The following is a 576716-nucleotide window of genomic DNA, read 5'->3' as shown; positions in this document are numbered from 1 at the left end:
AGTGCTTACTACAGTGATCTGCATATATATGTATATATGTATATATGTTTGTACATATTTATTACTCTATTTATTTATTTATTTTACTTGTACATATCTATTCTATTTATTTTATTTTGTTAGTATGTTTGGTTTTGTTCTCTGTCTCCCCCTTTTAGACTGTGAGCCCACTGTTGGGTAGGGACTGTCTCTAGATGTTGCCAATTTGTACTTCCCAAGCGCTTAGTACAGTGCTCTGCACATGGTAAGCGCTCAATATGATTGATGATGATGATGATGATCTGTACATAGTAAGCGCTCAATAAATATGATTGATGATGATCTGTACACAGTAAGCACTCAGTAAATATGATTTTCTACTTTACTACGGGACTAGGAACTCATTCTCTAGAGAGTAGTGCTTATGATCAGAAATGAGATAGAAATATTCAACCATTTCTCAGGAAAATTCAACACAGACACGGTATATGAAGTCTTACGGACCAACCGACGTCATATTTTTTAAGAAACGGCTGAGATATTTGTAAGCCGATTAGGATCGCACACTAATCAACTTGGCTCGCAAATAAAGGCGCTCCTCAAGTGGATTCATTTAGTGCGGCAAGCACGGACCCTGCCTCGGCCCAAGATTTCTTCTGCTTTTTTTACTAAATTTTGGCCACGGTAAGCGAAGAATGTCATACAGGAGAGGAAATTTCAATAGTTCCTGAAATGACAACGTAGCAGCAGCTTTATTCGGAAATGTGATAATAAACAATAAGCCATATGTGCGGGACGTTTCATTCATTGTAAAGAATATTTTCGGTTGGCAAAAAAAAAAGTAACCCAGAAAGCTCTCTAGAATAAAGATGCCTCTCTTGGCTGAAATATTGTTTTCACATCTTGGATATATCAATCAATCAATATCATATTTACTGAGCGCTTACTATGTGCAGAGCACTGTACTAAGCGCTTGGGAAGTACAAATTGGCAACATGTAGAGACAGTCCCTACCCAACAGTGGGCTCACAGTCTAAAAGGGGGAGACAAATATATAGGGGAATGTCTAGATTTTGCTCAAATCAAAGTGCAATTAAGAGTTCAAATGCCTTTGGTGCAAAAGGAAGGGATTGTTTTCCCCGGATTTAGTACAATCGGACTTTGTGCTCTTAACGAATCGTGTCAAGGGTGATGCCTTGGACTCCCTTGGACTTGCTACACGTTTCTAAGCCTAAACTTCTCCATTCATTTCCCCCTTTTAGACTGTGAGCCCACTGTTGGGTAGGGACTGTCTCTAAATGTTGCCAATTTGTACTTCCCAAGCGCTTAGTACAGTGCTCTGCACATAGTAAGCGCTCAATAAATACGATTGATGATGATGATGATGATGATTCATTAATTCGATCATATTTATTGAGCACCTATCGTGTGCAGAGCACTGTTCTGAGTTTCTTGGTGACTCTCGGGAGTTGGCTCGGAAGAAAAAGGCTACTTTGGCATCGATAATATGTCTTGTGCAGATGCAAGGTGGCCTAGTTGAAAGAGCCCGAGGCTGGGAGTCAGAGGAACTGGGTTCTAATCCCGGCTCCGCCACACGTCCGCTGCGTGACCTTGGGAAAGTCACTCAACTTCTCTCTGTGCCTCTGTCACCTCATCCGTAAAATGGGTTTGAAGCCGTGAGCCCCATATGGGACACGGACTGTGTCCAACCTGACAAGCTTATATCTACCCCAGCACTCAATAAATACGATTGATGATGATGATGATGATGATGAAAATGCTGCTTGGCACATGGTAAGAGCTTAACAAATACCATAAACAACAAATCATCATCATCATCATCATCATCATCAATCGTATTTATTGAGCGCTTACTATGTGCAGAGCACTGTACTAAGCGCTTGGGAAGTACAAATCAGCACTGTGCTACGTAATTACATGTTCTCCCTCTCTTCTAGACTGGAAGCCCCGATATAGCAATAATTCTATTTCTTCTGGCGATTCTGACACCTGTGTACGTGTTTTGTTTTGTTTTCCGTCTCCCCCTTCTAGCCTGTGAGCCCATTGTTGGGTAGGGACCGTCTCTATATATTGCCGACTTGTACTTCCCAAGCGCTTAGTACAGTGCTCTGCACACAGTAAGCGCGCAATAAATACGATTGAATGAATGAATGAATTGGGTCAACCACAGCGAGTTTGCCGGTGGTCTTCCCTTTGGCTGTATTTATAATTGGGGAGATTATTCGGGAAGGAAGATTTGCGGGCAGTTTCACGGGTGAGGGTCGAGTGCTGCTGTCTGCCCACCCCTGTCGATTGCGTGAACCAGGCTGAAGCGGTGGCAGTAAGTCATCATCATCAATCGTATTTACTGAGCGCTTACTATGTGCAGAGCACTGTACTAAGCGCTTGGGAAGTACAAATTGGCAACATATAGAGACAGTCCCTACCCAACAGTGGGCTCACAGTCTAGAAGTAAGTAAAGGGAGGCGCTAAGGACCACCGAAAGCAGAGTCCCTAATCAATCAATCAATCAATCAATAGTATTTATTGAGCGCTTACAGTGTGCAGAGCACTGTACTAAGCGCTTGGGAAGTCCAAGTTGGCGACATATAGAGACAGTCCCTACCCAACAGTGGGCTCACAGTCTAGAAGGGGGAGAAGCACTTTGCTTTATTTTGTTAGTATGTTTGGTTGGCCCAAAGTCACACAGCTGATAATTGGCAGAGGCAGGACTTGAACCCATGACCTCTGACTCCCAAGCCCGTGCTCGTTCCACTGAGCCACGCTGCTTTTAATGATATTTAATATTTAATAATATTCCCCCTTCTAGACTGTGAGCCCACTGTTGGGCTCTATTACTCTATTTATTTAACTATTTTACTTGTACATATCTATTCTATTTATTTTATTTTGTTAGTATGCTTGGTTATGTTCTCCGTCTCCCCCTTCTAGACTGTGAGCCCACTGTTGGGTAGGGACCGTCTCTCTATGTTGCCGACTTGTACTTCCCAAGCGCTTAGTACAGTGCTCTGCACACAGTAAGCGCTCAATAAATACAATTGATTGATTTGCTTATATATGGCGGTACAGGGCTGGGAGCCAACAGGCTGGTGTTCTTCCTCAGGCTCTGCCACCAGCTGGCTGGGTGACCTTAGATAAGTCACTTGACCTCTCTGGGTTTCAATATCCTCACCTGAAAAATAGAGATCAGCTGGGCCGAGAGGGACCGGTTATTTTGTTGGTATGTTTGGTTCTGTTCTCTGTCTCCCCCTTTTAGACTGTAAGCCCACTGTTGGGTAGGGACTGTCTCTATGTGTTGCCAATTTGTACTTCCCAAGCGCTTAGTACAGTGCTCTGCACATAGTAAGCGCTCAATAAATACGATTGATTGATTGATTGATTGATTGATTGATTGACCGGGGCCTGGTGGGAGAGTGGGGCAGGCCGGGGGATCCGGACCCAAGGGGTCAAGAAGCAGCATGGCCTAGAGGATAGAGTATGGGCCCGGGTTCTAATCCTGGCTCCACCACTTGTCTGCTGTGTGACCCTGGGCAAGTCACTTCACTTCTCTGTGCCTCCTTTGCCTCATCTGTAAAATGGGGGTTAAGACTGCGAGCCCCACGTGGGACAGGGACTGTGTCCGATCTGTTTACCAACCTTAGCACTTAGAACAGCGATTGGCCCTAAGTAAGAGCTTAACAAGTAATAATAATAACAATGACATTTATTAAGCGCTTACTATGTGCAAAGCGCTGTTCTAAGCACTGGGGAGGTTACAAGGCGATCAGGTTGTCCCACGGGGGGCTCACAGTCTCAATCCCCATTTTACCAATGAGGGAACGGAGGCACAGAGAAGTTAAGTGACCTGCCCCAAGTCACACAGCTGACAAGTGGCGGAGCTGGGATTTGAACCCATGACCTCTGACTTCAAAGCCAAAAATAGTAAGTACCAGTACTATTATCCTTGCTCTCCCTCCCTCCCTTCCTCATAGGCTGCGAGCCCCGAGTGGGACTGGGATTGTGTCTGATCTGGTCTTCCTCTATTTATTTTATTTATAATGGCATTTATTATGCGCTTACTATGCGCAAAGCACTGTTCTAAGCGCTGGGGAATTTACAAGGTGATCAGGTTGTCCCACGGGGGGCTCACAGTCTTAATCCCCATTTTAGAGATGAGGTAACTGAAGCACAGAGAAGTGATTTGCCCAAAGTCACACAGCTGACAATTGCCAGAGCCGGGATTTGAACCCATGACCTCTGACTCCAAAGCCTGTGCTCTTTCCACTGAGCCACGCTGCTTCTCTACCTACCCCAATGTTTAGCACAGTGCTTGACACAGAGTCAGCTCTTAATAAATCTGATTATGGTGACAATGATTACTACAGGAGCACCCCATCAGCCAACTTACTCTGCTGCCTCTAAAGGAGCTATCGTTTTCCTTCTTTAGTGTGGGCATGGCTACTAAAGCGCTTAGTACAGTGTTCTGCACACCGTAAGCACTCAATAAATATTGAATGAACGAATATTAAAGCCTAGTCGACGAGGGCCGGCAGGCAGACACACACACATTCATTTTAATTTCTGTATATATGTATATATGTTTGTACATATTTATTACTCTATTTATTTATTTTACTTGTACATATCTATTCCATTTATTTTATTTTGTTAGTATGTTTGGTTTTGTTCTCTGTCTCCCCCTTTCAGACTGTGAGCCCACTGTTGGGTAGGGACTGTCTCTATATGTTGCCAATTTGGACTTCCCAAGCGCTCAGTACAGTGCTCTGCACATAGTAAGCGCTCAATAAATACGATTGATGATGATGATGATGATGATGATGATGATTTCTCCCCCCTCAACCCCGCTCCCCGCTCCTCCCAACCCCCCGGAAGAGTTCCTCCCCTCTCCGGTGGTGTTCCCTGCCCGCTCTCCTTCTGGATCGGGAATGGCTTTGCTCTCGGGGGAAACCCAGGACTCCGGGGCTCGGCGCAGACGGGAATTACGGGCGGGAAAGAGAGGCCTCTTTGTTGGAAATCATTTTATTGCCTATAAAAACTTTAAATAAAAACCCTACAAAAGTTCACATTACAGTCTGGTCTGGCTTAAGGTGGTGGTGTGTTTCAGAGGTAGGTACGTGGAGAGTGGGAGGCGGGGGATGATTCACAGACCACAACGACACGACAGTCAAAGCTAAGGAAGCCCCAACGGAGAGGGGGGCGGCGGCAAAAAGCGCAGAGACCCCCCCTCCTCCGGCCCCGCTCCGCAGTGGGGTGATTCTGCTACTCTTCATTCATCCGATCGTATTTATTGAGCGCTTCCTGGGTGCAGAGCACTGTACTAAGCGCTTGGGAAGTACAAGTTGGCAACACATAGAGACGGTCCCTACCCAACAGCGGGTGGGTTGGTTGCTTTCTCTGCCAACCGGGAGGCTTCCGCCTGTGCCCTCTTTTCGGGCCCGGGTTCTTAGGGAGCCTTGGTCTCGGGCCGCTGTCGAGGGGAGAGGGCGAGTCGGTCCTCCCTTCCGACTCAGGAGGGTTGGGAGAACCCGGATAAGTTGGGCAACGCAGGGTGGCACAGATTGATGCCTCCCGGGGACCGGCTGGCCGGACCTCTAGCCTCAAGACGATCTATCGGGAGTTTGGAAAATAGCCGTCGGGCGCTCCTTCCCCAGGGCGAGACGGCCGCTGCCCCGCAGCGACGGTCAGCGGCTGCGAGGAGCGGAAAGGCGAGGGGATCTCTGCAGGAATGACGGGGCGGAGTGGGGACCGGAGGAGAAGGGGGAGCCAGCCCCGTAGAATTGGGGGGGCTCCTCTCCTCTACGGCCACACGGTCCGGCTCTGTGCATCCTCCGTGAAGCCAGAGGCCCCTCTGCGTCCCATCCTCCTCTGCCCTCCCCATCCTCCGGCCTGCCCCCGAGTCCCTCCGGGATCCATCCCAGCTGTGGGAGGGCGGATCTCACCGCTTCGACAGGCACCAGCAACGTGGATCCATCCATCCTCCCGGGTCCCCCGGCGGATGCCACAGACTGGGAGAAGCCCCCCGGAGATGGCGGCGGAGCTATTCCGGCTGCCAAAGCGAGCGACGTCTTCGCCCGCTGACCCAAAGGCTCCTCATGAGCAGGAACGCGGATCCCGTGCTCCAGTCGGACCCTGAGATCCGCTTGGTCAGCACCGACGCGACTGCGGGGGCAACGAGGAGGGTGCCCGGCCCTCCTTTCTTGTCTCCTCTTGTCCGGAGGCGACGGCCGTCTTCTTGTCCGCTTGGACGGGGCTGAGCAGGGTGGAGCTGAAGGCAGGCCCAGGGCTGAGGGGCTTGGTCGGCGAGATCTTCACGCTTCTGGAGGGACCATGCCTTCGGAGCCTCTCGGAGGGATGGAAAGGCAAAGGCCGGCGAGGGTAGACCGAGGACAAGGACGGAAGCGCATCTGAGCCAAGGCGAACCAACAGGTCGTCCGTCGTCCAAAGAGAGGCTAGTTGGGGCTCAAGGGGAAAAAAAATCAGACGATTTGACAAAATTAAGCGATGCGTGAAGGGAAAAAGTCGAGTGTCATTCAGTTTCCCTAAGTTCCAGGATTCCGCCCTCGCGTCTTTCGCCCGTCTGGACCATCGGCTTCTGCCCTCGTGCGTCGGAGAGCGTCTAACCCCACGCCGATCCCGGGTCACCAGGCAGAAGCCGTTTCACGACGGACCCCGTCAATGGTCGATCCCAAGTCTCGAGCTCGCTCGGGTGCGGGCAGATTCCGGCCCCGGGGACGCCCTGTCGTCGGCGCAGTCCTGCTCCTCCTCGCCGGGAGACACCTGATCCCATGTGGCTCGGGGAAGAGCGGCGAACCCGGGAGCTCGACTGTCCGCCGGTCTCGGCCAAGCTGCTGTCGGGGAGGGGAAGTGTGACAGAGAAAGCGGGCAAAGCGGTCAGAGACCGAGCAGAGGGGCCGCCCCTGCCGGGCAACCGGTCCGGGGGCCAAGCCCAGGGCCCGTCCGGTCCCCGGAGCGGGCAGCCGAGCGACGGAGGCTCCGGGGGAGCAACGGATCAGAATCACGATGGGAGACGGCGGCCCCACGGCGCTCACGAGTTCCTGGGCAGGGCCTTTACAACATTGATGCTTTCGCTTCTATACACGAATAATTTATTGGGCTTAAGGGAACCCACTTCATCTTCCACAGTGTTTTCTCAAGACATTTTGGTAAGGTAATGGGAGGACATCAACAATTTACAGTGACACGTTCCGTGAAGCACTTTTCCGGTTCCGCGCTGGCCCTCGGATCCTTCCAGTCTCCCCGTGGTTGGCCAGATCCGTGCCTGGTTCTTCGTTCGCTCGTTCCACCGTTCAGTCCGCTTTCCTGAGTAAAACGTTGTGGGGGCAGGAGGAGCCACGGAGACGAAGAGGGGGTTCAGGGAGCTGAACCGATTCCCCCGGGCTTCCGACCTGGCCCCCGGGCAGCCCAACCGGACGGTCCGTGGCCCTTCCACTCTTGGGCACCCGATTCCGGCTACCGCCCGGGAGACGGATGCGTCTATCAGAGGGGTAGCCCCCCTCCCCACCGCTTCAGACATCGGGCGGTTCGAGTTTAAGATGCAAACGGATGTTATCCTCCGGGGAGGCCTCCGCTGCCGCCCCAGAGCCGGACCCAACGCTTTGAGCAGCCCTCGTTTCCCCCGTTGAGAGCCGTGGCTCCCTTCTCCTTGGGGTTCCCCCTTCAACTGGACCGGCGACCCCCGGGTTTCTGCGGCGCGGCCCCCCGGCCCTCTCCCCCCCGCACCCCGCGGTCGCGCGGTCAGCCGGTCGGAAGCGTCATTTCTCCGACGGAGAAGACAAGCTGAATGAGGTGTCGCCGGCCTCCGGGGAGGCTTGGCTGAAATCCATCTCTTCTAATTCGGGAGGTAAGTCGGACAGCAGGGCCTAGGGAGAGAAATCAATTAGCTTGCGGTTATTCCGTGGGCACCCGGCTTTCCGGTCGGAGAGGATCACCGGAAGGATCCTTCGCTAATCAATCATCCATCGGTTGTACTTATGGAGCTTATGTGCTCTGCACATCGTAAGCGCTCAATAAATACGACTGATGATGATGGAGCGCTTACAGTGTGCGCAGCGCAGTGTCCTAAGCACTTGGGAGAGTCCAATAGAACGGAGTTGGTACACGCTTTCCCTGCCCGCAGTGAGAAGCAGCGTGGCTCAGTGGAAAGGGCCCGGGCTTCGGAGTCAGAGGTCGCGGGTTCAAATCCCGGCTCCGCCAATTGTCAGCTCTGTGACTCTGGGCAAGTCACTTCTCTGGGCCTCAGTGACCTCATCTGGAAAATGGGGATCAAGACTGTGAGCCCCCCCGGGGGACAACCTGATCACCTTGTATCCCCCCAGTGCTTAGAACAGTGCTTTGCACATAGTAAGCGCTTAACAAATACCATTATTATTATTATTATTATTATTATTATTAATTACAGTCTAGAGCGGGGTAGATTTTAGAGTTAGTCTACAGTCTGGTAATAATAATGATACCTGTGCTTAACGAATCATCATCATCAATCGTATTTATTGAGCGCTTACTGTGTGCAGAGCACTGTACTAAGCGCTTGGGAAGTCCAAGTTGGCAACATATAGAGACAGTCCCCACCCAACAGTGGGCTCACAGTCTAAAACCACAGTTATCATTATTATCATCATAAGCAGATTCATTCATTCATTCATTCAATCGTATTTATTGAGCGCTTACTGCGGGCAGAGCACTGTACTAAGCGCTTGGGAGGTACAAGTTGGCAACGCATAGAGACGGTCCCTACCCAACAGTGGGCTCACAGCCTAGAAGGGGGAGACAGACAACAAAACAAAACAAGTCCCGCCGGCCTTGTCCAGCATGGCTTCCCACCTGCCGCCGTCCTCGAGTAACCGTCACTGCTGTCAGGCCTCCCCGGGAATTTCCTTTCCTCTTCTAGAGGGAATTTCCTTTCCTTTCCTCTTCTGGAGGGAATTCCTCTTCTAGAGGAATTTCCTTTCCTCTTCTAGATCCATCCACCCTTATATCCTAGGCAGGGCGGCGGGAGCCGGGAAGGGGAGAGAGGACCGCTCTCCGCTGTGCGGATGAAGGCCGGGGCAGGGGAGAGATGCGAAGAGGCCGGAGAGGGTAAGAAGCAGCGTGGCCTCGTGGAAAAAGCAAGGGCCTTGGAGTCGGGGGACCTGGGTTCGAATCCTGGCTCCGCCACAGGCTGCAGTGAGACCTTGGGCAAGTCGCTTCGAGACTGTAACGACGTGTTCGTTGTTGTGGTCAGGGAACGGGTCTGTTTATGGTTATATTGTGCTCTCCCAAGCGCTTATACAGTGCTCTGCAGAAAGCGCTCAATTAATGCAACCGAGTGAATGAACTTCTCTGTGCCTCAGTTTCCTCATCTGTAAAACGGGGATCAAATCCCACACCCTCCTGTCTACGCTGTGAGCCCCACACAGAACAGAGTCTGTGTCCAATCTGATACTCCCAGTGTTTAAAACGTTGCTTGGCACATTGTAAACGCTTAACAAAGACCATTGCAAAAAAAAAAAAGTACAAGGAATCAATCAATTGTATTTATTGAGCGCTTACTGTGTGCAGGGCGCTGTACTAAGCACATAATAATAATAATAATAATAATAATGATGGCATTTGTTAAGCGCTTATTATGTGCAGAGCACTGTTCTAGGCGCTGGGGGAGGATACAAGGTGATCAAGTTGTCCCACGTGGGGCTCACAGCCTTAATCCCCATTTTACAGATCATCATCATCATCATCAATCGTATTTATTGAGCGCTTACTATGTGCAGAGCACTGGACTAAGCGCTTGGGAAGTACAAATTGGCAACATATAGAGACAGTCCCTACCCAACAGTGGGCTCACAGTCTAAAAGATGAGGTAACTGAGGCTCAGAGAAGTGAAGTGACTTGCCCAAGGTCACACAGCAGACATGTGGCAGAGCCGGGATTCGAACCCATGACCTCTGACTCCAAAGCCCGGGCTCTTTCCACTGAGCCACGCTGCTTCTCTAAGCTAGGGGACCGGGTGGACTGGAACTATTATTTTAGCCCTCCGCCGAGAGATGCCCGCCATCAGCTCTACTCTTGCAGGGATTTTTTAAGCGATTACTACGTGTCAAGCAGCAGAAGCAGCGTGGCTCAGTGGAAAAAGCCCGGGCTTTGGAGTCAGAGGTCGTGGGTTCAAATCCCGGCTCCGCCAACTGTCAGCTGTGTGACTCTGGGCAAGTCATTTCACTTCTCCGGGCCTCAGTTCCCTCACCTGGAAAATGGGGATGAAGACTGGGAGCTCCACATGGGACAACCGCTCAATAAATACGATTCAATTAATGAATGACAACCTGATCACCTTGTATCCCCCCCCAGCGCTTAGAACAGTGCTTTGCACATAGTAAGCGCTTAACAAATACCATTATTATTATTATTATTAAGTACTGTACTAAGTGCTGGGGTAGCTGGAAGACAATCAGATCCCACATGGGGCTCACAGTCTAAGTAGGAGGGAGAAGCAGAAGCAGCGTGGCTCAGTGGAAAGAGCCCGGGCTTTGGAGTCAGAGGTCATGGGTTCGAATCCCGGCTCCGCCACGTATCTGCTGTGTGACCTTGGGCAAGTCACTTCACTTCTCTGAGCCTCAGTTCCCTCATCTGTAAAATAAGGATTAAGACTGTGAGCCCCACATGGGACAACCTGATCACTTTGTATCCTCCCCAGCGCTTAGAACAGTGCTTTGCACATAGTAAGCGCTTAACAAATGCCAACATTATTATTATTATTATTAACAGGTCCCGAATCTTCAGGACTGTGAGCCCGCCGTTGGGTAGGGACCGTCTCCATCTGTTGCCAACTTGGACTCCCCAAGCGCTCAGTACAGTGCTCCGCACACAGTAAGCGCTCGATACGGTTGAACGAATGGATGAATCCCCATTTGGCAGATGAGGAAACTGAGGCACAGAGAGGTGAAGTGACTTGTCCAAGGTCCCAAGCAGGCAACCCAGATCCTCGGGCTTCCAGGCGTGAGTTTTATCTACTAGGCCACGTTGTCCGCTCTACTTTTCTTGAATGGGGGCGGGGGATCACGGTGTGGAGGGAAGAGAGGAAGAGGCCGGGAGAAGGGAAGGAATGTTCCTCATTCCAGCCAGGATCGGCCTCAACTTGGGATGAGGCGGGACCTTCCTTCCCAGTCACCCTGCGAGAGCAGTGACTTATGACAAGCAGCGTGGCTCAATGGAAACGATAATAATGGCATTTGTTAAGCGCTTACTCTGTGCAAAGCACTGTTCTAAGCGCTGGGGAGGGGAAACAAGGTAATGAGGTTGTCCCATGGGCTCCCAGTCTTAATCCCCATTTTACAGATGAGGTAGCTGAGGCTCAGAGAAGTGACTTACCCAAGGTCACACGGCAGACATGTGGCGGAGCCGGGATTCGAACCTACGATCTCTGACTCCAAAGCCCGAGCTCTTTCCACTGAGCCACGCTGCTTCTCAAAGAGCCCGGGCTCTGGAGTCAGAGGCCGTGGGTTCAAATCGCGGCTCCTCCACTTGTCAGCTGTGTGATTTGGGGCAAGTCACTTCTCTGGGCCTCAGTTCCTTCATCTGTAAAATGGGGATTAAGACTGTGAGCCCCCATGTGGGACAACCTCATCACCTTGTAACCTTCCCAGAGCTTAGAACAGTGCTTTGCGCATAGTAAGTGCTTAATAAATGCTATTGTTATTATTATTATTATTATTATTATTATTATTATTATTAGAAGGGAAACATGAATCTCCTCCCAGTGCCTTCAGATTTCAAGGTGAAAATGGAAGGCGGGAAGGATCATTTATAAAGCTTCAGCAGGAGGGATACATTGTGTGTGTGTGCGAGAGCGAGAGAGAGAGGATGAGTCTCATTTTCTCCATCTTACCTCCTTCCCTTCCCCACAGCACCTGTATATATGTATATATGTTTGTACAGATTTATTACTCTATTTATCTATTAATTTTACTTGTACCTATCTATTCTATTTATTTTATTTTGTTAGTATGTTTGGTTTTGTTCTCTGTCTCCCCCCTTTTAGACTGTGAGCCCACTGTTGGGCAGGGACCGTCTCTAGATGTTGCCAACTTGGACTTCCCAAGCGCTTAGTCCAGTGCTCTGCACACAGTAAGCGCTCAATAAATACGATTGATTGATTGATTTTCTGACGGGAGCAAGCTAGTCCGCCCTCCCGAAAGAGGACTGATGTGACATCTGGGTCCTGCAAGCTCTCCACCAGTGCCTCTAGAAAGGGAGCTCGTTGTGGGCAGGAACGTGTCTGCTGTTCTACTGTGCTCTCCCAAGTGCTTAGTACAGCGCTTTGCCCACAATCAGCGCCCAGTATGACTGAAAGCTGCCTTGGTGAGCGGTACGCAAACATCCGCGTGCCTGCACATGGGTGGGCACAGGCACCCCCATGCAAGCATACACAAGTACGCAAGTGTGCAAGCCCGGGCTTGGGAGTCACAGGTCATGGGTTCAAATTCCGGCTCCGCCACTTGTCAGCTGTGTGACTTTGGGCAAGTCACTTCGCTTCTCTGGGCCTCAGTTCCCTCATCTGGAAAATGGGGATTAAGACTGTGAGCCCCACATGGGACAACCTGATCACCTTGTATCCTCCCCAGCGCTTACAACAGTGCTTTGCACATAGTAAGCGCTTAACAAATAATATTATTATTATTATTATTATTATTATTATGCCCGCCCCCCTACACATTCCTGCGTGCACATGCCATCCCTCCAGGTGAAACATCTACTCTCCCGCTTGGCATTTTGTGAGGGCTGTGAGGGTCGTGATGGGGAGGGAAGCCCACCCGCCCGCCCCGGCCCACCTCTCAGCCCTCCTTCCCCCCCCGGGTGACCCCGGGAGCTCGTTGCGATTGTTGTATCGTACTCTCCCCGGTGCTCAGCACAGTGCTCCGCACAAGTTAAGTGCTCAATAAATACGACTGAACGAACGAATGTATCGAAACCGCCCAGAGGCGGAGAAGTTTTGGGGAGGAACCCGCCCCGGGGGTCCCTCGGGGCCGACGGAAATCACCCGAATGGCAAAGTCCACCAAGTCCGCTGTGTTTGGCCAGCCGGTCCTCCACGGTTTTGCCCCCCGCCCGCCTTCCCCCGCGGCCTACCTGCTGTTGCTCTTTGTCGTCGGACTTGACGGCCAGGATCAAGCTTCGGGCAAAAGTCTGCAGTTCGAAGTATTTTTGCTTTTGATTCTCCAGTTCATTTTCGATGAACCTGACCTCTTCATTCTGCGAGGGGAGGGAAATGATGGCACGGTGAGGTCGCCCCCGCTCCGGGGTCGTCGGGGCTTTCGGGAGCCCCGCCACCCCCGGTCCCCCGCGCAAATCCACCACATCCCCGGCCAGGGGGAGGCTGGGAATGCCGACGTGCATCCGAAAGGAATGCGATCCGTGATGCTCCGGTACAGCGGGGCCCTCCGGTTCGCTGTCCCTCGGCTGCCGCGAAAGCATCTCCGGGGAAAGGAATGAACGCGGAAACATCTACGGTCCACTCTCCTGTCCCGGAGGAGGATGGATGAAGCCCTAGCCCAGACATGATCCTCGTCTTTGGAGAGGAGGCCCACGGCTCCTCTTAACAATGTCTCCATCCCCATCTTACCTCCTTCCCTTCCCCACAGCACCTGTATAGATGTTTGTACATATTTATTACTCTATTTATTTTACTTGTACATATCTATTCTATTTATTTTATTTTGTTAGTACGTCTGGTTTTGTTCTCCGTCTCCCCCTTTTAGACTGTGAGCCCACTGTTGGGTAGGGACTGTCTCTAGATGTTGCCAACTTGGACTTCCCAAGGGCTTAGTACGGTGCTCTGCACACAGTAAGCGCTCAATAAATACGATTGATGATGATGATGATGATGACAATGGACGAAACCGCTCCAGCATTGGAGCAGGGGACTGATCGGAGAGAGGGAGAGAGAGAGAGAGAGAGAGAGCGGGCCACGGCACGGCAACGACTATCACAAATGGCCTCTTCACGGACCATCCGAAGACAAGCACTGTGGCTTAGTGGTTAAGAAAAGGGCCTGGGTTCTAATCCTGGAGAAGCAGCGTGGCTCAGTGGAAAGAGCACGGACTTTGGAGTCAGAGGTCATGGGTTCAAATCCCAGCTCCGCCAATTGTCAGCTGTGTGACCTCGGGCAAGTCACTTCGCTTCTCTGGGCCTCAGTTCCCTCATCTGTAAAATGGGGATGAAGACTGTGAGCCCCCCGTGGGACAACCTGATAACCTTGTCACCTACCCAGCGCTTAGAACAGTGCTTTACACATAGTAAGCGCTTAATAAATGCCATCATCATTATTATTATTATTATCCTGGCTCCATCACTTGTCTACTGTGTGACCTTGGGCAAAAGAAGCCGCGTGGCTCAGTGGAAAGAGCCCGGGCTTTGGAGTCAGAGGTCACGGGTTCAAATCTCGGCTCTGCCAACTCTGTCAGCTGGGTGACTTTGGGCAAGTCACTTCACTTCTCTGGGCCTCAGTTCCCTCGTCTGTAAAATGGGGATGAAGACTGTGAGCTCCCCGTGGGACAACCTGATCATCTGATAATAATAACAATAATGATGGCATTTATTAAGCGCTTACTATGTGCAAAACACTGTTCTAAGCGCTGGGGTGGATACAAGGTGATCAGGTTGTCCCACGTGGGGCTCACAGTCTTAATCCCCATTTTACAGATGGGGCACAGAGAAGTGAAGTGACTTGTCCAAGGTCACACAGCAGACATGTGGCGGAGCGGGGATTTGAACCCACGACCTCTGACTCCAAAGCACTTATCATGTGCCAGCCGCTGTACTAAGCGCTGGGTTCGATATGCATATATGTTTGTACATATTTATTTATTTATTTTACTTGTACATATCTATTCTATTTATTTTATTTTGTTAGTATGTTTGGTTTTGTTCTCCGTCTCCCCCTTTTAGACTGTGAGCCCGTTGTTGGGTAGGGACTGTCTCTATATGTTGCCAACTTGTACTTCCCAAGCACTTAGTGGAGTGCTCTGCACACAGTAAGCGCTCAATAAATACGATTGATTGATTGATTGATTGATAGAAGCAAATCAGGTTGGACACAGTCCCTGTCGCATACGTCCGTAAGTGTTGTGGGGCTGAGGGAGGGGTGAATAAAGGGTGCGAATCCAAGCGGAAGGGTGACGGAGAAGGGGGTGGGAGTAGAAGTGTTTGTGTAGAAGCCCCATGGACACGGTGCCTGGGAGCCCACCGGCCAGTGGAAGCCCAGGAAAGGAGGAATTTTCCTGGAAAGGAGGAAAGGAGGGCCTGGAATGCTGTCCCTCTGCCCCTCCGCCAAGCTAGCTCTCTTCCTCCCTTCAAGGCCCTGCTGAGAGCTCACCTCCTCCAGGAGGCCTTCCCACACTGAGCCCCTTCCTTCCTCTCCCCCTCGTCCCCCTCTCCATCCCCCCCATCTTACCTCCTTCCCTTCCCCACAGCACCTGTATATATGGATATATGGTTGTACATATTTATTACTCCATTTATTTATTTATTTATTTATTTTACTTGTACATTTCTATCCTATTTATCTTATTTTGTTGGTATGTTTGGTTTTGTTCTCTCTCTCCCCCTTTTAGACTGTGAGCCCACTGTTGGGTAGGGACTGTCTCTATGTGTTGCCAATTTGGACTTCCCAAGCGCTTAGTACAGTGCTCTGCACATTGTAAGCGCTCAATAAATACGATTGATTGATTGATTGATTGAGGAGACGTCGGGCCGGCCGGCCCACGGTCGCTCGGGCCGCTGACCGACCAAGGGAAGTAGCCCAGGCTTATAGCTCTGACTCTAGCCAGAGTCGCTTGGACTTTTCCTGATGCGGCCTTGAAAAGCCCGGGGGGGATTTCCCCCACCCTCTTCTTCTTCTTCTCAGGAGAATTTACCTCTTTGAAACGAACTGCTCTCCAACGTGCAGTTAGGGCAGGGCTGCGGAATAATCCGCTTTCCGTCTTTAGTGGAGTGAAAACGAGGCAGAGCCTTCATTTAGGCTCTGGTCTGAAAATACTGGACCCCATCTGAAGGATGGAGAATCATCCCCTTCCGTCCCCATTTAGAGTTTCACCATGTCTACCAACTTGGTCCTACTGTACTCTCCTACGCATTACTTGTACATCTCTCTTCTATTTATTTTATTTTGTTAATACGTTTGGTTTTGTTCTGTGTCTCCCCTCTCTGGACTGTGAGCCCGCTGTTGGGTAGGGACCGGCTCTAGATGTTGCCGATGTTCCCAAGCGCCCAGTCTACGCGTTACTTGTACATCTCTCTTCTATTTATTTTATTTTGTTAATACGTTTGGTTTTGTTCTGTGTCTCCCGTCTCTGGACTGTGAGCCCGCTGTTGGGTAGGGACCGGCTCTAGATGTTGCCGATGTTCCCAAGCGCCCAGTCTACGCGTTACTTGTACATCTCTCTTCTATTTATTTTATTTTGTTAATACGTTTGGCTTTGTTCTGTGTCTCCCCTCTCTGGACTGTGAGCCCGCTGTTGGGTAGGGACCGGCTCTAGATGTTGCCGATGTTCCCAAGCGCCCAGTACGGTGCTCTGCACACGGTGAGCGCTCAATAAATACGATCGAATGAATGAATGAATGAACGAAAGGAACAGTCAGGCCCTTAGGAGGAAATGGCCTGGCCAAGGCCCACGCAGGCTAACACGAAGGCAGAAGCGATTTTGAACATATTTATTACTCTATTTATTTTCCTTGTACATAGCTATTCCATTTATTTTATTTTGTTAGTATGTTTGGTTTTGTTCTCTGTCTCCCCCTTTTAGACTGTGAGCCCACTGTTGGGTAGGGACCGTCTCTAGATGTTGCCAATTTGTACTTCCCAAGTGCTTAGTACAGTGCTCTGCACACAGTAAGCGCTCAATAAATACGATTGATGATGATGATGATGATTCATTCATTCGACCGTATTTATTGAGTGCTTACTGCGTGCAAAGCACTGTACTAAGCACTGGGACGGGTACGATGCAACAACAGACACATTCCCTGCCCACAGTGAGCTCCGGGTTTAGAGTACAGTGCTCTGCGCTCAGTAAGCGCTCAAAAATACTTACGGATCGATTGAGTGATTACATCCTAGGAGACGCAGAAACCATCAAAACTCAGATCTCTGTAGAGCCACTTCAGTTCACGAGTGAGCGCTGCCTATGGATTTGAGCCTGGGCGGACGCGCCGTCTATATAAATTCATATCCGTGCCCTCCGACATGGTATCCAGTGGGTTTTAATAACAATGGCATTTATTAAGCGCTTACTATGTGCCAAGCACCGTTCTAAGCGCTGGGGAGGTTACAGGGTGATCAGGTTGTCCCACGGGGGGCTCACAGTCTTCACCCCCATTTTACAGATGAGGGAACTGAGGCCCAGAGAAGTGAAGCGACTTGCCCAAAGTATTGGTGGAGCCAGGATTCGAACCCATGACCTGTGACTCCAAAGCGCGGGCTCTTTCCGCTGAGCCCCGCTGCTTCTCGAAGTGTTTGGGTTTTGACACAAACACTTCCCCCCACTCCCTTCCGTGTCACCCCCGTTCTTGGATTCACCCCTTTTATTCGCCTCGGTCCCTCGGCACTTGTGGACGTATCTGTGATTTATTTACGCTAATGTCTGTTTCAATACGTTGGTCAATCTTATTTATGGAGCACTCTACTAAGAGCTTGGGAGCGTGCAACAGAACAATAAACGGACATGTTGCTTGCCCACGGTCACCTTACAGTCTAGGGGGACACAGATATTGATAGAAATAAATTACAGATATGGATATAAGTGCTGTGGGGCTGGCAAGGGGGATGGCTACAAGGAGCGCTTGTACTTCCCAAGCGCTCAGTACAGTGCTCTGCACACAGTAAGTGCTCAATAAATACGATTGATGGTGAGCGAGGCAGGGAGACACAGAAGGACGTGGGAGAAGAGGAAAGGAGGGCTTAGCCAGGGAAGGCCTCTTTATTTTTTACTGAGCGCTTACCGTGTGTAAAGCACTGTACTAAACTCTTGGGAAAGTACACTATAACAACAAACATTCCTGCCCACAACGAGCTCACAGTCTAGAGCCTCTTGGAGGAGATGTGCCCTCAATAAGGTTTTGAAAGTGGGGTGAGTAATTGTAATTTTACAGGCAGTTACTCCCCCTCTAGACTTTAAGCTGTAATAATGAAGGGGGGGGGGTGAGTAATTGTCTGTTGGATTATAATAATAATAATAATGATGGCATTTATTAAGCGCTTAATATGTGCAAAGCACTGTTCTAAGCGCTGGGGAGGTTACAAGGTGATCAGGTTGTCCCACGGGGGGCTCACAGGATTACAGACAATTACTCCCCCTCTAGACTGTCACCTCTAAAAATGAAGTGGGGGGTGAGTAATTGTTGGATTACAGACAAATCACTTGCCCTCTGTCCTGTAAAGTAACAACCATATAATGATGGCATTTGTTAAGCGCTTACTACGTGCCAAGCACTCCGGATCCCTCTATCCTCTTGTCCATATCCATCCATCCATTCACGCATCCATCCATAACCATCTGCCCATCCATTTACGCACCATCACCATCACCAATCGTATTTATTGAGCGCTTACTGTGTGCAGAGCACTGTACTAAGCACTTGGGAAGTACGAATTGGCAACATATAGAGACGGTCCCTACCCAACGGTGGGCTCACAGTCACACCAACCCAGCTGTATCTATCTATTCATTCGCTATCCATCCATCCCTTCCTCCCATTCATTCATTCATTCATTCATTCATTCATTCATTCATCATCATCAATCGTATTTATTGAGCGCTTACGATGTGCAGAGCACTGTACTAAGCGCTTGGGAGGTGCAAATTGGCAACATATAGAGACAGTCCCTACCCAACAGTGGGCTCACAGTCACACCAACCCAGCTATATCTATTCATTCGCTATCCATCCATCCCTTCCTCCCATTCATTCATTCATTCATTCATTCAATCGTATTTACTGGGCACTTACTGTGTGCAGAGCACTGTACTAAGCACTTGGGAGAGTCCAATGTGACAACGGACGGACACATTCCCTGCCCACAATGAGTTTACAGTCTAATCCACGTCTGCCCACGTCCAGCGCTTAGAACAGTGCTTTGCCCGTAGTAAGCGCTTAATAAATGCTATCATTATTATGTCTGTCCATCCACCATCCATTCATTCAATTGCATTTATTGAGCGCTCACTCTGTGGAGCGTACTGAGCACTTGGGAGCGTACAATATAAGAACAGACCCATTCCTGCCCAAATGAGTTCACAGTCTAGAGGGGGAGACAGACATTAACAGAAATCAATAAATGGATAAACTACAGATACATCCATATGTGCTGTGGGGCTGGGAGGGAGGATCATCGTCATCATCAATCGTATTTATTGAGCGCTTACTATGTGCAGAGCACTGGACTGAGCGCTTGGGAAGGACAAATTGGCAACATATAGAAACAGTCCCTACCCAACAGTGGGCTCACGGTCTAAAAGGGGGAGGATGAATGAAGGAGAAAGTAAGCGCGGCACAGGAGGGAGAAGAGGAGAAGAGGGCTTAATCTGGGAAGGCTTCCTGGAGAAGATGTGCTGTCAATAACTTTTGGAAGTGGGGGAGCGCAATTATCCGTCTAAATCCACCGTATTTATTACTGCTACTAAGTGCAGAGTGCCGTGCGTTCGGCACTTTCAAAAAAATGGTATTTGTTAAGTGCTTACTATGGGCCAGGCACTCTTCTAAGCGCTGGGGTAGATACGAGCTAATAATAATAATTATAATAATAATAATGATCAATCAATCAATCATATTTATCGAGCGCTTACTGTGTGCAGAGCACTGTACTAAGCGCTTGAAGTACAAGTTGGCAACATTTAGAGACGGTCCCTACCCAACAGTGGGCTCACAGTCTAAAAGTCCTCAATAGGTCATGAGTCAGAAGGTCATGGGTTCTAATCCCAGCCCCGCCACTTGTCTGCTGTGTGACTTTGGGCAAGCCATTTAATAATAATAAATAATAATAATAATAATAATGGCATTCATTAAGCGCTTACTATGTGCAGAGCACTTTTCTAAGCGCTGGGGAGGGTACAAGGTGATCAGGTTGTCCCACAGGGAGCTCACAGTCTTAATCCCCATTTACAGATGAGGCAATTGAGGCCCAGAGAAGTGAAGTGACTTGCCCGAAGTCACCCAGCTGACAATTGGCGGAGTTGGGATTCGAACCCATGACCTCTGACTCCAAAGCCCGGGCTCTTTCCACTGAGCCGCGCTGCTTCTCTAATCAGGTTGGACACAGTCCCTGTCCCACACGGGACTCACAGTCATAATCCCCATTTTCATGACGCAGCGTGGCTCAGTGGAAAGAGCCCGGGCTTTGGAGTCAGAGGTCGTGGGTTCGAATCCCGGCTCCGCCAAATGTCAGCTGTGTGACTTTGGGCAAGTCACTTCTCTGTGCCTCAGTTCCCTCATCTGTAAAATGGGGATTAAGACTGAGCCCCCCCCCGCCCCACCCGTGGGACAACTTTATCACCTTGTAACCTCCCCAGCGCTTAGAACAGTGCTTTGCATGTAGTAAGTGCTTAATAAACGCCATTATTATTATTTTCCAGGTGGGGTAACTGAGGCCCAGAAAAGCGAAGCGGCTCGCCCGAGGTCATCCAGCGGACAAGTGGGCGAGCCGGGACTAGAACCCAGGTTCCTGTGATTCCCAGGCCCGGGGTGCCCGGGGCCACGGAGCCCACTGGCCACTTGTACGCACGTGTGTGTCTCTATATGTTGCCAACTTGTTCTTCCCAAGCGCTTAGTCCAGTGCTCTGCACACAGTGAGCGCTCAATAAATACGACGGGTGGATTGATTCTGAGGCGATGAATGGATCGCTCTCCACTTGCGTGTGCGCATTTGCAGTGAGTCTGTTGTTTGCCTTGGCATTTATTCTATTGCTATTTGCAGGGCTCCTAGCCATTTGCCATTTGCTGCTTGCAAGTATTTTTATGCTTTTGCGTTATGCTATTACAGATTCCATTTAGGCGTGTATTTGCTCTTTGGCTGTGTAGCTTTTGCATTAGCACGTATTTGAAAAGTATCGGCTTTTAAAGTCGAAAATTCTACGTCTAAGCAAGTATTTATGTGTGGCTCATTATTTCATAATGAGAAGAAGCAGCAGCGTGGCTCAGTGGAAAGAGCCCGGGCTTTGGAGTCAGTGGTTATGGGTTCAAATCCCGGCTCCGCCAATTGTCAGCTGGGTGACTGGGTAAGTCACTTCACTTCTCTGGGCCTCATCTGGAAAATGGGGATGAAGACTGTGAGCCCCCCGTGGGACAACCTGATCACCTTGTCACCTCCCCAGCGCTTAGAACAGTGCTTTGCACATAGTAAGCGCTTAATAAATGCCGTCATTATTATTATTACTATAAGCAGAGAAGCAGCGTGGCTGAGTGTTAAGAGCATGGGCTTTGCTATCAGTGGTTATGGGTTCAAATCTCGGCTCCGCCAACTGTCAGCTGTGTGACTTTGGGCAAGTCACGTCACTTCTCTGGGCCTCAGTTCCCTCATCTGGAAAATGGGGATTAAGACTGTGAGACAATCTGATCACCTTGTCACCTCCCCAGCGCTTAGAACAGTGCTTTGCACATAGGAAGCGCTTAATAAATGCCATCATCATTATTATTATTATAAGCACAGAAGCAGCGTGGCTCAGTGGAAAGAGCCCGGGCTTTGCAGTCAGTGGTTATGGGTTCAAATCCTGGCTCCGCCAATTGTCAGCTGTGTGACTTTGGGCAAGTCACGTCACTTCTCTGGGCCTCAGTTCCCTCATCTGGAAAATGGGGATTAAGACTGTGAGACAATCTGATCACCTTGTCACCTCCCCAGCGCTTAGAACAGTGCTTTGCACATAGGAAGCGCTTAATAAATGCCATCATCATTATTATTATTATAAGCACAGAAGCAGCGTGGCTCAGTGGAAAGAGCCCGGGCTTTGCAGTCAGTGGTTATGGGTTCAAATCCTGGCTCCGCCAATTGTCAGCTGTGTGACTTTGGGCAAGTCACGTCACTTCTCTGGGCCTCAGTTCCCTCATCTGGAAAATGGGGATTAAGACTGTGAGACAACCTGATCACCTTGTCACCTCCCCAGCGCTTAGAACAGTGCTTTGCACATAGGAAGCGCTTAATAAATGCCATCATCATTATTATTATTATAAGCACAGAAGCAGCGTGGCTCAGTGGAAAGAGCCCGGGCTTTGCAGTCAGTGGTTATGGGTTCAAATCCTGGCTCCGCCAATTGTCAGCTGTGTGACTTTGGGCAAGTCACTTCACTTCTCTGGGCCTCAGTTCCCTCATCTGGAAAATGGGGATTAAGACTGTGAGACAACCTGATCACCTTGTCACCTCCCCAGCGCTTAGAACAGTGCTCTGCACATAGTAAGCACTTAATAAATGCCATCATTATTATTATTATTATAAGCAGAGAAGCAGCGTGGCTCAGTGGAAAGAGCATGGGCTTTGGAGTCAGTGGTTATGGGTTCAAATCCCGGCTCCGCCAATTGTCAGCTGTGTGACTTTGGGCAAGTCCTTTTAGACTGTGAGCCCACTGTTGGGTAGGGACTGTCTCTAGATGTTGCCAACTTGTACTTCCCAAGCGCTTAGTACAGTGCTCTGCACACAGTAAGCGCTCAATAAATACGATTGATGATGATGATGACTTCACTACCCTGGGCCTCAGTTCCCTTATCTGTAAAATGGGGATTGACTGTGAGCCCCCCATGGGAAAACCTGATCACCTTGTATCCTCCCCAGCTCTTAGAACACTGCTTTGCACATAGTAAGCGCTTAATAAATGCCATTATTATTATTATTATTATAAGCAGAGAAGCAGCGTGGCTCAGTGTTAAGAGCACAGGCTTTGGAGTCAGAGGTCATGGGTTCAAATCCCGGCTCTGCCAATTGTCAGCTGTGTGACTTTGGGCAAGTCACGTCACTTCTCTGGGCCCCAGTTCCCTCATCTGTAAAATGGGGATTAAGACCGTGAGACAACCTGATCACCTTGTCACCTCCCCAGCGCTTAGAACAGTGCTTTGCACAGAGTAAGCGCTTAATAAATGTGATCATTATTATTATTATTGTAAGCAGAGAAGCAGCGTGGCTCAGTGGAAAGAGCCCGGGCTTTGGAGTCAGTAGTTATGGGTTCAAATCCCGGCTCCGCCGATTGTCAGCTGTGTGACTTTGGGCAAGTCACTTCACTTCTCTGGGCCTCAGTTACCTCATCTGGAAAATGGGGATTGACTGTGAGCCCCCCATGGGACAACCTGGTCACCTTGTAATCTCCCCAGCGCTTAGAACAGTGCTTTGCACATAGTAAGCGCAGAGAAGTGAAGTGACTTGCCCAAAGTCACACAGCTGGCAATTGGCGGGGCCGGGATTTGAACCCATGACCTCTGACTCCACAGCCCGGGCTCTTTCCATTGAGCCACGCTGCTTGTGTGACCTTGGGCAAGTCACTTCACTTCTCTGGGCCTCAGTTACCTCATCTGTAAAATAGGATCAAGATCGTGAAGCCCACTGGGGACAGCGACTGCGCCAAACCTGATTACCTTGGATTTAGCTTGGCACATAGTAAGCGTTTAACAAATACCAAAAAGAAGGTAAAAAAAACCAAAAAACTAAGCAATTGAGAGAATACAATGCAATAAAGTAGGTATACACGATCCCTGCCCTTGAGGATCTTACAGACTAGAGGAAATTAATGATAATAACAATAATGGTATTTATTATTATTATTATTATTATTATTAATAATAATTTTGATATTTGTTAAGCGCTTATTATGTGCCAAGCACAGTTCTAAGCACCGGGTAGATACAAGGTAATGAGGTTGTCCCACGTGGGGCTCACAGTCTTAATCCCCATTTTCCAAATGAGGGAACTGAGGCACAGAGAAGTTAAGTGACTTACCCAAAGTCCCACAGTCCCTTCTAGACTGGGAGCCCGCTGTTGGGTAGGGACCGTCTCTATATGTTGCCAACTTGTACTTCCTAAGCGCTTAGTACAGTGCTCTGCACACAGTAAGCGCTCAATAAATACGATTGATTGATTGATTGATTGACTGTCTCTATATGTTGCCAACTTGTACTTCCTAAGCGCTTAGTACAGTGCTCTGCACACAGTAAGCGCTCAATAAATACGACTGAATGAAATGAATGAAAGTCACCCATCTGATAAGTGGCGGAGCCAGGATTAGAACCCACGACCGCTGACTCCCAAGCCCGGGCTCTTTCCACTGAGCCACGCTGTTTCTCTAAGAAGGATGATGATGATGGCATTTGTTAAGTGCTTACTATGTGCAAAGCACTGTTCTAAGCGCTGCAGGGGGATGCAAGGTGATCACATTGTCCCACGGGGGGCTCACAGTCTTAATCCCCGTTTTACAGATTAGGGAACTGAGGCACAGAGAAGTGAAGTGACTTGCCCAAAGTCACACAGCTGACACGTGGGGGAGCGGGGATTAGAACCCATGACCTCTGACTCCCAAGCCCGGGCTCTTTCCTCTAGCACAGTGCCCTGCGCACATCATCATCATCATCATCAATTGTATTTATTGAGCGCTTACTATGTGCAGAGCACTGTACTAAGCGCTTGGGAAGTACAAATTGGCACAGTAAGCGCTCAGTAAATACGACTGAATGAATGACTCCCCACAGCACCTATGTATCTATCTGTAATTTACTGTTTTATCTATTTGTATTAATGTCTGTCTCCCCCTCTAGACCGTGAGCCCGTTGTTGGGTACGGACCGTCTCTAGATGTTTCCAACTTGTACTTCCCAAGCGCTTAGTACAGTGCTCTGCACACAGTAAGCGCTCAATAAATACGACTGAATGAATGCATGAGCCACGCTGCTTCTTAAGAAGCATCTATTAAGTGCTGCTTCCTATGTGCTAAGCCATCAGATCATCATCATCATCATCAATCGTATTTATTGAGCGCTTACTGTGTGTAGAGCACTGTACTAAGCGCTTGGGAAGTACAAATTGGCAACATGTAGAGACAGTCCCTACCCAACAGTGGGCTCACAGTCTAAAAGATCAGATATAATCCATGTCCCACCAGGGCTCACCATCGATCCTTTCCCCGTTTTCCGGAAGAGGGAACAGAGACTGGGGCTACAACCCCAATCTGGGGCCCGGCCGCGGTGCACCTGAGGGAAGGTGTGTACTTCCCAAGCGCTTAGTACAGTGCTCTGCACACAGTAAGCGCTCAATAAATACGACTGATGATGATGATGATGATCCCCCCCGCCTCACCTCCTTCCCTTCCCCACAGCACCTGCATATCAATCAATCAATCAATCGTATTTATTGAGCGCTTACTGTGTGCAGAGCACTGGACTAAGCGCTTGGGAAGTACAAGTTGGCAACATAGAGAGACGGTCCCTACCCAACAGTGGGCTCAATATGTATATATGTTTGTACAGATTTATTACTCTATTTATTCATTTATTTTACTTGTACAGGTCTATGCTATTTATTTTATTCTGTTAATATGTTTTGTTTTGTTCTCTGTCTCCCCCTTCTAGCCTGTGAGCCCACTGTTGGGTCGGGACCGTCTCTATATGTTGCCGACTCGGACTTCCCAAGCGCTTAGTCCAGTGCTCTGCACACAGTAAGCGCTCAATAAATATGATTGATGATGATGACTGTCTCTATATGTTGCCGACTTGTACTTCCCAAAGCGCTTAGTACAGTGCTCTGCACACAGTAAGCGCTCAATAAATACGATTGATTGATTGATTAATAAATAAATACCATCATCATCATCATCATCATCATTATTATTCTCTGGGCCTCGTCTGTTAAATAAGACCGTGAGCCCCACGTAGGACAAGGACTGCGTCCAACCTCTCCCCCTTCTAGACTGTGAGCCCGCTGTTGGGTAGGGACCGTCTCTAGATGTTGCCCACTTGGACTTCCCAAGCGCTTAGTCCAGTGCTCTGCACACGGTGAGCGCTCAATAAATACGACTGAATGAATGAACGAATGAATGAATGGGGCTGAATCCGCCGGGCTTCCTTAGGAGGGCAGCGAGCCGGCACCGGTCAGGCCCGTGGCGGCCTAAAGATGCCCGGAGTCCCTCATCTCCCTCTCCATCCCCCCCATCTTACCTCCTTCCCTTCCCCACAGCACCTGTATATATGTATATATGTTTGTACATATTTATTACTCTATTTATTTATTTATTTTACTTGTACCTATCTATTCTATTTATTTTATTTTGTTAGTATGTTTGGTTTTGTTCTCCATCTCCCCCTTTTAGACTGTGAGCCCACTGTTGGGTAGGGACTGTCTCTAGATGTTGCCAACTTGTACTTCCCAAGCGCTTAGTACAGTGCTCTGCACACAGTAAGCGCTCAAGAAATACGACTGATTGTCGGTTCACCTTTTACCATCAGGAGGGACCGAGATCGGGGTGCGGACTTTACCTTATAATCCAGCAGGGAATTCATCTGTTCCACTTCGGAATTGCTGATCATATCGCTCTCTTCGTCGTCGATGATTTCTATTTTCTGCAAGAGAGGGGATGTCATTCAGAGAAGCAGCGTGGCTCAGTGGAAAGAGCCCGGGGCTTTGGAGTCAGAGGGTGCGGGTTCAAATCCCGGCCCCGCCAATTGTCAGCTGGGTGACTTTGGGCGAGTCACTTCACTTCTCTGGGCCCCAGTTCCCTCATCTGGAAAATGGGGATTAAGACAGTGAGCCCCCCGTGGAACAACCTGATCATCTTGTAACCTCCCCAACGCTTAGAACAGTGTTTTGCACATAGTAAGCGCTCAATAAATGCTATCATTATTATTCAGAGAGTTGGGCTGGGCGGTGCTAAGTGCTCAGTACAGTGCTCTGCCCACAGTAAACACTTCTAGACTGTGAGCCCACTGTTGGGTAGGGACTGTCTCTATATGTCGCCAATTTGTACTTCCCAAGCGCTTAGTACAGTGCTCTGCACACAGTAAGTGCTCAATAAATACGATTGATTGATTGATTGACAAATACAACTGAATGAATAATAATAATGGCATTTATTAAGCACTTACTATGTGCAGAGCACTGTTCTAAGCGCTAGGGAGGTACAGGGTGATCAGGTTGTCCCACGTGGGGCTCACCGTCTTCATCCCCATTTTCCAGATGAGGGAACTGAGGCCCGGAGAAGTGAAGTGACTTGCCCAAAGTCACACAGCTGACAATGGGCAGAGCCGGAACTTGAACCCATGACCTCTGACTCCAAAGCCCGGGCTCTTTCCACTGAGACACGCTGGCTGTTGCCAGCGAGATACCAGGAATGCGGTTTGATAACAGCGATGAGAATAATTATAATTAGGGTATTTGTGAAGCGCTCACTATGTGCCCAGCACTGTTCTAAGCACTTGGGTAGTTACAATTGAATGGGGGAGACAGGCAAACATAAAGTGTATCTGTATGGCGAGAACAGGAGGAAAAGTAGATACAATTGATAGCAGTGAAAGTACAGAAAAATGAAGTAATGAACAAATAATAATAATAGATACAGTATTTTAAAATACTTATTAGTAGTGTATCAGGCACGGTAGATAAGATAATCAGATCAGATCTATTCTATTTATTTTATTTTGTTAGTATGTTTGGTTTTGTCCTCTGTCTCCCCCTTTTAGACTGTGAGCCCAATGTTGGGTAGGGACTGTCTCTGTACGTTGCCAATTTGTACTTCCCAAGCACTTAGTACAGTGCTCTGCGCATAGTAAGCGCTCAATAAATATGATTGATTGATTGATTGATCAGAAGCAGCGTGGCTCAGTGGAAGGAGCCCGGGCTTTGGAGTCATAGGTCATGGGTTCAAATCCCAGCTCCGCCACTTGTCAGCTGTGTGACCTTGGGCAAGTCACTTCACTTCTCTGGGCCTCAGTTCCCTCATCTGTCAAATGGGGATTAAGACTGTGAGCCCCCCGTGGGACAACCTCATCACCTTGTATCTGCTCTAGCGCTTAGAGCAGTGCTTTGCACATAGTAAGCGCTTAACAAATACCATTATTATTATTATTATTATATAAGCTAATCAGGTTGGAAACCATTGGGGAAGGGGCTCCACAAAGCGACGGCCTCCCTTCCGCCTCCCCGGCTGCAGGGCGGTGGCCCAAGAAAGAAGGGAGGTGGGACCCTGATTACCTTATCAATCAATCAATCAATCAATCAATCATATTTATTGAGCGCTTACTGTGTGCAGAGCACTGTACTAAGCGCTTGGGAAGTACAAGTTGGCAACATATAGAGACGGTCCCTACCCGACAAACGTGCGGGTTCTGAGCAGGGGAGCTCAGAATGTGTCTCTTTATTGTTGTATCGTACTTGTATTGTAATAATAATAATAATAATAATAATAATAATAATAATAATGATAATGATAATAATTGTGATAGTTGTTAAGCACTTACTACGTGCCAGGCACTATACTAAGTCTGGGGTGGATATAAGCAAATCAGGTTGTTCCACACAGGGCTCCCAAGCCCCATTTTACAGATAAGGCACAGAGAATAATAAGAATAATTATGGTATTTAATTGCTTACTACGTGCACTGTACTAAGCGCTGGAGTAGCTATGAGCAAATCAGGTTGGATATGGTCCACGGTCACGGCTCACGGTCTCAATCCCGATTTTCCAGATGAGGTCCCAGAGGAGTGAAGTGATTTGCCCAAGGTCACCCAAGGGGTGGAGCTGGAATTTCATTCATTCATTCAATCGTATTTATTGAGCGCTTACTGTGTGCAGAGCACTGGACTAGGCGCTTGGGAAGTACAATTTGGCACCATCTAGAGACGGTCCCTACCCAACAGCGGGCTCGCAGTCTAGGAGGGGGAGGGATTAGAACCCGTGACCTGATTTCCAGGCCCACGCAGAGAAGCAGCGTGGCTTAGAGGAAAGAGCGAGGACTTGGGAGTCAGAGGTCATGGGTTCAAATCCCGACTCCGCCGCTCGTCTGCTGTGTGACTTTGGGCAAGGCACGTCACTTCTCTGGGCCTCAGTTCCCTTATATGTAAAATGGGGATTAAGACTGTGAGCCCCAAGTGGGGCGACCTGATCACCTTGTATCCTCCCCAGCGTTTGGAACAGTGTTTTGCACACTAAGCGCTTAACAAATGCCATCATTATTATTATGTATTATTATTATGTATTATTATATTATTATTAATATAGACTATTATTATGTATTATTATGTATTATGCCACTGTACTCTCCCAAGAGCGTAAGTGCTGAATGAATTGAATGAACGAATGAAAGGAGTGACAGCAGTCGGGGAAGGAGAACGGCGCTCCGGGCCCCTATTGCGGGGACGGTCACACCCGGGGCCGCCGGGCCCGGCCTCCCGCAGGTAGAGCCGCCACCAGCTTCTTAGAAGCAGCGTGGCTCAGTGGAAAGAGCCCGGGCTTGGGAGTCCGAGGTCACGGGTTCGAATCCCGGCTCCACCACTTGTCAGCTGGGTGACTATGGGCAAGTCACTTCACTTCTCTGGGCCTCAGCTCCCTCATCTGGAAAATGGGGATGAAGACTGTGAGCCCCATGTGGGACAGCCTGATTACCTTATCAATCAATCAATCAATCAATCGTATTTACTGAGCGCTTACTGTGAGCACTGTACTAAGCGCTTGGGAAGTACAAGTTGGCAACATATAGAGACGGTCCCTACCCAACAGCGGGCTCACAGTCTAAAAGGGGGAGACGGAGAACTAAACCAAACATACTAACACAATAAAATAAATAGAATAGATATGTACAAGTAAAATAAATAAATAAATAAATAGAGTAATAAATATGTACAAACATATATACATATATCCAGGTGCTGTGGGGAAGGGAAGGAGGTAAGATGGGGGGATGGAGAGGGGGGCGAGGGGGAGAGGAAGGAAGGGGAGGAAGGAGAGGATACCTTATATCCCCCCAGGACTTAGAACAGTGCTTTGCACATAGCAAGCGCTTAAATACCATCATCATTATTATTATTATTATTATTATTATAATACATCCCAGCTCTGCCACTTGTCTGCCGTGTGACTTTGGGCAAGTCACTTAACTTCTCTGGGCCTCAGTTACCTCATCTGCAAAATGGGGATTAAGATTGTGAGCCCCACAGGGGACAACCCGATCACCTTGTATCCTCCCCAGCGCTTAGAACAGTGCTTTGCACATAGTAAGCGCTTAACAAATACCAAAATTATTATTATTATCATTATTAACAAATGCCATCATTATTGTCAACAGCTTGCGAGGTGCTGGCTTCACTTTCTTCACAAGAGGTCACGGTAGGAGTGGTAGGAATATTGGGCGCACTAATAGTAACGGCCCACTCTGTGCTGAGCGTCGCGTCCTGGAAGAGGTGTTTCCTCTCCCAGTTCTTCCGAATCTGGCCCGAGATGTTAGCCCGCCTCCATCATTCATTCATTCATTCAATCGTATTTATTGAGCGCTTACTGTGTGCAGAGCACTGTACTAAGCGCTTGGGACGTACAAGTTGGCAACATCTAGAGGCGGTCCCTACCCAACAGTGGGCTCACAGTCTAGAAGGGGGAGACAGAGAACAAGACATACTAACAAAATAAAATAAATAGAATAAATATGTACAAATGAAGTAGAGTAATAAATATGTACAATCATATATACATATATACAATCATATATATATATATATACACACACAGGATATACATATATATATATATAAAACATATTAACAAAATAAAATAAATAGAATAAAGATGTACAAATGAAATAGAGTAATAAATATGTACAATCATATATACATACATACAATCATATATATATATATGTGTGTATATATATACACACAGGATATACATATATATATACAAAACATATTAACAAAATAAAATAAATAGAATAAATATGTACAAATAAAATAGAGTAATAAATATGTACAATCATATATACATACATACAATCATATATATATATATACACACAGGATATATATATATATATATACACACAGGATATACATATATATATATACAAAACATATTAACAAAATAAAATAAATAGAATAAATATGTACAAATAAAATAGAGTAATAAATATGTACAATCATACATACATATATACAATCATATATATATATATACACAGGATATACATATATATACACAAAACATATTAACAAAATGAAATAAATAGAATAAATATGTACAAATGAAATAGAGTAATAAATATGTACAATCATATATACATATATACAATCATATATATATATGTATATATACACAGGATATACATATATATATACAAAACATATTAACAAAATAAAATAAATAGAATAAAGATGTACAAATGAAATAGAGTAATAAATATGTACAATCATATATACATATATACAATCATATATATATATATATATACACACACAGTATATACATATATATATATATATATACAAAACATAGTAACAAAATAAAATAAATAGAATAAATATGTACAAATAAAATAGAGTAATAAATATGTACAATCATATATACATATATACAATCATATATATATGTATACACACACACACACACACACATATACATATATACAGTATGGCTCAGTGGCAAGAGCCCGGGCTTTGGAGTCAGAGGTCATGGGTTCAAATCCCAGCTCTGCCAATTGTCAGCTGTGTGACCTTGGGCAAGTCACCTCACCTCTCTGTGCCTCGGTTACCTCATCTGGAAAATGGGGATGAAGACTGTGAGCCCCCCTGTGGGACAACCTGATCACCTTGTAACATCCCCAGCACTTAGAGCAGTGCTTTGCCCATAGTAAGCGCTTAATAAATGCCATCATCATTTATTATTATTATTATATATTCAGGGTTCTAATCCCGGCCCCGCCACAGGTCTGCTGTGTGACCTCGCGGGTGGCCAGTGGCCTGGGCGACGGTGGTCCGGACTACGCAGGCCGGAGCGTCTGAGCCGCCAAAGCGCCGCTGCCGCTCCCTTAAGCCCCACGGGCAGCGGCCCACGGGAGGGACCGACCGTCTCACGGCAGCCCCGGCGGACAGACCGGGGGGCCCGTGTTCAGCCAATCAATCAATCAATCGCATTTATTGAGCGCTTACTGTGTGCAGAGCGCTGGACTAAGCGCTTGGGAAGGACAAGTTGGCAACATAGAGAGACGGTCCCTACCCAACAGTGGGCTCGCGGTCTAAAAGGGGGCCGCTGCTCCCTCGCCCCGGTTCTCTGTCGTCAGCGGCACCGATCCCCGCTGCGGGCCCGGTGCCCTACGATGGCCCTGGGCAGACACGTGCCAGGGGCTGCCAGCACCCTCATTCATTCATTCAATCAATCAATCAATCAATCGTATTTATTGAGCGCTTACTGTGTGCAGAGCACCGTACTAAGCGCTTGGGGATTGCATTTAATAATAATAATAATAATAATGACGGCATTTATTAAGTGCTGACTATGTGCAAAGCACTGTTCTAAGCACTGGGGAGGTTACAAGGTGATCAGGTTGTCCCACGAGGGGCTCACAGTCTTAATCCCCATTTTCCAGATGAGGGAACTGAGGCACAGAGAAGTTGTGGCCTTCCCAGACTGAGCCCCCTCCTTCCTCTCCCCCTCGTCCCCCTCTCCATTCCCCCCGTCTTACCTCCTTCCCTTCCCCACAGCACTTGTATATATGTATATATGTTTGTACAGATTTATTACTCTATTTATTTACTTATTTATTTTCCTTGTACATATCTATTCTATTTATTTTATTTTGTTAATACGTTTGGTTTTGTTCTCTGTCTCCCCCTTCTAGACTGTGAGCCCACTGTTGGGTAGGGACTGTCTCTAGATGTTGCCAACTTGGACTTCCCAAGCACTTAGTACAGTGCTCTGCACACAGTAAGCGCTCAATAAATACGATTGATTGATTGATTGATCCCCCCGCCTTACCTCCTTCCCCTCCCCCCAGCACCTGTATATATGTTTGTACGGATTTATTACTCATTTTCTTTGTACACGTTGATTCTCTTTATTTTATTTTGTTAACACGTTTTGTTTTGTTCTCCGTCTCCCCCTTCTAGACTGTGAGCCCGCTGTTGGGTAGGGACCGTCTCTGTATGTCGCCAACTTGGACTTCCCAAGCGCTTAGTACAGTGCTCTGCACACACTAAGTGCTCAATAAATACGATTGAACGTTGAAGTGACTTGCCCAGAGTCACACAGCTGACAATTGGCGGAGCCGGGATTTGAACCCGCGACCTCTGACTCCAAAGCCCGGGCTCTTTCCACTGAGCCACGCTGCTTCTCTGTGTGCCCAAACCCTGGATTTCTCCGGTGTCCGGGAATTTTGGTTTGATTTTGATTCAGCGCGAAGCTTGCTTTTTGGCAGATGGGCCGAATGTAAATCAGCCCGAGGCAGGAGGTGAACTTTCTCACCAGTAATTTTAAGGGAAACGCCGGCAGTTTCCGAAAGTATCGGATGAATTGAGAAGCCGCTGTGGGCAGGGCACTGCCCTGTAGGCTTGGGAAGAACACGTGGCTTCAGTGGAAAGAGCGCTGGCTTCGGAGTCAGAGGTCATGGGTTCGAATCCCGTCTCTGCCAGTTGTCAGCTGTGTGACTCTGGGCAAGTCACTTCACTTCTCTGGGCCTCAGTGACCTCATCTGGAAAATGGGGATTAGGACTTGTGAGCCCCCCACCTTGTAACCTCCCCAGTGCTTAGAACAGTGCTTTGCACATAGTAAGCGCTTAATAAATATATATGTATACCTGTATATATGTATGTACATATTTTTTACTCTATTTATTTATTTTATTTGTACATATCTATTCTATTTATTTTATTTTGTTAGTATGTTTGGTTTTGGTCTCTGTCTCCCCCTTTTAGACTGTGCGCCCACTGTTGGGTAGGGACTGTCTCTATATGTTGCCAATTTGTACTTCCCAAGCGCTTAGTACAGTGCTCTGCACATAGTAAGCGCTCAATAAATACGATTGATGATGATGATGATAAATGCCATTATTATTATTATTATTATTATTATTATTATTGTTACGGCCCATAACCTGTGGGAAACGGATGGGAGTCTGTGGTCAATGGGGGAGCTGGGGAGAGCAGCGGGAGTGCCTGGCACACGGTAAGTGCTCGATAAATATGACTGACTTACTGACTGAGCGGAAGCTGAGAGGGAGCAGGGGTACGGAGCAGGCCGGGAATGTTGGTTAATCCCGGGACACAGACTGGGTGAGGGCGGGAGAATTGAGTGAAGACCAACTGGGGCAGAGGGTTAGGGCAAAAGGGTTCCTCTCCCCCTCGTCCCCCTCTCCATCCCCCCCCCATCTTACCTCCTTCCCTTCCCCACGGCACCTGTGTATATGTATATATGTTTGTACAGATTTATTACTCTATTTATTTATTTATTTTACTTGTACATATCTATTCTATTTATTTTATTTTGTTAGTATGTTTGGTTTTGTTCTCCGTCTCCCCCTTTTAGACTGTGAGCCCACTGTTGGGTAGGGACTGTCTCTATATGTTGCCAACTTGGACTTCCCAAGCGCTTAGTCCAGTGCTCTGCACAAAGTAAACGCTCAAAAAATACGATTGATTGATTGATTCAGATAATAATAATAATAATGATATTTACTAAGCACTTACTATGTGCAAAGCACTGTTCTAAGTGCTGGGGATGTAAGAAGGTGATCAGGTTGTCCCTCGCGGGGCTCACAGCCTTAACCCCCATTTTACAGATGAGGTAACTGAGGCCCAGAGAAGCAAAGTGACTTGCCCAAAGTCACACGGCTGACAATTGGTGGAGCCGGGATTTGAACCCGTGACCTCTGACTCCAAAGCCCGGGCTCTTTCCACTGAGCCACGCGGCTTCTCCAGGAGACAGGAACAGGGGCGAGGGGTGAATTTAGGGGTGAGGAGGGTTAGGAGAGGGGAAGGCTAAACTACCTATAGTAGTTAGTTTATAGTAGTAGTTTATAGGTGATCACCCTGTAACCTCCCCAGCGCTTAGAACAGTGCTTTGCACATAGTAAGCGCTTAATAAAATGCCATCATTATTTTTAGACTGTGAGCCCACTGTTGGGTAGGGACTGTCTCTATATGTTGCCAATTTGTACTTCCCAAGCGCTCAGTACAGTGCTCTGCACATAGTAAGCGCTCAATAAATACGATTGATGATGATGATGATGATGATAGGGAATGCCGCCAGTCTGAGGCTGAGAGATCCGGTCCACAGAATTGCTGAGGAGATTTCCAGGCCGGAGCCACCTTACGTGACGCCCGAGAGTGTGAGGCCAGCCGGGGCAGGGCGGAGTAGGGAATCAATCAATCAATCAATCATATTTATTGAGCGCTTACTGTGTGCAGAGCACTGTACTAAGCGCTTGGGAAGCACAAGATGGCAACATATAGAGACAGTCCCTACCCAACAGTGGGCTCACAGTCTAAAAGGGGGAGATGGAGAACAAAATCAAACATACTAACAAAATAAAATAAATAGAATGGATATGTACAAGTAAAATAAATAAATAAATAGAGTAATAAATATGTACAGACACACATATATTATTATATATATATACTATATATTATATATATACTTATATATATATATAAGTGCTGTGGGGAAGGGAAGGAGGTAAGACGGGGGGGATGGAGAGGGGGACGAGGGGGAGAGGAAGGAAGGGGCTCAGTCTGGGAAGGCCTCCTGGAGGAGGTGAGCTCTCAGTAGGGCCTTTATTTTAATGTCTGTCTCTCCCTCTAGTAAGTTCCTTGAGGGCAGGGATTGTCCAGACCTCCCCCTTTGTGAATCACACTCCCAAGCACTTAGTACAGTGGCCTGAACACAGTAAGCGCTCAATAAATGCCACTGAGGGATTGTTCCGCTACAGCAACAAAGTGGTAGTGAACGGTGGCGTAGGGTGGGGATCCACCTGGGTCGTTTCCAGGAGAGATACCTGGATAACGGGAATAGCAGAGTACTTCCTCTCCAACCGGCAAGCTCCAGGGCCTCCTCGTAGTAGCCATACGGGCTAATAAAGGGCTAATAAAGCCATACGGGCTAATAATTTCCCTAATAAAGGGAACAAGCCAGGGAGACGCAGAAAGGAGTTGAAGAAAAGGAAAAGAAGGCTTAGTCAGGGAAGGCCTCTTGGAGGAGATCAGTCAATCAATCAATCAATCAATCGTACTTACTGAGCACTTACTATGTGCAGAGCACTGGACTAAGCGCTTGGGAAGTACAAATTGGCAACATATAGAGACGGTCCCTACCCAACAGTGGGCTCACAGTCTAAAAGGGGGAGACGGAGAACAAAACCAAACATACTAACAAAATAAAATAAATAGAATAGATATGTACAAGTAAAATAAATAGAGTAATAAATATGTACATGTACAAACATATATACATCATCATCATCATCATCAATCATATTTATTGAGCTCTTACTATGTGCAGAGCACTGTACTAAGCGCTTGGGAAGTACAAATTGGCAACATATAGAGACGGTCCCTACCCAACAGTGGGCTCACAGTCTAAAAGGGGGAGACAGAGAACAAAACCAAACATACTAACAAAATGAAATAAATAGAATAGATATGTACAAGTAAAATAGAGTAATAAATATGTACATGTACAAACATATATACATCATCATCATCATCATCAATCATATTTATTGAGCTCTTACTATGTGCAGAGCACTGTACTAAGCGCTTGGGAAGTACAAATTGGCAACATATAGAGACGGTCCCTACCCAACAGTGGGCTCACAGTCTAAAAGGGGGAGACAGAGAACAAAACCAAACATACTAACAAAATGAAATAAATAGAATAGATATGTACAAGTAAAATAAATAAATAAATAAATAGAGTAATAAATATGTACAGACATCTATACATATATACAGGTGCTGTGGGGAAGGGAAGGAGGTAAGATTGGGGGGATGGAGAGGGGGACGAGGGGGAGAGGAAGGAAGGGGCTCAGTCTGGGAAGGCCTCTTGGAGGAGGTGAGCTCTCAGTAGGGCCTTGAGATGTGCTTTCAATAAGGCTTTGAAGGTGGGGAGGGTAATTGTCTGCAAGCAGTAAGCGCTTAATACATACGATCAACTAATTGACAGTTTGACCTCAGAGACAAAATGGACAGGTGTCCACTGAAGAGAGAACCAAGAACCCTGAGAATCTTTCAGTCAATCATTCCACTGGAAGGCAGTTCCTTTTATCGATTACTGGCGAGGCTCAGGAGCAATTTTTCCCTGGGATTATCTGTCTCGGGAAGACAATTCGGCTCCTTTCAGAAGGGGTCCCGGATAATAATAATAATAATAATAATAATGATGGCATTTGTTAAGCGCTTACTATGTGCAAAGCACTGTTCTAAGCGCTGGGGGGGATACAATGTGAACAAGATGTCCCACGCGGGGCTCACCGTCTTAATCCCCATTTTTACAGATGAGGGAACTGAGGCTCAGGGAAGTTAAGTGGCTTGCCCAAGGTCACACAGCAGACTTGCGGTGGAGCCGGGATTCGAACCCACGACCTCTGACTCCAAAGCCCGGGCTCTTTCCACCGAGCCATGCTGCTTCTCTCAGGATCAGTGCCCCGCTTGGTGGGAAACCGGAGGAGTCCAAGCATTTTCTATCGATCCTTGCTCACCAATGCCACCGCAAAATGAAACTTTTTCCTTCTTCCCCCGAAACCATGGAGGAACTTCAGTTTCTTTGCAAGCCCTTCTTTTGGCTGCGGCAGCGGCAGCGGGAGTCGGGGCATTTACTGAGCACCGACTGAGTGAAACACACTGTGCTAAGCGCCCTGGGGAAGGGCCAATGGAAGCCCGGGTAAGGGGAGCAAGAAAGCTCCCCTTGGAGCTTGGTTTTGTTCTCTGTCTTTGGTTTTGTTCTCTGTCTCCCCCCTTTTAGACTGTGAGCCCACTGTTGGGTAGGAACTGTCTCTATATGTTGCCAATTTGTACTTCCCAAACGCTTAGTACAGTGCTCTGCACACAGTAAGCGCTCAATAAATACGATTGATGATGATGATGAAGAAAGCCGCCAGGATGGCGGTGGGTCCCTGATGGAGAGCGGCTCAAGGAATCTGTTTATTGTTACAGCAAATTCTCCCAAGCGCTTAGTACGGTGCTCTGCACACAGCAGGCGCTCAGTAAATAGGACTGAATGCCAAGTGGAGCGGTGGTGGTTTGGGAAGATCTACTTACCACATTGTCGGAGGTTGCTTCGGGATGGCCTTCCCCCTTATGCCTGCCTTCTTCATGTGCAATAGCGTCATTGGCTTCTTCTGCAGAGAGAAAAAAGCCACCCGCTCTATCATTTGTTCATTCAGTCATATTTATTGCACCCTTACTGTGTGCAGAGCGCCTTACTAAGCGCCTGGAAAGTACAGCTCCACAATAAAGAGGGACAATCCCTGCCCACACCGGGCTTACAGTCTAGAAAATGATATTCGTTAAGCACTTACTACATGCCACGCACCGTTCTAAGTGCTGGGGTAGATACAAGGTAGTCGGGTTGTCCCACGTGGGGCTCACAGTCTTAACCCCCATTTTACAGATGAGATAACTGAGGCCCAGAGAAGTGAAGTGACTTGCCCAAGGTCACACAGCAGACAAGAGGCGGAGCCAGGATTAGAACCCACGGCCTCTGACTCCCAAGCCTAAAATCATTCCGCTAAGCCATTCTGTATCAACTCAAATCTTTCTGTATTTTATTCACCAGGCTATTTCAGGCCCACATCATTATCATTACTGTTGTTACTATCAGCATTAATATTATGGTTATATAACGAACACTATTTATATTAATACGAATAGAATCAGTATTTATTATAATTACATTATTACTAATGATACTAATGATGATAATAATCGTGGTATTTGCTAAATGCATACTACATGACGAGCACTGTACTAAGCTCTGGGATGGATACGAAACAATTCGGGAGGACACAGTGCCTGTTCCACACGGGGCTCACTGTCTAATTAAGAGGGAGAATGGGCACTTGATGATGATAATAATAATAATAATAATAATGTTGGCATTTGTTAAGTGCTTACTATGTGCAAAGCACTGTTCTAAGCGCTTGGGGGTATACAAAGTGATCAGGTTGTCATCATCATCATCATCAATCGTATTTATTGAGCGCTTACTATGTGCAGAGCACTGTACTAAGTGCTTGGGAAGTACAAATTGGCAACATATAGAGACAGTCCCTACCCAACAGTGGGCTCACAGTCTAGAAGGGGGAGACAGAGAACAAAACCAAACACACTAACAAAATAAAATAAATAGAATAGATATGTACAAATAAAATAAATAAATAAATAAATTGAGTAAAAAATATGTACCCACGTGGGGCTCACAGCCTTAATCCTCATTTTACAGATGAGGGAACTGAGGCTCAGAGAAGTTAAGTGACTTGATGATGATGATGATGATGGCATTTATTAAGCGCTTACTATGTTCTAAGCGCTGGGGGATACAAGGTGATCAGGTTGTCCCACGCGGGGCTCACAGCCTTAATCCTCATTTTACAGATGAGGGAACTGAGGCTCAGAGAAGTGAAGTGACTTGCCCAAGGTCACACAACAGACACGTGGCAGAGCCGGAACTCGAACCCATGACCTCTGACTCCAAAGCCCAGGCTCTTTCCACAGAGCCACGCTGCTTCTCTTAATCCCCATTTTACAGGTGAGGGAACTGAGGCTCGGAGAAGTGAAGCGACTTGTCCCGGGTCACCGAGCAGCCGGGTCGGGATGAGAACCCACGCCCTCTGCTTCCCGGGCTCGGGCTCTTTCCCACTAGGCCCCGCTGCTCCCTGCTTTTGAGAGGAAAAGGGACGGAAAGGGCGATCCCGCTTCCGGCCTCAGGAGTTCTTACCGGGCAGGGCTCTTCCCGTCTGTCCAGCTGCGACAGAGCCCCCACCCGATGGGGGATTTTCTGAGGTGAGGCCCACACGTGAGGTAATCATCATCATCATCATCAATCGTATTTACTGAGCGCTTACTATGTACAGAGCACTGTACTAAGCACTTGGGAAGTACAAATTGGCAACATAGAGAGACAGTCCCTACCCAACAGTGGGCTCACAGTCTAAAAGGGGGAGACAGAGAACAAAACCAAACATACTAACAAAATAAAATAGAATAGATATGTACAAATAAATTAAATAAATAAATAAATAGAGTAAAAAGAGTAATGGTGTCAATCTACGCATCAGGCAAAAACTCCCCACTCTCGGCTTCAAGGCTGTCCATCCCCTCGCCCCCTCCTACCTCACCTCCCTTCTTTCCTTCTCCATCCCAGCCCGCACCCTCCGCTCCTCTGCCACCGCTCACCTCCTCACTGTGCCTTGTTCTCTCCTGTCCCACCGTCGACCCCCGGCCCACGTCCTCCTCCTGGCCCGGAATGCCCTCCCTCCGCACACCCGCCAAGCTGGCTCTCTTCCTCCCTTCAAATCCCTACTGAGAGCTCACCTCCTCCAGGAGGCCTTCCCACACTGAGCCCCTCTCCATCCCCCCTGCCTTACCTCCTTCCCTTCCCCACAGCACCTGTATATATGTTTGCATGCATTTATTACTCTATTTATTTACTTATTTTATTGTGCATATTCTATTTATTTTATTTTATTAATACGTTTGGTTTTGTTGTCTGTCTCCCCCTTTTAGACTGTGAGCCCGTTGTTGGGTAGGGACTGTCTCTATATGTTGCCAACTTGTACTTCCCAAGCACTTAGTACAGTGCCCTGCACACAGAAAGCGCTCAATAAATACGACTGACTGATGGATTAATCCCCATGCTACAGAAGAGGTAACTGAGGCAGAGTGAAGTTAAATGACTTGCTCGAAGTCACACGGCCGACAAGTGGCAGAGGCGGGATTAGAACCCACGACCTCTGACTCCCAAGCCTGTGCTCTTTCCCCTGAGCCACGCTGCTTCTGCAATATTCAGCTGATCTTACCGTGAGCTAGAGGTGACTGTCCTAGACTCCTAAACCGTCACCCGCCCTCCCATCCTGAAACAGCTCCAGTTCTAACAGCGTTTATTGGACGTTTGATGCTGTTGATAGAGTGATTTCAACTGTTGGACGCGTCACTGAGTGCATCTGATGCACAGTTGGACTTTGGACATTTGGTTTGGGGGGATTTACCAAGAAAACACTGTTCTAAGCGCTGGGGAGGTTAAAAGGTGATCAGGTTGTCTCCTGGTTGCGTAGGGACTGTCTCTATATGTTGCCAATTTGTACTTCCCAAGCGCTTAGTACAGTGCTCTGCACATAGTAAGCGCTCAATAAATACGATTGATGATGATGATGATGATGGTGGGGGCTCACAGTCTTTATCCCCATTTCACAGAAGAGGGAACTGAGGCCCAGAGAAGTGAAGCAACTTGCCCAAAGTCACACAGCTGACAACTGGCGGAACTGGGATTTGAACCCAGGACCTCCGCCTCCAAAGCCCGGGCTCTTGCCACTGAGCCACGCTGCTTCTCAGCAGTTGGTAGGCACGTTCCCTGCCCCCGGGGAGCTTATTAGACCCCTTTTAGACTGTGAGCCCAATGTTGGGCAGGGACTGTATCTATATGTTGCCAATTTGTACTTCCCAAGCGCTTAGTACAGTGCTCTGCACATAGTAAGCGCTCAATAAATACGATTGATTGATTGATTGATTGATTTGAGCAGAATCTGGCTGGTGGCAGTTGAGAACCGGCGAGATCCTCAAGTAAACTCGGCCTTTCCCAAACGTCCTAATCCTCTCGGCTTCCTGTGGGATTTAGTCCAAGGCACTTGGGCTTTCCTGACCTTTGTCTTCAGGTATTTAGGGACCCTGTTGCTATTCCCAAATAAGAATGCTCCCCCTTCCATTTCCCCCGGGAAGGTGGAGTTTTGTAAGTCAACAACCCTTTGGACTTTGGCACCTGTATATATGTTTGTACATATTTATTACTCTATTTATTTATTTATTTTACTTGTACATATCTATTCTATTTATTTTATTTTGTTAGTATGTTTGGTTTTGTCCTCTGTCTCCCCCTTTTAGACTGTGAGCCCACTGTCGGGTAGGGACTGTCTCTATATGTTGCCAACTTGTACTTCCCAAGCGCTTAGTACAGTGCTGTGCACACAGTAAGCGCTCAATAAATACAATTGACTGATTGATTGATTGATTGATTGATTGATTTACCGCTCCTCCAAAGCCACGTGGACCTTTCGGGTTGTAAATAGGCTCTCCTTAGAATGAACGAGCCTCATCTCACTGACCTAGATTGGAAAATAAGTCTGGTCGCAAAACAATCTCTAAGTTGGCATATAAATATCTCCTGCTCCTTTGTTGCTAGGAGAATTCCTGTGTGGGTCCCATGGATTCAAAAGCCCTATAATTATTCCGCCGATGACTGTTCCTCTTGCGGTTCAATCCCCGGAGACTCCAAAGGCCTGCTCCTCGCGGAGACTGAGTCACCCTCCCTGCAAAGCCTTCGAACTGCACAACTGCACAACTGCACAAAAAGATTGGTCTTTTTGGAGACAAAAATACCTGGCTCTGTGCCGGCACCTTAACCAGAGCTGGGGATGTAAAAATACCTGGCTCTTAACCGGAGCTGGGGATGTTCTGGGCAGGGTTCGCCCCTGAGAAACAAGTAAGAGGCAGTGTGGCTCAGTGGGAAGAGCCCGGGCTTTGGAGTCGGAGGTCATGGGTTCAAATCCCGGCCCCGCCACTTGTCAGCTGGGTGACTTTGAGCAAGTCACTTCACTTCTCAGTTACCTCATCTGTAAAATGAGGATTATATATATATGTATATATGTTTGTACATATTTATTACTCTATTTATTTTACTTGTACCTATCTATTCTATTTATTTTATTTTGTTAGTATGTTTGGTTTTGTTCTCTGTCTCCCCCTTTTAACTGTGAGCCCACTGTTGGGTAGGGACTGTATATGTTGCCAACTTGTACTTCCCAAGCGCCTAGTACAGTGCTCTGCACCCAGTAAGCGCTCAATAAATACGATTGATTGATTGATTAAGACTGTGAGCCCCCCGTGGGACAACCTGATCACCTTGTAACCTCCCCAGCGCTGACAACAACATAGCAAGCGCTTAATAAATGCCATCATTATTATTATTGTTATATGTTGCCGACGTGTACTTCCTAAGCACTTAGTCCAGTGCTCTGCACACAGTAAGCGCTCAATAGATACGATTGAATGAATGACCTCGGTTCTAATCCCGGCTCTGCCACGCGTCAGGTGTGTGACCTTGGGCAAGTGACTTCACTTCCCCGTGCCTCAGCCACCCCATCTGTAAAAAGGGGGTTAAGACGGTGGGCCCTATGTGTCCAGCCCGATTACCTTATATCGACCCCGGTGCTTAGCACATAGTAAGTGCTTAATAAATACCACAGTTATTATTGCTATCACTATTATTAGATGGGTGGGATCTGGAAATATGGCTCACGCCTCTCAGGAGGACTGGCCCCCCTGGGAAACCGAGGCCGCAGACCGACGGCACGGGGCCCCTCACCTTGAGAGCTTCCTTCCGACAGGCAGATGGACACCTCGTCATTCCGGTCGTTATCCTCCCCGTGGTCCGGCCCCACTTCCTCCCCGGGGGTCACGGCGGGCTTCGGCCCGGGCTCGGGCTGCTCGGAAAAGTCGGCGGGGCCGCCTCTCGGGGGTGGGACTTCAATCCCCATTAAGCGGTACTTTCTTCTTCGGTTCCCAATCCAGGTCTTTGGGAGAGAAAGACAGAAGGAAGCCTTGAACGCACCGGGCAGAGGGGGTGGACGAGGCCAGGCTGCTAGGCGGAGGAGACCATTTACTTCTCGGAGAAGCGGCGTGGCTCAGTGGAAAGAGCCACCACAAGTCTGCTGTGTGACCTTGGGCAAGCCGCTTAACTTCTCTGAGCCTCAGTGACCTCATTTGTAAAAACGGGGATTAAGACTGTGAGCCCCACGTGGGACAACTTGATCACACTGTATCCCCCCCGGCGCTTAGAACAATCAATCAATCGTATTTATTGAGCGCTTACTGGGTGCAGAGCACTGTACTAAGCGCTTGGGCAGTCCAAGTTGGCAACATATAGAGACGGTCCCTACCCAACAGTGCGCTCACGGTCTAAAAGAACAGTGCTTTGCACATAGTAGGCACTTCACAAATGCCATCGTTATTGTTGTCATGGGGCTCGCAGTCTTAATCTCCATTTTCCAGATGAGGTAACTGAGGTCCAGAGAAGTGAAGTGACTTGCCCGAGGTCACCCAGCAGACAGGGGGTGGAGCTGGCAGTAGAACCCAGGTCCTTCTGACTCCGACTCCAGCTTATTTCACCCTTCCACGGGGCACGCGTCCCTCACACGCCCGCCGGGCCCTCCATCCCCGCGGCCGCCGTGAGGCTGAGCCTCTCCCGTCCCCATCATCATCATCATCAATAGTATTTATTAAGCGCTTACTGTGTGCAGAGCACTGTACTAAGCGCTTAGGAAGTCCAAGTTGGCAACATCTAGAGACAGTCCCTGCCCAACAGTGGGCTCACAGTCTAAAAGGGGGAGACGGAGAACAAAACCAAACATACTAACAAAAGAAAATAAATAGACTAGGTATGTACAAGTAAAATAAATAAATAAATAAAGTAATATGTACAAACATATATCCATATATACAGGTGCTGTGGGGAAGGAAAGGAGGTAAGATGGGGGGGATGGAGAGGGGGGCGAGGGGGAGAGGAAGGAAGGGGCTCAGTGTGGGAAGGCCTCCCGGAGTCCTCACCCGCACGATCTCGCAGTCCACGTTCAGCTCGGCCGCCACGGCTTCGATCTTCTCCCGGCACACGGAGCCCAGGCTGGTCATGCCGTTGTCCCAGTACTTTTTGAGGGTGGCCAGGTCTCGGTCGCTGAACTGGGTGCGGTCCTGGAGCTGCCGGACAGAGAAGCGTTTCGCCCCGGATTCGTCCGCTCTCTTCCTCCCTTCAAGGCCCTACTGAGAGCTCACCTCCTCCAGGAGGCCTTCCCACACTCAGCCCCCTCCTTCCTCTCCCCCTCGTCCCCCCCTCCATCCCCCCCCCCGTCTTACCTCCTTCCCTTCCCCACAGCACCTGTATAGATGTATATATGTTTGTACAGATTTATTTATTAAGCGCTTACTATGTGCAAAGCACTGTTCTGAGGGCTGGGGAGGTCACAAGGTGATCAGGTTGTCCCACAGGGGGCTCACAGTCTTAATCCCCATTTTCCAGATGAGGGAACTGAGGCACAGAGGAGTGAAGTGACTTGCCCAAAGTCACCCAGCTGACAATTGGCAGAGCCGGGATTTGAACCCATGACCTCTGACTCCAAAGCCCGGGCTCTTTCCACTGAGCCATACTGTATATATGTATATCCTGACTGTGAGCCCACTGTTGGGTAGGGACCGTCTCTATATGTTGCCAATTTGTACTTCCCAAGCGCTTAGTACAGTGCTCTGCACATAGTAAGCGCTCAATAAATACGATTGATGATGATGATGATGATTGTACATATTTATTACTCTATTTTATTTGTACATATTTATTCTATTTATTTTATTTTGTAAATATGTTTTGTTTTGTTGTCCGTCTCCCCCTTCTAGACTGGAAGCCCGCTGTTGGGTAGGGACTGTCTCTATATGTTGCCAACTTGTACTTCCCAAGCGCTTAGTACAGTGCTCTACACACAGTAAGCGCTCAATAAATACGATTGAATGAATGTTACTCTATTTATTTATTTTACTTGTACCTATCTATTCCATTTTATTTTGTTAGTATGTTTGGTTTTGTTCTCTGTCTCCCCCTTCTAGACTGTGAGCCCACTGTTGGGTAGGGACTGTCTCTAGATGTTGCCAGTTTACTTAACTTCTCTGAGCCTCAGTTACCTCATCTGTAAAAATGGGGATTAAGACTGTGAGCCCCACATGGGACAACTTGATTACACTGTATCCCCCCCAGCGCTTAGAACAGTGCTTTGCACATAGTATATATGTATATATGCTTGTACATATTTATTACCCTATTTATTTATTTATTTATTTTACTTGTACATATCTATTCTATTTATTTTATTTTGTTAGTATGTTTGGTTTTGTTCTGTCTCCCCCTTTTAGACTGTGAGCCCACTGTTGGGTAGGGACTGTCTCTAGATGTTGCCAACTTGGACTTCCCAAGCGCTTAGTACAGTGCTCTGCACACAGTAAGCGCTCAATAAATACGATTGATGATGATGATGATGATGTTGGGTAGGGACTGTCTCTAGATGCTGCCAGCTTACTTAACTTCTCTGAGCCTCGGTTACCTCATCTGTAAAAATGGGGATTTAAGACTGTGAGCCCCCCATGGGACAACTTGATCACACTGTATCCCCCCCAGCGCTTAGAACAGTGCTTTGCACATAGTAAGCGCTTAACAAATGCCATCATCATTATTACCATGGGGCTCGCGGTCTTAATCTCCATTTTCCAGATGAGGCAGCTGAGGTCCGGAGAAGTGAAGTGACTTGCCCGAGGTCACCCAGCAGACAGGGGGTGGAGCTGCTCTGCACCCGGTAAGCGCTCAATAAATACCAATAAATACGATTGATTGATTGCCACCTTGTACTTCCCAAGCGCTCAGTGCAGCGCTCTGCACACAGGAAGCGCTCAATAAATACGATTGATGATGATGATTGATTGATTGATTGATTGAAAGCGCCCGGAGACCCCCGCCCGAGCCCACCTCCCCAACCCTGCGGGACCTGAGGCGGATGGCGATACTATTATCTCGCTTGCCGTGTCGGCTTCCACCAGGAAAGCGACCGTTGGGCTCTTATATCGGGGCCTATTTCCGGGCGTTATTTTTCTAATTCATCTCTCCAATTCCTGCTGAGAAACAGCACGGCGCAGTGGAGAGACCCCGGGCCTGGTCTCTAGGTCACGAGTTCTAATCCCGGCTCCCCCACTGGCCCGCTGTGTGGCCTTAGCCAAGTCACTTCACTTTTCTGTGCCTCCGCTGCCTCACCTGTAAAATGGGGATCAATCAATCAATCGTATTTATTGAGCGCTTACTATGTGCAGAGCACTGTACTAAGCGCTTAGCACTGTACTAAGCGCTTAAGATGGAGACTGGGAGACTGGGATGGAGACTGGGAGCCCCACGTGGGGCGGGGGTTGCGTCCAACCCCATTTGCCTGTATCCACCCCAGAGCTTAATACGGTGCCCGGCACGTAGTAAGCACTTAACGAATACCGCAGCTATTATTGCTATTATCATTACCATTATTAATAATAATGGCAATAATAAGAATAATAATAATTATTTCTTTCAATAGCCTTCCCTCAAGCCCCGCAATTATGCTATGACTGTTTCTCCGAAGCCGCCGACTTGACATCCGTCCGCGTGTTTTCTTTTGTTGTCGCATCTCCTCCTGCCTTCAGGACATCTCCATCTGGATGTCCGCCCGCCACCTAAAGCTCAACATGTCGAAGACTGAGCTCCTTGTCTTCCCTCCCAAACCTTTCCCTCTCCCTGACTTTCCCATCTCTGTTGACGGCACTACCATCCTTCCCGTCTCACAAGCCCGCAACCTTGGTGTCATCCTCGACTCCGCTCTCTCATTCACCCCTCACATCCAAGCCGTCACCAAAACCTGCCGGTCTCAGCTGCGCAACATTGCCAAGATCCGCCCTTTCCTCTCCATCCAAACCGCTACCCTGCTCATTCAAGCTCTCATCCTATCCCGTCTGGACTACTGCACCAGCCTTCTCTCTGATCTCCCATCCTCCTGTCTCTCTCCACTTCAATCCATACTTCATGCTGCTGCCCGGATTATCTTTGTCCAGAAACGCTCTGGGCATATTACTCCCTTCCTCAAAAATCTCCAGTGGCTACCAATCAATCTGCGCATCAGGCAGAAACTCCTCACCCTGGGCTTCAAGGCTGTCCATCCATCCCCTCGCTCCCTCCTACCTCACCTCCCTTCTCTCCTTCTCCATCCCAGCCCGCACCCTCCGCTCCTCCACCACTAATCTCCTCACTGTACCTCGCTCTCGCCTGTCCCGCCATCGACCCCCGGCCCACGTCATCCCCCGGGCCTGGAATGCCCTCCCTCTGCCCCTCCGCCAAGCTCGCTCTCTTCCTCCCTTCAAGGCCCTGCTGAGAGCTCACCTCCTCCAGGAGGCCTTCCCAGACTGAGCCCATTCTTTCCTCTCCCCCTCGTCCCCCTCTCCATCCCCCCGTCTTACCTCCTTCCCTTCCCCACAGCACCTGTATATATGTATATATGGTTGTACATATTTATTACTCTATTTATTTATTTACTTATTTATTTTACTTGTACATTTCTATCCTACTTATTTTATTTTGTTGGTATGTTTGGTTCTGTTCTCTGTCTCCCCCTTTTAGACTGTGAGCCCACTGTTGGGTAGGGACTGTCTCTATGTGATGCCAATTTGTACTTCCCAAGCGCTTAGTACAGTGCTCTGCACATAGTAAGCGCTCAATAAATACGATTGATTGATTGATTGATTGTCCGTCTCCCCCTTCCAGACGGTAAGCCCGCGGTTGGGTAGGGACCGTCCCTCTATGCTGCCAACTTGGACTTCCCAAGCGCTTAGTACAGTGCTCTGCACACATTAAGCGCTCAATTTAAATGGATGAATGACACCCCTTTATGCTTCTTGGTAATTCCTCAAATTCTTGACCCACCCGGATGTGGAGTAATGACTCCCACAGTACGGCCAAGGAGCAAGACAGAGAAAGCTGAAGTGACCGGCCTCTACGATGAAGTTAGGAGCGAGCTGCAAACGGACAGAAGACACGGACCGGTCAGTCGGTCGATCGTATTTATTGAGCGCTTACTGTGTGCAGAGCACTGTACTAAGCGCTTGGGAAGTCCAAGTTGGCAACATATAGAGACGGTCCCTACCCAACAGTGGGCTCACAGTCTAAAAGGACCTCCAACTCCCAGGCCATCCAGAACCTATCGGGGGGACACAGACGCTCAGTACAGTGCTCTGCACACAGTAAGCGCTCAATAAATACGATTGATTGATAGACCCCCCCCACCCCCACCCCTCCTCCTCTCTAGGGAAAAACCCACTTCCTTAGAAGGACAGTTTCCATCATCCCCCTTTTAGACTGTGAGCCCACTGTTGGGTAGGGACCGTCTCTATATGTTGCCAACTTGGACTTCCCAAGCGCTTAGTACAGTGCTCTGCACCCAGTAAGCGCTCAATAAATATGATTGATTGATTGATTGATCATCATCACCGCGCAGCATGGCTCAGGGGAAAGAGCACGGGCTTTGGAGTCAGGGGTCATGGGTTCAAATCCTCGTGAGCTGTGTGACTTTGGGCAAGTCTCTGCGCCTCCGTTACCTCACCTGTAAAATGGGGATGAAGACTGTGAGCCCCCCGTGGGACAACCTGATCACCTTGTAACCTCCCCAGTGCTCAGAACAGTGCTTTGTACAGAGAAAGCGCTTAATAAATGCCATCATTATTATTATTATTATTATTATTATTATCATCATCAATAGTAAGCCAGTAATGGGCAGGGAACGTGCCTGCGCATTCTGCTGCACCGTGCTCTCCCAAGCGGGCCGTACAATGCTCTGTGTTCAATAAAGGCTACTGTTTGATTTTCTGAGAACTTACTGTGTGCTGAGCAATCAATCAATCGTATTTATTGAGCGCTTACTGGGTGCAGAGCACTGTACTAAGCGCTTGGGAAGTCCAAGTTGGCAACATATAGAGACGGTCCCTACCCAACAGCGGGCTCACAGTCTAAAAGGGGGAGACAGAGAACAAAACCAAACATACTAACAAAATAAAATAAATGAGCACTGTACCAAATGCTTGGGAGCGTACAATAAAGATGGTAGATCTGTTCCTTGTCTGTTTATTTATTTATTTTACTGGTACATATTTATTCTATTTCTTTTATTTTGTTAATATGTTTGGTTTTGTTCTCCGTCTCCCCCTTCTAGCCTGTGAGCCCGCTGTTGGGTAGAGGGACCGTCTCTAGATGTTGCCGACTTGGACTTCCCAAGCGCTTAGTATCATCATCATCATCATCATCATCATCAATCGTATTTATTGAGCGCTTACTGCGTGCAGAGCACTGTACTAAGCGCTTGGGAAGTACAAATTGGCAACAAATAGAGACGGTCCCTACCCAACAGTGGGCTCACAGTCTAAAAGGGGGGAGACGGAGAGCAAAACCAAACATACTAACAAAATAAAATCAATAGAATAGATATGTACAAGTAAAATAGATAAATAAATAGAGTAATAAATCGATCGTATTTATTGAGCGCTTACTATGTGTAGAGCACTGTACTAAGCGCTTGGGAAGTACAAATTGGCACCATATAGAGACAGTCCCTACCCAACAGTGGGCTCACAGTCTAAAAGGGGGAGACAGAGAACAAAACCAAACATACTAACAAAATAAAATAAATAGAATAGATATGCACAAATAAAATAAATAAATAAATAAATAGAGTAAAAAATATGTACAAACATATATACAGGTGCTGTGGGGAAGGGAAGGAGGTAAGATGGGGGGGATGGAGAGGGGGACGAGGGGGAGAGGAAGGAAGGGATGAATCATCATCATCATCATCAATTGTATTTATTGAGCGCTTACTGTGTGCAGAGCACTGTACTAAGCGCTTGGGAAGTACAAGTTGGCAACGTCTAGAGACAGTCCCTACCCAACAGCGGGCTCACAGTCTAAAAGGGGGGAGACAGAGAGCAAAACCAAACATACTAACAAAATAAAATCAATAGAATAGATATGTACAAGTAAAATAAAGAGTAACAAATAAGTACAAACATATATACATGGGCACACAATAAGCGCTCAATAAATACGACTGAATGAATGAATGAACGAGCATGAATTCCTGAGCGCTTGACACTTAGTAAGTGCTTAACAAATGCCCAAACTACTGTTAATTGTTGTTATTACTACGGCAATGATTTTTCCCGTCACTGCCCGTGCGTTTCCGAGCTCTCTGGCTTCAAATCCACATGAAGGTCACCTCTTTCAGCCCCTAATCCCGGCTCTGCCGCTCGTCTGCTGTGTGACCCTGGGCAAGTCGCTTCACCTCTCTGAGCCTCAGTTCCCTCATCCCTAACAAGGATTAAGAGCGTGAGGCCCATGGACCGTGTCCGACCTGATTAGCTTGTGTCTGTCCCAGAGTTGGTACGGTGCCCAGCACATAGTAAGAGGTCAGCAAATACAAAAAAGGTGGGTGGGCTGAGTTCAAGACACGCGCACTTACATTAAGGTTTCTAAGAAAGGATCAGTAAAGGTCAGTGGCCTCGGAAGACTGGACTCTGATTATGATTCTGTCACAGCCTAACCCTAACCCTTTTAGACTGTGAGCCCACTGTTGGGTAGGGACTGTCTCTATATGTTGCCAACTTTTACTTCCCAAGAGCTTAGTACAGTGCTCTGCACACAGTAAGCGCTCAATAAATACGATTGATGATGATGAAAGAGCAGGGGCATGAGAGTCACAGGACCTGGGTTCTAATCCCACCTCCCCACTTGCCTGCTGTGTGACTTAGGGCGAGTCTTCTCTGTGCCTCAGTTACCACATCCGTAAAACGGGGATTAAGACTGCGAGGCCCATGGGGAACGTGGGCTGTGTCTGACCTGATTAGCTTCTCTGACTCAGTTCCCTCATCTGCAAAATGGGGACTCTGTACCCGTTCTCCCTCCTGCTTAGACTATAAACCCTGGGAGTCAGAGAGACCTGGGTTCATTCATTCATTCATTCATTCATTCATTCATTCAATCATATTTATTGAGCGCTTACTGTTTGCAGAGCACTGTACTAAGTGCTTGGGAAGTACAAGTTGGCAACATCCAGAGATGGTCCCTACCCAACAGTGGGCTCACAGTCTAGAAGGGGGAGACAGAGAACAAAACAAAACTTATTAACAAAATAAAATAGAATAAATACGTACAAATAAAATGAATAGAGTAATAAATATGTACAAACATATATACATATATACAGGATATACATATATACAGTATATATATTCATTCATTCATTCATTCAATCATATCTATTGAGCGCTTACTGTGTGCAGAGCACTGGACTAAGTGCTTGGGACGTACAATCAATCAATCATATTTATTGAGCGCTTACTTTGTGCAGAGCACTGTACTAAGCACTTGGGAAGTACAAGTTGGCAACATATAGAGACAGTCCCTACCCAACAGTGGGCTCACAGTCTAGAAGGGGGAGACAGACAACAAAACAAAACATATTGACAAAATAAAATAAATAGAACAAATATGTACAAATAAAATAAATAGAGTAATAAATATGTACAAACATATATACATATATAAAAACATATATACAGGATATACATATATACAGTATACATATTCATTCATTCATTCAATCAATGGTATTTATTGAGTGCTTACTGTGTGCACAGCACTGTACTAAGCGCTTGGGACGTACAAGTTGGCAACATATAGAGACGGTCCCTACCCAACAGCGGGCTCACAGTCTAGAAAGGGGAGACAGACAACAAAACAAAACATGCTAACAAAATAAAATAAATAGAATAAATATGTACACATAAAATAGAGTAATAAATATGTACAAACATATATACATATATACAGGATATACATATATACAGTATGGCTCAGTGGAAAGAGCCCGGGCTTTGGAGTCAGAGGTCACGGGTTCAAATCCCAGCTCTGCCAATTGTCAGCTGTGTGACTTTGGGCAAGTCACTTCACTTCTCTGGGCCTCAGTTACCTCATCTGGAAAATGGGGATGAAGACTGTGAGCCCCCTGTGGGACAACCTGATCACCTTGTAACCTCCCCAGCGCTTAGAACAGTGCTTTGCCCATAGTAAGCGCTTAATAAATGCCGTCATTATTTATTATTATTATAAATACAGGGTTCTAATCCTGGCTCCGCCACAGGTCTGCTGTGTGACCTCGGGCAAGTCACTCATCTTCTCTGGGCCTCAGTTACCTCATCTGTAAAATAGGGATTAAGACTGTGAGCCCCCCGTGGGACAACCTGATCACCTGGTATCCACCCCAGTGCTTAGAACAGTGCTTTGCACATAGTAAGCGCTTAATAAATGCCATCATTATTATTATTATCTGTAAAATGGGGACTAAGAGTGTGAGCCCCATGGGGGACAGGGGCCGCGTCCAGCTTAACCTGTATTTATCCCAGTGCTTTGAACAGTACCTGGCACATAGGAAGTGCTTTACATGTACCATAATCATTATTATTAACAAATACCACAAAAATCACAATTTTGCATTGGCTTTAAAAAAAAAAAAGACACTAAATCGAGTGGATGACTGAACCAAAGAGGATTTTGCTGTGAATATCTGATAATTTGGGCACGCCCACCGGTGCCATGGGGGCATGCCTGGCAGGAGGGAGCAGCGTGGCTCAGTGGGAAGAGCCCGGGCTTTGGAGTCAGAGGTCATGGGTTCAAATCCCGGCTCTGCCAATTGTCAGCTGGGTGACTTTGGGCAAGTCACTTCACTTCTCTGGGCCTCAGTTCCCTCATCTGTAAAATGGGGATTAAGACTGTGAGCCCCACGTGGGACAACCTGATCACCTCGTATCCCCCCCGGCACTTAGAACAGTGCTTTGCACATAGTAAGCGCTTAACAAATACCATCATTATTATTATAGAAGGGGGAGACAAGAGAACAAAACCAAACACATTAACAAAATAAAATAAATAGAATAGATATGTACAAGTAAAATAGAGTAATAAATATGTACAAACATATATACAGGACATATTCACGTCCCCTAGACCGTAAGATCTTTGAGGGAAAGGAACGCGTCTACCAACTCCGTTGCACTGTATTCTTCCGTGTGCTTAGAACGGTGCTCTGTACCCAATAAGCGCTCAATAAATACCATTTATCATCATCAATCGTATTTATTGAGCGCTTACTATGTGCAGAGCACTGTATTAAGCGCTTGGGAAGTACAAATTGGCAACATATAGAGACAGTCCCTACCCAACAGTGGGCTCTCATTTATGATTAATGAGTACAGTGCTCTGCACATAGTAAGCGCTCAATAAATATGATTGATGATGATGAAAATCCTCAGAGACTTTTACTGACTACTCGGATAGTGGCAGGAAGGGGTGGAGAAGATAAATCCCCCCACCCCCAGAAGGAGATACTCTATGGAGCCCCAGTTTTTTGTGGGTCCCCAAAGGTTTACATTCACGTGCCATTAATCTTCCCCCTCACCCCCCCTCACTCCTCCCTTCCTCTCAGGAACGTGTTTCGGAGAAAAGGTGGGACATGAAGAGAACCTCTGAGGAAAAATCAAGGCCGACTGGGATGATAAGGTCTGCAGGAAAGAAGACTCGGGGGAGCTGATGTGGATCGCCTTGAAGGGTTATTAGGTGGGAGACAGAGACTGAACGTTCTCCGCCTTTGAGGACAGAAGGAGAAAAAATCACGGTTTAGGCTGCGGCCCGAAGGAGGGACCTCAATCATCATCAATCGTATTTATTGAGCGCTTACTATGTGCAGAGCACTGTACTAAGCACTTGGGAAGTACAAATTGGCAACATATAGAGACAGTCCCTACCCAACAGTGGGCTCACAGTCTAAAAGACCTCAATAAATACTAAAAAGCGACTGGGACGTCTAATCCCGCGACAGGCTACCGAGGGAAGTTGGGGTGTTTTCTCCTTCGGGATTTATTAAGAACAAGATTTGCCTGGGAAAATTACTTGACGTATTTTTTTTCTGCTCTTTAAAATTGGGTCTTCTCTCAAACTGCACGAAGGCAAGAGGAAAATGAAAAGCATCCACAGGGATGCCTATGAAAAGAGCAATCAATCGATCGATGTTGTGTGCGGAGCTACTTTGGGAGAAGACAATAAAACAGAGTTGGCAGGCACGTTCCCCGCTCACAAGGAGATTACGGTCTAGACAAATATCTTTGATCGACTGATTGATTGACTGGGAGAAATCAGTCAGACTGGGCAATCAATTGATCGATGTTGTGTGCGGAGCTACTTGGGAGAAGACAATAAAACAGAGTTGGCAGGCACGTTCCCCGCTCACAAGGAGATTACGGTCTAGAGAAATATCTTTGATCGACTGATTGGTTGACTGGGAGAAATCGGTCAGACTGGGCAATCAATTGATCGATGTTGTGTGCGGAGCTACTTGGGAGAAGACAATAAAACAGAGTTGGCAGGCACGTTCCCCGCTCACAAGGAGATTATGGTCTAGACAAATAGCTTTGATTGATTGATCGACTGGGAGAAATCGGTCAGACTGGGCCACGGGATCAGGAGTCCAGTGTTTTTTTTTTTGGGTTCTTGGCATTTCTGATTCTGTACAGATGATGGAGACAGATATATACACCTGTATATATGTATATATGTGTGTACGTATTTATTACTCTATTTTACTTGTACATATCTATTCTATTTATTTTATTTTGTTAGCATGTTTGGTTTTGTTCTCCGTCTCCCCCTTTTAGACTGTGAGCCCACTGTTGGGTAGGGGCCGTCTCTATATGTTGCCAACTTGTACTTTCCAAGCGCTTAGTACAGTGCTCTGCACACAGTAAGCGCTCAACAAATACGATTGATTGATTGACTGATTGATCGATATTGTGTGCGGAGCTACTTGGGAGAAGGCAATAAAACAGAGTTGGCAGACACAGTACCTGCTCACAAGGAGATTACGGTCTAGACAAATATCTTTGATCGACTGGGAGAAATCGGTCAGACTGGGCAACGGGATCAGGAGTCCAGTGGTTTTTTTTTTGGTTCTTGGCATTTCTGATTCTGTACGGATGACGGAGACAGATAGATACACCTGTATATATGTATATATGTGTGTACATATTTATTACTCTATTTATTTATTTTACTTGTGCATACCTATTCTATTTATTTTATTTTGTTAGTATGTTTGGCTTTGTTCTCTGTCTCCCCCTTTTAGACTGTGAGCCCACTGCTGGGTAGGGACTGTCTCTCTATGTTGCCAACTTGGACTTCCCAAGCACTTAGTACAGCGCTCTGCACACAGTAAGCGCTCAATAAATACGATTGATGATGATGATTTTACTTGTACATATCTATTCTATTTATTTTATTTTGTTAGTATGTTTGGTTTTGTTCTCCGTCTCCCCCTTCTAGACTGTGAGCCCACTGTTGGGTAGGGACTGTCTATGTTGCCAACTTGTACTTCCCAAGCGCTTAGTACAGCGCTCTGCACACAGTAAGCGCTCAATAAATACGATTGATTGATTGATTGATTGATCGATGTTGTGTGCGGAGCTACTTGGGAGAAGACAATAAAACAGAGTTGGCAGACACATTCCCAGCTCACAAGGAGATTATGGACTAGACAAATATCTTTGATTGACTGATCGACTGGGAGAAATTGGTCAGACTGGGCCACGGGATCAGGAGTCCAGTGGTTTTTTTTTTTGGTTCTTGGCATTTCTGATTCTGTACAGATGACGGAGACAGATATATACACCTGTATATATGTATATACGTGTGTACATATTTATTACTCTATTTATTTATTTTACTTGTACATATCTATTCTATTTATTTTATTTTGTTAGCATGTTTGGTTTTGTTCTCTGTCTCCCCCTTTTAGACTGTGAGCCCACTGTTGGGTAGGGACTGTCTCTCTATGTTGCCAACTTGTACTTCCCAAGCGCTTAGTACAGTGCTCTGCACACAGTAAGCGCTCAATAAATACGATTGATTGATTGATCGATGTTGTGTGCGGAGCTACCTGGGAGAAGACAACAAAACAGAGTTGGCAGACACACACAGTACCTGCTCACAAGGAGATTACGGTCTAGACAAATATCTTTGATCGATTGGGAGAAATCAGTCAGACTGGGCCACGGGATCAGGAATCCAGTGTTTTTTTTGGTTCTTGGCATTTCTGATTCTGTACAGATGATGGAGACAGATATATACACCTGTATATATGTGTATATATATATATATATATATATATGTATATATATATATATATGTAGAGAAGCAGTGTGGCTCAGGGGAAAGAGCACAGGCTTTGGAGTCAGGGGTCATGGGTTCAAATCCCGGCTCCGCCAATTGTCAGCTGTGTGACTTTGGGCAAGTCACTTAACTTCTTTGTGCCTCAGTTACCTGTTCTGTAAAATGGGAATTAAGACTGTGAGCCCCCTGTGGGACAACCTGATTGCCTTGTAACCTCCCCAGAGCTTAGAACAGTGCTCTGCACATAGTAAGCGCTTAATAACAGCCATTATTACTATTATTATATATGTGTGTACATATTTATTACTCTATTTATTTATTTTACTTGTACATATCTATTCTATTTATTTTATTTTGTTAGTATGTTTGGTTTTGTTCTCTGTCTCACCCTTTAAGACTGTGAGCCCACTGTCGGGTAGGGACCGTCTCTCTGTGTTGCCAACTTGGACTTCCCAAGCGCTTAGCACAGTGCTCTGCACACAGTAAGCGCTCAATAAATACGATTGATTGATTGATTGATCGATGTTGTGTGCGGAGCTACTTGGGAGAAGGCAATAAAACAGAGTTGGCACAGTACCAGCTCACAAGGAGATTACGGTCTAGACAAATATCTTTGATCGACTGGGAGAAATCGGTCAGACTGGGCCACGGGATCAGGAATCCAGTGGTTTTTTTTGGTTCTTGGCATTTCTGATTCTGTACGGATGACGGAGACAGATATATGCACCTGTATATATGTATATATGTGTGTAAATATTTATTACTCTATTTATTTATTTATTTATTTTACTTGTACATATCTATTCTATTTATTTTATTTTGTTACTATGTTTTGTTCTGTTGTCCGTCTCCCCCTTCTAGACTGTGAGCCCACTGTTGGGTAGGGACTGTCTCTCTACGTTGCCAACTTGTACTTCCCAAGCGCTTAGTACAGTGCTCTGAACACAGTAAGCGCTCAATAAATACGATTGATTGATTGATTGATTGATCGATGTTGTGTGCGGAGCTATTTGGGAGAAGACAATAAAACAGAGTTGGCAGACACATTCCCAGCTCACAAGGAGATTACGGTCTAGACAGATATCTTTGATTGATTGATCGACTGGGAGAAATCGGTCAGACTGGGCCACGGGATCAGGAGTCCAGTGTTTTTTTTTTTGGTTCTTGGCATTTCTGATTCTGTACGGATGACGGAGACAGATAGATACACCTGTATATATGTATATATGTGTGTACATATTTATTACTCTATTTATTTATTTATTTTACTTGTACATATCTATTCTATTTATTTTATTTTGTTAGCATGTTTGGTTTTGTTCTCCGTCTCCCCCTTTTAGACTGTGAGCCCACTGTTGGGTAGGGACTGTCTCTCTATGTTGCCAACTTGTACTTCCCAAGAGCTTAGTACAGTGCTCTGCACACAGTAAGCGCTCAATAAATACGATTGATTGATTGATTGATTGAGCGATGTTGTGTGCGGAGCTACTTGGGAGAAGACAATAAAACAGAGTTGACAGACACAGCACCCACTCACAAGGAGATTACAGTCTAGACAAATATCTTTGATTGATTGATCGACTGGGAGAAATCGGTCAGACTGGGCCACGGGATCAGGAATCCAGTGTTTTTTTGGGGTTCTTGGCATTTCTGATTCTGTACAGATGATGGAGACAGATATATACACCTGTATATATGTATATATATGTGTACATATTTATTACTCTATTTATTTTACTTGTACATATCTATTCTATTTATTTTGTTAGTATGTTTGGCTTTGTTCTCTGTCTCCCCCTTTTAGACTGTGAGCCCACTGCTGGGTAGGGACTGTCTCTCTATGTTGCCAACTTGGACTTCCCAAGCACTTAGTACAGCGCTCTGCACACAGTAAGCGCTCAATAAATACGATTGATGATGATGATTTTACTTGTACATATCTATTCTATTTATTTTATTTTGTTAGTATGTTTGGTTTTGTTCTCCGTCTCCCCCTTCTAGACTGTGAGCCCACTGTTGGGTAGGGACTATGTTGCCAACTTGTACTTCCCAAGCGCTTAGTACAGCGCTCCGCACACAGTAAGCGCTCAATAAATACGATTGATTGATTGATTGATTGATGAAAGAAAGTCATCTCCTCCATGGGACAGCCTCGAAGTCCTAACTGAGCACCTCTGTGATTCAAAACTGAACTGGACCCTCCATCATCATCATCATCAATCGTATTTATTGAGCGCTTACTATGTGCACAGCACTGTACTAAGCGCTTGGGAAGTACAAATTGGCAACACATATCCTCCAGGGATAACATCCTCGTTAACAGCAAAACCCAAAGATGCAAGATAGCAGGATGCCGGTTAGACTCGATATCCTTTGGCTCTTCTGTGGTCCTGAGAGTTTGTTTGCCCTTAGTCAATCCCCTACCTTCCTCTAACGTGTGACTCTCCAGTGAAATGACTATTAGATGGAAGACCAGGGATCTAATCTAAATGTCATTATTATTAATCCCGGTTCCACCATCTACTTGCTGGGTGACCCTGGGCAAGTCACTCAGCTCCCCTAATCTGCAAAACGGGGATTCAGTCCCTGTTCTTCCTCCTACTTGGAATGGGAGCCCCATGTGGGACCTGATTAGCTTGTATCCATGCAGTGCTTGGCACATATTAAGTGCTTAACAAATACTATGATTATTAATATTATTATTACTATTTGCAGAACACTGTCCTGAGTGCTTAGGAGAGGACGGCAGAGAGACTCAATCAAGACAATAATCAAGGCAGGATAATAAATGCCATTATTATTATCATAGCCGGGATTAGAACGCATGGCCTTCTGACTCCATCCACTATGCCATGCTGCTTCTCAATATTTATTTATTTTACTTGTACATATTTATTTTATTCTGTTAATAGGTTTTGGTTTGTTCTCTGTCTCCCCCTTCTAGATTGTGAGCCCACTGTTGGGTAGGGACCGTCTCTAGATGTTGCCAACTTGGACTTCCCAAGCGCTTAGTACAGTGCTCTGCACACAGTCAGCGCTCAATAAATATGATTGATTGATGGATTGATACTGTAATTATTAATATTATTATTACTATTTGCAGAACACTCTCCTGAGTGCTCAGGAGAGGACGGCAGAGAGACTCAATCAAGACAATAAATCAAGGCAGGATAATAAATGCCATTATTATTATCATAGCCGGGATTAGAACGCATGGCCTTCTGACTCCATCCACTATGCCACGTGCTTCTCAATATTTATTTATTTTACTTGTCCATATTTATTCTATTTATTTTATTCTGTTAATAGGTTTTGTTTTGTTCTCTGTCTCCCCCTTCTAGACTGTGAGCCCGCTGTTGGGTAGGGACCGTCTCTCTATGTTGCCAACTTGGACTTCCCAAGCGCTCAGTACAGTGCTCTGCACACAGTCAGCGCTCAATAAATACAATTGGTTGATGGATTGATACTGTAATTATTAATATTATTATTACTATTTGCAGAACACTCTCCCGAGTGCTCAGGAGAGGACGGCAGAGAGACTCAATCAAGACAATAATCAAGGCAGGATAATAAATGCCATTATTATTATTTATTTATTTTACTGGTACATAGCTATTCTATTGATTTTATTTTGTTAGTATGTTTGGTTTTGTTCTCTGTCTCCCCCTTTTAGACCGTGAGCCCACTGTTGGGTAAGGACCGTCTCTATATGTTGCCAATTCGTACTTCCCAAGCGCTTAGTACGGTGCTCTGCACATAGTAAGCGCTGAATAAATACGATTGATGATGATGATCATCATCATCATCACTCCTGGGCTCACTCCTCACCCTGGCCTTCCCAGACTGAGCCCCTTCCTTCCTCTCCCCCTCGTCCCCCTCTCCATCCCCCCCATCTTACCTCCTTCCCTTCCCCACAGCACCTGTATAGATGTATAGATGTCTGTACATATTTTTTACTCTATTTATTTATTTATTTATTTTACTTGTACATATCTATTCTATTTATTTTATTTTGTCAGTATGTTTGGTTTTGTTCTCTGTCTCCCCCTTTCATCAATCAGTCACACAGCTAAGTGGCGGAGCCGGGATTTGAACCCACGACCTCTGACTCCAAAGGCCGGGCTCTTTCCACTGAGCCACGCTGCTTCAGTCGTCTTTATGAGCGCTTACTGTGGGCAGGGCACTGTACTAAGCCCTGGGGAAGTACCAGAGACGGTCCCTACCCAACGGCGTGAGAAGCAGCGTGGCTCAGTGGAAACAGCCCGGGCTTTGGAGTCAGAGGTCACGGGTTCGAATCCCGTCTCTGCCAATTGTCGGCTGGGTGACTTTGGGCACTTTACTTCTCTGTGCCTCAGCTACCTCATCTGTAAAATGGGGATTACAACTGTGAGCCCCCTGCGGGACAACCTGATCACCTTGTAACCTCCCCGGCGCTTAGAACGGTGCACATAGTAAGCGCTTAATAAATGTCGTTATTAAAAAAAACAAAAAAACAGCGGGCTCACAGTCGAGAAGGGGGAGGCGGACGACAAAACAAACCAGGGAGACGGGTGTCAAAATCGTCAGAACAACAGAATTAAGGTTCTGTGTGCAAAAGATGCAATATGGGGGTGTCTGCAAATACATACCTAATGTACCGTGCTCTCCCGAGAGCTCAGTACAGTGCTCGGCACACAGTACGTTCTCAAGAAACGCCACAGAGCGCCCGACGTGACGCCCTTCTGAACCAAAGGCAACGGCAGTCACTATAATAATAATAATAATAATAATAATAATAATAATAATGGCATTTATTAAGCGCTTACTACGTGCAAAGCACTGTTCTAAGCGCTGAGGAGGTTACAAAACGATCAGGTTGTCCCACGGGGGGCTCACAGTCTTCATCCCCATTTGACAGCTAAGGGAACGGAGGCCCAGAGAAGTGAAGGGACTTACCCAAAGTCACACAGCTGACAAGTGGCGGAGCCGGGATTCGAACCCACGACCTCTGACTCCAAAGGCCGGGCTCTTTCCGCTGAGCCACGCTGCTCCCCTACGATTTTGCTCTGAAATTAAGACAACACCGAGGCTCAGGAACGCCCGCTACACTCGGATCCTCCGTGCGCTTTTCTCGGCTCTCGGCGTTCCCATCATGAGGCTATCCTGGCTCCCAGCCCGGACGCGTTCATCATCATCAATCGTATTTATTGAGCGCTTACTGTGTGCGGAGCACTGTACTAAGCGCTTGGGAAGTCCGAGTTGGCAACATCTAGAGACGGTCCCTACCCGACAGTGGGCTCACAGTCTAAAAGGAGCATTCCTCTCCTCAGTGACACGGGGGCTGGAATCAATCAATCGCATTTATTGAGCGCTTACTGTGTGCAGAGCACTGTACTAAGCGCTTGGGAAGTCCAAGTTGGCAACACATAGAGACGGTCCCTACCCAACAGCGGGCTCACAGTCTGCGTGGCTCAGTGGAAAGAGCCCGGGCTTTGGAGTCAGAGGTCATGGGTTCAAATCCCGGCTCCGCCACCTGTCAGCTGTGTGACTTTGGGCAAGTCACTTCACTTCTCTGGGCCTCAGTTCCCTCATCTGCAAAATGGGGATTAAGACTGTGAGCCCCACATGGGACAACCTAATCACCTTGTAACCTCCCCAGCGCTTAGAACAGTGCTGTGCACATAGTAAGCGCTTAATAAATGCCATTATTATTATCATCATCATCAGCATCAATCGTATTTATTGAGCGCTTACTCTGTGCAGAGCACTGTACTAAGCGCTTGGGAAGTACAAATTGGCAACACATAGAGACAGTCCCTACCCAACAGTGGGCTCACAGTCTAAAAGACTGTGTATTTTTGTACGCAGTTGTATTAATATTGTAATAATATTACAATATACACAATACAATAATATTACAATAATGTAATAATAATACACAATTGTATTATTATTATTACTATTATTATTAAAAGGCTCACAGTCTAAGTTAACAACATACGGAAATAAGGGTTTAAAATGGAATTCCCCTCAGAATCCTAACTACAGTGCGCCTCTATAAAGCTATAATTTACCCTTCTGACATTTAGACTGTTTGCAAATTGTTTTGACTTGCCACGGAGGAGACTGTACCGCAGAATGATCATTTATGGGGAAAAAAAGGCACCGAAGCGGCGGGTGGCAAAGGGTTCAAACCAAGTCCCGACGCAGGAATGCGGGCAATTGGACTTCCCAAGCGCTTAGTACAGTGCTCTGCACACAATAAGCGCTCCATAAATACGATTGATTGATTGATTCCCAAGGACGGGGCTCGCCCGCTGTTCTTCCCAACGGTTTTCCCCACAGTGCCTGATGCGGGGGACTCGGCAGCCCCGTGTGCCCCCCAACACGGAGACAGAGAAAGCCCAGCCTGTGAGGACCCCAAAGGCCCGGACGGCCCAATTAATAATCAATGATCATTATCATCAATAATAATGATATTAATCATCATCATTAATTATTAATCATCATCATTAATTAATTAATAAATAATGATATTAATTATCATTAATAATAATAATAATGCGCTTACTTGGCAGCAGGCACTGTACTCATTCAGTCATTCAATCGTATTTATTGAGCGCTTACTGTGTGCAGAGCACCGTACTAAGCACTGGGGTCGTGGCTCAGTGCAAAAAAGCCCGGGCTTTGGAGACAGAGGTCATGGGTTCGAATCCCGGCTCTGCCAACTGTCAGCTGGGTGACTTTGGGCAAGTCACTTCACTTCTCTGGGCCTCAGTTACCTCAGCTGTAAAATGGGGATTAAGGCTGTGAGCCCCCCGTGGGACAACCCGACCAGCTTGTAACCTCCCCGGCGCTTAATAAATAAATAAATGAATAGAGTAATAAATATGTACAAACATATATACATATATACAGGTTGATTGAACCTGTCAAATCTTAGTACAGTGCTCTGCACCCAGTAAGCGCTCAATAAATACGACTGAATGAAAATCTGACTTTCTTACAGCACCTCCCTCCCCCGCCCCCCAACCAAGCCCTTCAGGGTCCCGCGAGCTGGCTCTGTGCTGGACGCCCCCATCCCCATCACTCTTCCTCACGCTTCTGCCGCACGCTTCGGACGGCAATTCGCAGGAAGCGACGCTCGTCCTTTTCAACGGCCCAGAAAGTAGGGGACGAGCGTCCCGAGCCCTCGAGGTAAATGCTAAATCCATCAATCAATCAATCGTATTCATTGAGCGCTTACTGTGTGCGGAGCACTGTACTAAGCACTTGGGAAGTACAACTTGGCAACATATAGAGACGGTCCCTACCCAACAGTGGGCTCACAGTCTAAAAGGAGGAGACGGAGAACAAAACCAAACATACTAACAAAATAAAATGAATAGAATAGATATGTACAAGTGAAATAAATTGAGTAATATATATGTACACACATATATACATATAAACAGGTTGATTGAACCTGTCAAATCTTAATAAAGTGCTCTGCACCCAGTAAGTGCTCAATAAATACGATCGAATGAAAATGTGACTTTATTACAGCACCTCTCTTCCCCCGCCCCCAGAAAGTAGGGGACGAGCGTCCCGAGCCCTCGAGGTAAATGCTAAATCGATCAATCGATCGATCAATCGTATTTATTGAGCGCTTACTGGGTGAGGAGCACTGGACTAAGCGCTTGGGAAGTCCAAGTTGGCAACAGAGAAGCAGCGTGGCTCAGTGCAAAGAGCCCGGGCTTTGGAGTCAGAGGACATGGGTTCGAATCCCGGCTCCACCACATGTCTGCTGTGTGACCTTTGGCAAGTCACTTCACTACTCTGAGCCTCAGTTCCCTCATCTGTAAAACGGGGATTAAGACTATGAGCCCCACGTGGGACAACCTGATCACCTTGCATCCCCCCAGCACTTAGAACAGTGCTTTGCACATAGTAAGCACTTAACAAATGCCATTATTATTATTAGAGAAGCAGCGTGGCTCAGTGGAAAGAGCATGGGCTTTGGAGTCAGAGGTCATGGGTTCAAATCCCGGCTCCGCCACTTGTCTCCTGTGTGACTTTGGGCCTGTCACTTAACTTCTCTGGACCTCAGTTCCCTCATCTGTAAAATGGGGATTAAGACTGTGAGCCCCCCGTGGGACAACCTGATCACCTTATAACCTCCCCAGCGCTTAGAACAGTGCTTTCCACATAGTAAGCGCTTAATAAATGCCATTATTATTATTATTATTATAACATCTAGAGACGGTCCCTACCCAACAGCGGGCTCACAGTCTAAAAGGGGGAGACGGAGAACAAAACCAAACATACTAACAAAATAAAATAAATAGAATAGATATTACCTGTATATATGTATATATGTTTGTACATATGTATTACTCTATTTATTTATTTATTTATTTATTTTATTTGTACATATCTATTCTATTTATTTTATTTTGTTAGTATGTTTGGTTTTGTTCTCTGTCTCCCCCTTTTAGACTGTGAGCCCACTGTTGGGTAGGGACTGTCTCTATATGTTGCCAATTTGTACTTCCCAAGCGCTTAGTACAGTGCTCTGCACACAGTAAGCGCTCAATAAATACGATGGATGATGATAATAGATATGTACAAGTAAAATAAATAAATAAATAGAGTAATACATATGTACAAATGTATATACATATATACAGGTGCTGTGGGGAAGGGAAGGAGGTAAGATGGGGGGATGGAGAGGGGGCCACTGCCCCCACGGAGCTGGTTCGGAATCTGTTAGGGGTCGGAGTTGGGGGAGAAGGCCGGAGGTTGGGAGGGCTTCCTGGAAGAGACTGACCCTCAGCTGGGATCGAACGGGAGGAAGGGACAGGGGACCGTCTCTATATGTTGCCAACTTGGACTTCCCAAGCGCTTAGTACAGTGCTCTGCACACAGTAAGCGCTCAATAAATACGAATGAATGAATGAATGAATGAATGACCGTGAGAGGGTGAGAGACGGACAGCCAGAAAGAACCCCGGAATTCACCTCCGTTCGGACAAACGCTCGCCGAGGCCAAGCAGCCCCTAAGACCGATTTCTAATAATAATAATAATGATGATGGCATTTATTAAGCGCTTACTATGTGCAAAGCACTGTTCTAAGCGCTGGGGAGCTTACAAGGTGATCAGGTTGTCCTGATTTATCAGGCTTGTGAACTCCCTACAGGAAACAACGTCCGCTTCTCTGGCACTTGAAGCAAGACTTTACTTCATCGTCGGCAGTGTTTAATGATAATGGCATTTATTAAGCGCTTACTCTGCGCAAAGCACCGTTCTAAGCGCTGGGGAGGTGACAAGGTGATCAGGTTGTTCCGCGGGGGAAGGGCTCACAGTCTTCATCCCCATTTTACAGCTGAGGGAACTGAGGCTTTTAGACTGTGAGCCCACTGTTGGGTAGGGCCTGTCTCTATATGTTGCCAATTTGTACTTCCCAAGCGCTTAGTACAGTGCTCTGCATATAGTAAGCGCTCAATAAATACGATTGATGATGATGATGAGGCCCAGAGAAGTGAAGTGACTTGCCCAAAGTCACACGGCCGACAAGTGGCGGAGCCGGGATTTGAACCCCTGACCTCTGACTCCAAAGCCCGGGCTCTTTCCAATGAGCCACTTTGCTTCTCCGCAGCGTGTATATATTTACACATATATTATATATGTAAATAAAATTACAGATATATACATAATCAATCAATCAATCAATCGTATTTATTGAGCACTTACTGTGTGCAGAGCACTGTACTAAGCGCTTGGGAAGTCCAAGTTGGCAACATATAGAGACGGTCCCTACCCAACAGCGGGCTCACGTAAGCCAGAAGCAGCGTGGCTTAATGGCAGGAGCCCGGGCTCGGGAGGCAGAGGCTGTGGGTTCTAATCCCGGCTCTGCCACTTGTCAGCTGTGTGACTTTGGGCAGGTTGCTTTACTTCTCTGTGCCTCAGTTATCTCATCTGTAAAATGGGGATGAAGACTGTGAGTCCCACGTGGGACAACCTGATTACCTTGTATCTACCCCAGTGATTAGAACGGTGTTTGGCACATAGTAAGCGCTTAACAAATATCATTATTATTATTATTATTATCATTATTATTATTATTATCATTATTATTATTATTATAAGTGCTGTGGGGTTGAGGGTGCTCAATAAACACTGATTGATTATTGGCTGTGTCAGGCTGGTGGAAGGTAAGATCAGGCAAAGTCTGGGGAAAAAGTGGGGCCTAGTGGATAAACCCAGAGGACCAGGGTTCAAATCCCAGCTCTGCCACTTCATTCATTCATTCATTCATTCATTCATTCATTCATTCACTCATTCATTCAATCGTATTTATTGAGCGCTTACTATGTGCAGAGCACTGGACTAAGCGCTTGGGAAGGACAAGCTGTCAACTTATACAGACGGTCCCTACCCAACAGCGGGCTCACAGTCGAGAAGGGGGGAGACAGACAACAAAACAAAGCATATTAACAAAATAAAATATATAGAATAGTAAATATGTTCAAGTAAAATAGACTAATAAATCTGTACAAACATATATACAGGTGCTGTGGGGAGGGGAAGGAGGTAAGGCGGGGGGGGGATGCCCACATGTGCCTGCTGTGTGACCTTGGGCGAGTCACTTTGCTGCTCCGTGCCTCAGTTTCCTCAACTGTCAAATGGGGATTCGATGCCTGTTCTCCCTCCTCCTTGACTGTGAGCCCCATGTGGGATAGGGACTGTTGCTGCTCCGTGCCTCAGTTTCCTCAACTGTCAAATGGGGATTCGATGCCTGTTCTCCCTCCTCCTTGACTGTGAGCCCCATGTGGGATAGGGACTGTGTCCCTCCTGATTCACTTGTACCTACCCCAGTGCTTAGCACAGCGCCTAAACAATAGTAAGTTCTTAACAAATACCCTTGGGGGAAAAAAAAAGTTGTTATCCTCTCCTGGCAGGGCTGGGCTACCTTCAGCTGTTGCGGCTATAAGCTAGGTGTCCAAGGAACCTAATAATAATAACAATAACTGCAGCATTTGTTAAGTGCTTACTATGAGCCAAGCACTGTACTAAGCGCTCAGGTAGATACTTGTGTGACTTTGGACAAGTCACTTCACTTCTCTGGGCCTCAGTGACCTCATCTGTAAAATGGGGATCAATCAATTGTATTTATTGAGCGCTTACCGTGTGCAGAGCACTGTACTAAGCGCTTGGGAAGTACAAATTGGCAACATATAGAGACAGTCCCTACCCACAGTCTAAAAGGGGGAGGCAGAGGGGGATGAAGCCTGTGAGCACCCCCCGTCTCCATGTGTTGCCGACTTGGACTTCCCAAGCGCTTAGTACAGTGCTCTGCACACAGTAAGCGCTCAATAAATACGATTGAATGAATCACCACCCATCCGCCTCACTGACTGAGTGTTTTTAGACTGTGAGCCCACTGTTGGGTAGGGACTGTCTCTATATGTTGCCGACTTGTACTTCCCAAGCGCTTAGTACAGTGCTCTGCACACAGGAAGCGCTCAATAAATACGATTGATTGATTGATTGATTGAAAGCACATCCGGGATTGCTTAGGACGTTGACCTTGGTAACTCCCAAAGGGAACAACAACTGGCTACCAGTCGCTGAGGATGCGGATTCCTGCATTTTATAGGTGGTGATGATAATAATAATAATATTTGTTAAGTGCTTACAATGTCCAAGTAGAGCCTGTCGCTGGGTAGGGACCGTCTCCATATGTTGCCGACTTGTACTTCCCGAGCGCTTAGTACAGTGCTCTGCATACAGTTAGCGCTCAATAAATACGATCGAATGAATCACCACCCATCCGCCTCACTGACTGAGTGTTTTTAGACTGTGAGCCCACTGTTGGGTAGGGACTGTCTCTATATGTTGCCATCTTGTACTTCCCAAGCGCTTAGTACAGTGCTCTGCACACAGGAAGCGCTCAATAAATACGATTGATTGATTGATTGATTGATTGAAAGCACATCCGGGATTGCTTAGGACGTTGACCTTGGTAACTCTCAAAGGGAACAACTGGCTACCAGTCGCTGCGGATTCCTGCATTTTATAGGTGATAATGATAATAATAATAATATTTAAGTGCTTACAATGTTCAAGTGGAGCCTGTCGCTGGGTAGGGACCGTCTCTATACGTTGCCAACTTGTACTTCCCAAGCGCTTAGTACGGTGCTCTGCACACAGTAAGCGCTCAATAAATACGACTGAATGACTGTTGGGTAGGGACTGTCTCTATATGTTGCCAACTTGTACTTCCCAAGCGCTTAGTACAGTGCTCTGCACGTCGTAAGCGCTCAATAAATACGACTGAATGAATGAATTACTGTTGGGTAGGGACCGTCTCTATATGTTGCCAACTTGTACTTCCCAAGCGCTTAGTACGGTGCTCTGCACACAGTAAGCGCTCAATACATACGACTGAACGAATGAATTACCGTTGGGTAGGGACTGTCTCTATACGTTGCCAACTTGTACTTCCCAAGCGCTCAGTCCGGTGCTCTGCACACAGTAAGCGCTCAATAAATACGACTGAGAAGCAGCGTGGCTCAGTGGAAAGAGCCCGGGCTTTGGAGTCAGAGGTCAAGGGTTCAAATCCCGGCTCCGCCACTTGTCGGCTGGGTGACTCTGGGCAAGTCGCTTCACTTCTCTGGGCCTCAGTTCCCTCATCTGTCAAATGGGGATGAAGCCTGTGAGCCCCATGTGGGACAACCTGATCACCCTGTATCCTCCCCAGCGCTTAGAACGGTGCTTTGCACCTAGTAAGCGCTTAATAAATGCCATATATGTATATATGTTTGTACATATTTGTTACTCTATTTATTTTAAATAAATAAATAAATTCAGAAAGCAGCGTGGCTCAGTGGAAAGAGCCCGGGCTTTGGAGTCAGAGGTCATGGGTTCGAATCCCAGCTCCGCCACCTGTCTGCTGTGTGACCTTGGGCAAGTCACTCAACTTCTCTGAGCCTCAGTTACCTCATCTGTAAAATGGGGATTAAGACTGTGAGCCCCACGGGGGACAACCTGATCACTTTGTATCCCCCCCAGCGCTTAGATCAGTGCTTTGTACATAGTAAGCGCTTAACAAATGCCAACATTATTATTATTATTCTTATTTTACTTGTACATATCTATTTATTTTATTTTGTTAGTACGTTTGGTTTTGTTCTCTGTCTCCCCCTTTTAGACTGCGAGCCCACCGTTGCGTAGGGACCGTCTCTCTATGTTGCCAACCTGTACTTCCCAAGCGCTTAGTCCAGTGCTCTGCACATAGTAAGCGCTCAATAAATACGATTGATGAGGATGATTGATTGATTGATTGATTAGCGCCGGGGCAGACGCAGGTTAATCAGCTCAAATTAACCCCTGTTAATCCACCGTCTCAGCAGGGGGGAGACTAGGTACCGAATCCCCTTCCTGCCTTTGAGGGACACGAGGCCCAGAGACGGGAAGTGACCTGCCCGGAGCCACACAGCAGGCAAGCGGTGGAGCCGGGATTGGAAGCCCGGAGGGCCACGCGGCTTCCTGACGCGGCGACCGGGAAGGGGTGACCCGCTTTCTGCTTCAACGAAATGTTACTTACTGCTCTCTTTCTAGAACACCCTGTAATCCAAGGCACAGTAAGGTTTCCTGAAATCTGTGGAAACAACAAACGGATTCGCAGTCAGGCATGGGTCGGTACTGCTGGGAGACTTTTTATTTCACTTTTTTTTAAAAAAAAACCCACAAAGAACGGTATCCATTAAGCGCTTACTATACGGTTTATTATTATATTGTACTCTCCCAACCGCTTAGCACAGTGACAACAAACGGATTCTCAGTCGGGCATATGTCGGTAATGCTGGGAGACTTTTTATTTTACTTTTTTTAAAAAAACAACAAAAAACGGTATCCGTTAAGCGCTTACTAAATGGTTTATTATTATACTGTACTCTCCCAAGCGCTTAGCACAGTGACAACAAAACGGATTCTCAGTCGGGCATATGTCGGTACTGCTGGGAGACTTTTTATTTTACTTTTTTTAAAAAAAACAACAACAAAAAACTATCTGCTAAGCGCTTACTATATGGTTTATTATTATATTGTACTCTCCCAAGCGCTTAGCACAGTGACAACAAACGGATTCTCAGTCGGGCATATGTCGGTACTGCTGGGAGACTTTTTATTTTCCTTTTTAAAAAAAAACAACAAAAAACGGTATCTGTTAAGCGCTTACTATATGGTTTACTATTATATTGTACTCTCCCAAGCGCTTAGCACAGTGACAACAAACGGATTTTCAGTCGGGCATATGTCGGTACTGCTGGGAGACTTTTTATTTTACTTTTTTTAAATAAAACAACAAAAAACGGTATCTGTTAAGCGCTTACTATATGGTTTATTATTATACTGTACTCTCCCAAGCGCTTAGCACAGTGACAACAAACGGATTCTCAGTCGGGCATATGTTGGTACTGCTGGGAGACTTTTTATTTTACTTTTAAAAAAAAAACAACAAAAAACGGTATCTGTTAAGCGCTTACTATATGGTTTACTATTATATTGTACTCTCCCAAGCGCTTAGCACAGTGACAACAAACGGATTCTCAGTCGGGCATATGTCGGTACTGCTGCGAGACTTTTTATTTTACTTTTTAAAAAAACAACAACAAAAAACGGTATCTGTTAAGCGCTTACTATATGGCTTATTATTATATTGTACTCTCCCAAGCGCTTAGCACAGTGACAACAAATGGATTCTCAGTCGGGCATATGTCGGTATTGCTGGGAGACTTTTTATTTTACTTTTTTTTAAAAAAACAACAAAAAACGGTATCTGTTAAGCGCTTACTATATGGTTTATTATTATATTGTACTCTCCCAAGCACTTAGCACAGTGACAACAAACGGATTCTCAGTCGGGCATATGTCAGTACTGCTGGGAGACTTTTTATTTTACTTTTTAAAAAAACAACAAAAAACGGTATTTGTTAAGCGCTTACTAAATGGTTTATTATTATATTGTACTCTCCCAAGCGCTTAGCACAGTGACAACAAACGGATTCTCAGTCGGGCATATGTCGGCACTGCTGGGAGACTTTTTATTTTACTTTTCTTAAAAAAAACAACAAAAAACGGTATCTGTTAAGCGCTTACTATATGGTTTATTATTATATTGTACTCTCCCAAGCGCTTAGCACAGTGACACCAAACGGATTCTCAGTCGGGCATATGTCGGTACTGCTGGGAGACTTTTTATTTTACTTTTTTTAAATAAAACAACAAAAAACGGTATCTGTTAAGCACTTACTACATGGTTTATTATTATACTGTACTCTCCCAAGCGCTTAGCACAGTGACAACAAACGGATTCTCAGTCGGGCACATGTCGGTACTTCTGGGAGACTTTTTATTTTACCTTTTTTTAAAAAAACAACAAAAAACGGTATTTGTTAAGCGCTTACTATACGGTTTATTATTATATTGTACTCTCCCAAGCGCTTAGCACAGTGACAACAAACAGATTCTCAGTCGGGCATATATCGGTAATGCTGGGAGACTTTTTATTTTACTTTTTCTAAAAAAACAACAAAAAACGGTATCTGTTAAGCGCTTACTATATGGTTTATTATTATATTGTACACTCCCAAGCGCTTAGCACAGTGACAACAAACGGATTCCCAGTCGGGCATATGTCGGTACTGCTGGGAGACTTTTTATTTTACTTTTAAAAAAAACAACAACAAAAAACAGTATCTGTTTAGCGCTTACTATATGGTTCATTATTATATTGTACTCTCCCAAGCGCTTAGCACAGTGACAACAAACGGATTCTCACTCGGGCATATGTCGGCGCTGCTGGGAGACTTTTTATTTTACTTTTTTAAAAAAATCAACAAAAAACGGTATCTGTTAAGCGCTTACTATATGGTTTATTATTATATTGTACTCTCCCAAGCGCTTAGCACAGTGACACCAAACGGATTCTCAGTCGGGCATATGTCGGTGCCGCTGGGAGACTTTTTATTTTACTTTTTTTAAAAAAACAACAAAAAACGGTATCTCTTAAGCGCTTACCATATGGTTTATTATTATACTGTACTCTCCCAAGCGCTTAGCACAGTGACAACAAACGGATTCTCAGTCGGACATATGTTGGTACTGCTGGGAGACTTTTTATTTTACTTTTTTTAAAAAAAACCCACAAAGAACGGTATCTGTTAAGCGCTTACTATATAGTTTATTATTATATTGTACTCTCCCAAGCGCTTAGCACAGTGACAACAAACGGATTCTCAGTCGGGCATATGTCAGGACTGCTGGGAGACTTTTTATTTTACTTTTTTTAAAAAAACAACAAAAAACGGTATCTGTTAAGCGCTTACTATATGGTTTATTATTATATTGTACTCTCCCAAGCGCTTAGCACAGTGACACCAAACGGATTCTCAGTGGGGCATATGTCGGTGCTGCTGGGAGACTTTTTATTTTATTTTTTTTAAAAAAACAGTGTCTGTTAAGCGTTTACTATATGGTTTATTATTATATTGTACTCTCCCAAGCGCTTAGTACAGTGCTTTGCACGCAGTAAGCGCTCAATGGACAGGATGGAATGAATAAATACGGTTGAATGAACAAACTGTACTAAGCACCGGGATAAATACCGGCTAATCAAGTTGGACACTGCGCACTCACGTTCTAAACCCCCATTTTCCAGATAATGACAATAATAATAATAATAATGATGGTGTTTATTAAGCGCTTACTATGTGCAAAGCACTGTTCTAAGCGCTGGGGAGGTTACGAGGTGATCGGGTTGTCCCACGGTGGGCTCACAGTCTTAATCCCCATTTTACAGATGAGGGAACTGAGGCCCAGAGAAGTGAAGTGACATGCCCAAAATCACCCAGCTGACAATTGGCGGAGCCGGGATTTGAACCCATGACCTCTGACTCCAAGGACCGGGCTCTTTCCGCTGAGCCACGCTGCTTCAGAGGCCCAGAGAAGTGAAGTGACTTGCCCAGGGTCACGCAATAAAGGAAAAGTGGTGGATCTGGGATTAGAACCCGGCTCCTCTGACTCCCTGAGGAGCAGCGTGGCTCAGTGGAAAGAGCCCGGGCTTTGGAGTCGGAGGTCATGGGTTCGAGTCCCAGCTCCGCCACTTGTCAGCTGTGTGACTTTGGGCAAGTCACTTCACTTCTCTGGGCCTCAGTTCCCTCATCTGGAAAATGGGGATGAAGCCTGTGAGCCCCCCGTGGGACAACCTCATCACCTTGTCACCTCCCCAGCGCTTAGAATAGTGCTTTGCACATAGTAAGCACTTAATAAATGCCACTTGTACATATTTACTATACTGTTGCCAACTTGGACTTCCCAAGCACTTAGTACAGTGCTCTGCACACAGTAAGCGCTCAATAAATACGATTGATGATGATGATTTTACTATGCAATTTATTTTATTTGGTTAATATGTTTTGTGTTTGTTGTCTGTCTCCCCCTTCTAGCCTGTGAGCCCGCTGTTGGGTAGGGACCATCTCTAGATGTTGCCCACTTGGACTTCCCAAGCGCTTAGTACAGTGCTCTGCACACAGTAAGCGCTCAATAAATACGATTGAATGAATGAATGAATGTTGGGTAGGGGCCATCTCTATATCATCATCATCAATCGTATTTATTGAGCGCTTACTATGTGCAGAGCACTGGACTAAGCGCTTGGGAAGTACAAATTGGCAACACATAGAGACAGTCCCTACCCAACAGTGGGCTCACAGTCTAAAAGTTGCCAACTTGGACTTCCCAAGCGCTTAGTCCAGTGCTCTGCACACAGTAAGCGCTCAATAAATACGATTGAATGAATGAATGAATGTTGGGTAGGGGCTGTCTCTAGATGTTGCCAACTTGGACTTCCCAAGCGCTTAGTACAGTGCTCTGTACACAGTAAGTGCTCAATAAATATGAATGGATGAATGAATGTTGGGTAGGGGCCGTCTCTATATGTTGCCAACTTGGACTTCCCAAGCGCGTAGTCCAGTGCTCTGCACACAGTAAGCGCTCAATAAATACGATTGAATGAATGATTGAATGTTGGGTAGGGGCCGTCTCTATATGTTGCCAACTTGGACTTCCCAAACGCTCAGTACAGTGCTCTGCACACAGTAAGCGCTCAATAAATATGAATGGATGAATGAATGTTGGGTAGGGGCCGTCTCTATATGTTGCCAACTTGGACTTCCCAAGCGCTTAGTACAGTGCTCTGCACACAGGAAGTGCTCAATAAATATGATTGAATGAATGAATGAATGAATGAATGAATGATTCCCAGGCCTGTGCTCTTATCTACTAGGCCACGTTGCTTCTCGAGACTCAGTTTACACTGGGTTTGGGGCACAACTGGCATAGGATGCATCTGCTTTGAGAGGACCTGCAACAAATAATAATAATAATAATAATAATAATAATAATAATAATAATAATTCATTCAGTCGTATTTATTGAGCGCTTACTGTGTGCAGAGCACTGTACTAAGCGCTTAATGATAACGATGGTGATATTTAAGCACTTGCTAAGAGCCGGGCACTGTTCTGAGCGCTGTTCTGTTGCCAACTTGTACTTCCCAAGCGCTTAGTACAGTGCTCTGCACACAGTAAGCGCTCAATAAATACGACTGATGATGATGATGATGATGGGGTGGATAAAAGCAAATCGGATTGGCCACGTTCCCTCCCACATGGGGCTTATAGTCTTAATCCCCATTTCCCAGATGAGGTAACTGAGGTGCAGAAAAGTGAAAAGCTGGGTAGGGACTGCCTATATATGTTGCCAACTTGTACTTCCCAAGCGCTTAGTACAGTGCTCTGCACACAGTAAGCGCTCAATAAATACGATTGATTGATTGATTGATTGATTGATTGAAGTGACTGGCCCAAGGTCACACGTGGCGGAGCCGACATTAGAACCCAGATCTTTCTGACTCCCAAGGCTTAACCAGCTTGGGGGGTGGACAGCAATCAATCAATCAATCAATCAATCGTATTTATTGAGCGCTTACTGTGTGCAGAGAACTGTACTAAGCGCTTGGGAAGTATAAGTTGGCAACAGCACAGTCAACTCTTCTGGGGGATCATTACAGGAGGGGATAGGGCTCCCCCCAACATCTCCAGAGCCAAACGGGGCAACGATTGTCCCGGGGAATGGGCCCTTCCATTCATTTATTCAATCGTATTTATTGAGCGCTTACTGTGTGCAGAGCACTGTACTAAGCGCCCGGGAGTGTAATAATAATAATAATAATGGCATTTATTAAGCGCTTACTATGTGCGAAGCACCGTTCTAAGCGCTGGGGAGGTTAGAAGGTGATCAGGTTGTCCCACGGGGGGCTCACAGCCTTCATCCCCATTTTACAGATGAGGTCACTGAGGCCCAGAGAAGCGAAGTGACTTGCCCCAAGTCACACAGCTGACAATTGGCGGAGCCGGGATTTGAACCCATGACCTCTGACTCCAAAGCCCGGGCACGGGGACCAGACCCCCCCACAACTTTCCCCGGGTCCCGGCGGGCGGGCGGGGGACCGGATTCGGGAAGGGGAAAAGTGACTGAATAATAATGATGGTAGCTGGTAGGCTTTGGGCAAGCCACTTCATTCATTCATTCAATCGTATTTATTGAGCGCTTACTGTGTGCCGAGCACTGTACTAAGCGCTTGGGAAGTACAAGTCGGCAACATATAGAGACGGTCCCTACCCGACAACAGGCTCGTTCATTCATTTATTCATTCATTCATTCAATCAATCGCATTTATTGAGCGCTTACTGTGTGCAGAGCACTGGACTAAGCACTTGGGAAGTCCAGGTTGGCAACATACAGAGACGGTCCCTGCCCAACAGCGGGCTCACAGTCTAGAATTCATTCATTCATTCATTCATTCATTCAACCCCAGACTGAGCCCCCTCCTTCATCATCATCATCAGTCGTATTTATTGAGCCCTTACTATGTGCAGAGCACTGTACTAAGCGCTTGGGAAGTACAAATTGGCAACATATAGAGACGGTCCCTACCCAACAGTGGGCTTCCTCTCCCCCCACCCCCCCGCCTTACCTCCTTCTCCTCCCCACAGCCCCTGTATAGATGTTTGTACAGATTTATTAGAGAAGCAGCGTGGCTCAGTGGGAAAGAGCCCGGGCTTTGGAGTCAGAGGTCACGGGTTCAAATCCCGGCTCCGCCACTTGTCAGCTGGGTGACTTTGGGCGAGTCACTTAACTTCTCTGGGCCTCAGTTCCCTCATCTGTAAAATGGGGATGAAGACTGTGAGCCCCACGTGGGACAACCTCATCACCTTGTATCCTCCCAGCGCTTAGAACAGTGCTTTGCACATAGTAAGCGCTTAATAAATGCCATCATTATTATTATTATTATTTATTACTCTATTTCACTTGTACATGTTTATTCTATTGATTTTATTTTGTTAATATGTTTTGTTTTGTTGTCTGTCTCCCCCTTCTAGACTGTGAGCCCGCTGTTGGGTAGGGACCATCTCTAGGACTTCCCAAGCGCTTAGTACAGTGCTCTGCACCCAGTAAGTGCTCAATAAATATGGTTGAGTGAATGAATGAATGAATGAATGAACTGAGCCACGCTGCTTCCCCCGTACAATATGACAACGGGCAAACTCCCTCGGGGTCGCCCTGTCTCGCTTCCTTCGCTCTTCCATCCACTTCCCAGCCCCAAAGCGCTCACGTACATATCTGTCATTTTATTTATTCCTTTGCTCGGTGTGGGCAGAGAACGTCACTGTTTATGTGAGCCCACTGTTGGGTAGGGACTGTCTCTATATGTTGCCAATTTGTACTTCCCAAGCGCTTAGTACAGTGCTCTGCACATAGTAAGCGCTCAATAAATACGATTGATGATGATGATGTTGCCTCGTACTCTCCCAAGTGCTCAGTACAGTGCTCTGCGCACAATAGGTGCTCAATAAGTACGACCAACAGAATGAACGATCGCTAGGCGAGGATTAGAGACCTCAGGCTGCCTTGGTAAAAGGCAGGCAGGGGTGGTCTGGAGCAAAACCGCGGGCTCGCTGGCCTCCGATAATAATAATAATAATAATAATGATAATAATAATGATAACAACAACAATAACAATAATAATAATAACAACAACAATAATAAAAATAATAATAATAATAATGGCATTTATTAAGCGCTTACTATGTGCAAAGCACTGTTCTAAGCGCTGGGGAGGTTACGAGGTAATCAGGTTGTCCCACGTGGGGCTCACAGTCTTCATCCCCATTTTCCAGATGAGGGAACCGAGGCCCAGAGAAGTGACTTGCCCAAAGTCACACGGCTGACAATTGGCGGAGCCGGGATTCGAACCCATGACCTCTGACGCCAAAGCCCGGGCTCTTTCCACTGAGCCACGCTGCTTCTCCAGCGTCTCTGACACTGCGGCCTCGTGGAAAGAACCTCCCTTCTCCTAATAACCATAATTAAAACGATAATCACTACGGCATTTGTTAAGTGCTTACTTTGTGCCGGGCACCAGTATTAAGCGCTGGTGTGGGGAGAAGCAAATTGCCACTTGCCTCCTGTGTGACCTTGGGCAAGTCATTTCGCTTCTTTGGGCCTCAGTTTCCTCATCTGGAAGAGGGGGATGCAATTCCTGCTCTCCCTCCCTCTTAAACCGTGAGCCCGTGTGGGACGATCTATCGATCACCGGTATTTACTGAGGGTTTACAACGTGCAGAGCACCGAATGAAAAGCTGGGCAGAGCACCACACGAGAGAGTTGTAGACCTGCTCCCTGCCCATCATCATCATCATCGTCAATCGTATTTATTGAGTGCTTACTGTGTGCAGAGCACTGTACTAAGCGCTTGGGAAGTACAAATTGGCAACATAGAGAGACGGTCCCTACCCAACAGTGGGCTCACAGTCTAAAACAGCCTAGGGGGACTGGGACGGGGGTGATGTCCCACTTCATTAACCTGTAACCACCCGGGCGCTCAGTACAGTGCCTGGCATTATAGAAAGTGTTTCACAGATACCACCGTTATTATCATTATAGACTGTATGATATCTATACCATTATAGACTGTATACAGTATAGACTGTATACACTATATCATTTTTAGACTGTGAGCCCACTGTTGGGTAAGGACTGTCTCTTTATGTTGCCAATTTGTACTTCCCAAGCGCTTAGTACAGTGCTCTGCACATAGTAAGCGCTCAATAAATACGACTGATGATGATGATTATTACTTCGCACGTGTGTTTGACCTTGTGGGTTCATTTTCACGAGAGGAACGAGGCCCCGGCTTCTCTCCCCGGCTTCTCTACGGGGCACGGCCTCTTCCTTGCCCCATTTCCACCGTTGGCACCGTAGGCACCCCAGGGCATCCGGGCTTGCCCAGGATCTTAAGGGGTGTGGTGGGAAGAAACTTTGGGAACCCTCTTTCCTCCTCCTCCTCCTCTCCCCCTTCCTCTTCCTCCACCGGCCTCCAAACTCCAGTAGCATTGCTGCAGCTCTAAGCCAATTCATTCATTCATTCATTCATTCATTCATTCATTCATTCATCGTATTTATTAAGCGCTTACAGTGTGCAGAGCACTGTACTAAGCGCTTGGGAAGTACAAGTTGGCAACAAGCCAATAGGTCCAGGACAGGTGGACACCACTGCCGGCCACACGTTTGCTAGCTAAATGAGGTCCCGCTAAATGCAAATGAATAATAATAATAATAATGATGGCATTTATTAAGCGCTTACTATGTGCAAAGCACTGTTCTAAGCGCTGGGGAGGTTACAAGGCGATCAGGTTGTCCCACGGGGGGCTGACAGTCTTCATCCCCATTGTACGGATGAGGTAACTGAGGCCCAGAGAAGTTAAGTGACTTGCCCAAAGTCACACAGCTGACAATTGGTGGAGCCGGGATTTGAACCCATGACCTGTGACTCCAAAGCCCGGGCTCTTTCCACTGAGCCACGCTGCTTCTCCAAATGAACTGGTAACTGCTGCAGGGTTACCCTTGATATAATAAAGGGTTTGGAAATGATAATAATAACACAGAAAGTGATGATTGAATTTGGCTAAAAACCACCATCACTGGGGCTCCACAATGGGTTTTCCTCTTAAAGGCAGTTATGAGCAGCCAGGAAAATGGAATACCCCCATAAGCGGCGTCCTTTTCCATGCCACTTGAGGAGAAAAAACACAAAACCGGCAGCAGTTCTGGGAGATTTGACTTAGCAAGGAGATTTCTCTGTCCTCCACCGCCACGGATAACGATGGGAGTCGCTTGATAAGTAGGTGAACCCTCGATTATCCTCTACTTCCAACCGTTTCCACGGGCCGCGGCCAAACCAACCCGTCAGGGTTTGTCAAGGACCGGTCGGTCCTTTTCCCTCCGGCCCTCGAACTTCCCCCCGAACCCCGGAGATCTCCGTTCGGTGCGGTCTGCACGTCACAATTTCCCGGTGAAAGCTAATACCTCCAATTAGAGGGCCGCCATTTAAACGCTATGGATCGCCCCAAATTCCAGGGAAGACTTTCAACACCCTGATGCCCACCGCGAGGAAGGCTTCCATTATCAATCAATCAATCAATCAATCGTATTTACTGAGCGCTTACTATGTGCAGAGCACTGTACTAACCGCTTGGGAAGTACAAATTGGCAACATATAGGGACGGTCCCTACCCAACAATGGGCTCACATGATCAGAGAAGCAGCGTGGCTCAATGGAAAGAGCACGGGCTTTGGAGTCGGAGGTCATGGGTTCGAATCCCGGCTCCGCCACGTGTCTGCTGTGTGACCTCCGGCAAGTCACTTCACTTCTCCGAGCCTCAGTTCCCTCATCTGTAAAATGGGGATTTAAGACTGTGAGCCCCGCGTGGGACAACCTGATCACTTTGTATCCCCCCCCAGCGCTTAGAACAGTGCTTTGCACATAGTCAGCGCTTAATAAATGCCATTATTATTATTATTATTATTATTATCTCCTGCAAGTCATCCGACTGGACGGACCCAAATCTGCACGTTCAAATAACGAGCGGATCTTGCAGACATTTCAGGCCTGCTATGGAAAAAAAAAACACCAAACTGCTTGGCGGGTAAGCACACGCTTCATGCAAAGCGACTGGATTATTCTACGGACTTTTGCCTCGTGAAAATGCACCTGGTTATCTGAAATGCCGGCGGGTTTGAGCTAAAGCCCCACTGAGATTCGCCACGGAGGCCAAGGGGGAATAAAGTGCGTGGGCGTCGAAACCGGCGGCCGGTTCCTTTCCGTGTGCTCGGCGTGAAACTCCCGGGCAACTCGGGTTTACTCGGCAGTTCGCCGGGGAGTGCTCGGACACGAGAAGGACGAAACCGGGCGCTTTTTAGGACACTGCACATTCGCCTCCTCCGGCTTCTTATCGGACAAGTCGGGCCACGAAATCTCAGCCGGGAACCACAGAGCCAAAGGAGGCGGGCGAGTTGTCCCCGCCCGGGGCATCCCTCAACGGGACGGGGGCAACTTCTCCCTCAACATTTGGGACCTGAGGTGGAAGTCCGGGGAATTTTGGGTTCTGGACTTTGTAGCACCAGAAACCCAAGGGAAAACTGCTCATGCGCAGGGCGGTCCTCCGGGTGGTTGGGCGGACTGTAGACTGGAAGCTCCTTATAGGCAGGGATCCCGTTTATCGACTCTGTTGTCACACATTTTCCCAGTGCCCTGCACAGAGTGAGCACTCAAGAAATAGCACTGATTGACTGGGGCAATACTGGGCCGTAGCTAGACTGTAAAATTGCCCCGGGAACGAAATGCGTCCGTTTATTGTTCTTTTATATTCTCCCAAGCACTCAGTACAGTGCTTTGCACACAGTAAGCATTCAATAAATACAAATGAATGAATGAATGAATCGGGTTCACATCAGACCAGTTTGGCTTTTTTTATCAGCCTTGATTGGCCTCTGGCCTGAGCTTAGATAAAATAGGCCTCTTACTCCCAGGAGAAGCTGCATTCGGGCTAGATTTCCCGGAATTCCCATTTTACTACCTGCCCTTCCCCCGTCCCTTCTTCCTGTTAATTCTCATAACTTATCCTTTTTGCCCCAGTGTCACATCATCTCATTTTTAGAACTGACTCCACTCACGAACAATTTTTAGATCAAATAAATGATACTGGACCCTCTAGGAACGGTACCTGAAAAATTAACTCAAAAAGCAAAGTAGAGACTTCACCTCACTTTCACCCAGATTCCCTCATTCTACTCACTTGGTGCTATAGCCTTTCATGTTCTTCCTTTAATTCCATCTCTTCAGTGGTCTAGAACGAGTCCTTGGGGAAGTTTATTAGGACTCAGATCTTAACTGGTCAAAAAGAGGGAGAGGGAGAGAAGGAGAAAGGGAGGGAGAGAAGGAGAGAGGAAGGGAGGGCAGGAGAGAGGGGGGGAAGAGAGAGGGAAAAGGAGAGAGAAAGGAGACTGGGGGAAAAGAGGGAAAGGAGTGAGGGAGAGAAGGAGAAAGAGAGGGAGAGAAGAAGAGAAGGAGAAAGAGTGGGAGAGGAGAAAGGGAGGGAGAGAAGGAGAGAGGGAGAGAAGAAGAAAGAGGTGGAAAAGGAGAGAAGGGCGACAGTGGGAGGAAAGAGGGAGAGAGGATAGAGGGAGAGAAGGAAAAAAGGAGAGAAAGAGAGGGTGAGAAAGAGAGAGGGAGAGAAGAAGAGGGGGAGAGGAGAAGAAGAGAAGGAGAAAGAGGGAGAGGAGAGAGGGAGAGAAGAAGAAAGAGGTGGAAAAGGAGAGAGAAGGGAGACAGTGGGAGGAAAGGGAGAGAGGAGAGAGGGAGAGAAGGAACGAGAGAGAGAAAGAGAGGGTGAGAAAGAGAGAGGGAGGGAAGAAGAAAGAGGGGGAGAGAAGGGAGGTGGTGGGGGAGAAAGAGATAAAGGGAGAGGGAAAGAGACAGTAGGAGAGAAAATGTAGGAAAGAGGGGGGAGGGAACGAGAGAGAGAGGGAGGGAAGGAGAGAGGGAGGGAAGAGAGGGGGAAAAGGAGAGAGAAGGGAGACTGGGGGAAAAGAGGGAAAGGAGTGAGGGAGAGAAGGAGAAAGAGGGAGAGAAGAAAAGGAGAAAGAGTGGGAAAGGAGAAAGGGAGGGAAAGAAGGAGAGAGGGAGAGAAGAAGAAAGAGGTGGAAAAGGAGAGAGAAGGGAGACAGTGGGAGGAAAGGGAGAGAGGAGAGAGGGAGAGAAGGAAAAAGAAGGAGAGAAAGAGAGGGTGAGAGAGAGGGAGAGAAGAAGAAAGGGGGAGAGAAGGGAGGCGGTGGGGAGAAAGAGATAAAGGGAGAGGGAGAGAGAGACAGTAGGAGAGAAACTGTAGGAAAGCGGGGGGAGAGGGGGAGGGAGGGAGAGAGAGAGAGAGAGAGAGAGAGAGAGAGAGAGAGAGAGAGAGAGGAGAGAGAGAGAGAGAGAGGGAGGGAGAGGGAGAAGGGCTGGGGGGGAGAGAGAAGAGAGAGGGAGGAGGCTTTCCACTAGAATTCCAAGCCGTGGTCCACGGATCAAAAAGCAGAACCACCCGTAATACCAGGTTGTTACTGAGTAGCCCAGGAAATAGAGGCTGCCAATTCCTGAATCCTAGAGCCGGAAGGACCTCATGAAGTCAACTGTTCCAGACCCATCTCCGGGCAGGCGGGTGCCTGACGATCATCCACCCGAGGCAGTGTCCAATCTCATGTACAGCAACTCCACAGGCCTCGTGGGCAGGGGACGGGTCCACCGACTCTGCTCTATTGGCCTCTCCCAAGTGCTCTGCCCACAGAAGTGCGCGACAAATACCACCGATGGATCGATCGAAGCCCCTTGGCAGCCGGTCCTAGAGTTTGTCCCCTGGCTTTCAGGAAGTTCTGCCTTTTGTCTAACCGACCCAAGTCCCGCTGCATTTTCTGCCCGTCCCCTCCTGTTTAACAACGGGACCGCCTCTTCTTCCTCCTAGAAACCCTTCAGAGATGTGAAGGCAGTTACTAAGTCAGCCAGCGCCTAACCTTCTCTTCTCCAAGGTCAACGATTCCAACTCCTTTAGCCTTTCTTCAGAGGACCAATTTTCCTCCCTTTTATCCCTCCCGTTCTAATTCCTCGGAGCCTATTTCTTCCACCACCTTTCTCTAGCACGATGGCCACAGTCGGATACCGTGCTCTAATAAGGCCCCGACTTGCCGGGGGTAGATTTCCAGGCTCTGGCTCAGCTCTTCTACACCCGGACTGCTCTCGCTGACAAAAAATATCAGGCTTTTAATCTGCCAAGAGGCTGGGCCCTTTTGCTGCTGACTCTGTTGCATTTCTCAAGCTATGCCCACCCAGTACTCGCTGTTTTATGCTTTGACTTCCACTTTGTCCAGCCGAATCGGGATAAAAGTCACAAGGGTCACCTTCTTTAATTTTACCTGGCTGCACCTGATACGTTTTATTCAGGCTTCCCAAGCTGGCCAACGTAGTACTGTCTCCACCAAACAGCCCGCCTTCCCTTCCTTATTTTTTTAACGGTGCTTGGTAAGGGCTTACTATGTGCCAAGCACCGTACTAAGCGCTGAGGCAGATATTAGATCGTCGGGTCGGTCACAGCCCATGCCCCGCACGGGGCTCACGGTCCGAACCCCCAGTTTACAGATGAGGGAACCGAGGCACAGAGAAGTTAAATGACCGGCCCAAGGTCACACGGCAGAGTGGGAGGAGCCGGCATTAGAACCCAGGCCCTTCTGACTCCCGGGATGACGCTTTAGCCGTTGGGCACGCCGCTTCGAAAAAGTGGGACGGACTCAGTGTCCCATCCCACCCCCTCGAGGCCCTGATGACGGACGACGGCAATGGGAGGGAGGAGGATGGGCTGCAGTTTCCCGCCGATCCGCCCCGGGATGGGCGGAAACGCGGAGGCGGCCCCCGAGCTGGTGGGGTTCACCAGCTGGGAAACCCGGGCCGAGCGGCCAGGTTTATACCGATTACCTGGTAGTTGTTTTGGTTTGGCGTCAGCCTCAGTTGGTTGGACGGGGCGAAGTGAGGGGAAAAACCGGGGCGGGCCGCGTGCGAGCCACTGTACATCGTGCCGGGTCCGCTGTGCAGTGAGGTCCGGGGGGGCAAATGGAAGTCCCGCTGAGGGTACAGGGCACCGTCGGGTAAGTCTCTGGCGTTCCCCAGCAGCGAAGCGCAGCCGGTGCCACGGCCCGGGCCGGGCGGACGCTGCGGACTTTGGTGCTCGACGCGCGGGCCGCCGCCCTCGCAGAGCCTCGAGTAGCTCTGGAGCTGCGCCCCCATGGAAGCCAGCTCTTCCTCTCGGGCGTACTCGTCGTCGACGTCGCCCGTCTCCATCGCGATGGACAGGCAGCTCCCTTCCCGGGAGCCGGGCCTCTGGGCCGCGCTCCCCCCCGGGATCCTCGGCGGGCAGTCGGTCCCGGCCAGCGAGAACACCTCCCGGATCTCCAGGTTCGGGGCGGCGCAGGGGCCGTGGGCGGCGAGGCTGGCGTACTCGGGCTTGGGGGGCCTCGGCCCCCCGGCCGGCTCCGCTTTGCCAGGCCGGTGGCCGCCCCCGCCGGGCTTCTGAGGGGCCACGTCGGGCCCCGGGGGGGCCCCGTAGCTCTTCTTGGCGTGGTGGCCGTAGCCGGGGTTGGCGGCGTTTGGCACGCCGCTCTGCCGCGACAAGATGATGGCCTTCTCGCCCAGAAGCAGCGAGGCGCCCTTGCCGTGGGCCGCCTGCCGGGACCCGGGGAGGGGGGCTCCAAGTTCCGGGTCGGCCTTCCCGGGGGTCCTCTGGACGGGGAGCTTGTGGATCTCCGTCGCCTTGGCCCTTCCCGAAGAGCCGGCCGGCCCGTAGATGCCCGTCACCACGACGTCGCCGTCCGGGGGGGGTCCACGGGGGCTGCGGGCCGGGGGGCCGGGCCGCGTTCCGGTCCGGCGGCGTCGGCGGGGTGCCGGCCGCCGGCCCGGGCGGGGTGGCCCCGGACTCGGCCGGTTTGCTGCTCATTTTCCTCCTTTTGTTGCCCACCCAAGTCTGCGGAAACAAAAGGACAAACAAGACGAAGAGCAAACGGGTGGATCTGCTCTCTGCTCGGCCGGGCCTCCCCATCTGCTCTCCAGCCAACGCTGGGCGGGGGGAGGTGGGCCGAAGAAGGCCCGGAGGGCGTGCAATCAATCAATCCATCGATCAATCGTATTTATTGAGTGCTTACTGTGTGCAGAGCACTGTACTGAGCGCTTGGGAAGTCCAAGTTGGCAGCATATAGAGACGGTCCCTACCCAAGAGTGGGTGGCTTCGGGTCCCCGTTCCGTGACCTCAACTGCAAAATGGGGATTATGACTGTGAGCCCCCCGTGGGACAACCTGATCACCTTGTATCCCCCGGAGAACAAAACAAAACATGTTAACAAAATAAAATAAATAGAATAGACGTGTCCAAGTAAAATAAATAAATATGTCGCCATCCCCCCCCCCCCAGCGCTTAGAACAATGCTTTGCACATAGTAAGCGCGCTAGACTGTGAGCCCACTGTTGGGTAGGGACCGTCTCTATATGTTGCCAACTTGTACTTCCCGAGCGCTTAGTACAGTGCTCTGCACACAGTAAGCGCTCAATAAATACGAATGAATGAATGAATAAGGGCTCAAAAAATGCATCTGATTGATTGGCTGATTCAAAAGAAATGTTGGCGAGAATGCTTGGCCCCTTTTGCCTGTCGATAAGAACTCAGGCTACAAGCGCTTAGTCCAGTGCTCTGCACACAGTAAGCACTCAATAAACACGAATGAATGAATGAATAAGGGCTCAAAAAATGCAACTGATTGATTGACTGGTTCAAAAGAAATGTTGGCGAGAATGCTTGGCCCCTTTCGCCTGTTGATAAGAACTCAGGCTATCGAAGTGCTCAATAAATACGAATGAATGAATGAATAAGGGCTCAAAAAATGCAATTGATTGATTGACTGATTCAAAAGAAATGGCAAGAATGCTTGGCCCCTTTCGCCTGTCGCTAAGAACTCAGGCTACAAGCGCTTAGTCCAGTGCTCTGCATACAGTAAGCGCTCAATAAATACGAATGAATGAATGAATAAGAGCTCAAAAAATGCAACTGATTGATGGACTGATTCAAAAGAAATGTTGGCGAGAATGCTTGGCCCCTTTCGCCTGTCGCTAAGAACTCAGGCTACCGAAGCGCTCAATAAATACGAATGAATGAATGAATAAGGGCTCCAAAAATGCAACTGATTGATGGACTGATTCAAAAGAAATGTTGGAGAGAATGCTTGGCCCCTTTCACCTGTCGATAAGAACTAAGGCTACAAGCGCTTAGTACAGTGCTCTGCACACAGTAAGTGCTCAATAAACACGAATGAATGAATGAATAAGGGCTCAAAAAATGCAACTGATTGATTGACTGATTCAAAAGAAATGTTGGCGAGAATGCTTGGCCCCTTTCGCCTGTCGCTAAGAACTCAGGCTACTGAAGCGCTCAATAAATACGAATGAATGAATGAATAAGGGCTCAAAAAATGCAACTGATTGATGGACTGATTCAAAAGAAATGCTGGCGAGAATGCTTGGCCCCTTTCGCCTGTCGATAAGAACTCAGGCTACTGAAGCACTCAATAAATACGAATGAATGAATGAATACGGGCTCAAAAAATGCATCTGATTGATTGACTGATTTAAAAGAAATGTTGGTGAGAATGCTTGGCCCCTTTCGCCTGTCGATAAGAACGCAGGCTACTGAAGCGCTCAATAAATACGAATGAATGAATGAATTAGGGCTCAAAAAATGCAACTAATGGATTGACTGATTCAAAGGAAATGTTGGCGAGAATGCTTGGCCCCTTTCGCCTGTCCATAAGAACTCAGGCTACAAGCGCTTAGTCCAGTGCTCTGCACACAGTAAGCGCTCAATAAATACGAATGAATGAATGAATAAGGGCTCAAAAAATGCAACTGATTGATTGACTGATTCAAAAGAAATGTTGGCGAGAATGCTTGGTCCCTTTCACCTGTCGCTAAGAACTCAGGCTACTGAAGCGCTCAATAAATACGAATGAATGAATGAATAAGGGCTCAAAAAATGCAACTGATTGATGGACTGATTCAAAAGAAATGTTGGAGAGAATGCTTGGCCCCTTTCGCCTGTCGATAAGAACTCAGGCTACAAGCGCTTAGTACAGTGCTCTGCACACAGTAAGTGCTCAATAAACACGAATGAATGAATGAATAAGGGCTCAAAAAATGCAACTGATTGATTGACTGATTCAAAAGAAATGTTGGCGAGAATGCTTGGCCCCTTTCGCCTGTCGCTAAGAACTCAGGCTACTGAAGCGCTCAATAAATACGAATGAATGAATGAATAAGGGCTCAAAAAATCATCATCATCATCATCATCATCATCAATTGCATTTATTGAGCGCTTACTGTGTGCAGAGCACTGTACTAAGCGCTTGGGAAGTACAAATTGGCAACATATAGAGACAGTCCCTACCCAACAGTGGGCTCACAGTCTAAAAGGGGGAGACAGAGAACAGAACCAAACATACTAACAAAATAAAATAAATAGAATAGATATGTACAAGCAAAATAAATAAATAAATAAATGAATAAATAAATAAATAAATGCAACTGATTGATTGACTGATTCAAAAGAAATGTTGGCGAGAATGCTCGGCCCCTTTGGCCTGTCGCTAAGAACTCGGGCTACTGTTGGGCCTCCCCGAAGAGGTGCGGCCTTGTGGAAAGAGGGCGGGAGTGGGATTCAGAAGGATCTGGGTTCCAATTCCAGCTCGGCCACTTGTCGGCCGGGTGACCTCGGGCACGCCCTCCCCTACGGAGGGAAAACTGCTTAATCGGAGTCAGCCTTTACTTTCAAAATCCGTCCTGGAGACGGTTTGGGGCCAGGCTTCCGAGAAAAAGGAACACCCGCTCCCCAAATCAATCAATTGCATTGCAATCAATTGTATTTATTGAGCGCTTACTGTGTGCAGAGCAAACCAACCCATCCTAAGAAACAGAACTGGGGAATACGGTCTTCAAACAGCACCGATTCCAGCACAATTTTGCTGTCGGCTGCTCTGGAGATGACGTCGCATTTTGGAGAAGCAGCGTGGCTCAGTGGAAAGAGCCCGGGCTTTGGAGTCGGAGGTCACGGGTTCAAATCCCGGCTCCGCCAACTGTCGGCTGGGTGACCTTGGGCAAGTCACTTCACTTCTCTGGGCCTCAGTAACCTCATCTGTAAAATGGGGATGAAGACTGTGATCCCCCCGTGGGACAACCTGATCACCTTGTAACCTCCCTGGCGCTTAGAACAGTGCGTTGCACGTAGTAAGCGCTTAATAAATGCCATTATTATTATTATTACTATTTCGCGACAAACGGGAAGGGGTGAGTCGGTGTCAGGGGTGGTTTGATCTGGGAGGAAACAGAAGCGGGCGGGTTTATTTTTTTTGGTAGCACGCCCTCTGCTCTGCCCTGCTGAGGTTTCCTAAGGCTAAAATCAATCAATCAATCGTATTTATTGAGCGCTTACTGTGTGCAGAGCACTGGACGAAGCGCTTGGGAAGTCCAAAGTTGGCAACATCTAGAGACGGTCCCTCCCCAACAGTGGGCTCACAGTCTAGGAGGGGGAGACGGAGAAGGAAACCAAACATATCAACAAAATAAAATAAATAGAATAGATATGGATAATGGATATGGACGATGGTCTAGTCCAGCTCCCCGCCCGCAGAAAGGTGAAGGACAGATAATGCCTTATTTTCCCAATAAGAACTCCACCTCTCCCAGTGTCCTATCCCAGTTTTTTCCCATTCATTCATTCAACCCTATTTATTCAGCACTTACTGTGTACATAGCACTGCATTAATAATAATAATAATAATAATAATAATAATAATAACAACAATAATAATAATAATAATAATAATGGCATTCGTTAGGGCACAGAACAGCCGAGGGGGACTTGAATAAGCAACCCATCTGTGAGCCCACTGTTGGGTAGGGACTGTCTCTATATGTTGCCAATTTGTACTTCCCAAGCGCTTAGTACAATGCTCTGCACATAGTAAGCGCTCAATAAATACGATTGATGATCTGTGGAAAATGAGCAGATGAGACTACCAGACATGGGGGCGGGAGCTCCCCACTCAACCAGCGTGGCTCAGTGGAAAGAGGCCGGGCTTTGGAGTCGGAGGTCATGGGTTCGAATCCCGGCTCCACCACGTGTCTGCTGTGTGACGCTGGGCAAGTCACTTCACTTCTCTGTGCCTCAGTTCCCTCATCTGTAAAATGGGGATTAAAACTGTGAGCCCCATGTGGGACAACCTGATCATCTTGTTTCCCCCCAGAGAACAGTGCTTTGCACATAGTAAGCGCTTAACAAATGCCATTATTATTATTATTATTATTATTAGTTCTAATCCTGGCTCCACTGCTTGTCAGCCGTGTGACTTTGGGCAAGTCACTTCACTTCTCTGTGCCTCAGTTCCCTCATCTGTAGAATGGGGATTAAGACTGTCAGCCCACGTGGGACAACCTGATAACCCTGTATCCCCCCCCAGCAATTAGAACAGTGCTTTGCACATGGTAAGGGCTTAACAAATGCCATCATTATTATTATTATTATTATGAGTTCTAATCCTGGCTCCGCCACTTGTCAGCCATGTGACTTTGGGCTAGTCACTTCACTTCTCTGTGCCTCAGTTACCTCATCTGTAGAATGGGGATTAAGACTGTGAGCCCCACGTGGGACAACCTGACAACCCTGCATCCCCCCCAGCGATTAGAACAGTGCTTTGCACATGGTAAGTGCTTAACAAATGCTATTATTATTATTATTATTATTATTATTATTATTATTATTATTATTATGAGTTCTAATCCTGGCTCCACCGCTTATCAGCCGTGTGACTTTGGGCAAGTTACTTCACTTCTCTGGGCCTCAGTTCCCTCATCTGTAAAATGGGGATTAAGACTGTGAGCCCCACGTGGGACAACCTGATCACCTTGTTTCCCCCTGGAGTTTAGAACAGTGCTTTGCACATAGTAAGCGCTTAGCAAATGCCATCATTATTATTATTATTATTATGAGTTCTAATCCTGGCTTTACCGCTTATCAGCCGTGTGACTTCGGGCAAGTCACTTCACTTCTCTGAGCCTCAGTTCCCTCATCTGTAGAATGGGGATTAAGACTGTGAGCCCCGCGTGGGACAACCTGATCACCTTGTTTCCTCCCGGAGCTTAGAACAGTGCTTTGCACATAGTAAGCGCTTAACAAATGCCATCATTATTACTATTATTATTATTATGAGTTCTAATCCTGGCTTCACTGCTTATCAGCCGTGCGATTTCAGGCAAGTCACTTCACTTCTCTGAGCCTCAGTTCCCTCATCTGTAAAATGGGGATGAAGACTGTGAGCCCCACGTGGGACAACCCGATCACCTTGTATCCCCCCGGCGATTAGAACAGTGCTTCGCACAAAGTAAGAGCTTAACAAATACTATCATTATTTCATCATCACATAGAGAAGCAGCATGGCTCAGTAGGAAAGAGCCCGGGCTTGGGAGTCAGAGGTCATGGGTTCAACTCCCAGCTCCGCCAATTGTCAGCTGTGTGACTTTGGGCAAGTCACTTCGCTTCTCTGGGCCTCAGTGACCTCATCTGGAAAATGGGGATTACATCTGTGAGCCCCACGAGGGACAACCTGATCACCTTGTAACCTCTCCAGCGCTTAGAACAGTGCTTTGCACATAGTAAGCGCTTAATAAATGCCATTATCATTATTATTATTATCATCATCATCATCAACTAAGCGCCACCCAAACCTGTCTCCACCCATCCTCCCTCTCACGGGGGCCGGTGACCCCCGGCGTTTTCCCACACTGCTCCCCCCGTTTTCCAAGGTCAGACGTTCCATAAAGCTAAGCAAACCTCCAAATATCCGGGTAAAATGACCGGGCCTTCCCGGGCTGGGACATGCACCTATTAAAACACGGGAGCATCATCATCATCATCATCATCAATCGTATTTATTGAGCGCTCACTATGTGCAGAGCACTGTACTAAGTGCTTGGGAAGTACAAATTGGCAACATCTAGAGACAGTCCCTACCCAACAGTAGGCTCACAGTCTAAAAGGGGGAGACAGAGAACAAAACCAAACATACTAACAAAATAAAATAAATGGAATAGATATGTACAAGTAAAATAAATAGAGTAATAAATACGTACAAACATATATACATATATACAGGGATGGCCCACCCCAGCCTTCACCCTACCCCTGAAAGGAAAGAAGGATTTGGGAAGGACGGATTTTCGGGATGACAGACACCCCGGATAATCAATCAATCAATCAATCAATCGTATTTATTGAGCGCTTACTGTGTGCAGATCACCGGGCTAAGCGCTTGGGAAGTCCAAGCGTGGCTCAGTGGAAAGAGCGTGGGCTATGGAGTCAGAGGTCATGGGTTCGAATCCCGACTCCCCCACGTGTCTGCTGTGTGACCTTGGGCAAGTCACTTAACTTCTCTGAGTCTCCGTTACCTCATCTGTAAAATGGGGGTTAAGACTGTGAGCCCCACATGGGACAACTTGATCACCTTGTAACCCCCCCAGCGCTTAGAACAGTGCTCTGCACATAGTAAGCGCTTAACAAATGCCATTATTATTATTATTCTTATTATTATTTCGAGACGGTCCCTCCCCAACAGCGGGCTCACAGTCTAGAAGGGGGAGACGGAGAACAAAACAAAACATATTAACAAAATAAAATAAATAGAATAGATATGGATAATGGATATGGATGGTCTAGTCCAGCTCCCCGCCCGCAGAAAGGTGAAGGACAGATAACGCCTTATTTTCCCAGAAAGAATTCCACCTCCCTCAGTGTCCTATCCCAGTTTTTTCCCATTCATTCACTCAACCACATTTATTCAGCACTTACTGTGTACATTGCACTGTATTAATAATAATAATAATAATAATAATGATGGCATTTGTTAAGCGCTTACTATGTGCAAAGCACTGTTCTAAGCGCTGGGGGGGATACAAGGCAATCGGGTCGCCCCACAGTGGGGCTCACGGTCTTAATCCTCCTTTTACAGATGAGGTAACTGAGGCTCAGAGAAGTGAAGTGACTTGGCCGAGGTCACACAGCAGACGGGTGGCGGAGCCGGGATTCGAACCCATGACCCCTGAGTCCAAAGCCCGGGCTCTTTCCACGTGAGCCCGCCGTTGGGTAGGGACCGTCTCTAGATGTTGCCAACTTGTACTTCCCAAGCGCTTAGTCCAGTGCTCTGCACACAGTAAGCGCTCAATAAATACAATTGATTGATTATGTATATATCTGCAATTTTATTTTTATTTGTCTTAATGTCTGTCACCCCCTCTCTAGGATGTAAGTCCATCGTGGCAGGGAATATCACTATTTATTGTTGTACTGTACTTTGCCAAGCGCTTAGTACAGTGCTCGGCACATGGTAAGCGCTTAATAGATAAAATTGAATGAACAAATGAATGCAGAGAACTGTACCGAGCACCTGGGAGAGTACAGTAGCTCTAGAGAAGCAGCGTGGCTCAGTGGAAAAAGCCCGGGCTTTGGAGTCAGAGGTCATGGGTTCAAATCCCGGCTCCGCCACTCGTCAGCTGTGTGACTTTGGGCAAGTCACTTCTCTTCTCTGTGCCTCAGTTACCTCATCTGTAAAATGGGGATGAAGACTGTGGGCGCCCCGTGGGACAACCTGATCACCTTGTAAATTCCCCTGCGCTTTGAATGGTGCTCTGCACATAGTAAGCGCTTAATAAATGCCATTATTATTATTATTATTATTATTAGAAGATCGCCATCATTATTAGAAGACCTGCCACTGTATTAGTACAGTGCTAAGCGCTTAGTACAGTGCTCTGCACACAGTAAGCGCTCAATAAATACGATTGATGATGACCTGCCATCTTTATCAGAAGAACATACGAACATATAAGAACATTATAAGAACATATTAGAGTCTTTTAGACTATGAGCCCACTGTTGGGTAGGGACTGTCTCTATATGTTGCCAACTTGTACTTCCCAAGCGCTTAGTCCAGTGCTCTGCACATAGTAAGCGCTCAATAAATACGATTGATGATGACCTGCCATCATTATCAGAAGAACATACGACCATATAAGAACATTATAAGAACATATTAGAGTCTTTTAGACTGTGAGCCCACTGTTGGGTAGGGACTGTCTCTATATGTTGTCAACTTGTACTTCCCAAGCGCTTAGTCCAGTGCTCTGCACACAGTAAGCGCTCAATAAATACGATTGATGACGACCTGCCATCATTATCAGAAGAACATACGACCATATAAGAACATTATAAGAACATATTAGAGTCTTTTAGACTGTGAGCCCACAGTTGGGTAGGGACTGTCTCTATATGTTGCCAACTTGTACTTCCCAAGCGCGTAGTACAGTGCTCTGCACACAGTAAGCGCTCAATAAATACGATTGATTGACTGATTGATTGATTGATTTCCACTGAGCCACGCTGCTTCTATTCTATTAAGAGCTTGTAGAGGATATTATTAGGATAAACGGGCCCATTCCCTGTTCCCAACAAGCTCATCCTGATCCATCAGTCACTTGTATTCACCGAGTGCTTTCTCCATACAGAGCACCGTATTAGGCGATTGGAGAGTGCAACAGAACAGGTGATAGACACATTCCCTGCCCGCGAGAAGCTTACCAGCGCTTAGTACAGCGCTTGGCACGTAGTCAGCGCTTAACCAATACCACCGTTATTATTCTTACAGACTAGAGGGGAAGACAGACGTTAATATAAATGAATGGAGAGCAGCGTGGCTCAGTGGGAAGAGCCCGGGCTTTGGAGTCCGAGGTCATGGGTTCGAATCCCGGCTCCGCCCCATGTCTGCTGTGTGACCTCGGGCAAGTCACTTCACTTCTCTGAGCCTCAGTTCCCTCATCTGTAAAATGGGGACTAAGACTGTGAGCCCCCCCCCGTGGTACAACCTGATCACCTTGGAACCTCCCCAGCACTTAGAACAGTGCTTTGCACATAGTAAGCACTTAATAAATGCCATCATTATTATTATTATCCCCTCATCCCCCTCTCCATCCCCCCATCTTACCTCCTTCCCTTCCCCACAGCACCTGTATATATGTATATATGCTTGTACAGATTTATTACCCTATTTATTTATTTTACTTGTACATATCTATTTTTTTATTTTGTTAGTATGTTTGGTTTTGTTCTCCGTCTCCCCCTTTTAGACTGTGAGCCCCCTGTTGGGTAGGGACTGTCTCTAGATGTTGCCAATTTGTACTTCCCAAGCGCTTAGTCCAGTGCTCTGCGCATAGTAAGCGCTCAATAAATACGATGGATGATGATGATGATGATGAATAAATCACGGACCCGGGAGTAAGTGCTGCGGGGCCGAGGGCGGGGTGAGTAAAGGGTGCGAATCCAAGGGCAAGGGCGACGCTGAAGGGGGCCGCAAAGGGGGACTCTTCCTTAGCCAACAGAAATCATCCATCATCAATCGTATTTATTGAGCGCTTACTGTGTGCAGAGCACTGTACTAAGCGCTTGGGAAGTCCAAGTTGGCAACATCTAGAGACGGTCCCTACCCAACAGTGGGCTCACAGTCTAAAAGGGGGAGACAGAGAACAAAACCAAACATACTAACAAAATAAAATAAATGGAATAGATATGTACAAGGAAAATAAATAAGTAAATAAATAGAGTAATAAATCTGTACAAAATCGCTTCCGCCTTCGTGTTAGCCTGCGTGGGCCTTGGCCAGGCCATTTCCTCCTAAGGGCCTGACTGTTCCTTTCATTCATTCATGCATTCATTCGATTGTATTTATTGAGCGCTTACTGTGTGCAGAGCACTGTACTGGGCGCTTGGGAACATCGGCAACATCTAGAGACGGTCCCTACCCAACAGCGGGCTCACAGTCTAGAAGGGGGAGACAGAGAACAGAACATATTAACAAAATAAAATAAATAGAATAAATATGCACAAGTAAAATAAATAAATAAAGTAATAAATCTGTACAAACGTCTATACATATATACAGGGGGTGTGGGGAAGGGAAGGAGGTAAGGCAGGGGATGGGGAGAGGAAGGAGGGGGCTCAGTCTGGGAAGGCCTTTTGGAGGAGGTGAGCTCTCAGTAGGGCTTTGAAAGGCTTGAACCCCATTACCTTGTATCCCAGAACAGTGCTTGGCACACAGTAAGCGCTTAACAGATGCCATTATTATTGTTATTATTACTATTATTATTATTCCCTGGGCCTCAGTTCCCTCATCTGTAAACCGGGGATGAAGACTGGGAGCCCCATGGGGGACAACCCCATTACCCTGTATCCCCCCCAGCGCTTAGAACAGTGCTTGGCACATAGTAAGCGCTTAACAGATGCCATTATTATTATTATTATTACTATTATTATTATTATTATTATTCCCTGGGCCTCAGTTCCCTCATCTGTAAAACGGGGATGAAGACTGGGAGCCCCATGGGGGACAACCCCATTACCCTGTAACCCCTCCAGCGCTTAGAACAGTGCTTGGCACATAGTAAGAGCTTAATAGATGCCATTATTATTATTATTCCCTGGGCCTCAGTTCCCTCATCTGCAAAACGGGGACAACCCCATTACCCTGCACCCCCCCCAGCACTTACAGCAGTGCTTGGCACATAGTAAGCGCTTAACAGATGCCATTATTATTATTATTATTATTATTCCCTGGCCTCAGTTCCCTCATCTGTAAACCGGGGATGAAGACTGGGAGCCCTATGGGGGACAACCCCAATACCCTGTATCCCCCCCAGCGCTTAGAACAGTGCTTGGCACACAGTAAGCGCTTAACAGATGCCATCATAATTATTATTATTCCCTGGGCCTCAGTTCCCTCATCTGTAAACCGGGGATGAAGACTGGGAGCCCCATGGGGGACAACCCCATTACCCCGTATCCCCCCCAACACTTAGAACAGTGCTTGGCACATAGTAGGCGCTTAACAGATGCTGCTATTATTATTATTATTATTATTATTATTATTATTGTTATTATTATTATTCCCTGGGCCTCAGTTCCCTCATCTGTAAAACGGGGATGAAGACTGGGAGCCCCATGGGGGACAACCCCATTACTTTGTATCCCCCCCAGCGCTTAGAACAGTGCTTGGCACATAGTAAGCGCTTAACAGATGCCATTATTATTATTATTATTATTACTGTTCCTGAAAAACAGTAAGAAAGCAGGCCTGAGCCACCTCTCTGCACTCAACCCACTGACTCTCCTCGCATTTTTCCTCTGCTTTTTCCTAACGCTTTGCCTTTTCCCCACATCCTGCCGCAAACAACACGATTCGACTTTGGGTCTCATCGGGGCACGTTAAGGAAGCGCCACTTCCTTCTTCCTACCTCCCGCTGCTGGGATATAAAAATCAAAGGAATAACTTCCGTGGAAAACTACACAAAGGCTATTTTCATCTACAGTCGTAACGGCTGCGTTTAAAGTGTTTGCTTTCCAACACTTGCTGGTGGTTTCCTCTTTTACCAAAATGTACAGGATCCAGAAGCAAGCGTCATCGGTAGGACCTGGGTTCTAATCCTGCCTCGGCCCCTTGTTGGCTGTGTGACCTTGGACCGGTCACTTCACTTCTCTTTACTTTACTTCTCTTACTTTACACTTTACGCTTCATTTAACAGTTGCTAGTGCTCATTCATTCAAGCGTATTTATTGAGCGCCTACTGTGTGCACAGCACTGTACTAAGTGCTTGCAGAGAAGCAGCGTGGCTCAGTGGAAAGAGCACGGGCTTTGGAGTCAGAGGTCATGGGTTCGAATCCTAGCTCCGCCACATGTCTGCTGTGTGACCTTGGGCAAGTCACTTAACTTCTCTGAGCCTCAGTTACCTCATCTGTAAAATGGGGATGAAGACTGTGAGCCCCACGTGGGACAACTTGATCACCTTGTATCCCCCCCAGCGCTTAGAACAGTGCTTGGCACATAGTAAGCGCTTAACAAATGCCATTATTATTATTATTATTATTAATGGCTCCCATGACTAGGGTCTTATTATTAACTTATACTTCCCAAGCGCTTAGTCCAGTGCTCTGCACACAGTAAGCGCGCAATAAATGATTGAATGAATGAATGAAATCAAAAGGAATACTTCAATGCCAAGTGTTTTGTACTTTACACTTTATGCTTCATTTAACAGCTGCCGATGCTCATTCATTCAAGCGTATTTATTGAGCGCTTACCGTGTGCAGAACACTATACTAAGCGCTTGCAGTGTATTAATGGCTCCCATGATTAGGGTCTTATTATTAACTTGTGCTTCCCAAGCGCTTAGTCCAGTGCTCTGCACAGAGTAAGCGCTCAATAAATATGATTGAATGAATGAATGAATGAAATCAAAAGGAATTCTTCAATGCCAAGTGTTTTGTACTTTACACTTTATGCTTCATTTAACAGCTGCCGATGCTCATTCATTCAAGCGTATTTATTGAGCGCTTACCGTGTGCAGAACACTATACTAAGCGCTTGCAGTGTATTAATGGCTCCCATGACTAGGGTCTTATTATTAACTTGTGCTTCCCAAGCGCTTAGTCCAGTGCTCTGCACACAGTAAGCGCTCAATAAATATGATTGAATGAATGAATGAATTCAAAAGGAATTCTTCAATGCCAAGTGTTTTGTACTTTACACTTTAGGCTTCATTTAATAGTTGCTGATGCTCATTCATTCAAGCGTATTTATTGTATTACTCTGTTTATTTATTTATTCATTTATTTTACTTGTACATATCTATTCTATTTATTTTATTTTGTTAGTATGTTTGGTTTTGTTCTCTGTCTCCCCCTTTTAGACTGTGAGCCCACTGTTGGGTAGGGACTGTCTCTATATGTTGCCAACTTGGACTTCCCAAGCGCTTAGTACAGTGCTCTGCACACAGTAAGCGCTCAATAAATACGATTGATTGATTGATTGATTGAGCGCTTACTGGGTGCAGAGCACTGTACTAAGCGCTTGCCCTTACTAATGGCTCCCATGACTAGGGTCTTATTATTAGTAGCATAATTTGGAGGCACAGTAGCCAAACCGTTACTGGGTAGGGACCATCTCTCTATGTTGCCGACTTATACTTCCCAAGCGCTCAGTACAGTGCTCTGCACCCAGTAAGCGCTCAATAAATACGATTGAATGAATGGATGAATTTAATTTACACACACACCATCACCTCATCACTTTCGCTTACTCAGTGATATCTTGGACCGTTATAGCTCTGACCCGTTATTATGATTTGTAACCCTCTTTGACTTTTCTGATTATTTTATTAGTTAAACAGGCAGGTCATCTGTTAAATCAAGAGGAATACTTAAATGTCAAGTGTTTTGTACTTTATCATCATCATCATCAATCGTATTTATTGAGCGCTTACTATGTGCAGAGCACTGTACTAAGCGCTTGGGAAGTACAAATTGGCAACATCTAGAGACAGTCCCTACCCAACAGTGGGCTCACAGTCTAAAAGGGGGAGACAGAGAACAAGACCAAACATACTAACAAAATAAATTAAATAGGATAGATATGTACAAGTAAAATAAATAAATAGAGTAATAAATCTGTACAACCATATATACATATATACAGGTGCTGTGGGGAAGGGAAGGAGGTAAGATGGGGGGATGGAGGGGGGACGAGGGGGAGAGGAAGGAAGGGGCTTTATAAACTTTACACTTTATGCTTCATGTTATGAAAAACATGGTTTTGCCCTCATCATCAATCGTCATCAATCGTATTTATTGAGCGCTTACTGTGTGCAGAGCACTGTACTAAGCGCTTGGGAAGGACAAGTTGGCAACATATAGAGACGGTCCCTACCCAACAGTGGGCTCACAGTCTAAAAGAATCCTACTAAACACTCTGCCAATTGCCAGCCGTGCGACCCTGGGCAAGTCACTTCACTTCTCTGTGCCTCAGTTCCCTCATCTGTAAAATGGGGATGAAGACCGTGAGCCCCCCCCGTGGGACCACCTGATCACCTTGTATCCTCCCCGGCGCTTAGAACAGTGCTTTGCACGTAGTAAGCGCTTAACAAGTGCCATCATTATTATTATTCTCTGTGCCTCAGTCACCTCGGCTGATAAATGGGGGCGAAGACGGTGACCTGTATATATGTATATATGGTTGTACATATTTATTACTCTATTTATTTATTTATTTATTTATTTATTTATTTTACTTGTACATTTCTATCCTATTTATTTTATTTTGTTGGTATGTTTGGTTCTGTTCTCTGTCTCCCCCTTTTAGACTGTGAGCCCACTGTTGGGTAGGGACCGTCTCTATGTGTTGCCAATTTGTACTTCCCAAGCGCTTAGTACAGTGCTCTGCACATAGTATGCGCTCAATAAATACGATTGATTGATTGATTGACCCCTATGCGAGACCGGGGCTGTGTCCAACCTGATTAGCTTGTATCTACTCCAGCGCTTAGCACATTTATTTTACTTTGTTAGTATGTTTGGTTTTGTTCTCTGTCTCCCCCTTTTAGACTGTGAGCCCACTGTTGGGTAGAGACCGTCTCTATGTGTTGCCATCTTGTACTTCCCAAGCGCTTAGTACAGTGCTCTGCACATAGTAAGCGCTCAATAAATACGATTGATGATGATGATGATAGTAAGCGTTTTACCTCACAGCACAATTACAAGTTTCTGGACTACGACTACACGCAGTTCCTACAGGCACAAAATCATTTATTAGAGGAAGATTACGATCAGGACTGCGCTGGAAATATGGAGACGTCTTTATCACGTTCAAATATGATGATGATAATGGCATTTATTAAGTGCTTACTATGTGCAAAGCACTGTTCTAAGCGCTGGACAGCAGGCCGCAACACAAAACTGCTAAAAAAAAAACCTGGAAACCCCTGATGGGACCCAATCAATCAATCAATCGTATTTATTGAGCGCTTACTGTGTGCACAGCACTGGACTACTAATGGTGGAGTGGTCAAAGCACAGGCCCGGGATGTCAGGAGGTCATGAGTTCTAATCCCGGCTCCACCACTCGTCTGCTGTGTGGCTTTGGGCAAGTCATTTTACTGCTCTGTGCCTGTTACCTCATGATAATAATAATAATAATAATGATGGCCTTTGTTTATTTATTTATGACGGCATTTATTAAGTGCTTACTATGTGCAAAGCACTGTTCTAAGCGCTGGGGAGGTTACAAGGCGGGTTGTCCCACGGGGGGCTCACAGTCTTCATCCCCATTTTACAAGTGAGGGAACTGAGGCACAGAGAAGTTAAGTAATAATAATAATAATGGCATTTATTAAGCGCTTACTATGTGCAAAGCACTGTTCTAAGCGCTGGGGAGGTTACAAGGTGATCAGGTTGTCCCACGGGGGGCTCACAGTCTTCATCCCCATTTTACAGGTGAGGTAACCGAGGCCCAGAGAAGTGAAGTGACTTGCCCAAAGTCACACAGCTGACACTTGGTGGAGTCGGGATGTGAACCCATGACCTGTGACTCCAAAGCCCGGGCTCTTTCCACTGAGCCATGCTGCTATTATTATTATTATTATTATTATTATTATTATTATTATTAAGAGAAGAGATCGGATTCTGGCCTGGCATCTGGCCCCGACTGGCGAAGGCTCCTCGGGCAAGTCAAATCCCTCTGGGTCCCTGGAAAATGCAGGTTCTGGTCTTAATAATGATGGCATTTATTAAGCGCTTACTACGTGCAAGGCACTGTTCTAAGCGCTGGGGAGGTTACAAGGTGATCAGGCTGTCCCACGGGGGGCTCACAGTCTCAATCCCCATTTTATAGACGAGATAACTGAGGCACAGAGAAGTGAAGCGACTAGCCCAAAGTCACCCAGCTGACAAGTGGCGGAGCCGGGATTCGAACCCACGACCTCTGACTCCAAAGCCCGGGCTCTTTCCACTGAGCCACGCTGCTTCTCCACTTGCCCCTCCCTACTCCTCCGGGACCGGGGCGGTGGATGTGGGGGAGTCTGGCTGCGGGGAGAGGAGCAGGAAAACGAGATGACAGGTGCCAGAGTGCTTTGGAAAATACGAGCGCCCTAAAAACGTCGTGGAATCTTTTTTGGAAAAACCGGAGATTCCTGTGAATTTCAAAGCCGATGGAAGATCTAAAGGCAGCCGGGAATCAGAAATAACTCTCCGGAAGGTCTTGCTTATTACGGGAATCCTTTTGTTCCCGAGAGACGGAGACGACTCCTGGCACTTTGACAATATCAGAGCGCTGACGGAGCGACATGCGCAAACTGGGCCTCGGTTCCCTCATCTGTCAAATGGGGATGAAGACTGTGAGCCCCCCGTGGGACAAGCTGATCACTTTGTAACCTCCCCAGCGCTTAGAACATAGTAAGCACTTAAATACCGCAATTATTATTATTATTTAACTACGTAAAGCACTAACGCTCATCAAACCCAGCCCGGGTTATTGGAACCAGGGAAAAGAGACGGTTTATCTTCTTGGGAACTTCACCCCGCTCCAGTTTCAGGCGACGGAAATATTTACTGGTCCAAAAGATGGGTACCCCCGCTTGGCGTGGCCTCCGTACTTACCCTGACTACACTGAAGTCCAGCTGAGTTTCCTGGGCACACTGTAATATGAGCTGAAAGCAATTTTTACTCTGATTTGTCATTCCATGTTCATAATAACGCTGTAAAATCCTTTGTTGTTCTACAGTAAATACAGAACGCAGATTCATCTAAAAATAAAAGAAGATACCCCGAAAATCGGAATCAATCGGAGAGAACCGGAATCGAAAAGACGTGGGGAACGGGCTGGTTTTCCCTCGTTCCGCACGGCTTCCTCACCACCAGGCTGCCGGGGGGAAACTGATTTTAACGTCTTGTCTCTCCCCCCCCGTAGACTGTAAGCTCCTTGTGGGCAGGGATCGCGTCCACCAGCAATATTGATTCGCCTTTTCCCGAGCTCCCACTACCTTGCTCTGCAATCAATCAATCAATCAATCGTATTTATTGAGCGCTTACTGTGTGCAGAGCACTGTACTAAGCGCTTGGGACAACACATAGAGGCGGTCCCTACCCAACAGCGGGCTCACAGTCTAGAAGGGGGAGACAGAGAACCAAACCAAACATACTAACAAAATAAAATAAATAGAATAGATATGTACAAGATAAATAGAGTAATAAATATGTACAAACATATATACATATATACACACTCTGCACACCAGAAGCCCTTGAGAAACCCCATTAATTGACCGATAGATTGCTAAAGGCGCAGCATTTACACTTTTGGGCGCACAAAGGTTCTCGCTGACGAAATCACCATCATCATCATCATCATCATCAATCGTATTTATTGAGCGCTTACTATGTGCAGAGCACTGTACTAAGTGCTTGGGAAGTACAAATTGGCAACATATAAAGACAGTCCCTACCCAACAGTGGGCTCACAGTCTAAAAGGGGGAGACAGAGAACAAAACCAAACCTACTAACAAAATAAAATAAATAGAATAGATATGTACAAATAAATTAAATAAATAAATACACAGAGTAAAAAAAATATGTACAAACATATATACATATATACAGGTGTTGTGGGGAAGGGAGGGGATTTGTTAAGCGCTTACTACGTGCCAAGCACTGTTCTAAGCGCGGGGGTCGATGCGAGGTCATCAGGTTGTCCCATTTGGGGCTCACATTCTTAATCCCCATTTTACAGATGAGGGAACTGAGGCACAGAGAAGCTAAGTGATTTGCTCAAAGTCACACAGGCGACAAGGGGCGGAGCCGGGATTCGAACCCACCTCCTCTGACTCCTAAACCCGGGCTCTTTCCGCCAAGTCGGGCTGCCAAGGGTACAGTTACTGTAGCCGTCCAGGAAAAAGGAAGCCTCAAGTCTCTCCCGCAAGGAGAGCAGGTCATGGGTTCAAATCCCAGCTCTGTCAGTTGTCAGCTGTGTGACTTTGGGCAGGTCACTTAACTTCTCTGGGCCTCAGTTACCTCATCTGCAAAATGGGGATGAAGACTGTGAGCCCCCCGTGGGACAACCTGATCACCTTGTTAACCTCCCCGGCGCTTAGAACAGTGCTTTGCACATCGTAAGCGCTTAATAAATGCTATCATTATTATAAGGAATTCCCCCCCCCCCCCCCCAAACTTGATTGATCAGATTGGCCTCTGCGGGGGGCAAATCTTGGGAGCGGGGGGCTCCCGCTTCCCGATCCACCGTCAACTGCGGCTTCTGGGATCAAGACTTGCCTGGGGTAGTTTGGGATGAATGTTCTTTTCCCGCTTTTGGGAAATTTTGGGGAGACGTGGGAAAATAAACTGACGGAAGGCAAACGCAGGGCGCGCGGCTGCCGGTCATTTTAATCCCTATTTAGTACACAATTCAAAATTCGCCGGATCTGCACACGCGACAGAGGTGCGGCCTCTAAAATAATCATCCTTATAGGGATTAATTTACATCCTGCACATGTGTGTGTATGAATGCGACTGCGTGCGTGAGCGTGTGTGGGTTTGTGTGGCACTTCTGCCTTCCGGCTAATTAGCAGGATGCTTCGTTTGTTAATTACAGGAGAGTTGGATGGATCCCTTTTACAAAAAAGCGCTTTACTCGGGTATTTCAGAAGAAAGAATCCTTGAATTAGACCGATACAGTGGCAGGGTTGCTTTATGAAACTGCTCAAAGTTCATTCATTCAATCGTATTTATTGAGTGCTTACTGTGTGCAGGGCACTGTACTAGGCGCTTGGGAAGTACAAGTCGGCACCGTGCAGAGATGTCACGCTTTCAACTTTTAAGAGCGTTCGTTTCCAATCAGAGCAAAGCTTCCTTGAATGAAGGGATGTTTAATAATGATAGCAATAGTAATAATAATAATAATAATAATAATGATGGCATTTATTAAGCGCTTACTATGTGCAAAGCACTGTTCTAAGCACTGGGGAGGTTACAAGGTGATCAGGTTGTCCCCCGGGGGGCTCACAGTCTTCATCCCCATTTTATAGATGAGGGAACTGAGGTACAGAGAAGTGACTTGCCCAAAGTCACACAGCTGACAATTGGCGGACCCCGGATTTGAACCCATGACCTCTGACTCCAAAGCCCGTGCTCTTTCCACTGAGCCATGCTGCTTCTCTAATATTAGTAATTATTCTCTAGTAATAATACTCTCTAATAATTCCCTAGTAATAATTCTAATAATAATAATGGTACTCGTTAAGCACTTACTATGTGCCAAGCACCGTTGCAAGCATTAGGGAAGATACAAGTGAATCATTCATTCATTCAATCGTATTTACTGAGCGCTTACTGTGTGCAGAGCACCGTACTAAGCGCTTGGGAAGTCCAAGTAGGCAACATATAGAGACGGTCCCTACCCAACAGTGGGCTCACAGTCTAGAAGGGGGAGACAGAGAATCAATCAATCATATTTACTGAGCGCTTACTGTGTGCAGAGCACTGTACTAAGCGCTTAGAGAACAAAACAAAACATGTTAACGAAATAAAATAAATAGAATACATATGTACAAATCAAATAAATAGAGTAATAATAATAATGGCATTTATTAAGCGTTTACTATGTGCAGAGCACTGTTCTAAGTGCTGGGGAGACTACAAGGTGATCAGGTTGTCCCACGGGGGGCTCACAGTCTTCATCCCCATTTTACAGCTGAGGAACTTACAAGGTGATCAGGTTGTCCCACGTGGGGCTCACAGTCTTCACCCCCATTTTACGGATGAGGGAACTGAGGCCCAGAGAAGTGAAGCGACTTGCCCAAAGTCACACAGCTGACGAGTGGAGGAGCCGGGATTTGAACCCATGACCTCTGACTCCAAAGCCCGGGCTCTTTCCACTGAGCCACGCTGCTTCTCTGAGCAATAAATCCGTACAAACATCTATACATATATGCAGGTGCTGTGGGGAGGGGAAGGAGGTAAGGCGGGGGGGATGGAGAGGGGGACGAGGGGGAGAGGAAGGAGGGGGCTGAGTGTGGGAAGGCCTCCTGGAGGAGGTGAGCGCTCAGTAGGGCCTTGAAGGGAGGAAGAGAGCGAGCTTGGCGGATGTGCGGAGGAATTGGGGGCATTCCGGGCCAGGGGGAGGATGTGGGCCAGGGGTCGATGGCGGGACGGGTGAGAACGAGGCCCGGTGAGGAGATTAGCGGCGGCAGAGGAGCGGAGGGTGCGGGCTGGGATGGAGAAGGACAGAAGGGAGGTGAGGTAGGAGGGGGTGAGGGGATGGACAGCCTTGAAGCCCAGGGTGAGGAGTTTTTGCCTGATATATATAATCAGGTTGGACGCAGTCCCTGTCCCACATCAATCTTATCCCCAATCAATCAATCAATCGCATTTATTGAGCACTTACTGTGTGCAGTAGGTCACTGCCCTTGTCCCATCGGGATTTATTAACGAAAAGAAGACATTCAACCAACGGGGACACTATTGCAGTGACTTAAAATCGCGTTGGCTTTGGACGGCCCTCATCTGAACTGCGGCTGATGATAAATAACAGCGGTTCGCAGAACTCCGAACGATACAAAGAAAAGATTTAAAAAAAACCTAAACACCGCCACAGTGACCAAACTTCAGGGGCAAATATGGAAAAATTACAAGGCTCTGTCTGGTCATACACCAACGGATAAATCCTCTCTCCAAGACCCCCAAACCCAGCAATGCCTGAGCCAAGAGAGACTGTGTTCAAATTAAGGTTGGAGTCATTCCAGAGTCTTTGATTTTTTGGCTTTGTATCTCTTCCCTGATCCCTCTCACATTTTCCCTCAGCCACCAAGGCTGGATCGGAGAGGAACGCTGAGCTTTTCACATTTCCTTTGGGATCTCCAAAGGAGATCTTCTCCAATGTCCTGCAAAGCCCTCCAGGAATAATTCGGGTTCCTCGAGCCCATCTCTGGAAACGGAAAAGGAAGGACAGCATCACATTTCCTTTGGGATCTCCCACACAACTCAATGCGCTCTGCCCCAAATCTGTGCTCTGCAAAGCCTTCCAGGGATAATTCAGGTTCCTTGAGACCATCTCCGGCAACGGAAAAGGAAGAAGTCCGTCTACTACGAGTTGCCAGTTGTAAACCCAATCCCACTGGCCTTCAGTTTGAAAACAGTGGGGGAAAGAAGCTGCAAAATCCCAATCCATCCCCAGTGAACCCCGCTTCTCCGCTAATTAGCGTGCGCATAAATGCTCCCGCAGAACTTGATGACGGACCGCGTTTTCCACTCGGTGGAAGGTTAAGATGACGTTTAAAACGGAATAACTTTTCCCACTAAAAAGTAATCGGCGCCGTGGACAGAAAGGGCTCACGCTTCCTTCGGAACGGACACTTCACGTGTGTTCACAGACTGCCGACGCCAACCAGCTCTCGGCCTTTGTTATTCTAGCCTCCTCCTTTATGTTGCAAAGTTATTTTTCCCTCTATCTGCTTTTCGACGAACTTTCCAGATGTTGCCAATTTGCACTTCCCAAGCTCTTAGTACAGTGCTCTGCACATAGTAAGCGTTCAATAAATACGATTGATGATGATGCACAGGCAGCAAAAAACGCCTTCGTTAAATTTCAGCCTCTTCGAGCACCAACTCCCGCAACTGGTACGCAGAGCACTCGACTCTTGCAAGAGGATTGTCATTATTTATTTATGGTCACCGAAAACGTTTGTGGGCAGTTTTATCTTCCCTTTAAGTAGCATAATTGGCCTCTATAACTAAGACTGAAACCTGAAACAGAAGGACCCTTTTTACCCCACACTTCGCCTTAGGACGGTTTAGGAACGGAGGTTTGGACACTATCTTCGTGCAAATAAATACTCCTTCTCACGGAAAATGCAAAGAAATTCAATGTCCACTGCTTCCGAGCTGCGTAGGCAACATCTTTAAACGGAAGGGCAGTTCTCCTACTCCTAACACCACCCATCAATTGATGAATGGTATTTATTGAGCGCTTACTGAGTGCAGAGCACTGTACTAAGCGCTTGGGAGAGCACAACAAGGTGGCTAGACACATTCCCTGCCCACAACATACAGTCTAGAAGGGAGAGACAGATATTGAATAGAAATAAATAAATTACGGATATGAACTTAAGTTCTGTGGGTCTGAGGGTAGGGTGGATATCAAAGGCTACGGATACAAGCCAGTCGTATAAAAGAGGCTTTTGCAGAAACGAAAAGCAAATTTCTAGGCTACGCGTAGTATTGATTGCTGCTTTCTCCCCACCATGCGGTTAATGGGTAATGATTCCTTCAGGCATGTCTATTTAATCCCATACGTTTCTCCATGACATAATTCCGTTTCCTTCCCTTCGAAGGATAAATTGAAGATGAAGCAGCGGGGAGCACGGAAATAGGCCCAACACGGCTTTTAAAGAAGATTGGGTATCTTTTTTTTCCTGTTAGCTGTAGGTAGGAAGAAGTAGCTGTGTTAATAATACCTGCCCAGAGATGATATTTATTTATTTATTTTATTTATTTATTTATTTTATTTGTACATATCTATTCTATTTATTTTATTTTGTTAGTCTGTTTGGCTTTGTTCTCTGTCTCCCCCTTTTAGACTGTGAGCCCACTGTTGGGTAGGGACTGTCTCTATATGTTGCCAATTTGTACTTCCCAAGCGCTTGGTACAGTGCTCTGCACATAGTAAGCGCTCAATAAATACGACTGATGATGATGATGATGGAAAATTTCAGAAATTCTGAAGTAATGGATGAAAGCCCTGTCTCTTCCCCCCAAGTTCTTTTTTTTTCTCCTGGGGAAAAAAAAAAAAAAGGAATGTAGGAAAATATTTAAATACTGAATATGCAACACGTTAGCTGATCGTGGTTCAATTTATCTGATGGATTAGGAACGTAACATTAAGAGAACATTTAGAGAGGCAGCGTGGCTCAGTGGAAAGAGCCCGCGCTTTGGAGTCAGAGGTCGTGGGTTCGAATCCCGGCTCCACCACAAGTCTGCTGGGTGACATTGGGCAAGTCACTTCACTTCTCTGAGCCTCAGTTCCCTCATCTGTAAAAATGGGGATTAAGACTGTGAGCCCTACGTGGGACAACTTGATCACATTGCATCCCCCCCAGTGCTTAGAACAGTGCTTTGCACATAGTAAGCGCTTAACAAATGCCATCATTATTATTATTATTCTTATTATTCTTATTATTATTATTATGAAGAGCCCACTGTTGGGTAGGGACTGTCTCTATATGTTGCCAACTTGTACTTCCCAAGCGCTTAGTACAGTGCTCTGCACAAAGCAAGCGCTCAATAAATACGATTGAATGAATGAATGAGTGAATAAGGCAAATTTACTTAGCAAAGTCGCAATGGTTGGACTCTTTATGAAATACAAAAGTGTAAATGTAAGTTATAAGATGCACTTTTTTTTACATAAGCAGCTTGGCCTTGTGGAAAGAGCACAGGCCTTGGAGTCCGGGGACCTGGGTTCTAACCTGACCGCACCGCTACTCTTCTGTGAGTCCTTGGGCAAGTCATTTCACTTCTCAGTTTGCTCATCTGTAAAATGGGGATTAAATCCTACTCCCTCCTACTTCGGCTGGGAGCCCAACGTGGGACAGGGACAATACTCAACCGATCATCTTGCATCTATAGGTACGTACTCTTGTACATGTTTACTATTCTATTTATTTTATTTTGTTAATATGTTTTGTTGTCTGTCTCCCCCTTCTAGACTGTGAGCCCGTTGTTGGGTAGGGACTGTCTCTATATGTTGCCGATTTGTACTTCCCAAGCGCTTAGTACAGTGCTGTGCACACAGTAAGCGCTCAATAAATGCGATTGAATGAATGCATTAATCTATCCCAGAGCTTCGAACTGCGCTTGACACATAGTAAGCGCTGAACAAGTACCATTATTATTCATTCGTTCGTTCAATCGTATTTATCGAGCGCTTACTGTGTGCAGAGCACTGTACTAAGCGCTTGGGAATCAATCAATCGTATTTATTGAGTGCTTACTGTGTGCAGAGCACTGTACTAAGTGCTTGGGAAGTACAAGTTGGCAACATCTAGAGACGGTCCCTAACCAACAACGGGTTCACAGTCTAGAAGGGGGAGACAGACAACAAAACAAAACATATTAACAAAATAAAATAAATAGAAGAGTAAATATGTACAAGTAAAATAAATAGAGTAATAAATCTGTACAAACATGTATACAGGTGCTGTGGGGAGGGGAAGGAGGTAGGGCGGGGGGATGGAGAAGGGGAGAGGAAGGAGGCGGCTCAGTCTCAACAATTATTACTATTACTATTGTTGTTATAGTTATTCAATCAATCAATCAATCAATCAATCAATCGTATTTATTGAGCGCTTACTGTGTGCAAAGCACTGTACTAAGCACTTGGGAAGTACAAGTTGGCAACATATAGAGACAGTCCCTACCCAACAGTGGGCTCACAGTCTAAAAGGGGGAGACAGCATACTAACAAAATAAAATAAAATAAAGTAATATTCTTATTACTTCTTGGAGGAGGTCAACAGGGCTTTGGGTTGATTGCAACAGCCTGGCGTAACAGACAGAGCCCGGGGGCCTGGAAATCAGGAGGACCTGGGTTCGAATTCCGGCCCTGCCACTTGTCTGCTGCGTGATCTTGGGCAAGTCATTTCACTTCTAAGTGCCTCAGTTCCCTCATCTGTAAAATGGGGATTAAGACTGTGAGCCCATGTAGGACACGGTCTGTGCCCAACCCGATTACCTTGTATCTACACTAGCGCTCAGGACAATGCCTGGCACATAGTAAGTGCTTAAGAAATACCACATCCGCCAAACTAGCTCTCTTCCTCCCTTCAAAGCCCTACTGAGAGCTCACCTCCTCCAGGAGGCCTTCCCAGATTGAGCCCCCCTTTTCCTTCTCCTCCTCCCCGTCCACCCCCCCCCGCCCTACATCCTTCCCCTCCCCACAGCACTTGGATATATTTGTACAGATTTTCATTCATTCAATTCAATCGTATTTATTGAGTGCTTACTTTGTGCAGAGCACTGTACTAAGATTTATTACTCTATTAATTTTACTTGTACATATTTACCACTCTATTCTGTTAATGATGTGCTTATAGCTATAATTCATTCAGTCGTATTTACTGAGCGCTTACTGTGTGCAGAGCACTGTACTAAGTGCTTGGGAAGGACAAGTTGGCAACATATAGAGACTTTTAGACTGTGAGCCCACTGTTGGGTAGGGACTGTCTCTATATGTTGCCAATTTGTACTTCCCAAGCGCTTAGTACAGTGCTCTGCACATAGTAAGTGCTCAATAAATACGATTGATGATGATATAGAGGCGGTTCTATTTGTTCTGACAGTTTTGACACCCGTCTATGTGTTTTGTTTTGTTGTCTGTCTCCCCTTCTAGACTGTGAGCCCACCGTTGGGTAGTGACTGTCTCTATATGTTGCCGACTTACACTTCCCAAACGTTTAGTACAGTGCTCTGCACACAGTAAGTGCTCAATAAATACGATTGAACAAATGAAATACCATAAAAAAAAGTCACCAGGGACCAGGTTGAAGCACCCAAGGCAGATAAGCCTTCCCCCTCCTTCTTCACCCCCTCCTCCCCCTCTCTTTCCCCCCATCTTACCTCCTTCCCTTCCCCACAGCACCTGTATATATGTATATATATTTGTACGGATTTATTACTCTATTTATTTATTTTACTTGAACATATTTATTCTATTAATTTTATTCTGTTAATATGCTTTGTTAATACATTTTGTTCTCTGTCTCTGTCTCCCCTTCTAGACTGTGAGCCCACTGCTGGGTAGGGACCGTCTCTATATGTTGCCGACTTACACTTCCCAAGCGTTTAGTACAGTGCTCTGCACACAGTAAGCGCTCAATAAATACGATTGAACGAATGAAATACCATAAAAAAAAAGAGTCACCAGGGACCAGGTTGAAGCACCCAAGGCAGATAAGCCTTCCCCCTCCTTCTTCACCCCCTCCTCCCCCTCTCTTTCCCCCCATCTTACCTCCTTCCCTTCCCCACAGCACCTGTATATATGTATATATATTTGTACGGATTTATTACTCTATTTATTTATTTTACTTGAACATATTTATTCTATTTATTTTATTCCGTTAATAGGTTTTGTTAATATGTTTTGTTCTCTGTCTCTGTCTCCCCCTTCTAGACTGTGAGCCCACTGTTGGGTAGGGACCGTCTCTATATGTTGCCAACTTGGACTTCCCAAGCGTTTAGTACAGTGCTCTGCACACAGTAAGCGCTCAATAAATACGATTGGACGAATGAAACACCATAAAAAAAAAGAGTCACCAGGGATCAGGATGAAGCACCCAAGGCAGATAAGCCTTCCTCCTCCTTCCCCCTCCTTCTTCTCCCCCTCCTCCCCCCCTCCATTCCCCCCCCCCCCCACAACCTCCTTCCCTTCCCCACAGCACCTGTATATATGTATATATGTTTGTACGGATTTATTACTCTCTTATTTATTTATTTTCCTTGTACATATTTATTCTATTTATTTTATTCCGTTAATATGTTTCGTTAATACGTTTTGTTCTCTGTCTCTGTCTCCCCCTTCTAGACTGTGAGCCCACTGTTGGGTAGGGACTGTCTCTAGATGTTGCCAACTTGGACTTGCCAAGCGCTTACTACAGTGCTCTGCACACAGTAAGCGCTCAATAAATACGATTGAACGAATGAAACGCCATAAAAAAAAAGAGTCACCAGGGATCAGGATGAAGCACCCAAGGCAGATAAGCCTTCCTCCTCCTTCTTCTCCCCCTCGTCCCCCTCTCCATCCCCCCATCTTACCTCCTTCCCTTCCCCACAGCACCTGTATAGATGTATATATGTTTGTACGGATTTATTCCTCTACTTATTTATTTATTTTACTTTTACATATTTATTCTATTTATTTTATTCTGTTTTAATATGTTTGCTCTCTGTCTCTGTCTCCCCCTTCTAGACTGTGAGCCCACTGCTGGGTAGGGGCCGTCTCTATGTGTTGCCAACTTGGACTTCCCAAGCGCCTAGTCCAGTGCTCTGCACACGGTAAGCGCTCAATAAATAGAACAATGAATGAATGACACTGAAGGGCTGCCCTGTGAAGGCGGTGGAAAGGGAGAAGGCAGATCCCGGGGGGGCCCGGGGGAGAGAGGCCCCGCTCCCCGGGGGCTCAGCACCCCTCGCACCCCACAACTTTATCCCACGCTTCAGCAGCAGCACGGCGCAGTGGAAAGAGACTGGGAGACTTGGATCCCAATCCCAGCTCCTTCACGTGTCTCCCGTGTGACCTTGGGCCTTCACTTCACCGGGCCTCAGTTACCTCCTCTGTAAAATGGGGATGGAGACTGGGATCTCCAAGCGGGACAACCGACACCATAGCCGACCTGATTAACTTGTATCTACCCCAGCGCTTAGAGCGGTGCTTGGCACGTAGTGAGCGCTCAACAAGTACCATAATTATTATGTTTATATTACTGTCCCAGACTGAGCCCCCTCCTTCCTCCCCCTCTCCTCCCATTCATTCATTCATTCAATTGTATTTATTGAGCCCCTCCTCATCCCTCCCTTAGCTCCTTCCCCTCCCCACAGCACCTTTATAATAATAATAATAGCATTTATTAAGCGCTTACTATGTGCAAAGCACTGTTCTAAGCACTGGGGAGGTTACAAGCTGATCAGGTTGTCCCATGGGAGGGCTCCCAGTCTTAATCCCCATTTTACAGATGAGGTAACTGAGGCACAAGGAAGTGAAGTGACTTGCCCAAAGTCACACAGCTGACCGTTGGCGGAGCCGGGATTTGAACCCCTGACCTCTGACTCCGAAGCCCGGGCTCTTTCCGCCGAGCCACGCTGCTTCCCAGCCACGTTGCCAACTTGTACTTCCCAAGTGCTTACTACAGTGCTCTGCACACAGTAAGCACTCAATAAATACGATTGATTGATTGATTGATATGTATATATGTTTGTACGTATTTATTACTCTATTTTATTTGTACATATTTATTCTATTTATTTTATTAATATGTTTTGTTTTGTTCTCTGCCTCCCCTTCCTAGACTGTGAGCCCGCTGTTGGGTAGGGACGGTCTCTCTATGTTGCCAACTTGTGCTTCCCAAGTGCTTAGTACAGTGCTCTGCACACAGGAAGCGCTCAACAAATACGATCAAATGAATGAATTAATGTTATTATTCTCAAAATAAGAGCACATTGACTGTTCTCGCCTGTCCCACCGTCGACCCCCGGCCCACATCCTCCCCCAGGCCTGGAATGCCCTCCCTCTGCCCATCCGCCAAGCTCGCTCTCTTCCTCCCTTCAAGGCCCTACTGAGAGCTCACCTCCTCCAGGAGGCCTTCCCACACTCAGCCCCCTCCTTCCTCCCCCCTCCATTCCCCCCGCCTTACCTCCTTCCCTTCCCCACAGCACCTGTATATATGTATATATGTTTGTGCATATTTATTACTCTATTTATTTTACTTGCACAGACTTATTCATTTTATTCTTTTAGACTGTGAGCCCACTGTTGGGTAGGGACCGTCTCTATATGTTGCCAATTTGTACTTCCCAAGCGCTTAGTACAGTGCTCTGCACATAGTAAGCGCTCAATAAATACGATTGATGATGATTTTGTTGATATGTTTTGTTCTGTTGTCCGTCTCCCCCTTCTAGACTGTGAGCCCACTGTTGGGTAGGGACTGTCTCTCTATGTTGCCAACTTGGACTTCCCAAGCGCTTAGTCCAGTGCTCTGCACACAGTAAGCGCTCAATAAATACGACTGATGATGATGATGATGATTATTCTCGCAGTAAGAGCACGTTGACCGTGCAATGGATTTGTTACCCTGGCCCAGCTGGGCTGTCCACAATCCAAGACACGTGATGTCTTAGGCGAAGTCATGGAAGCCAAGCGGGGCATCGTGTCCTTAGCCACTGCCCCAGGACCACGCCTCGAAGAGCAGTCGGTCAGTTTGAACCACTCTTCTCACCCTGATCCATAATAATAATAATAATAATAATAATAATAATAATAATAATAATAATAATAATGATAGCATTTGTTAAGCGCTTACTACGTGCAAAGCACTGCTCTAAGCGCTGGGGGGGATACAACGTGATCAGGCTGTCCCATGTGGGGCCCGCAGTCGATCCCCATTTTACAGATGAGGGAACTGAGGCTCAGAGAAGTGAAGTGACTCGCCCAAGGCCACACAGCACTGCACTAAGCACGTGGGAAAGAATAATACGACCACAAACAGTGACAATCCCTGCCCGCAACGAGCTCACAGTTGGCAGTTGCATTGGCAAAGGCAGAGAGACGGGTGGCATGCTCTCATTCATTCATTCATTCATTCATTCAATCGTATTTATTGAGCGCTTACTGTGTGCGGAGCACTGTACTGAGCGCTTGGGAAGTCCAAGTTGGCAGCATATAGAGACGGTCCCTACCCAACAATGGGCTCACAGTCTAGAAATAGTAACGGTATTTATTGAGCGCTTACGGTGTGCAGAGCACTGTACTAAGGGCTAGGGAAAGTACAATAAAATCGTTGGTAGTTGCCCACAAGGAGCTTACTGTCTACAATTGGCTCAGTGAAAGTACAATAAAATAGTTGCCCACAAGGAGCTTGCTGTCTACAAGTGGCTCAGTGAAAGTACAATGAAATAGTTGGTAGTTGCCCACAGGGAGCTTACTGTCTACAATGACTCAGTGAAAGTACAATAAAATAGTTGGTAGTTGCCCACAAGGAGCTTACTGTCTACAAGTGGCTCAGTGAAAGTACGATAAAATAGTTGGTAGTTGCCCACAAGGAGCTTGCTGTCTACAAGTGGCTCAGTGAAAGTACAATAAAATAGATGGTAGTTGCCCACAAGGAGCTTACTGTCTACAAGTGGCTCAGTGAAAGTACGATAAAATAGTTGGTAGTTGCCCACAAGGAGCTTGCTGTCTACAAGTGGCTCGGTGAAAGTACGATAAAATAGTTGGTAGTTGCCCACAAGGAGCTTGCTGTCTACAAGTGGCTCAGTGAAAGTTCAATAAAATAGATGGTAGTTGCCCACAAGGAGCTTGCTGTCTACAAGTGGCTCAGTGAAAGTAGGATAAAGTAGTTGGTAGTTGCCCACAAGGAGCTTACTGTCTACAAGTGGCTCAGTGAAAGTACAATAAAATAGTTGGTAGTTGCCCACAAGGAGCTTGCTGTCTACAAGTGGCTCAGTGAAAGTACAATAAAATAGACGGTAGTTGCCCACAAGGAGCTTGCTGTCTACAAGTGGCTCAGTGAAAGTACAATAAAATAGTTGGTAGTTGCCCACAAGGAGCTTGCTGTCTACAAGTGGCTCAGTGAAAGTACAATAAAATAGTTGGTAGTTGCCCACAAGGAGCTTGCTGTCTACAAGTGGCTCAGTGAAAGTACGATAAAATAGTTGGTAGTTGCCCACAAGGAGCTTGCTGTCTACAAGTGGCTCAGTGAAAGTACGATAAAATAGTTGGTAGTTGCCCACAAGGAGCTTACTGTCTACAAGTGGCTCAGTGAAAGTACGATAAAATAGTTGGTAGTTGCCCACAAGGAGCTTGCTGTCTACAAGTGGCTCAGTGAAAGTACAATAAAATAGATGGTAGTTGCCCACAAGGAGCTTGCTGTCTACAAGTGGCTCAGTGAAAGTAGGATAAAGTAGTTGGTAGTTGCCCACAAGGAGCTTACTGTCTACAAGTGGCTCAGTGAAAGTACAATAAAATAGTTGGTAGTTGCCCACAAGGAGCTTGCTGTCTACAAGTGGCTCAGTGAAAGTACAATAAAATAGACGGTAGTTGCCCACAAGGAGCTTGCTGTCTACAAGTGGCTCAGTGAAAGTACGATAAAATAGTTGGTAGTTGCCCACAAGGAGCTTGCTGTCTACAAGTGGCTCAGTGAAAGTACAATAAAATAGTTGGTAGTTGCCCACAAGGAGCTTACTGTCTACAAGTGGCTCAGTGAAAGTACAATAAAATAGTTGGTAGTTGCCCACAAGGAGCTTGCTGTCTACAAGTGGCTCAGTGAAAGTACGATAAAATAGTTGGTAGTTGCCCACAAGGAGCTTGCTGTCTACAAGTGGCTCAGGGGAAAGGGCCCGGGCTTTGGAGTCAGAGGTCATGGGTTCAAATCCCGGCTCCGCCAACCGTCAGCTATGTGACCTTGGGCAAGTCACTTCGTTTCTCTGTTCCTCAGTGCCCTCATCTGTAAAATGGGGGTGAAGACTGTGAGCCCCCCTTGGGACAACCTGATCACTCTCTCTAGCTGCGGGGACCCAGCTCTGCCCGGGACAGAGGCTCGCGGTCGACCGACGGGTCATTCATTCATTCAATCTTACTTATTGAGCGCTTACTGTGTGCAGAGCACTGGACTAAGCGCTTGGGAAGGACAAATTCGCAACAGAGACGGTCCCTACCCAACGACGGGCTCACGGTCTAGAAGGGGGAGACAGACATTAATCCGAACGGATAAAACAATAAATTACAGGTATATGATAATAACAATAATAATGATGATGTCGCCGGGTGTCGAGGCCCCTGGGGCCGTCCCCTTCCCCCCCGCCGAGCGCTCACCTTCGCTTCGTACTTGGCGGCGTAAGGGTTTTCATGGTTCAGCCTGTCCGCCCCCGGGGCGAGGTCACTTATCTTAGACGTCAACATGGCAGCAATCCCCCGACGCCGGGGACGGGCCCTCCTCTCCCGATCCCGTCGTTCCTCCTGTCCGACTGTTCATCTCTGCTGGGGGCAGAAAATAAGGCAGCCCCTTTCCTCCCTGAGCCTGAAAGCTGGAAGTTCAGAGAGAGAGGAGAGAAGAAAATCCACAAGGGTCAACGAAACCGAGACGGTCCAGGCCCCAACGCAGTGGCCACGGCCCTCTTCGCCAGCGGGTGAGGAAGCATCCGAGCCCGACGGCGGGGCCGGAGCCGGCCCTTCATTCATTCATTCATTCAATCATCATCATCAATCGTATTTATTGAGCGCTTACTATGTGCAGAGCACTGTTCTAAGCGCTTGGGAAGTACAAATTGGCAACATATACAGTCCCTACCCAACAGTGGGCTCACAGTCTAAAAGGGGGAGACGGAGAACAAAACCAAACCTACTAACAAAATAAAATAAACAGAATAGATATGTACAAATAAAATAAATAAATAAATAGAGTAATAAATATGTACAAACATATATACATATATACAGGTGCCGTGGGGAAGGGAAGGAGGTATTTATTGAGCGCTTACTGTGTGGTCCAAGCAATCTCGCGCGAGCCCGACGGCGGGGCCGGGGCCGGCCCTTCATTCATTCATTCATTCATTCAGTCGTATTTATTGAGCGCCTACTGTCCTGCCGGCCCTTCATTCATTCATTCATTCAATCATCATCATCAATCGTATTTATTGAGCGCTTACTATGTGCAGAGCACTGTTCTAAGCGCTTGGGAAGTACAAATTGGCAACATATACAGTCCCTACCCAACAGTGGGCTCACAGTCTAAAAGGGGGAGATGGAGAACGAAACCAAACCCACTAACAAAATAAAATAAACAGAATAGATATGTACAAATAAAATAAATAAATAAATAGAGTAATAAATATGTACAAACATATATACATATATACAGGTGCTGTGGGGAAGGGAAGGAGGTATTTATTGAGCGCTTACTGTGTGGTCCAAGCAATCTCGCGCAAGCCCGACGGCGGGGCTGGAGCCGGCCCTTCATTCATTCATTCAATCGTATTTATTGAGCGCTTACTGTCCCGCCGGCCCTTCATTCATTCATTCATTCATTCAATCATCATCATCAATCGTATTTATTGAGCGCTTACTATGTGCAGAGCACTGGACTAAGCGCTTGGGAAGTACAAATTGGCAACATCTAGAGACAGTCCCTACCCAACAGTGGGCTCACAGTCTAAAAGGGGGAGACGGAGAACAAAACCAAACATACTAACAAAATAAACAGAATAGATATGCACAAATAAAATAAATAAATAAATAAATAGAGTAATAAATATGTACAAATATATATACAGGTGCTGTGGGGAAGGGAAGGAGGTATTTATTGAGCGCTTACTGTGTGGTCCAAGCAATCTCGCGCGAGCCCGACGGCGGGGCCGGGGCCGGCCCTTCATTCATTCATTCAATCGTATTTATTGAGCGCTTACTGTCCCGCCGGCCCTTCATTCATTCATTCAATCGTATTTATTGAGCGCTTACTGTGCGGTCCAAGCAATCTCGCGCGGGACCCACGAGCCCGGTCTTCTCGAGCTGGGCCGGCCCCTTGGAGTCGGTCAAGCGTATTTATTGAGCGCTTACCGTGTGCGGAGCACCGTGCTAAGAGCTTGGGAGAGTACGACAGGACAAGGATCAATCAATCAATCAATCAGTCGCAGTTATTGAGCGCTTACTGTGCGGTCCAAGCAATCTCCCGTGAGACCCACGAGCCCGGTCTTCTAGAGCTGGGCCGGCCCCTCGGAGTCGGTCAATCGCATTTATTGAGCGCTTACCGTGTGCGGAGCTTGGGAGAGTACGACAGAACAATAATCAATCAATCAATCAATCGCATTTATTGAGCGCTTACTGTGTGCTGAGAGCTCACCTCCTCCAGGAGGCCTTCCCAGACTGAGCCACTTCCTTCCTCTCCCCCTCGTCCCCCTCTCCATCCCCCTCATCTTACCTCCTTCCCTTCCCCACAGCACCTGTATGTATGCATATATGTTTGTACATATTTATTACTCTATTTATTTATTTATTTTACTTGTACATATCTATTCTATTTATTTTATTTTGTTAGTATGTTTGGTTCTGTTCTCTGTCTCCCCCCTTTTAGACTGTGAGCCCACTGTTGGGTAGGGACCGTCTCTATATGTTGCCAATTTGTACTTCCCAGGCGCTTAGTACGGTGCTCTGCACACAGTAAGCGCTCAATAAATACGATTGATGATGATGATGATGATGATGCAGAGCAGACAAGTTGGCAACATAGACGGTCCCTACCCAACAGCGGGCTCACAGTCTAAAAAAGTCTAATAAGGCGACGCGTCCCTGAACCACAATGAGTTTACAGTCTACGGGGGCGGATTGGACAGTGCTCTGCACATAGTAAGCGCTCAATAAATACGATTGATTGATTGGACACTAATAGAAATAAATCGATTATAGATACGGACATCAGTGCCGTGGGGTTGGGAGGGGAGATGGGCTCAACAAATATGATTGACTGAGTGGCTGCTGAAGAGTGGGGAGCCAAGGAAGACGAGGAGAGTCTGGGATGCCTGAGGGCGAGGAAGAAAGGGAAGAGGAGGGATTCGGAAAGCTTGAGGGGGAGGAGGATATTGATGCCTGTCTATTCATTCACTCAGTCGTATTTATTGAGCGCTTACTGTGTGCAGAGCACTGGACTAAGCGACTGGAAAGTACAATTTGGCAACCGAGACAGTCGCTACCCAACGACGTGTTCACACAGAAGACTGTTTAGTTGTTTTGATGCCTTCCCCGTGTAAGCCCATTGTGGGCAGGGATTGTCTCTATTCCTGGATTGTACTTTCCAAGCGCTTAGTCCAGTGCTCTGCACACAGTAAGCGCTCAATAAAGATGATTGAATGAATGAATGATAAAGGGAGCAAGTCAGGGTGACGCCCTAGTCAGGGAAGGCTTCGTGGAGGAGACCTGCCGTCAGTAAGGCTTTGAAGGAGGGGAGAGTCATCGTCTGTGGGATATGAGGGAGGAGGGTGACCCATTCATTCATTCATTCAATCGTATTTATTGAGTGCTTACTGTGTGCAGAGCACTGGACTAAGCGCTTGGGAAGTCCAAGTTGGCAACATATAGAGGCAGTCCCTACCCAACAGTGGGCTCAATCAATCAATCAATTGTATTTATTGAGTGCTTACTGTATGCAGAGCACTGAACTAAGCGCTTGGGAAGTACAAGTTGGCAACATTCATTCAATCGCATTTATTGAGCACTTACTGTGTGCAGAGCACCGTACTAAGCGCTTGGGAAGTCCAAGTTGGCAACATATAGAGACGGTCCCTACCCAACAGTGGGCTCAATCAACCAATCAATCGTATTTATTGAGTGCTTACTGTGTAATTACTAGTAATTATTCTCTAGTAACAATACTCTCTAATAATTCCCTAGTAATAATTCTAATAATAATAATAATGGTACTCGTTAAGCACTTACTATGTGCCAAGCACCGTTGCAAGCATTAGGGAAGATACAAGTTAATCATTCATCCATTCAATCGTATCTATTGAGCGCTTACTGTGTGCAGAGCACCGTACTAAGCGTTTGGGAAGTACAAGTCGGCAACATATAGAGACGGTCCCTACCCAACAGCGGGCTCAATCAATCAATCAATCGTATTTATTGAGCGCTTACTGTGTAATTACTAGTAATTATTCTCTAGTAAGAATACTCTCTAATAATTCCCTAGTAATAATTCTAATAATAATAATGGTACTCGTTAAGCACTTACTATGTGCCAAGCACCGTTGCAAGCATGAGGGAAGATACAAGTTAATCATTCATTCATTCAGTCGTATCTACTGAGCGCTTACTGTGTGCAGAGCACCGTACTAAGCGCTTGGGAAGTCCAAGTCGGCAACATCTAGAGACAGTCCCTACCCAACAGCGGGCTCACAGTCTAGAAGGGGGAGACAGAGAACAAGACAAAACATATTAACGAAATAAAATAAACAGGATAAATATGTACAAATAAAATAAATAAATAGAGTCGTCGGCGGTGAGACGGAGGAGATGGAGGTTCAGTGAGATGGGCGGCATTAGAGCTCTCTTCCTCCCTTCAAGGCCCTACTGAGAGCTCACCTCCTCCAGGAAGCCTTCCCAAACTGAGCCCCTTCCTTCCTCTCCCCCTCGTCCCCCTCTCCATCCCCCCCATCTTACCTCCTTCCCTTCCCCACAGCGCCTGTATATATGTATAGATGTTTGTACAGATTTATCACTCCATTGATTTATTTATTTTACTTGTACATATCTATTCTATTTATTTTATTTTGTTAGTATGTTTGGTTTTGTTCTCTGTCTCCCCCTTTTAGACTGTGAGCCCACTGTTGGGTAGGGACTGTCTCTAGATGTTGCCAATTTGTACTTCCCAAGCGCTTAGTACAAATAATAAATAATAATGTTGGCATTTGTTAAGCGCTTACTATGTGCAAAGCACTGTTCTAAGCGCTTGGGGGATACAAAGTGATCAGGTTGTCCCACGTGGGGCTCACAGTCTTAATCCCCATTTTACAGATAAGGTAACTGAGGCTCAGAGAAGTTAAGGGACTTGCCCAAGGTTACACAGCAGACATGTGGCGGAGCCGGGATTCGAACCCATGACCTCTGACTCCAAAGCCCGTGCTCTTTCCACTGAGCCACGCTGCTTCTCTAATACAGTGTATTCTCTAATACAATTCTCTAGTACAGTGCTCTGCACATAGTAAGCGCTCAATAAATACGATTGATGATGATGATGATGATAACGGTCCGAGGTTTGGCTCAACGAGGAGGAGGAGGAAGACGATGGCTCAACTTCCAGAAGACGCTCAAAACTCTGATTTACACCCCAGGAAGAGGCCCAGCTCTGCCCTCCAAGAAGCCCAGGAGCCCTGAGGATCGGCCAGGGGCGCGTGAAGGCGCAACTGCCGCCGGAAACAGCGTGGCTCAGTGGGAAGAGCCCGGGCTTTGGAGTCAGAGGTCATGGGTTCGAATCCCGGCTCCGCCAACTGTCAGCTGGGTGACTCGGGGCAAGTCACTTCGCTTGTCTGTGGCTCGGTGACCTCATTTGTAAAATGGGGATTAATGATAATAATGGCATTTGTTATGCGATTACTATGTGCAAAGCACTGCTCTAAGCGCTGGGGTGGATACAAGGTGATCAGGTTGTCCCACGGGGGGCTCACAGTCTTCATCCCCATTTTACAGATGAGGTAACTGAGGCTCAGAGGAGTGAAGTGACTTGCCCAAGGTCACACAGCAGACATGTGGCGGGGCCGGAATTTGAACCCATGGCCTCTGACTCCAAAGCCCGGGCTCTTTCCACTGAGCCACGCCACTTCCCCAGTAATAATAATCATGATATTTGTTAAGCACTTACTTGGTGCCAAGCACCGTTTTAAGCACTGGGGTAATAATAATGATGTTGGCATTTGTTAAGCGCTAACTATGTGCAAAACACTGTTCTAAGCGCTGGGGGGGATACAAAGTGATCAGGCTGCCCCACAGGGGGCTCACAGTCTTAATCCCCATTTTTCCAGAGGCTTAGAGAAGTGAAGTGACTTGCCCAAGGTCACACAGCAGACATGTGGCGGGGCCAGGATTCGAACCCATGACCTCTGACTCCAAAGTCCGTGCTCTTTCCACTGAGCCACGCTGTGATTAAGACTGTGAGCCCCCTGAGGGACAACCTGATGACCTTGTAACCTCCCCAGCGCTTAGAACAGTGCTTTGCACATAGTAAGCGCTTAATAAATGCCATTATTTTTTATCATTATTATTATTATTATTATTAAACCTGTCCTCCTGAGCATTCACCTGCTCTGGGGCCGCGGGCACACCTCTACTCCGGGGCACCTCCAGGGAATCTCGCTCCCGTGTGCAGGAGCATCCAGTCAGCAGGGGCAGCTTCTGTTTGGGAAAGAGCAAGGCCTTGGGAGTCAGAGGTCATGAGTTCTAATCCCGGCTCCGCCACTTGTCAGCTGTGTGACTTTGGGCAAGTCGCTTCACTTCTCTGGGCCTCAGTTCCCTCATCTGGAAAATGGGGATTAAGACTGTGAGCCCCACATGGCCATGGGTTCTAATCCTGGCTCCGCCACTTGTCAGCTGTGTGACTTTGGGCAAGTCGCTTCACTTCTCTGGGCCTCAGTTCCCTCATCTGGAAAATGGGGATTAAGACTGTGAGCCCCACATGGCCATGAGTTCTAATCCTGGCTCCGCCACTTGTCAGCTGTGTGACTTTGGGCACGTCACTTCACTTCTCTGGGCCTCAGTTTCCTCATCTGGAAAATGGGGATTAAGACTGTGAGCCCCACATGGCCATGAGTTCTAATCCCTGCTCCGCCACTTGTCAGCTGTGTGACTTTGGGCAAGTCACTTCACTTCTCTGGGCCTCAGTTCCCTCATCTGGAAAATGGGGATTAAGACTGTGAGCCCCACATGGCCATGAGTTCTAATCCTGGCTCCGCCACTTGTCAGCTGTGTGACTTTGGGCAAGTCACGTCACTTCTCTGGGCCTCAGTTCCCTCACCTGGAAAATGGGGATTAAGACTGTGAGCCCCACGTGGTCATGAGTTCTAATCCTGGCTCCGCCACTTGTCAGCTGTGTGACTTTGGGCAAGTCGCTTCACTTCTCTGGGCCTCAGTTCCCTCATCTGGAAAATGGGGATGAAGACTGTGAGCCCCCCGTGGGACAACCTGATCACCTTGTAACCTCCCCAGCGCTTAGTACAGTGCTTCGCACATAGTAAGCACTTAATAAATGCCATCATCATTATTATTCTTATTTTTAGTCTCTGGGCCTGAGTTCCCTCATCTGTCAAATGGGGATGAAGACTGTGAGCCCCTCCGTGGGACAACCTGATCACCTTGTAACCTCCCCAGCGCTTAGAACAGTGCTTCGCACATAGTAAGCACTTAATAAATGCCATCATCATTATTATTCTTATTTTTAGTCTCTGGGCCTGAGTTCCCTCATCTGTCAAATGGGGATGAAGACTGTGAGCCCCTCCGTGGGACAACCTGATCACCTTGTAACCTCCCCAGCGCTTAGAACAGTGCTTCGCACATAGCAAGCGCCTAATAAATGCCATTATTATTATTATTCTCTGGGCCTCAGTGACCTCATCTGTCAAATGGGGATGAAGACTGTGAGCCCCCCGTGGGACAACCTGATCACCTTGTCACCTCCCCGGCGCTTAGAACAGTGCTTGGCACACAGTAAATCTTCTAGACTCTACTACAGAAGCTGCTGTGGCTCAGTGGAAAGAGCCTGGGCTTTGGAGTCAGAGGTCATGGGTTCAAATCCCAGCTCTGCCAACTGTCAGCTGTGTGACTTTGGGCAAGTCACTTCACTTCTCTGGGCCTCAGTTACCTCATCTGGAAAATGGGGATTCAAATTGTGAGCCCCCTGTGGGACAACCTGATCACCTTGTAACCTCCCCAGCGCTTAGAACAGTGCTTTGCACATAGTAAGCGCTTAACAAATACCAACATTATTATTATTACTAGAGGGAGGCCCGTGTCGGGCAGGGAGTGGGTCCGACCTGATGGGCTTGTTGCCGTCCCAGCGCTTGGCACAGTGCCTGGCACGTGGTGAAGGTCTCCCGTCTCCTCCCAGGGCTCAGTATGGAGTTGTCACGCAGAGGAAGCGTCTAAACAAACGCCATGGGAATCGACGGACCCCATTTTTGTCCTTCGAATGATACCCATTAAGTGCTGCCTATGTGCCAGGCGCTGTACTAAGCAGTAGGATTCGTTCATTCAGTCGTGCTTATTTGTTGGGCGCCTGCTGTGTGCTGAGCACTGTGCTAGGCGCTTGGAATTTATTTATTTATCTATTTACTTATTACCCTATTTATTTATTTCACTTGTACATATTTATTCTACTTATTTTATTTTGTTAATATGTTTTGTTTTGTTCTCTGTCTCCCCCTTCTAGACTGTGAGCCCGTTGTTGGGTAGGGACCGTCTCTAGATGTTGCCAACTTGGACTGCACAAGCGCTTAGTACAGTGCTCTGCACACAGTCAGCGCTCAATGAATAAGATTGATTGATTGATTGATTGATGGATTGATTGATTGATTGACAGACTGTGAGCCCACTGTTGGGTAGGGACCGTCTCGATGTGTTGCCAACTTGTCCTTCCCAAGCGCTTAGTCCAGTGCTCTGCACGTAGTAAGCGCTCAATAAATACGATTGAATGAATGAATGAATACGATTGAATGAATGATTCTTATTATAATCCGGGCAGGCGTGGGAACCCGGTAGGGGGCGCTCCGCTCGGCGCTGGGCGGGCGCACTGGGCATGCGCAGTAGCGGAGCCGCGGTCGTGGGGGCGCGGAGTGCGCCTGCGCGGCAGGCCCGCGTTACCATGGCCACGGCGCGCGCTCCCCCCCTGCCCCGCGTCGGCAGCGCAGGTGGGACTGCGCAGGCGCGCGCTCCCCCCCCCACCCCCCGCGCGCGTCGGCAGCGCAGGTAGGACCGCGCAGGCGCGCTTCCTCCCTCCCCTCCCCCCCCGGCGTAGACAGCGTAGGTAGGACTGCGCAGGCGCGCGCTCCCCCACCCCCCCCCCCCCGGTCGGCAGCGCAGGTAGGACCGCGCAGGCGCGCGCTCCCTCCCTCCCCCCCCGGAGTAGACAGCGTAGGTAGGACTGCGCAGGCGCGCGCTCCCCCCCCCCCCACCGTCGGCAGCGCAGGTAGGACCGCGCAGGCGCGCGCTCCCTCCCTCCTCTCCCCCCTCCGGCGTCGAAAGCGTAGGTAGGACTACGCAGGCGCCCGCTCCCCCCCTCGCGTCGGCAGCGCAGGCAGGACTGCGCAGGCGCGCGCTCTCTCCCTCCCCCCCCCCGCCGTCGGCAGCGTAGGCAGGATTGCGCAGGCGCGCGCTCCCTCCCCCCCCGCAGTCGGCAGCGTAGGTAGGACTGCGCAGGCGCGCGCTCCCCCCTCCCCCCGCGTCGGCAGCGCAGATAGGACTGCGCAGGCGCGCGCTCCCCACCCCCCCAACGGCGTCGGCAGCTCAGGTAGGACTGCGCAGGCGCGCGCTCCCCCCCTCCACCCCCGCGTCGGCAGAGCAGGTGGGACTGCGCAGGCGCGCTCCCCGCTTCCCCCCCCCGCGTCGGCAGCGCAGGTGGGACTGCGCAGGCGCGCGCTTCCTCCCTCCCTCCCCCCCGGCGTCGGCAGCGTCGGTAGGACTGCGCAGGCGCGCGCTCCCCCGTCCCCCCGGCGTCGGCAGCGTAGGTAGCACTGCGCAGGCGCGCCCCCCCTGAACGCGTCGGCAGCGCAGGTGGGACCGCGCAGGCGCAGTGCCCTCCGCTCGGGGGGCAACTCCCTCGCCGCCCGGCCGGCTGGGAGCGGGCGTCGTCCTGCCCATTCAGTCCTACTTACGGAGCGCCCCATCCCTTCCGGAAGGGACGCCTCCTCCCTGACGCCCACCCCGTCCCTCCCGTCGGGGCCCGGGGCGTCCCCGCCATGGCGGCCCACGGCGGGTCAGGGACCCCCTATGGGGGCCTCCATTCCCCCCCGGGGCTGAGGGACGGCTTACCTCAGCCGCGCGCGGAGGATGCCGGGAGGGACCGGCCAAGACCGGCCGGGACCGGTCGGGGCGGGGCAGGGGGGGGAGGGGAGGGTTCCCCGGGTGTCCGCCGCCGCCGCCTCCTCAGACAATGAAATCAGCGGGTCCGATCATCAATTCTCAGCATGATCGTGACGTCACGGCAGACAGCGGCCAATGGGAGCCCGAGATCAGCTCCGGACAGGCCCGGGGGGGGAGGGGCAGGCACGTGACCCCGCCGACCGCCCTCGCGCGCGCGGCCTGTCAGGTTTACCAGTAATAATAAAAATAATAATGATGGTGATGGCGTTGGTTATTTATACACGTTTATTCTATTTATTTTAGTTTGTCCTGTCAGGTTTACCAGTAAAAATAAAAATAATAATGATGGTGATGGCGTTGGTTATTTATACACGTTTATTCTATTTATTTTAGTTTGTCCTGTCAGGTTTACCAGTAAAAATAAAAATGATAATGATGGTGATGGCGTTGGTTATTTATTTATACACGTTTATTCTATTTATTATGGTTTGTCCTGTCAGGTTTACCAGGAATAATAAAAATAATAATAATGGTGATGGCGTTGGTTATTTATTTATACACGTTTATTCTATTTATTTTAGTTTGTCCTGTCAGGTTTACCAGGAATAATAAAAATAATAATGATGGTGATGGCGTTGGTTATTTATTTATACACGTTTATTCTATTTATTTTAGTCTGTCCTGTCAGGTTTACCAGTAATAATAAAAATAATAATGATGGTGATGGCGTTGGTTATTTATTTATACACGTTTATTCTATTTATTTTAGTCTGTCCTGTCAGGTTTACCAGTAAAATTAAAAATAATAATGATGGTGATGGTGTTGGTTATTCATTTATACACGTTTATTCTATTTATTTTAGTTTGTCCTGTCAGGTTTACCAGTAATAATAAAAATAATAATGATGGTGATGGCGTTGGTGATTTATTTATACACGTTTATTCTATTTATTTTAGTCTGTCCTGTCAGGTTTACCAGTAATAATAAAAATAATAATGATGGTGATGGCGTTGGTGATTTATTTATTTATACACATTTATTCTATTTATTTTAGTCTGTCCTGTCAGGTTTACCAGTAAAATTAAAAATAATAATGATGGTGATGGTGTTGGTTATTCATTTATACACGTTTATTCTATTTATTTTAGTTTGTCCTGTCAGGTTTACCAGTAATAATAAAAATAATAATGATGGTGATGGCGTTGGTTATTTATTTATTTATTTATACACATTTATTCTATTTATTTTAGTTTGTTCATGTGGTTCGTTGTCTGTCTCCCCCTTCTAGACTGTGAGCCCGCTGTTGGGTAGGGACCGTCTGCTTAGTACAGTGCTCTGCACACAGTAAGTGCTCAATAAATACGATTGAATGAATGAATTTATTTATTCTATACATATTCTATTTATTTTATTTGGTTAATATGTTTTGCTTTGTCATCTGTCTACCCCTTCTAGACTATGAGCCCGCTGTTGGGTAGGGACCCTCTCTCTATGTTGCCAACTTGGACTTCCCAAGCGCTTACTACAGTGCTCTGCACATAGTAAGCGCTCAATAAGTACGATTGAATGAATCTATTTATTTTATACATATTTATTCTATTTATTTTATTTTGTTAATATGTTTTGTCATCTGCCTCCCCCTTCTAAGCTGTGAGCCCACTGTTGGGTAGGGACCGTCTCTCTATGTTCCCAACTTGGACTTCCCAAGTGCTTACTACAGTACTCTGCACATAGTAAGCGCTCCATAAATACGATTGGATGAATGAATTTATTCTATACATATTCTATTTATTTTATTTTGTTAATATGTTTTGTTTTGTCGTCTGTCTCCCCCTTCTAGACTGTGAGCCCGCTGTTGGGTAGGGACCGTCTATGTTCCCAACTTGGACTTCCCAAGCGCTTACTACAGTGCTCTGGACATAGTAAGTGCTCAATAAGTACGATTGAATGAATTTATTTATTTTATACATATTTATTCTATTTATTTTATTTTGTTAATATGTTTTGTCTTGTCGTCTGTCTCCCCCTTCTAGACTGTGAGCCCGCTGTTGGGTAGGGACCGTCTATGTTCCCAACTTGGACTTCCCAAGCGCTTACTACAGTGCTCTGCACATAGTAAGCGCTCAGTAAATACAATTGATGAATGTATTTATTCTATACATATTCTATTTATTTTATTTGGTTAATATGTTTTGTTTTGTCGTCTGTCTCCCCCTTCTCGACTGTGAGCCCGCTGTTGGGTAGGGACCGTCTCTAGATGTTGCCGACTTGTACTTCCCAAGCGCTTAGTACAGTGCTCGGCACACAGTAAGAGCTCAATAAATACAATTGAATGAATGAATGAATGAATGTGAGCAAACGGGTGAAGACACCCGGTGAGAGCAGATAAGCTTGAGAAGCAGCGTGGCTCAGTGGAAAGAGCCCGGGCTTTGGAGTCAGAGGTCATGGGTTCGTATCCCGGCTCCGCCAGTTGTCAGCTGTGTGACTTTGGGCAAGTCACTTCACTTCTCTGTGCCTCAGTTACCTCATCTGTAAAATAAACTCCTCACCCTGGGCTTCAAGGCTGTCCATCACCTCGCCCCCTCCTGCTTCAGAACTCCCTTCTGTCCTTCTCCAGCCCAGCCCGCATCCTCCGCTCCTCTGCCACTGCTCACCTCCTCACTGGGCCTCGTTCTCACCTGTCCCGCCATCGACCCCCGGCCCACGTCCTCCCCCTGGCCTGAAATGCCCTCCCTCTGCCCATCCGCCAAGCTAGCTCTCTTCCTCCCTTCAAGGCCCTGCTGAGAGCCCACCTCCTCCAGGAGGCCTTCCCAGACTGAGCCCCCTCCTTCCTCTCCCCCTCGTCCCCCTCTCCATCCCCCCATCTTACCTCCTTCCCTTCCCCACAGCACCTGTATATATGTATATATGTTTGTACATATTTATTACTCTATTTTACTTGTACCTATCTATTCTATTTATTTTATTTTGTTAGTATGTTTGGTTTTGTTCTCTGTCTCCCCCTTTTAGACTGTGAGCCCACTGTTGGGTAGGGACTGTCTCTAGATGTTGCCAATTTGTACTTCCCAAGCGCTTAGTACAGTGCTCTGCACATAGTAAGCGCTCAATAAATACGATGGATGATGATGTTGGGTAGGGACTGTCTCTATATGTTGCCAATTTGTACTTCCCAAACGCTTAGTACAGTGCTCTGCACATAGTAAGCGCTCAATAAATACGATTGATGATGACGATGATGATGACTGTGAGCCCTACATGGGACAACCTGATTACCTTGTAACCTTCCCAGCGCTTAGGACAGTGCTTTGCACATAGTAAGTGCTTAATAAATGCCATCATTATTATTATTATTATTGAGAGGAACGGAGTGACCTAAGCTTCCTTGGACCGGAGTGACCGAAACTTCCCGTTGTGGTACGGAGTGACCACACGTTCCTGCCTTATCTCCTCAGGGCCCGAAGCTCCCAACCCCAGGTCCCGAGGGACAGCAGCCCCTGCTTCTCCTCGTGAGTGACCCAAACTTCCAGTCCCTGGATCTGAGTGACCGAAACTTCCCGTTGTGGCACGGAATGACCACGGGTTCCTGCCCTTTCTCCTCAGGGCCCGAAGCTCCCAACCCCAGGTCCCGAGGGACAGCAGCCCCTGTTTTTCCTCGTGAGTGTCCCAAACTTCCAGTCCCTGGATCTGAGTGACCGAAACTTCCCATTGTGGCACAGAATGACCACGGGTTCCTGCCCTTTCTCCTCAGGGCCTGAAGCTCCCAACCCCAGGTCCCGAGGGACAGCAGCCCCTGTTTCTCCTCATGAGTGACCCAAACTTCCAGTCCCTGGATTTGAGTGACTGAAACTTCCCATTGTGGCCTGGAATGACCACGGGTTCCTGCCCTTTCTCCTCAGGGCCTGAAGCTCCCAACCCCAGGTCCCGAGGGACAGCAGCCCCTGTTTCTCCTCGTGAGTGACCCAAACTTCCAGTCCCTGGATCTGAGTGACCCAAACTTCCCACTGTGGCCTGGAGTGACCACAGATTCCTGCCCTTTCTCCTCAGGGCCTGAAGCTCCCAACCCCAGGTCCCAAGGGACAGCAGCCCCTGTTTTTCCTTGTGAGTGATCCAAACTTCCAGTCTTAGGCCCTGAGCGACCTCGGCTTCCCAAGGGCGGGAAAGGGACTCAAGGTGAGGTTTTGGGGGCTGGATGATGATGATGATGATGGCATTTGTTAAGCACTTACTATGTACAAAGCACTGTTCTAAGCGCTGGGGAGGTTACAAGGTTATCAGGTTGTCCCTCATGGGGCTCACAGTCTTCATCCCCATTTTTACAGATGAGGTCACTGAGGCACAGAGAAGTGAAGTGACTTGCCCAAAGTCACACAGCTGACAAGTGGCAGAGCCGGGATTTGAACCCATGACCTCTGACTCCAAAGCCTGGGCTCTTTCCACTGAGCCACGCTGCTTCTCCAAGCTCCAAGACCACGACCAAAGCAATAAATAATGTTCTTCAGTCGCTGGTCTCTATCTTGCCCAGAATCAATCAATCAATCAATCAATCAATCGTATTTATTGAGCACTTACTGTGTGCAGAGCACTGTACTAAGCGCTTGGGAAGTACAAGTTGGCAACATATAGGGACAGTCCCTACCCAACAGTGGGTTCACAGTCTAAAAGGGGGAGACAGAGAACAAAACCAAACATACTAACAAAATAAAATAAATAGAATAGATATGTACAAGTAAAATAAATAAATAGCCTAATAAATATGTACAAACATATATACATATAACAATGGCTAGAACAGAAGATAAACAAGATGATCTTGGAATGTAATAATTAATAACAATGGCTAGAACAGAAGATAAACAAGAAGATCTTGGAATCAACATGACGTAGTGGATAGAGCATCGGTCAGAGAGACAAAGAATGCGAGTTCTAATCCTGCTCTGCCACTCGTCTGCTGTGTGACCTCGGGCAAGTCACTTCAGTTCTATGTGCCTCAGTGACCTCATCTGTAAAATGGGGATTGAGACTGTGAGCTCCACATGGGACATGGACTGTGTCCAACCCAATGTGCTTATATCCACCCTAGTATTTATTCATTCAATCGTATTTATTGAGCGCTTACTGTGAGCAGAGCACTGTACTAAGCGCTTGGGAAGTACAAGTTTTCAACATATAGAGACAGTCCCTACTTAGTACAGTGCCTGGCGTATAGTAAGTGCTTAACAAATGCCATAATAATAATAATATTTAGATGCTTTTGTGGTTTATGTCTTTCTTTTTTTCCTCTTCTTTTTCTGTGGTATTTAACTGCATATCAAGTCAACAATAATGATAATAATAATTAATGGTACGTGTTAAGTGCTCACTATGTGCCAAGCACTGTTCTAAGTGCTGGGATGGATATAAGTTAATCAGGTAGGACACAGTCCCTGTCCCACATAGGGCTCACACTCTTCTCTTCACTTCTGCAGAGAAGCAGCGTGGCTCAGTGGAAAGAGCCCAGGCTTTGGAGTCAGAGGTCCTGGGTTCAAATCCCAGCTCTGCCAATTGTCAGCTGTGTGACTTTGGGCAAGTCGCTTCACTTCTCTGGGCCTCAGTTCCCTCACCTGTAAAATGGGGATTAAGACTGTGAGCCCCCCGTGGGACAACCTGATCACCTTGTAACCTCCCCAGCGCTTAGAACAGTGCTTTGCACATAGTAAGCGCTTAATAAATGCCATCATTATTGTTATTACTATTATCCACAAGTCATAACCAAGTGGGTGAAAATGGCCATTGGCTTTGATTGATTCTCATCCTGGCTCCGCCACTTGCCTGCAGTGTGACCCTGGGCAAGTCACTCACTTCTCTGTGCCTCCGTTACCTCATCTGTAAAATGGGGGTGAGACTTGAGCCCCTCGTGGGGCAGGGACAGTGTCCAACCCAATTTGCTTGTATCCACCCCATCGCTTAGTACAGTGCCTGGCACACAGTAAGTGCGTAACGAGTACCATTCATTCATTCTTTCAATCATATTTCATTCATTCAATCGTATTTATTGAGCGCTTACTGTGTGCAGAGCACTGTACTAAGCGCTTGTGTTTAATAATCATAATTATGTTGATATTTGTTAAATGCTACTATGTGCTAAGCACTGTTCTCAGCGCTGGGGGGGTGGATACAAGGCAATCAGGTTGTCCCATGTGGAGCTCACAGTCTTCATCCCCATTTTCCAGATGAGGGAACTGAGGCCCAGAGAAGTGAAGTGACTTGCCCGAAGTCACACAGCTGACAAGTGGCTGAGCTGGGATTTGAACCCGTGACCTCTGACTCCAAAGCCCGGGCTCTTTCCACGGAGCCACGCTGCTTCTCAATGAGCGCTTACTGTGTACAAAGCACTGCACTGTGGCTCAGTGGAAAGAGCCCGGGTTTTGGAGTCAAGAATGTGTTCAAATCCCGGCTCCGCCAACTGTCAGCTGTGTGACTTTGGGCAAGTCACTTCACTGGGCCTCAGTTACCTCATCTGGAAAATGGGGATTAAGACTGCGAGCCCCCCGTGGGACAACCTGATCCCCTTGTAACCTCCCCAGCGCTTAGAACAGTACTTTGCACATAGTAAGCGTGCTTAATAAATGCCATTATTATTATTATTATTAAGCACTTGGGAGAGTACACAAACAGGTACATTCCTCCTCATCATCAATCGTATTTATTGAGCACTTACTGTGTGCAGAGCACTGTACTAAGCGCTTGGGAAGTACAAATTGGCAACATATAGAGACAGTCCCTACCCAACAGTGGGCTCACAGTCTACAGGGACAGACGATTATAATTATTATTTTGACTCCCCAGGCCCTAGCCACTGACGCTTTTAGCCAGACAGACTCCGGCCTTGGGCAAGGACGCCCTTTGAGGGGCCTGCGAGAGGCAGAGCCGTCAGCATCGGGTTAAGGAGCTTCTCTGTCAGGGACGGGGCCGCTCTACTCTGAAATCTGGGCCGATGACGCTTCGGCTCCAGCCCAAGGACAAAGGACGGCTAAAAATAGCATCGCGTCCGGAGACGATGTTTCATTCAAAGAGACAGAGAAGGAAGGAGCTGGACATCTGCTCCGGATTTGGGGAGATTTTCAAGGCAGAATCGCCCCCAGACAAAAAAAGCCCTACCCACTCCAACCCTACACCCCTCATTCTTTGATTTTGGTTATAAAGCGTTCAACAACGTACCAAGAGACCTAGAGACTGTATTTTCAGATGGGCACCTTTGCCAACCTCCCGCCATCCTTTTTTTTTTTAATTTTCTTATGCCATTTGTTAAGCGCCTACGACGTGTCAAATGCTGTTCTAAGCTTCGGATGATGATGGCATTTATTAAGCGCTCCGGACCTCAGGGTGAACCAGGTGCTTTTATACTGTGAGCCCACTGTTAGGTAGGGACTGTCTCTATATGTTGCCAATTTGTACTTCCCAAGCGCTTAGTACAGTGCTCTGCACGTAGTAAGCGCTCAATAAATACGATTGATGAAAGCACTGTTCTAAGAGCTGGGGAGGTTACAAGGTGATCAGGCTGTCCCATGGGGGGCTCACAGTCTTCCCCTCGTCCCCCTCTCCATCCCCCCCGTCTTACCTCCTTCCCTTCCCCACAGCACCTGTAAATATGTATATATGTTTGTACATATTTATTACACTATTGATTTATTTTACTTGTACATATCTAGTCTATATATTTTATTTTGTTAATATGTTTGGTTTTGTTCCCCGTCTCCCCCTTCTAGACTGTGAGCCCACTGTAGGGTAGGGACTGTCTCTACATGCCGCCAACTTGGACTTCCCAAGCGCTTAGTACAGTGCTCGGCACACAGTAAGCGCTCGATAAATACGATTGATTGATTCGGGGTACGTAGCGCTTAAAACAGTGCTTTGCACATAGCGCTTTAATAAACGCCATCATTATTACGAGTTAATTAGATCGGCCTCAGTCCCCGTCCCACAAGGGGCTCACAGCCTAAATAGGAGGGAATATTTCTGGGGAATACGGTTCAGACACCCGTGTCGGAGCTTTTCCGACATTTCCCAGCATCCTGAGTTGGATCATCCCTTCGGTCATCTCTAACTCTCCAGCACCTTCTCGAGTGTATGTTTGGTTTTGTTCTCTGTCTCCCCCTTTTAGACTGTGAGCCCACTGTTGGGTAGGGACTGTCTCTATGTGTTGCCAATCTGTACTTCCCAAGCGCTTAGTACAGTGCTCTGCACATAGTAAACGCTCAATAAATACGATTGATTGATTGATTGAGTGGCCTTGAGTAAGTCACTTCACCTCTCTGGGCCTCGGTTTCCTCATCAGCCGCACGCAGCTCCGCCCTTGGTCTGCCAATTTGCTTAATTTTGCCAATTTGCTCTGTTTCTTTTTCCTGTCGGTTGGATCTATCGAGCACTTACTGTAAGCCCTGTAAGTAAGCCCTTGGGAGAGGACAAGACGTTAGATTTGGAGGATATGGTCCCCGACTTAGAAGATCCTCGCTCTCCATCCTCCCCAGAGCCACGACATCGCACTAAGCCCTCTGACCGTCGGCCTTTGTGTCAGAGCCCCCCGACTCCGGTAATGAACCGGACCTCAGGATGAACCAGGAGCTCTTTCCCCAACCCCTTCTGCGTCTCTCTTGCGCTTGGATTTGCCCCCTTTATTCTCCCCCTCCCTCAGCCCTACATCACTTATGTCCGCATCCGTCATTTCTTTCTTTCTATTAATATCCGTCTCCCCTTCTAGACGGTGAGCTCATTAGGGGCGGGAAATGTGCCTGCCAACTCTATCATATTCCCCCAAGTGCTTAGTATCATGCTCTGTAATCAATCAATCGTATTTATTGAGCGCTTACTGTGTGCAGAGCACTGTACTAAGCGCTTGGGAAGTTGAAGTTGGCAACATATAGAGACGGTCCCTACCCAACAGTGGGCTCACAGTCTAGAAGGGGGAGACAGAGAACAAAACAAAACACATAAACAAAATAAAATAAATAGATATGTACAAGTAGAATAAATAGAGTAATAAATACGAACAAACATATATACATATATACAGGTGCTGTGGGGAAGGGAAGGAGGTAGTAAGCACTCAATAAATGCTGCTGCTAATAATGTTGCTTCAACCTCACCCATTCCAGATGAACCTGGAGAATAATAATAATAGTGCTTGTTAAGTGCTTCCCATGTGCTACGCACTGTTTTAAGCACTGGGGAAGATACAAGTTAATCAGGTTGGGCACAATTCCTGTCCCACATGGGGCTCACACTCTTAATTTCCATTTTACAGATGAGGGAACTGAGGCCCAGAGAAGTGAAGTGACTTGCTCAAGGTCACACAGCGGACAAGTGGCAGAGCCGGGACCTGTCTACACGTTTTGTTATGTGTCTCCCCCTTCTAGACCGTGAGCCCGTTGTTGGGCAGGGACCGTCTCTATATGTTGCCGACTCATACTTCCCAAGTGCTTAGTACGGTGCTCTGCGCACAGTAAGCGCTCAATAAGTACGAATGAATGAATGAATGAATAAATGAATTAGAACCCATGACCATCTAACTCTCAGGCCCGTGCCCCATCCATTATAATAATAATGGCATTTATTAAGCGCTTACTATGTGCAAAGCACTGTTCTAAGCGCTGGGGAGGTTACAAGGTGATCAGGTTGTCCCAAGGGGCTCACAGTCTTCATCCCCATTTTCCAGATGAGGTAACTGAGGCCCAGAGAAGTGAAGTGACTTGCCCAAAGTCACACAGCTGACAAGTGGCGGAGCCAGGATTTGAACCCCTGACCTCTGACTCCAAAGCCCGGGCTCTTTCCATTGAGCCACGCTGCTTCCATTAGGCCACACTGCTTACTCCCCTCTCCCGTGACAACATGGCAACGTGGCACTCACTGTCTCCATACATGGTAATAATAATAATAATAATAATAACAATAATAATAATGGTATTAGTTAAGCGTTTCCTATGTGTCAGACACTTGTTTTACATTGATCGTCTACTTGATACTATGTCCTTACTCCCCTCTAGGCTGTAAGTTCACTGAGGGCAGGGAACGTCACTGTTTATTGTTGTTTTTTCCCAAGCGCTTCGTACATTGCCCTGCACACAGTAAGTGCTCCATAAATATGAGTGAATTTGTATATATGTATATACATATATATACACCTGTATATATGTATATATGTTTGTACATATTTATTACTCTATTTATTTATTTATTTATTTTACTTGTACGTATCTATCCTATTTATTTTATTTTGTTAGTATGTTTGGTTTTGTTCTCTGTCTCCCCCTTTTAGACTGTGAGACCACTGCTGGGTAGGGACCGTCTCTATATGTTGCCAATTTGTACTTCCCAAGCGCTTAGTACAGGGCTCTGCACATAGTAAGCGCTCAATAAATACGATTGATGATGATGAGTGAATGAATGAACTGGTCAGACCACTGCACTGAGTGATCAGGGCACTCACTGTACTGAGCGTGTGGGACAATACAGTACAGAGGAAAACAGAAGTCCAGATATTTGCCCACAAGGATCTGCGAAGAGAAGCAGCGTGGCTCAGTATAAAGAGCGTGGCCTTGGGAGGCAGAGGTCACGGGTTCGAATCATGGGTTCGAATAAATAAAAATGTATTTATTTTATTTGTACATATTTATTCTATTTATTTTATTTTGTTAATATGTTTTGTTGTCTGTCTCCCCCTTCGAGACTGTGAGCCCACTGTTGGGTAGGGACCGTCTCTAGATGTTGCCAACTTGTGCTTCCCAAGCGCTTAGTCCAGTGCTCTGCACACAGTAAGCGCTCAATAAATACGATTGATTGATAGTACAGTACGTAGCATCTAATAAGCGTGAAACAACTACCATCCTTAGTATTGATACTATTAGCAGTGAGAGTCCAAGGCTTACAGCAGTGCTTGGCACGTAGTAAACGCTTAAAAAACACCATTAAAAAAAAGTGGGGAAAGGCCCATTTAGGGTTGCCCTCTCCCAAGCACTTAGTACAGTGGTGTTCAATAAACACCGTTGATTGACCGACTGATCCTAAATCCAAGGCTAAATCAAGAGATTTATTTATTATGCATATTTATTACTCTATTATTTATTTATTTATTTATTTTACTTGTACATATCTATTCTATTTATTTTGTTAGTATGTTTGGTTTTGTCTCCCCCGTTTAGACTGTGAGCCCACTGTTGGGTAGGGACTGTCTCTATATGTTGCCAATTTGTACTTCCCAAGCGCTTAGTACAGTGCTCTGCACACAGTAAGCGCTCAATAAATACGATTGATGATGATGAGATTTTGCATTTCCAAACCCACGCAGACAGTGGTGAGCGAGCGACTTTCTCCCAGCAGGTCCCTCTCCTCCCCCCGGCCCCAGGAAAATCACTTTATTCGTTTAAATTAACTTAGGACAAGTGGCAAGGCAACAACGACCTTGGACAAAGTCACCATCAACACGGCTCAGGGCTGACACCTGGTAATATCAATTAGGAATATTTAGCACCACCGTTTTCTGAGGTGGAATGCAAAAATCCAATTATGATGATGAGGAGGAAGCTATCTCGAATTAATCTGACGCCGTTAGTTTTCCAAAACGCTTTCACATTACCAATTTCACTTGGCCTGCCTAATATCCCTGGGCTGTTGGGGGAGGCCGGATGGTGTTTTTCCCATTTCACAGAAAAGGAAACCTGAGTTCTAATTCGTTCATTCATTCAATCGCATTTATTGAGCGCTTACTATGTGCAGAGCACTGGACTAAGCGCTTGGGAAGTACAAGTTGGCAACATATAGAGATGGTCTCTACCCAACAGTGGGATCCTAAAATTTTAATCCCAGTAGAGAAGCAGTGTGGCTTAGTGGAAAGAGCCCGGGTTTGGGAGTCAGAGGTCAGGGGTTCTAATCCCGGCTCCACCACTTATTCATTCATTCAATCATATTTATTGAGCGCTTACTGTGTGCAGAGCACTGTACTAAGCGCTTGGGAAGTACAAGTTGGCAACATCTAGAGACGGTCCCTACCCAACAGCGGGCTCACAGTCTAGAAGGGGGAGACGGACGACAAAACAAATTATCAGCTGTGTGACTTTGGGCAAGTCACTTCACTTCTCTGTGCCTCAGTTCCCTCATCTGTAAAATGGGGATTAAGACTGTGATCCCCACATGGGACAACCTGATTACCTTGTATCTACCCCAGTAGCACTTGGGAGATTACAATATAACAATAAACAGAAACACTCATTCATTCATTCATTCAATCGTATTTATTGAGCACTTACTGTGTGCAGAGCACTGTACTAAGCGCTTGGGAAGTACAAGTTGGCAACACTCAAAACCTGTTCTCCCTCCTACTTAGGCTGTGAGTCCCATGTGGGACCTGATTACCTTGTAGCTATCCCAGTTCTATCAATCAATCAATCGTATTTATTGAGCGCTTACTGTGTTCAGAGCACTGTACTAAGCGCTTGGGAAGTACAAGTTGGCAACATATGGAGACAGTCCCTACCCAACAGTGGGCTCACAGTCTAAAAGGGGGAGACAGAGAACAAAACCAAACATACTAACAGAATAAAATAAATAGAATAGATATGTACAAGTAAAATAAATGGAGTAATAAATATGTACAAACATATATACATATATACAGGTGCTGTGGGGAAGGGAAGGAGGTAAGATGGGGGGATGGAGAGGGGGGAGACTAGGAGAAGCAGCATGGCTCAGTGGAAAGAGTCTGGGCTTTGGAGTCAGAGGTCATGGGTTCAAATTCCCGCTCCGCCGCTTGTTAGCTGTATGACTTTGGGCAAGTCACTTAACTTCTCTGTGCCTCAGTTCCCTCATCTGTAAAATGTGGATTAAGACTGTGAGCCCCTTGTGGGACAACCTGTTCAACTTATAACCCCCCCAACGCTTAGAACAATGCTTTGCACGTAGTAAGCGCTTAATAAATGCCATTATTATTATAGTGCTTGGTAAAAAATAAGCACTTTAAAAATACCATTGTTGTTGTTATCATCCTTATTATTATCCCTATTTGACAGATGAGGAGACCAAGGCCCAGAGAGGTTCAGTGACTGCCCAGTAGAACTGCAGTGAGCGGCTCTTAGAAGGGCCATTCCTGGCTCAGGCCAGTAGACTGACCATTCATTCATTCATTCATTCAGTGCTATTTATTGAGTGCTTACTATATTCAAAGCACTGTACTAAGCGCTAAGGAGAGTACATAGAGAGTACACTGAGCCACACTGAGAAGCAGCGTGGCTCAGTGGAAAAGAGCCCGGGCTTTGGAGTCAGAGGTCATGGGTTCAAACCCCGGCTCCGCCAATTGTCAGCTGGGTGACTTTGGGCAAGTCACTTCACTTCTCTGTGCCTCAGTTACCGCATCTGTAAAATGGGGATTAAGACTGTGAGACCCACGTGGGACAACCTGATCACCTTGTAACCTCCCCAGGGCTTAGAACAGTGCTTTGCACATAGTAAGCGCTTAATAAATGCTATTAAAAAACAAGTCACTTCACTTCTCTGTGCCTCAGTTACCTCATCTGTAAAATGGGGATTAAGACTGTGAACGCCCCATGGGACAACCTGATCACCTTGTAACCTCCCCAGCGCTTAGAACAGTGCTTTGCACATAGTAATCGCTTAATAAATGCCATTATTATTATTATTATTATTACATGCAATATGACAATCAAAAGACACATTCCCTGCCCACAACAGTCTAGAGACCAGATTGGAGCCACAGGAGGTGTAGAGCTCCAGTGGGATGGTAGCTCTCGAACCCAGGTCTCCCTACTATCGGCCTCCTGCTCTTCCCACTGAACACCTCTTCCTCGATATCCTTCCCCAGCATCCCATCGTTGATGATGATGATGGCATTTGTTAAGCGCTTACTACGTGCAGAGCACTGTTCTAAGCGCTGGGGGTGGATACAAGGTGATCAAGTTGTCCCACATGGGGCTCACAGTCTTAATCCTTTTCCTTAATCCCTAATCCTTTTAGACTGCGAGCCCACTGTTGGGTCGGGACTGTCTCTATATGTTGCCAACTTGGACTTCCCAAGCACTTAGCACAGTGCTCTGCACACAGTAAGCGCTCAATAAATATGATTGATTGATTAATCCCCATTTTACAGATGAGGTAACTGAGGCTCAGAGAAGTGACTCACACCCCCCAGTCATGAATTTATCCAAACCCTTTTTGAACAAACTGATATCTCCGGGTACCAAGTCCACGTCCCTAGCGACCTGTTTCCAGACTGAGGCGACAGACCTCCTCGGGCTGGGAATCGATCTCGGCTCCAGCATTTGTGTCCATCATCCCACTGTAATTTACACGCTCCAGCCCGGAGCAAGGTTAAGTGAGCACTCTTGCACATCTCATAAATAAAGATCTGAGAGTTAAATAGGGGTCTCGGCACTCTGAACGCGTGACTTTCCGATGCCCCCAGTTCTGGAAAGAGGCTTTTGGAATGAATGGAGAGATGGAGGCCCAACTCCGAAAGCAAGAAAGACGATCTCTCCCCCTCGTCCCCCTCTCCATCCCCCCATTTTACCTCCTTCCCTTCCCCACAGCACCTGTATATATGTTTGTACATATTTATTACTCTATTTATTTTACTTGTACATACCTATTCTATTTATTTTATTTTGTTAGTATGTTTGGTTTTGTCTCCCCCTTTGAGACTGTGAGCCCACTGTTGGGTAGGACTGTCTCTATATGTTGCCAATTTGTACTTCCCAAGCGCTTAGTACAGTGCTCTGCACACAGTAAGCGCTCAATAAATACGATTGATGATGATAAATAAAGATCTGAGAGTTAAATAGGGGTCTTGGCACTCGGGCTCTGAACGCGTGACTTTCCGATGCCCCCAGTTCTGGAAAGAGGCTTTTACAATGAATGGAGAGATGGAGGCCCAACTCCGAAAGCAAGAAAGACAATCTCTCCCCCTCGTCCCCCTCTCCATCCCCCCCCCCATCTTACCTCCTTCTCTTCCCCACAGCACCTGTATATATGTATATATGTTTGTACATATTTATTACTCTATTTTACTTGTACATATCTATTCTATTTATTTTATTTTGTTAGTATGTTTGGTTTTGTCTCCCCCTTTTAGACTATGAGCCCACTGTTGGGTAGGACTGTCTCTATATGTTGCCAACTTGGACTTCCCAAGCGCTTAGTACAGTGCTCTGCACTCAGTAAGTGCTCAATAAATACGATTGATGATGATTGATGTGCGGCGCGGCCTCCTGACCAGGAGGCCGAGACCTGGCTCCGCTCACTCTCCGCCACGACGGACACCTCTGTGGTTCCCCTCCGCGGAGCGGAATGTGTCCGACCTGATTAATTTGCACCCACCTTCAGAACAGGGGTTGACACACAATAAGCGCTTAACAAATACAGTTAAAAAAAAAGCCAAAAATAACCCAAGCCTGTGAATCAGCAGCAGTGGGACAGAGGCACCCCTCAGCTGATGAGAGGCAACGTGGCCTTGTTCTCACCTGTCCCACCGGCGACTCCTGGCCCACGTCGTTCCCCTGGCCCGGAATGCCCTCCCTCCGCACATCCGCCAAGCTAACTCTCCTCCTCCTTCAAATCCCTACTGAGAGCTCACCTCCTCCAGGAGGCCTTCCCAGACTGAGCCCCATTTTTCCTCTCCTCCACCCCATCCCCCCCGCCCTACCTCCTTCCCCTCCCACAGCACTTGTATATCTATTTATTACTCTATTTTACTTGTACATATTTACTATTCTATTTATTTTGTCAATGATGTGCATCTAGCTTTAATTCTATTTGTTCCGACGATTTTGACACCTGTCTCCATGTTTTGTTTTGTTGTCCGTCTCCCCCTTCTAGACTGTGAGCCCGTTGTTGGGTAGGGACCGTCCCTATATTCATTCAATCGTTTTTATTGAGCACTTACTGTGTGCAGAGCACTGTACTAAGCGCTTGGGAAGCACAGTTTGGCAACATATACAGTCCCTACCCAACAGTGGGCTCACAGTTGCCGACTTGTACTTCCCAAGCGCTTAGTACAGTGCTCTGCACCCAGTAAGCACTCAATAAATACAATTGAATGAACCTTGGACTGTGAGCCCACTGTTGGGTAGGGACTGTCTCTATATGTTGCCAACTTGTACTTCCCAAGCGCTTAGTACAGTGCTCTGCACCCAGTAAGTGCTCAATAAATACGATTGAATGAATGAATGAATGAGTAAAGGCAATTGAATGAATGGAGCACAGGCATGGTCCTGAGAGTCAGAGGGAGCTAGGTTCTAATCCTGGCTCCGCCACTTATCCGTCGTGTGACCTTGGGCAATCAATCAATCAATCGTATTTATTGAGCACTTACTGTGTGCAGAGCACTGTACTGAGCGCTTGGGAAGTCCAAGTTGGCAACATATAGAGACAGTCCCTACCCAACAGTGGGCTCACAGTCTAAAAGGGGGAAGTCACAGTGGGCAAGTCACAACTTCTCTGGGCCTCAGTTCTTCTAGACTGTGAGCCCACTGTTGGGTAGGGACCGTCTCTATATGTTGCCAACTTGGACTTCCCAAGCGCTTAGTACAGCGCTCTGCACACAGTAAGCGCTCAATAAATACGACTGAATTAAATTCCCTCATCTGGAAAATGGGGATTGAGACTGTGAGCCCCATGTGCGACCAGGACTGTGTCCAACCTGATTAGCTTGTACCCATCCCAGCACTTAGTACAGTGCCCGGCACATTGTAGGCGCTTAACAAGTACCACAATTATAACAAATACCACAATTATTATTATTATTTATTATTATTGTGAGGATCTTTGCTACTATTGGAGTTTGCCCACCTTCCATTCTGCTTCCTGTAAGGAATCGATCTTGATCCCAGGGCTCAGAGCAAGGGGGAGCGGGCAGACGGAGCCCTGGGTGGGGGTTCGGATTCTCCTCTGGCAGTTTCTGAAACTCGACGCCTCAAGATACATTGGAATGAAACCTCCTTATAATAATAATAATAATAATGATGATGGTATTTGTTAAGCGCTTACTATGTGCAACGCACTGTTCTAAGCGCCGGGGAGGTTACAAGATGATCAGGTTGTCCCATGTGGGGCTCACAGTTTTAATCCCCATTTTTTCCAGATGAGGTAACTGAGGCCCAGAGAAGTGAAGTGACTTGCCCAAAGTCACACAGCTGACAGTTGGCAGAGCCGGGATTTGAACCCATGATCTCTGACTCCAAAGCCCGGGCTCTTTCCACTGAGCCACGCTGCTTCTCCTTGAGGACAGAGAATGTGGGGCTTGCTTCTGGTGGAGTCTCTCAAATGCTTAATACAGTTTTTTTAAAAAATGGTATTTGTTAAGCGCTTAGTATGTGTCAGGCGCTGTTCTAACTGCTGGGGTAGATACTAGGTAATCAGGTTGGACACAGTCCACGTGGGGTCACAGTCTTAATTCCCATTTGATAGCCATGAGAAGCAGCGTGGCTCAGTGGAAAGAGCACGGGCTTTGGAGTCAGAGGTCATGGGTTCAAATCCAGACTCTGCCAATTGTCAGCTGTGTTACTTTGGGCAAGTCACTTAACTTCTCTGTGCTTCAGTTCCCTCATCTGTAAAATGGGGATTAAGACTGTGAACCCTATGTGGGTGGCTCAGTGGAAAAGAGCACGGGCTTTGGAGTCAGAAGTCAGGGGTTCAAATCCCAGCTCCGCCAACTGTCACCTGTGGGACTTTGGGCAAGTCACTTAACCTCTCTGGGCCTCAGTTACCTCATCTGTAAAATGTGGATTAAAACTGTGAGCCTCCCGTGGGACAACCTGATCACCTTGTAACCTCCCCAGCGCTTAGAACAGTGTTTCTAGACTGTGAGCCCACTGTTGGGTAGGGACCGTCTCTATACGTTGCCAACTTGTACTTCCCAAGCGCTTAGTACAGTGCTCTGTACATAGTAAACGCTCAATAAATATGATTGAATGAATGAATGAATTAGTACAGTGCTCTGCACACAGTAAGCACTCAGTAAATACTATTGAATGAATGAATATTTCACACATAGTAAGTGCTTAATAAATCCCATTATTATTATTATTATTATTATTATTATTATTATTATTACAGACGAGGTACTGAGGCCCAGAGAAGTGAAGCGACTCACCCAGGTTTACACAGCAGACAAGTGGCAGAGCCGGGATTAGAACCCAAGTCCTTCTGATTCCCAGGCCCTCACTCTTTCCAGTAGGCCACACTGCTTGAGCTCCCGGTCCAGATCTGGACAGACAGACAACGATCGGAAATAACCCCTTCCACTGTGAGCATCACCACCATCCCAACATTAACCAAGCAGACTGTTCCAAGCTACAAAGAAAGCACGTGGGCAGCAGGGAGCGGGTCATTCACAGGCAAGTGGGTGCCAGTCAATCAATCGATCAATCAATCGTATTTACTGAGCGCTTACTGTGTGCAGAACACTGTACTAAGTGCTTGGGAAGTACAAGTTGGCAACATAAGTCAGGCCCAGCTCTATTTATTTATTTATTTATTTTACTTGTACATATCTATCCTATTTATTTTATTTTGTTAGTATGTTTGGTTTTATTCTCTGTCTCCCCCTTTTAGACTGTGAGCCCACTGTTGGGTAGGGACTGTCTCTATATGTTGCCAATTTGTACTTCCCAAGCGCTTAGTACAGTGCTCTGCACATAGTAAGCACTCAATAAATACAATTGATTGATTGATTTGAGCCCCACGGACAGTCCTTGCCCACTTCTGCCGGGTCATGAGGGACCCGGCCTGCAGCGGAGTAAGAGGGAGGCGCAGTGGGACTGAGGCTGTCCCCACAATCAATCAATCAATCGTATTTATTGAGCGCTTACTGTGTGCAGAGCACTGGACTAAGATAGACCTCCATCTATCTACAGCCATGCCGAAAAAGAGGATGCTGCGAGCCGAGGTGGGGTAGGGTTGTCCAGTTCTCGGGCTCTCTTCCTCCCTTCAAAGCCCTACTGAGAGCTCACCTCCTCCAGGAGGCCTTCCCACACTGAGCCCCCTTTTTCCTCTCCTCCTCCCCATCCCCTCCACCCTACCTCCTTCCCCTCCCCACAGCACCTGTATATAAGTTTGTACAGATTGATTACTCCATTTATTTTACTTGTACATATTTACTATTCTATTAATTTTGTTAATGATGTGCATCTAGCTTTAATTCTATTTATTCTGATGACTTGACACCCGTCCACATGTGCTGTTGTCTGTCTCCCCCTTCTAGACTGGGAGCCCGCTGTTGGGTAGTGACCGTCTCTATATGTTGCCAACTTGGACTTCCCAAGTGCTTAGTACAGTGCTCTGCACACAGTAAGTGCTCAATAAATACGACTGACTGAATGAATGAATTGATTTGATTTGGTTAATCATCATCATCATCAATCGTATTTATTGAGCGCTTACTATGTGCAGAGCACTGTACTAAGCGCTTGGGAAGTACAAATTGGCAACATATAGAGACGGTCCCTACCCAACAGTGGGCTCACAGTCTACAAGGGGGAGACAGAGAACAAAACCAAACATACTAACAAAATAAAATAAATAGAATAGATATGTACATCTCCCCCTTCTAGACTGGGAGCCCGCTGTTGGGTAGGGACCGTCTCTATATGTTGCCAACTTGTACTTCCCAAGCGCTTAGTACAGTGCTCTGCACACAGTAAGCGCTCAATAAATACGACTGAATGAATGAATTGATTTGATTTTGTTAATATATTTTGTTTCGTTGTCTGTCTCCCCTTTCTAGACTGTGAGCCCGCTGTTGGGTAGGGACCGTCTCTATATGTTGCCAACGTGTATTTCCCAAGAGCTTAGTCCAGTGCTCTGCACACAGTAAGCCCTCAATAAATACGACTGAATGAATAAATGAATTGATTTGATTTTGTTAATACATTTTGTTTTGTTCTCTGTCTCCCCCTTCTAGACTGTGAGCCCGCTGTTGGGTAGGGACCGTCTCTATATGTTGCCAACCTGGACTTCCCAAGCGCTTAGTCCAGTGCTCTGCACACAGTAAGCGCTCAATAAATACGACTGAATGAATAAATGAATTGATTTGATTTTGTTACTACATTTTGTTTTGTTCTCTGTCTCCCCCTTCTAGACTGGGAGCCCGCTGTTGGGTAGGGACCGTCTCCATATGTTTCCGACTTGGACTTCCCAAGACCTTAGTATGGTGCTCTGCACACAGTAAGCGCTCAATAAATACGACTGACTGAATGAATGAATTGATTTGATTTGGTTAATATATTTTGTTTTGTTCTCTGTCTCCCCCTTCTAGACTGGGAGCCCGCTGTTGGGTAGGGACCGTCTCTAGATGTTGCCAACTTGGACTTCCCAAGAGCTTAGTCCAGTGCTCTGCCCACAGTAAGAGCTCAATAAATACGACTGAATGAATGAATTGATTTGATTTGGTTAATATATTTTGTTTTGTTGTCTGTCTCCCCTTTCTAGACTGTGAGCCCGCTGTTGGGTAGGGACCGTCTCTAGACGTTGCCAACTTGGACTTCCCAAGAGCTTAGTCCAGTGCTCTGCACACAGTAAGCGCTCAATAAATACGATTGAATGAATGAATGAATGAATGAATGGAGAAGGGGAAGCTGAGAGTCTGGGCTGCCTGGCTTCTTGCAGCCTCAGTGGACAGGAGAAGGGGCTGATGAGAGTTTGGGCTGCTTAGCCTCAATCAGCCTCACTGGGCAGGGGGTAATAATAATAATAATAATAATAATAATAATAATAATGTTGGCATTTGTTAAGCGCTTACTATGTGCAAAGCACTGTTCTAAGCGCTGGGGGGATACAAGGGTACTAGAGAAGGGGATGCTGGGAGTCTGGGCTACTTCGTCCTGGAGCCTGGGTGAGTTGGAAGAAAAAAGGGGAGTTTAGTAGCCCTCCCACTCTCTAGTATGAGTTGTCAAGAGCTTGGGTGGGGGGTAGGGGTGGAGTGTCACCTGTCTCGGGTGTGCCAGGCCTCCAAACTGCGTGGCTCAATGGAAAGAGCCCGGGCTTTGGAGTCAGAGGTCATGGGTTCAAATCTCAGCTCCACCGCTTGCCAGCTGTGTGACTTCGGGCAGGCCACTTAACTTCTCTGTGCCTCGGTGACCTCATTGTAAAATGGGGATTAAGACTGTGAGCCCCACGTGGGACCACCTGATCACCTTGTAACCTCCCCAGTGCTTAGAACAGTGATTTGCACGTAGTAAGAGCTTAATAAATGCCATAAAAAGCTCTGGTGTTAAAGGAGAATAATAATAATAATAATGGCATTTATTAAGCGCTTACTATGTGCATAGCACTGTTCTAAGCACTGGGGAGTTTACAAGGTGATCAGGTTGTCCCATGGGTGGGTCACAGTCTTAATCCCCATTTTACAGATGAGGTAACTGAGGCACAGAGAAGTGAAGTGACTTGCCCAAAGTAACACAGACGACAAGTGGCGGAGCAGGGATTTGAACCCATGGCCCTGCTCTTTCCACTGAGCCACGCTGCTTCTCTAAGTCCAGTCTCAACTGCTGCTTTCTCTAGCACTCAATCAATGGTATTTATTGAGTGCTTACCATGTGCAGAGCACTGAACTAAGCACTTAGGTGAGTACAATAGAATTGAGTTGGGGAGGACTTTATCCTTCCTATGTGCCAAGAACTGTGCTAAGCGCTAGGGTAATAATAGTAATAATGATGAACATTTGTTAAACACTTACTATGTGCCAAGCACTGTTTAAAGCAGTGGGGTAGATACAAGGTAATCAGGTTGTCCCACGTGGGGCTCACGGTTTTAATCCCCATTTTCCAGATGAGGGAACTGAGACACGGAGAAGTTAAGTGATTTGCCCAAAGTCACACAGCTGACAAGTGGCGGAGCCAGAATTAGAACCCACGACCTCTGATTTCCAAGCCCGTGCGCTTTCCACTAAGCCACGCTGCTTCCATCACAGGTTCACAATCTAAGAGGGAGGGATTTTTACCCCCATTTTAAGGATGAGGAAATTGAGGTGAAGTGACCGACTTGCCCCAAATCCCACAGCAGGCCAGCAGCGGGAATGGGACTAGAATCCAAGTCTCCTGACACTTAGTCCAGTACCCCGGCCACTATTCATTCATTCAATCGTATTTATTGAGCACTTACTGTGTGCAGAGCACTGTACTAAGCGCTTGGGAAGTACAGGTTGGCAACATATAGAGACGGTCCCTACCCAACAGTGGGCTCACAGCCTAGAAGGGGGAGACAGAGAACAAAACATATTAACAAAATAAAATAAATAGAATATGTACAAGTAAAATAGAGTAATAAATACGTACAAACATATATACATATATACAGGTGCTGTGGGGAAGGGAAGGAGATAAGGTGGGGGGGATCAATCAATCAATCATATTTATTGAGCGCTTACTGTGTGCAGAGCACCGTACTAAGCGCTTGGGAAGTACAAGTCGGCAACACATAGAGACAGTCCCTACCCAACAGCGGGCTCACAGTCTAGAAGGGGGAGACAGAGAACAAGACCAAACATACTAACAAAATAAAAGAAATAGAATAGATATGTACAAGTAAGATAAATAGAGTAATAAATATGTACAAACATAATAATAATAATAATGGCATTTATTAAGCGCTTACTATGTGCAAAGCACTGTTCTAAGCGCTGGGGAGGTTACAAGGAGATCAGGTTGTCCCATGTGGGGCTCACAGTCTTAATCCCCATTTTACAGATGAGGTAACTGAGGCACAGAGAAGTTAAGTGACTTGCCCAAAGTCACCCAGCTGACAATTGGTGGAGCTGGGATTCGAACCCATGACCTCTGACTACAAAGCCCGGGCTCTTTCCACCGAGCCACGCCGCTTCTCTATATACATATGTACAGGGATGGAGAGGGGGAGGACCACTACCCGACATATTCCTGAAATTCAGCTCCTCCTCTTCGACCCCCTCCCAGATTGGATCCAGAAGTTTCAGGCCGCTATTCCCGATCACCGTAGGAGTCAAAGATCTCATAAACCCGTGGACACGCTTGTGGGGCACGAGACCGCATCTTGTGGGCTAAATCAGGAATCGGTGAACACTTGTTTTATTATTAAACTTGGGACATTTCACAGCAGTGGCCACCTTTACAGAACTCCTCTCCATTCGGAGGGCAGTCACACGGAAATCCTAGCTGGCTTCTTACCCAAAGAGCCAAAGTCATCTGAAAGAGTCTACCAATCAATCAATCAATCATATTTATAGAGCACTTACTGTGTGCAGAGCATTGTACTAAGCACTTGGGAAGTACAAGTCGGCAACACATAGAGACAGTCTCTACCCAACAGTGGGCTCAAGAGGAACCAAGGGGTGGGGAGGTGGGGTTTTCTTTTTATGGCATTCATTAAGTGCTTACTATGTATGAAGCACTGTCCTAAGCTCTGGGATAGATACAGATGAGTCAGGCCAAATCCAGCCCCTGCCCAACGGGATCACAGCTTAAGTAGGAGGGAAAACAGTGATCGAATCCCCACTTTGCATTCATTCATTAATTCAATCGTATTTATTGAGCGCTTACTGTGTGCAGAGCACTGTACTAAGCACTTGGGAAGTACAAGTTGGCAACAAAAAAAAGTCCCTACCCAACAGCGGGCTCACAGTCTAGAAGGGGAAGACTGAAAACAAAACATATTAACAAACTAAAATAGAATAAATATGTACAAATAGAGTAATAAATACGTACAAACATATATACATATAAACAGGTGCATTCGCTAAGTGCTTACTATGTATGAAGCACTGTCCTAAGCTCTGGGATAGATACAGATGAGTCAGGCCAAATCCAGCCCCTGCCCAATGGGATCACGGTCTAAGTAGGAGGGAAAACAGCGATTGAATCCCCATTTTGCATTCATTCATTCATGCAATCGTATTTATTGAGCGCTTACTGTGTGCAGAGCACTGTACTAAGCGCTTGGGAAGTACAAGTTGGCAACAAAAAAAGTCCCTACCCAACAGCGGGCTCACAGTCTAGAAGGGGAAGACTGAAAACAAAACATATTAACAAAATAAAATAGAATAAATATGTACAAATAGAGTAATAAATACGTACAAACATATATACACATATAAACAGGTGCATTCGTTAAGTGCTTACTATGTATGAGGCACTGTCCTAAGCTCTGGGATAGATACGGATGAGTCAGACCAAATACAGCCCCTGCCCAACGGGCTCACAGTCTAAGTAGGAGGGAAAACAGCGATTGAATCCCCATTTTGCATTCATTCAATTGTATTTATTGAGTGCTTACTGTGTGCAGAGCACTGTACTAAGCACTTGGGAAGTCCAAGTTGGCAACATATAGAGACGGTCCCTACCCAACAGCGGGCTCACAGTCTAGAAGGGGGAGACCGACAACAAAACAAAACATATTAACAAAATAAAATAAATAGAATAAATATGTACAAATAAAATAGAGTAATAAATACGTACAAACATAGATACATATAAACAGGTGCATTTGTTAAGTGCTTACTATGTATTAAGCACTGTCCTAAGCTGTGGGATAGATACAGATGAGTCAGGCCAAATACAGCCCCTGCCCAACGGGCTCACAGTCTAAGTAGGAGGGAGAACAGCGATTGAATCCCCATTTTGCATTCATTCATTCAATCGTATTTATTGAGCGCTTACTGTGTGCAGAGCACTGTACTAAGCGCTTGGGAAGTCCAAGTTGGCAACAGATAGAGACGGTCCCTACCCAACAGCAGGCTCACAGTCTAGAAGGGGGAGACCGACAACAAAACAAAACATATTAACAAAATAAAATAAATAGAATAAATATGTACAAATAAAATAGAGTAATAAATCCGTACAAACATATATACATATATACAGATGCTGTGGGGAGGGATGGGGTGGGGGAGGAAGGGGAGAGAAAGGAGGGGGCTCACTTTGGGAGTCTCGATCTGCATTTTACAGATGAGGCCCAGAGAAGTGAAGTGCCCTGCCCAAGGCCACACAGTAGATGTGTGGCGGAGCCGGGATCAGAACCCATGACCTTTTTTTTTTTTAATGGCATTTATTAAGCACTTACTATGTGCAAAGCACTGTTCTAAGCGTTCTAACTCCCAGGCCTGTGCTCTGTGTCCTATGTCATGCTGCTCTGTCATATTGTACCCTCCCAAGCGCTTACTACAGTGCTCTGCTCACAGATAGTGGTCAATAAATACGACGGGTTGACTGATCAATCGTATTTATTGAGCGCTTACTATGTGCAGAGCACTGTACTAAGCGCTTGGTACACTGATGAGTGGGGCCTGTGGCGAGGAAGACCAGAACCCGGGTTTGAGGATATGGGCGTCCCTCCCAGCCCCAGCCCGGCCCTTTTTTACTTCCCCCGGCTGATCTCCCGGGGGAGATCAACAAGTTGTTGCCAACTTGTACTTCCCAAGCGCTTAGTACAGTGCTCTGTACGCAGTAAGCGCTCAATAAATACGATTGAATGAATGAATCTCCCCTTTGCAGCTCAGGAAACTGAGGCACAGAGGAAGTGAGGTGACTTGCCCAAGGTTAAAACTGGAATTATAGCCACTCTAGTCATGAAGGAAACTGTACTACGGTTTTCACAGTCCATCATAAAGCCCAGCAAGGACTTTTTTGGGCTGAAACAGCCTTCCCAGTGGATAGAGCCCAGGCTTGGGAGTCAGAAGGACCTGAGTTCTAATCCCAGTTCTGACACTTGACAGCTGCTTGACCTCGGGCAAGTCACTTCGCTTCTCTGTTCCCCAGTTACCTTGCCTGTAAAATGGGGATTAAGATTGGAAGCACCGTGTGGGGCAGGGACTAGAGAAGCAGCGTGGCTCAGTGGAAAGAGCCCGGGCTTTGGAGGCAGAGGTCGTGGGTTCGAATCCCAGCTCCTCCACGTGTCTGCTGGGTGACCTTGGGCATGGCACTTCACTTCTCTGCGCCTCAGTTACCTCATCTGTAAAATGGGGATTAAGACTGTGAGCCCCACGTGGGACAACCTGATCACCTTGTATCCCCTCTAGTGCTTAGAACAGTGCTTTGCACATAGTAATAATAATAATAATGTTGGCATTTAAGCGCTTAGTATGTGCAAAGCACTGTGCACTGTGCAAAGCACGTAGTAAGCGCTTAACAAATGCTATTATTATTATTATTATTATTATTATCTTGTATCTACCCAGCTCTTAGTACAGTGCCTGGCAAATAATAACCGCATAACAAACACCATTTTAATAATAATAATAATAATGGCATTTATTAAGCACTTACTATGTGTAAAGCACTGTTCTAAGTGCTGGGGAGGTTACAAGGTGATCAGGTTGTCCCACAGGGGGCTCATAGTCTTAATCCCCATTTTACAGATGAGGTAACTGAGGCACAGAGAAGTGAAGTGACTTGCCCAAAGTCACACAGCTGACAATTGGCGGAGCCGGGGTTTGAACCCATGACCTCTGACTCCAAAGCCCGGGCTCTTTCCACTGAGCCAAGCTGCTTCTCTAATAGACTCACAGAGTCAGCTTGGCCTGAGCACGTTAAAAGGTTTTCCCGTTTAATAGCCCTGAACAGAGCCATCCCATTACCGCCCTTCTAAAATCACACTGGATGCCCTTCGGCACCATGACAGCCAAATACCTAGGATGAAGAAGCGTCTCCTATCCAGATGAAAATTCCACTTAAATATGAGCCTGGAAAACCTCCAGAGAGCCGAATATATATATGGAGAAGCAGCGTGGCTCAGAGGAAAGAGCCCGGGCTTTGGAGTCCGAGGTCAGGGGTTCAAATCCCGGCCCACCAACTGTCAGCTGTGTGACTTTGGCAAATCACTTCACTTCTCTGTGCCTCAGTGACCTCCTCTGTAAAATGGGGATTAAGACTGTGAGCCCCCCGTGGGACAACCTGATCACCTTGTGACCTCATCTGGAAAATGGGGATTAAGACTGTGAGCCCCCCGTGGGACAACCTGATCACCTTGTAACCACCCCAGCGCTTAGAACAGTGTTTGGCACATAGTAAGCGCTTAATAAATGCTATCATTAATTATTATTATATGCTGGGTGTTCATGCTTAGGGAAGACTCCATTGATGGGGCAGGGGTGATGGTTGTGGGGGTGTGTGTCCCTCTAGATTGTAAACTCATTGTTGGCAGGGAATTTGTCTGTTTGTTGTTATACTGTTCTTTCCCAAGCGCTTAGTACAGTGCTCCACACACAGTAAGTGCTCAGTAAATATGATTGACTAAAGGCCAGTGGAGAAAACATTCTCTCGATGACATTGGGTACACGCCAAGGACAGGTGGGGTGGCAGCAAGGCATTTTCGGTGGTTCTGCTCAATGGTCTGGCGCTTATTATATGTCAAACACTGTACTAAGCTCTAGGGTGGATACAAGTTATTCAGGGCAGATACACAGTCCTTGGCTCACAGGCTAAATATGGGGTTGTAGGATTTATTCCCCATTTTAAAGAGGAGGTAACTGAGGCCCACAGAAGTGAAGTGACTTACCCAAGGTCACACAACAGATAGGTGGCAGAGCTGGGATTAGAAACCAGGTCTGGGCTCTTTCCACTAGGCAAACCTGCTTCATGATCCAGAATCAATCAATCAGTCGTAGTTATTGAGCGCTTACTGTGTGCAGAGCACTGTACTAAGCGCTAAGAATCAGGATAAAGGTTCTTCACTAAATATTGCTGTGGTCAGTGACTAACAAGGGTTGGGACCAAATTTCCACCGGCCCATGAGCAAAGGGTGAATTCCTCCGTGTCTTGAGCTCTTTCTTTTTTCTTTTTACAGTATAAACTATGTGCCAAGCGCCGTACTAAGTGCTGGGCTAGATACAAGCTATTCAGGTTGGACACAGTCCCCGTTCCCCACGGGGCTCACAAACTTAATCCCCATTTTACAGATGAGGGAACGGAGGCCCAGAGAAGTGAAGTGACTTGCCCGACATCACACAGCAGAAGAGTGGTGGAGCCAGATTTAGAACTCAGGTCCTTCTCTCAGGCCTGGGCTCTATCCACTAGGCCACACTGCTCCTTGATGTCTTCAAGAGAGCCATTGGTGACTCTCAAGGTGTTGGAGTCTTTTCGACTTATTAATAGCCCCGCAGTTAAACAGGATGATGAGTTGTGTGTTTCTGTGCTCCTTTGCGGTTTGTTGGGAGTGATGTTGGCTCCCCTCTCCACCTCAGCTTTCCTCCCCCCCAAACACTGCAACAGCTGGGGACTCGCACAAATAAATGAATATCTGGAAAGAATCTTCCTTAAAACTGACAAATTAACGGCGGGCGGTTTCACCAGCACGTGTCTGGTTTTTTAATTTAGATTGGAAATTCGTCTCTTTGCTTTTAACCATTCCCTTTAGTGACACTAAGCTAAAAGCAAATATTTTATAGAAAGTGTTTCGGTGGAGGCCAGAGGGTTTTTACATGTCACTGCATAATTGAAACAAATGGATTTTCCCCGCCACGGTGCTGGAGCTGTTAGCAAAGGTTTACTTTTTATGGGTTGTTTGATTCGGGAGGAAGCGTAGTCTAGTGGAAATAGCACAGGACTGGAAGCTAGAACTGTTTTCTAGTCTTGGCTTTAACCTTAGTCTGCTGTGTGGCTTTGGGTGATCCACTTAACCTCTCTGAGCCTTAGTTTTGATTATCCTCTCTGTCCCGGACTCTCCCCCAATCAATCAATCACATTTATTGAGCGCTTACTGTGTGGAGAGCACTGTACTAAGCGCTTGGGAAGTACAAGTTGACAACATATAGAGATGGTTCCTACGCAACAGTGGGCTCACCGTCAAGAAGGGAGAGACAGAGAACAAAACATATTAACAAAATAAAATAAATAGAACAAATTTGTACGAATAAAATAGAGTAATAAATACGTACAATCATGTATACAGGTGCTGTGGGGAGGGGAAAGAGGTAAGGCGGCGGGATGGGGAGGAGGGAGAATTGTCTGTCAGTCAATCAATCAATTGCATTTATTGAGCGCTTCCTGTGTGCAGAGCACTGTACTAAGCGCTTGGGAAGTACAAGTTGGCAACACATAGAGACAGTTCTTACCCAACAGTGGGCTCACCGACTAGAAGGGAGAGACAGAGAACAAAACAAAACATATTAACAAAATAAAATAGAACAAATATGTACGAATAAAATAGAGTAATAAATACATACAATCATCTCTACAGGTGCTGTGGGGAGGGGAAGGAGGTAAGGCGGGGGGGATGGGGAGGAGGGAGAATTGTTGTCTGTCAATCAATCAATCATATTTCTTGAGAGCTCACTGTGATCCAGCACGGACCATCCGACCATCCCCTAACTCTCCCTGCTCTGACTCTTCCCCAGTGACCCGGCATGGACTGTCAAACACCCCTGACTCTCCTCACTCCATCCCTACCATTTACAGCAAGGCCTAATGGAAAGAAAAGCCTTTTCGGGAGTGAGAGGATGAGAGGATCTGGGACCTACAGCCAGCTCAACCAGTGGCCTGCTGCTGTGTGTATATTAATCTATTTATTTATTTATTTATTTGTTTATTTTACTTGTATATATCTATTCTATTTATTTTATTTTGTTAGTGTGCTTGGTTTTGTTCTCCGTCTCCCCCTTTTAGACTGTGAGCCCACTGTTGGGTAGGGACTGTCCCTATATGTTGCCAACTTGGACTTCCCAAGTGCTTAGTACAGTGCTCTGCACACAGTAAGCGCTCAATAAATACGATTGATTAATTGATTGTGTAAGGGAAAAAAAGCACTTAGTTCCTTGGGATCTCTGGGCCCCCATCTTTAAAATGGGGAAGCAGGGTGGCTCAGTGGAAATCAATCAATCAAGTGGAAAGAGCCCGGGCTTTGGAGTCAGAGGCCATAGGTTCAAATCCCTGCTCCTCCAATTGTCAGCTGTGTGACTTGGGGCAAGTCACTTCACTTCTCTGGGCCTCAGTTCCCTTATCTGTAAAATGGGGATGAAGACTGTGAGCCCCCCGTGGGGCAACCTGATCACCTTGTAACCTCCCCAGCTCTTAGAACAGTGCTTTGCACATAGTAAGCGCTTAATAAATGCCATCATTATCATTATCATTCATTGGGGTCAAAGTAACATTTCCTTCGCGCCAAGTCCGGTGAGATGTGCATGTTGCTGTGGAGATTCAGCAAATCATCCATCTGAAGTCTTATTTTTTGATCAAATCAACGTATTGAAAACTCATCGGCTCTCTGTCAGAGCTCCAAGGCTCTCGAAGTTTTTGTGATGGTTTATTTAAGGGAAACACTGTGGAATTGGGAAAGCACAATGACCCCCCGCCCCATAATTTCCACAGGCACGAGCAGAGGAGAGGCCCAGGGCTTGGGGAAAGGTAGGAGAAACCCACGGTGAAGGACGTGAGGATATGCCTCTTTTAGACTGTGAGCCCACTGTTGGGTAGGGACTATCTCTATATGTTGCCATCTTGTACTTCCCAAGCGCCTAGTACAGTGCTCTGCACACAGTAAGCGCTCAATAAATACGATTAATTGATATGCCTGGGTTTGAGAAACTAGGAAAGAGGGCTCTTTGCCTGGAGAGATTTTGCTTTCAGCTCCAGACGGCTGCGTTTGGAACGGATGAGAGAATAGGAATCAGTAAAATTGAGCTGCGTTCGGAAAACCTGCCTTCTTAATTAGAGAGGAACATAATATAAAACCTAATTAGGGAGACCTGGCAGCGCGTCAGAATGGGAGAGGGATCGAGCTGTGGAAACTGAAATCTTGAGGCAGAGTTTCAGGAATGGTCCAGACTCAGCTGGGATGCCGGGAAGTGCCCCTTGGCCAGCTGAGAGTACCTGCCTGGCTAGTGCAGGGACAGGGAACGGGAAAACAAGGCATCTGATGGGCATTTCGGAACTTTCTGAACTTCCTACCCATTCAGGTCCTCACGTTAGGTCCTTTATTCAGCTTCAGAATTAGTAGTAGTAGCAGTGAGAGACTTTATTGAGAAGCCGCGTGGCTCAGTGGAAAGAGCCCGGGCTTTGGAGTCAGTGGTCATGGGTTCAAATCCCGGCTCCGCCAGTTGTCAGCTGTGTGAGTTTGGGCAAGTCACTTCACTGTGCTTCAGTTGCCTCATCTGTAAAATGGGGATTGACTGTGAGCCCCCGGTGGGACAACCTGTTCACCTTGTATCACCCCCAGAACAGTGCTTTGCACATAGTAAGCACTTAACAAATGCCACCATTGCTATTATTGAACACCCACAGGGTACACTGCACTGTACTGGACGCTTGGAAGGCCCGACTGAGAGCTCACCTCCTCCAGGAGGCCTTCCCAGACTGAGCTCCTCCTTCCTCTCCCCCTCCCCCCCCCCGCCTTACCTCCTTCCCTTCCCCACAGCACCTATATATATGTATATATGTTTGTATGGATTTATTACTCCATTTATTTTACTTGTACACATCTATTCTATTTCTTTTATTTTGTTAATACGTTTTGTTTTGTTCTCTGTCTCCCCCTTCTAGACTGTGAGCCCGCTGTTGGGTAGGGACCGTCTCTAGATGTTGCCAACTTGGACTTCCCAAGCGCTTAGTACAGTGCTCTGCACACAGTAAGCGCTCAATAAATATGATTGATTGATTGGAAAGCACAACATGAAAAAGTGACATACCTTCTGCCCAAGAGGGGCTTACACCTTAATGGACTATTTACAGTCAAGGCGATCGAAATAAAGACTGAATGTACAACCAAATAAACATCACTGCCACATGCTGAAGCCGGGTGCATCAATACTCTGAGGGGGGTCTGTGAATGGCTCCTCCCATGCTGTTCCTGTTTTGCTGGGGAGTGGCCAGGGTCCAAAGGAACTGATGGGGAGGATCTAGGTGAATTAGTCATGTTTATTGAGCATTTACCGTGTCCAGAGCACTGCACTAAGTACTTAAGCTTGCATACACAGCATGGGAAGACCTAGGGGAAAGAGCAGAGGCCTGGGAATCCGAGGACCTGGGTTCTAATCCCAGCTCCCTCTAGACTGTAAGCTCATTGAGGAGCAGCGTGGCTCAGTGGAAAGATCCCGGGCTTGGGAGTCAGAGGTCATGAGTTCTAATCCCGACTCCCCCGCATGTCTGCTGGGTGACCTTCGGCAAGTCACTTCACTTCTCTGAGCCTCATTTCCTCATCTGTAAAATGGGGATGAAGACTGTGAGCCCCACGGCGGATAATGTGATCACCTTGTATCCCCCCCAGAGTTTAGAACAGTGCTTTGCACATAGTAAGTGCTTAACAAATGCCATTATTATTATTATTATTAATAAAGGCCTCCTCTAGGAGGCCTTCCCAGACTGAGCCCCTTCCTTCCTCTCCCCCTCGTCCCCCTCTCCATCCCCCCCACCTTACCTCCTTCCCTTCCCCACAGCACCTGTATATATGTATATATGTTTGTACATATTTATTACTCTATTTATTGATTGATTTTACTTGTACATATCTATTCTATTTTATTTTGTTAGTATGTTTGGTTTTGTTCTCTGTCTCCCCCTTTTAGACTGTGAGCCCACTGTTGGGTAGGGACTGTCTCTATATGTTGCCAACTTGTACTTCCCAAGCGCTTAGTACAGTGCTCTGCACACAGTAAGCGCTCAATAAATACGATTGATTGATTGATTATTATTGTGGGTAGGGAACATATCTACTAACTCTGTTACATTGTACTCTTCAAAGCCCTTAGTACAGTGCCCTGCACATAGTAAGCACTCAAAAAAATACAGTTGATTGATTAAACCAGGCTCTGCCCCTTGCCTGAGGTGTGACCTTGGGCAAGTCACTTAACTTCTCCAGGACAGCGTTTCCTCATCTGTGAAATGGAGATTTAATACCTGTTCTCCGTCCTGATGATCTTGTATTTACCCGAATGTGTGCCTAGTGCTTTCTATGTGCCAAGCTTAATACGGTGCTTGGCACATGGAAAGCACTAATACCACCATTGTTATGGTGATGAGCATTTAATACAGTGCCTGGCCCATAATAAGGGCTTAACAAATACCATTATTATTATCATTATTACTATTATTAGAAAGGAAGCTCATTCAGATCTCCCACACACACTCCTCTATCAATCGCATTTATTGAGCGCTTACTGTGTGCAGAGCACTGTACTAAGTGCTTGGGAAGTACAAGTTGGCGACATATAATAATAATAATAATAATAATAATAATATTGGCATTTGTTAAGTGCTTACTGTGTGCAAAGCACTGTTCTAAGCGCTTGGGGGGATACAAAGTGATCAGGTTGTCCCACGTGGGGCTCACAGTCTTCATCCCCATTTTACAGATGAGGTAACTGAGGCTCAGAGAAGTGAAGTGACTTGCCTAAGGTCACACAGCAGACGTGATGGAGTCAGGATTCGAACCCATGATCTCTGACTCTGAAGCCCGTGCTCTTTCCACTGAGCCACGCTGCTTCTCTAAATAGAGACAGTCCCTACCCAACAGTGGGCTCACAGTCTAAAAGGGGGAGACTAGACTGTAAGCTCATTGTGGGGGCAGAGAATGTGTCTGTTTATTGTGAAGTTGTTAATAATAATAACAACAATTATGGTATTTATTAAGCACATACTATGTGCCAGGCACCGTACTAAGCGCTGGGGTGGATACTAGCAAATTGGATTGAACACAGACCCTGTCCCGCACAGGGCTCGTCTCATTCCCCACTTTTAGACTGTGAGCCCACTGTTGGGTAGGGACCGTCTCTGTATGTTGCCAACTTGGACTTCCCAAGCGCTTAGTACAGTGCTCTGCACGCAGCAAGCGCTCAATAAATACGATTGATGATTTTACAGATGAGGTAACTGAGGCAGAGAGAAATGAAGTAACTTCCCTAAGGTCACCCAGCAGAGAGGTGGCAGAGCCAGGACTAGAACCCATGACTTTCTGACTCCCAGGACAGTGATTTATCCACTAAATTCTCTCCCAAGCGCTTAGTACTGTGCTCTGCACGCAGTAAGCTCTCAATCGATACGATTGATCAACTACAACAGCCAGATTTTCATTGTCCAACCCAACTTCACACACCTTTCTCAGCCCAAGCCCGGCTCAGATTGAGGCTTTCCAATCAATCAATCAATCGTATTTATTGAGCGCTTACTGTGTGCAGAGCACTGTACTAAGCGCTTGGGAAGTACAAATTAGCAACATATAGAGACAGTCCCTACCCAACAGTGGGCTCACAGTCTAGAAGGGGGAGACAGACAACAAAACAAAACATATTAACAAAATAAAATCAATAGAATAAATGCGTATAAAATAAATTCATTTATTCAATCGTACTTCCCAAGCGCTTAATACAGTGCTCTGCACACAGTAAGCGCTCAATAAATACGATTGAATGAATGAACGAACTGATACTCTGTACTCCATACTCTGAATTCTCTGACTCCCTAAATGGAGAGAAGTCTGTGTTGAAAAACATTAAATAGAAGCTCCTTATTTTCATGGGAAACATCGAGGAGCTGGTAACATGCATCTTGCTGCTGCTGCTGTACTCTCCCAAGCAGTAATAATAATAATAATAATAATAATAATAATAATAATAATAATAATAATAATAATGATGATGATGGCATTTATTAAGCGCTTATTATCATCATCATCAATCGTATTTATTGAGCGCTTACTGTGTGCAGAGCACTGTACTAAGCACTTGGGAAGTACAAATTGGCAACATATAGAGACAGTCCCTACCCAACAGTGGGCTCACAGTCTAAAAGGGGGAGACGGAGAACAAAACCAAACATACTAACAAAATAAAATAAATAGAATAGATATGTACAAGTAAAATGTGCAGAGCACTGTTCTAAGCGCTGGGGGGGATACAAGGTGATCAAGTTGTCCCACGTTGGGGCTCACAGTCTTCATCCCCATTTTCCAGATGAGGTCACTGAATCTCTGAGAAGTTAAGTGACTTGCCCAAGGTCACACAGCAGACATGTGGTGGAGCCAGGATTTGAACCCATGACCTCTGACTCCAAAGCCCGGGCTTTTTCCACTGAGCCCCGCCGCTTCTCTTCCAAGCACTTGTTAAGTGCTTACTATAATAATAATAATAATAATGGCATTTATTAAGCAGTTACTATGTGCAAAGCACTGTTCTAAGCACTGTGGAGGTTACAAGGTGACCAGGTTGTCCCACGGGGGGCTCACAGTCTTCATCCCCATTTTACAGATGAGGGAACTGAGGCACAGAGAAGTGAAGTGACTTGCCCAAAGTCACCCAGCTGACAAGTGGTGGAGCCGGGATTTGAACCCACAACCTCTGACTCCAAAGCCCGGGCTCTTTTCCACTGAGCCACGCTGCTTCTACTATGTGCTAGACACTGTTCTAAACACTTCTAAACACTTAATACAGGTCCTCATGGTGAACTGATTCCCCTTCTAGACTGTGAGCCCACTGTTGGGTAGGGACCGTCTCTATATGTTGCCAACTTGCTCTGCCTGATCTGAGTGATGATGATGATGATGGCATTTATTAAGGGCTTACTATGTGCAAAGCACTGTTCTAAGCGCTGAGAAGGTTACAGGGTGATCAGGTTGTCCCACACGGGGCTCACAGGCTTAATCCCCATTTTACAGATGAGGTAACTGAGGCCCAGAGAAGTTAAGCGACTTGCCTAAAGTCACACAGCTAACAAGTGGCAGAGCAGGGATTTGAACCCATGACCTCTGACTCTAAAGCCTGTGCTCTTCCCACTGAGCCACGCTAAATCCATTCATTCATTCAATCGTATTTATCGAGCGCTTACTGTGTGCGGAGCACTGTACTAAGCGCTTGGGAAGTGCAAGTTGACAACATAGAGAGACAGTCCCTACCCAACAGTGGGATCACAGTCTAGAAGGGGGAGACAGACAACAAAACACAACATATTAACAAAATAAAATCAATAGAATAAATGTGTATAAAATAAATAAATTCATTCAATCATATTCAGTCATACTTCCCAAGCACTTAGTACAGTGCTCTACACACAGTAAGCGCTCAATAAATATGATTGAGTGAATGAACTGATGGGTTCCCGAGTATTAGGAGCACTTTTTAAAGACCTTGCATGGCTCTCGCCAACTAGGAGCAAACAACAATCTAGGGGAGAAAGGCAGGCAAACATACAGCAAAATAGAAGCTTTTCCAAGAATTGTTTCATGGGACTTAGAAAATCCACGGGATTATTAGTCAAATCATTTTTAATGAGCACTTACTGTGTGCAGAGCACTATACTGAGCGCTTGGGAAAGTACAATAAGCAGCAATAAGTTGGAAGCAGCGTGGCTCCGTGGAAAGAGCCCTGGCTTTGGAGTCAGAGGTCATGGGTTCAAATCCCAGCTCCGCCACCTGTCAGCTGTGTGACCTTGGGCAAGTCACTTCACTTCTCTGGGCCTTAGTTCCCTCATCTGGAAAATGGGGATTAAGACTGTGAGCCTCCCGTGGGACAACCTGAGCACCTTGTAAACTCCCCAGTGCTTAGAACATAGTAAGTGCTTAATAAATGCCATCATTATTAGTATTATTATTAATATAACAAAGTAGCCACGTTCCCTGCCCACAAGGAGCTTACAGTCTAGAAGGGGAGAAATAAAACAGGAAAAGTTACCTGGGTGTCTTTATACTAAGATTTATCAATCAATCAATGGTATTTATTGAGCAGTTTATATATGCAGAGCACATACGTGCACTTGATAAGAACACTTGGGAGAGTACAACTGAGTTGGTGGAAATGTTCCATGCCTACAGTGGGTTTACATTCTAGTTGATGCATCAGAGAAGCAGTGTGGCTCAGTGGAAAGAGCCCGGGCTTGGGAGTCAGAGGTCATGGGTTCGTATCCCGGCTCTGCCACTTGTCTACAGTGTGACCTTGTGTAAGTCGCTTAAATTCTCTGTGCCTCAGTTCCCTCATCTGTAAAATGGGGATTAAAACTGTGAGCCCCAGATGGGACAACCTGATTACCTTGTAGCTACCACAGTGCTTGTGTTATGTGCTTGGCACATAGTAAGTGCTTTACAAATACCATTATTATTATCAAGATTTCAATCAATCAGTAGTATTTCCTGAGTGCTTACTGTGTGCAGAGCACTGTACTAAACACTTGGGAGAGCAGAATATAACAGAGTTGGTGTGAAAAGTCTTATTCAGAAAGGTTGTTTTTTCATGGGTAACCTTTACAGTGTGACCTTGTGTAAGTCGCTTAACTTCTCTGTGCCTCAGTTCCCTCATCTGTAAAATGGGGAATCAACATCATCAATTGTATTTATTGAGCGCTTACTGTGTGCAGAGCACTGTACTAAGCGCTTGGGAAGTCCAAGTTGGCAACATATAGAGACAGTCCCTACCCAACAGGGGGCTCACAGTCTAAAAGGGGGAGACAGAGAACAAAACCAAACATACTAACAAAATAAAATAAATAGAATAGATAAGGATAGGGAATAAGACTGTGAGCCCCACGTGGGACAACCTGATCACCTTGTATCCTCCCCAGCGCTTAGAACAGTGCTTTGCACATAGTAAGCACTTAATAAATGCCATTATTATTATTATTAGTGGCTAAAACAGTCCAAACACATCACCACCTTTCTTTCTCATCACCCTATGAATTTGACATGCTTAAAATGAAAGTTGAAAAATCTTCTAGCCTAATCTCTGAAAACAGGCAGCTGCTAAGTATATACTAGCTTCATAGTAATGATTCAATTCTTTGTACAATTCAATTCTTTTTCTTATGGGTAAGGACCATGTCTACCATCTCTGCTCTATTGTACTCTCCCAAGCTCTTAGTAGAGTGCTCTGCTCATGGTAAGCGCTCAATAAATACCATTGATTGATTATACAGTGATAGCATTTGATGTGGTTTGTTTGTTGCATCTTTGTTCTTCCTCCTGCCCTATTTGTAAATGGTTTGTCTCTGCCAGTCTCTCCTATGGATTAGGGGGAGAGAGAGAAACAGAGAGAGACACACACACACACACAAAGAAAAAGAGAAAGACATGGGAGGAAGAAGAAATGAAGGATGGGGAATGAAAGTCTTTTAGACTGTGAGCCCACTGTTGGGTACGGACTGTCTCTATATGTTGCCAACTTGTACTTCCCAAGCGCTTAGTACGGTGCTCTGCACACAGTAAGCGCTCAATAAATACAATTGATGATGATGAAAGAAAGAGTGAGAAAGAAAAACAGAGAGAATCACAAGACTTGGTGCTTTGAAGTCTCTTTTTCACCCTCTTAAACGTGAGGTCCTACAATTCTATGTTTTGACCCTCTTTTGAAAATCCCAAATGACGATTTTGACACCTGTCTACGTGTTTTCTTTTGTTGTCTGTCCCCCCCTTCTAGACTGTGAACCCAATGTTGGGTAGGGGCCGTCTCTATATGTTCCCGACTTGTACTTCCCAGGCGCTTAGTACAGTGCTCTTCACACAGTAATCGCTCAATAAATATGACTGAAAAGGCATTTCACTAAAGAGTGTCCATCCCCTGTTCTGTCCCCCTAAGGCATCAGATTTTTTTTATTTGCTCTAATTTTCACCTCCATCTGAGGACTTGCTTTCTCAGCATTTAACCAGTTGCCTGGAATTACCTCTCAATTGCTTGCTCTTTCATCTGTCTGAAAGGTGACTGTTCAAATACTGTGATTTTCCAATTATTTTTCACCTCTAGGTTTTTTTTTCCTGTCTTCAGCTGGAGTGCACAGGAACAAAATCACAGGTTTGAGAAGCCCTATTTTAAGGAAGAGGATGAGTTGCCTGCTAGAAAAATCTGGACTAAAAACAGAAATTTAAATCGGAATACGGTGGTCCTTTAGTCCATCCTCCCTGTCCTCCTCCCCACCTCCATTTTGGGAATGTACTAGTGATGCTGCAGTAGAGGGTGCTATTTATCCATTCCAATAAGATAAATAAATAATAAATCATGATGGCATTTGTTAAGCGCTTATTATGTGCAAAGCACTGTTCTAATAATAATAATAATAATAATGGCATTTATTAAGCTCGGGAGGGGATACAAGGTGATCAGGTTGTCCCACATGGGGCTCACAATCTTAATCCCCGTTTCACAGATGAGGTAACTGAGGCCCAGAGAAGTGACTTACCCAAGATCACAGCACTTAGTACAGTGCTCTGCACACAGTAAACGCTCAATAAATACTACTGATTGATTGATTGATGGCAGAGCAGATATGTGGCAGAGCCGGGATTCGAACCCATGACCTCTGACTCCCAAGCCCGCGCTCTTTCCACTGAGCCACGCTGCTTCTCTAGGATGATTGGATGATTTCTGAGCGTTCACCCAACTGGATGAAGCCAGTCAGTCAATCGTATTTATTAAACACCGACTGTGTGTATTCATCCAATCGTATTTATTGAGCGCTTACTGTGAGCAGAGCACTGTACTTAGCGCTGGGGAGAACACAACAAAAAGACAGAAACGGTCCCTGCCCACAACGAGCTTACAGTCCAGAGGAAGCATGAATGTAAATACAATTACTTGGACATATTTACTCTTCTATTTATTTGGTTAATGATATGCATCCAGCTTTATTTCTATCTGTTCTGACGATTTTGACACCTGTCTACATGTTTTGTTTTGTTGTCTGTCTCCCCCTTCTAGACTGCGAGCCCGTTGTTGGGTAGGGATCGTCTCTATATGTTGCCGACTTGTACTTACATATTTATTACTCTATTTTACTTGTACATATCTAGTCTATTTTATTTTGTTAGTATGTTTGGTTTTGTTCTCTGTCTCCCCCTTTTAGACTGTGGGCCCACTGTTGGGTAGGGACCGTCTCTAGATGTTGCCAACTTGGACTTCCCAAGCGATTAATACAGTGCTCTGCACACAGTAAGCGCTCAATAAATACGATTGATTGATTGATTCCCAAGCGCAGTGCTCTGCACACAGTGAGCGTTCAATAAATACGATTGAATGAATGAATGTGTACATCTTCCATCATCATCATCAATCGTATTTATTGAGCGCTTACTATGTGCAGAGCACTGTACTAAGCGCTTGGGAAGTACAAATTGGCAACATATAGAGACAGTCCCTACCCAACAGTGGGCTCACAGTCTAAAAGGGGGAGACAGAGAACAAAGCCAAACATACTAACAAAATAAAATAAATAGGATAGATATGTACAAGTAAAATAGAGTAATAAATATGTACAAACATATATACAGGTGCTGTGGGGAAGGGAAGGAGGTAAGATGTTGGGGATGGAGAGGGGGACGAGGGGGAGAGGAAGGAAGGGGCTCAGTCTGGGAAGGCCTCCTGGAGGAGGTCTCCAAGCTCAGATGACTTCGTAGACCATGGCCACCATCTTTCTTGTAGTCCAGATTCCTGCTGGGATGACTACACAAGCTGTGCCACCCTGCTCCGAACTTTTGACCGCCCATGTCACTCTCCCTAACTTCAAGGCCTTTTCACAATTCACACCTCCTCCAAGAGGCCTTCCTTGACTAAGCCCTCACTTAATAATAACGATAGCATTTAAGTGCTTCCTGTGTGCAAAGCACTGTTCTAAGCGCTGGGGAGGATACAGGGTGATCAGGTTGTCCCACGTGGGGCTCGCAGTCTTAATCCCCATTTTACAGATGAGGTAACAGGAACAGAGAAGTGACTTGACCAAAGTCACACAGCTGACAAGTGGTGGAGCCGGGATTAGAACCCATGACCTCTTGACACCCAAGCCACTGAGCCACGCTGCTTCTCGATATTTCCTCTTCTCCCCCTTCCTTCTATGTCACCCTTGCCCTTTTTAGTTTTTTTTAAAAAAGATATTTAAGTACTTACTGTATTCCAGGTACTGTACTAAGCACTAGGGTAGATACAAGGTTGCCAGGAGAGACACAGTCCCTATCCCACAAAGGGCTCACAGTCTTAATCCCCACTTTACAGATGAGGGAACTGAAGTACAGAGAAGTGTAATAATAATAATAATAGTGATAGCATTTATTAGGCGCTTACTATGTGCAAAGCACTGTTCTAAGCACTGGGGAGGTTAACAAGGAGATCAGGTTGTCCCACGGGGAGCACACAGTCTTCATCCCCATTTTCCAGATGAGGGAACTGAGGCCCAGAGAAGTTAAGTGACTTGCCCACAGTCACACAGCTGATAAGTGGTGGAGCCGGGATTAGAACCCATGACCTCTGACTCCAAAGCCCGGGCTCTTTCCACTGAGCCACGCTGCTTCTCCAAGTGTAGTAATCTGCCCGAGGTCACCCAGCAGACAAGGGGCAGAGTCAGGATTAGAACTCAGGTCTTCTGACTCTCGGTTGTTAGTATGTTTGGTTTTGTTCTCTGTCTCCCCCTTTTAGACTGTGAGTCCACTGTTGGGTAGGGACTGTCTCTATATGTTGCCTATTTGTACTTCCCAAGCGCTTAGTACAGTGCTTTGCACATAGTACGCGCTCAATAAATACAATTGATGATGATGACTGTCTCTATATGTTGCCAAGGGCTGAACGAATACCAATATTTTTAGAGAAGCAGCATGATTCAGTGGAAAGAGCCCGGGCTTTGGAGTCAGAGGTCATGGGTTCAAATCCCTGCACTGCCACTTGTCAGCTGTGTGACTTTGGGCCAGTCACTTCTCTGGGCCTCAGTTACCTCATCTGTAAAATGGGGATGAAGACTGTGAGCCCACCGTGGGACAACCTGATCACCCTGTCACTTCCCCAGCGCTTAGTACAGTGCTCTGCACACAGTAAGCGCTCAATAAATACGATCGACTGATTGATTCCAGTCACTTTCCAGTAACCCCACTGTTTCCAGTTGTTACCCTGAGACTGTTTCTGCCACAGGCCGTCACTGTCTCCTACATCGCCTGAGCCAAGGGGGATTGTGAGGTGCTCATTCCAGAAGTGTAAAAACCAACCAACTGGGGCTTGGGCTCCCACAAAGCCCGTTTGTCATTTTCTGTGGTGAGGAGAGAACAGCCCATGAAGATCAACATGTGAACCTTGATGCATTTCTTCTCTCCCCAGTCTTACCCCTGTTAAGTCACTCAATTCAATTGTATTTACTGAGCACTTACTGTGTGTGTGCTTACTGTGTGCAGAGCACTGTACTAAGCTCTTGGGAAGTACAAGTTGGCAACATATAGAGACAGTCCCTACCCAACAGTGGGCTCATAGTCTAAAAGGGGGAGATGGAGAACAAAACCAAACATACTAACAAAATAAAATAAATAGAATAAATATGTACAAGTAAAATAAATAGAGCAATAAATATGTACAAACATATATGCATGTATACAGGTGCTGTGGCACTTGGGGAAATACAATACAACAATAAAAAGAGAGACAATCACTGCCACAAACTGCCACCCACAACCCTCCTGAGCCCACCACCCATTTATATACCCACACGACTTCTGAGTTCACCATCCACTATGCACTCACAACTGTCACCTGTAGCCCTTCTGAGCCCCTCATTCACAACCACCGGCAGCTCTTTTGAGCTCGTTTTGGACAGGGAATGTGTTTGTTGTTCTATTGTACTCTCCCAAGTGCTTAATACAGTGCTGTGCACACAGTAAGTTCTCAATAAAGACGACTGAATGAATAAGTGAATGAATAAATAAGCTCACCATCCACAAATGCATTCACATCTACCACCGGCAGGCCCTTTTTCTTCGCATTTATTAAGCGCTTACTGTGTGCAAAGCACTGTTCTAAGCGCTGCGGAGGATACAAGGTGATCAGGTTTTCCCACGGGGGGCTCACAGTCTTAATCCCCATTTTACACATGAGGTAAAATTACTTTATTACTTCAGCACTCACTCCCATACATATCCACTCTCCTTCATCCTCCAGCATGAAAATTATTTCAGTCCTGGCTCTATCACTAGCTCCTTGAGGGCAGGAACCTAATAATAATAATAATAATAATGACATTTATTAAGCTCTTACTATGTGCAAAGCACTGCTCTAAGCACTGGAGAGGTTACAAGGTGATCAAGGTGTCCCACGGGGGGCTCACAGCCTTAATCCCCGTTTTCCAGAAGAGGGAACTGAGGCACAGAGAAGTGAAGTGACTTACCCAAAGCCACACAGCTGACAATTGGCAGAGCCGGGATTTGAACCCATGACCTCTGACTCCAAAGCCTATGCTCTTTCTACTGAGTCATGCTGCTGTTACCCCTACTGTACTTTCCCAAGTTCTTAGCACAATGCTCTACCTAGAAACAGTCAGTAAATAATAATAATAATAATAATAGTGGCATTTATTAAGCACTTACTATGTGCAAAGCACCGTTCTAAGCGCTGGATCAAATACGGTTGATCGATTAAATTTGCCTGCAAAAAAAGTAGGTTAAGTCTTGTTTCTGAATCTGTTGGGTTTTTTTTTTTTAAAGAATTGTTAGCCTAAGAAATATGTGAAAAATAAACAAGGACCATAGTTGAATGCTGAAGATGTCATCTTAATTAACTAATGTGTTCAAGCTTAATTCTTAATTGGAATGCTTTTCCTGCTTAGACATCTACAGCCACATGGTCCTCTATTAATAGCTTTGTTCACAGAAACACACAGGCTGTGATAGTACCTTTTCCAGTATATCTTGGGCGTATCGCAGTGATGTCATTCCTGGCCTCACCAGGATTCTTGCTGGGTGAGGGCACTGGAAAGGAAAACTGGGTCTCGACGCTCCATGGTCAAGAGCATTGGAAAGGAAAACTGGGTCTCGACGCTCCATAGTCAGATGTCAGTGGTCCATCCCCACGTCTCCATGCTCAGATCCCAAAACTCTACACTCTGTCCCAGGCCTCACCATCACCTCCCGGTCTCACGGCTGAGCCTCCACAAATCCCTCCTGGGACTCCCTCTCCGATTGGGCCTTGAATTCAGGACATGCACCTGAGATGGAGAAAACCCGAATCACCTGTCGAGTGGATTGGGACAGCTGGGAGCAAATAATCCCATCCCTACCCTCCCACATCTTAGTCCCACCTCCACACCTGAGTGGCTCCCGAAATTCAGCTGTTAATAATAATGATGGTATTAAGTTCTGACTATGTGCCAGTCACTGTTCTAAGCACTGGGGGAGATACAAGGTGATCAGGTTGTCCCACGTGGGGCTCACAGTCTTTATAATATAATAATGGCATTTGTTAAGCGCTTACTATGTGCAGAGCACTGTTCTAAGCACTGGGGGGGGGGGGATACAAGGTGATTAAGCCGTCCCACGTAGGGCTCACAGTCTTATCCCCATTTTCCAGATGAGGTAACTGAGGCTCAGAGAAGTGAAGTGACTTGCCTAAGGTCGCAACAGCAGACATGTGGCGGAGCCGGCATTCGAACCCATGACCCCTGACTCCAAAGCCCGGTCTCTTTTCCACTGAGCCACGCTGCTTCTCTTTATCCCCATTTTACAGATGAGGTAAGTGAGGCACCGAGAAGCCAAGCGACTTGCCCAAAGTCACACAGCTGACAAGTGGTGGAGCCGGGATTAGAACCCACGACCTCTGACGCAATCAATCATATTTATTGAGCGCTTACTATGTGCAGAGCACTGTACTAAGCACTTGGGAAGTGCAAGTTGGCAACATATAGAGATGGTCCCTGCCCAACAGTGGACTCACAGTCTAGAAGGGGGAGACAGAGAACAAAACAAAACATATTAACAAAATAAAATAAATAGAATAGATATGTACAAGTAAAATAAATAAATGAATAGAGTAATAAATACGTACAAACATATATACATATATACAGGTGCTGTGGAGAAGGGAAGGAGGTAAGGTGGGGGTGGAGGGGGGAGAGGAAGGAGGGAGTTCAGTCTGGGCCCAGATTAGAACTCATGACCTCTGACTCCCAAGCCCGGGCTCTTTCCACTGAGCCACGCTGCTTCCCTAAATAAAGATGGCATTTGTTAAGTGCTTACTATGTGCAAAGCACTGTTCTAAGCACTGGAGAGGTTACAAGGTGATCAGGTTGTCCCACATGGGGCTCACAGTCTTCATCCCCATTTTACAGATGAGGTAACTGAAGCACAGAGAAGTTAAATGACTTGCCCAAAGTCACACAGCTGACAAGCAGCGGAGCTGGGATTTGAACCCATGACCTCTGACTCCTAAACCCGTGCTCTTTCCACTGAGCCACACTGCTTCTCTATTATAAATTATTTATTTATTCATTATTATTACTGTATTTGTTAAGTGCTTACTATGTACCAGCCGCTGTCCTAAGCGCTGGGGTAGATACAAGGTAATTGGGTTGAACACAGTGCCTATCCCACCTAGGGCTCACAGTCTTACTCCCCATTTTACAGATGAGGGAACTGAGACACAGAGAGGTTAAGTGACTTGCCTAAGGTCACACAGCAGGCAAGTGGCGGAGTCGGGATTAGAACCCATGACCTTCTGACTCTCAGGTATCCACTGGGCCATGCTGCTTCTCTGCATTAATTCTCTGCATAATAATGTCTGCATTTCCCACTAGACAGTGAGCTCATTAGGAGCAAGGAACATATCTGCTAATTCTGTTCCACTCTTCCATGCACTTAGTGCAGTGACCTGCACAAGTAAGCACTCAATAAATACCATTGATCTGTTGATTGAATAATTAATGATGGCATTTATTAAGCGCTTACTATGTGCAAAGCACTGTTCTAAGCGCTGGGGAGGCTACAAGGCGATCAGGTTGTCCCACGTGGGGCTCACAGTCTTCATCCTCATTTTACAGAGGCACAGAGAAGTTAAGTGACTTGCCCAAAGTCACACAGCTGACAATTGGCGGAGTCGGGATTTGAACCCATGACCACTGACTCCAAAGGCCGGGCTTTTTCCACTGAGCCATCTGCTTCTCTATTGTGCTATTTGCTAACTATGTGATGGTTTTGACACCTATTTACACGTTTGTTTTGCTGTCTGTCTCCCCCTTCTAGACTGTGAGTCCCTTATTGGGTAGGGACCGTCTCTAAATGTTGCCTACTTGTACTTCCCAAGCGCTTAGTACAGCGCTCTGCACACAGTAAGCGCTCAGTAAATGCAACTGAATGAATGAATGAATGAATACTATGCGCCGGGGTTGATAGAGAATAAGCAAGTCCCACTTGGGACTCACAGTCTAAGTAGAAGGGAACACAGGTATCAGATTCCCATTTTGCAGATGAGGGAACTGAGGCCCGGAGAAGTGAAGTGATTTGCCCAACGTCACACAGCAGACAAGTGGCGGAGCTGCAATTAGAACCCAGGTCCTCTGGCTCCAGGCCCCTGCTCTTTCCACTAGGCCATGCTGCTTCTCTGCGGATAATTGGAAGCACAAATAAATATAAAAAGTAAATGTGTAACGATTAAAAATATACGTGTGAACAATCAATCAATCGTATTTATTGAGCACTTACTGTGTGCAGAGCACTGTACTAAGCGCTTGGGAAGTCCAAGTTGGCAACATATAGAGACAGTCCCTACCTAACAGTGGGCTCACAGTCTAAAAGGGGGAGACAGAACAAAACCAAACATACTAACAAAATAAAATAAATAGAATAGATATGTACAAGTAAAATAAATAGAGTAATAAATATGTACAAACATATATACAGGTGCCGTGGGGAAGGGAAGGAGGTAAGATGGGGGGATGGAGAGGGGGACGAGGGGGAGAGGAAGGAAGGGGCTCAGTCTGGGAAGGCCTCCTGGAGGAGGTGAGCTCTCAGTAGGGCCTTGAAGGGAGGAAGAGAGCGAGCTTGGCGGATGGGCAGAGGGAGGTGCTGAGGATCTTGTATGTAATTAATTCATTCATTCGATTGCATTTATTGAGCGCTTACTGCATGCAGAACACTCTCCTAAGTGCTTGGGAGAGTACAATATAACAATAAACAGACACATTCCCTGCCAGGAAGGAGCTTATAATAATGATGGCATTTATTAAGCGCTTACTATGTGCAAGGACTGTTCTAAGCGCTGGGGAGGTTACAAGGTGATCAGGTTGTCCCACGGGGGGCTCACAGTCTTAATCTCCATTTTACAGATGAGGTAATAATAATAATGATGGCATTTGTTAAGTGCTTACTATGTGCAAAGCACTGTTCTAAGCGCTGGGGAGGATACAAGGTGATCAGGTTGTCCCACGGGGGGCTCACAGTCTTCATCCCCATTTCATAGGTGAGGTAACTGAGGCCCAGAGAACTTAAGTGACTTGCCCAAAGTAACACAACTGACAATTGGTGGAGGGGGGATTTGAACCCATGACTTCTGTCGCTAAAGCCCGTGCTCTTTCCACTGAGCCATGCTGCTTCTCCCACTAGACTGTAAGCTTATTCATTCATTCATTCATTCAATCGTATTTATTGAGCGCTTACTGTGTGCAGAGCACTGTACTAGGCGCTTGGGAAGTACAAGGTGGCAACATCTAGAGACGGTCCCTACCCAACAGTGGGCTCACAGTCTAGAAGGGGGAGACAGAGAACAAAACAAAACATATTAACAGAATAAAATAAACAGAATAAATATGTACAAGTAAAATAAATAAATAGAGTAATAAATACGTACAAACACGAACAAAACAAAACATATTAACAAAATAAAATAAATAGAATAAATATGTACAAATAAAATAAATAAATAAATAGAGTAATAAAAAGTACAAGCATGAACAAAACATATTAACAAAATAAAATAAATAGAATAAATATGTACAAATAAAATAAATAAATAGAGTAATAAATATGTACAAATAAAATAAATAGAGTAATAAATATGTACAAACATGAACAAAACAAAATATTAGCAAAATAAAATAAATAGAATATGTACAAATAAAACAGAGTAATAAATATGTACAAACATGAACAAAGCAAAACATATTAACAAAATAAAATAAATAGAATAGATATGTACAAATAAAATAAATAAATAAACAGAGTAATAAATATGTACAAACATGAACAAAACAAAACATATTAACAAAATAAAATAAATAGAATAAATATGTACAAATAAATAAATAAATAAATAAATAGAGTAATAAATATGTACAAACATGAACAAAACAAAACATATTAACAAAATAAAATAAATAGAATACATATGTACAAATAAAATAAATAAATAGAGTAATAAACATGTACAAACATGAACAAAACAAAACATTAACAAAATAAAATAAATAGAATAAATATGTAAAAATAAATAAATAAATAAATAGAGTAATAAATATGTACAAACATGAACAGAACAAAACATATTAACAGAATAGAATAAATATGTACAAATAAAATAAATAAATAAAGTAATAAATATGTACAAACATGAACAGAACAAAACATATTAACAGAATAAAATAAATAGAATAAATATGTACAAATAAAATAAATAAATAGAGTAATAAATATGTACAAGCATGAACAAAACAAAACATATTAACAAAATAAAATAAATAGAATAGATATGTACAAATAAAATAGAGTAATAAATATGTACAAACATGAACAAAACAAAACATATTAACAAAATAAAATTAATAGAATAAATATGTACAAATAAATAAATAGAGTAATTAATATGTACAAACATGAACAAAACAAAACATTAACAAAATAAAATAAATAGAATAAATCTGTACAAATAAAATAAATAAATAGAGTAATAAATATGTACAAACATGAACAAAACATTTATTTGTTCACAACAATAAACATTAAAAATTAAACAATAAACATCAAAACAATAAAAATTTGTTTATTTGTGTATTGTTGTTTATTTGTTTATTTGTTTATTTATTAACCAAATAAAATACATAGAACAAATATGTACAAATAAAATAAATAGAGTAATAAATATGTACAAACATGAACAAAACAAAACATACTAACAAAATAAAATAAATAGAATCAATAAGTATAAATGAAATAGATAAATAAATAGAGTAATAAATATGTACAAACATGAACAAAACATATTACCAAAATAGAATAAATATGTACAAATAAAATAAATAAATAGAGTAATAAATCCGTACAAATCTGTACATATATACAGGTGCAGTGGGGAGGGGGAGGAGGGGAAGAGGAAGGAGGGGACTCAGTCTGGGAAGGCCTCCTGGAGGAGGTGAACTCTCAGTAGGGCCTTGAAGGGAGGAAGAGAAGCCTATGAGTGGCAGGGGTGGGTGTGGGTTGTTGTGAATTAATCTCCCCCATCAAGAGACCCTTCATCCCCATCAAAGAGTGGTCCCTCAGCTGGTTTTAGTGACCAATCTTTAATTAGCCAATCTGGTGGCTAATTAGCCGTATTTACTCCCTCCCGAACTGGGCCAGTTCTGGAAAGGTGGCTGGTTAATGTCAGAAAAGCCCTGGGCGTTCTCCAGGGTCAATCAATCGTATTTATTGAGCGCTTACTGTGTGCAGAGCACTGTACTAAGCGCTTGGGAAGTTGGCAACACATAGAGACGGTCCCTCCCCAACAGTGGGCTCACGGTCTAGGGTTGTCTTTGAAAGCCACGAATTACCCTGATGCAAGTCAGGTCAGGGAATAGGGTTTCACAGGTCTCCGTTATGGGATCGCTTGTTTTGCTCCGTTTCCCCGGCAGACATTTGAACCCCAATTTCTGAGGGGGGTCCCCAGCTGAACCTGTGCCTTGAATAAGCCTGGTTGGCGGCCCTCCGGTCGAAATGTTTGCGTGAGAGGAGAGCTTTTGCAGAATCCCCAAACTGGTGTTTTTCAGTGTGGCTCAGTGGCGAGAGCGTGGCCTTGGGAATCGGAGGTCATGGGTTCAAATCTCGGCTGCTTGTCAGCTGTGTGACTTTGGGCAAGTCGCTTAACTTCTCCGGGCCTCAGTTATCTGTAAAATGGGGATTAAGACTGTGAGCCCCACGTGGGACAACCTGATCACCTTGTGTCCTCCCCAGCACTCAGAACAGCGCTTTGCACATAGTAAGTGCTTAATTAATGCCATCATCATCATCATCATTTCCCACTGGCTTCATTGTCAGTTATAAAAAAGATTATTAGGAGTACTAGCACCAATTGTTTTTACAGTAATAGTATTTGCCGATCTCCCTTTGGAACAATGCACTGTACCAATCCACGATTTTTTTATTTAGTTTAATATCTGTCGCTCCCTCTTGACTGTAAGCTCCTTGTGGGCAGGAAACGTGTCTACCAACTCTGGCAGATCCCTGGCCCACAAAGGGTTCACAATCTCAAGGCGGGGGCCGGCGGGCAAACACGAGAAGCGGCGCGGCCCAACAGAGAGATCTCGGACCTGAGACTCAGAAGGACCTGGGTTCTGATCGCAGCTCTGCCACGTGTCTGCTGTGTGACTTTGGGCAAGTCATTTCACTTCTCTGGGCCTCAGTTACCTCATCTGGAAAATGGGGATTAAGACCCTGAGCCCCATGTGAGATAGGGACTGTGTAACCTGACAACCTTGTATTATTGATTGATGGTGTTGATTAAGCAGTTGGGAAGCAGCGTGGCTCAGTGGAAAGAGCACGGGCTTTGGAGCCAGAGGTCATGGGTTCGAATCCCAGCTCCACCACATGTCTGCTGTGTGACCTTGGGCAAGTCACTTAACTTCTCTAAGCCTCAGTTACCTCAGCTGTAAAGTGGGGATGAAGACTGTGAGCCCCACGTGGGACAACTTGATCACCTTGTATCTCCCCCCAGCACTTAGAACAGTGCTCTGCACATAGTAAGCGCTTAACAAATGCCATCATTAATTAATTAAGCGCTTACTATGTGCAAAGCACTGTTCTAAGCACTTGTATCTGCCCCAGGGCTTAGTAACAATGTTGGTATTTGTTCAGCGCTTACTATGTGCCAGGCACTGTTCTAAGCGCTGGGGTAGATATAACATAATCAGTCGTCCCACATGGGGCTCACAGTCTTCATCCCCCATTTTACAGATGAGGTCACTGAGGTGCAGAGAAGTGAAGTGACTTGCCCAAGGTCACACAGCTGGCAAGTGGCAGGGCCAGAATTCGAACCCATAACCTCTGACTCCCAAGCCTGGTCTCTTCCCACTAAACCACGCTGTTTCTCTGTGGCTCAGTACTGTGCTTGGCATGTTGCAAGCGTTTCACAAATGCCATACAAGAATTGGAGATGGAAATTTACCTGAAGACCAAATGTGTCAATGAATCAGAGCTCTCAGTACCTTTCAAAATATGTAATCAATTAATCAATCAATCAATCAATCAATGGAATTTCTTGAGGATCTATGGAGTGCTAAGCAGCCCTTGGGAGACTACACCAGAAGCAAGAACTGTGTTCTTAGTCCCCCCCCTCCATCCCCCTCATCTTACCTCCTTCCCTTCCCCACAGCACCTGTATATATGTATATATGTTTGTACATATTTATTACTCTATTTATTGATTTATTTATCTTACTTGTACATATCTATTCTATTTATTTTATTTTGTTAGTATGTTTGGTTTTGTTCTCCTTCTCCCCCGTTTAGACTGTGAGCCCACTGTTGGGTAGGGACCGTCTCTATACGTTGCCAACTTGGACTTCCCAAGCGCTTAGTACAGTGCTCTGCACACAGTAAGCGCTCAATAAATACAATTGATTGATTGACTGATTGATAGAAGAGCTTACAATTTAATGGGGGGGGCACAGACAAATATTTACAATTAGTGAGGGCAGGAGGAAGGACAAGGGTTTAACAGGTAGTAGTGTGAATAAGTCAAGATGAAATAGCAGAACAGTCCCTACCTGTTGCTGAACTGTACTTCTCAAGTGCTTAGTACAGTGCTCTGCACACGTAAGCACTCAATAAATGTGATTAAATGAATGAAAATAGAACTGTGTCTAAGCCCTCTGTTAGTCCTCCCTTCCGTACATACATACATATATTTATTTTTAAATAAATATACATATATTTATGTACATACATATTTATTACTCTATTTATTTATTTATTTATTTATTTATTTTACTTGTACATTTCTCTCCTATTTATTTTATTTTGTTGGTATGTTTGGTTCTGTTCTCTGTCTCCCCCTTTTAGACTGTGAGCCCACTGTTGGGTAGGGACTGTCTCTATGTGTTGCCAATCTGTACTTCCCAAGCGCTTAATACAGTGCTCTGCGTATAGTAAGCGCTCAATAAATATGATTGATTGATTGATTGATTGATTGATTGATTCCGTATCACCTAGGCACTTAGGAGGGTACCCCTTAAACGTTTTGATATTCCCCCTTTCCCTTCTTAGAGCATTTATGTACGTATCCATCGGTAATTAATTTTAATGTCTGTCTCCCCCTCTGAGTAGCAGCGTGGCTCAGTGGAAAGAGCCCGGGCTTTGGACTCAGAGGTCATGCGTTCAAATCCCGGCTCTGCCAACTGTCAGCTGTGTGACTTTGGGCAACTCACTTCACTTCTCTGGGCCTCAGGTACCTCATCTGTAGAATGGGCATTAAAACTGTGAGCCCCCCGTGGGACAACCTGATCACCTTGTAAACTCCCCAGCGCTTAGAACAGTGCTTTGTACAAATACCATCATTATTATTATTATTATTAGTCTCTAAGCCCCTTGAGGGCAGGGATCATATATTGTACTCTCCCAAGCGCTTAGTACATTGCTCTGCACACAGTAAGGGCTCAATAAATACAATTGATTGAATGGTTGACTGTGTAGATGTAGGTAGATGTTCACCCCCTCTAGAATGTAAGCTCACTGTGGGCAGGGGATGTGTCCATTCTATTGTTCTATTGCACTCTTCCAAGTGCTTAGTACAGGCACAGTCACAATCAATCAATCAATCAATCATATTTATTGAGCACTTACTGTGTGCAGAGCACTGTACTAAGCGCTTGGGAAGTTCAAGTTGTCAACATATAGAGACAGTCCCTACCCAACAGTGGGCTCACAGTCTAGAAGTCACAGCACACAGTCAGCACTCAATAAATAGGATTGATTGGTATAATAATAATAATAATGGCATTTATTGAGCGCTTACTATGTGCAAAGCACTGTCCTAAGCGCTGGGGAGGTTACAAAGTGATCAGGTTGTCCCACAGGGGGCTCACAGTCTTCATTCCCATTTTACAGATGAGGTCACTGAGGCCCAGAGAAGTGAAGTGACTTGCCCAAAGTCACACAGCTGACAAGTGGTGGAGCCGGGATTTGAACCCATGACCTCTGACTCCAAAGCCTGGGCTCTTTCCGCTGAGCCATGTGGTATGTACACGAGAGCTGAGGATGAGGGGATAATTGCCCAAGTGTTCAGCGTGGCTTGGGATCTAGAGCCCGGTCCTGGGAGTCTGAAGGTCATGGGTTCTAATCTCGGCTCCACCACGTGTCTGCGGTGTGACGTCGGGCAAGTCACTTCACTTCTCTGGGCCTCAGTTACCTCATCTGGAAAATGAGGATTGAGACTGTGATCCTCAGGTAGGACAGGGACTGTGTCCAACCCGGTTGGCTTGGATCCACCCCAGAGCTTAGTACAGTGCCTGGCATGTAGTAAGCACTTAACAAATACCACAGTCATCATCATCTACACCCCAGGGACATTGTGCCAACCCAACAGCCATCCTTATAATAATGATGGCATTTATTAAGCGCTTACTATGTGCACAGCACTGTTCTAAGCACTGGGGAGGTTACAAGAACAGTGCTTTGCACATAGTAAGCGCTTAATAAATGCCATCATATTATCATATCATATTATCATATTATCATATCATATTATCATATTACAAGGTGATCAGGTTGTCCCACGGGGGGCTCACAGTCTTCATCCCCATTTTACAGATGCGGTAACTGGGGCCCAGAGAAGTGAAGTGACTCGCCCAAAGTCACACAGCTGACAAGTGGCGGAGCCGGGTTTTGAACTCACGACCTTTGACTCCAAAGCCCGGGTTTTTTCCACTGAGCCACGCTGGGCAGTCTCTAGACACTCTCCTCTTGAAAGCAGAAGAGTTTTTGAGGGAGAAGATATTCTTCTCTCCCTCACCCCGCCCCAAACCCCAGGCTCTGGGGGGGAATGTATGAGTTTGGGGCTATGAGATTACACCAAGAGTTTCCCCATATTCATTCATTCAATCGTATTTATTGAGCACTTACTGTGTGCAGAGCACTGTACTAAGCGCTTGGGAAGTCCAAGTTGGCAACGTATAGAGACGGTCCCTACCCAACAGCGGGCTCACAGTCTAGAAGATGTCTTGCTTCCATTGTAATAATAATGAGAATAATAATAATGGCATTTCTTAAGCACTATGTGCCAGGCACTGTACTAAGCACTGGGGTGGATACCAGCAAACCGGATTGGACGTAGTCCCTGTCCCATATGGGGATCACCGTCTCAATCCCCATTTTACAGATGAGATAACTGAGGCACTTGGAAGTGAAATGACTTGCCCAAGAACCCCCACAGACAAGGGGCGGAGCTGGGATTAGAACCCAAGTCCTTCTAACTCCCGGGCCCTTGCTCTCTCCACTACACCATGCTGCTTCTCGCTGTACACGCCCAAGCGTACTTTAAGCGCACTAATACTGCACTTTACAATCAGTAGGTACTCAATAAATAGTAGCTATAGTTTTTATTAAGCATTACCACTGCTTAGAACTTCCTTCCCAAATGGACACTTCACGATATCGATTGTATCAAAGATGAGTCCGAGGCTCTGTTACTGGATTAATAAATGGCACAGTGAAGGAATGGAAGAATTAGACCTCTATAGCCGTCTCTCCTCATTCCTTCACTCCTTCAATCATATTTATTGAGCGTTTATGGTACGCAAAGCATCATATGAAGCCCTTGGGAGATAACAATAAACACTTTCCTTGACCACAGTCAGCCCTCAGACCCCTTCTCTGCATTTCTTCTCCTCTTCCCCTAGACTGGAAGCTCGTTATGGGCTGGAAACGTTGCTGATTCTGTTGCGCTGTACTCTCCCAAGCGCTTAGTACAGTGTTCTGCACATAATAAGCGCTCAATGAATGCCATTGATGGATCGACTGGTTACCGCTTGCATGGCACCGTACTAGGCTTTGGGGAGAAGTTCACCTGTGGTTGATTGATTTTAAGTTTGTTATGGCCAGGGAATGTGTCTCTTTACTGTTGTATTGTAAACTCCCAAGCGCTTAGTACAGTGCTTTGCACACGGTAAGCCCTCAATAAATATGATTGAATGAATGAAGGAATAGACTGCGAGCTTGCTGTGGGCAGGGGATGTCACTGTTTAATGTCATATTGTTATTTCCCAGGCCCTTAGTACAGTGCTCTGCACACGGTAAGGGAATGTGTTTTGTTTTGTTGTCTGTCTCCTCCTTATAGACTGTGAGCCTGTTGTTGGATAAGGACCGTCTCTATACGTTGCCAACTTGTATTTCCCAAGCGCTTAGTACAGTGCCCTGCACACAGTAAGTGCTCAATAAATACGATTGAATGAACGAATGAATAGGTTTTCACCTTTGATGATCAGAGCACCCCCGACATCCTCCCAACCAGTGCCATCATCCAAGCAGAGGAAGCATCTATGGGGGTGTCCCCCCTCCCAACCCGGCCCCTCAAGGTAGTCATCATCATCATCAGTGGTATTTGCTGAGCGCTTACTATGTGCAGAAAACTGTAGCATAGTCTAGCGGAGAGAGCTCGAGTCTGGGAGTAAGAAGGATCTGTGTTCTAATCCCAGCTCTGCCACACATCTGCTGTGTGCCCTTGGGCAAGTTACTTCATTCCTCTGGGCCTCATTTACCTCATCTGTAAAATGGGGATAAGATTTTATTCCTGGGGGACCGGGGGACTGTGTCCAACCTGATTAAGTTAGATGATGATGATGATAATGACGGTATTTGTTAAGCACTTACTATGTGCCAAGCACTGTTCTGAGCCCTGGGGTAGATACAAGGTAATCAGGTTGTCCCATGAGGGGCTCAGTCTTAATCCCCATTTTACAGATGAGAGGGAACTGAGGCACAGAGAAGTGAAGTGACTTGCCCGAGGTCACGCAGCTGGCGAGTGGCGGAGCCGGGATTAAACCCATGACCTCTGACTCCCAAGCCCGTGCTCTTTCCCCTAAACCACGCTGCTTCTCTATCTACCCCAGTGCTTAAAACAGTGCTTGGCACATAGTAAGTACTATCACTATTATTATTGGAAGTACAAAGAAATAGCTGCAGCAGCCCTGGGTGCAAACCCCAGTTCAAAGTGGGGTGCAAAGCGCCAGCCTGGGAGGCTGGGGGCTTGGGAGGCTGGGGGGCTGGAAGGCTGGGAGCTGGGGGCTGGGGGCTTCCAGGGGAGGCCGGGGTGGGGGGGGAGGGAGGGAGGGGCGCCGTGCTGAAGGGCCAGGGGAGCGGGCGCCCGGCAGACCCCGGAGCGGGAGGGGTCCCGGCCCCCCCCAGCCCCCCAAGACCCCGTCCTCAGCCTCCAGTCTTTTAGTCCCCAACCCCCCAGCCTCCTAGGCCCCCCGCCTCCCAGCTCCCAGCACCCCCATCCTCCAGCCCCCCAGCTCCCAGCCTCCAGCCTCCCAGCCCCCCTGCTCTCAGCACCCCCATCCTCCAGCCCTCCAAGCCTCCAGCCCCCCACCCTCCCAGCTCCCAGCCCCCCAGCCTCCAGCCCCCCCAGCCTCCAGCCCCCCAAGTCTTCAGCCCCCCCAGCCTCCAGCCCCCCAGCCCCCCAGCTCCCCAGGCCCCCAGCTCCCCAGCCCCCCCAGCCTCCAGCTCCCCCCAGCCTCCAGCCCCCCCAGCCTCCAGCTCCCCCCAGCCTCCAGCCCTCCAGCCTCCAGCCCTCCAAGCCTCCAGCCCCCCACCCTCCCAGCTCCCAGCCCTCCTAGCCTCCAGCCCCCCAGCCTCCAGCCCCCCAGCCTCCAGCCCTCCAAGCCTCCAGCCCCCCACCCTCCCAGCTCCCAGCCCCCCAAGCCTCCAGCCCCCCACCCTCCCAGCTCCCAGCCCTCCTAGCCTCCAGCCCCCCAGCCTCCAGCCCCCCAGCCTCCAGCCCTCCAAGCCTCCAGCCCCCCCCACCCTCCCAGCTCCCAGCCCCCCAGCCCTCCAGCCCCCAGGGCTCCCGGCCCCCCAGCCCCCCGGCTCCCAGCCCCCCAGCCCCCGCCCCCCGGTCTCCCGGCCCCCCGGGCTCCCGGCCCCCCGGGCTCCCGGCCCCCCAGTCCCCAGCCCCCAGCCCCGCTTGGTGCCCTTGGGGCGGTGGGGCAGGCGGCGGCGGCGGGCAGCGGCGGGCTCCGGGGGCCGGCTCCATCCCGGCCGGGGACGGGCAGGGCAGGGCAGGGCAGGGCAGGGCAGGGCAGAGCCGGGCCGGGCCGGGCCGGGCCGGGCCGGGCTGGGCGGCAAGAGGCGGAGCCGCGGCGAGGCCCGCCAGCCTGCCCACTCAGCCCCTTCCCACCGCCCCCCAACCCACCCCCGGCGGTGGGGCCAGGTGGGGGTGAGGGGGAGAGGGGGGGTCTCCTCTCCTCTCTTCTCCTCTCTTCTCTCCTCTCCTCTCCTCTCCTCTCCTCTCCTCTCCTCTCCTCTCCTCACCCCGAGCCGACCCCCGGGACCCTCCCCTGCCAGCCCGGACCCCCCCCCATCCCTCCCTGGGGGGGCGGGGGACGGGGGGCGCGTCCCCCACTGCACCATTTCTGGGCTGGCGGGGGAGGGAGGGACGGGGGGCGGGGGGCGCACACACACACACACACACACACACGGACACACACACACACACAGTCAGACAGAGACACACACACACACACCACACAGAGAGAGAGAGACAGGCGCCTGTCTCCCTCCCGGGCTCCGTGCGGGAGCCTCTCCGCAGCGCCGCGCCGCGCAGCGCCCCGCACAGCAGCACCGGCCCGCACCGAGCACACCACACCACACCGCACCGCACAGCAGCAGCAGCAGCAGCAGCGGCGGCAGCAGCCTCGCGGAGCAGGAGGCGGGTCGGTCCGGAGAAGCCCCCCGGCCGCCCATGCCGGCCGGCCGGGCGGGCTCGGGGGTCCCGGCCGCAGAGGCTTCGAGCCGGCCCGCCCACCGCCCAGTAGCCCAGCGGACGGGAGGTACGGTCCTGCCCCCGACCCCCGGGACCCCCCCTCCCTTGGACCCCCCCGTTCCCTCCCCCGGACCCTCCCCCGGACCCCTCCTCGGACCCGCCAGGACCCTCCCCCAGACCCTGCCCCCAGGACCCCTCCTGGACCCTCCCCCAGAGCCTCCCCCGGACCCTCTCCCCTGGACCCCCCCCGGACCCTCCCCCGGACCCTCTCCCCTGGACCCCCCCCGGACCCTTCCCCGGACCCCCTTCCCCTGGACGCCCTCGGGACCCTTCCCCGGACCCCCTTCCCCGGACCCTCTGCCCTGGACCCTCCCGGACCCTGCCCCAGATCCTCCCCCCGGACCCCCTCTGGACCCCCTCCCCGGACCCCCTCCCCGGACCCTCTTCTCGGGCCCCCTCCCTTGGACCCCCCCCCGTTCCCTCCCCTGGACCCCCCCCGCCCCGTACCCTCCCCTGGACCCCTCCTCGGACCCTCCAGGACCCTCCCCTGGACCCCTCCTCGGACCCTCCGGGACCCTCCCCCAGACCCTCCCCCAGGACCCCTCCTGGACCCTCTCCCGGACCCCCTTCCCCCCGGACCCCCTCTGGACCCCCTCCCCAGGCCCTCACCCAGACTCTCCCCCGAATTCCCTCCCTTAGACCCCCTTCCCTGGACCCCTCGGACCCTCTCCCGGACCCTCTCCTAGACCCCCTCCTCCGGACCCTCCCTCAGACCCTCCCCCGAATCCCCTCCCCTGGACCCCCCCAGACCCTCCCCCGAATCCCCTCCCCTGGCCCCCCCGGACCCTCTCTCGGACCCTCCCCTGGACCCCCTCCCCCGGCCCCCGTCCCCGGACCCCCCCCCCGGACCCTCCCCCAGACCCTCCTCCCGGACCCCACCTGGACCCTCCTCGGGCCCCCTTCCCTGGACCCCTCTCCTGGATCCCCCCCGGACCCTCCCCTGGACCCCTCCTGGCCCCCCCGGGTCCCCGGACGGGGGCCACCCCTCGCCCTTTTCCCCTCCGCCCCCCCCCCCATAGGGTACCCTCTGGCCGGCTTTGGGGGCGGGGGTCTCGGGGGTCTGGGGGGCCTGGGGGGGGGTCGCTAGTTGGTGCCGTTGGAGGAGAGGGCGGCAGGGGCGACTGGAGACAGTTGCCTGCCAGGCTGGGCCGGGCCGGTGCCAACGGGCAAGGGTGGCAGCGGGCCACCCCCATTGCCCCCCTCGGGGGTCGGGCTGGGGGGCGGGGGCCGCCTCGAGCCTCTTATTTGGCGCTGCCCTACCTTGGGGGGGGGGTGGTGGGGTCCACCTCCCCCGGGGAGCGCCCCTTCATCACATGCTGAGGGGCGGGGGCGGCCAGGGGCCCCCCCCCGGGCTGGGCACCGGGTCTGTTCGGAACCTCTCGTTCCCAAGCCTCGCCTTTGTTCTTTCCTCCTCCATCCCTCCTGGGGCCCAGCCTTGTTTCCCGAACGGGAAATGTGTCTAGATCGATCAGTCAATCAATCAATCGTATTTATTGAGCGCTTACTGTGTGCAGAGCACTGTACTGAGCGCTTGGGAAGTACAAATTGGCAACATAGAGAGACAGTCCCTACCCACCAGTGGGCTCACAGTCTGAAAGTCTAGATTGGGTCCTCGGCGGGTTCCCTAATGGGCCCGAAGGGAGACAGCGAGGCCGGGGACCCGGGGTGGGGGGAACCATCATCAGTCATCATCGATCGTATTTATTGAGCGCTTACTGTGTGCAGAGCACTGGACTAAGCGCTTGGGAAGTACAAATTGGCAACATCTAGAGACAGTCCCTACCCAACAGTGGGCTCACAGTCTAAAAGGGGACAAACCAAAAGCGACAAACCATGCAGTTTGTCTCCCAAGCCTTGCCGCTGTCCACTCGGGTGACGGGAGCCTTCTGAACGCCCCAAAATGTTCACCCAAGATTGGTCCCGAGCCTGGGGTGAGGGTAGTTTGGGGGCAACCCAGGCCGAGACCCGGCTATGACCCAAGACGGTTGTATGACCTTGGGCAAGTCCCTCTCTGCGCCTCAGTTTCTTCCTTTGTAAAATAATAGTAATAATAATAACAGCATTTGTTAAGCTCTTTGTGCCAAGCACTATTCTAAGCTCTGGGGTAGATCAGGTCTTAGAACAGTGCTTTGCACATAGTAAGCACTTAACAAATACCATCATTATTATTATTATTATATAAGGTAATTTCTAAGCGCTGGGGTAGATCAGGTCTTAGGACAGTGCTTTGCACATAGTAAACACTTAACAAATACTATCATTATTATTATTATTATTATATAAGGTAACTTCTAAGTGCTGGGGTAGATACAGGGTAATTTCTAAGCGCTGGGGTAGATTCAAGGTAATCAGTTCGTCCCATGTGGGGCTCACAGTCTTAATCCCCATTTTACAGACGAGATAACAGAGGCGCAGAGAAGGTGCTTGCCCAAGGTCAAACAGCAGACAAGTGGCGGAGTCGGGATTAGAACTCACGTCCTGTGACTCCCAAGCCTGTGTTCTTTCCACTAAGCCAAGGAGGTGCAGGGGCGGTTAGAGCCCCGCTCTCCCTCCCTGTTAAACCATGAGCTCACTGTGGGCAGGGATTGTCACTCTTTATTGTTGTATTGTACTTTCCCCGGCACTTAGTACTGTGCTCTGCACACAGAAATCGCTTAATAAAGACGATTAAATGAATGAATGAATGAATGAATGAATGAATGAGAGCCCCATGTTGGACAGTGACCTTTTCGCCGCTGATTATCCCGATCCACCCCATTGCTTCGCTCTGGGCTTGTGGCACTGAGCGGATGCTTCATCGATACTATTCTTGTGACGACTTTGGTTATCGTCATCGTGATTACCGGCCCGTGAGGAGCCTCTCTCCTCTCCTCGCCAGCCACCCGTTGAAGCAGCCCTTGTCTTTGGGTTGCTAAGAGCCCCAACCCGAGAGCTGTCGAGAGCTGTCATCATTTCGGAACTGCACGTGAGGGAAGCAGGGAAAGGTCGGCCTGGGCACCTGTAAACCTTAAGCCTGAGGCCCACCCTCCGGCTGACCCCCGAATACAGGACTTGTTGAGGTGACGATTTCAGAACCTACACAGGTACCTCGGATGAAAACCTTTAGCTCCCCATAATGGGCGGCGTGTGGCAGGAGGATTGTCCCGCTACTGCCCGGGAGCCACCGGCACGCAGAGCACTCAATAAATACCGTCGATCGATTGATTTCTCCTAACGCGATGTGGAATGTCATCTGAGGGTCCCCCCAGGACCAAAATAGCTTAAAGTAGCGGTGGGAAATGGATTATCCTTTTCAAATAGTTGTGCCCTGTCTTCCCGCTGCACCGGAGAGCTCACCCGGTGAAGGGGAGGGAGTAGTTTTTGGAAATCGGAAGAGCCACCGGGATTTTATTGAAGTCTGAGATGCGAATGTGATTTTTGAATCACCGCAGTAGCCCGTGGTGTTGACTTTGAACTTCTCCATTCACGTGCTTCTCATTGCTAGAGAAGAGCCAGTGAGAGGCCTCTGGAAAAAATTTTTTTGGTCCAAGCCAGGCCCCACAAACCCTCCCTGGCACTATGCTGGTGGCCCAATCTCTCTCAGCACCTCCGCCGTTAGCTTACTAAGAGGACAACCCGCTCCAGACCAACTTTCCGGTCGCCTTCTGGATTTTTCACAAATTTCCGGGAGCCGGCTGATACGGAGCTGAATGTATTGGTTGAATGTCTTTAGCCACAGAGGAGTCTTGACAATACGCAGGGTGTCCATCCTGGTTTGAGTGGTGCCCAAGGGATGCTGCACCTCCCCCTCTCCCCCCTTCCCCCTTTCAGGCCCACACGCTCCCTCCATATCATTGCCCCATGCCGAATTACCCTCAATGAATCCACATGATGAAGAGCGGAAGACGCGGGGTGCTCAGACGAAGAGAAGCAGCATGGCATAGTGGACAGAGTGGTCATGGGTTCTAATTCCAGCTCCTCCACATGTCTGCTATGTGATCTTGGGCAAGTCACTTCACTACTCTGGGCCTCAGTTCCCTCATCTGTAAAATGGGGGTTGAGACTGTGAGCCCCACATGTGACAGGGACCGTGTCCAACCTGATTTGCTTGGATCCACCCCAGTAATAATAATAATAATGATAATAATAGCATCTATTAAGCACTTACTGTGTGCAAAGCACTGTTCCAACTGCTGGGCACTTAGTACAATGTCTGGCATATAGTAAGCACTACACAAATAGCATTATTACTATTATTAATAAGAAGAATCATAGCACCCAGGCCCAAGCGATATCACCACTTTGTCCGCCCAGGCCAAGTGAGGCCGTTTTTATTTTTATTTTTTATGGTATTCGTTAAGCATTTCCTTTAAGTGTTAGGATAGATACAAGCCTATCAAGTTGGGCACAGTCCCTGTCCCACATGGTGCTCACAGTCTTAATCCCCATTTTTCGGATAAACTAACTGAGGCCCAGAAAAGTGAAGTGACTCACCCACGATCACACAGCAGACAAGTGACGGAGCAGGTATTATAACAATGATGGCATTTGTTAAGCGCTTACTATGTGCAAAGCACTGTTCTAAGTGCTGGGAAGGTGATCAGGTTGTCCCACGTGGAACTCACAGTCTTAATCCCCATTTTACAGATGAGGTAACCGAGGCACAGAGAAGTTAAGTGACTTGTTCAAAGTCACACAGCTGACAAGCGGTGTAGCAGGATTAGAACCCATGACCTCTGACTCCCAAGCCTGGGCTCTTTCCACTGAACCATGCTGCTTCTGCTGGGTATTAGAACCCATGTCCTTCTGATTCCCAGGTCTGTGCTTGATCCAATGGGCCACGCTGCTTCCTTTTCATTCAATCGTATTTATTGAATTTATCGTATTTATATGAAACGTATTTATCATATTCCTTTTGACTCTGGGGAGTGGGGTGGGAGGGAGGGTGGAGGGTAGGTGGACGGGGAGCCCTGAAAGAGGAAAACAAAAATGAACAGCATTCCAGCAGGTCACCTTAGCTGTCTTTCTCCTGGGCGATGGATTATCACTGGATGAAGAGGAAGGTTCTGGGAGAGGTGAATGGATGGCCACTCGTCGGGGGAAGGAGGGTCAGGGCCTGTATACATACATTCATTCAATTGTATTTATTGAGCGCTTACTGTGTGCAGTGCACTGTACTAAGTGCTTGGGAAGTACAAGTCGACAACGTCTAGAGACGGTCCCTACCCAACAGCGGGCTCACGGTCTAGAAGGGGGAGACAGACAACAAAACAAAACATGTAAACGGGTGTCAAAACTGTCAGAACAAATAGAGTTAAAGCTAAATGCACATCATTAAAATAAATAGAAACAGTAAATATGTACAAGTCAAATAAATAGAGTAGTAAATCTGTACAAATATATACAAGTGCTGTGGGGAGGGGAAGGAGGTAGGGCGGGGGAGATGGGGAGGGGGAGAGGAAAAAGGGGGCTCAGTGAGGGAAGGTCTCCTGGAGGAGGTGAGCTCTCTGTAGGGCTTTGAAAGGAGGAAGAGGGATAGTTTGGGGGCTGTGCGGAGGGAGGGCATTCCGGGCCAGGGGAAGGACGTGGGCCAGGGGTCGATGGCGGAACAGGCGAGAACGAGGCACAGTGAGGAGGTTAGCGGCGGAGGAGCGGAGGGTGCGGGCTGGGCTGGAGAAGGACAGAAGGGAGGTGATGTAGGAGGGGGCGAGGTGATGGACAGCCTTGAAGCCCAGCGTGAGGAGTTTTTGCCTGATGTATAGGTTGACTGGTAGCCACTGGAGATTTTTAAGGAGGGGAATAACATGCCCAGAGAATTTCTGCACAAAGATGATCTGGGCAGCAGTGTGAAGTAAAGACTGAAGTGGGGAGAGACAGGAGGGTGGGAGATCAGAGAGGAGGCCGATGCAGTCATCCAGTCGGGATAGGATGAGAGACTGAACCAGCAAGGTAGCGGTTTGGATGGAGAGGAAAGGGCTGATCTTGTGGTGATGTTGTGGAGGTGAGACCGGCAGGTTTTGGTGACGGATTGTATGTGTCGGGTGAAAGAGAGAGCGGAGTCGAGGATGACACCAAGGTTGCGGGTTTGTGAGACGGGAAGGATGGTAGTGCCGTCTACTGTGATGGGAAAGTCAAGGAAAGACTGTACACGTCTTAATCCAGAAAACCCACCTATTTCCCACTCGAGACTGTAACCTCATTGTGGGCAGGGAATGTCTCTGTTTTATTGTTCTATTCATTCATTCATTCAATCAGTCGTATTTATTGAGTGCTTACTGTGTGCAGAGCACTGTACTAAACGCTTGGGAAGTACAAGTTGGCAACATATAGAGACGGTCCCTACCCAACAGTGGGCTCACAGTCTAGAAGGGGGAGACAGAGAACAAAACAAAACGTGTTAACAAAATAAAGTAAATAGAATAAATATGTACTCTCTCTCCCAAGCGCTTAGTACAGTGGTCTGCGCACTGTAAGCGCTCAATAAATATGACTGACTGTGAGGAATCATTTCTTGCCTCAATTCCATCGTCCCAATCCTGTCACCCCCGCAACAGTCACCTTTAGCCCTCACCTGGACAGTTACCTTTTGCAGGAATACAATAATAATAATAGTGATGGGATATGTTGCCAACTTGTACTTCCCAAGCGCTTAGTCCAGTGCTCTGCACACAGTAAGCGCTCAATAAATACAGTTGAATGAATGCGTGAATTTGTTAAACGCTTACTATGTGCCAAGCACTGTTCTAAGCCCTGGGGGGGCGGGGTTACAAGGTAATCAGGTTGTCCCACGTGGGGCTCACAGTCTTCATCCCCACTCAACGGATGTGGTAACTGAGGCACAGAGAAGTGAAGAGACTTGCCCGAAGTCACACAGCTGACAAGTGGCGGAGCCGGGATTAGAACTCAGGACCTCGGACTCCCAAGCCTGGGCTCTTCCGACTGAGCCACGCTGCTTCTCTAGCGTGCTTCTTCACTTCTTCCACATAGTCATTCACTCAGCTTTCAAACTTGCTGTGCATAGGGTTTGGATTAGTCCTGGAATATTTGTTTTTGAAGTAAATGTCATCGCTAAATCAATCATTCGTATTTATTGAGCGCTTACTGTGTGCAGAGCACTGTACTAAGCGCTTGGGAAGTACAAGTTGGCAACATATGTCCTATGGCTAAATGTCCTCAGGAGTCTTCGGCTTTCCGAAAGCGTTGGCTTCTCTGCTGCTCTGGGTGCTTGGACTATGAGGGATGCCAGCGGGAAGCGTGGCTTCTTCACTTTTGACAAGAGTCTTCAAGATGCAGGGTGACTCAGTGGTTAGAGCCTGGGCTTGGGAGTCAGACGGACCTGAGTTCCAATCCTGGCTCTGCCACTTTCATTCATTCATTCAATCGTATTTATTGAGCGCTTACTGTGTGCACAGCACTGTACTAAGCGCTTGGGAAGTACAAGTCAGCAACATATAGAGATGGTCCCTACCCAACAACGGGTTCACTTGTCTGCTGTGTGACCGTAGGCAACTCACTTCACTTCATTGGGTCTCGGTTTCCTCATCTGTACAATGGGGATTAAGACTGTGAGCCCTGTGTGGGACATGGACTGAGCCCACTGTTGGGTAGGGACCGTCTCTATATGTTGCCAACTTGTACTTCCCAAGCGCTTAGTACAGTGCTCTGCACACAGTAAGCGCTCAATAAATATGACTGAATGAATGGGTGAGTGGACTGCGTCCAACCTGATTAGCTTGTATTTGCCCATGCCCGTCGTATAGTGACTGGCACATAGTAAGCGCTTATCAAATACCATTTAAGGAAACTCGAAAAACTACAGCCCGTTATATTGCACTCCCTCAAGGGCTTAGTACAGTGCTGTGCACATACTAAGGGCTCAATAAATAGTATTAATTAATTAGTCGTTACCCATTATCTGCAGACTGGCCAACGGCACTGCAGGCCATCCATACCCCCTTGGGTTTTCCTCTTCCCCACCATGACCAGTGCTCTGCACATAATAAGCGCTCAATAAATACGACTGAATGAATGAATGACCAGGCCTGGGTTGGCACATAGTAAGCGCTTACCAAATACCATTTAAGTAAACTCAAAAAACTACAGCCTGTTATATTGCACTCCCTCAAGGGCTTAGTGCAGTGCTGTGCACACACTAAGGGCTCAATAAATAGTCTTAATTGATTTCTAGACTGTGAGCCCACTGTTGGGTAGGGACCGTCTCTATATGTTGCCAACTTGTACTTCCCAAGCGCTTAGTACAGTGCTCAGCACACAGTAAGCGCTCAATAAATACGATTGATTGATTGATTGATTGATTAGTTGATACCCATTATCTGCAGATTGGCCAACAGCACTGCAGGCCATCCATGCCCCCTTGGGTTTTCCTCATCCCCACTGTGACCAGTGCTCTGCACACAGTAAGCGCTCAATAAATACGACTGAATGAATGAATGACCAGGCCTGGGTTGGCACATAGTAAGCGCTTACCAAATACCATTTAAGTAAACTCAAAAAACTACAGCCTGTTATATTGCACTCCCTCAAGGGCTTAGTACGGTGCTGTGCACGCACTAAGGGCTCAATAAATAGTCTTAATTGATTTCTAGACTGTGAGCCCACTGTTGGGTAGGGACCGTCTCTATATGTTGCCAACTTGTATTTCCCAAGCGCTTAGTACAGTGCTCAGCACACAGTAAGTGCTCAATAAATACGATTGATTGATTGATTGATTAGTCGATACCCATTATCTGCAGATTGGCCAACGGCACTGCAGGCCATCCATGCCCCCTTGGGTTTTCCTCGTCCCCACCGTGACCAGTGCTCTGCACACAGTAAGCGCTCAATAAATACGATTGAATGAATTCATTCATTCAATCGTATTTATTGAGCGCTTACTGTGTGCAGAGCACTGTACTAAGAGCTTGGGAAGTACAAGTTGGCAACATATAGAGACGGTCCCTACCCAACAGCGGGCTCACAGTCTGGGAAGGGGAGGGACTGTATCAGTGGGGTCACACTGGGGGTCCCTGATTTCTGCTCCCCTCCACTCCATTCCTCCCTCTCCCGCCTCAGGATCTCCTTTCCCATTTTAACATTTTCCCAGTTGAATTTAACTTTTATGGAGACCGGTTTTTAACTTCAAGATGTTTCACCAACTGTTTGTTGTAAAACATGTTTTAGAAGCAAGCCGCGCCGGGTTGCACGGCGCCGCCACCGTAACGGATGCGAATGTGGCTACTGGTAGGTGGAAATGGTATTAGAGAAGCAGCGTGGCTCCGTGGAAAGAGCCCGGGCTTGGGAGTCAGAGGTCGTGGGTTCTAATCCCGCCTCTGCCACTTATCAGCTGGGTGACTTTGGGCAAGTCACAGTGGAAGGAGCACGAGCTTTGGAGTCAGAGGTCATGGGTTCTAATCCCGGCTCTGCCACTTGTCTGCTGTGTGACCTTGGGCAAGTCACTTAACTTCTCTGAACCTCAGTTACCTCCTCTGTAAAATGGGGATTAAGACTGTGAGCCCTCCGTGGCACAACCTGATCACCTTGTATCCCCCCAGTGCTTAGAACAGTGCTTTGCACATAGTAAGCGCTTCACACATGCCGTCATTATTATTAGTCTCTGAGAGTCAGTTACCTCATCTGTAAAGTGGGGATTAAGACTGTGAGCCCTATGTGGGACAACCTGATCACCTTGTATCTCCCCCAGGCACTTAGAACAGTGCTTTACACATAGGAAGTGCTTAATTAATTGATTAATTCATTCAATTGTATTTATTGAGCACTTACTGTGTGCAGAGCACCGTACTAAGTGCTTGGGAAGTACAAGTTGGCAACATATAGAGACGGTCCCTACCCAACAGCGGGCTCACAGTCTAGAAGGGGGAGACAGACAACAAAACAAAACATATTAACAAAATAAAATAAATAGAATAAATGTGTACAAATAAAATAAATAGAGTAATAAATCTGTACAAACATATATACAGGTGCTGTTGGGAGGGGAAGGAGGTAAGGCGGGGGGATGGGGGAGGAGGGGGAGAGAAAGGAGGGGGCTCATTCTTAATAAGTGCTATTATTATTATTATTATTATTATTCTTATAATTAGCTGTACTAAGATGCTCGGCGGTCCGTGCCTGGGTCGCGGGTTGTGGAAGTGGAGAAGCCTCCGCTTGAATTTTGTTCCCAAGGGGACCTCCATCCTGCCCCAGACCAGGGTCCTACAAAGGCCCAATCTGGTCTACCTCTGTCCCACCATAGACCATTAGCTCCACCCCGACGGTGTCTGGGGGAATCAATCAATCAATCAATCAATCAATCGCATTTATTGAGCACTTACTGTGTGCAGAGCACTGTACTAAGCGCTTGGGAAGTACAAGTTGGCAACATATAGAGACAATTCCTACCCAACAGTGGGCTCACAGTCTAAAAGGGGGAGACAGAGAACAAAACCAAACATACTAACAAAATAAAATAAATAGAATAGATAGGTACAAGTAAAATAAATAAATAAATAAATCGGGTAATAAATATGTACAAACATATATACATATATACAGGTGCTGTGGGGAAGGGAAGGAGGTAAGATGGGGGGGATGGAGAGGGGGACGAGGGGGAGAGGAAGGAAGAGGCTCAGACTGGGAAGGCCTCCTGGAGGAGGTGAGCTCTCAGTAGGGCCTTGAAGGGAGGAAGAGAGCTAGCTTGGCGGATGGGCAGAGGGAGGGCATTCCAGGCCCGGGGGATGAGAAGGGACATCAAGGGGCAAAGAGACCCAATCTTTAATCCGTGCCCTGTTTTAGGGGGTTCGGCCCAAGTTTGGGTGGGAGAGGAGGCGGTTGAAACCACCAGTTCGGGGAATCCCAGTGGATAGAGCCCGGGCTTGGGGTTGGAAGGAACTGGGTTCTAATCCTGGCTCTGCCACTTGTCTGCTGTGTGATTCTGGGCAATCAGTTCATTCATTCATTCAACCATATTTATTGGCCGCTTACTGTGTGCAGAGCACTATACTAAGCGCTTTGACTTCTAGACTGTGAGCCTGCTGTTGGGTAGGGACTGTCTCTATGTGTTGCCGACTTGTACTTCCCAAGCGCTTAGTACAGTGCTCTGCACACAGTAAGCGCTCAGTAAATACAATTGATTGATTGATTGACCTCTCTGTACCCCAGTTACCTCATCTGGAAAATGGGGATTAAAAAGGTGAGCGCCACGTGGGACAGGGACTGCATCCAACCCGATTTGCTTCCATCCACACCAGCGCTTAGTTCGGTGCCTGGCATATAGAAAGCGCTTAACAAATGCTACAATTATTGTAATAATAATTATTATTATTAGTGACCTGCTCTCTCCCTTTCCACGGGCACCCAGAGAAAAGCTAGGTCTCTGCCAAGGCTGGCCCCTTGATGGGGAACCCAGACCGCTCGGATATCTGGTAGTACATTCCCGGTTAGCGAGGGGACAGATGGAATCAGCATGTGGAACCACACCGGGAGAACAGAGCGTCTGCCAGGACATTCTGCATTCCAGAAGGGATGGATGGAAATGAGAGGCTGGCGAACCGGGTCCTCTTGGAGTGGGATTTTCGGAGGCTGGTGGCCTCTGGAAGTTGGGAGCCAACCCATTCGCAGTTGGAAACGCTCCGCGGGGTGAGGGGAGAGAGATGCTCAGAGACCAAAATCGAAACTTTTAGACTGTGAGCCCACTGTTGGGTAGGGACTGTCTCTATATGTTGCCAATTTGTACTTCCCAAGCGCTTAGTACAGTGCTCTGCACATAGTAAGCGCTCAATAAATACGATCAATGATGATGATGAAACATTTCCCAACCAGTTTCGGTCTTTCACTCAACTCCCCCATTAGAATGGAAACTCCTCAAAGACAGGGACGATGTCTTCTAGTTCGTTAAACACTCACTATGTATGTCCCAGGCACTCTACTAAGGGCTGGGGTAGATGCAAGCTAATTGGCTATTCATTCAATCGTATTTATTTATTTTTTTTAAATGGTATTTGTTAAGCGCTTACTACAGTGTCAATCACTGTTCTTAGCGCGGGGTGGGAACAAATTAATTAGGTCAGACACAGTCCCTGTTCCGTGTGGAACTCACAGTCTAAGTATTTATCGAGCACCTTCAGTGTGCAGAGCACTATACTAAGCGCTTTGGAGAGTACAATAGACTATGATAGACCGGCACATTCCCTGCCCACAACGAGTTTACAGTCTTAGAGGACGAGATTACCGACCAGAGGGTTATTACACAGTCCAGCCCCACTTGGGGCTCACGGTCTTAATCCCCATTTTCCAGATGAGGGAACTGAGGCCCAGAGAAGTGAAGTGACTTGCCCAGGGTCGTCAAGCAACAGACAAGTGGCGGAGCTGGGATTAGAACTCAGGTCCTTTTGATTCCCAGACCCGAGCTCTAACCATTAGGTCACGCCGCTTCTCACAGCGTGATTAACCTTTACATGCTTTAAGTGCTTAGTACAGTGTTGGCATGATGATGATGATGATGGCATTTATTAAGCGCTTACTATGTGCAAAGCACTGTTCTAAGTGCTGGGGAGGGTACAAGATGATCAGGTTGTCCCACGGGGGGGCTCACAGTCTTAATCCCCATTTTACAGATGAGGTAACTGAGGCACAGAGAAGTGAAGTGACTTGCCCAAAGTCACACAGCTGACAATCGGCGGAGCTGGGATTTGAACCCATGACCTCTGACTCCAAAGCCCGTGCTCTTTCCACTGAGCCACGCTGCAGCTCTCTGCACACTGTAGGCTCCTAGCTGAGTGCGCTGCGTATGATAGATAACCAAGCACAGGAGGCCAAGATGGCAATGTATTCATTCATTCATTCATTCAATCGTATTTATTGAGCGCTTACTGTGTGCAGAGCACTGTACTAAACGCTTGGGAAGTACAAGTCGGCAACATATAGAGACGGTCCCTACCCAACGACGGGCTCACAGTCTAGAAGGGGGAGACAGAGAACAAAACCAAACATGGGGACAGGTGTCGAAACCATCAGAATAAATAGAATTATAGCTATATGCACATCATTAACAAAATAAAGAGAATAGTAAATATATACAAGTAAAATAGAGTTATAAATCTGTACAAATCTATAGAAGTGCTGTGGGGAGGGGAAGGAGGTAGGGCAAAACACTCAAGACATTCATTCATTCATTCAGTCATATTTATTGAGCGCTTACTGTGTGCAGAGCACTGTACTAAGCGCTTGGGAAGTACAAGTCGGCAACATATAGAGACGATCCCTACCTAACAAAGGGCTCACAGTCTAGAAGACAGTGCCTTGACACAGAGTAGGTGATCAATGAAGATCAATGATTTAGCTTGGGTGCATCTGATCTTGGGATTATCTGAGGGTAGGAATGCCTGAACGTGCCCTCAGACACGTTTTAAACATTTTTTTAATGGTATTTGTTACGCCTTTACTATGTGTCAAACACTGTTCTAAGCGCTGGGGTAGGTTAGACACAGTCCCTATCCCGCACGGGGCTCACAGTCTAAGTAGGACGGAGAACAGGAATTTAACCCCATTTTACAGTTGAGGAAACTGCGGCACAGAGAAGTTAAGCGACTTGCCCAAGGTCACAAAGCAAGCAATTAGAAGATCCGGGATTAGAACCCAGGTCCTTTGACCCCCATGCCCATGCTTTTTTCACTAGGCCACTCTACTTCTCTTCCCCTCTGGACTGTAAGCTCACTGTGGGCAGGGAACGTGTCTGCCAGCTTTGTTACACTGTACTCTCCCGAGCGTTTAGTACAGTGCTCTGCACAGAGTAAGCCCTCAACAGAAACGATCGACAGATGTTGTGTGGTCGGTAAACAATGATGACGGTATTTGTTAAGCGCTCACTATGTGTTGAGCACCTTTCTAAGCTCTGGGCACTGTTCTAAGCGTTGAATAGCACTGATGTTAATCAGCGTGGCTTAATGGCGACAGCCCGGGCTTGGAAGTCGGAGGATGTGGGTTCTAATCCTGACTTTGCCACTTGTCTGCTGTGTGACCTTCAGCAAGCCACATAACTTCTCTGTGCCTCAGTTACCTCATCTGTAAAATGGGGAGTAAGACTGTGAGCCCCACGTGGGACAACCTGATTACTTTGTATCTACCCCAGTGTTTAGAACAGTGCTTGGCACTGATTAAGCCCTTAAATACCATTATTATTATTTTTATTATTATGATGTAATGGGAGCAACAAGAAATGGGGTTAATCCTTCAGGACAGGGACTGTGTCTACCAACTCTGTTGTAGTGCACCTCCCCAGCGCTTAACATGGTTCTCCGCTCACTAGAAGGGTTCAGTAAATACCACTGATTGATGGAAAGATTGGATGAAAATTCAGCAAGTTCAGGGAAATGAGGCAAAGGTTAATCTGGGGGTGTCATTAGCTACATACTGCTAGGAGTCACACACCCCTGTGGAGGGGAAGGAGGGGAGAGAAGGGAGAGTTTCTGCCCATCACGACTGGTCTGGGGGTTGGGGGGAGAAGGGGGGACTGTCCTCTCCATAAGGGACTCACCAGAGTATGGATGTTGGCAGATAATAACAATAACGATGGGATTTATTAAGCGCTTACTATGTGCAAAGCACCGTTCTAAGCGCTGGGGAAGTTAAAAGGTGATCAGGTTGTCCCACAGGGGGGCTCACAGTCTTAATCCCCATTTTACAGATGAGGTAACTGAGGCACAGAGAAGTTAAGTGACTTGCCCAGAGTCACACGGCTGACAATTGGCACAGCCGGGATTTGAAGCCGTGACCTCCGACTCCAAAGTCCGGGCTCTTTCCACTGAGCCACGCTGCTTTAAGGAGAGGGGCCGGGGGAGGAAGGAGAAAGGCCAGGCGAGTGAGACAGGAGGGGACCACGGAAGACTTGAGCAGATGATAAGGGCAGAGGAAGGCCAAAGGCCAGATTAATGAAGGAGGGAGTTGACCGTGGAAGACGTTATTAATGACCGTGGAAGACATTATTAGATGTTGTTAGATATAATCTTCCTCAGGGAGCCATTCCTGGAGAGGAGGGGCAGATTCGGGGAGTGCTCAAAGAAGGCCGTTTGCCTCTATTGATCATGAAGGCCTTGGATTTGGCCGTAGGATTTCCTGTGATTTCAAGGCGAAGAGAGAGTGATTTGAAACGGTTTTCTGATCCACCTGGATTCTGCTTCTTTTGAGAGAGTAGCCGGGTACCTCAGGGGTGAGACTGGTAAGAGATCAAGTGGGGAGATAGTCAGCTCTCCCTGGAAATCAGGGTCCTCCCTGGGACCCCACTGGCTATAATCAGGCCATGGAATCCCAGAAGCAGGGTGAACCTAGCGGAAATAATGATAATAATAATAATAATAATAATAATAATAATAATAATAATAATAATGATGGCATTTGTTAAGCGCTTACTATGTGCAAAGCACTGTTCTAAAGCGCTGGGGAGGTTACAAGGTGATCAGGTTGTCCCACGTGGGGCTCACAGTCTTAATCCCCCTTTTCCGGATGAGGCCACTGAGGCCCAGAGAAGTGAAGTGACTCGCCCAAAGTCACACAGCTGACAACTGGCGGAGCCGGGGTTTGAATCCATGACCTCTGACTCCAAAGCCCGGGCTCTTTCCATTGAGCCACGCTGCTTAGAGCGGGAGTCCGAGGATGTGGGTTCTAATTCTGGCTCCATCTTTTTTCATTCTTTCATTTATTCAGTCGCATTTATTAAGCACTTACTGGGTGCAGAGCACTGGACCAACAACTGCCTGGGAGAGGCATGTCTTAGGCCGTTGAGTCATTTCCGACCCATAGCGATACCACGAACCCGTCTCTCCCAGAACGCCCCGTTCTCCAACTGCAATCGCTCCGGTTGTGGATCCGTAGAGTTTTCTTGGTAAAAATACAGAAACAGTTTACCATTGCCGCCTTCCACGCAGACTCGAGTCTCCACCCTCGACTCTCTCCCGTGTCGCTGCTGCCCAGCATGGGTGAGTTTTGACTTGTCGTATATGGCCGTCCACTCACTAGCCACTGGCCAAGCTAGGAATGGAATGGGTAGGCCTCTGCTCGACTACCTCCCACAGCCGAGACTGTTAGAGGACTGGAAACTCTCCAGGTGTGACCCTGAGAGGGGATTGGGAGAGTACAATATAGCAATAAACAGAAACACGTTCCCTGGCAACAGTGAGCTTACAGTCTAGAAGAGGATATAGACATCTTCCTGCTGTAGGACTTCGGACTAGTCACTTTGTTTCTCTGTGCCTCAGTTACCTCATCTGTGAAATAGGGATTGAGTCTGAGAGCCCCTCATGGGACAGGGACCATGTCCAACCTGATTTGCTTGTATCCACCTCAACGCCAGTAAGCCTGGCACATAATAATAACGGCATTTATTAAGCGCTTACTATGTGCAAAACACTGTTCTAAGCGCTGGGGAGGTTACAAGGTGATCAGGTTGTCCTATGGTGGGTTCACAGTCTCAATCTCCACTTTATAGATGAGGTCACTGAGGCACAGAGAATAATAATAATAATAATAATGATGGCATTTATTAAGCGCTTACTATGTGCAAAACACTGTTCTAAGCGCTGGGGAGGTTACAAGGTGATCAGGTTGTCCTACGGTGGGCTCACAGTCTCAATCCCCACTTTACAGATGAGGTCACTGCGGCACATAGAATAATAATAATAATAATAATAATGGCATTTATTAAGCGCTTACTATGTGCAAAACACTGTTCTAAGCACATAGTAAGTGCTCAATAAATGACAATTATTATTAGCAATAGTCTTTGTGCCTCAGTTCTCCTCTTCTTCCTGCTTCTTAGACTGTGAGCTCCCCGTGGGACTGGGACTGTGTCCAACCTAACTAACTTGTATCTACCCCAGAGTTTAGAAGAGTGTTTGACACATAGTAAGCCCTTAACAAATACCATAAAAAATGCACTGAACTAAGCATCTGGGAACTACCAGGCCAAGAAATGGACATGTTTCCTACCCATGAGGAGCTTAAACTCTTCAACTGTAATGGGGGAGACAGACATAAAGACATTTCTCACAGGAGTAATCAAGAGAAATAATTGAAAGTCCATGGAGTTGTCCTTTGGAAGGGAAAAGATCCCACTTTTGGTAAGATTAATTTATGAGAGCGTGTGTTTTTTGTTTTTTGGTATTTGTTGAAGCGCTTACTATGGGCCAAGCACTGTTCTAAGTCCTAGGATGGATATGAGTGTGTCAGGTTGGACACAGCTCCTGTCCCACATGGGGCTCACAGTCTAAGCAGGAGGGAGTAGGATTTAATCCCCATTTTACAGTTCAGGAAACTGAGGCACAGAGAAGTGAAGTGACTTGTCCAAGGTCACGCAGAAAGCAATTGTCTGAGGCAGGATTAGAACCCAGGTCCCCTGATTCCCAGGCCCGAGTGCCTTCTATTAGGCCACGCTGCTTCTCTGTGTATGCGTCAGGCGCTGGAAATCAATCAATCAATCGTATTTATTGAGCGCTTACTGTGTGCAGAGCACTGTACTAAGCGCTTGGGAAGTACAAGTTGGCAACATATAGAGACGGTCCCTACCCAACAGTGGGCTCACAGTCTAAAAGGGGGAGACAGAGAACAAAACCAAACATATTAACAAAATCAAATAAATAGGAAAGGCCAGAGTGGACCCACTGTCCTGGCCTTATTGGGCGCACCAAAAGTCTCTCCCTTGTGGGGTTGCCATGTTCAATTGTCGTGCCTGGCATGGTTTCCTCTCTTGTCTCCGTCTCCCATTCCTTACTAGACGGCTTGAAAAGAGCCGTTCAGTTAAAACGTACAATTGAAGAAACAAACATACACAGTAAATAAATACATATGTGAAACTGCCAGCTCTTCAAGGCTAAACCCCAGGAGGGAACATTTGTACTGTTCAATTTTAGGAGCCAAGGTTTGGGCTGGCTGCTGGGGAGAGAGCTCCTCTGTGACATCGCAGTAGGGGCTCAGGATTAAAATAACTTTTTTAAATCCCTGTTTTGTTTCGTTTTTTCCAAAAATGACTTTCAAATGAGAGAAAACTGTCAACGTTGCTCCGCTTTACGATGTTAACGGCGGACCGTCCGGCCTCCTTAGTAGTTTAAAGTTCTCTTCGGTACCGTGACTTCTCTCTGTTAGATTTAAGTTCCCAAATGCGCTGGGATGGCTGTCCGGATGGTAGAGTTCTGCGTAATCATCATTAGCATCAATTGCATTTATTGAGCGCTTACTATGTGCAGAGCACTGTACTAAGCACTTGGGAAGTACAAATTGGCAACATATAGAGACAGTCCCTACCCAACAGTGGGCTCACAGTTTAAAAGGGGGAGACGGAGAACAAAACCAAACATACCAACAAAATAAAATAAATAGGATAGATATGTACAAGTAAAATAAATAAATAAATAAATAGAGTAATAAATATGTAATGTAATGAGAGAGAGAAAGAGAGAGAGAGAGACTGGGGAGAGTGGGAGAGAGGACATGGGGAGAGAAAACGAGGGAGACAGGCAGGGAAGAGCTGGAAATGTGTCCAAATCATCCTAAGGCCAAGCATCCCAGCATGGGAAACGAGAGCAGCCAGAGAAATCCCATGTCAGTCCATCGATCAACCAACTAGTTGTATTTATTGAGAGTTTATGTGGAGCACTGTAGGGAAAATACACAACACGTTCCCTGCCTGCATTGAGTTTACAGTCTAGAGGATTCCTAAATTCCTGGACTCTCCCAGGTCTTGCTACCCTGTGTCACATGGACGTGAAGACGGTCTGGAGAGAGGAGACGGGAACCAGGCATTGGGCCCATTCTCTAGACTGGAAGCTCCTTGTGGGCAGGGTACATGTCTACCAGCTGTTACATCATACACTCTTCAGCGCTTAGTACAATGCTCTACACATAGTAAATTCTCAATAATTACCACTGATCAATTGGCTTGGGAGAAAAGCAACGTGGTCTAGAGAAGCAGCGTGGCTCAGTGGAAAGAGCCCGGGCTTTGGAGTCAGAGGTCATGGGTTCAAATTCCAGCTCTGCCAATAGTCAGCTGTGTGACTTTGGGCAAGTCACTTAACTTCTCTGGACCTCAGTTCTCTCATCTGGAAAATGGGGATGAAGACTGTGAGCCCCTTGTGGGACAACCTGATCACCTTGTAACCTCCCCAGTGCTTAGAACAGTGCTTTGCACATAGTAAGCACTTAATAAATGCCATCATTATTATTATTATTAGTGTAAAGAGCCCGGACCTGAGAGTAAGAAGGTACTGGGTCTTAAACTTGGATCTGCCAGTTGTCTGCTGTGTGACCTTGGGCAAATCAGTTCAATTCTTTGTACCTCAGTGACCTCATCTGTAAAATGGGGATTAAGACTGTGAACCCCATATGGGGACATGGATCGTGTCCACTCTGATTCTCTTAACTACCCCTGTGCTTAGTACCCTGCCCGGTACAAAGTAAGCATTACAAAAACCAAAAAGTACAAAAAGTAAGTAACAAAAACCATTAAAAAAACCCAACAACAACCTTCCCCCAGATCATCTGGAATCACTACTCCAGAGCCCAGGACCGACAGCGGCCCATTCAAAATGGGGAGGTCGGCCTATCTCCAGCAATTAGTAAATACCGACGATTGATTGACCGATTGATTGATTAATCCTGATTGGGGCAGGGCTGGCGACCTGGAATGATGGTTGGGATCAGCAGGGAGCTAGAGAGAGAAAGCCCAGGTGGAACAGCTGGAATCTCTGTTCCAGGCTTGGAGAATATCCCCTTTCCGCTTTTCCCTCTCCCTTCTGCATTACCCTGACTTGCTCCCTTTGTTCATCCCCCGTCCCATCCCCACAGCACTTACATCCATTTCTGTCATTGATTTATTTATATTAATGTCTATCTCCCCCTCTGGACTGTGAACTCATTGTGGGCAGGGACTGTGTCTGTTTACTGTTGTATCGGACTCTACCAAGGGGATTAATAATAATAATAATAATAATAATAATAATAATAATAATAATAATAATAATGGCATTTATTAAGGTTTACTATGTGCAAAGCACTGTTCTAAGCACTGGCGAGGTTACAAGGTGATCAGGTTGTCCCACGGGGGGCTCACAGTCTTCATCCCCATTTTAAGACTGTGAGCCCCTCGTGGGACAACCTGATTACCTTGTATCTACCCCAGTGCTTAGAACAGTGCTTAAGAGAAGCAGCGTGGCTCAGTGGAAAGTGCACGAGCTTGGGATTCAGAAGTCGTGGGTTCAAATTCATTCATTCGTATTTATTGAGCGCTTACTTCTACTAATAATAATAGTGATGGCATTTGTTAAGCGCTTACTATGTGCAAAGCGCTGTCCTAAGCGCTGGTGGGGGTACAAGGTGATCAGGTTGTCCCACGTGGGGCTCACAGTTTTAATCCCCATTTTCCAGATGCGGTAACTGAGGCTCCGAGAAGTTAAGTGACTTGCCCAAGGTCACACAGCAGACATGTGGTGGAGCCAGGATTCAAACCCCTGACCTCTGACTCCAAAGCCCATGCTCTTTCCACTAAGTGCTTGGAATCCCAGCTCCGCCGCTTGTCAGCTGTGTGACTTCGGGCAAGTCACTTAACTTCTCTGGGCCTGCTTACACTTAACAAATATTATCATTATTATTATTAAGTCACTTCACTTCTCTGCCTCAGTTACCTCATCTGCAAAATGGGGATTAAGACTGCACCCTAAATGGGACAGGGATTATGTCCAATCTGATTCATTTGTATCTACCCCAGGGCTTAAAACGGCACTTGACACATAGGAAGTGCTTAACAAATACCATTATTACAATTATTAGTGGTCTCTTGCAGCAGGAAGCCTGAGGATTCTGAATGCAGTGGGGTTAACCCCCTGGCATTCCTCTGTCCGACCCTTCCCGTGGCGTGGTGTCTGACTATGGAAAAGGGAATTCCGTCAGGACCGTTGGCTTCCCAGCCCTCTTCTCGCCACCCGCCGCCTCGTCCTCTTTGATGCCTCCAGATCACAGCCCACTACCGGTGGGGAAAAAATAGAAATTAATTCAGTTGGTAAACTGATTAGCTGTGCTGCATTGATCCTGTTCAGAATAATTATGGGTTTAGATGAAGGGCTTTCCTTAGCATGTAATTCCCTGATTTCAAGCTGGCTCCTGAGAGAGAAGGAGGGGAGGGAGAGAGAGGAAGGAAAGAGGGGAAGGAGGGAGGGAGGTTGGAGGGGTAGAGAGCGGGCTGTGGATGAGGGGGGCAGGCTTGTTAACATTCTCATCACACAGGACCCTGACGAACCCCCTCCCATCTCCTCACGTACCGAGAAGACCCGGACTCCTCGGCAGGCCTTTATTTATACATTTATAATTTATTTATATGAGCCCTCGCCACTAGGCACTATTCTAAGCGCTGGGGGAATACAAGATTATCAGGTTGCCCCAGTCTTAATCCCCATTTTCCAGATGAGGTAACTGAGGCACAGAGAAGTTAAGTGAGTTGCCCAAAGTCACACGGCTGACAAGTGGCGGAGCCGGGATTAGAACCCAGGACTTCTGACGCCCAAGCCTGTGCTCTTTCCAGCTATTAAGACTGTGAGCCCCATGTGAGACAACCTGCTTACCTTGTATCTATCCCAGCATTTAGAACAGTCCTTGGCACATAGTAAGCGCTTAACAAATAATAATAATGTGGGCAGGGAACATGCTTACCAACTCTGTTGTGTTGTACTCTCCCAAGCACTTAGGAGAGTGCTCTGTACAGAGGAAGCACTCAGTAAATACCATTGATCGATTGATTGGTTGACTGCATTTCCCACATCTTGATCCGTTTTCCTCTTCTTACCTGGTTCAGCTGACACTTGTCCCTGATCCGGATTGTGACCCTGGCGGCCCTCAGCCTCGCCCCCCAAACGCCCAAAAAACACATCAAAATTGGAAAGAGCAGCAAGGTCTTGAGCATGAGTGTCGGTTGAATCCGTTGGGTATTTATTAAGTGCTTACTCTGTGCCAAGCACTGTGCTAAGTGTTCGTCGGGGGTGGGATCGGGTGGGGGGGGATCCAGGATCATCGGATCGTTCACAGTCACTGTCCCACACGGGGCTCCTGGTTAAAAGAGGGATTGATTATCTCCATTTAACAGATGGGGAAACTGAGGAACATAGAGATTCAGTGTCTTGCCCGAGGTCAGTCAGAAGGTCTGAAGCTGGGCTTAGTAATAATTATGATACTTGTTAAGCATTTACTATGTGCCAAGCACTATACTAAGGGCTGGGGAAGATACGAGTTAGGTTGGACACAGTCCCTGTCCCACATGGGGCTCACACTCTTAATCGAGAAGCAGTGTGGCTTAGTGGAAAGAGCCCAGGCTTGGGAGTCAGAGGTCGTGGGTTCTAATCCCGGCTCTGCCACTCGTCAGCTGTGTGACTTTGGGCAAGTCACTTCACTTCTCTGTGCCTCAGTAACCTCAACTGTAAAATGGGGATGAAGACTGTGAGCCCCACGTGGGACAACCTGATCACCTTGTATCCCCCCCCAGAGCTTAGAACAGTGCTTTGCACATAGTGAGCACTTAACCAGTGCCATCATCATTATCATCTGAATCCCCATTTTACAGGTGAAGGAACTGAGGCTGAGAAAGGGTCAAGGTCATGAAGCAGACATGGGGCGGAGCCGGGATTAGAACCCAGGAGTTTCTAAATCCTGGGCCCCTGCTCTATCCATTAAGCCACACTGCTTCTTTGAACTCTGATTTGCTTGTATCCACCTCAGCGCTTAGTACAGTGCCTGGCACATAGTAAGTACTGTGAGTCCCATGTGGCCAATAGACCGTGTGGTTGCCACTGTTGCCAGTCATCTCAGAAGGGTGGGAGAGGGAGGGTGGTGGGTGGCTGGCACCCATCTATTTCAGAAGTCACGTTGCCACCCCCTTTGCCAGTTATAAATAACCCAGGATGGCTCCTGAGGTGTCTAGTTCAGGTGCCCTGCGAAACAGTGATTCAGTTGTAGACACAATTAGTGGAGTGAATCATGCGGGAGAGTGGAGAAAGGGTGGACTGATGTCAGGTTACGGAGAACTTCCTCCCCGGGAATCTGGTCAGAAACACAGGGCCCTCGCGGAAAGAGCCCGGGCCTGGGGTGTCAGGAGACCCAAGTTCTAATCCTGGCTCCACCTCTGGTCTGCTCTGTGGCCTCAGTTCCCCCATCTATAAAATGGGGATAGGAGACGCGTCTTCCCACTCTCCCTCACGCTCAGTCTGTGAGCCCTGGGGCGGGGACTGGGTCCAATCTGGTGATCAATCAGTCAATCAATCAATGGTTTTAATTGAGCATTTTCTGTGAGCAGACACTGGACTAAGCACTTGGGTAAGTACAATGTGACAAAGTTGGTAGACCCATTCCCTGCCCACAAGGAGAAGCAGCGTGGCTCAGTGGAAAAGAGCCCGGGCTTTGGAGTCAGAGGTCATGGGTTCAAATTCCGGCTCTGCCACTTGTCAGCTGTGTGACTTTGGGCAAGTCACTTCACTTCTCTGGGCCTCAGTTCCCTCATCTGGAAAATGGGACTGTGAGCCCCACGTGGGACAACCTCATGACCTTGTATCTCCCCAGCGCTTAGAACAGTGCTTTGCACATAGTAAGTGCTTAATAAATGCCATCATTACTATTATTATTATTGTAATGATAATGGCATTTATTAAGCGCTTACTATGTGCAAAGCACCATTCTAAGCGCTGGGGAGTTACAAGGTGATCAGGTTGTCCCTCGGAGGGCTCACAGTTTTAATCCCCATTTTACAGATGAGGTAACTGAGGCCCAGAGAAGTGAAGTGACTTGCCCAAAGTCACACAGCTGACAATTGGAGGAGCCGGGATTCGAACCCATGACTTAACTTCTCTGTGCCTCAGTTACCTCATCTGTAAAATGGGGATTAAGACTGTGAGCCCCACGTGGGACAACCTGATCACCTTGTAACCTCCCCAGTGCTTAGAACAGTGCTTTGCACATAGTAAGCACTTAATAAATGCCACTATAAAAAAAGGTGCTTACAGTCTAGATGGGGGAGACAGATATTAATAGAAATAACTAAATGATGGATATGGACATAAATACCATGGGACTAAGGGAGTGGAGGATAATGGGAGCAAACCAGCATGTCCCAGAAGGGAGTGAGAGAAGTGGAAATGAGGACTCAGTCAGGGAAGGCCTCTTGGAGGAGATGTGCTCTCAATAAGTCTTTGAATCAATGATATTTATTGAGCACTTACTGTGTGCAGAGCCCTATACTGAGCACTTGGGAGAGTACAATCTAACAGAGTTGGTAGATTCATTCCCTGTGCTCACAACGAGCTGGTGATCTTGTTTTAATAATAATAATAATAATAATAATGGCGCTTGTTAAGCGCTTACTATGTGCAAAGCACTGTTCTAATCGCTGGGGGGATACAAGGTGATCAGGTTGTCCCGTGTGGGGCTCACAGTCTTTTAATCTCCAATTTACAGATGAGGGAACTGTTGTAGAGAAGCAAGCAGAGCCTAGTGTCTAGAGCACAGGCTTGGAAGTCAGAGGACGTGAGTTCTAATTCCGGCTCCGCCACTTGTCAGCTGCACGACCTTTGGCAAGTCACTTAACTTCTCTATGCCTCAGTTCCCTCATCTGTAAATGGCAAATAATAATAATAATAGTATTTGTTAAGCACTTACTATGTGCCAAGCACACTCACGTCCTCTGACTTCCAAGCCGGTGCTCTTGACACTAGGCTCTGCTGCTTCTCTACAAGATCAATCAATCAATCAATCAATCGTATTTATTGAGCGCTTACTGTGTGCAGAGCACTGTACTAAGCGCTTGGGAAGTACAATTTGGCAACATATAGAGACAGTCCCTACCCAACAGTGGGCTCACAGTCTAAAAGGGGGAGACAGAGAACAAAACCAAACATACTAACAAAATAAAATAGAATAGATATGTACAAGTAAAATAAATAAATAAATAGAGTAATAAATATGTACAAACCAGCAGGTTGTGAGCATTCATTCATTCATCCAATCAATCGTATTTATTGAGTGCTTACTGTGTGCAGAGCACTGTACTAAGCGCTTGGGAAGTACAAGTTGGAGAGAATGAACCTACCAACTCTGTTAGATTGTACTCTCCCAAGTGCTTAGTATAGGGCTCTGCACACAGTAAGCGCTCAATAAATATCATTGATTGATTCAAAGACTTACTGAGAGCACATCTCCTTCACGAGGCCTTCCCTGACTGAACCCTCATTTCCTCTTCTCTCACTCCCTTCTGGGACACCCTGACTCGCTCCTGTTACTGGGTGAGATACGAGGTTATCAGGTTGTCCCAGGTGGAGCTCGCAGTCTTAATCCCCATTTTCCAGATGAGGTAACTGAGGCACAGAGAAGTTAAGTGACTTGCCCAAAGTCACACAGTTGACAAGTGGCGGAGCGGGATTAGAGCCCATGACTTCTGACGCCCAAGCCCCGTGTTCTTTCCACTAAGCCACGCTATTAAGACTGTGAGCCCCATGTGGGACAACCTGCTTACCTTGTATCTACCCCAGTATTTAGAACAGTGCTTGGCACATAGTAAGTGCTTAACAAATAATAATAATAATGATGATGATAATGATAATAATGATAATGATAATGATACTAAATAATTCTATTTATTTTATTTTGTTAGTATGTTTGGTTTTGTTCTCTGTCTCCCCCTTTTAAACTGTGAGCCCACTGTTGGGTAGGGACTGTCTCTATATGTTACCACCTTGTACTTCCCAAGCGCTTAGTACAGTGCTCTGCACACAGTAAGTGCTCAATAAATACGATTGATGATGATGATGATGGTGATGATGATGATGGCGTTTGTTAAGCGCTTACTATGTGCCAAGCACTGTTCTAAGTGCTGGGAGGGATACAAGGTGATCAGGTTGCCCCACGTGGGGCTCACGGTCTTCATCCCCATTTTACAGATGAGGTCAGAGAAGTTAAGTGACTTGCCCAAGATCACACAGCAGACATGTGGCAGAGCTGGGATTAGAACCCATGACCTCTGACTCCCAAGCCCGTCTACTTTCCATTGATCCATGCTGCTTCTACTTACCATCATCATTATCATTCTCATCTTGTATCTACCCCGAACTTGGCACAGAGTAAGTGCTTAATGAGTGCTAGGATCATCCCATACAATAATAAACCAAAAAGGCTATAGAACAATAAATAAGCAAGGTGGGGGTTAGAGGCGGAAATAAAGGATCCAGAAGAGTCCCGAAAGGGGCTAATCTGGGGATTCCTGTTGCAGGCGCTGCTCCCTTACACTCCTCTCGATCAAAAACGCGTTCTCAGTGGGGTTTGGATTTCAGAGACAACCAGCCTGCTCTGAAGCTCCGCACCCACAGTCATTCCAGGGAACTGAGAGCGTGGGCTTCCGACTCTTTCTATTTTTGACAGCCGGGGAGAGAGAGAGAGTGGGGGCAGACGTCTGCGCTCCTCAGGGCCGCAGTTATTGTCAGCTATTTACTCGAAGTAGTAAAGCGCTTGGGTGCTGGGATGGAATTGGCACGGCCTAAATAAGCAGAAGCCACCTCCTCCCTTCCTCCCCTCTCCCCTCCTTCCCACTACGTGATGCTTGGTTGCTTCCAAACCTCATGTTGCTCTTGGATATTTCAAACAGACGTAGGGGAAATTAACAGTGCTCTCCGTGAGTAGGGTAGTCCGTATTTATCAATCAAAGGAACACTCACATTCTTATTGGGAGCTATGGAAATAGAGCCGAGTTCTCCCGCTTGGAATTCCCTCTCCCTGTCCCACACCAGGTGGGGCTCAACTCTCCCCACGTTCAGACCCCTCCATCCATTCATTCAATCATTTATTGAGTGTTTACTATGAGTAGAGCACTGTACTAAGTGCTTGGAAAGTACGGTACAGCAAGAGAGAGAAAATTCTTGCCCACAATGAGCTTAAAGTCTAGAGGAAATCACACCTCCTCCAACAGATCTTTCCCGATAAATTTCCCAGCAGCCTGAGCCGTATCTATTAATCAATCAATAGGAGAAGCAGCGTGGCTCAGTGGAAAGAGCCCGGGCTTCGGAGTCAGAGGTCGTGGGTTCAAATCCCGACTCTGCCAACTATCAGCTGTGTGACTTTGGGCAAGTCACTTAACTTCTCTGAGCCTCAGTTACCTCATCTGAAAAATGGGGATTAAAACCGTGAGCCCCCCATGGGACAATCTGATCACCTTGTAACCTCCCCAGCGCTTAGAACAGTGCTTTGCACATAGTAAGCGCTTAACAAATGCCATTATTATTATTATTATTATTATTATTATTAATCAGTCAATGGCACTGTACTAAGCTCTTGGGAGAGTACAACAGAGTTGGTAGACACATCCTCTGCCTATAACGACCTTCCAGGCTTGAGCGGGAGCCATCCCAGCCCTTCAGGCATCACGAGCTTTTATGGACTTATTTTTGCACTCCTCAGCACTTGAGCAGCTGTGTCCACTCCATTCATTCATTCAATTGTATTTATTGAGCACTTACTGTGTGCAGAGCACTGGACTAAGCGCTTGGGAAGTACAATGTATTGATTTTGACCACTCTCCTTATGAAACGTTTGCCTCCGCATTGGAGTGGAAGCTCCCTGTGGGCAGGGAATGTACCTCTTGGTCATGCATCACTGACACCTCGAACTTAACATGTCCAGAACAGAAATCCTCATCTTCCCACCCAAACGCTGTCCTCCCACTGACTTTCCCATCACCGTCAACAGGCCCACCATCCTTCCTGTCTCAAAAGCCCGTAACCTTGGCATCATCCTTGACTCATCTCTCTCATTCAACCCACATATTTAACCTGTCGCCAAATCCTGTCAGTTCAATCTTCACAACATTGCTGTTACCTGCTCTTTTCTCTCCGTCCAAACTGCTTCCCTGTTAATCCAAGCTCTTATCCTATCCTGCCTTGATTAATGTATCAGCCTCTTTACTAACCTTCCCGCCTCTTGCTTCTCCCCACTCCAGTCCATACTTCACTCTGCTGTCCCCAATCATTTATCTACAAAAACATTCAGTCCAAGTTTCTACACTCCTCCGGAACATCCAGTGGTTGTGCATCCAACTCTGCATCAAGCAGAAACTCTTAATCACCTTGCCCCCATCCAATCAATCAATCGTATTTATTGAGCGCTTACTATGTGCAGAGCATCCATACAACCCAGACTGCATATTTTGTTCCCCTAATACCAACCTACTGATCTTATTTGTCTCACCACTTTCCCACATCCTGCCTCTGACCTGGAATGCCCTCCCTCTTCATCTCCAACAGACCATCACCCTCGTTGCCTTCAAAACTGAACTAAAAGCACGTCTCCTCCAAGAGGCCTTTCCCAACTAAGCCCTCCTTTCCTCTTTCTCCCATTCCCTCCTGCATCACCACCCTTGCATTTCCACCCTTTATTCACCCTTCTCTCAGCCCTACAGCACTTATGTCTATATCTGTAATTGATTTCTTTTAATGTCTGTCTCCTCGTCCAGACTGCAAGCTCATTGTAAGACTGGGACCGTATCTGCTAATGCTGTTGTAGTTTACTCTCCCAAGAGTCTAGAATAGTGCTCTACACATAGTAAGCGCTCAATAAGTATGATTAATTGATTCTATACTTCCCACTTGCTTGGTTCAGTACAGCACAAAGTGTGTGCTCTAAAAATGCACCTCCTCCTCTTCCTCAGCCAGCTGTTGTGGAGGGAAGGGGTTAGTCAGCTCTTGGGGAGAGTGGAGGATTTCAGTGACTCAGGATAAAGGAACAAGGTCGAGAGTCCCTACCTGGAATCTCCATCCTCCTTCTCCCTTGCTCCTGTCTTGGCAGAGTGAGGTAACTTGGTTTGACACATTGTTTTACTGTTTGCAGGAAAATCTCTCTCCCCTATTCACATTTTTAATACAGCTCGCAGCTCGCGGCTCGGGAAGTCACAAAGAGTGCTAATGTGCACACACAGCGTTTGCTTTGCATTATAACCATCAACAGGGCAAGAACAACGGGGAATTTGCTTGATAGGAAAAAATCAGTGTGGGAGCTGGCTCCACCGTCTCATCAGAGAGCTTTTTTTCAAATGCAAAATCTTCAGCTGAGAGGTTTTTTCAAATGCAAAGTCCTCAGCTGTGGTCATTTTCCAGTCACACATGACCAAGATGGATCTTTTGGGGAGGAGAATGCCTCTCCCATCCCCCTAAAGCTCTTGTCATCTGGGCATCCAAGGGAATGTTTGCCAAGCCACTTGAGTGGCTACTTTGAGTCAGGGATGATGGGGGGAAAGATACCAACACACGGTTTGCAGGATGGTATTTATTCAGCGCTTCCTCTAGGCCCAACACAGTGCTAAGAGCTCTGGTTCCTCTAATGCCAACCTAACCATCTTATTTATATGCCATTGACCTCTTGGCCACATACTTTCCAAGCGCTTAGTGCAGTTCTCTGCACACAGTAAGCACTCAATGAATACGATTCAATGAATGAATTCTCCCTCTTTATAGCCAACTGATGATCACTCTCCCCGTCTTCAAAGCCTTATTCAAGGCACATCTCCTCGAAGAGGCCTTCCCCAACTAAGCCCTCCTTGCCTCTTCTCCTATTCCCTTCTGCTTCACCCTCGCATTTCTGGGCAAAGACTAGATAGTCAGATCAGACCCCATCCCTGTCCCACGCAGGGCTCCTGGTCTGGAGGCGGCATAGTGGGTTATTTACCCCCAGAGATGGAGAAACTGAGTCCAGAGAGGTGAAGTGACCTACCCAAGGTCACACAACAGGCCTGTGGCTGAGGCGGGACTAGAAGCTGGGACTCCCGGTTCTTTCCACTAGCTCACACTGCCTTGCCGTGACATCTACTACATGCAGGGCAGTGTAGTGAGCACAGAACACTATACTAAGCTCCTACTAAGCAGGACAAAGCCAAAACAGCACCGGGGCTGCCATCAAACACAACAGCACAACTGGGGATTGTCTTGTGTGTTTGTGTTCTGTATGGTCAGGACTGGGGGAAGGAGGAGTCCCACATTGGGCTTTATATATAGCTATATGTTCAGCTATATGTGCACCCATCAGTGGTATTTTTTGAGCACTTACTACATGCAGAGTACTGAACATCTGACAAGACAATTACTCCCCCCACTTCAAAGCCATCTCCTCCTGGATCTCTTCCCTACCTAATCCCACTCTTCTCCCTTCTGCATTTCCCTGACTCACCCCCTTTATTTTTCCTCCCCATCCCAGCCCCACAGCACTTATGTCCATACCTGTCACTGATTTATTTATATTAATGTCTAACTCCCCCACTAGACTCTATGTTTGTTGTGGGCAGGGAATGTGTCTTGTTACATTGTACTCTCCCAAGCTCTGCACACAGTAAGTGCTCAATAAATACGATCGAATGAATGAATTTGGGGATGTGCAATACAATCGAGGCGGCAGTCACAATTCCTGCCTACGAGAAGCTCACGGTACACAGGTGACATTCATCAACACGCACATGTCACTGCTGTCGCGAGCCCCCGGTTTGTACCAACCAGGACCTTCTTGGACCGGGGGAGCCTCGGTGACACGGAGTAGAGTTCAAACCACACCTCTGATCACCAGGGTTACTGTGGAAAGTTTTCACTTGGTTTTAGCAGGATGCAAGGGAGTGACACGTACACACCCCTGCTCCACCAAGGGTCCAATACCAGTCTGTGGTCAAAGGACCCCCTTCTGCCCATTCTGCTTCTTTCTGCTTCCAAGTGCTGCTGCTCTCCTGCTACTCTAAGCATGTTTCCTTCTTGCTTCTCTGCATGCTTCTGCTCCTGATGCTTGCTTCTGCTTCTGATACCTGCCCCGCTGTGATTCACAGCGACCACCTTTTATCTGGCTAAGGTGTCGCAGCTGTGGCTCTACGTAATAGTAATCAATTGGTCCAGGCCCCGTTACTGGATAGAACAGGGAGAGAAAGCCACACTTCCCTCCATGCCCTGCCCGTCCAGGCCCGCTCAAGTACAGCCCAACATTTCCTTCACCAATATCTTCCTTGTCGTTGTTTGCGAGATCACAAACAGTCGCTAACAAGGCAGCTTGTTGTGGGCTCACCACAATGCCAGTGGTGTCTTCTTGGAGTCTTTCTAGGAAGGGCAACTGCGTGTATGTACGTGATGTGTGCAAAGCACTGTACAGTGTGCGCGTTTGTGCACAGCTTGGGATCAATCAATCCCAATTAATCAATCGATTGATCCACGGTTGTTAGTCCTATGTTGCAGAGCCGTGGTCTCAGGGCTTGTGAGTTGGCGGACACCCTCCCTGCCCGTAAGGAATTTAAAGGATTCCAGAGGTGGGGGATGAACTAATTGAAATAATAATAATAATAATGGTATTTGTTAAGTGCTTACTATGTACCAAGCACTGTTTAATCTCTGGGGTAAATACAAGGTAATCAGGTTGTCCCACATGGTGCTCACAATCTTAATCCCCATTTTGGGAACTGAGGCACAGAGGAATTAAGTGGCTTGCCCAAGGTCACACAGCAGACGAGTGGTGGAACCGGGATTAGAACCCATGACCTCTGACTCCCAATCCCAGGCTCTTTCCACTGAGCCACGTCAAATTGGGTTAGACCCACTTCCTGTCTCACAAGGGGCTCACAGCCTCAATTCCCGTTTTTAAAATGAGGTAACTGAGGCATCTAGAAGTGAGGTGACTTGCCCAAGGTTACCCAGCAGACAAGTGGTGGAGCCAGGATTAGAACCCATGACCTTCTGACTCTCAGGCCCGGGCTCTATCCACTATGCTGTGCTACTTTTAATATTGGGAATGAAAGTCCATCTGAATACACTTAGGCACAGTAGCATGGCGGTTGGTTCGAATCCCAGCTCCGCCACATGTCTGCTGAGTGACGTTGGGCAAGTCACTTAACTTCTAGGAGCCTCAGTTACCTCATCTGTAAAATGGGGAGGATGACTGTGAGCCCCACGTGGGACAACCTGTTCAACTTGTATCCTCCCCAGTGATTAGAACAGTGCTTTGCACATAGTAAGCGCTTAACAAATGCCATTATTATTATTATTATTATTATTATTATTATTGTTATTATATTTGTGTTGGGACTTTTGGGTTGATCCAACTGATCGCTCCTCTAATGCTAACCTTCTCACTGTACCTCATTCTCATCTCTCTCTCATTCATTCATTCCAGTCGTATTCATTGAGCACTTACTGTGTGCAGAGCACTGTACTAAGCGCTTGGGAAGTACAAGTCAGCAACATATAGAGACGGTCCCTACCCACCAACGGGCTCACGGTCTAGAAGGGGGAGACGGACAACAAACAAAACACGTGGACAGGTGTCAGGTCGTCAGAGCAAATAGAATTAAAGCTAAATGCACATCATTAATAAAATAAAATAGTAAATATGTACAAGTAAAATAGAGTAATAAATCTGTAGAAACATATATACAGGTGCTGTGGGGAGGGGAAGGAGGTAGCGCAGGGGGGATGGGGAGGAGGAGAGGAAAAAGGGGCTGACCCCTCAACCACCTCCTGCCTCTGGCTTGGACCTCCCTCCCTCCTCAAGTCCGACAGACAATAACTCTTCCCCACTTCAAAGCCCCATTCAGTCGTATTTATTGAGCGCTTACTGTGTGCAGAGCACTGTACTAAGCGCTTGGGAAGTACAAGTTGACAACGTATAGAGACGGTCCCTACCCAACAGCGGGCTCACAGTCTAAACTGTGAGCTTCCGCCCCTCCTTTCCATAAAGCAGCAGTGGAAGCAGCGTGGCTCAGTGGAAAGAGCCCGGGCTTTGGAGTCAGAGGTCACGGGTTCAAATCCCGGCTCCGCCACTTGTCAGCTGTGTGACTTTGGGCAAGCCACTTCACTTCTCTGGGCCTCAGTTCCCTCATCTGTAAAATGGGGATTAAGACTGTGAGCCCCCCGTGGAACAACCTGATCACCTTGTAAACTCCCCAGCGCTTAGAACAGTACTTTGCACATAGTAAGCGCTTAATAAATGCCATCATTATTATTATAACAAAGTAAATAAATAAATATGTCCCTTTTCATTTCAGCGTGATCCCCCGAGACCAAAGATGGCACTGGTGATGGAGCCCATTAGCAAGTGGACAGCCAAGCAGGTGACCACGTGGATGAAAGGTATGGTCCTATGTGGTGGACGGCATCTGAACGGACCACGGTTCCTTGGCCATGCCACTCCGAACCCGCCCGGGGTGGGTCAGACTGGCGGTGACCGGTTGTTCGGGTTTGGCCCGTGAGGCTGTTGGGCGGTTATCTGGTTTGGCGAGGACTTTGGCCTCTGCTTTCATTCTTTCAGTCAGATTTATTAGACCATGAGCCCCATGTCTGCCTGTTAATTCATTCACTCAATCGTATTTATTGAGCACTTACTGTGTGCAGATCACTGTTAATTCATTAATTCATTAATTCATTAATTCATTCATTCATATTGAGTAAGCGCTCAATAAATACGATTGATGATGATGATGATGATGATTCATTCAATCGTATTTACTGAGCGCTTACTGTGTGCAGGGCACTGTAGTAAGCGCTTGGAAAGTACAATTCGGCAACAGAGACAGAGACATATTTATTGACTATGTGCGGAGCATTCATTCATTCATTCATTCAATCGTATTTATGTCTGTCTCCCCTCTCCATTCGTTCATTCATTCAATCATTTATTAAGCAGCTGGAGTCATTCATTTGTTCATTCAATCGGATTTATTGAGTGCTTACTGTGTGCAGAGCACTGTACTAAGCGCTTGGGAGACCAAGTGTTGAAGAAGAAGGTGTCCATCCTGGGGCCATTTTATGGTGCCCCAATGGACCATTAGGGTCGGCCTATGGCTTCCACTGAAGCGCAAACTCCTCTACGCTATAAATTCATTGTGAACAGGGAATGTGTCTGTTTATCATCATATTGGACTCTCCCAAGTGCTTAGTACACTGCTCTGCATTCAGTAAGCACTCAATAAATCCGCTTGAATGAATGAACAAATGAATGAATCCATCTGCCGGGCTATGGGAAAGGGTCAGGGGACCAACTTTGCATTGTGTGAATGTGTGCGTCGGGGGGTGTTGACCCCAGAGCTTAGCGCCTAGCGATGGTGGAGTCTTCCCTTGGTAGGCGCCTAATAAATACCAGTAGAAATACAATAATAAGGGAAGCAGCCTGGGGCGAGGGAGCAGACGGTGGACTTTGACAAGTTAACGGGTTTGCGGTTCGGTCGTTCCTTGATTTGCAGTCCAGTGTTCGCTGGGTGCCGTGAGGGTGCCGGGGAGCGGACAATAAGTATAAGCCTCGCCGCAAGGCAAGCGCTCAATAAATACTAGCCATTGATGGAGTGATGGTTGGGGCTCCTTCAGGTGCTTATGACTAGTCGTGCCTGGAAAGTGAGACTTCTTCAGCCCTGCTAGAACGATCCCTGCTCCTTGTGGGCAGGGAATGTCTCTGTTTTATTGTTATATTGTACTCTCCCAAGCGCTCAGTACAGTGCTCTGCACACAGTAAGCACTTGCTAAATACGGCTGATTGATTGATTGTCAGAGGCCTGGGCTGGGCCAGGCTGCGGTGGGGAAAAAAGGACTTTGGCAAATCCATGTCACAACCCTGACAGAGGCGTTCTTTGTTTTTTTAAATAAAGATGGGATCTGATGATGGAATAATGGTGACAAACAGCATGACCTAGGGCATAGAGCAAAGAGCTTGGGAGTCAGAGGCCCTGGATTCTAATCCCAACTCCACCATTCATCTGCTGTGTGACTTCTCTGTGCCTTCCTTTCCTCATCTGTAAAACGGGGATTAAGACTGTGAGCCCCAAGTGGGATTGGGACTGTATCCAGCCTGATTAGCTGGTATTTACCGCAGTTCCTGGCACACACACAGTAAGCGCTTAACAAATGCCACGGTAATTATTTCACCTGGAATCCCTTTGGCAACAATTATGTGAGGGTGCGGTTCGAAGATGATGTTTCTGATGGCGTGGGTGTAGCCATGAGAGGCTGGTGGTATTCGGAATTTCATCCTGGGCCAGTGAAAGTACTCTAATGCTCGTTTCCTGACATTGCTCAGACACCAGTGGTGAAGAGAACAGGGCAGACTTTTGATTCCTCAAGGTAGTGATGATGGGGACCTGGGTTCTAATTCCACTTCAGCCACCAAGTTCTAGCCACCAAGTTTAGAGAAGCAGCGTGGCTCAGTGGAAAGAGCCCGGGCTTCGGAGTCAGAGGTCATGGGTTCAAATCCCGGCTCCGCCACGTGTCTGCTGTGTGATCTTGGGCAAGTCACTTAACTTCTCTGAGCCTCAGTTCCCTCATCTGTAAAACGGGGATGAAGACTGTGAGCCCCACGTGGGGCAACCTGATCACCCTGTATCCTCCCCAGCGCTTAGAACAGTGCTTTGCACATAATAAGCGCTTAACAAATGCCAATTATTATTATTATTATTATTAGTCCCAGCTCTACCACTTGTCTGCTGTGTGACATTGGCAAGTCACTTTTCCTCTCTAAGCCTCAGATTTCTCATCTGTAAAATGGGGACAAGAAATCTCCGCTCCCTTCCACTTAGACTGTGAGCCCCATGTCGGTCTGTTAATTCATTCATTCAGTCGTAGTTATTGAGCACTTACTGTGTGCAGATCACTGTTAATGTCTGTCTCCCCTCTCATTCATTCATTCATCATCATCATCAATCGTATTTATTGATTCATTTATTTATTTATTATTTATTATTTATTTATTTATATTTAGTATTTATTATTCATTCATTCAATCGTATTTATTGAGCACTTACTGTGTGCAGATCACTGTTAATGTCTGTCTCCCCTCTCATTCATTCATTCATTCATCATCATCATCATCAATCGTATTTATTGATTCATTTATTTATTTATTATTTATTATTTATTTATTTATATTTAGTATTTATTATTCATTCATTCAATCGTATTTATTGTGCGCTTACTGTGTGCACAGCACTGTACTAAGAGCTTGGGAAGTACAAGTCAGCAACATAGAGAGACGGTCCCTACCCAACAATGGGCTCACAGTCTAAAAGAGGGGAGACAGACATCAGAACAAGTAAACAGACATCAATAGAATCAATATGAATAACTAGAGTTGTAGATATATACACATCATTAATAAAATAAATAGAATAATAAATATGTACATATACTCACAAGTGCTTTGGGGTGGGGAGGGGAGGAGAAGCAGAGGAAAAAGGGGGCTTAGTATGGGAGAAAGGGGGACTTAGTCTGGGTTTAGTCTTAGTCTCTCTGGACTGTAAGATCATTTCGGGCAAGGAATGGATCTGCTAATTCTGTTGTATTGTACTCTCCCAAGTGCTTAGTACAGTACTCTGCATATAGTAAGCGCTCAATCAATATTGTTCATTGACCGATTGATTGATTGATTGACGGGCTGTGTCCAACTTGATTATTTTCTTATGGTATTTGTTGAACGTTCACTATATGTCAAACACAGTTCTAAGCACCAGTAAATCAGGTTGGACACAGTCCCTGTTCCACATGGGGCCCACAGTCTAAGTACAATGGAAAACATACTAAATCCTCATTTTACAGTTGAGGAAACTGAGGCACAGCAAAATTAAGTGACCTGTCCAAGGTCACACAGCAAGCAATTGGCAGAGCTGGGATTAGCGGTCCTGTGAATTTGAGGGCCGTGGTCTTCCCGCTAGGCCATGCTGCTTGGCGCCTAGTAAGTTCTTCATAAATATCATTGTGGTTAATTCATTCATTCATTCAATCATATGTATTGAGCGCTTACTGTGTGCAGAGCACTGTACTAAGCGCTTTAATGGGAGTGACTCTGGGGGTAATGAGATTTATTAAGCACCCATTGGGGACCATATACAGTACTAAGCACTTGGGGAAGTATAGCAGAAGCATGAATCCCATTCCCTCCAACTAAGTTCAAACAACTCATGAATCCACGGCATTTTATGAGATACTTACTGAGTGTCCACTGTACTAAGCATTCAGAAACAGCAGGGCATAGTGGTTAGAGCATGGGCCTGGGATTCAGAGAAGGTTATAGGTTCTAATTCTGGCTTGTCTGCGGTGTGACCTTGGGCGAGTTACTTCACTTCTCTGTGCCTCAGTTAGCTCATCTGTAAAATGGGGATTAAGACTGGAAGCCCTCAGTGGAACAGGGAATGTGTCCAACATGATTTGCTTGTATTCTGCCCCCAGCGCTTAGTATAGTGAGTGACACATAGTAAGCACTTAACAAATACCATTATTATTATGATTATTATTATTGTTCAGGGAGAGGACAGCATAAGCTAGAAAGCTGTTCCCTGCCCTACAGGAGATAAAAGTCTTGAGGGAGGCAGGAGATAAAAATTATTTACCAACAACAGGAGGAAGAACAAGGATATAGCCAGCAGCAGGACACATGTGGCAGGATGAAATAAAGAAAATAATTGTGTATTTGCAAATTCTTCTTCTTCTTGTTCTTATTTTTTTAATTTTTTTATAATGGCATTTATTAAGCACTTACTATGTGCAAAGCACTGTTCTAAGCACTGGGGAGTTTACAAGGTGATCAGGTTGTCCCACGGGGGGCTCACAGTCTTAATCCCCATTTTCCAGATGAGGTAACTGAGGCCCAGAGAAGTTAAGCAACTTGCCCAAAGTCACACGGCTGACAAGTGGCAGAGCCAGGATTTGAACCCATGCACTTAGTATGGGACAAACACTGTTCTAAGCACAGGGGTAGATCCAGTTTCATCCCGTGGAACATAGTCCCTGTCCCACATGGGTCTCACAGCCTAATGAATCAGTCAGTGGTATTTACTGAGTGCTTATCATGTGCAGAGCATTGTACTAAGCACTTGGGAGAGCCCAATACAACAGTATCGTTAGGCCCATCTAAGTTGGAAGGAGGACAGTTTTTCTGAGAAAAGTGAGGCACGGAAAAGCGAAGCTTTCTCTTCCTCCCTTCGGGGACCTACTGAGAGCTCACCTCCTCCAGGAGGCCTTCCCACACTGAGCCCCCTCCTTCCTCTCCCCCTCACTCCCCTCTCCATCCCCCCATCTTACCTCCTTCCCTTCCCCACAGCACCTGTATATATGTATATATGTTTGTACATATTTATTACCCGATTTATTTATTTATTTTACTTGTACATATCTATTCTATTCATTTTATTTAGTTAGTATGTTTGGTTTTGTTCTCTGCCTCCCCCTTTTAGACTGTGAGCCCACTGTTGGGTAGGGACCGTCTCTATATGTTGCCAACTTGTACTTCCCAAGCGCTTAGTACAGTGCTCTGCACACAGTAAGTGCTCAATCAATACGATTGATTGATTGATTGATTGAAGCAATGTGCCCAAGGTCACCCAGGAGGCAAGAGGCAGAGCCAGGATTAGAACCCAGGTCCTCTGATGCTCTTTCCATTAGGCCACCCTGCTCCTCTAAGTCCCCTTTCTAGACTGTAAGCCCATTGTTGGGTAAGGACCGTCTCTATATGTTGCCGACTTGTACTTCCCAAGCGCTCTGCACACAGTAAGCGCTCAAGAAATATGCCTGAGTGGATTGAATGATTGAATGAAGTCCACAGGATGGGGATAAAACCACGAGGGCTAGAGGTGGGTACTGGGTGGATGCCACGCGAGTGTTGGGATTTCATCGGAGAGATGACAGGGGTTCGGTCTCCCGCCCATGGTGCCCAACCGCTGGGAGTGAGGGAACACCACTGGCCTTTTCTACGGAGCGGAGGCCGGGCCGCCAGCCCTGAGCTCTGTCTTCTGTGGGTGCAGTCATCATCAATCGTATTTATTGAGCGCTTACTGTGTGCAGAGCACTGTACTAAGCGCTTGGGACAGACTTGAGACCACTCAAGAGGCTGAAAGGGAATGTGAGGGGCTTTGCCAATTAGGGAGACGAGGAAAGTTTGACCATTCTGGCCGATTTCCCAGGAGGAGACTGCCTTCATTAGCGTTAAAAATGAAAGTGTGAATGACTTTCCCGTAAGCGGTGACATTTGAGCAGCCAACAAAATTCCCGTTACGCTAGAAGTCAAAAAATGGTGTAGGGGAGGGGAGTGGGAGGAGGGAAGGTTTCTTGCCTCTTCTCATCAGGAAGTAAAAATAATAATAATAGTGGTATTTGTTAAGCCAGGCACTATACTCAGTGATGGGCTGGATACAAGCAAACCGGTTTGGACGCAGTCCCTTTCCCACATGGGGCTCACAGTCTCAATCCCCATTTTACAGGTGAGGTGACCGAGGCCCAGAGAAGTGAAATGACTTCTAGACCACAAGCCCGGTGTGGGCAGGGATCATCTCTCTGTTCTATATAGAATTCTATTTATTTTATTTTGTTAATACATTTGGTTTTGTTCTCTGTCTTCCCCTTCTAGACTGTGAGCCCACTGTTGGGTAGGGACCGTCTCTCTATGTTGCCAACTTGTACGTGTACAGTACTCTGCACACAGTAAGTGCTCAATAAATATGATTGATTGATTGATCTCTCTTTATTGCTGAATTGTACTTTCCAAGCACATAGTACGGCGCTGTGCACACAGTAAGCACTCGATAAATACGATTGATCCCAAGGTCACAGAGCAGATAAGTGGCGGAGCTGGGATTAGAATCCACCACCTTCTGACTCTTCCGTGCTCTATCCACTACACCACACTGCTTCCTATCTGCACAGCACAGCACCAAACGCGTGGGAGAATACTGTAGATTTCTGTAGACACGGTCCCTGCGCTCAAGAAGCTTACTGTCTAGTGGGGGAGGCGGACACGTACAAACCGTCTTGTCTTATGTTGTCGAGTCTTCTAGACTGTGAGCCCGTTGGGGGTAGGGATTGTCTCTGTCTGTTGCCAAATTGTAATAATAATAATAATAATAATAATAATAATAATAATAACAACAACAACAATGGTATTTGTTAAGTGCTTACTATGTGCCGAGCACTTTTCTAAGCACTGGAGTAGATACAAGGTAATAATAATAATCATTAAGCACTTACTATGTGCAAAGCACTGGTCTAAGTGCTGGGGAGGTTACAAGGTAATCAGGTTGTTCCACGGGAGGCTCACAGTCTTAATCCCCATTTTACAGATGAGGGAACTGAGGCCCAGAGAAGTGAAGTGACTTGCCCAAAGTCACACAGCTGACAAGTGGCGGAGCCGGGATTTGAACCCATGAACTCTGACTCCAAAGCCCGGGCTCTTTCCACTGAGCCATGCTGCGAATTGTACTTTGGTCTTCAAGACTGTGAGCCCATCTTCTAGACTGTGAGCCCACTGTTGGGTAGGGACCGTCTCTATATGTTGCCAACTTGTACTTTCCAAGCGCTTAGTACAGTGCTCTGCACACAGTAAGCGCTCAATAAATACGATTGAATGAATGAATGAATGAATGACTCCCAAGCCCAGGCTCTTTCCACTGAGCCACGCTGCAAATTATAATAATAATAATTTTGGTATTTGTTAAGTGCTTACTATGTGCAAAGCACTGTTCTAAGCGCTGGGGGGGATACAAAGTGATCAGGTTGTCCCATGTGGGGCTGACAATCAATCCCCATTTTACAGATGAGGTAACTGAGGCCCAGAGAAGTTAAACGACTTGCCCAAAAAGTCACCCAGCTGACAAGCGGCAGGGCCGGGATTTCAACCCATGACCTCTGACTCCCAAGCCCAGGCTCTTTCCACTGAGCCATGCTGCTTCTCACGCTGCTCCAAGCGCTTAGTACAGTGCCCTACACACAGTAAGTGCTCAATAAATACGATTGAATGAATGAGTCGTTCCCACCACAGACACATCTCTCCCGGAACGCCCCGCTCTCCATCTGCAATCGTTCTGGGAGTGGATCCGGAGAGTTGTCTTGGTAAAAATCTGGAAGCGGTTTATCATCGTCTCCTTCCACGCAGTTTAACTTGAGTCTCCACCCTCGACTCTCTCCCACATCGCCGCTGCCCAGCACAGGTGAGTTTTGACTTGTAGTAGTTGTCACTTGGCCACTCATAGTCACCGGCCAAGCTAGGAATGGAATGAGTGAGCCTCTGCTTGACTCTTCCTCCCGTAGCCAAGACTGGTAGAGGACTGGAAACTCTCCAGGTGCCACCCTGAGAGGGGGGCCAAACAGTAGAATCAAAATAAATAAAAGCGAGTGAGAAGCAGTGTGGCTAAGAGAAGCAGCACGGCTCAGGGGAACGAGCCCGGGCTTTGGAGTCAGAGGTCAGGGGTTCAAGCCCCGGCTCCACCAATTCATTCATTCATTCATTCATTCAATTGTATTTATTGAGCGCTTGCTGTGTGCAGAGCACTACTAAGCGCTTGGGAAGTACAAGTTGGCAACATATAGAGACGGTCTCTACCCAACAACGGGCTCACAGTCTAGAAGGCGGAGACAGACAACAAAACAAAATATATTAACAAAATAAACAGAATAGTAAATATGTACAAGCAAAATAGAGTAATCAATCTGTACAAACATATATACAGGTGCTGTGGGGAGGGGAAGGAGGTAGGGCGGGGGGATGGGGAGAGGGAGAGGAAGGAGGGGGCTCAGTTTGGGAAGGCCTCCTGGAGGAGGTGAGCTTTCAGTAGGGCTTTGAAGCGAGGAAGAGAGCTAGCTAGCTTGGCGGATGTGTGGAGGGAGGGCATTCCAGGCCAATTGTCAGCTGTGTGACTTTGAGCAAGTCACTTCACTTCTCTGGGCCTCAGTGACCTCATCTGGAAAATAGGGATTGAAACTGTGAGCCCCCGTGGGACAACCTGATCACCTTGTAACCTCCCCAGCGCTTAGAACAGTGCTTTGCACATAGTAAGCGCTTAATAAATGCCATCATCATCATTATTATTATTATTACAAGTGCCTGGACATCAGTAACAGGTGTGACAGGTAGATGGCAAGTAGGAAGAGATGGCAAATCACAGGCTCCTTGTGAGCATAGATTGCGTCTATCAAGTGTATGATACCATCCCAAGCACTTAGTACACCTCTCTGCACATTTCTAGACTGTGAGCCCACTGTTGGGTAGGGACCGTCTCTATATGTTGCCGACTTGTGCTTCCCAAGCGCTTAGTACAGTGCTCTGCACACAGTAAGCGCTCAAAAAATATGATTGAATGAATGAATGAATGAATATATGTTGCCAGCTTGTACTTCCCAAGCGCTTAGTACAGTGCTCTGCATACAGTAAGCACTCAATAAATACTATTGAATGAATGAATGAATGGTAAGCAACCAAATAGCACTGATTGATACCACTGTCCCCTGTGGACTGTAAACTCATTGTGGGCAGAGAATGTCCCCGTTTTTTGTTGTGTTGTATTTTTCCAAGCTCTTAGTACAGTGCTCTGTCCCAAGTAAGCGCTCAATAAAGATGATTGATTGAATGAATTGGGGGTGCTCAAAATTTGGGTGAAATTCCCATGTTTTGTGTTGTTGCATGTCTCCCCTTTCTAGACTAGCTCCCCCACTTGTCTGTTGTGTGACTTTGGGCAAGTCACTTCACTTCTCTGGGTCTCAGTTCCCTCATCTGTAAAATGGGGATTAAGTCTGTGAGCCCCCGTGGGACAACCTGATTACCTTGTATCTACTCCAGCGCTTAGAACAGTGCTTGGCACATAGTAAGCGCTTAACAAATACCATCATCATTATTATTATTATTACTCTCCCAAAGCCGTAGTAAAGTGCTCTGCTCACAGAAAGCTCTCAATAAATATGACTGATCGACTTAATCCCTACCGTTTCCACGCCCCTTTCCCCCCCCCCATCTTTTATTTGAATGTCTGTCTCCCCCTCTAGACTGTAAGCTCCTTGTGGGCAAGGATCAGGCCTACTGCAAGTGTTTGTATAGCACTCTCCCAAACGCTTAGTACAATGCTCAATAAATACCACTGATTGATTTTTTTTGACTCATGAGGAAATTGAGGCTCAGAAAGGTTAAGTGACTTGCCTGTGGTCACCCACCAGGCCAGTGGAAGAGCCGGGACTCAAACCACCCTCCCTCCCTCCCAACTCCCTGCTCGGCCAGCCTCCTCTCCTTGATGGTTACTAAAACACTTTGCGATTTACTAGACAAATGTTGACTTTTCTGCAGACCTCTTCCACAGCCACCTACCACAGAGGGGGGGAGAAAAAGCCTGGGGCGGAAGGCGATGCGATGAGGGAAATGCCTGCTGTTTCTCGGGGAGCTGTCAGCCTAGCATAAGGAAAGCACTAATTATCCTAAACAGGTCAGTCAGGAAACATTGCTCAGTGAGAGAGAAAGAGAGAAAGAGAGAAAGAAATCCCAGAGTGCGGTGAAGTGCAGCGGGATATGGAAGCAGGATCTCCGGGCCGAGGCAGCTTCTGGCCTGGTGGAGGTCTGCAGCCTGCCCTAGTCATCGCTCCTCAAATTCATTCATTTATTCATTCATTCATTCATTCATTCATTCAATCGTATTTATTGAGCGCTCACTGTGTGCAGAGCACTGGACTAAGCGCTTGGGAAGTCCAAGTTGGCAACACATAGAGACGGTCCCTACCCAACAGGGGGCTCACAGTCTAGAAGGGGGAGACAGAGAACAAAACAAGATAAAATAAATAGAATATGGACAAGTAAAATAAATAGAGTAATAAATACATGCAAAAGATCACTGTGGCTTAATTATGAAGTAGGATTTGTGCCCTGCCAAGCACAAAATGAGAGTCAAAGGTCATAGTGGAGAAGCAGTGAGGCCTAGTGGAAATACCAAACTCCTGAGAGTCAGAGGACCTGATTCCAGTTCTGCCACTTGTCTGCTGTGTGACCTTGGGCAAGTCACTTCACTTTTCTGTGCCTCAGTTACCTCATCTGTAAAATCTGTTCTTGGATGTCCTCCTGTCACCTCAAATTTAGTAAGGCTAAAATTGAACTTCGTTCAAATGCTAACCTTCTCATTGTACCTCCATCTCGTCTATCTCGCCGCCGACCTTTCACGCACATTCATTCAATCGTATTTATTGAGCGCTTACTATGTGCAGCGCACTGTGCTAAGTGCTTGGGAAGTACAAACCAGCAGCATATAGACATGGTCCCCACCCAACAGCGGGCTCACAGTCTAGAAGGGGCATATCCTACCTCTGGCCTGGAAAGCCCTCCCTTCTCACATCACACAGATAATATGGAAAGAGCACGGGCTTGGGAGTCGGAGGTCGTGGGTTCGAATCCAGGCTCTGCCACTTGCCCGCTGTGTGACTTTGGGCAAGACACTTAGCTTCTCTGTGCCTCAGCTAACCTCATCTGGAAAATGGGGATTAAGACTGTGAGCCCCATGTGGGACAACCTGGTGACTCTGTATCTATCCCTGTGCTTAGAACAGTGCTTGGCCCATAGTAAGCACTTAATAAATACCATTATTATTATTATTCAAGACCTTTCTGAAGGCCCATCTCCTCCAAGAAGCCTTCCCTGACTAAGCCCTCCACTTCTCTTCTCCTACTCCCTCTGTGCCGCTTTTATTGCTTCCTTATTCAGCACTTAGAACAGTGCTTGGCACATAGTAAGCACATAACAGTTACCATCATCATTATTATTATTATTATTCATCCTCCCTCCAAGCCCCACAACATATATGGATATATCTGTAATTTATTTATTTATCTACTTATTCATTTATTTATATTAATGTCTGTATCCCCCTCTAGATTGTGAGCTCGTTGTGGGCAGGAATGTGTCTGTTGTTATATTGTACTCTCCCAAGCACTTAGTACAGTGCTTTGCACACAGTAAGCACTCAATATATTCGAATGAGTGGATGAATGAATAGTCACCCGGGCTCTTGGCACTTTTTCAAATAGAATACTAATTATGGTATTTGTTAAATGCTTACTATGTACCTGGCACTGTACTAAGCACTGGGGTGGATACAAGCAAATAGAGTTGGACACGGTCCCTGTCCCATGTGGGGCTCACAATCTAAATCCCCATTTTGCAGGTGAGGTAAGCTCATTGTTGGCAGGGAATGTGTCTGCTTATTGTTACAATGTACTCTCCCAAGCATTCAATACAGTGCTCTGCACACAGTAAATGCTCAATAAATGTGATTGAATGATTGAGCGAATACAGTGCCTGGCACAGAACAATTGCTTAATAAATACCACACACACACAAAAGAGAGGGCAGGAGTAAGATGGTGGCAGTGAGAGCCACGACAATGAGGTTCATTATTTCATTTAATTGTATTTATTGAGCTCTTACTGTGTGCAGAGCACTGGACTAAGCACTTGGGAAATACAAGTCGGCAACATATAGAGACGGTCCCTACCCAACAAAGGGCTCACAGTCTAGAAGGGGTAGACAGACAACAAAACAAAACCTGTACACAAGTGTCAGAACCATCTGAGTAAATAGAATTACAGCTATATGCACACCATTAACAAAATAAATAGAGTAGTAAATATGTACAAGTAAAATAAATAGAGTAATAAATCTGTACAAATATATACAAGTGCTGTGGGGAGGGGAAGGGGGTAGGGCAGAGGGGGGCAATGGGGAGGAGGAGAGGAAAAAGAGGGCTCAGTCTGGGAAGGCCTCCTGGAGGAGGTGAGCTCTCAGTAGGGCTTTGAAGGGAGGAAGAGAGCTAGTTTGGCGGATGTGGGGAGGGAGGGCATTCCAGGCCAGGGGGAGGACGTGGGACGGGGGTCGACGGTGGGACGGGCGAGAACGAGGCCCAGTGAGGAGGTTAGTGGCAGAGGAGCGGAGGGTGTAGGCTGGGCTGTAGAGGGAGAGAAGGGAAGTGAGGTAGGAGGGGGCGAGGTGATGGACAGCCTTGAAGCTGAGAGTGAGGAGTTTTTGCTTGATTCATAGTTTGACAGGCAGCCACTGTAGAGTTTTGAGGAGGGAAGTGACATGCCCAGAGCATTTCTGTATAAAGATAATATGGGCAGCAGAGTGAAATATAGACTGAAGTGGGGAGAGGCAGGAGGATGGGAGATCAGAGAGGAGGCTGATGCAGTAATCAAGTCGGGATAGGATGAGAGATTGAACCAGCAGGGTAGCGGTTTGGATGGAGAGGAAAGGGTGGATCTTGGCGATGTTGCGAAGGTGAGACTGGCAGTTTTTGGTGATGGATTGGAGTGTGGGGTGAACGCGAGAGCGGAGTCGAGGATGACACCGAGGTTGCGGGCTTGTGAGATGGGAAGGATGGTAGTGCCGTCTACATTGATGGGAAAGTCAGGGAGAGGACAGAGTTTGGGAGGAAAGAAAAGGAGTTCAGTCTTGGACATATTGAGTTTTAGATGGAGGGCAGGCATCCAGATGGAGATGTCCTGAAGGCAGGAGGAGATATGAGCCTGGAGGGAGGGAGAGAGAGCAGGGGCGGAGATGTAGATTTGGGTGTCATCAGCGAAAAGATGATAGTTGAAGCTGTGGGAGCAAATGAGTTCACCAAGGGAGTGAGTGTAGATAGAGGACAGAAGGGGACTGAGAACTGACCCTGGAGGAACCCCTACAGTAAGAGGATGGGAAGGGGGAGGAGGAGCCCCCGTAGGAGACTGAGAATGAATGGCTGGAGAGTTAAGAGGAGAACCAGGAGAGGACAGAGTCTGTGAAGCCAAGGTTGGATAGCATGTTGAGGAAAAGGGGGTGGTCCATAGTGTTGAAGGTAGCAGAGAGGTAGGAGGATTAGGACAGAGTAGGAGCCGATGGACTTGACAAGAAGGAGGTCATTGGTGACCTTTGAGAGGGTAGTTTTGGTGGAGTGTAGGGAATGGAAGCCAGATTGGAGGGGGACTAAGAGTTGGAGTTGAGGAATTCAAAGCAGCGAGTGTAGATGACTCGTTCTAGGAGTTTGGAAAGGAAGGGTAGGAGGGAGATAGGGCAATAACTCGAAGGGGCAGTGGGGTCAAGAGAGGGTTTTTTTAGGATGGGGGAGATGTGGGCATGTTTGCAGGCAGAGGGGAAGAAACCAGTGGAGAGTGAGCAGTTGAAGATGGAAGTTAAGGAGGGGAGGAGGGAAGGGGCGAGAGTTTTCATAAGATGAGAGGGAATGGGGTTCGAAGCACAGGTGGATAGAGTAGCACTTGAGAGGAGGGAGGAGAGCTCCTCTGAAGATACTGCTGGGAAGGATGGGAGAGTAGTGGAGAGGGTTGAGAGTTGGGGGGGGTGTGGGGTGGAGGGGAGGTGACTTTGGGGAGCTCAGACCGACCTGATGGAGTTAATTTTACTAATGAAGTGGGAGGCCAGATCGTTGGGGGTGAGGGATGGAGGAGGAAGAGGAACAGGGGGCCTGAGGAGAGAGTTAAATGTCCAGAACAGCTGATGGGGATGATGGGCATGGGGTGTCAGTAAGAGAGGAAAAATAGTGTTGCCTGGCAGAGGAGAGGGCAGAGTTAAGTCAGGAAAGCATAAACTTAAAATGAACAAGGTTGGCTTGGTGTTTAGACTTTCACCAGCAGCGTTCAGCTACTCGAGCATAAGAGCAAAGGAGGCGGACAGTGGCAGTGATTCAAGGCTGTGGGTTAGTGGTGCGAGAGCGGCAAAGGCGAGCAAGCGAGTTGAGTAGAGAAGGTGGAGTTGAGAGTAGTAATCTGGTCATCAAGACTAGGTAGAGAGGATAGGGAGGCGAGGTGGGATGTGATGCGGTAGAGTGAAGGGGCTGGCTTGAGAGGAATGAAACACATGAGGTTATAGTGGGAGAGGAGCCCGGATAAGTAGGGGGAGGGAGTTGATGGAATGCCTTAAAGCAAGGTGGTCAGGAGCTAAGTGATCAATGTGAAGAGGAATGGACAGCCATTTTGGAAGGGCGGGGTGGAGTCATTCATTCATCCAATCGTACTTATAGAGCACTTACCATGTGCAGAGCACTGTACTAAGTGCTTGGGAGAGTACAATACAACAATAAACAGTTACATTCCCTTCCCACAACAAGCTTACAGTCTAGAGAGGGAGAGTCATGTGGGAACTTTAAGTCCATCTTTCGGGCCTTGGGAATAGTGGTCCTGATGAATATGGGCCACCCTGCCCAAGGAGCTCAGAAATTCCAACTGTTTTCCTCCTGTTCCCTTTCCCCCGAACTCCTCTCGGCTCCATGGGTTTTCCACGGTGAGCAGTCCCTCTCCCGGCGTCCTACGTCTGTCCCTGAATTCGAGAAATCCAAAATCCCTCTGTGGAAAGCTTTCATGAATTTGTCTGTCCATAAGCGTTATTTATGGAGGGCCCGCTCAGGGCCTGTCAGAGAGCTCCAGGAGGACGCGTGGTGGGATAGTGGCAAGAATGAGCCTGATATAGGCCTGTCTCAACTCCCACACACCGCTTCCATCCCACCTCCACCAATTGTCAGCTGTGTGACTTTGGGCAAGTCATTTCACTTCTCTGTGCCTTAGTTACCTCATCTGTAAAATGGGGATGAAGACTGTGAGCCCCCCGTGGGACAGCCTGATCACCTTGTAACCACCCCAGCGCTTAGAACAGTGCTTTGCACATAGTAAGTGCTTAATAAATGCCATTATTATTCTACAAGATGGAGCCACAGAAGCCCAAGAGAAACGACGTGTCGCAGCAGACAGCTCACAAAAACCACCCCAGCGTGAATTCTGAGCAAGTCCAAAATAATAATGATAATAATAATAATAATAATGGTATTTCATTCATTCAATTTTATTTATTGAGTGCTTACTGTGTAGTATTTGTTAACTGTTTACTCTGCACCAGGCACTGTACTAAGCGCTGGGGTGGATACATGCAAATCGAGTTGGACACAGTCCCTGTAATAATAATAATAATAATAATAATAATGTTATTTATTAAGCGCTTACTACGTGCAAAGCACTGTTCTAAGCGCTGGGGAGGTTACAAGGTGATCAGGTTGTTCCACGGGGGGCTCACAGTCTTAATCCCCATTCTACAGATGAGGTAACTGAGGCCCAGAGAAGCGAAGTGACTTGCCCAAAGTCACACAGCTGACAGTTGACAGAGCTGGGATTTGAACCCATGACCTCTGACTCCAAAGCCTGTGCTCTTTCCACTGAGCCACACTGCTACTCTGTACCACGTGGGGCTTCTAGTCTTAATCCCCATTTTGCAGATGAGGTAACTGTGGCCCAGAGAAGTGAAGTGACTTGCCCAAGGTCACCCAGCAGACAAGCGGTGGAGCTAGGATTAGAACGCATGACCTTCTGGCTCCCAGGACCGTGCTCTATCCACTAGGCCGTGAATAGACCCGCAGGCTCCACGCCTGCCAACTCCTCCCTCCATCCCCATCTCCGCTTCGAGCCGGCCTTCCCCCTGACACCAGTTGCAGACGCAGCAAAACAAATAGAGTCCAACGAATTCGGTTGGCGCACTGATTAGAAGTACTGCATCGATCCTATTCGGAATCACGATGGGTTTAGCCGGAGGGCTTTCCTTAGCATGTAATTCCCTGATTTTTTTTTTTCAAGCCGGCTGAAAGGAGCAGGAAGGGGAAGGAGAGGAGACCTCGGCCTGGCACCCGCTGACGTCAGCGGGGCTTGTTAACATTCACATCACACTGGACTCAGGCAAACCCCTCTCCGCTGCCTCCTCGCTTGGCATTAAATCACGACCCGCTCTGCAGCGAGCCGCCCAGGGCCCGGACTGCGTCGCCCTCCTCCTTCCCTCCCCCTATTTCCCTGCATCCTTCCTCCCTCCCACCCACTGTCATCTAGTTCATCCCTCAGATGGTCTGCCCATGCCACCAGGAGTCCAGTGGGAAGGAGAAGGGTGGGGAGGGGGCTGCAGAGGGTGGGTGGGAGTCTTGGGCCCGTCTTCCCACCACGTCTTCGGTTCCCTGGAGAGCGATGCTCTCCGAGCGGCCGTGGTCTGTGCCAGCACAGAGACGGGGAAGCATTAAATCGCCAAGGCCCATCGGGCGGGCGAACAGCCGGAAGACAGTGCCACTCGGGGACAGAGGATAGCACAATATGCCACCCGGCACCACCGTTCCTGTCACAGGCCTGACTCTTCAACCACTAATTTGCAGACCTAGGCCACTTCCCCGTTCTCCTCCTCAATTTACATTCTTTCAGCCTCTTTCTCCCCTGCAAAATCGCAAGCTCCCCGCGAACGGGCATTGTGTCGATTATCCCAGGTGTACTCTCCCAAGAACCTAGCATAGTGTTCTCCACAGAGTAGCAGCTCCCTCGGTAGTACTGATTCCGGGGAATGGGAAGCTTTTGGAAGGCCGACGGCTTTGTGGAAGAAATGCAGTTCCGGGAGGCAGAATATCATCAATCATCATCATCAATCGTATTTATTGAGCGCTTACTGTGTGCAGAGCTCTGTACTAAGCGCTTGGGAAGTACAAATTGGCAACATATAGAGACAGTCCCTACCCAACAGTGGGCTCACAGTCTAGAATATCCTCTTGACTTTTAGCTCGCTGTGGGCAGGGAATGTGTCTGTTTATTGTTATAGTGTACTACTCTCCCAAGCACTTAGTACAATGTTTTGCATAGACTGAGGACTCAATAAATAGGATTGAATGAATAAATGAACTTCCAAATTCTAATCCCTGCCCTACCCCTGGATAAGTCACTTGGCTTCTCTGTGCCTACTGAGAGCTCACCTCTTCCAAGAGGCCTTCCCAGACTGAGCCCCCTTTTTCCTCTCCTCTTCCCCATCCCCGCCGCCCTACTTCCTTCCCCTCCCCACAGCAGCTGTATGTATGTTTGCACAGATTTATTACTCTATTTTCCTTGTACATATTTACTATTCTATTTATTTTGTTAATGATGTGCATCTAGCTTTACTTCTATTCATTCTGATGACTTGACACCCGTCCACATGTTTTGTTTTGTTGTCTGTCTCCCCTTTCTAGACTGTGTGCCTGTTGTTGGGTAGGGACCGTCTCTATATGTTGCGAAATTGTACTTCCCAAGCACTTAGCACAGTGCTCTGCACACAGTAAGTGCTCAATAAATATGATTGAATGAATGAATGAATGTGCCTCAGTTTCTTCCCCTGAAAAAAAGGCCCGAGCTTCCTGTTCTCCTGCCTTCTTAGTCTGTGAGCTCCATGTGAGGGAAGGATGATGTGTAATCTGATTGCACAGCACTTGGCTCACAGCGCTGAGCAAATACGTTAGTCATCATCATCATCATCATCAATCGTATTTATTGAGCGCTTACTGTGTGCAGAGCACTGTACTAAGCGCTTGGGAAGTACAAATTGGCAACATATAGAGACAGTCCCTACCCAACAGTGGGCTCACAGTCTAAAAGGGGGAGACAAAACCAAACATACTACAAAATAAAATAGAATAAAATAGTCATCATAGTCGGAGTGGCAACAGCATTTACTGAGTGTTCACCGGTGACCATGCACTGTACTAAACACTGGGGGTGGGAATTATACCTAACTAGCCAACTGGGTATAAGGCGTGCTGGGAGAAAAGAAGAAAAGAAGAGGAAGAAGGGGTATAACCACTTAAACCAAATTCATCTGCTGGCTCAAACGCTTCTCAGGACAATCCCCTCTCCCCCTCCTCCACCGAGGGCAGCAGTGGATGACTGAGTGTGCCCTGCTCATTCATTCATTCAGTGGTATTTATTGAGTGCTTACTCTGTGCAAAGCACTATACTAAACGCTTGGGAGAGTACCTGTTGACTTCAGGTTCATCATCATCAATCATATTTATTGAGCGCTTACTGTGTGCAGAGCACTGTACTAAGTGCTTGGAAAGTACAAGTTGGCAACACATAGAGACAGTCCCTACCCAACAGTGGGCTCACAGTCTAAAAGGGGGAGACAGAGAACAAAACCAAACATATTAACAAAATAAAATAAATAGAATAGATATGTACAAGTAAAATAAATAGAGTAATAAATATGTACAAACATATATACATATATACAGGTGCTGTGGGGAAGGGAAGGAGGTAAGATGGGGGGGGATGGAGAGGGGGGCGAGGGGGAGAGGAAGGAAGGGGCTCAGGCTGGGAAGGCCTCCTGGAGGAGGTGAGCTCTCAGTAGGGCCTTGAAGGGAAGAAGAGGGCTAGCTTGGCGGATGGGCAGAGGGAGGGCATTCCAGGCCCGGGGGATGACGTGGGCCGGGGGTCGATGGCGGGACAGGCGACAACGAGGTTGTACTTTACCGAGGCCAAACACAAGCTGGGTAAGGGACAGATGCAGCCTCAGGAAGCCAACGGATAATAATTATGGTAATAGTAATGATTGTGGAAGCATCGTGGCCTAATGGATAGAACCCGGGTCTGGGACTCAGAAGGACCTGGGTTCTAATCCCAGCTCCGCCACTCGTCTGCAGTGTGACCTTGGGCAAATCAGCGCTTAGTACAGTGCTCTGCACACAGTAAGCGCTCAATAAATACAGTAAGGCCTTCCCAGACTGAGCCCCTTCCTTCCTCTCCCCCTCGTCCCCCTCTCCATCCCCCCATCTTACCTCCTTCCCTTCCCCACAGCACCTGTATATATGTATATATGGTTGTACATATTTATTACTCTATTTATTTATTTATTTATTTATTTTACTTGTACATTTCTATCCTATTTATTTTATTTTGTTGGTATGTTTGGTTTTGTTCTCTGTCTCCCCCTTTTAGACTGTGAGCCCACTGTTGGGTAGGGACTGTCTCTATGTGTTGCCAATTTGTACTTCCCAAGCGCTTAGTACAGTGCTCTGCACATAGTAAGCGCTCAATAAATATGATTGATTGATTGATTGATTGATTGATTGAATGAATGAATGAAAAAGGGGATGAATAAAGGGAGAGGGCGATGCAGAAGGGAGTGGGAGAAGAGGAAAGGAGGGTTTTGTCAGGGAAGGCCTTTTGGAGGACACGTGCCTTCAGTAAGACATTGAAGTGGGGGAGAGTGGTTGTCTGTCGGATTTGAAGAGGGAGGGCACTCCAGGCCAGAGACAGGGCATGGGCGAGAGGTCAGCTGTGAGATAGATGAGATCGAGGTACAGTGAGAAGGTTAGCATTAGAGGAGAGAAGTGTACGGGATGGATTGTAGCAGAAGAGTAATAATAATAATGATGATGACATTTATTAAGCGCTTACTATGTGCAAAGCACTGTTCTAAGCGCTGGAGTAATGAGGTGAAGTAGGAGGGGGCAGAAGTGTACGGGATGGATTGTAGCAGAAGAGTAATAATAATAATGATGATGACATTTACTAAGCGCTTACTATGTGCAAAGCACTGTTCTAAGTGCTGGAGTAGCGAGGTGAAGTAGGAGGGGGCAAGGTGGTAAACCACTCTGTCCTCTACTGAGTGGCAAAGCTACAGCACCCAGGTGCGCTCCGCTCATCAAGATGCCACTCAAAGCGGGGCCTCATTGCAGCATCTGCATCTGCATTTTTTTAGACTGTGAGCCCACTGTTGGGTAGGGACTGTCTCTATATGTTGCCAACTTGTACTTCCCAAGCGCTTAGTACAGTGCTCTGCACACAGTAAGCGCTCAATAAATACGATTGATTGATTGATTGATTGATCTGGAGGACGTAGGGGGCTGACCGCTTCCTGGGAGGACCATCGCCCCAAGACCACCTCCTGTTAGTAATTGCTGCACTAATCATGTCTTGGTTTCTTTAGAGTGCTTTACCATTCCAAGACTTTTTCACATCATTGATCACGTTTTATCCTAATGACACCCCGGTGAGGCAGGGAGAGGCAGCTGCTAGTGTCCCCGCTTTACCGATGAGGAAACTGAGGCCCAGAGAGGTTAGGTGACTTTCCCAGGGTCACCCAAGTCTCCCGACAGGATTTACTAAACAATGCACTACTCCAGTCATTATTTATATTTATAATAATAATGGCATTTATTAAGCGCTTCTTATGTGCAAAACACTGTTCTAAGCACTGGGGAGGTTACAAGGTGATCAGGTTGTCCCACGGGGGGCTCACAGTCATAATCCCCATTTTACAGATGAGGTAACTGAGGCCCAGAGAAGGGAAGTGACTTGCCCAAAGTCACACAGCTGGCCAGGATTTGAACCCACGACCTCTGACTCCAAAGCCCGGGCTCTTTCCACTGAGCCACGCTGCTTCTCTGATATTAATATTAATGTCTGTCTCCCTCTCTAGACTGTAAGATCATTGTGGGCAGAGAATGTATCAGTTCACTGTTATAGTGTACTCTCCCAAGCGCTTAGTACAGTGCTCTGCACATGGTAAGTGCTCAATAAATACCATTAACTGCCTTACTGACTCCGACCTACGTTAATTGGAGAGGACGGCTAGACGGAAGGGAAAGGGGGGCTACTCTACTCTCTGGATGTGGATGCGTGGTGGGGGAGAGACAGAGAAATAGTGTGTGTTTGTGTGTATATGTGCATGCATGCGTGCTTGCATGTGTGTGTGTGTGTGTTTGTGCAAAATCTGGGTAACTAGAGAGAATGGTTCTGGTAGTGTTTCGGCTCCCTATTCATTCATTCGTTCAATCGTATTTATTGAGTGCTTACTGTGTGCAGAGCACTGTACTAAGCGCTTGGGAAATACAAGTTGGCAACATATAGAGACGGTCCCTATACAACAGCAGGCTCACAGCCTAGAAGGGGGAGACAGACAACAAAACAAAACATGTAGACAGGTGTCAAAACCGTCAGAATAAATAGAACTAAAGCTATATCATCATCATCAATCAGTCATATTTATTGAGCGCTATGTGCAGAGCACTGTACTAAGCGCTTGGGAAGTACAAATTGGCAACATATAGAGACAGTCCCTACCCAACAGTGGGCTCACAGCCTAAAAGGGGGAGACAGAGAACAAAACCAAACATACTAACAAAATAAAATGAATAGAATAGATATGTACAAGTAAAATAAATAAATAGAGTAATAAATATGTACAAACATATACATATATACAGGTGCTGTGGGGAAGGGAAGGAGGTAAGATGTGGGGGATGGAGAGGGGGACGAGGGGGAGAGGAAGGAAGGGGCTCAGTCTGGGAAGGCCTCCTGGAGGAGGTGAGAGGCCTCCTGGTATGCGCATCATTAACAAAATAAATAGTAAATATGTACAAGTAAAACAAATAGAGCAATAGATCTGTACAAATGGTGTGCTTCCTCTGCAGATCGAAAGCCGCTCTGGTTAGGAGACCTTTTTTCGAAATGATTTTCCCTAATTCGGTTGTGAACATGATGAACAGGGTTTCTGCTGTGGCAGGTCAATTCTCCCAGTGTCTGAGAGGCAGAAAGGCAGCTCTTGGACAGCTTGCAGCCCACTGCCCTGCCTCCTTATCTATCAATCAAGCCATCAGCGGTATTTACTGATCGTTTTACTGTGTGTGAGAGCGCTTGGAAAATTACAATAAAACAGAACTAATAGACATGTTCCCTACCCACGGGGAGCTCACAGTCTAAAGCAGGAGACAGACATTAGTAGAAATCAAGAAATTACAGATATGGACATATGTGCTGAGCTTTGGAGAATAGAATAAGACAGAGCTGGTAGATACATTCCCTGCTCACAGAGGGCTTACAGTGCGGAGGGGGAGACCGACATTAATAGAAATAAATAAATTACGGATACGTACATAAATGCTGCTCTTGGGAGAGTTCGGTAAGATAGAGCTAGGGATGCGTTCCCTGCTCGCAGCCGTAGAGAGAGAGACAGGCAGAAGAGCCCACACATTTCACTCCTTTATTGCTAACCTCAACCTCGTCTATCTCGCCACCGACCTCTCGCCCACATCCTGCTTCTGGCCTGGAATGCCCTGCCTCCTCATATCCGACAATTACAATTACTCTCCCTCCTTCAAATTCTTATTGAAGACACATCTTCTCCAAGAGGTGTCCCCCGACTAAGCCCTCTTTTCCTTTTGTCAACTCCCTCTGTGTTGTCCTGACTTGCTCCCTTTATTAACCCCCCTATCAGCCCCACAACACTTATGTCCATACCTGTAATTTATTTATCTATATTTATGTCTGTCTCTCCCCCTCCCAGACTGTAAGCTCATTGTGGGCAGGGAATGTGTCTGTTTATTGTTATTTTCTACTCTCCCAAGTGCTTAGTACATTGCTCTGCCCACGATAAGCGTTCCATAAATACAACTGACTGACTGACTCTGGGAGAAGTAGCATGAAAATTGGACTCCAAGCTGGTTTTCCAAATCCTCTGCTCAGAAGGCCTCTTCCTGGAAGAACGACACACCACTGCATAAACGTCCGTGATCCGCCCCCTTGCATATAGTAATAATAATGGTATTTGTTAAGCGCTTACTATGTGCCAAGCACTGTTCTAAGCACTAGGATAGATGCAAGGTAATGAGGTTGTCCCTTGTGGGGCTCACAGTCTTCATCCCCATTTTACGGATGAGGGAACTGAGGCACAGAGAAGTTAAGTTTAATTATGAAATGGTGTCACTGGTCACCTTGGCACAAGTCACCTCAGCTACACCGTGCCCTGTCTGAGTCCTCTGGCCTGAAGATGCATCAATCGGTTATTGCTGTAGTAAGAATAACAATAATATTTGTTAAGCACTTACTATGTGAAGCAGCGTGGCTTAGTGGAAAGAGCATGAAGGCAGAGGACATGGGTTCTAATCCTGCCTCCTCACACTTGTCTGCTGTGTGACCTTGGGAAAGCCACTTAATTTCTCTGTGCCTCAGTTACCTCACTTGTAAAATGGGGATGAAGACTTTGAGCCCCTTGTGGGTCAATCTGATTCCCTTGTATCTACCCCAATGCTTAGAACAGTGCATAAGATTGGCTTAAAGCCAATGGCGAGGAGTTTCTGTTTGCTGTGGAGGTGGATGGGCAACCACTGGAGGTTCTTGAGCAGTGGGGAAACATATCCTGAACGTTTTTGTCGACAAATGATCCGTGATTTAGACTGTGAGCCCACTGTTGGGTAGGGACTGTCTCTATATGTTGCCAACTTGTACTTCCCAAGTGCTTGGTACAGTGCTCTGCACACAGTAAGTGCTCAATAAATACGATTGATTGATTGATTGATTGATTAAGCGGCTTGCCCAAAGTCACACAGCTGACATGTGGCAGAGTTGGGATTAGAACCCACAACCTCTGACCTCCAAGCCTGTGCTCTTTCCACTAAGCCACGCTGCTTCTCTAATGATGCAACATTACCCTCCCATAATGAGCTTACAATCTTATCTTCCCCAGCACTTAGTACAGTGCTAAGAACATAGTAAGCACCATCATCATTATCATCATTATTATTAGTAGTACAGTGCTAAGCTCTTAGTACAGTGCTCTGCACACAGTAAGCACTCAATAAATACCATTGATTGATTAATTATTATGGGGCTAGGCCAGGACCAGCCAGGTTCACAGTCTCTAGATTGTAAGCTCATTGTGGGCATTGAATGTGTCCATTGCAATGGTTATATTGTATCAATCAATCAATCGTATTTATTGAGCACTTACTGTGTGCGGAGCACTGTACTAAGTGCTTGGGAAGTACAAGTTGGCAACATATAGAGACGGTCCCTACCCAACAGTGGGCTCACAGTCTAAAAGGGGGAGACAGAGAACAAAACCAAACATACTAACAAAATAAAATAAATAGAATAGATATGTACAGGTAAAATAAATAAATAAATAGAGTAATAAATATGTACAAACATATATACATATATACAGGTGCTGTGGGGAAGGGAAGGAGGTAAGATGGGGGGATGGAGAGGGGGATGAGGGGGAGAGGAAGGAAGGGGCTCAGTCTGGGAAGGCCTCCTGGAGGAGGGCACACAGTAAGTGCTCAATAAATACGATTGAATGAATGAATGCATCAGGTTGGATGCAGTCCCTGTCCCACGTGGGGCTCACAGTCTTAATCCTCATTTTACAGATGAGGGAACTGAGGTCCAGAGAAGGGAAGTGACCTGCTTAAGGTCACATAGCAGACAAGTGGCAGAGCCGGAATTGGAACCCAGGTCCTTTTAGACTGTGAGCCCACTGTTGGGTAGGGACTGTCTCTATATGTTGCCAACTTGTACTTCCCAAGCGCTTAGTACAGTGCTCTGCACACAGTAAGCGCTCAATAAATATGATTGATGATGATGATGAGGTCCTTCTGACTCCCAGGGCTTGCTCTAGCCATTACAACATGCTGCTTCTAGGCCACGGGGATAGTCTGGTGTCCACCTGGTCAGTCCAATGTCCAGTTGCATCCTGCAGGGACAGGCCGGTGTCCATTTGGCCCGTCCTCTGTCCACAGGGTGGCCACCTGTCCCGGTCTCTAGCGTGAGGACAGTTTCGTGTCCAGCTGGCCAACGAATGTCCACAACAGACACTGATTGCCTTTAAAATGACAATTCTGGACACAAGGAGAAGCAGCGGGGCCTACGGGATGAAGAACGGGCCTGGGTTCTAATCCTGGCTCCGCCACCTGTCTGCTGTGTGACCTTGGGCAAGTCACTTCACTTCTCTGGGCCTCGGTTACCTCATCTGTGAAATGGGGATTGACACTGTGTGCCCCACACTGGACAGGGAGTGGGTCCAATCTGAGAAGCAGCGTGGCTCAGTGGAAAGTCTTCTAGACTGTGAGCCCACTGTTGGGTAGGGACCGTCTCTATATGTTGCCAATTTGTACTTCCCAAGTGCTTAGTGCAGTGCTCTGCACAGAGTAAGTGCTCAATAAATAAGATTGAATAAATGAATGAATGAAAGAGCCCGGGCTTTGGAGTCAGTGGTCATGGGTTCAAATCTCTGCTTTGGGCAAGTCATTTAACTTCTCTGTGCCTCAGTTCCCTCATCTGTAAAATGGGGATTAAGACTGTGAGCCCCCATGCGGACCCCTTCTAGACTGTGAGCCCACTGTTGGGTAGGGACTGTCTCTATATGTTGCCAATTTGTACTTCCCAAGGGCTTAGTACAGTGCTCTGCACACAGTAAGCGCTCAATAAATATGATTGAATGAATGAATGAACGAATGAACTTGATCACCTTGTAACCTCCCCAGGGCTTAGAACAGTGCTTTGCACATAGTAAGCGCTCAATAAATACGATTGAATAAATGAATGAATGAATGAACTTGATCACCTTGTAACCTCCCAGCGCTTAGAACAGTGCTTTGCACATAGTAAGCGCTTAATAAATGACATTATTATTATTATTATTATTTATATCAATGCTATTGATGCCTGTTTACTTGTTTTGATGACTATCTCCCTCCTTCTAGAATATGAGCCCGTTGTGGGCAGGGATTGTCTCTCTTGGTTGCTGAATTGTACTTTCCAAGTGCTTAGTACAGTACTCTGCACACAGTAGGCACTCAATAAATAAGACTGAATTGAAGTGAATTTGCTTATATCTACCCCAGAGCTTATTCATTCAATCGTATTTACTGAGCGCTTACTGTGTGCAGAGCACTGTACTAAGCGCTTCGGAAGTACAAGTTGGCAACGTATAGAGACGGTCCCTACCCAACAGTGGGCTCTCTGTGCCTGGCACATAGTAACTGCTTAACAGATACCGTAATAGTCATTATTATTGTAGTCTGCCGTGTGATCTTGGGCAAGTCACTTTACCTCTCTGGGCCTCAGTTTCCTTAACTGCAAATGGAGATTCATTACCTGTTCTCCCTCCTACTTAAATGGCGAGCCCCATCGTGGGACGGGGACTGTGTCCAACCTGTTAGACGCCTATTTACCCCGGCATTTAGAATGGGGCGTGACATGTAGTAAGCACTTAACAAGTACTATAAAAAATGCCTAGGGTAGCAATTATGTGCCAGACGCTATATTACGTCCTGAGGTAGACACAAAGTAATCACAGTGGACACAGTCCATGTCCCAAGTGGGGCTCACAGTCTTAATCCCCAATTTACAGATGAAGGAACTGAGGTCCAGAGAAGGAAAGCGACCTGCCTAAGGTCACAGAGCGGACAAGCGGCAGAGCTGGGATTAGAACCCAGGTCCTCCGGATGCCCATTCATTCAATCATATTTATTGAGCGCTTACTGTGTGCAGAACACTGTACTAAGCGCTTGGGAAGTACAAGTTGGCAACATATAGAGACGGTCCCTACCCAACAGCGGGCTCACAGTCTAGAAGGGGGAGACAGACAACAAAACAAAACGTATTAACAAAATAAAATAAATGGAATAAATATGTACAAATAAAATAAATAAATAGAGTAATAAATGCGTACAAACATATATACATATATACAGGTGCTGTGGGGAGGGGAAGGAGGTAAGGGGGAATGGGGAGGGGGAGGAGGGGGAGCCTTATTGAAATTATCTCTCTCCTAGCCGGACTTCCCCAGTTAATTCCTAATTGCCCCAGGTTTTATCCATCCTATTGCCTGATTAGTGATTTTGTGCTACCTAAGTATACAAGTACATAAGAAACAGCTTGGCCTAGTGGAAAGAGCGTGGGCCTCTAAAGTCAGAAGACCTGGGTTCTAATTCCAACTCCACCACTTAGCCCCTGTGTGTCTTAGGAAAGTGACTTCACTCCTCTCCTCCTCGGTTTCCTCACCTGTCAAATGGGGATTAAATGCTATTCCCTCCTACTTAGAGAGTGAGTCCCCATGTGGGACAAGGTTTGGGTCCAACCTATCTGGTATCTATCCAGCGCTCAGCGCAGTGCTTGGATCAAAGTAAGTGCTTAAACAACATTATTAATATTGTTATATCATCAAGAACTCATAATCTTCTGGACAGGCTCTAGCCACTAGGCAACACTGCTTCCCTATCTACCGTCTGGTTCCCCACAGTTCCTTTGCCAAGGAAAACACAGCGGTTTCCCATTGAAAGGCATCTTCCGTTCCTCCATCACAATGAATCAGCAACCGGAATTAGTTTAGATTCGTGCGGCGTAAATTGACATCGAATTCCTCCCAGGGAGTTCGATCCTGTGTCCTGTTACAGCACTTAAAGTGACGTAGGAAGATGGACAGGGGAAGAAGCAGTGTGGAAAGACCACAGTCCTGGAAGTCAGAGGACCTGGGTTCGAATTCCGGCTCAGCCAAATGCTTGCCGTGTGACCTTGGGCAAGTCTCGTCACTTCTCTGAGCTTCATTTGTCCTGTCCTATTTAGACTGTGAGCCCCATGAAGGTCAGCCCACTGTTGGGTAGGGACTGTCTCTATATGATGCCAATTTGTGCTTCCCAAGCGCTTAGTACAGTGCTCTGCACATAGTAAGCTCTCAATAAATACGATTGATGATGATGATGATGATGATGTCCAACCCAATGACCCCAGTGTTTAGAACAGTGTTTGACACATAGTAAACGCTTAACAAATACCACAAAAATGCCACTCCGGGCCAATCACCAGGAGCACAGAGGTCTAGTTAATATTCATAACAACTAATTCATTCATTCAATCGTATTTATTGAGCGCTTACTGTGTGCGGAGAACTGTACTAAGCGCTTGGGAAGAACAAGTTGGCAACATATAGAGACGGTCCCTACCCAACAGCGGGCTCACAGTCTAGAAGGGGGAGACAGACAACAAAACAAAACATATTAACAAAGTAAAATAAATAGAACAAATATGTACAAATAAAATAAATAAATAAGTAGAGTAATAAATACGTACAAACATATATACATATATACAGGTGCTGTGGGGAGGGGAAGGACGTAAGATAAGACTAATGATCTTGGTAATAATAATAATAATGATGATGATGGTATTTTTTAAACACTTACTATGTGCCAGGCACTCTGCTAAGCACTGAGAGGATCTAAGCAAATCGGGTTGGACACTGGCCCTGTCCCACGTGGGGCTCACGGTCCCAATCCCCATTTTACAGATGAGGTCACCGTGGCGCAGAGAAGTGCAGTGACTTGCCCAGGGTCACACAGCAGACAAGTGGTAGAGCCAGGATTAGAACCCACGACCTTCTGACTCTCAAGCCTGGGCTCTATCCACTATGCCGTGAGAGGAGCAAAATGAGCGTCATTTCCAAAATCCATGCCAACTCACCTTTCCCCCGGGGAATCACAGCAGGGGGTGGCCGGGGGCAATCTCCCTGAAGTGCCTAGTACAGTGTTCTGCACACAGTAAGTGCTCAATAAATACGATTGATTGATTTAGGAGCCAAGGTGGGCCTCAGTCCGAGACTTCAGGGCCGAGATCTCCTCGCAGAGGAGTTGATTCTAGTGCAAGTGGCTGGATCAGTAGCACTCGGCCTTCTCCTTGGTCTCTGAGAAGCAGCGTGGCTCAGTGGAAAGAGCACGGGCTTTGGAGTCAGAGGTTATGGGTTCGAATCCCAGATCTGCTACATGTCTGCTGTGCGACCTTGGGCAAGTCACTTCACTTCTCTGAGCCTCAGTTACCTCATCTGTAAAATGAAGATTAAGACTGTGAGCCCCACGTGGGGTAATCTGATCACCTTGTATCCCCCCAGTGCTTAGAACAGTGCTTTGCACATAGTAAGCGCTTAACAAATGCCATCATTGTTATTATTATGATGATGATGATGATGTTCCTGACAGCGCCTGGAGTGCAACAGCAAGGTGGCCAGCAAGGGTGAAGTGCACTGCTGAGGACGTGTGAAGCATGGCATAGCGGATAAAACACAATCCTGGAAGTCAGGAGGTCATGGGTTCTAATTCCGCTCTGCCACTTGTCTGGCTGTGTGATGTGGGCAAGTCACTTCATTCATTCATTCAGTTGCATTTGTTGAACGCTTACTACCCAACTTCTGACTCTTCTGAATATAATGAAACAATAATAATAACGGCATTTGTTAAGCACTTACTGTGTACAGAGCACTGTACTAAGCACTTGGGAAGTACAAATCGGCAACATCTAGAGATGGTCCCTACCCAACAGTGGGCTCACAGTCTAGAAGGGGGAGACAGACAACAAAACAAGTAGACAGGTGGGTAGACTTCACTTCCCTGGGTCTCAGTTACCTCATCTGTAATATGGGGATTGAGACCGTGAGCCCCACACGGGACAGGGACTGTGTCCAACCTGATTTGCTTGGATTCACCCCAGCGCTTAGTACAGTGCCTGGCACATAGTAAGCGCTTAACAAATACCGCAATTATTACTATTATCATTATTATGTGAGGTCTTTGCCCATGTTAGCCGGCTCCTCAACTATCACTCTTGTAGTTAACTTTGGCCCAGTGGCCAGAACTTCATCAGCGATAGACACGGTCCCCAGCTCTTTGCGGGTTATTATAATAATAATAATAATAATAGCATTTATTAAGCACTTACTATGTGCAAAGCACTGTTCTAAGCACTGGGGAGGTTGCAAGGTGATCAGGTTGTCCCCCGGGGGGCTCACAGTCTTAATCCCCATTTTTACAGATGAGGGAACTGAGGCCCAGAGAAGTGAAGTGACTTGCCCAAAGTCACACAGCTGACAACTGGCAGAGCTGGGATTTGAACCCATGACCTCTGACTCTACGAAGCAGCGTGGCTCAGTGGAATCACCTTGTATTCTCCCCAGTGCTTAGAACAGTGCTTTGCACATAGTAAGCGCTTAACAAATGCCATTATTATTATTATTTCATTATATTCAGACGAGTCAGAAGTTGGGCTTATTTCACAGCATTATAATCAGACCCTTCACCATAATAATAATGATGGCATTTCTTAAGCATTTACTATGTGCAAAGCACTGTTCACCATCCGCCAATTTACAAGGCTCGAGTCTCTGCTCAGGTACCTCCACATCATCTGTGGGTAGGAATTCTCATTTACAAGGGTGTGAAAAAAATCGCCCATCTGTGTTAGTCAAAAGCAACAGGAGAGGCTCCTTGCTGTTCGCGAGTCGAGACCGGCTTGTTACGAATGGCCTGGCTGGTTTTAACTCGGGTAGGACTGCTGAGATGTTAGCCCCCTGCCCACTGGGCTTTGAAGTTACTCATGCAGTCTAGTTCAGTCTTTCCCAGATTTGGGGATTCCCGGTGGCCCTGGTGCAGTGCACTGTTGGACGAGCCATACTGCCATTTTTGGAAATGAGGAACGGGTCACCGTGGTGTTTCCTTTTTGAAGCACGCCGGGTTTGTAGGTGCTTTCTCTCTCCTTCATCTCTCTCTCTCTCTTTCTCTCTCTTCATCCCTCTCTCTCTTTCTCTCTCAGTAAGCCCAGAATACTCCCATAGGACAGCTCAGAGAGAGCAATTGGACGCCAGCCCCTCTCAACCGCCCAGCACTGGAGTAGTTACGCTCACAGCATAGGCGGCCTGAGCCTCAGAGTGTTCCCGGATCACAGCATCAGCCTTCTCGCCAACATCCCTTGCTTCCTGTCTTTCCCCTCACCAGTCCATAGTTCACCTGCTGCCCGGGTCATTTTTCTGGAAAACAGCAACCCAAAACCAAAAAAAGTTCAGTCCACATCTCCCCACTCCTCAAGAACCTCCCGTGGTTGCCCATCCGCCTCCGCATCGATCACCGTCGGCTTTAAAGCACTCAATCAGCTCTCCCCCTTCTATCTCACCCAACTGGTCTCCTACTACAGCCCAGCCTGCACACTCCTCTCTTCTAGCACAAGCTTGATCATTCATTCAATCGTATTTATTGAGCACTTACAGTGTGCAGAGCGCTGTACTAAGCGCTGGGAAGTACAAGTCGGCAACATATAGAGACGGTCCCTACCCAACAACGGGCTCACAGGCTAGAAGGGGGAGACAGGCAACATGTAGACAGGTGTCAAAATCGTCAGAACAAACAGAATTAAAGCTATAATGTAGTGGCACATAGGAAGCACTTAACAGTTACATTAAAAAAAGGGGCCACAGGGGTTGGTGGACAAGGGCTCACAGAGGGAGAGAAGTGAGGCTTGTCAAATCCATTCCATCCCCCTGGCTCTCCTGTTGCCACCGGACTTCTGACTGTCGGTAAACTCTGGAGTGGAAGGACAAAACACTGCATTGTGTGAGAGACTGGATGTCCACTGAAAAGAAGCCTCAATCAATCATTGATGGTGATTTTTGGCTGTGGAAAGAGTCGACCAAGAGGAAAAGAAAGAGGATCCTTTCCCCCTTGGGGAGCATGTTGTGGGAAGATGGTTTCATCGAACCTCTGCCTCAGCGGGGACAACCTTGTCCAGCTCTTCAGAGGCCTGCCTCAGTGTGCTTGTAACTCTAATGAAATGGAGGCAGTTAGTGAGAAAAGGGGCATTTCTTGTTCCTCTTGGATCTCTAGCCAACCACATTTCCTCTGCCTTGGTTTCAGCTTGCCTTATTTTGTTCCCATACTCTCATAATAATGTTATTATTATTATTATTATTATTATATCCCCCTTCTAGACTGTGAGCCCACTGTTGGGTAGGGACCGTCTCTATATGTTGCCAACTTGTACTTCCCAAGCGCTTAGTACGTGCTCTGCACACAAAGCGCTCAATAAATACGATTGGATGAATGAATAATAATGGTATTTATTAAGTGCACTTTATTAAGCACTGGGGCGGATACAAACAAATCAGGGTGGATGCAGTCCCTGTAATAAATAAATAATAATAATGATGGCATTTATTAAGCACTTACAATGTGCAAAGCACTGTTCTAAGCGCTGGGGAAGTTACAAGGTGATCAGGTTGTCCCACGTGGGGCTCACAGTCTTAATCGTCATTTTACAGATGAGGTAACTGAGGCCCAGAGAAGTTAAGTGACTTGCCCAAAGTCACACAGCTGACAATTGGTGGGGCCGGGATTTGAACCCCTGACCTCAGAATCCAAGCCCGCGCTCTTTCCTCCGAGCCTTGCTGCTTCCAATAATAATAATAATAATGATGATGATGGTATTTGTTAAGTGCTTACTATGTGCAAAGCACTGTTCTAAGTGCTGGGGGGTACAAGGTGATGAGATTGTCCCACATGGGGCTCACAGTTTTAATCCCCATTTCTATCCTTCTATCACGCGGGACTCACAGTCTCAATCCCCATTTTATAGATGAGGTAACTGAGGCACTGAGAAGTCAAGTGACTTGCCCAAGGTCACACAGATGACAAGTGGCAGAGCTGGGATTAGAAACCATGACCTTCTTATTCCCAAGCCCGTGCTCTAGCCACTGAACCATACTGCTTCAATAGATATTACTTGTTGAGCACCTGATAATAATAATGTTGGTATTTGTTAAGCGCATACTATGTGCAAAGCACTGTTCTAAGCGCTGATGGAGCACTATACTTAATGCCTCAGAAAGTACAATCAAGGGAGTTAAAAGTGGGCAGGGAATGTGCCTGTTTATTGTTATATTGTCCGCTCCCAAGTGCTTAGTACAGTGTTTTGCGCCGAGTAAGCACTCAATAAATACGGTTGAATGAATGAATGAAGCCTTGTCTTCAAGGAACTGCCAGTCTAATGGGAAATTCATCAGTCAGCAGTGTTTTGTGAGCAGCCACCATAAACAAATGCACTGTACTAAGCGCTTGGGAGTGGTCAGCGGAGGTAACCCTGTCCTCCAGGAGCTGTCAGTCTAGCTGGGGCCCAAGGTGGCGGGGGGTGGAGGATCTCATTCTATTTCTGAGTTACTGCTCTTTTACGCCTTTCCTAAAGCCTGTGTTTTCTCCCATTCCAGTCTGTAGTTCGGTTCCCTGTCCTCGTCTGGGTTTAGCCAACGTGGCTGGGAAATTCGAGGCAAAAAAATCTCACCTCTAGTTTGCTGGAGCGGAAAGATCTCTATTTAAGTTCCCTCCCTCTATCACCTCCGACCCCAGCCCTCCGCTCTTGGGCTAGTTGGAACCAAATTTTCAGGTTCGAGAGTGAGCACTGGCTTCCACAACCAGGGAGCCTCTGGTTACTGAGTAGCATCTGGGCTCGAACTATTATTGTCTCTGTCAGCTGCATTTCTACTTGCGTAAAGTAATTACTCTGCCTTGGGACTGGCCTTAAGCTGAGGTTTGGGAGGGTCTCGGCTGGACATTTCATTCACTCATTCATTCAGTCGTATTTATTGAGCACTTACTGTGTGCAGAGCACTGTACTAAGAGCTTGGGAGAGTATAGTATAATAGTAAACAGACACATTCCCTGACCACAGTGAGCTAGCAAACACTTCCAAATAGTAATAATAATAATGGTAGTTGTTAAGCGCTTACTATGCATCAAGCACTGTTCTAAGCGCTGGGGTGGATATAACTTAATCAGGTTGGACACAGTCCCTGTCCCACACGGGGCTCCCAGTCTCCACATTTGACAGACGAGGAACCGAGGCACCAATAATAATTATAACGATGGCATTGATTAAGCACTTACTATGTGCAAAGCACTGTTCTAAGTACTGGGGAGGTTACAAAGGGAAACAAGGTCATCAGGTTGTCCCATGTGGGGCTCACAGTCTTAATCCCCATTTTCCAGATGGGGAAGTACAAGTTGGCAACATATAGAGACGATCCCTACCCAACAGTGGGCTCACAGTGTAGAAGGGGGAGACAGTGGCCGAGCAGGCCCAGGCTGACCGTTCGATCCATCTTCCGACGACTCCACCCCTCGTGGGGCTCCCGGCCTCGGCTGCTGGGGACCGGCAGGGGACGTGGGGCAGGGACTGTGTCCCACTTGATTTGCTAGCATCCGCCTCTTAGTACAGTGCCCGGCACATAGTAGGCGTGTAAAAGATACCATCATTAGGGAAGCAGTGTGGGTTAGTGGAAAGAGCACGGGCTTGGGAGTAATAATAATAATAATAATGGCATTTATTAAGCACTTACTATGCACTAATAATCATCAATCATATTTATTGAGCGCTTACATGTGCAGAGCACTGTACTAAGCGTTTAGCACTGTACTAATAATAATAATGATAGCATTTATTAAGTGCTTACCAGTGCCAAGCACTGTTCTAAGCGCTGGAGCACTGTTCTAAGCACTGCACTGGGGAAGTTATAAGGTGACCTCATTGTACTTGTACTTCCCAACTTGTACTTCCCAAGCTCTTAGTACAGTGCTCTGTACACAGTAAGTGCTCAATAAACACGATTGATTGATTGATTGATTGATTGAACAGATTGTCCCATGGGGGCTCACAGTCTTAATCCCCATTTTACAGATGAGGTAACTGAGGCCCAGAGAAGTGAAGTGACTTGCCCAAAGTCACACAGCTGATCGTCGGTTTGAATCCTGGCTCTGACACGTGTCTGCTTGTCTGTGCCTCAGTTACCTCATCTGTAAAATGGGGATTAAAAATTTGAGCCCCACATGGGACAACCTGATTACCCTGTATCTACCCCAGTGCTTAGAACAGTGCATGGCACATAGTAAGCACTTAACAAATACTATTATTATTATCATTATGCTATGGATCAGGGACTCTGTCCAATCTGATTACCTTGTCTCTACCCCAGTGGACCTCAGTTCCTTCGTCTGGAAAATGGGGATTAAGACCATGAGCCCCATGTGGGAGGGAGACTGTGTCCAACCCGATTTGCTTGAATCCACCCCGGCCCTTAGTACAGTGCTTGTCACATAGTAGGTGCTTAACAAATACCACGGCTATTATAATAATCATAACTTAATAATATAATATCAATACAATATAATCTACAATAATATATATTTATATAATAAATATAATATGTAATATAAATGCATGTAAACATACATATAATGTATAATATTATGTATAATATAATTATATTGATATAATACTACTAATACTAATAATACTAATTAATAACTTAATAATATAATATCAATACAATATAATCTACAACAATATATATTATATAATAAACATAATATTTAATATAAATATACATATAATGTATAATATTATGTATAATATAATAATATTAATATAATACTAATATAATGTTATGATTAGGTGGGGAGGGGTGGGGCTGTGTCCACCCCTCTGGGGCAGTGCCCCTGAGGGTTTCCTCTTCGATCACATCGGCAGCCGCTGTTGGGACTCGGTTTCATTGTCTGGCCAGTCGTCTGCCTGCTTACCGCGGGTGAAAATGATGACGGTGATGATAGTATTTGCTCAGCACTTACTACGTGCCAAGCACTGTACCAAGGGCCGGGGTGGATTCAAGCAGATCGGGTTGGACACAGTCTCCCTCCCACATGGGGCTCACGGTCTTAATCCCCATTTTCCAGACGAAGGAATTGAAGTCCAGAGAAGTGAAATCAATCAATCAATCAATCAATCGTACTTATTGAGCGCTTACTGTGTGCAGAGCACTGTACTAAGTCACACAGCAGACAAGTCCCAGGCCCAGACTCTATCCACTAGGCAACACTACTTCTCTGCAGGTAGGTGCCCATGTAGAAACTTTAATGGCTTGATCAGGGTGCTCCAGAGGGCACCTCCTCATCTTTTCTGATCCCCAGCATTGTCCCTTCACAAGGTTGGTACAGCACAGACTCGCAGAATTCAGTTGTTTCTGGGGCCTTTCTTGACACTCTCCATCTGCCTCATCTCGGCCTTCACCTGAGTTCAAACGGTCACATTCATTCATTCATTCATTCAATCGTATTTATTGAGCGCTTACTGTGTGCAGAGCACTGTACTAAGCACTTGGGAAGTCCACGTTGGCAACATATAGAGACGGTCCCTACCCAACAGCGGGTTCACAGTCTAGAAGGGGGAGACAGATAACAAAACAAAACACGCGGACAGGTGTCAAGTCATCAGAACAAATGGAATTAAAGCTAAAATCCCAAGGCCAAACTTCTCTCCGTCGACCGGTCCATCTGCTCTATTTGCTGAGCGCCTCTGGAGTGCCGAATGCCATTCTGAGCGCTTGGGAAAACACAGCAGAAGCAAGATGCACCTTCCCAGCCTTCAAGGAGTGAACTCTGTTGGGTAGGGACCGTCTCTATATGTTGCCAACTTGTACTTCCCAAGCACTTAGTACAGCGCTCTGCACACAGTAAGCACTCAATAAATACGATTGAATGAATGAACGAATGAATGAACAGTCAAATGGGGTGGGGTTTGGGGGAAAGACACACACAAATTTATTTACAAACAGTGAGAACAGAAACAAGAACGAGGACAAATGATGTGTAACACAAAGAAATCAAGGCAAATGGCCGAATCACTAAGTGAATGTTCGGTTAAATATCCATCTAGACGTGAGTCCTGGGGACGGGCAGAAAATGGGTGAGAGCCAAGCGCGGCGGTAGGGTTGACACGACAGGGGTGTAGTGAATTGATTTCAAGCACCAGACTTTTGATTAAATTAAAGAAGTCCTGCCTTGAAGCTGGGGTTCTGAGAGCATGGGAGAGAGGCGGGTGGAGAGAGAGGGGGAGGGAGAGAAGGAGAGAGAGAGAGGGAAAATGTCCTCCCCAGTGCTTGGAACAGTGCTTCGCACATAGTAAGCGCTTAACAAATGCCATCATTATTATTTTCTAGACTGTGAGCCCGCCCGTTGTTGGGCAGGGACCATCTCTACATGTTGCTGATTTGTACTTCCCAAGTGCTTAGTACAGTGCTCTGCACACAGTAAGCGCTCAATAAATATGATTGATGATGATAGCATTTATTCAGCACTTACTATGTGTGATGCACTGTTCTAAGCACTGGGGAGGTGACAAGGTGATCAGGTTGTCCCACGGGGGGCTCACAGTCTTCATCCCCATTTTACAGATGAGGGAACTGAGGCACAGAGAAGTGAAGTGACTTGCCCAAAGTCACACAGCTGGCAATTGGCGGAGCGGGGATTCGAACCCGTGACCTCTGACTCCAAAGCCCGGGCTCTTTGCATTGAGCCACGCTGCTTCTCAATGAAGCAGCCATGAAGCAATGGATGAAGTGGCGGAGTTGGAATTAGGACCCTGGTGCTCTGACTCCCGGGCCAGTGCTCTTTCATTCATTCATTCAATCGTATTTATTGAGCGCTTACTGTGTGCAGAGCACTGTACTAAGCGCTTGGAAAGTATAAATTGGCAACATATAGTGATGGTCCCTACCCAACAAGTGGGCTCACAGTCTAGAAAGGCAAAACTGCTTCAAGGCTTAATACGTGTCAGGCACTGTTCTAAGCTCTGGGGTAGATCCAAGTTAATCAGGTTGGAAGCTGTCTCTGTCCCACAGGAGGCTTCCAGTCCAGGATTGCTTCCTCTCCTTCCTTCACTTTCTGAGTCTCTGCCAGACCACCAGCCCTCTTTTCCCTTCCTCTATCTCTCCCTTCCTCCCCTCTCCTCCTGGCTCAGTGGAAAGAGCCTGGGCTTTGGAGTCAGGGGTCACGGGTTCGAATCCCGGCTCAGCCACTTGTCAGCTGTGGGACTCTGGGCAAGTCCGTGCATTTCTCGGTGTCTGTTAGCGTCATCTGTAAAACGGGGATGAAGGCTGTGAGCCCCACGTGGGACAATCTGATCACCTTGTATCCACCCCAGTGCTTAGAACAGTGCTTGGCACATAGTAAGTGCTTAACAAATACCATTATTATTATTATCTTCAAGGGTCTGTTGGAAAAAAAGCAGGCTGGAGCCGAGGGAAAATTCTCCACAGCAAAGCTTCGGGAAAACTAGCAACCGACCCCTCATCAGGTCAAAAGGCAAAATTCGAGCTGGGACAAGAAAACCTTGGGGGTGATTCTTTTTTGGGCCCCCAAGGGATTCGGGTCCCCACCTGGCCTGGCTCTCCTTCCATGTAAATTCATTCTTTCAGTCAATCGTATTTATTGAGCGCTTTCTGTGTGCAGAGCACTGTACTAAACGCTTGGGAAGTCCAAGTTGGCAACATATAGAGACGGTCCCTACCCAACAGCGGGCTCACAGTCTAGAAATTGCTTACCAGGGAAGCATTCATCCACCAATTGGCCTATATTCTGGAGACAGACCACACATTTGAGTTTATGATCAAATGAAAAGTTATATTAGGGAAGCGGCGTGGCTCAGTGGAAAGAGCACAGACTTGGGAGCCAGGGGTCATGGATTCTAATCCCGACTCTGCCACTTGTCAGCTGTGTGGCTTTGGGCAAGTCACTTACCTTCTCTGTGCCTCAGTTATCTCATCTGTAAAATGGGGATTAAGACTGTGAGCCTCACGTGGGACAATCTGATCACCTCATATCGCCCCAGTGTTTTGAACAGTGCTTTGCACATAGTAAGTGCTTAAGAAATACCATTATTATTATTATTATTACAATTTTCCAAAAAAGACTTCTTTTGCCACTCCAACCTTGCTAGGTTCAGGTTGTTTCTTTCTGGTCACTAGCAAGAATTTTGGTCACTGTCAAATCAACGGTTTAGTTTGCCTTACTGGAAGGAACTTCACTTATGATGTGGCGTCATTCATTCATTCAATCCTATTTACTGAGTGCCTACTGTGTGCAGAGCACTGTATTAAGCGCTTGGGAAGTACAAGTCGGCAACCTTCAGAGACGGTCCCTACCCAACAACGGGCTCACAGTCTAGCTTCACCGAGCTGAAATACAGGGTCGGGTTTTCCAAAACCAATTCACAAATCCTCAAGGAAAACCCAGCTGCGTTTCAAGAGGAAATCGATCACTTGGATGAGAACAGATATGGAGGAGTGTCTCTTCAGGCTTTGGGTAGATAGGCTTTCAAGCCGTCCATTGAGCTTATTGTGAACGAGCTTATGGTCTAGAGGTGGAGAGAGACGTTTATATAAATAAATGAATTACAGAGATGGACATAAGTGCTGTGGGGCTGAGATAGGGGATAAATAAAGGGAGCAAATCAGGTGACACAGAAGGCGGTTGAAGAACAGGAAACAAGGGCTTAGCCCGGTCTCTTGGAGGAGATAGGCCTTCTTCAATAAGGCTTTGAAGAGGGGAAGAGTAATTTTCTGTAGGATATGAGGAGAGAGGGCATTCCAGGCCAGAGGCAGGACTTGGGAAAGGGGTCGGTGGTGAAATAGACGAGATACAGATGAGGTAACAAATCATCCCTTCCGTGTGTAGTCTCCACCCTGAATCCCGTCAGTTGTTCCTGAGGAAACTCGGCATCTCAAGCAGAAGGGTCCTCAGTGTTGGGTGGATGAGGGCCAGGTTGCATAGGTCCGAGAGAAATGGCAGAGCAAGAAGTGAAGCTGCAGTGTGCTTTTCAAGTTCCACCACCTCTTGGAATTTCATTTCATTCATTCATTCATTCATTCAATCGTATTTATTAAGTGCTTACTTTGTGCAGAGCACTGTACTAAGAGCTTGGGAAGTACAAGTCGGCAACATATAGAAATGGTCCCGACCCAACAGCAGGCTCGCAGTCTAGAAGGGGGAGAGAGACAATGAAACAAAACATGTGGACAGGTGTCAAGTCATCAGAACAAAGAGAAATAAAGCTAGATCAATCAATCAATCAATCAATCAATCGTATTTATTGAGCACTTACTGTGTGCAGAGCAATGTACTAAGCGCTTGGGAAGTACAAGTCGGCAACATATGGAGACGGTTCCTACCCAACAACGGGCTCACGGTCTAGAAGGGGGAGACAGACAACGAAACAAAACACGTGGACAGGTGTCAAGTCATCAGAACAAAGAGAAATAAAGCTAGATGTGCATCATTAACAAAATAAATAGAATAGTAAATATGTACAAGTAAAATAAAATAGAGTAATAAATCTGTACAAACATATATACAGGTGCTGTGGGGAGGGGAAGGAGGTAGGGCGGGGGGTGGGGAGAAGGAGAAGAAAAAGGGGGCTCAGTCTCAGTTTCAATTTCATCCAGTGTGATGAAGCCATATGCAAGTTCAACTGTTTTCGAACCTCCGTCTCTCGAATCCCTTATTTCCTCTTGAAGCAGTGACTGAAGCAATAAAATTTTGTGTTCACAAAGGTGTTTTTAGGCATGCAGTTATCATGCTGGGGAGATAAATGGCTTTATATAGATAGTGTGTATATGTGTTTGTTCACATTTATGGGGGTGTTTGTATACCTGTCTGGGAAATGTGTAGTGTGTTTGCATATGGGTGTATCATCATCATCAATCGTATTTATTTAGCGCTTACTATGTGCAGAGCACTGTACTAAGCGCTTAGTGTATCCATGTGAAATGCGAGAAGCAGCATGGCCTAGTGGATAGAGCACAGGCTTGGGAGTCAGAAGGACCTGGTTTCTGATCCTGGCTCCGCCACTGGTCTGCTGTGTGACCTTGGGCAAGTCACTTCACTTCTTTGGGCCTCAGTTACCTCATCTGTAAAATGGGGGTAAGACTGTGAGTTCCATGCAGGGAAGGGACTGTGTCCAACCTAACAAGCTTAATCTACCCCAGCACTTAGAAAAGTGCCTGCTACACGGTAAGCACTTAACAAATACCATTTTTTAAAAAGTGTGTACGTGTGTGTTGTGTGCACATGTGTGATCTTAAGAATTGCAGTACTTGTGAAGCACTTACTATGTGCCGGGCTCTGTACAAAGCACTGGGGTGGATACAAGATCATCAGGTCACACATGGGGTTCCCAGAGAAGCAGCGTGGCTCAGTGGAAAGAGCCCGGGCTTTGGAGTCAGAGGTCATGGGTTCAAGTCCCGGCTCCGCCACTTGTCAGCTGTGTGACTTTGGGCAAGTCACTTCACTCTCTGGGCCTCAGTTACCTCATCTTTAAAATGGGGATGAAGACTGTGAGCCCCCCTGGGACAACCTGATCACCTTGTATCCCCCCAGTGCTTAGAACAGTGCTTTGCACATAGTAAGTGCCTAACAGATACCATCATTATTAAGTTGGAGGGAGAATGGGGATTGAATCCCCATTTTGCAGATCAATCAATCAATCAATCGTATTTATTGAGCGCTTACTGTGTGCAGAGCACTGTACTAAGCACTTGGGAAGTACAAGTTGGCAACATATAGAGACAGTCCCTACCCAACAGTGGCCTCACAGTCTAGAAGGGGGAGACAGAGAACAAAACCAAACATATTAACAAAATAAAATAAATAGAATAGATATGTGCAAGTAAAATAGAGTAATAAATATGTACAAACATATATACATATATACAGGTGCTGTGGGGAAGGGAAGGAGGTAAGACGGTAGGGATGGAGAGGGGGACGAGGGGGAGAGGAAGGAGGGGGCTCAGTGTGGGAAGGCCTCCTGGAGGAGGTGAGCTCTCAGTAGGGCCTTGAAGGGAGGAAGAGAGCTAGCTTGGTCGATGTTGGGAGGTAGCTGAGGCACAGAGAAGTGAAGTGACTTGCCTGAGGTTGCACAGCACCTCAGGCGCAGACCCAGGATTAGAGCCCATTGATCCCAGATAGAAATGAATCTCACAGTACTCTCAGGCTGGCTACCCACCCGCTGAATTCCTATCAATCAATCAATCAATCGTATTTATTGAGCGCTTACTGTGTGCAGAGCACTGTACTAAGCGCTTGGGAAGTACAAGTTGGCAACATATAGAGACAGTCCCTACCCAACAGTGGGCCCACAGTCTTCCTACTTGCGGAAGGTCAGGTTATCGCCTGTTTTTCTGCCTCTCCCTGGAAGCCAACACCCTAAGGAAATGTCCCGGGTTACAGGGTAATAATAATAATAATAATGGCATTTATTAAGCGCTTACTATGTGCAAAGCACTGTTCTAAGCGCTGGGGAGGTTACAAGGTGATCCGGTTGTCCCACGGGGGGCTCACAGTCTTCATCCCCATTTTACAGATGAGGGAACTGAAGCACAGAGAAGTGAAGTGACTTACTCAAAGTCACACAGCTGACAAGTGGCAGAACCGGGATTTGAACCCACGACCTCTGACTCCAAAGCCCGGGCTCTTTTCCACTGGGTCACAGGCTGGACCTCCCGGCCGGAGGTCCCAGCCGGAGGCCTTCCAACTCCCGTTCGCTGTTTGCCGTCCGTTGTGTTCCGAGATAAGTCGGGCCCTGACAGGGAAGCTCAGTATTCTTCCGGCGTCAACGGCGTCTCCCCGTTGGCAAAGTTAAGTTAGTGTCAGCCAAATTGGGCCCACGGGAGCAATCGCCAAACCCCGCGAGGCCCAGAAGCAGCAGATTTTGCTTTTCTAGCAGAGACCGTGCCTGGCATAAAGGCGGATTGAATGAAACCAACTGGATGGTCTCTTTATCCAAGCCTGCACTGCTCCTGTCTACTTGCCTTTCTCTCTCCCGCAGGCGAGGGAGGCCATGGAGGCAAAAGAGAGCTGGTAACCCAGCCGGCTCCTCATCAACAGGGCCCTTGTCCTCAATCTTCTTCTCACGGGACGTGTGTGACTGAGGACAGAATTCCCCATGGAGTGAGGCTGGCATAATAATAATAATAATGATGGCATTTATTAAGTGCTAACTATGTACAAAACACTGTTCCAAAGTGCTGGGGAGGTTACAAGGTGATCAGGTTGTCCCACGGGGGGCTCACAGTCTTCATCCCCATTGTTCAGATGAGGGAACTGAGGCGCAGAGAAGTGAAGTGACTCGCCCAAAGTCACACAGCTGACAAGTGGCGGAGCCGGGATTTGAACCCATGACCTCTGAATCCAAAGCCAGGGCTCTTTCCACTGAGCCACGTTGCTTCTCTAAGAAGCATAAGAACCCAGGGGCCCAATCTCCAAGACCTCAGGGAATTTGCAGGACATGGGTTCTTATGCCAGCTTTGTCTGCTGTGTGACCTTGGGCAAGTCATTTCACTTCTTTGTGCCTCAGTTTCCTCATCTGTAAAAATGGGGATTAAGACTGTGAGTCCCATGGGGGACAATGACTGTGTCCAATCTGATTATCTTGTATCTACGCCAGCACTTAGTAGTGTCTGGCCTATAGTAATAATAATAATAATGGCATTTATTAAGCACTTACTATGTGCAGAGCACTGTTCTAAGCTCTGGGGAGGTTACAAGGTGATCAGGTTGTCCCTCGGGGGGCTCACAGTCTTCACCCCCATTTTACAGATGAGGGAACTGAGGCACAGAGAAGTGAAGTGGCTTGCCCAGGGTCACCCAGCAGAGAAGCAGCATGGTGTAGTAATAATGATAATAATAATAATAATAATAATAGTGATGGTATTTGTTAAGCGTTTACTATGTGCAAAGCGCTGTTCTAAGTCCTGGGGAGGTTACAAGGCGATCAGGTTGTCCCACAGTGGGATCACAGTTTTAATCCCCATTTTACAGATGAGGTAACTGAGGCACAGAGAACTTAAGTGACATGCCCAAAGTCACACAGCTGACAGTTGGTGGAGCTGGGATTTGAACCCATGACCTCTGACTCCAAAGCCAGGGCTCTTTCCACTGAGCCACGTTGCTTCTCTAAGAAGCATAAGAACCCAGGGGCCCAATCTCCAAGACCTCAGGGAATTTGCAGGACATGGGTTCTTATGCCAGCTTTGTCTGCTGTGTGACCTTGGGCAAGTCATTTCACTTCTTTGTGCCTCAGTTTCCTCATCTGTAAAAATGGGGATTAAGACTGTGAGTCCCATGGGGGACAATGACTGTGTCCAATCTGATTATCTTGTTTCTACGCCAGCACTTAGTAGTGTCTGGCCTATAGTAATAATAATAATAATGGCATTTATTAAGCACTTACTATGTGCAGAGCACTGTTCTAAGCTCTGGGGAGGTTACAAGGTGATCAGGTTGCCCCTCGGGGGGCTCACAGTCTTCACCCCCATTTTACAGATGAGGGAACTGAGGCACAGAGAAGTGAAGTGACTTGCCCAAAGTCACACAGCTGACAATTGGCAGAGCTGGGATTTGAACCCATGACCTCTGACTCCAAAGCCCAGGCTCTTTCCAATGAGCCACACTGCTGCTCTAGTAAGTAAGTAAGTAAGTTTCGTAGCAACTGCTTAACAAATAGTATTATTATTATTATTATTATTATTATTATTATTATTATTATTATTATTATTATTATTACTATTATTAGACCCCTCATGGAGGACTTGATGCCAGTGCTGGTGGTTTGCTTGGCACCCCACGAACTGTCTCGGCTCTGGCCTTCAGGGGCCCCCCTGAGGGCACGGAGTTCAGTGGGCGGGGGGGGGGGGGGGGGGGCAGCATGGCTCAGTGGAAAGAGCCCAGGCTTTAGAGTCAGAGGTCATGGGTTCAAATCCCGGCTCTGCCAATTGTCAGCTGTGCGACTTTGGGCAAGTCACTTAACTTCTCTGGGCTTCAGTTCCCTCATCTGGAAAATGGGGATGAAGACTGTGAGCCCCCCGCGGGACAACCTGATCACCTTGTAACCTCCCCAGCGCTTAGAACGGTGCTTTGCACATAGTAAGCACTTAATAAATGCCATTATATATATATATATATATATATATATATATATGTATATATATATGAACAGGAATGTTTTGCCCAGGTCCCATTTACAGGGAGTGCCCCTGGGCACCGTGCCGACATCAAGCCCTAGCACTCCGACCTGGTGAGCGGTGCCTGGGAACCGCCAACGTTTGCCAACGATTTCTCAGGCTTCCACACTGTGTCTGTCCACCTCAGGGGATGTCATATGCGGTTCTTGATCAGAAACCTTCATCCCTGATCACCCAGTCAATCAATCAATAGTACTGATCGACTACTCTAGACCGTAAGCTTGCTGTGGTCAAGGCACATGCCTACCAACTTGTTTGGACTCTTCCAAGTGCTTAGTACCATATGGTGCACACAGTAAGCACTCAATAAATGCCACTGATTTACTTTTCAAACATATTTATTAGGTGCTTACTCTGTGCCAGGCACTGAGGTAAGCCTTGGAGTAGAAACAAGCTAATCAGGTTGGACATGGTTCGGGTGCCACAAGGAGCTCACAATCCTAAGTCCCATTTTACAGATGAGGTAACTGAGGCACGGAGAAGTGAAGTGGCTTGCCCAGGGTCACCCAGCAGAGAAGCAGCATGGCATAGTAATAATAATAACAATAATAATGATAATAATGGTATTTGTTAAGCGCTTACTATGTGCAAAGCACTGTTCTAAGCGCTGAGGAGGTTACAAGGCGATCAGGTTGTCCCACGGGGGGTTTACAGTTTTAATCCCCATTTTACAGATGAGATAACTGAGGCACAGAGAGATTAAGTGACTTGCCCAAAGTCACACAGCTGACAGTTGGTGGAGCTGGGATTTGAACCCATGACCTCTGACTCCAAAGTCCATGCTCTTTCCACTGAGTAGTAGATAGAGCATGGAGTCAGAAGGTCATGGGTTCTAATCTTGGCTTCACCGCTTGTCTGCTGTGTGACCTTGGGCAAGTCACTTCCCTTCTCAGGGCCTCAGTTCCCTCATCTGTAAAATGGGGATTGAAACTGTGAGCCCCACTTGGGACACAGGTTGTGTCCAACCCAATTTGCTTGTATCCACCCCAGCATTTGATAAAATGCTTGGCACCTAGTAAGTGCTTAACAAATACTACAATTTTTATTATTAAGTGGCAGAGCCGGGATTAGAACCCAGGTCCTTCTTATTCCCAGGCCCAGGCTGTACTTCAATCGATCGATTGATCGAACGATCCAGCGGCAGTCCCCCACCTTGGACTGTTTCGTTCACCTCGCGGGCAGGGTAGCAGAGAAGCAGTGTGGCTCAGTGGAAAGAGCCCAGGCTTTGGAGTCAGAGGTCATGGGTTCAAATCCAGGCTCCGCCACTTGTCAGCTGTGTGACTTTGGGCAAGTCACTTCACTTCTCTGCGCCTCAGTTCCCTCATTTGTAAAATGGGGATGAAGACTGTGAGCCCCCCATGGGACAACCTGATCACCTTGTAACCTCCCCAGTGCTTAAAACAGTGCTTTGCTCATAGTAAGCGCTTAATGGAGAAGCAGCGTAGCTCAGTGGAAAGAGCCCGGGCTTTGGAGTCAGAGGTCGTGGGTTCAAATCCCAGCTCCGCCACTTGTCAGCTGTGTGACTTTGGGCAAGTCACTTAACTTCTCTGGGCCTCAGTTCCCTCATCTGTAAAATGGGGATGAAGACTGTGAGCCCCCCGTGGGACAACCTGATCACCTTGTAACCTCCCCAGTGCTTGGAACAGTGCTTTGCACATAGGAAGCGCTTAATAAATGCCATTATTATCATTATTATTATTATTATTTTAGACTGTGAGCCCACTGTTGGGTAGGGACTGTCTCTATATGTTGCCAATTTGTACTTCCCAAGCGCTTAGTACAGTGCTCTGCACATAGTAAGCGCTTAATAAATACGATTGATGATGATGATTTGGGAGAGGATTTGCATGACTCACGGCCTTGAGGAGTAGCCAAGTTTTCACTTCCTAATCCCTCCCAATCTTGATTTTCCCACCATCACCACGGTTCAGGGCGAGAGAGTCTTTCCATAAGAAATCCCTGCTGTGATAAAGGAGAGGGTGGCGAGGGGAGAGCCGGTGCACATTCCCCACTTCAGGGGCTTGTCGTCAATTCGGTTTGAGAAGAGAAATTCAATCACGTCCGTATCGCGCAACGGGAGGAAGAAGCTATGAGATTTTGCCGGTGAGTGTTCGAATGATTCAATTTTGCAAATGCCTTTTCCAGGTAATATCCTCCGGCCTCTGGAGAGAGCGTTAAACGCTGCCAGGTCAAGGAATGCTCCCTGCCATTTGGGGTCGGAGCTTGGAGGCAGTGTCTGGTCAGTCAATCAATCGTATTCCAGCGTTTAGAACAGTGCTCAGCGCTTAGAACAGTGCTCACCACATAGTAAGCGCTTAATAAATGCCATTATTATTATTATTTTTATTTACTGTGTCCTTACTGTGTGCAAAGCTTAGTACAATGCTCTGCCCACAGTAAGCACTCAGTAAATATGATTGAATGAATGAATGAATGCAGAGCACTGTACTAAGCACTAGGGTGAGTAGAATATAACAATAAATAAACACATCCCCGTCCACAACCAGCTTACAGTCTATAGTGGCAGACAGGCATTGAGAGAATTAAATAAGTTACTGATATTAAGTTGTCTCTATATGTTGCCAACTTGTACTTCCCAAGTGCTCAGTACAGTGCTCTGCACACAGTAAGTGCTCAATAAATACGATTGAATGAATGAATGAAAGTGCAGGGGGCTGGGAAGGGGGATGAATAAAGGGAGCAAATCGGGGCAGAAGGGAGTGGGAGAAGAGGAAGGAGTGGGAGAAGAGAAGGGGAGAAGACCAGGCCGAGAGGAGTGTCTACCACTCCTCACTTAGAGAAGCAGTGTGGCTCAGTGGAAAGAGCACGGGATTTGGAGTCAGAGGTCACGGGTTCAAATCCCGGCTCCGCCAATTGTCAGCTGTGTGACTCTGGGCAAGTCACTTCACTTCTCTGGGTCTCAGTTCCCTCATCTGTAAAATGGGGATGAAGACTGTGAGCCTCCCGTGGGACAACCTGATCACCTCGTTACCTCCCCAGTGCTTAGAATGGTGCTTTGCACATAGTGAGCGCTTAATAAATACCATCATTATTATTACTATTACCACAAGTGGGGAATGAGCAAATAATGATAATAATAATTATTGTGGTATTTGTTAAGCGCTTACTGTATGCCAAGCACTGTACTATGTACTGGGGAAGATTCAGGATAATCAGGTCCCAGGTGGGGCTCACAGAATAAGTAGGAGGGTGAACAGATATGGAATCTCCGTTTTGCAGGTGAGGGAACTGAGGCACAGAGAAATTAAGTGACTTCCCCGAGATCACCCAGCAGGTAAATGCCAGAGCTGGGTTTAGAACCGTGAGTCTCATGTGGGACAGGGACTGTGACTTATCTGATGAACTCCTATCTATCCCAGCGCTTACAACAGTGCTTGACACATAGTATGTACTTAACAACTGTAATAATAACAATAATAATAATCACCATTTAGCACAGAGCCTGCCTCGTCACTCACCCCACTATTGCGAAGCAGCGTGGCTCAGTGGAAAGAGCATGGGCTTGGGTGTCAGAGGTCATGGGTTCTAATCCCGACTTCACCACTTGTCAGCTGTGTGACTTGGGGCAAATCACTTAACTTATCTGTGCTTCAGTTCCCTCATCTGTAAAATGGGGATTAGATTGTGAGCCCCACGTGGGACAACCTGATGACCTTGTATCTACCCCAGTGCTTAGAACAGTGCTTGGCACATAGTAAGCACTTAACAAATGCCATTAAAAAAAACAAAACAAAGAAACCCCCAAATACCACAGTTATTATTATTATTGCTGGATGGGAAATGTTATTGAATCAGAAAGATATGGGTTCTAATCCTGCCACCACCACTTATCTGCTGTGTGACCTTGGGCAAGTCACTTCAATTCTCTATGACTCAGTTACTTCATCTGTAAAATGGGGAATAAGACTGTGAGCCGAATGCTTGACAGGGACCGTGCCCAACCTGATTAACTAGTATCTCCCCCAGCGTTCAGTACAGTGCCTGGCACACAGTAAGCACTTAACAAATACTTAAAAAAAGTCAAGGAAGGAAATCCTTCTGGATAGACATCAGCAAGGTTTCTATGCACGTGCCTTAAACTTGGTGTTACTTATTTCTCGGTCCTAGCCCAAATCGGTTTGGGAGACGTTCAATTTTCAAAACATAGGATTTCCCTGGATGAATTAGAAGATTGGCCCACATTTCAGAAACTGCCAGTCAGTTGGGCCTACTCAAGGAATCAGGATGATTTGGGTTTGTTTGATAGAAACCTCGGTTTTCACTCATTACCGAAGCTGAGTTTATTTTGAAAACAGTCTTTGAAATCCTCTAACTACATTTTCTGTAAAATGCGCCGTGTATTTTCTTTCCCCAATTTTATCCCTCTAGAAGACACAAGGTAATTTAACCTGTTTACTTGCTACGTTGCCTGTTTACTTGCTTTATTTTGTTCTGTTGTCTGTCTCCTCCCTTCTAGACTGTGAGCCTGTTGTTGGATAGGGATTATGTCTATCGGTTGCTGAATTGTACTTTCCAATCGCTTAGTACAGTGCTCTGCACACAGTAAGCTCTCAATAAATACAGTTGAATGAATGAATGAATAAATGAAAGGGTTAAATCCCCATTTTAAAGATGAGGTAACTGAGGCACAGAGTTAAGTGACTTACCCAAGATCACACAGGTGGTAGAGTCAGGATTAGAACCCAAGTCCCCTGACACCCAGGCCTATGTGCTTTCCATTGGGCCACTTATTTCTCAATTAGTAGAAATAAGGATAATTTTGGTGTTCACAAGGACCTGGGTAGAGAGTACAGTAGCTCTAAGGCCAGTGGAGTGGGGAGAGAGAGAGAGAGAGTGTGTGTATGGTAGTAATAATAATGATGGCATTTATTAAGCACTTACTATGTGCAAAGCACTGTTCTAAGTGCTGGGGAGGTTACAAGGTGATCAGGTTGTCCCATGGGGGGCTCACGGTCAATCCCCATTTTACAGATGAGGGAACTGAGGCACGGAGAAGTGAAGTGACTTGCCCAAAGTCACACAGCTGAAAAGTGGCAGAGCTGGAATTTGAACCCATGACCTCTGACTCCAAAGCCTGTGCTCTTTCCACTAAGCCACGCTGCTTCCCCAATTTACTGAGAGCTTACTGTGAATAGAACACTGGGATCTCTTGGGAGTGTACACTATAACAATAACAATATACACTATACACTATATACACTATATATACTATATATGCTATATACACTATACTGTACACTATAACAATAAAACATACACATAGTATTTGTTAATCGCTTATTATGTGTGAAGCACTTTTCTAGTCCGTGAGTTTGTCCTCTAGATTTTAAGCTAGTTGTGGGTTGGGAGTGTTTCTGGTTTTTATTCTATTGTAACCTCCCAGGCACTTAGTACAGGGCTCTCCGTAGAGTAAGTGCTCAATAAATACGATTGAATGAATGAATTGCAGGACAAGTGGCAGATTTGCACCAATTCTATGGTCAGAATGACGGCCACGATGCCGCCCCGCTCCATTTCTTGGGGGTTGGCGAAGGCCGACCAGTGTCCGTGGGCACCGGAGAGGGGACGGAAGTCTTGCTCTGCGGAAGTAAGTGTTTGTGGGCCAGTTAGGTGTCCCGTTGGCGTTGGCAGGTTGACCCTTGTCTGTGTCTCCCGTTCCGGCGGCAGGGCTGGACGACTGCCTTCAGCAGTACATCAAGAGCTTCGAGAGGGAGAGGATCAGCGGGGACCAGCTGCTCCACATCACGCACCAGGAACTCGAGGAGCTGGGCGTCACCCGCATCGGACACCAAGAGCTCATCCTGGAGGCCGTGGACCTGCTCTGCGCTCTGGTAAGTGGCCGGCGGGCCCCTGGCCGTAAATAATAATAATAATAATAAGGGCATTTGTTAAGCACTTACTATGTGCAAAGCACTGTTCTGAGCGCCGGGGAGGGGAAACAAGGTAATGAGGTTGTCCCATGTGGGGCTCACAGTCTTAATCCCCATTTTACAGATGAGGTAACTGAGGCTCAGAGAAGTTAAGTGACTTACCCAAGGTCACACAGCAGACGCGTGGCGGAGCCAGGATTCGAACTTATGATCTCTGACTCCAAAGCCCGAGCTCTTTCCACTGAGCCATGCTGCTTCTCGGGGGCCATCAGGGCAAGAGGGTGGCAGGGATGGGGAGGCCCCCGTTCCTCCCTCCACCCCGCCTTGAATCCACAGCCCGTGCCGGGAGGGCAGCCCAGCAGACCCTCTGCCTCTTCTCCCGCCCTTTCTGTTCACTCACTCATTCAATCATATTTATTGAGTGCTTACTGGGTGCAGAGCAGTGTAATAATAATAATGGCATTTATTAAGCGCTTCCTATGTGCAAAGCACTGTTCTAAATGCTGGGGAGATTACAAGGTGATCAGATTGTCCCACAGGGGGCTCACAGTCTTCACCCCCATTTTACAGCTGAGGGAACTGAGGGCCAGAGAAATGAAGTGACTTGCCCAAAGTCACACAGCTGACAAGTGGTGGAGGCAGTATTTGAACCCACGACCTCTGACTCCAAAGCCCGGGCTCTTACCACTGAGCCACGCTGCTTCTCTATAATAATGGCATTTATTCAGCGCTTACTATGTGCAAAGCACTGTTCTAAGCGCTGGGGAGGTTACAAGGTGATCAAGTTGTCCCATATGGGGCTCACAGTCTTAGTCCCCATTTTACAGATGAGGTAACTGAGGCCCAGAGAAGTTAAGTGACTTGGCCAAAGTCACACAGCTGACAATTGGCGGAGCCGGGGTTTGAACCCATGACCTTTGACTCCAAAGCCCAGGCTCTTTTCCACTGAGCCACGCTGCATATAATGATGGCATTTGTTAAGCGCTTACTATGTAAGAAGCATGTTCTAAGCACTGGCGGGGGATACAAGGTGATCAGGGTGTCCCACGTGGGGCTCACAGTCTTAATCCCCATTTTACAGATGAGGTAACTGAGACTCAGAGAAGTTAAGTGACTTGCCCAAGGTCACACAACAGACATGTGGCGGAGCTGGGATTAGAACCCATGAGGTCTGACTTCCAAGCCTGGGCTCTTTCCGCCGAGCTACTCTGCTTCTCAAGCGCTCAAGAGAGTACGATGTAACAATAAAAAATTACCCCTTTTAGACTGTGAGCCCACTGTTGGGTAGGGACTGTCTCTATATGTTGCAAACTTGTACTTCCCAAGCGCTTAGTACAGTGCTCTGCACACAGTAAGCGCTCAATAAATACGATTGATGATGATGATGATAATAAACAGATACATTCCCTGACCTGCTAGACTGTAAGCTTAGCGGGGGAGAAAAGTCACTTTCTGGTCACTTTCTGGAAAAGTCACCAATGAGCAGCTTTACCCCACAAGTTCCTGAGAAATTCCCATCTGTCCAATCCCCCCAGTCCCAAATCCGGACCCACCAACTCTACGTTCAGACTACCAGTCAGTCAGTCATATTTACTGAGCACTTACTGTGCATAGAGCACCGTACTAAGCGCTCGAGAGAGTATAGCCTGAGACACAGCATGACTTAATGGATAGAGCAACGGGTCTGAAGGTAATAATAATAATAACAGTAATAATAATAATGATGGCATTTATTAAGCACTTACTATGTGCAAAACACTGTTCTAAGCTCTGGGGAGGTTACAAGGTGATCGGGTTGTCCCACGGGGGGCTCACAGTCTTCATCCCCATTTTACAGATGAGGTAACTGAGGCATAGAGAAGTGAAGTGACTTGCCCAAAGTCACACAGCTGACAATTGGCAGAGCCGGACTTTGAACCCGTGATCTCTGACTCCAAAGCCCGGGCTCTTGCCACTGAGCCACGCTGCTTCTCTAGGTAGTGGGTTCTAATCCTGCCTCTGCCACTGGACTTTTGTGTTACCTTGGGCAAGTCACTTCACTTCTCTGCGCTTCAGTTACCTCACCTGAAAATGGGGATTGAGACTGTGAGCCCCACTTGGGCTGGGACTGTATCTGACCCGATTTGCTTGTATCTACCCCAGCACTTAGTATAGTGGCTCACGCATAGTAAACGCTTCACAAACACCACAATTATTATTGTTATTATTTGCTTGCATCCACCCCAGTGCATAGTACAGTGCCTGGCATACAATAAGCGCTTAACAAATACCACGATGATTATTATTAAAATAGAACAATAAAGCAGACACATTTTCTGCCCACAATGAGCTTGCAGTCTAGAGCTAATGGTAGTCTAGTGTCCAGTCCCTTCAGCCCCATATCCAAATGCCCAGCCTCCTGTTTGGACCCCCCACCTCCATGGACAGAACACAAGTCCCATGTCCATTCCTCCCATCCCCCTGTCTGATTCCCCCCCCGACGACAGATGCTGTATGGACCCACACCGGTGGTGTTTTGACTTCTAGTAGTCTGGGATTGCTCCCAACACCTCTTGATCGCTCCATTGCCTTCCCTCGATTCTGAGCTCCTTTCTTTCTCCGCCTCACATCCCCACCACTCTCTCTTCAGACTAGCCAGAAGGACGTGGGCGAGGGGTCGGCTTCGAGATAGACGCGATCCAAGTACAGCGAGTAGGTCGGTGTTAGAAGAACGAAATACGTGGGCAGGGTTGTAGTATGAGGGAGATTGCTGATCGAGTGCTTTAACAGCCCTTGGTAAGGAGTTTCTGTTTGTTGTAGCGGTGGACGGGAAACTCTTGGAGTTTCTTGAGGAATGGGGAGACGTGGAACTTTTTTTTAGGAAAAGTGATCCGTGCAGCAGAGAGAAGTATGGATTGGAGAGGGGAGGGATAGGAGGCCGGGAGGTTCAGTGAGGAGTCAAGGTGGGATAGGATATGTGCTTGGATCAGCTTGGTAAAACAGTTTGGATGGAGAGAAAAAGGCAAATTTTAGTGACATTGTGAAGGTAAAACCGAACCGATGAGGATGCAGGTGCAGATGAGGTAACTGAGCCATGGAGCGGACAAGATGGACCCTAAAATGAATTACAGATGATAATAATAATTGTGGTATTTGTTAAGCGCTTACTATGTGCCAGCCATTGCACTAATTGCTGGGATGGATACAAGCAAATTGGGTTGGACACAGTCCCTGTCCCACATGGGGCTCACGGTCCCCATTTTCTAGATGAGGTAATGGAGGCACAGAGAAGTGAAGTGACTTGCCCAAGGTCAGACAGCAGACAAGCGGCGGAGCCAGGATAATAGTAATAATAATAATAACGATGACATTTGTTACTAGGTGCAAAGCACTGTTCTAAGTGCCGGGGGGATACAAGGTGATCAGGTCGTCCCACGTGGGGCTCACAGTCTTCATCCCCATTTTACAGATGAGGGAACTGAGGCTCAGAGAAGTGAAGTGACTTGCCCAAAGTCACACAGCTGACAATTGGCAGAGCCGGGATTTGAACCCATGACCTCTGACTCCCAAGCCCGGGCTCTTTCCATGGAGCCACGCTGCTTAGAACCCACAACCTTCTGACTCCCAGCCCCGGGCTCTATCCACTAGGCCACACTGCTTCTCTACAGAAGTAGGTTGAGAGGACTAAATGAATAGATGAAGAGTTAGCTGGGAAGTGATCAGATGGCATGCAGGGAACATAAACACACTAATCAGGGAAGGCCTCGTGGAGGAGATGTGGTTTCATTCATTCATTCATTCAGTTGTATTTACTGAGAGCTTACTGTGTGCAGGGCACTGTATTAAGCGCTTAGCACTGTATATTCAAAATGAGGTTGGCGAGTTCCAGGCAGGAGCAGCTGTGTGAGGCAGGAGTCGGCAGTGGGAGAGAAGGGAAAAAAGCCCAGTGAGTAGGTTGTCTTGAGGGAAGCGAGGAGCGTGTTTTGGGCTGTACTGGGAGAAGAGAAAGAGCATTCATTCATTCATCCAATCGTATTTATTGAGCGCTTACTGTGTGCAGAGCAGCGGCCTGGGAATAAGAAGACCTCGATTCTAAACCCGGATCTGTCAATTACTTGCTTTGTGACCTCGGGCAAGTCACTTCACTTGCAAGAAGCAGCGTGGCTCTGTGGAAAGAGCCCGGGCTTGGGAGTCAGAGGTCATGGGTTCGAATTCTGGCTCCACCGCTTGTCAGCTGTGTGACCTTGGGCAAGTCACTTAACTTCTCTGTGCCTCAGTTACCTCATCTGTAAACTGGGGATGAAGACTGTGAGCCCCAAGTGGGGCAACCTGATTACCTTGTATCTACCCCAGCACTTAGAACAGTGCTTGGCACATAGTAAGAGCTTAACAAATACCAACATCATTATTGTTATTATTATTATTATTATTATTATTGTTCTCTGTGCTTCATTTTCCTCAACTGTAAAATGGGGATTCAATGCCTATTCCCCTTCCTACTAAGACTGTGAGTCCCATGTGGAACAGGGACTGTGTCCAATCTAATTAACTTGAAATAATAATAATAATAATAATATTAATAATAATAAAATAGTATTTGTTAAGTGCTTACTATGTTCCAGGAGCTGTTCTAAGCACTGGGATAGATACAGAATAATTGGCTTGGACACAGTCCCCGTCCCACATGGGGCTCATAGTATTAGTCCCTATTTTACAGATGAGGGAACTGAGGTATAGAGAAGTGAAGTGACTTGCCCACGGTCACACAGGAGACAAGTGGTGGAGCCGGGATTTGAACCCATGACCTTTTGACTCCTAGGCCGGTGCTCTTCATGTGAAGCCATGCTGCTTCACTTGTACCGACCCCAGTGCTGAGAACAATGCCTGAGACATAATAAGCACTTAACAAAAGCCACAAAAAGAGAAAGAGAGAGAGAGAGAGAGAGAGAGAGAGAGAGAGAGAGAGAGAGAGGATAATCCTGAGGAAGAGAGCTGATTGAGTGTCCTAAAATCATCCACATTTCCCAGCTTCTCTTCAGGATTCCTTTCCAGCCCACGGCTCATCCTGGGTGGTCCTGGTCAGAAACAGTCCCCTCCCGCTCCCCACCATTATTATTATTATTATTATTAATGGCATTTATTAAGCGCTTACTATGTGCAAAGCACTGTTCTAAGCACTGGGGAGGTTACAAGGTAATCAGGTTGCCCCAAAGGGGGCTCACAGTCTTCATCCCTATTTTACAGATGAGGTAACTGAGGCCCAGAGAAGTGAAGTGACTTGCCCAAAGTCACACAGCTGACAATTGGCAGAGCAGGGATTTGAACCCATGACCTCTGACTCCAAAGCCCGGGCTCTTGCCACTGAGCCACGCTGCCATCCCCTCGCCGCTGATGGCAGCACCCCAGCAGGCCGAGCCGGGACCAGAGAGGGGGTCTTCTCATTCCCAGAGCCATTGCTCTTTGCCCCTGGATCACCATTCGGGCATCAGCCCACAGTAAGAGCTTAATAAAGTCAACTTCCCATACTTCAATCAATCAGTCCATCAATCCATCAGTCATATTTGCTGAGCACTTTCTGTGCACAGAGCATTTATTTATTCATGCGTACTTATTGAACGCTTACTGTGTGAAAAGTACTGTCCTAAGCTTTGGGAGAGCAAACTAAAACAATAAACAGACCCATTCCCTGCCCAAAACGAGCTTACAGATTAGATCAATGTACTAAGTGCTTGGGAGAGTACACTATAATAATAATAATAACAATAATGGCATTTATTAAGCGGTTACTATGTGCAAAGCACTGTTCTAAGCGCTGGGGAGGTTACAAGGTGATCAGGTTGTCCCACAGGGGCTCACAGTCTTCATCTCCATTTTACAGATGAGGTAACTGAGGCACAGAGAAATTAAGTGACTTACCCAAAGTCACACAGCTGACAATTGGCAGAGCCAGGATTCGAACCCATGACCTCTGACTCCAAAGCCCGGGCTCTTTCCACTGAGCCACGCTGCTTCTCTGTTACAGAGTTGGTAGACACATTCCCTGCCCAAGGCGAGTTGATGGTCTAGAGGGGGGAGACAAATATTAATAGAAATGAATAAATTGCTTCTAAAAGAATCTTCAGGTACTCCTTGCTGATCTCTGCTTTTCAAATCTCCATCTGCCCAAGTCATGTTGGATCTGGCGTTAGACTTAATTAATTGTCCTCTTGGGGATCCTTGAGTTGCGCCATTCTCTGATTGACAATCAGTCTCTACTGTTGTTTGCCGTATTTTGGTGCATGTCTGGTCTGACATTAGCCCTTGATTCCCAGGGAATACGAGGATTCATATTTTAAGGCTACCGAGAATGCGTCTAAGGAAACTCATCCTTTCAACTGAGCAGGTTTCCTCTCGGACGTCAACTCCAATCTGACACTCAAACGGCAAACCTAATCGGATCTCCCGGAGAGTCTGCCAGCCGAATAGCTCATTAAAGCATGACAGAGGAGGAAAAAACACCTAGTTTTCTCAATTAAGGGCTCCTTGGGGTCCATTTCTAGGTTCAAACTACTGAACGGAGCAGCCTGTTTAAGTGAACAGTCTTCCCAGAGTCCGTCAGGATCTTAGCAAACTCCTAGAGTGGGAGTTCCCTGAAAAGCCACCGTCTAGACTATAAGCTCGTTGTGGGCAGGGAATGTGTCTGTTTATTGTTGTATTGTACTCTCCCGAGCGCTTTGTACAGCGCTCTGCACACAGTAAGCGCTCCATAAATACACTAGTGGTGGATTCGAACCTCCCAAAATATTCCATGCCGAGAAACTTATCATCCAGCAACAAGGGGGTGATATCGAACGCTGCAGCATCAGTCAATCAATCAATCAATCAATTGTATTTATTGAGTGCTTACTATGTGCAGAGCACTGTACTAAGCGCTTGGGAAGTACAAATTGGCAACATATAGAGACAGTCCCTACCCAACAGTGGGCTCACAGTCTAAAAGGGGGAGACAGAGAACAAAACCAAACATACTAACAAAATAAAATAAATAGAATAGATATGTACAAGTAAAATAAATAAATAAATAGAGTAATAAATATGTACAAACATATATCCATATATACAGGTGCTGTGGGGAAGGGAAGGAGGTAAGATGGGGGGATGGAGGGGGGACGAGGGGGAGAGGAAGGAAGGGGCTCAATCTGGGAAGGCCTCCTGGAGGAGGTGAGCGCTCAGCAGGGCCTTGATCAGCATCCTAATCAATCATCGGTAATAATTGTCACAGGTCCTCGTTATGTCGGTTCAGAGCGTGAGCGTTTTCTCAGTATGAGACATCATCTAGAAACTGCAGATGCCAAGTTCGAGAAGCAGCGTGGTTTAGTGGAAAGAGCTCGGGCCTGGGAATCGGAGGATCTGGGTTCCAATTCTAGCTGCGCCACTTGTCAGCTGCGTGAACCTGGACAAGTCACTTCACTTCTCTGGGCCCCAGTTAGCTCTGTAAAATAGGGATTAAGACTGTGAGCCCATGTGGGATCTGGGACTCCCAAGGCCGTGCTCTTTCCTAAACAGAAGCTGCCCATGCTGACTGGATGCTCCTGCACACGGGAGCGAGGTTCCCTGGAGGTGCCCCGGTATAGAGGTGTGCCCATGGCCCCAGAGCAGGTGAATGCCCAGGAGGGCAGGTTTAATAATAATAATAATAATGATAATAATAATAATGGCATTTATTAAGCGCTTACTATGTGCAAAGCACTGTTCTAAGTGCTGGAGAGGTTACAAGGTGATCAGGTTGTCCCACGGGGGGTTCACAGTCTTAATCCCCATTTTACAAATAAGGTCACTGAGTCACAGAGAAGTTAAGTGACTTGCCCCAAGTCACATAGCTGACAGTTGGCAGAGCTGGGATTCGAACCCATGACCTCTGACTCCAAAGCCCGGGCTCTTTCTACTGAGCCACACTGTTTCCGGAGGCAGTTCAATCAATCAATCAATCAATCGTATTTATTGAGCGCTTACTGTGTGCACAGCACTGTACTAAGCACTCGGGAAGTACAATCAATCAATCAATCAATCGTATTTATTGAGCGCTTACTATGTGCAGAGCACTGTACTAAGCGCTTGGGAAGTACAAATTGGCATCACATAGAGACAGTCCCTACCCGATAGAGGGCTCACAGTCTAAAAGGGGGAGACAGAGAACAGAACCAAACATACCAACAAAATAAAATAGGTAGGATAGAAATGTACAAGTAAAATAAATAAATAAATAAATAAACAGAGTAATAAATATGTACAACCATATATACATATATACAGGTGCTGTGGGGAGGGGAAGGCGGTAAGGCGGGGGGATGGAGAGGGGGACGAGGGGGAGAGGAAAGAAGGGGCTCAATCTGGGAAGGCCTCCTGGAGGAGGTGAGCTCTCAGGAGGGCCTTGAAGGGAGGAAGAGAGCTAGCTTGGCGGATGGGCAGAGGGAGGGCATTCCAGGCCCGGGGGATGACGTGGGCCGGGGGTCGATGGTGGGACAGGCGAGAGCGAGGTACAGTGAGGAGATTAGTGGTGGAGGAGCGGAGGGTGCGGGCTGGGCAGTAGAAGGAGAGAAGGGAGGTGAGGTAGGAGGGGGCGAGGTGATGGAGAGCCTTGAAGCCCAGGGTGAGGAGTTTCTGCCTGATGCGCAGATTGATCGGTAGCCATTGGAGGTTTTTGAGGAGGGGAGTGATATGTCCAGAGCGTTTCTGGACAAAGATAATCCGGGCAGCAGCATGAAGTATGGATTGAAGTGGAGAGAGACACGAGGATGGGAGATCAGAGAGAAGGCTAGTGCAGTAGTCCAGACGGGATAGGATGAGAGCTTGAATTAGCAGGGTAGCGGTTTGGATGGAGAGGAAAGGGCGGATCTTGGCAATGTTGCGGAGCTGAGACCGGCAGGTTTTGGTGACGGCTTGGATGTGAGGGGTGAATGAGAGAGCGGAGTCGAGGATGACACCAAGGTTGCGGGCTTGTGAGACGGGAAGGATGGTAGTGCCGTCAACAGAGATGGGAAAGTCAGGGAGAGGACAAGGTTTGGGAGGGAAGACAAGGAGCTCAGTCTTCGACATGTTGAGCTTTAGGTGGCGGGCGGACATCCAGATGGAGATGTCCTGAAGGCAGGAGGAGATGCGAGCCTGGAGGGAGGGGGAGAGAGCAGGGGCAGAGATGGAGATCTGGGTGTCATCAGCGTAGAGGTGATAGTTGAAGCCGTGGGAGCGAATGAGGTCACCAAGGGAGTGAGTGTATAGAGACGGTCCCTACCCAACAGTGGGCTCACAGTCTAAAAGGGGGAGACAGAGAACAAAACCAAACATACTAACAAAATAAAATAAATAGAATAGATATGTACATGTAAAATAAATAAATAGAGTAATAAATATATACAAACATATATACATATATACAGGTGCTGTGGGGAAAGGAAGGAGGTAAGGGGGGGATGGAGGGGGGACGGGGGGAGAGGAAGGAAGGGGCTCAGTCTGGGAAGGCCTCCTGGAGGAGGTGAGCTCTCAGTAGGCCCTTGAAGGGAAAGGATTCGAACCCATGACCTCTGACTCCATAGCCCTGACTCTTTCCACTGAGTCACACTGTTTCCTGCGGCAGTTCCACCTCCACACACCCCCGGCTGATCCTTGGGGCTCTTGGGCTTCCGGGGAGGCAGCTTGGAGGGCAGAGCTGGGCCTCTTCCTGGGGTGTAAATCAGAGTTTTGAGCTTCTTCTGGAAGTTGAGCCGTCCTCCTCCTCCTCCTCGTTGAGTCAAACCTCAGACCGTTATCCCAGATCTCCCCCCGATCCTTCCCTCCGTGTAAGCAGGAGGCAGAGCCCCACTCAGCCCCCTACCCCCCAACAGCCCCAAACTGGCAGTTGGGGGAGAAGACGTAAGGTCCCTCGCCTCCCTGCTTCCAGCCCGAACCTGGCAGGATTCTGTCTTGATCCGCACCCAGCCCCGGGATAAACTGAGGTAGAGAGCGGTGGGCTCCATCCCTTCACCCCCTCCTATCTGACCCCACTACTCTCCTGCTCCAGTCCAGCCCGCACACTTCGCTCCTCTAATGCCGTCCTTCTCATGAACCTCCATCTCATCTGTCTCACCACCAACGTCTCTCCCACCTCCTGCATCTGGCCTGGATCAACTTGTACTTCCCAAGCGCTTAGTACAGTGCTCTGCACACACTAAGCGCTCAATAAATACAATCGATTGATTGATTGATTGCACACAGTAAGCACTCAATAAATATGATTGAATGAATGAATGAATGAATCTGGACTGTGTCCAGCCAGATTATCTCTATCAACCCCAGGGTTTAGAACAGTGCTTGACACACTGTAAGCACAGAACACACACGGTCATCATCGTGGCTCAGTGGAAATAGCCCGGGCTTTGGAGTCAGAGGTCATGGGTTCAAATCCCGGCTCCGCCAATTGTCAGCTGTGTGACTTTGGGCCAGTCACTTTACTTCTCTGGGCCTCAGTTACCTCAACTGTAAAATGGGGATTAAGACTGTGAGCCCCCTGTGGGACAACCTGATCACCTTGTAACCTCCCCAGCACTTAGAACAGTGCTTTGCACATAGTAAGCACTTAATAAATGCCATTATTATTATTTTTATTATTATTATTATTATTATTATTATTATTATTATTATTATTATCTACCCCAGCACTTAGTACAGTGCCTGACATACAAGCACTTAACAGATACAATATATATTTTTTAAAGTAGTAGCTTAGAAAAGCCTGGTGAGATCATTCCTTTCTTGGTTGTGAGCCCGCTGTTGGGTAGAGACCATCTCTATACGTTGCCAACTTGTACTTCCCAAGTGCTTCGTACAGTGTTCTGCACACAGTTAAGCGCTCAATAAATACGATTGAATGAATGAGTGAATGGTTGGAGAAAGGGCACTGTGACCTTTGGTCCTCTTTTGTAGACATCAAATACGAAAGCTCCTTGAGTAGTGTCCCTTAACAATAATAATAATTATGGTATTTGTTAAGTACTTACTATGTGCCAGGCACTGTACTAAGTGTTGTACTAATGTTAATAATGTTAATATGTAGCGTGGCTCAGTGGAAAGAGCCCGGGCTTTGGAGTCAGAGGTCATCGGTTCAAATCTTGGCTCCACCACTTGTCAGCTGTGTGACTTTGGGCAAGTCACTTAATTTCTCTGTGCCTCAGTTACCTCATCTGTAAAATGGGGATTAAGACTGTGAACCCCCCGTGGGAAAACCTGATCACCTTGTAACCTCTCCAGTGCTTAGAACAATGCTTTGCACATAGTAAGCAATTAATAAATGCCATTGCTATTACTAATAATAATCATGTCGGTATTTGTTGGTATTTGTTTCATTCATTCATTCATTCAATCGTATTTATTGAGCACTTACTGTGTGCAGAGCACTGGACTAAGCGCTTGGGAAGTACAAGTTGGCAACACATAGAGACGGTCACTACCCAACAGTGGGCTCACAGTCTAGAAGGGGGAGACAGAGAACAAAACACAGCATATTAACCGAATAAAATAAATAGAATAAATATGTACAAATCAAATAAATAAATAGAGTAATAAATATGTACAAACATATATAGGACTTCCTCCAAAGGACTGGGAGGCAGAGGAGCTAGGTTCTAATCCTGGCTCTGCCACTTGACTGCTGGTTGACTTTGTGCAAGTCCCTTCATTCCTCTGTACCTCGGTTCCCTCATCTGCAGAATGGGGATTCAATACCTGGTCTCCATCCTACTTAGACTGTGAGCCCCACGTGGGACCTGATTCTCTTGTATCCACTCTAGTGCTTAATACAGAGCTTGACACATAGTAAGTGCCTAACAAATACCACAATTTTAATTATAATTCCAGGCAGACAGATTAGATGGTACCTCTTCAGGCGGAAAGGCCCTCTGTGCTTGACTGTAAGTTCGTGGTAGAGAGGGAACATGTCTACCTATTCAGTTATACTGTAATCTCATTCCTTCCTTCCTTCCTTCCTTCCTTCCTTCCTTCCTTCCTTCCTTCCATCGTATTTATTGAGCGCTTACCGTGTGCAGAGCACTGTACTAAGCGCTTGGGAAGTACAAGTTGGCAACATATACAGACGGTCCCTACCCAACAGTGGGCTCACAGTCTAGAAGGGGGAGATGGACAACAAAACAAAATATATTAACAAAATAAAATAGACAAGTAAATATGTACAAGTAAAATAGAGTAATAAATCTCCCAAGTGCTTAGTACAGTGTTCTGTACACAGTAAGAGCTTGAAAAGTATGATTTATTGATTGATTCTCTTGTCTCCATCCCCAAGATCTCCTCAACCCCAAACAAGACCCCACAACCAAGACACCTCTTTCCCTCAGAAAAGGGTGGTACATTTCTTAAGACTCATTTTTTTTTAATGGTAATTGTTAGGTGCTTAGTATGTGTCAGGCATAAATAAATAAATGACAGATATGGACAGCAGACAAGTGGAGGAGCTGGGATTGGAACTCAGGTCCTTCTGACGCCCAGACCCATACTTAGTAGGTACCTACTAAGTGCTGGGGTAGATACAAACTAATCGTGCTGGACATGATCCCTGTCCCACGTGGGGCTCGTAGTCTTAATCCCCATTTTACAGATGAGGGAACCGAACCCACCCTCCAGTGGGTCTCTTTTTTGGCGACATTTATGCTGCCAAACTGGTCAATTAAATGAGCAATTTGGACAGACAAGCCACGGGGAGGCTGAGGAATTCCAAACCGAGGCATCGTGATCTGCCTTTCCTCCTGATGATGAGTTCCCTTCCACACGGAGGCTGACGAGAGGCTCAGTGCCTGTCATGTGAGCACTCCCCCTGCCCTTCCGCTGGGAAAAACAAAACGATCTCCGCATTTACACCTTCTCGCGGATTTCAGAAGGGCTCAGTGACCGTGACATGAATTTGCACTTCCTCATCAGCATTGTAGAAAGATGCTCTTCCCCACGCGTGGCCCGATATTCGGAGAAGGCATTTTCGAGGCTGCGAACGGAGGAGCTGCCTTCTCAGGGAGAGCCCACAGTTGGGTAGGGACTGTCTCTATATGTTGCCAACTTGTACTTCCCAAGCGCTTAGTACAGTGCTCTGCACACAGTAAGCACTCAATAAATACGATTGATTGATTGATTGATTGATTGACAAGAGCCAAGGGCGAGTACTGCGGAGAGTGGGGCCGAGGTCCCAGGCAGGCATCTGAGGGGAAAATTCTCTTTGCCGATCACTTCTCTGTGCTGCTCTTTTTGTGGGACTCACACTCCCTCCTCCCAGCTACTAAGGAAAGCATTTTCCCTTTGGCAAATCCACCCTTTTCCCAGAAATTCTGCAGGAAAGAGAGCCAGGCCTTCATGTACTGGTGTCTTCTGTGGGCCAAGCACTGTAATAATAACAATAATAATAATAGTGATGATGATGATGGTGATTATGATGATGGTATTTGTTAAGTCCTTACTACGTGTCCATCATTATTCTAAGCACTGGGGTAGATACAAGCTAATCAGGTTGGACACAATTCCTGTCCCTCATGGGGCTCGCAGTCTTAATCCCCATTTTACAGATGAGGTAACTGAGGCACAGAGAAGTGAAATGACTTGCCCAAGGTCATGCAGCAGACAAGTGGAGGAGCTGGGGTTAGAACCCAGGTCCTTATGAGTCCCAGGCCTGTCCTTTGTCCACTAGGCTATGTTACTTAGCGTGGCTCAGTGGAAAGAGCACGGGCTTTGGAGTCAGAGGTCATGGGTTCAAATCCAAGCTCCGCCAGTTATCAGCTGTGTGACTTTGGGCAAGTCACTTAACTTCTCTGTGTCTCAGTTACCTCATCTGTAAAATGGGGATTAAGACTGTGAGCCCCCCGTGGGACAACCTGATCAAGTTGTAACCTCCTCAGTGCTTAGAACAGTGCTTTGCACATAGTAAGTGCTTAATAAATGCCATTATTATTATTTTATTATGTACTGGGTACCTACTGTGTGCAGAGTACTGTACTGGGAACCTTTCATGTTCATAGTCCTGTACAGGTGACAAATTTATTCGGCTCTGGACTGAGTGCTTCTTGGGTGCAAAGCTTGGTTCCAGGTGCCTACTAATCATCATCATCATCAATCGTATTTATTGAGCGCTTACTATGTGCAGAGCACTGTACTAAGCGCTTGGGAAGTACAAATTGGCAACACATAGAGACAGTCCCTACCCAACAGTGGGCTCACATAATTGATAATTGTGGTATTTGTTAAGACTTTACTTTGTGCCAAGCACTGTACTAAGCACCAGAGTAGAGACAAGATGCTCAGGTTGGAAAACACTATCCCTGCCCCATATGGGACTCACAATCTAAATAAGATACTGTAAGCTTGTTGTGGGCAGGGAGTGTATCTGTTATTTTGTACTCTCCCAAGTGCTTAGTACAGTGCTCTGCATACATTAAGTGCTCAATAAATACCACTGATTGATAAGAGGGAGAACAGATATTTAATCTCCATTTTACAGATGAGGCCTGAGGAAGTGAAGTCACTTGCCCAAAGTCACATAGCAGGCAAGCGGTGGAGCCAGACTTAGAACCCAACTCTGCTGACTCCCAAGCCTGTGGTCTTTCCACGACACTATATTGCTTCTCGGTCTACGCATTGAGCTGTACTGAGTGCCTACTGGGTGGAGGACACTGTGCTAAGCACCTGGGAGAGGATAATGGAAAAAGTGATCCCTGTCCTCAAGGAGTTTGCAATCAAGCTGGCCAAAGTGCCTCTGCCACTTAATGACACCTAATGATTCAGGTGGTAAAACCAGAGCTATTACTCTTATTTATTTATTATTACTCTATTATTACTCTATTTATTTATTATTACTCTATTTATTTATTTTCCTTGTACATATCTATTCTATTTATTTTATTTTGTTAATATGTTTGGTTTTGTTCTCTGTCTCCCACTTCTAGACTGTGAGCCCACTGTTGGGTAGGGACCGTCTCTATATGTTGCCAACTTGTACTTCCCAAGCGCTTAGTACAGTGCTCTGCACACAGTAAGCACTCAATAAATACGATTGATTGATTGATTGATTGATTGTATGATTCCATAACTAAACCAGGATGGAGGCAGAGAAGCAGTACTGCCTAGTGGTTAGCGCATGGGCCTGGGGGTCAGAAGGACCTGAGTTCCAATCCCAGCTACTCCACTTGTCTGCTGTCCATATCTGTCATTTATTTATTTATTTATATTAATGTCTCTCTCACCCTCTAGACTGTCTGTGCCTCAGTGATCTCATCGTAAAATGGGACTTAAGACTGTGAGCCTCAGTCCAGCACTTAGAACAGTGCTTTGCATATAGTAAGTGCTTAACAAATACCATTATTATTATGTAGAGAAGCAGCGTGGCTCAATGGAAAGAGCCCGGGCTTTGGATTCAGAGGTCATGGGTTCAAATCCCTGCTTGGCCGATTGTCAGCTGTGTGACTATGGGCAAGTCACTTAACTTCTCTGGGCCTCAGTTCCCTCATCTGTAAAATGGGGATTAAGACTGTGAGCCCCCCATGGGACAACCTGATCACCCTGTAACCTCCCCAGCGCTTAGAACAGTGCTGTGCACATAGTAAGCACTTAATAAATGCCATCATTATGTAGGACAGGGATTCTGTCCAACCTGGTAAGGTTGTGTCTACACCAGTGCAGAGTACAGTGCCTGGCATATTCATTCATTCATTCAATCGTATTGAGTGCTTACTGTGTGCAGAGCACTGTACTAAGCACTTGGGAAGTACAAGTTGGCAACATATAGAGACGGTCCCTACCCAACAGTGGGCTCACAGTCTAGAAGATTCATTGTCGTATTTATTGAGCGCTTACTGTGTGCAGAGCACTGTACTAAGCGCTTGAGAAGTACATATTGGCAACATATAGTAAGTGCTTAACAAAAACCATAATAAAAGAGGCAGCTGCGACAGAGCAGACAGCGGAGACGGATGCTCTAAGCTGAGATAAGACTGTGAGCTTGTTGTAGGCAGGAATTGTTTCTGTTTCTTGCTATACTGTACTTTCCCAAGCACTTAGTACAGTGTGCTGCACACAGTAAGTGGTCAGTAAATATGACTGAATGAATGAATGTCCCAAGGGCTACTCCTCTGGTCTGGGTTCCAGGGTGGAGAGTGGTCAGCCCGAGCCTTCAGGGGCTCGTGACTCTTTATGGAGAACTTCGCCCACCTCCCCCGATAATGGAAGCCGGGCCACCCTGACCATGTGACCAGGAAGGACCGACCCCCCCATCTTTCATCGGACCCCCATGCTCAGTGGTGGACAAGACTTGAAGAGGGGGCCCAGAGTGGAGGAGTTGATTTTAGTACTGGTGGCTGGCCCGGCACACGGCTCCCCCTCGTCCCCCTCTCAATCAATCAATCAATCAATCAATCATATTTATTGAGTGCTTACTGTGTGCAGAGCACAGTACTAAGGGCTTGGGACGTACAAGTTGGCAACATATAGAGACAGTCCCTACCCAACAGTGGGCTCACAGTCTTACCTCCTTCCCTTCCCCACGGCACCTGTATATGTGTATATATGTTTGTACATATTTATTACTCTATTTATTTATTTATTTATTTTACTTGAACATATCTATTCTATTTATTTTATTTTGTTAGTATGTTTGGTTTTGTTCTCTGTCTCCCCCTTTTAGACTGTGAGCCCACTGTTGGGTAGGGACTGTCTCTATATGTTGCCAACTTGTACTTCCCAAGCACTTAGTACAGTGCTCTGCACACAGTAAGCGCTCAATAGATGTGATTGATTGATTGATTGATTGATTGCCTACTCTCACCCTGGCCCATGGTACCCCGGGATCTCGCTGCCACCCTCATAGCCGCCCACGTCCACCAGTTTTCCGCAACCTGGCGGGAAACGAGGACGGTTCTCAGGTCAGAAACCTCCCTCCCCTGATGGCCCGGCTCCCACAGGCTGAAACCCAGGCGCCTGCCCTGCTCCCGGAGCCGACCTGTCTCTGTTGATCCCCAAGCTGGGCGGTGACCAAATTCCGTGGCCTTGGAAGGGGACGGCACCTGGCTCTGCCTGCTCGCTCCGCCTCGGCCCCATCCTGTCAGTCGTTACTGTTCTGGCTAGAAATGAGCAAACTTCCAGATGAAATATTAGCGAGTAAAATCTCACAAGGTACTGGGTTTTGGCATTAATGTATTTAATGTCCAGTATTAGCGTATCTAATCTAGTGGAATAATTATAGTGATAAATGGATATGTCCTAGACGAGATTCCACTCCGTCGCTGGTTGCCAGTGACAGATGATGAAGTGGTTTTCTTGCCCGTGACTAATGGGGAATTGAGCCATTTTGGTGAATTGGCCGGGCACTGAAGAGCTTTTAAAGAGAACTCAACAGTGCGGCCGATCTTGATTCTCTTCAGCACGTTGAAGTTAAGAGCTGGGATTAGAATCCGGGTCCTCCGACTATCAGGCCCGTGATCTTTCCAGTAGGCAGCACTGCCTCCCTGCATTGCGCACGGCATCACCAAACCGGAATTGACAAGCCCAGGAGGTCCCAGTGACCTGCTCCATTCTGAAATTCCACATGAATTTTACCCACCGGAATCCGCTCCCCTGCTAGGCGTCAAGTCAGCCAAGTCAGTCAGGGACGGAGAGTCAATACCAACAGTCACCCAAAGCTCCATCATTAACAATTTCCTTCTCTCATCAGTCTCTCTCCAACTAAATTGAATTTCCCCTTCATGATATATTCCTGATCGCCCACAACTTCCTTTAGCAATGCTCACTCTGCTTTCTGTGGGGAATTGTAGGCCTGGATTTTTCCTCTCCCCTCCTCCCCCTTCTACCTCCTCTTCCCTATCACTAACAATAATAATAATAATACTTGTTGAGCAATTACCTTGTGTCAAGCACTGTTCTAAGCACTGGGCTAGACACAAGTTAATCAGGTTGGACACAGTTCTTGCCCCACATGGGACTCACAGTCTAAGTAGGAGGGAGTACAATCAATCCCCATTTTACAGATGAGGAACGTGAAGCATGAGGAACCTGAGGCACAGAGAAGTTAAGTGACTTGCCAAAGGCCACACAGCAGAGAGATGGCAGAGCCGGGATTAGGACCCATGTCCTCTGACTCTCAGGCCCCTGGTCTTGCCACTGGATCATGCTTCTTCTCTCTTTCCTTTTCCCTTCTCTCCTCCCTCTTCATTTTCTTCTCTCCCTTTCACTGCTCTTCCCTTCTCTCCTCTCTCTTCCTTTTCTTCTCTTCCCTCTCTTCCTTTTCTTCTCTCCCTTTTTCCCCCCTTCCTTTCTCTCTCTCCTCCATGTTTCCTCTCTCCTTTTCTCCTTCTGCCTCCTCCTCAACCTCCTCCCTCAACCCTTCTCTCAATCAGTTTCTCCCCTCTCTCTTCCCTCCCTCACCCTCTCTCTTGGTCTCTTTGTCTTTCTTTCTTTCTTTTTCTCTCTTTCTTTCTTCCTTCCTTTCTTTCTTTCTTTCTTTCTTTCTTTTTTTCTTTCTTTCTTTCTTCCTTTCTTTCTTTCTTTCTTTCTTTCTTCCTTCCTTTCTTTCTTTCTTTCTTTCTTTCTTTCTTTCTTTCTTTCTTTCTTTCTTTCTTTCTTTCTTTCTTCCTTCCTTCCTTCCTTCCTTCCTTCCTTCCTTCCTCCCTCCCTCCCTCCCTCCCTCCCTCCCTCCTTCCTTCCTTCCCTCCTTCCTTCCTTCCTTCCTTCCTTCCTTCCTTCCTTCCTTCCTTCCTTCCTTCCTTCCTTCCTTCCTTCCTTCCTTCCTTTCTTCTTTCTTTCTTTCTTTCTTTCTTTCCTTCTTTCTTTCTTTCTTTCTTTCCTTCTTTCTTTCTTTCTTTCCTTCTTTCTTTCTTTCTTTCCTTCTTTCTTTATTTCTCTCCCTCCAACATTGTCCCTCCCAGCTCTGTCCCTCCTTTTGAGAGCATCAGTTGGAAGGCTAGTCAGGGCAAAGCTGCCACTCAGAGCTACTGATGGGTCTTTCTGATGGTCGGAGACAGCTGTATCAGCTGCCTTGATCCCAGAGGGCATCCATTCCCTCCCACCCACCTCCTTCCTTCCCCCTTTCCATTGTCATTGTGTCTGGGGAATACAGGCTGTGCCTGCACTGGGAAAATCTAAGAGAGAGCTGAGGTGAGCGTGGGAAAGTTCCACAGCACTTAAGTCCATAACTGTAATTTATTTATTTATATTAATGTCTTGTCTCCTCCCTTGTCTCTTTCTCTAGACTGTAAACTCGTTGTGGTCAGGGATTGTGTCTGTTTATTGTTATAGTGTGTCCTCCCGAAGCACTTAGTGCAGTGCTCTGTACACAGTATGCGCTCAATAAATATCACTGAATGTATGAAGGAAGGAAAATTCACTCCCCCGAACCTGCTTTTGTGGGAGTAGAGGGCTTGGAGGGCTGTTACCCACTCGGGCTGTTTGGGCTTCTCTTTTCTTTTTGCTTTCACCCTTCCCCTTGCTCCCCTGCCCCTACTCACTCCCTCTCTTTACGTTCACCCATTCTGGCTCTGGGCTCCACTTCTCCCAGCTTTGGAAGCCCTTTGGAGCTGAAAGACATCCAAGAAATGAAAAGGAAAAAAAGGTAAACGGCAAGAAGAGAGGCCATTAGTAGGATGGATTAAAAATCTAGGTCACTGGCTTGGAGGAGAGCGTGACTTGGGCCAAATTCTGGTCTTCCTTTTCGGAGATCGGGGGAACAAGACAGGGGAGGCATATGTCTGTTATATCATTCTGTTGCACTCTTCCAAGTGCTTAGTCCAGTGCTCTTCACACGGTAAGCGCTCGTTAAATACCATTAATGGAAAGCTTGATTGGTCCACCTGAAACATTCAACAGGATGAAAGCATTGTCAGTCAGGCAGTCAGTCAATCATATTTCTTGAGCGCTTACTGTGTGCAAGGCACTGTACTAAGCACTTGGGAGGGTACAATATAACAGATACATTACCTGCCCACAATGAGCTCACCGTTCAGAGGGGGAGACAGATACTAATAGAAATAAATAATAATAATAATAATAACAATAATGGCATTCATTAAGCACTTACTATGTGCAAAGCACTGTTCTAAGTGCTGGGGAGGTTACTAGGTGATCAGGTTGTTCCACGGGGGGCTCACAGTCTTAATCCCCATTTTACAGTTGAGGTAACTGAGGCACAGAGAAGTTAAGTGACGAACAAAGTTACACAGCTGATAATCGGCAGAGCCAGAACGAAAGCATTGTCAGTCAGGCAGTCAGTCAGTCAATCATATTTCTTGAGCGCTTACTGTGTGCAAAGCACTGTACTAAGCACTTGGGAGGGCACAATATAACAGATACATTACCTGCCCACAATGAGCTCACAGTTCAGAGGGGGAGACAGCCACTAATAGAAATAAATAAATAATAATAATAATAATAATAATAATGGTATTTATTAAGCACTTACTATGTGCAAAGCACTGTTCTAAGCGCTGGGGAGGTTACTAGGTGATCAGGTTGTCCCATGGGAGGGCTCATAGTCTTAATCCCTATTTTACAGATGAGGTAACTGAGGCACAGAGAAGTTAAGTGACGAACAAAGTTACACAGCTGATAATTGGCAGAGCCAGGATTTGAACCCATGACCTCTGACTCCAAAGCCCGTGTTCTTTCCATTGAACCAAGCTGCTTCTCTGACAGATATGGACATAAATGCTGTGCTGGGAGGAAGGGTGAATAAAGGGAGCAAATCAGGGCAAAACAGAAGGGAGTGGAAGAGAAGGAGAAGATGGCTTAGAGAAGCAGTGTGGCTCAGTGGAAAGAGCCTTGGCTTTGGAGTCAGAGGTCATGGGTTCAAATCCTGGCTCTGCCAATTGTCAGCTGTGTGACTTTGGGCAAGTCACTTAACTTCTCTGTGCCTCAGTTACCTCACCTGTAAAATGGGGATTAAGACTGTGAGCCCCCTGTGGGACATCCTGATTGCCTTGTAACCTCCCCAGTGCTTAGAACAGTGCTTTGCTCATAGTAAGCGCTTAATAATTGCCATCATTATTATTTTTTATGGCTTAGTCAGGGAAGGCCTCTTGGAGGAGGTGTGTTCCAGTGTGCCTGGAATGACCGAGCTTCCCCTGGACCCTTCCCACCCACTCTCCCCCTCTAGGCTGTAAGCTCATTGTGGGTAGGGAATGTGTCTGTTTATTGTATCGTATTCTTCCAAGCGCTTAGTACAGTGCTCTGCACACAGTAAGCACTCAATAAATATGACTGGCTAACTGCCTTCTCCAACCCACCAGGGGTCAAGTGCGAATCGTTCCTCCAACCTGCCCCTCTCATCATCATCATCATCAATCAATCGTATTTATTGAGCGCTTACTATGTGCAGAGCACTGTACTAAGCGCTTGGGAAGTACAAATTGGCAGCATATAGAGACAGTCCCTACCCAACAGTGGGCTCACAGTCTAAAAGGGGGAGACAGAGAACAAAACCAAGCATACTAACAAAATAAAATAAATAGAATAGATATGTACAAATAAAATAAATAAATAAATAAATAGAGTAATCAATATGTACAAACATATATACATATATACAGGTGCTGTGGGGAAGGGAAGGAGGTAAGATGGGGGGGATGGAGAGGGGGACGAGGGGGAGAGGAAGGAAGGGGCTAAGTCTCTCAGTCCCGTCTCCCCTCGGTGAGTAGAAGTACGGAGTTTGCATCATTTCATGTCTTTGGTTTCAGAATTACGGTCTGGAGACGGAGAACCTGAGAACGCTGTCTCACAAGCTGAACGCCTCGGCCAAAAACCTCCAGAACTTCATCACGGGCAGGCGGCGGAGCGGACACTATGACGGCCGGGCCTCCCGGCGGCTCCCCAATGACTTCCTCACCTCCGTGGTGGATCTGATCGGGGCCGCCAAGAGCCTGTTGGCCTGGCTCGACAGGTAACTCTCCGGGATTCCGCTCCCCAGGCCCGGCTTGCATTCAGGGATGGCGCCGGAACCATGGTATCAAGGGCTCAGTGCGGTTCCCGGCACTCAATCGATACCATCGATGGGCTAATCGATCGACTCTGTGCCAAACCCTGCGGTAGCGACAAGATCATCAGCTAGGACTCAGCCCAAGTCCCATGCGGGGCTAGTGGATACAGAAGAAAGGAGAGCAAGTAGCTTATCCCCATTTTACAAAAGAGGAAAACGAGGGCCAGAGAGGTGACATGGATTGCCCAAGGTCCCGCAACAGACGAGAATGTGACTCTCATTATAATAATAATAATTGTGGTATTTAAGTGCTTACTATGTGCCAAGCACTATACTAAGCGCTGAGGTGGATACAAGCAAATCGGGTTGGACACAGTCCCTATCCCACAGGGGGCTCACAGTCTCAATCTCCATTTTACAGATGAGAGAACTGAGGCCCAGAGTAGTGACGTGACTTACCCAAGGTCACACAGCAGACATGTGGCAGAGCCGGGAGTAGAAGCCATGACCTTCTGGATCCCAGGACCGTGCCCTATTCATTAGGCCACACTGCTTCCCTTGGCTCAGAAGAGGCACTCAGTAAATCCACTTCTAGCACCAGGTTACGGGGGGGGACTTTTTTTCTTTAATGGTATTTGTTTAGCACTTACTATGTGTCCAATACTCTTCTAAGCCCTGGGGAAGGTACAAGTTAATTAGGTCAGACAAAGTCCCTGTCCCACATGAGGCTCACAGTCTAAGAAGGAGGAAGAACAGGTAACTCCATTTTACAGTTGAGGGAATTGAGGCCCAGAGAAGAGAAGTGACTTGCCCAAGGTCACACAGAAACCAAGTGGCGGAGCCGGGATTAGAATCCAGGTCTTTCTGACTATCAGGCACAGGTTCTGTCCACTAAACCTCGCTGCTCCTTGCCAAACCGTGTGTTAAGGCAAACCTGGGCTGGAGGGCCGGTCGTGTCCATTGCCCCCAGCCGCACAAGCACAAGCTCGCAGGAGCCCATGACCACCATCATGTCTCTTGTGGTCCCCTGGGGGCTCTGGATCCAGACGGGCTCTCCTGTTGCCAAAGGCGCAGTCTCCAATTCCGGGAAGAGCCCACCAAAACTTGCAGGGAACACCCGGGCTGCTGCAGAAAGGGGACCTTGCCCAATTTTCCCTCCGGATCGCATCAGGAACAGTCTCCTGGGAATGTACTTCCGGGTCCTTCCCTGAGGTTGGCACAGCTCTAAAGCAGGGCACAGAGACCCTTCTCTTCCACTTGGATTTGCTATCTTTTTTCACCCCTCCCTCAGCTCCACAGCACTTATGTTACATATATGTCATTTATTTATTTCTATCAATATCTGTCTCTCCCTCTAGACTGTAAGCTCCTTGTGGGCAGGGAATGTCTCTACCAACTCTGTTATAGTGTACTTTCCCAAGCTCTTATTACGATGCTCTGCACACAGTAAGCGCTCAAGAAATACAATTGATTGATTGATTCCCGTTCAGCCATTTGAGAGACCAGGACCCCAATACCGGGTCCTTGATGGTAACTGGGCCGTGGTGGAACTTATTCTCTGGTCGAGGCTCACAGGTGTCGTTTGACCCAACGCAGTCTGGTGGGACAAAAATGCAAACTCCCTTCCTCCCGGTGACAGTGGTCGATAAATCTTCTAGTCCCCTCGGGGCTGGAGATCGCTATAATTTGGGGGAACCGGCGCTGACTCAAGGGTTTAGTTCAGCAACTTTTCCCAGAAACTCAGAGCAGCGTCATCATGTGATAGACTCCCCGCTAAGCCTCCCTACCTCTGCAGCACTTGTTTTGTTTCATGGTCTTACCTCCTCAGGGGAGCGGGGATGGGGGTGAAGGATGATGGTTGGGGGTGGGGCTTGCTCCCACGAGCTCAAAATAGGCTTCAAACCCCAAAAGATTAAGTTTGGAAAGACTGCAGTTGTGGAGTTCATGGTAGGGCTTCCGAGTGGCTCCTTTAGAGTGTTAAGGGGACCTGGGTTTGAATCCCAGTTCTGCCCCTTGTCTGCTGTGTGACCCTTGGGCAAGTCGATTCACTTCCCTGTGCCTCAATTTTACTCATCTGTAAAGTGGCAATGCAATAGTGATTCTCCTACCTACTTAGTTGAGGGTCCCTGGGTCCAACCTGATTAATTGGTGCTTCCCATAGTGCTTAGAACAGTGCTTGACACGTAGTGAGTGCTTAAGTGCTTTGTTCTGACGACTTTGACACCTCTTTACATGTTTTGTTTGTTGTCTGTCTCCCCCTTCTAGACTGTGAGCCTGTTATTGGGTAGGGACCGTCTCTATATGTTGCTGACTTGTACTTCCCAAGCGCTTAGTACAGTGCACTGCACACAGTAAGCACTCAATAAATATGATTGAATGAATGAATGAACAAACACCATAATTAATATTATTCTTGCCTACCCTGGCACATAGTACAGGGCTTGGTGCGTAGTAAGCTGTTAACAAATACCACAGTTATTATTTAGGAGATAGACTAGATCATGAGAAGCAGCAACACCAAAGGCTGGGGTAGATACAAGTTGATCATGTTGGATATGGTCCCTGTCCCACAAAGGGCTCGCAGTCTTAATCCTCATTTTACAGATGAGGTAACTGAGGCCCAGAGAAGTGAAATGATTTGCCCAAGGTCACCCAGCAGACAAGTGATGGAGGTGGGGTTAGAACCCAAGTCGTTCTGACTCTCAGGCCTGTACTCTATCTGCTAGGCCGCGCTGCTTCTCATAAATCCTATTTCTAGAAATGAACACCTGAAAACCACCCAGGAGCCCATCCTTCTCACCATTGCAAAGTTGGTGGTGAGCTAACTTGTACTTCCCAAGCGCTTAGTACAGTGCTCTGCACACAGTAAGCGTTCAATAAATACGATTGATTGATTGGCGGGGGTTTGATCGTTGAGACGGAGATTCTGCCCCGGTGCCTTCTTGTTCTTCTAACTGCTGGGACTTAACCAACGCCTTCATTCGCTCCCATGCTCAATGGCTGACTCGCTCACTTACTCACTCACTCACTCATTCACACAGAGGTCTCGTCCCCATCCTCATCCCCAACCCCATTTCTGAGCTTCAGGTCCCCCGCGCTAAGCTGCCAGGGCTGGGAGGGTTTGTTTGGGATTCCAAGTCTATTCTCCTTTCTCCTGGCCCAAAAGGGAAGCCGAGAGTCCAGAACCACAGGGACTTTCTCTGATGGAGATAAGCCGTCTGTTACCTGGCCCAGATCCAGGCTTGGGTTCGGAGGCCTTCTCTAGTCTCCGGGGCCCGGTTCCCTCTGCCTCGGTTTCCCCCTGGGGTGGGCACCGCTGGGGTGGGTGCTCGGGGAAGTAGGCTGACCGGAGGGGGTGGGATGTCTCCTCTGTGCCCTCTCCGCCAGGTCTCCATTTGTCAGCGTGAGCGAGTACTCCCTGCTGAAGAACAACATCATCCAGCTGTGCCTGGAACTCACCACCATCGTACAGCAGGTGAGGGCCACGGAGTGCCCCCCTTGGACCACTACAGGTGCCAACCGGGTGGAGCTCAGGGGGGCTCGGCCGTGCCCTCCCACCCCTGGGGCTGGGCTTGGAAAACGGTGCGAGGCGGACAAGAGCAACTGGGAACAAATCCCCAAAACCCCCGGGCAGACCCCCTCTGAGGGCACGTGCCCAACCTCTCCTGATGTGGAGCCCCGGGCATGGCTGGGCACATGGCTGGGCACCCGGGAACCCAGCCCCCTGAGGAGTTTGCCTCTTCCAGCTCCGGGACTCGGAGACGATGCCCGGTCGGCAAAGGGAACCACGGTCCGGAGAATAACCACAATGAGCACGGGTGCCCTGCATGGGCTGCTGCGGTGGCGCAACTGGGAAAATTGGAGTACTGGACGGGGAAGACTTCCCAGAGGGACATTTGGAGAAGCCTGGGAAGGAGTGGAGGGATGAGGCTTGGCGGGGAGTTGAGTGGAGAGAGCCCCCCAGGCAGGGGTGGGAGAGCTGAGAGGGAAGGGTGGGATTGAGGAGGGTTGGTTCACAGTCAAAGTAACAGGGAGAACCGATATGGTGGCTTAGTGGAGAGAACAAGAGCTTGGGAGTCAGAGTCGTGGGTTCTAATCCCGGCTCCACCGGTTGTCAGCTGTGTGACTTTGGGCAAATCACTTAACTTCTCTGTGCCTCAGTTACCTCATCTGTAAAATGGAGATTAAGACTGTGAGCCCCACTTGGGACAACCTGATAAACTTGTATCTCCCCCAGTGCTTAGAACAGTGCTTGGCACATAGTAAGTGCTTAACAAATACCATCATCATCATTATTATTATATGGAATCCCCATTTTACAAATGAGGGAACTGAGGCACAGAGAGGTTAAGTGACTTGCCCAAAGTCACACAGCAGACAAGTGGCAGAGCCAAGATTAGTTGGCTGCTCTTCCTCCCCCTTCGACTGGGAGATCGCTGGTTATCGCACATCGACTCCACGCTTCTCACACTGCTTGGCATGTCCTACGTTCTTGAGCCATGCATCATCATCATAGTCATCTTCATCACCCCAGCGCTTAGCACAGAATAAGCAGTCAACGAGCGCCGTGACTAGATACCACTGTCAGTTCACATTCCCCTCTCTGGGAACGGTCCACAGTCAAATTGACTTTCTGGGTGAAAACACACTTCCCAAACAGCCCGCTCTCCTCTTCAGAAAATTCCTTCTGGTGACATGATGGTGTCATCAGCCACAGGAGGAGACGAAACTAGCATCATTAGCCGCGGCCAGGTGTGGCAGAGAAAATGAAAATGTGCCCCACATCTGCTTGAGGAGCAGTGGGATTTCCAACAGAAGCTCCTCGGGAGCGCTGTCAGGAGCCCCACAGGAAAACTTCCCTGCTTTGAAGGATGGATTCTAGCTAAGTCCCATGCATAGACCTTTGCCAAGCATTTCCACTGGACGAGAAGTAGATTCTATTAATAGAAGCTGCCCTCATCCTTCACACGTGATCACCCTGCCGAGAGAGAGAGAGAGAACCAACTTCCCAAAAGATATATTTACAGAGCTAAATGCTTTGTCGTGAAGGGGACGGGGATGGAGACTCGGAGAAACGGGTCAGAAAGCCACCACTTTGAGTCTGTTCAGCCTCAGCTCTCAGGTCTTGTCAGGGACTTGGGGTGACAGAAGTAGGGAATCCAGGCCAGACAGTTGTCAGGGGAGTGGACAATCACCTCCATTATTTTTCACCAATGATTCTATGGATGTTTTTAATTCTTCAGGAACCCTGCAGGCTAGTATTGTATTTTATTTTTAATGATATTCGTTAAGTGCTTACTGTGTGTCAAGCACTGTTCTAAACCCTGGGGTGTGTACAAGTTAATTAGGTCAGACACAGTCCCTGTCCCATATGGGGCTCACGGTTTCAGGAGGAGGGAGGACAGGTATCCCCATTTTCCAGTTGTGGAAACTGAGGCACAGAGAAGTTAAGTGACTTGCCTAAGGTTATAATAATAATAATAACAATGGCATTTATTAAGCGCTTACTATGTGCAAAGCACTGTTCTAAGCGCTGGGGAGGATACAAAGTGATTAGGTTGTCCCACGTGGGGCTCACAGACTTAATCCCCATTTTACAGTTGAGGGAACTGAGGCACAGAGAAGTCAAGTAACTTGCCCAAAGTCACACAGCTGACAAGTGGCGGAGCCGGGATTTGAACCCATGACCTCTGACTCCAAAGCCCGGGCTCTTTCCACTGAGCCACGCTGCTTCACTACACAGGTTACACAGCAGACAAGTGGCAGAGCGGGGATTGGAACTCAGGTCCTTCTGACCTGAGTTGGAGTTAAGGCGTGGCTCAGTGAAAAGAGCCCGGGCTTTGGAGTCAGAGGTCATGGGTTCAAATCCCGGCTCTGCCACTTGTCAGCTGTGTGACTTTGGGCAAGTCACTTCATTTCTCTGGGCCTCAGTTACCTCATCTGTCAAATGGGGATTAAGCCTGTGAGCCCCACGTGGGACAACCTGATCACCTTGTAAACTCCCCAGCACTTAGAACAGTGCTTTGCACATAGTAAGCGCTTAATAAATGCCATCATTATTATTATTATTATTCTGACATCCAGGTTCATGCTCTCTCCATTAGGTCAAGCTGTTTCTCTAACTGCTTCCAGTTAGACTGGAAAATTCCAGAATTAATTCTGGGGTCAGGGGATTGGGTTGGCAGTGGCCACAATTATCCTCTCTCAGAGTAACCCAAAGTCCCCCTCCCCACCACCAACATCTCCATCCAGAAAAAGGCGATTTATTGGCACCCCTTTTTGGGCCTTCTTTTAACCAGTTTTCCGTCTGTGAACGAACGGTTCCCACAAACCCAAGTCTCTTGCCGGGCAGACTTGTTTAGAGGCCTGGGGAAAGTCAAAATCAAGTTTCCTCCCCATTCATCAGTGAGTGCCTTCTCACAGAGGAAAAGGGGTCTTCATGAACTCATGCCACCAGCCCCACGGCCCCGCTTCCTCCAGCTTCGGGAGAGAGGAGTGCCCCGATTGACTGAGGGTGCCTGCATTTCGGACTGACACCAAGGCTTTCCCTCTGTCGGGAGTCACTGTCGAGGGGCGGGCGGGGGTCATTCATTCATTCAATCGTATTTATTGAGCGCTTACTGTGTGCAGAGCACTGTACTAAGCGCTTGGGAAGTCCAAGTCGGCAACATATAGAGATGGTCCCTACCCAACAACGGGCTCACAGTCTAGAAGGGGGAGACAGACAACAAAACAAAACATGTGGACAGGTGTCAAGTTGTCAGAACAAATAGAATTAAAGCTAAGTACACATCATTAACAAAATAAATAGAATAGTAAATATGTACAAATAAAATAAATAGAGTAATAAATCTGTACAAACATATACACAGGTGCTGTGGGGAGGGAAGGAGGTCAGAGGTGAATGGTATCACTCATCATCATCAATCGTATTTATTGAGCGCTTACTGTGTGCAGAGCACTGTACTAAGCGCTTGGGAAGTACAAATTGGCAACATATAGAGACAGTCCCTACCCAATGGCGGGCTCACAGTCTAAAAGGGGGAGACAGAGAACAGAACCAAACATACTAACAAAATAAAATAAATAGAATAGATATGTACAAGTAAAATAAATAAATAAATAGAGCAATAAATATGTACAAACATATATACAGGTGCTGTGGGGAAGGGAAGGAGGTAAGAAGGGGGGGATGGAGAGGGGGATGAGGGGGAGAGGAAGGAAGGGGCTCAGTCTGGGAAGGCCTCCTGGAGGAGGTGGGCTCTCACTAGGGCCTTGATGGGAGCTAACTTGGCTGATCGTCACATTCACAGAGGAACAGCATGGCCTGGGTTCTGATCCCGGCTCCGCCACTTGTCTGCTGTTTGACCCTGGGCAAGTCACCTCACCTCTCTGGGCCTCGGCTCCCTCCTCTGCAAAATGGGGACGAAGACTGCGAGCCCCGTGTGGGCCGGGGACCGTGTCCAACCTTTTGAGCTTGGATCAACCCCAGTGCCTTGTACTGTGCCTGGCAACCAGCGATCGCTTACACAAACACCATCAAAAAAAACCCCCCATATTCCCTCCTCTTGGCTTTTCAAATTGGAATCAGCCAAGATCAATCAATCAATCACCTTGTAACCTCCCCGGCGCGACACTCACTAGAACTCGATGGGGCTGGCCTTGTTTCCCTCCCGGCGGGATGCTAAATGAATAATAATAATAATAATAATAATAATGGCATTTATTAAGCGCTTACTATGTGCAAAGCACTGTTCTAAGCGCTGGGGAGGTTACAAGGTGATCAGGGGCTCACGGTCTTCATCCCCATTTTCCAGATGAGGTAACTGAGGCCCAGAGAAGTGAAGTGACTTGCCCAAAGTCACACATGAATGTAAGAGGGGCTCTTCTATAGCCCGAATGTTGTCGTGTTAAAGACAACAGGTGCCATCCTCTCGAGTGAGAGCCATCATTGTGTTCTGTGGGGACGGCGGGAGGGCCTCAGGAGTCCGGACTAACCTGGTACCACCCGCGCACTCTCATGTCCTCCCATCGGGCTCCTGGCTGGGCGAGGAGATAATAATAATGATGATGGCATTTATTAAGCGCTTACTATGTCCAAAGTACTGTTCTGAGTGCTGGGGGGGAGGTTACAAGGTGATCAGGTTGTCCCACGGGGGGGTGCACAGTCTTCATCCCCATTTTTACAGATGAGGGAACTGAGGCCCGGATAATAATAATAATGATGGCATTTATTAAGCGCTTAATATGTACAAAGCACTGTTCTAAGCGCTGGGGGGAGGTTACAAGGTGATCAGCTTGTCCCATGGGGGGCTCACAGTCTTAATCCCCATTTCACAGATGAGGTAACTGAGGCCCACAGAAGTGAAGTGACTTGCCTAGAGTCACACAACTGACAAGTGGAGGAGTTGGGATTTGAACCCTTGACCTCTAACTCCAAAGCCCGGGTTCTTTCCACTGAGCCACGCTGGTTCTCTAAAAGCCACCTCCTCCAGGAAGCCTTCCCCGATTAACACCCAACATCGCCACAGCCACCCTTCACACTTCACGTACGGGTTTCTTCCTGTCCTCGGAACTGTGCAATTGTGAATGTTTACTTATTGAGCTATCACATCTCGATGTGTTTATTTCATAACCTATTTTTGTGTGAGTCCTGTGGCTCTGTGTGACTCTCCCAAGCCCGCAGTACGGTGACGTGCAGTCAGAAGACAAATCCCATTGATCGGTTGAGTTCAGCCTGACAGGGCGTCTGTTTTAATTGTTCTCTCCCAAAATCCTAATGCAGGGCTCTGAACCTAGCAGGTGCTCAATACAGCGCTCTGCACACAGTAGGTGCTCCATAAATATTGGTGAATGAATGATTCATTCATTCATTCAATCGAATTTATTGAGTGCTTACTGTGTGCAGAGCACTGTACTAAGCACTAGGGAAGTACAAATCAGCAAACCGGCAACAACTTTGGCATTATCCTCGACTCATGGCTCTCATTCAGCCCACATGATCTATGGGATGTCTGTGAAATGGGGATTAAGACTGTGAAACCCTTGTGGGACAGGGACTGTGTCCAACCTCATTTGCTTGTATCCATCCCAGTACTTAGTACAATTCCCGGCACATAGTAAGTGCTTAACAAATACCTTAACAAATATGTTTGTACATATTTTTTTACTCTATTTATTTATTTATTTATTTATTTATTTTATTTGTACATATCTATTCTATTTATTTTATTTTGTTAGTATGTTTGGTTTTGTTCTCTGTCTCCCCCTTTTAGACTGTGAGCCCACGGTTGGGTAGGGACTGTCTCTATATGTTGCCAATTTGTACTTCCCAAGCGCTTAGTACAGTGCTCTGCACATAGTAAGTGCTCAATAAATACGATTGATGATGATGATGAAATACCACAATTATTATTATTATCATTTTTGCCAATCCCCCAAAGCTACATCCAGGAGTAGAGGGATGGGTCGATCTCCCATGGGATTAAAATGGGGATTAAGATTGTGAGCCCTGTGTGGGACAGGGGCTGTGTCCAACCTGATTACCTTGTATCTACCCCAGTGGTTAGAACAGTGTTTGTCACATAGTAAGCACTGAACAAATACCACTATTATTATTATTATTATTATTAATATTATCTAGCCTTCTCCCACCATTGTTTTTTGTTGGGAGAGCTTGCTTAACTGTAAACTCCTCGAGGGCAGGGATGATGTGCTTGGCACATAGTAAGCGCTTAACAAATACCATCATTATTATTATTGTGTCGTCCTCTCCCAAGCTCCCAGTAAAGTGCTCTGCACACAGTAGGTGCTCAGTGAATATATTTTGATTGATCTGGTTGGAGGAAGGGAAGAAATAATCATCATAATGGTAGTATTTATTAATCTATTAATCTATCTCCTGCTCCCAAATCCAACAGAAATCTCTTTCACCTAAGCCACACTGCTTCCCATTGACAGCGGTACTTGCAGGGAAATGAGTCAATCAAAAATGGCTTTGCTATTCTCCTTTCCTGTGGATTTGTATTTCATATTCTTCTGAAGGATTTCTGGTGGTTGTTTTTTGAGGGAGAGTATTTTAACAAGTCCCTTCCGATAAAACACAGCTCAGTGTTTTTTTAAATCTCTTTTCCATAGGATTGCACGGTGTATGAAACAGAAAACAAGATTCTACACGTGGTAAGTGACCTCTTGTCCACCTATAACTTTGGCATTATCCTCGACTCCTTTCATTCAACTCACATATTCGATCTACCTTCACAACATCGCCTAAGGCCCTCCCTTTCCTCTCCATCCAAACTGCTTCCTCGCTAATCCGGGCACTTTACCATATCCTGTCTCAACTTCCCAAGGGCTTAGTACAGTGCTCTGCACGCGGTCAGCGCTCAATAAATACGATTGAATGAATGAATGACTTCTACATCGGCTTCCTCACTGACCTCCCTGCCTCCTGTCTCTCCCCACTCCAGTCCTTACTTCGCTCTGCTGCCTGGATCATTTTTCTGCCACAACTTCTCAGTTCACATCTCCCCGCTCCTCAAGAACCTCTAGTGGTTTGCTCATCTACCTCCATATCAGACAGAAACTCCTTCCTGTGGGTTTTTAAACACTGGATTAGCTCACCCCCTCCAACTTCACCTCCTATAATACAGACTGCACACTTTGCTTCTCTTAAACCAACCCATTCACTCCACCTCCATCTCATCTATCTCTCCACTGAGCACTCTCCCCCTTCTGCCTCTGGCTTGGAACTGGCTCCTTCTAGACTGTGAGCCCACTGTTGGGTAGGGACCGTCTCTATATGTTGCCAACTTGTACTTCCCAAGCGCTTAGTACAGTGCTCTGCACACAGTAAGCGCTCAATAAATACAATTGATTGATTGATTGGAACTCCTTCCCCATCCATATACAGCAGATGATCACTCTCCCCATTTTCAAAGCCTTATTAAAATCCCATCTTCTCCAAGAGGCATCACCTTTGCGCTTGGATCTGTCCCCTTTAAATGCTTGTTATTCACCCCATCCTCTGCCCCACAGCACTTACGGTCATGTCTGTAATTTATTTTAATGTTTGTCTCCCCCTCTAGACTGTAAATGCCTGGTGGCCCCACTGTTGGGTAGGGACTGTCTCTATATTTTACCAATTTGTACTTCCCAAGAGCTTAGTACAGTGCTCTGCACATAGTAAGCGCTCAATAAATACAATTGATGATTGATGATGATGGGCCTGGGAACCTGAGGATCTGGGTTCTAAGCCCAGTTCCACCACTTGTGTGCTGTTTTACCTCGGGAAAGTCACTTCACTTCTCTGGGCCTCCGTGACCTCATCTGAAAATGGGGATTCAATACCTGTTCTCCCTCCTACTTAGACCGTGAGGCAGTGTGGGACGTGATGATCTTTTATCTAACTCAGTGTTTAGTACAGTGTTTGGCTCATAGTAAGCATTAGTTAGTAGGCATATTTTATGGTCCGAGATTTGATATGCTTTCCGCCTCGGGAGCTACTTTTGTGAGGTGTGTCAGAGGACGTTTCCTTCAACGGGATAATTCATTCCCTTTTGTTCAGTGAGCACAGCCTACTTGGTTGGTTTTATAATTGATGTTCAAGATTCACAAGGATTGTCATTTTTCTTTTTTTTTTTTTTGAACTGGAAAACCCCCTGACCTTCACTGCCAGAGAGGACCACCTGGGCATGCCTGAGATTGGGGCCCTCCTGGGTCCTGCCATAGAGGACAGCCCTCCCCACCTCCCTTCCCAGCCCTGGAGCCAAGTGTGGGATTTTCAAAGCCCCTCCTGATACGGAGGACAGACACTTCTGCCCTCTCCCTGCTTTCCATCCCTCCGTCCTTTCCTCCCTTTCCTCCCTCCCTCTCATCCTATCCCATCCCATCCCATCCCATCAGTACATCTCATCAATACAATACATTGAATTGTACTTTCCAAGTGCTTAGTACAGTGCTCTGTGCACAGTAAGCGCTCAATAAATACGATCGAATGAGTTAAACAAATAATAATATGCGAAGCAGTATGGCTCAGTGGAAAGAGCATGGGCTTTGGAGTCACAGGTCAGGGGTTCAAATCCCGGCTCCGCCGATTGTCAGCTGTGTGACTTTGGGCAAGTCGCTTCGCTTCTCTGTGCCTCAGTTACCTCATCTGTAAAATGGGGGTTAAGACTGTGAGCCCCATGCGGGACAACCTGATCACCTCCTCTGGCACACAGAGAAGTGAAATCTCCTTTAGCATTAATAGCATTTATTAATCAATCAATGGTATTTATTGAGTGCTTACTCTGTGCAGAGCACTGTTCTAAGTGCTTGGGAGAGTACAGTAGAGAAGCAGCGTGGCTCAGTGGAAAGAGCCCGGGCTTTGGAGTCAGAGGTCATGGGTTCAAATTCCGGCTCTGCCAACTGTCAGCTGTGTGACTTTGGGCAAGTCACTTAACTTCTTTGGGCCTCAGTCACCTCATCTGTAAAATGGGGTTAAAACTGTGAGCCCCACGTGGGACAACCTGATCACCTTGTAATCTCCCCAGCACCTAGAACAGTGCTTTGCACATAGTGAGTGCTTAACAAATACCATTATTATTATTACAGTACAACAGAATTAAGCACCAGCTGCATGTGAAGTACTGTATTAAGGACTAGAAAATACCAATACCTTAGTGAGAATTAGACCAGGAGCCTCTGGCTTCTCATGGGCTCCTGGTGCAAGAGTAGCAGCATGGCCCTATGGATAGAGCACAGGTCGAGGCAGCAGAAAGATGTGGGTTCTAATTCCAGTTCTGACATTCGTCTGCTGTGTGACTTTGGGCAAATTACTTCACTCCTCTGGGCCTCAGTTTCCTCATCTGTAAAATCGGGACAAAGACTGGGAGCCCCATGTGAGACATGGACTTTGTCCCGCCTGATTAGCTCACCTCCCCATCACCCCCACTCCCTTTCTCTTACCTACCCCCTTCCCCTCCCCACAGCACTTGTGTATATTTGTACATATTTATTACTCTATTTTATTAATGATGTGTATTAGCTATAATTCTATTTATTCTGATGGTATTGACACCTACTTGTTTTACTTTGTTGTCCGTCTCCCCCTTCTATTCATTCATTCAATCGTATCTATTGAGCACTTATTGTGTGCAGAGCACTGTACTAAGCGCTTCTAGACTGTGAGCCCATTGTTGGGTGGGGACCGTCTCTATATATTGCCCATTTCTACTTCCCAAGTGCTTAGTACAGTGCTCTGCACACAGTAAACGCTCAGTAAATGTGATTGAATGAATGAATTAGCTTGCATCTATCCCAGTCCTTACTACAGTGGCTGGCACATGGAAAGCGTTTAACACATAACATTAAAAAAAAAAGAGTTGGAAGGGGTGGGTTGGTGATAGACACCACCTAAGGAGAGGTGAGCGTTTCTCCCCATGCTGAACACTGTCAGAAAGTGACCCCAGTGACGTGTTCCAGCGAGTGACCCCAGTGACATGTTCCCTGCCCATAAGGAGCCTGCATCCTAATCATCATCATCATCATCATCATCATCAATCGTATTTATTGAGCGCTTACTATGTGCAGAGCACTGTACTAAGCGCTTGGGAAGTACAAATTGGCAACATATAGAGACAGTCCCTACCCAACATTGGGCTCACAGTCTAAAAGGGGGAGACAGAGAACAAAACCAAACATACTAACAAAATAAAATAAATAGAATAGATATGTACAAGTAAAATAAATAGAGTAATAAATATGTACAAACATATATACATATGGAGGCATACATAGAACATCCAGGCGGGATGGGTCCCTTTATATATATATAAATAGAGAAGCAGCAGGGCCTAGTAATTAGAGCACGGGCCTGGGATCCAGGACCTGGGTTCTAATCCCGACTCCCCCAATTGTCTGCTGTGTGACCTTGGGGAAGTCACTTCACTTCTCTGGACCTCCGTTGCCTCATCTGTAAAATGGGGATTGAATACCTGAGAATAACAATAATGATAATAAACATTCATTCATTCATTCATTCAATCGCATTTAGGGAGTGCTTACTGTGTGCAGAGCACTGTACTAAGAGCTTGGGAAGTACAAGTTGGCAACATATAGAGACGGTCCCTATCCGTCAATGGGCTCACAGTCTAGAAGGGGGAGACAGACAACAAAACAAAACAGTTTTTGTTTTGGAAATAATAATTTCCATAAATTGCATATTTATGAATATATATTTATATGCATGCATAAATATATTCATATGTACATTATATAACAATTTGGTAATTTATTAATAATAATTATTGATCATAACAACAAATAATTGCAGTATTTGTTAAGCACTTATTTTGTGTCAAGCACCTGTTTTACTTCCCACTTGAACTTTCATTCATTCATTCAATCGTATTTATTGAGGGCTTACTGTGTGCAGAACACTGTACTAAGCGCTTGGGAAGTCCAAGTTGGCAACATATAGAGACGGTCCCTACCCAACAGCGGGCTCACAGTCTAGTAGGCGGGCTCACAGTCTAGAACTGTGAATTATGAGCCCCATGTGGGACAGGGATTCGGTCTGGCCTGGTTGACTTGCACCTACCTCAGTGCTTGACTCATTCATTCATTCATTCATTCATTCATTCATTCAATCGTATTTATTGAGCGCTTACTGTGTGCAGAGCACTGTACTAAGCGCTTGCGAAGTACAACTTGGCAAGTTGACTCCTAGCAAGCGCTCAACAAATACCATTTATAAAATATTAATGATAATTGAACAGACATATGTATACGAGCAGCATGGCTCAATGGAAAGAGCACGGGCTTGGGTGTCAGAGGTCATGGGTTCGAATCCCGGCTCCGCCAATTGTCAGCTGTGTGACTTCGGGTAAGTCACTTAACTTCTCTGTGCCTCAGTTACCTCATCTGTAAAATGGGGATTAAGACTGTGAGCCCCATGTGGGACAACCTGACCACCTTGTAACCTCCCCAGCGCTTAGAACAGTGTTTTGCACATAGTAAGCGCTTAATAAATGCCATTATTATTATTATTACTCACTAAATTTGATTGGCCCACCCACCGCATCAAATCCTAAAAGCCCTGTTGATGTTTGACCCTCCCCGCATTATTTCACACATTACTCCGCTCTTGATCTTGGACATCTGGGGTGCATCCAAGCCTTGGTTTTGGTCCTCTCACAGATCCTCTCATTTTTCTCTCCCTTTCTAGTGCAAAACCTTGTCCGGGATCTGTGACCACATCATCTCGCTGTCATCTGACTCGCTGGTGTCCCAGTCAGCCCACCTGGAGGTTGTCCACCTCACCAGCGTGCTTCCTGGAGAGGGCTTGGTGAGCCCTTCGCCAGTTGTGAGCCCCAGAATTGGCCCGAGAGCATTTCCCTCCCTCCTTTTCTCCTTCCTTCTCTCCCTCCCTCCATCCCTTCTTCCCTCCCTCTTTCCCCTCCTCTCTCCTCCTCTCTTCCTCTATCCCCTTCCTCCTTTTCTCTCTCCCTCTCTCCCTCCCTCCATCCTTTCTTCCCTCCCTTTCCCTTCCTCTCTCCCTCTCTCCCTCCCTTCCTCCTTTTCTCCCTCCCTCTCTCTCCCTCCCTCCCTTCCTTTCTTCCTCCTTCCCTCCTCTCACTTCCTCTCTCCCTCTCTCCTACTTTCCTTCCCTCCCTCTTCCTAGAGTCTCTCTTGTCATGATTGCCCTGGACCTGCTTAATTCCATTCCCAGAGCCAAAGACTGGGACCGTGAATGCACAGAGTAAACGCTCAATAAATGGCCTTGATTAATTGACAGATTAATTGGGAGTCTGGAGACTTTAGAGCTAGTCCTAACTCTGCCCCGACCTGCTCACTGTGTGACTTCGGGCAAGTGACCGGATCTCTCTGAGCCTCTGTTTCCTCATCTATACAACGTGGATAAGAGCCCTGCTCTCCCTCCATCCTCGACCGTGGGATAAGGATTGGGTTGGATTGATGAATTAGCACTTAACATGGTGCTTCTCACATAGTAAGCACTTAAAAAGTGAGCTCTTTGCAAGCTTCAGGTGACTTCTAAAAGCAGCCCTATTTTGACCTGCCTCCTTCCCTAAACGGAGTACAAAAATAACCCAAACCTCTCTGACCGATGATGCGTGAGGAGAGCTAGAAACCCAGAGTTGGGAAGGATGAAATCATTTATCAACCGCTGCCCGGGGGCTTGACCGATTTGGGCAGTGCCCGTCTTCTGTTGTTTATAACAGGAGCCCACCCCCATCCCCTAAAGTGTGGCAGCTACATGATGTGGTAAATTGACATTGAGTTGTCCGGTGAGGCGGAGGATGAGTGATTTTAATGGAAAAACCGTTTGGGTTGAAAACGCCACAGTTAATGGCCTGCAAAAACTGACGAGGCCCCATGCAGTGGGAGAAACCATTCCATGGTTGAACGGGAGGGACTCCCTCAGGGAGAACCAAGAAGCTTGACATCAGATGCCCCCCGCGATGCCCCCCGCTGAAAGCGTCACCTTGAGGTGATCCAACTTTATTTCAATGTGTTTCTTCTTCTTTCTTTTTTTTAACAGTAATTCTTTAACTGCTTCTCCCTTAGCCCTTGATAGACTTAGGAAACAATATCCAACATCCAAATGGTGCTGCCAAATCAGGTTGTCCGGTCACTCTATCCTAGTCGGACCCATGTGCCAGGCCCTGTGCTAAGCCCTGGGATAATCAGATTGGACACGGTCCACGTCCCACATGGGGCTCACAGTCTTAATTCCCATTTTACAGATGAGGTAACTGAGGCCCGGAGAAATGAAGTGGCTTGCCTGAGATCACACAGCAGACATGAGGTGCAGACAGGATTAAAACTCAGGTCCTTCTGACTCAGTCAGTCAATGGTATTAATTGAACACTTACAGTGTGCAGAGCACTGAACTGTGCTTGGGGGAGTACAATATAACAATATAACAGACACATTCCCTGCCCACAATGAGTTTACAGTCTAGACTCCCAGAACTGTGTTTAGGAGAAGCAGCGTGGCTCAGTGGAAAGAGCATGGGCTTGAGAGTCACAGGTCATGGGTTCACATCCCGACTCCGCCAACTGTCAGCTGTGTGACTCTGGGCAAGTCACTTCACTTCTCTGGGCCTCAGTTCCCTCATCTGTAAAATTGGGATTAAGACCGTGAGCCCCACGTGGGACAACCCGATCACCTTGTATCCTCCCCAGCACTTAGAACAGTGCCTTGCACATAGTAAGTGCTTAACAAATGCCATTATTATTATGATTATTATTATTATTTACCCCTAAGGCCATGCTGCTTCTTTCTGCCACATTGGCAGAAGACCTCCAGGTAGACCCACCTGCTAGACTGTCAGACTGGGATCAGGTTCCTCCCCATCCCACCCCCTTTCTTACCCTGCCTCTGGCTGCTTCTGCATTTTTCACCCCCTCTTTGGTTTTCCGACACTCCAGCCTGCAGCAGGAAAAAAAGACTTTGGTCTTGGTCATCTGGGTCTCCCCCCTAGGGCCGGTGGAGGCCCAGCGCCTGCCTGCCCGGATCAATCAATCAATCAATCGTATTTATTGAGCGCTTACTGTGTGCAGAGCACTGTATTAAGCGCTTCCATGACCCTATCTCCTCATCTATCTCCTGGGCCTGGGTCCCCCCGGGGTCCCTGCCTGGTGGAAAGCGAAAGACCTCAGTCCCCCAGGTGGCCCTTCCAATCCTGCCATTCCAGCTCTCATGGGGATGAAAACTCCTGGACAGAATTTGTGCTCCCCGCACCCGTGCACCCTCACTCACATTCCCAGAAGCAGCACTGCTCAGTGGACAGAGCCCGGGCTTTGGAGTCAGAGGTCGTGGGTTCAAATTCCGGCTCCGCCAATTGTCAGCTGTGTGACTTTGGGGGACTGTCTCTATATGTTGCCAATTTGTACTTCCCAAGCGCTTAGTACAGTGCTCTGCACATAGTAAGCGCTCAATAAATACGATTGATGATGATGATGATGATTTAACTTCTCTATGCCTCAGTGACCTCATCTGTAAAATGGGGATGAAGACTGTGAGCCCCCCGTGGGACAACCTGATCACCCCGTAACTTCCCCAGTGCTTAGAACAGTGCTTTGTGCATAGTAAGCACTTAATAAAATGCCATCGTTATTATTCCCACACAGTCTGAGCCTTGGGTCCTGGGGCAGAGGTGTCCAGGGGACTACCCACCACTTTTCTAGACTGTAAGCTCATTGTGGGCAGAGAATGTGTCTGTTACTTGTTATATTGTACTCCCCCAAGTGCTTAGTGCTCTGCAGATGGTAAGCGCTCAGTAAATAAGACTGTTTGAAGTCATAGTCAGCTGTGGACCCCCCGGCTCCATCCACAGCCCGTCTTGTTCCCTGGACGGTGTGCCTTTTGACAGTTCAGGACAGTTGGGACGCCGGGAGGCGGCTCGTGTCCACTCATTCGTCTAACAATTCCTCCTCCCACCTCTCTGCAGGGGATGTACATTAAATCCACCTACGACGGACTGCACGTTGTCACCGGGACGACAGAAAACGTAAGCCCCCCCCCCAGGGAAGACAACTCTGGGCTTGGGGCGGGTGGCTCTTCTCTCCTTCTCCAGTCCTCTCCACTTGCCCGCTCTGCGACCTTGGGAAAGTCACTTAACTTCTCAGCGTGGCTCAGTGGAAAGAGCCCGGGCTTGGGAGTCAGAGGTCGTGGGTTCTAATCCTGGCTCCGCCACTTGTCAGCTGGGTGACTTTGGGCAAGTCACTTTTCATTCAATCGTATTTAATCAATCAATCAATCGTATTTATTGAGCGCTTACTGTGTGCAGAGCACTGTACTAAGCGCTTGGGAAGTCCAAGTTGGCAACATATGGAGACAGTCCCTACCCAACAGCGGGCTCACAGTCTAGAAGGGGGAGACAGAGAACAAAACCAAACATATCAACAAAATAAAATCAATAGAATAGATATGTACAAGTAAAATAAATAAATAAATAGAATAATAAATATGTACAAACATATATACAGGTGCAGGCGATGGCATCACAGGGGGTAGTTAACGATTAACATGCTATTTATTGAGCACTTACTGTGTGCAGAGCATAGTACTAAGCGCTTGGGAATTACAAGTTGGCAACATATAGAGACGGTCCCTACCCAACAGTGGGCTCACAGTCTAGAAGGGGGAGACAGGAATAATAATGATTATGGGCATTCTTAAGAAGCAGTGTGGCTTAGTGGAAAGAGCACTTGGGAAAGTCACTTAACTCCTCTGTGCCTCAGTTACCTCATCTGTAAAATAGGGATTAAGATTGTGAGCCCCACATGGGACCACTTGATCACCTTGTATCCCCCCAGTGCCTAGAACAGTGCTTTGCACATAGTACGTGCTTAACAAATGCCATTATTATTATTATTATCATTATTATTATTATTATTATTATTCAGTTTCCTCATCTCTAAAATGGGGATTCAGTACTTGTTTTGCTGGGTTTTTTTTACGGTATTTGTGAAGTGCAATGTGTAAGCTCATTGTGGGCAGGGAATATGTCTGTTTATTGTTATATTTTATTTTCCCAAGCACCTAGTACGGTGTTCTGCACACAGCAAGCACTCAATAAATTCTATTGAATTTATTGAATTTGTTAAGACCAAGGTCATGATAATAATCTTAATTGTGGTATTTGTTAAGCGCTTACTATGTGCCAGGCACTGTACTAGATGCTGGGGTGGAAACAAGCAAATTGGGTTGGACACAGTCCCTGTCAAACGGGGGGCTCACACTCTCGATCCCCATTTTACAGATGAGGTAACTGAGTTACAGAGAAATTAAGTGACGACTAAGGTCACGTAGTAGACAAGTGGCAGAGCTGGGATTAGAACTCAGGTTCTCTGATGCCCAGGCCTCGGCTCTTTCTACTAGGCTGTGCTGCCAAACTGTACAGGGAATTAAGGTGTTACTGCGTTATAGTGGGAGTTAAATTGTTAACACACTGGTGTGGGAGTTATAATAGTTAATACACTGATATGGGAGTATATATATATACATATACATGATATATGTACATATATATGTATATATGTATATATGTTTGTACATATTTATTACTCTATTTATTTATTTGTTTATTTTACTTGTACATATCTATCCTATTTATTTTACTTTGTTAGTATGTTTGGTTTTGTTCTCTGTCTCCCCCTTTTAGACTGTGAGCCCACTGTTGGGTAGGGACTGTCTCCATATGTTGCCAATTTGTACTTCCCAAGCGCTTAGTACAGTGCTCTGCACACAGTAAGTGCTCAATAAATACGATTGATGATGGGAGTTAGAATTGTTAATACATTGGTGTGGGAGTTAGACTTGTTAACACACGGGTGTGGGAGTAAAAATTATTAACCCACTGTTAGTGTTTGCTGGCCCTGCCCTCTGGGGGAGTGCATGGTTAATAATAATAATAATAATAATAATAATAATAATAATGGCATTTATTAAGTGCTTACTATGTGTAAAGCACTGTTCTAAGCACTGGAGAGGTGACAAGGTGATCAGGTTGTCCCATGGGGGGCTCATAGTTTTAATCCCCATTTTACCGATGAGGTAACTGAGTTACAGAGAAATTAAGTGACTACTAAGGTCACATAGCAGACAAGGGGCAGAGCTGGGATTAGAACCCAGGTTCTCTGATGCCCAGGCCTCGGCTCTTTCCACTAGGCTGTGCTGCCAAACTGTAGAGGGAATTAAGTTGTTACTGCATTATAGTGGGAGTTAAATTGTTAACATACCGGTGTGGGAGTTAGAATAGTTAATACACTGGTGTGGGAGTTAGACTTGCTAACACACGGGTGTGGGAGTAAAAATTATTAACACACTGTTAGTGTTTGCTGGCCCTGCCCTCCAGTGGAGTGCATGGTTAATAATAATAATAATAATAATGACATTTATTAAGCACTTACTATGTGTAAAGCACTGTTCTAAGCACTTGGAGAGGTGACAAGGTGATCAGGTTGTCCCACGGGGGGCTCACAGTTTTAATCCCCCATTTACAGATGAGGGAACTGAGGCCCAGAGAAGTGAAGTGACTTGTCCAAATCACACAGCTGACAATCGCGGAGCCGGGATTTGAACCCATGACCTCTGACTCCAAAGCCCGGGCTCTTGCCACTAATCTGGTTGACAGATCTTCATGTCATCAGTGGTATTTATTGAGGGCTTGACTATATGCACAGCACTGTACTAAGCGCTTGGGAGAGTACAATATAACAGAGTTGGGAGGCACGTTCCCTTCTCACGGTGAACTTGCAGTCTAGAGGGGGAGACAGATATTACTATAAATGAGTAATTTATGATGTATAATTTATAGATATGTTCAACAGTGCTTTGCACATAGTAAGTGCTTAACAAATACCATCATTATTATTATTATAAGTGCTGTGGGGTTGAGGTTGGGGCAAATATCAAATGCCCAAAGGTCACAAAGACAGCCTGTCTGAGTTCCCGTCTTCTGGCCCACACAAAATAAGCGCCCAGGTTCTGATCCATAATTATAATGACAGCATTTATATACTAATTTATTTAGGGTGTTTTTTAAGTGCTTACTACGTGCCGGGCACTGAACTAAACTCTGGGGTATATACAAGCTAATCAGGTTGGTCACAGTCCCTGTCTCTCATGGGGCTCACAGTCTCAATCCCCATTTTACAGATGGGTCAACTGAGGCACAGAGGAGTGAAGCGACTCGCCCAAGGTCACACAGCAAGCAACTGGCAGGGCCGGGATTAGAACCCAGGGCCTCTGACACCCAAGCCTGTGCTGTATCCATTAGGCCACACTGCTTCTTCTTAAGTGCTCACTCTGTGCCAAGCACTCTGCCCAGGGCCATGAGGATTAGCTGGCTAATTAGATTGGCCACAGTGTCTATCTGACGCGGTGTCCATGGCATCTACAGTCTGAGGGGGAAGGAGAGGAGGTTTTATCATCAATCGTATTTATTGAGCGCTTACTGTGTGCAGAGCACTGTACTAAGCGCTTGGGAAGTCCAAGTTGGCAACATATAGAGACGGTCCCTACCCAACAGTGGGCTCACAGTCTAAAACGTTTTACCCCAGTAGGAATAATAATGACCGTGGGCATTCTTAAGAAGCAGCGTGGCTCAGTGGAAACAGCACGGGCTTTGGAGTCAGACGTCATGGGTTCAAATCCTGGCTCTGCCAACTGTCAGCTGCGTGACTTTGGGCAAGTCACTTAACTTCTCTGGGCCTCAGTTCCCTCATCTGTACAATGGGGATTAAAACTGTGAGCTACCTGTGGGACAGCCTGATCACCTTGTAACCTCCCCAGCACTTAGAACAGTGCTTTGCACATAGTAAGTGCTTACCAAATACATCATTATTATTATTATTGTGGGCCAAAGCACAGTGCTTAGCACTGAAGTGGTTAAAAGATCATCAGATTGGATGTGTAAGCTTGTCCTCTAGACCGTAAACTCGCTGTGGGCAGGGAACGTATCTGTTATATTGTTCTATTGTTCTGTTTCAAGCCCTTACTACAGTGCTCTGCAATCAATCAATCAATCAATCGCATTTATTGAGCGCTTACTGTGTGCAGAGCACTGTATTAAGCGCTTGGGAAGTACAAGTTGGCAACATATAGAGGCAGTCCCTACCCAACAGTGGGCTCACACACAGTAAGCACTCGGTAAATATGATTGACTGGCTGACTGACGAAGGCAGCATGGCCTAGTGGAAAGGGCATGGAGCTGGGAATCACAAGTCCCCTTCTAGACTGTGAGCCCGTTGTGGGGTAGGGACCATCTCTATATGTTGCCAATTTGTACTTCCCAAGCGCTCGGTACAGTGCTCTGCGCACAGCAAGCGCTCAATAAATTCGATTGAATGAATGAATTTTCATTCAATGCTTTCATTTTCATTCGATTGAATGAATGAATGACCTGGGTTCTAATCCTGGCTCTGCCTCATACCTGCTGAGTGATCCTGGGAGAGTCACTTCATTTCCTCTATGCCTCATTTACTTCATCTGTAAAATGGGGATGAAGACTGTGAGCCCCATGTGGGCCTGATTACCTCGTATCCACCCAGGTGCTTAGTACAGTACATGGGACATAAAAAACGCTGAACAAATACTACAAACACACACACACAAATCTTGATTCTGGTAGTTGGCATGTGAAGTCCAGCTGAAAGGCTTCTTCTAGACCCTCATCTTTGTCTTTTGATTTGTGCTGAGGAAAGTAACATCTTCTCCTAGTCACATCGTCTTCCCAATCCCACTCCTCGCCCCGCAAGGAGCTTCCAGTTTACAGAATGCCTCTGGCCACCGTGGAGTTGATGGAACATTCCCTTCAAGATGGGGAAAACAACCTCCTGGTGACCTAGGGAGAAATAAACCCAGCTGCATCTCAGCCCCCAAATTATCTTGAATGTCTTGCTACAGGAGAGAAATATTGTATTAAAGGTAATGGGGAGGCAGCCCCCTTTTGAAATCTCCTTTTTTTTTAAAGAGAAGAATTTGCCAGGTGACCAAGTGAAAGTCATAAATCTCCCCCAGGGCCCTCTCAGAGTCCCATCTCTGAGCCACAACCGTGAGGCCGGGGACAGCCCAAGGCGGGCCGGGGGGGATAATCAATCAATCAATCAATCAATCGTATTTATTGAGCACTTACTGTGTGCAGAGCACTGTACTAAGCATTTGGGAAGTACAAGTTGGCAACATATAGAGACAGTCCCTACCCAACAGTGGGCTCACAGTCTAGGAGGGGGAGACAGAGAACAAAACCAAACATATTAACAAAATAAAATAAATAGAATAGATATGTACAAGTAAAATAAATAAATAAATAAATAGAGTAATCATCATCATCATCATCATCAATCGTATTTATTGAGTGCTTACTATGTGCAGAGCACTGTACTAAGAGTTTGGGAAGTACAAGTTGGCAACATATAGAGACAGTCGCTACCCAACAGTGGGCTCACAGTCTAGAAGGGGGAGACAGAGAACAAAACCAAACATATTAACACAATAAAATAGAATAGATATGTACAAGTAAAATAAATAAATAAATAAATGGAGTAATAAATATGTACAAACATATATGCATATATACAGGTGCTGTGGGGAAGGGAAGGAGGTAAGACGTGGGGGATGGAGAGGAGGACGAGGGGGAGAGGGGGGCAAGGGGGTCACTTGTGCCTGCGACCAGGAAAGAGCGAGGCTGGAAATTCTGCTGCCGCTGAGCCCTTTCTTTGGAACACTACTCCAAATTGATTCCTGCTCCGTGCTCGGGGATCGTTGTCCGCTGAGCCCAGCTTTCATTAAAAATGAGAATAAATAATTCAGCTTGGACAAAGGCAGGGAGAGGATTAGAGGGACAAGACAGACCTTGGCTCATGGCCAGACTCAGGGAAACTGGGCACAGAATGCCTTCTCCTTCTTGCTGCTAAGAGCGCCTGACCATCGGCCTGACCCGATGTCACTTCCTCGAACACGAGGTGACAGGGAAGCTGGGCCGGCCGCCCACCACCGCCTCTCTTTTAGGGAGGTGTGAAGCAGGGCCTCGAACTCGGGCGCATGAGGGGTGTTCGGTTATCTGTCAGAGAATCATCAGCTGGGGGAACAGCGTTTTCGGGCTCATCAGGATCGACTGAGCACCCGAGAGCACTGTACTGGATGCAGACCTCTCTACCGAGGAAGAGGGAATAGGTATTTTATCCTCATTTTACAGATGAGGTAACTGAGGTCCAGAGAAGCGAAGTGACCTGTCTGAGGTCACTCAGCAGGCAAGCGACTGAGCCTGGGCTAAGAGCTGGGCCTCCAGACTCTCAGGTTAGCAGTCTGATCACTAGACTACATCGAGGGAAAATCTAAGTAATAATAATAATGGCATTTATTAAACACTTACTATGTGCAAAGCACCGTTCTAAGCACTGGGGAGGTTACAAGGTGATCAGGTTGTCCCACGGGGGGCTCACGGTCTTCATCCCCATGTTCCAGATGAGGTAACTGAGGCCCAGAGAAGTGAAGTGACTTGCCCAAAGTCACACAGCTGACAAGTGGAGGAGCTGGGATTTGAACCCATGACCTCTGACTCCAAAGCCCGGGCTCTTTTCACTGAGCCACACTGCTTAAGTAGAACCATTAATAGCAAAAGTAAGCAATGAATGAATAAAAACATGTCCATAGTTCTGCCAAACTGGATGATGGGATGACTTGAGTAGGTCAAGGAAGGCCTCCTGAAGTAGGTGGCTGGGGGGAGCTCAATCAATCAATGGTGGTATTTACTGAGTGTTTACTATGTGTAATAATAATAATAATAATATTGGTATTTGTTAAGCGCTTACTATGTGCCAAGCACTGTTCTAAGCACTGGAGGGGATACAAGGTAATCAAGGTTGTCCCACGTGGGACTCACAGTCTTCATTCCCATTTTACAGATGAGGAAACTGAGGCACAGAGAAGTTAAGTGACTTGCCTAAAGTCACACTGCTGACAAGTGGAGGAGCCGGGATTTGAACCCATGATCTCTGACTCCCAAGCCTGGGCTCTTTCCACTGAGCCACACTGCTTCCCTAGAGCACTGTAGAGCAGTGTAGAGCACCTGAATTAAACACTTAGAAAAGTACCAACTCTGTAGGAGAAGCATTGTGGCCTAATGGATAGAGCATGGGCCCAGGAGTTAGGATTTGGGTTCATTCATTAATTCATTCAATTGTATTTATTGAGAGCTTACTGTGTGCAGAGCACTGTACTAAGCATTTGGAAAGCACAATTCGGCAACACAGACAATCCCTGCCCAACAATGGGCTCATAGTCTAGAAGGGGGGAGACAGACATCAAAAGAAGTAAACAGGTGTCAATAGCTTTAATATAAATAAGTAGAATTAGTAGAATTAAGGCTATGATTAGTAGAATCACAGCCTTTTAGACTGTGAGCCCACTGTTGGGTAGGGACTGTCTCTATATGTTGCAAATTTGTACTTCCCAAGCGCTTAGTACAGTGCTCTGCACATAGTAAGTGCTCAATAAATACAATTGGTGATAATTATAGATATATGCGCATGATTAATAAAATAAATAGAATAATAAATATGTACGTATATACACAAGAGCTGTGGGGTGGGGAGGGCAGGTAGAGCAGAGGGAGAGAGTCAAGGTGATGGGGAGGGGAGGAGGAGCAGAGGAAAAAGGGGGCTCAGTCTGGACCATGAGCCCACTGTTGGGTAGGGACCGTCTCTATATGTTGCCAACTTGTACTGCCCAAGCACTTAGTACAGTGCTCTGCACACAGTAAGTGCTCAATAAATACGACTGATTGATTGATTGATTGATTGGGAAGGCCTCCTGGAGGAGGTGAGCTTTCAGTAGGGCTTTGAAGGGGGTCAAGTGTGCTAGTTTGGCGGATGTGCGGAGGGTGGGCATTCCAGGCCAGAGGAAGGACGTGGGCCAGGGGTCGACGGCGGGACAGGCGAGAAGGAGGCCCAGTGAGCAGGTGAGCGGTGGCAGAGGAGCGGAGGGTGCGGGCTGGGCCGGAGAAGGAAAGAAGGGAGGTGAGGTAGGAGGGGGTGAGGGGATGGACAGCCTTGAAGCCGAGAGTGAGGAGTTTTTGCTTGATACAGAGGTTGATAGGCAACCACTGGAGATTTTGGAGGAGGGGGTTGACATGCTCAGAGCGTTTCTCATCCTGTGTTCTCATCCTGGTTTTGCCACATAATAATAATTTGTGGTATCTGTTGAGCGTGTACTGCTGCTCTGAGTGCACCTTCTGCTAGGCTACACTGCCTCCCACTTAGGCGTTTCTGTCAGCACGCCCACTGCAGCGTGGCACAGTGGAAAGAGCCCGGGCTTTGGAGTCAGAGGTCATGGGTTCAAATCCCGGCTCTGCCCATTGTCAGCTGTGTGACTTGGGCAAGTCACTTAACTTCTCTGTGCCTCAGTTACCTCATCTGTAAAATGGGGATTAAGACTGTGAGCCCCATATGGGACAACCTGATCACCTTGTAACCTCCCCAGCGCTTAGAACAGTGCTTTGCACATAGTAAGCGCTTAATAAATGCCATTATTATTATTATTATTATTATTATTCTGCTACTGCTAGGTGGACCCCTCGTCTCTGATTCATCAGGAGTTTCTCTCATAATAGTAATAATAATAATAATGGCATTTATTAAGCGTTTACTATTTGCAAAGCACTGTTCTAAGCACTGGGGAGGTTATAAGGTAATCGGGTTGTCCCACGTGGGGCTCACAGTCTTCATCCCCATTTTCCAGATGAGGGAACTGAGGCCCAGAGAAGTAAAGTGACTTGCCCAAAGTCACACAGTCGACTATTGGCAGTGCCGGGATTTGAACCCATGACCTCTGACTCCTAAGCCTGTGCTCTTTCCACTGAGCCATGCTTCTTCTCTTCTTCCAGACCCCGTTAGATTTCTGAGCTGTCGATGTGTTCTTCTCCTGTCTTATTTTCTTCAAGCCCACAGACAGATGCCGGCTTCCTCCGGGAAGCCCGTCGGGTGCTAACAAACTGAAACTGCCTGCCGGTTTCACCTCCACAACATCGCCAAGATCCGCCCTTTCCTCTCCATCCAAACCACTACCCTGCTGGTTCAATCTCTCATCCTATCCTGACTGGATGACTGCATCAGCCTCCTCTCTGATCTCCCATCCTCCTGTCTCTCCCCACTTCAGTCTTTACTTCACACTGCTGCCCGGACTGTCTTTGTCCAGAAATGCTCTGGGCATGTTACTCCCCTCCTCAAAAATCTCCAGTGGCTACCAATCAATCTGCGCATCAGGCAGAAACTCCTCACCCTGGGCTTCAAGGCTGTCCATCCCCTGGCCCCCTCCTACCTCACCTCCCTTCTCTCCTTCTCCAGCCCAGCCCGCACCCTCCACTCCTCCGCCGCTAATCTCCTCACCGGGCCTCGTTCTCTCCTGTCCCGCCATCGACCCCCGGCCCACGTCATCCCCCGGGCCCGGAATGCCCTCCCTCTGCACATCCACCAAGCTAGCTCTCTTCCTCCCTTCAAAGCCCTACTGAGAGCTCACCTCCTCCAGGAGGCCTTCCGAGACTAAGCCCCCCCCATTCCTCTTGCCCTCCCCATCCCCCCTGCCCTACCTCTTTCCCCTCCACACAGTACCTGTATATATGTTTCTACAGATTTATTACTCTATTTATTTTACTTGCACATATTTACTATTCTATTTTATTAATATGTTTTGTCTTGTTGTCTGCCTCCCCCTTCTAGACTGTGAGCCCGCTGTTGGGTAGGGACCGTCTCTATCTGTTGCCAATTTGTACTTCCCAAGCGTTTAGTACAGTGCTCTGCACACAGTAAGCGCTCAATAAATATGATTGAATGAGTGAATAAACAAGGTGGCCGGAGTCCATCCCCGGCACCAGAGATGAGGGATCCTGTCCAGGCTGTCCCTGTGCCGATGGGGATCATCATCATCATCATCATCAATCGTATTTATTGAGCGCTTACTATGTGCAGAGCACTGTACTAAGCGCTTGGGAAGTACAAATTGGCAACATATAGAGGATGGAGGCCTGCGATCGGCCTCTGGGCCTCAGTTGAGGGGCAGACCTTAGTCTCATCCAGTCCCGTGCCATTCTATCTGGTGCAGCCCACAGTGGGGCACAGAGGATTCATTCATTCAATCAATCGTATTTATTGAGCGCTTATTGTGTGCAGAGCACTGGACTAAGCGCTTGGGAAGTACAAGTTCGCAAGTTGGGAGGGAACAGTAGTAAGTCCATCCTTTCTTTCTTTCTCGACCTCCAGGTCCCAAAACTGTGTGCTCTGCACACAGTGAGCGCTCAATAAATACGATTGAACGCATGACTCAGCCCAGGAAAGGGGGGTTTCTGGGGAAGTGTGAAAAGCAGCGTGGCTCAGTAGAAAGAGCACGAGCTTGGGAGTCAGAGGTCATGGGTTCTAATCCCGGCTCCGGCACTTATCAGCTGTGTGATTTGGGGCAAGCCACTTAACTTCTCTGTTCCTCAGTTCCCTCTTCTGGAAAATGGGGATTAAGACTGTGAGTCCCACATGGGGATAACCTGATTACCTCTCCCCCTCCACCTCCTCCCCCCTTCATCCCCCTGCCTTACCTCCTTCCCTTCCCCACAGCACCTGTATATATGTATATATGTTTGTACAGATTTATTACTCTATTTATTTATTTATTTTACTTGTACATATCTATTCTATTTATTTTATTTTGTTAATACGTTTGGTTTTGTTCTCTGTCTCCCCCTTCTAGACTGTGAGCCCACTGTTGGGTAGGGACTGTCTCTATATGTTGCCAACTTGGACTTCCCAAGCGCTTAGTACAGTGCTCTGCACACAGTAAGCGCTCAATAAATATGATTGATTGATTGATCTTGTAGAGAAGCAGCAGAGCCTAGTGTCAAGAGCACAGGCTTGGAATACGATTGATTGATTGATTGATTACCTTGTATCCCCCCCAGCACTTAGAACAGTGCTTGGCACATAGTAAGCGCTTACAACTACCAAAATTATTACATTATTATTATTATTACGTAGACTTGATCCCTACCCTCAAGGAGTTTGCAGTCTAATGTGTGCAGAACATTATACAGGGTGTGTGGGAGGGAACGATAGAATAAGGAGAGGAGATCCTTATTAAGAGCAGCTGAGCCATACACGGCCAGACTGTAAGCTCCTTGTGAGCAGGGAACATATCTATCAACTAACAATAATAATGATGGTATTTGTTAAGTGATTACTATATAATAATAATGATGATGGCATTTGTTAAGTGCTTACTATGTGCCAAGTACTGTTCCAAGCTCTGGGGTAATAATAATAATAATGGCGGCATTTGTTAAGCGCTTACTATGTGCAAAGCACTGTTCTAAGCGCAGAGGAGGTTACAAGGTGATCAGGTTGTCCCACTGGGGGCTCACAGCCTTAATCCCCTTTTTACAGATGAGGTAACTGAGGCACAGAGAAGTTAAGTAACTTGCCCAAAGTCACAAAGCTGACAAGCGGCAGAGCCGGGATTAGAACCTGCGACCTCTGACTCCCAAGCCCGGGCTCTTTCCACTAAGCCACTCTACTTCTCCAGGCACCGTACTAAGCGCTGGGATGGATACAAGAAGTAGCGTGGCTCAATGGAAAGAGCCCGGGCTTTGAAGTCAGAGGTCATGGGTTCAAATCCCCCCTTCGCCAATTGTCAGCTGTGTGACTTTGGGCAAGTCACTTCACTTCTCTGAGCCTCAGTTACCTCATCTGTAAAATGGGGATTAAGACTGTGAGCCCCAGGTGGGACAACCTGATCACCTTGTATCCCCCCAGCGCTTAGAACAGTGCTTTGCACATAGTAAGCACTTAATAAATGCTATTATTATCATTATTATTATTATTATTATTATTATTATTATTATTATTATTATTCTCTGAGTCTCAGTTACCTCATCTGTAAAATGGGGATTAAGACTGTGAGCCCCACGTGGGACAACCTGATCCCCTTACTTCCCCCCCCCAGTGCTCAGAGCAGTGCTTTGCACATAGTAAGCACTTAATAAATGCCATTATTATTATTATTATTATTCTCTGAGCCTCAGTTACCTCATCTGTAAAATGGGGATTGAGACTGCGAGCCCCACGTGGGACAACCTGATCACCTTTTATCCCCCCCAGTGCTTAGAACAGTGCTTTGCACATAGTAGCACTTAATAAATGCCATTATTATTATTACTATTATTCTCTGAGCCTCAGTTACCTCATCTGTAAAATGGGGATTAAGACTGTGAGCCCCACGTGGAACAACGTGATCCCCTTGCTTCCCTCCCCCCAGTGCTTAGAACAGTGCTTTGCACATTGTAAACACTTAATAAATGCCATTATTATTATTATTATTCTCTGAGCCTCAGTTACCTCATCTGTAAAATGGGGATTAAGACTGTGAGCCCCACGTGGGACAACCTGTTCCCCTTGCTTCCCCTCCAGTGCTTAGAACAGTGCTTTGCACATAGTAAGCACTTAATAAATGCCATTATTATATTATTATTATTATTGTTCTCTGAGCCTCAGTTACTTCATCTGTAAAATTTGGATTAAGACTGTGAGCCCCACGTGGGACAACCTGATCCCTTTGCTTCCCCCCAGTGCTTAGAACAGTGCTTTGCACATAGTAAGCGCTTAACAAACACCATCATTATTATACAAGCAAATCGAGTTGTATCAACCCTATTATATTGTTATATCGTCCTCTCCCAAGCACTTAGTACAGAGCTCTGTACATAACGAGCAGTCAATAATTGTGACTGTTGGACTGGTAGTGGAGGGGGATGTTTGCTTGATGGGGCTTGGCTCCCGAGCCGGCAAATCTGTCCGCACGCTCACTCTCACTCGTTCTCGCTCGTTCTGGGACTCAGTTTCTCCCTGCTGGTGCTCAGCTTTCCCCCGTTCTCTGTTGCCTTTAGTCTCCAGCGGACCAGTGCAAGAAGATCCACGCGGGGGATGAAGTCATCCAGGTCAACCATCAGACAGTGGTGAGTCTCGTTCTCGTACCTCATTCTCGCCCGTCCCATCATCGACCCCCGGCCCACGTCATCCCCCGGGCCTGGCATGCCCTCCCTCTGCCCATCCGCCAAGCTCGCTCTCTTCCTCCCTTCAAGGCCCTACTGAGAGCTCACCTCCTCCAGGAGGCCTTCCCAGACTGAGCCCCTTCCTTCCTCTCCCCCTTGTCCCCCTCTCCATCTCCCCCATCTTACCTCCTTCCCTTCCCCAATGCACCTGTATATATGTATATATGTTTGTACATATTTGTTACTCTATTTATTTATTTATTTATTTTACTTGTCCATATCTATTCTATTTATTTTATTTTGTTAGTATGTTTGGTTTTGTTCTCTGTCTCCCCCTTTTAGACTGTGAGCCCACTGTTGGGTAGGGACTGTCTCTATATGTTGCCAACTTGTACTTCCCAAGCGCTTGGTACAGTGCTCTGCACACAGTTAGCGCTCAATAAATACGATTGATGATGATGATGATGATGATGATGAGTGACCGCGCGGGGCTGTGCCCGCCCTCTGGGGGGGAAGGGGTTGCCTCAGTTGATGGAACGAGATGGGGAAGGGGCAGGGTGGTCCGAGCATGACCCCCTTCATCTCTTCCCCGGCCTCCATTGTCCACTCTCTCCGCCCAGGATTCAGCGCTGATAACCCTCCATTTTTAGGCAGCAAGTAGCCCTGCCCAAATACTATTTTCTAGACTTCTTCTATCAATCAATCAATCAATCAATCAATCAATCAATCGTATTTATTGAGCGCTTACTGTGTGCAGAGCACTGTACTAAGCGCTTGGGAAGTACAAGTTGGCAACATATAGAGACAGTCCCTACCCAACAGTGGGCTCACAGTCTAGAAGGGGGAGACGGAGAACAAAACCAAACATACTAACAAAATAAAATAAATAGAATAGATATGCACAAATAAAATAAATAAAGAAATAGAGTAATAAATACGCACAAACATATATACATATATACAGGTGCTGTGGGGAAGGGAAGGAGGTAAGATGGGGAGGATGGAGAGGGGGACGAGGGGGAGAGGAAGGAAGGGGTTCAGTCTGGGAAGGCCTCCTGGAGGAGGTGAGCTCTCAGTAGGGCCTTCTTCTGGACTGTGAGCCCACTGTCGGGTAGGGACCGTCTCTATAGGTTGCCAACTTGGACTTCCCAAGCTCTTAGTACACAGTAAGCGCTCAATAAATACGATTGAATGAATGAATGAATGACTCCTTCCAGGTACTGGGTGTCTACTCGGGGCCGAACGCTGTATTGGGAACCTTGAAAAACAGTATGGCCTAGTGGAAAGAGCCTGGGCTTCGGAGTCAGAGGTCAGGGGTTCAAATCCCGACTCCACCACTGCCTGCTGTGTGACTGTGGGCAGGTCACTTCATTACTCCGTACCTCAGTTACCTCATCTGTAAAATGGGGATTGGGATTGTGAGCCCCATGTGGGACAGGGGCTGTGTCCAACCTGATTGCCTTGTATCTACCCCAGAGCTTAGAATAGTGTTTGACACACGTTAAGCACTTAACAAATACCATTATTATTTTTGTTATTACTATTACTGTGTGCAAAGCACAGAACTGAGCTCCTTCTTGGTACAACTGGGGGCTCCGAGACTGAGCCCCCTTTTTTCTCTCCTCCTCCCCATCCCCCCCTCTGCCCTACCTCCTTCGCCTCCCCACAGCACTTGTATCTATTTGTACAGATTTATTACTCTATTTATTTTACCGTACATATTTACTATTCTATTTATTTTGTGAATGATGCACATATAGGTATAATTCTATTTGTTCTGACTATTTTGACACGTCTCCATATTTTGTTTTGTTGTCTGTCTCCCCCTTCTAGACTGTGAGCCCATTGTATGGTAGGGACCGTCTCTATGTGTTGCCGACTTGTACTTCCCAAGAGCTTAGTACAGTGCTCAGCACACAGTAAGCGCTCAATAAATATGATTGAATGAATGAAGGAATACAAAGCTTGGATCTGAGCACCTAATGGGTAGAGAGCATTGATCTGAGCTCCTACTGTGTGCAGAGCACTGATCTGAGCAACCTCCGTGCACAGAGCTCAGAGGTCATGGGTTCTAATCCCGGCTCTGCCACTCGTCAGCTGTGTGACTTTGGGCAAGTCACTTCACTTCTCTGAGCCTCGGTTCCCTCATCTGTAAAATGGGGATGAAAACTGTGAGCCCCACGTGGGACAACCTGATCACCTTGTATCCTCCCCAGTGCTTAGAACAGTGCTTTGCACATAGTAAGCGCTTAACAAATGCTATCATCATCATTATTATGAGGCATTTGGGAGAGTAAACTGGAAGTAAAAGACACGGTCTCCACCTTGAAGGATCTTACAGTAGAGTCGGAGAAACAGACACAAAATAATTACAAAGAGGAAAAAAAGAGAATGGAAAAAGGGATGAGTGAATGAATGAAGTGCTTTCAGCACTGTGGATAGAGTCCGGACCTGGGATTCAGAAGGTCATGGGTTCTAGTCCAAGCTCCACTGCTTGTCTTCTGTGTCACCTTGGACAAGTCACTTCACTTCTTTGTGCCTCAATTACCCCACCATAAAATGGTGATTGAGACTGTGAGCCCCACGTGGGACAGGGATTGTGTCCAAAATGAATTGCTTGTGTCCACCCCCAGTGCTTTGTACAGTGCCTGGCGTATAGTAAGTGCTTAATAAATACCATAATTATTATTATTATTACTTATTATTATTATTAATTATTATTATTCACAAACTGCTCTGTACAGTACGAGGGCCCTTGAAAAGGCCAGCGTGGGCAGAGCAGAGGGTAGAGCGGGTGAAAGGAGCTAACATGGAACTGGAAGAGATGAGTCTAGACTGTCTAGACTAGAGATCTTCTAGACTGTGAGCCCACTGTTGGGTAGGGACTGTCTCTATATGTTGCCAACTTGTACTTCCCAAGCGCTTAGTACAGTGCTCTGTACACAGTAAGCACTCAATAAATACGATTGATTGATTGATTGATTGAGTCACTGATCCATAGAGGCCAAAACCTCCAGGTTGACGTCCATTCTGACATCACTTCAATCCATCAATCCGTGGTATTTGTTGTGCGCTCACTGTGGGGAGAACACTGTACTAAGCTCTTGGGAGGGTAACAATCCAAGAGATGATTGATCAATCAATCACATTTATTGAGCACTTACTGTGGGCAGAATACTGCACTAAGCGCTTAGGAGACTACAATATAACATTCATTTATTCAATCGTATTTATTGAGTGCTTACCGTTTGCAGAGCACTGTACTAAGCTCTTGGAAAGTGTAATTCAGCAATAAAGAGAGACAATCCCTGCCCACAAGGAACTCACAGACTAGGGGAAGGACAGCCTGCAGCGACAAGGAGCCCACCCAGTGTGATGATGATGATGATGATGGCATTTATTAAGCACTTACTATGTGCAAAGCACTGTTCTAAGCACTGGAGTGGTTACAAGGTGATCAGGTCATCCCACGGGGGGCTCCCAGTCTTCACCCCCATTTTCCAGATGTGGGAATTGAGGCCCAGAGAAGTGAAGTGACTTGCCCCAAGTCACACGGCTGTCAAGTGGCAGAGGTGGGACTTGAACCCGTGACCTCTGACTCCAAAGCCCGGGCTCTTTCCACTGAGCCACGCTGCTTCTGTATAATGAACTAATTCTAGGAATGAATGAACTAAGTGCTTGGGAGAATATAATAATAGTTAATCGCCACAATCCATCCTGCCAAGTAAGGCTGATTCTGCGTAAAACTGCGAAACTGTATTGCATTTAGATATTATAATCATAATAATAGTGAATAATTACGGGATCTGTTAAGTGCTTACTCTGTGCCAGGCACTGTACTAAGCACTGGAGTAATAATAATGATGGCATTTATTAAGCACTTACGATGTGCAAAGCACTGTTCCAAGTGCTGGGGAGGTTACAAGGTGATCAAGTTGTCTCATGGGGAGCTCAGTCTCCATCCCCATTTTCCAGATGAGGGAACTGAGGCCAGTGTGGAAACCAGCAGGGCCACTAGAAACCCCCCTCCCCAACTACGTACCTTAGACATCTCGACAAGCAGAGATGGGTGGAAGGTAACACAGTTGCCAAAAGTTCCAGAGGAAGATCGTTTCTGTGGCCCTGCCGCCCAGTTAATAATAATAATAATAATAATAATAATAATAATAATAATAATAATAATAATAATAATAATAGTGGTATTTGTTAAGCGCTTGCTATGTGTCCAACACTGTACCAAGCACTGGAATAAATCCAAGATGATCGGACATAATCTCTGTTTAATATAGGGCTAACAGAATGAGTAGGAGGGCAGAAAGGTATTGAATCCCCATTTTGCCAGTGAGGGAACTGAGGCCCCGAGAAGTTTTGTTTTTTTGAGTTTTTTTCTCCTGGTATTGTTAAGCAGTTACTCTGTGTCAAACACAGTTCTGAGCAGTCGGGTAAGTACAAGTTAATCAGGTTGGACACATTCCCTGTCCCGCTCGGGGCTCACAGCCTCAATCCCCATTTCATAGATGAGGTCACTGAGACACAGAGAAGTGAAGTGACTTTCCCAAGGTCACACAGCAGACAAGTGGTGGAGCCAGGGTTAGAACTCAGGTCTTTCGGACTCACAGGCCCGGGCTCTTTCACCTAATCCTCCACCACTGGACTTTCCTTAAAGTTGCGGGCCTTCCGATCTCGTGTAACGAAGGGCCGTGGAGCATGGTGGGCTCGCCCTGGGAATAAAGCCCTTTTAGACTGTGAGCCCACTGTTGGGTAGGGACTGTCTCTATATGTTGCCAACTTGTACTTCCCAAGCGCTTAGTACAGTGCTCTGCACACAGTAAGCGCTCAATAAATATGATTGATTGATTGATTGATTGATTGATTGATAAAGCCAACCAGAGCTCTAACTTCCACCCCCACTCAGGGAGCAGACAGCGTACGAAACCCTCCTTTCCGTCTCAGTCTTCCCTTTTTAGCCGCAAGCGGTAGAGCCGTTGCTTGACCTGAAAAATGTCCCGTTTTTATCCACTCCAGGCCAAGTCCGGTGTCAGGCTAAGCAGCTGGCATTTTCCCCACGGTGGGAAGGCTCTGTGGGGGAGGATCAGAAGGGAGGGAGCCAGTCTCCAAGAGCCAGCGGGTAATTTTCCATGCCCGAACGCTGGCCTCCCTCTCTGGATAGTTCTGCACAGGTCGATATGATCCTATCGTGACCAATGTCTCCCTCAGGGAGCCAAAGAAATGGGTGGGTCCCAGCCAAACCACTATTTACACAGCCAGCACAGCCCCCACCTGGTTTTATTTTTCCTTTTAATGGCATTTGTTAAGTGCTTACTATGTGCCAGGCACTGTACTAAGCGCTGGGGTAGATACAAGTCAATCAGGTCGGACACAGTCCAAGTCCCACAGGGGGCTCAGAGTTTTATAGATGAGGTAACTGAGGCCCAGAGAAACGAAGTGACTTGTCCAAAGTCACCCAGCGGACAAGTGGCAGAACCGGGATTAGAACCCAGGTCCTCTGACTCCCATATATAAAATAGAGGTAAGGATCATGTACCCTTCCAGACTGCGAGCCCTGTGTTGGGTAGGGACCGTCTCTATATGTTGCCGACTTGTACTTCCCAAGCGCTTAGTACAGTGCTCTGCACACCGTAAGTGCTCAATAAATACGATTGAATGAATGAATGAATAAATGAATATATGGGTATATACGAGTCTTGCAAAAAATGTGATTCGAATAGTTCCGTGCTTGATTCAGAGCATAGAAATGCTGCTGATTTTGCCAGCAGCCAACATTTTGGGATGCTGTTCACGGTAGGGGAGGTTTAATTTCCACATTTTTCCTCTGCAGCAATAATCAATTGTATTTATTGAGCACTTACTGTTGCAGAGCACTGTATTAGGTGCTTGGGAGGGTACAATGTTACACTCTAATAGAGTTGGTAGATACATTCCCTATTCACGATGAGCTTCCAATCTAGCGGGGGAGCATTTGGGGGGGTGGGGGATGATGGATGGCTGTAATAGGACTTTTCTATGAAGAGAAGCAGTGTGGCTCAGTGGAAAGAGCCCGGGCTTTGGAGTTTAATATGTCAATTCCGACTCGAGGATCCGAATTCTCATCCAAGATTTCCAGCCTCCTCTAATAAGTTCTCCTTTCTCAAAGAGATTCTTGGTTTCTAATTCCTAATGGGAGATACTGATTTACGAGCTCATTTTCCCTTCCTTCCTCAACTGTAGACATTGCCGGCCACCCTCCTAAACCTCTGCATTTAATGGGTTTTCATTAACATTTCTCCCCGAGAATAAATTAATCATTAACAAATGAATAATTTATCATCTCCAACTCATGGGCGTGGGTCGAGTTACGGAAGAGCTAGCAGTCGGCGATCCAATCCCGAGCCTGGCTCCTCGTAGGATGATTATGTTAAGGGAAATGAAAGACTACCCCAAAGAATGATCTGCACCCTAATCCTCATCAACCCTTCAGCCACCTCCTCAAAATAATAATAATGCCGGGGGTGGAATCAATCTATCAATCAATCAAGCAACGAGAAGCAGCTTAGCCTTGCGGATAGAGCAAGGGCCCGGGATTCAGAAGGATCTGGGTTCTAATCCCAGCTTCGCCACTTCTCTCATGTGTGACCTTGGGCCAGTCACTTCACTTTTCTGGGCCTCTGTGACCTCATACGTAAAATGGGGATTAAGACCGGGAGCCCCATGTGGGACAGGGACTGTGTCCAACCTGATTACCTTATATCTACCTCAGAGCTTAGTACAATTCCTGGCACATAATAAGCACTAAACAAACACCATAAAAAAACAGTTCCGTTTATTGAGTGCTTCCTGGGTGCAGAACACCGAACTAAGCAAGTGTGAGGATTCCTCGTTCAATTATCAGTCATTGACAGAAATCCCTCTACCCCCTGACAATTCTCCCGCCACTGGAGAATGGGACATTTCACCTCAGGGCCATCAGGGTCTGGGATCCTCCAGGAGAATCCCAGTTTTGGGAATGACTTTTCTGTGGTACATGCCAGAATCATCATCATCATCATCAATCGTATTTATTGAGCACTTACTGTGTGCAGAGCACTGTACTAAGCGCTTGGGAAGTACAAATTGGCAACATATAGAGACAGTCCCTACCCAACAGTGGGCTCACAGTCTAAAAGGGGGAGACAGAGAACAAAACCAAACATACTAACAAAATAAAATAAATAGAATAGATATGTACAAGTAAAATAAATAAATAAATAAATAGAGTAATAAATATGTACAAACATATATACATATATACAGGTGCTGTGGGTACTCTGGAACCAACCTGTGATAACCTTTGTTTTTTTGTTGTTATTGTTGTTTTTAAATTAGTACTTCAGTGCTTACTGTTTGCCAAGCACTGTACAGATTTATTCCTCTATTTCACTTGTACATATTTACTATTCTATTTATTTTGTTAATGATGTGCATTTAGCTTTAATTCTATTTGTTCTGACGACTGGACACCTGTCCACATGTTTTGTTTTGTCGTCTGTCTCCCCCTTCTAGACTGTGAGCCCATTATTGGGTAGGGACCGTCTCTATATGTTGCCAACTTGTACTTCCCAAGCACTTAGTACAGTGTTCTGCACACAGTAAGCGCTCAATAAATACGATTGAATGAATGAGTAATCTAGTCTCACATGGCAAGAGCAGTCCATGGAGTAGCCCAACCTTGGCGCTCAGAGAACATGTCCTGCGGCCAGTCCAGGTGGGCGTGAGAGGCTGGGAAGGGCCGGACCCACAGTCATCAGGACGTTGTTCTCTCCGAGGGAGCCTTTGCTGAGTGGCTCCTTCACCACGCTCTCTCTGGTGGGCTTCCTCCCCAGGTGGGCTGGCAGTTAAAGAACCTAGTCAACGCCCTGCGGGAAGACCCCAACGGAGTCGTTTTGACCTTGAAGAAGAGGCCACAGAACACCCTGGTCTCCGCCCCGGCCCTCCTGAAGAACGTCCGCTGGAAGCCACTGGCTCTCCAGGTAAGCAGGACCACCAAAGGTCGCGCTGGGGAGAGGGCTGGGGGGCTGCAAGGGCTCAGACTAGAGGGTCAGTGAAATCAATCAATCAATGCTACCGAATCAATCAATCAATCAATCGTATTTATTGAGAGCTTACTGTGTGCAGAGCACTGAACTAAGCGCTTGGAAAGTACAGGTTGGCAACATATAGAGACGGTCCCTACCCAACAGTGGGCTCACAGTCTAGAAGAATCAAAGATCAAAGATGATCAAAGATTATCAAAGATAATCAATCAACCAATCATATTTATTGAGCGCTTACTGTGTGCAGAGCACTGTACTAAGCGTTTGGGAAGTACAAGTTGGCAACATATAGAGACAGTCCCTACCCAACAGTGGGCTCACAGTCTAAAAGATAATGATAATAATAATAATAATAATAGTACTTGTTAAGCACTTACTATGTGCAAAGCACTGTTCTAAGTGTTAGGGTAGATACACATTAATCAGGTTGGCCCCAGTCGCTGTCCCACATGGGGCTCACAGTTTTAATCCCCATTTTACAGATAAGAGAACTGAGGCCCGGAGAAGTGAAGTGACTTACCCAAGGTCACTCAGCCGACAAGTGGCGTAGTGGATAGAGCCCGGCCCTGGGAGTCAGAAGGTCAAGGGTTCTAATCCCAGCTCCGCTGCTTGTCTGCCGTGTGACCTTAGGCAAGTCACTTCACTTCTGTGTGCTTCATTCATTCATTCATTCAATCGTATTTATTGAGCGCTTACTGTGTGCAGAGCACTGTACTAAGCACTTGGGAAGTACAAGTTGGCAACATATAGGGACAGTCCCTACGCAACAGCGGGCTCACAGTCTAGAAGACTCAGTCATCTCATCTCTAAAATGGGGAATAAAACTGTGAGCCCCATGCAGGACTGTGTCAACCCCGATTTGCTTGTATCCACTTCAGTGCTTAGTACAGTGCCTGACACATAGTAAGCACTTAACAAATACCAGTATTATTATTATTATTCTTATGTGGCAAAGTGGGGATTAGAAGCCAGGTCCTTTGGCCCCCAGGCCACCGCTGTATTCATTCATTCATTCAATCATATTTCTTCAGTGCTTACTGTGTGCAGAGCACTGTACTAAGCGCTTGGGAAGAACAAGTTGGCAACATATAGAGACGGTACCTACCCAACAACGGGCTCACAGTCTAGAAGGGGGAGACGGACAACGAAACAGAACATGTGGACAGGTGTCAAGTCATCAGAACAAATAGAATTAAAGCTAAATGCACATCATTAACAAAATAAATAGAATAGTAAATATGTACGAGTAAAATAAATAGAGTGATAAATCTGTACAAACACATATACAGGTGCTGTGGGGAGGGGAAGGAGGTAGGGCCAGAGGGGATGGGGAGGAGGAGAGGAAAAAGGGGGCTCAGTCTATCCGTTAAGCCACACTGCTTCTCTAGTGTGGACTGGATGGCCAGGCCTTGCCCCAGTGGTCCTCACTCCCCACCCTGAGGTGGGGCTGAGTCTGGTCCAAATTTAGGCCTCAAGGCCAACAAAGTGATGGGTAGTATTTTTCCGTCTAGACTGTAAGCTGGTTATGGTCAGGGAACACTTCTAACCAATTCTGCTCAATTGTACTTTTCCAAGCGCCGGTTCTGTGCCCACAGTCAGTGCTCAAGAAATATCGTTGATGATTTGTTGAGTACCTGCCAGGTGGAGGGTACTGTGCTGGGCTGCCTACTCTGTGTAGAGTGCCCGACTGGGCACCTCCTGTGTGCTGAGCACCATACGACGGGCTTTGGAGTTAGAGGTCATGGGTTCAAATCCCTGCTCAACCAATTGTCAGCTGTGTGACTTTGGAAAAGTCACTTAACTTCTCTGGGCTTCAGTTTCCTCATCTGTAAAATGGGGATTAAGACTGTGAGCCCCATGTGGGACAACCTGATCACCTTGTATCCCCCTGGGGCTTAGAACAGTGCTTTGCACATGGTAAGCGCTTAACAAATACCATCATTATTATTGTTATTATACTGAGGGCTCGGGCGGTTACAGCGGAGAAAGACGGGATGATCCCGGTCCTCAGGTACAGCGCTTCGAGGAAGAGAAACCCAGAGAAATCTCCATCTAAGACGAAGAAGGGCAGCGAGAGGCAGTATGGCTCAGTGGAAAGAGCCCAGGCTTTGGAGTCAGAGGTAGTGGGTTCAAATCCCGACTCTGCCAATTGTCAGCTGTGTGGCTTTGGGCAAGTCACCTCACTTCTCTGTGCTTCAGTTCCTTCATCTGTAAAATGGGGATTAAGACTGTGAGTCCCCCGTGGGACAACCTGATCACCTTGTAACCTCCCCAGAGCTTAGAACAGTGCTTTGCACATAGTAAGGGCTTAATAAATGCCATTAAAAAAAAGAAAGGCCGAAAGGAAGACGCTCTCCTGGACAGGCATCCCGGGAGGCATTTGAATCAAGTGATAGTGTTGGCATTTTGTGCACATTCATTGAACTTCTTCCCAATCGCTTCATTTGCTTGCTGCATTTCATTACTGACTCTGTTCCCGGCTCCGACAAGGACCAGCCAATTTGTCGACAGCGAGGAGTTCTAGTGCCCCAGAGGCCCGACTAACGAGGCCTTAGAAATGATGGGAGCCCCGGAAGGCGGGCAGAAGGTCTTTCCTAGAGAAGCGGCTTAGCCTAGTGGATACAGCACAGCCCTGGGAGTCAGAAGGATCAGATCCACCACTTGTCTGCTGGGTGACCTTGGGCGAGTCATTTCACTTCTCTGTGTCTCAGTTCCCTTTTCTGTAAAATGGGGATTAAGATTAAGTTTTCTCATCTGTAAAATGGGGATTCAATACCTCTTCTCCCTCCAACATAGACTGTGAGTCCTCTGTGGGACAGGGGCTGTGCCCAACCTGATTAGCTTGTATCTACCCCAGCCTTAGAGCAGTGCTTGATGCATACTAAGCACTTAAGTACAATTATTATTAGTATTATTATTATTATTGTTATCGTTATTATTATTATTTCCTGCTGCCATCTGGGCTGTACTGCCTGCTCCAGATAACCACCAAGCACCCATAGAACTGTCTCCCCCTTTTAGACTGTGAGCCCATTGTTGGGTAGGGACTGTCTCTATATGTTGCCAATTTGTACTTCCTAAGCGCTTAGTGCAGTGCTCTGCACACGGTAAGTGCTCAATAAATATGATTGATGATGATGATGATGGGTATGCTATTCTGATTCTCTTCTAATAATAATAATAATAATGATAGCATTTATTAAGCACTTACTATGTGCAAAGCACTGTTCTAAGCGCTGGGGAGGTTACAAGGTGATCAGGTTGTCCCATGGAGGGCTCACAGTCTTAGTCCCCATTTTACAGATGAGGGAACTGAGGCACAGAGAAGTGAAGTGACTTGCCCAAAGTCACACAGCTGACAATTGGCAGAGCTGGGATTTGAACCCATGACCTCTGACTCTAAAGTCCGGGCTCTTTCCACTGAGCCACACTGCTTCTACCCACCCCAATGCTTAGCACGGTGCTCGGTACATAGGAAGCACTTAATAAATACCATCATCATTAGGAGTAAAGGAAAGATTGGCCAGACACCCAAGAGAATCCTCTTCATTGTCCAAAATTCAGATGTTGCGTTATTGCCAGTCACGTTTCTTCCTTCCCTGAGCATCCCAATGATACTGAAAAACCTCTTTGCTGTCTCTCCCCATTTCTGCATCAAATGTTTTCTCTGCTTACAAAACTCCCTCATTAAGATAAGTAGGGTTTGGGGATTTTGCCTATGTAATAGCTGCCAAATGAGCATTAGCCATGATGGCTAATGGAGCCTTCTTATCAATAATGATGACAATAATAATAATAAGAAGAATAAGTACTTGTTAAATCAATCAATCAATCAATCAATCGTATTTATTGAGCGCTTACTATGTGCAGAGCACTGTACTAAGCGCTTGGGAAGTACAAATTGGCATCACATAGAGACAGTCCCTACCCAACAGTGGGCTCACAGTCTAAAAGGGGGAGACAGAGAACAGAACCAAACATACCAACAAAATAAAATAAGTAGGATAGAAATGTACAAGTAAAATAAATAAATAAATAAATAAATAGAGTAATAAATATGTACAACCATATATACATATATACAGGTGCTGTGGGGAAGGGAAGGAGGTAAGACGGGGGGATGGAGAGGGGGACGAGGGGGAGAGGAAAGAAGGGGCTCAGTCTGGGAAGGCCTCTTGGAGGAGGTGAGCTCTCAGCAGGGCCTTGAAGGGAGGAAGAGAGCTAGCTTGGCGGATGGGCAGAGGGAGGGCATTCCAGGCCCGGGGGATGACGTGGGCCGGGGGTCGATGGCGGGACAGGCGAGAGCGAGGTACGGTGAGGAGATTAGTGGTGGAGGAGCGGAGGGTGCGGGCTGGGCAGTAGAAGGAGAGAAGGGAGGTGAGGTAGGAGGGGGCGAGGGGATGGACAGCCTTGAAGCCCAGGGTGAGGAGTTTCTGCTTGATGCGCAGATTGATCGGTAGCCATTGGAGGTTTTTGAGGAGGGGAGTAATATGTCCAGAGCGTTTCTGGACAAAGATAATCCGGGCAGCAGCATGAAGTATGGATTGAAGTGGAGAGAGACACGAGGATGGGAGATCAGAGAGAAGGCTAGTGCAGTAGTCCAGACGGGATAGGATGAGAGCTTGAATGAGCAGGGTAGCGGTTGGGATGGAGAGGAAAGGGCGGATCTTGGCAATGTTGCGGAGCTGAGACCGGCAGGTTTTGGTGACGGCTTGGATGTGAGGGGTGAATGAGAGAGCAGAGTCGAGGATGACACCAAGGTTGCGGGCTTGTGAGACGGGAAGGATGGTTGTGCTGTCAACAGAGATGGGAAAGTCAGGGAGAGGACAAGGTTTGGGAGGGAAGACAAGGAGCTCAGTCTTCGACATGTTGAGCTTTAGGTGCGGGCGGACATCCAGATGGAGATGTCCTGAAGGCAGGAGGAGATGCGAGCCTGGAGGGAGGGGGAGAGAGCAGGGGCAGAGATGTAGATCTGGGTGTCATCAGCGTAGAGATGATAGTTGAAGCCGTGGGAGCGAATGAGGTCACCAAGGGAGTGAGTGTATATTGAGAACAGAAGGGGACCAAGCACTGAACCTTGGGGAACCCCCACCGTAAGAGGATGGGAGGGGGAGGAGGAGCCTGCAAGAGAGACTGAGAAAGAACGACCAGAGAGATAAGAGGAGAACCAGGAGAGGACGGAGTCTGTGAAGCCAAGGTCAGATAACGTGTGGAGGAGAAGGGGGTGGTCCACAGTGTCAAAGGCAGCTGAGAGGTCGAGGAGGATTAGGACAGAGTATGAGCCGTTGGATTTGGCAAGCAGGAGGTCATTGTTGACCTTTGAGAGCGCAGTTTCCGTGGAATGAAGGGGACGGAAGCCAGACTGGAGGGGGTCGAGGAGAGAGTTGTTGTTGAATGCTTACAGTGTGCCAAAGCACTGTACTAAGCATTGTGGTAGATGCAAGATTATCGGGTCAAACACATTCCTAGTCCCAAAGAGGGCTCACAGTCTAAGTTGGAGGAAGAGGAGGTACTGAATCCCCATTTTACAGGTGAGAAAACTGAGGCCCAGAGAAGTGAAGTGACTCCCCAAGGTCACAAAGCAGGGAAGTGGCAGAGTCGAGGTTGGAACCCAGGTCCTTTTACTCCCAGCCCAGTCTCTTTTCACTAGTCCCAGAGCGCTTACTTCAGTGCTCTAAACACAGGAAGCAGTCAATAAATACCATTGATGAGTAGGAGGAGAAGGATACGAGGAGGGGAGATGAGAAATGAATCAGGGAGGTCCCCCCGGAGGAAATGTGATTTCAAAAGGGTTGGCGGATGTGAGGTGGAGGTATTGGTTTGTCATCGCTGACTTGTCTGGACAGCCAGAAATGTTGAAAGCCCAACGGAAACAAATCTATCCAAAAACAGAAAACACAAATGTCAAGCCGATGTTGAAATGCCACCCTCACAATAACGAGAACGAACTTTGAATTCAGGCTATTCACACAATGCGCTCCTCTATTTATAGTTGAATTGTCAAGAGTGTTTAGTAACAGTCTCAGCCAAAAGAAAAATGGAAACCGCCACTGAGTTGTAATTATAATTTGAAATTTCCTCTCCTTTAACTTCAGGGGGAGAAATAGAAATCACTGTAAGGCAGCAGCTGGGATAATAAATCAGACACTGCAATTGTCTTTGCAGGGTGTCTTCTTAGCTAGTTATAGCTGTAGCATGATGCTTCCTGTTCTCCGAGACCCGAAGAAGAAAGCCTGTTTTTTCTTCACTCAATCAATCAATTCATGGCATTTACTGAGCACTTACTGAGGGCAGAGCACTGTGTTGAGAGCTAGGGAGAGTACAATATAACAGAGTTGGTAGAAATGTTCCCTGCCCGCCAGGGGCTTACAATCTAGAGTGGGACACAGGCATTAATAAGAATCAATAAACAGATATATACATAAGTGCTGTTGGGTTGAGGGTAGGGTGAATATCAAGTCCTAAAAATATACAGATCCCAAGTACATAGACAATGCAGAAGTTAGAGGGAGTAGGGAAAATGAGGTCTTATTTAGGGAAGGCTTCTTGAAGGAGATTCATTCATTCATTCATTCAATCATATTTATTGAGTGCTTACTGTGTGCAGAGCACTACACTAAGTGCTTGGGAAGTACAAGTTGGCAACATATAGAGAGAGTCCCTACCCAACAGCGGGCTCACAGTCTAGAAGGGGGAGACAGACAACAAAACTAACCATATTAATAAAATAAAATAAATAGAATAGTAAATATGTACAAGTAAAATAAATAGAGTAATAAATCTGTACAAACATACATACAGGGGCTGTGGGGAGGGGAAGGAGGTAGGGCGGGGGGGATGGGGAGGAGGAGAGGAAAAAGGGGGCTCAGTCTGGGAAGGCCTCCTGGAGGAGGTGAGCTCTCAGTAGGGCTTTGAAGGGAGGAAGAGAGCCAGCTTGGAGGATGGGTGGAGGGAGGGCATTCCGGGCCAGGGGGAGGACGTGGGCCGGGGGTCGATGGAGGGACAGGTGAGAAAGAGGCCCAGTGAGGAGGTGAGCAGCAGAGGAATGGAGGGTGCAGGCTGGGCTGGAGAAGGAAAGAAGGGAGGTGAGGTAGGAGAGGGAGAGGTGATGGACAGCCTTGAAGCCGAGAGTGAGGAGTGTTTGCCTGATGGGTACATTGACTGGTAGCCACTGGAGATTTTTGAGGAGGGGAGTAACATGCCCAGAGCGTTTCTGCATAAAGATGATCCGGGCAGCAGCGTGAAGTAAAGACTGAAGTGGCAGGAGGATGGGAGATCGGAGAGGAGGCTGCTGCAGTAATCCAGTTGGGATAGGATGAGAGATTGAACCAGCAGGGTAGCGGTTTGGATGGAGAGGAAAGGGTGGATCTTGGCGATGTTGCAGAGGTGAGACCGGCAGTTTTTGGTGACGGATTGGATGTGAGGGATGAACGAGAGAGCAGAGTCGAGGATGACATCAAGGTTGCGGGCTTGTGAGACAGGAAGGATGGTAGTGCCGTCAACAGTGATGGGAAAGTCAGGGAGAGGGTAGGGTTTGGGAGGGAAGATAAGAAGTTCAATCTTGGACATATTGAGTTTTAGATAGCGGGCAGACATCCAGATGGAGATGTCTTGAAGGCAGGAGGAGACACGAGCCTGAAGGGAGGGAGAGAGAGCAGGGGCAGAGACGTAGATTTGGGTGTCATCAGCGCAGAGATGATAGTTGAAGCTGTGGGAGCAAATGAGTTCACCAAGGGAGTGAGTGTTAGATAGAGAACAAAAGGGGACCAAGAAGAGATGTGATTTTATTAAGGTTCTGAAGGTGGGGAGAGTTGTGGTCTGGCGTATTAGCAGGGATCAGAAATTCCAGGTCAGTGGGAGGATGTGGGAAAGGGGTCGGCGATGAGATAAATGATGGCTCAGTGGAAAAAGCCTGGGCTTTGGAGTCAGAGGTCATGGGCTCAAATCCCAGCTCCGCCACTTGTCAGCTGCGTGACTTTGGGCAAGTCACTTACCTTCTCTGGGCCTCAGTTCCCTCATCTGTAAAATGGGGAGTAATTCTGTGAGCCCCACGTGGGACAACCTCATCACCTTGTAACCTCCCCAGTGCTTAGAACAGTGCTTTGCACATAGTAAGCGCTTAATAAATGCCATTATGATTATTATTATTATTATTATCAGGGTACAGTGAGCAAGCCGGCATTAGAGGAGTGGACTGTGTCAGCTGGGCTGTAGTAAGAAATCAGTGAGGTAAGATAGGAAGAGGTGAGCTGATTGAGTGCTTTCAATCCGATGGTAAGACATTTCTGTTTGATGCCGAGGTGGGTGGGTAATCACTGGGGGTTCTTGAGGAGTGGAGAGGTGTGGACTGAACAATTTTTTTAGAAAAATAATCCAGGCAGCCGTATAAAGACTGGAGTGGGAAGAGACAGGAGGCTGGGAGATCGGCAAGGAGGAGGATGTCATAAGGCGGGATAGGATCAGTGCCTGGATCATCATAGTAGCAGTTTGGATGGAGGAAAGGGCAGATTCTGGGGATGTTGTGATGCTAGAACCGACAGGATTTGGTGACAGATTGAATATGTAGCTTGAATGAGAGAGATGAGTTGAGGAACCAATCAATTAATCAATGGTATTTATTGAGCACTTACTGTATCCAGAGCACTGTACTAAGCTATTGAGACAATACAGTACAACAGTGTTAGTAGACAAAGTCCCTACCCACAGTGAAGCAGCGTGACTCAGTGGAAAGAGCCCGAGCTTTGGAGTCAGAGGTCATGGGTTCAAATCCCAGCTCCACCACTTGTCAGCTGTGTGACTTTGGGCAAGTCACTTCACTTCTCTGGGCCTGTTACCTCATCTGTAAAATGGGCACTAAGACTGTGAGCCCCCCCCGTGGGACACCCTGATCACCTTGTAACCTCCCCAGTGCTTAGAACAGTGCTTTGCACATAGTAAGTGCTTAATAAATTCCATCCAAAAAAAAATGAGCTTACAGTCTAAAGGGGAAATTGCCAAGGCTATGGGCTTGTGAAAAAGGTAGGATAATGGTGCTGTCTACAGGGATAGGAAAGCTAGGGGGAGGATGGGGTTTGTTTGGGAAGATAATAATAATAATAATAATGGTATTTGTTAAGCACTTACTATGTGCAAAGCACTGTTCTAAACGCTGGGGAGGTTACAAGGTGATCAGGTTGTCCCACGGGGGGGGGCTCACAGTCTTAGTCCCCATTTTACAGATGAGGGAACTGAGGCACAGAGAAGTTAAGTGACTTGCCCAAAGTCACAGAGCTGACAGTTGACAGAGCCAGGATTTGAACCATGACCTCTGACTCTGAAGCCCGTGCTCTTTCCACTGAGCCATGCTGCTTCTCTATGTTTTGGACATGTTTATGAATTGTTGGCAGGCCATCCAGGTGTAGGTATCCTGAAGGAGATTGAGGGCAGGGATCATGTCTACTCACTCTTTTGTAAAAAAAATGTTGGGAGGCTAGGGAAGAGGGAAGAGAGCAAACTGAGGAGCAACGATTGAAAAGAGGCGCTATTTGAGTTGGGGAGAGCTGGGGACGGCTTGGAAGCCGGTTGGGAGGACTTCCTGCTGAATTCAGAGGGAGCTGGGAGTGCTGTTGGAGGTTTCCGAGGAGCCCAAAGGTGTGTGTAAGGCGACGCCATGAGGAGACGGTCTTGCGGGAGTGAGGACCGAACTGGGGAGAGGCTGGAGGCAGGGAGACTGTTCAGGAGGTGGGAATGTCAGTTAACGAACAAGCCAGTCAGGGTGAGGGAGGTTCAGAGCAGGGGTTGGCCATCTCGGGGGAGTAAAGGGGTGGGTTCTCCCAGGAGAGATGGTAAGGAGAGAGAACCGGCCGGATTTAGCGTTTGCCTCCGTTTGCTTTTCCAGCCCGTGATTCCCACCAGCCCACCAAGCACCATGGGTCTGTCTTCCAAGTTGGATGGCTCCGGCCTCCATGACGTGTTCATCTTCTCCCCCGTGGCTGGACTCTATGGCCCCAGGTGAGGCTCCCACGTACCCAGAGCTCCTGAAGGGAGGCCACCGCCGCTGCTCTGTCCGAGCCTGGCCAGCAGCTCTCCCTCCCTGGAGAGGGCCAGCTGGGCCCGCGGCAGGGCACTCTCAGGATGCTCCCGTTTCTCCCTCACCTGACGGACAGATTGGGGTCACCGTCTGCCTCCATGGCCAGATGGCCGGGCCTCGGGGACTCTGGCCGAGCATCCTGTCCACAGTCCAAGACGTCAGGCCAGGGCCCCGGGGGAGCCCCGGCTTTCCGCCCCCTCTTTGGATTCAGGCCAGCCTCCCGCTCTCTGGGCCTTCTCACGGAACTGAGGCTGAAGGGAACAACACACCAGGAGGGGAGGGGGAGCAGGGGAATGGGGACGGAGAGATGCAGGAGAACTTTTCCTCTCCAGAGGCCTGGCCCATTTTCCAGAGGGCAGCCCTGCATACCAGATATAGTCAGCACTTGGTCGACTGAGTGATTACTGAGCCGACGCCACTGTGATGGCAACGGTGACGATGGGGTGTGGAATAAGTACTTACTAGGTGCCAAACTCTGGGCTAAGCACTGGAGAGGATACAGGATAATGCAGCATGGCCTAGGGGAAGGAGCACAGGCCTGGGAATCAGAAGGACCTGGTTCTACTCCTGGCTCTGTCGCTCATCTGTTGTGTGACCTCGGGCAAATCATTTTGCTTCTCTGGACCTCAGTTACCTCATCTGTAAAATGGTGATGAGCGTGAGCTTCACGTGGGACAGGAACTGGGTCTGACGTGATTAACTTGTATGTACTCCAGCGCATTGAACAGTGCTTGGCACATAGTAAATACGTAACAAGTACCATAATTATTATCAGATCGGACATAACACTCATCACAGTCTGAGGGGTTTACTTCCATTTTACAGATGAGGAAACCAAAGCCCGGGGAAGTTATAAGTGACTTGCCCAAGGTCACATGGCAGACCAGAGGTAGCGGACTACACTTGGGGTTTCCTGGGTTCTCCTGACTGGCAGCCCTGGGGTCTTTTCCCTAAGCCACAAAGGGGTCGGGCAATTGGGGATCACGTTAAAAAGAAGGACCCAGTGCTCTCCAAACCCACCCGAGAAGGAGAGGGCAGGCTCCAGTACTAAAGTAATTCACTTCATTAATTATTTAAGCACTTATTATGTGTTAAGCACTCTTCTATGTGCTGGGGAAGATCCATATTGATTAGGTTGGTCAGAGTCCCTGTCCCACTAGGGGAGAACAGTCTAAGTAGAAGAGAGAAATTTGGAACTTAATATTTGCATCCTTGTCAGTGCTCTGTGTCCCTTGTCCAGGCGGACTGTAAGCTTTTTGTGGGGAGGGGACATGACTCTCCCTGGACCCCTCCCCTCAGGGTGCCCAGAAGATGACGGGCCAGCACGGCTCTGGGACATGGTGCCCGGCAGGTCATGCCAAGGCTTGACTCTTCCCCAGCCAAATCTCATTCGAGTGATGATTCCGTCCACCTGCCTCTGACTCCCATAGCAGGGGGACAATTCAATTCAATTCAATTCAATCGTATTTATTGAGTGCTTACTGTGTGCAGAGCATGTACTAAGCACTTGGGAAGTAAAAGAACACAGCAGCGGGAGAGAGGGGAGAGACCCCCGGCCCTGGAGTCAAAAATTCCAGCCGCTAATGCCAGCACCATTGCTTGTCCTGGCGTGAGACCTTGACCAAGTCCCTGGACCCCTCTGGGCCTCAGTTTCCTCACCTGTAGAATGGAGATACACTACCTGCAGTTGTTGCTGCTTATTCATTCATTCATTCATTAAATCGTATTTATCGAGTGCTTACTGTGGGCAGAGCACCGTACTAAGTGCTTGGGAAGTACAGTTCAGCAGCAAATAGAGGCAATCCCTCCGCACATGGTATTTGTTAAGGACTTACTATGCATCAGGCACCGTGCTAAGCACTGAGGTAGATACTAATAATAACGATATTTGTTAAGCACCATGTGCCAAGCACTCTATTAAGTGGATGCGAGCAAATTGAGTTGGACACAGTCCCTGTCCCACGTGGGGCTCACAGACTCAGAAGATAGAGAAGCAGCGTGGCTCAGTGGAAAGAGCCCAGGCTTTGGAGTCAGAGGTCATGGGTTCAAATCCCGGGTCCACCACTTGTCAGCTGTGTGACATTGGGTAAGTCACTTAACTTCTCTGTGCCTCAGTGACCTCATCTGTAAAATGGGGATCGAGACTGCGAGCCCCCCGTGGGACAACCTGATCACCTTGTAACCTCCCCAGCGCTTAGAACAGTGCCCTTTGCACATAGTAAGCACTTGATAATAAATACCATTATCCCCATTTTAGAGACGAGGTAACTGAGGCCCAGAGAAGTGAAGTGATTTGCCCAAGGTCACAGAGCAGACAAGTGGCGCAGCCAGAATTAGAACCCAGGTCCTTCTGACTCCCAAACCCGGGCTCTATCCATTGTCACACTGCTTCCTCAGTATATTCTCCCAATTCTCCTGCCCTCTTAGACTGGGAATAATAATAATAATAATAATGGCATTTATTAAGGGCTTACTATGTGCAAAGCACTGTTCTAAGCTCTGGGGAGGTTACAAGGTGATCAGGTTGTCCCACGGGGGGCCTCACAGTCTTTGTCCCCATTTTACAGATGAGGTAACTGAGGCCCAGAGAAGTTAAGTGATTGTGCAAAGTCACACAGGGAACCCTTTGTGGGACAGGGGCTGTGTCCAACCAGATCTTCCTGTCCCCATGCCAGCGCTTAGTACAGTGCTTGGTCCACAGTAGGAACCTAGTGGATGATGCTGCCATGATGGCAGCTACTGCTAGTGTGATGGCCGCTACCTTCATGCCGAGATGGTTTCCTCTCCTAGGGATGACATCGGGAGAATGTCCTGCGACGACATCAGCAAGTTCGGCCTCGGCAAACCCGGGATGAAGGCCTCCGACTCCCCGAGCTACTTCCTGGAGCCCGAGAGTGGGAAGTGCTACACACTGGTGGAGGGAGAAGGAGGTCCCCCTCTGGGCTCCGAGTTCGAGAGGGGCCGAGCTGTGGGCATGCGGAGGAGGGAGAAAACGCCGACCCAAGGTATGCGGTGTGGAAGTCGGGGTACCCTGCTGGAGAGCTCCCCTAATCCCCTCGGGGTTCCTTGGCTTCCAGGGAGGAGCCCCAAGCCGGATCCTGTCCCCATGACCCCTGCACCCTAACCCGCTCAGCTTTCCATCTCTCTCCTTACCGTAACCCTTTCTTCCTCTCTCCTTTCCGCATCTCCCCTCTTCCCCTCTGCCCTTTTCTCCTGTCGTTCCTCCGCTCCTTCCCCTTCCCCTTTATGTTCTCCTCTTTCCTCCCACCAAAACCCCACCTTGGTCTCTCCCCCTTCTGACCCCATCCCACCTAATGCTTCATTCCAACCTCTCAGCCAGAGCCTCCGTCCCGCCCGGTTCTTGGCCGCTCCTGACTGGGCACGGTCTCTCCTCTCCGGTGGGCTGCCCCGGGTCCGGATCCGTGGCGGGGCCTAGTGCGGGATCCCGGCTGGACCTTCCCCTTCTCAGACCCACCCTCGACCCGGACGCTGGCACCCCGCCACTACCACCCCCATCCTTCTCGGGCCTTGAGAACTCAAAGCCGACTCAGAGTTTCCGTGCAGGAGAGTAAACGCCTCCAGGCCCACGCGGGAAAATGCAAAACCTTCACCCAAAGGTTACCCCCAACCGCAGGCTCCGTTAAACACCTGACATTTAACTGTCACAGAGGGTCCGGATGGTCTCTTATCTCCTGGGGAAGGCTGCTTGTTTAGAGATGCTGCCTGGGCTAAGAGAAGCAGCATGACTTAGTAGAAAAAGCACGGGCCTGGTCAGATGACCTGGGTTCTAATCCCAGCTCTGCCAATTTCTCTGCTTACAAGTTACTTTAACTTCTCTGTGCCTGTTTTCTTGACTGGAAAATGGGGATTCAGTACCTGTTCTCCCTCCTACTTCAGACCGTGAGGCCCATGTGGGACAGGGACTCTGTCCAACCTGATTGACTGGTACCTACCCCAGCATTTAGAACAGTGTTTGAAACACAGTAAGTGCTTAACAAGTACCAGATAAACAAAACAAAGAAATAAAAATGAAAGCCTTCTCCAGAGACAGGTGTCTGTCTTCCCTGGCCCTGATGAGCGTATCTTTACCGGGTCTTGAAAGCCGCAGCCCAAAAGTTTCAAAGCCTAAGGGAAATTTCATCCCCAAAGTCTTTGCGGAGAAATACCAAGTGTCCACCTCTCCCACCCCACCACCAAACCAAACAGTAGTTTGTTGGAGTGCTGCCGTTTGGCGAAGTCCTTCTTGAAATGATCAGTTTGGGAGTGAACCCCTGGGGTCAGAGGTACCAGAAGGGCCATAGTTCCCCGATGATAGATCATTAATAATAACAATAATAATAATAATAATGGCATTTGTTAAGCGCTTACTATGTGCAAAGCACTATTCTAAGGGCTGGGGAGGATATAAGGTGATCAGGTTGTCCCACGGGGGGCTCACAGTCTTAATCCCCATTTTACAGAAGAGAGAACTGAGGCACAGAGAGTGAAGTGACTTGCCCAAATTCACACAGCCGACAAGTGGCAGAGCCAGGATTTGAACCCATGACCTCTGACTCCCAAGCCCGGACTCTTTCCATTGAGCCACACCGCTTCAAGAAGCAGCATGGCCTAGTGGGTGAACCCAGACGAGGTGCTCAGGAGGACCTTAGTTCTGATCCCAGCTCTGTCACTTGTCATCTGGGTGACCTTGGGCAAGTCACTTCAGCTCTCTGGCCTTAGTTCCCTCATCTGTAAAATGGAGATTAAGACTGCTGTAAGCCCCATTTCGGGCAGGAACTATGTCTAACCTGATTAGTTTCTATCTATTCCAGTGCTTAGAAAAGTGCCTGGCACTTAGAAGGCAATTGACAAATATTATAAAATTTTTTTTTAAAAGAATGGCATCTAAAGCCCAGGGCCCAGGGCCGCAGTGCCAGTCCCAGATGAGAGTCCCAAAAGGCTCACCACTTTGGGCTGGACGAGTGTCCAAGGGGCCGAATGACGGTCCATTCTTCGTTGGCTTGAGCTGTTTCCTAGTTGGAAACTAGGAATTTGTACTTCCCAAGCGCTTAGTACAGTGCTCTGCACATAGTAGGCGCTCAATAAATACGATTGATGATGGAATGAATGTCCACCCTGGTTCTGGGCACTCAGCCGGCCAGCACGGTCAGCCCTGAGCATGCCCCTGCCTCCCGCTTCTGACCCTCGGAAATGGGCCACCACAGAGGACGGGCAGGTGGGGACCAGGACCCGGGCCGTGGCTCAGTGGAAAGAGCCCGGGCTTGGGAGCCAGAGGTCACGGGTTCTAATTCCGGCTCCGCCACTTGTCAGCTGTGTGATTTGGGGCAAGTCACTTAACTTCTCTGGGCCTCAGTTACCTCATCTGTAAAATGGAGATTAAGACTGTGAGCACCCTGTGGGACAACCTGATCACCTTGTAACCTCCCCAGTGCTTAGAACAGTGCTTTGCACATAGTAAGCGCTTAATAAATGCCATTATTATTATTATTGTTATTATTATCTACCCTACCCTTGCCACCACCTGGCTATTCCAGAGGGTAGACATTCCATTTCTAGACTGTAAGCCCGGTGTGGGCAGGGATTGTCTCTCTTCATTGCTGAATTGTACTTTCCAAGCATTTAGTACAGTGCTCTGCACACAGTAAGTGCTCAATATGATTGAATGAATGAATGCATTCCAACCCCTGCACCCCACCCCTCTTTTAGTCCCTCCCAGCCTCCCTATTTCCAGACCCACCCTCCCACTGCTATGGCTCCATCCAATAATAATAAGAAGAACAATAATAATATACTATGTGTCAAGCACTGTTCTAAGCGCCAAAGGGGTTACAAGCTAATCAGGTTGGAGAGAGTCCCGATCTCACAGACTTAATCCCCATTTTATGGATGAGGGAACTCAGGCCCAGAGAAGTGAAGCGACTTGCCCAAGGTCACACAGCAAAGTGGCAGAGCCGGGAATAGAACCCAGGTCCTTCTGACTCCCAGAGCCACCTTTCTCCACTAATCCATGTTGTTTCTCAACTTGAACCCAGAACCCCCAAGCCCCAGCCCTTTCACTGCTGCGGGCAACACACCCGTCTTGGGGAATTGGCTGCTGGGAGAAGAACCAAGTAGATGGCAGATAGACACATTTGCTGGCAACAAATGTCTAATTTTCTAGGGGTGAAAGCCAATTTCGGGGTTTTTCCTAGGGCTCGGGCCATGAGCTGGGTCTGTTGGTTTACCTGCCGAAGGCCCAAGGCCCCTCAGGACCCCTGGGTCTGTCTGCTGAGGGGGCATACTCAAGCACCCTGCAAGCCTTTGCCCCGTACTTCACTAACGCTCCAAGAGCTAGAAGTCTCTGTCGGTTTTTCGGTGTCACCTATAACATCCTGTTTTTGCCATCAAGGGCGGACCAGAATTTCCTCCCGGGGCTTAGCTCTAAAGAGATTTAAGCTCCGGATTGTTCATTCATTCAGTTATATTTATTGAGTGCTTATTGTGTGCAGAGCACTTGGGAGAGTACAACAATAAACAGACACATTCCTTGCCCACAGTGAGCTTACAGTCTAAAGGGGAGCGGAGGGCGAGTCTCCCACAGGGAGCAGGCATGTGCCCTCAGCACAGTCAGCCCGGCCGAGGAACCCTCTAGACTGTAAACTCGCTGTGGGCAGGAAATGTGTCTATTGTTATATTGTCCTCTCCCAAGAGCTTAGTTCAGTGCTCTGCACACAGTAAGCGCTCAATAAATATGACTGAATGAATGAATGAACCACTCCCAGCCACCCTCGCCTTTCTGAAACTGCGGCTTGACAATTGGAAATCTGGTCGCCCACCCCTTCTCGGTCTAATAATGGCAATAATATCATCATCATCATCATCATCAATCGTATTTATTGAGCGCTTACTGTGTGCAGAGCACTGGACTAAGCGCTTGGGAAGCACAAGTTGGCAACATATAGAGACAGTCCCTACCCAACAGTGGGATCACAGTCTAAAAGGGGGAATAATAATAATAATAATAATAATAATAATAATAATAGTGGTTTTTGTTAAGTGCTTACTATGTGCCAGGAATTGTACTAAGTGCTGGGATTGATACAAGCAAATTGGGTTATTCACTCAAGTATTTAGTACAGTGCTCTGCACACAATTAAGCACTCAATAAACATGATAAACATAAGTGCTGGGATTGATACAAGCAAATTGGGTTATTCACTCAAATATTTAGTACAGTGCTCTGCACACAATTAAGCGCTCAATAAACATGATTGATTGATTGACAACGCAGGACAACTGGGCCCGGATCGTCCATGGGCAGAAGGTTCTGCTCCACTGCTTTCTCTTCTCCCACGTCTTGGTCGCTTGGGAATTCATTCAATCGTATTTATTCATTCAATCATATTTATCATCATCAATCGTATTTATCGAGCACTTACTGTGTGCAGAGCACTGTACTAAGCGCTTGGGAAGTACAAGTTGGCAACATAAGTTTGGACTTCTCATTGGCCACCCAAAGGGAAAAGCGAACCCGTCCCCAGAATTCTACTTGGTTTTCCTTCGATTCGCTCTGCTTACAGCCATCGGTCAATCAAAATCGATCAGTGGTATTTATTGAGCGTATACTGTGTGCAGAGCACGGTACTAAGCGCTTGGGAGAGGACAATACGATAGAGTTGGTAAACACAACGAGTTTATACTCTAAAGGGGGAGATAGACATTAATCAATCAATCAATCAGTCAATCGTATTTATTGAGCGCTTACTGGCTTACTGTGTGCAGAGCACTGTACTAAGCGCTTGGGAAGTACAAGTTGGCAACATATAGAGACAGTCCCTACCCAACAGTGGGCTCACAGTCTAAAAGAAAATTAGAACATTAAAATCAATTACAGATGGGGGGAAAGGGTGAAGAGTAAGGATATGGACATTAAGCGCTGAGGGGCTGGGATGAGTATCAGAGTGTTTAAGGGATACGCAGTCTAGTATATAGGTGACATAGAGTGGAGGGAGGAGAGAGGAAATCAGCGCTTAGTTAGGCCGTCTGCCTAAGTATATCTACTCTAGAGCACTGTAATAAGGCCTTGGTAGAGAACACAAGAGAGTTGGTTAATTAATCAGTCAATCACATTTATTAATTGCTTACTGTGTGCCGAACACTATACCAAGAAATTGGAAGAGTAATAATCAATCAATCATATTTATTGAGCGCTTACTGTGTGCAGAGCACTGTACTAAGCGCTTGGGAAGTCCAAGTTGGCAACATCTAGAGACAGTCCCTACCCAACAGTGGGCTCACAGTCTGGAAGGGGGAGATGGAGAACAAAACCAAACATACTAATAAAATAAAATAAATAGAATAGATATGTACAAGTCAAATCAATCAATCAATAAATAGGGTAATAAATATGTACAAACATATATACATATATACAGGTGCTGTGGGGAAGGGGAGGAGGTAAGATGGGGGGATGGAGAGGGGGACGAGGGGGAGAGGAAGGAAGGGGCTCAATAATAATGATAATAATAATGGCATTTGTTAAGCACTTACTATGTGCCAGGCACTGTAATAATAATAATGATGATGGCATTTGTTAAGTGCTTGCTATGTAACATGCACTATGTTCTAAGCACTGGGGCGGGGGGGATATAAGAGAAGCAGCGTGGCTCAGTGGAAAGAGCACGGGCTTTAGGAGGCAGAGGTCATGGGTTCTAATCCCAACTCCACCACTTGTCTGCTGTGTGACTTCGGGCAAGTCACTTAACATGAGACGCAGTGTGGCTCAGTGGAAAGAGCACGGGCTTTGGAGTCAGAGGTCATGGGTTCGAATCCCGGCTCCGCCACATGTCTGCTGTGTGACCTTGGGCAAGTCACTTAACTTCTCTGAGCCTCAGTTACCTCATCTGTAAAATGGGGATTAAGACTGTGAGCCCCACGTGGGACAACCTGATCACCTTGTATCCCCCCAGCGCTTAGAACAGTGCTTTGCACATAGTAAACGCTTAACAAATGCCGTCTTTATTATTATTATTATTATCTCTGGGCCTCAGTGACCTCATTTGTAAAATGGGGATTAAGACTGTGATCCCCAGGTGGGACAACCTCATTACCTTGTATTCTCCCCAGCACTTAGAACAGTGCTTGGCACGTAGTAGGTGCTTAACAAATGCCATCATTATTATTATTATTCTAGACTGTGAGCCCACTGTTGGGTAGGGACTGTCTCTATATGTTGCCAACTTGTACTTCCCAAGCGCTTAGTACAGTGCTCTGCACACAGTAAGCGCTCAATAAATACGATTGATTGATTGACTGATTATTATTACAAGGTAATCTGATTGTCCCTCGTGGGGCTCACAGTCTTAATCCCCATTTTCCAGATGAGGAAACTGAGGCCCAGAGAAGTGAAGTGACTTGCCCAAAGTCACACAGCTGACAAGTGGCGGAGCTGGGATTAGAACCCATGACCTCTGACTCCCAAATCCATGGTCTTTCCACTGAGCTATGCTGCTTCTCTACTGGGGTGGGTACAAGCAAATTGGGTTGGACACAGTCCCCGTCCCACATGGGGCTCACAGTCTCAATCCCCATTTTCCAGATGAGGAACCTGAGGCCTCAGTTCCTTCATCTGGAAAATGGGGATAAGACTGTGAGACCCATGTGGGACAGGGACTGTGTCCAACCTAATTAGCTTGTGTCTACCCCAGCGCTTAGAACAGTGCCTGGCACATAGTGAAAAAGAGTATGGGCTTTGGAGTCAGAGGTCATGGGTTCGAAACCCGGCTCCGCCACATGTCTGCTGTGTGACCTTGGGCAAGTCACTTAACTTATCTGAACCTCAGTACCCTCATCTGCAAAATGGGGATTAAGACTGTGAGCCCCATGTGGGACAACCTGATCACTTTGTACCCCCCCAGCGCTTAGAACAGTGCTTTGCACATAGTAAGCGCTGAACAAATGCCAACATTAAATTAATTAAATTACAATTGTTATCGTTATTACTAGGGACACAGTAAAACAAAGCTTCAGACAGCACTCCTTCCCTCCCAGAAGCTGGAAGGCAGCAGCTGCAGACAATCAGGAGAGAAGCCACTTTTTTTTAAGCAAAAACTCCGTCAGGGGCGTGAGATGAGGAGGTAAAATGAAAAACAGTGCCAGACATTGCAAACAAGTGAAACCGAGTCATGGGACTCTGTGTGTGTGTGTGTGTGTGTGTGTGTGTGTGTGTGTGTTTTTTTGTGTGTGTGTGTGTGTGTGAGAGAGAGAGAGAGAGAGAGAGAGAGAGAGGGAGGGAGAGAAAAGTGTGCGGCCGGGATTCTGGATCCTGCACTGGTTATGTCTGTCCCAGATGTGTCTGTCACCATCAGTGGCCTCTTCTTTGAACCTTTCATCTAGATTGTAAACTCTCCTTCTAGACTGTAAAAATAATGATGGCATTTATTAAGCGCTTACTTTGTGCAAAGCGCTGTTCTAAGCGCTGGGGAGGTTACAAGGGGATCAGGTTGTCCCACGGGGAGCTCACAGTCTTAATCCCCATTTTGCAGACGAGGGAACTGAGGCACGGGGAAGTGAAGTGACTTGCCCAAAGTCGCACAGCTAAGTGCGGAGCTGGGTTTTGAACCCGTGACCTCTGACTCCAAAGCTCGTGCGCTTTCCACTGAGCCACGCTGCTTCTGAGCTCGCTGTGGGCAGGGAATGTGCCGGTGATACTGTTCTACTGTCCTCTCCCAAGTGCTCAGTACGGTGCTCTGCCCGCAGAAAGCGCTCAATAAATACGATTGACTAACTGACTGACATTCAGGCGCCTTGGGCAGAAGGCCAAATGACAGTGAGATGGCTCGGTGTTGGCCGTTGGAGCTTGGCCGATCCTACTGGGTGGGCTCTGGGCTTCTTCGCCTATCCCCCAACTTGATCCTTCCGGATTTTATCCTCCCTTCTGCAGTCGACCAAAAGTAGGATGGATTTGCTTGTATCGACCTCAGCACTTAGTACAGTGCCTGGAACATAGTAAATGCTTAACAAATATCATCATTATTATTAGGAATTGAGTCCCTGGTAAGGGCTCACTACAGCCCTCCATTCATAGCAGGTGCCTTAGTATAGCACTGTACACCCACCAGGCAACCAGTATAGTGTTCTGCCCATAGTCGGGGCACCGTGCAGCTCTCTGCAGTCAGTCAATCATTTTATTGAGCGCTTACTGTGTGCAGAGCACTGTACTAAGTGCTTGGGAGAGTACAGTTGAACAATACAATTGAACAAAAACAATGGAGAAGCAGCGTGGCGGAGTGGAAAAAGCACGGGCTTTGGAGTCAGAGGTCATGGGTTCAAATCCCGGCTCTGCCACTTGTCCGCTGTGTGACTTTGGGCAAGTCACTTAACTTCTCTGGGCCCCAATGACTTCATCTGTAAAAGGGGGATTAAGAATGTGAGCCCCACGTGGGACAACCTGATATCCTTGTATCTATCCCAGAGTTTAGAACAGTGGTAGGCACATAGAAAGTGCTTAACAAATACCATAAAAAAGCAATAAACAGACACATTCCCTGCCCACAACGAGCTTACTGTCTAGAGGGGGAGACAGATATTAATATAAATATATAAATTGCATATATGTACATGAGGTCTGAGGGGCTGGGACGGGGGATGAATAAAGGAAGCAAGTCAGGGCAACATAGAAGGGAGTGGGAGAAGAGGAAAGGAAGGCTTAGTCAGGGAAGGCCTCTTGGAAGAGATGTGCCTTTGAGAAAGATTTGAAGCCAGGGAGAGTCATCGTCTGTCGTACTTGAGGAGGGAGGACTTTCCGGGCCAGAGGCAGGATGTGGGTTAGGGGTCGGTGATGAGATAGATGAGAGTGAGGTACAGGGAGAAAATTGGATTTAGAGGAGCGAAGCGAGAAGTCTGGATCATAGTAGGAGAGTAACGAGGTGAGGTAGGAGGGGGCAAGCTGATTGAGTGTTTTAAAGCCAATTGGTGAGGAGTTTTTTTTTTGATTCGGAGGTTCTTGAGGAGTGGGAAAACATGTCCTGATCATTTTTGTAGAAAAATGATCTGGCTAGCAGAATGAAGTACAGACTGGAGTGGGGAGAAACAGGAGGCTAGGAGGTCAGCAAGGAGGCTGCTACAGTAATCAAGGTGGGATAGGATAAGAGACTGGATTAATGTGGTAGCAGTTTGGATGGAGAGGAGAGGGTGGATTTTAGCAACGCTGTGAAGGTGGAACCTATGGGATTTAGTGATGGACTGAATTTGTGGGTTGAATGAGAGAGAGTGGAGATAAGGATAGAGCCAAGTTATGGGCTTGTGAGACAGAAACGATGGTGATGCCGTCTACAGTGATGGGAAAGTGAAGGGGAGGACGGGGTTTGGGTGGGGGGATAAGGAGTTCTATTTTGGACATGTTAAGCTTAGGGTGAGGGGAGGGCATCCAAATAGGGAAGTCTTGAAGGCAGGAGGAAATGCAAGACGGCAGAGAGGGAGCGAGCCGTCAGGGCTGAAGATGTAGATTTGGGTACATAATAATAATAATAATAATAATGATGATGGCATTTGTTAAGCGCTTACTATGTGCCAAGCACTGTTCTAAGCACTGGGGTGGAAAGAAGGTAATCAGGTTGTCCCACGTGGGGCTCACAGTCCTAATCCCCATTTTACAGATGAGGGAACTGAGGCACAGATCAGTTAAGTGACTTGCTCAAAGTCACACAGCAGACAAATGGCAGAGCCGGGATTAGAACCCATGCCATCTGACTTCCAAGTCCGTGCTCTTTCCACTGAGCCACGCTGCTTCTCAGCCACGCTGTTTCTCCTGGAGGTGATAGTTGAAGCCAAACACTGTTCTAAGCTCTGGGGGAAGATACAAGTGAGTCAGACCAGAGACAGTCCTTGTCCCACATGGGGCTCACAATCTGAGTAGGAGGAAGAACAGATATTGAATCCCTATTTACGGTCGAGGGAAATGAGGTTCGGAGAAGTGAAGTGACTTGTCCAAGGTCACACAGCAAGCAAGATGAGAACCTAGGTCCTCTGACCCCCAGGCCTGAGCTCTTCCCACCAGGCCGCTCTGGTTGTGTCCAACGGGAGGGAGCACTTCGGGGGCAGGGGGTGGCCGACCCAGAGACAGGGTCTGAGTTTCACTTCTCGGTCGACACGTTGCTCTGAGGATGACACTCTGAGGAGCTGCTGCCCCCGCCACTGTCTCCGCCGCTGCTGCGGTTGTAGTCTCCGGGGCAGGAGGTGGGCGGCAGAGCCCTCCCGCCTGAGCCCGGGCAGGAAACAGGGCCCCGTCTCAGCGCCCGGGGCCCACCTGCGCTTCTGCCCACGGGGCTGCCTGGCTGACTGTCTGTCTGCTTGTCTGTCTGCGTGCATGCTCTCCTGACCGCCTGCCCGGGAGCCCACCTCAGCACTGCCCTGAACGTGTGAGTCGAAGCGTGTGTCTGAGCCTGCGTCCAAGCTGTGTGTGCCCCTTGGGCCTGGGTATCTGCCTCTTTCACGTTTCTCTCTCCCCTCCCTCCTCCACCAACTGACTCCGAGAATGCCCTCCTGCACTACCTGAGCGACGACAAGATCTTGGTGATCCAGGAGGAGGCCGCCATGCAGAAGGATGGCAAGAGAGACACGGGAGGCCGGAGGTCCAGGAAAAAGGGCAGGGGGCCCACCAGCCCCTCCCGGCCCCTCAGCCCGACCTTGCTGACCACCAGTGGGACCGCCCGGACGGATCCAGGGCACCAGGAAGGCGGTGGCTTTGCCCCGGCTGAGAGCCACACGGTGCCACTCTACCACGTAAGTCCCTCCTGCTCGGCCCTCATGCCCAGAGGGTGGGGGATAGGGAGGGTCCGGGGGGATTCGGACCCTGATGGGCAGAGCAACTGGGGGAGGCCTGGGTATCTGATGGGTGCCAGGAGGTAGACGATACCCTCATGCCTCAGGACACCAGTTGTCCGGTGCCCAGGAGCGCCTTGTCCATTCGTTGGACGATGTAGGGGCCGCGTGCCCTTTGACTGGAGAGAACTATTGCGGGGCCGGGGGGGAACCCGTCGCTGCCACACAGACACTGAAACTGCTCTTGATCCACAGCCTAGACCATCCCTCTGGGCACCAAGAAACAGAGGGCGCACACATGCCCGGGCAATTGGTGATAATGTCTAAAAGAATGGTGGAATTTGCTAGTCCCTTACTCTGTGCCGAGCACTGGGACAGATACGGTACAATCATGGGTTCTAATCCCCACTCAGCCACATGCCAGCTGTGTGACCTTGGGCAAATCACTTCACTTCTCTGGGCCTCAGTTCCCTCACCTGGAAAATGGGGGCTAAGACTGTGACCCGCTCATGGTGGGACATGGACTGTGTCCAACTGGATTAGCTTCCCCCTTCAAAGTGCTCCTGAAGGCTCTCCTCTTCCAGGAGGCCTTCCCAGACTAAGCCCCCCTTTCCTCAGCTCCCCCTTCCCTCTCCATCACCCCAACTTGCTCCCTTTACTCTATCCCCCTCCCCTCCCCACAGCAATCATGTATATATAAGTACATATCTATAATTCTATTTATATTAATGCCTGCTTATTCATTCATTCAATCACATTTATTGAGCGCTTACTGTGTGCAGAGCACGGTACTAAGCGCTTGGGAAGTACAAGTTGGCAAAATAGAGAGACGGTCCCTACCCTCATTTTGATGTGTATACATCTATAATTCTATTTATTTATATTGATGTTATTGATCCCTTTTTACTAGTTTTGATGTCTAGCTCCCCCCTTCTAGACTGGGAGCCCGTGGTTGACAGGGATTGCCTCTCTTTGTTCCTGAATCGCGCTTTACAGTGCTCTGCATATCCTAAGCACTCAATAAATACGATTGAATGAATGTCTCTATATGTTGCCAACTTGTACTTCCCAAGCGCTTAGTAGTGCTCTGCATACAGTAAGCGCTCAATAAATACGATTGAATGAATGAATGAATGAATGAATGAATGTATTTACCCCAGTCCTTAGTACTGTGCCTGTAACATAGCAAGCATTTAACAAATGCCATAGGAAAAACAAAACCAACATGCATGGTCCCTGTCCCATTTTGGGGAGAACGGGTATTGAATCCTTGTTTTACGGATGAGGAAACTGAGAACCAGAGAAGTTAAACTACCTTCCCATGGTCTCCCAGCAGGTAAGTGGTAGAGCAGAGATTAGACCCCAAGTCTACTGAGTCACGGTGTACTATGTTACTCACCGCTCTTCCCTCAACGGTGAGGCTGAGGTGGTTTTCAGTACCAGTGGTGGGAGAGGAGAGAGACAGTAAGTGGATGAAGAGGGGCTGGGAGATGGGGTGAGACTTGGCCTGAGGAAATCCAGGCTAAATCCCGTCTCGTCTCCACCTCGGCGGGGAAGCCAGTGATTGTTTCGCCTGGGTTCAGGCTCTGTTGTATGAAAACTATGGTAGAGCTCGAAGAGAGGAGGATACAGCTGGGCATGGGGGTGCTTTTGGGGGGGCATGGGCACCTTTCGCTCTTAACACGCTCCACTGCTCCCCAACCCAGGATGGCCTCCCGAATTGATGACGTGTTGCCCTGGAAGACTGTGAGCCCACTGTTGGGTAGGGACTGTCTCTATATGTTGCCAATTTGGACTTCCCAAGCGCTTAGTACAGTGCTCTGCACATCGTAAGCGCTCAATAAATACGATTGATGATGATGATGATGATGGAAGAGGTCACAGCTTAATCGGGCGTCCTGGCATTTATTCCACGGCGGGGATGGATGAGGGGCATGGAGCTCTTGATCCAGGGGGCCGGGGTCTACTGTCCAGCTGCGGGAGGGCGAGCTGGCCTCGGGAGATGGGAGGGGTCTGTTTACTCTCCGGGCCTCAGTTTCCTCTCTGTAAAATGGGGATGAGGTCCTTACTCTCCCTCAGGGAATATGAGTCCTGTGGGTCTGATCTGATTAGAGTGTGAGACCCCTGTTGGGTAGGGATTGTCTCTATATGTTGCCAACTTGTACTTTCCAAGGGCTTAGTACAGTGCTCTGCACACAGTAAGAGCTCAATAAATATGATTGATTGATTGATTGATTATCCTGTATCCATCCCAGCAGTTAGTGCAGTGCCTTACATGTAGTGAGAGTTTAATAAATGTCAACACTAATGCCTTAGCATGGCCTAGTGGCTAGAGCCTGGAACCTGGGAGTAAGAAGGACCGGAGTTATTATCCCAGCTCTACCACTCATCTGCGGTCTAACCTTGGTCAAATCACTTCACTTCTCTGGGCCTCAGTTACCTTCTTTGTAAAATGGGGATGAAGACTGTGAACCCCCACATGGCACAGGGACTGTGTCCAACCCGATTTGCTTGTACCCACCCTAGCACTTAGTACAGTGCCTGGAACACAGTAAGTGTTTAGCAAATGCCATTTTTATTATTACTATTAAATGAACTGGGTCCGACCTTATCCTGTACCTGTCCTTAGTATAGTGCCCAGCACTTAGTAAGTGCTTAACATATACCTTTAAAAAAACCCAAAACGTGTTTTCATAAGGTCAGGGAAGCCGGGCAGCATGGGGTTTTGACATGGCTCTCTGCATTTTCCGCATCTGCGAGCTGCTCTCCTCATATCTGCCTGGAGAGTTGAGGCCAGGCCGGGTCAGGTCGAGTTTACCCTCTAAACTGTAAGCTCGTTGTGGGCAGGGAATGTGTCTGTTCTATCATTACATTGTACACTGTAGAAAGGCAGAGTGGCTCAGTGGAAAGAGCACGGGCTTGAGAGTCAGAGGTCGTGGGTTCTAATCCCGGCTCCGCCACTGGTCAGCTCTGTGACTTTGGACAAGCCACTTCATTCATTCAGTCATTCATTCAATTGTATTTATCAAGAGCTTACTGTGTCCACAGCACTGTACTAAGCGCTTGGGAAGTACAAGTCGGCAACATATAGAGACGTCCCTACCCAACAACGGGCTCACAGTTCTCTGTGCCTCAGTTACCTCATCTGTAAAATGGGGATTAAGACTTTGAGCCCCACGTGGGACAACCTGATTACCTTGTATCTACCCAGCGCTTAGAACAGTGCTTGGCACATAGTACACACTTAACAAATACCAAAACTATTATTAATATTAATAATAATAATGCTCTCCCAAATGCTTAGTACAGTGCTCTGCACACAGTAAGCACTCAATAAGTACGACTGACTCACTGTCCCGAGGCACGTCTGGGAGAAGCCTAGCTCAGGCCCGGCAGGCAGTGGAAAGCTGGGAGATTCCCGGGTGGTTTCCCCACATACGGAGCCCTCTTCCCTTTTTGGTGGGAGCAGCTCATGACGCTGGCATCTTTGCAGACGGTGGCATTTCCTCCCGGTCGCAGAACGGTGAGGCCCCCTCAAGTCTGGACCCCATTGCCAATGGCTAATGGCTTCTGGGGGGCTCCTGGGCCTGAAGGGTGGTCGACTGATCAATCAGTCTGAGGTATTGACTGGACGCTTACTGGCTGCAGGACACTGTGCTGAGTGCTTAGGAGAGGATGATAGTTCACAGATGTGATCCCTGCCCTCTAGCAGCTTTCATTCTAGTGGGGGAATGTGAGCCCAGTGATCCCTTCCTTGGCCAGGATAGGGAGGAAGCTTGACTTGACCCTAACCCTCATAATAATAATATAATATAATAATACTTAATAATATATATAAATATAAAATATGTATGCATGTATGTATATTTGTATATTATATAATAATTACATAATATAATATTATATATGTTATATAATATATAAAATAATAATTATATGATATATAAATTATATTATATAATATATATTATGTATTATATAATACTTATATAATATATAAATATATTTTGTGTTTATATATATTTACTTATATGTGGCATATTTTATATCATTAGTATTATGATGATGATGGTGGCATTTGTTAAGTGCTTACTATATGCCAAACAGTGTTCTAAGCGCTGGGGTAGATATAAGCTAATTCAGGTTGTCCCACGTGGAGCTCACAGTCTTAATCCCCATTTTACAATTGAGGTAACAGAGGCACAGAGAAGTGAAGTGGCTTGCCCAAGGTCACACAGCAGACAAGTGGTGGAGCCACGATTAGAACCCATGTCCTGCTGACTCCCAAGCCTGCACTCTTTAATAATAATTATTATTATGGTATATGTTAAGCGTTTACCATGTGCTAAGCATATAGTTCTAAGCAGTCGGGAGGATACAAGGTGATCAGGTTGTCCCACGTGGGGCTCACAGTTTTAATCCCCATTTTACAGATGAGGGAACTGAGGCACAGAGAAGTTAAGTGACTTGCCCAAAGTCACACAGCTGACAAGCGGCGGAGCCAGGGTTAGAACCCATGACCTCGAACTCCCAAGCCTGGGCTCTTTCCACTGAGCCACACTGCTTCCCTAAATGTCCCTACCTCTCCACCCGCGGGATTTGCTCTCTTTGCTCTTCTCCCATCCCAGCCCCAAAGGGGAGAGGCACAGGGATTGTATCCAATCTGACTGGCTTTTATTTATTCATTTATTCATTCAATCGTATTTATTGAGCACTTACTATATGCAGAGCACTGTACTAAGCACTTGGGAAGTACAAATCAGCAACATACAGAGACGGTCCCTCACCAACAACGGATTTATCTACTTTAGCACTTATTGAGCACTTACTAAACGCAGAGCACTGTACTAAGCACTTGGGAAGTACAAATCGGCAACATACAGAGAAGGTCCCTCACCAACAACGGATTTATCTACTTTAGCACTTATTGAGCACTTACTATATGCAGAGCACTGTACTAAACACTTGGGAAGTACAAATCGGCAACATACAGAGAAGGTCCCTCACCAACAACAGATTTATCTACTTTAGCACTTATTGAGCACTTACTATATGCAGAGCACTGTACTAAGCACTTGGGAAGTACAAATTGACAACATACGGAAACGGTCCCTCACCAACAACGGATTTATCTACTTTAGCACTTAGTACAGTACCTGGCACATAGTAATAAGCACTTAACAAATACCATTAACCGATACAATTAGCACACTGCTAAGTGCTTAGTCCAGAGCTAAACATTTAGTACAGTGATTTGCACAAGTGCTCAATAAATACGATTGAGTGAATGACTCCAATTAACTTGTATCTACCCCAGTGTTTAGTGCAGTGTAATAAGTGAGTAACAAATTGTTGTTGTGTTAAGCCGTCGAGTCGTCTTCATTCATTCATTCATTCAATCATTATTATTATTATTAAATTGTATTTATTGAGTGCTTACTGTGTGCAGAGCACTGTACTAAGCGCTTGGAAAGTACAATTCGGCAACAGATAGAGATGACCCCTACCCAACAACGGGCTGACAGTCTAGAAGGGGGAGACAGACAACAAAACAAAGCAAGTAAACAGAGATCAATAGCATCAAAATAGTGTCTTGCACATAGTAAATGCTTAACAGCGTGGCTCAGTGGAAAGAGCCCAGGCTTCAGAGTCGGAGGTCATGAGTTCAAGCCCCGGCTCCACCAAGTGTCAGCTGTGTGACTTTGGGAGAGTCACTTCTCTGTGCCTCAGTTCCCTCATCTGCAAAATGGGGATTAAAACTGTGAGCCCCCCGTGGGACAACCCGATCACCTTGTAATCGTATTTAATGAGCGCTTACTGTGTGCAGAGCACTGTACTAAGCGCTTGGGAAGTACAAGTTGGCAACATTTGTGGGTCTTCGACCCACAGCGTTCTGGGAGAGATAATAATAATAATAACGATGGCATTTGTTAAGCGCTTACTATGTGCACAGCACTGTTCTAAGCGCTGGAGATCATCAATCATCAATCGTATTTATTGAGCGCTTACTATGTGCAGAGCACTGTACTAAGCGCTTGGGAAGTACAAACTGGCAACATATAGAGACAGTCCCTACCCAACAGTGGGCTCAAAGTCTAAAAGGGGGAGACGGAGAACAAAACAAGCATACTAACAAAATAAAATAAATAGAATAGATATGTACAAGTAAAATAAATAAATAAATATTTAAATGGAGATGAGTCCATGGAGTCTCTGTGGCGTCGCTTAACAAATACCTTAAAAAAAGATTTAACAAATCGAATGACACGTTGTCTGGGCGCATGAATGACACAACTTGAGAAACTCCACTCAGTTGTCCTCGGGGGCTGGTCCGTGCCCAGTGTCCGTCGCCCAGTGCCCCTCCACCGTCCCTTCTTGTGCCCGGGGCACCCCAAGAAAATCGAGGGCCCGCTTCCAGGGTTTCTGCCATGCCCCCATCTCCCTCCCACTTCTCCCCCACTGTTTCAGATTCCACTGAAATCAGCGCTCTGGTTCCGCTGAACTTTGGGGCGGCTAAATATAGCACCCACTTCCTCCTGATAATCTGCAATCAAAACAATTTCCTGACTAATGGCTTTTTAATTAAATGTATTTGCCCGCGGTTGATCATCAGGGGCCTGACTCGACGTCGTGGCGGGAAGGGGTTGGGGGGGACGGGGGAATAGCAGAGCCTGGTGTGACCCTAGGGGAAGATCACGGGGCTAGGAGCCGGGAGGCCTGGGGCCTGATTTCGACTCTGCCCCCGGCCTGCTGGGTGACCATGGGCCAGCCCCCGACCCTCTCTGGCTATCTTGTCCTGATTGGAGAAGCGGCTTGGCTCAGTGAAAAGAGCCCGGGCTTTGGAGTCGGAGGCCATGGGTTCCAATCCCGGCTCTGCCAACTGTCAGCTGTGTGACTTTGGGCAAGTCACTTAACTTCTCTGGGCCTCAGTTACCTCATCTGGAAAATGGGGATTAAAACTGTGAGCCTCCCGGGACAACCTGATCGCCTTGTATCTCCCCAGCGCTTAGAACAATGCTTCGCACATGGTAAGAGCTTAACAAATGCCATCGTTATTACCAGGCACTGTACTAAGGGCTGGAGTAGATGTAAGCAAAGTGGGTTGGACACAGTCCCTGTCCCAGATGGGGCTCACAGTCTTAATCAGAGAAGCGGCATGGCTTAGTAGATATACCTCAGGCCTGGGAGTCGGAAGGTCATGGGTTCTAATCCTGCCTCTGCCACTTGTCTGCTGTGTGACCTTGGGCAAGTCACTTAACTTCTCTGGGCCTCAGTTGCCTCATCTGTAAAATGGGGATTAAAACTGTGAGCACCCTGTGGGACAAACTGATCACTTTGTAACCTCCCCAGCGCTTCGAACGGTGCTCACATCCAAGCCGTGACCAAAACCTGCCGGTCTCAGCTCCGCAACATTGCCAAGATCCGCCCTTTCCTCTCCATCCCAACCACTACCCTGCTCATTCAAGCTCTCATCCTATCCCGTCTGGACTACTGTACCAGCCTTCTCTCTGATCTCCCATCCTCGTGTCTCTCTCCACTTCAATCCATACTTCATGCTGCTGCCCGGATTATCTTTGTCCAGAAACGCTCTGGGCATATCACTCCCCTCCTCAAAAATCTCCAGTGGCTACCAATCAATCTGCGCATCAGGCAGAAACTCCTCCCCATGGGCTTCAAGGCTGTCCATCCCCTCGCCCCCTCCTACCTCACCTCCCTTCTCTCCTTCTACAGCCCAGTCCGCACCCTCCGCTCCTCCACCGCTGATCTCCTCACCGTCCCTCGCTCTCGCCTGTCCCGCCATCGACCCCCGGCCCACGTCATCCCCCGGGCCTGGAATGCCCTCCCTCTGCCCATCTGCCAAGCTAGCTCTCTTCCTCCCTTCAAGGCCCTACTGAGAGCTCACCTCCTCCAGGAGGCCTTCCCAGACTGAGCCCCTTCCTTCCTCTCCCCCTCGTCCCCCTCTCCATCCCCCCATCTTACCTCCTTCCCTTCCCCACAGCACCTGTATATATGTATATATGTTTGTACATATTTTTTTTACTCTATTTATTTATTTATTTATTTTATTTGTACATATCTATTCTATTTATTTTATTTTGTTAGTATGTTTGGTTTTGTTCTCTGTCTCCCCCTTATAGACTGTGAGCCCACTGTTGGGTAGGGACTGTCTCTATATGTTGCCAATTTGTACTTCCCAAGCGCTTAGTACCGTGCTCTGCACATAGTAAGCGCTCAATACGATTGATGATGATGATGATGCTTGGCACATAGTAAGCGCTTAACAAATATCATTATTATTATTATATGCCAGGCACTGTACTAAGCACTGGGGTGAATGCAACGAATCGGGTTGAACACAGTCCCTTTCCCCATGTGGAGCTCACAGTCTCAATCGCCATTTTAAAGATGAGCTAACAGAGGCCCAGAGAAGCGAAGGGACTTGGCCAGGGTCACACAGCAGACAAATGGCAGCACAGGGGTTAGAACCCCATAATAATAATAATAATAATAATAATAATGGTATTTATTAAGCGCTTACTATGTGCAAAGCACTGTTCTAAGCGCTGACCATGACCTTCTGATTCCCAGGCCGGTGCTCTAACCATTAGACCGTACTGTCCTGGGCCAGCCATCGACACCAGAATCAACCGCTCCGCCCGGGGTCTTTGTCCAGAAGACTTGGCCGTGCCGCTGCCCTTGACAGGAGCAGACATCAGGCCCCAGGCCCAACGGCCTTCTGTGGTCCTTCGGTTGTCCCCTTCCTGGCCCACAGCCATCCCAAATCCCTCTCTGTCTCCTTGGGAATTTGGCCGGGATCGAACTGCCCGGCCACAGCAGCGCGAAGGGCTTCGGATGGATTCCAGCTGGGGGTTTGCCCCAGTCCTCGCTGGGTGCTTGTGCCTCCTGGCTGAGACGCCCCACCCAACCCCACCTTCCCCGAGTCACCTAGGAATCTCCCCCGGCGGGGGGAATAATAATGAATATTATTTATATTTATTATATTATATTATATTTATTTATAGATAATGCATACTATATATAATGAATACTATTTATCTATTTATTTTATGATGATGATGATGATGATGATAATGGTATTTATTAAGCGCTTACTATGTGCAAAGCACCGTTCTAAGCGCTGGGGAGGTTACAAGGTGATCAGGTTGTCCCACGTGGGGCTCACAGTCTTAATCCCCATTTTACAGACAAGGGAACTGAGGCCCAGAGAAGTTAAGTGACTTGCCCAAAGTCGCACAGCTGACAAGTGGCAGAGCCGGGATTTGAGCCCAGGACCTCTGACTCCAAAGCCCGGGCTCTTTCCACTGAGCCGTACTATTTATTTTATTTTGTTAGTATGTTTGGTTTTGTTCTCTGTCTCCCCCTTTTAGACTGTGAGCCCACTGTTGGGTAGGGACTGTCTCTATATGTTGCCAACTTGGACTTCCCAAGCGCTTAGTGTACTGCTCTGCACACAGTAAATGCTCAATAAATATGATTGATTGAATGAATGAATGAATGAATCTCCTTCAAGAAGCCTTCCCTAAATAAGCCCTCATTTTCCCTCTGCACACAGTAAGCGCTCAATAAGTACGATTGATTGATTGATTGATTGAATAATAATGATGGCATTTGTTAAGCGCTTACTATGTGCAAAGCACTGTTCTAAGCGCTGGGGGAGGATACCAGGTGATCAGGTTGTCCCATGTGGGGCTCACAATCTTCATACCCATTTTACAGATCAGGTAACTAAGGCACAGAGAAGTGAAGTGACTTGCCCAAAGTCACACAGCTGACAAGTGGCTGAGCCGGGACTCGAACCCAGGACCTCTGACTCCAAAGCCCGGGCTCTTTCCACCGAGCCACACTGCTTCTCACGAAAACCCTGGGAACGTGGTCATTTGTGACCGGACGGGTGGCAGGAGCTGCTTTCGTTTCTTTTCTCGGTTTGAGTCAAACTGAGAGGCTCTGTAGCAGATGGGGTAGGGTCTCAGGCACCCGATCTCATTTCTGCAGCTGAGAGAGGCCCAGGCCCCTTGAATTTCGGCCACGTCAGCCCACTCTGCAGGCCGTGGGGAAGGTGGGGGTGGTGCTTAGTACAGTGCCTGCAACACAGTAAGCGCTTAACAAATACCATCGTTATTATAAGCGAAAGGAACATAGTGAAGGAGTAAACCATCAATCAATCCATCTCTCACTCATACTTATTGAGCACTTACTGTGTGCTGAGACTGTACCAGTGCTCATGACAAGCAGCGTGGCTCAGTGGAAAGAGCATGGGCTTTGGAGTCAGAGGTCATGGGTTCGAATCCCAGCTCTGCCACACGTCTGCTGTGTGACCTTGGGCAAGTCACTTAACTTCTCGGAGCCTCAGTGACCTCAACTGTAAAATGGGGATGAAGACTGTGAGCCCCACGTGGGACAACCTGATCACCTTGTATCCCCCCAGCACTTAGAACAGTGCTTTGCAACTAGTAAGTGCTTAACAAATGCCATCATTGTTATTATTATTATTACTAAACACTTGGGAGAATTCAATATAACAATATATACTCTTTTGATTGCTTAGTATAATGCTCTGCACGTAGTAAGTGCTCAACAAATACCACTGACTGATTGATTGATAGTAGATTTGGTAGGCACTTTCCAACCTGATTATCTTGTATCTATCCCAGTGCTTAGTACAGTGCCTTGCATATAGTAAGAATTTAATGAATACCATTTAAAAAAAAAAACAAAAAAACAAGCTTTGGTCCATGTTGGCATTCTCATCCTAAATGAGAGGAGCTGGGGATTTTACTAGTTTCTCACCAGTAAAAATTTCTCACCAGGGGCAGACAAATGGGTGGCCCTTTCATCACCCCACTGTTGCCCTTTACAGCTCTGGCTTCTGCTTCTGACATCAGAGAATGGCTTGTATCTTCTGCGCCGCTCAGCCTCCTCAGCTTCTGAGTCCGTGTCACCTCTTAAAGAAGCAGCATGGCTCAGTGGAAAGAGCACGGGCTTTGGAGTCAGAGGTCATGGGTTCAAAGCCCGGCTCCACCAATTGTCAGCTGTGTGACTTTGGGCAAGTCACTTGACTTCTCTAGGCCTCAGTTCCCTCATCTGCAAAATGGGGATGAATCAATCAATCAATCAATCGTATTTATTGAGCGCTTACTATGTGCAGAGCACTGTACTAAGCGCTTGGGAAGTACAAATTGGCATCACATAGAGACAGTCCCTACCCAACAGTGGGCTCACAGTCTAAAAGGGGGAGACAGAGAACAGAACCAAACATACCAACAAAATAAAATAAGTAGGATAGAAATGTACAAGTAAAATAAATAAATAAATAGAGTAATAAATATGTACAACCATATATACATATATACAGGTGCTGTGGGGAAGGGAAGGAGGTAAGACGGGGGGATGGAGAGGGGGACGAGGGGGAGAGGAAAGAAGGGGCTCAGTCTGGGAAGGCCTCCTGGAGGAGGTGAGCTCTCAGCAGGGCCTTGAAGGGAGGAAGAGAGCTAGCGCGGCGGATGGGCAGAGGGAGGGCATTCCAGGCCCGGGGGAGGACGTGGGCCTGGGGTCGATGGCGGGACAGGCGAGAGCGAGGTACAGTGAGGAGATTAGTGGTGGGGGAGCGGAGGGTGCGGGCTGGGCAGTAGAAGGAGAGAAGGGAGGTGAGGTAGGAGGGGGCGAGGTGATGGACAGCCTTGAAGCCCAGGGTGAGGAGTTTCTGCTTGATGCGCAGATTGATCGGTAGCCATTGGAGGTTTTTGAGGAGGGGAGTAATATGTCCAGAGCATTTCTGGACAAAGATAATCCGGGCAGCAGCATGAAGTATGGATTGAAGTGGAGAGAGACACGAGGATGGGAGATCAGAGAGAAGGCTAGTGCAGTAGTCCAGACGGGATAGGATGAGAGCTTGAATGAGCAGGGTAGCGGTTTGGATGGAGAGGAAAGGGCGGATCTTGGCAATGTTGCGGAGCTGAGACCGGCAGGTTTTGGTGACGGCTTGGATGTGAGGGGTGAATGAGAGAGCGGAGTCGAGGATGAAGACTGTGAGCCCCCCGTGGGGCAACCTGATCACTTTGTAACCTCCCCAACGCTTAGAACAGTGCTTTGCACATAGTAAGCACTTAACAAATGCCATCATCATTATTATTAGTAGTAGTAGTAGTAGCAGTAGTAGTAGTAGTAGTAGTAGTAGTAGTAGTAGTAATAGTAGTAGTAGCATATAAGTGGCAAAGCTGGGATTAGAACCTAGGTTCTCTTGAATCCCAGGCCCCTGATTTTTCCACTAGGCCATGCTGCTTCTTATGCCACTGCTACTATTATTTTTATTACTACAAGAAGGTGTCCTCTTGTTGTGGAAGTAGTTGAGTGGGGACCGGGTGGAGGGTGGGAGCACTTCAATACTGCCCATGCCCCTTGACCACAACAAAGAAGTCAGGGGTGGGGGTCAGGAGCTCTGCCACTTCATTCATTCAATCGTATTTATTGAGCGCTTACTGTGTGCAGAGCCTGGGAAGTACAAGTTGGCAGCACATAGAGACGGTCCCTACCCAACAGCAGGCTCACATTCTAGAGGGGGGACAGACAACAAAACAAAACATATTAACAAAATAAAATAAATGGAATAAATATGTACAAGTAAAATAAATAGAGTAATGAATATGTACAAACATATATACATATATACAGGTGCGGTGGGGAAGGGAAGGAGGTAAGGCGGGGGGGATGGGGAGAGGGAGGAGGGGGAGAGGAAGGAAGGGGCTCAGTCTGGGATAAAGAGGTGAGAGAGGTGAAAGATGAGAGAAGAGAGATGAGAGATACAGAAAGATGGAGAGAGACAAAGAGGGAAGAGAGAGATGAAACAGAAGAGAGAAGAGAGACAGAGAGAGCGGAAAGATGGAGGAGGAAGAGATGAGAGGAGAGAGAGGTGAAAGATGAGAGAAGACATGAGAGATGGCAAGCAGAGAGATGAAGAGAGACAAATGGGAGAGAGAGATGAACAGAGAGAAGAGAGATGGAATGAGACTGAGAGAGATGAATGATAGTGAGCAGAGAGATGGAGAGACAAAGGGGGGAGAGAGAGAGAGATGAAACAGACGAGAGAAGAGAGATGGAGTCTACCAGAGACAGAGGGAATTCTTCACACATCCACAGCATTGCTTTAAACTCATGTCATTGAATAGAAGAAACGGCTCCTTCCGAATGTAATCCAAGTAATCTAATGGCATTTTGATATGACTAAAACAATGAGAAGAATGGAAAGATACCGCAGTTTGAGGAAAGGAGGGCCTAGTTAGGGAAGGCCTGCTGTGTGACTTTGGGTGAGTCACTTCACTACTCTGGGCCACAGTTACTTCATCTGTGAAATGGGGATTGCAAAATGTGCGCACAGCACTGCACTAAGCTCTTGGGAAAGAACAGTACAAGAGTGACAATCCCTGCCCGCAATGAGCTCACAGTCTAGAGAAGGGGAGATGGACATCAATGCAAATAAATAAAAATACAGATATATATATATATATATCTGTAAACAGATATACAGGTAAAAACAATGTCAAGATTGATTATGGTATTCCAAATGAATAAAAATATTGTACCCCGAGAGTCTAGGGTTTCTGGGAAGCAAAACAAGGGGACCTCTCCATCTCCTCTTAATCTTTCTCCTCCTGAGAGGAAGCTGCGTTGCCTAGTGACCTGGGTTCTAGGACCTCGGTTAAGTCACCAAACTTATCTGTGCCTTATTTTATGCACATATATATTTATAAGTGTTGTGAGACTGTAATTAGAACATGTCTAATTACAGGTAAAAATTTCAAGATTGATTATGGTATTCCAAATGAATAAAAATACTGTACCATTTTTTAAGCGCTTAGTACAGTGCTCTGCACACAATAAGTGCTCAATAAATACGATTGAATGAATGAATGAATGACTGGGTGGGGGGGTGAGAGTAAAAAGAGCAAGTTAGGGTGACTAAGAAGGGAGACGGAGATGAGGAAAAGTGGCTTAGTCTGGGAAGCTCTAAGCGCTTAACTAATACCACTATTATTATTATTATTATTAGGAGGAGGAGGAGGAGGAGCCCCCTGGGGCTGCACACCCTAGTGGATTTCTGTGGATTTCTGTAAAAGGTTCTGAATGACCTTGGGCAAGTCAATTCACCGCTCAGTAGTAGTGGCACTTTTGGGAAGCACTGAGTTAAGAAGTGACACACTCCCAGTCCACAAGGAGCTTGCACTCTGATGGGACCTCTGTTTCCCCATCTGTAAAATGGGGGTCAAAAACCTGCTTCTCCTCCCTCTGAGATTGTGAACCCCATTAGGACGGGGTGTCCGATTGGATGCTCTTCCATCAGCGCAGCGCTCAGCACATAGTAAGTGCTGACTCAGCACCACCGTGGTCATTAGCTAGACTTCCGTTTCTAAAGAGGCTTACAGCATGTGATCATTATATTCGCAATTCACTTATTGCCCATGACTCCTCTAAATATAACACATAGCTCTTGGATTGAATTTCTCTTGCCAGAGAAATGGTATGGTTTATTAAACACTTGCTTAATTCATTCCATATTCAAGAGCATTTAAATGTAAGGAATAAAATTGACTCACTTTCAGCATGCACTATATTTTATTTATAATTGCGCCGTGCACTTGACTGATAGGGTGTTTCCTGGCACGGAAACGCTGTGATACTACAATTCTTTTATACGCAAACCCTTTTTTGTTTACCATTAATTTTTAATGTAATTAGGGAAAGATCATACAGAATTTGAGTGAAATATGTTTCGGCTGACAGATTATTTCCTGCACTGGATTTACATAATTGTGGAGGCTGTTATTGTCATTAAAACCGGTGAAATTAACAGTGATTGGAAAAACCTTCCTGCCCCTGGGGAAGGGTGTGTCTGGATAATTTTATCGGGTTTCAAAATCACCGATTTAGCATACTGTGGGAAAGATTCTGGGAATGGAGGCTTAGTTTCGATTCTCAGCCACTGTACCCCGAGAGTCTAGGGTTTCTGGGAAGCAAAACAAGGGGGCCTCTCCACCTCCTCTTCATCATCATCATCATCAATCGTATCTATTGAGCGCTTACTGTGTGCAGAGCACTGTACTAAGCGCTTGGGAAGTACAAGTTGGCAACATGTATCTTCCTCTTTCTCCTCCTGAGAGGAAGCAGCGTGGCCTAGTGACCTGGGTTCTAGGACCTCGGTTAAGTCACCAAACTTCTCTGTGCCTTATTTCCCTCAATGGCAAAATGGGGATTCAATAAGTAGTTCTCCTTCTTACTCTGTGAGCCTCAAGTGGGACATAAATATCCTATAACTGGCCCAGCACTTAGTACTGAACTTGACATGTAGTAAACGCTGAACAAGTACCAAAATTATTATTCCTATTATTTTATTATCTTTATTTCTCCTTCTCCTCCTCTTTGTCCTCCTCCTCCTCTTCCTCTTTTTCTTCCTCCTCCTTCTCCTCCTTCTCTTCTCCCCGTCCTCCTTTTTTATGGTATTTGTTTTTATGGTATTTGTTGAGCCCTTACTACGCACCAGACACTTGTCTCAGCAGACAAGTGTTGAGAAGCAGCATGGCCTATTGGCAAGAACACAGGCTTGGGAGTCAGAGGATGTGAGTTCTAATCCTCGCTCTGCCACTTGTCTGCTGTGTGACCTTGGGCAAGTCACTTAATAATATAATATAATAAATATAATATAATATAATAAATGTAATATAATATAATACAATATAATGTAATATAATATAATACAATATAATGTAATATAATATAATACAATATAATGTAATATAATATAATACAATATAATGTAATAATAATAATAATCCTTCCCCTCCCCACACCACCTGTATATATGTACATATGTTTGTACATATTTATTACTCTATTTCATTTGTAATATTTATTCTATTTATTTTATTTTGTTAATACGTTTTGTTTTGTTGTCTGTCTCCCCCTTCTAAACTGTGAGCCCTCTGTTGGGTAGGGACCATCTCTATATGTTGCCAACTTGTACTTCCCAAGAGCTTAGTACAGTGCTCTGCACACAGTAAGTGTTCAGTAAATACGATTGAATGAATGAATGAATAATGGCATTTATTAAGTGCTTACTATGTGCAAAGCACTGTTCTAAGCACTGGGAAGGTTACAAGGTGATCAGGTTGTCCCACGGGGGTTCGCAGTCTTAATCCCCATTTTACAGATGAGGTAACTGAGGCACAGAGAAGTTAAGTGCCTTGCCCAAAGTCACACAGCTGACAATTGGCAGAGTCAGGATTTGAACCCATGACCTCTGACTCCAAAGCCCGGGCTCTTTCCACTGAGCCATGCTGCTTCTCTACTTCTCTGTGCCTCAGTCGCCTCATCTATAAAATGGGAATTTAGACTGCGAGCCCCATGTGGGACAACCTGATTACCTTGTATCTACCCCAGTGCTTAAAGCAGTGCTTGGAACATAGTAGGCACTTAACAAATACCATAATTATTATTTATTTACAAGTAGCAGAACCAGGGTTAGAACCCAGGTCCCTCGGACTCCCGGGCCTGTGTTCTATCCACTAAGCCACGAGTGCTCTGCAAACAGTAAGCGCTTAATAAATATGATTGATGGACTGATTGACACTTCCCACCCAAAAAAGCTGTATCAAAGTGAGCCTTGAGCTCATGGCGTGTAGCTGGATGAATGAGCAAGCGGAGGAGGGAATGAAGCCTTCATGTGTCTCCAATCCTCTAATAATAATAATGATGGTATTTGTTAAGTGCTTACTATGTGCCAAGCACTGTTCTAAGTTCTGAGGGGGGATACAAGGTAATCAGGTTGTCCCACGTGGGGTTCACAGTTTTAATCCCCATTTTACAGATGAGGAAACTGAGGCACAGAGAATAATCAATCAATCAATCGTATTTATTGAGCGCTTACTGTGTGCAGAGCACTGTACTAAGCGCTTGGGAAGTACAAGTAGGCAACACATAGAGACAGTCCCTACCCAACAGTGGGCTCACAGTCTAGAAGGGGGAGACAGAGAACAAAACCGAACATACTAACAAAATAAAATAAATAGAATAAATATGTACAAGATAAATAAATAAATAAATAGAGTAATCATCATCATCATCATCATCAATCGTATTTATTGAGCACTTACTATGTGCAGAGCACTGTACTAAGCGCTTGGGAAGTACAAATTGGTAACATATAGAGACAGTCCCTACCCAACAGTGGGCTCACAGTCTAAAAGGGGGAGACAGAGAACAAAACCAAACATACTAGCAAAATAAAATAAATAGAATAGATATGTACAAGTAAAATAAATAAATAGAGTAATTAAATATGTACAAACATATATACAGGTGCTGTGGGGAAGGGAAGGAGGAAAGATGGGGGAGATGGAGAGGGGGACGAGGGAGAGAGGAAGGAAGGGGCTCAGTCTGGAGCAGACCATTTTCCCAGGATATCTATCTGATTGCGAGCAGTTTCTGCTTCGCAGCCTTTTAGTGTAGCCTTGCTGTGGGTTGCTTATACAAAGAAGCCCCCTCATACCGGTTAGCCCTCCCCGTCTTCCCAGGATATAGCTATAAACAACTGAGAGCGAGCTCATAGTCTCTGGCAGCTATATAAACCCCAACCATAGCATCAGGGGGTTGTGATATGCTGTTCGGGGCCCTGCAGCCACCCGGGGCCAGTCTGTGAGTAGACTTCCCCACAATAAAACCCAATAACTCACCAAACTGAAGCATTCTGCCTGCTTCTTCGGAATTCCTGGGCCGTCCCGTTATGCAGGGACGGCATCAGCTGGGATTTGCCAGAACAGGTGGATATAAAAAACTGAGAGCAGGTGCACTCCATGATGATTTTACTCTAACTCCCCTATCCCTAATCTACTTTAATGTCTGTCTTCTCTTCAAGACTGCAAGCTCCTTGTGGGCAGAGATCACGTCTGTCAACTCTACTGTAGACACTCACTACTGCGCTCTGCATCCAGTGAAGCACTCAATAAATACCACTGATTAATTAAGGTGCCTATTAAATGTCAACCATCAGCACTACTAGAGCATAAACTTGGGCCAGAAAGAGATAGGGAGTGGTCCCAACCACCAACTAACAACTAAATAAAGCTCTCTAACTCTGGAACTCGAGTTTCTGGCTCTATTCATTCATTCAGTTTATTTATTGAGTGCTTACAGCGTGCAGAGCACTGTATTAAGAGCTTGGAAAGTACAATTTGGCAACAGAGACAATCCCTACCCAACAACGGGCTCACAGTCTAGAAGCGGGGGGACAGAAAATAAAACAAAACATGTAGACAGGTGTCAATACCAACAGAATAAATAGAATTATACTCTATGGTTATTCTGGAATCCTACCCTGCACTTATTGTCACATACGTTGCCAATATGTTGCCAATTTGTACTTCCCAAGCACTTAGTACAGTGCTCTGCACACAGTAAGCACTCAATAAATACGATTGATGATGATACGGTCTCAAGAGTAGACAATTCTAGAGCACGTATCTGTTCTAGATTGGTGCGAGGAAAACAATGTTTTGATTTCAAAGAAATACTCATTTCAGTACAAATCAACAGGGGAAGGTGATGCAACTATTGGTAGACAAAGAACTTTTGAGATAACTATTTTAAAATTAGAATTTAGTATTGCCAAGTATTTCCTAAGAATAATAATAATAGTGGCATTTATTAAGCACTTACTATGTGCAAAGCACTGTTCTAAGTGCTGGAGCACTGTTCTAAGCGCTGGCACTGTTCTAAGCGCTGGACACTGTTCTAAACGCTGGAAGTGAAGTGACTTCTCCAAAGTCACACAGCTGACAAGTGGCGGAGCTGGGATTAGAACCCATGACCTCTGACTCCCAAGCCCGAGCTCTTTCATCATCATCAATCATATTTATTGAGCGCTTACTATGTGCAGAGCACTGTACTAAGCGCTTGGGAAGTACAAATTGGCAACAAATGGAGACAGTCCCTACCCAACAGTGGGCTCACAGTCTAAAAGGGGGAGACAGAGAACAAAAGCAAACATACCAACAAAATAAAATAAATAGGATAGATATGTACAAGTAAAATAAATAAATAAATAAATAGAGTAATAAATAAGTACTAAGCCAAGCTGCTTCTCTAATAGATCGTGCACTCCAAACCCAAACGCCAAGCCCCAAATCCCACCGTGCCTGTGTCATCCCGTGGGTGTCCCTGCTCACTGGGACACCCTGAGCCCTGCTCAATTTTGGGGGATCCCCAGCAACGCAGAGAAGCTCCCTGTGCAAGTCTGCGCATCAGTAACGGGAGCCGGGGTCACCCTGACTGTAACGGGGGAATTGATGGGTAAAATGTAAATCAGGCTATCAGTGCGGAATCATCGTCATCATCAATCGTATTTATTTAGCGCTCACTGTGTGCAGAGCACTGTACTAAGCACTTGGGAAGTACAATTTGGCAACATATAAAGACAGTCCCTACCCAACAGTGGGCTCACAGTCTAAAAGGGGGAGACAGAGAACAAAACCAAACATACTAGCAAAATAAAATAAATAGAATAGATTGCCCAAAGTCATCCAGCTGACAATTGGCAGAGTGGGGATTTGAACCCAGGACCTCGGACTCCCAAGCCCGGGCTCTTTCCACTGAGCCACGCTGCTTCTCTGTTTTAAGCGCCGGGGGGGAGACAAGGTGATGAGGTTGTCCCCCGGGGGGCTCACAGGCTTCATCCCCATTTTACAGATAATAATAATAATAATGATGATGGTATTCGTCAAGCGCTCACCATGTGCCAATCACTGTTCCAAGCGCTGGGGTAGATACAAGGTGATGAGGCTGTCCCCCGGGAGGCTCCCAGGCTTCATCCCCATTTGACAGATAATAATAATGATGATGATGGTATTTGTTAAGCACCTACCATGTGCCAAGCACTGTTCTAAGCGCTAGGGAGGTTACAAGGTGATGAGGTTGTCCCCCGGGGGGCTCACAGGCTTCATCCCCATTTTACAGATAATAATAATAATGATGATGGTATTCGTCAAGCGATGCATAAGGTGTCAGTCGCTCACATCTTAACTGGAAAAAATAGATGAATTGTGTGGTATCAGGAGTAGCCGGGAATTACCGTAATCTTGGGCAAACCTTTCCCGCCCATTTCCAGGCTGGTCCACTGGGCCTGCTGGATTCGGGAGAGGAGAGCAGAGGGCAAAGGGAAGTCCAGGCTTTGACTGCTTCTGAATATTCAGGAGCATGTTGGCTCTGAAATCCTCGCCCTGGGACTGCAAAATCTCTACACACTCTTCACCTCCTCCAGGAGGCCTTCCCAGACTGAGCCCCCTCCTTCCTCTCCCCCTCCCCATCCCCCCCGCCTTACCTCCTTCCCCTCCCCACAGCTTCTGTATATATGTTTGTACAGATTTATACTCTATTTTACTTGTACATATTTACCATTCTATTTATTTTATTTTGTTAATATGTTTTGTTTTGTTGTCTGCCTCCCCCTTGTAGACTGTGAGCCCACTGTTGGGTAGGGACCGTCTCTATATCTTGCCAACTTGTACTTCCCAAGTGCTTAGTACAGTGCTCTGCACACAGAAAGTGCTCAATAAATACGATTGAATGAATGAATGAACTAAACCCTAAAATAGAGGTCAGTCACATGATTCCAGGATGGGGCCAGCCGCTGGGGTGCAAGATATTTTTTTATGTTTTATGGCATCTGTTAAGCGCTTACTATATGCCAGGCACTGTACTAAGTGCTGGGGTAGATACAAACTAATCAGGTTGGGCACAGCCCAGAGAAGCAGTGTTGTCTAGTGGATAGCGCATGGGCCAGGGAGAAAGCCCTGGGTTCTAATCCCAGCTCTGCCACTTGTCTGCTGTGTGACCTTGGGCATACCACTTTATTTCTCCGGGCCTCAGTTACCTCATCTGGAAAATGGGAATTAAGACCGTGAGCCCTATGAGTGACAGGGACTACGTCCAACCCGATTAGCTTGTATATACCCTAGTGCTTAGAATAGCGCCCGGCACATAGTGAGCGCTTAACAAAAACCGCAGTTATTATTATCATTATCAATCAGGGAAGCCCTCCAAGAGGAGTTGTGATTTCAGAAGGGCTTTGAAAATGGGGAGAGCTGTGATCATTCTGGCTCCACCACTTACCTGCCGTGCAACCTTGGACAAGTCACTTAATTTCTCTGTGCTTAAGTTTCCACTTCTGTGAAATGGGGTTAAAATACCTGTTCTCCCTCCTCGTTAGACTGTAAGCCCCCTGTGGGACAGGGACCAAGCTGATTATCTGGTGTTTACCCCAGCACTTGGCACATAGTAAATACTTAGAAAATGCCACTATTCTCATTATTCATTCATTCATTCAACCACATTTATTGAGCACTTACTGTGTGCAGAGCACTGTACTAAGTGCTTGGGAAGTACAAGTCGGCAACATATAGAGACGGTCAATACCCAACAACGGGCTCACAGTCTAGAAGGGGGAGACAGACAATGAAACAAAACATGTAGACAGGTGTCAAAATCGTCAGAACAAATAGAATTAAAGCTAGATGCACATCATTAACAAAATAAATAGAATAGTAAGTATGTACAAGTAAAATAAATAGAGTAATGAATCTGTAGAAATATATATACAAGTGCTGTGGGGAGGGGAAGGAGGTAGGGCGAGGGGGATGGGGAGGAGGAGAGGAAAAAGGGGGCTCAGTGTGGGAAGGCCTCCTGGAGGAGGTGAGCTCTCAGTAGGGATTTGAAGGAGGAGGAGAGTTATCTTGGCAGATGTGCGGAGGGAGGGCATTCCAGGCCAGGGGAAGGATGTGGGCCGGGGGTCGACGGTGGGACAGGCGAGAATGAGGCACAGTGAGGAAGTTAGCGGTGGCAGAGGAGCGGAGGATGCAGGTTGGGCTGGAGAAAGAGAGAAGGGAGGTGAGGTAGGAGGGGCGAGGGGATGGACAGCCTTGAGGCTGAGAGTGAGCAGTTTTTGCTTGATTCGTAGGTTGACAGGCAGATACTGGAGATTTTCAAGGAGGGGAGTAACACTGGAAAAGAGGTTTGGGGAATGAAGATTGAGTTGTTCAGTTTTCCAGATGAAGACACTAAGGCCCAAAGAGGCCAAGTGACTTTCTCAAGGTCAAACAGGAGGCCAGGACTAGATCCCGGGTCTCCTGCCTCCCAGCTGCTAGGCCACACAGCCTCTGCTTTACAGGGAAAAATTTCAATGAAAGGTAAAAACCACAATAATCTAAGCATTTAATCTACTCTACCTTGGTTACTGTATCAGCCTCCTTGCTAACTTCTCTGCCTCCTGTCTCTCCCTACTCTAGTCTATACTTCACTCTGCTGCCCGGATCATTTTTCCATAAAGATGTTCAGACCGTGTTTCCCCACTCCTCAAGAACTTCCAGTAGTTGCCCCTCTACCTCCACATCAGACGGAAACTCTTCACCATTGACTTTAAAGCAGTCAATCAGCTTGTCCCCTCCTACCTCACCTCGCTACTCTTCTACAGCTCAGCCTGTACACTTCACGCCTCTAAAGCCAACCAACTCACTGTTGTCTCAATCTCATCTATCTCGCCACCAATCTCTCGTCCACATCCTGCCTCTGTCCCGGAATGCCCTCCCACCTCATATCCGACAGACAATGACTCTCCCCCTCTTTAAAGCCTTATTGAAGGCACAACCAGGAGGCCTGCCCAGACTGAGCCCCTTCCTTCCTCTCCCCCTCGTCCCCCTCTCCATCCCCCTCATCTTACCTCCTTCCCTTCCCCACAGCACCTGTATATATGTATATATGTTTGTACATATTTATTACTCCATTTATTTATTTTACTTGTACATATCTGTTCTATTTATTTTATTTTGTTAGTTTGTTTGGTTTTGTTCTCTGTCTCCCCCTTATAGACTGTGAGCCCGCTGTTGGGTAGGGACCGTCTCTATATGTTGCCAACTTGTACTTCCCAAGCGCTTAGTACAGTGCTCTGCACACAGTAAGCGCTCAATAAATACAATTCACTGATTTATTGATCTCCTCCATGAGGCCTTCCCTGACCAAGCCTTCATTTCCTCTTCTCCGTCTCCCTTCCGTATCAGTCTGATTTGCTCCTTTTATTCACCCCTCCTTCAGCCCACAGCACTTATGTACGTATCTGTAATTTATTTATTTATATTAATGTGTCTCCTCCTTTACACACAGTGGCGGGCAGGGAATGTGGTTACCAACTCTGTTATATTGCTGTATTGTACTTTCCCAAGCGCTAAGTCAAGTGCTCTGCACACAGTAAGTGCTCAATAAATATGACTGATTGATTGTTTGATGGAAACCTCTGTAGCCATAGATTGTCCACTTTCTCCCAGGGCCTCCCCAAGCGGAGCCACTGTTGCCCGGACCCAGAACTCTTTGGGATCAAGGGCTAGCGGAGCGTATTCCCGACAGCCCGCTCGGGTCACGAGGCTCACGGCTTCTGCCTCTGACCTCACCTTCGTGTCAAGCGGCTGGTGGTCGGATGCTAGAGGCTCAGGAAGTCGGGTTTTGTGCTGTTGTCTTCTCCTGTTCGTAGCCCAGACGCCCACATTGCCAGGATTCGGGCCGCTGTCTTCTCCTGTTTGTGACCCAGATGCTCATAGTTTCCTCTCCTTCCTTCCCTACAGCGAGCTGGAGACCTTGGTGGTGGAGATTCAGAAAGGTAACCGGATTTTTCTTGCCCACCTCCCGCCCCCGCCACACCCTTCCCGCGATGGTTCCTCAAAATAGCCCCTTGCTCTTCCCCTCGACCCCATCTCTGACTGGCTTTTCTCATGAAGAGCTCTCCAGGGATCTGACAGGCTCCTTGGTCTATTGAGTTTCCTTGGGAAGGGGTAGACAAGGGGTTAATATAATAATGTTGGCATTTGTTAAGAGCTTACTATGTGCCAAGCACTGTTCTAAGCGCTGGGAGGGATACAAGGTAATCAAGGTTGGCCCACGTGGGGCTCACAGTCTTATTCTCCATTTTACAGATGAGGTAACTGAGGCACAGAGAAGTGAAGTGACTTGCCTAAAGTCACGCAGCTGACAATATGTTTTGTTTTGTTGTCTGTCTCCCCCTTCTAGACTGTGAGCCTGCTGTTGGGTAGGGACCGCCTCTATATGTTGCCAACTTGTACTTCCCAAGCGCTTAGTACAGAGCTCTGCACACAGTAGGCGCTCAATAAATACGATTGAATGAATGACAAGTGGCAGAGCCGGGATTTGAACCTGTGACCTCTGACTCCTAAGCCCGGGCTCATTCCACTGAGCCACGCTGGGTTAGTGGGGAGGGAATGTGCCTACCAACTCTGCTATATTACACTCTCCCAAGCGCTTAGTCCAGTGCTCTGCACACAGTGAGCGCTCAATAAATGCCACTAATTGACTGATTGATGGTGGTGAGAGTGTTTCCACCTCCCTCAGATGTGCGAGGCCGGCTAGATGTCCATCACACTGCCCACACCCAACCTCAGTTACCTCATCTGTAAAATGGGGATTAAGACTCTGAGCCCCCCGTGGGACAACCTGATCACCTTGTAACCTCCCCAGCACTTAGAACAGTGCTTTGCACATAGTAAGCGCTTAATAAATACCATCGTTATTATTATTATTATTTGCAATAGTGCCATGCTCTCCCCTCCCGCTGATGTGCCCTCGGGAGAGAGAGAGGAGAGGCATGAGTGGGGCCGTGGTGTAGGGTGGAGTGAGATCTGGGGAGTGTTAGTACAGAGCTCTGCACACAGTGAGCGCTCAATAAATATGATTGATTGATTGATTGATTGATTGATTGATCTGGGCCATCTGGGAAGTGAATTCTCTGAAGAGCAGCTGAGGGCTGCCCTGTGGTGTTGGGTAGGGATTGTCTCTATATGTTGCCAATTTGTACTTCCCAAGCGCTTAGTACAGTGCTCTGCACACAGTAAGCGCTCAATAAATACGATTGATGATGGGGATCAGTTGGGACATAACGGGGGTGGGGTCCACACCTTCTTGGGATGAGGGAAAAACACAGTCGGTGGGAACTGTCTGCAGGTAGTGGCAGGGAGGACACATCCTTAGGCTAGGGGGAAGATTGGCAAAGGGAAGAGGGTTTGAAAGAACTGCTATCCCCTCACCCCCCTCACACAGCTGCTCAGAAACCCATCCCCTCCACCCAACTGTTCAGAGCCCCAAATGCTTTTGGTTCATTCATTCAATCATATTTATTGAGCGCTTACTGTGTGCAGAGCACTGTACTGAGCGCTTGGGAAGTCCAAGTTGGCAACATATAGAGACGGTCCCTACCCAACAGTGGGCTCACAGTCTAGAAGGGGGAGGACAGCAAAGCGCTGAAGTGGCTGCGAAGCGGGCAATAGATGGGGAGATGAGAGGTCAATAATCAATCAATCAATCAATCAATCAATCAATCATATTTATTAAGTGCTTACTGTGTGCAGAGCACTGTACTAAGCGCTTGGGAAGTACAAGTTGGCAACACCTAGGGATGGTCCCTACCCAACAGTGGCTCACAGTCTCTTCGTTCTCCTCAGGACCACCCAGCAAAGAGCCAGAGAGCCTCCTCCCCTCCCATGCAGGGTGGTTCATTATCATCATCATCATCATCATCAATCGTATTTATTGAGCGCTTACTATGTGCAGAGCACTGTACTAAGCGCTTGGGAAGTACAAATTGGCAACATATAGAGACAGTCCCTACCCAACAGTGGGCTCACAGTCTAAAAGGGGAAGACAGAGTACGAAACCAAACATACTAACAAAATAAAATAAATAGAATAGATATGTGCAAGTAAAATAAAATAAATAAATAAATAGAGTAATAAATATGTACAAACATGTATACATATATACAGGGAAGGGAGACCTGGAAATGAGATTTCTGAAGGGTCTTGAAGGTGGGGAGAACAGTGGTCTGCCGGGTGTGAAACGGGAGAAAATCCCGGACAGGATGGAGGGTGTGATCAAGAGGTCAGTGGTGGGAAAGATGAGAGCGAGGCACAGTGAGCTCTGCACTTTCTGCTCCTCTCAAACTAGGTTGTCGTGAGAGAGGAGCAAGGATAAGTGATGTTGATTAAGGGCCTTGAAACGGACGGTGATGAATTTGGAAATCATGAAGGTTTAAGTGGAGGGGGGAGATGTGCGCAGAATGATTTTTGAGAAAATCACTCCAGGCAGCAGGGTGAAATGTGATCTGGAAGGGAGAGAGACAGGAGGCAGGTCAATGAGGAAGCTGAGTCGTGTCAGGATGTGACAAAGGCTTGGACATGCAAAGTAACAGTTTGGATGCATCCCAAGATCACACTTTAGAGCTGGGATTTCAACTGCTTCTCCAGAGGGCCTGTCTCTTTTTCATTTTTATTTTAACGGCACTTGTTAAGCACTTACTATGTGTCAGGAACTGTACTAAGCACTAGGGTAATTACAAGATAAGCTCGACACAGTCCGTGTCCCACACATCCCACAGTCCACGTCTTGCTGCTGACCTCTAAATCAATCAATCAATCAATCAATCGTATTTATTGAGCGCTTACTGTGTGCAGAGCACTGTACTAAGCGCTTGGGAAGTACAAGTCAAGTACAGTCTCGCCCGTATCCTGTCTCTGGCCTGCAATGCCCTCCCTCCTCTTATCTGACAGCCGATGACTCTCCCCCTCTTCGAAGACTTATTGAAGGCACATCTCCTCCAAGAGGCCTTCCCTGACTAAGCAAGCCCTTCTTTCCTCTTCTCCCACTCCTTTCTGCATCACCCTGTCTGGCTTCCTTAACAATAATAATAATAATAATAATAATAATAATAATAATAATAATAATAATGGTATTTGTTAAGCACTTACTTTGTGCAAAGCACTGTTCTAAGAGCTGGGCACTGTTCTAAGCACTGGAATTCAACTCCCTCCCAGTCCCACAGCACTGATTTACGTATCTGTAATTTATTTATTTCTATTAATGTCTGTCTCCCCTTCTAGACTGTAAGCTCACTGTGGGAAGGGAATGTGTCTGTTATATTGTGCTCTCCAAGGGCTTAGTACAGCGCTCTACTGCATTACTGTACTAATACAGTAAACATTCAGTCAATATGATTGACTGACTGACCGGCTCACAGTCTAAGAAGGAGGGTGTAGGATTTAATCTGCCCTTTGTACGGATGAGGTAACAGAGGCACAGTGAAGTGAAGTGACTTGACCAAGGTCACACACAACAGACAAGTGGTGGAGTCGGGATTAGAACCCAGGTCCTCAGACTCCCAGGCGTGAGCTCTCTTCACTGCACCATGCTGCTTCCCTTCCACCTAAAAGCCTTAAAGACAATTCTCTACCATTGCCACCTTTCTCTAGCCAGCTATCGGGTTTTACCCTAATTCCAGAAATCATCTAGAGGAGCAGCGTGGCTCAGTGGAGACAGTACGGGCTTTGGAGTCAGAGGTCATGGGTTCAAATCCCGGCTCCGTCAATTGTCAGCTGTGTGACTTTGGGCAAGTCACTTTATTTCTCTGGGCCTCAGTTCCCTCATCTGTAAAATGGGAATTAAGACTGGGAGCCCCCCGTGGGACAACCTGATCACCTTGTAACCTCCCCAGTGCTTAGAGCTGTGCTTTGCACATAGTAAGTGCTTAATAAATGCTATTATTATTATTATTATTATCCACTTTGGTTCTTCTTTAAACAATTTGGAATGCAGGCAGAGTTTGTTACATGTTTTATCGTACCCTCCCAAGCACTTTAGTAGAGTGCTCCGCGCAAAGTAGGAGCTCAGTAAATACATCTGATTGATTGATTGTGACAGGAAAATCCTTTTATCAGGATACATCTCTTCCGATTTGCTTCTTGGATCACCTGTGCCCTTCATGGAGGGTCCCATGCCATCGTCCTTTGGCGTGGGTTGTGGGGATGGGGATTGCTCTGATATAGGCCTGTCTGTGGCCTTGATCTCATTGAGGCTGATGGTCAGCCCACAGGACTCAGTTTCCCCCACCCAGGGCTCTTGTGGGGCCCTCGCTGTAGCAGTTCTCGGGGGACTGACCGACCGTCCCCCGCTCTAGGCAACACCTCACCATCAATCAATCAATCAATCGTATTTATTGAGCACTTACTGTGTGCAGAGCAGTGTACGAAGAGCTTGGGAAGTCCAAGTTGGAAGCATCTTTGTTCATTCATTCAATCGTATTTATTGAGCACTTACTGTGTGCAGTGTATTGTACTAAGCACTTAGGAGAGTAATAATAATAATGACTGTGGTATTTGTTAAGTGCTTACTGTGTGCCGGGCACTGTACTAAGCGCTGAGGTGGATACAAGCAAATCGAGTTGGACACAGTCCCTGTCCCATGTGGGGCTTCCAGCTTCCAGCTTCATTTTACAGATGAGGTAACTGAGGCTCAGAGACGTGAAGTGACTTGCCCAAGGTCAAGCCTGAGACAAGTGGCGGAGCCGGGATTAGAACCCTTGGCCTTCTGAATCCCAGATCTGTGCTCTAGCCACTATGCCCTGGTAGGCACATTCCCTGCCCACAACGAGCTTACAGTCTAGAGGGGGAGAAAGACATTAATATAAATAAATTAATTACAGATATGGACAAAAGTGCTGCGGGGCTGGGAGCTGGGAGGGTTGGAAGCACTTGCTAATTTCCATTTCCAGTTCCTTGTTGAATCATCAAGGATGGCGGCTTGAGAGGATTAATTAAAACCAGACTCCTTAAATAGCCCCGCATCCCACCCTGGCAGTTGAGAAATGGCTCGTGAATGGTGGCATCAGTCTTTGAACCCAGGATGCGAAGCTGCGTGGAGTCAGGCCGGGGTGGACTAAATCCTCTCTGGGCTGAGTGAAGCAGCGTGGCTCAGTGGAAAGAGCCCGGGCTTTGGAGTCAGAGGTCATGGGTTCAAATCCCGGCTCCACCAATTGTCAGCTGTGTGACTTTGGGCAAGTCGCTTAACTTCTCTGTGCCTCAGTTACCCCATCTGTAAAATGGGAATTAAGACTGTGAGCCCCACATGGGACAACCTTATCACCTTGTAACCTTCCCAGCGCTTAGAACAGTACTTTGCACATAGTAAGCGCTTAATAAATGCCCTTATTATTATTATTATTATTATTACCCCCTATCCCGGCTCCAGATGCCGACTGATGGGGGGCTCAGATGTGGGTTGCCCTGAACAAGTACTCGCTCTTCAACAATGTTGCCAAGGTCGTGGAAACGAGGAAGGAATCAGCCCTCCAGAGGTCAATGGTTCCAGCCCCCTCTCTCCAGCCAGGTGGGCGCTGCGCTGCTCTCAGGGTTGGACCCTCCACAACTCCCCCGGTCACCTGTGAAACGGTCCGAATCCTCCTCATCATCATCATCTTCTTGGGCTAGCACCCTTCCTTTTTCCTTGCCCCCACCAGAAGTGACCAGCACCGGTTTGACCGGCCGGGCAGCTGCTGGCCGGTGACCCCGTGCTCGGTCCTGAGAGCCCAGCTCAGGCCAGCTGGACCCCATCCTGGTGAGGGCTCACGAAGGACCCTAATTCATGAAATACAGGGTTTTCTTGGTTTCAAGAGGACAGGCGTGCACATACGTTTTGTTTTGTTGTCTGTCTCCCCCTTCTAGACCGTGAGCCCGTTGTTAGGTAGGGACCGTCTCTATCTGTTCATTCATTCATTTATTCATTCAATCAATTGTATTTATTGAGCGCTTACTGTGTGCAGAGCACTGTACTAAGCACTTGGGAAATACAAGTCGGCAACATATAAAGACGGTCCCTACCCAACAAAACATATAGGCAGGTGTCAAAACTGTCAGAATAAATAGAATTGTAGCTATATGGACATCATTATCATGTTGTCTGTCTCCCCCTTCTAGACTGTGAACCCGTTGTTGCCGAGTTGTACTTTCCAAGCGCTTAGTACAGTGCTCTGCACACAGTAAGCGCTAAATAAATACGATTGAGTGAATGAATGAATGAACAAAATAAATAGAATAGTAAATATTTACAAGTTAAATAGAGTAATAAATCTGTACAAATATATCCAAGTGCTGTGGGGAGGGGAAGGAGGTAAGGTGGGGGGAATGGGGAGGGGGAGAGGAAAAAGGGGGCTCAGTGTGGGAAGGCCTCCTGGAGGAGGTGAGTTCTCAGTAGGGCTTAGGAAGAGAGCTAGTTTGGAAGATGTGTGGAGGGAGGGAATTCCAGGCCAGGGGAAGGATGGGGGCCGGGGGTCGATGGCGGGACAGGTGAGAATGAGGCCCAGTGAGCAAGTGAGCGGCGGCAGAGGAGCGGAGGGTGTGGGCTGGGCTGGAGAAGAAGAGAAGGGAGGTGAGCTAGGAGGGGGCGACGGGATGGACAGCCTTGAAGCCCAGCGTGAGGAGTTTTTGCTTGATTTGACAGTAGACTCCACCCTCCCCCGTCCCCCCCAAGGAGCTGTCCTAAAGCCATGCACCCCTCGGCCCTCTCCTCAGGGGAGGGAATGAGGCTTCCCACTCTGCAACAGTTGGGAGGTTGGTGGGAAGGATGAAATGATTCCTACTCTGATTCTGGCTGGACATTCAGGCTGGACACAGAGAAAGTAAGTTCCGTGAATGCTAGGAGAAGGAGGAGGGGGAGGAGAGGGAGGGAAAGAGAAGGAGGAAGAGGAAATGGAGAAGTGGCGTGTTCTAGTGGATAGAGCCCGGGCCTGAAAGTCATAAGGACCTGGGTCCTAATTTGGCTCCGCCACTTGTCTGCTGCGTGACCTTCGGCAAGTCACTTAACTTCTCTGTGCCTCAGTTACCGCATCTGTAAAATGGGGATTTAGACTGTGAGCCCCCTGTGGGACAGGGACTGGGTCCGACCTGATAATAATCATAATAATAATGGTATTTGTTAAGCGCTTACTATGTGTCAAGCACTGTTATAAGCACTGAGGTAGATACAGTGGAATCAGGTTGTCCCACATGGGGCTCACACTTTTAATCCCTATTTTACAGATGAGGTAACTGAGGCACAAAGAAGTTCAATGATTTGCCCAAGGTCACACAGCAGACAATAATAATAATAATAATAATAATAATGGCATTTGTTAAGCGCTTACTATGTGCCAAGCACTGTTCTAAGCACTGGGGGGTTACAAGGTACTCAGGTTGTCCCACATGGGGCTCACAGTCTTAATCCCCATTTTACAGATGAGGTAACAGGCACGGAGAAGTTAAGTGACTTGCCCAAAGTCACACAGCTGACAAGTGGCAGAGGTGGGATTAGGACCCATGACCTCTGACTCCCAACCGCCGCTCTTTCCTCTGAGCCACGCTGTTTCTCTATGCTGATTAGCTTGAATCTACCCCAGCACTTAGTACAGTGCCTGGCACATAGTAAGCGCTTAACAAATACCATTAAAAAAAAGAGGCAGGGAATGGGGGAATAAAGTCGGAAGTTGAGAGATTGATCAGGGAAGACCTCCTGGAAGGGACTGATTTCAGAAAACGGGGAGAGATGTGGCCTGTCAGATGTTTAACGAGAGTGAGTTTCAGGCAGGAGGGAGGGAGGGAGCAAGAGATCAGTGGTGAGAGATGAGAATGAAGCCTAATGAGTAAACTGGTGTGAGAGGCGCAAAACACAAGCTGAAGTGTAGCTGGAGAAGAGGAAGGACAGATAGTGGAGAGAGGGCCTGATTGAGGGCCTTGATAATAATATAATAATGGCATTTATTAAGCATTTATTATGTGCAAAGCACTGTTCTAAGAGCTGGGGAGATTACAAAGTGATCAGGTTGTCCCACAGGGAGCTCACAGTCTTAATCCCCATTTTACAGAAGAGGGAACTGAGGCCCAGAGAAGTGAATGATTTGCCCAAAGTCACACAGCTGACTAGCGGCAGAGCCGGGATTTGAACCCACAACCTCTGACTCCAAAGCCCGGGCTCTTTCCACTGAGCCACACTGCTTCTCCACTTAAGCCAGTGGACAGGAGTTTCTGCTTCAGGAGGAGATCACTGGGCAACCATTGGAGGTTTTGAGGCGTGAGGAGATTTGTGCAATGTGATGTCTCAGAGGAATGCTCCTGATGGCAGAGTGAAGTTTGGGACTGGAGAGGGGAGAGACCGGAGGCAGAGAGGCTGTGGAGAGGCCAAAGGCAGGGAGTTCAGCGACGAGGCCAATGCAAATGTGATAATTGCAGGGTGGCAATTTGGTTGTAGAGGAAGGGGTCGATTCTGGAGATGCTGTGAAGAAAGAACCAGCAGGATTTGGTGACTGGCTGAATTTGGGAGACTGAAGGAGAGCTAGGAGCCGAGGGTAATGCCATGGTTGTGGGCTTGAGAGGCGGGGAGGATAGTGACGTTGTCAACGGTGACAGGAACATTAGGAGGAGGACAGGGTTTGGGAAGGAATGTGGTTTTGAAGGGTGATTTGCAGCCGACTTTTTGGCTAGGTGCCCTGCACAGGAAACGAATCATCATCATCATCAATCGTATTAATTGAGCGCTTACTGTATGCAGAGCACTGTACTAAGTGCTTGGGAAGTACAAATTGGCAACATATAGAGACAGTCCCTGCCCAACAGTGGGCTCACAGTCTAAACTGAAATCACTTTCAGTTTCAGTGAAGCTATCTTGGGCTCTGGGCTTGTTCACATAGGGCCTCGGGGTGGGGGATGTGGAGAGTGGAGGGATGAGCTCATTGTGGGGAGGGGGGCAGCTCTCCCTCCCACAGCCCAAATGGCCGCATCCCTCAGGCACTTGTGGTGGCAGGAGTTGAACCTTCTGTGGGGAAGGCCTGGGTTCTTCTGCCGTCCCAGGGGGACTTCCCTCTCTCCACAGCGGCAAGGAACGGGGCGGCAGCCACAGTTTCCGAAATGCAGGTTCAGCACGCGCCCCAGAGGAGGCCAGAAATGGCATCCAAGGCCTTCAAGAGGAACCTCAGGCCCTACTGAGGGCCTGGGTCCTAGGCCCGGATCTGCTCTGAGCTCAGGATGTAGAGTCCAGTCCCACCCCTGGCTGGCTACTGTGGTTGAAAGCCGCATGGATGTTTCACCATGGGCGGCACCCCTGCCCGCTTCCTCGGTCGTTAAATACTAATTGTGCTGTTTGTTAAGCACTTACTGTGTGCCAGGCACTGTAATAATAATGATGGCATTTGTTAAGCGCTTACTATGTGCAATGCGCTGTTCTAAGTGCTGGGGAGGTTACAAAGTGATCGGGTTGTCCCACGGGGGGCTCACAGTTTTAATCCCCATTTTACAGATAAGGTAACTGAGGCACAGAGAAGTGAAGTGACTTGCTCAAAGTCACACAGGTGACAGTTGGCAGAGCCGGGATTTGAACCCATGACCTCTGACTCCAAAGCCCGGACTCTTTCCACTGAGCCACGCTGCTTTACTGTAACTGAGTGCTGGGGTGATTACAAGCTAATCGGATTGGACACAGTCCCTGTCCCATGTGGGGCTCACAGTCTCAATGTGCATATTGCAGTTGAGGTAACTGAAGCACAGAGAAGTGAAGTGACTTGTCCAAGGTCACACAGCAGAAGAGTGGCAGAGTCGGGATTAGAAACCATGATCTTCTGACTCTCATTCATTCATTCATTCAATCATATTTATTGAGCGCTTACTGTGTACAGAGCACTGTACTAAGCACTTGGGAGCCCGAGCTCTATCCACTAGGCCATGCTGCTTAGAGAAGCTAGCTCTCTTCCTCCCTTCAAGGCCCTGCTGAGAGCTCACCTCCTCCAGGAGGCCTTCCCACACTGAGCCCCCTTTTTCCTCTCCTCCTCCCCATCCCCCCGCCCTACCTCCTTCCCTCCCCACAGCACCTGTATATATGTTTGTACAGATTTATTACTCTATTTTACTTGTACATATTTACTATTCTATTTATTTTGTTAATGATGTGTATTCAGCTTTAATTCTATTTGTTCTGACAACTTGACACCTGTCCGCAGGTTTTGTTTTGTTGTCTGTCTCCCCCTTCTAGACTGTGAGCCCGTTGTTGGGTAGGGATCGTCTTTATCTGTTGCCGACTTGTACTTCCCAAGTGCTTAGTACAGTGCTCTGCACACAGTAAGCGCTCAATAAATACGATTGAATGAATGAATGAATGACTCTGCCGCTTGCCAGCTGTGTGACTTTGGGATTAACTTCTCTGTACCTCAGTTACCTTATCTGTAAAATGGGGATTAAGATTGTGAGCCCCACGTAGGACAACCTGATCACCTTGTATCCCCCCAGAGCTTTGAACAGTGCTTTGCACAGAGTAAGTGCTCAACAAATACCATGATGATGATGATGATGATGATGCTTCCACAGTCTGGTCTGCAGTCTGCAGTCATTTCACTGCAAGCCCCGGGTGGAGTCACGACTGGCAGGGCCACCGCTCTGGAATCAACTCCTCTTTGCTGGGTTTCCATCCTGAAGCCTCAACACTGAGGCTCTTCCATCATTTATCATCATCATCATCAATCGTATTTATTGAGCGCTTACTGTGTGCAGAACACTGTACTAAGCGCTTGGGAAGTACAAATTGGCAACATATAGAGACAGTCCCTACCCAACAGTGGGCTCACAGTCTCCTGACCAGAGGCTGTTATTAAGCTCCTTAAGGGCGGGGAAACGGTCTGGCTGCTGTCGTCTCTCACAGGCACTCCTTCAGCTCGCGTGAAGTGTTTGAAAACATCTCCGGGAGTTGCCAGGAGCCAGGGAAATGAACGAATCAGGGAAAAAATCGCTCGAGGGACCTCGGGACATAATAATAATGGCATTTATTAAGCACTTACTATGTGCAAAACACTGTTCTAAGCGTGGGGGAGGTTATAAGGAGATCAGGTTGTCTCACGGCGGGCTCACAGTCTTAATCCCCATTTTACAGATGAGGTGACAGGCACAGAGAAGTTAAGTGACTTGCCCAAAGTCACACAGCTGACAAGTGGCAGAACCAGGATTCGAACCCATGACCCCTGACTCCAAAGCCCGTGCTCTTTCCACTGAGTCACACTGCTGGCTGGGTTTTGCTTTCTGATTTCACAGAATTTGAACTTAAAATATGCTCCTCTTGTCCCCTCTCCCCTCCTCCCTTCACCCCTCCCCACCCATTTTAATAAAAATAATAATGTATTTGTTGAGCACTTACTATGTGCCAAGTGCTTTTCTAGTTGCCGGGGTAGATACAGGCTAATCAGGTTAGACATAGTCCCTGTCCTTCTTGGCGCTCACAGTCTTAATCCCTTTGTCCAGATGAGGCCCAGAGAAGTTAAGTGACGTACCCAAGTCCAAACAGCAGATAAGTGGCAGAGCAGGGATTAGAACCCAAGTTTTTCTGATTCCCAGGCCTGTGGTCTATCCACTAGTCCATGCCACTTCCCTTTTTCCATGGAGTTAGGACAGCTCTGAGGGGAAGTCTACTTTGCTGACTCCCTCCCATTGACGGTGAACCCCCCAGGTGACCCCTCTTTTTCCATTGGACCACACCGCTCCTACCTCCTGCTGATATGGGTTTTTGTGTAAAGTTTTTGAGCGCACATTACAATGGGTTGCACCCATGAGAAGCAGCATGGCCTAGTGGATAGAGCATGGGCCCGGGAATCAGAAAGACCCGTGTTCTAATTCCGGCTCCGCGCCTTGTCTGCTGTGTGACCTTGGGTACGTCACTTCACTTCTCGGTGCCTCGGTTCCCTCATCTGCAAAATGGGGATTAAGACTGCGAGCCCCATGTGGGACATGGACCGTGTCCAGCTCGATTGAGCCCGCTGTTGGGTAGGGACCGTCTCTATATGTTGCCAACTTGTACTTCCCAAGTGCTTAGTACAGTGCTCTGCACACAGTAAGCGCTCAATAAATATGGTTGAATGAATGAATGAATGATTAGCTTGTTTCTACCCCAGCGCTTAGTACAGTGTCTGGCACATAGTAAGCGCTTAACAAGTACCATTATAAAAACCAAACCCTGCTTTCCTATTTTCCTATTGCCCTCTGTGACCTAGTGAAAATGTGTCAGAGAGCCTGATCCTGTTCTCCAGATGGTTAGTTTCTCCAGATCATCGTCTTTAATCGTATTTATTGAGCGCTTACTATGTGCAGAGCACTGTACTAAGCGCTAGATGGTTCTTGGTCCCAAAGTCTTCCTGCCAGGATCGAGGATCTTCCATCACCACTTCCCAAGAGGGCCAGGAGAGCTTAGCAGCCTTCCATCATTGGGAGAGCACATTCCCTGGGTTTGGTTTCAGTCGCAGGGAGATTTTTGACTTTTGATCGTCCACCCCCAGTCCTCTGAGCACTGGAAGCCCTGATATTTATTCATTCATTCATACAATTGTATTTATTGAGCACTTACTGTGTGCACAGCACTGTACTAAGTGCTTGGGAAGTACAAGTCAGCAACATATAGAGATGGTCCCTACCCAACAACGTACTCACAGCACACAGGAGTACAGCAAACCTTTTTTTATGATTATCTTTAGGTGCTTACTATGTGCAAAGTTGCTTAGAGAATCAGCGTGGCTCATTGGAAAGAGCAAGGGCTTTCGAGTCAGAGGTCATGGGTTCAAATCCCAGCTCCGCCAACTGTCAGCTGTGTGACTTTGGGTAGGTCACTTCGCTTCTCTGTGCCTCAGTTCCCTCACCTGTAAAATGGGGATTAAGACTGTGAGTCCCCCATGGGACAACCTGATCACCTTGTAAACTCCCCAGCACTTAGAACAGTGCTTGGCACATAGTAAGCTCTTAATAAATGCCATCATCATCATCATCATAGAAGGGGGAGACAGACAACAAAACAAAACATGTGGACAGGTGTCAGAATCGTCAGACTAAAGAGAATTACAGCTATATGCTCATCATTAACAAAATAAATAGGAAATATGTACAAGTAAAATAGAGTAATAAATCTGTACAAATATATATACAGGTGCTGTGGGGAGGGGAAGGAGTTAGGGCGGGGGGGTTGGGGAGGCCTTCCCAGACTGAGCGCCTTCCTTCCTCTCCCCCTCGTCCCCCTCTCCATTCCCCCCATCTTACCTCCTTCCCTTCCCCACAGCACCTGTATATATGTATGCCTGTTTGTACATATTTATTACTCTATTTATTTATTTATTTTCCTTGTACATATCTATACTATTTATTTTATTTTGTTAGTATGTTTGGTTTTGTTCTCCGTCTCCCCCTTTTAGACTGTGAGCCCACTGTTGGGTAGGGACTGTCTCTATATGTTGCCAACTTGTACTTCCCAAGCGCTTAGTACAGTGCTCTGCACACAATAAGCGCTCAATAAATACGATTGATGATGATGATGATGATGATGGGGAGGAGGAGAGGAAAAAGGGGACTCAGTCTGGGAAGGTCTCCTAGGGGAGTGAGCTCTCACTGGGCACAGTGTGCTTCTCACAGGGAAATACAGTGGAAACACCAGACACATTCCCTGCCCATAAGGAGCTTCCACTCTAGCTTGCTCACCCGCTTCTACTCCTACCATTTGCCCCAAGACAGAGGCTCGGAGACACGTCCACCTGTTGGGTGCATGATGCGGCCTGTTTGGGGACGTTCCTTTAGAGCAACTGTTGGACGGTTTGGGTCCGAGACGGGCAAAGGGGATCCATTGTCACTGTTGGCCTGAGCTTCTTTCAGATGTCTCCCTGCTTCTTGGGCCCCAGACCCTGAGGAATCATAATAATAATAATAATAATAATAATGGCATTTATTAAGCGCTTACTATGTGCAATGCACTGTTCAAAGCGCTGGGGATGTTACAAGGTGATCAGGTTGTCCCACAGAGGGCTCACAGTCTTAATCCCCATTTTACAGATGAGGGAACTGAGGCCCAGAGAAGTTAAGTGACTTGCCCAAAGTCACACAGCTGACAATTGGCAGAGCCAGGATTTGAACCCGTGACCTCTGACTCCAAAGCCCGGGCTCTTTCCACTGAGCCACACTGCTTCTCATCTCCAAAGCACGGCCGGAGCTGGAAATCGGGCTGCTTTATTCGCGTCAAAATCAGTTTACAAAACATCGAGCGCAGGGGTCATGACGGGTGAGGGGCCTGGGGCCGGACGGAGTGGGAGAGGAGGGAGGACTGGGCCCCGGCAACCAACCCTGTCCGTCCAGCCACTACCAGCTGGGCCTCCCTGCCCAGTTGGTACCAGAGGAAGGAGTTGGATGTGCCAGGAACAAGGCAATCCCCCCCCAGATTCCCTCCTGAAGAAATTTAGGACCCCTGCCGTGGTCCAGAGCAGATTGAGACCACTGCTGGCATGTCGTTCCGCTCCACGGCACTTCCCGTACAGTGCTCTGCACACAGTAAGCGCTCAATAAATACGATTGATTGATTGATTCCCGGACCAGATAACATGACCTCTCCAAGCACAGGCTTTTTGCAGTGGGCAAGTCTGGGCCTCTTCCATTTCTATAAAGCATTCAGTACAGTCCAGTGCACCCACTGGGAACTCAATAGATAGCAACTGCCCCTCCTACGAACGAACCGTTTTTATGCAGAGAAGGAGTGTGGCTCAGTGGAAAGAGCTGGGCTTTGGAGTCAGAGGTCGTGGGTTCAAATTCCGGCTCTGCCAATTGTCAGCTGTGTGACTTTGGACAAGTCACTTCTCTGTGCCTCAGTTCCCTCATCTGTAAAATGGGGATTAAGACTGTGTGCCCCCCGTGGGACAACCTGATCATCATCATCATCATCAATCGTATTTATTGAGTGCTTACTGTGTGCAGAGCACTGTACTAAGCGCTTGGGAAGTACAAGTTGGCAAATCACCTGATCACCTTGTAACCTCCCCAGTGCTTAGAACAGTGCTTTGCACATAGTAAGGGCTTAACAAATACCAACATTATTGTTATTACTGATGGACAATCAAGGCCTCAAGGCAACAGGGGATGTGAGCCCACTCTTTTAGACTGTGAGCCCACTGTTGGGTAGGGACTGTCTCTATATGTTGCCAACTTGTACTTCCCAAGCACTTAGTACAGTGCTCTGCACACAGTAAGTGCTCAATAAATACGACTGATTGATGTGTAGTTGCCTGGGAATAAATCAGTCAGTGGTATTTATTGAGCGCATTGGCGAGTACAATGCAACAGAATCAGCAGACACGTTCCCTTCCCATAATGAGCTAACAGTTTAGAGCAGGGGAATGATGCTCTAGGCTTAATGCCCAGGGGCTGGGAATCCAGATTGTGGGACTTTTCCTTCCAGAACTTGAACAGGCAAAGGCTGGAATGCTGCAGATTTAACCAGGCCCTGAGCAGTGTCTGTTTCTTGGAGTGGCCTGCAGGTCTGCTGGTAATAATAATAATAATAATAATAATAATAATAATAATAATAATGGCATTTATTAAGCACTTACTATGTGCAAAGCACTGTTCTAAGCACTGGGGAGGTTACAAGGTGATCAGGTTGTCCCTTGTGGGGCTCACAGATTTAATCCCCATTTTACAGATGAGGGAACTGAGGCCCGGAGAAGTTAAGTGACTTGCCCAAAGTCACACAGCTGACAATTGGTGGAGCCGGGATTTGAACCCATGGACCTCTGACTCCAAAGCCCGGGCTCTTTCCTACTGAGCCACGCTGGTAGGGTGAGATTTGGAATTCAGGCCCATGAGAAATCCCGTGTTTTCTGACCAATCAATCAATCAATCAATCAATCGTATTTATTGAGCGCTTACTGTGTGCAGAGCACTGTACTAAGCACTTGCGAAGTACAAGTTGGCAACATATAGAGATGGTCCCTACCCAACAGTGGGCTCTAGAAGGGGGAGACAGAGAACAAAATCAAGCATATTAACAAAATAAAATAAATAGAATAGATATGTACAAGTGAAATAAATAAATAAATAGAGTAATAAATACGTACAATCATATATATATGTATGTATGTATATAAGACCGGGGCTGACTTGACTCTCCTGTGGTTTATAGACTGTGGTTTTAGACTGTGAGCCCACTGTTGGGTAGGGACCGTCTCTATATGTTGCCAACTTGTACTTCCCAAGAGCTTAGTACAGTGCTCTGCACACAGTAAGCGCTCAATAAATATGACTGATTGATTGATTGATTGATTATAATAACATATCCAACTTGTACTTCCCAAGGGCTTAGTACAGTGCTCTGCACACAGTAAGCGCTCAATAAATACGATTGATGATGATACTTCTGAGGTGATGGGGTTGGGGAAATGAGGGCCACTCTGTGAGCCCACTGTTGGGTAGGGACTGTCTCTATATGTTGCCAATTTGTACTTCCCAAGCGCTTAGTACAGTGCTCTGCACATAGTAAGCGCTCAATAAATACGATTGATGATGATGATGACCACGTAACCCGAGGCCCTGGGTCGTAGGCCCTAAAGCCCCTGCTTTAATTTGGCCAAGCATCTGCTCGCTGCTTAGTAGACTCAGTCAGTCAGTCATACTTACTGAGCACTTACTGTGTTTTGAGCACTGTACTAAACGCTGGGGAGAGTATAGTGTAACAACAAACAGACACATTCCCTGCCCAAGACGAGCTTGCACTAGCAGCTGTGGGGCTGAACCCCGAGACCATTCATCATCATCATCATCATCAATCATATTTATTGAGCGCTTACTATGTGCAGAGCACTGTACTAAGCGCTTGGGAAGTACAAATTGGCAACACATAGAGACAGTCCCTACCCAACAGTGGGCTCACAGTCTAAAAGGGGGAGACGGAGAACAAAAGCAAACATACCAACAAAATAAAATAAATAGGATAGATATGTACAAGTAAAATAAATAAATAAATAAATAGAGTAATAAATAATAAACATTCAGCGTGTGCATATGTGTTTTTTTTATCAGTCCATCTGCCCAGGTTTCTCTGACACCTAAGCTCACCTCTGTGTCTCTGTCTCTCCCTTAGGTATGCTAGTTCGGCCAGTGACCGCCCAGGAAGCTCATCCATGAGAAAGGTAAATAAATCTCTGCCCACGGGGCCACCGGTGCATCTGGGGAAGCGATGGCGTCCATGTGGGTGAGGGCACAGGACGCCCTCCCCTCGGTCCTCGAGACTCCGTCTATTCATCATCATCATCATCAATCGTATTTATTGAGCGCTTACTGTGTGCAGAGCACTGTACTAAGCGCTTGGGAAGTACAAATTGGCAACATATAGATGTCACCTCCGTCTTACCTCCTTCCCTTCCCCACAGCACCTGTATATATGTATATATGTTTGTACATATTTTTTTTACTCTATTTATTTATTTATTTTATTTGTACATATCTATTCTACTTATTTTATTTTGTTAGTATGTTTAGTTTGGTTCTCTGTCTCCCCCTTTTAGACTGTGAGCCCACTGTTGGGTAGGGACTGTCTCTATATGTTGCCAATTTGTACTTCCCAAGAGCTTAGTACAGTGCTCTGCACATAGTAAGCGCTCAATAAATGTGATTGATGATGATGATGATATAGAGACAGTCCCTACCCAACAGTGGGCTCACCGTCTAAAAGAGGGAGACAGAGAACAAAACCAAACATACTAACCGCTTAGTACAGTGCTCTGCATAGTAAGTGCTCAATAAATACGATTGATGATGATGATGATATAGAGACAGTCCCTACCCAACAGTGGGCTCACAGTCTAAAAGGGGGAGACAGAGAACAAAAGCAAACATACTAACAAAATAAAATAAATAGAATAGATATGTACAAGTAAAATAAATAAATAAATGGAGTAATAAATATGTACAAACATATATACATATATAAAAGTGCTGTGGGGAAGGGAAGGAGGTAAGAAGGGGGGGATGGAGAGGGGGACGAGGGGGAGAGGAAGGAAGGGGCTCAGTCTGGGAAGGCCTCCTGGAGGAGGTGAGCTCTCAGTAGGGCCTTGAAGGGAGGAAGCTTGGCGGATGGGCAGAGGGAGGGCATTCCAGGCCCGGGGGAGGACGTGGGCCGGGGGTCGATGGCGGGACAGGCGAGAACGAGGTACGGTGAGGAGATTAGCGGCAGAGGAGCGGAGGGTGCGGGGTGGGCTGGAGAAGGCTATTCTTCTTCTACTTCTACCGTGGCTTCTAGGGGGAATCGTAGGGGCCGGGACTATGTGCTGTGCAGGGTGGGGGTTCAGTCTGCCCTGCTGTTGTGGATATGAGCGATGATGACCATTACCACTTGAGCTTTCGCCTTATTCCTGGATGTCCACTTCATAAACCAGCGGCCTGCGCACCCCTTCTCAAATAATAATAATTGTGGCATTCGTTAAGCGCTTACGACGTGTCAGGCACCGTACTAAGTGCAGGGATGTATATAACCAAATCGGGTTGGACACGGTCCCTGTGAATCCTGGATAGTTTGTTTCTCCTTTTCTGAATGCCCTCCCTCCACACATCCGCCAAGCTAGCTCTCTTCCTCCCTTCAAAGCCCTGCTGAGAGTTCGCCTCCTCCGGGAGGCCTTCCCAGGCTGGGCCCCCTTTTCCCTCTCCTCCTCCCCATCCCCCTACCTTGCCTCCTTCTCCTCCCCACAGCACCTGTATGTATGTTTGTACAGGGGAAGCAGCATGGCTCAGTGGAAAGAGCCCGGGCTTTGGAGTCAGAGGTCAGGGGTTTGAATCCCAGCTCTGCCAAATGTCAGCTGTGTGACTATGGGCAAGTCACTTAACTTCTCTGTGCCTCAGTTCCCTCATCTGGAAAATAGGGACTAAGACTGTGAGCCCCCACTGGGACAACCTGATCACCTTGTAACCTCCCCAGGCTTAGAACAGTGTTTTGCACATAGTAAGCGCTTAACAAATGCCATCGTTATTATTACAGATTTATTGCTCCATTTTACTTGTGCACATTTACTATCCTATTTATTTCATTAATGATGCGCATCTAGAGAAGCAGCGTGGCCCAGTGGAAAGAGCCCGGGCTTTGGAGTCAGAGGTCGTGGGTTCAAATCCCCACTCCACCAGTTGTCAGCTGGGTGACTTTGGGCAAGTCACTTCACTTCTCTGTGCCTCAGTGACCTCATCTGTGAAATGGGGATGAAGACTGTGAGCCCCCTGTGGGACAACCTGATCACCTTGTAACCTCCCCATTCATTCATTCATTCATTCAATCGTATTTATTGAGCGCTTACTGTGTGCAGAGCACTGTCCCCAGCGCTTAGAACAGTGCTTTGCACATAGTAAGCGCTTAATAAATGCCATTATTATTATTATTAATCCTCCTTTTTCTGCTTCTGCTCCTTCCCCTCCTCCTCCACGTCTGCTTCCTCCCCCTGGTCTTGTTCCCCACCATTGTGGTTTCAGTGGGCTACATCACCCCCAGGAGCTGAGCAGTGTGCTTGGAGTTGCCAGCCTCACCTGACAGCCTAAACTGCCTTGTGTTCCTCGAGGACAGAGTTCCTCTTCCCCCCACCTCCACCCCGCCGGTGGCACCCACCTCATCAGAAACTCATTTCCCCTCCAGTACTCCGGCTCTCCATTTCATGGAAAAATGGCAGGCTCGTTGGTGGTGCTCGTGGCTGGGCTCGTTTTGGAAGAAAACCACCTCTCAGCCTTAAGTCGAAGGCCATCCAGAAAAGTCTTCATTGTTCACTCTAATCCGGTCCCATCTGCTTGGTACAGTGACCACCGGTATCATCAATCATCAATTGTACTGATACCGTATCCGGTATCAGTGGAGAGAGAGGGAGAGAGGGCCAGGGAGGGTGGGGGTGAGGTCTAGCGATAGATGGATTTTCCTAATTTTCACTGTGGGAAGGCGACCTTCATCCCTAGGGGAAGTGGGACAGGGGTTTGGGGACCTTCTTGTTTCCTGTCTCTGGGGGCCGGAGGGTTCCACTAGACAGGAAAACCTCGATTTCCCCCGTCCGCCCTTAGCCCCGTGCAGCCAGATACGAAACTCCTCAGTTTGCCCACTTCCTCTTTCCATGCCTGGGAGTTTAGCTCGCCCTGAGAATTGGATCAGAGAACGGGAGTTTGGGGGGAGAGGGTAGTAACTGCAGACCAGCGAAGGGGCAGAGGCCAACGTCCAGGGAGAGTGTGGGACGGTGAGGGGAAAAGGGGGTTCAGAGTGAAGCACGATCTTTGACCCCGTCCCCTGAGCCGACTGTGGACCCCCACTCCCTCCCCGCCACGGGGGTTCACATGCAGGGACAGTGTAGATGGGACCTGGGGGCTGGGAGATCAGACAAAGCTCACCGCCCACCCAAATCAATCAATCAATCAATCGTATTTATTGAGCGCTTACTGTGTGCAGAGCACTGTACTAAGCACTTGGGAAGTACAAGTTGGCAACATATAGAGATGGTCCCTACCCAACAGTGGGCTCACAGTCTAGGAGGGGGAGACAGAGAACAAAACCAAACATACTAACAAAATAAAATCAGTAGAATAGATATGTACAAGTAAAATAATAAATAAATAGAGTAGTAAATACGTACAAACATATATACATATATACACAGACAAAGAATCTCCTTCTCAATTCCTCTTTCCACCTATCTGCCCCTCCCTCCCATGATTTCCTCTGGGAGTCTTCAGGACTCAGGCTCAGGGCGGGTGATCCCAGTGGGCAGCACACTGGGTAGGTGGGATGATGATGATAATGACGGCATTTATTAAGCACTTACTATGTGCAAAGCACTGTTCTAAGCACTGGGGAGGTTACAAGGTGATCAGGTTGTCCCACGGGGGGCTCACAGTCTTCATCCCCATTTTACAGATGAGGTATCGGAGGCACAGAGAAGTGAAGTGACTTGCTCAAAGTCGCAAAGCTGACAATTGGCGGAGCCCGGATTTGAACCCATGACTTCTGACTCCAAAGCCCAGGCTCTGTCCACTGAGCCATGCTGCTTCTCAAGTGAAGTGACTGCCCAAGGTCACACAGCAGCCAAGTGGCGGAGCCGGGCCTCAGTTCCCTCATCTGTAAAATGGGGATAATAACAATAATAATGATGGCATTTTTTAAGTACTTACTATGTGCAAAACACTGTTCTAAGCGCTGGGGAGGTTACAAGGTGATCAGGTTGTCCCACGGGGGGCTCACAGTCTTAATCCCCATTTTACAGATGAGGTAACTGAGGCACAGATAAGTTAAGTGACTTGCCCAAAGTCACACAGCTGACAATTGGCAGAGCTGGGATTTGAACCCATGACCTCTGCTTCTCTGGAATGAAGACTGTATGTATGTATATCCTATATATATGTATATATGTTTGTATATATTTATTACCCTATTTATTTATTTATTTTATTTGTACATATTCTATTTTATTTTTGTTAATATGTTTTGTTTTGTTCTCTGTCTCCCCCCTTCTAGACTGTGAGCCCACTGTTGGGTAGGGACCGTCTCTATATGTTGCCGACTTGTACTTCCCAAGCGCTTAGTACAGTGCTCTGCACAGAGTAAGCGCTCAACAAATACGATTGAATGAATGAATGAATGAGCCCCACATGGGACACCCCACCCTGATGACTATGTATCTTCCTGCTGGTCATAGAACAGTGCTTGGCCCAGAGTAAGCGCTTAACAAATACCATCATCATCATTATTATTATTATTATTATTATTGAAAGCACTTAGTCCAGTGGCGTGCACGTAGTAAGCGCTCCATCACTAGGAGTGAGTGGATGAATGGATGAGCGAAGGTGGGCGGCGATGAGCCCGGGCAGCGGGCGCATGTGCAGGCGGGCCGGGATGAATTTCTCCTGCCAGATGGGCGGTGGGAGGTACTGGAGGGAGGCCCAAAATCATGCCCCTACCAGTTGCAAAGGCTGAGGTCGGACGTCGGAGTGCGCTCAATAAATACGATGGAATGAATGAATGAATGAATGAGGCTTCAAGGCCCTACTTAGAGCTCACCTCCTCCAGGACAGCTTCCCAGACTGAGCCCCCTCCTTCCTCTCCCCTTCCTCCCCCTCCCCATCCCCCCCCGCCTTACCTCCTTTCCCTCCCCTCAACACCTGTATATATGTATATTTGTTGGTACAAATTTATTACTCTATTTATTTTATTTGTGCATATTTATTCTATTGATTTTATTTTGTTGCTATGTTTTGTTTTGTTCTCTTGTCTCCCCTTTCTAGACTGTGAGCCTTCTGTTGGGTAGGGACCGTCTCTATATGTTGCCAACTTGGACTTCCCAAGCGCTTAGTACAGTGCTTTGCACGCAGTAAGCGCTCAATAAATACGATTGAATGAATGAGTGAATGAGGCTGAGGCAGAGGCCAGCCAGAGGTGGGTTTCAGTAGAGCGGTCTGTGCATTGCCATCGGTCAGGCTACTTGTTGGTCATCAGTGGCATTAATAATAATTATGACATTTGTTAAGCGCTTCTATGTGCAAAGCACTGTTCTAAGCGCTGGGGTAGATACAAGCTAATCAGGTTGGAAACAGTCCCTGTCCCAGATGGGGCTCACAGTCTTAATCCCCATTTGGCAGATGAGGTAACTGAGGTGCAGAGAAGTGAAGTGACTTGCCTAAGATCATACAGCAGAAGAGTGGCGGAGCTGGGATTAAAACCCAAACCCAAACGCTCTGCACACAGTAAGCGCTCAATAAATGTACTTCCCAAGTGCTTAGTACAGTGCTTTGCATACAGTAAGCGCTCAATAAATACGATTGAATGAATGAATGAATGAATGAATGAATACGGTTGAAGGAATTAAAACCCAGGTCCTTCTGACTCTCTGGCCTGGGCTCTATCCATTAGGCTCTGCTGCTTCGTTGTGGGGAGGGAATGTGTCCGTTTATTGTTGTATTGTACTCTCCCAGGGGCTTAGTACAGTGCTCTGCACACAGTAGGCACTCAATAAATACGACTGAATGAATGGATGAATGCTTCCCCTCGAGCCAGGGAAAAGAGGCCTTAATCGGGAAAGGCTTCTTGGAGTTGATGTGACCTTAATAATTTGAAGGTAGGGTCAAATGTTGCCAGCAAATTCTTCTCAGTCAGCACTAGCGTGAATTCCCCTTGCATATTGCTAGCTACAATGATAATAATAATAATGATGATAGCATTTATTAAGCGCTTCCTATGTGCCAAGCACTGTTCTAAGCACAGGGGGAGATACAAGGTAATCAGGTTGTCCCACGTGGGGCCCACAGGCAATCCCCATTTTACAGATGAGGTAATTGAGGCACAGAGAAGTGAAGGGCTTGCCTAAAGTCACACAGCTGACAAGTGGAGGAGCCGGGATTAGAACCCATGACCTCTGACTCCCAAGCCCGGGCTCTTTCCACCGAGCCACGCTGCTTCTCTAAGACCTGTCCTTTACTTACAAAACGACAATGGACCTGGTCCCCATCCTCCTAGTGGTGCCAATTCGGAGTGGGCATCCCACACTCTGGAGTCTTGTCACCTATCAAAGGGCCGTTCTTTGATGCCCATTTATATCGGGGCAGCGGGATGAACCCAGTAATTTTCAGGCGTGTGGGAGACTGCCTCTCTTTTATCTGACCACCAAGGTCAGCAGCTGTAGCCGGAGACCCCCCCAACCATCTCTGCCGGCTTTGGGGAAGACAAGTGGGGCGCGTGCCGTCCCCGGTTGCGGCTAATGGCAGCTTGGCTGAACAAAACGGAGTCCCGGCCTCAGGCCTGCCCCGGGTATTGTCTGAGAACTTTCTGTGTTCACAGCCCTGTCTGAGTGCCCACTGTCCTAGGCAGAGAACTATACTGGTTGTCTACTGTGTGCCGGGTGCTGAACTGAGCTCCTACTGGGTGCGTAGCTCTGTGCTGAACACTCACCATGTGCTGTGTACTGTGCTGGGCACCTGCTGCTTTGCTAAGTAGTTGGCAGAGATGAAAGTCCCTGCCCTCGCCATCTTATGGGCGAGACAGACGGTCCCCAAACCATCATCATTCGCAGTTAGGAGGAACGAGAGAGATGCCCCTGATTTAACATAAGAATAAGAAGATAGGTGGAAGAGAGAGGGCCAAAACGACAGCGGAGGGGAAGTCAGTGGGGAACGGCTGCGGGGCGGCAATGCCGGGGCAGCTGGGAGGATGTGGTCACGGAGAGAGGGAAATGAATCAGCATCAGGGACTGCTGATTCCAGCTAAGTCTCTTCAGGGCACCCGTGGCCTCCGGGAACCGAGCAAGGTGAGGAAACAGATGCCCTGAAGCTGCCCCTCCTCCAGCCTGACAGACAAACATCCCTCGTGCAGGGGGACTGGCCTCGACGGGAGCCGGGCCTGGGACCGGGAACCAAGCGAGGAGTGCGTTCTCGAGAAGAGGCAGGGTGGCAGAGATTTCACCAGAGGAAAAGGAGCAAGAGGAGGCTTCGATCGGCTCTTCTGCGAGTCCAGTTGGGTGGCTGGGCCCTGGACCTTGCTGCTATTTTCTAGTGGTCTCTTTGGCAGACTGTCAGAAGGTGTGGGGCCCTCACACACCAAGGGATTTTGGAGACCCCAGACAAACCCCAGGGGTTCCCTCTAGCCTGAAGCCCACTACTCGTCCTACTAAGGCAGCGAGACCAAGCAGAGAGTGGGGCTGGGGGTTGGGAGACCTGGATTTTAGCCTCATCTCTTACCACAGACCTGCTACAATACCTCAGGAAACTCACTTACTGTCTCTGGACCTCAGTTTGTTCACCTGGGAAATGGGGATCAGACGCCTGCCCCCTCTCACCTGAGCTGGCAAGCATTTTGGGGTAGCTGTTTTTGGAGGGTTTCACTGCACCACCACAGGAACCCAAAATGTCTTTATGAGGGGACCTTGTGGCAGGCCGATTTGCTTGTCTACACAAAGTCGTCATTTGGTTGGCTTCTCTCTGGGTCCCCGAGTCGGGTGGCCACTGGTGGCCTTCCTGGATACCGGACACTGCTTTGCCAGCAAGGAAGTGTGAAGACCGGCTGGACTCTGGATTGTCCCCACAGTGTAGAAACAGATATACGGTCACCTTATCAACAAGGACAGGCCAGTCAGACACTGGACCATCCCCACACTGGAAAACCAGATAAGAATAATAATAATGATGCTATTTGTTAAGCGCTTACTATGTGCAAACCACTGTTCTAAGCGCTGGGGGAATACAAGGTGATCAGGTTGTCCCACGAGGGGCTTACAGTCTTAATCCCCATTTTACAGAAGAGGGAACTGAAGCACAGAGAAGTTAAGTGACTTGCCCAAAGTCACGCAGCTGACAATTGGCGGAGCCAGGATTTGAACCCATGACCTCTGACTCCAAAGCCTGTACTCTTTGGACAAGGGTCAGACTGGCTGGACATCGGACTGTCCCCATACGACAGAAGTAGACATTTGGCCGCCCTATTGACAGGGCAGAGGCCTGCTGAATCCCGTACTATTCTCATGGTGGAGACTTTGACACTGGTCCCATGGCATTGTCTTAGTTGAGAAAAGACGTGATGGAATCCATATCAATTGATCAATCAATCGTATTTATTGAGCGCTGTGTACAGGGTACTGTATTAAGCGTTGAGATAGTACACTATAACGTAGTTGGCATAGAACATAAACTTGACAGGCAAAGCATGCTCTGATTCCTCCCTGTCACCTACCCCAATCTCCCCATCCTAGATCTCTCCAGGGTTGGGAGTAGCCGGAGGACTAGCCAGGTTAACGCAGCCTGGGGCCGGGCAGGGTTGAGGCAGAGGGAGAGGATCAAAGCAGTATGGCTTGGTGGCCGTTGGTCTGAGAGTCAGAAGGACCTGGGTTCTAATTCTGGCTCTGTCACTTGTCTGCCGTGTGACCTTGGACAAGTCACTTCATTTCTCTGGCCCTGTTACCTCATCTGTAAAACGGGGATTAATAATAATAATAATAGTGGTATTTGGTAAGTGCTTACTATGTGTCAAGCACTGTTCTACATGCTGGGGTAGATACAAGTTAATCAGGTTGGACCCGATCCCCGTCCCACATGGGGCTCACAGTCTTAATCCCCATTTAATCCCCAGAGAAGCAGCATGGCTCAGTGGAAAGAGCCCGGGCTTGGGAGTCAGAGGTCACGGGTTCAAATCCCAGATCCACCACTCGTCAACTGTGTGACTTTGGGCAAGACACTTCACTTCTCTGGGCCTCAGTTCCCTCATCTAGAAAATGGGGATGAAGACTGTGAGCCCCACGTGGGACAACCTGATCACCTTGTATCCTCCCCAGCGCTTAGAACAGTGCTTTGCACATAGTAAGCGCTTAACAAATGCCATTATCATTATTATTATTATTATTATTATTATTATCATTATCATTATTTACACATGAGGGAACTGAGGCCCAGAGAAATGAAGTGACTGAAGGCCCATGAGGGACATAGACTATGTACAACCTGATTACCTTGTATCTACCCCAGCGCTTTGAACGGTATACGCTTAGCAGATATAATCAAAGAAAATAAACCTAAAATAGAGAGGGTGGGCCTCCTTCTTCTGAGCCGCTCTGCCTCAGCTTCCGGCACTCCTCCTCTCTCTCCCCCCACCAACACGCTGTAGTGCTCATTCGACCCACGCAAGCCAGTAGTGTTCTTTCTGTCCATGCCTACGAGGCCTCCACCCGCAAGCTCGCCCACCACTTGACCACCGTTGCAGACACATCCCTGCCCTCTTCCTCTTCATCACCGCTCCCTCAACCGGCCCCCTCTTCCCCGAGCTCACACCCACACACGGCAGAGCAGATGGGCTTTGCCTCGAATCTCACACCCACGGGCCTCTCCTCTTCCTCGTCTTCCTGCGAGGTGGGTGTGCTCATTGCCTTCTAGATAAATAAGAAACTACTGTGGTGTTCTGTTAAGCGCTGACTTTATGCCACGCACTCTACTAAGCACTGGGTAGTTACAAGATAATCGGGTCTCACGTGGAGTTTACAGCCTAAGGAGGAGGGAAAACAGATATTGATTGAATCCCCATTCTGCAGATTGCACTTCACACATGGTAGGCACTTAAGAAATATAATTATAATAATAATAAAAAACAGAAGAGCTATGAGTGGTTATGAGGGCACAAGAGATGGTAGCAAGGGCAATGTCCTTAAACTCCACTAGATTGTCAGCTCCTTGGGGTTAGGGACCGTGTCCACCAACTCTACTGTACTGTACTCTCCTCAGCACTTAGCACAGTGCTCTGCACTGAGTAGCTACCCAGTATCCACCATTGATTGATTGATTGACTGGGAGAAGAAAAATGAACCAGAGGAAGCCTCCTGGATGGGATGGGATTTGAAGAGGGCTTTGAAGATGGGATGAGCAGACGCCAGGTATGACAGATGTGAAGGGGGAGGGAGTCCCGGGTGGGAAGGAGGGAGCAAGTAGTCAAAAGTGATAGAGATGAGAAGAAAGCCCAGTGAGTTGGTGGTAGAGGAATGAAATGTGTGGTAAAGGTTACTGTGGTAGGGAAGGTAGGATAGAGGTAGGGGGGAAAAGAGCCTTGATTGAATATCTTTAAGTCAGTCAGTCAATCAGTCATATTTACTGAGCGCTTACTATGTGCAGAACACTGTACTAAACACTTGGGAGGGGACATGTTTCCGACTTGTACCTCCCAAGTGCTTGGTACGGTGCTCTCCACACAGTAAGCGCTCAATAAATACGATTGAATGAATGAATGACAGTAGAATAATAAACAGACACATTCCTTGCCCACAGTGAGTTTGCAGTATTAATATAAAGAAAGAAAAAAATTACTGATACCTTAAAGCCAGTGGGCAGGAGTTTCTCCTTGATAAGGAGAGAAATGGGCAACCTCTGGAGGATTTTGAGGAGAGGGGAGATGCGGGAGTTCAGAGTGATGTTTTATATGATGATCCAGGCAGCAGAGTTAAGTGAGGACTGGAGAGGAGAGAGGCAGGAGGCAGCGAGACCTGCAAGAAAGCCGATAGAGTAGTTGGAATGGACCAGGACAAGTCCTCTGACCTGCATGGAAGCAGTTTGAAAAGGAATAATAATAATAACGATGGTATTTGTTAAGCACTTAATGTGTGCCAAGCACTGTTCTAAGCGCTGGAGTAGATACGAGGTTATCAGGTTGTCCCACATGGGGCTCACAGTCTTAACCCCCATTTTACGGGTGAGATAACTGAGGTACAGAGAAGTTAAGTGACTTGCCCAAAGTCACACAGCTGACAAGTGGTGGAGCTGGGATTAGAACCCACAACCTCTGACTCCCAAGTCCGTGGTCTTTCCACTAAGCCACGCTGCTTACGAAGGGGCAGATTTTGGTGATGTCGCGGAGGAAGAAGTGCCGGGAATTGGTGACTGACTGAATGTGGGAGTTGAAAGAGAGAGAGAGGAATCCAGGATAATGCCAAGCCTGTGGGCTTGAGAGACGGGGAGGATGGAGGCGTTATCAAGCTTGGCGGTGTTCTCAACAGTGACGAGAACACTTAAAAGAGGAGGAGGAGGAGGTGGAGGAGGTGGAAGGGCAGAGGAGGACTTCTGTTTTGAACTGGGGGTTTTCTGAGGGGTTTCCCGGGGATTGTCAGTAGCAGGAGCAATGGTGTGTGCTGAGCTGGTGCTGTATTGGGTTAAGCCCTAGATGTTCTCCCCAGGGACCCAAGGATTCTCACCATCCTGTTCTGTCCTCCTTTGAAAAAAACACTCTGGAAACGGCCCATCCATCCATCCGCCCATCCATCTATCATCTTCCACAGTTTTCCGATGAGGCCAAGTGGATCTTGCCGCCATTCCCTGTGTGGTTTGAGTGATGAGAGCAAGCCTTACCCTAGTCAGAAGAGAGCTGACTGAGCCAGGAGAAGTTTGGGAACAGCTGCTTGTTTGATCCCGGGCTACCCCCGGAGAAGCAGCGTGGCTCAGTGGAAGGAGCACGGGCTTTGGAGTCGGAGGTCATGGGTTCAAATCCATTCATTCATTCATTCAGTCGTATTTACTGAGTGCTTACTGTGTGCAGAGCACTGTACTAGGCACTTGGGAAGTACAAGTTGGCAACATATGGAGATGGTCCCTACCCAACAACGGGCTCACAGTCTAGAAGTGGGAGGCAAGACAACAAAACAAAACATGTGGACAGGGGTCAAGTAATCAGAACAAATAGAAACAAAGCTAGATGCACATCATTAACAAAATAAATAGAATAGTAAATATGTACAAGTCAAATAAATAGAGTAATAAATCTGTACAAACATATACACAGGTGCTGTGGGGAGGGGAAGTAGGTTCAAATCCCAGCTCCACCAGCTGCCTGCTTTGTGACTTTGGGCAAGTCATGTAACTTCTCTGTGTCTCAGTTACTTCATCTGTAAAATGGGGATTAAAACTGTGAGCCCCCCGTGGGACAAGCTGATCACCTTATAACCTCCCCAGTGCTTAGAACAGTGCTTTGCACATAGTAAGTGCTTAATAAATACCATTATTATTATTATTATTATTATATCTGCTCCCACCAAAGGACCTCATTTCTGCTTATTCATTCATTCATTCATTCAATCGTATTTATTGAGGGCTTACCATACGCATAATAATTGTGGTATTTGTTAAGCGCTTTCTATGTCCCAGACACTGTACTAAGTGCTGGGGTGGAAACAAGCTAATCAGGTTGAACACGGCCCCTGTCCCATGTGGGGCTCACAGTCTCAATCCCCATTTTACATTTTACTTTGATTTCCACCCCACCCCAACAGCGCAAATATACACGTCCGTTTATAATTTATTTTAAGTCCCGTCTTCCTGTCTAGTCTGTAAGCTTCTAACAGTCAGGGAACGTGTCTACAAACCCTATAGTATTATAGTCCCAAGCACTTAGTATAGGAAGCATTCAATAAATACCATTGCTCTATCGCTCAAGAGTCACAGTGGTAGTGACACAGAATAATGATGGCATTTATTAAGCGCTTGGCTCTGACAATTGGCGGAGCCGGGATTTGAACCCACGACTGCTCACTCCAAAGCCCGTGCTCTGTTTCTACCCCAGCGCTTAGTACAGTGCCTTGTACATAGTAAGCACTTAAAAAATATGTTTTTTTTTAAAGGGTGATCTTGAGGGAGTTTGTGTGTCCCCTTCAGGCCTGACTTTACCTCCCTGGGAAGAGATGGGCTATAGGAGACCTTGCTGGTTCATTGGAAAACCACCAATGGCCTTTTCCCTTTTCTTTCTTTTTTAATGGTATTTTTAAGCACTTACTATGTGTCAGGCACTGTACTAAGGACTGAGGTAGATGCAAGCTAATCAGGTTGGACATAATCAATCAATCAATCAATGATATTTATTAGGCACTTAATAATAATAATAATAATGGCATTTGTTAAGCACTTACTATGTGTCAGGCACTGTACTAAGGACTGAGGTAGATGCAAGCTAATCAGGTTGGACATAATCAATCAATCAATCAATCAATGATATTTATTAAGCACTTAATAATAATAATAAAATGGCATTTGTTAAGTGCTTACTATGTGCAAAGCACTGTTCTGAGCATTGGGGAGGTTACAAGGTGATCAGATTGTCCTACATGGGGCTCACAGTCTTAATCCCCATTTTACAGATGCAGTATCTGAGGCACAGAGAAGCTAAGTGACTTGCCCAAGGTCACACAGCTGACAATTGGCGGAGCTGGGATTTGAACCCATGACCTCTGACTCCAAAGCCCGTGCTCTTTCTATTGAGCCACAATGCAGTGTGCAGAGCACTGTACTAAGCGCTTGAGAGAGTACAATGTAACAGAGTTGAGACACGTTCCCTGCCCACAACGAGCTCACCATTCCCCACACGGGGCTCACCATCTTAATCCCCATTTTATAGATGAGGGAATGGAGACCCAGAGAAATGAAGTGATTTGCCCGAGGTCCCATAGAAGACAGTTGGTGGGGCCAGGATTAGAACCTAGGTCCTCCAACTCCCAGACCCATGGTCTCTCTTCTAGGCTCTAGCTCGTTCAAGCTCTCCTCCTACCCGTCTGGACTACTGTATCAGCCTCCTCTCCGATCTCCCATCCTCTTGTCTCTCCCCACTTCAATCCATACTTCAGGCCGCTGCCCGGATTGTCTTTGTCCAGAAACGCTCTGGGCATATTACTCCCCTCCTCAAAAATCTCCAGTGGCTACCAATCAACCTATGCATCAGGCAAAAACTCCTCACCCTCGGCTTCAAGGCTGTCCATCACCTCACCCCCTCCTACCTCACCTCCCTTCTCTCCTTCTCCAGCCCAGCCCGCACCCTCCGCTCCTCTTCCACTCACCTCCTCACCGTTAGGCCTCGTTCTCTCCTGTCCCACCGTCGACCCCCGGCCCACATCATCCCCCTGGCCTGGAATTCCCTCCCTCTGCCCCTCCGCCAAGCTAGCTCTCTTCCTCCCTTCAAGGCCCTACTGAGAGCTCACCTCCTCCAGGAGGCCTTCCCAGACTGAGCCCCCTCTTTCCTCTCCCCCTCATCCCCCTCTCCATCCCCCCCGCCTTACCTCCTTCCCTTCCCCACAGCAACTGTCTATATGTATATATGTTTGTGCGTATATGTATATATGTTTGGCAAGTAACATATGTATATGTTTGGCGGGCAGACATCCAGATGGAGATGTCCTGAAGGCAGGAGGAGATGCGAGCCTGGAGAGAGGGGGAGAGAGCAGGGGCAAGCTCTCTGTTAAGCGATTACTATGTGCAAAGCACTGTTCTCTCCCAAATAATAATAATAATAATAATTATGATGGCATTTATTAAGCACTTACTATGCGCAAAGCACTGTTCTAAGCGCTGGGGAGGTTACAAGGTGATCAGGTTGCCCCACGGGGGGCTTACTCTCCCCCTTTTAGACTGTGAGCCCACTGTTGGGTAGGGACCGTCTCTATATGTTGCCAACTTGTACTTCCCAAGCGCTTAGTACAGTGCTCTGCACACAGTAAGCGCTCAATAAATACGATTGACTGATTGATTACAGTCTTCATCCCCATTTTACAGAAGAGGAAACTGAGGCCCAGAGAAGTGAAGTGACTTGCCCAAAGCCACGCAGCTGACAATTGGCAGAGCCGGGATTTGAACCCATGACCTCTGACTCCAAAGCCCGGGCTCTTTTCCACTGAGCCACGCTGCTTCTCTCCCAAGCACTTCATACAGTACTCTGCACACAGTAAGAATTCAATCAATACGATCGATTGGTTGATTAGCACAGTGCTGTGCGCACAGTAGGTACTCAGGGAATATTGTCGGTTGGTTGATTGATTCATCAACTGATTGATTGCTTTTCAATAGTAATATAGTATGGTTGTGCTTTAGCCAGGACTGAGCAGAGTGGATAGAGCAGGGGGCTAGGAGTCAGATGACCTGGGTTCGAATCCCAGCTCTCCAACTTCACCACCATCATCAATCGTATTTATTGAGCGCTTACTGTGTGCAGAGCACTGTACTAAGCGCTTGGGAAGTCCAAGTTGGCAACATATAGAGACAGTCCCTACCCAACAGTGGGCTCACAGTCTAAAAGGGGGAGACAGAGAACAAAACCAAGCATACTAACAAAATAAAATAAATAGAATAGATATGTACAAGTAAAATAAATAAATAGAGTTACAAATATGTACAAACATATATACATATATACAGGTGCTGTAGGGAAGGGAAGGAGGTAAGGCGGGGGGGATGGAGAGGGGGATGAGGGGGAGAGGAAGGAAGGGGCTCAGTCTGGGAAGGCCTCCTGGAGGAGGTGAGCTCTCAGTAGGGCCTTGAAGGGAACTTGTCCGCTGTGTGACCTTAGGCAAGTCACTTCACTTCTCTGGACCTCAGTTACCTCATCTGTAAAATGAGGATTAAAGCTATGAGCCCCATGTGGGACATGGACTGTGTCCAGCCTATCTTGTATAATAATAATAATAATAATTATGGTATTTGTTAAGCGCTAGGAGCCAGGCACTGTACTAAGTGCTGGGGTGGATATGCTGAGAAGCAGCGTGGCTCAATGGAAAGAGCCCGGGCTTTGGAGTCAGAGGTCATGGGTTCAAATCCCGCCTCCGCCAATTGTCAGCTGGGTGACTTTGGGCAAGTCACTTCACTTCTCCAGGCCTCAGTTCCCTCATCTGTAAAATGGGGATGAACCCTGTGAGCCCCCCGTGGGACAACCTGATTACCTTGTACCCCCCAGCGCTTAGAACAGTGCTTTGCACATAGTAAGAGCTTAATAAATGCCATCATTATTATTTTATTATACAAGAAATACAGTCCCTGTTCCACGTGAGGCTCACAGTTTCGATCCCCATTATATAGCTTGAGGTAACTGAGGCCCAGAGAAGTGAAGTGACTTGCCCAAGGTCACACAACAGCCCAGTGGCAGAGCTGGGATTAGAACCCATGACCTTCTGACTTCCAAGCCTGTCTCTATCCAGCGTGGGTCAGTGGAAAGAGCCCGGGCTTTGGAGTCAGAGGTCACGGGTTCAAATCCCGGCTCCGCCAATTGTCAGCTGTGTGACTTTGGACAAGTCACTTCCCTTCTCTGGGCCTCAGTTCCCTCATCTGTAAAAGGGGGTTAAGACTGTGAGCCCCCCGTGGGACAACCTGATCACCTTGTAAACTCCCCAGCTCTTAGAAGAGTGCTTTGCACATAGTAAGCGTTTAATAAATGCTATAATTATTATTATTATTATCCACTGTGCCATGCTGCCACTCCAGTATCTACCCTAGTGCTTAGTACAGTGCCTGGCACATAGTAAGCGCTTAGTAAATAACATAAAAAAGTAAGTACTCTGTTAATACTATCTATGGATTGATCGATCGATTTGGTTACTGAAAACATGTGGCTTCGTCGTCCCCTTTCCCCCACCCGACCCCCATTCCCAGCCCGCACCCCAAAATACGATTGAATGAATGAATGAACGAATGAATGAATGAATGAATTTACTCTGGCAAATGCAGACACCATCATCATCATCAGTCGAATTTATTGAGCACTTACTATGTGCAGAGCACTGTACTAATCACTTGGGAAGTACAAATTGACAGCACATCTCCAGCACCCTTCCGTGTCTCCACGGCCCAGATCACCGGGCAAGAAGTGAGTGACCAGACTGGGGTGGGATTTCACATTCCGCCCTGGTGGAAAATTCCCGGGTGTCCTGTGGCCTGGAACGGCAGATCGAGGGGATGCCATCAAGTTGCGCTTACGCTGTACTAAGCGGAATATTATTAACTCCCATTTTCTGTTTCCTTTTTAGTCTTTCCACTACGCCTCCTTGAGAGTGAAAACCAAAAAATGGTCAAAAGGTAAGACGAAGAATGATGATGATGATGACGATGGTATTTGTTAAGCGCTTATTCATTCAGTCATTCATTCAATCGTATTTATTGAGCGCTTACTGTGTGCAGAGCACTGTACTAAGCGCTTGGGAAGTACAAGTTTGCGACATATAGAGACGGTCCCTGCCCAACAGTAGGCTCACAGTCTAGAAGCGCTTACTATGTGCAAAGCACTGTTCTAAGCGCTGGATGACTCCCTGGTGTTCAGAAGTCAGGAAGATTTACCCTGGGATGTAATAATTATAATAATAATAATAATAATGGTATTTGTTAAGCACTTACTATGTGCTAGGCATTGTAGTAAGCACTGGAGTGAGTCCTAGCAAATCATATTGGACTCAGTCCCTGTCCCATTTGGGGTGTGACCTTGGACAAACCACTTCACTTCTCTGTGCCTCAGTTTCCTCATCTGTAAAATGGGGATTAAGACTGTGAGCCCCACGTGGGACAACCTGATCACCTTGCATCCCCCCCTGTTCTAAGCACTGGATGACTCCCTGGTGTTCAGAAGTCAGGAAGATTTACCCTGGGATATAATAATTATAATAATAACAATAATTATGGTATTTGTTAAGCAATTACTATGTGCTAGACACTGTAGTAAGCACTGGAGTGGGTACTAACAAATCATGTTGGACTCAGTCCCTGTCCCATTTGGGGTGTGACCTTGTACAAACCACTTCACTTCTCTGTGCCTCAGTTTCCTCATCTGTAAAATGGGGATTAAGACTGTGAGCCCCATGTGGGACAACCTGATCACCTTGTCTCCCCCCCCAGCGCTTAGAACAGTGCTTCACACATAGTAAGCGCTTAACAAATACTATCATTATTATTATTATTATTATTATTAATCCCCATTTTCCAGATGAGGGAACTGAGGCCCAAAGAAGTGAGGTGGCTTGCCTGAGGTCCCAAAGCAAACAAGTGGTGGACTGGGATTAGAATCCGGGTCCTTCTAACTCCCAGGCTAGTGCTCTAACCACTAGGCCTTGCTGCTTCTCTAGGACACGCCTCGCTTAACTGTTCGTTCGGTGTCCAGCACAGTGCTTCTCACATAGTATGCTCCTGGTACGGTTCTTCATATGCAGTAGACACCCAATATGGTTCTCTATTCACTCATTCATTCATTCATTCATTCAATCGTATTTATTGAGCGTTTACTTTGTGCAGAGCACTGTACTAAGCGCTTGGGAAGTAAGAAGCAGCGTGGCTCAGTGGAAAGAGCCCGGGCTTTGGAGTCAGAGGTCGTGGGTTCAAATCCCGGCTCTGCCAATTGTCAGCTGTGTGACTTTGGGCAAGTCACTTCACTTCTCTGGGCCTCAGTTCCCTCATCTGTAAAATGGGGATTGACTGTGAGCCCCCGGTGGGACAACCTGATTACCTTGTAACCTCCCCAGCACTTAGAACAGTGCTTTGCACATAGTAAGCGCTTAATAAATGTTATTATTATTATTATTATTATTATTATTATTATTATTATTATTATAAGTCGGCAACATATAGAAACAGCCCCTACCCAACAACGGGCTCATAGTCTAGAAGGGGAAGACAGACAACAAAACAAAACGTGGAGACAGGTGTCAAAATCGTCAGAACAAATAGAATTAATGCTATATGCACATCATTAACATTTGTACAGATTTATTACTCCATTTATTTTACTTGTACGTATTTATTATTGCATTTATTTTGTTAATAATGTGCATCTAGCTTTATTTTTATTTATTCTGATGACCTGACACCTGTCCACATGTTTTGTTTTGTTGTCTGTCTCCCCCTTCTAGCCTGTGAGCCTGTTGTTGGGTAGGGACTGTCTCTATATGTTGCCAACTTGTACTTCCCAAGCGTTTAGTACAGTGCTCTGCACACAGTAAGCGCTCAATAAATACGATTGAATGAATGAATGAATGAACTAAATAAATAGAATAGTATTCTCCACACACAGTCTCCACACAAGTAAGCTCCCAGCACATAATGATGGCATTTGTTAAGTGCCTCCTATGTACCAAGCACTGTTCTAAGTGCTGGGGGGGATACAAGGTAATCGAGGTTGTCCCCCGTGGGGCTCACAGTCTTAATCCCCATTTTCCAGATGAGGGAACTGAGGCCCAGAAAAGCGAAGTGACTTGCCCAAAGTCACACAGCTGACAAGTGGCAGAGCCGGGATTAGAACCCATGACCTCTGACTCCCAAGCCCGGGCTCTTTCCACTGAGCCACGCGCTCTGTACACAGTAAGCACGCAGAGAAGCAGTGTGGCCCAATGGATAGAGCCCAGCTCTGGAAGTCAGAAGGACCTGAATTCTAATCCCATCTCTGCCACGTCTGCTGTGTAACCTTGGGCAAGTCACTCAATTTCTCTGTGTCTCAATTACTTCATCTGCAAAATGGGTATAAGAGTGTGAATCACATAATAATAATGTTGGTATTTGTTAAGTGCTCAACATCTCTATATGTTGCCAACTTATAATAATAATAATAATGGATTTTACTAAGCGGTTACTATGTGCAAAGCACTGTTCTAAGCGCTGGGGGAGATACAAGGTAATCAGGTTGTTCCACGTGGGGCTCGCCGTCTTAATCCCCGTTTTACAGATGAGGTAACTGAGGCACAGAGAAGTTAAGTGACTTTCCCAAAGTTGCACAGCAGGCAAGTGGCAGAGCCAGGATTAGAACCCATGACCTCTGACTCCCAAGCCCGGGCTCTTTCCACTAAGTCACGCTGCTTCTCATGTGGGACAGGGATTGTGTCCAACCTGATTAACTTGTATCTACCCCAGTGCTTAGAGCAGTGCTTGGCATATAGTAAGCACTTAGTAATTGTGGCTCAGTGAGAAGCAGCGTGGCTCAGTGGAAAGAGCCCAGGCTTTGGAGTCAGAGGTCGTGGGTTCAAATTCCGGCTCCTCCAACTGTCAGCTGTGTGACTTTGGGCAAGTCACTTCACTTCTCCGGGCCTCGGTTCCCTCATCTGTAAAATGGGGATTGACTGTGAGCCCCCTGTGGGACAACCTGATCTCCTTGTAACCTCCCCAGAGCTTAGAACAGTGCTCTGCACATAGTAAGCACTTAATAAATGCCATTGTCAACAATTACCATAATTATTATTAATTATTAGTAGGTGCCCAACACACAGTAGGCATCCAGCACAGTGCTCAACAAAGAATGAGCATCCAGTACAGGCACTGAGCCAAGGCTCCGCACAAAATAGGCATGAGATATAGGCAGACCCGTTGGCTTGGGAGGAAGGTCACTGTGTAGACGCCTTCTGGGATGGGCGGGAGGGTGACCACGTTTGGAGGGCCGGCTTCCCACCCCCTCATTCATTCATCCATCCATCCATCCATTCATTCATTCAATCGTATTTATTGAGCGCTTATTGTGTGCAGAGCACTGTACTAGGGGCTTGGGAAGTACAAGTACTGTGGCTCAGTGGAAAGAGCCCGGGCTTTGGAGTCAGAGGTCATGGGTTCAAACCCCGGCTCTGCCAATTGTCAGCTGTGTGACTTTGGGCAAGTCACTTCACTTCTCTGTGACTTGGTTCCCTCATCTGTAAAATGGGGATTAAGACTGTGAGCCCCCCATGGGACAACCTGATCACCTTGTAACCTCCCCGGAGCTTAGAACAGTGCTTTGCACATAGTAAGCGGTTAATAAAAGCCATTATTATTATTATTATTATAAGTTGGCAACATATAGAGATGGTCCCTACCCAACAACGGGCTCACATTCTTCACATTGTTCTCTGTCTCCCCTTTTAGACTGTGAGCCCACTGTTGGGTAGGGACTGTCTCTATATATTGCCAATTTGTACTTCCCAAGCGCTTAGTACAGTGCTCTGCACATAGTAAGCGCTCAATAAATACGATTGATGATGATGATGATGATGAAGGGGGACACAGACAACAAAACAAAACATGTAGACAGGTGTCAAGTCGTCAGAACAAATAGAATTAAAGCTAAATGCACATCATTAAAATAAACAGAATAGTAAATATGTACAAGTGAAATAGAGTGATAAATCTGTATAAACATATATACAGGTGTTGTGGGGAGGGGAAGGAGGTAGGGCGGGGGGGATGGGGAGGAGGAGAGGCCGCCCATACTAACTTTGTTAGTATGTTTGGTTTTGTTCTCTGTCTCCCCCTTTTAGACTGTGAACCCACTGTTGGGTAGGGACCGTCTCTATATGTTGCCAATTTGTACTTCCCAAATGCTTAGTACAGTGCTCTGCACATAGTAAGCGCTCAATAAATACGATCGATGATGATGATGAGAGGAAAAAGGGGGCTCAGTGTGGGAAGGCCTCTTGGAGGAGGTGAGCTCTCAGTAAGGCTTTGAAGGGAGGAAGAGAGCTAGCTTGGCAGATGTGGGGAGGGAGGGCATTCCAGGCCAGGGGAAGGACGTGGGCCGGGGATCGATGGCGGGACAGGCGAGAATGAGGTACAGTGTGGAGGTTAGCGGTGGCAGAGGAGTGGAGGGTGCGGGCTGGGCTGGGCTGGAGAAGGACAGAAGGGAGGTGAGGTAGGAGGGGGCGAGGTGATGGACAGCCTTGAAGCCAAGAGTGAGGAGTTTTTGTTTGATGCGTAGGTTGACAGGCAGCCACTGGAGATTTTTGAGGAGGAGAGTAACATGCCCAGAGCGTCAGGCCCCAGAGGTCAGCGCAGGGGTGGGGGTGGTCCCCGGCTGAGACCTGCTCCCCGGCCGTGTCCCTCGCAGGGGGCTCGCTGACCAGTGGCAGCCGGAGGCGGATTTCCTGCAAGGACCTGGGCCACGGCGACTGCGAAGGCTGGCTGTGGAAGAAGAAAGATGCCAAGGGCTACTTCACCCAGAAGTGGAAGAAGTACTGGTTCATCCTGAAGGACCTGTCCCTGTACTGGTACACGAACCAGAACGTGAGTGGGCCGGGCCGGTCTGGGGCGGGCTGGGCTGTCCTCTGCCCCCCACCCCTCTGGGCGCGCCCACCCAGTTTCTCCCCCGTGAAGCCTGGGGTGCTCAGTGGGGAGGGGTCGGGCTTGGTTTTCAGGCCGCCTTCGCTAATCATCATCATCTTCCCAAGCGCTTAGTGCAATGCTCTGCACCCAGTAAGTGCTCAATAAATATGATTGATTGATTGATCCGTCACCCACATCCTTCTTCTGACCTGAGAAACCCTCTCACTTAATATCCTACAATTACTCTCCCCTCCTTCAAAGTCTTACTGAAAGCTCATCTCTTCCCGAGAGGCCTTTCCTGACTAAGCCCTCATTTCCTCTTTTCCTCGAGAAGCAGCATGGCTCAGTGGAAAGAGCCCGGGCTCTGGAGTCAGAGGTCATGGGTTCAAATCCCAGCTCCACCACTTGTCTGCTGTGTGACTTTGGGCAAGTCACTTCACTTCTCTGGGCCTCAGATACCTCGTCTGTAAAATGGGGATTAAGACTGCAAGCCCCACGAGGGACAACCTGATCACCTTGTAACTTCCCCAGCGCTTAGAACTGTGCTTTGCACATAGTAAGCACTTAACAAATACCATTATTACTATTATTATTATTATTATTATTGATGTCTGTCTTCCCCTTTAGGCTGTAAATTTGTTGTGGGAAAGGAATGTGTCTTGCTTCCTTGCTTCCTTTATTCACCCCAACCCCTCAGCCCCACAGCGCTTAAATCCATATTCATCATTTATTCGTGGCTCAGTGGAAAGAGCCCGGGCTTGGGTGTCAGAGGTCATGGGTTCTAATCCCGCTCCGCCACTTATCAGCTGTGTGACTTTGGGCCAGTCACTTAACTTCTCTGTGCCTCAGTTACCTCATCTGTAAAGTGGGGATTGAATGTGAGCCCCATATGGGACAACCTGATCACCTTGTATCCCCCCAGTGCTTAGAACAGTGCTTTGCCCATAGTAAGCGCTTAACAAATACCATTATTACTATTATTATTATTATTATTAATGTCTGTCTTCCCCTTTAGGCTGTAAATTCGTTGTAGGAAAGGAATGTGTCTGTTATACTGTTATATTGTACTCCCAAGAGCTTAGTATGATTGGTTGATTGATATTTAATATTGATATTGATTGATATTTTAGGGAAGCAGCGTGGCTCAATGGAAAGAGCCTGGGCTTTGGAGTCAGAGGTCATGGGTTCAAACCCCGGCTCCGCCAATTAGCTGTGTGACTTTGGGCAAGTCACTTCACTTCTCTGGGCCTCAGTTCCCTCATCTGTAAAATGGGGATTAAGACTGTGAGCCCCCCGTGGGACAACCTGATCACCTTGTATCCTCCCCGGCAGTTAGAACAGTGCTTTGCACATAATAAGCGCTTAACAAATGCCATCATTATCATTATTATTATTATTATTATTATTATTATTGTTATTATTTAGCGAGCGCTTACTGTGCACTGAGCACTGTACTAAGCTCTTGGGAGAGTCCAGTACAACAGAGTCGGTGGACATGATCCCTACCCACAACAAGCTTACAGTTTCCACTGAAACCCCATGGGGTGCGGGCAGGGGTGGCCGATCCTCTGCAAAGCATCTCGGATGCCCACGGGCACGGCGGGCACGCTGGGCACGGAGTTGAGACTTCTGGCCGGGGCTGGTTCCATCTCCCTCCTGACATAGCTCTGCCTTCCTCCCTCCCTGCAGGATGAAAAAGCAGAAGGGTTCATCAGCCTGCCCGAATTCAGGATCGACCGAGCGGTGGAGTGCAGGAGGAAACAGTGAGTAGCTCCCGCCTCTGTGGGAGAGTACTTATCTGTTTCCCTTCCCCACAGCACCTGTATATATGTATATATGTTTGTACATATTTATTGCTCTATTTATTTATTTATTTTACTTGTACATATCTATCCTATTTATTTTATTTTGTTAGTATGTTTGGTTTTGTTCTCTGTCTCCCCCTTTTAGGCTGTAAGCACACTGTTGGGTAGGGACTGTCTGTATATGTTGCCAATTTGTACTTCCCAAGCGCTTAGTACAGTGCTCTGCACATAGTAAGCGCTCAATAAATACGATTGATGACGATGATGATGAACCACCCTGCATGGGAGGGGAGGAGGCTCTCTGGCTCTTTGCTGGGTGGTCCTGAGGAGAACGAAGAGGCCACGGGCGAGTTTCATCTGCCCTCTCTCCGCTCTTATTGACGGAATCAGCCGATGCGAGTCGGGGCTGGTTCGCCAGGGTTGCCATGGAGGAAGCCCAGCTGGCTCTTTCTGTCTCCAATCAATCAATCAATCGTATTTATTAAGCACTTACTGTGTGCAGAGCACTGTACTAAGCGCTTGGGAAGTACAGGTTGGCAACATATAGAGACAGTCCCTACCCAACAGTGGGCTCACGACCACTGGGACCAGAGACCATGTGGACCGTGTCCATCCTGGCAGCCCCTTCCCAGCTACTTCAGCCGACCCTCGCCGCTTCTACGGATCCATTTTCCAGCCACTCACGCCCGAATTTCCAGGGAAAAGTGTTGGCCCCCAGGCCTGCCCTACTCAGAATCCACCCCTGAAGCCCACCCTAGACCCCTCACCCTTCCTCTCCACCACCCCAACAGTAGCCACATCTGAGTCAGGTAAAAGGACGGAGGCAACCATGAGTCATCATCATCATCATCAATCGTATTTATTGAGTGCTTACTATGTGCAGAGCACTGTACTAAGCGCTTGGGAAGTACAAATTGGCAACATATAGAGACAGTCCCTACCCAACAGTGGGCTCACAGCCTAAAAGGGGGAGACAGAGAACAAAACCAAACATACTAACAAAATAAAATAAATAGAATAGATATGTACAAGTAAAATAAAGCCCTCCCTCTTCATATTCGACAGACAATTATTCTCCCCCCACTTCAAAGCCTTATTGAAGGCCCATCTCCTCCAAGAAGTCTTCCCTGACTAAGCCCTCATTTCCTTCTCTCCCACTCCCTTCTCTGTCTCCCTTCATTCAACCCCACCCTTGAGCCCCACAGCACTTACGTCCATATCCATTATCTATTTATTTATATTAATGTCTGTCTTCCCCTCTAAACTGTAAAATCGTTGTGGGAAAGGAATGTGTCTTTTACATTGTTATATTGTACTCCCAAGAGCTTAGTACGATTGACTGATTGATATTTACTGAGCGCTTACTGTGTGGCGAGCACTGTACTAAGCTCTTGGGAGAGTCCATTACAGCAGAAGCAGCGTGGCTCAGCGGAAAGAGCCCGGGCTTTGGAGTCAGAGGTCATGGGTTCAAATCCCGGCTCTGCCACTTGTCAGCTGTGTGAGTTTTTGCAAGTCACTTAACTTCTCTGAGCCTCAGTTCCCTCATCTGTAAAATGGGAATGAAGACTGTGAGCCCCACATGGGACAACCAGATCACCTGGTAACCTCCCCAGCACTTAGAACAGTGCTTTGCACATAGTAAATGCCATAAAAAAAGAGTTGGTGAACATGTTCCCTGCCCACACCGAGCTTACAAGAGAAGCAGCATGGCTCAGTGAAAAGAGCCTCCAGCGCTTAGAACAGTGCTTTGCACGTAGTAAGCGCTTAATAAATGCCACCATTATTATTATTTGGGAGTCAGAGGTCATCGGTTCTAATCCAGGCTCCGCCACTTGTCAGCTGTATGACTTTGGGCAAGTCACTTAACTTCTCTGTGCCTCAGTTATCTCATCTATAAAATGGGGATTAAGACCGTGAGCCCCACGTGGGACAACCTGATCACCTTGTAACCTCCCCAGCGCTTAGAGCAGTGATTGGCACATAGTAAGTGCTTAACAATTACCATAATTATTATTATTATTAGCCCAAGCCTAGCTTGGATGCTTTTTTTTAATTATCGTTAATTGTGAAGCGCTGGCTATGCTCCAGACACTGTTCTAAGCGCTAGGGTAGATACAAACTAATTAGGTTGGTTACAGCCTCTGACCCCCATGGGGCTCCCAGTCTTAATCTCCATTTTAAAGATGAGGGAACCGAGGCCCAGAGAAGTGAAGTGACTTGCCCAAGGTCGCACAGCAAGCAAGTGGCGGAGTCAGAATTAGAACCCAGATCCTTGTGACTCTCAGGCCTGTGCTTTATCCACTAGGCCACGCTGCACCTCCAGAGGAGAAGAGGCCAGAGAAGGGATGGGCAGAAAGGGAGTGAACGGATGAGACAGTTCTTGGGAGGGAGAATCTGTCTGTGCTCACGTGTCTCGCCGAGTCAAGAAGGAAAGAAAGTGGTCTGGGGCCTCTGAAGGCATCATTGTGGGCAGGGAATGTGCCTGTTTATTGTTATGCTGGGCTCTCCCGACCGCTTAGTACAGAGCTCTGCACATAGTAAGCATTCAGTAAATAGAATTGACTGACTGACCACCTGGATCTCAAATCTAGGCTTATGGGAGCAGAGCCCAGGGATGCAAACACAAGTTGAGCCCTGCCACTTATTGGCCAATACGAGATTGCTGTTGCCCACTAATGGATTTAGGGGGATTGGGGTGGCTTCCTAAGGGTATTTGTTAAGCGTTTACTATTAGAGAAGCAGCGTGGCTCAGTGGAAGAAGCCCGGGTTTTGGAGTCAGAGGTCATAGGTTCAAATCTAGACTCCGCCGGTTGTCAGCTGTGTGACTTTGGGCAAGTCACTGCACTTCTCTGGGCCTCAGTTACCTCATCTGTAAAATGGGGATGAAGACTGTGAGCCCCACGGGGGACAACCTGATCACCTTGTATCCCCCCAGTGCTTAGAACAGTGCTTTGCACATAGTAAGCGCTTAACAAATACCATCATTATTATTATTATTTGCCAGGCACTGTACTAAGTGCTGAGCTAGATACAAGCTAATCAGGTTGCACACAGTCCCCATCTCACAAGGGGTCAGGGTTGTGTTCAACCTGATTAGCTCATATCTCATTAACGCATAAGTGGTTCTAATCCCGGCTCCGCCACATGTCTGCTGTGTGACCTTGGGCAAGTCACTTAACTTCTCTGAGCCTCAGTTATCTCATCTGTAAAATGGGGACTAAGACTGTGAGCTCCACGTGGGACAACATGATCACCTTGTATCCCCCCCTGCGCTTAAAACAGTGCTTCGCATATAGTAAGCGCTTAACAAGTGCCATTATTATTATTATTATTATTATTCTTGTTATTACTATTACCATGACACTTAGAACAGTGCTTGCCACATCATAAACGCTTAACAGATACCAGAATCATTATTATTATTATTATTATTATTATTATTATTATAGATTAGGTAACTGAGGCACAGAGAAATGAAGTGACTTACCTCAGGTCACACAGCAGACATGCTGAGGAGCTGGGCTTAGAACCAAGCGCTTAATACAGTGCTCTGCACACACTAAGCATGGGTTCTAATCCAGGCTCCGCCGCTTGTCAGCTGTGTGACCTTGGGCAAGTCACTTAACTTCTCTGTGCTTCAGTTACCTCATCTGTAAAATGGGGATGAAGACTGTGAGCCCCATGTAGGGCAACCTGATTACCCTGTATCTACCCCAGCGCTTAGAACAGTGCTTGGCACATAGCTCTTAACAAATATCAATATGATTATTATTACTATTATTAATAAATATGATTGAATGAATGAATGAATGAACCCAGGCCCATCTGACTCCCAAGCCCGTGCTCTATATATTAGGCCACGGGGTTTCCCCTATAATAATAAAAAAGATTCCATTATTATTCATCATTATCATTGCTGTTGTCAAGCACTGGTTTAGCCCCAGTGTAGAAAGAAGGTAAATCAGTCAGATCCAGTCCTATTTTGGGACTAGGGTTGAAGAGAGTCTTCAGACCAGTTGTGATAAGCAAGCTATGTAACCAGTAGTAGTAATAGTAATAAATGTATTTTGCGTGCCCATACACTGCACTGATTCAATCGATAATATTCACTAAGCCTTTGGGAAAGTACAACAGAAGAGACAAATTCCCTGTCAATAAGGAACATACAACAGAGAAAACGATCCAAAAATATTTACAAATTCAGTAATTAGAATAAATAATCGAATGTACAGTTGAATAAATGTACGCAAGTACTGAGCATAGGAATAAATATCAGAGGTGCGTGGTGAGGTGATATTATTTAGAATGCCGGCGATGAATTGGGGAAAGCTTGTTGGAGTAAATGAGATTTTAGAAGGGCTTTGAACAGGCAGAAAATCAATAAGAATAGAACCATCAACTGGAAAATATGCCCCCCAAACTTGCCAATCCGTTAATCCAATATTAATGTTTATTACAGCCCCACTTTTTGTCTATGACCAGGTTGAACTTGTTGATTTTCAAAATGGCAATTCCCCGTGCATTGTGTGACTGCTCCGGTAAATTGGAAGGGTTTCAAAACATTCTTAATTGGAATTAGTGCATTCTGGGGCTTCTATTCAATCAATCAATCAATCAATCAATCAATCGTATTTATTGAGTGCTTACTATGTGCAGAGCACTGTACTAAGAGCTTGGGAAGTACAAGTTGGCCACATATAGAAACAGTCCCTACCCAACAGCGGGCTCACAGTCTAGAAAGGGGAGACAGACAACAAAATAAAACATATTAACAAAATAAAATAAATAGAATAGTATGGTTCTATAGTCTGGAGAAGCAGCGTGGCTTAGTGGAAAGAACACGGGCTTAGGTTTAGAGGTTGAAGGTCCTAATCCCAGCTCTGCCACTTGTCAGCTGTGTGAATTTGGGCAAGTCACTTAACTTCTCTGTGCCTCAGATACCTCATCTGTAAAACGGGGACTAAAACTGTGAGCCCCACGTGAGACAACCAGATTACCTTGTATCTCCCCAGTGCTTAGAACATAATAATCGCTTAACAAATATCATCATTATTCTAGCACTTAGTACAGTACCTGGCACATAGTAAGTGCTTAGCAAATACCATAATTATTATTATGGTCTGGGATAGGTACAAGCTAATCAGGTTGGACATAGTCCCTGTCCCACATGACATCACAGTCTAAATAAGAGGGAATAGGATTTAATCCCCACTTTACAGATGAGGTAACCGAGGCCCAGAGGAGTTAAGTGCCCAGGGTCACACAGCAGACACGCAGCAGAGTCGCATTAGAACTCGTGCCTTCTGTCTCCCACGCCCATGATCTTTCCACTGGGCCACACGGCTTCTCGATCCGTGAGTTTTACTGAGCGCTTAGTTGAGGTGTGAGAGTTCAAGATGGAACTGCGGCCAGGACAAGAAAGAGACGGCATCTCGTCTCTGCTCCGTGTCCTTCGAGAGGAGGTTCTGGGAGCGGGGCAGATGTTTCAGCGTGGCTGAAACCCCTCACTCCTTGGAAGCTCAGAATTCCCCTCGTGAGGAGAAAACGTTTGGAGACGGGAAACATGATCCTTCTGCTCTCTCCCTCTTTTTCAGCGCCTTCAAAGCGTGTCATCCCAAAATCAAGAGCTTCTACTTCGCCACGGACTGCCTGGAGGAGATGAACCGGTAAGCGCCGACTGGCCAGTAGATCCGTCGCCCGCGATCCGTGCGTCCGTCCTTCTGTCCGTCCCGCAAAATGAAGGCCGTGGTGGTCCCTCTGGAAGTCCAGCCCCTGGGCAGCTAGGCCCTCGGCTTCTCCGGGCTCCCTCAGGTCTCCCAGTTTCAGGCCGAGGTCAGCGAGGAGCAGCAGGGTGGGGGTCGAAGTTGAGGGCGTCGAAGGGAAGCGATGCCGTCACGTTGAATGAGGCTGAGTGGGGCTGGGGAGACTGAGGTCTTCGCCTCAGGGTCTGGACCCCCACGTTCTCACTCCAACCGAGCATGCAGAGGGTCCCCCAGTGGGGTCTGCCTCCAGGGAAAGGGCAGGGTGGCACGGATGGAATGTGCCAGAGAAGCAGCGTGGCTCAGTGGAAAGGGCCCGGGCTTTGGAGCCAGAGGTCGTGGGTTCAAATCCCGGCTCCACCATTTGTCAGCTCTGTGACTTTGGGCAAGCCACTTAACTTCTCTGTGCCTCAGTTACCTCATCTGTAAAATTGGGATTTAAGACTGTGAGCCCCCCGTGGGACAACCTGATCACCTTGTAACCTCCCCAGCGCTTAGAACAGTGCTTTGCACATAGTAAGCGCTTAATAATTGCCATTATTATTATTATGTGCCCCTGGGTGATACCCTCTGGACCTCAGCCACGGCGACCCGGTCTGTCTGTGGGTGTCCACATCTGTGGGTAGAGGGACCTGGGCAGAAGCAGCGTGGCTCAGTGGAAAGAGCCTGGGCTTTGGAGTCAGAGGTTATGGGTTCAAATCCCGGCTCTGCCAGTTGTCAGCTCTGTGACTTTGGGCAAGTCGCTGAAGTTCTCTGTGCCTCAGTTACCTCATCTGTAAAATGGGGATTAAGACTGTGAGCTCCCCGTGGGACAACCTGATCACCTTGTAACCTCCCCAGGTTACAAGAACAGTGCTTTGCACATAGTAAGCACTTAATAAATGCCATTATTATTATTATTATTATTATGCCCAAGATGCTCTTAACCCTGCTGGACTTTGGAGGGGAGACCCCACGGTCCCCGACTCCTGTGGCCAAAGCAGGGGGCAGGTTGCAGGGGAGTCCATACTCACGGTGAGTGATGTGTGGGGGTGGGATGGATGCCAGACTCCAGCTGGGAAGGAGTTGGAGGGAGCAGTCGGGAATGGGAGGGCAGGCAGGTGGGCTCTGATGGCATTCTGGCCAGGGCCCTTGGGAAAATACAGATGAAATCCAAGATGCCTCCCTGCCCACAAGGAGCTTCCAAGATGATGGGGGAGAGGCATGACTGTGCCTGGTCAGCTGTGAATGGAGGAAGTGGGAGGAGCCCAGCGGCAGCCCTTGGTGCTTTTCTGCCCTGCTCTCCGTCGGTGCCCACCCCACCATTGCCCTAGAGACCCTCAGACACCGGCCCAGGGCACCCGACTCCCTCCCTGCCCACCCCACCCAGTCAGCCGTCAATCCCGCAGACCCTCAAAGCAATGAGGAGGCTCGCCTGAGCCTCCAGTCTCATGCCCAGGAATCCCTGCCTTCTGGTTTTCAGCCCACCCGGGAAAGGGGGCCACAAACAACCAGTGGCCAATGGTTGGGGCAAAAACGAGGCTCACCAAACTCCATCTGCTGCCACATCTCCTCCAAGAGGTCTTCCCTGATTAAACCTTCTTTTTCCTTTTCTTCGATTCCCTTTTGCATCACTCTGACTTGCTCCTTACATTCATCCCCCCTTCCCAGTCCCACAGCGCTTACATCCATACCCATAATTTATTTATTTATGTTATTGCCTGTCTCCCCCTCTACACCATAAACTCATTGTGTGGAGGGAATATGTCTATGATATCATCACAGTGTACTCTTCCAAGCGCTTAGTACAGTGCTTTTTCACTCAGTAAGTGCTCAATAAATACGATTGACTGATTGACTTGGCTGGCCACTGGATGCTCCGCAGAACCCGGTGAGCTTGTCTGAGCTGATATGGCTCCCTGGCACCCTCCCTGACACATTCTAACACATATAAACCCATGCATGCACATACTGACATGCATCTATACACACATACATGCCCACACACCCCCAGACGTCCCTCAGCTGGTGAATCGTCCCCGCTATCTTGCTTGTTTCAGGCCAACATGCCTCCGCAAGACTAATGCCAACGCCCTCGGGATGTGAGCTTGTTGTTGGCAGGGAATATATCCATTACATTGTTATATCACACTCTCCCAAGCACTTAGTGCAGTGCTCTGCACACAGTAAGTGCTCAATAAATTGACTGACTGACTGACCCACCGTCCGGTCAGAGCTCCCCGTCAGCATTTGTGTTCTGAGACACAAACTGCTAATGAAATAAAAGAACAAACTCCTCAGCCACTTGTGGGTCAAATGTTGACGTGATTCTGGTGGCCCACACCCACTTACCAATGCGTCACGTTCAGTAGACTGAAATTTCTGCGGGACTCGCGTGGGTCCCCCCTCCATGTCCGTCCCTACTGTTTTCCTTGGAGAAGGAAGTCTGGGTTGTGAGACCCAGGATTCTCCCAGAACCCCCCAGTTCATTCCAGTCAGAGGGAACAGTGGTTACTGTTCTCAATCCTCCGCTAGATCGTAAGCATGACTTCTCTGGGCCTCGGTTTCCTCTCTGTAAAATGGGAATGAAATGCCTGTTTTTCCCTCCACCTTTAGACTGTGAGCCACCATGTGGGACAGGGACTGTGTCTGACTGGATGGCATCGCATCTACCCCAACGCTTAGCACAGTGCTTGCACATAGTAAGTGCTTAACAAATACCACCATTATCATTATCATTATTATCATTATCATTAAGTAGACCCGCCAAGGGCTGAGAGGAGTAGCAGGAAGCAGAGTTTCCAAACAAAGCACAGATTCACACCCCTCTCCCCAGAGTGATTTTGCTTATCAAGAAACAGCTCCAGAGGCAGACAGGGGAGGAAAAAATATGCTGCTCTGAGCTCATTAGCAGGGATTTTTTTTACTCGTTGGTGCCTGTCTGGAAAGCCAGAAAAGCAGCCTGGCCTAGTGGATAGAGCACGGGACTGGAAGTCCGAAGTACCTGGGAGGGAGCACTCTTAGGAAAAACACATTTCCACTGCGGAGAAACCGGTAAAAACCACAGCTCCTCCGATTCAGGGGAGGAGTGTCAATCTGTAAAAAAGCACTGTATTGAGCGCTGGGGTAGATACAAGTTTGGTTTTGTTCTCTGTATCCCCCTTTTAGGCTGTGAGCCCACTGTTGGGTAGGGACTGTCTCTATATGTTGCCAATTTGTACTTCCCAACTGCTTAGTACAGTGCCCTGCACATAGTAAGCGCTCAATAAATACGATTGATGATGATGATGATGATAGACAGGATAGGTGCAGTCCCTGCCCCACAAGGGGCTCAGTTTTCATCCTTATTTTACAGATGCAGTAAGTGAGGCCCAGAGAAGTGAAGTGACTTGTCCAAGGTCAAGCAGCAGACAAGCGACGGAGCCAACATTAAAACCCAGGACTCCCAGGGCCGGGCTGAATCCACTAGGCCACAATGCTTCTCCACTAGGCCTCACTCACCGCCCGTGTAACGATAGCGACGGTGCTGTGCGAACATTATCTGTAAAAAGCAGTCAAGTGAAAGGCTCAGAAAAGCAGGGACATCAGGCTCACATAGGAAGTTAGATATGCGGTCATCCTTTGTCTTTGGAGAAGCGGCACGGATGGTGAAGTTGAGTTCTGAGCGTGCGTGTGCCTGGAAAGGTCAGAGAGGATCACACCGAATACCCAGAAAAAAGGGCCTGGGTTGAGTTGCCGAGTTGCCCGGCACTGTTTTCACCTTTACCTCTTTGTCTCTCGCTCCCAACATGACTCTTCTGCTCTGTCCCCCAAAAGAGAGTCAGATTCCCTGAGGGCAGGGCTTGTATCTACCTATTCTGTTGTACTGAAAAGGAAGCAGCGTGGCTCAGCGGGAAAGAGCCCGGGCTTTGGAGTCAGAGGTCAAGGGTTCGAATCCCGGCTCTGCCAACTGTCAGCTGTGTGACTTTGGGCAAGTCACTTCACTTCTCTGGGTCTCAGTTCCCTCATCTGTAAAATGGGGATTAAGACTGTGGGCCCCCCCCCGTGGGACAACCTGACCACCTTGTAACCTCCCCAGAACTTAGAACAGTGCTTTGCACAGAGTAAGCGCTTAATAAAAATAGAGAAGCAGCGTGGCTCAGTGGAAAGAGCACGGGCTTTGGAGTCAGAGGTCATGGGTTCGAATCCCGGCTCCGCCACATGCCTGCTGTGTGACCTTGGGCAAGTCACTTAACTTCTCTGAGCCTCAGTTACCTCATCTGTAAAATGGGGATTAAGACTGTGAGCCCCACGTGGGACAAGCTGATCACTTTGTATCCCCCCAAGCGCTTAGAACAGTGCTTTGCACATAGGAAGCGCTTAACAAATGCCAACATTATTATTATTATTATTACTGTGCTCTCCCAAGCACTTTTACAGTGATCTTCACACTGTAAGCGTTCAATAGAAACCACTGATTGAGTCACTTTAAACTGCCAGGGGTTTGGCTGGCAGAGGAGGTCATGGGGGCTTCCCCGTCAAATAGCCTCCTTCATCCCTTTTCTCCCTGCCTGGTGGAATCAATCTGGGGTATTTATTGAGCACTTGCTGTGTGCAGAATACTGTACTAAGCGCCCGATACAATACAGTTGGAAGACACGTTCCCTGCCCACAAGGAGTTTCTGGACTGGAAGGGGAGACAGACATTTTCCTTTGTTTTTGTTTTATTCAGTGCCAGAAAGGAGAATTCTAGAGGTAGCCATCCATCCCCCTAAGTAAATTTGGGGTAGAAAGCAGAGAGTGAGGGGACTCTCAATCAGTCAATAACATTTATTTAGTGCCTGCCGGCTGCACAGTACTGAAGCAGCGTGAAGTAGAGATGCAGCGTGCCTCAGTGGAAAGAGCCCAGGCTTTGGAGTCAGAGGTCCTGGGTTCAAATCCCAGCTGCACCAATCATCAGCTATTTGACTTTGGGCAAGTCACTTAACTTCTCTGTGCCTCAGTTACCTCATCTGTAGAATGGGGATTAAGACTGTGAGCCCCCCATGGGACAACCTGATCACCTTGTAACCTCCCCAGCGCTTAGAACAGTGCTTTGCATGTAGTAAGCACTTAATAAATGCCATTATTATTATTATTATTCAGCACTTGGGAGAGCCCAGAAGACGTGGAAGACATAACCTCCCAGTCTCTCTTCTCTCCCCACTCCAATCCATACTTCACTCTGCTGCCCAGATCATCTTTCAATCCATCAATCGTATTTATTGAGCGCTTACTGTGTGCAGAGCACTGTACTAAGTGCTTGGGAAGTATAAGTTGGCAACATATAGAGACGGTCCCTACCCAACAGTGGGCTCACAGTCTAGAAGGGGGAGACAGAGAACAAAACCAAACGTATTAACAAGATAAACTAAATAGAATAGATATGTACAAGTAAAATAAATAAATAGAGTAATAAATATGTACAAACATATATACATATAAACGTTCAGAATATGTCACCCGACTCCACAGAAAACTTCAGTGGTTGCCCAGCCACCTCCCCATCAAGCAAAAACTCCTCACCATTGGCTTTTAAGCAGTCCACCACCTTGCCCCCTTCTACCTTCTACACCTTCTACCTTCTACACGAGAAGCAGCGTGGCTCAGTGGAAAGAGCGCGGGCTTGGGAGTCAGAGGTCATGGGTTCGAATCCCGCCTCCCCCACATGTCTGCTGTGTGACCCTGGGCAAGTCACTTCACTTCTCTGTGCCTGAGTTCCCTCATCTGTAAAATGGGGATTAATACTGTGAGCCCCACATGGGACAACCTCATCTCCTTGTGTTCCCCCCAGTGCTTAGAACAGTGCTTTGTACATAGTATGCGCTTAACAAATACCAACATTATTATTATTATTATTACCTCACCTTGCTATTCTCCTTCTATAATCCAGCCCGGTACGTCACTCCCCTAATACTAACCTTCTCGCTGTACCTCCATCTCACCTATCTCACCACCGATCCCCAGCCCACATCCTGCTTCTGGTCTGTTACACCTTCCCTTCCAAAATCCAACAATTACTCTCCCCCACTTCCAAGATTTATCGAAGGCCCATCTCCTCCCAGAAGCCTTCCCGGACTAAGCCCCTCCTTTCCTCCTCTCCCACTCCCTTCAGCATTGCCCTGATTCGCTCCCTTGGTTCTTCCTTCATCCCAGCCCTGTGGCACCTACATATCTGTAATTTATTTATTTGTATCAATGTGTGCCTCCCCCCATCTAAACTGTAAGCTCATTGTGGGCAGGGAATGTCTGTTTATTGTTGTATTGTACTATCCCAAGTATTTAGTATAGGGCTCTGCACACAGTAAGCGCTCAATAAATACGACTGAATGACTGAATGAATCCCCACCCTCAAGAAGCTTTTTATCAGGCTGACCGCGTGATTCCATCTCAAATTATTGCTCCCGGCCTCTTCTGGTGGGCAGTTATTGAGTTCCCTCCTCCGGAGCTGAGCATCCGGGCATGACCTGACATTTATCTTTATTCTCTCTGTTGAGGCTTCGGTCCGGGAAACAGGCAGAAGGTGCCAGGCTGGGGAGATTTGTGGAGTTGTCTTCAAACCACCCGTGTGGAATTAATCGATTGTAAGCAGTAAAAACTTGGATGCACAGTGTAGCTTGAAAAACAAAAATGTTCCTTTGTGAGACCGTGACAGCTGTGGAAAGTAGACACAGGCAGCACCGTGTTCTCTCTGGTGATTAAAAAGGAACATGGCAGGGCCGTCTAAGCCGTGGGGACTGGCACCGTCTGAAGCGGCCAAGCTGGAGAGGGGAGGGAGCCCTAGGTGCTCCATAGTTACTAGTCAGTCAGTGGTATTTATTGATCACTTACCATGTGCAGAGCACCGTACTAAGCGCTTGGGACAGTACAATGTAACAATATAACAGACAGTTATAATGGTCAGCCTGGAATCGGTCCGGCCTCTCCTACTTTGGTCCCTCCATCCAATCTGAGGCATGAATGCGGATGGGCCTTCCTAAACCCCTTCAGGGCAGGAATTGTGTCTACTAATGCCACTGCATTTGTCCCAGTTGCCCTGTATTTATCAATCAGTCATATTTATTGAGCCTTTACTGGGTGCAGAGCATTCATTTCATTCATTCATTCAATCGTATTTATTGAGCGCTTACTGTGTGCAGAGCACAGTACTAAGAGCTTGGGAGAACACAGTCTAAGAGTTGGTAAACACGATGCCTGCCCACAGTGAGCTTAGGGTCTAGCGGGGAGGCAGACTTTAATATAATGAATAGATAAATTATGGATACGGACGTAAGTGACTGTGACTTTCTAGACTGTGAGCCCGCTGTTGGGTAGGGACCGTCTCTGTATGTTGCCAACTTGTACTTCCCAAGCACTTAATGCAGTGCTCTGCACACAGTAAGCACTCAATGAATGAATGAATGAATGAATGAATACGATTGAATGAATAAGTGCTGTGGGGTGTGGGAGTGGTGAGTAAAAGGAGCAAATCCAAGTGCTCAGAGAAGAGCTTAGTCAGGGAAGGCCTCTTGGAGGAGATCAATCAATCGTATTTATTGAGCGCTTACTGTGTGCAGAGCACTGTACTAAGTGCTTGGGAAGTACAAATTGGCAGCATATAGAGATAGTCACTACCCAACAGTGGGCTCACAGTCTAAAAAGGGGAGACAGATGAACTTTGAATAAGGCTTTGAAAGGGCGGAGAGTGATTGCCTGTCCGATATGAAGAGGGAGGGCGATTCAGGCCAGAGGCAGGCCTGAACAAGGGGTCAGTGGCCAGATAGATGAGATGGAGGGACAGTGAGAAGCTTGACAATAGAGGAGCAAAGTGTATGGCCTGGCTTGTAAAAGGAAGGAAGTGAAGTGAGGTAAGAAGGGGCTAGCTGACTTATGCTTTACAGCTGATGGGGAGAAGTTTTTGATTGATGTGGAGGTAGATGGGCAACCACTGGAGGTTCTTGAAGATTGGAGGTTCATTTCATTCATTCAATCGTATTTATTGAGCACTTACTGTGTGCAGAGCACTAAGCGCTTGGGAAGTACAATCAATCAATCAATCAATCAATCATATTTATTGAGCGCTTACTGTGTACAGTACAAGTCAGTAACATCTAGAGATGGTCCCTATCCAACAGTGGACTCACAGTCTAGAAGGGGGAGACAGACAACAAGACAGAACATATTAACAAAATAAAAATAAACAGAATAAATATAAATAAATAAATTGAATATTCATTCATTCATTCTTGCATTCCAAATTACTGTGGACAGGTCGATTGGAGACAGGTGTCACTCCAGCAGTTGCCCTGAGGAGAGGAGCTTTCCTTTTAATGTCTGTCTTCCCCTCTAGCCTGCAAGCTCCTTTTGGGCAGGAAATGTTTCTGCTAATTCTGTTGTACTGTACTCTCCCAAGCAGTTAGAACAGTGCTCTGCACCTAATAAGCACTCAGTAAATACCACTGATTGATTGATTGATTGATTGAAGGGTGTGTGGCCTGGGGTCCCGGCTTTCTGGCCTTGGCTTTCAGGGTAATAGCACACTGAGAGGAAACAATTAACCCCATCTGAACACTCAACTTTTCAAATGAAACTCTTTTCCAATTCATTCATTCAATCGTATTTATTGAGCGCTTACTGTGTGCAGGGCACTGTACTAAGCACTTGGGAAGTATAGCCTGTCAACAACTCAAGGGCTGTGTAAAATATGAATCCAGTAATAGAAGCAGTAATAGAATCCAGTGAGAAGCAGCCTGGCTCAGCAGAAAGAGCCCGGGCTTTGGAGTCAGAGTTCATGGGTTCGAATCCCAGCTCTGCCAGTTGTCAGCTGTGTGACTTTGGGCAAGTCACTTCACTTCTCTGTGTCTCAGTTCCCTCATCTGCAAAATGGGGATTAAGACTGTGAGCCCCCGCGGGACAACCTGATCACCTTGTAACCTCCCCAGCACTTAGAACAGTGTTTTGCACATAGTAAGTGCTTAATAAATGCCATTATTATTATTATTAATAACTGTGGAACGTGTTAAGTCTTATTATGTGCCGAGCACAGGGATAGATAAAAGATCATCAGGTCGGAATCAGTCCCTGGCCCACATGGGAGTTCACATTCTAAGTAGGAGGGAGGAGAACAGGTATTTCATCCCCATTTTGCAGATGAGGAAAATGAAGCCCAGAGCAGTTAAATGACATGCCTGAGGTCACCCAGGAGGCAAGTGGTGCTTAGTACAGAGCTCTGTACACAGTAAGTGCTCAGTAGATACCAATGATCTAAGCAGCATGGCTTAGTAGATAGAGCACAGGCTTGGGAGTCAGAGGTCATGGGTTCTAATCCCGGCTCCATCACTTATCAGCTGTGTGACCTTGGGCAAGTCACTTCTCTGTGCCTCAGTGACCTCACCTGTAAAATGGGGAGTAAGACTGTGAGCCCCATGTGGAACAACCTGATTATCTTGTATCTACTCCAGTGCTTAGAATAGTGCTTGGCACACAGTAAGCACTTAACAAATACCATCGTTATTATTATTATTAAGTGGCAGAGCCAGAATTAGAAGTCCTTCAACTCCCAGGCCTGTGCTATTCCCACTCAACCATGCCGATTCTCCCCCTGAATCTATGGGAGGGGTGGGAGGAGATACTCAAGATATTAGTAGCATTTACCATGCATGTTCCTCATTAGAGCAGAAGCACCTCATGGGCAAGGAAAAGTGTCACTTTCTTGCATTTATGGCTTGAGCGTTCTTATAGTATCCAGGTCTCTACCGGATGGTTAACCCGGGCACTGGTACTGAGTTCCTTTTCCACTGATTCCCTGGACACTGCGTGCTCTAAGTGTGCCCATGATGTCAGCGTGCTCGGGATGTCAGGCGCGTGCCTGGGAAAGGAAGAATGCATGCAGAGAGACCAAGCAAGTGGAAATAAGTATTCTGTGACACTTCCGTCATTTCGGCGTTTCTTCTTTCGCTCCTTGTTTTCGCTCCTCATCTTTCTCCGTATTTCCCATTTCTGCATTCTAATGAAGTGGATTAGAGCTGAGCGGTGGAAGCGGGAGGGGCCCTGCCCCAAATCAGCTTCTCTTGTTTGTTCCTGGGTGTTTTCAGAAGCGGAACAAGAGAGATGATTCAGGGCCAATGCTCCCCTACCCCAGGCACCCATCCATCCCGCTTTCCCCTAAACAGCAGAGGCGCGGCAGAGAGGACAAATGTTCATTTCTGTGAGTCAGGCGTTGCATCTTGGAGTCAACGAGGCACTGAAATAATTTCCGTTCTCCCGGTGCCGCCGGAGCCAAATTACAGCTATCCCGGCTGGTGTTTATTAAGGCAGCGGAGGTTGGGCCTTTCAGGTGGAAGAGCCCCTTTCTGAGCTCAGAAGCCAAGCTGTTCATCGTCCTCGCCCCACGTCTGTGGCCTGAAGCCCCATATGGGGATGGAGGATGTGTTAGATGCTGGCTTCCTTTGATCTCGAAGAGAGAAGGTGCTTATGCATCTTATATCGGTGTCAAATCGTGAACTGAGTTAGCTTTCATCTCGGTGAGAGGGCGAGCCCGCTGCCGTTTGGAGATTTTTATCCTCCTGCCACCCTGGGACCGTGGTTCCACGCCTACCCCGCGAGAGACCTGAGTCTCTTATGGGGGTTTCTTCCCTCCGTGTCAGCCGGTCATCTGGCGGTGTATATCGGGCACCTCCTGGGTGCAGACCACTGTGCTAAGCGCTTATGCTCAGCTCCACCTGTCCCGGCCCTCGCAGCAAACTGAGTGTCGTCCCTTTCTTCCTCTTCTCATCTTTCCAGGTGGATGAACCGCCTGGGGCTGGCGGCCATCGGCTACACCCCCGAAGACAAGGACGTCCGGCCCGATGAAGGTAGAGAGCAGAGCTTATAATAATAATCATAAAAATGGTGGTATTTGTGAAGCGCTTACTATGTGCTGAGCACTGTTCTAAGCACTGGAGTAGATACAAGGTAATCAGGCTGTCCCACGTGGGGCTCACAGTTTTAATCTCCATTTTACAGGTGAGGTAACTGAGGCACAGCGAAGTTAAGCGACCTCCCCAGGGCCACACAACAGACAAGTGGCAGAGCCGGGATTAGAACCTATGTCTTCTGACTTCCAAGACTGTGATCTTCCCACTAATAATAGTGATGGCGTTTGTTGAGCACTTACTATGTGCCAAACACTGTTTAAGCACTGGGTGGGGGGGGGGGATACAAGGTAATCAGGTTGTCCCACGTGGGGCTCACAGTCTTAATCCCCAGATGAGGGAACTGAGGCACAGAGAAGTGAAGTGACTTGCCCATAGCTGACAAGTGGCAGAGCCGGGATTAGAACCTATGACCTCTGACTCCCAAGCCCACGCTCTTTCCACTGAGCCACGCTGCTTCTCTCCGGTTGTTGTCTGGGAGAGAGAGCACTGGAGGCCCAGGGTGGGCCGGGGCTGTACTGGCCTGAATCATCTTGGGCCCAGAAGGAGAGAGAGAAAGAGAGGAGAGAGAGAGAGAGCCCCCTCACCCGCCTCTGAGCCCGGGGTCCCCATCAACCCAGCATTCCCCTTCCCAGAAGTGGCAACCCTTGACTCCCCCCAGGACGCCTGCCGTGAGGAGAGACGCCTCACCCCCGAACTGGGTCCTCTCTCAGCAGATTACTGGAGCGAAAGTGATCAGGATGACATGGATGGTTCGTTGACCCTGAAGCACGAGGGGCCCCCCGCCCTGGGAGGTGCTAACCACCGGACCCCCTCCGTGAGTAAAGCCCCCCCGCCACCATCACCCCAACCCCAGACGAGGCCCAGGATGCGCTGGTGTGGCCTGGGGCAGGGGGGGAAACTCAAGACATTTCCTCACCAGACAAGGGGCCGCCATTTCCGTGGATTGGCCCGAGCGAGAGGCCGTCAGTCCATCAATCAATCAATCGTATTTATTGAGTGCTTACTGCGTGCACAGCACTGTACTAAGCACTTGGGAAGTTGGCAACACACAGAGACGGTCCCGACCCAACAGTGGGCTCACAGTCAGTCAGTCATTCACATTTACTAAAGGCAGCACTGTACTAACTGCTTGGGAGAGCACAACGATAATAATAATAACAATAATAATGGTATCTGTTAAGTGCTTACTATGTGCAGGGCACTCTGCTAAGCGCTGGGATGGATACAAGCAAACCAAGTTGGACACAGTCCCTGTCCCACGTGGGGGTCTCAGTCTTCATCCCCATTTTACAGATGAGGTAACTGAGGAACAGTGAAGAGACTTGTCCATAGTCACACAACAGACAAGTGGCGGAGCCGGGATGAGAACCCCGGACCTTTTGAATCCCAGGCCCCTGCTCTATGTATAGGCCGTGGTGCTTCTCTAATATAAAACTAAGTGCTTAGTACAGTGCTCTGCACATAGTAAGCGCTCAATAAATATGATTGATGATGATATAACAGCATAACAGACACATTTCCTGCCCACAGTGAGCTTACAGTCTTGAGGGGGAAACAGACGTTAGTAGAAAGAAATAAATTAACAGTACAAAAGTGCCGTGGGGTGGGGAGGGGGCCGAATAAAGGGAGCAAGTCAGGGTGACACTTCCTCGCAGGGAGTTGAAGAAAATAATAAGAGGGCTTAATCAGGGAAGACCTCTTGGAAGAGCTGTGCCTTCAAGAGGAAGCCTCGCCCTCCGGACTAGCGCCTGGGCAAGCTGTGAAGAAACTCTAAGGCCAAGCCCAGGCCGGCCCTGAATAAAACTGCTCTGCCTCCTGTTGCTTTCTGGTTGGGTTTTACGTTGAGAAAACAGTGTGATGTGACCCAGGCCCGGCCCAAGAGTTCTAAGTCCACCATTCAAACGATCGCATTTTTCGCACGCTTACTCCCTTTTTTTAATGGTACTTGCTAAGCGCTTACTCTGCGCCAGGCACTGTACTAAGTGCTGAGGTAGATATAAGCTAATCAGGTTGGACCCAGTCAATGTCCCCCCTGAGGCTCCCATTCTTAATCCCCATTTTACGGATGAGGTCACTGCGGCACGGAGAAAGAAAGTGACGTGCCCAAGGTCACACAGCAGACAAATGGCGGAGCCGGGATTAGAACCCAGGTCCTTCTGATTCCCAGGGTGGTGCTCCATCCACTAGGCCACGCTGCCACTGTGTGCTAAGCCCTCCCACTGAGAACCATCCCGGCCAACGACGCAGTTCGAAATTGTAGCTTCCCTGGCAGTCTCTGCACCGATCTCCTAGGGGGAGGAGTTTTCTTCTGTTCCCGCTGCATTTCTTCCTTTTTTTTTTTTCCTTTCTTTTTTATTGTTTTCTTTCTTTTTTGAGCAAAGGGCACAGCGTCCAGGGTACAGTGCTGTTGCTTAATCTCTCTTTCTCAGCGCAGCTAGGCCTGTTCTCTATTTTTCTTTCAGATTTTTCTCCAGCGGGATTGACATGACCCTGACCCAACCCGAACCAAAGCCAGAATGACAGAGGCCAAACAGCATCACATGGGTGAAGTTCAGACTGGTTCTCACCCATGTGATGTTGTTCTATCAACTGGGACACAGGTTAAAAGCCCCTCCCTTTCTGGTTTGTTTTTGTTTTTGAGGGTTTTTTTGTTGGTTTTTTTTTGGTTTTGTTTTTTCCACTTTTCTTTTTGGCCTCTCTCCGTTGGTTTATTTTTGAGTCCAGTGACCCAGTAGCTGAGCAGAATCGCTTGGTGTTTTTGGTTCAGGGGGTGGCCCGTGGTCCCCAACTGCTTTTTCCGTGTGTTTTTCCCACTCGTTTTGGCTGGAGCGATCTGACCCTCGAAGGGAGAGCGAAATCAGTGTCAGCTTTCTCAGGGGTGGCGGCGGGCGGGGACAGGTATCTTCCTCATCCCGTAGGTTTCAGGGCGCACCTGGGGGCACAGGAGGCGGCCGGGATCGGCGTGGGGAGGGGGAACGGATGACACGGGAAAGGGATGAGGTGGCAGCGGCTCTCCACACCGGCTTTTATCGACGCTGTCGCTCGTAGCTCCGTCCAGATGGCGGAGAGGCCCGTTGGTGCTCCCTCGGCCCGGAATTCAGTGGCTGCCCTCCGTTCCCTCCTAGGCGACTTCCTCCTCCGTGCCCTTTCCCGAGCCCGGGCCCAGGCGGCATTTCTCCAGCCAGTCGGCCTACAGCCAGCGGTCTGCCGAGGAGGCCCGCCCGTCCTGCCGGGAGAGACGCTCGTGGCAGGACCTCATCGAGACGCCCCTGACCAGTACCGGCCTGCACTTCCTGCAGACCGTCCCCTCCGAGGCAGGCGGAGGGTCCCCGGACCAGCGGCGGCAGGCCACGCTGCCCATCCAGAGGCAGCCCGCCCGCGAGCGGGACGGGCCCTTCCCGCTGCTCGGGGGCCAGCGTGGATCCGGCGGCGACCAGGCCCGGGCCCAGAAGCCACGCAGCCAGAGCCTCCCGCGGAACCGAGACGTGGCGGGCCAGGGCCGGGGGCCGATCTCCCCGTGGCCGACCGACCGGCCGGCCCTCCTGGAGACGGACGGCTGTGGCCCGGAAGGTGAGAGGGCGTCCCGACACCGTGGCACGTGCCGACCGCTACATCATCATCATCATCAATCGTATTTATTGAGCACTTACTATGTGCAGAGCACTGTACTAAGCGCTTGGGAAGTACAAATTGGCAACATATAGAGACAGTCCCTACCCAACAGTGGGCTCACAGTCTAAAAGGGGGAGACAGAGAACAAAACCAAACATACTAACAAAATAAAATAAATAGAACAGATATGTACAAATAAAATAGAGTAAAAAATACGTACAAACATATATCCATATATACAGGTGCTGTGGGGAAGGGAAGGAGGTAAGATGGGGGGGATGGAGAGGGGGACGAGGGGGAGAGGAAGGAAGGGGCTCAGTCTGGGAAGGCCTCCTGGAGGAGGTGAGCTCTCAGCAGGGCCTTGAAGGGAGGAAGAGAGCTAGCTTGGCAGATGGGCAGAGGGAGGGCATTCCAGGCCCGGGGGAGGACGTGGGCCGGGGGATCCTCCAGCACCCTTCTCCCCCAGGACACGCTTTCGGGATATCAATTAGTCAATCAGTGGTATTTACTGAGCACTCACCATGTGCAAGGAACATGCCTATCAACTGTTATACTGTACTCTCCCAAGCGCTTACTACAGTGCTCTGCACACGGGAAGCGATTGGTAGACTGATTGATTACTGAGTGCTTGGGAAAATACAATAGAGTTGATGTGTGCCTTTCTTTTCAACCCCAACCTTGGGACCCGAGTGCAAGATCCCAAACACCACACTTCCCACCCCGCACAGCCCTCTTCCCGTCAAGTGACCCAGACGGTGAAGCTGGCTCAGGGTGAACCTCCGAGGCTTCCCCGCCCCCACCCCACTCAGTCATCTCTCGTCTGGACCCCTGAGCGTGAGACTACAGGGACCAGAAGGCCCGTGATGGGGAACCTTGGGCGGGCGACGCTGGGGTCACCAGGTGGAGGGGGGGACATGGGCCCCAACTGCCACCCGCAAGTTACGTTGTTCCCCGTCAGGGCAGCTTAAGGCTACCAGCCCTTATGGGTCTGTTGCCCTTAAGGGGTCAGTTGAAGAGCCCAGGCTTCGGAGTCAGAGACGGTGGGTTCTAATCCTGTCCCTGCCACTTATCAGCTGTGTGACTTTGGGCAAGTCACAACTTCTCTGTGCCTCAGTTGCCTCATCTGGAAAATGAGGATTAAGACTGTGAGCCCCGCGTGGGACAACCAAATTACCTTGTATCTTCGCCAGCGCTTAGAACGGTGCTCGACACATCGTAATCGCTTAACAAATACCATCATCACCATTGCCAGTCCCCTTTCCCCCTTTTGGGTTTTAGATTGCTAGTCCCCCAAGGGACAGGGTTAAGGAATTCCAGTTCAATGAATCGATCAGTCCTATTTATTGAGCACCGACTGAGTTCAGAGCACTGTACTAAGTGCTTGGGGGAGTACAGTAGAAAAGAACTGGCTGAGACATTCCCTGACCATGACAAGCGTAGAGTCTAGAGGGAGAGACAGACATTAATATATAAATCAGTCAATCAATCAATGGTATTTATTGAGTGCTTACTAGATGCAGAGCACTGTTTAAGATAAAAGAATGAGCAGATACTCTCCCTGGCCATAACGAACTTACATTCTAGATGGATATAGACCTAAGTGCTGTGGGACTAAGGGATGGGAGAGTAAATCCAAAGCTGATGCAGAAGGGAGTGGGAGAAGATAATAATAACAGTGAGGGTATTTGTTAAACGCTTACTATGTGCCGAGCACTGTTCTGAGTGCTGGGTTAGATACAAGGTTATCAGATTGTCCCACGTGGGCCTCACAGCCTTAATCCCCGTTTTACAGATGAGGGAACTGAGGCCCAGAGAAGTGAAGTGGCTTGCCCAAAGTCACACAGCTGACAAGTGGTGGAGTCGGGATTAGAACCCACAACCTCTGACTCCCAAGCTCGGGCTGTTGCCACTAAGCCACGCTGCTTCTCCCTGAGGGCTTAGTCAGGGAAGGCCTCTTGGAGGAGATGTGCCTTCAATAAGGCTTTGAAGGGGGGGAGAGTGATAATCAGTCAGAGAGGAAGAGGGAGGCCAGAGGCAAGAAGCAGACGAGAAGTTGGTGGCGAGATAGACAAGTTGGAGGTATAATAATAATAATAACAATCATAATAATAATAATGGCATTTATTAAGCACTTACTATGTGCAAAGCACTGTTCTAAGCACCGGGGAGGCTACAGGGTGATCAGGTTGTCCCACGGGGGGCTCACAGTCTTCAACCCCATTTTTTAGATAAGGTAACTGAGGCACAGGGAAGTTAAGTGACTTGCCCAGAGCCACACAGCTGACAATTGGTGGAGCCAGGATTTGAACCCATGACCTCTGACTCCAAAGCCCGGGCTCTTTCCACTGAACCACGCTGCTCCTCTATATAGTATAGCAACTAGATTGGCATTTGAGGAGCTAAAAACACGGGCTGGGTTGTAATAGGAAAGCAGCAAGGTAGGGTAGGAGGGAGCAAGGTGATTGAGTGCTTTATCGGAGGTCACATAATTAGAGGGGTATTCTAGAGGTGTGCAGAGCACTGTACTAAGCTCTTGGGAGAGTACAATGCAACAGAATTAGAAAACACATTCCTGCCCGTAACAACAGTGCTCAGTGCTTAGAACAGTGCTTTGCACATAGTAAGCGCTTGATAAATGCCATTATTATTATTATTATTATTATTATTATTATTAACAAGCTGGCAGTCAGAGAGGGCGATAATCTATCCTTGGTCATCCGTTCATCTGCCAAAGGGGTGGTGAGTGGGCCTTGCTGAGTTCTCCCAGCCTCATTCACAAGAATTTATTGAGCTCCCGTTGTGGGCAAAGCAGTCGGTCAGTCCATTATATTTATTGAGCACTTACTGGCTCAGTGGAAAGAGCCGGGCTTTTGAGTCAGAGGTCATGGGTTCAAATCCCGGCTCTGCCAATTGTCAGCTATGTGACTTTGGGCAACTCACTTCACTTCTCTGGGCCTCAGTTACCTCATCTGTAAAACGGGGATCAAAACTGTGAGCCCCCCGAGGGACAACCTGATCACCTTGTAACCTCCCCAGCACTTAGAACAGTGTTTTGCACATAGTAAACGCTTAATAAATGCCATTATTATTATTATTATTATTATTATTATTATTATTATTACTGTGGGCAGAGCTCTGTACAAAGCCCTTGGGAGAGTACAATATAGCAATTCAACATTCACGTTCCCTGCCCACCAGGAGCTTCTGGTCTACAGGAGGAGACAGAAATGAATATAAATAAATAAAGTCACAGATATGGACATAAGTGCTGTGAGGCCAGGAGCGGGGGTGAATAAAGGGAGCAAGTCAGGGCGATGCAAATGGGAGTGGGAGAAGAGGAAAGGAAAGCACAAATATATGTTGCCAACTTGTACTTCCCAAGTGCTTAGTACAGTGCTCTGCACACAGTAAGCACTTAATAAATATGATTGATTGATTGATTGATAAATAGGGAAGGCATCTTGGAGATGTGCCTTCAATCAGCCTTTGAAGGTTGGGGAGAGAAACTGTCTGTCGGATATGAGGAGAGAGGAAGTTCCTGGCCAGAGGGAGGACTTTTTTTTTGGATGGCATTTATTAAGCGCTTCCTATGTGCAAAGCATTGTCCTAAGTGCTGGGCACTGTTCTAAGCACTGGGCACTTGGGAGAGGGGTCTGTGGTGAAATAGAGTAGATCAAGGTACAGTAATAATAATAATAATAATAATAATAATAATGATGGCATTTGTTCATTCATTCATTCATTCAATCGTATTTATTGAGCGTTTACTGTGAGTAGAGCACTATACTAAGTGCTTGGGAAGTACAAGTTGGCAACATATAGAGATGGTCCCTACCCAACAGTGGGCCATTTGTTAAGCGTTTCCTACGTGCAAAGCACTGTTCTAAGCGCTGGGGAGGATACAAGAGAAGCAGCGTGGCTCAATGGAAAAGAGCCCGGGCTTTGGAGTCAGAGGTGATGGGTTCAAATCCCGGCTCCACCAATTGTCAGCTGTGTGACTTTGGGCAAGTCACTTAACTTCTCTGTGCCTCAGTTACCTCATCTGTAAAATGGGGATTAAGACTGTGAGCCCCCTGTGGGACAACCTGATCACCTTGTAACCTCCCCAGCACTTAGAACAGTGCTTTGCACATAGTAAACGCTTAATAAATGCCATCATTATTATTATTACAAGGTGATCAGGTTGTCCCTCATGGGGCTCACAGTCTTCATCCCTATTTTACAGATGAGGTAACTGAGGCCCAGAGAAGTGAAGTGACTTGCCCCAAGTCACACAGCTGACAATTGGCAGAGGCGGGATTTGAACCCATGACCTCTGACTCCCAAGCCCGGGCTCTTTCCATTGAGCCACGCTGCTTCTCTAATAATAATAATGATGGCATTTGTTAAGTGCTTACTATGTGCAAAACACTGTTCTAAGCTCTGGGGAGGTTCCAAGGTGATCAGGTTGTCCTATGTGGGGCTCACAGTCTTCATCCCTATTTTACAGATGAGGGAACTGAGGCCCAGAGAAGTGAAGTGACTTGCCCCAAGTCACACAGCTGACAGTTGGCAGAGGCGGGATTTGATCCCATGACCTCTGACTCCCAAGCCCGGGCTCTTTCCATTGAGCCACGCTGCTTCTCTAATAATAATAATGACTGCATTTGTTAAGCGCTTACTATGTGCAAAGCACTGCTCTAAGCTCTGGGGAGGTTCCAAGGTGATCAGGTTGTCCCATGTGGGGCCCACAGTCTTCATCCCTACTTTACAGATGAGGTAACTGAGGCCCAGAGAAATGAAGTGACTTGCCCCAAGTCACACAGCTGACGATTGGCAGAGGCGGGATTTGATCCCATGACCTCTAACTCCCAAGCCCGGGCTCTTTCCATTGAGCCACGCTGCTTCTCCAATAATAATAATGACTGCATTTGTTAAGCGCTTACTATGTGGAAAGCACTGCTCTAAGCTCTGGGGAGGTTCCAAGGTGATCTTCCCTCCCAAACCTTGTCCTCTCCCTGACTTTCCCATCTCTGTTGACGGCACTACCATCCTTCCCGTCTCACAGGCCCGCAACCTTGGTGTCATCCTCGACTCCGCTCTCTCGTTCACCCCTCACATCCAAGCCGTCACCAAAACCTGCCGGTCTCAGCTCCGCAACATTGCCAAGATCCGCCCTTTCCTCTCCATCCAAACCGCTACCCTGCTCATTCAAGCTCTCATCCTATCCCGTCTGGACTACTGCACCAGCCTTCTCTCTGATCTCCCATCCTCGTGTCTCTCTCCACTTCAATCCATACTTCATGCTGCTGCCCGGATTATCTTTGTCCAGAAATGCTCTGGGCATATTACTCCCCTCCTCAAAAATCTCCAGTGGCTACCAATCAATCTGCGCATCAGGCAGAAACTCCTCACCCTGGGCTTCAAGGCTGTCCATCACCTCGCCCCCTCCTACCTCACCTCCCTTCTCTCCTTCTACTGCCCAGCCCGCAACCTCCGCTCCTCCACCACTAATCTCCTCACTGTACCTCGTTCTCGCCTGTCCCGCCGTCGACCCCCGGCCCACGTCATCCCCCGGGCCTGGAATGCCCTCCCTCTGCCCCTCTGCCAAGCTAGCTCTCTTCCTCCCTTCAAGGCCCTGCTGAGAGCTCACCTCCTCCAGGAGACCTTCCCAGACTGAGCCCCTTCCTTCCTCTCCCCCTCGTCCCCCTCTCCATCCCCCCATCTTACCTCCTTCCCTTCCCCACAGCACCTGTATATATGTATATATGGTTGTACATATTTATTACCCTATTTATTTATTTATTTATTTATTTTACTTGTACATTTCTATCCTATTTATTTTATTTTGTTGGTATGTTTGGTTCTGTTCTCTGTCTCCCCCTTTTAGTCTGTGAGCCCACTGTTGGGTAGGGACTGTCTCTATGTGTTGCCAATTTGTACTTCCCAAGCGCTTAGTACAGTGCTCTGCACATAGTAAGCGCTCAATAAATACGATTGATTGATTGATTGATTGATCAGGTTGTCCCATGTGGGGCCCACAGTCTTCATCCCTATTTTACAGATGAGGGAACTGAGGCCCAGAGAAGTGAAGTGACTTGCCCCAAGTCACACAGCTGACAATTGGCAGAGGCGGGATTTGAACGCATGACCTCTGACTCCCAAGCCCGGGCTCTTTCCATTGAGCCACGCTGCTTCTCCAATAATTATAATGATGGCGTTTGTTAAGCGCTTAGTATGTGCAAAGCACTGTTCTAGGTGCTGGAAGTGAGAAGCAATCAATCAATCCATCGTATTTATTGAGCGCTTACTATGTGCAGAGCACTGTACTAAGCGCTTGGGAAGTACAAATGGGCAACACAGAAGCAGTGAGAAGGTTGGCAGTAGAGGAGCTCCGGGCAGAGAGCCGTCGGTCGGGCTCTGTGGGAGTGGACTGTGCCCATCTCATCACTTCTCTGTGCCTCAATGACCTCATCTGTAAAATGGGGATGAAGACTGTGAGCCCCACGTGGAACAACCTGTTTACTTTGTATCCCCCCCAGTGCTTATTTTACTTGTACATATCTATTCTATTTATTTTATTTTGTTAATATGTTTTGTTTTGTTCTCTGTCTCCCCCTTCTAGACTGTGAGCCCACTGATGGGTAGGGACCGTCTCTATGTGTTGCCAACTTGTACTTCCCAAGCGCTTAGTACAGTGCTCTGCACACAGTAAGCGCTCAATAAATACGATTGATTGATTGATTGATTGATTGGACAGTGGCCCCGGGTTGACCCGGATCCCCGAGTTCTCCCTTCGCGAGCCCGCGGTGGGATGAGCTGAGCGGCGGCCTGTGTTCCAGCGTCTTCCCAGGAGAGCCGGGAGAGCAGCCCCGACGGGCTGAGGGAGCTGTACCAGTCCTTGGAGCAGGCCAGCGTGTCCGCCTTCGGCGAGCAGCGGCCCTCCACCAGGCAGGAGTTCCGCAGCTCCTTCGTCAAGAGGTGCAACGACCCCGTCGTCAACGAGAAGCTGCATCGGATCCGCGTGCTCAAGAGCACGCTGAAGGTGAGCTGTCCCGGGGCTACCGCTCGGAACCGGACCCGCTGTTGGGCACTTAGGCCGGGGCAAACGGGCCACATCATCACCATCAATCGTATTTATGGAGCGCTTGCTATGTGCAGAGCACTGTACTAAGTGCTTGGGAAGTACAAACTGGCAGCATATAGAGACAGTCCCGTATAGACATCCGTCACGGGCCTGATGGGCCCGGGAGCCGAGCCGGGGCCGTGTCAGGTTCGCCCCTCGGTCGGTCGATTGTCATCAATCGTATTTATTGAGCGCTTACTGTGTGCAGAGCACTGCACTAAGCGCTTGGGAAGTACAAGTCGGCAACACATAGAGACGGTCCCTACCCAACAGTGGGCTCACAGTCTAAAAGGGGGAGACAGAGAACGAAACCAAACTTACCAACAAAATAAAATAAATAGGATAGATGTGTACAGGTAAAATAAATAAATAAATAAATAGAGTAATAAATATGTACAACCATATATACATATACACAGGTGCTGTGGGGAAGGGAAGGAGGTAAGATGGGGGGATGGAGAGGGGGACGAGGGGGGGGGGATCAATCATATTTATTGAGCACTTACTGCGTGCACTAAGCATTTGGAAGAATACAAAACTTGGCCCTGCACTATTCAATCGTATTTATTGAGCGCTTACTGTGTGCAGAGCACTGTACATCCCCCCTCCCCATCCCCCCTGCCTTATCTCCTTCCCCTTCCCACAGCACCTGTATATATGTGTATATGTTTGTACGGATTTATTACTCTTTATTTTATTTATTTCTTTATTTATTTTTTTAGACTGTGAGCCCACTGTTGGGTAGGGACTGTCTCTATATGTTGCCAACTTGTACTTCCCAAGCGTTTAGTACAGTGCTCTGCACACAGTAAGCACTCAATAAATACGATTGATGATTTGTACGTATTTATTCTATTTATTTTATTTTGTTAATATGTTTTGTTTTGTTGTCTGTCTCCCCCTTCTAGACTGTGAGCCCGCTGTTGGGTAGGGACCGTCTCTATAGGTTGCCAACTTGGACTTCCCAAGCGCTTAGTCCAGTGCTCTGCACACAGTAAGTGCTCAATAAATACGATTGAATGAATGAATGAAAGTACTAAGCGCTTGGGAAGTACAAGTTGGCAACATATAGGGACGGTCCCTACCCAACAACAGGCTCAAAGTCTAGAAGGGGGACGTGGCCTAGTGGACAGAGCACAGGCCTAGGAATCAGAGGGACCTGAGTTCTAATCCTGGCTCCGCCACTTGTCTGCTGCGTGACCTTGGGCAAGTCACTTCACTTCTCTGGGCCTCAGTTACCTCATCTGTAAAATGAGAAATGAGACTGTGAGCCCCATGTGGGACAGGGACCGTGCTCAACCAATTTGCTTGTATCCACCCCAGCGCTTAGAACAGTTACTGACGCATAGTAAGTGCTTAACAAAGACTGTTTGAAAAAAAATAATGTAACAGACACATTCGTTGCTCACAGTGACAATTGCGGTCTTTCTACTTAGCCTGCTGCCAACTCGGAGAACTCTCCTAAGTGCAGTAATAATAATAATAGTGGTCTTTGTTTGGCACTTACTTTGTGACAAGCATTATACTGAGCACTGGGGTAGATAATAATAATAATAATAATAATAATAATGGCATTTATTAAGTGCTTACTATAATAATAATGGCATTTATTAAGCACTTACTATGTGCAAAGCACTGTTCTAAGCTCTGGGGAGGTTACAAGGTGATCAGGTTGTCCCACGGGGGGCTCACAGGCTTCATCCCCATTTTACAGATGAGGTAACTGAGGCCCAGAGAAGTGACTTGCCCAAAGTCACCCAGCTGACAGTTGGCGGAGCCGGGATTTGAACCCATGACCTCTGACTCCAAAGCCCGGGCTCTTTCCACTGAGCCATGCTGCTTTCTCTAAATATGTACAAGTAAAATGAATAAATAAATAGATGTGCCGAGCACTGTTCTAAGCGTGGGAGGGATACAAGGTAATCAGGTTGTCCCACGGGGGAGCTCACAGTCTTAATCCTCATTTTACAGATGAGGTAACTGAGGCCCAGAGAAGTTAAGTGACTTGCCCAAAGTCACACAGCTAAGTGGCAGAGCCGGGATTAGAACCCATGACCTCTGACTCCAATGCCCACACTCTTTCCACTGAGCCACATTGCTTCTCTGATCAATCAATCGTTTTTATTGAGCGCTTACTGTGTGCAGAGCACTGTACTAAGTGCTTGGGAAGTCCAAGTTGGCAACATGTAGAGACGGTCCCTACCCAACAGTGGGCTCACAGTCTAGAAGGGGGAGACAGAGAACAAAACCAAACGTATTAACAAAATAAAATGAATAGAATAGATATGTACAAGTAAAATAAATAAATAAATAGAGTAATAAATATGTACAAACATATATACATATATACAGGATCCAAGATCGGCAAGTCTGACACCATCCCAATCCCTGTTCCACATGGAACTCACAATCCTGCCGCTCCAGAGTCTCAAGAGAAGCAGCACTGTCTAGTGGACAGAGGGCCTGGGTTGACACGTCTGCTGGGTGACCTTGGTCAAGTCACTTCACTTCTCTATGCCTCGGTAACCTCACCTGTAAAATGGGAATGAAGACTGTGAGTCCTATGTGGGACATGGACTGTGTCCAACTTGATTAGCTTCTGGATACCCCGGTGCTTAGTAGAGTGCCTGGCACATAGTAAACGCTTAACATATACCACAAAAATTAAAAAAGAATTAATCGACGAAGAGGCTTAAGAAGGACTTATTCTGTGTCCAGCCCTGGGGTGGAGGCAGCAGAGGATCTACAGATAATAATAATAGCATTTATTAAGCGCTTACTATGTGCAAAGCACTGTTCTAAGTGCTGGGGAGGTTACAAGGAGATCAGGTTGTCCCTTGGGGGGCTCACAGTCTTCATCCCCATTTTATAGATGAGGTAACTGAGGCACAGAGAAGTTAAGTGACTTGTCCAAAGTCACACAGCTGACACTTGGCAGAGCCAGGGTTTGACCCCTTGAGCCCATGCTATTTCCACTGAGCCACACTGCTTCTCCTTTCCCCACCTGGGATTCACAGTGTGAGCGGGAGGGAGAACTGGATCTTTTCCCCAGCATTCAGATGGGGAAACTGAGGCCCAGAGAAGTCCGGCGACCCGCAGCGGAACCAGGGGCTCCTGCCGCGCCAAACCTGGCAGGCTGGGTGGTGGGGCTAGGACTCCCCAGTCTTGAAAGAGGGCGGGTCTCCTTGGTTCTCCGACAGGCGAAAGAAGGGGACCTGACCATCATCAACCACCTCCTGGAGGACCCCACCCTGACGGCCAAGAAGTTCAAAGAGTGGAAGCTCAAGAACTATGAGTTCTTCCTGGACGTCTGTGAGTACAGCAGCGGGCCGGCTCCCCTCGAGGGGCCCTCTGAGCGGCCGTCGTCTCCGCCGCCCCCGACGCTGACTCACACACACTCCTTCATTGAGACGCACGTCTGACCCGGCCCCGCGCCATAGAAACACTCGAGGAGCTGGACTCGGGGGGACGAGGACGCGAGGGGAGCCGCGTTGCCTGAGGAGCCGGGGCCGTTCCCCCGGGAGTTATCTCCCGCTCCGTCCCGCCAAGGCGCGTGCGGCTCGGCCTGAACACAGCCTAGGGAGGAAGCGGGAGGCCTCTGAGGTATTTTTCTCTCCCCCTTGGCGATGGCAGAGAGGCCCCCAGATGGATGAAAGATACACCTTCTTCCCTACCTAGAACAGAGTCCCATGGGGGGCGGGAAGGGGGGTTGGGAAGGGGCTGACGATTCCCGTCCCGCCCATGCAACCCCTGGCATCTTCTCCCCAGAAGCCCACAGGCCCCTGTCCCGGGGCCACATGGCTCTCCGGCCCTGCGCCGCTCCGAGGAGCTGAGCCGGTAGTGGTCAGGGGCCGAGCTGCCCGTGTAGTGTGCCTTACTGAGGGGGGTGACTTTTGTGGCGGGGCAGCAGCCCGGCCACCCAGCAGGCTCCTGCGAAAGAAGGGGAGGGGGCGAGGGGACAATCTCTCATTCTCTCTCCCAACTCAACTTGGGCCCAGGACGCGGGGCCAGAGTTAGGATGATGACAGTGAGGGCGTCCCTGCCCTCAACAGGCAATTCCCCAGCCCTCGAGGGCAGCCCCGGTCCTCCCCCCACCCAACCCCTTCCCCTCCTACACCCTCACCGGAGCCATCCGGCGACCCCGAGCCGACGGGCTGTTTGGGCTGGGATTGGCAGTTGCGAGCAGGTGCTACCCCCTCCCCCCCCCCGCCACCCACTCTGTGCTGGAAAAGTGCCACCCACCTCCCACAACGAGAGCCCCCCCTCGCCTTCCCGAGACATTCCCAGGAAGTTCCCGAGGCGTACCCAGTAGAGCGGCCCAGGAGAACTGGGCTGGGGCTGCAGCCCACCGACAAAATCCAGAGCCACTGTGAAGGCGGCCCCTCCCCACACCCCGGGTCCCTCCTCCGACCCAAGGTGGGCCTTCAGGAGCCTTCGAGGTGCAGACCCCCAGCGCCGTGGAGCTGAAGAAGAGGGTCACTCCGTTTCCCCCGGCCCGTCTGGGACCGTGCCACGGGAGCAAGGGCTCCATTCATTCATTCATTCATTCAATCGTACTTATTGAGCGCTTACTGTGTGCAGAGCACTCTACTAAGCGCTTGGGAAGTACAAATTGGCAACATATAGAGACAGTCCCTACCCAACAGCGGGCTCACGGTCTAGAAAGGGCAGGCCCATGAAACAGGTCACCAGAGGGGCTGGGTGGCACGAGGCTTGTGAGAAGCACTTGCCACCCTAGCCCAGTGACACCTGAGTCCCATGGCACCTCCTCTCCCTGCACTTCCACGCGCACCGTGAAACAAGCATTTGTCTCAGAGGTCCATTTCTCTCTCTCGCCACGGTTGGCATCGGATTTAGTTCTCCGCGAGAATGATATTATTTGGGGAGAGACGCTACTCTCCCCTCCCATAATGGGTTCTGGGTATCCGGCATCCTAGAGGCAGTCGCCCTGCGGTCATCGTCAATCACGTCATCGTCATCATCCTGTACTTCCCAAGCGCTTAGTACAGTGCTCTGCACACAGTAAGCGCTCAATAAATATGATTGATGATGGTTGATGATGATGATCCTGGTCATTCTGGCCAGCGGAGGGCTGGTGGAGATGGGGCACGTACCGCTTCCACAGAGAGGCTACTCCTCGCCACCAACCTCACTCAAATCGAAGCTGAGGTTCCCGGGCAGTCAGGCAGGCAAATCACCAACCTGAATAGATTTACTATGTGAACGTTTTGGTTAGTTTACTCCTGAATAACGAGGACCAAGAGGAGAGAATCCCGCCCCCCCTAACGTCTGTTCCTAACAAATCCGGGAAGCAACGGTATAGAGAAGCAGCAGTAGTGGCTAAAGCGTGGGCCTGGGATTCCAAAGGTCATAGTTTCCCATCCCACCTCCACCACTGATCTGCTGTGTGACCTTGGGCAAGTTGCTTCACTTCTCAGGGCCTCAGTTACCTCATCTGGAAAATGGGGATTGAGACTGTGAGCCCCACTTGGGACAGGGACTGTGTCCAACCCAATTTGCTTGTGTCCACCCCAGTGCTCAGTACGGTGCCTGGCACACAGTAAGCACTCAACAAATACCACGATTATTATTATTATTATTATTATTATTATTGTTTTAGAGGCATCCATCCGCCCATCCGTCGGTACTTTTCATTAGTTTTGTTAAAACCTGGGTTCCCCAAGGATCGTAGGATGAAAATGACTTTCTGAAACAAACGACCGTGGATGATGGGCAAACTGCAGTCTGACTGTACTGTGACCGTGTGTATGGAGTGTCATGGGGTGAACAAATAGCAGAATGTGCAGAGCTTTTGTATTTTGTACTCTCATATATATATATATATATATATGATCACAAACAGTCTGAATTTGGCCCCAGATTTAAATTCTATTAGTGGTGGGGGGGCGTTTGCGTGTTTGTGCGCATGTATAAATGTATATATGTATACATATATACATATATATAATGAGCTCAAGCTTTACTGGACCCCAGAAGCAGCCCCTGGAGCTACCCCCATTAGAAAGATCAGAAAGCACCACTTGAGAAAAGAATTTGCTATTGATCTTTGCTGAAGTCTTTGAGTCACCAGTCAGGCAACCCCTTAAGATTCCCTCAGATTCATTCAATCGTATTTATTGAGCGCTTACTGTGTGCAGAGCACTGTACTAAGCACTTGGGAAGTACTCAAATGCTAGCGGGAGAAGTCCCGTTCACAATTCCCGTCTCCAAGAGACTAGTCTAGCCCAAGGACCGCATCCCTGATTTCTCAGAGGGAGAAGGCACCGTCAACTAAACCAGTGGCATTTCTGAATGTTAAGGAGGAACATAGGATCAGAGCGGAGCATTGTTTTCACCCTCCAGGGGCTCAGACGTCACTGGAGTTTGAACGTGATTTCTCGTGAGGCCTTAACCGGTGGTGGTGCGTGGCGGGCCAGTGGCGTCTTGTTAAATTCTCATCTTGAGGACGGTGATCACCCATCCTCAGAGGCAATTCTGATCAATCAGTCAATGGCATTTATTGAGCGCTCACTGTGTGCAGAGCACTGTACCGAGGAGAGTCCAGTACAACAGAGTTGGTAGACATGTTCCCTGACCACGACGGGCTTACCGTCCAGCGAGAAACCGAGAGGGGGCACGGAGCGAAGAACCACCCCAGCCGTGGGATCGGCCACTGTCCTGATTGCTTGAGGGAGTCCAGTCAAGTGAGAAGACCACACAATCCCTCCCCTCCAGGAGTTTCCAGTCGAGTCAGAGAGTATGAACACTAAACCGACCCAGTAGGCCAACCCAAAAGAAAGCGTCATCGTCCAGATCGCTGGAAACAGCCGCTGAGGTGGAGAAGATTCTGAATGAAGTCGGGGGGAAAGAACAAAGACCAGGGATGCAGGAGACCCCGGTTCTTCACTCCCGGCCCTGACACAGGCCTGGTGAGCGACTTCAGGCAGGGCATTTGACCTCTCCAGGCCTCTGTTTCCTCATCTGTAAAATGGGGCTGTCAGTATCCACTTCTCCCCCGACACCCCCAGCCTCGCAGGGCTTGCTGGGAGGGCAAAACGAACTGCTCGATATGAGGGTATCGGGGGGAAAAATGAAGGTCCCAGGTAACTTCAGGGTGGCATCAGAATGACCCAACTCACAAGTGGCACAAGGTCCAGAGAGGGTCTCTCCTTGGTCCAGTTTTCCACTGGGGGGGGAGGGCAGAGGCACACTAACAGGTGAGGGGAGGGTGAGCATGTTGTTAACCACACGCTAAGGGGAATGTTTAGCACAGCAGGGTCAGAGACCCCAGCCCCTGGCCCCCACAGCGAGTAGCGTTCACTGGAAGAACTGCCTAGTTGAGAAACGTTTCCTGTTTTCTCATTAAGCCTTTCAAATGAACGGGAAGTCACTCTCTTGGGTGTTTTATGGTCTTTTCACCCAACGACAGCAGGCTCAGACCCTCGAAAGAGGCCATCGCCAGGCCTCCCCACCTTCCCTCCATCCTCCACACCCCCTGCTTTCCCTTTGGTCCCAGGCACCAGCCGGGGTGTGCCGTGTGGGATTTCACTGGACATCCCAGGAGGGCAGGAGGGGTGGGGGAAGGTACTCCTTTGGGTATCCACCTCATGGGCAATAGGCTGGGAAAGCTTGGCTACCAATCTGGGGCCCCAGTGACCTCAGCTGACAAGTTTCCCCAGTCCAGATGGTTGTGTGCCAGACACGTCCCCCATTGCCCCCTGCCCTCCCTCACTAGTGACATGGACACAAACCTATCTTCATTTCCCATTTCTTAACATCCCGCTCCCCGTCCCGGGGACTCAGGAGCTCTGCGGTCGGGCTAAGCCAAGCTGACCGTCGGAACGGATTTTGACCCTCTGTTCTTCCAGGAAACTGAAGCTTTTCCATTGGTTTAACTAAAGCTAGCGACTAAGCGGGGAAATCAGAAAGTGCGTTAGGCCTCGAGAAACCTTGGATAGTCCATTCCTACTGAGACCGTGCCAGAAAGAGACGCTCCTCATTATCACCTCTAAGTCCCAGGCCAGACAGGGCTCGGGCCTAGCTCATTCAGTAGGAAGCGAGGGACTTTTTTTGATATCGCTTCAATGTGTGAAAATGTCTGACACACCCATGCTGAGGCTTTTGCACTCTAGCTGCATAAAAACTGTGAAACAGACTGTAGCAAATCTTTTTATCTTCCGGGGTGGAGATGCCAAAGCACGAGGGGGGGTTTCCTTGGGGGTCCATCCATTCACCCGCTCTTTCTCCGCTCACCAAGTGTATTTCCGACGCCCCGCTAACTTAAGACCTCTGGCACAGAGGGCTGGGAGTGAGGCGGGCTGGCATCTCCGGAATCTTTGTTTTGTAAATATGGACATTACTCCTCCTTCTGTAGCAATAGAAAGTGCTGAACCAAACTTTCACTAGGACTGTTCTCCGCCCGAAAATATCTTATCGATCCAGAGCCCGCGCCTTGAATAAAAATCGGGGAGTCTCCGTGACTTGTGGCAACTGTGTCCGTCGAGCGGCCTAACTTTCGACCGGGAATATGTCGTTGTTCTTGAGGGGAAAAATGGGTCGTGGCAAAGATTCTGAAAAGTTTGTTTCATCCGGGAATACACGTTTGTTTCTGAGGGAAACATGGGTCATGGTAAAGGTTCTGAAAAGTCCGAGCGGGCGTCTTCCCGGATTAGGGATGGTAGCCGGGAGCGCAATCGGCCAGAAGGCCGATCCCATGAGGGGATCCCGGAGACCTGCCTCTCCTGTCCGGGGCCGGCGGATGTTCCCCCAGAATTCCCCCCTCCCATTTGGGTCTCAAGGCGGGACGTCCCCTCCAACTAAGATGTCATTCGGCATCTGAATGAAAACCAAATTATTCAACCCGGCAGACAGGAGACCGAAACACTACCGGTCTAGGCTAGGTAGAAGGGCGTTTCAACCCTGGGAAAATAGAGAGCTTCTCCGGTCTCCCCAAGATGTTTCACGTTTTCTAGTTCTACCACAATGGGAGTTGGTCCCCTAGTTTCTTTAGGCTGTGAACATCTGGTACTCTTCCTTTGGTTTTCCCTTCAGAGGAGTTCTGGATACCTTACAATAACCGGCTGCATTGTTTTCTATCATGGATTAAACTGTTACCTTTTTGTCCGTCAACAATGAGGATTTATGAATGGGAAACTTCACTGTGTGTTGCTCACTGGGCATATACCTCTGGTACACTGCACAGACGTGTAAGTTGTAAGTTGCACTGCAACATTAAAAAAAGGAACATATTGCTCTTTTTTCAAAGATATTAACTTATTTAAGAGATGTAAGATGTACATTCTTGAAACAATAACTGGTTCTTCCTCAATTCAAAAGTAGCTTTTGTTTTGGGAAGAGTTGCCAACTTCAGTTGTAAATCTGGACTTCAATAAACTGAATTCTCTGCACTGAAGCCGTGTGCTTCTCCTGTGACTCGTCTCCAGACCTCACCTCGAATAGGAAGGACAACTCGCTCTCTCTCTTTCCCTCTCCCTATAGATAGATACATAAATACACATACACAATTGGGGGTGGTATCTTCACATCATCTAGCTGGTATCTCATTAAACTCCTTGTAGGCAGGGAATGTTTCTACGTGTCTGTTATACTGTACTCTCCCAAACATTATTAATGCTTGGCACACTGTAAGCACTCAATAAATACCACTGATGATGATTCCTGACTGGGAAGCTCTTCATACCAGGCTAGGGACCCACTGCTTGGAAACTTCTTGGCCCCGAAGGTGAAATTCCCCAACCCTGTCAGGGTTGGGATGAACGAGGCGAGGCAGGAGCTCACATCGGACATCTTCCAGGGACAGATCTCTCTCCCCCAACCCTCCCCTCGCAACTCCTCATTTTTAAAGCTGCAGTCACTCAGATTTGTTCCAGGTAGAACTCGGGAGGGAATCTGATCAATGAAATGTATTGAGTACTTACTGTGTGCAGAGCATTTGGGAAAGTACAGTACAACAGAGTTGGTAGACATGTCCCTTGCCCACACGAATTTACAGCCTAGATTGGCTGTCCCCGAGAAGAAAACTGTTGGTTTTGGATCTCGGGCCGGAGGCTCAGCAGGCCCTGGAGCGAGAGGACTCGTGACAGACCGCAGACCTTCTGGTCCCTGGGTGGAGGATTCAATGCCAGCAAGCAATTGAATGTGGCATGGCAAAGGGGAGGGATGATTCTCGGGGATTTTTGTCTTCCAAAACGCAGTTTTCTCTCAACTTTTAAAGAATTTTTAGTACAACTCAACAATGACAGTCAGTCAATCATATTTATCGAGTGCTTATTATTGTATGTAGAGCGCTGTACTAAGTGCTTGGGAGAGTACAATCTAACAGACGCCTTCGGTGCCAACAATAGAGGGGCAGATAGAGGGGCAGTGCTCTGCACACAGTAAGCGCTCAATAAATACGATTGATGATAAATACAATTGATGAGAGCAATTAATATAAATTACAGATATGTACATAAGTGCTGTGGATGGGGAAAAGGGATGAATGCCTTTTTTAGATTCTCACCGGTGTGCTGGTCACAATCCCGTTACCACGTGAAGAACGCCGATTGGGGCAATTTCTGAGGGCAGAGCACTGAGCCGGCAGCTGTCTGCGTTGGGCTGTAATATTATTTTAGAGTTGGTCTCCCTCACTAGATTGCGAGATGCTTGTGGGGAGGGATCGTGCCTACTCACTGCAGTCCCGGGAAGCAGTATGGCCTAATGGAAAGAGCATGGCCCTGGGAGTCAGAGGACCTGGGTTCTAATCCTGACTCCTCTGTGTGTCCATAAGACAGTGATTTCACTTCACTTGGTGCTAAATTTCCTCACCTGTGAAACGGGGATTCAATACCTGTTCTCCCTCCTCCTTAAGACTTTAAACTCTATGTAGGACAGGGACTGTGCCCGACTGGATTACTTTGACCCTACCCCAGCGCTTAGAACAGTGCATGACACATAGTAAGCACTTAACAAATACCATAAAATTAAAAAAAAATACTGTAGCCCTGGGAGCTGTGGTTCCCAGGTGGGCTGAGCCCTGCCATTAGGAAGCAGCAGGCCTGGAAGACTGCGCCCAACCACCCCAGAGCCCCTCCCCTGGAGCCCCCAGCTCAACCCCCTCCACTGGAAAGCCCAGCCTAGCCGCCCTCCCCTGGAACCCCCAACCCAAAGCCTCTCCTCTGGCATCCCCAGCCCAGCCCACCTCAGGGCCCCTCCTCTGGAGCCCCCAGCCCAGCCCAGAGCCCCTCCCCTGGAGCCCCCAGCCCAAGCTTCCCCTCCTCTGGAGCCCCCAGCCCAAAGCCCCTCCTCTGGCATGCCCAGCCCACCCCAGAGCCCCTCCTCTGGAGCCCCCAGCCCAAAGCCCCTCTTCTGGGATCCCCAGCCCAGCCCAGCCCAGCTCAGAGACCCTCGCCTGAAGCCCCCAGCCCAGCCGACCCCAGGGCCCCTCCTCTAGAGCCCCCAGCCCAACCTTTCTCTCCTCTGGCATCCCCAGCCCAGCCGACCCCAGGGCCCCTCCTCTAGAGCCCCCAGCCCAAAGCCCCTCCTCTGGCATGCCCAGCCCACCCCAGAGCCCCTCCTCTGGAGCCCCCAGCCCAAAGCCAATCCTCTGGTATGCCCAGCCCACCCCAGAGCCCCTCCTCTGGAGCCCCCAGCCCAAAGCCCCTCCTCTGGCATGCCCAGCCCACCCCAGAGCCCCTCCTCTGGAGCCCCCAGCCCCTCTTCTGGGATCCCCAGCCCAGCCCAGCTCAGCGGCCCTCATCTGAAGCCCCCAGCCCAACCTTCCCCTCCTCTGGAGCCCCCAGCCCAAAGCCTCTCTTCTGGGATCCCCAGCCCAGCCCAGCTCAGCCCACCCCAGAGCCCCTCCTCTGGAGCCCCCAGCCCAAAGCCCCTCTTCTGGGATCCCCAGCCCAGCCCAGCTCAGGGGCCCTCGCCTGAAGCCCCCAGCCCAACCTTCCCCTCCTCTGGCATCCCCAGCCCAGCTGACCCCAGGGCCCCTCCTCTAGAGCCCCCAGCCCAAAGCCCCTCCTTTGGCATGCCCAGCCGACCCCAGGGTCCCTCCTCTAGAGCCCCCAGCCCAAAGCCCCTCCTCTGGCATGCCCAGCCCACCCCAGAGCCCCTCCTCTGGAGCCCCCAGCCCCTCTTCTGGGATCCCCAGCCCAGCCCAGCTCAGCGGCCCTCATCTGAAGCCCCCAGCCCAACCTTCCCCTCCTCTGGAGCCCCCAGCCCAAAGCCTCTCTTCTGGGATCCCCAGCCCAGCCCAGCTCAGCCCACCCCAGAGCCCCTCCTCTGGAGCCCCCAGCCCAAAGCCCCTCTTCTGGGATCCCCAGCCCAGCCCAGCTCAGGGGCCCTCGCCTGAAGCCCCAAGCCCAACCTTCCCCTCCTCTGGCATCCCCAGCCCAGCTGACCCCAGGGCCCCTCCTCTAGAGCCCCCAGCCCAAAGCCCCTCCTTTGGCATGCCCAGCCGACCCCAGGGCCCCTCCGCTAGAGCCCCCCAGCCCAAAGCCCCTCCTCTGGCATGCCCAGCCCACCCCAGAGCCCCTCCTCTGGAGCCCCCAGCCCCTCTTCTGGGATCCCCAGCCCAGCCCAGCTTAGCGGCCCTCATCTGAAGCCCCCAGCCCAACCTTCCCCTCCTCTGGAGCCCCCAGCCCAAAGCCTCTCTTCTGGGATCCCCAGCCCAGCTCAGCTCAGAAGCCCTCCCCTGAAGCCCCCAGCCCAACCTTCCCCTCCTCTGGAGCCCCCAGCCCAAAGCCCCTCCTCTGGCATGCCCAGCCCACCCCAGAGCCCCTCCTGTAGAGCCCCCAGCCCAAAGCCCCTCCTCTGGCATGCCCAGCCTACCCCAGAGCCCCTCCTCTGGAGCCCCCAGCCCCTCTTCTGGGATCCCCAGCCCAGCCCAGCTCAGCTCAGAGGCCCTCGCCTGAAGCCCCCAGCACAACCTTCCCCTCCTCTGGAGCCCCCAGCCCAAAGCCTCTCTTCTGGGATCCCCAGCCCAGCCCAGCCCAGCTCAGCTCAGAAGCCTTCCCCTGAAGCCCCCAGCCCAACCTTCCCCCCTTCTGGAGCCCCCAGCCCAAAGCCCCTCCTCTGGCATGCCCAGCCCACCCCAGAGCCCCTCCTCTGGAGCCCCCAGCCCAAAGCCCCTCTTCTGGGATCCCCAGCCCAGCCCAGCCCAGCCCAGCCCAGCTCAGAGGCCCTCGCCTGAAGCCCCCAGCCCAACCTTCCCCTCCTCTGGAGCCCCCAGCCCAGCAGACCCCAGGGCCCCTCCTCTAGAGCCCCCAGCCCAAAGCCCCTCCTCTGGCATCCCCAGCCCACCCCAGAGCCCCTCCTCTGGAGCCCCCAGCCCAAAGCCCCTCCTCTGGCATGCCCAGCCCACCCCAGAGCCCCTCCTCTGGAGCCCCCAGCCCAGCCCACCCCAGGGCTTCTCCTCAGGAGCCCCCAACCCAACCTTTCCCAGGAAGCAGTGTGGCTCAGTAGAAAGGGCAGGGACTTTGAAGTCAGAGGTCATGGGTTCAAATCCCGACTCCGCCAATTGTCAGCTGTGTGACTTTGGGCAAGTCACTTCACTTCTCTGGGCCTCAGTCCCTCATCTGTAAAGTGGGGGTGAAGATTGTGAGCCCCCTTTGGGACAACCTGATTCATTCATTCAATTGTATTTATTGAGCGCTTACTGTGTGCCGAGCACTGTACTAAGCACTTGGGAAGTACAAGTTGGCAACGTATAGAGACGGTCCCTACCCAACAGTGGGCTCACAGTCTAGAAGACTGTGATCTGATCACCTTGTACCCTCCCCGGCGCTTAGAACAGTGCTTGAATAATAATAATAATAGCATTTATTAAGTGCTTACTATGTGCAAAGCACTGTTCTAAGCACCGGGGAGGGTACGAGGTGATCAGGTTGTCCAACGTGGAGCTCACAGTCTTCATCCCCACTTTCCAGATGAGGTCACTGAGGCCCGAAGTAACTGGAGCTGACAAGTGGCGGTGCCGGGATTTGAATTCAATTCAATTCAATTCAATTCAATCGTATTTATTGAGTGCTTACTGCTTGCAGAGCACTGTACTAAGCACTTGGGAAGTACAAGTTGGCAACATATAGAGACAGTTCCTACCCAACAGTGGGCTTACAATCTAGAAGGGGGAGACAGAGAACAAAACAAAACAGAACACCTCCTCCAGGAGGCCTTCCCAGACTGAGCCCCCTCTTTCCTCTCCCCCCTCCTCCCCCTCCCCATCCCCCCGGCCTTACTTCCTTCCCCTCCCCACAGCACCTGTATATATGTATATGTCTGTATGAATTTATTACTCTATTTATTTGTGCATATTTATTCTATTTATTTTATTTTGTTAATGTGTTTTGTTGTCTTCTCTGTCTCCCACTTCTAGACTGTGAGCCCACTGTTGGGTAGGGACCGTCTCTATATGTTGCCAACTTGTACTTCCCAAGCGCTTAGTACAGTGCTCTGCACACAGTAAGCGCTCAATAAATATGATTAAAAAAACATATTAACAAAATAAAATAAATAGAATAAATATGTACAAATAAAATAGAGTAATAAATACGTACAAACGTATATACAGGTGCTGTGGGGAGGGGAAGGAGGTAAGGCCGGGGGGGGGGGGGGGGGGATGGGGATGTGGAGGAGGGGGAGAGGAAGGAGGGGGCTCCGTCTGGGAAGGCCTCCTGGAGGAGGTGAACCCATGACCTCTGACTCCAAAGCCCGTGCACTGTCCACTGAGTCACGCTGCTTCCCATATAGTATGCTGCTTGCATATAGTAAGCGCTTAATAAAAAATGGCATTATAATTATCATAATCATTAATTAATAATATTATTAATGTTAATAATGCAATTAATTATAATTAATATAATTATAATGATGTGATAATGAATATTATTATTAATAATAGTAATCCCTCCCCTGGACCCCCAGCCCCGCTCCAGAAGAGAAGCAGCGTGGCTCAGTGGAAAAGAGCCTGGGCTTTGGAGTCAGAGGTCATGGGTTCAAATCCCGGCTCCGCCAACTGTCAGCTGTGTGACTTTGGACAAGTCACTTCACTTCTCTGTGCCTCAGTTCCCTCATCTGTAAAATGGGGATTAAGACTGTGAGCCCCCTGTGGGACAACCTGATCACCTTGTAACCTCCCCAGCGCTTAGAACAGTGCTTTGCACATAGTAAGCGCTTAATAAATGCCATTATTATGTTATTATTATTGTCAGCTGGGTGACTTTGGGCAAGTCACTCCACTTCTCTGCGCCTCAGTTCCCTCATCTGTACAATGGGGACGAAGACTGTGAGCCCCCCGTGGGACACCCTGATCACCTTGCAACCTCCCCAGCGCTTAGAACAGCGCTTCGCACATAGTAAGCGCTTACTAAATGCCATCATTATTATTATTATTATTATTATTATTATTATTATTATTATTATTATTATCCGGCCACCAGCAGGGCGGGGCCGGTAGGGGGCGCGGCGGGGGAGGGAGGGCCCGTGTCGTGACGTCATCGGGCGCGGGCTGCGCGTGCGCGGTGGGGTCGGACGGGAGAGGGACCGCGGCCTAGTCATGGCGGCAGAGGCGGAGGTGGTGGTAGTTGTGGGCGCTGAGGTGAGTGCCAACCTCCCTGCCATCTTGCCACCCTAAAACCTTGCCACCCTAACTCTTTGCCTCCTTCCCTACCTCCCTGCCAGGGACAGGGGCTGTCCTCGCCCCTGCAGGGCCCGACCCCCAGCCCCAGGGCAGAGGGGAAAGGGCAGAGGTCAAGCTGCCTTGGCCAACATCCGGGGCCTCAGCCAGTCATTCATTCATTCATATTTATGGAGCGCTTACTGTGTGCAGAGCACTGTCCTAAGCGCTTGGGAAGTCCAAGTCGGCAACAGAGACAGTCCTTACCTAATAACGGGCAAACAGTCTATAATTGTAATAATAATGATGGCATTTATTAAGCGCTTACTATAATGTTGGCGTTTGTTAAGCACTTACTATGTGCAAAGCACTGTTCTAAGCGCTGGGGGGGATACAAAGGGATCAGGTTGTCCCATGTGGGGTTCACAGTCTTAATCCCCATTTTACAGATGAGGTAACTGAGGCTCAGAGAAGTTAAGTGACTTGCCCAAGGTCACACAACAGACATGTGGCGGAGGCGGGATTCGAACCCATGACCTCTGACTCCAAAGCCCGGGCTCTTACCACTGAGCCACTATGCTTCTCTATGTGCAGAGCACTGTCCTAAGCGCTTGGGAAGTACAAGTCGGCAACAGAGACAGTCCCTACCCAATAACGGCCTCACAGTCTATAATTATAAAAGCGCTCAATAAATACGATTGAATGAATGAATGAATTAAGCGCTTACTATGTGCAGAGCACTGTCCTAAGTGCTTGGGAAGTCCAAGTCGGCAACAGAGACAGTCCCTACCCAATAACGGGCTCACAGTCTATAATTATAATAATAATGATGGCATTTATTAAGCGCTTACTATGTGCAGAGCACTGTCCTAAGCGCTTGGGAAGTCCAATTCGGCAACAGAGACAGTCCCTACCCAATAACGGGCTCACAGTCCATAATTATAATAATAATGATGGCATTTATTAAGCGCTTACAATGTGCAGAGCACTGTCCTGAGTGCTTGGGAAGTCCAAATTGGCAACAGAGACAGTCCCTACCCAATGAGCCCATTTTTGGGTAGGGACCGTCTCCATATGTTGCCAACTTGGACTTCCCAAGCTCTTAGGACAGTGTTCTGCACACAGTAAGCGCTCAATAAATACAATTGAATGAATGAATGAATAATTATAATAAGAATGATGGCATTTATTAAGCGCTTACAATGTGAAGAGCACTGGCCTAAGCGCTTGGGAAGTCCAAGTCGGCAACAGAAAGAGACAGTCCCTCCCCAAATACGGGCTCACAGTCTATAATTATAATAATAATGATGCCCTTTATTAAACGCTTACTATGTGCAGAGCACTGTCCTAAGTGCTTGGGAAGTACAAGTCGGCAACAGAGACAGTCCCTACCCAATAACGGGCTCACAGTCTATAATTATAATAATAATGATGGCCTTTATTAAACACTTACTATGTGCAGAGCACTGTCCTAAGTGCTTGGGAAGTACAAGTTGGCAACAGAGACAGTCCCTACCCAATAACGGGCTCTTACTCTATTACTCTACTTATTACTCTATTTATTTTACTTGTACATATTTATTCTATTTATTTTATTCTGTTAATATGTTTTGTTTTGTTCTCTGTCTCTCTCTAGACTGTGAGCCCACTGCTGGGTAGGGGCCGTCTCTATATGTTGCCAAATTGTACTTCCCAAGTGCTTAGTACAGTGCCCTGCACACAGTAAGTGCTCAATAAATATGATTGAATGAATGAATGAATGAATGAAGCGCTTACTATGTGCAGAGCACTGTCCTAAGCGCTTGGGAAGTACAAGTCGGCCACAGAGACAGTCCTTACCCAATAACGGGCTCACAGTCTATAATTATAATAATAATGATGGTATTTATTAAGTGCTACTATGTGCAGAGCACTGTTCTAAACGCTTGGGAAGTACAAGTCGGCAACTGATAAGAGACGGTCCCTACCCAATAACGGGCTCACAGTCTATAATTATAATAATTATAATATAATATAATAATAATGGTGGTCAGGGGTCATGGGTTCGAATTCCGGCTCTGCCACTTGTCAGCTGTGTGTCCTTGGGCAAGTCACTTATCGTCTCTGGGCCCCAGTTACCTCATCTGTAAAATGGGGATTAAGACCGTGAGCCCTCCGTGGGACATCTTGATCACCTTGCAACCTCCCCAGCACTTAGAACAGTGCTTTGCACATAGTAAGCGCTTAATAAATGCCATCATTACTATTATTATTAAACCTAGAGGATCTCCCTGCTTTTCTAATAATAATAATAATAATAATAATAATAATAATGATGGTATTAGAGTGCCAGGCAGTGTAACAGTAATATGGATATTAATAATGATGGTATCTGTTAAGCGCTTACTATGTGCCAAGCACTGTTCTAAGCACCAGGGTAGATACAATCAATCAGTCGTATTTATTGAGTGCTTACTGTGTGCAGAGCACTGTACTAAGCGCTTGGGAAGTACAAGTTGGCAACGTATAGAGACGGTCCCTACCCAACAGTGGGCTCAAAGATACAAGGTAATCGGGTTGTCCCACGTGGGGCTCACAGTTTTAATCCCCATTTTACAGATGAGGCCCAGAGAAGTGAAGTGACTTGTCCAAAGTCACACAACTGTTAAGTGGCGGAGCCAGGATTAGAACCCATGACCTCTGACTCCCAAGCCCGGGCTCTTTCCACTATGTCATGCTGCTTTTCTTACTAAGCACTGGGGTGGATACAAAATAATCAGGTTGGTCACAGTCCCTGTCCTGTGCGGGGCTCACAGTCTCAATCCCCGTTTTACAGATGAGGGAACTGAGGCCCAGAGAAGTGAAATGACTTGCCCAAGGTCACACACCTGACAATTGGCGGAGCAGGGATTTGAACCCATGACCTCTGACTCCAAAGCCCGGGCTCTTTCCACTGAGCCACGCTGTTTCCCCAACACAGCTTCTCTAAGGCCACCCAAGTCACTGTACCTTGAAGCAGCGTGGCTCAGTGGAACGAGCCTGAGCTTGGGAGTCAGAGGTCATGGGTTCAAATCCCGGCTCCGCCACTTGTCAGCTGTGTGACTTTGGGCAAGTCACTTCTCTGTGCCTCAGTTACCTCATCTGTAAAATGGGGATGAAGACTGTGAGTCCCAAGTGGGACAACCTGATCACCTTGTAACCTCCCCAGCGCTTAGAACAGTGCTTTGCACATAGTAAGCGCTTAACAAATGCCATCATTATTATTATATTATTATTATCTCGTCTGTCTGGCTGCCAGCCTCTTGCCCACGTCCTGCCTCTGGCCTCGGATGTGCTTTGCACGTAGTAAGCGCTTAACAAATGCCATCATTATTATTATATAATTATTATCTCGTCTGTCTGGCTGCCAACCTCTTGCCCACGTCCTGCCTCTGGCCTCGGATGCCCTCCCCTTTCATATCTGACATCCAGCGCTTAGAATAGTGCTTTGCACATAGTAAGCGCTTAACAAACACTATTATTATTATTATTATTATTATTATTATTATTATTATCACTCTTCCCACCTTTAAAGCCCTCTCAAAATCATCCCTCCTCCAAGTGGCCTTCCCTGACTAAGCCCCTCATTTCCCCTGTTCTTTTCTGGTTTTTTTATGGTATCTGTTAAGCGCTTACTATGTGCCAGGCACTGTACTAAGGGCTGGGGTAGATACAAGCTAATCGGGTTGGACACAGCCCAAGTCCCACATAATAATAATAATAATAATAATGATGGCATTTGTTAAGCGCTTACTGTGTGCAAAGCACTGTTCTAAGCGCTGGGGAGGTTACAAGGTGATCGGGTTGTTCCACGGGGGGCTCACAGTCTTAATCCCCATTTTTACAGATGAGGGAACTGAGGCTCAGAGAAGTTAAGTGACTTGCCCAAGGTCACACAGCAGACTTGTGGTGGAGCCGGGATTCGAACCCACGACCTCTGACTCCAAAGCCCGGGCTCCTTCCACTGAGCCACGCTGCGTCTCACATGTACCGTCTCTGTGTGTTGCCAATTTGTATTTCCCAAGCGCTGGGTACAGTGCTCTGCACATAGTAAGCGCTCAATAAATACGATTGATGATGATGATGTGCCTCACAGCCCCATTTTACAGATGAGGTAACTGAGGCACAGAGAAGTGAAGCCAGGTCCTTCTGACTCAACCCGTGAGGATGCACTGTTTGGACCTTTACCCCTTAATCATTTGATAGTCGCTCCACCCTCAGCATTTATCTCTGACACTTCCCCTATGTGTAATTTATTTTCATGTCTGTCCACCCCTCCTCACGCTAAACTCCTTGTGGGTGGGGATTGCTTCTACAAACTGTGTTGTACTGGACGCCGCCAAGCTACCTGCTCTGTACTAATCTCCTCGAGGGCCGGGATTGCGTCCGTTAACTCTACTGGACTCCTCCCAGACACTCAAAACAGTGATCTGCACAGAGAATGCACTCGGTAAATAGTGGGAAACAGCATAGGTTAGTGGAAAGCGCTTAGTACAGTGCTCTGCACGTAGTAAGCGCTCAATAAATAGGATTGATTGATTGAAAGAACACGTGGCTGGGAGTTAGAGGACCTCGCCTCTCATCCCAGTTCTTCCGTTTGCGTGCTGCGTGGCCTTGGGCAAGTCATTTTCCAGTCCCTCAGCTTCCTCATCTGTAAAATGGGTATACAACACCCGTTGTGTGTTTTTTTTTAATGGTGTTTGTTAAGCGCTTTCTGTTCCCTTTCCCGCTTTGTGAGCCTGTGACCTGATTATCTTGTATTCATCCATTCAGTCGTATTTATTGAGCGCTTACTGCATGCAGAGCACTGTACTAAGCGCTTGGGAAGCCCAAGTTGGCAACATCTAGAGACGGTCCCTACCCAACAGCGGGCTCACAGCCTAGAAGGGGGAGACAGAGAACGAAACAAAGCATATTAACAAAATAAAATGAATAGAATAAATATGTACAAAGAAAATAAATAAAGAGTAATAAATCCGTACAAATATATATACATAAGAGGAAGGAGGGAGGCTTAAGTAACCCATTGCTTAGCAGAGTGTTTGGCACATAGTGAGCACTGAACAAATGCTACAGTTACTACCGTTGTTCGTGTGTATTGGAGTCAGAGGTCATGGGTTCGAATCCCGGCTCCGCCACATGTCTGCTGTGTGGCCTTGGGCAAGTCACTTAACTTCTCTGAGCCTCAGTTCCCTCATCTGTAAAATGGGGATTAAGACTGTGAGCCCCACGTGAGACAACTTGATCACCTTGTATCCCCCCCAGCGCTTAGAACAGTGCTCTGCACATAGTAAGCGCTTAACAAATACCATCATTATTATTATTATTGAGTTTGCTGCTCCTAGTTCCGAGTTCCAGGAGCCAAAGGGAAGCAGCGTGACGTGGTGAATGGAGCCCGGGCGTGGGAGTCGGAAGGTCCTGGGTTCTAATCCCGCCTCCCCAACTTGTCTGCTGGGTGACCTTGGGCAAGTCACTTCATTTCTCTGCGCCTCAGCCACCTCGTCTGTAAAATAGGGATGGAGACTGGGAGCCCCACTTGGGACAGGGACTCTGTCCAGCCCGATTTGCTTACTTCCACCCCAGCACTTTGTACAGTGCCCGGCACGTAATAAGTGCTTAACAAATGCCATAATTATTATTATTATTGTTATTAAATAGAATCAGCAAGACGGACAGGCTGCCCCCAAAGAGCGCCAGTTGAAACGATTCATGACGGTTTCCTTGGAAGGCAGCAGGATTTCAGGCCAAGAAATCTAAAAAATCTTTTAGACTGTGAGCCCGCTGTTGGGTAGGGACTGTCTCTATATGTTGCCAATTTGTACTTCCCAAGCGCTTCGTACAGTGCTCTGCACATAGTAAGCGCTCAATAAATACGATTGATGATGATGAAGAAGCCGTGGGCTTCCCGGCGCTATTTGGAGGCAGCCTGGGTCAATTTGAACACCCAGGTTATTCATTCATTCATTCAATCGTATTTATTGAGCGCTTACTGTGTGCAGAGCACTGTACTAACCGCTAAGGTTAGGCGGCCTTCCCGCAGGCCTGTTCGTCTGGGTGGGGTTGGGTTTAGCGCTGGGCCGGGGATCAGAAAAAAACAGTCGGGAGAAGAAGGGGGCACGGGGAAACTGATCCTGGTGGGCAGTCACCCGATGGAAGCGTCCGCCGGGGCCACTGCCGCCATCGCCGCCCTCTCCCCTCCGGGCTGCCCTGGCCGAACTGAACCCGGCGATGGACCGTGGCCGGACTCTTCGCTTCCTCCCACTGTTGGGTAGGGACTGTCTCTATATGTTGCCAACTTGTACTTCCCAAGCGCTTAGTCCAGTGCTCTGCACACAGTAAGCGCTCAATAAATACGATGGATTGATTGATTCTTATGTTGTACTCTTCCAACTGCTTAGTACAGTGCTCTGTGCACAGTGCGCGCTCCATAAGTATCATCATGATCATTGTCATCATCAATCGGATTTATTGAGCGCTTACTATGTGCAGAGCACTGTACTAAGCGCTTGGGAAGTACAAGTTGGCAACATATAGAGACAGTCCCTACCCAACAGTGGGCTCACAGTCTAAAAGGGGGGAGACAGAGAACAAAACCAAACATCCTAACAAAATAAAATAAATAGGATAGATATGTACAAGTAAAATAAATAAATAAATAGAGTAATAAATATGTACAAACATATATACATATATACAGGTGCTGTGGGGAAGGGAAGGAGGTAAGATGGGGGGGATGGAGAGCGGGACGAGGGGGAGAGGAAGGAAGGGGCTCAGTCTGGGAAGGCCTCCTGGAGGAGGTGAGCTCTCAGCAGGGCCTTGAAGGGAGGAAGAGAGCGAGCTTGGCGGAAGGGCAGAGGGAGGGCATTCCAGGCCCGGGGGATGACGTGGGCCGGGGGTCGATGGCGGGACGGGCGAGAGCGAGGTACAGTGAGGAGATTAGTGGTGGAGGAGTGGAGGGTGCGGGCTGGGCTGGAGAAGGACAGAAGGGAGGTGAGGTAGGAGGGGGCGAGGGGATGGGCAACCTTGAAGCCGAGAGTGAGGAGTTTTTGCTTGATGCGTAGGTTGACTGGTAGCCACTGGAGATTTTTGAGGAGGGGAGTGATATGCCCAGAGCGTTTCTGGACAAAGATAATCCGGGCAGCAGCATGAAGTATGGATTGAAGTGGAGAGAGACACGAGGATGGGAGATCAGAGAGAAGGCTGGTGCAGTAATCCAGCTGGGATAGGATGAGAGCTTGAATGAGCAGGGAAGCAGTTTGGATGGAGAGGAAAGGGCGGATCTTGGCAATATTGCGGAGCTGAGACCGGAAGGTTTTGGTCACGGCTTGGATGTGAGGGGTGAATGAGAGAGCGGAGTCGAGGATGACACCAAGGTTGCGGGCTGGTGAGACGGGAAGGATGGTAGTGCCGTCAACAGAGATGGGAAAGTCAGGGAGAGGGCAAGGTTTGGGAGGGAAGACAAGGAGTTCAGTCTTCGACATGTTGAGCTTTAGGTGGCGGGCGGACATCCAGATGGAGATGTCCTGAAGGCAGGAGGAGATGCGAGCCTGGAGAGAGGGCTCCAGGGCATCGACCCCCGGCCCACGTCATCCCCCGGGCCTGGAATGCCCTCCCTCTACCCCTCCGCCAAGCTAGCTCTCTTCCTCCCTTCAAGGCCCTGCTGAGAGCTCACCTCCTCCAGGAGGCCTTCCCAGACTGAGCCCCTTCCTTCCTCTCCCCCTCGTCCCCCTCTCCATCCCCCCCACCTTACCTCCTTCCCTTCCCCACAGCACCTGTATATATGTATATATGGTTGTACATATTTATTACTCTATTGATTTATTTATTTTACTTGTACATATCTATCCTATTTATTTTATTTTGTTAGTATGTTTGGTTTTGTTCTCTGTCTCCCCCTTTTAGACTGTGAGCCCACTGTTGGGTAGGGACTGTCTCTGTGTGTTGCCAATTTGTACTTCCCAAGCGCTTAGTACAGCGCTCTGCACATAGTAAGCGCTCAATAAATACGATTGATGATGATGATGATTGATTGATTCTTATGTTGCACTCTTCCAACTGCTTAGTACAGTGCTCTGTGCACAGTGCGCGCTCCGTAAGTGTCATTGAATGAATGATTGAATCTCCCGGAAAAATCACACCTAGCAGGGGCTCGGGCTTTCTGTGGATTTTGGTGGCGTCCAGTCCCACCTTCCTTTTCCCTGAAGTCCTGGGGCAGATTCCTCCCATTCATCCCCCGTCTCCGCTCTGTTCCTCGCAGGTGGGGAGGACACCGGCTGTCCCCGTGATGAGACTGGCGGCCGCCTCTGTCTCAGATGAAGGACCCCGGAGACAACTGCTGAAGCCAAGCCAGGTGAGCTGGGCCCTCAGACCACCCTCTTTGGACACGCAGCGAAAAGCCAGGCCTAATGGATGGAGCGCGGGGCTGAGAGTCAGAAGGCCGTGGGTTCGAATCCCGGCCCTGCCACATCGTGTGACCTTGGGCGAGTCACTTGGCTCCTCCGGGCCTCAGTTCCTTCCTCTGTAAAACGGGGATTAACAGCGGGAGCCCTGTGTGGGACAGCAACTGGTTCCAACCTGCTAGACTGGGAGCCCACTGTTGGGTAGGGACCGTCTCTATATGTTGCCGATTTGTACTTCCCAAGCGCTTAGTACAGTGCTCTGCACATAGTAAGCGCTCAATAAATGCGATTGATGATGATGATGATGACCAACTTGTATCTACCCCAGTGCTTAGAACAGCGCTCGCCACATTGTAAGCACTTAACAAGTACCATAATTATTAATTATTCATATTATTATTCATTATTCTCCATCCCCCTGCCTTATCCCCTTCCCTTCCCCACAGCACCTATATATATGTTTGTACGCATTTATTACTCTATTTATTTTACTTGTACATATTCATCATCATCATCAATAGCATTTATTGAGCGCTTACTGTGTGCAGAGCACTGTACTAAGCGCTTGGGAAGTACAAATTGGCAACATATAGAGACGGTCCCTACCCAACAGTGGGCTCACAGTCTAAAAGGGGGAGATAGAGAACAAAACCAAACATACTAACAAAATTCAGGAACTATTGAGAGATCCCCACGCAAATACAGCAAATGTCCGAAAGAGCTACGGAGTACAGGAAGAATGAAAGCTTTTATGGCAAAGTTTACATTAAAGATCACACTGTATAAATGCAGCACGCATAACTATTGATTTACACAAGTCTATCGACTGAATTACAGTTATGAGTGTAAAATGGAAGACCATTTTTCCAATGCTGATCTGCACTTTAACCTGCTTTATTCCCTCTTGATGTAAACTGTATTGTGAAATGGTTCTCAGGCATAATAATAATAATAATAATAATGGCATTTATTAAGCGCTTACTATGTGCAAAGCACTAAGTTCTAAGCACTGGGGAGGTTACAATCAATCAATCGTATTTATTGAGCACTTACTGTGTGCACAGCACTGTACTAAGCGCTTGGGAAGTACAAGTTGGCAACATATAGAGACAGTCCCTACCCAACAGTGGGCTCACAGTCTAGGTTACAAGGTGATCAGGTTGTCCCACAAGGGGCTCACGGTCTTTTATTCTGTTAATATGGTTTGTTTTGTTCTCTGTCTCCCCCTTCTAGACTATGAGCCCACTGTTGGGTAGGGACTGTCTCTCTGTGTTGCCAACTTGGACTTCCCAAGCGCTTAATACAGTGCTCTGCACACAGTAAGCGCTCAATAAATATGATTGAATGAATGAATTATTATTATTATTATTCTCCCCTTCCGGGTTCCTAGGGGCAGCCACTCACATGTGTGTGTGTGTGAGAGAAAAGAAAAACACTGGGAAAAAGCCATCCCAGGCATCAGGTTGGACCCCTCTGGGGGCTGCGAGGACAAAGCTGGCACGGCAGGTCCTGGGGGTCCATCCGCCTGCCCGCCTTTGTCACTCTGCAGGTGGCCCGGCCCCCATTCATTCATTCATTCATTCAGTCGTATTTATTGAGCGCTTACTGTGTGCAGAGCACTGTATTAAGCGCTTGGGAAGTTCAAGTCGGCGGCATATAGAGACGGTCCCTACCCAACAACGGGCTCCCAGTCTAGAATGGGGAGACGGACAACAAAACAAAACGTGGACAGGTGTCAAGTTGCCAGAATAAATAGAATTAAAGCTAACTGCACATTATTAACAAAATGAATAGTAAATATGTACAAGTAAAATAAATAGAGTAATAAATCTGTACAAACATATATACAGGAGTTGTGGGGAGGGGAAGAAGGTAGGGCAGGGGGGATTCTAGACTGTGAGCCCACTGTTGGGTAGGGACCGTCTCCATATGTTGCCAACGTGTACTTCCCAAGCGCTTAGTACAGTGCTCTGCACACAGTAAGCGCTCAATTATGAATGAATGAATGGGGAGGAGGAGAGGAAAAAGCGGGCTCAGTCTGGGAAGGCCTCTTAGTTTGGGAACCGAAGCCCAGACCAGAGCCCATCCGGTCAGCTTGAACGGCCCCACGGTCCCACCCACTATTTCGTTTGCGGGGCTCAGTGGAAAAAGCACAGGCTTTGGAGTCAGAGGTCATGGGTTCAAACCCCGGCTCCACCACTTGTCTGCTGTGTGACTTTGGGCAAGTCACTTCACTTCTCTGGGCCTCAGTTACCTCATCCGTCAAACGGGGATGAAGACTGTGAGCGCCCTGTGGGACAACCTGATCACCTTGTAACCTCCCCGGCGCTTAGAACAGTGCTTTGCACATAGTAAGCGCTTAATAAATGCCATCATCATCATCATCATCTCGGCCCGCAGCTCCCCATTTACAGCGCGCCGCCCCTCGGCTCCCGGTATGTCGAAGAGCAGCCCGGACGCTTGCAGCTGGCCATCGCCTCGGTCCGGACCACCGTGGGACGCTACGTCGGCTGGTGCCAGGTGAGGCGGCCTCTTCTTGAGGATTCGGGTATGTTTGGTTTTGTCTCCCCCTTTCAGACTGAGCCCACTGTTGGGTAGGGACTGTCTCTATATGTTGCCAATTTGTACTTCCCAAGTGCTTAGTACAGTGCTCTGCACACAGTAAGCGCTCAATAAATACGATTGATGATGATGATGATGATGACCCAGTCTACAGAGGAAAATTTGAAGGGGGGGCAAGGGGGAGAGGGGAAGGTAGAGTGTTTTAGAACGAAAATTAAAAAACCCTCAAAGCTTTTACATTAATAATCCAAGGGGCTGGACATATTTTCCACCGCAGTTTGGGCTCTTGGAAATGCATGAAAACACTGCTAAAATTGTGCTGAGCACGTGGGAAAGACCAATACAACAATGAACAGTGGCAATCCCTGCCCACAGCAGGCTTACAGTCTAGAGGGACAACACCAAAGCCCCCACCAAAGTGGCTCCTTGAAGGGGTCAGGGATTCCTAGCTAGATTATGCAGACCGAAGTCTTAAAAAAACCTAGCTCACCGAGAACCCGTCTGTGCTGAGCCCACTGTTAATAATAATAATAATAGTAATGATGACATTTGTTAAGCACTTACTATGTGCAGAGCACTGTTCTAAGCGCTGGGGGTGGATACGAGGTGATCAAGTTGTCCCACATGGGGCTCACAGTCTTAATCCCCATTTTCCAGATGAGGGAACTGAGGCTCAGAGAAGTTAAGTGACTTGCCCGAGGTCACACAGCAGACATGTGGCGGAGCCGGGATTCGAACCCATGACCTCTGACTCCAAAGCCCGGGCTCTTCTCCACTGAGCCACGCTGCTCCTCTGTTGGGTTGGGACCGTCTCTATATGTTGCCAACTTGTACTTTCCAAGTGCTTAGTACAGTGATATAATACTTATATACTGTATATATGTTCGTACGTATTTATTACTCCATTTATTTTACTTGTACATATTCTATTTATTTTATTTTGTTAATATGTTTTGTTTTGTTCTCTGTCTCCCCCTTCTAGACTGTGAACCCACTGTTGGGTAGGGACCGTCTCTATATGTTGCCACCTTGTACTTCCCAAGCGCTTAGCACAATGCTCTGCACGCAGTAAGTGCTCAATAAATACGATTGATTGATTGATTCTCTGTTTCCCCCTTCTAGACTGTGAGCCCACTGTTGGGTAGGGACCGTCTCTAGATGTTGCCACCTTGTACTTCCCAAGCGCTTAGTACAGTGCTCTGCACACAGTAAGCGCTCAATAAATACGATTGATTGATTGATTCTCTGTTTCCCCCTTCTAGACTGTGAGCCCACTGTTGGGTAGGAACCGTCTCTATATGTTGCCAACTTGTACTTCCCAAACGCTTAGTACAGTGCTCTGCACACAGTAAGCGCTCAATAAATGCTGTTGAATGCTATCCTCCCTTCAAGGCCCTGCTGAGAGCTCACCTCCTCCAGGAGGCCTTCCCACACTGAGCCCCTTCCTTCCTCTCCCCCTTGTCGCCCTCTCCATCCCCCCATCTTACCTCCTTCCCATCCCCACAGCACCTGTATATGTGTATATATGTTTGTACATATTTGTTACTCTATTTATTTATTCATTTATTTTGCTTGTACATTTCTATTTATTTTATTTGGTTAATATGTTTTGTTTTGTTCTCTGTCTCCCCCTTCTAGACTGTGAGCCCACTGTTGGGTAGGGACTGTCTCTATATGTTGCCACCTTGAACTTCCCAAGCGCTTAGCACAGTGCTCTGCACACAGTAAGCGCTCAATAAATGCGATTGAATGAATGAATGAATCTGCACACAGTAAGCGCTCAATAAATACGATTGAATGAATGAAGGAATCATTGAATGAATGAATTCATTTATTTAATCCTCACGTTCCTAAGAGCTCTTCCGCCTGCCCCATAGCTCAACCAGGTGAGTAATCTCTATAAATAAGACAGTGTCCTCAGCACCTTTTTTTTAAATAAAACCCCCATTTTACAGAAACCACCTCTTCACCAAACAGCCTTGAAGTCACGTGGCTTTTTTTCCCGTTTTACTGCCTTGTTTTTGGGCAGAAGCTGCCCGCACTCATTGTGGAGAAGCAGCGTGGCACAGTGGATGGAGCCTGGGCTTGGGAATCAGAAGGTCATGGGTTTAATAATGACATTTATTAAGTGCTTACTATGTGCAAAGCACTGTTCTAAGCGCTGGGGAGGTTACAAGGTGATCAGGTTGTCCGGGGGGGGCTCACAATCTTAATCCCCATTTTACAGATGAGGTAACTGAGGCCCAGAGAAGTGAAGTGACTTGCCCAAAGTCACACAGCTGACAATTGGCGGAGCTGGGATTTGAACCCGTGACCTCTGACTCCAAAGCCCGGGCTCTTTCCTCTGAGCCACGCTGCTTCTCACTAGCCTTGTCTCCTGTGTGACCTTGGATGAGTCACTGCACTTCTCTGTGCCTCAGTTGCCTCATCTGTAAAATGGGGATTGGGACGGGGACTGTGTCCAACCCGATCCACCGCAGTGCTTAGTACATAGTAAGCGCTTAACAAATGCAATTATTAATGTCGGCTGGTTCTCTTTGGTTGTTTGTACAGGGTGTGTACGTACCCCAGTGCTTAGTACATAGTAAGCGCTTAACAAATGTGATTATTAATGGCAGCTGGTTCTCTTTGGTTGTACAGGGCGTGTACATCTTCGTGAAGACAGGGATAGCGGACACTGTGCGGCTTGGGAAAGGTAGGGGAGCGAGTGGCTTGTGTTCCCCGCTAAGATGCTGTCTCGGGAAGTCCAACTGTGTGATGGGTGGGTGGGGCGAGGTGGGCATGGTGTGGGCAACCCCAATCAAGCCTGGTAACGGCAAAGGTGCCATTCTCCTCACCCTGGGCTTCCAGGCTGTCCATCCCCTCGCCCCCTCCTACCTCACCTCCCTTCTCTCCTTCTCCAGCCCGGCCCGCACCCTCCGCTCCTCTGCTGCTAATCCCCTCCCCGTTAGGCCTCGTTCTCGCCTGTCCCGCCATCGACCCCCGGCCCACGTCATCCCCCGGGCCTGGAATGCCCTCCCTCTGCCCATCTGCCAAGCTTCCTCCCTTCAAGGCCCTGCTGAGAGCTCACCTCCTCCAGGAGGCCTTCCCACACTGAGCCCCCTCCTTCCTCTCCCCCTCGTCCCCCTCTCCATCCCCCCGTCTTACCTCCTTCCCTTCCCCACAGCACCTGTATATATGTTTGTACATATTTATTACTCTATTTATTTATTTATTTTACATGCACATATCTATTCTATTTATTTTATTTTGTTAGTATGTTTGGTTTTGTTCTCTGTCTCCCCCTTTTAGTCTGTGAGCCCACTGTTGGGTAGGGACTGTCTCTATATGTTGCCAATTTGTACTTCCCAAGCGCTTAGTACAGTGCTCTGCACATAGTAAGCGCTCAATAAATACGATTGATGATGATGATGATGGAATGGCCTCCCTCTGCCCATCCGCCAAGCTAGCTCTCTTCCTCCCTTCAAGGCCCTGCTGAGAGCTCACCTTCTCCAGGAGGCCTTCCCGGACTAAGCCCCTTCCCTCCTCTCCCCCTCGTCCCCTTCTCCATCCCCTCCATCTTACCTCCTTCCCTTCCCCACAGCACCTGTATATATGTATATATGTTTGTACATATTTATTACTCTATTTTATTTGTACATATCTATTCTATTTATTTTATTTTGTTAGTATGTTTGGTTTTGTTCTCCGTCTCCCCCTTTTAGACTGAGAGCCCACTGTTGGGCAGGAACTGTCTCTCTATGTTGCCAATTTGTACTTCCCAAGCGCTTAGTACAGTGCTCTGCACACAGTAAGCGCTCAATAAATACGATTGATGATGATGATTCTCCCCCCTGCCCTTCTGGGCTCCAGGGCAAATGGTCTTCAGATTAGCCAGTTTTATGAGAAGCAGCGTGGCCGTGCGAAGCAGCGTAGCTCAGCGGAAAAAGCACGGTCTTGGGCGTCAAAGGTCATGGGTTCTAATCCGGGCTCCGCCATTCAGCTCTGTGACTTTGGGCAAGTCGCTCCACTTCTCTGGGCCTCAGTTCCCTCATCTGTAAAATGGGGATTAAGACTGTGAGCCCCACGTAGGACAACCTGATCACCTTGTATCCTCCCCAGCGCTTAGAAGAGTGCTCTGCACGTAGTAAGCGCTTAACAAATGCCATCATTATTATTATTATTATTATTATTATTATTATTATTATTATTATTATTATCAATATTATTATTATTATTATTTGGCACTTACTATGGAGCCACCACTTTGGGGTGGCTCCAGGATAAGAGAGCGGACACATTCCCTGTCCCACACGCGGCTTTACAGTCCTTGAGGGAAGAGAAGCAGCGTGGCTCAGTGGCAAGAGCCCGGGCTTGGGAGTCGGAGGTTGTGGGTTCTAATCCCGGCTCCGCCCCATGTCTGCTGTGTGACCTTGGGCAAGCGACTTCACTTCTCTGCGCCTCAGTGGCCTCATCTGTAAAATGGGCAAGTCACTTCACTTCTCTGCGCCTCAGTGGCCTCATCTGTAAAATGGGGTGGGGATTACGACTGTGAGCCCCACGTGGGACAACCTGATCACCTTGTATCTCCCCCAGTGCTTAGAACAGTGCCTGGCACATAGAGCTTAACAAATACCATTATTATTATCATTATTGTTATTAAGAACAGGTTTCTTATCGTCACTGTAGTCTGGAAAACTGCAGCCAGGCCTCTTGACTCCTCTTGACTCCTTTCCACTAGGCCACGCCTTCCGTTCGGGGGAAAGGGAGCTGCTGGAATGGGAAACCACAATCAGTCGATAGGACATATACTGAGTGCCTACAATTTGCAGAACACTGGACTAAGCAGTTGAGAGAGTACAAGGTAACATCATCATCATCAATCGTATTTATTGAGCGCTTACTATGGGCAGAGCACTGTACTAAGCGCTTGGGAAGTACGAGTTGGCAACATATAGAGACAGTCCCTGCCCAACAGTGGGCTCACAGTCTAAAAGGGGGAGACAGAGAACAAAACCAAATATACTAACAAAATAAAATAAATAGAATAGCTATGTACAAGTAAAATAAATAGAGTAATAAATATGTACAAACATATATACATATGTCCTACAAACATATATCCATATGTAACATATGTTACATATATACATATGTAACAGAGTTGGTAGGGACCATCCCCGTCCGCAAGTCTACAGAGGGAGACAGACATTACAGTCCATTACAGACGGGGGAAATGTCAGTGGATTAGACTGTGGACGTAAGTACTTCGGGGCAGGGGTGAACAACAAATCACAACAAAGTGCTTAAAAGGTATGCAGGCAAGTGAGCAGCACAAGTCTACGCGTGTCATGGGTGGGACAACTTTGTGAGCCCATCTGTGTTGTGTGTGTGCCCCCACGTGAACACTCATTTCTGCTGCCTGATCTCCCGACCGTGTACGTACCCCAGTGCTCAGTACGGTGCTCGGCACAAAATAAGTATTTAAATACAACCATTATTGCAGTCATCATCATCATCATCAATCGTATTTATTGAGCGCTTACTATGTGCAGAGCACTGTACTAAGCGCTTGGGAAGTACAAATTGGCAACATATAGAGACAGTCCCCACCCAACAGTGGGCTCCCAGTCTAAAAGGGGGAGACAGAGAACAAAACCAAACATACTAACAAATTAAAATAAATAGAATAGATATGTACAAATAAAATAAATAGAGTAAAAAAATATGTACAAACATATATACTTGTATAAAGGTGCTGTGGGGAAGGGAAGGAGGTAAGATGGGGGGGATGGAGAGGGGGACGAGGGGGAGAGGAAGGAAGGGGCTCAGTCTGGGAAGGCCTCCTGGAGGAGGTGAGCTCTCAGCAGGGCCTTGTGTGTACACATGTTGTCGGGAGGCTGAGTGCCTTGTCGGTGTTTTTGGTCCCACACCCAAACAGCCAGGGGTAGACATGGCCGTTTGCGTCCTCTCCGGGGATGAAGGCAGCACAAAGTGAGTTTGGAGAAAAGCAGATAATAATAATAATAATAATAATAATAATAATAATAATAATAATAATAATGGCATTTATTAAGCGCTTACTACATGCAAAGCACTGTTCTAAGGTTACAAGGCAATCAAGTTGTCGCCCGGTGGGGCTCACAGTCTTCATCCCCATTTTCCAGATGAGGTCACTGAGGCCCAGGGAAGTTAAGTGGGCCCAAAGTCACTGATAAGTGGCAGAGCCCTTCTCCCTCAATCAATCAGTCAATCAATCGTATTTATTGAGCGCTTACTGTGTGCAGAGCACTGTACTAAGCGCTTGGGAAGTACAAGTAAATGCCATTATCATCATCAATCCCTAATAATAATAATAATAATGGCATTTATTAAGCGCTTACTATGTGCAAAGCACTGTTCTAAGCACTGGGTAAGTTACAAGGTGATCAGGTTGTCCCACTGAGGGCTCACAGTCTTAATCCCTAGTAATAATAATAATAATGGCATTTATTAAGCGCTTACTATGTGCAAAGCACTGTTCTAAGCACTGGGCAAGTTACAAGGTGATCAGGTTGTCCCACTGAGGGCTCACAGTCTTAATCCCTAATAATAATGGCATTTATTAAGCGCTTACTATGTGCAAAGCACTGTTCTAAGCACTGGGTAAATTACAAGGTGATCAGGTTGTCCCACTGAGGGCTCACAGTCTTAATCCCTAATAATAATAATAAGAATGGCATTTATTAAGCGCTTACTATGTGCAAAGCACTGTTCTAAGCACTGGGCAAGTTACAAGGTGATCAGGTTGTCCCACTGAGGGCTCACAGTCTTAATCCCTAATAATAATAATGGCATTTATTAAGCGCTTACTCTGTGCAAAGCACTGTTCTAAGCACTGGGTAAGTTACAAGGTGATCAGGTTGTCCCACTGAGGGCTCACAGTCTTAATCCCTAATAATAAGAATGGCATTTATTAAGCGCTTACTCTGTGCAAAGCACTGTTCTAAGCACTGGGTAAATTACAAGGTGATCAGGTTGTCCCACTGAGGGCTCACAGTCTTAATCCCTAATAATAATAATAATAATGGCATTTATTAAGCGCTTACTCTGTGCACAGCACTGTTCTAAGCACTGGGTAAATTACAAGGTGATCAGGTTGTCCCACTGAGGGCTCACAGTCTTAATCCTTAATAATAATAATAATAATGGCATTTATTAAGTGCTTACTCTGTGCAAAGCACTGTTCTAAGCACTGGGTGAATTACAAGGTGATCAGGTTGTCCCACTGAGGGCTCACAGTCTTAATCCCTAATAATAATAATGGCATTTATTAAGCGCTTACTCTGTGCACAGCACTGTTCTAAGCACTGGGTAAATTACAAGGTGATCAGGTTGTCCCACTGAGGGCTCACAGTCTTAATCCTTAATAATAATAATAATAATGGCATTTATTAAGTGCTTACTCTGTGCAAAGCACTGTTCTAAGCACTGGGTGAATTACAAGGTGATCAGGTTGTCCCACTGAGGGCTCACAGTCTTAATCCCTAATAATAATAATGGCATTTATTAAGCGCTTACTCTGTGCAAAGCACTGTTCTAAGCACTGGGTAAATTACAAGGTGATCAGGTTGTCCCACTGAGGGCTCACAGTCTTAATCCCTAATAATAATAATGGCATTTATTAAGCACTTACTCTGTGCAAAGCACTGTTCTAAGCACTGGGCAAGTTACAAGGTGATCAGGTTGTCCCACTGAGGGCTCACAGTCTTAATCCCTAATAATAATAATGGTATTTATTAAGCGCTTACTCTGTGCAAAGCACTGTTCTAAGCACTGGGTAAGTTACAAGGTGATCAGGTTGTCCCACTGAGGGCTCACAGTCTTAATCCCTAATAATAATAATAAGAATGGCATTTATTAAGCGCTTACTCTGTGCAAAGCACTGTTCTAAGCACTGGGTAAGTTACAAGGTGATCAGGTTGTCCCACTGAGGGCTCACAATCTTAATCCCTAATAATAATAATGGCATTTATTAAGCGCTTACTCTGTGCAAAGCACTGTTCTAAGCACTGGGTAAATTACAAGGTGATCAGGTTGTCCCACTGAGGGCTCACAGTCTTAATCCCTAATAATAATAATAATAATGGCATTTATTAAGCGCTTACTATGTGCAAAACACTGTTCTAAGCACTGGGTAAGTTACAAGGTGATCAGGTTGTCCCCGCTGAGGGCTCACAGTCTTAATCCCCATTTTGCAGATGAGGGAACTGAGGCCCAGAGAAGTGAAGTGACTTGCCCAAAGTCACACAGCTGACAAGTGGTGGAGCGGGGATGTGAACCCGTGACCTCCTTCTTCTTCAGCATCATCAATCGTATTTATTGAGCGCTTACTGTGTGCAGAGCACTGTACTAAGCGCTTATTTATTACTCTATTTTACTTGTACATAGCTATTCTATTTATTTTATTTTGTTAGTATGTTTGGTTTTGTTCTCTGTCTCCCCCTCTTAGACTGTGAGCCCAGTGTTGGGTAGGGACTGTCTCTATATGTTGCCAATTTGTACTTCCCAAGCGCTTAGTACAGTGCTCTGCACATAGTAAGCGCTCAATAAATATGATTGATTGATTGGGAAGTCCAAGTTGGCAACATATAGAGACAGTCCCTACCCAACAGTGGGCTCGCAGTCTAAAAGGGGGAGACAGAGAACGAAACCAAACATACTAACAAAATAAAATAAATAGAATAGGTATGTACAAATAAAATAAATAAATAAATAAATAGAGTAATAAATATGTACAAACATATATACATATATACTTCTTCTCCTCCTCATCCCTCCAGATGCCTACGTCTATCTGAAGAACCCACCCCAAGACTTCCTCCCCAGAGCCGGTGTGATCGCCGCTTCGGGCCTGGCAGGCTTGGCCTCGGCGAGGAGAGGTGAGGCGGGCGGGCGGCTCCAGGGCCCTTCTTCTCCCTCAATCAATCAATCAATCAATCAATCGTATTTATTGAGCGCTTTCTGTGTGCAGAGCACTGTACTAAGCGCTTGGGAAGTCCAAGTTGGCAACATCTAGAGACAGTCCCTACCCAACAGTAGGCTCGCAGCAGGGAGGGCAAGGGGAGCCTCCAACTTTTCATCTTTGGAAAATATAACTTGGCACAGAACGGTGGAGGCAAGGGGCGGGCCATTTGATCATCATCATCATCATCAATCGTATTTATTGAGCGCTTACTATGTGCAGAGCACTGTACTAAGCGCTTGGGAAGTACAAATTGGCAACACATAGAGACGGTCCCTACCCAACAGTGGGCTCACGGTCTAGAAGGGGGAGACAGACAACAAAACCAAACATATTAACAAAATAAAATAAATAGCATAGACATGCCCAAGTAAAAGCACTTAGAACAGTGCTGTTCAGAGCCCCAGAAGAAGCTTGGCTAGCTCGGGTGTGATTTTGTGAGCATTCATTCATTCAGTGGTATTTATTGAGCGCTTACTGTGTGCAGAGCGCTGTACTAAGCGCTTGGGAAGTCCAGGTTGGCAACATATAGAGGCGGTCCCTACCCAACAGTGGGCTCACAGCCTAGAAGGGGGAGACAGAGAACAAAACAAAACCTATTAACAAAATAAAATCAATAGAATAAATATGTACAAGTAAAATAAATAGAGTAGTGAATATGTACAAACATGTATACATATATCCAGGTGCTGTGGGGAGGGGGAGGAGGGGGAGAGCAGGACTGAGTTAGATTAGAAGGCACTCCACCCTTGCTCGGTCCTATTATAGTCATTTGATCATATTTATGAAGCGCTCACTGTGTGTGGAGTGCTGTAATAATAATAATAATAATGATAATAAAGGCATTTATTAAGCACTTACTATGTGCAAAGCACTGTTCCAAGCGCTGGGGAGGTTACAAGGTGATCAGGTTGTCCCATGGGGGGCTCACAGTCTTAATCCCCATTTTACAGATGAGGTCACTAAGGCATTGAGAATCAATCAATCAATCGTATTTATTGAGCGCTTACTGGGTGCAGAGCACTGTACTAAGCGCTTGGGAGGTACAAGTTGGCAACATATAGAGACGGTCCCTACCCAACAGTGGGCTCACAGTCTAGAGGAGTGAAGTGACTTGCCCAAAGTCACCCAGCTGACTATAAATTATTTTATTTTGTTAGTATGTTTGGTTTTGTTCTCTCTCTCCCCCTTTTAGACTGTGAGCCCACTGTTGGGTAGGGACCGTCTCTATATGTTGCCGACTTGGACTTCCCAAGCGCTTAGTACAGTGCTCTGCACACAGTAAGCGCTCAATAAATACGATTGATTGATTGATTGATTGATTGGCAGAGCCGGGATTTGAACCCATGACCTCTGTCTCCGCAGCCCGTGCTCTTTCCACTGAGCCACGCTGCTCCCCTGTAGTAAGCACGTGGGAGAGGACAGTATAACAGTAGACATCCCTGTCTACAGCAAGCTTACAGTCTAGAGGGGGAGACCTACGTTAGTATAAATAGACTGTGAGCCCACTGTTGGGTAGGGACTGTCTCTATATGTTGCCAATTTGTACTTCCCAAGCGCTTAATACAGTGCTCTGCACATAGTAAGCGCTCAATAAATATGATTGATAGATATGATTGATAAATTGCAGACATGTACACAAGTGCTGTGGGGCTGGGAGGGGGGAATGAATGAAGGGAGCAAGTCCGGGCGACGCAGAAGGGAAAATAGGGAAGCAGCGTGGCTCAGTGGAAAGAGCCCGGGCTTTTGGAGTCAGAGGTCAGGGGTTCGAATCCCGGCTCCGCCACAAGTCTGCTGTGTGACCGTGAGCCCACTGTTGGGTAGGGACTGTCTCTATGTGGTGCCAATTTGTACTTCCCAAGCGCTTAGCACAGCGCTCTGCACATAGTAAGCGCTCAATAAATACGGTTGATGATGATGACGACCTCGGGCAAGTCACTTCACTTCTCTGAGCCTCAGTGACCTCATCTGTAAAAATGGGGGTTAAGACTTGTGAGCCCCGCGTGGGGCTACTTGATCACCTCGTATCCCCCCCAGCGCTTAGAACATCACCATCATCAATCGTCAATCATCATTACTAGACCAGTGCTTCGCGCGTAGTAAGCGCTTAACAAATGCCATCATTATTATTTTATTTTATTTTGTTAGTATGTTTGGTCTCTGTCTCCCCCTTTTAGACTGTGAGCCCGCTGTTGGGTAGGGACCGTCTCTATATGTTGCCAATTTGTACTTCCCAAGCGCTTAGTCCAGTGCTCTGCACATAGTAAGCGCTCAATAAATACGATTGATGATGATGATTATTAGGGAAGGAGATGGGAGGGGGAAGATTTGGTCCCGAGTTCCGCAGTTCCGTTCTGCCTCAGTGGGCCTCCCTCTGTGCCCTGGGCCCGCGCGGGCGGCCCGGCGCCCCGACCCCGGGTGAGACTTTTTTTGGGGTGGGCAGGCCCGCGCTGGAAGAAGATGGCCTACCCGCTGGGACTCGCCGCGGCGGGAGCATCCGTCTGCTATCCGGCTCAGGCGGTCATCGTCGCTAAGGTAGGAGGAACCCGCCGGGGTCAGTGGCCGCACCGATGGCTGCCCTGCAGCTGGCTTGGGGGGGGCACGGGAGGTTGGGGGGCGAAGGGAACGGGGGGCTCCTCCTCCTCGTTAGCCACGGAGCAGGCAACATGCACCATTTCTCGAAGGTAATAATGGCATCTGTTGCCAATTTGTACTTCCCAAGCGCCTAGTCCAGTGCTCTGCACATCGTAAGCGCTCAATAAATACGATTGATGATGATGATGATCTGTTAAGGGCTGACTATGTGCAAAGCACTGTCCTAAGCTCTTGGGGGCATTCAAGGTGATCAGGTTGTCCCACGCGGGGCTCACAGTCTTCATCCCCATTTTACAGGTGAGGGAACTGAGGCTCAGGGAAGTTAAGCGACTTTGCCCCAGGTCACACAGCAGGCATGTGGCAGAGCCGGGATTTGAACCCATGACCTCGGACGCCCAAGCCCGGGCTCTTTCCACTGAGCCACGCTGCTTCTCTAATGCCTTCTGAGCTCGGTTTCTGTCGTGACTACGCTTTTTGGATCCCTCCGCTAAATAACGGTATTTGGAATGGCCCCTAGGCTTTTATTTTTCAATCAGTCAATCAGTCAATCGTATTTATTGAGCGCTTACTGTGTGCAGAGCACTGTACTAAGCGCTTGGGAAGTACAAGTTGGCAACACATAGGGACGGTCCCTACCCAACAGTGGCTCACAGTCTGGAAGGAAATGCACTCATTCATTCATTCATTCAATCATATTTATTGAGCACTTACTGTGTGCAGAGCACTGTTCTAAGCGCTTGGGCAGTACAAGTTAATAATAATAAAAATGGCATTTATTAAGCGCTTACTATGTGCAAAGCACTGTTCTAAGCGCTTGGGCAGTACAAGTTAATAATAAAAATGGCATTTATTAAGCGCTTACTATGTGCAAAGCACTGTTCTAAGCGCTTGGGAAGTACAAGTTAATAATAATAATAATGGTATTTGTTAAGCGCTTACTATGTGCAAAGCACTGTTCTAAGTGCTGGGGAGGATACAAGGTGATCAGGTTGTCCCACGTGGGGCTCACAGTCTTAATCCCCAGTTTACAGATGAGGTAACTGAGGCCCAGAGAAGTGAAGCGACTTGCCCAAAGTCACACAGCTGACAAGTGGCAGAGTGGGGATTTGAACCCTTGACCTCTGACTCCAAAGCTTGTGCTATTTCCACTGAGCCACGCTGCTTCTCTTGGCAACATCTTGAGACGGTCCCTACCCAACAATGGGCTCACAGTCTAGAAGGGGGAGACAGACAACAAAACAAAACATGTGGACCGGTGTCAAGTCAGAATAATAATAATAATAATAATGTTGGCATTTGCTAAGCGCTTACTATGTGCAAAGCACTGTTCTAAGCGCTGGGGGGGATACAAAGTGATCAGGTTGTCCCATGTGGGGTTCACAGTCTTAATCCCCATTTTACAGATGAGGTAACTGAGGCTCAGAGAAGTGAAGTGACTTGTCCAAGGTCACACAGCAGACATGTGGCGGAGCCGGGATTCGAACCCATGACCTTGGATTCCAAATCCCGGGCTCTCGCCACTGAGCCACGCTGCTTCTCTAGAATAATAGAATAATAGAAATCAAGCTAGATGCCCATCATTAACAAGATAAATAGAATAGTAAATATATACAAGTAGAGTAATAACTCTGTACAGACTCAAAGGTGCACTCGCGGAAGTAGACGGTTCCTGCCCTCAAGAGTCTTCCTTGCAACAAAAATGTTTGCTCCTTACCCCCATCAGTCAATTGTATTTATTGAGCGCTTACTGTGTGCAGAGCACTGTACTAAGCGCTTGGGAAGTGTGGGGATGGTCACCTTAGCCAACTCAGTGACCGGTCTTTCCCCATCTTCCCGCTGGCCTCACTTTTTTATCTCTGTCTCTTTGAGGGCCTGAATCAGCCCCCCATCCCCAAAACTATCCCCCCGTTTAGCGGCTGGCCTAGGGCCCTGTATATATAGGACCTGTATATATGTTTGTACAGATTTATCATCATCAATCGTACTTATTGAGCGCTTACTGTGTGCAGAGCACTGTACTAAGCGCTTGGGAAGTACAAATTGGCAACATATAGAGACAGTCCCTACCCAACAGTGGGCTCACAGTCTAAAAAGATTTATTACTCTGTTTTACTTGTATTTATTGTACTAAATACAATAGTACTTGTACTATTTATTTTGTTAATGATGGGCATCTAGCTTGATTCTATTTATTGTGATGACTTGACACCTGTCCACGTGGTTTGTTTTGTCGTCTGTCTCCCCCTTCTAGACCGTGAGCCTGTTGTTGGGTAGGGACCGTCTCTAGATGTTGCCGACTTGTACTTCCCAAGCGCTTAGTCCGGTGCTCGGCGCACAGTAAGCGCTCAATAAATACGATTGAATGAATGAATGAATCCCCCCCGCCTCACCTCCTTCCTCTCCCCTCAGCCCCTGTATATATGTTGGTACAGATTTATTACTCTTATACATGCATTCTATACAACTCCCCACAGCACTTGTATATATATTTGTACAGATTTATTACTCTATTTTACTTGTACATATTTACTATTCTATTTATTTTGTTAATGAGGTGCATCAACTTGTACTTCCCAAGCGCTTAGTACAGTGCTCTGCACACAGTAAGCGCTCCATAAATACGACTGATGAAGATGATGATTTATTTTACTTGTCCATATACGATTGAAGAAGCAGCGCGGCTCAGTGGAAAGAGCCCGGGCTTCGGAGTCAGAGGTCATGGGTTCAAATCCCAGCTCCACCACATGTCCGCTGTGCGACCTTAGGCAAGTCACTTAACTTCTCTAAGCCTCAGTTCCCTCATCTGGAAAATGGGGATGAAGACTGTGAGCCCCCCGTGGGACAAGCCCCCCCAGCACTTAGAACAGTGCTTTGCACATAGTAAGCGCTTAATGAATGCTATCATTATTATTATTATTATGAACCAAGCCGGCTCTGGGCGCCGGGCGCATCATGCTCGGTCCTGTCCGTGTTCTCGCTGGGAGCAGGTGGCCGGGAAAAAGGCGTACGCTGCAGGCCGGAGTGTGGGCGAGGCGGTGGGATCGGCGTGGACGGGAAGCGGAGCGCGGGACTCGGCCCAGGTATGGCATCGGGGCGGGGGCGTTGCCAAGGGCAAACCTCACCCCGTCTTTCCCCGCCGCGGGCTCCTTGGGTGAAGGGGAAGGGCTGCAAGGGTTTCACGGGACCGACCCGACAAGCCACCCTTCTTCTCCAAGGTCGTGGCCCACACCGGGTCGCGAGAAGCAGCAGCGGAGACGCCGCCTCCACCGCCTCCCGTCCCGCTGAGGGACTCGATGCCCGCTGCCACCGGCGCTGAAACGCAGGCCCGGCCCAGCCCAGGTAGGGGGAATCTCACTCTAATAACAATAATAATAATGATGGTATTTGTTAAGCGCTTACTAGGTGCTAAACACTGAGGGCGATACAAGGTAATCAGGTTAATTTAACGACGGCATTTATTAAGCGCTTACTAGGTGCAAAGCACTGTTCCAAGCGCTGGGGAGGTTACGAGGTGTTCAGGTTGTCCCACGTGGGGCTCACAGTCTTAATCCCCATTTTGCAGATGAGGTAACTGAGGCACAGAGAAGTTACGTGATTTGCCCAAAGTCACACAGCTGACAGTTGGAGGAGCCGGGGTTTGAACCCATGACCTCTGACTCCAAAGCCCGGGCTCTTTCCCGCTGAGCCACGCTGCTTCTCAGGTTGTTCCGCGTGGGGCTCTGTCCTAATCTCCACTTTACGGGTGAGGCCACTGAGGCGCACGAAGCTGTGACTTATTAGTAACGGCATCTGTTAAAGCGCTTGTTAAAGAGAAGCAGCGTGGCTCAGCGGAAAGAGCCCGGGCTTTAGAGTCAGAGGTCGTGGGTTCAAATGCCGGCTCCACCGCTTGTCAGCTGTGTGACTTTGGGCAAGTCACTTCACTTCTCTGGGCCTCAGTCCCCTCGCCTGGAAAATGGGGACGAAAACTGTGAGCCCCACGTGGGACAACCTGATTACCTTGTATCTACCCCAGCGCTTAGAACGGTGCTTTGCACCTAGTAAGCGCTTAACAAATACCAACATTATTATTATCATTACTATGTGCAAAGCACCGTTCTGAGCCCTGGGGAGGCTACAAGGTGATTTGGTTGTCCCACGTGGGGCTCACAGTCTTAGAGAAGCAGCGTGGCTCAGCAGAAAGAGCCCGGGCTTTGGAGTCAGAGGTCATGAGTTCAAACCCCGGCTCCGCCAGTTGTCAGCTGGGTGACTTTGGGCAAGTCACTTCACTTCTCTGTGCCCGTTACCTCATCTGGAAAATGGGGATTAAGACCGTGAACCCCCCCGTGGGACAACCTGGTCACCTTGTAACCTCCCCAGCGCTTAGAACAGTGCTTTGCACATAGTAAGCGCTTAATAAATGCCATCATTATTATTATTATTAATCCCCACTTTACAGTTGAGGCAACTGAGGCACACGAAGTTAAGCGACTTGCCCAGAGTCACACAGCTGATAAGTGGTGGAACTTTAAAACCAGCTCTCTCTGCTTCCCGGGCTTCGGCCCCACCCCGCCCCATCCGGATTTCCCGCTGGAACCCGTGTGTCCCTCCCCGCCCCGGTATCTGGTTTCGGGTACCATTTTGCCCATCCCACCGCGCGCCCCATTCGTGCTCCCCGCCACACTGGACACCAGCTGACTGCGCTCCTGTTCATTCTCTCTCAGCAGGGGTGGGAAGGGCCTCCCTATTTAAGGCCGACCCCGAGCTCCTGGACCACGGCCAAGCCAACCCCGAAGACCGGGACATGTACAGCACCAGAAGCTGAAGGGCGGGCGGGAAGATGGGTTGGAAAAGACAGCAGCCGATTGTTAAAAAAAGACGGGGTCTTTTCTCAAGCCTTCTCACGCACAGTTTCCTATTTTGGCCTCTAAGTCGTCCCAGTGCTGGGTGACGTGGAAAAGAGCCCTGTGGTAATGTACTAACCCAGAGATGTCCGTCAGGGCCCTGCTGCTGACACCGCGGTCACTTAAAATGGCCAGCAAGAAGGAGTTAAGGATGTGCCAACCTTCTGTCCATCCCTGGGCTCCTGGTCCCCCCTGCCCCTCTACATCCACCCCACTCTCCTCCTGCTTTGGGTTGGGCGGGCTGATAAACGACCCCTTTACAGCAGTTCACCCCAAAGTTGGCTCAGGTTGGTGTCCACATGATTCTCCCAGAGCGGAGGCTGCTGGAATCCGATGAACTAAGACAAAATAAGCGCCCTCGGTGCCGTTTAGCACCCTGCCTTTTCAACCCGAAATCACCGAGGAAAAAAATTGAATGAGTGCTTCCAGCTGGCTCAGGCCACCTGTTAACATGAGGCTGGGGGAAAAAAGCACCACGCTGGGAGCCAGGAGACTGGGGAGGGGACGTTCTGCTGGGACAGGCCCAGTGAGGGGGCCCTGGTGTGACCCAAGGGCCCCCTGAGGCATACCGTGAACCGGACAGGCACCGCAGCTGGCCAGTCAACATAGCCAGGGTAATAATAATAATGGCATTTATTAAGCGCTTACTATGTGCAAAGCACTGTTCTAAGCGCTGGGGAAGTTACGAGGTGATCAGGTTGTCCCACAGGGGCCTCACAGACTTAATCCCCATTTTCCAGATGAGGTAACTGGGCCCAGAGAAGTTAAGTGACTTGCCCACAGTCACCCAGCTGACAATTGGCAGAGCCGGGATTTGAACCCATGACCTCTGACTCCAAAGCCCGGGCTCTTTCCACCGAGCCACGCTGCTTCTCTTCCGTTCGGACGGCCACGGGGCCTGGCTTCGGAAATCCGCTGCCCCTGGCTGTGTGCTGGACCTCTGCCCGTCCCTTCACTCGTTTCATCAATCAGTCAATCAGTTGTATTTATTGAGCGCTTACTGTGTGCAGAGCACTGTACTAAGCGCTTGGGAAGTACAAGTTGGCAACATATAGAGACGGTCCCTACCCAACAGTGGGCTCACAGTCTAAAAGGGGGAGACAGAACAAGACGGGCAGGGACCAGAGGGCGTGAGTCGGGCTGTGCCACCCACTGCAGCTAGAAGCATCTCTAACTAGGGTGGCATTCCTGATGGGACCGTCCATCTCCTTTGGCCGCAACCCTGGGAAGCGGGTCGGTGTTCAGCGCTCAGCCGCTCCCCCGCCCAATCAAGCACCAAATAGATACCTCCAGTGCGGACGACGGGTACCCATCTTACCAACAGCCTCGCCCCCGGGGTCCCTTCCGCCCCAAGGGGAAGAGGCCGCTGGAAAGACCCGACAGCTCAGACGGTCGACGGTTCTTTGACCCACCACAGCCCTGCTTTGCCCCTTGGACGTTCAAACAGAGCTAGAATTGAGTCGGATGTTTCGACGTTAAGAAGAAAGGCTGTGGTCGTTATCTTCAAAACGGACATAGCGCTCAGTAGCAGCAATTAGCGGGAAGTCTTAGCCAGGGCATCCATCCCTCCTTTTAAACCCTAACAATGTAAGAAGCCTCCAGCAATGCCAGCCTGCCGGGCCACCCAAGTGCCTTTCATAGCAGCAGGGAGTTTTTTTGGGTTTTTTTTTTTAATAGCATTTATTAAGAGCTTACTATGTGCAGAGCACTGTTCTAAGCGCTGGAATTTGACTGATTGCACTGAACTACAAACCTGAAAAATCACCAGCTGGACAACCAGCGGGGCCCCGGGTTTGGGTCAGCGTGATGGGGCGATAGGGCTCTGCCCAAGGCGGATAAATGATTTTACTTGGTTTCCCAGTGGTCTGGGGCGCTAACATTGCCACCTCTGTGGCAGAGGGAGGAATCGGGAGTCCAGTGAGGTTCGACGTGGGTTTTGGCCGCAGTCAAATGTTTTCCCAGCTGTAACCATGGTCAGCTGTTGCAGTCTCCTGCTTTCCCTTATTTGGAACGAGGGGAAAATAAAAGGGTTTTTTCTTGGCGTGTGGTGAAATCTGGCATTAATATACAGCCTCTTGTTGATTTTCAGATCTTATTTTCCACGGGTCACTGGCCACAAGGGCCACCCCAGCCAGTTAACATTCTGCCTGCATGCACAGGGGATGAAGATCCCTAGCTGGGAGCGGTGGGCCGGGGGAGAGGGCCATGCCAAGAACAGGAGGTGGTCCCTACGTGCCAGAAGAGGACAATCTGACCATGCCGTTATCATCCACTCCCCCTCCAAGGTACTTTGGGTTGGCCAATGGTGTCCATCTGCCAGGCCTCAATGGCTGGGTATCCATGGCAGGGTCCCCAAACATGATGATGATGGCATTTATTAAGCGCTTGCTACGTGCAAAGCACTGTTCTAAGCATTGGGGAGCTTACAAGATGATCAGGTTGTCCCATGGGGGGGCTCACAGTCTTAATCCCCATTTTACAGATGAGGTAAGTGAGGCCCAGGGAAGTGAAGTGACTTGCCCAAAGTCACACAGCTGGCAATTGGTGGAGCTGGGATTTGAACCCCTGACCTCTGACTCCAAAGCCCGGGCTCTTTCCACTGAGCCACGCTGCTTCTCTATATAATGTATGTATATTTTTGCAGCTTAATTATTCAGAGTTAGGTAAGCTCAGAGGGAGGGAGAGAGAGGAGAGAAAGGGGAACAGAGAGAGAGGGATGTATATATACATGTGTATATATATATATATATATATATATATATATATATATATATATATATATATATATATGTGTGTGTATATATATATATGTGTGTGTGTATATATATATATATGTGTATATATATATGTGTGTGTGTGTGTGTGTATATATATATTTAGAGAGAGAACCAGGAAAGACCTGAGGATTAGACCCAACATCTGACCGGGCGGCCCCTCACCTCGTCCTCCCCTCTCAAAGTGCATAGAAGCGGCTTCCCTCATCAGAGAAGCTAGCCACCACAAGGATGGAGGGCCCCAATGGCTGGGCCCTTGCCTAAAAGCATCTGCCCCATGATGCAGGGGAGACAGAGGAAGAGAAGAGTCCTTGGTGCTGTCCCTGTTTCCTGTGGCATCGACTCAGGCAGGTGAAAAGTGATGGCTGCCCACTACCCCGCCCCATCTTGCCCCCAACCTCATTTTATCACATTCTCCGAAGAGGGGCACGGGGCTCGCCAGATGGTCATACTGGGAGGCGTTCCCAAGGAACACAGCCTGAGTGGCAGTACGCCAATCTCCCTTGCACCGCTCCCGTGATCCTCAGAGACGCAGCCCGTCCCAACACCTGGCTGAACCCATCCCAGGGACTTCGTACGGGTCAGTGGAGGGCCCGGGCCTCCCCTTAGGCACCAGCACCGGGCCCCAAAACGCTCACACCGACATCCCCTTTGACCCATTCCCGACCCAAGCCCACCGGCCTTGCGGTTGGCTGGGGCCCGCTGATCCCCGCCATGCCCCTGCCTCTGAACTGAAGGAAGCAGAGAAAAAGCGAGGTGGGAGAAGGGCTGTTGGTGCCCACGGGGGAGCCGGGGGGTTCGCCCCGCTCAGGAGCCCTCGGGCCCCCAGTCTCCTTTCCTTCTGGCACATCCCCGTGTCACAAGCGTGCTTGGGTTAGAGGAGGAGGAGCCCCAGGCTCCCACCAACAGGATCCTTTCCTGGGGAGGTACCTGTCCTAGGCTCTATCCTCCCTCCCCACCTCGCCGCCCTCTCCTCTCTACCCAGTCTTGATGATCAGATTACTGCTCTCAACTCTACCCTTTCCACTCAGCTAGACTCACTCGCTCCCCTTTCCCTTCGCCGCTCTCGCACCACTAACCCACAGCCCTGGATCACTGCCACTGTCCGCCTCCTTCGCTCTTATGCTCGAGCTGCCGAACGCTGCTGGCGAAAGTCTAAACACCATGCCAACCTCGTTCACTTCAAGTTTATCCTTTCCTGCCTTAACTCAGCCCTCTCTTCTGCCAGACAAAACTATTTCTCCTCCCTTATTGACACCCATGCCCATCACCCCCGCCAGCTCTTCCGTACATTCAACTCCCTTCTCAGGCCCCCGGTTCCTCCCCCTCCTCCTTCCCTCACCCCCAACGATCTGGCCTCCTACTTCATTAACAAAATTAAATCCATCAGGTCCGACCTCCCCAAAGTCTCCTCCCCCCTTTCTCCAACCCCCCGGCTCTCAACACTCTCTGCTACTCTCCCATCCTTCCCAGCGGTATCCTCAGAGGAACTCTCCTCCCTCCTCTCAAGTGCTACTCCGGCCACCTGTGCTTCTGACCCCATTCCCTCTCATCTTATGAAATCTCTCGCTCCATCCCTTCTCCCCTCCTTAACTTCCATCTTCAACCGCTCACTCTCCACTGGTTCCTTCCCCTCTGCCTTCAGACATGCCCATGTCTCTCCCATCCTAAAAAAACCCTCTCTTGACCCCACCTCACCTTCTAGTTATCGTCCCATATCCCTCCTACCATTCCTTTCCAAACTCCTTGAACGAGTTGTCTACACGCGCTGCCTAGAATTCCTCAACAACAACTCTCTCCTCGACCCCCTCCAGTCTGGCTTCCGTCCCCTTCATTCCACGGAAACTGCGCTCTCAAAGGTCACCAATGACCTCCTGCTTGCCAAATCCAACGGCTCATACTCTGTCCTAATCCTCCTCGACCTCTCAGCTGCCTTTGACACTGTGGACCACCCCCTTCTCCTCCACACGTTATCTGACCTTGGCTTCACAGACTCCGTCCTCTCCTGGTTCTCCTCTTATCTCTCCGGTCGTTCTTTCTCAGTCTCTTTTGCAGGCTCCTCCTCCCCCTCCCATCCTCTTACGGTGGGGGTTCCCCAAGGTTCAGTGCTTGGTCCCCTTCTGTTCTCAATATACACTCACTCCCTTGGTGACCTCATTTGCTCCCACGGCTTCAACTATCATCTCTACGCTGATGACACCCAGATCTACATCTCTGCCCCTGCTCTCTCCCCCTCCCTCCAGGCTCGCATCTCCTCCTGCCTTCAGGACATCTCCATCTGGATGTCCGCCCGCACCTAAAGCTCAACATGTCGAAGACTGAGCTCCTTGTCTTCCCTCCCAAACCTTGTCCTCTCCCTGACTTTCCCATCTCTGTTGACGGCACTACCATCCTTCCCGTCTCACAAGCCCGCAACCTTGGTGTCGTCCTCGACTCCGCTCTCTCATTCACCCCTCACATCCAAGCCGTCACCAAAACCTGCCGGTCTCAGCTCCGCAACATTGCCAAGATCCGCCCTTTCCTCTCCATCCAAACTGCTACCCTGCTCATTCAAGCTCTCATCCTATCCCGTCTGGACTACTGCACTAGCCTTCTCTCTGATCTCCCATCCTCGTGTCTCTCTCCACTTCAATCCATACTTCATGCTGCTGCCCGGATTATCTTTGTCCAGAAACGCTCTGGACATATTACTCCCCTCCTCAAAAATCTCCAGTGGCTACCGATCAATCTGCGCATCAGGCAGAAACTCCTCACCCTGGGCTTCCAGGCTGTCCATCCCCTCGCCCCCTCCTACCTCACCTCCCTTCTCTCCTTCTCCAGCCCAGCCCGCACCCTCCGCTCCTCCACCACTAATCTCCTCACTGTACCTCGCTCTCGCCTGTCCCGCCATCGACCCCCGGCCCACGTCATCCCCCGGGCCTGGAATGCCCTCCCTCTGCCCATCCGCCAAGCTAGCTCTCTTCCTCCCTTCAAGGCCCTGCTGAGAGCTCACCTCCTCCAGGAGGCCTTCCCAGACTGAGCCCCTTCTTTCCCCTCCCCCTCGTCCCCCTCTCCATCCCCCCGTCTTACCTCCTTCCCTTCCCCACAGCACCTGTATATATGTATATATGGTTGTACATATTTATTACTCTATTTATTTATTTATTTATTTATTTATTACTCTATTTATTTATTTATTTATTTATTTTACTTGTACATTTCTATCCTACTTATTTTATTTTGTTGGTATGTTTGGTTCTGTTCTCTGTCTCCCCCTTTTAGACTGTGAGCCCACTGTTGGGTAGGGACTGTCTCTATGTGACGCCAATTTGTACTTCCCGAGCGCTTAGTACAGTGCTCTGCACATAGTAAGCGCTCAATAAATACGATTGATTGATTGATTTTCGAGTCCGTCTTCACCCCTAGGCCGGGCTCCTTGAGGGCAGAGCTCTCGTGTTTGGTTTTGCCCTCCCCCTGGGGCCTGGGATCGTGTTCTGCACACAGCTGCAGGCGCTCAGCGAGTGAAAGGACCACGGTGGGACCAAACGCACCCACCCTGCTCCTGGCCCAGCTGGCTCCGGCCTTGCTTTGGCCGGAATTTGGAGAGGACCCTTTGCCGGAGACCACCACCCACGATCGGCCACACCACCTACGACTCCCCAGCAGGTTCTGGCCCCAATCACCTGCCACTCCGCAGGCGCCTGGCAAACCAGAACCACAGACAACCTTCCGCCTAAACGGACCCCACTCGCCCAGGACACCCCATGTCCCTCCGGATGAGTGAGGCAGGAGCCCACTCGGGCCTGGGGGAAGAAGAGGGAGAAAGAACCTGCTCCTGACTCTCTGGGGTCGCCACACCCATCCTAACCTTTCCAGATAGGCACTCCTTGGTTGCTTAAGAAAGCAAGCTTCCCAGTGGTGGCGCTTGAAAAAACTACCCTCTGCACCTCATTGAAGTCCCAATCCCCCTTCCCTGTTATGAGAAGCAGCGTGGCTCAGTGGAAAGAGCCCGGGCTTTGGAGTCAGAGGTCGTGGGTTCAAACCCCGGCTCTACCAATTGTCAGCTGTGTGACTTTGGGCATGTCACAACTTCTCTGTGCCCCAGTTACCTCATCTGTAAAATGGGGATTAAGACTGTGAGCCCCCCGTGGGGCAACCTGATCACCTTGTAACCTCTCCAGTGCTTAGAACATGCTTTGCACATAGTATGCGTTAATAAATGCCATCATTATTATTATTATTACCCCTTCCTCTTAGACCATGAGCCCCATGGCGGGCGGGGGACTGCGTCCGATCAGACTATCCCGGACCCAGCCAGTGCTCAGCAGACTGTTTGGCACAGAGTTAACGACAAACAAATACCATTACTTCCATTCCACTTTCCCAGCTACCTCTGGGAGGAACTTCCCGCCCTGCCCATTTCAGCCACGGTCCTCCGCAAGGGTCAGATGGAAACCATCCTGTTCCTCCCAGCCTCCGTGGGTGATAGCTCCTAATCCCTGTGGAAGTCTTCCTTGAACAGATCCTTGGATGCAGCAGCCCAAGCTGGTTTGGCCTTGAGGCACTCCTATTCCCGTAACCCCCTGGGTAAGGGCCTCTCGTGGCCTCAAGCTGGGCTTAGTTCAACGGTGCTCACTGGGCCCTGCCTCTGTAACCTCCTCTGAGGAGAAAGCGACAGGAGAGGGGAATTACACGGCCCTGAACCCCCAACAAGGAGATGTGACTAAAACGAACTCTCCGTACAAATTCATCAGCATCGTACTCCCGGTTCTGCGAGACCATGGCTTTCCCCGACCGGTTTTGGCTACGACGCGGTTAGGGAAGCAACGAAAGCCCACCGGGAGACGCAGGCCTGTTTGGGAACGGTGCCCACTCGGGTCAGATGAGTGTGGAGTCGGATTCGCAGCCCCCACATTTTAACAGAACCGGGAAGCAGCACGGCGTGGTGGAGAGCCCGGTTTCTAATCCCAGTTCTGCCACTTGCCTGCTGATGACCACGGGCAAGTCGCTTCACTCTTCTCTGTGCCTCAGTTTCCTCGACTGTGAAATAGGGATTCAATCCCTGTTCTCCCTCCCACTCTGAGCCCCACGTGGGACAGGGACTGTGTCCAACCTGATTAACTTGTATTCACCCCAGCACTCGGAATGGTTTTTGACACATAGTAAGCCCTTAACAAATTCCATAATAACTACCGTAAAAATAAATAACTGGGTGTAGAGGGAGCTGATTGTAAGGGCTGAAATAATAATAACAATAATCATAATAGCTATGGTATTTGTTAAGCTCTTATGATCGGTGCTTCTGCAGTGATGTTCGAGCCATAGCAGATCAGTTCCCTGTACAGTGCCAAGGAACTACCACGATCACTGGGAACAAACTGGAGGAGCGGAAGCCCACCAGCCCCTCCTGAGAAGTATTAATCGTTTTCCACGTCTCTCCACTCCCGCCGAGACTCTCCTGACCCACCCCTTTGTTCACCGTGGGAAGCAGATTGACGACTCACCTCTTAGCCCGGGGACTCTCCAGAACGTATCTACAACTAAAGCATCGTGGCAGCTACGGATTCCCCGGTGTAATGTTATCCCGAAGCCGATGTGAAAAGAACGCCCGCCTCCCGGGCCACCTTGACCCCATCTCTAAGGGTCACAAACAACAACGACCTCGGGTCCGGTGCCGGGGCTTCTCAGACGAATGACAGCCTGGTGAAAAACCTTGTTGCACGCCCAGCTTCCAAATGAATAGCCAAAGGGCCATTCGACCGCAACCGAAGGGCACTGGCCCGTGGGGCTCGTGGAGATGTGACAGCCCACCCTCCAACCCGGAGGGAGCGGTCTCAGGTCTAGGCTGGCCCTTGGCCCAGATCCTTGGGGCAGCTCTCCGGGAACTTCTTGCTTTCTTTGGTCGCGAGGTTGGTCAGGTCATCCTTGGCCATTCGGAACAGATGCCAGCCGGCATCCGAGGACAGGTCGAAACCCCCACAGTTGACGTAGTAGTCCACCGACTTCTGGTTCCTCATGTTGACGAGAAACTGCATGCAGGCGCAGCGGAGGGAGGTTGCCACCTGTCAGAAGAGGCGGGCCCAGGAGGAGGTGAGCCTCAGGCGGAGCCCAGGGCGCCCGGGCCACGTGTGCCCACCTGCCCACCCCTTGTGACACAGACACGGTGCCGGGCATGGTACCGGGAGTAGCGAGAAATCCCAAAGTAGGGGCAGCCACCCCTCGAGCGGGGCCTGGTCCCGACTACGGCCTGGCGCTGCCTTGTCAAGCCCCCAGCAGGGCATTCATTCATTTGTTCAATCGTATTTATTAAGCACTTACTGTGCGCAAGGCACTGTACTAAGCGCTTTGGGAGAGTACGATGCAACAACAAATAGATACCCAGTCCACAATGAGCTCACAGTCAGAGGAGGTACTCTGGAGGAACGTGGCTGCCAACAGAGACCTTGCACTGGAGCCCACCCTCAGAAGGAAGCAAGGCGCGGCCAGCCGGGACCCCAGGCCCACCCTGAGCTTGGAGGTGGGCGAGGGGGCGCCCAGCCTTGGCCCCCACCTCAGAGATGCCCAAAGGGGAATTGGCACGTGAACGGGGTCTCGTGGCTACCCACCTGACTTAGCTTCTTCAGAAACTCTTTCCCGATGCCCAGACCTTTTGGAGACACGACAGGGCGGGAGTTAGTGAACGGCCGAAACGGCGAGTGGAGGCGAGTGTCCCCCCGCCTTCTCTGGTGGAGGTCCCGGAGCTCTTCCCTGACCCTGTGGGGTCTCCCCGTTCAAGGAAAGATCTCTCTGATCCCAGGGGAGAGATGGAAAGTTTATCACACGCAAGGGACTCTTAGAAACCGGGCAGAATCTGGATGGATTCATACATCAGGGACAGCTGTGTGACTTTGGACAAGTCACTTCTCTGTGCCTCAGTTACCTCATCTGTAAAATGGGGATGAAGACTGTGAGCCCCCCGTGGGACAACCTGATCGCCTTGTAACCTCCCCGGCGCTTAGAACAGTGCTTTGCACATAGTAAGTGCTTAATAAATGCCATCATTATTAGAGAAGCAGCATGGCTCAGTGGAAAGAGCCCGGGCTTTGGAGTCAGAGGTCAATCAATCAATCAATTGTATTTATTGAGCGCTTACTGTGTGCAGAGCACTGTACTAAGCACTTGGGAAGTACAAGTTGGCAACATATAGAGACAGTCCCTACCCAACAGTGGGCTCACAGTCTAGAAGTCATGGGTTCAAATCCCATGGGGTCATGGGTTCAAATCCCGCTGTGCCACATGTCTGCTATGTGACCTTGAGCAAGTCACTTAACTTCTCTGAGCCTCAGTTCCCTCATCTGTAAAATGGGAATTAAAACTGCGAGCCCCCCGTGGGACAACCTGCTCACCTTGTATAGCCCCCTCCCCAGTGCTTAGAACAGTGCTTTGCACATAGTAAGCGCTTAATAAATGCCATCGTTATTATTATTATTTGGAAAAGATGCTTCAAACCTAATTACATTTCAGGAATGAAGCGTAGGACAGGAGGGTTCTGTAGGCATTCACCCCGAATTTCTCAGGGGTGTCATCATCATCATCATCATCATCAATCGTATTTATTGAGCGCTTACTGTGTGCAGAGCACTGTACTAAGCGCTTGGGAAGTACAAATTGGCAACATATAGAGACAGTCCCTACCCAACAGTGGGCTCACAGTCTAAAAGGGGGAGACAAAACCAAACATACTAACAAAATAAAATAAATAGAATAGATATGTACCAGTAAAATTAATAAATAAATAGAGTAATAAATATGTACAAACATATATACATATATACAGGGCACGGCAATTGGGAAATGGTCCGTGCGAGGTGGAGGGAGGGATGCAGCTGTGGGCTGCCAGCTGACCTTCCCACCCCAAACTCAGGTAGCCCCACCTGCCAGCCCACTGATCCACTGGGGATATTTCCCGAGTGCCCGGCATGAGCACAGTGTAGGGCCGGGTGTCTGGCATTCCCGGGCCTGGAATGCCTCCCCCGGGCCTGGAATGCCCTCCCTCTGCCCATCCGCCAAGCTAGCTCTCTTCCTCCCTTCAAGGCCCTGCTGAGAGCTCACCTCTTCCAGGAGGCCTTCCCAGACTGAGCCCCTTCCTTCCTCTCCCCCTCGTCCCCCTCTCCATCCCCCATCTTACCTCCTTCCCTTCCCCACAGCACCTGTATATATGTATATATGTTTGTACATATTTATTACTCTATTTTACTTGTACATATCTATTCTATTTTATTTTGTTAGTACGTTTGGTTTTGTTCTCTGTCTCCCCCTTTTAGACTGTGAGCCCACTGTTGGGTAGGGACTGTCTCCATATGTTGCCAATTTGTACTTCCCAAGCGCTTAGTACAGTGCTCTGCACATAGTAAGCGCTCAATAAATATGATTGATTGATTGATTGGCAGCGCCCAGAAGAAGCTAAACACCCGGTAACATTCCCTCTGTCCCTGTTGGACGTTGGTGACTTTCACACCATTTCTTCTGACCCCAGAGAGACCACCTCCCCAGGGGTAAAAGCCAACAGCCAGGCATCGGTCTCAGATCTGAAGTCCCTGCCCGCCTTGGGAGCGCCTGGGCCACTGACAACTCCTGGGGGGAAGGAGAGGGCAACCTTCCTCTTCCCACCTGCCCCTGGACTGTCTCTATATGTTGCCAATTTGTACTTCCCAAGCGCTTAGTACAGTGCTCTGCACATAGTAAGCACTCAATAAATACGGTTGATTGATTGATTGATTGACTAGGAATGTGTCCGTTATATCGTTCTACTGTACTCTCCCAAGCGCTCAGTAAATACGATTGGTGATGATGATGATGACAATACATACCATTATGATGATGATGAGGAGGAGGAGGACAAGGAGGAGGACAGTCCTCAAAAGTCCTCATCACCACCTCCCCAAGCACCAGAAGCGGTGTCAGGTTCCCTCCTGCTGTAGCAGGTCAGTCAATAAATCATATTTATTGCTTACCGTGTGCAGAGCACTGTACTAAGCGCTTGGGAAGTCCAAGTTGGCAACATATAGAGACAGTCCCTACCCGACAGTGGGCTCACAGTCTAAAAGGGGGAGACAGAGAACAAGACCAAACATACTAACAAAATAAAATAAATAGAATAGGTATGTACAAGTAAAATAAATAAATAAATAAATAGAGTAATAAATATGTACAAACATATATACAGGTGCTGTGGGGAAGGGAAGGAGGTAAGATGGGGGGATGGAAAGGGGGACGAGGGGAAGGGGTATTAAGCCTTTACCATGAGCCAAGCACTGTATTAAGCACTAGGGTAGATGCAAGATCATCAGGCCGGCCACAGTCCGTGTTTCCCAAGGGGCTCAGACCCAATGGGGGAGGGATAACAGGTATTTAGTCTCCATTTTACAGATGAGGAAACTGAGGCACAAAGAAGTCAATTGACTCGGCCAAGATCACACAGCAAGCAAGTGGCTTAGTGGAAAGAGCTAAGTAGAAGCAGTGTGGCTCAGTGGAAAGAGCCCGGACTTTGGAGTCAGAAGTCATGGGTTCGAATCCCGACTCCGCCGAATGTCTGCTGTGTGACCTTGGGCAAGTCACTTCACTTCTCGGAGCCTTAATTCCCTCATCTGGAAAATGGGGATTAAGACTGTGAGCCCCATGTGGGATAACCTGATCACCTTGTATCCCCCCCAGCGCTTAGAACGGTGCTTTGCACATAGTAAGCGCTTAACAAATGCCATTAAAAAAAAAAAGAGCACAGGCTTGGGAGTCAGAGGTTGTGGGTTCTAATTCATTCATTCATTCAATCGTATTTATTGAGCGCTTACTGTGTGCAGAGCACTGTACTAAACGCTTGGGAAGTACAAGTTGGCAACATAATTCTAATCCCGCTTCCGCCACTAGTCGGGTCGTGGGTTCTAATTCATTCATTCATTCAATCGTATTTATTGAGCGCTTACTGTGTGCAGAGCACTGTACTAAGCGCTTGGGAAGTACAAGTTGGCAAACATAATTCTATCCGCCACTAGTCAGCTGTGTGACCTTGGGCAAATCACTTAACTTCTCCGGGCCTCAGTTACCTCATCTGTAAAATGGGGATTAAAAGTGTGAGCCCCATGTGGGACAACCTAATTACCTTGTATCCACCCCAGCGCTTAGAACAGTGCTTGGCACATAGTGAACACTTAACAAATGCCATAATTATTATTATTAAGTGACGGAACCAGGATTAGAACCCAGGTCCCCTGACTCCCCCGAACCTGTGCTCTTTTCATTTTGTCACTAAACAAATCAATCAATCAATCAATCGTATTTATTGAGCGCTTACTATGTGCAGAGCACTGTACTAAGCGCTTGGGAAGTACAAATTGGCATCACATAGAGACAGTCCCTACCCAACAGTGGGCTCACAGTCTAAAAGGGGGAGACAGAGAACAGAACCAAACATAGCAACAAAATAAAATAAGTAGGATAGAAATGTACAAGTAAAATAAATAAATAAATAAATAAATAAATAGAGTAATAAATATGTACAACCATATATACATATATACAGGTGCTGTGGGGAAGGGAAGGAGGTAAGACGGGGGGGTGGAGAGGGGGACGAGGGGGAGAGGAAAGAAGGGGCTCAGTCTGGGAAGGCCTCCTGGAGGAGGTGAGCTCTCAGCAGGGCCTTGAAGGGAGGAAGAGAGCTAGCAAATGTTAGGAAGACTAATAATGTGGCTTTTAAGATTGCAATAGGGTAGTTTGGTTGATTTGTTCCTATGTGGAATTTAATTTAATGTGTGCCTCGTACAGTAAGCTCCATGCCAGGGAACATGTCTGGTCCATTGTAATCATCATCATCATCAATCGTATTTATTGAGCGCTTACTGTGTGCAGAGCACTGTACTAAGCGCTTGGGAAGTACAATTTGGCAACATATAGAGACAGCCCCTACCCAACAGTGGGCTCACATTGCAATGTGCTCTTCTGAGTGCTTAGTTGAGTGTTCTGCACGCAGTAAGCGTTCCTAAAATACCCTTGATTGACAGTCCTCGTGTGACTCCTTCTGTAATATGGACTGAAAGACTGTGCGCAAAGCACTGTACTGAGCACTCGGGAGAGGACAGTGGGAGCAAGACTCGACCTCCTGGAGGAATGCGACCTTCTCATCCCTGCCGTGCCCCGGGTCCCACCCCAGTCTCTTTCGCGACCCTGCCCCGGGTTTACCTCGGTAACTTTTCATCACGTAAAAATCCTCCAGGAAGAGCACCCTGCCGATCCAGGGGTCGTAGGTGAAGTAGTAGATGGCGAAGCCGACCCCCAGGAAGCCTGCGGACGGACACACGAGGCCTCCGCGTGAGATTCCCAGGGCGAGATTCCCGCCGGTCTGGGGGCCCGGTCCGGCCAAGTCCCTCCCAGAGGACCTCCCGGGAGCCCAGCAGAAAGCCCCCACTTCGGCCCTGTGCTGCGGCCTCGGTGGGGCAGGGAGCTCCAAGTGCTGACAATCAATCAATCAATCGTATTTATTGAGCGCTTACTGTGTGCAGAGCACTGGACTAAGCGCTTGGGAAGTACAAGTCGGCAACATATTGCCAACTCTGAAGTACAAGTCAGACAAACCCAATCCGGGCTCTCTCTGGCCCTGCTTGGAAGCTCTCAGGCCTTCATTCGTTCATTCATTTACTGAGTGCTTACTATGTGCAGAGCATCATCATCATCATCATCAATCGTATTTATTGAGCGCTTACTGTGTGCAGAGCACTGTACTAAGCGCGTGGGAAGTACAAGTTGGTAACATATAGAGACAGTCCCTACCCAGCGGTGGGCTCACAGTCTAAAAGGGGGAGGCAGAGAACAAAACCAAACATACTAACAAAATAAAATAAATAGAATAGGTATGTACAAGTAAAATAAATAAATAAATAAATAGAGTAATAAATATGCAAGCATATATACATATATACAGGTGCTGTGGGGAAGGGAAGGAGGTGAGATGGGGCGATGGAGGGGGGACGAGGGGGAGAGGAAGGAAAGGGCTCAGTCTGGGAAGGCGTCCTGGAGGAGGTGAGCTCTCAGTAGGGCCTTGAAGGGAGGAAGAGAGCTAGCTTGGCGGATGGGCAGAGGGAGGGCATTCCAGGCCCGGGGGATGACGTGGGCCGGGGGTCGACGGCGGGACAGGCGAGAACGAGGTACGGTGAGGAGATTAGCGGCGGAGGAGCGGAGGGTGCGGGCTGGGCTGGAGAAGGAGAGAAGGGAGGTGAGGTAGGAGGGGGCGAGGGGATGGACAGCCTTGAAGCCCAGGGTGAGGAGCCCAGGGTTACAGCACTCCCCTAAGCACTTGGGAGAGAACAAAATGGCAATAAACAGATATATTCTCGGCCCACAACGAGTCTTGTCGGCCGCCCCCTTCCCTGGGGCTCCCAGCAGCGGACTTCCACGGCTGGGATCCTCCTGGAAGGGCCTGGACATCAGGTTTTGCTGACGCTGGCAATCATCATCATCATCAGCATCAATCGTATTTATTGAGCGCTTACTGTGTGCAATCCCATGAGGGCTGCTCGCCTGCCACTGGCAGCCTATCGGGCCTGATGCCCAGGCTGAGGCTGACCATATTTACTATTTTTATTCTTAATATTCTTACCATATTCTTGTACATATTTACTATCCTATTTATTTTGTTAATGATGTGCATCTTCTAGGCTGTGAGCCCACTGTGGGGTAGGGACTGTCTCTATATGTTGCCAACTTGTACTTCCCAAGTGCTTAGTACAGTGCTTTGCACACAGTAAGCGCTCAATAAATACGATTGATTGATTGATTGATCTAGCTTTATTTCTATTTATTCTGATGACTTGACACCTGTCCACATAAATAATAATAAAATAATAATAATAATAATAATGGTATTTGTTAAGTGCTTACTATGTGCAAAGCCCTGTTCTAAGTGCTGGGGGGATACAAGGTGATCATGTTGTCCCATGGGGGGCTCACAGTTTTAATCCCCATTTTCCACATGAGGGAACTGAGGCCCAAAGAAGTGAAGTGACTTGCCCAAAGTCACACAGCTGACAATCGGCGGAGCCGGGATTTGAGCCCATGACCCCTGACTCCAAAGCCCGGGCTCTTTCCACTGAGCCACACTGTACATTTTGTTTTGTTGTCTGTCTCCCCCTTCTAGACGTGAGCCCGTTGTTGGGTAGGGACCGTCACTATATGTTGCCAACTTGTACTTCCCAAGCGCTTAGTACAGTGCTCTGCAGTAGGCGCTCAATAAATACGGTTGAATGAATGAATGAATGACCCCCAGCCCCTGCCCCTCCCGCTGGGTTCTAATCCCGAATCCTTCTAGACTGTGAGCCCGCTGTTGGGTAGGGACCGTATCTATATGTTGCCAACTTGGACTTCCCAAGCGCTTAGTACAGTGCTCTGCAGTAGGCGCTCAATAAATACGGTTGAATGAATGAATGAATGACCCCCAGCCCCTGCCCCTCCCGCTGGGTTCTAATCCCGAATCCTTCTAGACTGTGAGCCCGCTGTTGGGTAGGGACCGTATCTATATGTTGCCAACTTGTACTTCCCAAGCGCTTAGTACAGTGCTCTGCAGTAGGCGCTCAATAAATACGGTTGAATGAATGAATGAATGACCCCCAGCCCCTGCCCCTCCCGCTGGGTTCTAATCCCGAATCCTTCTAGACTGTGAGCCCGCTGTTGGGTAGGGACCGTATCTATATGTTGCCAACTTGGACTTCCCAAGCGCTTAGTACAGTGCTCTGCACACAGTAAGCGCTCAATAAATACAGTTGAATGAATGAATCCGCCACTCGTCTGCTGGGTGACTTTGGGCAAATCACCGAACTTCTCTGTGCCTCAGTTACCTCATCTGCAAATGAGGATGAAGACTACGAGCCCCAGGTGGGCTCCGGCCAACCATCCACCGGAACGGCAGGCCGGAGTCAGTCTCTGCGGGCCGGCCAGCACGTAATCAATCAATCAATCGTATTTATTGAGCGCTTACTGTGTGCAGAGCACTGGACTAAGCGCTTGGGAAGTCCAAGTTGGCAACATAGAGAGACGGTCCCTACCCAACAGTGGGCTCACAGTCGAGAAGGAAGCGCTTACTGTGTGCAGAGCATGGGAGCTTGGATGCCGCCCACGTCACCCAACTAATTCCCCATCCCGTGCCCTTCCCGCGCCGGGCCCCGGGCAGAAAGCAGGGAGAAAGACTCCCCCACCAAGTTCACGCGGGCGGGCAGATGGTGCCCTACCTGAGGCGGGATCCTCCGCGGGCACCTCCGCCAGCAGGCAGTAAAAGAGCGGTTGAGGTCCGAAGCCGTCGTCCACCAGATCTGAAAAGTCAATCCAGGGTCACCACTTCCAGAGGGGGATTTTCCCTCCGAGAAGCTTTCCTCAGGCGGGAGCGGGAAGGTTGCCGGGGCTGTTTTTTGGGGTGCTCCCCTCGCACCCCCCACAGTGGGACCACAAGCTGAGCCCACTGTTGGGTAGGGACCGTCTCTATATGTTGCCAATTTGTACTTCCCAAGCGCTTAGTACAGTGTTCTGCACATAGTAAGCGCTCAATAAATACGATTGATGATATGTTGCCAATTTGTACTTCCCAAGCGCTTAGTACAGTGCTCTGCACATAGTAAGCGCTCAATAAATCCGATTGATGATGATGATGATGATGATGACTACAAGCCGGGCAGTGCGATCTAGTGGATAGCACATGGGCCTCAGAGTCAGAGGACCTGGGTTCTAATCCTACCTCCACCGCTTGTCCGCTCTGTAACCTTGGGCAAGTCACCCAGAGAAGCAGCGTGGCTCAGTGGACAGAGTAAGGGCTTGGGCATCAGAGGTCATGGGTTCTAATCCTGAATCTGCGGTGTGACTTTGGACAAATCACTTAACTTCTCTGTGCCTCAGTTACCTCATCTGCAAATGAGGATTAAGACTATGAGCCCCACGTGGGACAACCTAACCTTGCATCTCCCCCAGCGCTTGGAACAGTCCTTCGCACATAATAATAATAATAGTAATAATAGCATTGATTAAGCGCTTACTATGTGCAAAGCACTGTTCTAAGTGCTGGGGAGGACAAGGTGATCAGGTTGTCCCACGGGAAGCTCACAGTCTTAATCCCCATTTTACAGATGAGGGAACTGAGGCCCAGAGAAGTTAAGTGACTTGCCCAAAGTCACACAGCTGACAATTGGAGGAGCCGGGATTTGAACCCCTGACCTCTGACTCCAAAGCCCGGGCTCTTTCCACTGAGCCACACTGCTTCCCCTAGTAAGCGCTTAACATTTACCATCATTATTATTATTATTATTACTTCACTTCTCTGTGCCTCAGTTACCTCATCTGTAGAATGGGGATTAAGACTGTGAGGCCCCATATAGGACCTGGACTCTGTCCAACCTAATTATCTCATATCTACCCCAGTGTCTACAGTGCCTGGCATATAGTAAGCGCCTAACAAATACCATAAAAAAAGGAGCTCGGGTTCTAATCCTAGCTCTGCCAGGGGAAGGGCCTAAATAATAATAAAAATTTGTAACTATGTAGTTTTTAAAGCGTTTATTATGTGACAAGCCCTGAGGGAGATACAAGATCATCAGGTCCCACAAGGGACTCACAGTCTAAGTAGGAGGGGGAAGAGGTATTGAATCCCCACTTGGCAAATATTTTGCATAATGATTATGCCATGGGTTAAGCGCTTAGTAGGTGCCAGGCATCTTACTGAGCGCTTGGAATAGGTACAAGATAATCAGATAATAAAATTTCATTTTACTTGTACATATCTATCCTATTTATTTTATTTTGTTAGTATGTTTGGTTTTGTTCTCTGTCTCCCCCTTTTAGACTGTGAGCCCACTGTTGGGTAGGGACTGTCTCTATATGTTGCCAATTTGTACTTCCCAAGCGCTTAGTACAGTGCTCTGCACATAGTAAGCGCTCAATAAATACGATTGATGATGATGATGAGGTTGGACACACATGGGGCTCACGTGTTAATCCCCATTCTACAGATGAGGTAACTGTAGCCCAGTGAAGTGAAATGACTTACCCAAGGTCACACAGCCGACAAGTGGCAGAGCTGGGATTAGAACCCACATCCTCCGACTCTCAAGGCCTTGTTCTTGCCACCAGGCCGTGCTGAGGCACAGAGAAGTTAAGTGACTTCCCTGAGGTCACACAGCAAGTACGTAGGAGAGCCGGGACTGGAACACAGGTCTTTGACTCTCAGGCCTTTGTACTTTCTACTAGGTGACACTGCTTCCCTAATCAAGTCATTTTCCTGAGCCTCAGTTACCTCATCTGTAAAATGGGGGTGGTAATAATAATAATGGCATGTATTAAGCGCTTACTATGTGCAAAGCACTGTTTTAAGTGCTGGGGAAGTTACAAGGTGATCAGGTTGTCCCACGGGGGGCTCACAGTCTTAAACCCCATTTTACAGATGAGGTAACTCGGGCACAGAGAAGTTAGGTGACCTGTCCAAAGTCACACAGCTGACAATTGCGGAGCCAGGATTTGAACCCATGACCTCAGACTCCAAAGCCCGTGCTCTTTCTACTGAGCCACGCTGGGTAATGCCTGGCTCCAAACCTCTCTAAGCCATAGTGAGGATAAAATGAAATCATTTATACAAAAACTCTTTGGAAAAATGAAAAAGGACCTACAAATCCAAGGTGCGTCTATCATCATCGACATCGCTATCATTACCATTATTATGATAGTCATTTTTACTATCCTTTTTAAGGAGATTCAGGGAACGGATTAAACAATCCCAAAGTGGGGAATGAATGCAATTCACGAGAGACTCCAAACAGTTGGAAGGCTGGCAAAACTGCCCTCGGCAATGTACTCTGAAATATTAGACAGCTGACATCACTCACCTTCCACCATGATCAACACTTATTTGATCAAACTGATCAAGATTTGGGGTCAGATTCTGGAGGCGGGGGCCGGGAGGGATATATAAGATATCATCAATCGTATTTATTGAGCGCTTACTATGTGCAGAGCACTGATATATATATATATTAAGAAATATAAGATATATATTTCATTGTCAGAGTGCGATCTTTCATACTGTATTGAGCAAATAGGCATAGTGTGTTGAGTAAAAAGGCATGGCCATCTGCCATTATCTATGCTTTAATGCATCTGTCATTAATGCTAAATTGAAACGGGCTCCAATCACTCCATCAGGTGTGTTGAAATCCTTCAAAAGGAGGGGAAATGCTTAAGCCAAGGTATATGTGATGGTGTTCTCTCCAGAGTTGTTGCCAACTTGTACTCCCCAAGCGCTTAGTACAGTGCTCTGCACACAGTAAGCGCTCAGTAAATACGATTGTAAGGAAGTATAATAAAAATCCAAGAACTGTGCTGCAATATGCTGAATTAGCAGGGATGACTTTAGATGCCCCCTGAAGAAAAGCGGGAATGCAGAAACAGAAGGAAGAAAGACGGGCAAGGAGAAAGATGGTCACTGGTCACAAAATTATATGCATCAGAACTGAAAATTGTTCAGTGGGAATTTGACAGTCAGCACGATTTTCACTTGAAAATAGTTTTCATTTCCTTGCCTGTCCTTTTCTAAGATCCCAAATTCCCAAATCTTACCTTTCTCCGTTAACCTGACTGGATGGGGCCTTTTTTCAAGAGCAGCGACTTCCTGTCGATTTAGAAAAACCATTCAGTTTTTTCAACCATTAAGGAACCTCAGAGTATGGTCTCCCAGTCTCCCAACGTGTCAGGTGGGCCTGGATTCCTCACCGACCGGGAGAAAAGGCAGGGGCAGGGAAGGGTTTAACGCCTTGCAACATCCTTTCGGGAATTAAATATGAAAGCCGTTCACGGACAACGACCACAGCATGGCATCTGAAATCGGGCCCAAGTGCCGTGCTCTGTGGCCTTCACTCCCAACAGTAGCCGGCTACTTTTCCCGTTCGGAAATCCCAACTTATATTATTTCCTCAGTCAGAAATCTTCCCCGTTGGTGGCCCGGCCCCCTTATGTCTGGCTGTTTCTTTTAGACTGTGAGCCCACTGTTGGGTAGGGACCGACTCCATATGTTGCCAATTTGTACTTCCCAAGCGCTTAGTACAGTGCTCTGCACGCAGTAAGCGCTCAATAAATACGATTGATGATGTTTCTGAAACCTGAGCACCATGCAACAGAACTATTTTGAATTCACTGTGTTGCTCAGTGGAAAGAGCACAGGCTCGGCAGCCAGAGGTCACGGGTTCTAATCCTGGCTCCTCCACTTGTCAGCTGTGTGACTTCGGACTCTGGGCCTCAGTGACCTCATCTGTAAAATGGGGATTAAAACTGTGAGCCCCAAGTGGGACAACCTGATCACCTTGCACCCTCACCCCAGCACTCAGAACAGTGCTTCATACATAGTAAGCGTTTAACAAATGCCATTATTATTATTATTATTATTATCATGATACCGCAGACAACTTTACTAAGCTGTTAGTTATACCACAGAGATAAATGCTTTGGAAATTGACCCATCAATTGTATTTATTGAGTACAAAGCACTGTACTAGGGAGTCCAGCAGAATTGGCAGGCATACTTTCTGTCCACAAGGAGTTTACAGTCTAGAGGAGACAGACATTAAAATAAATGGCGGGTATGTAGGTAAATTCTGCGAGGATGAAGGTGGGATGAATGAAGAGTAAAAATCCAAGTGCAACGGGGTTGCGGAAGAGAGAGGGAGTAGGGGAAATGACGGCTTAGTAGGGGAAGGCCTATTGCAGGAGATGTGATTTTAATAAGATGTGACTTTAATTTTAATTCTTCTAGACTGTGAGCCCATTGTTGGGTAGGGACCATCTCTATATGTTGCCAACTTGTACTTCCCAAGTGCTCAGTACAGTGCTCTGCATACAGTAAGCGCTCAATAAATATGATTGAATGAATGAATGAATAAGGCTTAGAAGGTGGGGAGTGATGGTTTGTCAGATAATAATAATAATAATAATGGCATTTATTAAGTGCTTACTATGTGCAAAGCACTGTTCTAAGCGCTGGGGAGGTTACAAAGTGATCAGGTTGTCCCACGGGGGGCTCACAGTCTTAATCCCCATTTTACAGATGAGGTAACTGAGGCCCAGAGAAGTTAAGTGATTTGCCCAAAGTCTAACAGCTGACAAGTGGCGGAGTCGGGATTTGAACCCATGACCTCTGGCTCCAAAGCCCAGGCTCTTTCCACTGAGCCATGCTGCTTTGGATATGGAGGGGGAGTCCAAGCCAGAGGCAGGCTGCGGATGAGGCGTCGGCAGCGAGACAAATGAGATAGATGAGATCAAGAAATAGTCTTCTAGACTGTGAGCCCACTGTTGGGTAGGGACCGTCTCGATGTGTTGCCAACTTGTACTTCCCAAGCGCTTAGTACAGTGCTCTGCACACGGTAAGCGCTCAATAAATACGATTGAATGAATGAATGAAGAAACAGCATAGCTTAGTGGACAGATTATGGGTTTAGGAATCAGAAGGATCTGGGTTCCGATCCCAGCTTGGCCGCTTTTCCATTGTGTGACCTCGGACAAGTCACTTCACTTCTCTGGGCCTCAGTTACCTCATCTATAAAATGGGGATTAAGACCGTGGGCTGTGTCCAACCTGACTAGCTTGTATCCACCCTAGCAATTATTAAAGTGCCTGGCACATAGTAAGTGGTTAACAAATACCATAAAAAACTATAAAATGGGGATTAAGACCGTGGTCTGTGTCCAACCTGACTAGCTTGTATCCACCATAGCAATTATTAAAGTGCCTGGCACATAGTAAGTGGTTAATAAATACCATAAAAAAAATCCTATATACCATCAAGGTACAGTGAGCGAATTGGTTGGCGTTGGAGGAGCGAAAGTGAACATGCTGGATTGGAAGAGGAAATCAGACAGGTAAAATAGGAAGTGATCGAGTGCTTTAAAGCCAATTTTTGTTTGCTGTGGAGGTGGATGGGCTCTTGAGCAGTGGGGAAACATGTCCTCGACGGTTTTGTGGACAAATGATCCAAGCAGTGGAGTGAAGTGTGGACTGGAGTCTCCCCCTTTTAGACTGTGAGCCCACTGTTGGGTAGGGACTGTCTCTATAGGTTGCCAACTTGTACTTCCCAAGCGCTTAGTACAGTGCTCTACACACAGTAAGCGCTCAATAAATACGATTGATTGGAGTGGGGAGAAGCACGAAGCAGAGAGGTCAGCAAGAAGGCTGAGGCAGGAGTCAAGGCAATGACAGTGCCAATGATGGTATTTGTTGAGAAGCAGCGTAGCTCGGTGGAAAGAGCCCGGGCTTTGGAGTCAGAGGTCATGAGTTCAAATCCCGGCTCCACCAATTGCCAGCTGTGTGACTTTGGACAAGTCACTTCACTTCTCTGGGTCTCAGTTGCCTCATCTGTAAAATGGGGATTAAAACTGTGAGCCCCCCTTGGGACAACCTGATCACCTTGTAACCTCCCCAGCGCTTAGACCTTGTAACCTCCCCAGTGCTTAGAACAGTGCTTTGCACATAGGAAGTGCTTAACAAATACCATTATTATTATTATTATTATTATTATTATTATTATTCTCTGTGCCTCAGTTACCTCATCTGTAAAATGGGGATTAAGACTGTGAGCCCCACATGATCACCTTGTAACCTCCCCAGCGCTTAGAACAGTGATTTGCACATAGTGAGTGCTTAATAAATGCCATCATTATTATTATCATTATTATTTGTTAAATGCTTACTATATGTGAAGCACTGTTCTAAGCGCTGGGGGGATACAAAGTGATTAGGTTGTACCACGTGGTGCTCACAGTCTTAATCCCCATTTTACAGATGAGGTCCCTGAGGCACAGAGAAGTGAAGTGACTTGCCCAAAGTTACTCAGCAGACAAGTGGTGGATTCGAGATTAGAACCCATGACCTCTGACTCCCAAGCACGCACTCTTTCCAGTAGGATAAGCACTTCGATCAATATGGTGGCAGTTTGGATCGAGAGGAAAGGGTGGATTTTAGTGATGTTGTGAAGGTTGTATATGGTGCCAGGTTGTATATGATGACAGATTGAATATGAGAAGCAGCATGGCTCAGTGGAAAGATCCCAGGCTTGGGAGTCAGAGGTCATGGGTTCTAATCCCGGCTCTGCCACATAATAATAATAATAATAATAATAATAATAATAATAATAATGGCATTTATTAAGCGCTTACTATGTGCAAAGCACTGTTCTAAGCACTGGGTAGGTTACAAGGTGATCAGGTTGTCCCACAGGGGGCTCACAGTCTTTATCCCCATTTTACAGATGAGGGAACTGAGGCCCAGAGAAGTGAAGTGACTTGCCCAAAGTCACACAGCTGATAAGTGGCGGAGCCGGGATTTGAACCCATGACCTTTGACTCCAAAGCCCATGCTCTTTCCACTGAGCCATGCTGCTTCTCATGTCTGCTGTGTGACCTTGGGCAAGTCACTTAACTTCCCTGAGCCTCAGTTACCTCATCTGGAAAATGGGGATGAAGACTGTGAGCCCCACATGGGGCAACCTGATCACCTTGTATCCCCCTGAGCGCTTAGAACAGTGCTTTGCACATAGTAAGCGCTTAACAAATGCTATTATTATTATTATTATTATTATTATTATTATTATGTGGGTTGAATGGGAAAGATGAGTGGAGGATGGACCTCGACTCCTCTCCCCTCCTCCCCTTCCCCATCCCCCCCCGCCTTACCTCCTTCCCCTCCCCACAGCACCTGTATATATGTATATATGTTTGTACATATTTATTACTCTATTTATTTATTTATTTTATTTGTACATATTTATTCTATTTATTTTATTTTGTTAATATGTTTTGTTCTCTGTCCCCACTTCTAGACGGTTGGCCCACTTTTGGGTAGAAGCCATCTCTGTATGTTGCCAACTTGTACTTCTCAAACGCTTAGTACAGTGCTCTGCACACAGTAAGCGCTCAATAAATACTGATTGAATAAATAAATAAATAAATAAATAAATTGAATGAATGAATGAATCAATAAATGAATGAATCAATAAATAAATAAATTGAATGAATGAATGAATAACGCCAGGGTTAAGGGCTTGTGAGACACGGAGGATGTTTGTGCCGTCTACAGAAATGGGAAATTCAAGTGAAGGACAGGGTTTTGGGTGGGAAGATGAGGAGATTGCTTTTGGATATAATACGTTTAAGGTGTTGGAAGGACATCCAAGTAGAAATATCCTGAAGACAGGAGGAAATGTGAGAGGAGACGGATCAGAGATGGAGATTTGAGAACCATCTATATAGAGGTGGTGGTTATATAGAGGTGGTGGTAGAAGCCATGGGAGCGAATGAGTTCTCCATGGGAGTGAATGAGTTCTCCAAGGCAGTGGGTGTAGACGGAAAAGAGAAGACGATCCAGAACTGAGCCTTGCGGGACTTCCACAATTAGGGGGTGGGAGCTGTGGGACTGAGGGGGTGGCCTTTCTGACCTCTGAGGTGGGAAAAACGTTGTTGGCCAGGGCGGAGCAACTAGCACCTTACCAAACTTGGAAATATGGGGTGTTTTATATGGCCACGTCTTAATTTTTATGGTTTTCGGCTTCAGTGGGGTCCATCTAGGCAATTACTCTGAATTGCAGCTCAATATGTGTAATTTATTCTCCCTTTGAGAGCACCTGCCTTCAAAATAGAGAAGCAGCGTGGCTCAGTGGAAAGAGCTTGGGTTTTGGAGTCAGAGGTCACCGGTTCAAATCCTGGCTCCGCCAATTGTCAGCTGTATGACTTTGGGCAAGTCACTTAACTTCTCTGGGCCTCAGTTACCTCATCGGTAAAATGGGAATTAAGACTGTGAGCCCCCCGTGGGAGATCACCTTGTGACCTCCCCAGTGCTTAGAACAGTGCTGTGCACATAGTAAGCGCTTAATAAATGCCATTATTATTATTATTATTAAAAAAACACAAATTGCACTTCCCTGGTGTCCCAGCATGGAACAGTACTGCATCACTTGAGATCTTGTAGAAAACGGAGAGTGGGGCAAGATGGTATATATTTCAGAGAACACCTCAGAGAAGCAATGTGGCTCAGTGGAAAGAGCCTGGGCTTTGGAGTCAGAGGTCATGGGTTCAAATCCCGGCTCCGCCACTTGTCAGCTGTGTGACTTCGGGCAAATCACTTCACTTCTCTGGGCCTCAGTTCCCTCATCTGTAAAATGGGGATTAAGACTGTGAGCCCCCCGTGGGACAACCTGATCACCTTGTATCTCCCCCAGCGCTTAGAACAGTGCTTTGCACATAGTAAGTGCTTAATAAATGCCATTATTATTATTATTATTATTATTATTATTATTATCTCTAATTTATTTATTGACATTCATGTCTGTCTCCTCCTCTAGACTATAAACTCTCTGTGGGCAGGGAATGTGTCTCTTTGTTGTTGTATTGTACTCTCCCAAGCACTCAGTACAGTGCTCTGCACACAGTAAGTGCTCAATAAATACAACTGATTGAATGAATGAATGGGGGAATGGTGTTCCTGGTGATGAGATGAGTCAAGGATAGGCCACATACGAGGCCTCAGTCCCGAATTTAACATCTACAGCCCAAATCATCATCATCATCATCATCAATCGTATTTATTGAGCGCTTACTATGTGCAGAGCACTGTACTAAGCGCTTGGGAAGTACAAATTGGCAACATATGGAGACAGTCCCTACCCAAATCTCCCAACAACACAGGGCAGGTCTGCAGAAAACCGTAGTCGGGATGTCTCTCCTACCCTCTCAATCCATGGTATTTATTAACAATAATAATCATAATAATGATGGCATTTTTATTACGTGCTTACTATGTGCAAAGCACTGTTCTAAGCGCTGGGGAGGTTAAAAGGTAATCAGATTGTCCCACATGGCGCTCACAGTCTTCATCCCCATTTGACAGAGGAGGGAACTGAGACCCAGAGAACTGAAGTGGCGTGCCCAAAGTCACACAGCTAATTGGTGGAGAGGGGATTTGAACCCATGACCTCTGATTCCAAAGCCCGTGCTCTCTCCACTGAGCCACGCTGAGTGTTTACAATATGCAGAGCACTGTACTAAGCACTTAGCATTCCTCCTACCTCCCTAGGCCTGATCCCTTCCTCCCCAGGGCCTGCAGGTTCTAGACTGATGGGGCCCCCCGGCCACCCTCCCACCCCGCGGCCTCCGTTTCCCCGACGGGCCCTCGGTAGCCCGGCTGGGTCTGGGCTCCATACTTTGATGAGGCAGAGGAGGGTGGGACAATCCTGGGGTGTAGCAGGGCGCACGCGATATCTGCTGGCACCCGGGGGGGCACAGGAGGCCCCCCGCTTGGTGGACTGGGACGTCCCGCTGGGGAATCGGCTGGGGTGGTTGCTGGACCCGCCTTGGTTTTTCCCCCTGTTGTCCATCCCTGCCTCGATGTCCAGGAGGGGAGTCTTTGCAAAGGTGGGGAGATGGACGGACGGCTCGGGCTTCCCTTGTGGGGCCCACAAGGTCACAATGGCCCAGGTCACAATGGCCAGGCTGGGGAGACCAGAAGTCTACATCCAGGTGAGGGAAGGGGCAGGGCCTGGGGTGCTTTGGGGTCACCGAGGCCTGAGGAAAGAGCAGGGGCCTGGGGGTGGTCTCCTCCTCCTCCTCCTCCAGTCATATTTATTGAGCACTTACTGTGTTCAAAGCGCGAGGGAGAGGACAATCTAATGTCCTACCTCTGGCCCGGACTGCCCTTCCTCCTCAAATAATAATAATAATAATGATGGTATTTGTTAAGCGCTTACTCTATGCAAAGCACTGTTCTAAGCCCCTTCCTTCCTCTCCCCCTCGTCCCCCTCTCCATCCCCCCATCTTACCTCCTTCCCTTCCCCACAGCACCTGTATATATGTATATATGTTTGTACGTATTTATTACTCTATTTATTTATTTATTTTACTTGTACATATCTATTCTATTTATTTTATTTTGTTAGTATGTTTGGTTTTGTTCTCTGTCTCCCCCTTTTAGACTGTGAGCCCACTGTTGGGTAGGGACTGTCTCTATATGTTGCCAATTTGTACTTCCCAAGCGCTTAGTACAGTGCTCTGCAGACAGTAAGCGCTCAATAAATACGATTGATGATGATGGGGAGGTTACAAGGTGATCAGGTTGTCCCACGGGGGGTCTTGCAGTTTTAATCCCCATTTTACAGATGAGGGAACTGAGGCACAGAGAAGTTAAGTGACTTGCCCAAAGTCACACAGCTGAAAGTCGGCAGAGCTGGGATTTGAACCCATGACCTCTGACTCCAAATCCACCAAAAGATCACTCTTCCCCCCTTCAAAGCCCTACTGAAGGCGCACCTCCTCCAAGAGGCCTTCCCAGACTAAGTCCCCCTTTCCTCAGCTCTCCCTCCCATCTGCATCACCTCAACTCACTCCCTTTGCTCTTCCCCTCTCTTCCTACCCCACAGCACTTATGTATTTATATATATATGTATAATTCTATTTATTTATATTGATGCCTGTATACTTGTTTTTATGTGTATGTATCTATAATATTTTTTATTTATATTGTTGCCTGTTTACTTGTTTTGACGTCTGCCTTCCCCCTTCTGGACTGTAAGCCCTGTGTGGGCAGGAATTGTCTCTATTGCTGAATTGTACTTTCCAAGCGCTTAGTACAGTGCTCTTCATCCAGTAAATGCTCAATAAATAGGATTGAATGAACGAATGAACAAACAGACACATTCCTGCCCACAATGAGCTCACAGTCTAGAGCGGGAGACAGACATTAATATGAATAAATAAATAAATAAATAAATAAATAAATAAATAAATAGGTAAATAGCACAGTAAGCACTCAATAAATATGATTGAATGAATAAATTTCATTCAACTTCAAAATTCAACTTCCTCACCCCCTCCTCCTCCTCTCCATCCCCCCTGCCTTGCCTCCTTCCCCTCCCCACAGCACCTGTATGTATGTATATATGTTTGTACATATTTATTACTCTATTTTCTTTATACATATTTATTCTATTTATTTTATTTTGTTGATATGCTTTGTTTTGTTCTCTGTCTCCCCCTTCTAGACTGTGAGCCCACTGTTGGGTAGGGACCGTCTCGATATGTTGCCAACTTGTACTTCCCAAGCGCTTAGTACAGTGCTCTGCACACAGTAAGCGCTCAATAAATATGATTGAATGAATGAATGAATGAATGAATGAATGAATAAAAAATAAATATATTACAGATTTATACATATGTTCTGTTGGGCTGGGCGGGAGGATGAATGAAGGAGCAAGTAAGAGCAGCGCTGAAGGGAGTGGGAGAAGAGGAGAGGAGGGTTCAGTCAGGGAAGGCTTCCTGGAGGAGATGGGCCTTCAATAAGGCTTTGAAGTAGGGGAGAGCGATTATCTTTCTGATATGAGGAGGGAGAGCGTTCCCGGCCAGAGGTAGGATGTGGGCGATGATGTCCCCTTCTCCCTCCATGGGCTTCCCTGGAGAAACAACTGGGAAAAGGCCTGAGGGAAGGGGAGGATCTGAGGAAAAGGGACAGGGCCATGGAAGATCTGGCTCCATCTCCTCTTCCCTCTTCATCCTCCTCATCCACCTTCTCCTCTTGTTCTTCCTAATCCTCCTTCACATATACAGTGCTTTGCACACAGTAAGCGCTCAACAAATACAGTTGAATGAGTGAATGAACATGTTAGAGGTAGGAGTAACAGCCGGCTCCTCCCTTACGTGCCACCGAAAGGGCCAATCAATCAATCAATTGTATTAATTGAGCGCTTACTGTGTGCTTACTATGAAAGTACAACACAACAATTAACAGACACATATCCTGCCCACAACAAACTTACAGTCTAGAGGGGAAGACAGACATTAATAGGAATAAATAAATCGCGGAGATGTACATCAGTGTTGTGAGGCTGGGCAACGCAGGAGGGAGTGGGAAAAGAAAAGAGGGCTTAGTCAGGGAAGGCCTCTTGGAGGAGATGGGCCTTCAGTAAGGTTCTGAAGGTGGGAAGAGTAATCGTCTGTTGAGTATGAAGAGGTCGGTAGCGAGGTGGATGAGGCTGAGCTGCCTAATGAGTAGGTTGGCATTAGAGGTGTGAAGTGTGCGGGCTGGGTTGTGGAAGGGGAGTAGGTTGGCATTAGAGGTGTGAAGTGTGCGGGCTGGGTTGTGGAAGGGGAGTAGGTTGGCATTAGAGGTGTGAAGTGTGCGGGCTGGGTTGTGGAAGGGGAGTAATGAGGTGAGGTAGGAGGGGATAAGGTGATTGACTGCTTTAAAGCCAATGGTGAGGAGTTTCTGTTCGATGCAGAGGTGGATGGGCAACCACTGCATCAGCCTCCTCTCCGATCTCCCATCCTCCTGTCTCTCCCTCTTCAGTCTATACTTCACGCCGCTGCCCGGATCATCTTTGTGCAGAAACGCTCTGGGCATGGTACTCCCCTCCTCAAGAATCTCCAGTGGCTGCCTGTCAACCTACGCAACAAGCAAAAACTCCTCACTCTTAGCTTCAAGGCTGTCCATCCCCTCGCCCCCTCCTACCTCCCCTCCCTTCTCTCCTTCTCCAGCCCAGTCCACATCCTCCGCTCCTCTGCCGCAAACCTCCTCACTGGGCCTCCTTCTCGCCTGTCCCGCCGTCGACCCCCGGCCCACGTCCTCCCCCTGGCCTGGAATACCCTCCCTCCACACATCCGCCAAGCAAGCTCTCTCCCTCTCTTCAAAGCCCTGCTGAGAGCTCACCTCCTCCAGGAGGACTTCCCAGACTGAGCCCTCCTTTTCCTCTCCTCCTCCCCATCCCCCCCCGCCATACCTCCTTCCCTTCCCCACAGCACCTGTATATATGTTTGTACAGATTTATTGCTCTATTTATTTTACTTGTACATATTTACTATTCTATTTCTTTTATTAATGATGTGTATATAGCTATAATTCTATTTATTCTGATGGTATTGACACCTGTCTACTTGTTTTGTTTTGTTCTCTGTCTCCCCCTTTTAGACTGTGAGCCCACTGTTGGGTAGGGACTGTCTCTATATGTTGTCAACTTGTACTTCCCAAGTGCTTAGTACAGTGCTCTGCACACAGTAAGCACTTGATAAATATGATTGAATGAATGAATAAATGAGAGGGGAGAGGCAGGAGACTGGGAGGTCAGCAAGGAGGATGACACTGTAATCATTCATTCATTCATTCATTCATTAATCGTATTTATTGAGCACTTACTGTGTGCAGAGCACTGTACTAAGCACTTGGGAAGTACAAGTTGGCAACATATAGAGACGGTCCCTACCCAACAGTGGGCTCACAGTCTAAAAGGGGCTCACAGTCTCCACCAACCCATCAGGGGTATTTCTTGAATTCTTGCTGTGTGCAGAGAACCGTACTAAGTGCTTGGGAGAGTACAATATGGTTGGTAGACACAGTCTCTGCCTTCAGGGAGCTTACAGTCTAATTAGGAAGGTAGACATTAAAATAATTTACAGGTAGGGGAGTATATCAGTGCCGTGGGGGGTGACAGGATGTGTGTCTGTTTGTGAGAGAGAGAAAGAGAGAGAGAGATGAAGAGAAAGGGAGTTCCAAAGTGTTTAGGAGGGTGGAACTAAGTACATTGGAGAGTCTCTGTCTGCTGTGGGTAGTGTAAGCCGACCCGTCTGTGGGAATTTAGGGGCTGCGACAGTTGCAGCAACAAAGAGGAGCGGTGTGGCCCAGTGTCCTCGGTGTGGTCCTTGTGTCTCTCCCCACTTCCATCCATACTTCATGCTGCTGCCCGGATTGTCTTTGTCCAGAAACGCTCTGGGCATGTCACTCCCCTCCTCAAAAATCTCCAATGGCTACCAATCAATCTGCGCATCAGGCAGAAACCCCTCGCCCTGGGCTTCAAGGCTGTTCATCCCCTCGCCCCCTCCTACCTCACCTCCCTTCTCTCCTTCTCCAGCCCAGCCCGCACCCTCCACTCCTCTGCCACTCACCTCCTCACCATACCTCGTTCTCGCCTGTCCCGCCATCGACCCCCGGCCCACGTCATCCCCCGGGCCTGGAATGCCCTCCCTCTCCCCATCCGCCAAGCTAGCTCTCTTCCTCCCTTCAAGGCCCTACCGAGAGCTCACCTCCTCCAGGAGGCCTTCCCAGACTGAGCCCCTTCCTTCCTCTCTCCCTCGTCCCCCTCTCCATCCCCCCATCTTACCTCCTTCCCTTCCCCACAGCACCTGTATATATGTTTGTACATATTTATTACTCTATTTATTTATTTATTTATTTTACCTGTACATATCTATTCTATTTATTTTATTTTGTTAGTATGTTTGGTTTTGTTCTCTGTCTCCCCCTTTTAGACTGTGAGCCCACTGTTGGGTAGGGACTGTCTCTATATGTTGCCAACTTATACTTCCCAAGCGCTTAGTACAGTGCTCTGCAGACAGTAAGCGCTCAATAAATGCGATTGATTGATTGATTGATTGATTGGAAAGAGCCTGAGCATGGAAGTCAGGAACACTAGGTTCTAATCCCAGCTTTGACACTTGCCTGCAGTGTGTGACCTTGGGCCAGTCGCTTAGCTTCCCTGTGCCTCAGTTTCCTCACATGTAAAGTGGGGATTCAGTACCCATTCTCCCTCCTACCTAGACTTTGAGCCCCAGGAGGGACAGGGGCTGTGTCCAAACTGTTTTTCTTGGGTTTACCCCAGTGCTCAGCACAGTGCTTGGCCCATGGCAAGCACTTGAGAAAAAGCACGATTATTACAGAAGACATTGTCCCGTGTCTGTCTCCCCCTCTAGACGATAAGCTCATTGTAAGCAGGGAGAGTCTACCAACTCTGTTGTTTTGTACTCCCCCAAGCGCTTAGTACAGTGCTTTGCACACAGTAAGTGCTCAGTAAATACAATTGATTGATCGAGGGGCAGCAATAAGGGGTAATAGTAAGATGAAAATGGGATGGAAAAGAATCCCTCCTGCTCTGTGGTCTCAGCCCAGCCTTCTCCTCTTAAATTCCCTTTCATTCATTCAATCGTATTTACTGAGTGCTTACTTTGTGCAGAGCACTGTACTAAGCGCTTGGGAACTACAAGTTGGCAGCATATAGAGACAGTTCCTACCCAACAGTGGGCTTACAGTCTAGAAGGGGGAGACAGACAACAAAACAAAACATATTAACAAAATAAAATAAATAGAATAGGAAATATGTCCAAGTAAAATAAATAGAGTAATAAGTCTGTACAAACATATATACAGGTGCTGTGGGGAGGGGAGGGCAGGGGGGATGGGGAAGGGGAGAAGAATGGGGGGGCTCAGTCTGGGAAGGCCTCCTGGAGGAGGTGAGCTCTCAGTAAGGCTCACTTCACTTCTCTTTGCCTCAGTTACCTCATCTGTAAACTGAAGGATTGAGACTGTGAGGCCCATGTGGGACAGGGATTGCATCCAAACTGATTGCTCATATCTACCCCAGTGCTTAGTACAGTACCTGGTACATGGTAAGCGCTTAACAAATGCCACAATTATTATTATTATTATTAAGTGCTTTGATTAACAGGATTTTGCGATGGACTAAATATGTGGGTTGAAAGAAAGAGATGAGTCAAGTGTAATGTCAAGGTTATGAACTTGTGAGACCAAGTACCTGCTGTGTGGCCTTGGGCAAGTCGCTGAATGTCTCTGGGCCTCAGTTCCTCATCTGCAAAATGGAGATTCAATCCCTGCTCTCCCTCCTACTTGGTCTGCGAGCCCCGTGAGGGACCTCATAATAATAATAATGATGATGGCATTTGTTAAGCGCTTACTATGTGCAAAGCACTGTTCTAAGCGCTGGGGAGGTTACAAGGTGATCAGGTTGTCCCACATGGGGCTCACAGTCTTAGTCCCCGTTTTACAGATCAGGTGACTGAGGCACAGAGAAGGTGAGTGACTTGTCCAAAGTCACACAGCTGACACTTGGAGGAGTCAGGATTCAAACCCATGACCTCTGACTCCCTCTTTCCACTGAGCCACGCTGCTTCTCTGATCTGCCGCAGCACTTAGTGCAAGGCCTGGCACATAGTAAGCACTTAGTAAATACCATTCATTGAGTAACTGATTAACAAACACCACTGAGCCCCTTCCTTCCTCTCCCCCTCGTCCCCCTCTCCATCCCCCCCATCTTACCTCCTTCCCTTCGCCACAGCACCTGTATATATGTATATACGTTTGTACATATTTATTACTCTATTTATTTATTTATTTACTTATTTATTTTACTTGTACATATTTATTCTATTTATTTTATTTTGTTAGTATGTTTGGTTTTGTTCTCTGTCTCCCCCTTTCAGACTGTGAGCCCACTGTTGGGTAGGGACTGTCTCTATATGTTGCCAATTTGTACTTCCCAAGCGCTTAGTACAGTGCTCTCCACATAGTAAGCACTCAATAAATACGATTGATGATGATGATGATAATTATTATTACCCATCAGAAAGGAAGATAGTAAGCACTTAATGAATACCCCTATTATAACCTTCTAGACTGTGAGCCCACTGTTGGGTAGGGGCCGTCTCTATATGTTGCCAACTTGTACTTCAAAAGCGCTTAGTACGGTGCTCCGCACACAGTCAGTGCTCAATAAGTATGATTGAATGAATGAATGAATAACAATAATTGGTATTATTAGTATTACCAGTCAGATAGCAGATAGCACTTAAATACCATGATTATAATCATCATCATTATTATTACCAGTCAGATAGGCAGATTAGACTGTGAGCCCACTGTTGGGTAGGGACTGTCTCTATATGTTGCCAATTTGTACTTCCCAAGCACTTAGTACAGTGCTCTGCACATAGTAAGCGCTCAATAAATACGATTGATGATTAAAAGAGCAGCTGTTTACTGATCAGTCATAGTCTCAGGATGGCTTTCCCTACACAGCCCAGAAGTCCAATTCACAGTGACTCTAGTCTTTCGGTTTCCCCTCCCTTCCTTCCAGCATCTTGGGCACCAAGAGAAGCAGCGTGGCTCAGTGGAAAAGGGCATGGGCTCTGGAGTCAGAGGTCCAGGGTTCAAATCCCAGCTCTGCCAATTGTCAGCTGTGTGACTTTGGACAAGTCACTTACCTTCTCTGTGCCTCAGTCCCCTCATCTGTAAAATGGGGATTAAGACTGTGAGCCCCCAATGGGACAACCTGATCACCTTGTAACCTCCCCAGCGCTTAGAACAGTGCTTTGCACATAGTAAGCGCTTAATAAATGCCATCATTATTATTATTATTATTATCTTATCCCCGAGTGGCTCATCACTGCACCAGGGGAGGGAAACACTCCCTTGAGACCCAATCCAGGAATCAAAGACCGGGTAATAATAATAATAATAGTGTTTGTTAAGTGCTTACTATGTGCCAAGGGCTGTTCTAAGCACTGCGGGAGATACAAGGTAATCAGGTTGTCCCACGTGGGGCTCACAATCTTCATCCCCATTTTACAGATGAGGTAGCTGGGGCACAGAGAATCAATCAATCAATCAATCGTATTTATTGAGCACTTACTGTGTGCAGAGCACTGTACCAAGCGCTTGGGAAGTACAAGTTGGCAACATATAGAGACAGTCCCTACCTGACAGTGGGCTCACAGTCTAAAAGGGGGAGACAGAGAACAAAACCAAACATACTAACAAAATGAAATTAATAGAATAGATATGTACAAGTAAAATAAATAAATAAATAAATAGAGTAATAAATATGTACAAACATATATACATATATACAGGTGCTGTGGGGAAGGGAAGGAGGTAAGGTGGGGCGGATGGAGAGGGGGACGAGGGGGAGAGGAAGGAAGGGGCTCAGTCTGGGAAGGCCTCCTGGAGGAGGCCCCTTGCCTTTCTTCTCCTTCATCTTTCTGCTCTCTACAGTCACACTTGGGCATCCAGATACAACCTCCTCCCTAGTGGACACTTCACCGGAAACCTTGAAGACAAGAGCGTTTGAGCTCAAGAATGTTTACAGCTGATGGACTCTTCTGATAATCTTGATCGGCTGAGGCCATGGGGAGGAGGAAGAAGAGGAGGAGGAGACGGAGGGAAAAGATGACCAGATCACCCAATGGGAAGAAGCACGGTGTAATAATAATAATGTTGGTATTTGTTAAGCACTTACTATGTGCCAAGCACTGTTCTAAGCGCTGGCGAGGTTACAAGGTGATCAGGTTGTCCCACGGGGGCTCACACAATTTTAATCCCCATTTTCCAGATGAGGTACCTGAGGCCCAGAGAAGTGAGGTGACTTGCCCGAAGTCGCACAGCTGACAATTGGCGGAGCCGGGGTTTGAACCCATGACCTCTGACTCCAAAGCCCGGGCTCTTTGCACTGAGCCACTCTGGGCCCGCGAGTCAGAAGATCATGAGTTCTAATCCCACTCTGCCACTAGCCTGTTGCGTGACCGCAGGCAAGTCACCTCACTTCTCTGAACCGCAGTTTCCTCTTCTGGAAAATGGGGATTGAGACTGTGAGCCCCATGGGGGACAGGGACTGTGTTCGACCTGATTTGCTTGTATCTACCCTAGCGTTTAGTACAGTGCCTGGCGCATAGTAAGCGCTTAACAAACACTACAGTCATTTTATTATTATTAGGTCTGCTGGCAGCAGGGCAGACCCCGGGTGGACAGCTGACCGGGCATAGGTCCCCAACTAGGTTGCCCAGCCTGAGTCATTGCTAGGGCTGGGCCAGCTAGGTTGAGGTGACATGTGAGTTGGGTGGGTTGGGTGGGTGGGAGGAAGATGGGCAGGGTGAACTTTAGTTTATTTTATTGTCTGGGTCCCTCCTGCACATTGAAAATTCCTTGTGGGCAGGGATCGCGTCTTCCAACTCTGTTGTATTGTACTTTCCCAAGCGCTTGAGGTGGCATGTGAGTTGGGTGGGTTGGGTGGGTGGGAGGAAGATGGGCAGGGTGAACTTTAGTTTATTTTATTGTCTGGGTCCCTCCTGTACATTGAAAATTCCTCGTGGGCAGGGATCGCGTCTTCCAACTCTGTTGTATTGTACTTTCCCAAGCGCTTGAGGTGGCATGTGAGTTGGGTGGGTTGGGTGGGTGGAGAGGGAGATGGGCAGGGTGAATTTTAGTTTATTTTATTGTCTGGGTCCCTCCTGTACATTGAAAATTCCTTGTGGGCAGGGATCGCATCTTCCAACTCTGTTGTATTGTACTTTCCCAAACGCTTGAGGTGGCATGTGAGTTGGGTGGGTGGGAAGGAAGATGGGCAGGGTGAACTTTAGTTTATTTTATTGTCTTTGTCCCTCCTGCACATTGAAAATTCCTTGTGGGCAGGGATCGCGTCTTCCAACTCTGTTGTACTTTCCCAAGCGCTTGAGGTGGCATGTGAGTTGGGTGAGTTGGGTGAGTTGGGTGGGTTGGGTGGGTGGGGAGGTAGATGGGCAGGGTGAATTTTAGTTTATTTTATTGTCTGGGTCCCTCCTGCACATTGAAAATTCCTTGTGGACAGGGATCGCGTCTTCCAACTCTGTTGTACTTTCCCAAGTGCTTGAGGTGGCATGTGAGTTGGGTGAGTTGGGTGGGTTGGGTGGGTGGGGAGGTAGATGGGCAGGGTGAATTTTAGTTTATTTTATTGTCTGGGTCCCTCCTGCACATTGAAAATTCCTTGTGGGCAGGGATCGTGTCTTCCAACTCTATTGTATTGTCCTTTCCCAAGTGCTTAGTATAGTGCATTGAGCACAGTAAGCCCTCAATAATAATACTAATAATAATGATGGCATTTGTTAAGCACTTACTATGTGCAAAGCACTGTTCTAAGTGCTGGGGGGAATACAAGGTGATCAGGTTGTCCCACGTGGGGTTCACAGTCTTAATCCCCATTTTACAGATGAGGTAACTGAGGCTCGGAGAAGTTAAGTGATTTGCCCAAGGTCACACAGCAGACGTGGCGGAGCCGGGATTCGAACCCACGACCTCTGATTCCCAAGCCCATGCTCTTTCCACTGGGCCACACTGCTTCTCTAAATAAATACCATCTCATTGCTTCTCAATAAATACTATCAATTGGCTGAGGGATTGCTTTCCAGGGCCTGGATCGCGAAGATTAGGAATCCAGGAACTGCTGGAGAAACTAGCAGCAACTGAGCAGGAATCTGGAATCAAATGGGCAGCCACAGAAAAGGTGAGTTCATAGAGTTTGTAAACCCTGGGAAGAGCGCAGCAATCATCATCATCATCATCAATCGTATTTATTGAGCGCTTATTATGTGCAGAGCACTGTACTAAGCATTTGGGAAGTACAAATTGGCAACATATAGAGACAGTCCCTACCCAACAGTGGGCTCACAGTCTAAAAGGATCTAAAAGCAATCTTAATCAAACTTTGAAACTCATGGATGGAAAAAACTTAGCAACAACCGACCTGCAATGATCCCCACTCTCCTCTCCCACCCTCTCGCCGTGAAAGAGAAATATCTTTGGTCCTCCATTTATGACATAATGAGGGGAAAATGGCAAATTCAGAAAAGAGAGGAGCATTCCTGAGGTCATCCAGGAACTAGAACTGAGAAGGAGCATGGCCTAGTGGATAGGGAGTATGCATAGTTAAGTGCTTAACAAATATCACAATTATTATTATTATTACATCTATAATATGTGTCAGTTTATTTTCAAATGTACATTCAATTTTCTATTGATTATTTTATCTCAGCATCGTTCTACTCCCTCTCTATCCTATTTGTAATTAGATTGTAAGCTCCTTGTGGGTAGGGAACATGTTTTGGCATCTATCATTTAGTATCATCATCATCATCATCATCATCAATCGTATTTATTGAGCGCTTACTGTGTGCAGAGCACTGTACTAAGCACTTGGGAAGTACAAGTTGGTAACATATAGAGACAGTCCCTACCCAACAGTGGGCTCCCAGTCTAAAAGGGGGAGACAGAGAACAAAACCAAACATACTAGCAAAATAAAATAAATAGAATAGATATGTACAAGTAAAATAAAATAGAGTAATAAATATGTACAAGCATATATACACATATACAGGTGCTGTGGGGAAGGGAAGGAGGTAAGATGGGGGGATGGAGAAGGGGACGAGGGGGAGAGGAAGGAAGGGGCTCAGTCTGGGAAGGCCTCCTGGAGGAGGTGAGCTCTCAGTAGGGCCTTGAAGGGAATGCAATTTAGTACATTGCATTCAATAGGCACTCAGTAAATATCACTACTCTCCTACATGTCCTGCTAAGAGCTTGCTTTTTTATGGTATTCCGTAAGCACTTAATATGCTCCAGGTACTTTACTAATTACTAGGATAGATACAGGTTACACAGTCCCTGTCCAATATAGGGCTCACAGTCTTAAACCCCATTTTACAGATGAGGGTACTGAGGCCCAGAGAAGTGAAATGACTTGCCCAAGATCCCACAGCAGACAGGTGGCAGAGCCGAGATTAGAACCCAGGTCCTTCTGACTTCCAGTCCCGTTCTCTCTATCCACTAGGCCATGCTGCTTCTCAAAAGCAGGGAAGCAGCGTGGCTCAGTGGAAAGAGCCCGGGCTTTGGAGTCAGAGGTCATGGGTTCAAATCCCGGCTCCGCCACTTGTCAGCTGTGTGACTTTGGGCAAATCACTTCACTTCTCTGGACCTCAGTTCCCTCATCTGTAAAATGGGGATGAAGACTGTGAGCCCCACGTGGGGCAACCTGATCACCTTGTAAACTCCCAGCGCTTAGAACAGTGCTTTGCACATAGTAAGTGCTTAATAAATTCAATTATCATTATTATTATTATTTCTAGACTGTGAGCCCGCTGTTGGGTAGGGACTGTCTCTATATGTTGCCAACTTGTACTTCCCAAGCGCTTAGTACAGTGCTCTGCACACAGTAAGCGCTCAATAAATACGATTGATTGATTGATTGATTATTATTATTATTAAAAGGCTTCTAAGCAAACTAGTTATCCATTATGGGATCTGCCCCAGTCTCCAGACTCCCCCTTTTGCAGATGAGGTAACTGAGGCCCAGAGAAGTGAAGTAGCTTGCCCAAGATTACAGAGCAGGCAAGTGGCGGAGCCAAAATTAGATCACAGGTCCTCTAACTCCTAGGCCCGGGCTCTTTCCGCTAGACCACCCTGCTTTAGGAGACACATTTTCATCATCATCATCATCATCAATCGTATTTATTGAGCGCTTACTATGTGCAGAGCACTGTACTAAGCGCTTGGGAAGTACAAATTGGCAACATATAGAGACAGTTTCATGAAATGTTCATCCCAGTCTGGAACCCTAGATAGCAGGAACCTGGTCCTGATGGGTTAATTAGTAATTTTCTCCAGGCAATGCTATAAAATAAGTTCAAAATCCATGTTCTTTGATCAACTATAAAGGCAAAATCACCGGGTGGCAATTCTTTCCACTGCTGGCCAGACTTGGGAAATGAACACTGGTTTCTGCCGGGAGTATCCTCACGATGAATGATTTCAAGACACTCTTCCCTCTAGCCCTGTGGCTTTTCTGCAGTCTGCAGTCGGCGGATTCACAACGTAAGACCCTCCCGGACCCTCCAGACTACCGGGGGCCGGAGGAATGATGAGTTTGCTTGATTTTATTTTAGAACGAGTGAAGGTCAAGGCGGAATGCTTGGAAAGCAGCCAGATCTGTGCCGTTAAACTGTGGTGTCTGTTAGGCGCTTATTATGTGCCAAGCACTGTAATAAGAGCTGGGGTAGATATGAGATAATGAGATCTCACATGGGGCTCACGGACTAAGTAGGAGGGAGAACGGGTACTGAATTCCCGTTTTGTAGATGAGGGAACTGAGGCCAAGAGACGTTAAAAGACTTGCCTGAGGTCACCCATCCGGGGAGTCGGGATTAGAACCCAGGTCCTGTAACTCCCAGGCCTGTGCTCTTTCCACTAGGCCACACAGTTTCCCTAAAGGTCTGCATTTATTCATTCAGTCAGTCAGTCGTCAGTCAATCGTATTTTATTCTGATGACTTGACCCCTGTCCACATGTTTTGTTTTGTTCTTTGTCTCCCCCTTCTAAACTGTGAGCCCGCTGTTGGGTAGGGACCGTCTCTATCTGTTGCCAACTTGTACATCCCAAGCGCTTACTGCAGTGCTCTGCACACAGTAAGCGCTCAATAAATACGACTGAATGAATGAATGAATGAATTTATTGAGTGCTTACTGTGTGCCGAGCACACAGTATGTGTGTGGGGATGGCAGAAAGAAAAGGGGGAAGGAGTTAGGCGAGATTTGTTGCTTTCGAAGTTGTCATCTTGACCACTGTGCTGTGTCCTGGGTGCCACGATTGCCCTGTGCGGCTGGTTCACAAATTGCCCTGAGCCAATCTCAATTTTTACAGATGGGAGCGTCTGCGGTTCAGTTGGCTCTGTGGGTCAGATGGTACTTCATCTCTATATTTTTCTAGGTTTAATTGCGCCTAGAAAAATAGTTTCGGGTGTGGGGTCCAATCAAGAGGGACAGTGAAAGCAAACCTGTTGAGAAGTTGCATGTTTGAGCAGGGTTGAGCAGGGCCTGAGAAATTATGCAGTTTGGGTTCTTAAGAAGGGAATCACAAGAAAAGGAATCAGGATGTGAGACTTCTACGGGAGAGTCAGAGAGCCACTGTCAAAATAATACCCGGTTTAGACGTGCCTGTTAGTTTGTCCGCCAGTAATTAAATCCATTATGGGCAGGGAATGTCTGCTAATTCTGTTGGATTATCCTCTCCTAAGCGCTTAGTACAGTGCTCTGCACATAGTAAGCGCTCAGAAAATACCACTGATTGGTTAATTGATTGAGGCAATCCCCATGACACAAGATTGAGTCAGCAGGTGGAACAGCCTGCCACAGAGGCAATATAAAATAGGTTGTGCGTGATTTGAAGCTTCCTGCTGACATTCTTTGGTCTGCTGCGAAATCTTCCTGGTCTCCCAGGATGGAGAGGAAAGAACTCGCCTTTCCTGGAATGAGGAGACAAGACCTTCCTCAAGAACTGCCACCGTGTGATTTTGATTTACATCTAGACTAGACTGTGAGCCCCCTCTTGGGTAGGGACTGTCTCTATATGTTGCCAACTTGTACTTCCCAAGCGCTTAGTACAGTGCTCTGCACACAGTAAGCACTCAATAAATATGATTGATTGATCTGTGTGTTTTCAGGATTCCTTAGGACCATTCGCTCAGGAGCATGGGGGTGGTTTTCGAACTGGCTGATTATCCACGATGGATTTTTATTTTAAAAGTGCTTATGATTCTGCGACTTGCCTCCCCTCAGACTTTTTTTTAATGGTATTTGTTAAACACTCATTATGTCCCAGGCACTGCACTGAGTGTTGGGGTAGATCACTCAATCAGTCGTATTTATTGAGAGCTCATTATGTGCAGAAAATTATTCTAATCAATTGGGAGAGTACAACAGAATTAGCAGACACATTCCCTGCCCATAACGAGCTTATAGCCTAGGGGGAAAGGCATACAGTAATATAAATAATTTATAATATATAATTTAAAGATATGTACCTAAGTGGCATGGGGTTGGGGCAAATATCAAACGCCCAAAGATCGTAGATCTAAGTACGTAGTCAGTCAACCATATTTAACGAGCTCTTACTTGTGTGTACAGCACTGTACTGAGTACTCGGGAGAGTACAATATAATAATAAGCAGATACATTCCTTGGCTCATAACGAATTTATGGTCTGATGTCGCAGAACAAGCTAATCAGGTTGGACACAGTCCATGTCCCACATTCATTCATTCAATTGTATTGAGCGCTTACTGTGTGCAGAGCACTGTACTAAGTGCTTGGGAAGTACAAGTTGGCAACATATAGAGACGGTCCCTACCCAACAACGGGCTCACAGTCCCACATGAAGTTCACAGTCTTAATCCCCATGTTACAGATGAGGTAACTAAAGTACAGATAAATTAAGTGACTTGCCCAGGATCACACAACGGGCAACTGGTGGGTTGTTGTTTCCAAGCCCAACCCTGACCTAAATGAATCCGCTAACCGCTACCCTGCTGGTTCAATCACTCATCCTATCCCGACTGGATGACTGCATCAGCCGCTTCTCTGATCTCCCGTCCTCCTGTCTCTCCCCACTTCAGTCTATACTTCACGCTGCTGCCCGGATCATCTTTGTGTAGAAATGCTCTGGGCATGTTACTCCCCGCCTCAAAAATCTCCAGTGGCTACCAGTCAACCTACCCATCAGGCAAAAACTCCTCACCCTGGGCTTCAAGGCTGTCCATCCCCTCTCCCCCTCCTACCTCACCTCCCTTCTTTCCTTCTCCAGCCCAGCCCGCACCCTCCACTCCTCTGCCTCTGCTTACCTCCTCACTGGGCCTCGTTCTCACCTGTCCCGCCATCGACCCCCGGCCCACGTCCTCCCACTGGCCTGGAATGCCCTCCCTCCACACATCCGCCAAACTAGCTCTCTTCCTCCCTTCAAAGCCCTACTGAGCGCTCTCCTCCTCCAGGAGGCCTTCCCAGACTGAGCCCCCTCCTTCCTCTCCCTCTCCCCATCCCCCCTGCCCTACCTCCTTCCCCTCCCCACAGCACCTGTATATATGTTTGTACAGATTTATTACTCTATTTATTTTACTTGTACATATTTACTATTCTATTTATTTTGTTAATGATGTGCACCTAGCTTTACTTCTCTTTATTCTGATGACTTGACACCTGTCCACATATTTTGTTTTGTTGTCTGTCTCCCCCCTCTAGACTGTGAGTCCGTTGTTGGGTAGGGACCCTCTCTATATGTTGCCAACTTGTACTTCCCAAACGCTTAGTACAGTGCTCTGCACACAGTAAGTGCTCAATAAATACGATTGAATGAATGAATGAATGAATCCAATCACTTATCCTAACCCGCCTTGATTTCTGTATCGGCCTCCTTTCTGACCTCCCAGCCTCCCGTCTCTCCCGACTCCAGTCCATACTTCACTCTGCTGCCCAGATTATTTTTCTATGTGAAAAACGTTCAGGTCATGATTCCTCACTCCTCGATAACCCTTCAAAGCCCTACTGAGAGTCACCTCCTCCAAGAGGCCTTCCCAGACTGAGCCCCCTTTTTCCTCTCCTCCTCCCCATCCCCCCCAGCCCTACCTCCTTCCCCTCCCCTCAGCACCTGTATATGTTTGTACAGATTTATTACTCTATTTATTTTACTTGTACACATTTACCATTCTATTCACTTTGTTGATGATGCACATCTGGCTTTGTTTCTATTGATTCTGATGGCTTGACACCTGTCCACATGTTTTGTTTCGTTGTCTGTCTCCCCCTTCTAGACTGTGAGCCCATTATTGGGTAGGGACCGTCTCTACATGTTGCCAAATTGTACTTCCCAAGCGCTTAGTACAGTGATCTGCACACAGTAAGCACTAAATAAATACGATTGAATGAATGAATGAATGAACCCCGGCCGCATCAAACAAAAACTCCTCACGATTGGCTTTAGAGCCCTATCACCTTGTCTCCTCCTACCTCACCTCGCTTCTCTCCTACAATCCAGCCGGCACACTTCGCTCCTCTAGTCCTAATCTTCTTGCTGTACCTCGATCTTGCCTATTTCGCCACTGACCCCCAGCCCTTGTCCTGCCTCTGGCCTGGAATGCCCTCCCAACTCAAATCCTACAAACAATGACTCTCCCCGGCTTCAAAGCCTTACTGAAGTCCCATCTCCTCCAAGAGGCCTTCCCTGATTAAGTCCTCCTTTCCTCTTCTCTCACTCCCTTCTGGATCACCCTGACTTGCTCCCTTTATTCATCCCTCCTCTCAGCCCCACAGCACTTATGTAAAAATCTGTAATTTATTTCTATCAATGTCTGTCTCCACCTTTAGACTGTAAACTCTATTCTATTTATTTTGTTAATTATGTGCATCTAGCTTTATTTCTATTTGCTCTGACGACTTGAAACCTGTCCGCAAGTTTTGTTTTGTTGTCTGTCTCCCCCTTCTAGACTGTGAGCCCATTGTTGGGTAGGGACCATCTCTATATATTGCCCATTTGTACTTCCCAAGTGCTTAGAACAGTGCTCTGCACACAGTAAGGGCTCAATAAATACGATTGAATGGATGAATTAATAAACTCATTATGAGGAGGGAATATGTCTGTTCATTCAATCATATTTATTGAGCGCTGTCTGCAGAGCACTGTATCAGGCACCTGGAAAGCTATAAAGAGAGACAATCCCTGTCCACAATGGGCTTACAGTCTAGAGGGGAGGAGACAGACGTCAAAACAAGTAAACAGGCATCATTATAAATAAATAGAATTATACATATATATACCTATATACATAAGTGCTGTGGGGCTGGGGGGGGAGCAAAGGGAGTGAGTTGAGGTGACGCAGAAGGGAGGGGCAGTGCTTTGCACATAGTAAGAGCTTAACAAATGCCATTATAATTATTATCATTATTATTATTATTAAGAGAGGGATTAGTCTGGGAAGGCCTCTTGGAGAAAGTGCGCCTTCAGTGGGACTTTGAACGGGAGAAGAGCGATTGTTTGGCAGATTTGAGGAGGGAGGGCATACCAGGCCAGAGGTAGGATGTGGGTGACATTTATTGTTATATTGTAGTCTCCCAAGTGCTCAGTACAATGCTCTGTACACAGTAAGCACTCAATAAATAACATTGAATGAATGAATGAATAATGAATATGACTGAATGAATAAATCAAATTACTTATAATAATAATAATAATGATGGCATTTGTTAAGCGCTTACTATGTGCAAAGCACTGTTCTACCCGCTGGGGGGGATACACGGTGATTAGATTGTCCCATGTGGGGCTTAATCACAGTCTTCATCCCCATTTTACAGATGAGGTAACTGAGGCCCAGAGAAGTCAAGTGACTTGCCCAAAGTCACCCAGCTGACAAGTGGTGGAGCCGGGATTAGAACCCATGACCTCTTACTCTCAAGCCCAGGCTTTTTCCACTGAGCCACGCTGCTTCTCTACTTGTCTGACTCAAGTGCATCCCTTCCTCCCCTTCAAAGTACATGCCACTCTTCCAATATCAGATTTTCGGTGTTATTCCTCCTCTCCGCTAATGCGGAGCGCGACTGCCGGCAGCAAAACAAGTAGCCCGTAGTTACCTCATGCCAGCAGGAGGCATCTTGAAGGAAGCTACATAAGCTCCTTGGGGCAGGGACCGTGTCTTTTCCCTCTGCGGAATGCTCCCAAACGTTTAGTGCAGTGCTCTCCCACAGTAGGGGCTCAATAAATGCTGTTGTTGATGATGGCTAATGCTTTTAAAACGTTTTTTCACTCAGCCAACTGCACGAATGTGAAAAACCTGGAAGCCTGCGATGGGGACACTACGGACTTCTGCCCCAAGAGTATTACTTGCGCCTGCCAAGATCAAAAGCCTTTTTGCCAGTAAGTTTTTCGGCGTCCTGCGTATGTACCCTTCCTGGGATACGTGGCTACTAACAACTTCCAATCACTCAAATGAGTCCGTTGGGCGAAAAACGACGGTAGTCACCTCGGGGTAGGAAATGCCTTGTCCTCAGATGGCACACAAGGAGAATGGCCGTGACATCCTGAGGCAAGGCCAACGGCAGAGACAAAGATTTCTCAGCAGCAGATTTATGGGTCTGAGAAGTGCTAACAGCCAGTTTTCGATAAAAGGGTGGTTGTAACTACCCAGTCTGTGGAAAATATCTATGTCAGAGGGAGAGGGTGGGCAGTTGCAGTGAGGGTGTTCTGTGCTGAGAAGAATGGGGAGATGGGGAAAGAGGAGGAGGAGAGGGAGAACAGGCGAAGGAGAGTTGGATACAGGAATGGTCAGTACATGCCATGGAGTGATCGGTGGCGGCGGGAGGGAGGTTGGGAGGAAAATGGCACGAGGCGGGAGGTCGGACGTGAGGAGAGGAGAGCAGTGATGTAGAGGAGGGATGCAGGGAGGGGAGCCACAGACCTTCCCTCTACATAACGTACAGGTCCCTTCCCCACAGCACCTGTATATATGTTTGTACATATTTATTACTCTATTTATTTATTTATTTATTTTACTTGTCCGTATCTATTCTATTTATTTTATTTTGTTAGTATGTTTGGTTTTGTTCTCTGTCTCCCCGTTTTAGACTGTGAGCCCACTGTTGGGCAGGGACTGTCTCTAGATGTTGCCAATTTGTACTTCCCAAGCGCTTTATCTATTCTATTTATTTTATTTTGTTAGTATGTTTGGTTTTGTTCTCTGTCTCCCCCTCTTAGACTGTGAGCCCACTGTTGGGCAGGGACTGTCTCTATATGTTGCCAATTTGTACTTCCCAAGCGCTTAGTACAGTGCTCTGCACACAGTAAGCACTCAATAAATACGATTGATAATGATGATGATGATAACATGTAACTCAGCTACAAACCGCCACGACCCCCCTGGGTCCCAAAACCCTCAGCCGCCACCAGCCACTCCAACTGCCCCATCGATCCATCAGTGGGATTTATTAATGGTGGTATTAATGATTTATTAATGATGGTATTAACTATGTACATAAGTACTGGGGGAAGGGTAAATGAAGGGGGTAAATTCAAGCAAAAGGGCAACATGGAAGGGAGTGGGAATGGGAGTATAGGAATGCCCCACAGCCCCAACCGTCACCTCAGCCCCACCCCGCAATGGGTTCACTTCCCCTTACCCAGTGGGTTCTTAGACAAGGTTCAAATCCCGGCTCCGCCACTTGTCAGCTGTGTGACCTTGGGCAAGCCACTTAACTTCTCTGTGCCTCAGCTACCTCATCTGTAAAATGGGGATTAAGACTGTGAGCCCCACGTGGGACAACCTGATCACCTTGTATCCTCCCCAGCACTTAGAACAGTGCTTTGCACATAGTAAGCACTTAACAAATGCCATCAAAAAAAAAGGAAGGGAGGGTGCAACCTCAGAAATCTGAATGGTAGTGGTCGTCAAGGCTTTTTTAATAGTAATAATGGTACTTGTTAAGTTCATTCATTCATTCAATCGTATTTATTGAGCGCTTACTGTGTGCAGAGCACTGGACTAAGCACTTGGGAAGTACAAGTTGGCAACATATAGAGACGGTCCCTACCCAACAGCGGGCTCACAGTGTAGAAGGGGGAGACACAGACAACAAAACAAAACATATCAACCAAGTAAAATAAATAGAATAAATATGTACAAGTAAAATAAATAGAGTAATAAATATGTACAAACATATGTACATATATATACAGGTTGCATCTTCCTTCCCAAAGGGTAGGTCCCTCCCATAGAATCATAAAGTTGGAAGGGGTATTGAGATTCCATCTGGTCCACTTCAGGGAAAGATTTGGCTCTGGGCCCCGAAGGTCGTGCTTCCTATGTGCCAAACACTGTTCTAAGCTCTAGGGTAGATACAAGCTAATCAGTTTGGACGCATTCCCTGTCCCTCCTGGGGCTCATTCATTCATTCATTCATTCAATCATATTTATGGAGCGCTTACTGTGTGCAGAGCACTGTACTAAGCGCTTGGGAAGTGCAAGCTTGTATAGAGACGGTCCCTACCCAACAGTGGGCTCACAGTCTAGAAGAACTTCTCTGTGACTCAGTTACCTCATCTGCAAAATGGGGATTAAAAGTGTGAGCCCCTTGTGGGACAGCCTGATTACCCTCTCTCTATCTACCCCAGTGCTTAGAACACTGCCTGGCGCATAGGAAGTGCTGAACAAATACCATTATTATTATTATTATTATTATTTCCACTAGGTCATGCTGTTAAGCCAAGCTCTCAGTACAATCAATCAATCAATCAATCGTATTTATTGAGCGCTTACTGTGTGCAGAGCACTGTACTAAGCGCTTGGGAAGTACCAGTTGGCAACATATAGAGACAGTCCCTACCCAACAGTGGGCTCACAGTCTAGAAAGGGGAGAGCGTGGCTCAGTGGAAAGAGCCCAGGCTTTGGAGTCAGAGATCATGGGTTCAAATCCCGGCTCTGCCAACTGTCAGCTGTGTGACTTTGGGCAAGTCACTTCACTTCTCTGGGCCTCAGTTACCTCATCTGTAAAATAGGGATTAAAACTGTGAGCCCTGAAAGGGACAACCTGATCACCTTGTAACCTCCCCAGCGCTTAGAACAGTGCTTTGCACATAGTAAGCGCTTAACAAATACCATCAATCAATCGTATTTATTGAGCGCTTACGGTGTGCAGAGCACTGTACTAAGCGCTTGGGAAGTACAAGTCGGCAACACAAAGAGACAGTCCCTACCCAACAGCGGGCTCACAGTCTAGAAGGGGGAGCGAGAGAACAAAACCAAACATACTGACAAAATAAAATAAATAGAATAGATACGTACAAGTAAGATAAATAAATAAATAAACAGAGTAATAAATACGTACAAACATATATACATATATACAGGTGCTGTGGGGAAGGGAAGGAAGTAAGATGGGGGGATGCAGAGGGGGACGAGGGGGAGAATTATTAACTTATTATAATAATAATGGCATTTGTTAAGTGCTTACTATGTGCAAAGCACTGTTCTAAGCGCTGGGTATCTGCCCCAGCGCTAAGAACGATGCCTGGCACATAGTAAGAGCTTAACAAATACCATGAAAAAAGGAAGAGGGAGGACATGGACATGAGGAAAACTGGTCAGGGGCGTGGACCTTGACGTAAGTTTTAGGGGAAAGAGGTTGGGCCCATCCTTGCCGTTTCCCTAGTGCCAAAGATGCTTAGCGGGTTCCTTCTCTTCTTTTTCAGGTGCCAGAACTCCAGAGGTAAATGGGGGGAATTGTGGTACATGGGGACGAAATGTGAGCAGGTCTGGAGCACACTGGATCTGGTTTTGGTAACTGTCCTCCCCGGCCTGGCGCTCACTTTGATCGTGGCAGTCACCATGCAGACGGTCTACTACTGCAGAAATAAGAAGGCCCACCAAAGCCGGTAACCTCTCTCTGATTACATCCTTGGCAGGGGTTGGGACCCCAGGTCGGCCGGACCGCAAGGGGAAGGGGCTTGGGGGCGTTTAGAGGAGGGGAAACTATTATTTCCGCCTTTGTATCGCCTTATCATCATCATCAATCGTATTTATTGAGCGCTTACTATGTGCAGAGCACTGTACTAAGCGCTTGGGAAGTACAAATTGGCAACATATAGAGACAGTCCCTACCCAACAGTGGGCTCACAGCCTTATCGTCACTAAGCAGGCTGGGGCGGGCTTCAGGCCGAGGGTTGGACTTTCTGGATCAATCAATCGTATTTATTGAGCGCTTACTGTGTGCAGAGCACTGTACTAAGCGCTTGGGAAGTACAAGTTGGCAACATATAGAGACAGTCCCTACCCAACAGTGGGCTCACAGTCTAAAAGGGGGAGACAGAGAAAAAACCAAACATACTAACAAAATAAAATAAATAGAATAGATATGTACAAGTAAAATAAATAAATACATAAATAGAGTAACAAATATGTACAAGCATATATACATATATACAGGTGCTGTGGGGAAGGGAAGGAGGTAAGATGAGGGGGAGGGAGAGGGGGATGAGGGGGAGGGAGAGGGGGACGAGGGGGAGAGGAAGGAAGGGGCTCAGTCTGGGAAGGCCTCCTGGAGGAGGTGAGCTCTCAGTAGGGCCCTGGATGACCAGAGAAGGATAATAATAATAATAATAATGGTTTTTGCTAAGCGCTTACTGTGTGCCAAGCACTTTTCTAAGCACTGGGGTAGGTACAAGAAAATCAGGTTGGGCACAGTCCCTGTCCCCCAAGGGGCTCATAGTCTCAATCCCCATTTTACAGATGAGGGAACTGAGGCACAGGGAAGTTAAGTGACTTGCCCAAGATCACACAGCAGACAAGTGGCAGAGCTGGGATTAGAACCCATGACCTCTGATTCCCAAGCCCGGGCTCTTGCCACTAGGCCATGGATAATAATAATAATGATAATGATGGCATTTATTAAGCACTTACTGTGTGCAAAGCACTGTACTAAGCGCCGGGGAGGTTACAAGGTGATCAGGTTGTCCCATGGGGGGCTCACAGTCTTAATCCCCATTAAACAGATGCGGTAACAGAGAAGTGAAGTGACTTGCCCAAAGTCACACAGCTGACAATTGGTGGAGCTGGGATTTGAACCCATGACCTCTGACTCCAAAGCCCAAGCTCTTTCCACTGTGCCACGCTGCTTCTCATGGATATCATCATCATCATCAATCGTATTTATTGAGTGCTTACTGTGTGCAGAGCACTGTATTAAGCGCTTGGGAAGTACAAATTGGCAACATATAGAGACGGTCCCTACCCAACAGTGGGTTCACAGTCTAAAAGGGGGAGACAGGAAGTTCCCGGGGACCGGTTTCCCTGTTTGACCCAAATCATCACCCCCGTCTCTCTAGTGGGGATCAGCCTAGGCCTTCAGCTAGGAGAACTGGTTTTGGGAAAAAGAACATCGGACCCTGAGGACTGTCAGCCCCACTCAGGACTGTTTCTGAAGGGACGTCTCGGATATTTAGAAAAGCCGTGTGCTGGTTGTCCTCCTGTTCACCCAACCCTCATGGTTGGGAAATGCCTATAAATACCAGCAGCGTGACTCAGTGGAAAGAGCCCGGGCTTTGGAGTCAGAGGTCACGGGTTCAAATCCCGGCTCCGCCATTTGTCAGCTGTGTGACTTTGGGCAAGTCACTTCACTTCTCTATGCCTCAGTGACCTCATCTGTAAAATGGGGGATTAAGACTGTGAGCCCCCCGTGGGACAACCTGATCACCTTGTAACCTCCCCAGCACTTAGAACAATGCTTTGCACGTAGTAAGCGCTTAATAAATGCCATCATTATTAGTGTTATTATTACCAATTCCTTCCATCTTCATTCATTCAATCGTATTAATTGAGTGCTTAATGTGTGCAGAGCACTGTACTAAGCTCTTGGGAGAGTACAATACAACAAGAAACAGATACATTCCGGCCCACAATGAGCTTACAGTCCATCTCCATCCCTTATCCTGTATATATATATATATATATATATATATATATATATATATATATATATATACACCTGTATATATGTATATATTTTTGTACATATTTATTACTCTATTTATTTATTTTACTTGTACCTATCTATTCTATTTATTTTATTTTGTTAGTATGTTTGGTTTTGTTCTCTGTCTCCCCCTTCTAGACTGTGAGCCCACTATTGGGTAGGGACTGTCTCTATATGTTGCCAGCTTGTACTTCCCAAGCGCTTAGTACACTGCTCTGCACACAGTAAGCTCTCAATAAATGCGATTGATTGATTGATTGATTGATTGATCATCCTCCTCCCTGGGAGATTCCCTGCCCGCAAGAAGCTCACAATCCAGAAGGGGATTCAGAAGACAAAACCTTTACAGATAGAATGAGCAGGAGAACAGAAAGTAGGTCAAGTATATCAGGAAGAAGTAGGATAAAGAACGGAATGTGCAAACGAACGCATTCCTAATCCATAAGTGCAGAGAATAGAAACAAAAGCAGCAAATACTCAAATTCTGATTCTACGTTTTCCTTCTTTAAAGAGGAAGAAATCCCCAGGAGCAACACAACCCAGCTTACCTTTCCGATCAGCCGGGCCAGGTAAGCACTGAGAGCCCCAGGTGAGAGCCAGACACTCATTGGGGGCCCAACATCACATTCAATCGTAGTTCATTCAGTCGTATTTATTGAGCGCTTACCGGGTGCAAAGAACTGTACTACTAGAACAATAATCCGACACAATCCCTGCCCATAACGAGCTTGCAGACTAGAGGGTTGGGTTATTCATTCATTCACTCATTCAGTCGTGTTTATTGAGCTCTTTCTGTGTGCAGAGCACTGTACTAAGTTTTTGGGAAGTACAAGTTGGTAACGTATAGAGACGGTCCCTACTCGAGGGGGAAACAGACAACAAAACAACACATATTAACAAAATAAAATAAATAGAATAGTCAATATGTACAAGTAAAATAAATAGAGTAATAAATCTGTACAAACATATATACAGGTGCTGTGGGGAGGGGAAGGAGGTAGGGAGGTGGGGATAGGAAGGAGGGAGAGTTCCCTCCCCAGTTACAGAGAAACTGTGTTCTGTTCAAACACACAACACACAAACCTACAAACACACATATATCAGCCCCAGTACAAGATGGGAAATGGATCAACACTAGCCCCTTGGGAGAAATGGTGGAAATAACTGGGGACTAAGCAAGTGCTTAGTACAGTGCTCTGCACACAGTAAGCACTCAATAAATACGATTGATTGATTGATTGACAAAGAAATCTGTGGAGGAAGAGTCAGTCATTACCTCCAAACGTGGTTGGACATTTAGGAATCTTTCTGTCCTCTATCCTTTTAATTCTCCAATTAAGAATAATGGTCTTTAGACTGTAAGCTCATTGTGGGCAGGGAATGTGTCTGTAGCTGTTGTATTGTACAGGGTTTTGCATCTGGTGAGTGCTTAATAAATATGATTGAATGAATGAATAATAATAATGATGGCATTTGTTAAGCGCTTACTATGTGCCAAGCACTGTTCTAAGCACTGAATCCGGTAGTGCTGGGCGCAAGTTAGGCACTTGTGTTACATGGTGGGGTAAATTAATCAACGGTATTTGCTGAGCGCTGTGTGCAGAGCACTGCATTAAGCACTTGAGAGAGTACAATACAATCAATCAATCAATCAATCATATCTATTGAGCGCTTACTGTGTGCAGAGCACTGTACTAAGCACTTGGGAAGTACAGGTTGGCAACATATAGAGACAGTCCCACACTGGTTTCCAACCTAAGTGGGGAGAGCAGATATTTTTACAGAGAATCAATCAATCGTATTTACTGAGTGCTTACTGTGTGCAGAGCACTGTACTAAGCACTTGGGAAGTACAAGTTGGCAACATATAGAGACAGTCCCTACCCAACAGTGGGCTCACAGTCTAAAAGGGGGAGACAGAGAACAAAACCAAACATACTAACAAAATAAAATAAATAGAATAGATATGTACAAGTAAAATAGAGAAAAAAATTTGTATAAACATATATACATATCTACAGGTGCTGTGGGGAAGGAAAGGAGGTAAGATGGGGGGGATGGAAAGGGGAACGAAGGGGAGAGGAAGGAAGGGGCTCAGTCTGGGAAGGCCTCCTGGAGGAGGTGAGCTCTCTGTAGGGCCTTGAAGGGAGGAAGAGAGCTAGCTTGGCGGATGGGCAGAGGGAGGGCATTCCAGGCCCGGGGGAAGGAATAGGAATAGGAACAGAGAAGGAATATGGAGCCTCAGAGAGAGCAATACCTTGCCCAGGGTCACACAGTGGGTCAGTGGCAGAGCTGGAACTGGCACATGTAGAGTCAGAGTTTTTTCCACCAGGCCAGGAGCACCCAGAGTTGGCCACCTTTGCAGATTGCTGAGGGTGGCCAGGTGCTGAGAGCTGAAATGGGTGTGATAGGCCAAGGCCAGTAAGAATAATGGGTGGGTGGGAGACTGGCAGCGTGGGCTAGTGGAAAGAGCCCAAATCTGGGAATCTGGAGCCCCGGGTTCTGGTTCCGGCTCTGCCGCTGGCCTCCTGCGTAATTTCAAACAAGTCACAACTTCCCTAGACCTCGGTTTCCTCATCCATCAAGTGGCGACCGTGATATTTGCCTCTCCCTCCTACACAAGGGTGTTGTGAGGATCAAGTGAGATCACTTATGTGGAATTGTTTAGGAGACTATGTCTACAATTTGGTTATATTGTAATAGTAAATCAATCAATCGATCAATCATATTTATTGAGCGCTTACTGTGTGCAGAGCACTGTCCTAAGCGCTTGGGAAGTACAAGTTGGATAATAATGATGGCATTTATTAAGCGCTTACTGTGTGCAAAGCACTGTTCTAAGCACCGGGGAGGTTACAACGTGATCAGGTTGTCCCGCAGGGCGCTCACAGTCTTAATCCTCATTTTCCAGATGAGATAACTGAGGCCCAGAGAGGTTAAGTGATTTGCCCAAAGTCCCACAGCTGACAATTGGCGGAGCCAGGGTTTGAACTCATGACCTCTGACTCCAAAGCCCGGGCTCTTTCCACTGAGCCACGCTGAGCGCTTATATAATAATAATGGTATCTGTTAAGCACTTATTATGTGCCAAGCACTGTTCTAAGGACTGGGGTAGATACAAGGTAATCAGGTTGTCCCACATGGGGCTCACGGTTCTAATCCCCATTTTACAGATGAGGTAAGTGAGGCACAGAGGAGTTAAGTGACTCGTCCAAGAAGTCACTTCACTTCTCTGTTCCTCAGTTCCCTCAACTGTAAAATGGGGATTAAGACTGTGAAGTCCATGTGGGACAGGACTGTGTCCACCTTGTATCTACCCCAGCACTTAGTACACTGCCTGGCACGTAGTAAGTGCATAACAGACTGCAATTATTATTATTATTGTTATTATTATAGGAGTGAAGTAAGTGAGCTGGACTACAGTAAGACATTAGTGAGGTAAGATAAGAGGGGGGGAACTCATTGAATTCATTCATTCATTCAATCGTATTTATTGAGCGCTTACTGTGTGCAGGGCACTGTACTAAGCGCTTGGGAAGTACAAGTTGATGCCCTATGGTGGTAAGCAGTTTCTGTTAGCACTTAGTACAGTGCTCTGCACACAGTAACTGTTTAATAAATACGATTGAACGAATGTGGAGCTAGATCATCAACATCAATCGTATTTATTGAGCGCTTACTATGTGCAGAGCACTGTACTAAGCGCTTGGGAAGTACAAATTGGCAACATATAGAGACAGTCCCTACCCAACAGTGGGCTCACAGTCTAAAAGAAAGACAAAGACACAGTCTAAAAGATGGACAACCATTGGAGGTTTTTGAGGATAGGAGACTTGGACAGGGGAGAGACAGGAAATAGGGAGGTCAGCGAAGGATGCTGATGCCTCAAGTTGGGATAGGAGAAGTACTCGGATCAGAATCATCATCATCAATCGTATTTATTGAGCGCTTACTATGTGCAGAGCACTGTACTAAGCGCTTGGGAAGTACAAATTCGCAACATATAGAGACAGTCCCTACCCAACAGTGGGCTCACAGTCTAAAAGGGGGAGACAGAGAACAAAACCAAACATACTAACAAAATAAAATAAATAGAATAGATATGTATAAGTAAAATAAATAAATAAATAAATAGAGTAATAAATATGTACAAACAGAATGTACATCAGAATGTCTCTGTCCCGGAATGCTCTCCCTCCTCAAATCCACCAAAAGATCACTCTTCCCCCTGCTTCAAAGCCCTACTGAAGGCTCACCTCCTCCCGGAGGCCTTCCCAGACTAAGCCCCCCTTTTCCTCAGCTCCCCTTCCCGTCCCATCACCTCAACTCTCACTCCCTTTGCTCTTCCCTACCACACAGCACTTATGCATTTATGTATATATGTATAATGATATTTATTTATATTGATGGCCTGTATACTTGTTTTGATGTGTACGTGTCTATAATTTTATTTATATTGATGCCTGTTTACCTGTTTTATGTCTGCCTTCCCCCTTTTAGACTATAAGCCCTGTGTGGGCAGGGATTGTCTCTCTTAATTGCTAAACTGTAGTTTCCAAGTGCTTAGTACAGTACTCTGCACACAGTAAGTGCTCAATAAATACAACTGAATGAATGAATGAATGAATGAATGAATGAATGAATGAATGAGAATGGTAGCTGTTTAGACGGAGAGGGCGAGGTGGATTCTAGCCGTGTGAAGGTAGAACTGAAAGGATTCAGTGGCAGATTGAATATGCAGATTAATGAAAGAGATGAGTCTAGGATAGTGTTGAGATTCTGGGTCTGTGAGGTAAGGAGGATGGTGGTAATGTCTACAGTGATGGGAAGGTTTGGAGGAGAGCGGGGCTTGAGTGGGAAGATGAGAAGTTCTGTTTTGGACTTGATTAGTTCGAGCTGACGGCGGGACGTCCAAGGTCATTCCTTCATTCAGTCGTATTTACTGAGCGCTTACTGTGTGCAGAGCACTGGACTAAGCACTTGGGAAGTACAAACCGGCAACAAAGTCCCTACCCAACAATGGGCTTACAGTCTAGAAGGGGGAGACAGACAACAAAACAAAACAAGTAGACAGGCGTCAATACCATCAGAATAAATAGAGTTATAGCTATATACACTTCATTAATAAAATAAATATGGTAAATATGTACAGATAAAATGGTGTCATAAATATGTACAAATATATATAAGTGCTGTGGGGGGAAAAGAGTTTAAGGCAGAGGGAGGGAAGGGGGCGATGGGGAGGGGAGGAGGAGAGGAAAAAGGGGGGCTAAAATGATGGTATTTGCTAAGTGCTTACTATGTTCCAAGCACTCTTCTAAGTACTTGGGTAGAAACAAGGTAATCAGGTTGTCCCATGTGGGGCTCACCATCTTAATCAGAGAGGCAGCGTGGCTCAGTGGAAAGAGCCCATGCTTGGGAGCCAGAGGTCATGAGTTCTAATCGCTGCTCCGCCACATGTCTGCTGTGTGACCTTGGGCAAGTCACTTAACTTCTTTGAGCCTCAGTTACCTCATCTGTAAAATGGGGATGAAGACTGTGAGCTCCACCTTGTATCACCCCCAGCCCCTTATATCCCCCCCCCACTGTGTAGAACAGTGCTTTGCACATAGTAAGTGCTTAACAAATGCCATTATTATCATCATTATTAATCCCCATTTTACAGATGAGGGAAGTGAGGCACAGAGAAGTGAAGTGACTTGTCCACCGTCACGCAGCAGACAAGTGGCGGAGCCGGGGTTAGATAGGGAGGGGAATTAGCTCAAATGGTAGAGCGCTCTCTTAGCATGTGAGAGGTAGTAGCGGGATCGATGCCCGCATTCTCCAAATTTTCTTCTAGAAAATTCTATTTATTTTGTTAATGACGTGCATCTAGCTTTATTTCTATTTATTCTGATAGCTTGACACCTGTCCACATGTTTTGTTTTGTTGTCTGTCTCCCCCTTCTAGACTGTGAGCCCACTGTTGGGTAGGGACCGGCTCTATGTTGCCAACTTGTGCCTCCCAAGCGCTTAGTACAGTGCTGTGCAGACAATAAGCACTCAATAAATACGATTGAATGAAAATGAATGAATGAACCCATGACCTTCTGAATCCCAGGCCGGTGCTCTATCCAGGAGGAAATGTGAGACTGCAGAGAGGGAGAGAGATTAGGACTAGAGATGTTGTTTAGGGGAATCTTCCACACAGAGGTGGTAGTTGACACCGACGGAGCAAACAAGTTATCCAAGAGAGTGGGTGTAGACGGAGAATAGAAGGGGACCCAAAACTGGGTCTTGAGGGACCCCAAGGTTATAGGATAATTCATTCATTCAATCGTATTTATGGAGCACTTACTGTGTGCAGAGCACTGTATTAAGCGCTTGGGAAGTACAAGTCGGCAACGTATAGAGATGGTCCCTACCCAACAACGGGCTCACAGTCTAGAAGGGGGAGACAGGCAACAAAACAAAACACGTGGACAGGTGTCAAGCCATCAGAATAAATAGAAATAAAGCTAGATGCACTCATTAACAAAATAAATAGAATAGTAAATATGTACAAGTAAAATAGAGTAATAAATTTGTACCGATATATATACAGGTGCTGTGGGGAGGGAAAGGAGGTAGGGCGGAGGGGATAGGGAGGAGGAGGGGAAAAAGGGGGCTCAGTCGGGGAAGGCCTCCTGGAGGAGGTGAGCTCTCAGTAGGGCTTTGAAAGGAGGGAGAGAGCTAGCTTGGCGGACTGTGAGCCCACTGTTGGGTAGGGACTGTCTCTATATGTTGCCAACTTGTACTTCCCAAGCGCTTAGTACAGTGCTCTGCACACAGTAAGTGCTCAATAAATACGATTGATGATGATGATGTGCGGAGGGAGGGCATTCTGAGCCAGGGAAAGGATGTGGGCTGGGGATGAGGCACAGTGAAGCAGCGTGGCTCAGTGGAAAGAGCCCGGGCTTTGGAGTCGGGGTGATGGGTTCGAATCGCGGCTCCACCAATCGTCAGCTGTGTGACTTTGGGCAAGTCACTTCACTTCTCTGTGCCTCACATACCTCATCTGGAAAATGGGGATGAAGACTGTGAGCCCCCCGTGGGACAACCTGATCTCCTTGTAACCTCCCAAAGTGCTTAGAATGGAAGCAGCGTGGCTCAGTGGAAAAAGCCCGGGCTTTGGAGTCAGAGGTCATGGGTTTGAATCCCGGCTCCGCCAACTGTCAGCTGTGTGACTTTGGGCAAATGACTTAACTTCTCTGTGCCTCAGTTACCTCATCTGTAAAATGGGGATCAAGATTGTGAGCCCCCCGTGGGACAACCCGATCTCCTTATAACCTCCCCAGCGCTTAGAACAGTGCTTTGCACATAGTAAGTGCTTAATAAATGCCATTAGAATGGTGCTTTGCACATCATAAGCACTTAATAAATGCTATTATTATTATTATTAGTGAGGAGGTTAGTGGCAGGACCACCCAGGACCATTCTTCTCCACATCCCTTGGTGACTTCTGTGCTCCTGGCTCACCCCTGTCTGACAAAGCGGGGAACGATAGTCATATTTTCCTCCCCAAAGTTGCTGGCTGGGCACTTTTTTCACAATTTTACGAACAATAAAACCTCTTTTATAGGTCTTTGCAAGGGAAAGTGTGCCGTCTGACGTTCAGCATTAGGTGGCAGGCCTCCACTTTGATCATTTTGGCTCCTTCATCTCAGTTTCAAATACGATTTTGGTGGGGATTTTGTGAAAGTTGAAAAGCCGAGGGCCTGCAGTTTGTCTCCCTGGTCATACAGGGGAACCAGGAACAATCAATCAATCAATCAATCAATCAATCATATTTATTGAGTGCTTACTATGTGCAGAGCACTGTACTAAGCGCTTGGGAAGTACAAATTGGCAACACATAGAGACACTCCCTACCCAACAGTGGGCTCACAGTCTAAAAGGGGGAGGCAAAGAACAAAACCAAACATACCAAAAAAATAAAATAAATAGGATAGAAATGTACAAGTAAAATAAATTAATAAATAGAGTAATAAATATGTACAACCATATATACATATATACAGGTGCTGTGGGGAAGGGAAGGAGGTAAGATGGGGGGATGGAGAGGGGGACGAGGGGGAAAGGAAGGAAGGGGCTCAGTGTGGGAAGGCCTCCTGGAGGAGGTGAGCTCTCAGCAGGGCCTTGAACAAGTTCTTTCGGGCCATTTTTTATTTTGCTTTCATCATCAATCGTATTTATTGAGCGCTTACTAGGTGCAGAGCACTGTACTAAGCGCTTGGGAAGTACAAATTGGCAACATATAGAGACAGTCCCTACCCAACAGTGGGCTTATAGTCTAAAAGGGGGAGACAGACAACAAAACCAAACATACTAATAAAATAAATAGAATAGATATGTACAAGTAAAATAAATGAATAAATAAATAAATAAATATTTATTTATTATTTGCTTTGTTTTTCAGTGGTGTCTGTTAAGTGTTTACTGTGTGCCAGCCACTGTACTAAGTACTGGGGTAGAGACAAGCTAATCAGGTTGGATACAGTCCATGTCCCACCTGGGACTCACAGTCTTAACCCCCATTTTACAGATGAGATAACTGAGGTTGGAGTAAAGAGTCACATCGACATGTTGGGTCCTAAAAGTGTTTGCTAACAGGAACATTCCAGGGATAATTGTGGTGTTTTTTATGTGCTACTGTGTGCTAAGCACTTCTAGACTGTGAGCCCACTGTTGGGTAGGGACCGTCTCTATATGTTGCCAACTTGTACTTCCCAAGTGCTTAGTACAGTGCTCTGCACACAGTAAGTGCTCAATAAATACGATTGAATGAATGAATGAATGAATAAGCACTGTATTAAACCCTGGCATAAATACAAAATAATCAGGTTTCACATGGGATTCACAGTCTAAATAGAAAGGAGGACAGGTACTGAGTCCCCATTTTGCAGTTAAGGGAACTGAGGCCCAGAGAAGTATATATGTTTGTACATATTTATTACTCTATTTATTTATTTATTTGTTTTACTTGTACATTTCTATTTATTTTATTTTGTTAGTATGTTTGGTTTTGTTCTCTGTCTCCCCCTTTTAGTCTGTGAGCCCACTGTTGGGTAGGGACTGTCTCTATATGTTGCCAACTTGTACTTCCCAAGCGCTTAGTACAGTGCTCTGCACACAGTAAGCGCTCAATAAATACGATTGATTGATTGATTGATTGATTAAAGTGACTTGCCCCAGGGCAGACAAGTGGTAGAGTCAGGATTAGAACCCAGGAGCTCTGACTCTTAGGGTCATGCTCTTTCCACTAGGCAAGCTGCTTCTCAGGCAGACATATTTATGATTTTGAAGTTTAAATCAAACTTCGGTTTGGTCACTGTGGGAGCCCTCCTTGGGATTTCTTTTTTTTTTTTTAAGAAAATTTAAAAGTCAAATGTATATCCTTTGAAGTAGAATCGGCTTTTAAGCTAGTCATTTTGAATCAGTCAATACTTTTTAAGAGCCACTTGTAGGCAGGGCATTTCCGGTCCAGGAATAGTTTATGATCTAACTTGGGAGATAGACATAAAATAGTTTGCAAATAGAAAGAAGTACTCAAATAGTTCAGCGTGCAAATTGATATCTCCAAGGTTTATCCAAAGGTTGGAGGCACAAAGGGGCAATTAAAAGTATGAGTAATAATAACATCCTTAGGTACAATGAACTGTACTAAACACTATCACCTTATGATAATAAGGGTGGGGTTGTGACCTGAGGTGAAGAAAAATTAATCAGGAAACTATTAATTATAGTAGTGATAGTAGTGTTTATTAAGCACTGTGTGTAAAACACGCAAGTATGTAACAAGTCTACTTGTTTTGTTTTGTTGTCTGTCTCCCCCTTCTACACTGTGAGCCCGTTGTTGGGTAGGGACCGTCTCTATATGTTGCAAATTTGTACTTCCCAAGTGCTTAGTACAGTGCTCTGCACACAGTAAGTGCTCAATAAATACGATTGAATGAATGAATGAATATGTTGCCAATTTGTACTTCCCAACTCCTTAGTACAGTGCTCTGCACTCAGTAAGCGCTCAATAAGAAGTAGCGTGGCTCCGTGGAAAGAGCATGGGTTTGGGAGTCAGAGGTCATGGGTTCAAATCCTGGCTCCGCCACTTGTCAGCTGTGTGACCTTGGGCAAGTCATGTAACTTCTCTGGGCTTCAGTTATCTCATCTGTAAAATGGGGATGAAGACTGTGAGCCCCCCGTGGGACAACCTGATCACCTTGTTACCTCCCCAGTGCTTAGAACAGTGCTTTGCACATAGTAAGCGCTTAATAAATACCATCATTCATTCAATCATATTTATTGAGCACTTACTGTGTGCAGAGCACTGTACTAAGCACTTGGGAAGTACAAGTTGGCAACATATAAAGACGGTCCCTACCCAAAATCAGGCTCACAGTCAGTTTGGCTTGTGCCATCATCATCATCATCATGTGGGACAACCTGATCACCTTGTATTCCCCCCACGGCGCCTAGAACAGTGCTTTGCACATAGTAAATGCTTAACAAAATACCATCAAAAATAAATAAATAAGATACGAATGAATGAAGTGTTTAGAAGGGATGGGAATGTTAGCTTGACGTGGTCCTTAAGACTCAAAGGTCTCACAATCTAAGAATAAGGCACATAGTAAGGTTTTAAATGCCACCATAGTTATTATGCAGCCAACAGCAACTTTGATACTTTAGAGATCATCATCATCATCAATCGTATTTATTAAGCGCTTACTATGTGCAGAGCACTGTACTAAGCGCTTGGGAAGTACAAATTGGCAACATATAGAGACAGTCCCTACCCAACAGTGGGCTCACAGTCTAAAAGGGGGAGACAGAGAACAAAACCAAACATACTAACAAAATAAAATAAATAGAATAGATATGTACAAGAAAAATAAATAAATAAATAGAGTAATAAATATGTACAAACATCTATACATATATACAGGTGCTGTGGGGAAGGGAAGGAGGGAAGAAGGGGGGGGGATGGAGAGGGGGACGAGGGGGAGAGGAAGGAAGGGGCTCAGTCTGGGAAGACCTCCTGGAGGAGGTGAGAGATGTTGTACCTCCCCTCTCAGGGTCACACCAGAGGAGGGAGAGTCAAGCAGAGGCCTACCCATTCCTCCCAAGCTTGGGCAGTGGCTAGCAAGTGGAAGACAATCTGCTCCAAGTTAAGACTCTTTCTTAGAACAGTGCTCAGCGCTTAGAACAGTGCTTTGCACATAGTAAGCGCTTAACAAATGCCATTATTATTATTATTATTATTTCTTTGAGTCAAGACTCTTGAAGGGACTCTTTCCCTTCAAAGCCCTACTGAGAGCTCACCTCCTCCAGGAGGCCTTCCCAGACTGAGCCCCCTCCTTCCTCTCCCTCCCCATCCCCCCGCCTTACCTCCTTTTCCTCCCCACAGCACCTGTATATATTTATGTACAGATTTATTACTCTATTTATTTTACTTGTACATATTTATTCTATTTATTTTATTTTGTTAATATGCTTTGTTTTGTTGTCCGTCTCCCCCTTCTAGACTGTGAGCCCGCTGTTGGGTAGGGACCGTCTCTATAGGTTGCCAACTTGGACTTCCCAAGCGCTTAGTACAGTGCTCTGCACACAGTAAGCGCTCAATAAATACGATTGAATGAATGAAAAAGACTCCCCTGGTTGGGGCAGCAGGGGCATGGGAGAGATTCGAGGGCGGAGACTTACGTTTACTCTGCAAAATGAGGCGATGGTAAACCAGTTCCATATTTTTACCAAGAAAACTCTATGGATCCCCTACCAGAACGATTGCAGATGGAGGTGGGGAGTTCTGGGAGAGATGTGCCCATGGCGTCGCTATGGTTCGGAGATGACTCGACAGCAATAGATAGGAAAAGATGTTGTAATTATCATTATTCTCATTACTATTATCACTTGATTAGTACATTATCAATGTTGGATAGTTCATTTCTGGTCACAGGTTGATAAACATCGCTTACACCCATTATTTATGTAACGTTCATGAGCGTGGCTTAGTGGAAAGAGCATGGGCTTTTAGACTGTGAGCCCACTGTTGGGTAGGGACTGTCTCTATATGTTGCCAATTTGTACTTCCCAAGCGCTTAGTACAGTGCTCTGCACATAGTAAGCACTCAATAAATACGATTGATGATGATGATGATGGGCTTGGGAGTCAGAGGTTTCAGGTTCTAATCCCAGTTCCACCACTTGTCAGCTGTGTGACTTTGGGCAAGTCACTTGATTTCTCTGTGCCTCAGTTAGCTCATCTGCAAAATGGGGGTTAAAACTGTGAGCCCCACGTGGAACAAACTGATAACCTTGTATGTACCCGTCTCTATATGTTGCCAACTTGTACTTCCCAAGTGCTTAGTATAGTGCTCTGCACACAGTAAGCGCTCAATAAATACGATTGAATGAATGAATGAATACCCCAGCGCTCAGAACAATGCTTGGCACATAGTAGGTACCTAACAAATACCATTATTATTATTATTTGCAGTGGAAGGTGCCTTCAGGGTGGTGGTTTTAGGGAGGCTGGGGGGATCCTTAGTCAAGGTGCAAAAGTGGTCCCCTAATTAGCCGAAGTTGGGAGAATTCCAGTTCTCTTCCCCTTCTGACCCAGTTTTTCCTTAGTTGCATTTCATCTAACTTGGATAATCTCTCCCACCTCGGGGCTTTCTGCACTCCTCTCTCAGCTCCTGAATTTTTTCTTCATCAACTCTGGGGGAAAAAAAAAAACAGCTTTTGGGCATGCTCCAAGGCTCACCATGAATTCTCATAACCCGTTTTTGCTCCCGGAGACACTGAAGGCAGTCCTTAATGAGGAGACCAGGACCCGGCGGATCAGCCTCATAAAAAAAAATTTAGTCACGTAAAACGGGTTATCTGATAAATTCATCAGACTGGGGGAAAGTTAAGGGGAAAATGATAGAGTGTAAAAGATCAGTTGGGTTGGAATCTCCCCTCAGAGAGAATGTCGACTAATATATTCTCCAGAGACCCTCGCCCTCTCCGTCCGCCTGAAAAGTGGGGACTCAGTGTAGATGGATCTAGGTTTGGGTTTGCAGTGGTTTGAGGGTACACTGCCTGCTCCCTTCATCATCATCATCATCACCAATCGTATTTATTGAGCGCTTACTATGTGCAGAGCACTGTACTAAGCGCTTGGGAAGTACAAATTGGCAACATATAGAGACAGTCCCTACCCAACATTGGGCTCCCTTGGAAGTCAGAGCTGTTTCGGCATCGTTAAAATGTCTGGGCGAAAGTCGCGAGCACGTGCATTGGAAGACTTGGTAGCTCTGAATTCATTCATTCATTCAATCGTATTTATTGAGCGCTTACTGTGTGCAGAGCACTGTACTAAGCGCTTGGGAAGTACAAGTTGCCAACATATCCCCAGAGGCTGCAGGCAGGGAGATCTGTGAGGAGACTGATGAAGTCTTCTAGGAGCTGAAAGTTTATTCAATCCATTGTGTTTATTTTCAGAGTGCCTTCGTTTCTTCTGTAGCATTTGTTAAGCACTTTACTATTTGTCAATCAATCAATCAATCAATCGTATTTATTGAACGCTTACTGTGTGCAGAGCACTGTACTAAGCGCTTGGGAAGTACAAGTTGCCAACATATAGAGACAGTCCCTACCCAACAGTGGGCTCACAGTCTAAAAATAACAATATTTCATATAAATAACCATATTGTCAATAACCATAATATTTATTCTATTCTACTAATGTCTGTCTCCTGGCTCTAGTCTGTAAACGTATCGTGGGTGGGGAATGTGTCCACCAACTCTGTTACATTGAACTCTCCCAAGCGCTTAGTACAGTGCTGTGCACAAAGTGAGTGCTCAATAAATACGATGTGTTGATTGATCGTCATGCGCTGTTCAAAGTTCTGGGGTAGATACAAATCAATCAGATGGGATTGTCTTCTGCATGCAGGACACTAAGCCCAAGGCTCAGTGGAAAGAGCACGGGCTTGGGAGTCAGAGGTCGTGGGTTCTAATCCCGGCTCCGCCACTTGTCAGCTGTGTGACTTGGGACAAGTCACTTAACTTCTCTGTGCCTCAGTTTCCTCATCTGTAAATTGAGGATTAAGACTGGGAGCCCCACGTGGGACAAACTGATTACCTTGTCCCTTCCCCAGCGGTTAGAACAGTGCTTAGCACGTAGTAAGCACTTAACAAATACCATCATCACCATTTTCATCACAGTAAAACTAAGGAATACAGGCCCTATCCTCAAGGAGCTGACAATCTGGTGAGGAGAGAGACAGGATTGAAGACCCACATTCATTCATTCATTCAATCGTATTTATTGAGCGCTTACTGTGTGCAAATCACTATACTAAGCAATCGAGAGAGTACAATACAATAATGATGGTATTTATTAAGTGCTTACTATGTGACAAGCACTGTTCTAAGCGCTGTCACTGTTCTAAGCAAACAGACCCATTCCTGCCCACAAGGAGCTCACATCTCGGATAGAGGGCCATGGAGAAATCTAAAGCAAGGAGAATAATAATAATGATAATTATGGTATTTGTTAGGCGCTCCCTATATGCCAAGCACTGTTCTAAGCGATGGGGTAGATACAAGGTCATCAGGTTGTCCCACGTGGGGCTCACAGTCTTCATCCCCATTTTACAGATGAGGTAACTGAGGCCCAGAGAAGCTAAGTGACTTGCCCAGAGTCGCACAGCTGACAAGTGGCAGAGCTGGGGTTAGAACCCACGACCTCTGACTCCCAAGCCCGGGCTCTTTCCACTAAGTCACGCTGACTCCCTCTCTCGAGGTGTTGCCAGTCTGATGGGGGAGGTGGGTCCATCACTGATCGGGTTTAAAGTCATCATTTTGGAAGTAGTGATGTTTACTTTTTCCATAAACCACAATCTTTTTCCATAAACCACAATCACGGAAAGAGGTGCTCACCTTGCCTCTATGTCCCATACTTTTCCGGGCTAGCTGGTAGAGATCTAGGGACAGTTTTCTTGGTGAGATAAATCACCTTCCTTACGCCAGACTCTAACTCTGCTCTTCTGCACCAGTCCTTACAGATGGCATATGCCAAGGCCTTGAGACCAACTCAATCACAACTCCCCGTGAGATCTTTCAGGTAAGCCATCACTTTGGAAATCCGAAAGGTTGAGAACATCGAGGCAGATCTGTTTGGATTTTTGTTTTAAGGGGGAGAGGTGAGAGCGTGTGGAGATTAGGGAGTCACGAGGGAATTCTCCAGCTAAAACCTGTTGGTTGGTTGCAGCTACAGCAAAGGTAAGCCAGACCGGCTATCAGGTTGGCTGAGCATAAAGGAGAATAAGGGGTACACTTGTAGATAGGGAACATGCCTTTTTATTTTTTAAAAAATGGTATTTGTTAGGCATTTACTGTGTTTCAATCAGGGTAGACTCAAGGTAATCAGATTGGACACGGTCCCTGTCCCAATCAATCAATCAATCAATCAATCAATCGTATTTATTGAGCGCTTACTATGTGCAGAGCACTGTACTAAGCGCTGGGAAATACAAATTGGCAACATATAGAGACAGTCCCTACCCAACAGTGGGCTCACAGTCTAAAAGGGGGAGACAGAGAACAAAACAAAACATACTAACAAAATAAAATAAATAGAATAGATATGTACAAGTAAAATAGAGTAATAAATATGTACAAACATATCATCATCATCATCAATTGTATTTATTGAGTGCTTACTATGTGCAGAGCACTGTACTAAGCGCTTGGGAAGTACAAATTGGCAACATATAGAGACAGTCCCTACCCAACAGGGGGCTCACAGTCTATACAAACATATATCCATATATACAGGTGCTGTGGGGAAGGGAAGGAGGTAAGATGGGGGGGATGGAGAGGGGGACGAGGGGGAGAGGAAGGAAGGGGCTCAGTCTGGGAAGGCCTCTTGGAGGAGGTGAGCTCTCAGCAGGGCCTTGAAGGGAGGAAGAGAGCGAGCTTGGCGGATGGGCAGAGGGAGGGCATTCTAGGCCCGGGGGAGGACGTGGGCCGTAATCCCCGTTTTACAGATGAAGTAACTGAGGCACAGAAAAGTTTAGGGACTTCCCCAAGGTCACAAAGCAGACACGTGGTGAAGCCAGGATTAGAACCTAGGTCCTTCTGACTCCCAGGTTTATGTCTTTCAATCTGTCATATTGCACGCTCCCAGGAGCTTAGTACGGTGCTCTGCACACAGGAAGTGCTTAATAAGTATGATTGATTGACTGAATAAAGATGAACAGCTATCAGCTCTTCCAAATAGCAATGTCCTGAAGGCAGGAAGAAATATGAGACTGCAAAGGAGAAGAAAGGTAGGGCAGGAGAGGTAGATTTGGGAATCATTCACATAGGATTGGGAATCTGTGAATACTGAGGCCATGCAGGAATTTTAAGACTAAAATTTTCATTTAAATTTTAAGTCTAGACCATGAGCCCATTGTGGGTAGGGATTGTCTCTATTGCTGTATTATATTTTCCAAGCACTTAGAGCAGTGCTCTGCACACAGTAAGCACTCAATAAATACCATTGATTGATTGAAGAGGGAGAGTTTTCACACCATCTCTAACAAGGGAAGAATCTCACACACAAATAAGCTTTTCCTCATGTCGTCATGATTAGTGCATCCCGCACTTGATACTATTTGCTCTTTCTTCAATCTATCAATCAATCAATCAACCGTATTTATTGAGCTCTGACTGCATGTAGAGCACTAAGCACTTGGGAGAGTCCAATACAATAGAGTTGGTAGACATGTTCCCTGCCCACAATGAGTTTACGGTCTAGAGGGGGAGAGAGACGTTAAAATAAATTAAAGATATGTACTAAGTGCTGGAGGGTAGAGGGTAGGGTAAATAAAGGGTACAAATACAAGTGCATATAATAATTATAATAATGATGGTATTTGTTAAGCACTTATTATGTGCCAAGTATTGTTCTATGCGCTGGGGTAGATACAAGGTTGTCCCTAGTGGGGCTCACAGTCTTAATCCCCATTTTACAGATGAGGTAACTATTAGAACCCAGCATGCTCAGTGGAAAGAGCGTGGGCTTTGGAGTCAGAGGTCATGGGTTCAAATTCCGGCTCCACCAATTGTCAGCTGTGTGACTTTGGCAAGTCACTTAACTTCTCTGTGCCTCAGTTCCCTCATCTGTAAAATGGGGATTAAGACTGTGAGCCCCCCGGGGGACAACCTGATCACCTTGTAACCTCCCCAGCATTTAGAACAGTGCTTTGCACATAGTTAGCGCTTAATAAATGCCATCATTAACCCATGACCTCGGACTACCAAGCCCGGGCTCTTTCCATTAAGCCACGTTGCTTCACATATGCATATGCAACGCAGACGGGAGAAAGAGAGAGAGAGAGTCAGAGACAGAGACAGAGACAAAGAGACAGAAAGGGCGAGTAGGGGAGATGTGGGCTTAGTTTGGGAAGGTCCCATGGAGGAGATGCAATTTTAATAAGGCTCTGAAGGTGTGGAGAGTGGTGGTTTGTCTGATATGAAAAGGGAGGGATTTTCAGGCCAACGGCAAGATGTGGTAAGGAATTGGTGGCAAGATAGACAAGATCAAAGTACAGCATTGCAAGAGCGAAGTGACTGTGCTGGGTTGTAGCAAGATAATATAATAATAATTATGGTATTTGTTAAGCTCTTACTATATACCAGGCAGTGTACTAAGCGCTGGATATGAGCAAAGTAAGATAGGGGAGGCCGGCCGACTGAGAGCTTTAAAGGCGGTGATAAGGGGTTTCTGTTTGATGTGGAGAAGGATAGGCAATCACTGAAGGTGCTTGAGGAGTGGGGAAGCATGGACTGAACTTTTATTTTTAGAAAAATGATCCCGGTAGCAGAGCGAAGTATGAATTGGAATAGGGTGAGACAGGAGATAGAGAGGTCAGCAAGGAGGCTGATACAGTAATCAAGGTGGGAGAAGATAAGTGCTTGGCTCATCATAGTAGTTTGGATGGAGAGGAAAGGGCCAATTTTAACGATTTTGTGAAGATTGAATAGATAAGGTTTAGTGACAGATCAAATATGCGGATTGAATGAGGGATGGGTCAAGTATAATGCCGAGGATATGGGGTTTGTGGGACAGGGATGATGCTGGTGCTATCTACAGTGATGGGAAAGTCATGGGGAGGACAGGGTTTGTGTGGGAAGACAAGGAGTTCTGCTCTGGACATGCAGGCATCCATGTAGAGATGTCCTGAGGGCAGGAGGAAGTGTGAGGCTGCAGAGAAGGAGGGAGATCAGGGCTGGAGTGGTTGATGTGGGAAACTTCAACCCAAGAAGCAGTGTGGCTTCGTGGAAAGAGCACGGGCTTGGGAGTCAGAGGGCATGGGTTCTAATCCCCGTTCTGCCACTTGTCAGCTGTGTGACCTTGTCGTAGTCACTTCATTTCTCTGGGCCTCAGTTCCCTCATCTGTAAAATGGGGATGAAGACTGTGAGCCCCACGTGGGACAACCTGATTACCTTGTACCTACTCCAGCTCTAAGAATAGTGTTTGGCACTTAGTAAGCACTTAACAAATACCAACATTATTATTGTTATTATTATTATTACTATTATTATTATTGAACTTCCTCACAGCGATGACAATTCCCCCCTTTTCTCTCATTCCTGATGAAGAGTTTGTTAAATGGGGATTAAGATTGTGAGCCCCCTGAGTGTCAACCTGATCACCTTGTAACCTCCCCAGCACTTAGAACAGTGCTTTGCACATAGTAAGTGCTTAATAAATGCCATTATTATTATTATTATTATTATTATTATTATTAGCAGAGAGCTGCTCCATTTTCGAACGCAATGCACCACGCCGGTCTTTTCCTCAGTAATTTACTCACAGTTCTCAAGCCGGTATGCCACTTTGAGGCCTTATTTCACCATGTCCTTATTATCAGTGTATGGATTGATGATGTATAGTAATCTACATATGGATATTCATTTATTTTACTTTTTCCACACACTTGCTGTTTCCCATTGACCCTTGTTCTTCATGCTTTTCCTGTTTCTTGTAAATCATTTGGCCTGTTGCCCTTATTAAGTGGATTGTGCCAAACACTCTCCACATCTTTAGCTTTTGTTCCATTCTCCCAAGTGCTTAGTACAGTGCTTTGCGTACCATCGGTGCTCGGTCGTTACTGTTGATCTGACTGATGGATTGAGAGGCATTTGCAAGTCATTTTCTCTTTTTTTATTCCTCTGCATCTCAAATATAGTTTCATGACACAAGGGGCCACGGAAGAGGTCTCTTATTCCTCTCCATCTTACGGTCAGTACGGCTCTCGGGAATCATTTAGGCCCCAGACGGACTATCCGGCCAGGAACCCAGGTCCTCCCCGGCAACTGCAGCCTCATGCTGTAAGTACCCCACGTCTTAATTCTCACCTTGTTGAGGTTTCTTGAAAGTCGATACTTGGCAATATTTGTGTTTCAGGGTAAGTGGGACCAAGAGAAGCAGCGTGGAGTAATGGATACAGCATGGGACTGGGTGTCAGAAGGTCCCGGCTCCGCCACTTAATAATAATAATAATAACAATGGTATTTGTTAAGCGCTTACTATGTGCCAAGCACTGTTCTAAGCACTGGGGTAGATACAGGGTAATCAGATTGTCCCACATGGAGCTCACCGTCTCAATCCCCATTTTATAGATGAGGTAACTGAGGCACAGAGAAGTTAAATGACTTGCCCAAAGTCACACAGCAGACAATGGCAGAGGCAGGATTAGAACCCACGACCTCTGACTCCAGAGCCTGTGCTCTTTCCACGAAGCCACGCTGCTTCACTTGTCTGCTACCTGACCTTGGGCAAGTCACTTCACTTCTCTGGGCCTCAGTTACCTCATCTCTAAAATGGAGATTCATTCATTCATTCAATCGTATTTATTGAGCGCTTACTGTGTACAGAGCACTGTACTAAGCGCTTGGGAAGTACAAGTTGGCAACATATAGAGACGGTCCCTACCCAACAGTGGGCTCACAGTCTAGAAAGGGGAGACAGAGAACAAAACAAAACATATTAACAAAATAAAATAAATGGAATAAATATGTACAAATAAAATAGAGTAATAAATATGTACAAACATATATCAATCAATCAATCAATCGTATTTATTGAGCGCTTACTGTGTGCAGAGCACTGTACTAAGCACTTGGGAAGTACAAGTTGGCAACATATAGAGACAGTCCCTACCCAACAGTGGGCTCACAGTCTAAAAGACTGTGTATATATACATATATATAGGTTGAGATTGAGACTGCGAACCCCACATGGGCCAGGGATTGGGTCCAACTGCTTGTATCTACCCCCAGTACTTAATACAGTGCCTGGCACATAGTTAGTGCTTAACAAATGCCATCATTTTAGGCTCTTTAAAAAAAAAAACCCAAAAGTCTCACCTTCCAACTGGATTTCTCAGTGGAGTAGGTTGACATTGCAGTCAATGAAAATACAAGCAAATTGTCCCCGTAAAGCTTACGTTTCTGAGGAGCAGGGCCCCATGTTCTCAAATAATTCTGAGCGTTCCCTAAGCCCTCATACCCTCTTTTCCAGCTAAAAAAGGTTAGCAGTGGCAGTGGAGTGGAGAGTGCGGGCTGGAAAAGGAGAGAAGGGAGGTGAGGTAGGAGGGGGCAAGGTGATGGAGATCTTTGAAGCCAATAATGAAGAGTTTTTGCTTGATACGGAGGTTGATAGGCAACCACTGGAGATTTTTGAGGAGGGGGGTGACAGGCCCAGAGCGTTTCTGTAGAAAGATCAATCAATCAATCAATTAATCGTATTTATTGAGCACTTGGGAAGTACAAGTTGGCAACATATAGAGACAGTCCCTACCCAACAGTGGGCTCACAGTCTAAAAGGGGGAGACAGAGAACAAAACCAAACATGCTAACAAAATAAAATAAATAGAATAGATATGTACAAGTAAAATAAATAAATAAATGAATAGAATAATAAATATGTACAGACATATATACGTATACACAGGTGCTGTGGGGAAGGGAAGGAGGTAAGATGGGGGGATGGAGAGGGGGACGAGGGGGAGAGGGGAAGAAAGATGATCGGAGTGGCAGAGTGAAGTATAGACTGAAGTAGGGACAGCCGGGAGGTTGGGAGATCAGAAAGGATACCGATGCAGTAATCCAGTCGGAATAGGATGAGTGATTGTACTGGCATGGTAGCCATTTGGATGGAGAGGAAAGGGCGGATCTTGGCGATGTTGTGAAGGTGAGACCGGCCGGTTTTGGTGACGGATTGGATTATCTCCCATGGTCATAAGCTCTTTGTGGGCAGGGATTCTGTCGTTTGCTTAATTCTTTCCAAGTGCCAAGAGTGATGCATTGCAGGTGGCTACTCGATAAATGTTTTACTACTACTACCGTTACTATTACTATTTTTAGCCAATGCACGTGGACTTACATGGTCACTGTTGAAATCTCGATGGATGCCGTTACAGCAGGCCAGTGGAACGGTTCTCTTGGAGTCTCTGCCAAGAACTGGTCACTGTTTAGCACAAAAACCTGCCAACAAGTTGGAAGGCAGGATGTCTGTTACAGTTTTTTGCACTCTGCAGAATTCCTGTTTTTTTAAACCCAATGCCAATTTTCAAAATATTGAACTGTGAAGACCAGCACAGATTATATGTCTGATTAATTAATAAATACAGACATATAATAAATAGCAGTACTGTGGGGTTTTTTGTTTGTGTTTTTTTTTTACAAGGGACAGTAGAGAAGGGAAATGAAATTTCAAACTTTAGACCAGAATGGCGATACAGTCTCCATCCAGTTTTTTTCTCCTCAAGGTTTTCATTCATTCATTGTCATATTTATTGAGTGCAGAGCACTGTACTAAGCGCTTGGGAAGTACGAGTCAGCAACATATAGAGACGGTCCCTACCCAACAACGGGCTTACAGTCTAGAAGAGGAGAGATACATTTATCTGTGCCCTAGATTTACAAAGGCCAAAAGCCATTTTATTTCAGTGGTGGCAGAGTTCAGATTTGACAGAAAAAAACCAAAAACCTTCAAACACAACCAAACCGAAAGAGTAGGCTGCGATTTGTGTGCTGTAAATAACGTTGGCTGAATATATGAATGATGCTGTTGCAATAGCAGTTCCCTAGGTAGTGTCAGGCTGTAACCGAAATTGTAATTTTATAATTATCATCATCATCATCATCAATCGTATTTATTGAGCGCTTACTATGTGCAGAGCACTGTACTAAGCGCTTGGGAAGTACCAATTGGCAACATATAGAGACAGTCCCTACCCAACAGTGGGCTCACAGTCTAAAAGGGGGAGCTCCACTGAGCCACACTGCTTCCCACGTATATCCCACGGGATGGTCGGAAGAGCATTCCCTGATTCCTTCACTGCCTCCCAATTATGAAATAAAAGAGGTGATGCCACAATAACACTCACACACGCAGACACATTTTTCCAGGCAAATGTTTAATTTGGACAATAGGTAGGCCCACTGACAGTACGACACAAAAGTCTGGACTTCATGTCTACAACATCAGAAAAAGAACATCAGGTTGTATTTGTTCAAAAGCCTCCTTTAATGTTTGGACTTTGCTTCATACTTTCTAGGTTGGCGGGAAATGTAAATCTGTTGAAAAGTTCCCAGTGCATCCCGCCCCCCCAGAATATGGGAGCTGAATCCTTGTTGAGGAAAACTCACACTGCAGCATAATTGTAATTGTGGTGTTCGTTAAAGCGCTTACTACGTGCCAGGCTCTGTTGTAAGCACTGGGGTGCTTAGAGGCAACGTAATCGGGTTGGACGCAATCCCTGTCACACACAGGGCTCCCTGTTTTAATCATACGCCCTGTGCCAACTTGTACTTCCCAAGCGCTTAGTACAGTGCTCTGCACACAGCAAGCGCTCAATAAATACGATTGATTGATTGATCGATTGACCCACACCCATGGCCGTTTCTTCCGACGCCACAACACGCCGTATATCACGTGTATATAATAATAATAATAATAATGTTGGTATTTGTTAAGCGCTTACTATGTGCAAAGCACTGTTCTAAGCGCTGGGGGGAACACAAGGAGATGAGGTTGTCCCATGTTGGGCTCACAGTCTTCATCCCCATTTTACAGATGAGGGAACTGAGGCACAGAGAAGTGAAGTGACTTGCCCAAAGTCACACAGCAGACATGTGGGGGAGGCTGGATTTGAACCCATGACCTCTGGCTCCCAAGCCCGCGCTCTTTCCACTGAGCCACACTGCTTCCCACGTATATCCCACGGGATGGTCGGAAGAGCATTCCCTGATTCCTTCACTGCCTCCCAAGTGTGTGAAGCTGGCAGAATATTTTTAGTTGGTATTTGTATTTGTTAAGCGCTTACCTAAGTGCCAGGTACTGTACTAAGCGCTGGGGTAGACACAAGTTAGTCAGGGTGGACCCAATCCATGTCTCACATGGGGCTCACAGTCTTGCTCCCCATTTTATAGAGGAGGTAACTGAGGCACAGAGGAAGTGAAATGCTTCTAGACTGCGAGCCCGCTGTTGGGTAGGGACCATCTCTATGTGTTGCCAACTTGTACTTCCCAAGCGCTTAGTACAGTATTCTGCACACAGTAAGCGCTCAATAAATACGATTGAATGAATAGTACACAGTACTAAGCACACAGTAAGCGCTCAATAAATACAATTGAATGAATGACTTGCTCAAGGTCACACAGCAGATAAGTGGTGGAACCGGGTTTAGAACCCAGGTCCCAAGCCCGGGCTCCATCCACTAGCCCACACTGTTTCTCACTAGGCCACACTGCTACGGTGCACTTATTCCTTTGAGGTAGTCAGTAATTGTAGTGGTAGCAGTACTATTTATTGAGCACCTAATGTGTGCAGTGCACTGAACTAAGCTCAATAAACACTAAGTGCTTGGGAAATGGGAAACCAAGAAGACGCATGTTTCCTCTTCACAGGGAACTTAAACTGTAACAGCGGAGAGTGACCTACCAACACAGACAAGTTATTAAAATAGGATAGAGCACGGGCTTGGGAGACAGAAGGTCATGGGTTCTAATCCCGCCTCCACCACTTATCTGCTGCGTGACCTTAGGCAAGCCACTTCACTTCTCCGTGCCTCAGTTACCTCATCTATAAAATGGGGAATAAGACTGTGAGCCCTATGCGGAACAGCGACCATGTCCAACCCGATTTGCTTGCATCTACCCTAGCGCTTAATACAGTGCCTGGCACCTAGTAAGCACTTCACAAATACCACAATTATTACTTATGAGAAAAAGCGTGGCTTAGCAGAAAGAGCACGGGCTTGAGATTCGAAGGACGTGGGTTCTAATCCTGCCTCTGCCACCTGTCACCTGTGTGACTTGGGGCAAGTCACTTAACTTCTTGGTGCCTCAGTTACCTCATCTGTAAAATGGGGATTAAGATTGTGAGCCCCATGTGGGACAACCTGATAACCTTCTATCTACCCCAGTGCTTAAAACGGGGCTTGGCACCAAGTAAGCGCTTAACAAATATAATGATTATTAGTATTATACATGTAAATGGGGTGCAAATGGGGGTAAATGGGTGCATAAAACTGTAGGCTGTAGACTATAAACTAGTTGTGGGCAGGGAATGTGTCTGCTTATTGTTATATCGTACTCTCCCAAGCACTTAGTAGAGTGCTTTGCATAGCGTAAGCACTCAATAAATACAGTAGGATGAATGAATGAATAAAAACAGTTGCCAAAAGAAAATCGCTTCTACTCATTCATTCCTTCAATTGTATTTATTGAGTGCTTACTGTGTGCAGAGCACTCTACTAAGCGCTTGGAAAGTACAGCAACAGAGAGAGACAATCCCTACCTAACAACGGGCTCACAGTGTAGAAAGGAGAGATAGTTAACAAAATAAAACAAGTAGACAGGCCTCAATAGCATCAGTCTCCTACTTCAGTCATCTTTAAAACCAAAGACCTCAAGAGTCGGCCTAACCCAACCCGCTGAACCTACTGAATGTGAGCAACCGTTCTACTGAATGAATCTTACTAACACTTCATATTTCGATTTTCTTCCAGGGCTTTCGATCCCCTGGAGTGCCTAACCCAGATTACCTTCAAGGAGAGAGGCATCCCATGGCCTATCCATCAGCAAAGTCGGAACAACCATTTAGGGTCGGCCGGGCTCAGATGGCACCACTCTACTAGAAAGCTGCCCGTAAACAGCGACGAGGGTGTTTTTTTTAAGTAAATCCTCGCCCCTTCTGCCAAAAAACAGTGCTTTGCACATAGTAAGCGCTTAACAAATGCCATCATCATTATTATTATTATTAAAAGAGACTCGATTGAGGGTTCGGTGAGATTTAGTTAATCCATTTCAGCGCTGAATAAAACTCTGCTGGCTTTGAAAGCCATCTCAAAGGTTCCTTTCAGCCACCCTTTGAGGAATCGGGCGGACTTTCTTTTACCATCGCTCTGCTGCCAATCTGATCCTCAAGCCTCCTTTTCAAATTGCAAGGGTGGCAGCTTCCTTTTCGGTATCTCTTTGCTTCCCTTTAATAACAGACGCTCAAGACACTTCCAGCAGACGCTTCCTTTGACCGCCGGTCACCTCGCTGAAATCCTACCAGCTCTCTACTTCAACTTTGTCAAGAACTAAGTGGATTTCAGATTTCTAAACTCTGCTTCCTCCCCCACTCAATCGATTGATACTATTATCAACACTATTATCAATCGATCATCATCCTCATCAATCGTATTTATTGAGCACTTACTATGTGCAGAGCACTGTACTAAGCGCTTGGGAAGTACAAATTGGCAACATATAGAGACACTCCCTACCCAACAGTGGGCTCACATTCTAAAATCAATCGATCAATCGATCAGTCAATAGTATTTATTGTGCACCTTCCGGCCATCAGACACCATAGTAAGCCCTTGAGACCTTACAATAAAATTAATAGACATGATCCCTTCCCTCATGAAACTTACAATCAAATGGGGGAGATGGGAAGGAACGTAAATCATCTCTGCTCTGGAATGTTTTCTCATTTCTTCCTTATTCATTCATTCTATGGTATTTATTGAGTGCTTACTGTGTGAAAAGCACTGGACTAAGAGCTTGGAAAATATAATTCAGTAACCAATAGAGACAATCCCTACCCAATAACGGGTTCACAGCCTTCCCTCAGGAAGTTCTAATTAGTGCCACCCAATTTCTCCATCCTCTTGGGGTCGAATTGGACTTTCCAACCGCTTAGTACAGTGTTCTGCACACAGTAAGTGCTCAATAAATACGATCGAATGAATGAATCACAAATTCTCATCCTCTCCCCAGTTCAACCTGGTACTTCCTTAAGTCACTTCTGCTTTGAGATGCCGGAAAATGGGGTTCAGTTGAATGTGGCACTGGGAAATGTTGGGTTGCTTTTAATTTACCCAGTAAATTATTTTTAATTTGCCCGGTAATTTAATTTACTGGGAAAATTGGGAGCTGAGAAAAGCAAAACTGAGGATGAACCACTTTATTTGCTTAATGCTGAAATCTTTAAAATGAATCAACCTACACAGTGTCCCAACATGATCCTCGCCACTGTAGAGAACAGAGAACCCTCGTCATTAGTGAAGAAAAACAATTTTGCATTTCCTGCGTCATTAATAAAATGCTTGCCTGGAGTAACTGCTTTAATTAGTATTGCCTAAATTTCTAAAGTGATATAATGGTTGTATGAATTATCTTCATCCAGTGATTTTTGTGAAATCAATGGATTGGTTTTGGAAGAAGAAACACCAAAACTCACAGGGCTAGTTTATGATCCTGTCTGGCCTCGTGGAAAGAGCATGAGCTTGGGAGTCAGAGGATCTGGGTTCTAATCCTGCTTCACCACTTGTCTGCTGTTTGACCTTGGGCAAGTCATCATCATCATCAATCGTATTTATTGAGTGCTTACTATGTGCAGAGCACTGTACTAAGCACTTGGGAAGTACAAATTGGCAACATATAGAGACAGTCCCTACCCAACAGTGGGCTCACAGTCTAAAAGGGGGAGACAGAGAACAAAACCAAACATACTAACAAAATAAAATAAATACAATAGATATGTACAAGTAAAATAAATAAATAAATAAGTAAATAAATAGAGTAATAAATATGTACAAACATATATACATATATACAGGTGCTGTAGGGAAGGGAAGGAGGTGAGATGGGGGGGATGGAGAGGGGGACGAGGGGGAGAGGAAGGAAGGGGCTCAGTCTGGGAAGGCCTCCTGGAGGAGGTGAGCTCTCAGCAGGGCCTTGAAGGCAGTGAAGTCGTTCCACTTCTCTGTGTCCCAGTTGCCTCATCTGGAGAATAATAATAATAATGATGGCATTTATTAAGCGGCCTCATCTGGAGAATAATAATAATAATGATGGCATTTATTAAGCGCTTACTATGTGCACTGTTCTAAGCTCTGGGGAGGTTACAAGGTGATCTGGTTGTCCCTCGTGGGGCTCACAGTCTCCATCCCCATTTTACAGGTATTGGTAACTGAGGCACAGAGAAGTTAAGTGACTTGCCTAAAGTCACACAGCTGACAATTGGCGGAGCTGGGATTTGAACCCATGACCTCTAACTCCAAAGGCAGTGCCCTTTCCACTGAGCCACGCTGCTTCTCGAAAATGGAAATGAAGACTGTAAACCCCATGTGGGATGTGATCTGTGTTCAAACTCATTAGTTTGTATCAACCCCAGCGCTTAGTAGAGTGTATGGCACATTTAAGTGCTTAGCAAATACCATTTTTTTTAATGGAGACCTGGGTTCCAGTTCCAGCTCTGCCACTTGTTCAATACGTGACCTTAACTAGTCACTTCACTTCTCTGGGCTTCAGTTTCTTCATGTGTAAAATGGGCTCTTGATTCTAACCTCTCCCCACCCCTGAGGGATATTTTGAGGAGAAAATGAGAGAGAGCACTTAGCCATTCAAATTCAAGGTAATATTATTATTCTCTTTGGCTTATAATAATGAGGGTATTTGTTAAGCGCTTACTATGTGCCAAGCGCTGGGGTAGATGCAAGGCCATCAGTTTGTCCCACATGGGGCTCCCAGTCTGAATCCTCATTTTACAGATGAGGTAACTGAGGCACAGAGAAGTTAAGTGACTTGTCCAAGGTCACACAGATGCCTTTCATTTTTAATAACTATGAGAAGCTGCCTGGCTCAGTGGAAAGAGCACAGGCTTTGGAGTCAGAGGTCATGGGTTCGAATTCCGGCTCCACCACATGTCCGCTGTGTGACCTTGGGCAAGTCACTTAACTTCTCGGAGCCTCAGTTACCTCATCTATAAAATGGGGATGAAGGCTGTGAGCCCCACGCGGGACAGCCTGATCACCTTGTATCCCCCCCCCCAGCGCTTAGAACAGTGCTTTGCACATAGTAAGCGCTTAACAAATGCCATAAAAAAAATGATGTGGCAGGGCCAGGATTAGAACCCACAACCTCAGACTCCTAAGCCCGGGCTCTTTCCACTAAGCAATGCTGATTCTCCCAAGCATCTTATACAGACAATGGTGTTACTAAGTGTCCTGGTGATGGCCAACGTCACTGGCTGTTTGGAACATTTTACTCAGTAAGATATGTATATTTATTATATACATGTATATATATATTTAGAGAAGCAGCATGGCTCAGTGGAAAGAGCCCAGGCTTTGGAGTCAGAGGTCATAGGTTCAAATCCCAGCTCCGTCAACAGTCAGTTGTGTGACTCTGGGCAAGTCACTTCACTTCTCTGTGCCTCAGTTACCTCATCTGTAAAATGGGGATGAAGACTGTGAGCCCCTCGTGGGACAACCTGATCAACTTGTAACCTCCCCAGTGCTTAGAACGGTGCTTTGCACATAGTAAGTGCTTACTAAATGCCATTATATATATATATATATATATGTATATATATATATATATATATTCTGATTATAGATTAGATAGAACCGTGGTATTTGTTAAGTGTGTACTGTACACCAAGCACTGTACTAAGTCCTGGGATAGATACAAGATAATCAGATTCCACATGGGGCTCACAGTCTAAGTAGGAGGGAGATTGGTATTGAATCTCCTAGAGTGTGAGCCCGCTATTGGGTAGGGACCGTCTCTATATGTTACCAACTTGTACTTCCCAAGCGCTTAGTACAGTGCTCTGCACACAGTAAGTGCTCAGTAAATATGACTGAATGAATGAATGAATCCCCAGGCCCAGACTGGAACCGCTTGCTGTACTGGTAACATGTTGTAAGCTCATTGTGGGCAGGGAATGTGTCTGTTTATTGTTATAGTATACTCTCCCAAGCGCTTAGTACAGTGCTTTAGATACAGTAAATGCTCAATCAGTATAATTGAATGAATGAATGAATGAATAGGTATATATCCTTACACTCATGTTTCTGGCATTAATAGGATGTGGAGCTCATGTGACTTTGGGTAAGTCACAATCAATCAATCATATTTATTGAGTGCTTACTGTGTGCAGAGCACTGTACTAAGCGCTTGGGAAGTACAAGTTGGCAACATAACTTCTCTTTGCCTCAGTTCCCTCATCTGTAAAATGGGGACGAAGACTGTGAGCTCCACTTGGGACAGCCTTGATTATCTTGCATCCCCCCCACCCTCCCAGCACTCAGAACAGTGCTTGGCACATAGTAAGTGCTTAACAAATACCAACATTATTATTTTATGTAATCATTTAGCCTGGACTGTTGCATTTCCACTAAAAAGTACCATATTTTTTTGACGTGTACAGGTGTGTCTTTAATAATAATAATGATGGCATTTATTAAGTGCTTACTATGTGCAAAGCACTGTTCTAAGCGCTGGGGAGGTTACAAGGTGATCAGGTTGTCCCACGTGGGGCTCCCAGTCTTCATCCTCATTTTACAGATGAGGTAACTGAGGCGCAGAGAAGTTAAATGACTTGCCCAAAGTCACACAGCTTGACAATTGGCGGAGCTGGGATTCGAACCCATGACCTCTGACTCCAAAGCCCGTGCTCTTTCCACTGAGCTATGCTGCTTCTTTGTTTTAGCTATTGTAGAATTCACCCTGAAGGTATACTAATATTGGAAATAAGAATTCCCCTTCCCTCAGTGAGAAGTAAAATCTGTTTTTACCACAATAATTACACCATGGTTTTATTCATTCATTCATTCAATCGAATTTATTGAGCACTTACTGTGGGAAGAGCACTGTATTAAGTGCTTGGAAAGTACAATTCAGCAACAGAGACAACCCTGCCCACAATGGGCTCACAGTCTAGAAGGGGGGAGGCAGACATCAAAACAAGTAAACAGGCATCAATAGCATCAATATAAATGAATAGATTTATAGCTATAGACACATCATTAATAAAAATAAATAGATGATAAATATGTACACATATGCACAAGTGCTGTAGGGGGGTAGAGCAAAGGGAGGGGGTTGGGGCAATGGGGAGGGGATGAGGAGCAGAGGAAAATGGGGGGCTTAGTCTGGGAAGACCTCCTGGAGGAGGTGAGCCTTCAGTAGGGCTTTGAAGGGGGAAGAGAGCTAGTTTATTAGATGTGAGGAGGGAGGGCATTCCAGGCCAGAAGTCGGACGCGGGCCAGGGGTTGACGGTGGGACAGGTGAGAATCAATCAATCAATCAATCATATTTATTGAGCGCTTACTGTGCACAGAGCACTGTACTAAGCGCTTGGGAAGTACAAGTTGGCAACATATAGAGATGGTCCCTACCCAACAGTGGGCTCACAGTCTAGAAGGGGGAGACAGAGAACAAAACAAAACCTATTAACAAAATAAAATAAATAGAATAGATATGAACAAATACAATAAATAAATAAATAGAGTAATAAATACGTACAAATGTATATACATATATACAGAACGAGGCCCAGTGAGAAGGTTAGCGGCACCAGAGGAGCAGAGCGTGCGGGCTGGGCTGGAGAATCAATCAATCAATCGTATTTATTGAGCGCTTACTGTGTGCAGAACACTGTACTAAGTGCTTGGGGAGTACGAGTTGGCAACCTATAGAGACGGTCCCTACCCAACAGTGGGCTGGAGAAGGAGAGAAGAGACGTGAGGTAAGAAGGAGCGAGGTGATGGAGAGCTTTGAAGCCCATAGTTTGCAGTTTTTGCTTGATATGGAGGTTGATAGATAATCACTGGAGATTTTTGAGGAGGGGGTTGACATGCCCAGAATGTTTCTGTAGAAAGATAATCCGGGCAGCAGAGTGAAGTATAGACTGAAATGGGGAGAGACAGGAGGTTGGGAGGTCAGAGAGGATACTGATGCAGTCATCCTGTTGGGATAGGATGAGTGATTGTACTAACGTGATAGCAGTTTGGATGGAGAGGAAAGGGTGGATCTTGTCGATGTTGTGAAGGTGAGACTGGAAGGTTTTGGTGACGGATTGGATATGCGGGGTGAATGAGAGAGCGGAGTCAAGGATGACATCAGGGTTGCGGGCTCGTGAGATGGGAAGGATGGTAGTGCCATCCACAGCGATGGGAAAGTCAGGGAGAGGACAGGGCTTGGGAGGAAAGATAAGGAGCTCAGTCTTGGACAAGTTGAGTTTTAGGTGGCGGGCAGACATCCAGATGGAGATGTCCTGAAGGCAGGGGGAGATATGAGCCTGGAGGAAGGGAGGGAGAACAGCGGAGGAGATGTAGATTTGGGTGTCATCTGCGTAGAGTTGATAGTTGAAGCCGTGGGAGTGAATGAGCTCACCAAGGGAATGAGTATAGCTGGAGAACAGAAGGGGACCAAGAACTGACCCTTGAGGAAACCCTACAGTTAGGGGATGGCAGGAGGAGGAGGAGCTCATGGAGACTGAGAATGAACGGCCAGAGAGATAAGAGGAGAACCAGGAGAGGATGGAGTCAGTGAAGCCGAGGTTGGATAGCGTGTTGAGGAGAAGGGGGTGGGCCACAGTGTCGAAGGCAGCTGAGAGGTCGAGGAGGATTAGGATAGAGTTGGAGCCGTTGGATTTGGCAAGAAGGAGGTCATCGGTGACCTTTGAGAGGCAAGTTTCAGTGGAGTGGAAGGGACGGAAGCCGGATTGGAGGGGGTCCAGGAGAGAGTTGGAGAGGAATTTGAGGCAGCGAGCGTAGACAACTCACTTCAGGAGTTTGAAAAGGAATAGTAGGAGGAAGATGGGGTGATAACGGGAGGGGACTGTGGGGTCAAGGGAGAGTTTTTTTAGTTTGGGAGCGACTTGCCCAAGGTCACACAGCAAACAAGTGGCAGAGCTGGGACTAGAACCTTTGTTTATTTATTCATTCATTCAATCGTATTTACTGAGTGCTTACTGTGTGCAGAGCACTGTACTAAGCGCTTGGGAAGTACAAGTTGGCAACATATAGAGACGGTTCCTACCCAACAGCGGGCTCACAGGCTAGAAGGGGGAGACAGACAACAAAACAAAACATGTGGACAAGTGTCAAAGTTGTTCTCTGTCTCCCATGCCTCTTTCCACACTGCTTCTCCTCTAGAGGTAGAAGATTCAGTACTAAGCACTGGGGTGGATACAAGCAAATTGAGTTGGACACAGTCCTTGTCCCACATGGGACTCATCGCCTCAATCCCCATTTTACAGATGAGGTAAATGAGGCACAGAGGAGCAAAGTGACTAGCCCAAGGTGACGCAGAGGACAGCGGTGGAGCCGGGATTAGAACCTTTTTACTATCCGCTAGCTCACACGGCTTAAAGATGGATGATGGACGGTTCATTCCCTTCTCCGCAAGATGGGTATCACGGGAGGCAGCCTAATTTGGCTCCACTGAGCGTCCGGTTGTCCAGTTGATCAGTTATGTTGCCAACTTGTACTTCCCAAGCGCTTAGTACAGTGCTCTGCACACAGTAAGCGCTCAATAAATACGATTGATGATGATCAGGGAATACTGGACCACTAGCCCAACCCAGAGTGACATTGCTCACAGATTTATACTCTAAGCTCGCTACGGGCAAGGAACAGGTCTACCAACTCCGTTTTAATGTCCTCTACCAAGTGCTTAGTACGACGCTCTGCACACCGTAAACGCTCAATAAATCCGATTGATTAATTGGATTAATAAGTACCGTGACATTGAGTAACACTAAGTTCCTGAACTTTTAATATTCAACATCTCATTCTCTGGACTCACAACCAGGTATGTGACAGAAAAAAGTTTCACTGATTTTTGTCCCTACAGACATTACGGTTTGGCAAAACAGTCGGGAACTAATTGGATTAGTGACTGTCTTCTTTAGACCAGAACTTCATCGGCCAGCAAAGGAGGGTGGGTTTAGCATTACATATAGTACAGTGCTCTGCACATAGTAAGCGCTCAATAAATACGATTGATGATGATATTGTAGTTTCTTAGTACCTAATGTGGTGTCACGGTCATTGACGATCTCAGTTCCACTTTTATTGTGATGTTGGTTTGTCTCATGGTTGATCTTTCCTATAGAGTGTGCACACTTTTTCCTCATATACCAGCAATTGCTCGTGCTAAGGATGGTGTTCACTAGGTTAGGATTATTATTATTATTATTATTGTTATCATTATTATTATTATTATTATTATTATATATTATATATAATACATCATATATTATAATATTATAATATATTATTATAATTTTTATTATTATAATAATATAATATTATTAATAATAATCCTAACCTAGTGAATACCATCCTAGGTTAGGATTATTATTATTATTATTATTATATATCATATAGAATATATTATATATTATAATATATTATTATTATAATTATTATTATAATTATTATAATTATTATTATAATATAATATTATTATTAATAATAATCCTAACCTGGTGAATACCATCCTTAGCACGAGCAATTGCTGATTGCTAACCTAGTGAACACCATTATTATTATTATTAATGAATAATATTCATATATATGTTAATATTATAATAATAATAATGATGATGATATTTGTTAAGCCTTTGCTATGTGCCACAGCATGGCTCAATGGAAAGAGCACAGGCTTTGGAGTAGGAGGTCATGGGTTCAAATCCCGGCTCCGCCGATTGTCAACTGTGTGACTTTTGGGCAAGTCACTTAACTTCTCTGGGCTTCAGTTCCTTCATCTGTAAAATGGGGATTAAGACTGTGAGCCCCCCGTGGGACAGACAACCTGATCACCTTGTAACCTCCCCAGCGCTTAGAACAGTGCTCTGCACATAGTAAGCGCTTAATAAATGCCATTATTATTATTATTATTATTATACCGTACAAGTGAAGGGCTTCTTATCCTCCCTGTGTTCGCCAGTTCAGCACCCAAGAGAGGGAAGGAGGGAGAGCGGTCTCCTTCGTTAGATTGTCAGTTTCTCCAAGGCAGGAGCTGTTTCTATTTTCCGTCCCCCTTCACCCAGTACAGTGTCTCTGTTGCTCACCAGACTGTCTCCACCCCTCGTCCCCCTCTCCATCCCCCCATCTTACCTCCTTCCCTTCCCCACAGCACCTGTATATATGTATATATGGTTGTACATATTTATTACTCTATTTATTTATTTATTTATTTTATTTGTACATTTCTATCCTATTTATTTTATTTTGTTGGTATGTTTGGTTCTGTTCTCTGCCTCCCCCTTTTAGACTGTGAGCCCACTGTTGGGTAGGGACTGTCTCTATGTGTTGCCAATTTGTACTTCCCGAGCGCTTAGTACAGTGCTCTGCACATAGTAAGTGCTCAATAAATACGATTGATTGATTGATTGATTGATTGTGAGCCACCGGAGAACAGGGGTTGGGTGCCCGGCCCCCAGGCCTTTCCCCAGAATATGTGTCTTGTCCCTCCAATTGAGTGGAAATCCCTTGAGGGCAGGGATCATAATAATAATGAGGGCATTTTGTTAAGCACTCTATATGTGCCAGGCACTGTACTAAGCGCTGGGGTGGGTATCAGTTAATCGGGATTGGACACAGTCCCTGTCCCATGTGGGGCTCACAGGCTCAATCCCCTTTTTCCAGACGGGGTAACTGGGAATCCCTTTCCCCATCAACATCTTCCTGCGTAGCACTATCAATCAATCAATCAATCAATCGTATTTATTGAGCGCTTACTGTGTGCAGAGCACTGTACTAAGCGCTTGGGAAGTACAAGTTGGATCAGCCATCATCCCCTTCTAGATTTATTTATTTTACTTGTACATTTCTATCCTATTTATTTTATTTTGTTGGTATGTTTGGTT

General features: G+C 47.3%; 5 protein-coding genes across 11 annotated transcripts; 3 read left to right on the top strand and 2 right to left on the bottom strand.

The window, feature by feature from the left end:
• Positions 1–5003: 5003 nt before the first annotated feature.
• HDX (highly divergent homeobox) lies at positions 5004–127337 on the bottom strand. The gene is given in 12 exon segments (XM_038748216.1): positions 5004–7880; positions 13119–13241; positions 26482–26565; positions 38235–38314; positions 43552–43759; positions 44793–44939; positions 70623–70676; positions 84985–85881; positions 85883–86026; positions 102626–102772; positions 117599–117810; positions 127289–127337. Coding segments are annotated over 11 exon segments (2079 nt in total). The 5' UTR covers positions 117686–117810; positions 127289–127337; the 3' UTR covers positions 5004–7772.
• A 57883-nt stretch (positions 127338–185220) lies between these two features.
• On the top strand, positions 185221–451335 carry LOC119930044 (connector enhancer of kinase suppressor of ras 2-like). 2 transcript variants are annotated; one of them, XM_038748473.1, is made up of 24 exons: positions 185221–185266; positions 218297–218381; positions 268960–269123; positions 290858–291060; positions 294484–294571; positions 301234–301275; positions 306305–306424; positions 309554–309613; positions 322532–322600; positions 330496–330642; positions 340583–340695; positions 343565–343779; positions 354279–354535; positions 378247–378281; positions 395405–395453; positions 412563–412611; positions 417359–417534; positions 419263–419336; positions 424973–425044; positions 435896–435966; positions 436743–436843; positions 439155–439599; positions 446463–446665; positions 449947–451335. In XM_038748473.1, exons 2-24 carry the CDS (start codon positions 218318–218320, stop codon positions 450166–450168), a joined length of 3039 nt encoding a protein of 1012 aa, XP_038604401.1. In that variant the 5' UTR covers positions 185221–185266; positions 218297–218317; the 3' UTR covers positions 450169–451335. The 2 variants fall into 2 exon arrangements, with proteins under 2 accessions (XP_038604401.1, XP_038604400.1); XM_038748472.1 differs by having other exon boundaries at positions 436740–436843.
• A 10930-nt stretch (positions 451336–462265) lies between these two features.
• APOOL (apolipoprotein O like) lies at positions 462266–489790 on the top strand. Of its 5 annotated transcripts, none has more exons than XR_005451591.1 (9): positions 462266–462344; positions 470638–470730; positions 473180–473299; positions 475982–476036; positions 482143–482241; positions 484768–484859; positions 487848–487999; positions 488135–488258; positions 489623–489709. XR_005451591.1 is itself a non-coding variant. In XM_038748113.1 (9 exons), exons 1-9 carry the CDS (start codon positions 462303–462305, stop codon positions 489718–489720), a joined length of 816 nt encoding a protein of 271 aa, XP_038604041.1. In that variant the 5' UTR covers positions 462266–462302; the 3' UTR covers positions 489721–489790. The 5 variants fall into 5 exon arrangements, 3 of the variants coding, with proteins under 3 accessions (XP_038604041.1, XP_038604040.1, XP_038604044.1); XR_005451592.1 differs by having other exon boundaries at positions 489620–489706; XM_038748113.1 differs by having other exon boundaries at positions 487907–487999; positions 489623–489790.
• Positions 489791–498234: 8444 nt separating this feature from the next.
• SATL1 (spermidine/spermine N1-acetyl transferase like 1) lies at positions 498235–517016 on the bottom strand. 2 transcript variants are annotated; one of them, XM_038748487.1, is made up of 6 exons: positions 516788–517016; positions 510166–510217; positions 506802–506882; positions 503764–503865; positions 499158–499198; positions 498235–498614 (listed from the first exon to the last, which is right to left on the bottom strand). In XM_038748487.1, exons 1-6 carry the CDS (start codon positions 516959–516961, stop codon positions 498393–498395), a joined length of 672 nt encoding a protein of 223 aa, XP_038604415.1. In that variant the 5' UTR covers positions 516962–517016; the 3' UTR covers positions 498235–498392. The 2 variants fall into 2 exon arrangements, with proteins under 2 accessions (XP_038604415.1, XP_038604416.1); XM_038748488.1 differs by lacking the exon at positions 506802–506882.
• A 12941-nt stretch (positions 517017–529957) lies between these two features.
• Positions 529958–566794, top strand: LOC119929615. The gene is made up of 7 exons (XM_038747790.1): positions 529958–530030; positions 535784–535889; positions 539217–539399; positions 542007–542064; positions 556554–556621; positions 560740–560881; positions 566569–566794. The coding sequence occupies exons 1-7, from the start codon at positions 529958–529960 to the stop codon at positions 566695–566697; spliced, it is 759 nt and encodes a 252-aa protein (XP_038603718.1). The 3' UTR covers positions 566698–566794.
• Positions 566795–576716: the final 9922 nt, after the last annotated feature.

The sequence above is a fragment of the Tachyglossus aculeatus genome, chromosome 6 (assembly GCF_015852505.1).
Source record: "Tachyglossus aculeatus isolate mTacAcu1 chromosome 6, mTacAcu1.pri, whole genome shotgun sequence".
Classification (NCBI taxonomy): domain Eukaryota; kingdom Metazoa; phylum Chordata; class Mammalia; order Monotremata; family Tachyglossidae; genus Tachyglossus; species Tachyglossus aculeatus.
This window is presented reverse-complemented; position numbering and strand designations above follow the sequence as displayed.

Excerpts from the sequence above, each read along its gene's own strand:
- APOOL (XM_038748112.1), top strand. The coding sequence starts at position 462,303 with ATGGCGGCAGAGGCGGAGGTGGTGGTAGTTGTGGGCGCTGAG. Across the intron at positions 488,000-488,134 it reads GAGCGCGGGACTCGGCCCAG|GTCGTGGCCCACACCGGGTC; the intron begins GTATGGCATCGG and ends TTCTTCTCCAAG. Across the intron at positions 488,259-489,619 it reads GCAGGCCCGGCCCAGCCCAG|CAGGGGTGGGAAGGGCCTCC; the intron begins GTAGGGGGAATC and ends ATTCTCTCTCAG.
- LOC119929615 (XM_038747790.1), top strand. The coding sequence starts at position 529,958 with ATGAATGATTTCAAGACACTCTTCCCTCTAGCCCTGTGGCTTTTCTGC. Across the intron at positions 539,400-542,006 it reads AAGAAGGCCCACCAAAGCCG|AGGAAGAAATCCCCAGGAGC; the intron begins GTAACCTCTCTC and ends CCTTCTTTAAAG. Across the intron at positions 542,065-556,553 it reads TTTCCGATCAGCCGGGCCAG|TCCTTACAGATGGCATATGC; the intron begins GTAAGCACTGAG and ends CTTCTGCACCAG.
- LOC119930044 (XM_038748472.1), top strand. The coding sequence starts at position 218,318 with ATGGCACTGGTGATGGAGCCCATTAGCAAGTGGACAGCCAAGCAGGTG. Across the intron at positions 354,536-378,246 it reads ACACGGTGCCACTCTACCAC|CGAGCTGGAGACCTTGGTGG; the intron begins GTAAGTCCCTCC and ends CCTTCCCTACAG. Across the intron at positions 378,282-395,404 it reads GGTGGTGGAGATTCAGAAAG|GTATGCTAGTTCGGCCAGTG; the intron begins GTAACCGGATTT and ends TCTCTCCCTTAG.
- SATL1 (XM_038748487.1), bottom strand. The coding sequence starts at position 516,961 with ATGGACAACAGGGGGAAAAACCAAGGCGGGTCCAGCAACCACCCCAGC. Across the intron at positions 506,883-510,165 it reads AGTCAGGTTAACGGAGAAAG|ATCTGGTGGACGACGGCTTC; the intron begins GTAAGATTTGGG and ends TTGACTTTTCAG. Across the intron at positions 499,199-503,763 it reads CGTGATGAAAAGTTACCGAG|GTCTGGGCATCGGGAAAGAG; the intron begins GTAAACCCGGGG and ends TGTCTCCAAAAG.